Below are 576,716 nucleotides of genomic sequence, written 5' to 3' on the forward strand. Positions count from 1 at the left end.
CGCGCCCCCCCCCCTCAAGGAAATAATGGAGCCGCCCCTGGTCCCAAGCCTACAATGATGTCGGTGCGTCACTGGGGGAAATCCGATATCTATGCGGAAGAAGCTCTACTTGTTCCAATATGAAATAATCAGGTTGGGGAAGGACGTATGGACTACTGCACTTCAATGTCGTAGTAGGTATTACAGTTATATGTTTTGCGAGGTAATGTCAATTTCCACCTCGCTAAATTTAAAAATATAATATGTGAGTAATCGAACCACTTTTTTATGGTTAATTTCCTCCACAAGCAATAATAATTGATATAACTTTATTAAAAGTTAAACTGAACCAGCTTCTGAGTTCTCACTTGAGGATAAATTTAAAAAAATCAATAAAAACGAGGGATTTCAATTTGAAATCGAAATAATTTTTGATTCAAAGGATTAATTATTGTTTTATACCATGTCTCTTTTAAACTTTATTAATCTTATGATTACCCTAAAATCTCAATCACGTCGGAGGCAACAATTGATTTCAAGTACCCTTCATTCGTTACCATGGATGAGATGTTCAAGGCTCTGGCGCTGAGCAACAATGGGAGTTCCATGGAGACCACTTCTCGGGTTCCTCATTTGGCCTGTATAGCTGCTTAGTTGTGGACTTGCTGTCTTTAAGCCATAGCTAAGAGATATAATGGGCTGCGTTCTTTGCTGCTGCGGACGCCAGGAGGAGGTGACGGTCCTGGCTGAAGCAGTGATGGAGGGAGTTGTGGAGGGAGATGATCCCTCCGAGATTTCGCTGGATGCGTCCAGCGAAATCTCGGAGGAAGGCTACCTGGGGGACATAGAAGACGAAGGAGAGGAGGAGCTTCTACCTGTCCCCCACGATGGCCGCGGTGAGGGCTCGGGGTCCTATCACCACTTTCAGCCGCTGGTTGAGAGGGGCCATGGGTCTTTCGAGCGCAGCCTGATGGCTGGAGGTGACTTCTCGATGGATGACATCTTCCACGAGTGGTTCCTGCATGACCTTCTTTAATACTAGTATTAAAGGAGGCCATGGGTACCTCAGTCAGCAAGCTGTGGAGTGAGTGAGAATGAACGGGGCCAGAGGAGGGTCACGGCCCTACTCTGACCTCGGGGGTGCGTGGTATAGGCCTGACCGGAACCGAAGGGGACCGGAAGGGGAATCCCCACATTAAACAGGATAACGAGCCGAAAGCGCGGCCTCCTGGGCTCGGCATGGAATGCGCTGAAGAAACGGTGGAACACAACAATTGTTCAACCCATATACAATTGAAATCAATCCATGTAAATTAATTACTCAAATAAAATATATTTTCGTCTGTGTCTTGCCTTTATTAATCCTTCGTCCTTCAATCCCGACGAGAGTAATTGGATGTCCATGAGTTTTAAATATTTTTTATATTTCTCTGAGGCTTTGGAGGAGGATCTATCCCCTCAATCCCCCTCTCTCCCCCCATAGTTACGCCACTGTCATGAGACATCAATGCCTGATGGAGTCGAGGGTGGCAGGAATGGAAAAGGAAGACCACGAATAGACTATGTGGAACATATAAAGAAGGACGTGAAATATAAGATATACGTACAGTGGCGGCTCGTGAGTCAAATGCTGGGGGGGCGCACTCCACCGAGGGGTCATACATTGGTAATATTTTGTGTAATTTAGTGAGTTTTTTAAGGCAATATAGGTATTAAATTTTGTGATACCATATGTTCCGTTTTTTTTCAACACAAATGCCTAGTTTTCCTAATAAAGCTTGATTAATAAATTCTTAATGCAGTAGACTCTCGGTCATACGGATCAGCTTAGTCCGGACTCTCGATTGTACTGATCAATGATCTTGAAGAATAAAAATATATTTGTTGCGATATTTTACCAATACAAACGAAAATACGTAACATTGCGTTTAAGCGCCTACATTTTTCGCGCGGATATGCCCGCAATAGACTTCTTTTTCGTTTTTGCCATCATAATGCGTTATTTGTCAAATCTATACAATATTTGCAATGATTTAGGCAGCAATGACACTTGTAACACCTGAGGAGGGAGGGGAGTGTCAATGACGTCCACTAGGCAAGAAACATTTCTAGAATGCGCGCGCTTTGTTATTGCAGATGTAACCTTCCATTGCTGTGTTGTCGTTGTTTCTTGAATACAGTATGATTTAAAATCAATAATTAAACATTTATCACACATTTTAACCAAATCTGAAATACTCTACTTACCTGCCTTTAGTTGTATTGCTTGTAGCAGAAGTCCATCCTTCTTTCCCTTTGTCCAGCAAAGTGATTAATTACACGTTCGTTGAAATCAGCGCCGGGCAACAATTTTTTTCGATTGAACACATGGCAAGGGCACTAACTCTATCTTCTTTCATCGTGCTTCTAGGAAATGTCTTTATTCGTTTCAATGTTGAAAAACATCTTTCACTTTCTGCTGTTGTCATTCGTATGGTGCCGATGATCTGGAGTAGTTTAACTCATTCTGGGAGAACTTTTAGGTTGTTGTCATAAATAAAATTAAGAAGCCGCAATGAACCGGTTGCCTTTGAAAAATTTCTTCTGCTGTATATAACTAGAAGTTCTTGTTTCAGTTCCACTTTGCATAGTTTAAATTGTTTAGCTACGGTTTCAAGTTCACCACAGAATAGAACCTACTTTTTCCCTAAGTGAGGAGGTACTAATACTTGTAGCCTTTAAAAAAGAAAAGGACTCTTATGATTGGGTTTACTTAATACACAAGGGACGACACAAAATAGGCCAACGAAAAATACGACCAAGAAGAACAAGGTGCCTGGACTCAGAATTCGGACAATTTTTCCCTATTAAACTACACTTTCAATTAAAACAAAAAGGAGCACTGTTGATTAATTCCAAATTGTCTTCATGAATGTACACACAGCACTAAGAAACTTCTTAATCGGCAAGTAAGCACAGTTAACTCCTCGAAAATGATGTCTGAACTCATTTCACTCCGTTCTTTCCGAGAGTATACTATTCCGTATACTATAAGGAGGACTCAAGGGAGATAGAAGTCGTGGTCCACTAATGCTGATTCAGCTGAGGGACGAATTTAAGGTCAGCAAAGGCATTCAAGCAAACATAAGACGTCACGGACCATCTCCTTGAGTCTAAGATTCATATGTGGTAAACACACGAAACGCCAACGGGTCGTGCTTGGAATAGCCGTGTCTTCGAAATCAATGCCATGATAAAATAGAAAATAAATTCTAGATCGTAAAAGAAGACGACTCTGAGCCACAGATGGGAACCGTAAGGATCTCCGCACCATGATATGAACTCTTTGAAGCCACTTAAATCAGACCCAAGTGGACATATTCCGTCAGACAGCTACCGCTCTGCCGCTGAGGAATTAGGTGAACGTGAACTAATAGAACACGGACGCCTAGAAAAATGATGAACCTACACACAAAAGGTGCATTGTACGCGGCACTTCTTGACATTCATTGATTGACTCTATTTAAAGTCACGTTTTACGGGGTAAATCATGTTCAATCCTTCACCCTATCACGCACGCACCTAGTTCCTAAATTATAAATCAGTGGGGAATGTTAACTGATTTTTCCCAATACTGCAGGTCTTTTGATAAATTTATCTGAAAAATAGGTACCGCATTTCTAATCATCGGGAAGTTAGGACTACATTGTCAAGCCCGGAATATTATAATATTAGTTTCCCAAAGGTTGTTGAAATTCGTATCCATAACAGAACTGTGGCAAATACTCGAGAATAGTTTTCCTTCGTCAATACGGCCTTTAACTGGTTGGATTTTATGTGTTCCGGGATTCGAACACCCGAAAACGCTAGCATAATGGGATAATTTATTTTCTTTAGCAATACCTACCAGTAATTTAAAATTAAAATCGTATGACTACACCCAGAAAAGTGGCCATTCTGATTGCGTTGGTCCCTATTCTATGGCAACACCAGGGAGGCGCCAGATTATACGCCCGCCGCGCCGGCCGGCGCAGCGATGCCAACACACTCGTCGCTCTGCGCATGTCCGGACGGCGTCCCAAGACTCCCATAAGTAGTGATGAGCGGAACTGTGATTTTCCGATCACTTCGTTACCTGTGACTGCTACTCATCAGTAACGGTGATTCTTCACTGTGATTGCGATCACCGAGGTGAATCACTCTGAGAAGTCAGCGGTGATTTTCGGCGCTGCTATTCCTGCTACTTTGTCCAATTTGGTCCAATTCCAAGGAATGAGCTCTCCTCAATAGGAACGAATAAGCTTATAGAAAATTGCACAATTAGGCAAAATATTTTTTTTTGAGGGAATAGTTCTGATTCCGAGTTTATATTACAATAATTAAGTAAATTTGATGGGGTAAAAGAATAGGTAAGGGGCAATCATTTTTTAAATATATTTATGATCAAACCATCATAATTCAAAGCTTTAGTTGTATATTTCGTACAGAATGTCTTATTTATAATAAAAGATGAATAAGACATCCTTATATTACTATTAGTAGCATCATGGTAGCTGCCGAAGCTAACTTCACCGTATTCACAGTCGCAGTGATTTTTAGTATTTGGTGATTTATCACCGGCAGTGATCGGCTACTTCTCTTCAATCACAGGTGGCGATATATCGTACATCACTTGGTAGCAGCCAGAGCTATCTTCACCGAATCCAGTGATCGAATCACCGATCACAGTGATTTCGAATATTGAATCGCCGACAGTGACTGCTACTTTTCAGTAACGGTGATTCAATCACAGCGATATATCGCTCATCACTACCCATAAGACACAGGCTTAGACGCGTCATAGCACCAGCAACCCCCACCATTGCCACTCTCCATATTGGGATGGAATGGGACGTTTTGGCCAGCGCCCCAAGGCTACAAATACGAACTTCTCGCGCTATTTCCTTTCGTGTTTTCCCTACACTTTCTATGTATGCGACTGAAAAAACACTGATTAATTAGATGTATAATTATATATTAATGGATATTAATTTTTTTACTTTTTCAAATATTTGGGCCGGGCGGCATCCGAGAATCCTTATGGGCAAGCCGCCACTGCTCCTGCCCCTCGCTGGGTACGTCCATTCCACCTCCTAAACGCTCCCATGCTCCCGTTTCGCCTGGGGATATAGATACCGTAATGGTATAGGTTTACGACAGACTACGAGAATGAAGAAGTTGAAGATATAAATATTCAACATCATATATAATATGTTTAACCCACGTCTAATGAGTAGTCACCTATAAAGTACGTCTTCTAGACGGAAAAGCTCACTTTGGTGAACTGCTTAGAGTGACTTAATACTCAGCTCGCACGAAAAGGACCCTACAAAAAATATTAGGTCCAATGAATGTTTCGGAACACCGTATTGATGATTTGATTTTCTAAGGGTGGAAATGTGGGGCAAGGAATTGACATAATTTAATAGTTTATTGACAACAACATAGGCGGATCCAGGGGGGGGGCACGGGGGCACGTGCCCCCCCCAGACCCTTAAAAATATGCTAGATTTTTAATACGGTCCCATTATCATTTCGTTCGTTTTGTATTACAAGGTATCCTCGTGCCCCCCCCTGAACAAAATTCTGGATACGGCCTTGCTTGTGCCCCTCCCAGAAAGAAATCCTGGATCCGCCCCTGGACAACAAGTTCGTGTTTCAATATTCTTTCAATTGTTCTATATTCACTTCTCTTTCACGAACTTCGTGAATGTCTTCCCTGATTATTCTTTTGATTATCTTCCTAGCGTTCCATTTTTCCCGTTGCTCTGTTTCCATTGACTGCTATATTCGTGATCCCCAATATTGGTAATCCCTCCAACTCCTTTCGTGATTTTGAACTAACGAGTAGAGCATACGTGAGGACCTCTGCCGTTACAAGGAAAAACAGTTCCTACTACTCGAATATTCGCTTTTCAACTGTTCGTGGCAATTCGCAAAATCCGCCTGCAAGGCCTGCAGCTACGAGTGGCTAATACTCTAGGTAGAGGATATTCTAAACCTTCTAAACCATGAATACTCTAATTCGTTCCTGTCGGCTGGCCTCTATTAGCCGAAACTTTTATTTCCCTGCTTATTATTCTGTGGATTACAGTCAGAAGGAAAATGTGGATAAGTTAGTAAAGAACAACAAAGTAGTAGTTTTCATGAAAGGTGTACCGGAACAACCACAGTGCGGCTTCAGTAATGTTGTAGTTCAGATATTTAGAATGCATGGAGTACAATATGATGCTCACGACGTGCTGAAGGATGAAAGTTTAAGACAAGGTTAGTGCTAAGTCGCAAGTTAACAGTCAAAAGGAAATGTACATGTGTGGAATAAATTTATCATGTTTTTCTCTTTGGGTTTAAGTTTCTTATTCTCTCATGTCAAAACTTTATTCTTCAGGTATTAAGAATTTTTCTAACTGGCCTACTATCCCCCAAGTGTTCATTGGCGGAGAATTCGTTGGTGGCTCAGACATAATGTTGCAAATGCACCAAAGTGGTGATTTGATTGAGGAGCTCAAAAAAGTTGGGATTAAGTCTGCATTACTGACGAAGTCAAAGGAGAACGCCAGTGAAAATACCAAGTAAAGCTTTGTAATGAATGAGAGAAAATGTTCAGAATGTTACAGTGAAAGCATGATAAATCTGCTTAGTGGAGAACATCCTGGGTGCAACGTGGGTAATGTAGTGCCCTTTACTTCAACTAGTAATTCTGCTGCAGGTGAACGTCTTCTTGTTCTTAATCCCAATCATCAATCGTTTCTAGGTCTATATCATCGGGAACCTAAAAGAAAAATGAAAATGTCATCGCAGTTACTGACAGTTATGTATATATTACTGAGTAAGCATACCAGACTTTCCTCTGGATTGTTCTCTTTGGCTGTCGGTGTAATGGTTTCCTTAGCTGCCAAATCTGTTGCTGGATTATTAACCGTGGAAACTGCAGCCTACATAGAGTTCGGTTTTTTTAAACGTATCACATGATGTAAAAGGGTTTTGTTTTATAATAGTTACACCCAATGCCCAATAGGGCAATATTATGTTATCAATAAATTTTTTGCAGAAAATCTTTCCTGTTGTACCTTAGCTGTGTCTTTCTGTGGCTTCCTCGAGTATTTAGCTAACCTCATTTCTTTTAGCAAAGAGGTAACGTTTTTTTCCAGTCCATAAGTATTGGAAGTCTATAAAAGGTAATTTGTGAACTTATTATACAATGATCATAGTTCTACGAGAAATATTGTCGACGATAAACATTGCATACCTCAAGTATTTCGAAGCATTTGTGCCGAAAGTCGTCATTCAGACTTCGTCGAACTATTTCTGCAATAGACGCCGCTATTACGTTGCAGCATTCTTCGTCTTTTACCTGTTTTCAATGTCCATTAATGTTAGCGTGTGTTGTGTACTTGAAGACGAATCACACAAGCAATAATTACCGCGTTCGTCATCCTTGACGCAATATCATACGTTGTGTATCTCGGGCAATTTGTGACTGATATAAATCTCATACGGTCACGCAACAGAATTATAGGTTATGTATTGTTACCATGGCAACCAAGGACGCTACCTTCGCGTCGTGCTATTCTATCAAGATCAATCTAATGAGTTGCGTAAATAGACGACGTTGGCACTTGGACTTAACTCTCTAACCGGCGATATTTTGAAGATTAATGTGTAGTCCTTTTGACCAATTGTTTCTTATTTTCGTCTGCCCGTGCGTCGTTTCCAGTATCAATTTTTTCTTTCTTTCGATTCCCGAATAACTCAATGCGTGTGGGGCCTTTTAGCCCTTTCCTCTCTCTAGAGCAGAAAGCTCCACTACCAACAGAATGATAGCTTGGAAGTTCTGCACATGTTGAGCATTGGTCCAAGGTCGTGGGAGGTGGGGATCCGTGCTTCAAACCCCCCCCCCCAAATATACAATAGGTACGGTCTTTGGTTCTCCTCTCCAAATGAAATCCCCCAGCAATGAATTCCCTCCCTTTTAACACATGAAATTTTTTCTGGGTATCAGGCGATAGAAAGCAATTAGCGTTACGATTATTCGTGCATAAGCCCAAAATAGTTTTGCTTAATGTATAAATAAATGTTATGTATTTACGGATATTTTCTAATTGGGGCATGGGAGATAGAGGTAAGCACTGGTTCAAAAATGAAAACTATCAAAGCCCCACCTCTGGTGAGAATGCCAGTTTTCGTTGACATTTAATTTTCACCAAAAACATTGAGAATGTGAACTTCAAGAGGCCTTGAATTAATTTTGTTCGCTCTGGTTCCAGATAATTTATAAGGAATACATGAAATACATTGCAGGCACATAATCTCCTAACTTCAATGATGTGGATGTATGCGGAACTAAAGTCATTTGCTCAAAAGAAAAGAGCTAGTTATTGAAAGAATTTTACTGCTGCTCCATGCTTCCTAGTATGAAAGGAGATTGACCATATTTAGCTGCTTGGGTAAATATCTGGCTGGTTTGTATCACATGAAAAGCCCCATGTCCAGTTCAACTTCTAAACCCCTTCATTATTTTATTAATATTGTGCATAGTGCCTTGAACTAGTTGTGCACAAATCCCATGACAGACTACCAATTTAATTCTAAAGCACATGCCCCAAACTTATCATATTTTTATTTTTGGAATTTTTATAGTTTTGACACATTACGAAGAAAGCAGAATAATTTTCAGTACACTATTTCACACACTCACGCTAGTTTTGCCATTGCTTGAGATGATATTTTATATTGAGATATGATCTCTCCCATCTTATGTCCATATACAGCTGGACACTGGTCAGGACCACAGGGGGGCCAGATTGGGTACTGCCGCCTGCGGAAGAATTTTTGCCCAATCTAAACAACTTGAACTGCTAGCATTTTACAATTGTATTCATTAGCCTCCCCTCAGGAACATATACTTGTTTCCCGTCCTGCCTACCTATCTGCCCTCACTGCCCAATAAATCTGGCTATGGCCCTGACAGTGGCAATAATAATCTTAGTCAATACCAGTGCTGGAGCTCCCAATGATGCCAGCAATACTGGTGAGTGTGAAAATGGCCCAAGAATCTTTAATGTTTGGAGTAACAAATCTGATAAGAAGTGATATCTTGAGAGAATGAATCGGTTAAGTTCATGGGAGGAAATCAGTACCTCCATTGCACAAATTCTCAACAATTGCCCACCAAATCAAATTTGCACATCTAGTAGCCAAAGTCTCGCGGCTGAGCTTAAAGCCACTGAGTGCATCCACCGGGTTGCGGATGGTGGGTCAACCTCTAGATATAGAGGTTAACTGCGAGATAAGCGAGTTCTCTCGTCGAATAAGCAGTCGTGGACAAAAAGCGGCGGTATTCTGAGGGGGTATTGGGCTACCCTTGGGTAAGGTAGACCATTTAAAAGATACCAAAACCTGTGAAGATACCGTGACTTGGCGACTGGGGGCCGCCAACAATTATGCCTCTCATCACCCGGGGGAGAGGGCAGCAGCTCTTCTTCACATGTGCGAAGGTGGAGACCATACTGGTCGGTACAGCGACACACATTCCTCTACGGGCGTGGTAACATTTACTTTAACGGCTGTAGTACTGCGATGTGGAAGGCAAGGGGAAACCACCACATTATCATCCCGAGGAGTCACAGCTACTCCACTCAATGTATATAATGACATGATGGAATTCTCTCGGGTAAAATATTCCGGAGGTAAACTAGTCCCCCATTCGGATCTCCGGGCGGGGACTACTTGAGAGGGTACATCGGTCAAACGGGATAAAATGTTACGGATAGGAACATGGAACGTCAGATCACTTCGTACCTGCGGTAAGCTAGAGAACTTGAAGGTGGAGATGCGAAGAATGAGCCTCGATGTATTAGGCATCAGCGAAATGAAGTGGCCCCAGGAAGGAGACTTTTGGAGTGGAAGCTACAGAATGATACACACGGGATCGCTAAATGGTAATGCTGGAGTAGGCATAATGCTCAGAAAGAGCGCCGGGATGCGTGTTAAAAGCTACCTGCAGTTTAATGAAAGGATAGTAATGGTGAAGATAGATACTAAACCCGTAGCTACTGTAGTTGTACAGGTTTACATGCCTACGTCAGATTATGAAGACGAAGAAATAGAAGATGTCTACCAAGATATAGCGGAAGTTATCAAGCAGGTAAGAGGGGAAGAAAATCTTATTATTTTAGGTGACTGGAACGCCGTCGTCGGCGAAAGTCAAGACGGAATAATAACTGGGAAATATGGGTTGGGTAACCGCAATGAAAGAGGGGAAAGGCTACTTGAATTCTGCACAGAGCACAGGCTAGTGGTTGCCAACACTTTATTCAAAAATCCCCTGCGAAGAAGATATACGTGGAAGATGCCAGGAGACCGTAGAAGATTCCAAATCGATTCCATTCTAGTGAAACAAAGATTCAGGAACCAGGTGAAGGACTGCAAAAGTTATCCAAGGGCAGATATCGATAGTGACCATAACTTAGTTATGATGAAATGCCGCCTTAAATTTAAAAAGTTGAAGAAAGCCATGAAAAACATATGGCAGGTTGAAAAATTGAGGGAGGTTCAGCATCAACTGGCTTTTAAAGAGGCTGTAGAAAATAAAATAGGGGAGGATATGATCAACAAACCAATCGAATAGAGTTGGAAAACCATTAGAAGTGGTCTGCAGGCGGCAGCTGAGGAAGTTCTTGGTAAAAGAAGAGTCACTATGAAAAAACCATGGATCACGCAGGAAGTAGTAGATCTCATTGAAGAAAGAAGAAAATACAAGGCTGCGAAAACAGAGGAAGGACAGAATCATTACAAGAGAATAAGGAACGAAATATGTCGTAAAGCGCGGAAGGCTAGAGAAACGTGGATGAAAAGCATTTGCGAAGACGTGCAAAACAATCTTGAACATGGAAAAGTAGAGGCTGCTTACAGGATAGTGAGGAACCACTTTAAGGAAAGGGCGTAAGATGTAATGCCCTTAGGGACAAAAACGGAGAACTATTGATTGAAAACGAAGAAAAAGGGAAGAGATGGAAGGAATATCTGGAAGATTTGTACAAAGGAAGTCACCTCAGAACGAATGCTATCGAAAACGAGAGGGAAGTGGATGCCGATGACATGGGAGCCCCAATTTTAAGATCGGAATTTGATGCGGCTGTAAGGGACCTCAGGATAAATAAAGCGTCCTGGCATTGATGACATTCCTGCAGAACTAATTAAAAATTCAGGAGAGAAGACGTTGAACCAGCTATACAAAAACCTTTGTGAGATGTATACGACAGGTGAGATACCAAAGGATTTCGAGAGGAACATTATAATCCCTATTCCTAAGAAGAAAAGAGCGGAGAAGTGCGAAGATTTTAGGACCATAAGCCTTACTACACATGCGTCAAAGATACTGACAAGGATCATCTATAGAAGAATAGAACGAAAAGCAGAAGAGTACTTGGATGAGGACCAATTTGGATTCAGAAAAAACAAAGGCACAAGGGAAGCAATATTGGCCCTAAGACTGCTCATAGAGAAGAGAATGGAAAAGAACCAGCCAACATTCGTTGCGTTTGTGGACTTATTGTTAGAGAAATCATTTGACAACGTGGATTGGAGCACAATGCTTGGAATCTTAAGGAAATTGGGGTTCTTTATAATGACAGAAGAATCATCCACAGTTTATACAAAAACCAAGTAACCGTGATAAAATCAGGGCCCAGCTGTGAAGAAGCAAGAATTATGAAAGGAGTGCGACAAGGCTGTACAGTGTCACCCGCAATTTTCAACGTTTACATTGAAAAAGCCATTAATGAAATCAAAGGAAAGGAATTGGGAGTGAATATCCATGGAGAAAAAATTAGCATGCTAAGATTTGCCGATGACATAGCCGTTATAGCAGAAACAGAGAAGGATTTGAAAAATCTTCTGGTTAATATGGGTCGGGCAATGAGTAGATATCAACTGAAAATAAGCACGAAGAAAACCAAGATCTTAGTATGCAGCAGAAGAGAAGAAGTCAAGACCAACATTAAAATAGGGAGGCAAAAACTGATAGAGGTGGATGAATTCTGTTATTTGGGTAGCAAGATAACTGACGGGAGAAGAAAGAAAGAAATTATCAGCAGAATAGCCCAGGCGAAGAGAGCATTCCACCAAAAGAGAGACCTGCTTACAGCGGGAAACTTAAATATGGAAGTAAAGAAACAATTTATAAGAACCTACATCTGGAGTATGCTCCTATACGGAAGTGAGGCATGGACAATGACCGCAGGGAAGAAAGCAAGAATAGAGGCCTTTGAAATGTGGTGCTACAGAAAAATGATGAAAATCAAATGGATCAACCGAGTTAGTAACGAGGAAGTCCTAAGAAGGGTAGGAGAGAAGAGAAGCCTCATGAAAACCTTAATAAGAAGACGGAACAACCTTATAGGCCACATCTTGAGACATGATGGCCTGATGAAGACAATCGTTGAAGGACAAGTGGAAGGCAAGAATGGAAAAGGAAGGCCTCGAACAAAATATATGGGACAAGTAAAGAGAGATGTGAAAAAGAAGAAATACGTTGGTGTGAAAAGATTAGCCGATAGGAGAACTGAGTGGAGAGCTGTGTCAAACCAATCCTAGGATTGTTGACCAGTGATGATGATGATGATTAGTAGCCAAAGTAGTACTTGATGAGCGGATTTGATTCAGTGAAATTGAAATCTCTTAACTTTTGTGGTGGTCAGGCGATCAAACTCTCTGTCACTAACGATTCTAGCCCAAACTCTTTCTGTGATTTGAGGCCATGACAGATTCAAGTTTAACATAGTGTGAACAACACCAAAAGTGACGAGAGCTGGCAGGAAGTTTAGATACTACAAGGTACAATAACGTTGACAGAGGAACCAAGGACAAAGTAACAATTTCATTGATTTTTAACCTGAAATTAAACCAATTCTCACAGTTTGAGACTTCAAATGGCAGAAAATCACAGAGTAATTGTTTAACAATTATTAACGCTTCAGAAACTGGCAATGTCTGAGAAGCAGACATTTCATGAGAGCCGTGTGTCTCACTTCTTTCCTCGTGCGTTGGACGAGGTGGAACCACTTCTGAAGTAGATTCCCGTTCATTATTAGAAACTTCACTTCCTTCGGACAAATTATTTTCAATCAATATCTATTTGAAGTAGAAGTATTCAAAATCTGAATTATTACAGAAAACAATGATGATAACTAATGATCCCATAGGAAACATTACCAAACTAAGTAAGTACAAGCTGTATAATTTTGCTAAAATCACCCATGTCAGTCACGCCATCCATCCACCACGAGCGCCCGAGCAAAAGAGACCTTGCATACTCCGGAACGTCTCAGGGTGGACGGGAGGGATTTCGCCAAGGAGTGGAGGGGTAAATAGGGCGATGTTCAATCAGCTGCAAATCTGCCCCCAAAAAGCCCCGGTTGACTGGCAACTGCCAAGCATCAGTCATCCCAGTCGGGGTAGGAGGGGTAACAGCGTGCAGGCCGGAATTTTCCCCTCAATCTTCTGGGTTGGAGACATCACTGGGAAATTCATTGGAATTCATGGAGGGGATAGACATAGTGGGGCGAGGTGTTGGAGGGAGAGAGAGTTGTGATAGGACTATGGCAATACTTCTCACTCCAAACTGCATACTTGGGCATCAGCACCCATTTCCCCTTGATTGCCAAGGAGTAGGTATTCCTCTGCCATACTACCTATATAAGACTTGCTCTCCAGGTATGGCTGTTTCGGAGGCAAAGTTTCGGAGACTAGAGTTTCCAAGACTTAGAGTCTCCGAGCCTTTGAGTCGAAGGGCCTTTGCACGAAAATCCTTTGTGCAAAAACCTTCTCCAGCTAAGGACTTTTCTCGCTAAGTTCTGCGAATAAGTTTGGAGGAATTTCTGGGGGGGTACCAGAAATTTTGGGGGGTACACTAAAAAATGCCACAAGACATAGACCTAAGGATTCCTATTACTAGCCCCCAGTTAACCTTTTCCCTACTAGAGACGTAAGTATACGTGTGGACGTTTCTTGACCTGGGAGACGAAAGCCGTATGCTTCCATATTTAGTTAATTAATTAATTTATAAATGCATTAAGGCTCTTGTGCTTGATATTTCAGATCCCTACATGCCCCTGCTTAGGTTGTTGTTGTTCATAGTGTGTGCTAACTTCCCACTCGTCCCAGGACAAGGCTTGGAGTGAGGTGCGACAAGGTGGCAAGACAAAACACTTCACAGAGAAATTTTCAAACATTCTAGTTTCCGGGTTTCTGGATTCCGGATTTGAGGCCTTGAACTGTATATAATGGCAAAAGAAGTAGACTGAGTCAATTCCTTGAAGGATTCCAAGCAATTTTAGATGTCTTAAATCTGATATTTAACTTCACCTTGAGAACTCTCCTAGAGGTCAGAAGCCTTCAAATGATCAAAACCCTAAAGCTCATGTCCTGGAACCTTCAATATCCTTAAATCTATTCCATTTCTGAGGGGCTATCCTGTTAAATAGCATTGTTTTATTTGAAAACTTCAACCTAATTTTGTTTCCAATGGCACCAAAAGAGAAATTTTCGGACTAATCGAATCAATGCTGAGATGAATGTGAACTTATCGTTAATCATTGCAATTCAAATGATAGTAAATATTCAATAGAGACAAGAAAGTGGGTAAATGTATTGTTATTTATTTCTTCTCCTAAAATTGTCAACCAATCTGTAGTTTGCATGATGCCATTCATTGGAGAGATCATGCTTTATTTTACGCCTCTCATATACACACTCAAGAGTAACTCCAAAATACAGGCATTCATGAACCATATCAAGTTTTTTTGTGTCATTTGAGAAGAATCAATATATTTAAGTTTTAGTTTCTAGGCACTTTCAGTGTTAGACGTATGGCTTTTGGCATAGAGCTATCAGCAATTATGAGTTCGGTGGCATCCTCAAAACCCATCTCTGAAATAAAAGAGAATATATAAGCTCAGAATGTCTATATCAATAAAAATTTATGTCCAAAGCTATCATTTCGCTAGCATTCATATTCTAGAATTTAGTCTTGGAGGGAGCTGCTGCCGTGATAGCCATCAATATTGGCTAAAATGGGACATGGGGAATTCATGGGTGTCCCATGTTGGCTATATGCTGGCATAAGTTCAGAATTGACGAGCAGCTTATATGCAAGTGAGCCACAGCACAGGTGAATTTGGGGCCAGTATGAACTACCCCCTCAGGCACTAGTAAACTTCAATCGTGAAGGAGGGATTGAGGATATCCCTACCCTCCAGGATGGGTAGGGCCTTAAATACTTGCCACGCTAAAGGGTAGAGGTAGGATAGTCCCACCTTTCCCTTACCCTCAATGGAGAGTAGGCCTACCCACCATGGATGGAGGAGTTTATTTTTATCAGATTAGTAAACACTACGGCCACAAGCCAATGTAAGGTCACTTGGGATAGCTCATACATCTGTCTTATTGACCCCATTGTGACTCTTCATAGGCTGAATGAGCTAGGCCACTGTCGTGTTTGGGAGAGGATAAATCCCCTGAATGGCAATATTTGGGACAAAACAAATTAAAGTTTTGTTAGTTTATGTTAATTGTTGTTACAAATCAAGTTCAGGATAAATATTGTCTCACAAAGAGAAAATGATGTAGAAACAGCAATTTAGGAATTTTATCTTCTCTTACAACAAGTTTGTTTGGTCAACAAATTCCAGCAATTTTTAGCTTCTATTTTTATCACTCAATTCAAAGTAATTGAATGGAATTTTATAGTTCAATGCTGGGAAGTTAATTTTTCATATTGAAAAAGAAAAAAATCTAACCTCTAAGTGACTTATTTAAGTTTCCTCTTGTTCTCTTTTCAATGGCAGGAATACTTGGCATGTATAGCATCTTCAGTTCCTCTTTTATAAAGGCACGAACACAGGGGTTTTTAACTTTGAATTTATATCTTAATGTATTTATCAAATTTTCTAATGTACAACATAAATCCTCTTCAATGATATAGGGAACATTAGCACATGAAGAACATTCCTCCTGAAGTATAATAATAAATGAAGGTAAAGATATAGCGCAAGTCTTTATAAGTATGGACAAAGTTCATCTCCAGGAAATCACACCTACTTCTCTCTCTAATTCATGGCACTGTGCATACACTCCATCCATATTATTGAAGTATAGATGATTTCTCATTGGTAAAATGCTGTGTGTGATGATTTTAAACACTTCTGTAGCACAAGCTGCCCCAATTACTGAATTTGTCGATGCTACAGCTGGAATTACATTCTTCAGTACACCCTCTACCAAGGCATAGTTGAGACCTTTAATCCCTGCACAAAGTAATATAATGATAACTAATAAATATAAGAACATTGTGGAATTCTTATAAATCTTGACAAATCATTGATAAAAATATGATGATGATGAAAATCATTAATGAAGTTACTTATTGTCTACTCTCAACATCTTTTGAAATTGGAAAACTGAATACAAACAAAAAAACAGTTTAAATGACACATTGCAAAATTGTGTGCTGAATTTATGTAATACACTAAGCATTTTGCTGTGTTGTCTAATCTTCTTGAGAGTCTGCTGACGTGCTTAAAAATGACCTATCTAAGGATAATTGTCCCTAATAGGTCATTTTCAATCAGTGTGGAGAGGTTAAGAAGGAAGTATGATGTTGTGCTGGGTATCAGAGAAAGGGATAATTGAGGGTTGGGGGGGAAAGGGTTATTTTTAGGGTATTGAGGAAGGGCAGCGAAGGGGGATGGAAGGATCTAGGATCAGGTTGCCATGGGTGTTTGGCATCCACTTTGTTTGTTGTCTTGGGGCAGCATACTTGGTTGTTAGGCTTGAATCTATGCCTGAACTGTTGTGGAACTGTTGTTGCTTGAGGACTTATGAAGATCGATAGGCTGAAGAATGTTGAAAAATATATCAAAAAACATTAAGCATTACATAAATCCAGTACGAAACATTTGCAATGACTCATTCAAATAATGGGTTTGTTCACAAAGTTTTTTGAAATTGTCAATTATGATAGAGCTTGCATATAAAGACACCTCCATTTTCCATTTTTTGATCCATTACCTCCTTCCCAAGCTATTAACCGCAAAACATCAATGCCCATCACCCTTTTTCAGATAAACTGATGACGTCATGAGCTCACGTCAAGTGGATTCATCGCTTATTAGCTACTTCTTTGGCCTCGTGCATGGGCTTCATGTGTGTGGCAGAGCTCAGGTTCAAGCCCTATCAACAAGGCCAGCCATCTGGCTGAGGTCATTGCCCTAGGACCCTGAGGTTCCTGCCGCTGCCACCAGGGTACGCGGAACCTAGCACCTGAATTGCACCTCTCATTCCAGAAGTGCAAAGACTCCAACTTTGCCCTCCTCGACCAACCCATTCCCTCCCTCCCCCTAGGCCGTTTCACTTACACCTCGGATTTTACCCTGGGGGCAGTTCTTCAACAGCAAACTGACACCGCATGGAAACCAATGGGTTTCTTTTCTAAAATACTCAATGCCGCAGAGAACTATGGCCCATATGATAGAGAACTATTGGCCATTTACGGTGAGGTCTGCTACTTGAAACCCATGTTAGAAGGGCCAAGAGCATACCCGGAATCATAACTTGGGGGGGGGCAAGCCATGGGATTTATGAGATTATTTCCTTGAAAAAATAGTTTTATTTTAGCTACATATCTTATACTAATACATATCATTTTTCGTGGGTTTAAAGAAAATTTGTTGAATACTTTCGTTTCAATTCACTACTGATTTTGCTTAAAGACTTTTGTGATTTTTGCTTCTGGGGGGGCCGCTGCCCCCTCCCCCCTCCTGCCCCATGAGAAGGGCAAACTTTCACGATATTCATGGACCACAAGCCATTATTATATGCATTCCATCATAAGTGTGATAAGTGCTCACCCCGGCAATTCCGCTACCTTGACTTGATAGGCCAATTTTCCACCGATATCTGATGTGGAGTGGGGGCCAACAATGCTGGGGTGACTCACTGCCAGGGGGGTGACGTGGTGGAGCTCTTAGTTTCAAGCACCGTCATCAAGGCCAGCCACCTGGCTGAGGTCATTGCCCTGGGACCCTGAGGTCCCTGCCGCTGCCACCAGGGTATGCAGGACCTAGCGGCAGGAAGGCGCCACAGGAGAGAAGCAGACGGAAAGGCAACGGAGGACTTCCGTGGGTGAGAGACATAGAGCATCTGTATCGCTTACCATCGTAATAAACGTAGTCGAATCTACTTTCGTGTAATTTATTGTAGTGAGGTTAATTACTGGATTTCCCCAACCCCCTTCAATGTGGTTCATTTTTTTTCCACTCTCTTGCCTGGAATTCCTTCTCTCAATAAAACGTTCTCCCAGAGCTAGTTGATGAACTACAACTCAGATGTCATGACCAACTCATGAATAGTCGGCGGCAACTTTCACATGCTCTTATTTTTAACTTTTGGGAGAATGGCTGAATGAGGAAGATTTATTGTCACAACTTGTCTTTCCCTTGCGCCTTCTTAATTCTTTTTATGTATTGTGATTTCAGGTCTGAGTGAATGCCCACATTAAGATTTTCACGTAGTAAATTCATCTGAGAAATTTATTTTCAACTTCATAGTAACCTTATTAACTTCTTTTAACCCTTTTAAAGTGCCTTTAGACCTTTGAGGCTATTCTTGATGAAACAAATCAATTTACCATAGTGAACGGCACGCTCGAGTGACTTTTCGTAGATCCATTCCAAATGCTGTGGGTCATCTTTATCGAGCAGTGTGTCCTTCCCCCATGGATTGCTCCTTGGCCACAAGATCAACTTTGCATATTCAATGCAATGCTCTGGAAGCCTGGGTGTGCTAGCCAATGTACAAAGAGGAAACTTGGTCTGGAATTTACAAATTTTTGTTCAGTCATTGGTTATAGCTGTTATAACTAACTGATAAAATTGTAAGCAATACTAATAAACCATCAGCTGTGTGAAAAGTGAAATAGACATGCCCGCCCATGAGGAGGGAGACAAAAATGATATTTAAAATTTTTTTCTGCATGAAACCGTATGCATATATATTAAAGCCAATAATAATAACAATATTGGCATATAGCAGGCTTGGTGAATTGGATAAAGTCAGATCTAGGAAGTGTACTCAACTTGAGAATTACATGATATTAAAGAAAAATGTCTCACAGGCGTGAAAAAGTAAAGTCACAACTGAAACAGTCAATGACTTCCAATAATAATAATAATGAAATGCTTACCTGAGGTGGATATAAATTAATGGTACAATCTATGCAAGGAGAAATGCCTGGCTGAATGACCCTAGAATTGCCTTTAAATCCCTCTGTACCACCATCCACCAAGGGAATCACAGATGAATAATTAATTTCATCGTTTTCTCCATCAAATGTGAGAATAGATAAAACCATTCCATTCAGCCAATTACGTGCTTTTATTGAGTCAAGACCACAAATTATTGCTTGAAAACTCTGGTAAAACTGCTGATCAAAATCTTCTATTCTACTATAATACCTATGGTATTGTTAAGGATAAAGCACAACTTTAAGAACATTATCATATTAGCCATTTTAATACAACTTTTAAGGGAGAAAAATGATTAAGTTGAGCATTTTAATTGGTAGATAGAGCTATGAAAGAGTAATGCCTGATTATTATTTAATTTGTGTTTCACTCATTAAGTTTCTGTTTTCATCTGATTATTACTTCATCTATGTTCTTGTGCCGTTAATTTATGTTTAATGTATGTTCACATTACTATGTTTCGAGTTTTTTTGTGAAGAGTTTGTTCGTAAAATGATGGTGGATGTTGTGCAAAATGATTGAGGGAATACAGGAATAGGCTTTCACAGATTTGCTAGTTATTCTTTTACTTTTTGGAATTCCATAACAAGGTTTACAGACGAATAACTTTTACTAAATTCCAAAATTAGCCCACACAATTAGCTCCAGTTAACACATTAGGCCACATCTTGACTCAACTTACAGTGCAGCACTCTGCATGCCAATCAAAGTGTCGTATCAAAAATTCTCTTGATATTGTGGGCAAAGTAAGACTTTGTACCTCCAAAGAACTTGAGACTTGCATCATTTGAAATCGTCAACCTTTCTACCTGCATACCAGTAGAGGAAGTAATCGACGAAGCAATCCAGCTCCTAGGGGCAGCCAAGATGGAGGAAAAAATGAAGAACGAACTATCCACCCTTCTCAAAATGAGCGTGGCACTAAACTATTTCAAGTTCAAGGGTAAATTTTATAAACAGGGTAGTGGCCTCACTACAGGTTTGTCTCTTTTCTAACTGCAGGCAGATGTTTTAATAATATCTGATTTCTGGTTGATAATATTGAAGAAAAACTTTTCACCTCCGGACATTAGCTACTAAATTCTGAGGTATACTGGTACAGGCATTTCGATGATGTTATTGTACTTTTGAATGGATGTGGCATTTTTTAAGTCCCCCCCAGAAATTTTTACTTGGAAATTAACCCTCCTTGGACAATTTACCCTCCACTGAAAATCTTACACTAAACCTCTAGTACTTCAGTTAAAGGAATTTGTGCTGACGACACTCAGGTTTTCCCAGGAGTTATAGTCCACCCGATGCTGAGTTCAATGTTCCAAAAATCATCTGACTGCAGTTGGCTAACTGTCACTGGTAAAAGCTCCCAGCCACCTCACCACACTGCCTTACCCCTCCTAAATTCCCTCTTCTCATGACTCATAATGTCCCCCTCCTCGACGTAACTCCCACTCTTCAAAGTCGCTCTCTTGTATTGCAAGCAGTGTTGCATTCAGCCCTTGCCTTGCCCATTCACCACACACTGGCTGAGTTTTACTACTTGTCAAGTGTAAGGGTCCTCATTTTTGTATGTTGGTTTGCACTACTTGCTGTTGAGCTTTTTGGATTTAAATTTCCCAGTTGATTTTTCTCTTCTGTTTTGTTCATCTTTTGTGGATTTTTCCCAATTTGTGTCACCATCAGGAGGTAAGAGTTCTTGTTCTCGAGAGGGTGAACATAAGTAACCTCCAGTTCAAAAATATCACACTAAAAGAACTGATCAAGAGCTGGATATTTTTAAGAGTTTTCTGAATGATATTCATCCTACAATGCCAATCACCAGCAAAGGAGGCTTCATTCACTCCTTAAATTATTTGGACCTAATTATTTATTACTTATTTATTATTAATTACTTGGACCACAACGACCAAGTCAATTCTGCAAGTTCAAGACACCATTGTCAATGCACAATGATGGCTTTTCATTCCATGATCCATTGTAAATTGCATGGACCTCATAGAGCAATTAGACTTATGTGGAGTACACTCATTGAAATGCGGAGATTGCAATAGTGTCTACCTGGGGCAAGCAGGAAGAAGCTACTTTATGAGGAGAAAAGAATATTAATGTAACTACAAAACGCTAATAAGATAAACAAATCCCAATATATGGCAGATAATGGTGATTATTCATTGAAAGCTAGGGTACACAATTTGAAATATAAAGTGGTATAAGTGATGGTTATTAGTCTAAAAACCTGATTACAGATTTGTATACAAATTCAAATTTTCTTATGGCAGCAGTGCGACAGGTTTTGTTTTGGTGGAGGCCAGGATTGATGAGAAGAATATTGAGTTAGGATTGGATGTCCACTGATTGGCTGAATTGTGGATAGTTATCCCTTTTGAAGACTGGTCATTTGTGTCAGTGGTTGCTGAGATGGGGGAGGAATGTCAAGGGGCTGTAATTGCTGGATAAGGTGTTGCAGGAAAGAACCCATTTGATATTAATACACTAGAATAGAATTAAAATCTTGAAATTAGAATTTCATGCATTCGGTATAAACAATAAAATATGATAAATACTATACCAATAAGTTAGCTCTTGTAATGCATTAATCTCAAATTGTTTTAATGAATATTATGACACAACAAAGCACTCACAGAATATGTACAGCTAAACTCTTACATGATTAAAGCCCAACATCTCATCCTATTGCATCAGCTCAGTGAATCATAAGTACATAGATATGAGGAGTTGGGTTTGTTAAAACATCCATTTAAATTCAAGCTTCGCAACCTGTGGGCTGAATGAACCACTCCAAACAATTTCACACAGATTGCAAAACAAATTTAAGTGAATTATTTTTATTATTGAGAGTGTGGTGGTACTCATTGTAAGTGTATACTGCGTTTATTTGGTTGATGAATTATTTGTCAAAAATCAATAAAAACATAAGAGCATAATAAGGATTCAACCAAGGAAACAGGGAATATGTAAATACGATGTAGTAAAAATTATCCTAGAAGGTGACAAGACTGATGACCCCGAGCACATATATGCCGTGTGGATTGCCGTAACTCTAGGATGCCTTCAAAGAATGGAACTCATTTAATTCTAAGAGAGCGTTCAAATATGAGGAGGCTCATTTCAGACTCATACGGTCCCATTTGTCACGGCACTTGTCTTCGATTCTTCATTTTGGGTGGTATCCGATTAATGTGAACCGATGTAAGCGGAATATGTTCGGTGCCTGATAGATACCACACATCACCAAACACCCCCACGACAAGTATCTGATTGGTACGATTGATTGAAGAGGTGCGATTTCGTGTCTGGGCCACACAATGGAAGCAACGCATTCACACATGCAAGTTTAAGTTTCTCTTGTTCTCTGAGGCATGCCCATTTATGCCCAAAATAAAAAACAAAAATTTTCTGTTCGTTCATGGCTGAAAACTTTTTATGGATACCTACATGAACAACATAAAGAGTCACAACAACATTTTCCTGAGACTTGATAAGCATTGCAGAGTAATACCTCCACAAGCATATTTTTGAACCGTCTCCCCCAAAAGTAAGCAAATATAAGCATTAGCCGAACCCTAAAAGTAAGCAAGCTCGTAATAAAAGGGTATACCCTCCCTCCCCCAACTGCAGTTTTCCAGGCTACAATGAAATTCAGAAGACTTGCTTCTTCAAATTCATCAACCTGCCTGCATAGTAATGGAAGCATTTTACATTCTGAAGTGTTTATGATATGATAATAAACTAAGATATTGGCAGGTTGTGAAAGCATCAATTTGAACATTAACGAGATCAGTCTTTCTCATCGGATAACAAAAGCTAAAAATATAAGTGGTCACTTTCCGTGAACAGTTCTTTAAGGATACATTGGAATTGCTTTTTTTGCCTGAAAACAATACAATCTCACAAACTGTCGAGTGAGCATCTTCTGCTCGTAAGTTTTATCTCTTTAATGCCATAAAAAATATCTCATCAATTATGCTGCATGGCAACCCCTAGAGTGCATTGACAAAAGAAGTGTCACACAGACAGCGCATTTTAGCTTGAGCTTCTTTGCCTCTTGTTACTTACTATATTCAGTGCATTTCCAAGTGCTGAGGTCAAAAAAGTTAAAACGTATCGACATAGGTACATAGCCAGGGGGGGGGCCCTAACCCTGCCCCCCACCCCCCAAATTAATTTTTCCCTCTTGGCGACTACCCACAATACATCCTCGGAGGAAACCACTATCCAAGAGGCACCCAATCTCCTGACACTCCACTTTACGATTTTGGTACCTATATTTCAAAATGTCTGCCACCGCATCACGTCGAAGAAAAAAAAACATAATTCAATCTCAATCTAATAGAAATGGTTTCCTTCGGGTGCAAATTGGCAGCAAATTACCGGAATATGCTAATCAAATGCCACCCTAACACCTCCCTAAGCAAATTTCTGGGTATATGCGACTCTGGGGTATGGCAAGTGGTTGGTGGATGGAAAAGACCTAATCCATCAGTATGAACAGACAAAATACAGAACGACCCCAAAGATATGTGTAACACTAAAAATTTGAAATGATATTAATGTATAGTTACTCATGGATGGACGTAGTAACATTAGGGAGGCATCAGCTTTCTTATTCTTAGTAACATTCTCGCTTTACTCCAGATTTCAACTCTCAAGAGGTCTAGGACGAAAGATACAAGAATAAAAACTGCTCAGATGGATGATCACAAACGATTGACCATAAAAGGATACGATCTCACTTGACATCCGAACACTCGTTTGCTGATATATTCTGCGGCGACCTCAGCTTTCGGACGCCCGACGTCTTCTCTTCGAAAAAGAAACTGTCTGTTTAAATTTGACACATCTATTTTATCCATATCAATAATGCTCAAATTTTCAAAACCCATCATTGCCAAATTCTTCAAAATTTCACATCCCAAGCCACCAGCTCCAACAATCAGGATATTAGCTTTCTTGATTTTTTCCAGTATGTGCGATGAAGGTTTAAAATTTGGATACACAAACGGCCCACTTCTTGTCAATATTTTACTCAAGTTCATCCATTTTCGAGGAAAGCAGGATCTTCCCCCTGTCAATGAATGAGAACATAAATTTTCCCTTGCAAAAGCAGCCCATAAAAGTTTTGATTTTCATTCCAAATCATCAGGCCAAGGTCTTTTGCAGAGTGCGGTGATCTATATACCGCGAAAATAAATCGTCAAGAGAAAGACATGCCTTACTTACTGGATGTAAAACGATTCTCAAAAATTGGGCTTCTTAAAAAAGCATAGGGATCAAAGTTTAAACTGACATTGACCTCTTGTTCATTCCTTCAAATGAATATCCTTGTAATTTAATATTATTCAAAAATCGAAAGCCAGCAGTCAACTCACGTGATAACTGAGGAGAAAAATAGGTAATGATCTTACCCGTGAGTGCTGTGTGATCCTTCGTAGACCGCGCGTCGCCAAACTTGGGTCGATGAACGTGGTATTGGGGATCACTCCTGGGATCTTTCTCGCCGCTGCCGCAGCCGCCACCGCGCATATTTGCCGCGCCGCTCGTGGACGGCGATGCAGCCGACAGCACTCCCTTCCCAGATTCTCGACATTTCTTTCGCTGCGTGCCTGCGGTTACTTCCTTACGATTACGATGTAATACTTCCAGTTTTCTCTTCTTTACGTTCACTGAGTGCGGATTTTCTCCGATATTACCTTCTCTTGCTACACTATCTCGAGAATGCATTGAATTGATTCGTCACATTAAATGCAGAATAGAACCAATTGGGCTAAGATAAACTCTTCGTTTGACTTGGTAGAGACAAGTAAAGATCGTTAAAACGGAAGAGACTGGGGAACAACAAACGCGCCCTGTTGATTTTACACATGACAACAGGGTGGTTGCTGTTGGGTACTATTACAAATTACAAATGTAATTAATACCTCTGAGATAAACGAGAGACAAGCGAACATAGAAGTTCATGCAACTCTGAAAATTTTCCCAACTACAATAATTCGCATTGAATGGTAATATATTGAGTCAAATGCCTGGGCCTAAACAGCTTTCTGAGCAGTCCTCGCCACAAGAGAGGGTTAAAATTAAATTCTCTCGACAACTCTCTTTCCTCCGTTGGACATTGCTCGCTGCACGTTACGTCGCCCAGCTCGAGAAGACGGCGAGGAAGAAAGAGGCGAAGAGCGGCTGAGCGAACTGCACAGAGACGCACTCTCCCTCCCTTTTATCGCGGAATAATAATAATTTCACCACAATTTTTCATCACATGAAATTTTTTCACCAAGAATCATTCGTACTATGCGCCTCTCTTTGCAAATCTTTTTTATTATGTATTAGGGGTTTAGTTTAACTAAATGAATTTTTAATTATACTATCGAGATTCTTATGGATGGATATCACCCACTAGAATTATCTAGAAACTTCTCAAAACTTCGCATAGATAGATAATTGTCTGCTAAAATTATATCATTTAACACGGGTAGGTCATTATTATGGATTTCCACAACCATCGCATATAGAGTCGTACAACTGACGTAATTTTCACGTATCTTGATAATATAAGAGGCAAAATTAAATTCGAAATTACAAATTGTATCAGGATGCAATTGATGAATCAAGAGCACGCTCAGAAAAAAACTTTAAAAATAAAACGGAAAATTTATTAACTATCGATTTTCTTTTTGTTGCTTGAACCGAAAGATTCGAATCCTAAATATCAATTTCTGCTGCAAACATAATTTAATATGGTTTTCTTTATCGGTAATTTTATTTTAGTTGCCTGCGTAAATCTGTAGAAAACTTTCGGCCGATGATCGGCGTTATGATATTAATTCGTACGCGTTATCGTATCGTGTAGTTTCGCAATTTGCGAGGGAGATAGCAAAACATTTCTCGGGGTTTGGTACCAAAATATTTATATTTTATATTTATTTTCATTCAAATTATAACCTTAATATTATAAATCGTTCAAATATTCAAATAATTATTTTAACGAAAATAAATAAAAACGTTATTTCGGTTACATTTTCGATTTTTCAAATAATCTAATATAAAAAAGCCATCAATCATCGTGTTCACGTCGATTCCTTCCCGTAAAATATGCGTCGAAAATTCGTGCTCGCGAAAACGCGACCTTTGTTATATCACGCCGCACAACTGGTATAACTTATGTGGTTGGACATCCTGCCGGGTAGGCAAACCTCTTGGCAAGCTCAAAGATAAAACAAATCATGCCGCGTGATCATGAATTCCTATTTCCAAGTTTCCTACTTCTTTGGGAACTATCTTTTCCCAGCAACGCCGAGTGGCCTGCGAGTTTTATAATAATTTCCATTAAAAGCTGAGCCTGTAGAGTAGGGCGGATCGGAAAAATCGATTTTTTTTCAAACCCGAATAGGCCAAAAGAAGGGTTATATTGAAAAACAAAACTCAAACTCTTTTAAATGGACATTTGAAAGTATGCGATATTTGTGCGTGTGAACGCAAGAAGGAGCACTAGGTTCCCCCTAATGAAGAAGCATTTTGAGAGAACAGCGGACGAAACGAAAGATGGTGGCTACTGGATTGAATCCTTAAAAAAAAACACGAAAATTGAGGGAAAAACTAAAAAGGGAATCCCCAGAGAGCGTTGAGTCAGCGGATGCGAAACCCTAGGGCGGGTTCGCGGGGTTACTCTCCTGGGCCGAGGTCTGGAAGCGTTAGCTTATCACCTCTGCACCGCAGATGGAGGAGGAGAGGAAGGAAAAAGGAAGGAGGCGCCGCCGCGATAGGAGTCCGACGACGCCTCCTGGGACAGGATAGGGAAGGAAGAGAAGAGGAACCGCACCGCCACAAAGGCGGGCGGTTCCTACTACTAGCGAAACCTGGAAAACCCATTACTGTGCCAGCGATTTTAGAGGATTATCCTATGAGGGAGAATAATCCAACGATCACTTCGCTAGATAGCGCTGGATCAACATCGCCAATTCTTTCTAGGGAAAATAGTATCAAAAATTTTCTTCATTTATTCATCCGAAGAAAATTAAACAGACGCGAAATCGGCCGATATGTATATCTACGTTCCTCATGAAATGAACATAAAGGACTAAAATCAACGCGGACCTTCCGCAGGGAAATAGCGTCTGCCAATTGTGGTAGAGGTATATGCAAGAACCGGCGTGTCACTACGAGCAGCAGCGATGATCGTCCCCGCAACTTTAGCTGACGCAAATATCATAACTTCGAAAGTCACATCCAAGGTTGAACTGTAATTATTTACGTAGACAGAAAAATATGCTAAATACCGTGAAAACAAAAAGAGAGAAATCAAAGGGTGTCTTCAAAGGGCTCCATTTTGATGGAATGAAAGACTATACCCTTATACTGATGAAAACAGTCAAGAGGACATATAAATCAAAGGTTAGATGTGGTATTAGTTGAAGAACCGGGGTTCAACTTTTTTGGGTTTGCCTCCCCCCCAGGAGGATCAGCAAAAGTTTCGATTCTATATTCCTTTGCGAGTGAAAAATTCGATACACAAAATTGAAAAGAAATTGGATATGATTGTACCAAGTGAATACCGCCAAGGAAAGAGGCATCATCCGTGTGTCTCAAGCACAATTCCAACGTCCCTATTGCTAATTGCACTAAGGTGCAGTGGCGCAGCGAAGGGGGGGATTTAGGGGGATAAACCCCCCCCCCCCCAAAGAGCTAAGAGACATTTTTGAATTTAATCAATTTTACTTAATTGAATCAGTATTACTTATAGCATAGTGTTAGGATTAATCAAATATCCACAATATGCAACACCCCCAAGTATTAGTTGCGCCTAAACCCCCCCCCCCCCCCCCTAGCCTTAATTCTTAGCTGCGCCCGTGGATATCGTATGGAAAATTCCAATGCTGTGTTTAAAGGAATTTACGCCGAACATTAAAAAAAAACTCCGAGAAAAGTGGCTCATTCCCAAGAGGCTTACAGCGGTCAATGGGCTGCAGAGGATCCACGTGCCCACCACAAATCCAAGCGCCAATTAAATACCTACGCATAATAACTTTAATTCAAAATGTTTATAAGTCAGTATGATTCTTAGTAAAGATAGTGCTCTAAATTTGTCGTATAAAAGCAGTCATATATCCGAGTTATTTAAAGGAACGGATTTTTCGGTCACCCTGACGTTAAGGCCGCTTTACACTGCTTGCGCTGTCATAGGCGGATCCAGGGGGGGGGCACGGGGGCACGTGCCCCCCCCAGACCCTCAAAAATATGCATGATTTTTAGTACGGTCCCATTATCATTGCATTCGTTTTGTATTACGAGGTATCCTTGTGCCCCACCCAGAACAAAATCCTGGATACGGCCTTGCTTGTGCCCCTCCCAGAAAAAAATCCTGGATCCGCCCCTGTGCGCTGTAATAGCTTACGAGCACGAGGAAGTGAGACGGAATATGGGCGGAAAAAAATTAGAAGCACGCAAGCACATGCTCCTTTGGCGACGAACCCGAGATTTTTTTTATTGCTGGATTTTAATATCGGCGTAAAGGACTACCCACTTATGTTAAATTGGAGAGAGACTATGGCACTTCCTACATACTATCCCGCAAGCCGCCTAAAAAGGCGTGTGGTAGGGCGTGCTAGCATTTACATATAAAAAGCAAATGCTCATACAAAATGACGATTAGCGTTTACTTAAGTCCTCTATGGTTCGGGGGGGAAACACATTCCCAAATCTATCCGTTCGACAAAATATTTCTCTTCATTTGTCGCTTCTGTGGAACCTATAATATGAAGTTTTCCGTGTCGCTCTTAAAGATATCTATTCTCAATTGTCCAAGCAATCTAAGCCTAGCGCGCAGTCTCCGAGTCTCCAGCGGCTCCCAGCCTCAGGGGCGCAGCTAGGAATTAAGGCTGGGGGGGGTTTAGGTGCAACTAACACCGGGGTGTGTGGGGGTATAGTATACCCACCAGGATTAGCGGTAAGTACGAGATTAATAAATTGCGGAATTTTATAGATAAATGGTTCAAAATGTCGAGTTTAATGGCTTTCTAAGGGATGTTTTATTAATTCTTACAATATTCTATTAGTAATATCAATCAAATTAAGTAAAATGGGTTAAACTTAAAAATTTCTCTGAGCTCTGGGGGGGGGGGGGGGGGGAGCTCTGGGGGGTTATCCCCCAAAACCAAGTTTTATTTTTTAGTTTATCCTCCTCGCTGCGCCACTGCCCCGCCTAAATCGCTTAACATCTGGGTAACAATGCCTGTACGCCCGTAGCAATATCTGACAAACCGCGAAGCCCTCCTTTGTATTTCATTCAGTTTACAAATTAAGTCTTTCTGCACCGGATCCCATACGCTCGCTGTATATTCAAGGTGCAGTCAGACCAGTGCGAAATAGCACCTTTCTTTTACTTTCTCATCTGAAAACCTTCCTACAATACGCTTGACTAATTCTAATTTCTTTAGGGCTATGTCGCAAATATTCCTTATGTATGTTCCTCACGAGAGGTTCGAGGTCATCATAACTCCCAGGTACTTCACTTCGTCTGTTGCCTTTATTTTAATACCATCCACAGCATAAACATGGCTATAGTTGGACAAACTCTGCGAAAAATGTACCCCTGTGCATTTGCTGAGATTAAGCTCGAGTCCCCACTCTTGGCTCCTTAAATGAACGTTGTTTAAAAGGTATAAGGCCGTTGATTTTTCGCCGCGATCTACTCAAAATGTAGGCAATGGATCGAAAAACGGAAATGCACGGGACTATTTTTTCGATAACGATTGTAACTGTAAAACATTTTTGGGAAAATTCCCTTTCTAATTAAAAAATATTGTTCTGATTCTACAAAAATCTTAAGAAGACAACTTCCACGGTGCATTATGAGGAAAAATGGACGCAAGCAGTGAAAGACCCATAAGAGATTCTTTTGACAATTTATGATCAAAGTATCGGTTCAAAATAATTTACTACGCAGAGAAAATATATCAACAGGCGTGGTAACTACTGGCTTAGAGTAAGGCGGTCTTATTCCTATAAGTTTATCCTACAGTTACGATAACCCGCACGACATAAATGTTATGTGTGTACATTGGGGTTAGCCTTCTAGGTTGGTAAACCTAGAAGGTTATCTCCCAGTTTAAACCATTATGTATACTGCATATTATATGCCTAGGTATTCCTTGTGCTTACTATTTTTCTTAGCCAAACCATTAAGGTATTCATACTTGTGTTTTCCTTCATAATTTCATTTTTTTGAGTACTTAATTATTTTTTTACCAATTAGAGAGAGCAGAATTTTCTCTAACGAATAACTACAGATCTAAATACCAAGACAATTTCCATCTCTCTGTTTGCAGCATATTGGTACAGAATCTATGTGTAAGTTCTCGCAGATATACACTTACCCCAAGGTTCTACTTTTTCTAGATCCTCTACACGTGTATCCTGTGTAATGACCTCTGATTGCAGGGCAATTTCAGCTCTACCCTTCACAGGTATACAAACTTCGTAGTAGCATGGGTTCGCTGATAACTTTTTTATAAGTCTGTTATGGAAAAAGTATATTTGTTGCTCACTCATAAGTTTTTTAATTGTCCTTTTCTGTGCATTTACAAGTTTGAAACGAAACTCTACCAATAATATTGACAGATTTATTGAATACGTCAATTACAATGCAAAAATTGTGACTGCTGAAATATTATTTGTTTCAAAGTTTTCCCCCAAAAATCTACCTTTCCTAGCAATGATACATATTCCTTTATCAGAAGAGCTAATTTTCTAGCTCTGCTGAACTGTGTTCATAATAAGATCACCACCAGTTTATTCTGTGCAGCATCCCTGGAAATTCACAGATTTCAGAATAACTTATTCCCATTCTACGTCCTATCCCCTAAATGCTATTGGGGTGTACAGTTTTCTCTTCAGCTCAGTCATTTGCGGCTTCAGAAGTAGAGAATTTCATTCTATGCATGCATCTGCTCTTTGAGACTTTCAGACAACTGTAAGCGGATACATATATATATTCAATCAACTACATGATACTACTACTTAAGCTAAGTTCAAAACATATCAGGATAACTGTTGAAACCAAATATATTTGGTATGCATAAGCATATATTGGTACTTCAAATATTTTAAGCTAATACACATATCAGTTGTTACTGATTGTAGAATTTCCCTTAAAAATTGTAAACACTCGGCAAAAGAAAATAGGTTCAGTTCTGATTTTACTCTTCTAGACAGATAAAAAAAATAATTATTCAGAAAAAACGCTGAATAAAAAATTAATATGACCGTGGACCATTTCACATCAAGGCTCTATTAAAATGAAAGTTCGAGGACGTTTCTTCCAAATTCTGAGTAAAAGGTCTGACCCCACACTGCACTGACTTCTGAAACAAAGTAACTCTTTACTAATTAGGTCCAGAAAGTAGGGAAAGCATAGCAACAGATTTGTCTGAATTATTTCCTAACAAAGGAAAATTTCCAATCAATATATTCAGGGTTCCAGGACAAAAAAACACTGATGCATATTTCTGTCATTTGTAGAAAAAGGGTTTAACGTTCAGTACCTAAGATATACACATGCATTCAGAGAAAATCTTTTTTGGTTAACTGCAGTGTAGTGCCATTGCTAGATACATAATGACATACATACTTGTTTTCCCAAAATTATTCAAACATCGATTAAAACTGCTAGAGCATGACACCTCTTTACCGTGACCTACAAAGTGGAAATGCTGGTCCCTTCAGTTTTGATGAAATGTAAGCGTATGATAAAATTACTATGGTTATATGTATCATGTTTCTGAGTGTTATCCTCCAGCCCGCACCTATTTTTGGGGGCATGCTGCATAGTACAGACGTGGATCATGAAAGATTCCAATTAAAGAGAAGACTAGAAACGTCTGAGTAAGGCAAAACTTTCCTTAGGTACTATCTCATTCTTTCTCTACATGACTTATGCACACATTCCTACACCACTTAAATGATTGAACCCTTTGTTTATATGTAGTACTTTTGTGTGTTGACTGTATTTTATCATAGCGTAAAATTGTATAATATATCATTCACTTACAATTACTTAATAATGGAAGAGTATTTGCTTATCTTTCCGGCAACTGACACTAGAGTGAAAATGCTAAGAGCCACAGAGAAAATGAAGTCCAGAGTGAGAACTGACCAGCACAAAATATGGTATGCTACATGTGCGAGGGGTAACAAAAAAAACAATCGTAGCCAGTGATAACTATATATGTATTGCAAGCGAATTGAAAAATCACCACATATGTCTTATAAGGATAATATGAAGCCATAACAGCAAGCTACATGTGTGACAAGATGATGAATAAATGAGATGAAATCCTTGGTATGAGACGAGATATGTATGTATATTCTGCACATGGCAAAGTAAAAGAAAGCAAAGAAGATGAGCCAAATTAGAATATGTAATTGCTTATATTGCTGGCAACTGACACACTCAAATAAATACAAGGACCTATAAAGAAAACAGTCTAAAATTGAAGCAGTGCAGTATGGTGATAGCGTAAGGATAATGAAAATACATATGTATATGGGTGTACCTATGAGAAAATAAACCACTGTAAAAATAAACATAATATATCGGAAGAAAGAGGTTGAAACCATTTCAGTAAACATCAGAAATATAAAAGCACACGCATGTAAATGAGATGGCAGCCATTGAAAAGGCCACGACTGTGAAACATAAAAAGTCAAAAAATTGGGCCAATAAAGTTTCCTTAGGCAGTTTTCACAACACAACCAGCAATGGCCATTATACATATTGACAGTGAAAGGGTTAACATGTGCTGCGGCTCAGACGGTAGAGCACTGACCAGAAGGTCCCAGGTTAAAACCCCACGTGAGGCCTTAGAATAATCTCTAAACAAAAATCCTTTTAACACTAGGAGGACGGGAGTTTTGCGCTACCAAGAAGGACGGCTAGGGGTCATTTGACCCATAAAATGTCTTTTGGAATAGAATGCCTCATTTTCATCCATTATTCAGTTTTATCATATAAATTGTGAAATGAGTTCATTGAAAACACTTTTTAGCATTATTAAATATAATTTCCAATGTCAAAAGTTAATACAATTATTTTAAAAATCCTGAATTAAACCACATTTAGTAGTCAATTGCAAATCAAATCATGAAAATACATGCTCTCCATACAAAAATATTTTAATATTTTAAAAATAGTCACAATGGTTTTACAACATTGGCATAAAAATTTTTAAAAAGTTATTAATCTGTTGTAAATCTCAGAGTAATTTTTTCAGCACTCTATCCACAAAATATATTTTGCATATAAGGCAAAAAATGGACGATTTATTAGTGCAATTCGGTGATATTTGGCTATTGGATTTGAAGACATGTAAATAAATTGACACACTCTCTATCATGTTTACTCCCAATTTATTTTTATCATGAATTAGGTTAGTCTCTGGTTTCCTTTTATTTGTTTTGTAAATATTGCTGTATGAGTTCATGCTGCCCAGTAAAAATACATTCATATCCTTTTTTGACTGGTATTGCAGAAGGGTATGTCCTAAGATATTTTTGATCGCATGCATAGAATGGATGGTAATATTCGCGCATCACTCCTGTTTTTTCTGATCATCCCTACAAGAGTAATTTTCCATTTTTTTTTCAAGTTTTCTGCTAGCTGGATGGATGGAAACTACTTGCCGAAAGTTACATTTCTTCCTGAATTCTTGTATGTTTCGGTCACCTTAGTAACTATATATTTCCCTGACGCTTGATTTCATGGCCAATCTTCGTGCCACTATATGGAAATGCATTCAGGCAGTATTTTGATATCACATTTGTCAAAACCCAGAACTTTATTTCAAATTTGTCTGGTTTATTTGGCATATACCGCATGAAAGGGTTGCAGCATATCCAATGAATGCCCAGCTGCATTCATTGGATAGAGCTGTTCATTAACTGATACTCCGGAGTCACCATCGGATTCATTATCTTGGACTTCAGAACTGGAATCGCTTTGTCGCTACCATCACACACAGATAATGATTGATTGGACAGATGGTCTTTGGACTGATGTTTCCGATTCACTTCCAGACTGATCTTGTTCGAACTCCCTTAACACCTTGAGTGCGGCATGACGTGATATCACGTCATGGTGCGCTATCCCCTGGTGCTGATGACGTGATATCACATCATGGTGCACTTTCCCCTGGTGCTGATGACGTGATATCACGTCATGCGTACCCCGAGGGTTCCGGCCCTCCGTAAGGGCTCGGTTCAGTTCTATTATGACATTTTGCGCCCCTAAGTTGCTCAGCAGGTATCTTGCAGCGCATTTGTGAACGCCGTTTCAAGCAACCTTTCCTGGGAGGATCGGGAGAAATTTTTTCTTTTATCTTAAGGTAAGCCAATTTCCATTCATTTTCCCCCCTGTATTTTATGCTATTATTTTTATTTCTTTTTATTAATGCGTGAGTATGACAAGTTTTATTTGAGTTTTATATTACAAATGATAAGTATTTACATGTATTTACTATCTGGAACTTAATTATGTGTGTTTATTAATTTTTTTTTCTGTTTTAATAATGTTTAGCGAGAGTATAGATATTTTTTCCATCCTTCCTTTTTTTTCTTCTTGCGAGCCTAGTATTTTTCGAACCGTTATTGTCTGATGTTAATAAATTTTATTCAATCAATACATTAAGTACTGTGATTAGTTAAACTTTAATGTAAATTTGAAAGTGCCATTACATTTTTTTATGCAACGTAACATATCTCTAACTTTTGCACCCTTCCTTTGTTTGTCAGTGCAACTCCTGAGCAGGGAGGGGATCGACAAGCGGCCATATTACGAGAGTGAAGGAAGTTATTTACGGAAAAAGTGTAAGTTATTTATAATATTTATTGTTGATATATGTATATTATGCACCTATAAACATTCTTATTATAATTGCAAATAACTGTTTGCACATTATCCCATGGGTTGGCGAAGAAGTGCTAAGGAGTTGCTTTATAAAAATGCTTTATAACTGTGAAATCAATGGCTTATGGGTGCTTTCAATTCTTTGTCTCGCCATTGTGAATATTTAGTTCCTAAACATAGTTTTACATTAGTAAAGCTGTTTGTAGCATTTCAGCTTTGGCCAATTTCACCGAGAGTGTTTACTTTGATCCTGTTATTTATCGGAATTTTTACAAAAATATACAATGTATTTATTCCAGATGGTACAGAAACGAGGAGTAAAACGGAAAATTTTTCATGCTGGCCGGTAGTCGATGCCGCCCGAAAGAGGTGAAATTCTATATTCATCAGCTTTTGCCGATGATCAGCAGTCTTCGACCTTCCATCAGGACCTGCAGCCATCGACGTCGAGGGAGGAAACCTCCGCAAGGACACAAACATTTCCTTCTTAACTCTCTGCCTTCTCTAGACGAATGTACACGAAGAAGGGGGAGCTCCTGGAAGAGAGCGGGATCAGGCATTCTCTGAGGACTCCGAGCTAGAAATTAGGGAGGAGGAGGGTGGGGAGGAGGTTGAACCCTCACAGTCAGGTACTCCGTTGCCTCCTTCTACGCTAGATCCCTTTGTGTCAATCACTGGCCCATCCCCTTTGTCCTATTCTTTCCCTGAACCCTCTAACAATACCGTCAGTCCTTCTCCATCCTAACGTCCTTTGCGGTGGACCCGTAGTTCAGTGACCCCTCAAAATATCACTTTCATAGAAAACCCAGCTCTCACCACTCCACCCCCTTCCAACGACCCAAGTGTTTTTTGCGTCTCCTTTTCCCAGACACCCTCTTTCGTATACAGACATACTTCTCATAATCTTCGAAAGAATAGGTTAGGAATTGGAAACAATTGACCTATGAAGAGTTTTACCTTCATAGGTCAATTTGCCGGCCTCGGTGGCGGCGGGGTAACGTCCTTGCCTGCCAAACAAGAGGTCGCGGGTTCGAGTCCCGCCTGGGTAGATTTCCCCTGTCCAGGGCATGGTTGTTCGTGTACGTTTAATTGTTAAAATCTGTTGAATACCCCGATATAAAATGGCCAATATGAGCTGTATTCGGTGGTCTGAGAATAAAATTAAAAAAAAAATTAAAAAAAAAAAATAGGCCTAATATTAAGGCCTATGAAGGTAAAACTATATACGCCCAAGGTAAGTATTCCTATAACCAATATATCTGACTAATGGAGCATTGCTATCTTGTTTGACCTGCTTTGCTTTCGAAAATACATGAGTCATGATTGATTCTTTAGCATTCTTCAAGCCCAACATTTTTCACCGAACACCGGCCCAAACGATTCAGAGCCTGAGTACCTAATTCCTCTAAAAAATTCGTCCCTTTTAGATTCATTTCACTTCTCCATTGATTCCCTAATAATTCCTTCCCGAAAGCTATGCACGCTTTTTCATTTATCGTGAACCCGCCGGAAATATTTCCCTTATAAATTCCGTCTTTCTGTCATTAGATCCTTTATTCTTCCATCCTACATTCCTTATCCCAAGCCACTTTTACCATCAATATCTCAATCTCACTTCCTTGAACTCATCCAAGAGGAAGGTGGCAGAAAGAAGAATCGATGGTACAAGTATTGCACTATTGTGGTGCAAGCACTCATGGGCATAGGAAAGAGACCGCAGATATCTACATTGGCTGCTAGGTCTCCTCTACTCTGTCCCGAGCTTTTTTTTTTCTTTCATAAGAAGGCATAAATAGTATTATATATTTTTGTATCATATATTGCAATAGTATTATAGGTTAAATATATTGTTATAAAATTTGTGAGAGAGGTATTTCCTTCATTGGTAAAACATACATGACTGTACGTAGTTGTATATAGTATATATTTTTTAAATGGTCATCATTTCGATTGTATTGAATTTGTTTTGGGTAAATAAAATATTTTTTTCATGTCATGTGCTCCTTTTTTCAATAGACTAGGGCTCTTACATAAATAAGAAGTAACTAGAGATTTCCAAGCAAGATGGAATTAATCTTTCCCTCGTGTAATTAGAAAGAAAACGTATCGTTGCTTTCGGTAATCGGGTAAGTAATAAGGGGCATAGATGCTGCAAATCTACTCCTAGCAATATGTATTATTGAATGGTTTACTCGAATTGATATTATAATGCACCAAATGAAAAAATATTATTGCAGTAAAAATTTACATCATTTTTAGATTTTCACAGAATATTCGCAGTAAGAACCGCAATACGTGGCCTAAATGAAGATTACTTGTAAGATGATTGCTTGCAAATACTATTAGTTCCAGTTTTTATGCATTAATTTCTAACTCGGTAACATCATATTGCAAAAATATGTTATTGGCTTGAGTTCAGAAGATAGTAATGAGGAAGTTATGGGTTGATTATTTCTGTTTCCACATCCATTTTTATTTCGGCAACGGAGTCAATACCCCAATGACCCTAAAAGGACACGTATCAGCAAAATCTTTCCCCATACCTTCCCCATCTTTATGTGCCGATGGCACTTCCAAAAAGGTTATTCCTAGTTCTCACAAGTGGACCGACTAAATCTTACTATCACCCCCGCTTCATCTCCGTACCCCCTCCAACCTTAGAACAGCCGGCAGGAGTGGTGCACGTCAAGAAACACCCTAATACACCGTCGGAAAATAATCTCGAAAGCAGAGTGCCACCCATCTCAAGCACCTGCAGTAAAGGGAACACATAATGGTATGTGAAAACCATTTTTGTTAAATATCTAATGCTTACGGGTGGTCGTATGGGAAGAAAGGAATTGCAGCTGAAAACATGAAACGAGTGAAGGAATTTATGACGAGAATAGTGGCTTCAGAAGAAAATGTAGAAATTATTCAATATTATCGAACGCTACCCCGATACTTAGGATTACTAGTACAAGGAATACGCCGAAATATCTTGCGCAGAATTACCATCACAATCAAACAGCTGTTCACGGCGATTCCTTGTACTTATAACTTGCATTACATCCATCTAAGCCAAAAATTTCCCTATGGCAGTGGCAAAATACCAATGGCGATACCAGTAGAACATAACAAATTCATTTTCCTCGCATTTTTCTGGATACATAGCGCAGAAAAATAATTGAAAGAAAACGGTGGCGCGGGGAAAAAGCCGATAGTATGCAACCCGCATTACGTTTATATCCCGCTGTGCGGGTGACGTGATATCACGTCATAAATAAAAAAAATTCATAGCTAACAAATTAGGGCCAAGAAAATTTTTTCATTATTTTTCCCAGCTCTTTTGGCACCCATGCATGCGTTTTGCATTAAAAAATGACAGCCGCACCGGGGGTCGATTTTGAGTTTTACATGGTCAGCATTGAAAGTGTTAAAACAACAAGATCAATCTCTGGTGTGCGATATTCTCAATAGCACTCATTTGACAGCTGACGGTTCTCTTCCCCTGATATCTCTCTCGACTTCTTACTTTCTTCCTCGACTTACAACTGACATGCATGTGAAAAAATCAACAAATGAAAGCGAAATATGGTAGACTCTCCTCCAGCTGCATTGGAGGGATAGAGCCAGAGAGCATTTCAAATGCATACAAAAGAATGAAAATTTCATAAGTAACGCTAAGTAATTGCTGTTCGAAAGGCAGGGACTCCACTGCCAACCAGGTGCTGATTCGTCTCTTCCAAGAACTTGCAATATTCCTTCTTCTCCATCCTTGGAGCGGATTTCAAGGGTAGCAAGAGAATTTACAAGAGAATTTTACTGCCCACCCAATTCCTCCGCTCGTCCAAAAGGAGCCAGGATTTTTCCCCAGAGCGCAGCATACAGTCCACCTGCCCCAAACCCTACAGCGGCACTACGGCGGGACTACCGGCAAAGTGGCAATGCCATCAGGACAGAAAAATGAAACAGTTATTCAAAAACATGACTTGAAATTGATGGAAAATACACCCATTCCTCGTATAGCGCAAGGGATGCGTTCCTTGGGGTCTTTGCGCTATACGAATTTGCGTTATATGAGAGCATTTTAACAATGGGAAGATAGGGATGTGTTCCTGGTAGCATAGGTGTTGGGAATTGAATTTCCTCTAAACCATTTATATTCCTATTAATAGCCTTAGAAAACCTTTTTCATGTAAACATTTATAGTTAAAATAGCTTTAAAGATGGTAGACATGCATTCAAAGACTTTTGTTCATGTAAAAAAAATTCGTACTATGCATTGCCGGCAGTTGGCAAATTTTCAAACCAACCTAAAAACAATTACTGTGTCATCGAGGCCCCTTTTTCGCTCATCCAAATAACAGGCTTTTGCTAATTTGAATACCATTTCATTGCTCGCGGAGTTTGTGAATGTAAAATCATAACTTGCTTTATTTTGAAGTCCCCTTAGGCATTAGCAGCTAAATGGTCTTTAAATGCCTTGAAATCTGACCCAGTTTTCCTTCCCTGAAAATGAATGAACGAATTTGCATACTTTTTCCAAACAATATCGTCCGGTCAGCACTAAAAACTGGTTTAGGAAGAAAGGAGCCACTTTCAATCGCAGGTTGGAGTTCATCAGAAAATGTTGCGGCGACTAGGCAATCAACACTTGCAGATTCACCTGTTATCGCCGCATTGAAAATACCTGCTTGCCGTGTAAAAACTGAAACCAACCGGAGTTTTCACTAAATGTCTCGGAGCAGGGATGCCGACTTACAAAAATTTTGGGGGAGCCCAAACCGAGGACCTTGCCCAGATAAATTTTATAAGTAGTGAACTCTTAAGTTTTCTAAGCATTTTAGAAGAGTCATATGATAAACATTAGAGCCCTGATCACTCGAATCTCAATATCTGGACACTCAGAGGAAAATTGACAAGCATGATACATTTTTTCCTCACATTTGTAACGAATTTTTAGGGGGGGCTCGGGTCCCCTCAGCCCCCATGGAGTCGCCGCCACTGTCTCGGAGCGATTACCACCCTCGCCTTTTTGTACAGATTCACAATGAACTTTCCGTATGTGTTGACCGCTTGGTTGAAGTTGGTGCAGCTGAGGTCACTGCTGTTTAAACTGTCTTTATTCAGAATAAGGCATCGTGAGTTTAAAGTTCCGTGCAATATCCCTTTGATGCTCTCCATTTTCAAAGCAATTGACCTCTTTCAATTTCTCTTCTAGGTTTATAGTTTTCCTTGATAACTTCTTGATTTTTCTACCCACATTCCTATTTTTTTGCCATTTTTATCTTGGTTTTTACTCCATATGGGTCTATCAAAATCACCTTCTACTGCTGAACTGTATTCCTAAGACGCAGAGGGCCTACGACTGCTGAGAGGGAACGAATCTTTTGTATTTGAGACTCTATAGCGGACCCTTTTGTGTGTTGATGCTATTCAAACGCAACTCGGCCACCCCTCCATTTCTCCCCCGTGATTACCAATGACCTTAAGGGCTTAAGCGTAGACCCTTTACCTGGAAGTCAATCGCCCGATAACCTATGATGACATAAATTACGTCTCAAACCGTATTGCTTTCTTATAACTCATTTCCACTAGCTCCAAAAATAATTAATGATTTAAATTAGCTATTGTCATTCTGTTAAGGAGAAGAGATAAATTACTTCGGTAGGCCGGCTAAATGGACTCAATGACGAGTAAAGGTTTTGGCCATTGCTCAGCAATGGATTTCGAATAATGTATAAACCAAAAAGATTTGAGGCAAGCAGTCCTATTAATATGCGTAAAATTATAGCAATTTTGTGCGTACTTAGCGCAAGTTAACGTTTTATCATGAGAGCGTTAAATTTTTTTGATTGGGCTACACTGCATTGGGATGTTTCCCCGAAGAACTAATTTGCACTATATCGGAATTGCGCTATACGTGGCATGGGTGTAATACACATATGTATGTAAGAGCTCTGAATCTTGGCTGATGGACAACACTCATGAGATACCTGTGATTTTCCGGTGTGCGCAATATCATAATAATTGAAAAGAAAAAAAATACAAAATAAAAATATTATAATTGCATGAATTTCATGCGCAGTAGCAACAGAACGTTTTATTTCCCTTTGCTGACCGTACAATTTCAAAAGATTGAGTGCAAAAAGTCACTATCCCTAGGTTCTGAAATACAGGTAGGAGCCCATGAGATGAAACCAGCATTGAATCAGGTATTGGAAGTGCAAAATCAAGGAAATCAAATATCATACTAGCCTCTTGCTGATTACATGGCACACGTAGTGCAAAAGATCCCACGGAAAAGAAAAAAAGTAGAAATGAGTGTGAAAATAAGTTGAGGGTCAAATGACCCCCTGCTGTCCTTATAGGTATACCGTATAAGCGCGTGTAAGAGGCGCACCTTTTTTCCCAGAAATTGCAGCCAAAAATGAGGGTGCGCCTCTTACACAAACTTCTTATCTTCCCCCTCCCCTTCACAGGTCGCAAGTCTAAGGGGAACTGAGTGGCCTTGGTTTTCAGTGCGAGTCAGTCATCTGTAATCCTAGGTCAAAAACAAGCGGCAGGCAGGGGAGTTTCTCCCTTAGCGACGTATTTTTAAAATGCTCCTGTTTGCTTTTCTTGTAAGCATCGCGCCGTCACGTCGGTACCCCAGAGGTGAACATGGAAAAGATCGCACGGGGGTTTTTCGCTCCGGAGGGCGCACTAAATTCACTGCCACGAGTGGGCATCCCGCGGCATTTATACTGCATAGAGTAATCGGTTATCAAACGTAGAGAAACACATATTTTTGAATGATATTCCTGGTCAAAAGTCAATATCTGTCTTGCCGAGTAATTTCCATTACGCTGAGGACCTGATTTTCCAAAAATCATCTTCAGAGGCTAATATGAGGATTATTGCAACTGAAAATTATATTATATCAAAACCTGTGCTTTAAAAAATTCGAACGAGTGTGTTCATTGTTGGACTAAATTGTGGATGGAAGAAATCAGAAATGCTTATAAGTGAAGAGCGCGGAAGGAGAGGTCCAGGGGAAGGAGCGCGATCCCTCCGTCTTCGAAGCAAGCAACGAAAAACGGAGGGGAAGGAGCACGCTCCCTCCCCTCCGTATTTCAAGCTACGAGGCTATGAGCGAAGGAGCACGGGAAGAACACGTCCGATCTTGCATATGACGTCGTCGTTGCCTTCAAAGCGAAGGGGCGAAGGCGCAGCAATGTGATATACGCAGTTTGCGTTGCCTAAAGTTTCCGGTCCGTCTCATCTTGTTTGAATGCGCTTATGCTACGCTTGTTTCTTCCGAAATTGTCCTGTTTGGACTATTTTGAATATTAGTAGCCTTGTTGTAACTATACATCTTTGTGTCAAATAATTAGAGCTGAAAAAACTTAAATTCTGTCAGATATGCGTCGCGTTAAATCTCTTTCTTTTTTTGAACCTCGTGAGTGTCATACAATTATTGAAAGCTATCGAGATATCTTCGGGGTCAGGAGATGACTCACCTAGCATTTGGCCTCCATAAACTGGGAGATCGATCAAGGTCAGTTGGTGAGATGGGGTATGGATGAAACAAGTTTCCATTGTTCCCCTGTAACTTGATGTTTTCCTATTTTCCTGTGGGGTCTCGGAAAGGAAAAAAAAAACGGTAGAGGCATTGGCTGATGGAGGGTTGAGTGTGGTTCCGTTAAATCTACGACGTGGTTATTACCCTACGGCACTGAGATTGCCCCGATTGTTGTCCAAGTTCTTGGGAAGGTTCATGCTATGTGCCTGTCGTGTTTTGCCTTAAAATTTTCCACGGCTGCAATTCTATTGCAATACTCCTGCGAGAGCATTTAAAAAAAATTCTTCGTGAATAGGACAGGCATCGTAGAGCAACGGCACATGCGAAGAGAGGATCGGAACTCTTTCTACTCCCTCTTATGCCGCTATTACCGCCGCAGTTATCAAAATAAATTTCGATAACTGTCGAAATTCCAGGCGTACGTCTGCAACACCGCGCGATAGTATAAAAAAAATGCCGCAAATTTTTTTTTCTTCATAGCTCTGATGCTCAAAATAGGGGTGCGCCTCTTACACACGCTTATACGGTAACTTGTCCTAAAAATTAAAAACAAAACATTATAGTTGAACATGCGCTAATTTATCAAAATTTAGACCAGAATGAAGAAACAGTTTCAAAATATAAAAAAATATTTTAATAGTATGAGAAAAATTAATTTGAATTCTGAAAATGGGTCAAATGACCCCTGCCGTCATCCTACTGTTAAGAGCAAGGTGGCCCTGCATGTGTAGAATCACATGCTTGTGGCAAGGTGGATTCTACCCTCACCTATCCAACAAACCTTCAGTTTGAATCATCAAGCTAAAATTTATTTCATAAATATTAGTGGGCACCAGCAACTAATTGTTCTCCAACACAAAACAACACTAAAAACTGTGGCCAAAACTCACTGCAAGACACTAAGAGCCCAAGAGGGTTTTTTCCTATAGTGATACTCCGACGCCTAGCGTCAGCACCGAGGGGAGTTACACCGTTACATGTGCTATCACCCACTGTGCATTTACATGTGTGTTCACTATAGTCGCCACTTGCATTGCTAATGGTGGAGTAATCCAAATTTCACGGCAATATATGCTGCCATTAGCGCTGTAAACAGAAATTTATATTCATAATGATGTAACTAATGGAATTCAATGCCATTCCTCGTGAGAGCAAACACTGGAAATAAATTGATATCTCTACACTCATCACTGTAACATTTCTGAAACCCAATTAAAATGCTGAGTAAGCGACAACATAAATCAAGCTTCCATAAGACAGACTGGGGCCTCCTCAATGACGTCCCAATGATTCATTAATTGGAAGCCATTTGCAAAATCATGACGTCTTCCTTTTCCATCATAACTCATTTATTACAAGGGTAGTGTTCTTTTGGTAGGATGTTTAAAAAACTCGAGCCTTCTTTCACAAGAAGAAATAAGTTTCTATAAAAATAAATTAGTATTCAATAAATATGTACATAAATGGAAATTGGATAATGGCGATCCTCATTCTGCAAGATAAACGCATGAGCAAGAGTGAAATACAATATACAATGAGTGTTCACACATTTCTGCATCTTTTCAGAAGACTCCGTATTTATCTATACAAAGATTAAAAACTACAGAACTAAAAACAAAATCAAATACTCCATGCTTACAGACTCCCGACTATTTACTGACTCATTTGGCATCTCCTCACATCACTAAGCTGCTTGAGCGTAAAATCAATACAGAATATCCAACAATGGAAATAATAATTTACAAAAGCAGATGCAACAGCTAATTAGCACAATAAAAATTTCCAAAAATATTTAAACAATAAATTCATCTTATAACATGAGAATGCAAACATAACAATAAGAAGTTAACAATCATCAAGATTTAAACTGGAGTAACAATGAATTAAAAGATATCTACACAGTCTTAGGGGCAAGTTAAATCTTGCACGCCATACACTGGGTCTCCATACATCTCTGCTTCAAATACTGTAATGGTCCTGGCAGATTGCAACAAGATGAAATTGTGACGACTAAACTGATTCCTTGCCTTAAGAGGCAAAGATAGCAGCCCAAAACCTCTGGCAGGAATGGATAGGTATTCAACAAAACCAATGGCTCCTACGGAATAAAGAATGACAAAATAAATTGATGCCAAAGCAGGCTACATGGAATACTCACTCATGCATTCTGTGGTAGAAGTGATCATCACAAACATGGAGCAAAGGATCGCTATAAAATAAATATAGTAATAACCCTCAAGTCTCACTGTATGTACTAAGAAGTTTACTGTGCAAATGCTTGAGGGGAAATTTGTAACCCCATCCATGAGCTTCAACCCTTCCACAGATCAGGTTTGCCACTTATTCATGCTGTTAATACAGCCGCTAGAGCATTAAAAGTTATATTTCAACAGAAATATCCTCTACCTATCATTGATTTTAGTATAAAAGTGGCACCTTGTATTGTTCTGTTCAATCAATTTTTTCAAAAAATTTCAGCCATTAACATCGACTGATATATGAATTTTAACGTTTTCGTGAATTATAGTCCCCGAAAAATACATGTTAAAAACTCACTTCCCATCTGACTTTTAATTCAGAATCATTTTCCTATGACAGCCAAATTTTAGCACTAATATTTGAGAAAATAAGTAAGTCTGACCACACATGAAAAGAAAAAAATATATGAAAATACTGAATAAAAATATTACAGCCTAGCACCAAAGATAAAAAATACCATTCTGTTTTGTTGAATCAATTTGTTTCAATGCTAGAATTTCCCCTAAAAATTGTAGGGACTGAATGTGTACCAAATTGGTCTGTACCATGTTGAATATTTTCACTTACACATGAGGTGTTTGTTCAAAAATACATCAAAAATGCTATTAGTTTACAGAAATCTTACTGCACTAGAGTGATGGAAAATGAGTAAGGGTTGTATAAAGGTCCCTCACTAAGATGGGTTGTGGCATGCCTGAGGTAATTATGCACTTAGGATGCGGTCATTTCCCATCCCCTCCATTGGGTATATCAGAGATCCACTCTTATGCCTAGGAAAAACCTCTCTAGCCCACATCATTTCATTTGCAGAGGAGAGTATGCTAACAAAATCCAATGATAACTACTTTGAAACCAGTGAATATGAGTTTCCAGGACTCAAGAGCCAGTTTGTGCAATACATTAGCAAAAAATCAAATTAACCACTTAAAAAACTTAGCTTCATGGCTCTAGGACATTAATGACAAAAATTAATGCATACTAGACACCATCTAGGCATCATTCTTCTGAAGAACACAGAAAAGTGCCACACACACACACACTTCATGTATAGAAATTACATTTAGCTGTTTAGCTGAGCCACCCCTGCGTCTTCTCCAGAGCTTACCATCCCATCCCATCATTACATAAAGGTAATTTTTCATCCCAAGAGGTCTTTTATCGCGATCCACGGTTTCAATCACCATTGAAAAGCACATTCCTCAAATTAAATGCTAAATCAAGAGCAATCTGACCACACCCTCGTTTTCTAACGGATTAAACTGGATTCCTTGGGCCCCCACTTACCCCACACACACAAGACAGCCTGAAACGTAATGACTCCACATATAAAAAAATGTCACCTAAAACTCAGATTAATCAGTAGCTCATCATAAAAATAAGAATTATTTCCTGACCTTGCACTTCAGGAAAAATATCCTTCCCAATACAGAGTAATCATGAATGTGAGCTCACTACTAATTGGCTCAAGTGAATACATATGTCCACAGATATCAAATCCAAATGCTAATCCAAGTTGGAAGGAAAATATTACCAAAATAGGTTTTTGGACTGACTTAGTCAATCATCAACAGGGAGGGGACCAGCAGGTGTCAACCCCCACTTCACTCGTCCAGCCATCAGTGAGCAAACACCCTTTTTCCTCCCATCGACAATTGATGAAGTCAATCAAAAAAGTCCAACTTATTTCGGCATTTGAATTCCCTCTCTTTGGACGTATTCCCAATACAAAGATTTTAAATGTTCATCTCTCATAGGATTTTTCCCAATGATTGTCTCTTTAACAATTTAGGAAGTATGTACATATTAGCAACATTAGTAAACCTTCCAACCTAGAGCCTCTACTTCCATATGATAATCACAATAGGGTAGTTTCCTTCATCAAAGAAAACGAAAGGCATTGATTGCGATTCGTTACCCACCATTACTGTAATCATAATATACAAGTTATTTGGTTTTAGAAATACCAGTTTAAACGAACGACAGTGGTCAATTTTTATCCTCATTTGAAAAAGGCCAGATTGGCGCCCATGCGATGCCACTCCACGTGACATCACAGGGACCTAGTTTCTATACGAGAAGATAGGAGTTATACCGTCTGAGGTTACCAATGCATGCATGAGGAGCAGAGCTCAGGGAAACATGTCTTAATAATCACTTATTAAAACTGGCTAAGGTCAGAAAGTTTTCTTCATTTGATAAGGTATTAATAATCCTTATTTAAGCCAAGCGCTACCAGCCAGCAGGATACTCAGCTACCCGCTAGCAGCCTACGTCGTATCAGCGCTCAACTCGCCTCAAGGTCACCTCACTTGCGGCAGCGGGAACCAGAACGACGTCACGCAGAGTTTTTCCCGGCATTCATACTTACCCATCGCGTTTTCTTGCGCTTGAAATTTTTCACTTTTCATTTAATCGCGTAAAATAGAAATCGTCATTTAAAAATCTAAAAGCGTGAAATACGTACTCGAGGAGTAATAATCTTTTGATTTAGGCAATAAAAAAATAATAGGAAACCACCCTATTGTACTTGTGACGAGATTGTGACCGAGATACATATTAAGTATTTTTGCTTGCTAGCTTATGTGGAACTAGAAAAAAATGTCGGGTATTAATACAAAGCTACCATCTGGAAGCCATACACAGCAGTATTACAATCTCATAAATGGGTATTAATGAAGACACTTACCATGCAACCAGAATTTTAGACTTATAATGATGGTGACTCCACAACGGAGCCAAGAAGATATCTCCTGGGATTAAATTTAAAATCTTGAAAATCTAATAAAATTTGAGAGCACTAGATATATGCAGCGTGATTGCTTTGTGGAGACCCTGGCATCTGAAAACTAGGTATAAAACATGCTGATGGTCACCATTTTGCTGTCATCTACCGATGCTGTCATCTACCGCGAAATTAGTGATCACTCTGACTATGAAAATCTATCATCGGACTTAAACAACGTTCATTTGTGGAGTCAAGAGTGGGGACTCGAACTTAATCTGAGCAAATGCATGGCGGTACATTTTTTGCGGAATTGGTCCAACACTAACAATGTTTATGCAGTGGATGGCATTAACATAAAGGCAACAGACGAAGTGAAGTACCTGGGAGTTACGATAACCTCGAACCTCACGTGGGGAACTCATATAAAGAATATTTGCGGCATAGCCCTGAAGAAATTAGGATTCGTCAAGCGTATTGTGGGAAGATTTTCGGATGAGAAAGTAAAAGAAAGGTGCTATTTCGCTCTCGTCCGACCGCACCTTGAATATGCAGCGAGTGTATGGGATCCAGTGCAGAAAGACTTAATCCGCGAGCTGAATAAGATACAAAGGAAGGCTGCGCGTTTCGTCAAAAACCGCTACGGGCGTACAGACAGTGTTACCCAGATGTTAAGCGAATTAGGCTGGGAGCCGTTGGAGACTCGGAGGCTGCGCGCTAGGCTTAGATTGCTTGAGCAATTGAGAATGGATATATTTAAGAGCGACACAGAGAACATAATCTTAGAGCCACACTATATTTCCAGGTCCGACAGAAGCGATAAATTAAGAGAGATTTTTAGCCGAACGGATAGATATAAGAATTCGTTTTTCCCCCGAACAATAAAGGACTTTAATAAACGCTTGTCCCAACCTCGTTAGAGCACTTCTTCTTTTTTTTTTTTTTAATAGCTGTAAACGGCTGGTGTCCTAACACCCCCTGCCACACGCCTTTTAGGCGGCTTGCGGGGTATTATGTAGATGTAGATGTAGATGTAGATTTTGTTGAGTGAGTGTGCTCTGTGCTTGGTTGCTTCCCTTCACCAAATTACCTATGTATTATGGCCTCCAAAGCATTAATCTTTTAAAGCCACTTTTCTATGTACCGTAAGTTGGGGCGAGTTCGGACATGCGGGGTGAGTTCGGACGATCGCGCCGGCCCATACTTACATTGTGTTTTCTTCCGAAAGTCACATTGTTATACAGTGAAATTATGTCTCCCAGACGGAAAATGATACAATGTAGCGTATTGCGTATAAATGCAGCGGATCTGATGCTCCTCGCCGTAGTCAAACCGATTAGTTTGCGGCGCAACAGTTTGGTGGAACTTCTTATCGCCGAAAAGAAACTACTTTGCTGTTTGGTAAGTGCTTCCGATTTTCATGAGATTAATTACCTTTTGAAGCTGCATAGCTTCACATAACATACAACAAATTTCATTTAATTATCATGAATATTGTATTTACTAGAACGCATTATTCGATTTCATGCAGCTCGCAGGCGAAATGGTGAGAAACTACGTAAGGGTGATTGGAGGCCGGCGCTTCCGCGTGCAAGATGAGCGGCAACTTGAAAAGGCAATTGAGGCCGTAAAATGTGGACGCATGACGCTACGCACTGCAAGCAAAGAATTTGGAGTCCCAAAGTCAACAGTCCACGATAGACTCAAAGGAAATCACCCGAAAAAGTCTGGGGGACAAACGGTGCTATCAACTGAAGAAGAGGACCAGCTAACCAAAGGGATTCTGAAATGCGAAGAGTGGGGGATTCCTTTACGTCCCATTGACCTCCAGTTAGTGGTAAAGGATTATTTAAATAGGGTGGGATGGAATGAAAAAAAATTTAAAGATAACTGTCCGGGAATGGAATGGGTGCGGGGTTTCATGGCGAGACAGAGAACTTACAGTGCGACTCGGTGAAAACATTAAAAGGGTCCGTGCATCAGTGACTAGAGAAGTGCTTCTAAATTATTTTAAAAATTTGGAAGTGGTTTTGGATGGTGTTCCTCCAGAAAACATCGTTAATTACGATGAAACGAATTTTAGTGACGATCCTGGAAAATCTCGCGTGATTGTTAGGAGGGGAGAGAAACACCCATCAGTCATCAAGGACACAAGCAAAACAAGTGTTTCTGTGATGATCGCAGCATCAGCAAGCGGAGAATTGCTTCCACCGTACACAGTGTACAAAGCTGTACACTTATATCCAACTTGGGTAGAAGGTGGAATTGAAGGATCAAGGTTTAACCGAAATAGCAGCGGATGGTTTGACATTGCATCCTTTGAAGACTGGTTCACTACAACGTGCGTGCCATTTTTCAAAAATAGGCTGGGGCCAAAAGTTTTGATAGGAGACAATCTTTCCAGTCACCTCTCCTTAGAGGTAATTAGGCTGTGCGAAGTTATGGGAATAAATTTTGTAATGCTCCCTCCTAATGCGACCCATTTATGCCAGCCTCTCGACCTTGCTTTTTTTAGGCCACTTAAAATCGCATGGCGCAAATGTCTTGATGGGTGGAAGCGTAAAAATCATGGAGTTCTTCCTAAAAGTGAGTTTCCGAGATTATTGAAATCTGCCTTCGACTCAATTGGACCTTCCCTGTCTGGCAACGTTCGTGCTGGATTTAGAGCTGCAGGAATTTTCCCATTCGACAAAAGTCGAGTAATAAACAAAGTTCCTTCTTTGAATCCGGAGGAAAATTCGGTCAATTCCGCCGGAGGCATCGCATGGTCAGATGCATTTTTGCAATGGCTTGCATCATCTCGTGTACAATTAAATGTAGAAAAAAAATCAAGGGGGGGAAAAGGCTTCATGTTCAGCCGGGGAAAAGTGTTAGCGCTGAGTGCATGAAAGGTTCATTAGTTGAAGAAATGGAAGAAGTTTCACCGGGGGGGAATTCATCTGCAGGTGCTTCTTTTTCTTTGGCCTCGGAAAATAATAATATATCTAAGGAAAGTCATTTTGAAATTCCCGGCTCTATTCCTAAAAATTCATTCCTCTTGGTTAAGTTTGAGACGGATAAGCGTGACAGGTTTTTTGTGGGAAAAGTTGTAGGAGTCTGTTCCAATGAACGAATCAGAGTGCAGTTCCTTCGGAAAAAAACCACAGTGAAGGAGACATATTTCTGTTTCCCCGACGTTGAGGATGAGTCTATAGTTTGCAGAGCGCAAATTGTTCGTCAGCTGGCTGCGCCGAGGGACTTGCGAAGGGGCCGCTTCGTTTTTAGTGGGTTAACTGACATTGATGCTGTTGAATAATTCTTGCACTCATAAATGTTATTATAAAGATGTTCTATGTTTTATTTTTACATTTGAACTAGTGTCAAAGTTCCTAAAGTGTCCAATTCCTAAAGTGTCAAAGTTGCGTCATTGCTAAAAGATCGAGCTCTTTTGTTAGACTTGTGATAATAAATGAAGAGATTATTTTATTGTTTGTTTTAAATTGCATCAATAAAAATGTGACGTCAAGCTGATTTATTTTGTAATATATCATTTTTAAGCATTCCCGTTTTCATCAACATCTCTTTCCAAACCTGCGAAATCTTACGCCCCTGCCGGCCTAATTTAGACGTTAAATTAGTAATAATTTTACCACTAAGCAAATTTTTTGGATGCATTTATAAATTATGTATTCCATTTTACCATTTTATGACTAGAATTAAAATCTAAAAATAGGAGTAACTAGGTAACAACCACCTATGCAGCGCTTGTAACATTTTTCGATCTCTATATTTTTCCGATGGAAACAAGAAACTAAAAGTTATATGTTTTAAGTCTTGTAACAAAAGGAAAATATTAATTCATTGTTATTATTGATATAAGAACACGTTTTAATGAATAAATGATCTCCTATTGTCACAAAAAAATATTACTATGAATGAAAACGTCATTATCTTGCGCGTGTCCGAACTCGCCCCACTCCGTGACGCGTGTTTGAATAAAGCTATTGAATATTTTTCGTAGGTAAAAATAAAGCTACATCAATTTATTTTTAACATGAAGTTTTCAAAGGTTAATATATTATTAATTTCGATTTTCACGACTTTCGGTAAATATTTCGATGCAGGAATAATGATTATTTATAAAAAAGTGTCCGAACTCGCCCCAACTTACGGTACTTTGTGCATTTATGTGATCATTCTATTTTTTGGTATTTTCTGCTGAAAATTCAATCAATTAATGATAAAACCACATTGCGGTAATTTAATTCCTCAAATGCTTCCACTTTATGTTTATTGTTCCTGCACGTTTTGCAGAAGTTATGTGAAATAGCATATCCCATATGTTTCTGCAGATGAAAACGATGAAGGGTGGTAAAACCTTGGTAGACTTCTTTATCTTTTTTAACTTTCAAGACTTTTTCAAGACTTTCATCATCAATTTCAATGAAACAACATCATCATCGTCTACACTAAACAATCTGCTAAGCATGCATAGTGATGTCATTCACATTCCTGCAAATTAATTGGTTTGGTAGGGGGTATGTCACTGCTGAGCATAGATGTGATGTATTCATAGTAAAATAACCATGGATATACATATCCAAGTCTGCATTCCATCGGTACATGCCTCCATAACAAGCTGATTCCACTACACACTGCCAAAAATAACTAAACTGTAACTAACAATGGAGATGCCAAACTCTGCACCTAAGAGAATAATCTAGATTTTACAGACTCGTACAAGTAAAAAAAAAAAAAATCTGAAAGAACAGAACATTGCAAGCTTCTGATAAAATCTGCAAGAGATAAGGAAAACAATACCTAAAGTGAACTTGAAAAAAGGACCTCTGCTACCTAGGTTACTAGACTAGACTAGTGAATAGCAGATATTAGAGAACCTCCCACCCCCTACCCACAACAACTTCAAACCACCCATGATAATCGTGCATCTGAAATGATTTGTTTCAGACTTACCTTTAAATTCAAACATTTTAAGAGTCTTAAAATCTTCAAGGAATGCAAACATTTTCTGTCTTCTATAGCCAAAGTTGACAGCAACCACTGACGATGGTTTAATAGCAGGGATTGCAGTGAACAAGTTGCCATCATTCAAGTTGAAAACCTATGCATAATAAGAATGATGTTGAAAACAGAGGCACACAAAATGATGATCACATTTTAACTAAGGACGATAATGTAAAAAAACTAAATTAAACCTGAACCTAGGTGTGAAGAAGCTAGAATAATGAAAGGATTGTGACAGGGTATCCTCCATAATATAGAATACATGAATTGAGAAAGCCATCAAAGAAAACCAAGTGAAGGCTTAATGAGTCAATATCCACAGGGAAAGGGTAAATTGCCACTGCTGATGACAAAGCAGTCATTGCCAAAACAGATAGGGATTTGCAGAAGACCTATAAAAATGGAAAAGACAAATGCCAGATAACAGCTTAAAATCAATATGTAATAAGGAAACTAAGATATTAGCAGGCAGCAGAAAAGAGAAGACCAGAACTAAAATTTACGATGGAAAACAAAAGCATGAGGAGGTAAAAGAGATTTGCTACCTAGGAAACCAAGTAAACAGTGCTGTTAAAGCAAGTAGGAAATAGTACAATAGCGCAGGCAAAGGGGGCTTTCTTCATAGCGAGAAATCTAGAGCCAAGAATACAATCATGAAAGTAAGGAAACATCAGATGCTGCAAGTGGAACACGTTTCTTTACGGCAGCAATGCATGGATCATGACAATAGGCAAAGGCAAACGTTGGCCCAGAATGAGTTACGCAGGACTGGTTTACGAGGATGTAAAAGAGAAAAAATATGTAAATATGACACTCATTATAGCTAAAGCCCTGGTTCCCAAAAACCACACAAGTGGTGCACTTAAGTGTGATTGTGTGGGGGTTGCCTTTACAAGAGCTCCACGCAACTTATTTGCAAGCATCATAAACTTTGAGGGGGCACGATCTCGCTACATGCTCACAGAACCACACTCTGCAGCAGTTGCCTCCCTGGTAATTTGTTCACGAAGGTACATACTGCATGGCATGGTGTCTGACCTTGTAGTCACTGACATCGCAAAGTGTTTTGCTGCATACTTTGTTGCAAACCACTTTTCCAGGTCTGTCATCACACTGCTGCACATGGCGCATAACACAGCCACTGTTGAATGGTTCTTGGAAACTCAGGATTAACAAGAGGGCAAAGTGGAGAGCTAAGTCAAGCCAATCTTCCAACTGTTGGCATATGGCGATAATGGATAACAAACCTTAATACTGTCAGCAGTTCCTTCAATAGCTGCTTTCTCATGTACTGGGTAGGCCCCCAGCATTAACTCTTCAGAAATAATTAGTGTTTCATAATCCTTTAAGGAATAAATTTCTGGAAGGTGAGCAAAAGCAGTGCCATTCAAATCAATGATCTCTTTATCATCGGTGACAACCCTTACCACCCAGTCTTCCCCTTGCATCAGAGAGAGATATTCTGGAATAAAACATAACCCATAATGTTATACATGAAGTAATGCATACGGCAATTCATATGTGGCCCTAATTACCAATTAATCTCCCTAGCCCTAAAGAAACTGGGAGAATGGAACCCATTAATGCGAGCCAGTTAACCACAATTTTACAGTAAAAATTAATTATGTATTGATGCATGCAATGGTGATTATTGATCAACTTCTAATATTTCACAAAGATGGTAATTATTTTCACAGACTTTCCACAGATTTATCCCACAATAGTAATAGGATTTCACGGGCATTTCAGATTTTAAACCACATGCTCAACAAAAATTTTCACAAGGGAGTGAGTTAGGGCAGATGCTATTTGAACATCACAGTTATTACAAAGGCCTCATGTCAAAAAAATGAAATCTCTATGACAGACCAAAGTTCTAAAATAAGCTAGAAATAGAAAGTATAAATACTTCCTTGAGCACACCATAAAATCACAGCTACATACCTCCGCTGACATTCCAAGTCCTACTTTCCTTCAAGAATCCATCATTATCGAGACTCCATTCAGTCACAACATTCTCTTCCCCTAGTGTGTACAGCAGACTGTTCTTAGAACCTACCACTGGAAGTACTTTGGTCGATTTGAAGTCTCCCAGAGCTTGAGAATACTTAAACTGTAAAGAATAACACGCTCATATTCAACCAATAAACACACAACTGAAAGATGGAAATATTGCATATGATGGTTTTTTTAATGAACAGTTTATACTACAGATAATAAGTTTTTCTTGAGAATATTTAGTAATATTTTGGAAAGCCAACAGACTACATATTCACTAACAAGCTCAAGATAAATGGGTACAAAGAAAATACTACACACACAGATGCAAAGAAAAAATGAAAAGAACATCCTGCTCCCAATATTTCTGAAAATAGAGAAGGCTCAGTTAAGTTCTTTGGTTTCACAGGATCTTGAAATTATAATTAGAGCCATAATTAGGATCATAATCACAAAGAGTGAGTACTGAGGTAATGTGTCTAAAACCAAATTTAAAAACACCTCTCAATAATAATTGACATTGCATACTATAAATAGGGCAACGCTAAGCATCCAATCACTTTAAGATAAATTGATTTTTCATTTTTGGTCAGTTTTACACTACAATGACCAAAATCATAGACTGCATTTAAAAATTAGCGAATGGAAATGAAACACTGGTGAAAAACTTGATAAGAACCAAGGTGGGCTCAAGAACATATGTTAGGAATCAAACCAGAATCAGGACCAATAATATAGAGGGAATGGCTAATTCTTATTGTTAATGAAGCAAGTCTAAGATTTTCTCTAAACTAACCTGCTGTTCTGGAGGAACAAATCGCCACAGATTGTATCCACGATGCGCACAGTCTGCACTTCCCCCAGACTTGGCAACGATCACCACATCAGCATCAGAGAAACCAAGCGGATGCCATTCCAAGAGAGGGCCCAATTCCGACGTTCCAATGGGAACAAAGCTGGTCTCCACACTGTCCCACACGTAAACAGTGCTACCACACTGACCTGGGTAGCTCACAGTCAAGTACTCCTCACCAAGAACCTTCAATGAAACACGAATGGCCATTAATCACATTGTAATGGAAAACTACGATTTAAGAATGCAGCACAAGAGAAGAAGACCAAACTAACATTAAAGTAGGGAAATAAACACTGGAGGAGGTGAATGAATTCTTTTAATTAGGAAACAATAACCAGCAAAGGAAGAAGCAAGAAAGAAATTAGCAGCATTAACTGAAAGATTCACTTAAAGCAGAAAATTGACATGCAGCAGTACGGCACACAACAATTCATCAGAACTGATATCTGAAGTCAGCTTCTAAATGGCAAAGATACATCTGTAGCAGAGAAATCAATGATAAAGGTAATCCAAAAGTGGACGTCGGAAAAATAATGGAATTAACCAACCAAGAGAGCAACATGCAAGTCCCTAGAAGAGTGGGAGGCCCTTACAAAAACCTAATATGCAATGAAGAAAGAAAAAATTGAAGAAAGTGAAGACAATTTTCAAAGGTCATGTGGTTGGCAAGAATGGAGAGAGAAGACCTCGGACATATTATAATAATGAAACAGGTAAAGAATTATGTCAAAGAAGAAATAATTAGGTATGAAAAGATTACCTGATACGAGGATTGTGTGGAGAGCTGCGTCAAACCAAACTTAGAAGCAGGGATGCCAACATACGAAAAATATTGGGGGAGGGAGGGGCCCAAACCGGGGATCTTGCCACAGGAAATTTTATAAGTAGTGAGTTTAAGTTTTTTTAAGCATTTTAGAAGAGTCATATGATCAACATTAGAACCCTGGTAACTCGAATCTCGATATCTGCACACTCCTGGGAAAATCGACAAGTCTGACACTTTTTCCTCATATCCATAATGAATTTTGAGTCGGCACCACAGCTTAGAAGTGACGAAGGAAAGATGAAAGACAGTGAAAAGCCCTTGTCCAGGGCAAGGCCATTCACCTCGTGCATTCTAATTGAACCTAAGCAACTCACAGCTCTATTATTCAGCTCCTCTTTGAATTTACAATGGGAAGACCATTTATTTTCACCCAAAATACTTACACTCAAGTGATACATGCTCAGTATATCTTGTTTTTCCTCTATGATTTGTACAGCTTCCAAGCCTCTGAATAGGAAAGGTTGGCTCATCACTCTTTCCCTCAACTTCTGCATGCTCTCGCACACTTCACTCACATCTCCCTGAAAAATCAAAAAGGATCATCCAGAACTTGATAAACAGTCAAGTTCCAAGTTCACATACACACTTTTAAGTACAAAGTATTCAAAACTGCTAGAAGAAACTGGAAGTAAAATCAAAGTCAATTCTTCAAATATCCATGAAAAGGAAAGAGAAGGCCAGCCCAATCTAGAATAAATGCCCCCACTTGTTCCTGTGGAAAGGGCAAACCCATTTATTACTAGTTATTCAGAAATTCATATATTTTTCCACTGAACCATATCCTAAAATATTTACTAGTGCAGCCAAATTTTTATCTTTTAGTAATTCACAGTATACTAGGAAATGGGAAATGATAAAGAGGCCTAATTCAGCCTAATGAAAACAAGTACGATCATCAGGAACTATGATCAATGCCATCACATATAATTAGGGGTCCATGAATTTTGCGAGATGCGATATTATGATATAACGGGAAATAACACGAAATCAACAAATAAAAACGAAATTTTGCGTTTATTGTGATATCAGGTGGATTAGCGAAAAACTCGCATCTAATGAGTCATAATTTATTAAAGCCTAAGCCTTCATTGTTTAATGCAACCAACGATCATTTGCTTCATCTCACTACGATTCCAAGGTCAATTGGGTCGTTTAATCTTTTATAAAATGCTTCCGTGTAATATCGCACTCTAGTGATTTCTCCGCCAGAATTTGCCTAAAGTTTATCACAGCCCCTCTCTTCGATTCCAATGTATCAATCCGGAAATATTTAGAATGAGGCACTTTCTCACCTGAAGAATTAGATATTATGAATTAAAGATGTGCGGAAAGAAATTTAACGCAGCCTGGAAGAGCGGAAATACAAGCTCATGCGCCCGGTACGCGTCAATGCCGAGCAGTAATTCCAGTGACTCTCTGCGACGCAATAGACAGCATTATTGGATAACTTGTTGCAGGAAAACCTTGAGTGTGGGTCTAATGTAACAATTTCGTTGACTTAAACAAGGCCACTGGCTGGGACCGGGCCGCCGTACACGGCACAGCCCACAGCGTGGCAGAGAGTTGTCTTGTCTGAAAGCGGCCTGAATTTCACGGCGTTGTGACGTGAACGGCGGCCAGCGGAAAGTCGCTTGTCACTAAGCGGCCTCAATGTAGCACTGCCTGAATTTCACACCGTGCACGGTGCACCACCAGGCCGGATTGAAATGGGTGCCGAGGGGGCACCGTGGTGACCACGGCGGCCATCAACGGCGCCGTGCTGTCAACTGTGCGATTCGATTCGCTTAAAGACATCCATAGAAACGAATGGTAATTTGAAGGCACGAAGCGCTAGCAGTTGGGGGAAGGGAAGGAAGGAACAGAAAGAATAGGAGGAGAGGGGGTTCTCCTTATTAGCAGACGGATCGTCGGATATTCGGCTCTTCACTGAGCTACAATGCAAAAAATCATTTCGACATTGGCCAAATCTAATATCTAATTCTTCAGGCGAGAAAGTGTTTCATTCTAGATGTTTCAGGATCGATGAATGGGAAATAATTTTTCAAGTTTCTTTGAATCCAATTATGTTTTGTTATGTGTGCTTCTTTCACTGCCTTTCCTGATGGATTGGCAACAGCTGTAATCAAAACTAAGCGATTTTGTTGTATCTAGCTGCTGTCCAACCTTCCCTCAACACCTGGGTGAGGGGTATCTAAAGGGAACCCACGACATGAAACATTTCAGCCATTTTGTAAGTTATACACTACTATGGTCATACCGTAGCTACCCAGCACACAGTTGGAAAACACCATCATGACAGGTTGTGTTTTGCGGTTGGACTGTTTTTTTTTATCGTAGTTCCAGCTTTAAATATCGAGCGAAGGATAGGAATTTTAAAATGCCAAAAGCTAGTGATACTATTCACACCAGGGTAAGTGAATTTAGTTGAGAAGGATGTTATGTGAAAGACAGAGTATTACTGTGCAAAGTTTGTGATAAAAGATTTTAATTTGAAAGATGTGACATGTTGTTAAAGCACGTCAGTAGCAATACACAGAAATGTGTGAAAGAAGGGGACCCACAAAACCACAGCTATCATTTGAACACACAGTCACTCAGTCAAAGAAAGTGAAGGAGGAGGTTGTTTTTGCTAATATAGTAGCATTTTTAAAGGCTTTATTTAGTGTAGAGAAACTTGACAATCCAAAAATTCTGGAATTTGCCGTTGGCCAATCGTATTCACCAAGACTACATACTTGAACCATTCATATACTTTAAACCAATGTAAGTTGAACCATTTCTTCCATTTAGTTTTATCAGAAATTTTGTACAATCAAAATTGTGTTAAATGTTATGTAAATTGCATAATAATAGTATAAGTATTCACGAAATGTGTACCATAAAATAATAAAACGCCTATAAACGTGGGAAAATTGTAGCATTATAATACCACTACCAAGATTTTCTGTAACACTGAAATCACATGGTTTTAATACGAATTTCAGCAAAAAATAAAACCACTTTCACGGTCCTCTACATCTAATACAGGTGCAAGAAAGTGCATTTTACATTGCAATCAGAATGATCACAACGATACCACATTATTTAAAGTGGTATAATATCACTGATCTGAGTTACAACATTGCTGTACCACTAAGCTCCTCCACAGGAATCTGACTCCACTCCAAAATAATTATTTCATCAGAACATACATGGTTGATTTCCATAGATTATGGAGTCAAAGCAGAGAATGGGCATCTCTGAGTCCATAGCCTTTATCAAGATGCAGATGGTGCAAAAGAATATCCAAGTGAATGAAATCTCAGCAAAATTTTTATGAGTTCCATTCTGTACCACTCCATTTGAGAAATCGCTCAGATAACATGTTAATGTTGATTTTATTTCACAATACATAATTGCAATGAAAAATTCTCCAGGACGAGGAATAGCACCGTTGACCATTAGCTTTCCGAGCTACTACATCCACCACACCATCTAGGTTCCTGAATTCCCACAGAAACTTTGGGCAAACCACTCCAATTGGCCAGGGGTTTTCCCAGGAGCTCAGGACGACTGATGACTTCAAATTCTTTGCCTGCTGGAGATCGCAATATATCCAAGGCATCCAGCAACAGGGCAAACTCGTGGCCAATCAGATTACTTGGTTCAAAGTTTCTAATGCTTAAAAATGGTGCATTTTTGACCAAAATATCATTGGTAATTTTGGTTCCCACTATGACATCAGCTATTCAAGGTTAAAATTTCATGAAAATTTTTCTCCACCCTGTAGAGGTGGCATAAGAGAGCAAAGATGCAATTATAAAGATAACACTGGTATATTTTAACAAAATATTCTTGTTTGTTATGAAAGTAAGGAAAACTATGAAATGTTGACACAATTACCTGATGTAAAAAAAAGCTACCATCTTTACTTTGCACAATACCTAACCCCACCAGATCCAACCAATATATAAGGATTTGGTAGATTGGGTGACTGTTTAATTGCCAAGAGCCAACTTAGGATGACCCAACTACATGATACAATATAGGATGTGTGTACCTTCATTCCATCGATTAATTGAGTAAACGTAGAACCACTAGGGGATGTCATCTCATGGAGTTGTGAAATATCCACACCATCCAAGGTCCCACTGCCGAGCACATCTTCTCCGAGAAAAGTTACATTGCCTGCAATGTCCCACCTCCCTGTGATCTGGCTTACTCCACCACCGTCCTTGGCAACAGCATTGTCCACCCAATAGCCCAAGTCCAGCCCACTGACAGAGCCCACCACTTGCAAGGCCCCTCTCATCTCAACATCACTCCATCGACAAGAGGCTGAAACAATCAAAACAAAGCTAAGGATTCATTGGTTCTACTTTTTTCTCAGTTTGAATTCTGGTGGAGTTCAGTTCCCAACATCAGTCCTCCACCGTGGTTCTCATTTTCAAATCCCAAGTAACTATGTACGCAGTTTTGAAGGTTTTCGCTGTGTTGATCAGATGATCTCTGCATTCTCTTTGGGTTTTCACTGCTTCTGTTGGGTTTTCGCTGACTGCAATGTCAGCGAAACTGTTGTCGCCAAAACCCAACGGATGCGGTGAACACCCAAAGAGAATGCAGAGATCATCCCAAGTAACTACTTTATTATTATTGCTTCATCAAATTTTCAAAAGCTGTTAAGAAGATGCACACCTCCTCTTTGACCTGTCTACTGATAGCACATTAAATGGTTTCATCAAAACAGCGAAAGCAATATCCATTAAAAACTTAATTTTTCAAATAAATTTAAAGTATGTACCTGAGAATGCTTGGTCCGAGTCCAACGTTGCAATGTTATCGACCAGAATTCCATTAATCGTGCCAGGAACAGTGACATCACCCCTCACCTTAACTTTGTTTCTAAAGATTTTTTTACCAGATATCAGCTGATCCCCTTCTACCTGCATTAAGAAACATAATCACACAGGAATTAGAAAAAATCCATATAATACCAATTGCAGTTGACAACTACACAATTTAGTGGAAGACCAGTTTTACGAGTTCTATCAATAGCCCTGAAATCAATCACTATACCATCCATACCTTTCATTTTCCTATCTTTTCTATTCAGAAGGCTTATAAGAGCTACATATTTTAGGCCCACTCACATAATTAGCCATGATTTTGCATGAAAATTCTTATGAAACTGTAATTTTTACTTTGCTGACACTTTCACGAATTTAGCCCTCAACTTCATAGGTTAGAAGATGGAAATGGGGCCCCCCAAAATGAGGAAAATGAAAAATCATGTGTGAGGGTAGAACCACAGCATGCAGGTTATTCTCCATCATATGTGAAATCATTCAAATATATTATACAATACAAAATATTCAAGGGTTTCTCTGCTTAAAATGAGTTAACCTAACTTTCCATTGATTTAGACCCCCATACAACCATAGCAAACTCCCAATTATCTGGGCTAATGATGGGGTGGCACAAATAAGGGGAAAACACAAATAATCCAAACTTTAACTTCAATTCCTTGTAATTTTCATAATGTCCTTAAATCAAACCATCTATTATTATTATTATTAACGCAAGGTGTCCGTTACTTTAAATTGCTTTTTGGAATTATTAGGAGCTTCCTTTTGTTGACCTTGATCTTTTTAGCGGCGATAAAGTGATTGCACTCACATCCTACTGCTCCATATAATACCTGATTTACGAAAACAGAGCATCCTTGACTACAAGATTACGGATTCAGAAAAATGATGTGCATGAATACTTCAAAACCACTGCGCAACGTTGGAAACTACAATGTCAGGCCCCAGGCCGCGTAGTTGCGTTTTGCAGACCCTGCCCGGGATGGTACTGTTGCGGGATACAGATCAGTGATCACTGTATGCGATCATGCACCCCAATCCTATGGAAACAGGAACAGGGAACTACTGTGAAACTGGTGTGCGAGATCATGCCATCATGCAGTAGCGGTTATGGGAAGCCAGGGCTGCAGGCAAATCACCTCTGTTTGACCTTGACTTATCACAGCATAAACATGCCCAAGTGCTACAAAATCTACCGCAACCGCATGAGAGGCCATGGCAATGATTGCACATTTGCGATATGAAACATACATTTAAAGATTGCAGATAAAATTTGTCTTAATTTCCGATTCATTAACCATTGAAGAATCTTTTAAAATGAATCAAGAGCTTTTTCCCCACCGATGATCGTCACCTGCAATGCAAGAGCAGAACGTCCAAGCAAACTTGAAACCAGTGGCGGTTTGCCCATAAGGACTCTCGGACGCCGCCCCTCCCAAATATTTGAAAAAGTAAAAATAATAATTATCCATTAATTTATAATTATACATTGATTAATGAAAGTGTTTTTCAGTCCCATGCATCGAAAGTGTTGGAAAAACACGAAAAGAAATAGCGCGAAAAGTTCGTATTTGTAGCCGTGGGGCGCTGGCCAGAACGTCCCAATCCATCCCCATGCAGTTATATGGAGAGTAGTAGTGGTGGGGGCTGCTGGTGCTATGACGCGTCTAACATGCTGCCTTACGGAAGCCTTGGGACGTCGTCCGAGATTGCGCAGAGCGACGAGTGAGTTGACATCGCTGCGCAGGCCGGCGGGCGTATAATCTGGCGTCTTCTTGGTGCTGCCACTGAAAAGGGACCTACGGAATCAGAACGGTCACTGTACTGGGTGTAGTTATACGATTTTAATTTTTAATTGCTGGTAGGTATTGCTACAGTAAATAAATTATCCCATTATGATTGCGTTTTTTGGTGTTTGAATTCCGGAACACATAAAATCCAACCAGTTAAAGGCCGTATTGACGAAGAAAAACTATTCTCGATTATTTGCCACATTACGAATTTCAAGAACCTTGGGGAAACTAATATTATAATATTTAGGCCTTAACAATGCATTAATATCTTCCCGATGATTAGAAATGCGGTACCTATTTTTCAGATAAATTTATCAAAAGACCTGCAGTATTAGGAAAAATCAGTTAACATTCCCCACTGATTTATAATTTAAGAAATAGGTGCGAGCGTGATAGGGTGAAGGATTGAACATGATTTACCCCGTAAAACGTGACTTTAAATAGAGTCAATCAATGAATGTCAAGAAGTGCCGCGTACAATGCACCTTTTGTGTGTAGGTTCATCATTTTTCTAGCCGTCCTTGTTGTATTAGTTCATGTTCACCTAATTCATCAGCGGCAGAGCGGTAGCTGTCTGACGGAAAATGTCCACTTGGGTCTGATTTAAGTGGCTTCGAAGAGTTCACATCAGTGCGGAGATCCTTACAGCTCCCATCTGTGGCTCACAGTCGTCTTCTTTTACGATCTAGAATTTATATATTATTATATCATGGCAATGATTTCGAAGTCATGGTTATTCCAAATGCGACCCGTTGGCGTCTCGTGTGTTTACCACTTATGAATCTTAGACTCAAGGAGATGGTTCGTGACGTCCTTTGTTTGCTTGAATGCCTTTGCTGACCTTAAATTCGTCCCTCAGCTGAATCAGCATTAGTGGACCACGACTTCTATCTCCCTTGAGTCGTCCTTATAGTAACGGCAAGACTCTCGAAAAGAACGGAGTGAAATGAGTTCAGACATCATTTTCGAGGATTTAACTGTGCGTAAATGCCGATTAAGAAGTTTCTTAGTGCTGTGTGTACATTCAAGAAGACAATTTTGAATTGATCAACAGTGCTCGTTTTCTTTTAGGGAAATATAGGGAAAAATTGTCCCAATTCTGTGTCCAGGCACCTTGTTCTTTTTGGTGGTATTTTTCGTCGGCCTATTTTGTGTCGTCCCTTGTTTATTTATAGACTAGTGCCCTTGCCATGTGTTCAATCGAAAAGAAATTGTTGTCCGGCGCTCATTTCAACGAACGTGTAATTGATCACTTTGCTGGACAAAAGGAAAGAAGGATGGACTTCTGCAATACAACTAAAGGCCTGTGAGTATTTCAGATTTTGTTAAAAATGTGTGAGAAATGTTTAATTATCGATTTTAAATCATACTGTATTCAAGAATCATCGCGAACACCGCCATCAAAATTTACATCTGCAATAGGAAAGCGCGCGCATTCTAGTAGTGTTTGTTGCCTAGTGGAAGTCAGTGACACTCCCCTCCCTCCTCAGGTGTTACAAGTGTCATTGCTACCTAAATCATTGCAAATGTTGTATAGATTTGACAAATAACGTATTATGATTGCAAAACGAACAACAGAAGTGTATTGCGGGCATATCCGCACGAAGAATGTATGCGATAAAACCTAAAGTTACGTATTTTCGTTTGTATTTGCAAAATATCGCAGCAAATATATTTTTATTCTTCAAGATCATTGATCAGTATAATTGAGAGTCCGGAATGAGCCGATCCGTATGACCGAGAGTCTATGGCATTTGGTATTTATTAATCAAGCTTTATTAGGAAAACTAGGTATTTTTGTTGAAAAAAACGGAACATATGGCATCACAAAATTTAATTCCTAGATTGCCGTAAAACTTAATAAAATACACGAAATATTAAAAACTTATGACCCCCCGGTGGAGTGCGCCCCCCCTAGCATTTGACTCACGAGCCGCCACTGCTTGAAACATTCCCAGTCAGCAAGTTAATAAAATAGTTTCATTTTAGGAAGGGAAAATAACTGAAATAATAAGCTTGGTGTAGCTTTGTATTAAAATTCAAATATCATGGGGTGCTTTTGCATCCAATTTAAAAAAATGAAGATTGTCGAAAAAATCGAAGGAGCGTGAACTCGTGCACGGATTATCTGAATTGCAACATGAATAAACCGCAGCCAGATGACCTGGAGTCGGGTGTACTTTGATGAGCAAGTTTACTCATTAAAAAGGCATTTGTAGACAAAAAGCAATGGCAATCTAAGGGGGTATTCGTCTATCCTTTGGTTAGGTCCAAGGCCATTTAAATTATACCAATACTTGTGAATATGTCGTGACTAGGTGACTGGAGGCTGATAACAAATATATATGTACCTCTCGTCACTTGGGGGAGCAGACAGCACGGAGAACATATCATTGGTACAGTGACAGACATTTCACGACAGGAGTGGTTACATTTACTTTAATAGCTGTCGAACTGTGATGTGGAAGGCTAGGGGAAGCCACCATATTACTATCCTGAGAAGCCGCAGCTACTCCACTCACTTTCATATTATGGCACAAAAATCTCTCGAGTAAAATATTACAGAGGTAAACTAGTCTCCCATTGCGATTTCTGGATGGGGTCTATTTGAAAAGTTACATCGCTCATGTGTGATAGCGTGTTAAGGATACACATATGGAATGTTAGATTACTTTTTACCTGAGGTAGGTTAGATTACTAGAACATGGAGACGCAAAAATGAACCTCGACTCATTAGGGATTGGCAAAATGAAGTGGCCTATAGATGGAGAATTTTGGAGCGGAAGTTACAGAATGATACACACAATCACTACATACACAGTGATGATGGGGTAGCAATAAGCTTGGAAAGAGCACCAGCATACGTGTGAAAGGCTACCGCCAGCTTAATGAGAGGATGGTAATGGTGAAGAGAGAAACCAGACCTTGTGTAGGTGTAGGTCTTCATGCTTGCATCGGATAATGAAGATGAAAACATAGAGGACATCTACCAAGATATCACAGAAGTAATCAAGCAGATAAGAGAGGAAAATCTAATTGAACTGGGTGCTGTTTCTGGCGAAGGTCAAGATAGAAAAATACCCAGAAAAATGTATAAGGAATACGAAATGAAATATGAGAAATGTTATTTGAATTCTGAACAGAATATATGCTTCTGGTCGTTAACACAACGTTAAAAAAATCCCATGCAAAGAAGATACACCAGGGGTGGAAAATGCCATAAGATCTACAAGATTCCAAATTGGCTTAATTATTGTGAAACAAATATTTAGGAACCAGGTGAAGGACTCCAAAAGCATCAGATATTGACACTACCCTTAACATAGTTACGATGAAATGTGTGAAAAACATTTACCAGGCTAAAAATTGAAGAAGGCTAAACATCAATTGGAGTTTAAAGAAGCTGAAGAGAATGAAATATGACTGAGGCATTGATGGAAGAGAGCTGGATAAATATTAGAATTAGAACACAGGCAGGAGCTGAATTAGTTCTCAGCTGAATAGTTAACAAGAAAAAACCTTATGTCATGCAGGAAGTCTTAGATATCATTGAGGAAAGTTCAAGAATGCAAAAACAGAGGAATTAATATAGTTATCGTAAGTTTTTGAGTTTTCCTAATAACCCACTGGGGTGCCTGGAGGCAGAATTGTGCTGCGATTGAATCATCCGAGTATCTATTTGTCTAGTTGGGTACTTCCATGAAAATGAATTATGTACAGTAAAACTTTGATTTTACGCAGTTGGAGGGACCGAAATATGGGCACTGTGTAAAATCAAAGTGTGTAAAATCATGAGTTGTTATAGAGGAGGAGTATAGTTTTCAGGATAACACTTGCTCATTATTTTTATAAGGCTTAATCATACCTTTTTGTACATATAGTTCTGATTTAAGCCAGAACCGGAACCAAAAAAGGTCTCATATGTGAGGTTTTACGGTAAATGAGCATGAAATCCTTTTCAATCGCATCAGATATATGCTTCCCGGATTCAATTCCTAATTTGGAGGCAAGAAAATGAAGCCTAATAATCTTATTTACTCACACGCAACACCACAGATTACATGTTACCTTACGAGAAACAACGCTGTATTCCTGAACAATGTTTCCCATGGTTGAACAAAATGGTTGAATTGTCAGCATTTCTGGCACTAAGATTACTTCTGTTACCCAGGAGAAATTTTGGAATGGTGATACTAAATGCTCGCAGAGAAGCTATTTTCGAAAATATTCTCATTAAAAGCAGTTTTAAGGATATCAGTTTAACCACCTGCAGACAAACAAAGATTGGAGATTGAATAAATGAGACATCTGAGGATAATCATCCAAATTAACCCCATTAACAGGGAGCAAAATTTCGCCAATACATCACTAAGGCTTTACATCCTGAGGGCCTGGGTTCAAGTCCTGGCAGTAGAAGAAACTTATCAGAGATTGCCCTATCCCTACTTGAGTGTAATGTGGAGGGCACTTCCAGTGCACCACTCTGTCCATCAGATGGGACATTAAGTCCTGGTCCCTTTTGAGCTTATCATTACAACCTGGCTTAATGCCAACATAGGGTTCCTATCCCCCCAACCCTTACTTCATGGCGCTAATGACCCCAGCTGTCGGTTACCTCCTTCCTAATATCATACCATAGATAATACGGAGCATACAGGACCCGGGATATTCGGAAATTCAGATTTTTCTGGTGTTTAGATCACTTTTTTAAGTGAGCTATTTAAATAACCGCGCAACTACAGTCATGCCGCCAGTGATGAGTAAAAAAATGATAAATAATCCGGAACAATTTTCCCACTTTATAATTTTTACGCATTAAAAAAGAATTTTCCCATGAAATTTTGGCATTAATAGATTGAATCTACCGGGTATAGCTTCTCTGTCATCATTCTTCCGTGAATTCAGTGCCAGGACCTTCGACTCACAAGCCGTGTGACTTGTCTTCACGTAATATTTTGCTTCCCCATATCTGATAACAAACACCGGACACTTTTTGTATTTCGATTTAATAGTACTAAGCCATTCCTGAGTTTAAAGGGACTGCCTTATCACTCACGTCTTGAATTCGACTACAATGATTACATGACGATTGACGACGCGAGTTATTCTCGGAGGGCATAAACTCCCGTTCCGTTAAAAATAAACGCTTGCCAACTAGTGGAGTTAAGCTAATAGCTATTCAAGGTCCAACCATGCTTCATTCAAACCCACTGACAATGAGATACAAGTTGAGTCAGTTCTGATAAGCGCGCCGCACAAGCAACTTTCCCTCGCCTCCATTCGTCCCGCAGATGTGGGGTTAGCCCGCGGAATGAGACAACGCATGCTGCTTTTAGACTTACATCCATACTAGAAGTACGACTATCTTTTTTGGATCACCTTGGAAGCCAAAATTTTGGCACGGGAGGATTTTTAACGACTCATTCCGCCTTTATATTTTGTTGGGGCGACGGAAAACATAGCGTTGGCAAAATTCTAGAAAACCTTCCGTTAGGGATAGATATTTCGTAGTTCATAATTTCGGATTAACGACCATCTACTGTAATTACAATAAATATGTTATAAACAGCATCGATCAATAAGTCAAATAATAAACGAAAGGTGATAATGTTAATATCTCCGGCGATCATCGGTCTTAATCAAAAGTAGTTACGCATACACGGCGATTGCAGTGTGTTTTAGGTTTCGATATCCTTCAACGGCAAATTTTAACTAAGAGCGATATTCGCATTCGTAAAGGAGACTGAAATATTACTGAGAGGGCACAGGGGGAAGCAATAATTAGATTCGCGATGTTTTTAGTTTCTCGCTCAACAGCGCGACGTCATATCAACCGTTCCTGTATTCATTTTTGCAACTCAATGAGACAAAATAATAACCTAACTTCATATTGCTCCAGTCGGGATTTTCAAAACAAGTCGAAAGACAACTGCGTAAAATCAAGATTAGCGGCCTCTTTGGGGCTGAGGTTATGCTGCGCAAATTCGAAAAACTGCGTAAAATCGAGAAAAGATGTAAAATCGAAGTTTCACCATTGCAATTCCCTATGCTTTACGGCGGGACTTGAGAGTCGCTGCATAAAAACGAGACTTGATGTAAAATCAAAGTGCGTAAAATCAAAGTTTTACTGTATTTTCAATTTTAAGTAAATTATAATGAATAGGCTGAGTTTTTACTAGAATCCATGTAGATCGGTTGAAAACATGCAAATGGCATCACCACAGTTTGAACTGGGGGTGGGTTAATGTTGAAATCTACAAATAGCTGGCTACCTATATTTTGTTCTTCTGACAACTTTTACACTAAAATTGACCAATTTCCTGGGTGCTTGACATCAATTTCCCTGCAATACGTCAACACTTCATGAATTGAGGTCATTTTCCTGACAAAAGACCAATCTGAGCTAGCCGGGTAAGACCCATACATCGATTTTTTAATAATTAAATTCATACATAATGTAACATAAAGTTTCACCTTTTCAGACATACTTACAAGAAGTGTGTCATTGAACTCTTCCTCAAGGTTATATCCATTCACTGTATTCCCAACATACACATCACTTCCAGGTGCTACATACAATTCCTTGAATTTTAATTCTTTGTCAAAAGCTTGATCCTCATTCAGCAGAATAACCTCATCAAGGTTAAACCCATTTATGGATTTAATAATAACATCAGAAGATGTATCAATACTTTGGAAAGACTTTACCCCTGTGTGAGACAAAAAAGAACAATTTTATAAAAAACTACACAGTTTTCACATACTAAAGACCCTCACTGAACACTATTCATCTGCTTCTGAGGACCCATCGTAAAGTGAATTCCGTCATGTGTTCAGGGGCAGATTAAAGTCTAAGAAAGAAGCATTTCCTTCCTAGCATTGAATTTGATCAAGGCCAAGAAAAAGTAGGAATTTAAGTATTTCATTCATAACAAAGAGTCATAATTTGCCATTGGTTGAATTTAAAAACTTTGGGCTGAAAAATTACCTTGAATTTTCTCATCCTGGTCTAAATAAATAGCTTCTTCACTCCATTCTTTCAGATTGCACCCGTACACTTCATCAGCAAATACTTCTCCACTAACATAGAGTCCTCCTCTTATGATAACATCGTCTTTGAAGATAAACTGAGGGTAGTCATCTTCATACTCATACTCAATAGAGTTGTGCTTGGAAGTCGAGGAATCAAATAGGACAGCCGAGCCAAATCGTCCAAACAACTGCTCCACATTCACACCATCAACAGTCTCATACACATTGAGGTTATCCTTAAACGTGACCTGAATGCAATACAATTTCATTTCATTCATGACAAATATGATATTGACTTTTATTATATATTCACAATATTAGCTAGACAGACCTTGAAGACTTAAATAAATGAAGTACGTACACAATTAGGGGAAACTGAGGAAAATTAATATTTGGAGCATAAAAAAACACAGTGGAACCGCATTAAAACGAGTATGGGCTATTGCGAGACCCCCACCATTACGAGAGATAGCTGGAGCACCGTCAATTGACCCTGAGATTAGCATGAAAAAAATTTAACTTTTTACAAGGTCCTCTTGGTATTGGCACTCGCCATAGCAAAAGTTTCCATCCCCAAGCCATCCATCAAGAAAACCATCACCAGGAGTCCCTAATCTCTGTAACTGCTGGTGATCAGTTAGGAATGAAGTTAACATGGAGTGCTCAGTCTCAAATTCATGTAGTATACTGTCGTTCGATAAATAAGTACCGTATTTCTCTGAATATAGTCCCCCTCTCAATGCAGTCCCTTTACTTTTACCACAGGCATTTTTGGAAAAAAAAGGGGGGACTATATTCAGACATATACGGTAGTTCACTTTGGTGAAAATATTGCGGCATTAACATTCGCAAATGCTCGATCTTCTTTTGCTCCTCGGGCAGCAGAAAGCAGTCAATAGCATATCCGCATATCCATGAGTCACGTGAATAGAAAGCATCTGAAGGTAGACACCATGGCCAAAAACGCAAAACATGTCTAAGCAAGAAAATGAAAATAATAGAGCAACACGAGAGTGGCAATAGAGCAATTCTATTTGCTCTTCACAATTTAAAAAAACAAGGAGAAGATTAGGTCTGCCGTGGTGCCAGAGGGTAAACCATCACAGCAAAAGCACCCAAATATGCAGAATATGAAGAGTTAAGTGCTTTGTTCGGGTGGTTTTGCCCACTTCAACCTATGGGAACTCCTGTGAGAGAGGTTGTGCTTGAGGCTTCAGCAGAGTGTTTCGGTGATAGATTGAGAATCGATATCGGTGTTTTGCAATGATGCTTCTGAAGGCAGGTAATGCCCAGTTAGCGATGACACATTTGATAATCTGATGCTGCACTTTTAGTTTATTTAATTTAAAAAAATTCTTCATTACTTTTTATGTTTCGTCGTCACTACTCAGAATGATAAATTAATACATTCATACTAGTGCATTTATGTCGGCCTTAAGATCTATCAGATGCTTATGCTTTTTCATTTCTTTGTTGTATATTACTCACGAGTACTAAATCAGTCGCAGTTTCTAGCAGCTTGCTTTTGTTTAACTTAAGTGAAATCAGCATAATATCTACATTAAATTTTTTGTGAAATAATATCAAATCAATATCTTTTCTTATATTAGTGATTGTTATTCAAGTCTTTTTTATGGCAGTGCAGTGGATACACTCCTTGCATTATTTCAATGACATCACAGATGTAACACTAAAAATGGAACTTTTTTTTGAAACAACAGCAATTTTAGTTGCATCATTATACATGCTTAGAAGACCCTATGGTGTAGATAATGAAGATATAACATTGGAGGATAGAAAGTCTTCAGAGGCAGGATCGTTCTACTTGCACCTTACACCATTTTCATCTGAAGAAACAAATGCGATATGTTATTTTACATAACCTCCATGAAATGTACAGGTACAAAGGAAAAACAACAATGGAAGGATTTGAGGCATTATATAACCGCAATACAGTTTTATCAGTATTTGTTTGAATTTTCAGTGGAAAATACCAAAATAATAGAATGATCACGTGCTTGAAGTACACAGAAAAGCGGCTTCCTCGGTTCTGCACTGGGACAATTTTACGCATGCAATGCAATGCTTTTAAGCTAATGCAAGCTCAAAATTCTCATTGGAAAAGCAATGCTTTGCATGATTTTCATTCAGTACGGCACTTATAAATTGAATGGCTTGTTTGCTGTTAAGGTAAGGAAATTTAGTGATGCAACGAAAACAAAACAAAAATCGCCTTTTGTCTGGATTTATGCTCAAGTGTATCGGATAGAAATGGCCCCGTCGCCTCACCAATCCTGTTCCTAACCAAGTGTTGACATTTGTTTTATTGGCTATTATTTGCTCCACCTCCTGCAAAGCGACAATTCCGTATAGCGATTGTTTATTATAGCATCGTGGGATCTCGTTTTATCTAGGTTGCACTGTAAATAGCATTTTAAATTTCACAATATAATATTGCCTAATTATTTCTGGTAAAACAGATTAAAATTGGTACTTGGTACGTAGCACACACACAATCAATACACATACAAAGCAATGCACTTGATTTGAAATTCACTGACAGTAGGTACTGCGATCATTACACTAAAGCCTATATGAGAAGTTTGCAGCCATACCACTGATCTTACATACCTTGTTATTAAAAGTCATGCTACTCTTCAGTTCGACATCATCTCTTGCATAAACAATGCCATTCATAAATTCCTCCCACTTAATGTTATTTATGGGCCCATTTACAAAAAGACTGTCAATGGAGACAAAACTTCCAAGCTTCACATCACCTGCAAAACACCAAACATTCATGAAACATGGTCTAAAACAAATATCAAAAGGCATTTACAAGTAGGTATTATTTGCTTATACACCCATGCCTCGCATAGTGCAATTTCGATTGGGGTAATTTCGATACAGCACAAATTCGTTCCTTGGGGAAACATTGCAATGCAGTGTAGCCTAATAAAAAACCTCAACTCTCTCATGATAAAACGTAAACTTATGCTAAGTACACACGAAATTGCTATCATTTAACACATATTAATAGTTTTGCTTGCCTAAAATCTTCTTTTTTGTTTATATATTATGTAATCGAAATCCATTGCTGTGCATTGGCCGAAAGCATTACTCGTCATTAGGTCCCGATAGCCAGCCTACTGAATCTCGTCTCCTTAACAGAATGGCAATAGTTAATTTAGATCATTCATTAAGCGTGGGGCTAGCGGAAATGAGTTTTTTTTTATGGCAATACGGTTTGAGATGTAATTTTTGCCATCATAGGTTATCGGTCGATTGACTTCCAGGCAGATGGTCTACGCTAAAGCCTTCAAGGTCATCGAATTCACGGGGGACAAATGGAGCAGTGGCCGAGTTGCATATGAATAGCATCAGCAAAGAAAAGGGTCTGCTATTGAGTCTCAAACATAATGGCTTCATTCCCTCCCAGCAGTCATAGACCCTCTGCGTCTCAGGAATACGGTGCAGCAGTATAAGGTGATTTTGATAGCACCATATAGAGTAAAAACCAAGAGAACAATGGTAAAAAATAGGAATGCAGGTAGAAAAATCAAGAAGTCATCAAGAAAAACCATGAACCTAGAAGAGAAATTGAAAGAGGTCAATTGCTTTGAAAATGGAGAGCATCAAAGCGATATTGCACGGAAGTTTAAACTCACGATACCTTATTCTGAATAAAGACGAAGTAAAACATCAGTGACCTCAGCCGCACCAACTTCAACCAAGCTGTCAACACATACGGAAAGTTCATTGTGAATCTGGGCAAAAAGACGAAGCTGGTAATCCTTCCGAGACAATCAGTGAAAGCTCCGGTTGGTTCAAGAATTTTAAATGCAAGCAGGTATTTTCAGTGCGGCGATATCAGATGAATCTGCAAGTGTTGATAGCGCAGTCAATACAACATTTTCTGATGAACTCCAAGCTGTGATTTAAAGTGTCTCCTTTCCCCCTCAACTAGTTTTTAGTGTTGACGAGATGATAGTTCGGGAAAAGAATGCAATCTCGTTCATTCATTTTCAGGGAAGGAAAACCTGGGTCAGGTTTCAAGGCATATAAAGAGCTGTTTCTGTTGCTGTTTCACGTAGCTGCTAATGCCTCGGAGGACTTCAAATTAAAATGATTTATCATTCATAAACTCCGCTAGCTATGAAATGGCATTCAAAGTAGCATTTGCCCGTCATTTCAATGAGCGACAAAAGGGCCTGGGTGACACAATAATTGTTTTTAGACGGGTTTGAAAAATGGTCAACTGCCGGCAATGCATTACGAACCCCTGAGATAGTACGTGTTAGCCCACCTGCACGACAGGAAGGAATTACGAAAGCACGTGTGAATTTTTTTAGGGATGAGTCGATTCCACTTTTTTTCGATTCCGATTCCAATTTCGATTCCTTCAAATCGATTCCCGATTCTCGATTCCAATTCCATCGATTCTTGTTCATTCTAACTGGTGGGATTTTGATTTATCTGTAGCATCGCAGTCATTAAAATTTAAGAATTGAAAGGAATAAAACAACTAGGGATGGACGGATCCAGGATTTTTGGAGCCAGATCTTTCGAATCGGATATTTTCGAATCCAAATGCATTTTCAAATTCCTGCCATTAAACAAAGTCATTATATTCAAGTTTATTGTGGGTACATACAATCAATGGAATGCTTCTTAGATTTTCATTCACATTCTAATATTTTTATAAATTAAAAATTATTTTATGGGCTTTCATGTTGTTTTTTAAAAACATCTTCACATACTCAGGGCCTAAACTGTTACGCTTGGGTTTGGAAATGAAAATAGGAAAAATCTTAGGATGACTGACCAGTGGCGTAGCGAGAGGAATATAAATATAAAAAACACAATTACTTTCCTTCATAAAAGGAAACAAAATATTTAAAAATCATGAATTTACAAAAATGAAAAAAATGAATCTTTGAAAAATGAAGTTTTTCTATTATGAAGGGTGTTAAAATTAGTTTGAAACCCTCTCCTTTGTACCCTGTTGTTTAAAAATTTTCCCCCTGGTTTTGGATCCCCCCTTAACAAAATTCCTGGGTACCCCCCTGCCATCGACTTAATTCCAATTTTCCTCATGCACGTTTCCCCCAAATTTTACTTTCTCATCACTTACGGACTTGTGTTTCATCCGAAAATGCTTCAGTATGGTGAGGTGGATTTAGCACATCCTCGGGATAACTTACGCCACAGTGCACGCACATGGCATTCATTGGTTCTCCTTACCTCAGTGGAAATGTTTACACGCAAGACATTTTTATCGGCGTATCATTAAATTGAATTGCAACTGTGCAATTAGCAACACAATTAACAGTATTTAAAACGGCATTAACGTCATGTGTGACGAGGTGCTCAACCGCTTAGCATGAGGAAGAAGTGGGCAGCAGAAGCACGTAAAGGAGAGGTGGAGAGGTGGCTTAGCCAGGATTTTCGTTCGGGGGGAGGATTCAAAACCAGGGGGGAAATTTTTAAAAAAACCGGGCACTAAATAATGGGTTTTAAACTAATTTTAACACTTTTTATAATCGAAAAACTTAATTTGTTAAAGAAAAATTTTGTAAATTCCTGATTTTTCAATATTTTGTTTTCTTTTGTGAAGGACAATAACTGTGTTTTTATATTTCGGGGGGTGAGGTCCGGACCATCCCCATGGCTACGCCACTGGGGAGGAGCACGTGAAGGAGAGGTGGAGAGGAAGGAGCCCGCTCCCTCCGTATTTCAAACAACAAGGCTACAAATGAGGGAGTCGGACGAAGAAATCAGATCTTGCTTCAGTGACGTCGTTGCCTTCAAAGCGAAGCCGGGCGCGCTACGTGATATATGTAGTTGGCGTTTCCAATCCGTCTCTAATTGTTTGAGGGGTTAATGCTGCGCTTGTTTCTTTGAAAATTATGCTGTTTGGACAATCAGTAAAGTGTAATTGTAGAATTGTAGATAGAAAACTGATTGGCGATCAATTAGAGCTGAAAAATAAACATAAATATCGTCAGGAATGCGTCTCGTTTGGTCTAATTCTTTTTTAAATCCCGTGCATATCATCTAATTGTCGAAGCTATCAAGATATCTTCGGCCCCAAAAAGTCACTCTCCTACCATTTGTCGTCTAGAAACAGAGAATTGAAGCAGGTAGGCCAAAAAAGGTCAGTTGGTGAGGCGAGTTAGGTATGAAACACGCTTCAATTGTTTTCATGTGATTTGATATTTTCCTTAGAAGACAATGATTTTTGGACCGTGTGATTTCGGATACAAAAAAAACAACAGAGGCACGGGCTGGTGGACGGCCGAGGGTGGTTTTCTGAAATTGCGACGTAGTTACTTTTGACGTGGTTATTATCCTACGGCGCTGAAATTCCTCCGATGATTGTTCAATCTCTTGGGAAGAGTCACACTATGTGCCAGTCGTATTTTGCCTTTTTTATTTTCTAGCTGAAAATCCTGGCCACGGCTGAAATTCTACTCGCAACCTCTGCGAGAGCTTTCAAACAAAACGGTTGATGAGTAGGACAAGAATCGCATGCGACGAGGCATTCGAAGAGATAATCGGAACTCTTTCCACCCTGATGGGGCGTTGCATTCACTGAATCTATTATTTAAAATTTCGGATCAAGATCCGATGTCTTCCGCGACTTTGGATCCGATGTATCCGATGAAGGGCAATATCCTCGTATATTTGGATCCGAGGTATCCGATCCGACCATCCCTAAAAATAACAATAGCCGCGGTGGCTACATTCTCGTTTGGCCGCGGTGGCTAAACAAGAATGTAGCGTTCATTGCGTCCATACACACTAGAGCAGCCTGGCGGGTGCGCAGTGGCGGCCGAACGCAACCTGTCGAGTCCGCCCGGAGGCCGGACGGCTTATGCCAAGCAAGTATCAACTTCCTCAAGGGTTGCATTGATGAAACTGGGCTATACAAACGCGAATGTGTCTAATTTTTTTATTATTGACGCAGACGCGTGTTAGTCTAAAAAAGTTACGTATATAAAAAAACCCGCTCTCAGCGCGTATTTATAAGAAACTTTTTTCTCAGGAAAACTCGCTCTCTGCACGTTTTTATTATCATCAGACTTCAAATATCATTCGAAAATAAAAAAAATATATTTCGATCTATTATGCTTTAAAATTGGTGGTCGAGATGAATTCTCCGAATGTGATTCATAATCGCAATACTTTGATTTGCCATGACCAGCGGCTAATAAAAGAACGGAAAACGCATGCATTGCTTCCCGATCCCGAGGTTTCCAATTTTTTTTTCTCTTAGAGTTGCTCATGATCACGCGCCATTTCAGGGTTCGTCGGTTTGTCGCTCTTGCCGACATTTTCATGTTTCCGAGGCCGCTTAGGTATGCTAGTCGCAGCACCCGCGTGCCGGGCGTATCCTCCGCGCGGGCAAGGCTGACACCGCGGCCACTTAGATGTGTGGCAGCCTTTGTGCCCCAAACTTATAGTCTATGCTCAAAACATTTATCTTCCTGGAATCGATGGAATCGGAATCGACTTTAGGCGATCGATTCTCGATTCCGATTCCGTGCCCGAGAATCGGTGGAATCGAGAATTGACATTTGGAATCGACTCATCCCTAAATTTTTTTAAATGTGAATAAAAGTCTTCGAATGCGTGCCTACTTTCTTTAAAGATATTTTAAACAATAAACATTTACATAAATAAGGTTTTCTAAGGCTATTTATGGGAATATATATGGTTTAGAGGAAATTTGATACCCAACACTTACGCTACCAGGAATGCATCCCTATCTTCCCAATGTTAAAATGCTCTCATATGATGCAAATTCGTATACGCAAATTCGTATATGCGCAAAGACCCCAAGGAACGCATCCCTTGTGCTATGCGAGGCATGGGTGTAATTGGTGGAAATAGTCAACAACTTAGAGAATAAGGTTAATTTTCTAAAATCAAAAGAATAGATGAATTTTCTAAAATCAGTGTTTATTACAATGCAGCAAAGGTTTATTTTTACTTTCAGTATGATAGTCATTGCTTCTGACCAAAGTCCCAAGTTTAAATGCAGTGAAGCCTTCAAACGCTCCCCAGTCAAAAATTCTCAAAGTAAGAGGTGGCCTAGGGACCCTACCCTGAATAAGTGGAAATTCACACCCCTGTAGCTAAGTAGGGAGTGTTGACTTAATTTTGACCAAATAGTTTAAGGAGAGAGTAAATATATTCACCAAAAATGACAGATGTTATGTTTAATGGGTAAAATGAACTTTTCTTCCTTACCTTTAATAATATGCATTCCATCCCTCCAGTCATATCTTCCAATGTGCCTCGAAGGATCCATTCCATTAAATGTGGCTTCGGTCGATAATTTCAGGCTACCTTTGACCGTAACACTTCCATTTATAATTAGAGGCCCTACAATTATATTGAGAACACAAATATTTGCAAGAATGACCACAGTTCAGGGATTAAGATAGCTTAATCATAAATACATATTGCATAACAGTGCTGGCATTGGTCACCTCAGTGAATGGACTAATCAAGATGTTGCAAAAGCAAGGGAATCGCAAGGGGATTGATTGTTTTGATTCCTCCCCCTCTTTGTGTTTCTTGGGTCAAGGTTCTTCTCACCTGACATTTATCAACAAAATTTCAACACTCAACATGGCAAAAAATTACTATTTTAAACTTTTTTGCTTACAATGGAATACACCATCTATTCAAAACCAACTTTCCAGTTCCAAATTGAAATACACAATATTGCCTACAAATTTTATCCTTTTGTCAATTTAAGTAAAAAAAATTACATTAACTAGTTTAAATACACAAAAAACAAATTTTTACTATAAAATGTTTTGGGAAAAGGCAAAGAAGATATCCACCAATAAATATTTACACTTAGATCACAGTACAAAAGATACGATTGAAATGAATCCTTACATCAAGTAAGTTGTAAGTTGGTAAAATAGATTAAAAATAATCACTATCGATACAGATTTTTTTACATGAAATGTATACTTGAAATGGAATTAAAGGTAAAAATTGTGCCTACCTAAAACTTCCTGCGCAGTATTAGCAGTAAGAACGTCATCCATAGGAATTCCATTCAGAGTCACCACTCTGATTTCCCCAACTCGAAAGCCATGAGTGAAGGTTTTTGGGCCTATAAAGCATATTGGTGGGGGTTAGAAATGTAGAGTTTCTGTTGGACTACATACAAAATCTAGCAGGCTGAATGACGTCAGCAAATAAAAAATATCTGCAACTGACAATGGAGACCCAAGGAAAATTAAGTAGCTGGTTCCACTCAAGTCAAAGTTTGAAGAGCAAAGCTTAAGAGCAATGGACACGGCTGTCATGAGTGCACATGAAGGGGCTCCAAATCCAAAAACCTCAAAGGAAAAGATTGAGGGAAAAGTATCCCAAGGATGAGATGAATGAGAGATCAGTACGCTTTTGGGACAGACAACTGACACAACGGAGAGCATCGGGAAACTGGAAGAGCTTGCTTGGAAATAAGAAAAGCAAAGGAATGCTACTTATACGGAAAAGTATAAAAAATTATACTCTCACCTGTGATTTCCACATCTTCCCCTTTCTTGACAATGTCCTTAGCTAAGGATTCCAAATCATACCCATTAAATGTACCATCAATGTGCAAACTCCCGAAGGCAACTTCATCCTGCATGCAAGAATTGAGAAAGCAAGAAACATAATTAGCTGCCTTCAAGAATATCAATGGCCACAGTAACAGGATAAATTCCATAAACTACACATTTCACATTTCCTGTTGCAATTACTACACAATGTTGCCGAAATATCGCACTCATTACAGCAGAATAAAGAAACAAAAGTTAAGCGGACTTGGTGAACAAGGTCACCAATCAATGGTCATTCTAGCGACCAACGAAAACCTTCGACCACCACAGAGTGGAAGGGAGGAAGAAAAGTGCAAGATTAGCCACCCTTGAGCATTTCACTAACTTTCACTGCACGACCCCACAAATGACTGATCGCCTTGCAAATTGCACCCGAATTCACCTCTAGTTACACTGCCATGAAAACCAAGGGCCTTTGTCTTCATGGCAGCGTAACAAGGGCCCACTTTTTTCGGCCATAGTTACACATTTCACTCAAAGCATTCCAGGGGTCAAACTTCAACTCTAAGCAGCAACCTACATCTACATACTACCCTGCAATCTGCCTCATTACGTGTGCTTTTAACCCCACATTGTTATGGGGAAAAAAATTCCTATGCCACAATTTATTTGCTAATGTTATCTATAAAATGACTTAAGGAACCTTTCCATTGCACAATCATGAATTAACCTTAATTATCTTCAATGGTGATCACATCCATCAACAAATTCACAGTCAAGTCAATGGTAATGGTATAAAAAAATTATCTCCCTATTTTTCAAGGGTGCTATATTAATGAGTCCCAAATCAATGACTTAGAAAATCTTACCTCAAATGTGACTGGACCCTCAAATACATTTCCTTTGTCAACCCAAACAGCATTCTCCGATATTTCTTTGACATTGAACATACCAACGCGCTCAGCAATCATGGAGCCATTAATGATCATCCCTAAAATACAAGATGTGATGGGAATTAGGCATCAGCCTACTCACATTGGACACTAAAACTCATTTCAAATTATGTTCATGAAAAACTTGTAGTGATTTAAGGCATGTTCTAATATTTTATGACTGCATAATTATAAATGATACGAAGTTATTAGCACACCAATTAACCTAAAGTTAGGGATATCACAATATATATCTTCTGTCATGGAAGAAAAATTTGTCATTTACTTCAAATTATATATTACCGTATAAGCGCGTGTAAGAGGCACACCTTTTTTCCCAGAAATTGCAGCCGAAAATGAGGGTGCGCCTCTTACACAAACTTCTTATCTTCCCCTCTCCCCTTCGCCGGTCGCAAGTCCAAGGGGAACTGAGTGGCCTTGGTTTTCAGCAAGAGTCAGTCATCTGAAACCCTAGGTCAAAAACAAGTGGCAGGCTGGGGAGTTCCTCCCTTAGTGACGTATTTTTAAAATGCTCCTGTTTGCTGATCTAGTAAGCATGATCGCGCCGTCACGTCGGTACCCCAGAGGTGAACATGGAAAAGATCGCACGGGGCTTTTTGCTCTGGAGGGCACGCTAAATTTACTGCCACATCCACGTGATTAAATCCACAGGATGCCACATAGTGGGCATCCCGTGGATTTATACTGCATATAGTAATCGCTTATCAAACGTAGAGGAATGCGTAGTTTTGAAGGACATACCTAGTTAATAGTCAACATCTGTCTTGCCGAGCAATTTCTATTACGCTGAGGACCTGATTTTTCAAAAATCATCTTCAGACGCTAATATGAGGATTATTGCAACTGAAAATTATATTGGCGTCAAAACCTGCGGTTTAAAAACTTCGAACGAGTGTGTTCATTGTTGGACTAAATGGTGGACAGAAGAAATCGGAAAGGCTTATAAGTGAAGAGCGCTGAAGGAGAGGTCGAGGGGAAGGAGCGCGCTCCCTCCCCTCCGTACATCAAGCAACGAGGCTATGAGCGAAGGAGCAAGGGAAGAACATGTCCTATCTTGCATGTGACGTCGTTGCCTTCAAAGCGAAGGGGTGAAGGTGCAGCAATGTGATATACGCAGTTTCCATTGCCTGAAGTTTCCAGTCCGTCTTGTCTTGTTTGAATGCGCTTATGCTACGCTTGTTTCTTCCAAAATTGTGCTGTTTGGACTATGTTGAATATTAATAGCCTTGTTTTAGCTATAAATGTTTTTGTCAATCGATTAGAGCCTAAAAAACTGAAATGCTGTCAGATATACATCGCGTTAGGTCTCATTCTTTTTCGAACCTCGTGCATGTCATACATTTCCAGAAAGGAGATATTTTCATGCTCAGTAGGTGACTCACCTAGCATTTGGCCTCCAAAAACTGGGAGAATTGAACCTGGTAGACCGAAAAAGGTCAGTTGGTGGATGGGGTAGGGATGAAACACGTTTCAATTGTTCCCATGTAAGTTGATATTTTCCTATTTTCCTGTGGGTCTCGGTAAAAAAAATTGCAGAGGCATTGGCTGATGGAGGGCCGAGTGTGGTTCTGTTAAATCTACGACATGGTTATTATCCTATGTCGCTGAGATTGCCCCGATTGTTGTCCAATCTCTTGGGAAGGTTTATGCTATGTGCCTGTCATGTTTTGCCTTAAAATTTTCCACGGCTGCAATTCTATTGCAATGCTCCTGCGAGAGCTTTTAAACAAAATTGTTCGTGAGTAGGACAAGCAGCGTAGAGCAACGGCGTATGCGAAGAGAGGATCGGAACTCTTCCTACTCCCTCTTATGCCGCTATTACCGCCGCAGTTATCAAAATTCCCTCTTTCAATTAGCATTGTTTATTAGTGTTGATATTGTTAATTAGTATTGAAAGAGGAAATTTCGGTAACTGTCGAAATTCCAGGCCTGCAAACCGCACGATAGGAAAAAAAAATGCCGCAAAATTTTTTTTCTTTATAGTTCCGATGCTCAAAATAGGGGTGCAACTCTTACACGTGTGCGCCTCTTACACACGCTTATACGGTAATTTTTTTACGAACAGGAAAATATTTCAAAGCCAAGTGAAGTTGCCAGTGACTTTTCCATGATAAGGACACATTATACTATTTTCATGCTTAAGTTCTCCATTAAAAGTAAAACTTACCACATAGATTTGGCAAAATATTCTCATCATAGGCAATAAGTTACAAATCTACAACTGAATATATACATTAGAATATCACTAAGGTCTGTTCACTTTATCTTTGCGGGTGAGCTGGTGTGGCTTAACCGAGTTGGGGTGAGAGGAGGGAAAGTTTATCTACACGTGACTTTCCCTCTTCCAATCAGCAGACAGTAGGCGTGGCCTAGCACTTCGGAATTTCAGTTGCTCTCAGACCTCCGTCGCGTCAACTTCGTGAATCTGCTAGCTGTGTTGCCAAATCTCGCACGTTCTCTTGGTGCTCTTCGATTCTTCCATTTAAATCCAACTTATAACTTACTGTTCCTTATTCTTCCACATCAATCCTTTTACATCGCCTTTCCAGAAAATTTTATTCACCTTTTGCATTCCCATCAGCACCGACTCCCTCCCTCCACCTATTCCCTCTCAGTACTTTTCCGATCCCTTTACTAACAAACCCTTTTCCTCGACTCCGTATTTACTTTTGGGTATTACAACCTATATACATTTGTATACCTCTGATTTAAAAGATTAACATCCAAGCGTGTTTATTGAAGGCTCCGAAAGTGACTCCGAAAATTAAGACACTGACGGGAGGGAAGACGAGGAGGTTGATTTATTAGCCACACCACTCCAGCAATAAGTACAAAATAAATTATGTAATAAAATACCCGTCGTGCTACTTTTCTCCATTCTTTTTGCATCCTCATCCTTACGAATTCCCTTGCAATCCCCGTTTATCAGAATGTTACGCTTATGTATGCCTTTCACCAGCGGTCTCGCATTTAGCGGACAATATCCTGGCTTCTGAGATGGGATTATCCTCAATCCCCTCTAAATAAGTAGCTATACATTGTATGCATTGTTTCGCCGCCGGCCCCAAAATATCTGTGGCCACGTATGAGTCACACATTTTCAGTGGGACACTAGGGCGCCTGTGTACATTTGGCAACGTTAAGATCGCTCCCGCTCTCTCTCTCTCGGTACTACCCCTTCCCCTTCAGCGAGGCCCCTCCCCCTTCAGCGAGGCCCTCCGATAGTGTCCGGGATCTCACGAAAGCTGACCCGCAGAGATAAAATGAACAGATAATAATCCTTAACTCTCAACTACTCCAGTACACACATATACAAATACAGTAAAACCTCATTAATACAAGGTAGGATGATGAAGTTTTGATAATATGAAGCCAAACTGTCAGTACTGATGGAAAGTCGCTGGCTAATGCATGGCAAATTTCAGTTTTCCATAGTAAATTTTTTATTTGAAATTGTGAACCTTGGCTGTGGTCCCTGAGAGGAATTAGTATCTGTTTACAAGAACCAGGGTAAAAACTAAAAAACTTGATAACGAAAATAACTATGATGGCTTATTTATGATGATGCACTAATTTCATGACAATATGTTGCTTTGAATGGAAATAATGAAAGATCAGGTTTCCCACAATCTAATTTATAAAATTCACGTTTTTTTCCAGGTTTTCACGGTCTAAATGTCTTCAAATTTACGGTTTGTAGATAAACCATTTTATTCAGAAATATTGATCACGTAACAATCATCGGCCCCACGTTAACTACAAATTTAACAAACACGACAGACACCGTGTATGCAAATGCAGCAATCAAAGTACTATCTCTCCTGATGTCACACATTGTTTGCAAAATTCAGCTCCGGCTAAAGGTTGTGAGTGGGAAAATAGAGGGACCAGGGTGCTTAGGGATAAGTTAACAAGTGTCGGAATTTTCGCAAGTGTTAATGAACACTTTGGCCTCCAGTCTTCCGGCTTTGGTACAGGCTGAAGGTCAATGTGTCATCATGACACACGGAAAAATAATTGCGCCTCGAATATACAGTAAAACTTCAATTTCACGCACTTTGATTTTACATCAAGTCTCGTTTTTACGCAGTGACCTTCAAGTCCGGCCGGAAAGCATAGGGAATTGCAATGGTGAAACTTCGATTTTACATCTTTTCTTGATTTTACACAGTTTTTTGATTTTGCGCAGCATAACCCCAGCCCCAAAGAGGCCGCTAATCTTGATTTTACGCAGTTGTCTTTCGACTTGTTTTGAAAATCCCGACTGGAGCAATATGAAGTTAGGTTATTCATTCGTCTCAATGAGTTGCAAAAATGAATACAGGAACGGTTGAAATGACATCGCGCTGTTGAGCGTGAAACTAAAAACATCGCGAATCTAATTATTACTTCCCCCTGCGCCCTCTCAGTAATATTTCAGGCTACTTTACGAACGCGAATATCGCTCTTAGTTCAAATTTGCCGTAGAAGGATATGGAAACTTAAAAGATACGCCAATCGCCGTGTATGCGTAATTACTTTTGATTAAGACAGATGATTGCCGGAGTTGTTAACATTATCACCATTCGTGATACCACTTGTCGCTCTTTCTTTGTTTTACTCTCCTTGGAGTGGAGATCTACCAAGACCTACCGATAGACGACTACTCTAGATCGAAGACGCAGCCGCGACGCGACTTATTGAACGACGCTGTTAATATCATATTTATTGTAATTCCAGTAGATGGTCATTAATCTGGAATTATGAACTACGGAATATCTATCCCTAACTGTAGGTTTTCTAGAATTTTGCCAACACTGTGTTTTCCATCGCCCCAGAGAAATATAACGGCGAAATGAGCCGTTAAAAATCCTTCCGTGCCAAAATATTGGCTTCCAAGGTGATTCAAAAAAGATACTCGTGCTTCTAGTATGGAAGTAAGTCGATGGTGATTCAACACGATGGTAAAAGCAGCATGCGTTGTCTCACTCCATGGGCTAACCCCACATCTGCGGGACGAATGGAGGCGAGGGAAAGTTGCTAGCGCAGCGCGCTTATCAGAACTGACTCAACTTGTATCTCATTGTCAGTGGGTTTGAATGAAGCATGGTTGGACCTTGAATAGCTATTAACTTAACTCCACTAGGTGGCAAGCGTTTATTTTTAACAGAAAGGGAGTTTATGCCCTCGGAGAATAACTCGCGTCGTCAATCGTCATATAATCATTGAAGTCAAATTCAAGACATGAATGATAAGGCAGTCCCTTTAAAACTCAGGAATGGCTTAACACCATAAAATCGAAATACAAAAAGTGTCCGGTGTTGTTATCAGATATGGGGAAGCAAAATATTACGTGAAGATGAGTCATACGGCTATAAGTCGAAGGTCCCGGCACTGAATTCGCGGAAGATTGCCGACAGAGAAGCTATTCCCGGTAGATTCAATCAACTAATGCTAAAATTTCATGGGGAAATGCTTTTTTAATGCATAAAAATTATAAAGAGGGAAAATTGTTCCGGACAATTTATCATTTTTTTACTCATCACTGGCGGCATGACTGTAGTTGCGCGGTTATTTAAATAGCTCACTCAAAAAAAGTTATCTTAACACCGGAAAAATCTGAATTTCCGAATATCCCGGGTCCTATGTGCTCTGTATTATCTATGGTATGCTATTTGGAAGGAGGTAACCGACAGCTGGGGTCATTAGCACCATGAAGTAAAGGTTGGGGGGACAGGAACCCTATGTTGGCATCAGGGGCGCAGCCAGGAATTAAGGCTAGGGGGGGTTTTAGGCGCAACTAATACTTGGGTGCTTGGGGCATTGCATACCCGCCAGGGTAAGCGGGAGGTGCGGTGGCCTTCCGCTGGAAAAAAATTAAGATAAATGGTTCAAAATGGTGATTTTTTGCGGCCTTCTGAAGGATATTTTATTAATCCTCACCCTATTCTATAAGCAATATTAATCCAATTAAGTAAAATAGATTTAACTTAAAAATTTTGTGAGCTCCCCCAAAAAACCCCCCCCTCGCTGCGCCACTGGGTGGCATTAGCCAGGTTGTAATGATAGGCTCCAAAGGGACCAGGACTTAACGTCCCATCTGCTGGACAGAGTGGTGCACTGGAAGTGCCCTCCACATTACACTCAAGTAGGGATAGGGCCATCTCTGATAAGTTTCTGCAAATGCCAAGACTTGAATCCAGGCCCACAGGGTGTAAAGCCTTTGTGATGTATTAGTGAAATTTTGCTCCCTGTTAACCCTCCAGCTGTGGAATTATTTTCTAATTTCTGTTAAAAAAAAATGTATTTTTTTCTTTGCATATACTTAATTCAAATTATTTGGTAAATTATTTAAACATAAACAATTAATTCTGAAATTATTTTTAAACAATTTTTAGAAAGGTCAAAAATTTTGTATATTTGTAATGCGGGTTGCATCCATATTACATAAGCTTTTCGTAATTCTTCTATGGTTAGATAAAATATTGAAAATCAGCATATTAGTATATAAACTATTTATGAAGTGATTATACCGTAAAAGTTTAAGCAGTGAAAATTTTATAATTGCCCTGATACAACTCAATAGCAACCAATTACCCCAACTAAAACATATGTCAACACTTCTTGAGATAATTTACATTTTTACATAGTTTTATACCGATTGTGTTTATGATAGTTGGCTTTATATGCGTAATAAGATTTACAATGATTTAAAAAATACCAAAAAAATTCAATATTCTCTCTGTGTATGATATATTTTGAAACATGGCTCCAGGCATAGTCCAACTTCACACTCTTCGCACCAGATTCTTGTTTCTTTCCGTTTTCTCTTCCCATTTTCATTTCTTTTGGAGCAGCACACTGCGCACTGCCTTCTGGGTTCCTTTTTGATGGGGTTGGGAGGAATATGACTGGCAAAATGTCTGCCAGTAAGCCTAAGAGGTGATGGGGTATAGCTGGGCCTCCCTTTTGGCGACTTGAAATTGGGATCTGCATATTCCTCAATAGATTGTTCAATCAGTAAAAGTCTGTACTCTACAAAGTCAATATTTTTGTTTTTTGATGCTTTTTTAAATAAAACGAATGAATTCCATACTGACTGGTCCAAAAAATATCTAAATATCTTCTTATAGTATTTTTTCTGTTGCTTTCTTGTAGTAGGATAATAAGAGAGTTCTTGATCACAACGATCAACTCCACCCATTGTGTTATTATAGTCGCAGACCACAGTAGGCTTTGGCACATCTTCGCCTCTTCTCAACCTAATAACACTCGTACCAGCATCATGGATGGTACTCATTAGGCACACGGTTTTTTTATCCTGCCATTTCAGTGCCATAACCTTTCCCCGTTGAAAAGCCTGTATTTCGCCCTTCTTCAATTTAATTTCTTTGAATCCTATCGGGAGACCCTTTCTACTGCTGTTTACGGTGCCAAATATATCGGTTTTATGTTTTACTAACATATCTGCAAGTTCAGGAGACATATACCAATTGTCCACCGTGACGCAGTATCCTTTGTTTAGATAGCGGTCCATTAGGTGTAGAACACTCCTGCTGCTCACTGGTAGCATATCGTACTTTTCGTTGTAGACTGTACCTTTTCCAGTATAGAGCAGAAAATCGCATATGTACCCTGAATCTGACTCACACAGCACAAAAAATTTCAGTCCAAAACGCGCCCTCTTCTTTGCATTGAACATTTTCCAACCTAGCCGACCCTTATATAGGACTAAACTCTCATCTATGCTGAGAGTCTGATCTGGAATATATAATTTATGGAAAAGTTTCCTCAAATACTCCATAACCTCATAAAACTTCCAGAGTTTTGGATTTGGATGCTGGTCCTTGTTGAAGCTTTCATTATTGGTAAAATGAATATACCTCTGAAGCAATATATATCTATCCACAGTCATCAACTCAGAAAAAACTGGAGTACGCAATATTTTTCGTTTGGACCAAGACCATTCCTGGCGTGGCATTTTGATAATGCCTTGCAGCATCATAATGGCAAAGAACAATCTCATCTCCTTCACTGTGACTGGAGTCCATTTCTTATGTCGAGACCTTTTTTTGGCTCTACTATTCATGATGCACTGATCAGCATATGAATTGGTCTCCCTAACAACTATCTCTAGTAAAACATCATCAAAGAATAACTCAAAGTACTCCAAAGGCTTGGCATCAGGGGCAATATTTGCAGTAATTCCTGATTTTTCACAGAAGGGAAACCTTGGAGGTGCTGGCGGAATCCTTTTCATATCCAACTTACACCATTCCCTGCAAGGAACATCTTCGTCGTCACTGTCTTCATCCTCTTCGTCCAAACTAGTAAAATCGTCTTCACTTCCGCTTTCCAGATCAAGTGATTCCTCATCTGAATCCACTATCTGCATTCCTGGAGAATAGTCTTCATCTTCAGATTCCGAAGACATTATTCAAAGTGGAATGCAGAAACTAGGCAAAAGAGAAATTACAATGGGTACTGTCTGAAGAACACGTGGAAAGCATAATTTTCAACAAATAAAATTTTATTTGAGTCATTATAAACTATTACGTAAATTATACTCACGCAGAAAAATACGATGGATTGGTAAAGTTGAAAACGAATGAAAATTTGCGTAAAATATGATAATCTCAGGAAAAAGTTATCAAAACACAGCGAGTCCAATTGCGAGTAGGCGGCGCGGAAAACTGCAATGAAATTAAATTGAGAAAAAGTGACGACATATGCCACCTAGTGCCGAAATAAAAAACTACGTGCTCACGATTACCTCCTATGTACAGGAAAACACGGCACGGTAAAATAGCGGGATGCGCATAGCCATGAGCTCAAAAAGCAGGCTGCACGCGAAAATCGCGGGATGCTCAAAATTTACTGGTGGCGCGTGCACGTGGAAATCGCGGGATGCTCAGCTGGAGGGTTAATGGGGTTAATTTGAATGACTATACTAAAACCATAAAACCTCACATATGAGACTTTTTCTGGTTCCGGTTCTGGCTTAAATAAGAACTTTACAAAAGTGTATGACTAAGTGTTCTAAAAATTATGAGCAAGTGTTATCCTGAAAACTATACTCCCCCTCAATACCAACTCTTGATTTTACACAGTGCCCATATTTCGGTCCCTCCAACTGCGTAAAATCAAAGTTTTACTGTATGAGTGTAGATAAATCCGTGGCCATGTTTGACCTTAAAATAAAATCGAAATATCCATTTTTCTTTTAATCTGTCAATTGTAGTTCTACGATCGTAAAATCAATTCTAGGTTTTTTCACAGTATACAAAAGTCACGGCTCATTCACGGTTTTAAGGTTTTCAAGGTTAAGTGGGAACCCTGAAGATGTAAAGCTCCTGGAATGATGAAGGAGTGAAGACAAACATGGCGGAATGCATTGACTCTCATTAATTTCTCTAACCTTTGGTCTTCACCAGCATTGAGCACCACCTTTTTTCACATGCCACAACGGAGGCAGGAGATTCAGGGGTTCCAGAGTGCAAAATTACAAAGCACTGACATCTACGTGATTTCTCAACTGGGGAAGAGGGTTGCTGAAAAACCTACAGTGGACAACTTGTGACAGGGTTTTTTTTATTAATCCAATCACAATAAGTCTACCACATGTTTTATATAATTTAAATATTTATATGCTTATTTGCTGGTGCAATTGTTCTGCACTTTATCATTAATATTAGCTAACGTGCCGTCCATCTGATTCAATGTAATCACTGCTTTCTGACCTTTGGAAAATAGAGCATTATCATCATTATTCATATCCAGTCAAAAAAAAAAGGTACCAAAATGCTAGAAAGCCCTAACCCAACCAAAATGAGGCAGCTCCATTGATTCTTATAATAAATTTTCCCTGATGCCATGGACAAAATTCCATAGCATCCATTCATCATAGCATCATTCCATTCAGGATGCAAGATGGCGGCGGAGACGGTTTTGCACAGTCGCACGTCGTGCAATTTAAATTTCGAGGTCGCGGATAAAGTCATTCCGTGTGACGTTTGTGATAATATTTATCACCATAAATGTTCTGGCTTGAACGAAATATGTTTGACCATACTGAGTGACCACATGTTCATTAGCTGGAAGTGTTTTTCCTGCCGTTATCTGAAGCACCGGCTTGCCAACATGGCGTCCGACATTGATGAACTGAAATCGGGGTTTAAAGCTCTGAAGCTCGAGTTTTCGGCCCATATGAAGCCGACCATCCCCAAAAAAGTCAGTTTCGCGCATGCTATTTCGGCGAATCTCGTTCCAGAGATGGGAAAGTCGAAAGACACCATGCAACAAGTCGCAACATCAATTAGTGAAGTGACGGTGCAGAATCAACCTGTGAATTCGTCAAGAATAAATGGCGGGTCAGTTGCCAAACTTGATGCACCTCCTCGTCATCCGCCTCGGATAATTGGATCGCCTGATACCCCGACTTCTAAGTTCAGTGGCAGGAAAAATGTGTCTGTGAATGTGAGCCGACCAGGAGTTCCTGCCGCCGAGGGGGCTGACAGCGAAACCGACGCCGACGGCTTTACGAAAATTACACATAAGCGTAAATCCAGAAGAAAGGGCACCATTTTTGGATCAAATACAGTGGTCAGTGATGAGTGTTCCTTCTCCGGAGTGCCCCAACGCGTAAACCTATACGTCGGGGATGTGAACAAATCAACCACATCGGAGGAAATAGAGAACTACCTAAGAAGAAAGTTTCCCTCCAGCGATTTCGAGTGCTCCACTCTAAACTGCGGCCGAATATATAATTCTTTCGTGGTTACCGCCCCCATGAAACTTTTGAATGTCCTCCTCAAGAGTAAAACATGGCCGGACAACGTCTCTATAGGCAAGTACTTTCCCCCCAAAAAGTCACTAGTGAGCCAACAGCCTGATGTGCCCCCGGTTATCTCCAAATCAGAATGAAGTGCCACGAGTGTCGAATCTCTACCCCTTAATGGCATCAATAGCAATCAAACTGACTCCTCTGAGGACTTGACTGCTACACCAGTCATCTCCTGACTAGGAGTTTCTGACCTAAACAAGTGTCGTCACAAAGGTTACAGTGAATGTAGGGAGATATATGGAACCGTGAAGTTTTTCTTCGTCAACATTCAGTGTATTAGGAATAAATACCTTGAACTAGAATTACTGATGAGTGAGCTACGGATCGATGTTTTGGCACTAGCTGAACACTGGTTACGCCAGGATGAAATAGCTTCATTTGCCATCGAAGGTCTAAACCTAATCTCCTCTTACTGTAGGCAACAGCACAAATGTGGTGGTGTTGCATTGTATTGTCAACCAAAGATAAATATGATCTGTCTGAACTTGCACTGTTCAGTGGAATCAATTTGTGAGTGCTCTGGTGCTATACTTAAAGTGAGAAACCAAACTCTTGCAATTTTATCCATTTATCGGCCTCCTGGAGGCAATTTTAGCATTTTTTTTATATTTTAAATGATGTTCTTGTGTCTCTAATGGCCAGAAGACTGAATGGTATAATAATATTCGGTGATTTAAATGTTGATTTTCTAAAAGATTCCACTATGAAGAGTGACCTCATGGATTTGCTTTCCTCCTTTGGGCTACAGGTTGTAAATTCGGAACCCACTAGAGTTACTGCAAATTGCCAGTCCCTCCTTGATTATTTTATCACGAACATCCTAGCCTCTAAGCTGAAATTAGAAACTATCAATACTGGCCTGTCTGACCACTTTGGCCTCTGTGTGCATGTTGATAATGACACACTTATCCCCAAGCCTCCCAATCGTCTTGTTGCTAAGAGAATTTTCTGTAAGAACTCCATGATGGATTTTGCTACCTCACTGGAGCAGGAATCTTGGGAGGACGTTATCTCGGCTGCAAACTGTGATGACAAATTTAGTGCTTTTTTCAATGTTTTTATCATGTATTTCAATGCCTCCTTTCCCCACAAAAAAGTTAAACTGGGTATGGCAAATAGAAACTTTAAGATTATCTCACCTGAAATTGTTGCTCTATCTAAAAATCTTAAAAGTAAATTCACTGATCCTAATCTCTGAAAAACATACCAATCAGCCCGTAAGGAATTCCGAACCCTCATAAACAACACCAGGAAATATAAAATTGAACAAACTATTAATAATTCAAACAATATTATTAAATCGACATGGAATGTCATTAAACATCTTACCACTGCCTCAAATGTCGAAATCAAAAATCCTCCCTCTATGAACTTTGGAGGCATCAGTGTCTCGGAGCCTGAAGCGATTGCTGACTTGTTTAACACTCACTTCTGTAATGTTGCCACTAAACTCCTCAAAAAGGCAAACACACCGAATCCCCCACAAAAGCACTTCCATCAAGCTATGTTCCTTTTTCCCACAACTCAGGCAGAAATTATAAAAACTATCAACTCTTTTGGTAATAAATTTTCTACTGACCTGGATGACATCCCTATGCCAGTGTTGAAAGCTGTTGCACACATCATTGCACTACCCTTGGCTGATATCATAAACTCATCTTTCTCCTCTGGGTGCTACCCTACAAATCTCAAATCTTCCCGAGTGATACCTGTTCACAAAAAAGGTTCTCGCAAAAATGCAGATAACTACAGACCTATATCCATCCTTTCTGTTTTTTCGAAACTAATGGAAAAACTGTTCTTCACACATATGTATGAATATTTGTCTTCAAAGAAGCTACTCCATGACAACCAACATGGTTTTCGGACTGGTAAATCCACTACAACAGCCTCCTTTGAGCTCATAAACGAAATACTACTAGGCCTAAACGACAAGCTACTAACCCTTGGAATCTTCTTTGACCTAAGTAAGGCTTTTGATCTCATTGACCACAACATTCTAAAAAATAAGCTCTGTGCTTTCTGCATCGTTGGTTTGCCCCTTAAATGGATCATGTCTTATCTGAGTGAAAGGATGCAAGTTGTCTGCTACTCCATCAGTCACTCTACTGTTAAATCCAGTGCAATGAAACTCTCCTGTGGGGTACCCCAAGGGTCTCTCCTGGGACCGCTCCTATTCCTATTGTTCATCAATGACCTTCCAAACCACCTATCCCATGGCAAATTAATTCTCTATGCAGACGATACATCTGCTATCATCACAGCCGACAGTCCCCAAAACCTAATCCATCTCAGGAATATTACTGTCAACGAAATGCAACAATGGTGCAGCAAAAATAACCTCATGCTCAATGAAGAAAAAACAGTCTTCCTTCAATTTCTGCATAAGAGATCCAATAAGGTAGATCTCTTCCCAAGTAATAATAAAAATCCACACAGAAACAGCATAAGTACCTCTAAGTTCCTTGGACTTATCATTTCCGAGACCCTAGATTGGTCACATCATATTCAAGCCACAATCAGCAAAGTATCTGTAGGCACCTTCATGATCAGGATGTTAGCACCAGTTGTGTCTCTAGATACTTTGAAAAAGCTGTATTTCGCTAAAATACACACCCACTTATCCTATGGCATTTTGTTCTGGGGAAATTCAGCTGCCTCAAGTAAAGCCTTTTCTGCACAAAAGCAAGCCATCAAGGCAATGTTTCAAGTCTCTATACGTACCCCAGGTAAACCTCTTTTTTCCAATGCAAAAATCCTCACACTCCCTTCATTATATATTCTGACATGTGCTTGCTTCATACACTCCAACCGGGACAAATTTCCTGCTAATGCCTCTTACCACAATTACTCTACCCACTCTAGAAATAATATACACACTCAACAATACTCAAGTTCTCTCTGCCTGAAAGGCCCCTACCACTCTGCCTCTACAATTTTTAATCACATCCCTGAGAAAATTAAATCCCTCTCTTCACCTGCCATGTTTAAATGGAGGGTTAAAAATATTCTATTCAGAAAGTGCTACTACAGTGTCTCTGAATACCTTGAAGACTCTCATAAAGACATGTGATATTGAAAGGTGTTTTTGTGCGGTTTTTCCCTTTTCTGTATTTTTATTGTATATATATACTTATGGTAAACGCATCTCCTAATGTCTTTTGTACTTTTATTTGCATCTTTTTTTGAATGCAAATCTTGACGTAGCCATGCATTGTATTTTGCCAACGGTGATAAATAAATATTATTATTATTATTATTATAACATTTCCCTCATCACCATGATCTGCAACGATCCTGTCCCTTTTTATCCCCACCTTAAATTTATTTTCCACGGCACAACATGCAACATAAATTCCCCTGCTGATGCCCCAGGCATGCAAAAGTCCACAGCAATGCCACAGTGACTCACATGGGAATTGAGGACTCTGGATAGCATACCTGTCTGCACAAAGTCCTGGAAAGCCAAAGGTCCATGGAGGACAAGGGGGAATATTTTCCCTGGTAATTAAAGTGAACTTCAACACTTCCACACAGCAGGATTGAAATGTACATCAAAAGTACACCTGATATTGAGATGTAGATACTTACTTTCTATATTGTAAGATTTGTTGATATGATACTCGGGAGCTATCAAAGATGATCCATCCAATTTCTCCAGGAGCACCCCGTTAATGGAGTTGACATTAAGGTCACCAGCAATGAAGGCATTGCGGATGTGTACAGATGCACTTTCTCCAATTTGCTGAGGTCTTGACAAACTGAGGCGTTTCCTGTCAAAATCCTCCAAGTCCACCCCTGACACAGTGCCACTGGTTTCCAAACACCCTTCCACTTCCAAAACGTCCACTTGAAGAGACTTAAACACTACGTTTCCAGAGAATTCCTGGAAATGGAGATGGCCCAGACATTACAACCACTAAAATATAGGAATAACTTCATTAATATTGTGACACTACACTAAAATAGGCTGAAAAATGAATTATTTTGGTAAAATACACCCTATGGAGAAACTAATTTCAGGGACACTGGTCTTACCTCGCCTTTCAGGTTAAACAGCCATTAAAATATTTATAACGCACAAAAACAAATTTCTTTCTATATTTTTCTAATTAGATACTGACTTAATTAAAGCCAACAAAGCCACACAGTTTCAGAAGAACAGTATAAAAATGGGCTGGTGAATTCAATTTGAAACATTGTTGTTGTTGCTGGCATTTAGTTTCAGTTCATCTTTCACAGAGTAGCATTTGTGTCATTGTTTGAAGTTGTTGATTGTGAGATTGTGAGTTAGTTAAGTCTTTTGATCAGAACAAGCACTACTTATAAAATACTTCAAACTACAAAAGTCTCTGTCATAATGACCCATCCTGTCACCTTACTGTTAAGAGAGATTGAAAAAATACAATTTATAATAAAATCATATAATGTTCATCAATTTGGTTATATTTTTTATATTTGTCATCTATAATCCATCCATATTAGTGCACATTTTTTTCGCATCCTAGAGTTGCCAAAATATATATATTTCTTGCTATTGTAATGCTTAAGCCAGAACTTAGAATGCATCCAGGCTTTAGATAGATCTGGGCCTTATACTACTCAAGGCAAATGATTTTCCCTCTGTGGAATTTCCACACCTCACCTGCACTGGCTGGTCAGAAGTCATTCCCTTAGCTAAATACCCACTATATTGTGAACAAAAGTAGAGTAACTTACTAGAAAAAAAACTATGATAGATAATAAGTAATCATAGAGCCAAAAATTACCTGATTCTGATTGATGAACCCTACATCAGCCGAAGAGAAACCATTAACAGTGAGTGCTACAAGTGATGGGGTGACTGAAACCTCTTCTTCAAATATGACTGAGCCAAATACGTGCTGCCCCATCTTCTCTGGGTCAGGTTCCTCCATACTCAACACTCCACCAGACAATCTAACAGCTTTCTCTGAGAAGTCTGATATGTCCACCCCATTTATCATTCCATCTTCCACCTCTATTTTGGAAAACGTGCAATCTTCCCCTATCAACTTCATACCCTCTAAAAGAAAGAAGAAAGAAATAATGTTCACAGCAAGAAAACTGAGAGAACAGCAAAACACAAACCTAAAAAATACTGATTTCCAGGCTAAGGATGTGTGCTCAGATTTGTGAACACCAAACTCTTCCAATTATGAAGATGTTGAAATCCTATATCATCTATACACAGGGACCCTGAAAAGTGGTAAACAAGCTTGAGGGAAAGCGATGAAAGATCCTAGCCCAAACGGTAAAATAAATTTCAATTTTGACACAGGTGGTGAAACACATTCTTAGGAATTTCTCAATATCATTTTATTTCTCATCTCAAATGCGATGCAATGCTTTCATGATATTTTTACTGCAAATTAGCCTTTTCGATGGCAAATTTCATAAATTTAGGGTCGAGTGCTGTTAACATGCTTCGCCAATGCTCACTACTTATAGCACATGCTCAAACTACCGTCACAAGGGTGCTGCAGGCAAGGTACACAGCCACCACCACTCCATTTTCAAACACTTCAGCTGCTGAACTCTTAAAAGGTGCAAAATCTGAGAGATCACCAACCTATGTGATAGCTGCAGGAAGACAAATGCTTCTCTCTCTTTCCATTTCTTCCTGGGAATGGTATTGTTTCAAACTGTGACCTTGACTAAGGTTATTAAAATCCTACCAAAGATCGTTAGCAATCTGTATCTAACGATAGTGACATTTTGTGTTTTGTCTTTCTACCATTCGCATTTGACATTGAATTGGGCTCCTTCATGACATCACGCAAAGGTTGTATCTTCATGAAAAGAAAAATCCACCCCTGAAAAGTATGTAGTTACATTTTACCCGATCCCCCCCACTGGGTCAGACACAGGTCGGTAGCTACCACACACAAAAATGTTGTCGGCACCCGCATCTGACTCAAACTTGTCAACCAGAGAACTCATCACCCTGTTCCTCCACCACCCAACTTGCGTTGTTGGCATTTGAACAAGGTAGAGCTTGCTGTCTCACGATTTTAGAATGGCATTGTGGTGGAGAGTGATAGTGGGTGGGTGCAGTGAAACTTGGGCTGAGCATGGCAGTGACCAATTGTGATAGTGACAATGTAGATATGGCATGACTCCTGTGGTTTTGGGCATCAGCATCTGGCAGGGGGCTAGTCAGTACCACATGAACCTGAACACAGTGTTCAGTCTCACGCTCAGACGCTCAGCCTGACTGCTTCATAGATTGTATTTTCATCGGCAGCTACAAGAGAAGTCGAGAGAACACCCTGGTAGCTTCCACGATGTCAAGCAAATATTTCTTGCCATCTGACAAGAAATAACCGAGTTTGGAAATGCTGCACTCGGCACAATCTGGGCACCAGTGGGCAGTGACAATGCCGAGAGGTTTTTCAGCCAGAAAAGTCTAGTTGCGACTGATAGACACAATTGGTTGAAGGAAGTAAGTGTTCTACGTGGATGTTTAACTAGTGTAAATGATATTCAGGCTACTGATCCCATACTTAAATATTTACTCTATATCTTATTCCTTAATTTATAATTGTTCTACCCCATACTTATTTTAACTACATATTCAGTATTTTGCCAAGTAACTGTGTTTTGCCCCATTTTTTATACATTATGAATAGAGATGCGTGAAAATCGCAAATGTGATAAATGCTATATAGATGCGATGTGCACAAATAAATGCGACATAAATGCGATGACTGGACTTTTATGATATTTTTACACAAATTTGCCTTTTCGATGGCAATATTCGTACATTTTGTGCCGAGCACAGTTTAAATGCTCCGCTGACACTCACCACTTAAAGCATGTGAGCAACTGGCCAGCTACTAGCTGGCTGGGACTCTACGTGGCCACGAACTACAAGTGGGCGCAGGCAAGCTACACCTCCGCCACTATGTGTTTTATTCCTAGAGGTCCGTGAAATTCGCGAGACGCGATATCGCAAAATAACAACGAATAACTCGAAATCAGTAAATAAAAACGAAATTTGCGTTTCTTTTGCGATTTTAGGAGAATTACCGAAAAAATCTCATCTAATGAGTCATAATCTATTAAAGCTTAAGCCTCCATTGTTCAACGCTGCTGACTGTTATTTTCTCTATTTCATTACGGTTCCAAGGTCAATTGGCTTGTTTAGTCTCGCGCATAATGCATCGTATAGTAGAGATTTCTCGCCCAGAATTTGCCACTAAATTTATCACAGTCTCTCTCTTCGATTCCTATGTATCAATCCTGAAATATTTAGAATGAGGCGCTTTCTCACCTGATAAATTAGATATTATGAATTAAAAATGTGCGGAAAGAAATTTAACGTGGCCGCGGAAGAGAGGAAATACAAGCTCACGCGCCCATTACGCGTCAATGCCGAGCAGTAATTCCAGTGACTCACCGCGATGCATTAGACAGCGTTATTGGATAACTTGTTGCAGGAAAACCTTGAGTGTGGGTCTAATGTAACAATTTCGTTGACTTAAACATTGCCGCTAGCTGGGACCGGGCCACCGTTCACGGCACGGCCCACAGCGTGGCAGAGAGTCGTCTCGTCTGAAAGCGGCCTGAATTTCACGGCCTCATGACATGGACAGCGGCCGGCGAAAAGTCGTTTTGTCAGAAAACGGCCTCAATGTAGCACTACCTGTATTTCACGCCGTATACGGCGCACCACCGGGCCGGATTGAGATGGGTGCCGTGGTGACCACGGCGGCCGTCAACTGCACGATTCGATTCTTTTAAAGACATTCATAGAAACGAATGGTTATTTGAAAGCATGAAGCACTAGCAGTTAGGGGAAGGGAAGGAAGGAAAAGAAATGACAGGAGGAAGGGGGCTCTCCTTATTAGCGGAGGTATTGTCGGATATTCGGCTCTCCACTGAGCTTCAATGCAAAAAAAGTCATTTCGACATTGGCCAAATCTAATATCAAATTCTTCAGGTGAGAAAGCGTCTCATTGTAGATGTTTCAGGATCGATAAATGGGAAATAATTTTTCAAGTTTCTTTGAATTCGATTATGTTTTGTTATGTGCGGTTCTTTCCCTGCCTTTCCTAACCAATTGGCAATAGCTGTAATCAAAACTAAGCGATTTTGTTGTATCTAGTTACTTTCTCCTACCTTCCCTCAACACCTGGGTGAGGGGTATCGAAAGGGAACCCATGACATGAAACATTTCGGCCAATTTTTAAGTTATACAGTACTATCGTAGCTACCCAGCACTCATTTTGAAAACACAATCATGATAGGTTGTGTTTTGCGGTTGGACTGCTTTTTTTATTGTGGTTCCAGATTTAAATATCACACGAAGGAAAGGAATTTTAAAATGCCAAAAGCTAGTGATACCGTTCATACCAGGGCTAGTGAATTCAGCTCAGAAGGATTTTATGTGAAAGACAGAGTATTACTGTGCAAAGTTTGCGATAAAAGATTTGAATTGAAAGATGTGACACTTTGTTAAAGCACATCAGTAGCGATTCTCATAAATGTGCCCGAGACAGGGTACCCACAAAATGACAGTTATCATTTGAACACAGAGTCACTCAATCAAAGAAAGCAAAGGAGCTGTTGTAGTTACCACTGAAACATTTTTAAAGGCTTTATTTAGTGTAGAGAAGCTGAGAATCCAAAAATTCTGGAATGGCTCTCAAAGTAAACATATTTAAGGCAGTGGGGATTTGCCGTTGGCCAATCATATTCACCAAGACTACACACAACTAAAACACCTATTAACATGAGAAAATTGTAGCATTATAATAACACTGCCAAGATTTTCTATAACACCGAAATCACATGGTTTTAAAACGAATTTTAGCAAAAAATAAAACCACTTTCAAGGATTATACCTTAATTTATTATTGTTCTACAACATAATTATTAAAAATATTCTGTATTTTGTCATATAACTGTGCTTCACTACATTTCATTGTCATCTACCTCATTATGAACATAAAAAAGACGCTACAAAATGCGATTAACTGTTATTGAAAGTGCGATTTTCATGTATCTCTAATTATGAAAATAAAGAAAAAAAATAGTTGCTACAAAATGCTATAAACTGTTATTGAAAGTGCTACAAAATAAAAACATACATATGTGCTATTTACACATACTTCAAGAAATGATTAATATAAATTATTTTATCTAATCTTCACAAATAACGTACATATCAGCTATCAGCACTTTAATAATAGAGAATGTTAGGCACTTACCAATGGTTTGAACTGTGTCTGTCGTAAGAAATTCTGTCACATTCAGTCCATTCAGCAATCCTTCTAGTGTAACTGATGCAGCAGCTAAATTTTTTATGTTAAATACAGGGGAATTGACAACTATTTCCTCTTCATCCTGTTTCATGAATCAGTATAAATATTTGATAGTAGTAAATAGCATAAAAATTTTATAATTAAAATAAATTAGATACAACATAGGTTTATCAAGGGTATCACTCTGTTTGAATAAGGAAATTTATGACCTCAAGAGGACCTTTGACCTTCAACCTTTGGCCCTTCCTTTGTCTTTTTTAATGACACATCATGCACTCCTTCAAAACTTAAGCCTTCATCTTGAAATTTTTTAGAATTGCCTATCACTGCAGTATAAAAAATTGCATTTAACGAATACTCTTATCCTGACAGTCCAGATTGCCTCTTGTCTATAACTTGGACAACCAAACATTATTAACGTTCTTGCCTGTGCATATTGTGTGTTTGTATCCAGTAGCATATGCAGGATATTGAAATGGGGGGTTTACCAGAGATTTCAGTTCCCTTGTGGGGTGTATGGAAAGCACCCCAAGGCAAAGGGGGGCTTGAAATCCCCTTGGGCTCAAGGGTTACAGTTTCCACAAGGTGGAAAACATCCCCCCTTGCCGCCACTGTTTGTACCTAATAATGACTCTGCACATTGAAACCATGGTCAGTTAAAAAAAATATGAAGAATTACAAAATCCTAGCTTTTCAATGACTATGTTAAAGAACAAGTAGGTGTCTGGAAATATCTTAAAAATATACTTGCATCATAGAAGACTCCTCCCATTATTTCTTTCAATGTAGTTCCACTTACGGTTCCTTTCACGATAACATCACCTATTACCTCGATATCTCTAAAAAATATGTCAGACTGAAGCAGAGGTGATTCATCAAGCTTAGGATGATATGCATAGGAAGTGATTGGTACTCCTTCCACATGATCATCAGCCTGAAAAGAATACATATATCATGTTAAATCGCATATAATTCAGATTAGCCATCTGTGCAAGGATGGATTGGTAGCAATTCATTGTCTGTTCACAGTTCCAGTTATCTCCATGTTCTCAGGTGCTAAACCAAGTGTTTCATTTCCATTGCTTATATTTCAAATGCTATTGATGATTTTTGTTAGGGAATTATGAAAACTGCCCAAAATAATACATTAGTTTATCTCAAAAGTAAATGTTACCATAAAAGCACTGTACATATGTAACTAACATTGAACTTAAGAAAAGCTTTCAAATTCAGTTTTGAACAAATTATTTTGGTACAGTTTCTTTCTAGCTTTGGATCATTTTTCAATTCTAAGCTCAAGAACCAAGGAACAAAATCATCCCTGTAATAATTTTTCAAATTTTGTTTTGAAAAATTAGAACATAAATAAATTCAGCCACTTCAAATAATATGACTCAAAATTGCATTGTGAATAACTCTTAGAAATATTCTTCCACTTTACAATCAGGAGCTGAAGACAAACAATATCGGTAATTTAAAGCAATGCTTTACATTATACTTTGATTAAATATGAACTAAGCAGTTTTCCTGGTTGAATATTTTGATTATATGTACTGTGGAGCCTGTACATAACACAGTTGAGGGTGCCGGAAGTTTACTTTGTTACATATTCAGTTTCGTGAAGGCTATGGAACTTGAAAATTTAAGGTAATTAAATATTTGTGCCAATTATATTCTCCTAAGAACAACCTCATAGACTTTCAAGGATAACGGAATTATAAATCAAATATGAGGAAATCAAACCAATAAGACTTACCGTTAGTCTAGTAACCTCTAGCCTTTCAAATGCCAATGTTGTTTCTCGAAAAACTTGATCCGTTGATAAAGTTATCAAGTGCGATGTATTTATGCCATTAATTAGACCCGAAATGGCTAAAACATCAGCTTTCACTGAATATCCACCAAAATCATCCTTAAAGTGTTTCACTCCTGAAAATACATGTGAATACTTATTCAGCCAGTGACATTCTTACTTAAATATAAATGTATTAAAGTAAATATTATTCAAATATGTATTTTAATCAACAATGAGGGAAAAAACTCCATCTGAAAAAGTTTGTCCCATCAGAAATATTGGTTTCTTTCCCAAGGGGTTGTAATTCTTTGGCCACAGGGGAATAATCAAGAATGGCAAATCATCTTTTTTCATCATACAAATAAGAGACGTATTACTAGGTGTCCTTACAGACATGCTTGCAAAAGTCTATTGCTCCTTTGAATTAAGGCATAGTACATCATGTGGACATAGGAAGTGTTCCTTGGAAAACTAATTCACAGGACTAAGAGAAACAACAATTGTCAGATATCAAACAAATTTTCTCATCAAAATAGCCTACAAAAGATCACAGAAAGCTTACTTCTGAGAGAAAAGAGAGTGAGATAAATACCCTTTGCAAGCAGTCCTGGAACAAAATATGCGGTGGGAACAAAGCATGGAAGGAAATGGGGTTGAGAAGGAGATAGCAGAAATAGGATGTTGAGGTAGATAAATACAATGTTCATTGCAATGGGCATTGAATGCTCCACCATTCTCGGTGCCAGCACAAATTGGGACCGGCTAGCAACCAATACCCTGACAGCACCTTAGGCCATTGAAAAATACACAACCTTGTTTGAATTTCCCCCATCTCTCTCAAATGAGAGTCAGAAAGGAAATCATGCATGTGGCCATCAATACAAATTTTTATACACGAGATAATTTTCCCCATCCTCAGACTATGCATAACATGTGCATAACATGTGCATAACATATGCATAACATAACAAGTAACCAGAAAAGGTACACCCATGTCTCGTATAGCGCAAGGGATGCGTTCCTTGGGGTCTTTGCGCTATACGAATTTGCGTAATACGAGAGCGTTTTAACATAGGGAAGATAGGGATGCGTTCCTGGTAGCATAGGTCTTGGGTATTGAATTTCCTATAAAACATCTATATTCCCATAAAAAGCCTTAGAAAACATTATTTCTATAAATATTTATAGTTTAAAACATCTTTAAAGATAGTATTCACGCATTCAAAGACTTTTATTCACGTTAAAAAAAATTCTTACGTGCTTTCGAAATTCCGTCCTGTCGTGCGGGTGGGCTAACATCTACTATCTCAGGGGATCGTAATGCGTTGCCGGCAGTTGCTGATTTTTCAAACTAGTCTAAAAACAACTATTGTGTCACCCAGGCCCTTTTGTCGCTCATCGAAATGACAGGAAAATGCTACTTTAAATGCCATTTCATAGCTAGCGGAGTTTATGAATGATAAATCATTTTAATTTGAAGTCCTCCGAGTCATTAGCAGCTACGTGAAACAGTCTTTAAATGCCTTGAAACCTGACCCAGGTTTTCCTTCCCTGAAAATGAATGAACGAGAATGCATTCTTTTCCAAAAGAATATCGTCTCATCAACACTAAAAACTAGTTGAGGGGGAAAGGAGCCACTATCAATAACAGCTTGGAGTTCATCAGAAAATGTTGTGGTGGCTGCGCTATCAACACTTGCAGATTCACCTGATTTCGCCGCACTGAAAATACCTGCTTGCCGTTTAAATTCTGGAACCAACCGGAGCTTTCACTTAATGTCTCGGAGCGATTACCACTCTCGTCTTTTCGTACTGATTCACCATGAACTTTCCGTATGTGTAGACCGCTTGGTTGAAGTTGGTGCGGCTGAGGTCACTGATATTTTAGCTTCGTCTTTATTCAGAATAAGGCATCGTGAGTTTAAACTTCCGCGCAATATCGCTTTGACGCTCTCCATTTTCAAAGCAATTGACCTCTCTCAAGTCCTCTTCTAGGTTAATGGTTTTTCTTGATAAATTCTTGATTTTTCTACACGCATTCCTATTTTTTGCCATATTCTCTTGGTTTTTACCCTGTATGGCTCTATCTAAATCACCTTCTTCTGCTGAACTGTATTCCTGAGACGCAGAAGGGCTATGACTGCGGGGAGGGAACGAAGCCATTGTGTTTAAGACTCTATAGCGGACCCTTTTATGTGTTGATGCTATTCATGCGCAACTCGGTCACCGCTCCATTTCTCCCCCGTGAATACCGATGACCTTGAAGGCTTTAGCGTAGACTCTCTACCTGGAAGTCAATCGCCCGGTAACCTACGACGGCAAAAATACGTCTCAAACCGTATTGCTGAAAAAAACTCATTTCCACTAGCCCCACGCTTAATTAACGATCTAAATTATTTATTATCATTCTGTTAAGGAGACGAGATAAATCTTCGGTAGGCCGGCTATCTAGACCCAATGACGAGTAATACTTTTGGCAATTGCGCAGCAATGAATTTCGATTAATATATAAACAAAAAAGAAGATCTGAGGCAAGAAATAATATTAATATGCGTAAATTGATAGAAATTTCGTGTGTACTTAGCGCAAGTTCACGTTTTATCACGAGAGCGTTTAAGATTTTTGATTAGGCTACACTGCGTTGCAATGTTTCCCCGATGAACGAATTTGCGCTATATCGAAATTGCGCTAATCGAAATTGCGCTATACGAGACATGGGTGTATTCACATTAAAAAAAAAATTAAGCCACCAAATGACAACTTGCCTGTAATGATCTGATCCCCCAAGGTGCGTACATAATCATTGGGAAACAATAATCCATTGAGAGATTTTGCATCTACACCACTGGCAGCATGGCAATTCTGGTGAATAAACAGACAACATGTTAATATGTAAAGATTAACTCTAATATCTGAGTAAGAAACAGTTACATAGATACGTATAGATGGACGCCAAGTAACAAAATAGATACTTGCCTTGATAAATGTCTCTCCAGATATATATTCAGCCTCATCAGTGTATGCTAAGCTGGACAAAAAACTTTGAAAATTTTGACCATTAATGGATATTATTTCCAGGTTTTTTCCGTGAACCTCGAGAGAGTTCAGCAACAAATTTGAATGAACAACTTGCTCATCAAGAGAACTTTCTTTGAACAGAGAGTCAAGGTATTCTTCACTAACATCCAGATTATTGATTCTTTGGGCCAAAACATTTCCAGCTCTGACCGTATCAACAAAATCTAACTCAACGCCTATGAAAGGAAAAAAATATATTCACTCAACTATAAGATTGTAGTTACATAATCAGTTCCAATATGTAGTAATTATTAGTCTATGTAGGTAATAGACCCATAGGTTTAACTGGTTCATTTTTACCCCTAATTTATTAAATTTTAAAGATACTCATACTCACCATATGTCTTATTGATGGCAATAACCTCTTCAGAGAGATCAACTCCATTTACCAACCCTCCATCCGGAAGCACAACATCACCAATGACCAGAAGTTCTTTAGCAAATGATATATTACCATTAATGGCAATTAAATCATCGTCTGCAAATACTATAGATGAAACATCGATTCCTTCGAGCTGATCAGCTACAATTACATTTTCAACTTGTAACGATTCCAATACTTTGTGCCCACCAATTATCCTCTTCTTATCAAGTCTGCAAAATACAACTATTATCAGTGAATTAAGTCCATGGTCTCATCACTAACCCATATTATAACATAAGATATAAAAGAAAAAAATATACTTAATAAAAATCAAGAAAATTCAAGTCTTAAGTTTTTTTTTAAACTACTGGTTTATTTCTATAGTCCCTATAAGCAACAATGCCTCAACATATTCATGCTAATAAATTTCGGATAATTTTTATCCACACAAGAAATATTTGAGAAGTAGAGAAGGTGATTTTACTGCAAAGGACAAACATTACAGAGCGCTCAAACTGGTTCAAATTGGTAGAATGAAATTCAACTTAAAGCATAAAATAAAACAACAACAAAGCTTGGTCGCTCAGTTGCATCTACCCATCCGAAGAGTAAGGACAGGATTTCTGGACAACTTTTTCACCACCACCAGGGTGAGCCACTACCAGCCAATCACCTCACCTCACCTCCCTCCCTCCCCGTTCCCCTCCAACCCAATACAGTCTTAGGTTCCCCCCCTCTTATGTTTTAACACCCAGTACTGTTTTGATCCTCCCTCATGGGCCCCTTCTTCGTCAACCCTCCCCCCCCACTTTCTCTTTCCTATTTATGTTTAGGCTGTCCTCCCGTCCTCTCCGCTTTCAGCCTTGTGTTTGAAGTGCTTTTGGTTTTCCTTCAGCACGCTGAAGAAGGCTACATACGTAAAATGCGTATTATACGTGTGTTTCCTCATCCCCTTGCTGATCCTTGATGACGCACTCTTTGGAGCTATTTTTTCTCCCAGAAGATTAAAACAATCTGTGGGTGAGTGAATGTGTGTGTGACTTCTTATTGAGTGTGTGTGTTTCCGCAAATCACTGGTTATCCATAGCAGGCCTATGCTGTGAAGATTCCTGGTTTTTTGTGGAGCAAGAATCCTTATTGGAGGTCCCTACAGCCCCCACAAAGGATCTTGTTTTGTATGTTTGATAGTAACCCCCATATTGCATGCGGCTATCTTTGGATCCCAGGAAAGGATCCTGGGATTTTTGGATAGCTGACACCTTGTGCTGGATGGGCACAGATAAAAAAAGAAATGACCAACCTCACCAGGAAACCAGAAGACAACGAATATCATTGGTCGAGACACAAGCCATCAACTGTTTACATAACAAGTTTGCAGACTACACAACCAACATCTAAGATTGCATTCCTTCCGACTCCTCCCAGTTTGCCCCTTTTTTGCCGACTGCGGTATACCAATCAAAGGATATTAGTATGTTATAAGCATGAATAAGCCTTGTACAATAGTAAAAATAAAACTTACCGAACAACATCAGTAAAAAGTTCTTTGACTGGAATTTCATTCAGTGTATCAAGTTGCATTTCATCAGCTAGAATCTTTCCGTCCAGAACAATAGAGCCTTCAAATGTTTTTGGAGCAGTGATAATTACAGCTTCTTCAGTGTTCCAACTCAGGGGCACTGCATCTGCCATCCTAACACTCATTTCTTCAATTGTCGATCTCATTTCCCCAAGGTCTTCAGCGAATGAATCCAAAGTATCCCTTGATGATAACTGAGCATCAGCAATGGTCCACTGGACGCCTCCAAACTGCCAATCCATTGACTCACCATCACCACTCACAAATTTCGCTCCGAAATCTTCCAAATGACTCGGAATCTCAACTGATTCACCCTGAAGCTCAGAAATGACCCAATTACCACTCACTGTGTTCATTCCCTCAGTGTTGAAAGCATCAGCCAAAAGATACTTTGCTTTCTGTATTGTCTCCATTTGCTTATCATACAAAGCCTGAAAAATAAGGTAAAACAATCACTTGTTAGAAATCAAACATAATAGGTAACATAAAACCATGGCTCTTAAATTGCATATTCTTTGATTTTATTTTATTTTTATCAGAGATGTGCTAATAGTATCCTCAAATATCTTAATATCCTGAATATTATAAAGTATTAAAAATTCGAGATCTCGAATAATTATGCTTAAAGTACGATCTCTAATACATTTAATATTTGAATTTCGATCCATACACTGTCGCACGCATGCCATTCGCAGTTGACTAAAAAACAACGTAGAGGACTCTAGTCGTTTAGTGCATGCAGCACCCTTCAAGGCAAGTTGATGAACTGCATCGAATTTGCAGATAAAGAGTGATGAATAGATATCGTTTGATGCGGGGGACAGATAACGATCGGTGGAAAAATCCGATAACCACCGGTTTCGCCCTTGAAACCCCTCCAAAAAATAAATAAAAATGGTTGGTAAAAAAAATCAACTTTTAAGGTACCTTCTGTCATGCATTCAGCTACTGCTCCCAAACTATTCCACTTATTGGAAAGATCTGGTATATTTAATCACTTTGGTATGACTAAGATTATGAACCAAATAAAATTTTCATAAGGGTTTTAAAATGAAATCAAAATAATTATCCAATCGTATTAAAATTATGTTAAAATGATTTTAAAATGATTTCAAAATAATTATCTATTTTTTGAAATTATTTTAAAATTTACAAAAAATAATTTTGAATTTTTTTGGAAATAATATTTACATATCTTTCTGTGAAATAAAAAAAACTTTGTGCAAAAAATAAGCCATTACTTATTATATATCAATATGAATGTTATCAATAAAATGAGGTCACTTGGGACTAGACTTGGAAAGTGTAACACCTAATACATTATTTTAAAATCTTGGAAAGTGATGATTTCAGCCAACTTATGATATTTGATTTAAAATTATTTTAAATAATTTTAAAATCATTTTTCAATATTCTTTTGCCACTTGGGCTATAACTAAACTTCGTGTGGCATAGGGCAGCTGCCCGGTTACTTAGGAATTCAAGGTGGTGCCTCTGGTACCTTGTCTAAGGGAATATCAGGTGTCAATGGATGAGATCCTTTGACTGCCCCACTTATTTCACCTGAGTTGGACCAACCCTTACAATGTACACTTATGAAGACTTTTGTATGCAGTGGAATATTCATGGAAATTATAACATTCATGAAAACCAGCCTCTCATTAGGCAACTTATCCAAATAATTTTCTCTCTCGGTGATGTACATGACTCGTCTGCATTGTTTAACATTCACCAATTGAGAAATTAAGCTTCAGAGAAAGCCTATTGCTTGCATGAACAATGATGAAGTGTCATCGCTTCATCGAGAACTGGTCCCAGAATATTCTGTCGTATTCGTGCAGTATAATAGAAATTGTATTTCTCAAAGCTTGAAGACTAATTTTAAGTTTAACAATATGGTTATAAACATTAATAACGATTAATCTACGGTTAATGTTAATGTTTATTCTAAATCAATAATGTTACAAACTGATCAACAATCGTTGCTCTCAACATTCAAATCAAATATCCTCAAGGAATACATCGATGCAAATGGCGCAAAGCAGTTATTCGTGTTTTTGACCGTGTTCCACTAATTTTAAAAATCTGAAAAGAATTAGGATTACACTTAGATGTATGGGTAACAACATACAGTGCAACCTCGATATAACGACACCCCACGGTGCACTAATAAACACTCGCTATAGCGAATTGTCGCTTTACCGGAGGTGGAGCGAATAATAGCCAATATACCTGTTGCGAACAGATATACAGGGACAGGAGTGGTGTGCCGACAGATAAACATCTATCTGATAAACGTAAGCATAAATCCAGACGAAAGGCGATGTTTTTTGCATCACTAAATTTCCTTACTCAAACAACGACTAACAATTCAAACAATTTCTAAGCGCCGCACTGAATAAAAATCATGCAAAGCATATTTTCGTCAATCATTGTGCCAATGCACAACCGACGAAGTCATTTTTCTACGCACTTAATTAGTTTATTTACGTGATCATTCTATTATTTTGGTATTTTCCACTGAAAATTCAAAAATTAACTGATAAAACAGTATCGCGGTTATTTAATGCCTCAAATGTTTCCATTGGTGTATGTTTATCGTTTCTGTACGTTAAGCAGCAGTGAAGTGAAATAATGCATTACATTTGTTTCTACAGGCGATTACGGCGGAAGGTTGAATAACGTTCCCGCCTTAGAAGACTTTTTCTATCAGATAATGTAATATCTTCATCATCTACGGTAAAAAGTTTGCTAAGCTTGAAAAATGATGTGATTAAAATTGCAGTTGTTGAAAAAAGTTTCTTTTTACCTGTTACGCTCGCGACGTATTTGAAATAATACGCCGAGTTTACCATGGCACTGCAAACGAGAGTTAGTTGTTCTGCGAGTTCTTCCAGCGGCCACCAGGGGATGCTCGGCTACCCACGTGACAAAAGAGAGCGCCAGTACGACTCCGACCACTGACACGAATAGTTCACCCTTGTAAATCCGCAGCGGAGAATAAATACGTCCATCTGGACAATTCACGCTGAGTATCATTGCTTCGTACATCCTACATCATTGCTAAGGTGCACTATACCTACCTTTAGAGGCATCATTGCAAGAAATACCTCATACTGCAAGGGTTTTGTCTGGGAGTTGTATGTAACAAAGTTCCGTTTCGTGTATGTTATATGACGCGGGGAATACTTCTAAAGATACTTATGATCGGAGTCCTTACTTCCACGACTTCGGGTTTACACCACAGGCATCACCAGCAATTATGAGGGGAGATAATGCTTTGGTGCTTTGCATTAGTATAATCAACCTTCCGCACTCTTAAAATTCTCGATTCGCAATCTATCCCTGAAATACTCCACTTTAGGCTTAGGCGTAGCCTCTTTCTCAGAAGTTCCCGCAGAATTGAGTGGGCAAAACCACCCGAACAAAGCTCCTTATAACTCTTCATCGTCTGCATTCCTTGGGCGCTTTTGTTTTTTTTTTAATTTTGCAGAGCGAATAGGAAGATAAATTAATTTCGAAACTCTCATATTACTCCTTTATTTTTATTTTCTCGCTTAGACGTGTTTGGTGTTTTTTTGGCCATGGTGGCTGCCATCGAATGCTTTCTATTCACGCAACTCACGGACGTGCGGGTATGCTGCCGACTGCTTTCTGCTGCCCGAGGAACAAAAGAAGATGAAGCATTCGCGAATGCTAATGCCACAATATTTTCACCAAAATTAACTACTTATTTATCGAACGACAGTTTACCACATAAATTTGAGACTGAGAACTCCATTAATTTCATTTCTAACAGATCGCTAGCAATTGCAGAGGTTAAGGAGTCTTGATGAAAGTCTTCCGGCGGTGAAACCCTCGCTATGGCGAGAGCCAACACCAAAAGGGTCTCGTAAAAACGAATTTTTTAACACGCTTATTATAGGGTCAATTGACGGTGCATCGGCTATCTCTCGTTATATCGGGGGTGTCGCTATAGCCCGTACTCGCTTTAACGAGGTTCCACTGTATAATTATTTTCTGCGTGTTTATTGTTTCCTAAAATTTTTAGTTTAATTTTGAAAATTTCAAACTTATGTAAAAGTTCAGTTTTCGGTGCAAAAATTTTGAAAAAATCAGGATGGTAGAATGTAATAGTATAAACATTTTTAAATCAAGAAAATGATTTTACAAAAATAAAAACTGGAGATAAGGTTAAAAAAACTAAAAATCGTGTTTCAATTTTTTTTTGGGTTAATTTCCATTGCTAAGGCCTGTAACTTTGGGGGAAAACACAATTTTTGATGCACTTTAAAGTGTATATTTTTATTTTTCAAAATATTGGGGGCACTTTTCTTCATCTTAACCTGTTAGACCCTTTTCTTGTCTTTTCAATATCCCGTACTTATAGTTGCGCTGCGGATTACCTTCAGAGTCACGTGTATGATACAAGTAATTAAATTATGCACAGAAAAAAGAGCACATTTGTTTGATTTTAACAAGAGAAGAATTTCGCTGAATCCAGGCGGTTGCCAGAATCCCAGCACTTCCTCAATCATTACAGACCATTTATGAAAAAACTAAATAATATGTTACTGTAATAAATCCTTAGAACAATTGCATATACCAGGGATAGCTGGATGGAAAACAAATTGCTGAAAGATGGCTCTAAAATGACAATAGCATCAAACCATTTCCAAGAAATTGCGCATTGACCTTTCCGTGACTCTGAAGAGTGTCAGTTACCCCAAATTAAGTTAATGTTGTATAATTCTTTTATTTTTTCCCTTTGATATTTTTTGATACTTTTTGTGCCCCTTTACATTTACCATGGGCAGTTTTGGAAAAAAAGGAGGAGAACTATTTTCGGATAAATAAGGTATGTCTACATTAAAACTCGGGTTAGAAGCAGCTAATGTTATTGCTTGCTTCTTTTCCAGAAGACGCCTCATCAATTCCCAAAGCGAGTTCCATCCTGGATGAGCCAGGGTCCCGCATATGCAGTCATTGAAGTCGCCAACGAGACCCACAGTTTTCTTTTACTATTATTTTGGTGAAAATTTTGACCTTTTTTCAACTTAGACGCATACCTGCGGAGCCATCGTTCGGCATAGAGAAACAAAATTGACGTCAGGGGAAGCCCGCATTCTTGTAGTCTTTGAATCAGTGATGATCTTTCCGATGAGTGGAACGGTTCGGGAGCAGTAGTTGAATGCATGACAGAAGGTACCCCTAAAGTATTTTATTTCCAGCCTTTTTCAATTTTTAAAAAAGTGGTTTTGAGGGTGAAACCAGGAGTTTTCAGATTTTTCCCCCGATCATTATCAGTACCCCAGTTGAACGATATCTATTCACCACTCTCATCTGCAAATTTGATGTAGTTCGTGCACTTGCCTAAAACAGCGCCACATTTGAAATTTTGGGCAGACTTGAATTCTTCGTACATTCGTATCTCTGAAAGTTCATAAATCAAATGTTTGTAGGAAAAGGACTTATTGTACGGCCAATTTACGAGTAGTAATGAGTGGGTCACCATGATTCCACAGGAATGAAGCTCATTATATGATGTTGCATTGATACTAAAGTATCTCCAACTGAATAAACAACCATAATTGATGCTCTTGGGCAGCAGGGTAGCCAGGAGTTTCGTTAGGGGGGGGAGGGTCCAAAAGCAGGGTGGAAAATTTTTGTAAAACAGGGTATGAAGAAGAGGGTTTAAAACTAATTTTAATTCTTTTCATTATATTGATGGTTTGATGCGTAACTTTGTGAAAGGGAATCATTATGTAAAATGAAAGAGAAAAACTTTTGTGCTTTCACATGAAATACATATTCATTCACACATTTACATGACCATGGTTTCAACGTATGACGATGATGACCTGATGAACGTCACCTAATGATTACATCTTACGTTGAAACCATGGTCGTGTAAATGTGGGAATAGATAAATATTTCATGTGAAAGCACAAAGTTTCTCCTTTTTCACTTTTCATAATCGAAAAAACTTCATTTGTAAAAGAAATATTTTGTAAATTCATTATTTTTCAATATTGTTTTTCTTTTATGAAGGAAAGAAATTTTGTTTTTATATTTAGGGGGGGTCTGGACCCCACAAAACTGCCCCCTCACCACACCATTGCTCTTGAGCACAGTGCACAAGGAGAAATGAAACTTAGCTCAGTGATTAAAACGTAGCTTAGTGTATATCCACCTAAAAGACGTTGCTTGTATGTGGAACCTCATAATAAAGATCTTTTTGTAACCGAGAGAACTGGGATTGATGTTTGTAATTTAGTAATATGTTAAGAAAGTTCTGTAGTAACGTTTATTTTACTATAGATTGTATTAGCCTTTTCGTCGGGACCTACGACTTGCTTCGTATAAAAAATGAGAACTTTGTAATTAGGTTGTATGCACCAACGAGAGTCTTATTTAATTAGAAATATGAGTCAATATGACATTAAGTTTAGCTAGCAATCCACTGACTATGATAATTTATGTCAATAACCTTTCTTATTTAGAAAAGGATTTCTGCCTGTCATGCATTTTTGAAATCATTTGAATTAGTCCTATTCAAACATAACCCACCCAATTGGGTCTAAATAAATTGCTTTTTTATATGTAACTCATCTTGATCACAAGTCACCTCACTAGGGTACTAAAGTGGACCACCATGTCCATTTTTAATCTGAGAAACAGTTACGCAACCGAGGATTTTTGTTTAGAGTTTCACTGTGTTTTTGAACCCGGGACCCACAGAACAGCAGCCCTCTAGTCGAACAACATCCTCTCACAAAGATATTGCTTCACAGGAAATGCTTTTTACAAGAGAATTATTGAATTTTACACACAACTTACTTGCATTTCCTCTCTCTTCTTGGAAAACTGATAAATTTCTTTCACCACTGGACTCAACACTGGTTCAATGTACGACTCCAGGCTGAAGAGAGCAGAGGGACCGGTTGAACGGGGAATTATAAGGCCCGGCATCCAAAGCCCCACACCCAATGCAGCCGCAGACTGAAGGCCGTAGCGAACCGAGTCTTCATCGTGGTCATAATTCAACAAACACCATAAACCTGAAACAAGAAATTCTTCCAAAGATGACATACAATACATAAATCCCAGGAATGCAAAAAAAAACAATTTTACAAAAAAAAATTATCAAATACACCCATGTCTCGTATAGCACAATTTCGATTAGCGCAATTTCGATATAGCGCAAATTCGTTCCTCGGGGAAACATTGCAACGCAGTGTAGCCTAATCAAAAATTTTAAACGCTCTCGTGATAAAACGTGAACTTGCGCTAAGTACACACGTAATTTCTATCAATTTACGCATATTAATATTATTTCTTGCCTCAAATCTTCTTTTTTGTTTATATTAGAGATGTGCGAATAGTATCCGCGAATACTCGAATACCTCGAATAATAGAAAGTATTCGATATTCGAGGTTTCGAATAGTTATGCGAAAAGTACCGTCTCGAATACCTCGAATACTTTGAATTTCGCGTCATACACTGTCGCACGCACGTCGTTGGTAGTTGAATTGGAAAAATGTAGAGAACTATAGTCATTTAATGCTCGCAGCGCCGTTTTACGCAAGTTGACAAAGTACATCAAATTCGTGGATTTTAGCGGTGAAAAGAGTTCTACGAGGGGAACCGAAAATGGTCGGGTGAAAAAATCCGAAAATCCCCGATTCCCCCCACCAGGAGAACCTCAGTGCCGTGGGATAGCAACCTTAGGGCATTTCCCACGATCCGCTATCCCCCTCCATTCAGCACTCGCCTCACCCACTCTGAAGCTTTCCTCTTCTCCAAAATCAAACAAAAGGTCCCAGCTCGCACAGGGATCGCATTACGAAGACCCCTGCTTCGAAAAAAATGTCGAGTTACGAGTACAATAAAAACGTGTTTCACGCCCTCCCCCCTTTTCTCACCCACTGACCTTTTTCTGGCTACCTGCTTATAAGTTCCCCATTTCTGGAGGTCAACTGCTGTGTGAGTACCGTGGGATACTGAAATTAGCGCATTTCCCAAGATCCGGTATCCCTCTCCATTCAGCGCTAGCCCGCCCCCCTCTGAGGCTTCCCTCTTCTTAGAAATAAAAAAAAAGGTCACAGCTCGCGCAGGGATCATATTACGAAGACCTTAGCTTCGAAAAAATACCAAGTTACACGAGAACAATAGAAACGTGTTTCGGGCCCTCCCTTTTCTCCCCCACTGACCTTTTTTTTCCTACCAGCTTCGAAGTTCCCCATTTCTGTGGAGGTCAACCGCTGCATGAGTCATCTATTAGCACAAAAGGTGTCTAAGAATGACTTTCGTCAATTGATGTTACACCTTTATTGAATTGAAATATTAGTAATGTGCGCGTAATTTCAAAAAGAATAAGACCAAACACGACGTATTTCTGAGTTTATTTAAGCATTTTACGCAAAGAAATAAATATCAAAATACGACGGAGGCTCAGCATTCTGGCGAAACTCGATATGAGCAGCAGAGCTTCTCGGAAGTTGATGCGGTATTTTTTTCCGAAAACATGTATCAAGTTTCAATTTATGAGTGGTGCTATAAATCTTTATTGTTACAGTCCCAGACTAAGGGATATTTTCTCAGAATATTTGGTTTCTCCCTGATAGCAATTCCAATTCATCTTCTTATCTCGTTAGAACTCCCAAAGATGGACTGAAAATAATTGAAGAAAATCCGGTGGAAAAGAGCTTGTATTTTGCAAAATGCCTCAGATTGTCAGCTAGCACTTGGCAGCAGGAGTGGGGGTTAAGCGATGTTAGTTGAATTAATTATATGCCCAATTGTTTCCATAAAATTAAAATATTCATTAATCAGCTAAATTCCTGTTCGAATCATTTAAAGGAAATCAAAATTACTCCCCAAAATCTTGTGTTGCCTGCTTCATAGGCAACCGAGTCAAACATTCCAGAATTCATCATTTAGTATTCGAGGTATTCGAATATTCGAGCAATGATTTAATATTCGAATTCGATATTCGAATTCGAGAAATCTGCTATTCGACCCATCTCTAGTTTATATATTAATCGAAATTCATTGCTGTGCAATTGCCTAAAGTATTACTCGTCATTGGGTCCAGATAGCCGGCCTACCGAAGATTTATCTCGTCTCCTTAACAGAATGATAATAAATAATTTAGATCGTTAATTAAGCGTGGGGCTAGTGGAAATGAGTTTTTTTTCAGCAATACGGTTTGAGACGTATTTTTGCTTCGTTGGTTACCGGGCGATTGACTTCCAGGTAGAGGGTCTACGCTAAAGCCTTCAAGGTCATCGGTATTCACGGGGGAGAAATGGAGCGGTGGCCGAGTTGCGCATGAATAGCATCAACACATAAAAGGGTCCGCTATAGAGTCTCAAACACAAAAAAAACGAGGAATTCTGTCTCCAAAAACCTAACCTTCAACTCCCTCCCAATACCAATGGATAAATCACACAAATTCTTAGGGATACACTTCGATCAAAAACTCACATGGAACACACACGTACAGCAGGCCCTTAAATCAGCCAATGCAGCAAGAGCCTCCATGGCTTCATTATTAAATTCTCGCTCGCAAATCTCGCGACGAGACAAGGTTACTCTATACAAAAGTATTATCAGACCAAGGCTGCTGTACGGGTGCGAAGTATTCGGCAATACTTCCCTACAGAACAGGAAACGCTTAGAACAGTACCAAAATAAAACCTTGCGCTACATCACAAACCAATCCCGACTTGTTCCAATGAAAGAAATCAGAAACGCACACAGAGTACCAACTATTCACGAGTTCATTCAGTCGCAAGCTGTAAGACTAAAGAACTCTCTTCCACGAAACACGCTTACAAAAGATCTCTGGAATAATCCAGCACCAAGAAAACGCTTCAAAAGCTACAGACTCACACAAGAAATTCTAACTCGCTGAAAACCGAGTTCTTTCCTATCATCTTTCGCTCTAACTTAATTTTAAATATTATGTAAAGTAAAACAATTGCAAATAAAATCAACCACTTTATGAGAGAGCAATCAGCTAAATCAGCCGGTTGTTAATTAAATGTTAAAAAAAAACAAATTGTATTGGAAAACTCAAAACTCTAATACATACAGGATTACTTGACAAAAAAATATAACAAAAATTCAATAAAACTAATAAAAAAAAAATTAAAAACACAGAAAAGAGGCAAAAGCCCACAAAAAAATATAAATAAAATTTATCAAAAAAGAGGCAGTTGCCCACAAAAAAATAAACAAAATACAAAAAGAGGCCCGAGCCCACAAAAAAATTAAATAACAAAAGAAATGAAGTAATCCTCTCAGAAAAAAAAAAGCATACGCATTCAAAACCTATTATTTAGTATTAGATTGCAGTGGACCGTCATTTGGTCACCTGCCGGCGCCATGTAAAGCCGATTAGTTTTTAAGTTTAATTTTAGAAAAATAAAACCTTAGGGAAATTCATCATCATGTAACTAATTTTAATTCTTCCTAATTTTAAGAGTGCAATGCACACGCTCACTAGAAGACTTACTTTTCTTTTCTTCTTCACTTACACTGGAAAGGTAAATACTGGTCCCTTACACGCTTGAAAAGTCATGTCCCCTATATCGAGATTATTCTCCAAAGCTAATTAAGTGCCAAGGGCACGCTCAAAAATGCTGAAAATGTGGTCTGAAGACGCACAGAGGCAGCAAGCTAAATGCAAGGGCAAAAAGCCCAGTCAATGAGGGAACGGAACGGAACGTCTCAAACACAATGGCTTCGTTCCCTCCCCGCAGTCATAGCCCTTCTGCGTCTCAGGAATACAGTTCAGCAGAAGAAGGTGATTTAGATAGAGCCATACAGAGTAAAAACCAAGAGAATATGGCAAAAAATAGGAATGCGTGTAGAAAAATCAAGAATTTATCAAGAAAAACCATAAACCTAGAAGAGGACTTGAGAGAGGTCAATTGCTTTGAAAATGGAGAGCGTCAAAGCGATATTGCGTGGAAGTTTAAACTCACGATGCCTTATTTTGAATAAAGATGAAGCTAAAATATCAGTGACCTCAGCCGCACCAACTTCAACCAAGCGGTCTACACATACGGAAAGTTCATGGTGAATCAGTACAAAAAGACGAGAGTGGTAATCGCTCCGAGACATTTAGTGAAAGCGGTTGGTTCCAGAATTTAAACGGCAAGCAGGTATTTTCAGTGCGGCGATATCAGGTGAATCTGCAAGTGTTGATAGCGCAGCCACCACAACATTTTCTGATGAACTCCAAGCTGTTATTGAAAGTGGCTCCTTTCCCCCTCAACTAGATCTAGTGTTGACGAGACGATATTCTTTTGGAAAAGAATGCATTCTCGTTCATTCATTTTCAGGGAAGGAAAACCTGGGTCAGGTTTCAAGGCATTTAAAGACTGTTTCACGTAGCTGCTAATGACTCGGAGGACTTCAAATTAAAATGATTTATCATTCATAAACTCCGCTAGCTATGAAATGGCATTTAAAGTAGCATTTTCCTGTCATTTCGATGAGCGACAAAAGGGCCTGGGTGACACAATAGTTGTTTTTAGACTAGTTTGAAAAATCAGCAACTGCCGGCAACGCATTACGATCCCCTGAGATAGTAGATGTTAGCCCACCCGCACGACAGGACGGAATTTCGAAAGCACGTAAGAATTTTTTTTAACGTGAATAAAAGTCTTTGAATGCGTGAATACTATCTTTAAAGATGTTTTAAACTATAAATATTTATAGAAATAATGTTTTCTAAGGCTTTTTATGGGAATATAGATGTTTTAGAGGAAATTCAATACCAAAGACCTATGCTACCAGGAACGCATCCCTATCTTCCCTATGTTAAAACGCTCTCGTATAACGCAAATTCGTATAGCGCAAAGACCCCAAGGAAAGCATCCCTTGCGCTATACGAGACATGGGTGTACTTCCAGGAAGAAACAAAAGATAAAATTCCTTCACACACTAAATGAATCTGTTCATTGGAGCAGGTATATCCAGTAGGGTGGGCCAAAAAAAGGTTTTTTTTTCCTGATCAAATTTGCCCTATGCGGGAAAGTTGCGAAAAATCAGGCTGATTTCAGAATCAAACGGTTATGAAGACTAATTTTAAGAAAATATGGAATAATGGATATAATTAAAAAGTGGATACATGTTTATAATTTACAAAAATGAAAGTTGAAGTTTATTTAACAGAATCTATGGTTCAAACAATGTCTATGAATAAACAACAAAATTAGAGTATAGACCACCCGCACAACACAACTCATTTTTGCCGAGGTAGAGCATCATTTCAAATACTCCATTTTGGGGGGTAAATTGCAGATAATATAATATTTATCACGACGCCACGCCATATATATATACAACCACGAAGCGGTGAAACCCAGAAAATGCAGCCTACATTACCAGCGCACTGCGGAAGCCTTCGCATTAATATTTATTTCGATTGAATTACATTTTTTAATTACAGACTTCCGTTGAGGCACTGGCTAAATATGCTTGACGGCTTGACTGTTGGCCCTAAAGATTACTCAGGCCCGATTGGCCAATCTTCGAGCAAATGTGACAATCTACCACTTGCCAATTAAAAAAAAAGTCCCACAATTCCTATCATCAATACTGATGAATTAAGTAGTGAATAAAAATACCTATATGATGTGGCACGGGCTGTTTCTAGCGAAGAATGCCCTGAGAATATTTCATCGAGAAGTCCGTGAAAAATGGTTCAATCCAGATGGATCACTATAGCAAATCGAATTCTTCAATTGCATCGTTTATATACAGTAAACTCCCTTTGCTTTGGCCCACAAGAGTAACCAATAGATGGCACCCCCGCCGAAATCATGGTGAATCTAAGCGTCCTGGTAGCGCAACTGGTAGAGCACCTGGCCGGCAACCAGGAGGTTCTGGGTTCGAGTCCCAGTCAGGCCGCATTTTTACCCTCTGATTTCTGGCTTTTTCCATCTACCACAGCACCGTTGTCCTTGTCCTTTTTCTATTCCATGTTCCTATCCCTTTCTTTCCTTACCTGTGAATTTATGTGCATATTTGCGCTTAAGGCGTCGTGTGAATGAATGAAGTAGTGTATCGGCCATATTGGCTTATTTCACTTGGGCTCTGCATGCCCCGAAACGCATGTTCCTGTCTCTTTCCTGCTATCGTGTGAGTGTGTATCTTTCCTTTCATCCTTGTGTCCTCGTCCATTCCTTCTGCTGGTGAGTGGTGAGCTGCCCCAGTGCCATCTATTGGTTACTCTTGTGGGCCAAAGCAAAGGGAGTTTACTGTGTATAAACCCCCGCGGAAATCATGGTAAATTTAAGCGTCCTGGTAGCGCAACTGGTAGAGCACCTGGCCGGCAACCAGGAGGTTCTGGGTTCGAGTCCCAGTTAGGCCGCATTTTTACCCTCTGATTTCTGGCTTTTTCCATCTACCACAGCACCATTGTCCTCGTCCTTTTTCTATTCCATGTTCCTATCCCTTTCTTTCCTTCCCCCCTCATTCTCTCCTTGACTGATGAAGCGGCTACAACCGCGAAAGTCTCTCAGTTTTATTTTTCGTGTGAGTGTTTCCTTTTTTTATTTTGTGTCTATTTTTAGTGACTGTGTTTTTAAACATTCGTATTATGTGCTACGTTGCATCGCATTTCTGCAAAACATTGAATATATATATATATACTAGCTGACCCGGCGAACTTCGTACCGCCTAACAATCAATGAACTTACAGTTTACTTACACCATTTATAAATCAAGAGCGGTTGCATCGTTTTTAATCATTTTTAATTTATTATAATAAAATAAGGATACAAATTCAATAAAACTACGCAAATGAGTACCAAAATTGCTTGTCAGAAAGACATTTTCTTTATTGAATCTACATAGGGTGGATCGGAGCACGTTTACGCGAATTTTTTTCAACAAATTTTCTTACGTTTTAGCTTAAGATATTTTGGGCATTGTGGTTTAATAAAGCAATTCATGAAATAAAAATTATACGCATTCAGTTGTTGGCTATTTCCGTTATTTGCTGTAAAAAAAATGTTTTTAGGTCTAAGTCTGTTGCATACACTTGGCCCATTCAGGGGGGAGGTTGACACAACCCCAGACCCACGCTTGACTGATGCTCAAAATCGTGCAAGAAAAGCCCCTATGAGGCAGCATTCGCATTAAATGACTTAAGGCGCGCCAGTTTTAGTATCTCTGTTTGGAAAAAATGCACTGCGTAAACGTACTGCATGCGTAAACGCATCACGGTGAGCCCTACACACTCGGGTTTAATGTCTTGCGTCAAGCACCTTCTGATAAACAACAGTTTTTGTTTTGTTATCAGGCGCAAGATGAAGCGGATGAAGCTAAATAAATATAGTGAAGCAAAGCAGTGACGCAGCGAGGGGAGGTTTTGGGAGATAAACTCCCCCCCCAAGAGCTTAGAGAATTTTTCAATGAAAGATTTTGTTATTAATATTAGGGGGACGGATGACAAACAAACAAAACATATTGAACTATTCACACCGACGCAAAACCCACTATTTTGAACCATTTATCTTAAAAAATGTCTGAGGGAAGTGCCCCCACACTTCCCGCTTACCTTAGCGAGTTTTCTATACCCTACAGACCCGTGGTATTAGCTGCGCCCAAAACTCCCTATCCTAGCTACGCACTTGAAGCGAAGGAAGAAATACAGAGGATGGTTTATCGACTCGTAAACATAGCACGTTAAATTGACCATGAGAAAATCATGGGTTTTCATTAGTACATGAGCACAAACAACACAAAAACTGAAACACTGACCATGCGATTTGTTAATCGTTATCACGAATGCAACACAAATTGGAAATTGAATACTTTTAAGCTCAAAAGGGCATATGAGTTGAGATCATGGAATCTACGGAATAAGGACTTCCTCACCTTTGAATTTTCCTTTGAGTAAAGTTGCGTGAATCACATTCATTACCAATTATTTTAATCGCCAAACACGTTCCGTTGGATAGTTATGGTTGGTTTAGGCTTCGAAAGATCATGAGCACAGAAACTACATTTTTCTGTAAATCGTGCCTTGGTAAGTCAGATACGTCCAAGGACTTAAAATATTCAGATAGATAGTTGGTGATTTCGTCTTCGTTTGTTACACATTTAAAAGATTCGAATCCATGCAGAGTACGAACTATTTGAATTTACCTCCTTTTAGTCATCCACATCTTCGTTCTTGCTCGCTAAATCAACCATCTTTGATTCTTTTGGTGATCAATCATATTCTGGAACTCTTTGTTGATGAGCTCACTGAAACTAATTTGCAATCATTCCAAGAAAATGAGTTAAAACTACTCGATTCCTCGACAGGAACACGGACATTACCGTTTGTCAACAATTGCTTGGAGATTTGTTTACAAACACGGTAGTGAAGTGTCAACTCGAGCTGGGCCACGGCTGGGCTTACAATCAGCTCGAATTAAATTTTAAAAATGTAATTTCAATTTAATTAATATTTTGAATATATTTAGTAATTAAAATGTTATATTGTTACTAAATTCAGTTATTAAAGTGGTAAAAACAAAACAAATTATTTAATTTGTAGTTTTGACCGACTTATCAATTGTTGTGTTACTATAACTCCTAAAAGCATGCCCATAGGAAAGAGATGAATTTTTTTTTGTGAAATTATCCTTTTTTTAATGGCCTATATGTTAACCCCGCCTGAGACGAATCCAAAGAACCAAATCTCATTGAAATCGGTGCAGCCGTTCTCGAGTTATAAGTGTTCTTACTAACACAATTTTCGACTTTCTTTTATATATATAGATATATTTATATATATATATTTATATATATATATTAATATGTGGCCGATCGAGGCGAACGAACAAAAATTGTACTACTAAAACATAGACACACGTAAAAAAAAAGGGACACTCACAAATAAACGTTCAGACGTTTCAGCGGATTGATCCGCTATCCTCAATGCTGCATTGAGGATAGCGGATCAATCCGCTGAAACGTCTGAACGTTTATTTGTGAGTGTCCCTTTTTTTTACGTGTGTCTATGTTTTAGTAGTACAATTTTTGTTCGTTCGCCTCGATCGGCCACATATTTATATTATCGCTTAGTGCGCTTTCATCAAGATTTTATATATATATATTTATACATATATATATATATTTATACATATATATTTATATATATATATTTATACATACTTCGAAAGGTTCCTCGGCGAGGTAAATATCATAAAAAACCCTAGGGTGGGCAGTATCAGAACACACAATAAAGAATAGAAACTCACACTCACAAAATAACTAAATTTTCGGTGGCATTACCACCTTCCTCGGAGTTAGGTAAAAGACTGTAGGTAGAGGGTAAAGGATAGCTGAGGGAAGGGGAAATAGAGGGGAGGTAGGGTCCAAAGAGGGGGGGAAAAGAAGTGGGTTGAGGTAATTAAGGGATTAGCGGTGGATGTTTAAGCCGGGAGGAAGAAATGCTTTGAATAGCCAAATGTAGCTTAATTCAATAGAATTAAGTTTGAGTGGGTGGTCTGTGGGGGGAAGGGAGGCTAAAACTGAAACATTGTAGCAATCATTGAATTGACGCTGATGAGTGGCCGCATGTTTCGCCACTGGGAAGGATGCAAAGTCAGAGGAAGAGCATGAATTACTCTGTGAAAGAGTCAGTCAAACAAAAGCATCTTTCATATCATCACTATGTAATTAAAATATAATAGCTAAATTTCAAAACAGAACATTCCTGAAAAGTGATGTTACATGATAGGTATTACTTTAGAATACTAACACTCATGTTTAAATTTAAAATAAAAGTATCTCCTTTAATATCTATCTTTTATTGATAATATCTTATCATTATCAATAATGTCTCACAAATTTAGTCTCCTTTTACAGACTTTAAATTTTTGCTCAGATATAAAAGCATCTTCACTCTGTCAGCTGACAGAGTGAAGATGCTTTGCTTTCTAGGATATCCTAGGATAAAGCCTGTTGCATTTTACATCACATATTTTTCCTGCAGAACTAAATGTCTTTCCCTGAACACAGTGGATGGCGGTATGGCAAGAAACCTCATCGCTAATACTTTCAGCCTTGGGTAGGAGATACAAGTCTTTCAGTATTTCCCAGGGAAGGAATTTGGTGGTGCATTCATCTATGATAAATAAGCTCCACTTCAGCTTCAACAGTGTTTGCTTTGGTGACTTTGGGTACTTTTCCAAATGCATCACTGTATCTTGACTATACACCCATGTCTCGTATAGCGCAATTTCGATTAGCGCAATTTCGATATAGCGCAAATTCGTTCCTCGGGGAAACATTGCAACGCAGTGTAGCCTAATCAAAAATCTTAAACGCTCTCGTGATAAAACGTGAACTTGCGCTAAGTACACACGAAATTTCTATCATTTTACGCATATTAATATTATTGATTGCCTCAAATCTTCTTTTTAGTATATATATTAATCGAAATCCATTGCTGCGCAATGGCCAAAAGTATTACTCGTCATTGGGTCCAGATGGCCGGCCTACCGAAGTAATTTATCTCGTTTCCTTAACAGAATGAGTTAATTTAGATCATTAAGTAAGCGTGGGGCTAGTGGAAATGATTTTTTTTTCAGCAATACGGTTTGAGACGTATCTTTGCCGTCATAGGTTATCGGGCGATTGACTTCCAGGCAGAGGGTCTACGCTAAAGCCTTCAAGGTCATCGGTATTCACGGGGGAGAAAAGGAGCTGTGGCCGAGTGGCGCATGAATAGCATCAACACACAAAAGGGTCCGCTATAGTCTCACAATGGCTTCCTTCCCTCCCCGCAGCCGCAGGCCTTCTACGTCTCAGGAATACAGTTCAGCAGTGGAAGGTGATATAGATAGAGCCATACAGAGTAAAAACCAAGAGAATATGGCAAAAAAATAGGAATGCGTGTAGAAAAATCAAGAATTTATCAAGAAAAACTATAAACCTAGAAGAGGAATTGAAAGAGGTCAATTGCTTTGAAAATGGAGAGCGTCAAAGCGATATTGCGCAGAAGTTTAAACGCACGATGCCTTATTCTGAATAAAGACGAAGTTAAAACATAAGTGACCTCAGCCGCACCAACTTCAACCAAGCGGTCTACACATACGGAAAATTAATAGTGAATCAGGACAAAAAGACGAGAGTGGTAATCGCTCCGAGACATTTAGTGAAAGCTCCGGTTGGTTCCAGAATTTAAACGGCAAGCAGGTATTTTCAGTGCGGCGATATCAGGTGAATCTGCAAGTGTTGATAGCGCAGTCACCGCAGCATTTTCTGATGAACTCCAAGCTGTGATTGAAAGTGGCTCCTTTCCCCCTCAACCAGTTTTTAGTGTTGACGAGACGATATTGTTTTGGAAAAGAATGCAATCTCGTTCATTCATTTTCAGGGAAGGAAAACCTGGGTCAGGTTTCAAGGCATTTAAAGACTGTTTCACGTAGCTGCTGATGACTCGGATGACTTCAAATTAAAATTATTTATCATTCTTTAACTCCGCTAGCTATGAAATGGCATTCAAAGTAGCATTTTCCTGTCATTTCGATGAGCGACAAAAGGGCCTGGGTGACACAATAGTTGTTTTTAGACAAGTTTAAAAAATCGTCAACTGCCGGTAACGCATTACGATCCCCTGAGATAGCAGATGTTAGCCTACCCGCACGACAGGAGGGAATTTCAAAAGCACGTAAGAATTTTTTTTAACGTGAATAAAAGTCTTTGAATGCGGGCATACTATCTTTAAAGATGTTTTAAACTATAAACATTAATATAAATAATGTTTTCTAAGGCCAATTATGGGAATATAGATGTTTTAGAGGAAATTCAATACCCAAGACCTATGCTACCAGGAACGCATCCCTATCTTCCCAATGTTAAAACGCTCTCGTATAGCGCAAATTCGTATAGCGCAAAGACCCCAAGGAACGCATCCCTTGCGCTATACGAGACATGGGTGTATACCTGTCACAGGCTCCCTAGTCTGCATTTGCTCCTTTGGAATATAAAAGGGATTTCCAAGTAGCACTTTTTGATCTCGAGTCGAGTTGAAAATTACTCGCAAGTATCGAGTCAAGTATGATAATTTCTGAACCAGGCAATACAGCAATGCATACTACAATATATTCTACTCCAATTTTCTATGATGAATGTCTAGCCTAATGTAAGAAGGAAAATATAATTAGGATCGTGCCCTATAATGAGCCCTGAGTATAGTAATTTTCACAGTTATAATAAAGATTACATACTAAGTATATGAATCATGTAATATTTGGCCCTTTCAAATTCTCAAGCAGAAAATCCAATTATTCTACATGCTCAGCCAGCAGGTTTTGACATCTTCATGTAACAGTATTACTGCCTGCAGAAAATTGGCTTTTGCTACACACTTGTGTGACTGGGCAAGTACTTTCCTACCATAATTGCAAGATTTTGGAGACTCTGGAAATTTATTAAAAATAATATCAACGATTTATTTGGACCTTGAATCTTCATGGAATTCAAATGGATGAAGCGAACGAACTATATAGAACTAAACTTGAGTTTTGTGGAGCCAAAAAAATTCTATACTTCGCACGTCATTTAATCAGGGTTAAAGTCTCTTGCTTTTTTAAGTTCAAGAAAGAAACTAAACGCTACAAATGAATATCACATCGGACGGATGCAGTAATAAAAAAGGCTAAAAGATGCCTTGTGATATGAAAACTCCCCCTTCCGCACGACTCACCTCGGCGAAGGTGGAAAGGGAAAAAGGGTATCAGTTGTTGCCTTTCGTGGAAACAGTTCATTTTTCTCTCTCTTAAGCATGCTGACTTAATTTCTTCATTTTACTTCAATACCCGAGCCATATTTCTTATGCGTGGGATGGTTCCGAAAAATATCCAATCCTTCGTATTTTCTTTCGAGTAATGCGCTAAATGGCCTATTCGATCTATACATAATCCTTTTTAACATCCTCAGTTTAGTGTTTTCAGTCAATTAAGACGATTATCCATGCTTTATATGACGATTTTCAAGACTAATGTTTTAAAAAACTTGAAAAATCGGCCTCAGTTACCGAGCCTCAGAGGTCCGCGGCGTGTAGGTCAGCCTTGACGCGCGATTAAAAAATCGCTATAATTTCCTTCGTCGCAAACTTTTTTCCAAGATTTCTACTTATTAATCTTTAAAAATCTCTACTTTATATTGTGGTTCAAATTTTCTGAGTTATAGTTTTCGTAAACGAAAGATAATATCTACTTTATGTCAAATTTCACGTGAAAAACGGGTCGGCCATTTTGCGTTGTAAAACCAGACAGTTGAGAGCCAAAATCTTCAAAAGTCATTGAAAATATAGGGAAAGCACCAGGTCAAAGGAATATTGCGTTTCTTTATTCCATTAAACTCATACCAATGCAAAACCACCTGGATAAATTCAAAGATTTTTTGAGGAAAACGATATCTCGCGTGGCATTGAAAAATGGGTCATGTTTGGGCCACTGTATCTCACAAAAGGGTCGTATTTATGTAAAAAGGCATAGTAATCTATATCTGGTAATAATTTATGAGTATTTACACTAAGTTTCAAGTCTCTATCCCCAAAAAGGTCATTTTGGACTTCATTCCAGCTTTTTCCGATTTCGGACCAGTGGGCGCCGGGTAGGAAGACGATCGGCCGCTGCGGCTGCCGTAAAGGTATTCGGCGCCCATGTCGACAACTATAGTGTATTCGGCAAGCTGAAACTACCAGGCCAAGGCATTAGGATGACTTATCGGCTTTAAAAACTGCATTATAAAACGAGTTTCATGATAGCGCTTCCTGTCGGCAGATCGCTGGACCTACTATACTCGAAAGCTCTATAACCTTTACTCGACTCGACATTCGTAATGCTACTCGAAACGCTCGAGTCGAGTACCAACTACTCGACTCGACTTGAATTTTCGAGTACTCGCACATCCCAGGAGGATATGTGTTTTGTTATCACGATTACGAGGCGCGAAAATTCAAATTACTTTTGGGAACGCGGTCGTATATTTTGAGTTTGAAGTACTACTGGAATCGGAATCGATTTTTCACCTAGGCAAGTACTCGTTTTCGATTCCGGTTCTTGGCCGAGAATCGAGGAATCGAAGAATCGAGGAATCGAACCGACCCATCACTAATATTTATATATGTAATATAGAACAGAATAGAATACACAAAAAATTTTGACATATTTTTCTTTTCTTTTTAAATGTCAAAATTTTTTGTGTATTCTATTCTGTTCTTATACATATATATGCGCATACTTTAAATTATATTACTGTATAAAAAATGCGATCGTAACATTTTTATGTAAAAATATTGTATATCGTTGTCATATTTGTATTTTATATTGTTCATGTTTTCTCTTTCATAGCCCTGAGGATAATTTTAAATAAATCGAAACGTTGTCTATAACTTGTTTTACATTGACCTAAACTCCAAGAAATATCATAAAATGTATTAAACAAGGTCAAGAATAGAAGAGGAAAAATAATATCGATACCTCCACTGCACAAACGCTCAACAATCAACCACTGAATAAAATCCGCTCATTTAGGAGCCCAATAATACAAATGCGCACAGCTTGCAGTGGCCGAAGCACAAACGCTCAACTCCGGAGCTTGGAGAATTGGAGGTGAGTGTTAATGCTAAGGCTACTGCCAACAAAGCGCATAGATATTGTCGGGCTCCTAGATGAGCGGATTTGATTCGGTGGGCGATTGTTGAGCATTTGTGCAATGGATGTATCGATATGATATTGTCAGAGTAATTGATGTGCTCACACATCCGTGTCCTTTGAAAGGGTGGTTGGGGGGATACGGGTGAAACTCGATGGTAGCCACTTCCTCATGGTGAGTTCTGGGTAGTTTCTTCACGAAACTAGCAGAGAGCTACTTAGTGAAATGCTTGGTGTTCAGGTTCTGCTCTTTCTCAGCCTTGGCTGAATTTCTAGTTGAAAATAGCTCCACAGGTACATTATTTGTCATTGGATTGATGTTAACTTAAAATAATTTACCTTATTATTACTTTTTGAGGGATTATTTACTACCACATGAAGACTTATTTACTAAAAAATGTAATTCAATCGAAATAAATATTATATTATCATTTTAACTCAACCTCAGCGAGCTTAGTGGCTTCGTGGTTCTTTTTGTCCCTTGGGACCCTTAGAACACATTGTCACCCAGTTCCTTGAGTAAACAATCCACTCCTTTACTTTGGGTACTTTTACGTGATACACTTGATTTAGAGGGAAGGTAAAATACTTATTGCACAGAAATATCCATTCAGGCATCAGGAAACTTGACATTCAAGATTTAAAATTGTGTGATAAATAAAGCAGGATTCCTGACTTAACCTTTCATGAATTTTGTGATTGATTTACGTAGGGGTCAAAATAAAATGAGCTCCTCTTGAGTAGAAAGGATGGCCAAAAATGTGCTTGCATATGCGTATACACGCACTAAAGTGCAATCACTTACCTTCAACAGATTCACCGTTCATATAGCACATTGTGGGCAAATGCAGAGAGAATCCTGGATGTCCTCCTGTCCATGTGATGATCGACACCAATCTCTTGCGCTCCGCCTCTGTCTCGGCCAGAAGGACCACTTCATCTCGGTATGTACGAATTGGAACTGGAAGCCAACTCAGAACACGTCCCAAACTCTCTATACCCTCTATTTTTTCTGTGATGAACTCCTCCTTGTCATATCGAAGTAGCATTGGCTGCTCACCGGCCACTGCCATAAATGCACTAAATCCTACATGGAATGAAACAATAGTGGACAGCCCCGAGGCCTCTATTTGTTGGAAGTTGACAAATTTGTGCTGATTGAAATCAAACTGGTACAGGAGGATTACTTCCCTGACTGGCTGTGAAATTCCTAGGAAGGCAGTTTCTTCTACATTTACCACTGCTATGCTGGATGCTTCACCCACAATCAGCTTCTGAATAAGCCTGAGATGGATAAAAATTAAAATTGTCAAAAGAATGTTACAAAGACTGATGCAATTGATCTCATGATACAGAAACTTATACTATAATTATAATCCCGAATAAAATCTAATTAAGTAAATCTAAAAGAGTTCCTCATTTTTTTACAGTTTCTTGGCACCTGTTCTCAGCCATAATTCTTAATCCAGTGTTTCATTCCCATTGCTTTCTCAACAAAAGCTGTTCATGAACCGTCCAATGAAAATGAAAAAAAAATCCTCAGATTTTCAGGTTTTCAATGGGACTTGCTTCGTTTTCAAAGGTATTTTTCACTCAAATTAGAAAATGGTAGGTAGAAACTATTGATCACACACAGGAAAATATTACAAGTCAAATTTCCAGTTCCCTTGGGCTGTATTTAAATGCATGCAAGGCAACAGAATAATTAAGCATTTGCAATATGAAATGAACATTTAAAGAATGAGGATAACATTATTCTTAATTTAAGATTGATTAACCATTGAAGAATCTTCAAAAATTAGTCAAGTTTTTCCATCGCTGACCAATGTCTGCAATGCAAGAGCAAAAGTCCTAGTAGACTTGAAACATTCCTTGTCAACAGGTAAATAAAATTCCATTTTACAAAGGGGATTCTAATTGAAATCATAGCCTCGCATTGAAATGCAAATATATTGGTGCTTTTGCATCAGTTTTTATTTTTTATAAAGATCACAAAGAACATCGAATGAGTGTGTACTCATGGACGGATAATCCGCAACACGGATAAAACGCAGCCCAGATAATCTGCTGTAGTTGAAATTCACAATAAAATTTAAACATGTTTTTTGCCAGGAAAACCTCTGAATTCACCCCATTAGGCTAATTTAAAATTTCCTCCAGCATTTCAGGTTTTCGTGATTAACAGGTTAGCTCATAAATGTAAAACAATATTGAGAGTACTTGCAGGTTGAATCTCCAGGAGTTACATTACGTTAATAACATCTAAGGCAATTTACAACAAGTATTTCCACAAATTGCCACTACATTTTAATGGATTAGTAAAACAACAAGTCTAATTATTACCAAAAATCAGTTTTTCCTCCTTCTTCCCAGGTGAACCCATGCAGGTCAACAGTTGTGTCAGTTCTGTGTTCCCTTGGGTCATTCAACACCACAATAATTCTTTCCTTTTTGATTTTGAATGACAGCAAATGCCACACGGTTCTTTGAAGAGGCCAAGTGGTAGGTAACTGAAACTGATAAAAGTACATTGGCATGAATGATTGAATATGACCAACAAATTAAGTTTATATGGAATCTTCTACATATTATGAGCTGTTTATTCTTATTTCATTTCTTGCCAGTGATGACTTGAATGAACATCAAACAGGAAGCATTGTCTACTTTCACTGCACAGCCACTATACATTTTGCACTCACTCCCAAAAATACGCCATTTCCAATCACAAGTATGATAACTGCAACATTTGATTACAAATTGATTGGTACTGCCAGTTTTAATTTTTCACCCAACTTCAATGACAACACAGATTTGTCCTCAATAATAAAATTTGTGCAGTTAAAAAAAAATGAAATAAATATAAATATGTACAGTACCCTCCCGATTATCCTAATGGCTAATGATGTGATGGGGGGAGACATGGCACAAATAGGTAATCAGAAAACGTGGATAACCCAAACTTTCACTTTAACGTCTTGTAATGTTCATAATTTACATAAAACGAACAACATATTATTATTTATGCTGTTATTCTGTTATTTTAGAGTGCTTCCCGTACTCAATGAGAGCTTTCTTTGCCAGTTCCTGATCTTTTTAGTGGCAATAAAATTGTTGTATTCTTATTATTAATGCTCCATGTAAGGCCTGGTTTGAAAACCACACATCCGTGGCTGTGTGATCACGGATACAGAAAAGTGGCTTGCATGAATACCGTATATATATGAATGTAGTCTCCCCTTTTTTCCAAAAATGCCCATGTAAAAAGTAAAGAGGGGACTACATTCAAGCATGTTTTTTAAATTTTTCCCAAAACTGAGGCCTCAAAATTAGGGGGGGGACTATATTTAGAGTTGGACTGTATTCAATGAAATACGGTGCTTCAAAACTACTGCTCGACATGGGAAACTACACTGTCAGGCAGCACGCCAAGTAGTTGCATCTCACAGAAGTTGCCCGGGTTGCAACAGCTGCGTCATGTATATTCGTGATCATGGAGTGCGGTCGCGCACAGCGAGGCTTGTGAAACAAGAACACTGTGCTTCCGTGAATACAGTTAACGCGCGATCGCTTACGTTTTACGTTTGGGGATTCTAACGGAAATAACAAGCCCAGTGTATCCATTGCATTAATGCAATAATTCCAATGATTTTGCGCCAGATTTTATTTCTTTATTAAGATCGCAGAAAATATTGAGCGAGAGTGAAAATCATGCATGGATAGCCTGCAACACGGATATACCACAGCCAGATAATTGGGAGTCTGTACAAGGATAATTAGATAAAATACAGCTTGTTTAATTACCTTCTTATGTATCACTTCTCACAACATGCCCACCAAGATTTCAAACATAGACTATGGGTTAAACATCCCAACAAAGATTTTGACCCCACTATCGGCGAATGAAATGCATATTTAGTTTCCTTTCTGCCGACATGGAATTCAGCTTAAGAAGAGCATGTCGGCAGAGAGAAAACTAAAAACTGGGCTCGGAATTGCGCAGGTTGGAAATTAATTAATTTCTAAAATGGCGTGGAATTTTATGAATGCATGAACGAAATTAGAACAGGGGCTATTTTGCCATCTCACGTCCACGCACTCTTGCATGTGTTTTAGTAATTCGAATGTCCCTTTACACGACGCAATTTTGATTTCGCCTTCGTACACACATTAGATTGTGCAAGTACGTGCCCCATACAAAACAGCCTTTATAGGTTACCCCAGAGCATTAAAAAATAAATTCATTCATACAGGTAGATCCAAAGTCATTTTTTTCTTATTATATACAGTAAAACTTCAATTTTACGCACTTTGATTTTACATCAAGTCTCGTTTTTACGCAGTGACCTTCAAGTCCGGCCGGAAAGCATAGGGAATTGCAATGGTGAAACTTCGATTTTACATCTTTTCTTGATTTTACGCAGTTTTTCGATTTTGCGCAGCATAACCCCATCCCCAAAGAGGTCGCTAATCTTGATTTTACGCAGTTGTCTTTCGGCTTGTTTTGAAAATCCGACTAGAGCAATATGAAGTTAGGTTATTATTTCGTCTCAATGAGTTGCAAAAATGAATACAGGAACGGTTGAAATGACGTCGCGCTGTTGAGCGTGAAACTAAAAACATCGCGAATCTAATTATTGCTTCCCCGTGAGCCCTCTCAGTAATATTTCAGGCTCCATTACGCATCAGCTCTTAGTTCAAATTCGCCGTAGAAGGATATAGAACCCTAAAACACACGGCAATCGCCGTGTATGCATAACTACTTTTGATTAAGACATGATCGCTGGAGATATTAACATTATCACCTTTCGTTTATTATTCGACTTATTGATCGACGCTGTTTATAACCAGAATTATGAACTACGCAATATCTATCCCCAACGCAAGGCTTTTTAGAATTTTGCCAACGCTATGTTTTCCGTCGCCCCAGCGAAATATGACGGCGAAATGAGTCGTTAAAAATACTCCCGTGCCAAAATTTTGGCTTCCAAGGTGATCCAAAAAAGATAGTCGTACTTCTAGTATGGACGTAAGTTGATGGTGATTCAACACGATGGTAAAAGCAGCATGCATTGTCTCATTCCCAGGCTAATCCCACAACTGCGGGACAAATGGAGGCGGGGAAAAATTGCTTGCGCTGCGCGCTTATCAGAACCGACTCAACTTGTATCTCGTTGTCAGAGGGTTTAAATTAAACATGGTTGGAACTTGAATAGCTATTAGCTTAACTCCGCTAGGTGGCAAGCGTTTTAACGGAACGGGAGTTAATGCCCTCGGAGAATAACTCGCGTCGTCAATCGTCATGTAATAATTGAAGTCAAATTCAAGACGTGAGTGATAAGGTAGTCCCTTTAAACTCAGGAATGGCTTGGTACCATTAAATCGAAATACAAAAAGTGTCCGGAGTTGTTATCATGTATGGGGAAGCAAAATATTACGTGAAGCTGAGTCACACGGCTTGTGAGTCGAAGGTCCCGGCGCTGAATTCGCGGAAGAATGCCGACAGAGAAGCTATTGCCCTCGGAGAATAACTCGCGTCGTCAATCGTCATGTAATAATTGAAGTAGAGTCAATACCCGGTAGAGTCAATCTACTAATGCTAAAATTTCATGGGGAAATGCTTTTTTAATGCGTATAAATTATAAAGAAGGAAAATTTTTCCGGACTATTAGTCATTTGTTACTCATCACGGGCGGCATGACGGCAGTTATGCGGTCATTTAAATAGCTCATTTAAAAAAAGTGATCTAAGCACCGGAAAAATCTGAATTTCCAAATATCCCGGGTCCTGTGTGCTCCGTATTATCTATGGTATGCTATTTGGAGGTAACCAACGACTGGGATCATTAGCGCCATGAAGTAAGGGCTGGGGGGATAGGAACCCTATGTTGGTATTAGCCAGGTTCTAATGATAAGCTCAAAAGGGACCAGGACTTAACTTCCCATCTGATGGACAGAGTGGTGCACTGGAAGTGCCCTCCACATTAGACTCAAGTAGGGATAGGGCCAACTCTGATAAGTCTCTGCTACTGCCAGGACTTGAACCCAGGCCCAGAGGGTGTAAAGCCTTTGTGATGTATTAGCAAAAGTTTGCTCCCTGTTAATGGGGTTAATTTGGATGATTATCCTCAGGTATCGTGCGAAAGTTATCACCGCGTAAAAGTTATCACCGCGGCTAGTCCCGGTAAACTTTAAACTAATCCTCAGGTATCTCATTTCTTCAATCTCCAATCTTTGTTTGTCTGCAGGTGGTTAAACGGATATCCTGAAAACTGCTTTTAATGAGAATATTTTCGAAAATTAGGTTCTCTGCGACCATTTAGTATCACCATTCCGAAATTTCTCCTAGGTAACAGAAGTAATCTTAGTGCCAGAAATGCTGACAATTCAACCATTTTGTTCAACCATGGGAAACACTGTTCAGGAATGCAACGTTGTTTCTCTTAAGGTAACACCTCATCTGTGGTGTTGCTTTTGAGTAAATAAGATTATTAGGCTTCATTTTCCGAGCAATAATGAGCAAGTGCTATCCTGAAAACTATACTCCTCCTCAATACCAACTCTTGATTTTACACACTTTGATTTTACACAGTGCCCATATTTCGGTCCCTCCAACTGCGTAAAATCAAAGTTTTACTGTATGTACACAAACAGCTCAGTGATTTTGATGAAATTTCACACACATATCTATTAGGCAATTTATATAATACATTTAACCAAAGAGATTAAATTTACAGTTGTTATTATTATTATTAAAACTCACCAAAACAAACTTCCCACCATCCTGCAGAATGCGGTACCACACGAGCATAGGTGGAGATCCACTGACTTCCAGTGCCACAACAGCAATCACGTCAGTCGTTTTAGAAGTGTCATTCCAAGTTTGAAACATAACTGCCGCAGTTGGAAATCCATGAACAGCTGAAAAAAATAAAAATATTGTCAAACTGTACAACCAATCTGATTTTTAACTATGTATTTCCCATGCAACTTTCATTAATCATTACATGTCACAATACGAGAAAAATAGTATCCTGACATATTGTGCAACAGTTCTTGACCTCCTTGTACCTTATATTTTTTATCTGCTTTCTCAAATCCATAGTTATCACTCTCCATTGAAACTTTATCTCCTCCATGTCAACTTGGTGTTTAACAGACTAGTTGATATTTAATGTACACCAAACTCAACTACTTCAATTTCATACCTACTATACCTATGACATTGACCAAATTCAAATTTCAATGAATTATCACACCATTTTATCCGCAAAATCAATTGAGTTTCTATGTCTACACATGTCATGCACCACAAATGGAGCACTCCAATCTCTCTTTTAGCCAACAAACTTTCAGGTGCCATAAACCAATTAAATGTCTTAGCAAATGCCTTTCTCTGGATTTACTCATAAAAGTTTACCACTTCTCCATATATTTCCACAGATTGTGCAAAAAATCCACAGAGGAAAGAATCATTTGCCTCGACCAGGATTTGAACCCAGATCTCCTGATTTCAGGTCAAGTACTATAGCCAGTTAAGCTACCACGGCATCTTTCTCTTCCATGGAAAGAGTCCAGCCGGTTGAGATGGTGAAAAGTGCCCCCAGGCATTTTGAAAAATAAAAAATATACACTTGAAGTGCATCAAAAATTATGTGTTTCCCCAAAGTCTCTAAAAGAGCCCTAACAATGGAAATTAACCCCAAAAAAAATGAAACACGATTTTTGTTTTTTTAACCATACCAACAGTTTTTATTTTTTTAAATCTTAATCATAATTTTACTATGTATATACTTTTATGTTCTACCATCCTCATTTTATTCAAAAATTTTTGACTGAAAACTTTTGCATGAGTTTGAAATTTTCAAAATAAAATTAAAAATTTTAGGAAACAATAGACACGCTGAAAATATATATGTAGTTACCACTACATCAAAGTACAATCCTAATTTTTTTTCAGATTTTTAAAATTGGTGGAAATGTCAAAAACGCGAATTACTGCTGGGCGCCATTTGCATCTACGTATTCCTGGAGGATATTTGATTTGATTGTTGAGAGCAATGATTGTTGATCAGTTTGTAATATTATTGATTTAGAATGAACATTAACATAACCAATGCCTATAACACTTAGGTTAATCGTTATTAATGTTTATAACCATACTCTCAAGATTTAAGTTCGTCTTCATGCTTCATGAAATACGTCTGCCGAAAACGATTTTTTCATATCTCCTGACTTTAATTTACCATGAAGTTATCGCCAAGACAAGAACAAGAAAAATCATGAAGTTACCGAGTAAAACCATAAACCTAGAAGAGAAATTGAAAGAGGTCAATAGCTTTGAAAATGAAGAGCATCAAAGCAATATTGCATGGAAGTTTAAACTCACAATGCCTTATTCTGAATAAAGACTAGTTAAAACATCAGTGACCTCAGCCGCACCAACTTCAACCAAGCAGTCAACACATACGGAAAGTTTATTGTGAATCTGTACAAAAAGACAAAGGTGGTAATCGCTCTGAGACATTTAGTGAAAGCTCCGGTTGAATCCAGAATTTTAAATGGCAAGCAGGTATTTTCAGCGAATCAGATGAATCTGCAAGTGATGATAGTGCAGTCATCACAACATTTTCTGATGAACTCCAAGCTGTGATTGAAAGTGCCTCCTTTCCCCCTCAACAAGTTTTTAGTGTTGACGAGATGATAGTTTGGGAAAAGAATGCAAACTCGTTCTTTCATTTTCAGGGAAGGAAAACCTGGGTCAGGTTTTAAGGCATATAAAGAGCTGTTTCTGTTGCTGTTTCACGTAGCTGCTAATGCCTCGGAGGACTTCAAATTAAAATGATTTATCATTGATAAACTCCGCTAGCTATGAAATGGAATTCAAAGTAGCATTTGCTTGTCATTTTGATGAGCGGCAAAAGGGCCTGGGTGACACAATAATTGTTTTTAAACTGGTTTGAAAAATCGTCAACTGCCTGCAATGCATTACGAACCCTTGAGATAGCTGATGTTAGCCCACCCGCACAACAGGGAGGAATTCCAAAAGCACGTACGAATATTTTTTAATGTGAATAAAAGTCTTTGAATGCGTGTCTACTATCTTTAAAGATATTTAAAAAACAATAAACATTTATATAAATGAGGTTTTCTAAGGCTATTTATGGGAATTTATATGGTTTAGAGGAAATTCCATACCGAACACTAAGGCTACCAGGAACACATCCCTATCTTCCCAATGTTAAACACACTCGTCTAACGCAAATTCGTATAGCGAAAACGCATCCCTTGCACTATACGAGGCTTGGGTGTAAATAATTTCAATTATGAGAGCAGCACATGAGAGGGAAAAAGGCACAGCAGTAAGGATATCAGAAAAAAATAACATTAGCAAAGAGGACCTTGAATGGCTCAGCTAATGAAAGACTATACGTAAGAGCTATAAACAAAGTCTGCTCAGGAGAGTGGCACTTTACGATGCAGAAACATGAATGCTGGGAAGAGAGGATGAGAAAAGAGTGGAAGCATTCAAGACATAGGTGTACAGGAGAACAGTGAAGTGGACTAAGAGGAGGAGGAACAACTAAGTGCTAGACATGGTGGGTGAAGAAGAGGGGCACTTCTGGAAGAGATTGCAGGATTTGGATGATGCAGCTTCTGACAGTTCCTCCCAACTTCCCACTTTTATTCCCAGACTATATATCAATGGCAAAACTGTGAAACTCAAATGTGAAATAAAGTTAAGTGATGGAAATTCCGCTCTACCAAGTGCCCCACCCAGGAGGGTAACCCAACCCCCATCTCAAACACAGCACCCACGCGTGAGTACACAACCACGATCTGCATGACTTTGGTGTTTTTCCTCGACTTCCAGTCCAGATTTGTACTTTGCTGATGTGTCTGAACCGTGAATGAGCAGCAAAGGCATGCCTACAGAGGGTGCTGTGATACCCATGCCAAATATCCTAGGGGCAAAATACAGCCTTAAAAGACCCAAAAATTATAGTAATTAGAAAATACATGATAGAATCCTAAAATCCCAATACTTACAGGAAATAGGAATAAACAATGACTGCTAAATTATTTAAAAGATAATGCCACAGCCACGCATTTGGGAACTTGCCTATTAATCATTCATCTTTGAGAATTTATAACGGTGGTATCTGCCATTCACTTCAGGCCAAAAACCAAACAAAAAACCAAAACACCAGAAGACTTCTCAAGTGACTTTGCCTATCAAGCAATAAAAAATTTGTTGATTTTCACAAAAGTGTATATTTAACTTACCCAACACTGCCTGCGAAGCATTATAGGCGGGGTATTCCTTTCTTTGATAAGTAGCTAGGTAAGGAGCACTATATGAACAGAGGGTCAGAGATTCTTCACCTAGGCCGAGTAGAAGTCCTTGATTTCTAGCAGTCTCCAAAGAATACCATGACATTACCCCAATTCCACTACAGCCATCGCCCATCCACTTCTCTTCATGGACACCAGAAATCCTTAGAACTAAATATGAGAAAGAAATGCGAAACATTGCATAAAAAGCAAACAATGACTGAAATGCACTACTTTCGACTATGAAAATCAATAATACCTTCTCTATTTCCTGTTCCAGTGCCAAACCGATACGAATGCCAATATTCTTTTTCTGTAACACCTGCATCCTCACGTTTAACACGACTATTTGGAGGTACATTAAGTGAGCCACCCCCGGTGCCAAATTTAAACATTTCCTCCAATTCATTGCTTATTTCCGACAGCAAACTCGCACTCCGCTCGCTCTACAACACGAAAATGGACAACGTTTATACAAAGATGACAACACAAGAACTCAAAAATAAAAAAAAATTAAAATACCTCAGGAACAGCAGAAAGTGCAACTTCAAAAAAGAGGAAAATACACCAATACCGAGCCAAAGTACAAAGCTGCTGAAGCATAAATGCCATTACGAAAGCCTGTTCGTAAACTTAGAATGGATATATGAATTAGAGCACGTGCTCTCTAAGTGAGGTTGTCTTAGGTACTACTCCAAGCAACCATTACTACCTCACTGCAGCAGAAGCCTGAAAGAATGATTGGAATAAGAACACTCCTCCCGTCCCCGTCTTCTTAAAGATACGCAGTTGAATGCATCGCATTTTCACTTTTCCAAACAATCGCGCTCCGCGAGCAGCTGCTTAAACGGATGTGACGACACAAACAATTGCTGTTGATGGGATGACGTAATTTATAAATGTGCCTTCCGAGAAGTGTGTGAAGGATATTGTCAAGGTAGGAGCAATAGAATTAGCAATTATATCATTACTGCTGCGCAGTAGATTAGTTAAAAACCACAAGAAAAGATTGCCGAGTTTAGCAGAGCTTGTTTTGATTATATTTTGTGCGAGACTTAGCTCCGAATTCATGTTACGTATTCGTCATTATGTCCCAGTAGTTAGATTTTTTTCCGAAGATGATGATTTAAGTGTTTATTTTAGGTTATGACAGTATTGGTTTTTGGATTCGGGATAGGGATATTCACCATTCTCATCCTGTGGGTTCTGAGTTTTATGCTGTGCATCTTATCATATCGAACTCAGAAAAACTTCGGGCCTGCCTCTATTGTTATTGCCCTAATCATAACCGTCGTTCTTTTATCGATTCCTCGGGAGCAAGAAAATAAGGATGATCACACCACAATAAAGGTAATGGAATTTAAATCAAAATTAATGGAAAGATGATTTTAATTTGATTAGTACCGCACTGTAGACAGGTTTCCTTTACATTTGTGTTGGGGACAGCTGATGCTTGTTTTGCCCATTTTCTGAGCTTCATGTGTATAAGTCATTGATTCAAACTTTAGGAGTGATATTTCAGTGCTTTCAATAGGACCTGAGTTGATATATAAAAGCAATTCATAGTCTCCTGTGTAGTTTTAGTTCCTTCAAACGCATTGTCATTCATTCACAAGGTCTTTTAACTGAAGTGATCGAATCACACTTTCACTTCATTACCATTGAGTTCTCGCATGAAACATTTTATTCCAGTGGCATTTCTTGAATTTATGCTTGCTTTGAAACTTCATGAGTTAATATGTTCAAATGCAATGGTTTTGTTCCCGTATGCATTTCCTCTAACAAATTTATTGCTTTTCTCTTTCAGGTGTTTGACAGCTTTTTCTTTTGGAGGATAGCTATTATTATCTTCTTGGCATTGTCGGCTGTGTGTGGGTTTATCTGCTATTTGTTTTCAGATTTGATGGTACCTTGTCATGCTCAGCCTATCAAACAGTGGAGGCTTTGAGATACTGTGGTGACTTTGTGCTCATTGTTACCATCGATTAAAACTTAAAATATAAACCTTGAGAATTAGATTTTCCGAAACTTCTTGAATCAAGTATAAGTTAATTCCGAATTTGACCTAGAGGGTAATAGTTTAACGCTACTGCAGAGGCCCAAAATGGTAATGCTTCACAGCCTTATCAGTTGTCCCAGGTGGGTTGCATTTCGAATGGCGAGAATCCTCTCTCGCCATAATCGTAGTTTTTTTCAATCCCCACCACATAGAAAAGTTTTCGATGTTAGTGACTCTGACACCTTCATGGAGCGAGTGATGAACAGTGATATCCCTGTGCTGGTCAACTTCCATGCTGAGTGGTGCGAACCGTGCCAAATATTGACTCCTCTTCTGCGCAAGTTATTAGCGACGTCGACTGATGTTGATCTTGCTGTGATCGATGTGGAGGACTGCCCAGAGCTGGTTCACACCTTTGAAGTCAAAGCTGTACCCGCCGTGGTGGCTGTCACTAACGGCCAGGTTGCGGACAAATTTGTTGGATTAGTGGATGCAGCAATGGTGGAAGGTCTCATTAATAAGCTCTCACTCGTAAATAAGAAAACTCCCACTGGAACTGATCCAAACCATTTAGGTAACAAACACCATAGCCCACAATAACTAATGACAATTTAGGCTGTTCTATTAATTTGTAGTTCCTCCCATACTGAGACCTTGCAATGTGTATTTGTTTCATTTGCTGGTTATTGAGAAATGAGAGCCAAAAGATTTTATATGCTGTAATTTATGCTGAAAGTTAGGTATTGCTAATTTTTAGTGAACGAAAACGAACATGACGTGCCTTTCCTTATGGATATGCAGCCAATGCCATTATGTTCAAAGACTATAATCTGGGGGCCACCTCTTGGTTAAGTGAAATTCACTTCATTGGTGGCTACCATGGAAAACATGACTGGACATTTTTGTGTATACATATTGAGTAGCATTACTCAAGTAGTTGAATTTGTTATTGTTTTGTTCTTTATGTCATGTAGTGTGTACTGTTACACCTGTGACTGTCAGTTTTTGATAGAATTTTAAAATTATTATATATTGCATTAATGCAAATTAAGTCTGATTGCAAATATTATTTATGGAGTTCATCAATATGGAGTCTGACAGAGGTCCTTATTAGATTTCTGAATTTGGGTGGTTACAACGTTTCTGTTTTAACTCAACCTTCCCAGCTGTCTTCTAGGGAGATTTCATGCCTTACACACACAAAAATGTGAGTGCCGTAGGGAAGCTGACCATTATGAGGAATTCTTTTCTTCTTCTTTCCTCAGTACTATTTTCAGTTTGAATGATATTTGGATAGTGTAACATGAGTGTGATCTAGTTACCTTTACTCATAGATTTTCCTACGTTTCACATGATAAATGCTCTTAAAATTCCCATTCTGTATTATTAAAAACTCAATTCTTGCTGGAATGTAAATGCCTTCTTAATACTTCATCAAAGGATTCTTACTTTTGAGAGTTCTCTGATGGTTTCTTTCTCTGCATTGCTGCTGGAGAAAACTACAATAATCACAAAAAAATGTATCTGGAGTTAAATGTGCATGAAAGCACCTCTAAGAGTGAACATTAAATAGGTTCCTAATATTAAGTCTGAACCATAACTATTAGTCAAGTGTATTTCAAACAGTATAGATGATTTGTATTGGATATATTTGTTGTACTGTGAATACTAACAATTCATAATTCAATGTAAGGCCCTGCACATACTGACATAATTATAGCAAACCTTGCTCCCTATCAAACTGGAGCAATTCAATTGATATTCTCACAAGTGCATTGTGCACTGCATAAGCGAGTCATTAAGAGAATCTTGTTAATTATTTAACATAGATGAAATAGTCAAAGCTCTCCTTTCTTAATTTCAATGAAACATTTTGAATATTTTCCTAATGACGCAGGCCCCACCCCTGCTGAAATGGGCATAGCCACTGTTTTTGGATGGCAGAGGACCACCCACCCTCCATCCCCATTCCAAGTGGTGTTTCTCTCCCTGAAATTTTCTTCGGTTTAACCTTTTCAGAAGTTGAGGATAACTTGTATAGCACTCAAATTAGTTTCCCGCTCCTGGTGCAGCGTGGCTGCTGCATTTTTGATTAAATTGTTCTGGGGAGCACAAGCCTTCTGTTCCCCCCCTCCTGGTACACTCGAAACTATGCCCATTCCTGTTGGTATTCTGTAATCTGCTATTATGAATCAGGATGCTTGCCAGTGTTTATCTAAAATAACATTATAGAACAGAAAATATTTTTTAGTTTTCTATGGTTATATTTTTCAGGATTCCATTCATATATGTCTGTTTACTTTCTTCACTTCTGAGTGCTCTGTTTTGTAATGAGCATATAATTATTGCTGTAAGATGATCTAGCTTTTTTATTTTTGAGTGCTGTGCCATCTAATGAGTATGCATCAAAGTGATGCAGTATGGTATCATTACAGTCATAAAAATGCATACTCATCCAAATTTGCATAATCTAATGTAGAAAAAAAATTCATTATTCTTGATGTGTATGCATGGTAATCACCAAATGCTCCATGAGGGAGTAAACGTTCTCCCAGAGGCTTGAGTCTGAGGAAAAGGGGTCTTATTTGAAATTCTTATGTGTGTAAAATTGAAAGATATTTATTTGAGTGAGATGCCATGTGAATAGCAAGAAAAATCATAAGAAAAGAATAGCTCTGTTAATAATTTGTGGCAACATCATGTGTGCCAAACGGCATGGGAAGGTGGCCATTGTTTGGTGGATGAGGCGGATGAGCCCCTCCTCTGAAGGCCTCTTAGGGAAGGTAGAGTTGTGAGGGTGGCCAACCTAAGTTCAAGTGTTCTCAGTCCCTCTGGCATTTGTGTGGATGTCACCAACTTTTAACAGAGCTCTACCGCTTACATTTCAGCTAATTTCTGCCTAACAGAGAATCAGACTTGTATACCTCTACCTTTTTATTTTCTAACTGCAGTGAAAGTTTCCTCAGATTCCTCAAGTCATAATCTGATTATCTCATCAAATTCAGTGAAATTTGTTGCAAACTTTTTATTCATTGTATGTGCTGAGTTTAGGTTTAAGAAGATTAAGAGTTCATATTAGTGGACTTTTCTAAATTCAAAGTCTGAATTGTCTTTCTTGCACTGTTCTTTGAACTTCTTCTCGGGTGACTCAAATTTGCATGGTTTGGTATGGCAAGAGTATTGGCAAAATGGCAGTCCCAAAGTTGCTGACTGCCATGTGGACTAGGCCGTGGCTATATTGAAAATTTATCTTCAGATTGCAATAATTGTTCAGTATTGATTATTGATGACAGTAATATCTAATTTTGAAGCATAATTTTCGGGCCCCACAAAAATATCTGAACAAAATAATTAATTGAACCCAATTTTTTATTGAGCGTTACGTGATGATATCATGGGGAGGCAATTATAGAATGTGTGTCATCATATTCTATAAAGAAGTGATTTTTTAATGGGACCTATAAGGATATTGGGTCCGATATAACAGACAATATTTTATCGCCAGTTTTCTAAGCTCGGTATCAGATTCCCAATACATAAAAATACATACTTGTATGGCCCAGGCCTAGTGTGGCTCGTCAAACTTCTTTCCTGCTTTAGCTCAATGATGCTGGTTGTTCATTGAAGGGATTGGATGGACAGATAATTGACTGTTAAGGTATAATCACGTTTTTAAATGTATAATACTGTCTTACTTAAGACGATTCATAACTATACAAAAATTTTCCAAGTAGTTAACTAAGAACTTAAAGATTTTATGCAGCTGAAGACAAGGTAATCAGTGGTAAAATGCTCTCAAAAGAGCCTATTAAACCACCATGGATGTTAAACATCGTACCTATAATTCTGCTGTTCGTACCCTTTTTGGGTGTTATTTGTTTTTGCACGTATTTTTTTGAGACGGTCAATCCATCTTGTGGGCCCTTGCTTTGTGTAAACATATTTGTTTACAATCTTGTTTGTGATGAAATTCCATTTCATGCTAGTCTTTAGAAGTAAGTAGTATCTAAATATAAAGCTATGTGTGGTTTTACTTTCTGAATAATCAATTATATATTTCAAAGATGAAAATAACTCAATGGCATCCCAAGTGTATATTATGTATCACGTCAACGTCATCACAATAAAATGTCTCTAATAAAAATAGTACTTAAGTCTTAAATGGCATCTTGGCAGGCTTATTAGCTTAGGTATCTTACTTTTGACCAGCTTTTGTGTGTTAGCTAACTCAAAATGAGAGATTATGAGCATCAAAGTGATGTGTGAAGGTCTGGGAAAAATACTGAAAAATTTGCTGTGGAATATTCATTGAAATTGTTCTGGGATCTTCTTTTTGCTACTATCATGTCTGAACTGTTATAATCAGTGAGGACTCACGAAATAGGAGGTAGTTTCTGCTATTTATCCAAGGCTAACCTTTGTTTCACTATCCAATTCCTCTAAGCTAGTGCTCAGTGACAATGATATAATATATAACCATTCATATTTTTTTTAAACTTTTTTGAAAGGCATGTGTGTGTGTGTGTATTTTTGAGAAGTGGAATATTGTAGCCAATTTTGGCAATGATATTTGACTTATGTCAGTAGTAATCGAATGTGGCCTGTTAATGCTCTCACGAAATCAGATTTATAATGTAATTAGTGCAATGTAAATTTGAACTTGGATATGTTTCTGTTTTATTTTCTTCAATTGCTTTAATATTAATCGCCGTATTTTAACTCTGTTAAAATTTCCTGGAACATGGGTGCATGCAGTGGAACAGTGGGAAGGGTGAAAAAGGCGGGTGTAGGGAAGGGCAAAAGTAACCCTCACACTCAGCCGTAAGGGAAAGGCAGGGTCGTTGGGGAGGCCAATCCTAAAAGGGGTATGTAATTTGAAGGTGATTATTTTATGAAAACATATTCTGGGTGGTTGGCAGCGAGTGCAATCATTCTCAATGGACTCCTTTTAAGAGAATGGTCACTTTCACCCTCTCCCTGCAGACTTGTCTGGACCGGAAACGAGTTTTTGCACAGGTGCCACAGAATTTAAGCAGAGCTAAACATACCATTGAGTCAATGTATGACTTGAGAAAGCATATCCCTGGGAAATTTATTGTTTTATCTAATGTTTATTTTGAGGTCTCAAAACGCACAATATTAATTTTTTCATCTTTAAAATGAGTTACTTTTGATCTTGAATTTTATATGTTTGATCCATTCATAATCGTGGATATTTATGAGGAGCTTCACATCTGCACTTGTATTTTAGACAATAATGGGCTGTAGTGCCTTCTGTATGCAATGGAGCCAACTGTGGTGATGATGGCTGTGTTGAAAGTGAGCAGGCCTATGAATTGTACATAGTGGGGAATGTTCTGTATGTATGTATCATAATGAATTGAGACTTAGCTGTGGTTTTATTTATATATGTTACTTGTGAAAAGAAATGTATAAATTACTGTTTGAATTCTTGTATCAAAATATGCCAAATAATATTACTGATGCCTTGTTTCAGGAAATGGCTCTGATCCTAATTTTATTATTAATATAGTATTAAAATCATAAAAATATTATGCTACAACCCCCTTAAATTCGTCTCCCGTTATTAAGCTTGTTCCTTCGCTTCCCTGATGCTCTTGCTATTCTTCCTCTGTTGTCCTCCTATTTACCTCTCAAGCACTTACCTCACTCAAGGTCTCTTCCACGGAGGACTAACCCTTCCATGTTTTCCTCCATTATTATCCATGTCAATTATAAAGTGGCATGTGGTGCTCCCCACTTGCCTTTCTTCTCCTATTAACTCCTCGTGTCTCACTTTATTTCTGGTAAAGAAGCCATATTAGCTTATTTTAAACCCTATCATTGATGTGGGGGTGTTGTCAGAGTTGGCTATTCCTTTGGTATTGAAGATTTCTCAGGTCTCACATGGGGTTCGGTCTTCCATACCACCACCTGATGTTTCAATGTACAACTCGTCCTCGGGGATTCAGGATCCAATGCCATTCCATCAGTGCATAGGGGTGTTTATGCAAATTGATTGAGAGCAGTTGTCTCCTGATTGGCTGCCACTCCCCTCAGATTTTTAGGTGGTTGTCCCATCTATAGCTGATGTTGTAGCAACAGTCCCTATTGATAGCACTGCCAAATCTTGATAAATTCTTTCTCAAAATGATCCCAGCACTAACTAAAGAACTTCATTTCTTCCCAGTGAATCATTTGGTTTTCATGGGTGCTGTGATTGGCCAATCCTGATTTATCGAGTTGTCCTAGTTGGAAGATGTCTATCGTGTTCTTTCACCCTTGTCTCCATTGTGCGGCTCATCTCTCCAAAGTAGGTTTTTCCCATGTTTGCATCGTATGGCGAACACTCCAGGGTTTTTTTTGTTTCGGTTCTGTTTCCAGTTAAGTCCTTAGCCTTCACAAGTTCATCTCTTGTGGATAGTGTGAATGTGAAACCTCTTCAGGATGCTAGAGATTTTTCCCAGTATTCCTTAATATGCTTGTCATTGACCGGGATTCGAACCCGGATCCCTCGATTTCCGGCCGAGTGCTTTAGCCAGTTAAGCTACCGAGGCGTCATTCATCCCTGTGGAAATTTGTGGACTATACCGGACAAGGTGATTTTCTCTGTGGATTTTTTGCACAATTGTGCATTGCGGGTGACTCCCGTAAAAGTTATCACCGTGGCTAGTCCCGGTATACTTAAAAATGCTTGTCATCCTTAGCATCCAGGCACACATGAGAATAGAAGCTCGGTGTGTGGAAAGGGTTAATATAGTGGTGAAATGATTCATAAAACTTCAAAATAATTCTCCAATGATAATCAATGATATGGCATTCCACTAGGCATGATTATTTAAATTAATAAGAATTGTGATTGTGGAAGCCCCAACTTAAATTATGCCTGAATAATATTATATGTACTTGATAGTGTAGCAGCTGCTGCCATTTTGCTTCAATTTTTAAGTAAAATTAGCCTTCTTCCACAGAGATTGATTTCTTTGAGTATTCACTGTAAGCAAGGTGACTGCGGAGAGGAGGCCCCATTCTGTCCCATAGAAGCTAGAATTATGTTGTCGCTTACCACACATATACAGTGGTTTTCAAGAATGAGTGTACAAGGAATTATATACCCTAAATATCTGCTATTGAGTATTTGCACTTAATAGGAATACATACATTGAAGTATTATGAATCCAATGTATGATGTCATAAGCATAACTTCTGGTATAAATCCCTAATTACAACTTATTTACCAGTGAAATTTGGATTGCTCAATGTACAGAAGGCAGTGAGGGAAATAACAGTACAATTGGGATTGATTTCCATGACAAGAAGCACATTTAAATTCAAGGAAAGATGCTCGGCTAAATACATACTTACAGTGCTAGCATAATACGTGATACTGTTGGCCATATCTACTGATCATCGCAACATGTTTCATATGAGCCAGGTGAAGCAAACTGGGTCAAGGTCAGGAGAGAGGCCCATGAGGGAGCGCAATGAGATTCCATTGTTTGTTATCAGCTGATTGGGGAAGTGGCAGTGATGATAAATAAGTGTCTTCAAGGACCACCACCTCCGAAAATAACAAAAATTGTGTCTGCTCTGGATGAATAAGTGTCCAGCAGATGAATTAAAAAGATCCACAGACTTAGAAGCTCTCAATGTGTGGTTCTTAGAAGCTAAAAATTTGTTGGCATTACAACAAAGTCTGCAACGAACCTCTTAGTAAGCCACAACTCCAAACCCTTTTGCTGCAAAGCTTAATTGAGGACAATGCTTTCCCAGTTATGGACATGGTGTGAAAATTTTTCCTTCTCTGCATGTGGAATAGAATGGTGCAGGTAGGTACGCTCCTCACCCATCTTGGAGCCTAACCCAGTGAGATGCTGGTTCATTCCCCGTCCATTCTTCTCGACCCTTCAATAGATTAGCAGCCTTTCTCATTGCATGAATAAGTGATAAACCTACTGCTGTAAGATATTTTGTTATGCAAAAATGTGTTGCGCTTCACTGTGATATGAGCTCAAAAATTAGGTCCTCAACTTCTGTATGGCTTTTGCTATTTTAAAAGAAATCCTAGCATTAGTACATATTACCATGTATACCTATGTAATAATATTCCATTTGTTGGTAACATAATTACTTTCGTCTATAAATCAGCTACCCCATATTAAAGGGCTTGTTTACTGTTTTTCATAATATTTGATCGCAACAGAATTTGAAAAATAAAGAGACCCATATACTTCCATTCTTAGATTTGTAGATAACTTTAGTTGCAAACCCTATGTAGATAAGTTGATGACATTATGAGCTCATGTGGAGCAAGTCATTAACTACTTGTCTGCCTCGTGTTAGGGCCTTGCATAGCTCTCTTGTGAGCGAATTCTTACCCCAGTGAAGGGTTCTCTTGGCATGAGTAATGAACCAGAACATAAATGACACAACCACCTCATGAAAGGTGAGTGCCTGCTGGGGTGTTTTTTTTAATTAAACTTAAGAAATTATCACTTGAAAGGAAGATTTTTTTATCTTTGTAATATATTTTTCCCTTCAACTTATTGAATTCTTTACATAAAGTGGATCTGAGCGAATGGCCCTAACGAGAAGAGGTGATGTAGGACGAAAGGAGTTTGAAAGAGGGTGGAGGATCTCTGACAAGGAGATGTGGCAAGTTTAGGATTTGAGAAATACATTTTCTGAAAAAAGCACTAGTAAAGTGGCATGGCATCCTCTTCCACAGGCCCAGGTTTGCATGAAAAACAGTGCCCATGCAGTTCACCATGCATAAATTCCTTATGGTGTACAACTCCCTTGTTATCCCCCGTGGATGATTAGCTGAGGTACCAAATTTACTCGTACCTTGATGACATGATGTTGGTGCAAAATTACTTGTTTTCTCAAAATTATCTTGGTTTTCCATGAAAATGTTTCATGTTCAGCACTTTTTCAAAGAAATACTGAGCTGGCCTGTCTTTTTTATGACAGGCAGCAAAATGGTACATGGTGAAGCTTGTATCATTTCTGTACGACAGACAGTATGAAATGCAGCAAAAGTACCATAAAGAGATCACCTTGTGGATGCTGATGGGACATCCTACATCATTGACGTTGGTTAACATATACATATCTCACCAACTGCTTTGGTAATTGACGCTTTCAATCAGCCAATATCCACACATCTATTTTTTCATCTGAATTGCCCCCGAAAATATCACAACGAGGCCTTTACATTGACAACCGATGTTCACACGCATGCATGCCCTGGATTGGGGCAATCCATCCAGGGGGACATGAACCCATGACCTTCAGTATAGTAGGCTAGGACTTATCCCTGCTTCCACCAACAATTCTTACATTATTGCACTCAGATGTCTTGCTTTCATTAAGATAATATGGTAAAACTGCTCTTTTAAGAGAGAAAGCTGGCATAATTCCATAATATGAGCTGATGATATTGCTGTTTCAAGAGCAGCCGTGTTAATTATTGATTCTATATTTTTGTGTACGGTGTGTTTTAAACTTCAACATGTAATCTTTGCTTTATCACTTCTTGCTATCGTGCGCCATACTGCTACCCTGAAGTGGTTTGTGGAAGAATATGGTTTGCTCCTTGATGCACTGCTCATCAAAGCACACCCCGTCTTCTACGGGCAAAACTTAATTTCTTCTTTTTTCTCCTCTGGAATTGCCGAGTTTTTATTTAATTTGCAAAGAACTTTTGTGCAATTGAAATTGTCTAAGAGTATCAAATTATGCAATAAAATGTCAGCAAATGAGAATGAAAAATATTCATTGAAGGAAGAATAATTTGGAAACACCTGACTTGCACTAAGGTTCATAATTTTTCAAGTTAATCAATACGACAATGGACTACATATTTGTACTTGTGAAGATTATTTTCCTATATTCATGTCAGCTAATTTATTCAATTTTTAACTTTTTCCTTCCATATATACTTTAGGACTTGTTGATAAATTTTTTTGGATTGGATTTTTTTTTATTATGACATAATATACCAAGTATATTTGAAGCCATTTTTTTAAGAAAAAAATTTAATTTTTTTCATGATCCAAAAGGGTTTTTATGTAGGAATTATAAGCTGTAATCAACAGATTTAACAATATTTCAAGATTTTATTCACCATAAATCTTTGCCTCCAATTAATAGATGCTTTTGTTGTTACAGAATGTTGAACACAATACTTTGGATAGGAATATCTAAATGCAGTAATGATCAACTAATTTCAATGTATTTATTTTTCCTTATTTAATTAATTATATTGGACCACATTTTAGCTTTGTAAATGCAAATGAATATATTTTCTTGCTGCTGTAACAAATGCTTGAAGTCGTTTAGAGTGTATGAGAGGTGATTGATGGTTCAGAAACAAGTCATTCAATTACAGCAGTGGTACGTCACTATATTGATTCACCATGTCTTCAGAAAACTGTAGATGGACATAAAATACTCTTTATGTGCGTCTCTTCATGTGTGTTTAAAAAATGACATATTCACATGCAAGAACATATTTTTAAAAAGAATTTCTAAACTTCACTAATAGTGCATATGATTCTTTTACAGACTGTCACAGTTTACATCAGCCAACACAGGCATTGGACATCAACCATAACTGATAGGTAGCAACCATCACCAAAATTAATGACTTACAATAACTTTTTACTGCTACTAACATCTACCTTTTTCATTGAATAAGTTTTACCCTGTTTGTTAATTTTCACACGTGAATGATGCTTCTAATGGATTATAAGGTTCATAGGTGGCATAGTAAGAAAAAGGAACACACTATTATCCACCATAAAAAGATAAAATGCTGATAAATTTCCATTTATTACATTATAAAAATATATTCAGTCAATTCATTAACTACAGGAAAGTCTTATATGGAAGTTCTTTCAACACAACGTGTCTAAAGCTTCCCTGGAGAACGATTTGGGTAAATTTTTCTCAGCTTTCTCACCAGCTCAGGGTCCACTTGATGGATGCTGAAATTTTGTTGGGAGACTTTCCCGACATCATCAGGTCTGATGATGTCAGTGTCTGCTGTGGTCTGGAATATGCATAGGTATACACCTCCTTCACATAGGTCATTCTGGGTTGGTTAAGCTTTTCCAGAGATGCTTCTCCTTTAATAAAAATGAGCAAAGTCCAGGAAAAAGGAGAACCAATCAGGGATAACTTAGATGAAGGAGGAGGTGTGAATGAATAAATCAGACCACAGCAGATATCACCAGCCCTATTGAGAAAATCTCCCAACAAAAAATTGGCATCCATCATGCATCATCAAGTATACTGAGAAGAATTCACTGCCTTTCAACACGAAATAGACTAAACACAAGTGTACACAAAAATATTTTGTATAAAATACAGTCAAATCATGACATCAATTGAGGTATATCGGCAAGCATGTAAAGGTGTCTCTGGTGTGATTCCACCGCTACACGAGTCATTCACAAGTCATCCTCCCCCACCTTTTGCTGTTCATCATCACACTTCACCTCGCACACGACGTTTCCTTGGAGGCAGGTGCAATGAGTACAGCTCTCTCCTTCAGGCGCAAACACCTCGGCGTTGTCATACAGCTTCCCCTAAGTATTGAAATAATTGTTACTATTAATGAAACGATGTGCGTCCACAAATTGCGATGATATAAGAGTCATTCCACTCCTCCCTGTATTGCTTATAACAAATATTTAAACATTTACTATGTATTTTCATAGAAAGTTGAAAGAAATGAATTCCCTAAGGCAGCACTCATTACCGGGCAAGTCAAGGGACTAGCTGGATGGGAGGTTAAAAATAAGCATGAGCATAAGCATAATACAACAAAATTAGACAAAAGAACACACACATGCACTACCTGACTCGTATCAGTCTAGATCAACACACTACCTGCAAACCACCTATAAGGCGTGTGGCAGGGGGTGTTAGGGTACCAGCCATTTACACAAAAACGAAATGCGAAATTGCGATTATGTAGCATTTATTATCGTTCTTCATGTTTCGGGGAAAAACAAACTCTCATATCACTCCATTCACCTAAATATCTCTCTTAATCCAGTGCTTCTGTCGGACATGGAAATATACTGGGGCTCTAATATTATATGCTCTCTGTCGCTCTAAAAGATATATATTCTCAATCGCTCCAGCAATCTAAGCCTACCGCGCTGTAACGTTACGTCGTAAAATCTGGTTGATTTTTCACGTAAGTCCAGACAAGGGAAATACTCCAACCGTCGGTCACATGCTGGATCAGGGTAAGACTCCACAAACAAGAAAAACAGCTCACAAGAAAAAGGTAGCCAAAAAACAATTTACGAGTTATTACCGTACGATATCTATTCAAAGTAGAGTATTCAAAAAATCAGAAGTATTACAGAAAACAATGATAGTAAATTCATGATCCCAAAGGAAACATTACCAGCAGAAAATTGCTCTAAAAATCTCATGCCTCACAGGACATGTGACTCCCAGCAGGTCACGATCAGAAAAAGAAGCTCCCCATTTCAGGACAAGCAGTATTTTGAGGGGAGGGATTCTTCCAGGGAGTGGAGGGGTAGGCAGGCGAATTCAACTACGGCGCCACTCTGCATAGGACGGCCGCTCCACAAAATCAGCCTTCCCCTGGTTTTGAGACAACAGCACTGCACCCAGAATTTTCCCCTCAACTTCTGGGTTGGAGACATCAGAGGAAACAGAGGGATAGTTCATTGGAACACATGGAGGGGAGGGAGATACTGGGGTGAGGTGTTGGAGGGAGACAGAGTTGTGATAGGACAATGGTAAAACTTCTCACTCCAAGTACAATACTAAGGCCTTAGCACCGATTTCCCCTTGCTTGCCAAGGAGAAGTATTTCTCCGCAGTAGTCCTATATAAGTCTTGCATTGCAGGTAGGTTGGTTCGGGGTTGTTTCGGGGCTGTTTCAGAGGCTGATTCCAGAGGCAGGATTTCCAGAGACAGGATTTTCCAGAGACAGGATTTTGCGAGACAGGGCCTTTTGCTTCAGGCCTTTTGCGCGAAAATCCTTTGCGCGAAAAACCTTAGCGCGAAAAATCCTTAGCGGGAGAAGTTCTGCGGATAAGTTCGGAGGAAGTTCGAGGAATTTCTGGGGGGGGGGTACCAGACATTTTTGGGGGGGGGGGGGGGGACACTAAAAAATGCCACAGCGCAGCGAATTTCTTGTGGCTCCCAGCCTAATTTGCTTAACATCTAGGTAATGCTGTCTGTATATACCCATTGCAGTTTTTGAGGAATCGCACGGCTTCCCTTTGCATTTTATTCAGTCCACAGATTAAGTCATTCTGCACTGGATTCCATATGCTCGCTGCATATTCTAAGCATGGTCGGGTGATTTTGAAATAGCACCTTTCTTTTACTTCTTCATCTGAAAATTTTCACACGATACGCTTGACGAATCTTAATTTCTTCAGGGCTGTGCCACAAATATTCCTATTTAATGTGTTCCCCACAAGAGGTTTGAGGTTATCGTAACTCCCAGGTACTTCACTTAGTCTGTTGCCTTTATTTTAATACCATCCACAGCATTAACATGGTCATAGTTGGACAAACTCTGCAAAAAGTGTACCGCCATGCATTTGCTCAGATTAAGTTCAGGTCTCCACTCTTGGCTCCACAGATGAACATTGTTTAAATCCGATGATAGAAATTCACAGTCAGAGTGATCACTAATTTCACGATAGATGACAGCATCATCAGCAAATAAACGTATTTAATAGCTAATTTGGGAGCAGGGGTCATTAATGTATATAATGGACAAATGGAGGCCGATCACGCTTCCGTGTGGAAAACCTGCTTTCATTTTATCTTCATCAGAGCTAATTCTGTCAAGAACTACTTTATTGTTTACGGTCACTCAGAAAGTTGCATATCCAGTTTACCACTGCGCTACCTTGGTTTGACAAGGTTCTAACTGACATTTTTGCAAAATTTGGTGTTTTCACTCAAGATAACTAAGTTTATGTTTCTCTATGTGTTGCACCGGTTTTTATTCCTCTGTGTAAAATAATAACAGATTTAGAACAGTGACAAAGTTCCAACTGCAAGGAGAAAAAACTAATATTTGGTGTGACAAGGTTCTAACTGCATTTTACTCACTTTATTACTCATATAAACATGTAAAAAAATAAAATAAATAACATATTTTCTTAAAGTAATAATTACTAGTGTATCTAGTGGATCACTGGTGTATGTGCCAAAAATAAAAAATAAATTCCTAATAATAATAGAAATAGAGCAGTTTAAAACTTTGACAAGGTTTTTCTCAAAACCAGCTAATGGTCAGTTAGAACCTTGTCAAACCAAGGTAGCGACTGTTTCGTTTAATCCGCATGAATGTAATTTGAATAAAAGTTTATTGTGAGGCACTGTGTCGAAAGCTTTCTTAAAATCTAGAAATAATGCGTCAACTTGTCCTTTCGATTCACCAGATTTGAGAACATCGGGAAGAAAGAGCGCGAGCTGTGTTTCGCATGATCTACCTTTTTGGAAGCCGTGCTGACAGTCATGGAGGAAGTTACTACTGTCCAAAAAAGTCATGATATTTCTAGCAACGATATGCTCTCAAGTATCTTGCCTAAAATCCATGTTAATGAAATTGAGCGGTAGTTGCCTGGACTATGCCTGTTTCCCTTTTTGAATATCGTATAACGCTTGCAATTTTCCAGTCTAGCGGTAGCTTTCCTTCAGACAGTGACTTCTTGAATATTATCTCTAAGTAAGGTGCGATCTGTAAAGCTAACTCCTAGAGGACACGCACGGGTATTCTGTCCACACCCGAAGGGTTTACTATTCTTTATCGACTGTAGTTGTTTAGTTATCCCATTGCGTTGTATTCAGATTTCTTCCATCGGTTCCTAGTACATGGGATGTCTAAATTAAAGTTAGTATCGTATGTAGTGTATATACTTTTGAAGCGGGAATTTAATGTGCCAGTTTTGTCAATATTTTCAGTGACAAGTTTACCATCTTCATCATATAACGAATCTATAGTTGAAGATTTTCCCTGAAGCTCTCTCACATTTGAACAAAAAGATTTCGGATTTTGATCGAAAAATTCACCAAGTACTTTTTTCTTGAACTTTCACATTGATTTCTTGGTTATAGAGCATTGTGCAGTGCAACTTTCTTTTGCTTCAAGTTCCTTTGATATATTACCTATTGTAATGGACTTTTTGGACATGTTGTATACATAGTTTTCTCTGTTTCCTAAGGGATCCCTTCTGACATAATTGTTGTACCAACATGGTTCTTTATTATCACATTTCAGTTTTTGTGGAATACGTTCGTTGATTCCTTGGTGCAGAATTTCTAAGAAGTGTTTCCATGTTTGTTTATATCTGCGCTTTTATCCTCTGTTATAGCTACGAATTTTGTGTAGGAGTCATTATGCATCTCGCCAAGTTTAATGAAGTTGCATTTATAATATAAGTCAATATTGCACTTTGGTTTAAGAGCTAACAATACATCAATTTTTAACGTTGCAAAAATTAGTTTGTAGTCACTTACACCATCAATAATATCGACTTGTTTTATAAACTTATGATGGCTTACTGCTAAAAGGTTTAGTATCTTATTTCCTCTCATAGGCTTGTCAACTACTTGGGCTGGAGAATGATTTGCGAGTACATTGAGTAAGATCTCCCTGATTTCTCTATTCCTTGAATATTGTTTCACAGGGTAAGTATCCCAATTTATAGATAGAACGAGTCGATGGGCGCTTGAATTCATCAAGCGGTTTTTGGAGGGGGGTGGGAACATACAGTAGAACCCCGTATTTGCGTTATCGGAATTTACGTTTTCCCGTAAATTGCAAGTTTTTTTCTCATATTTCCTATCTCTCCAATGTGTACATAGAACCCTGTATTTACGCCGTGTTTTTTTCGTTTTCCCGCCATGTGCATCACGACGTGCCGGCTAAAAAAAAAATTGTTTGCCTACTAAAACAATAAATCGTGCATATCAGCCCTTAAAAACTATCTTTTGGCTTCCTTTCACGCATTTGTATTTAAAAATCCAAGAGAAAGAGACGCAATAAGAACTATTTTCGGGAAGAATTTCAATGTGGCGGGACAGAACGCCACTAACGTCGGAAACTTGAACTACGTCATCTCGTTTTCTGTCAGCGGCGGAAAGATTCACGATATGAAAGTAGGTGTTTTGAGCAATCGAGCTATGTAATAATTATAATGCAAGAACTCCTGAAGCAATGTTGAAAATAATCATGTAGCCAATAATTTGATGCGAGACTTTGAAAGGAAACCAGACGTGCTGAAACGTTATAAATGCCAGAACTATAAAACTTGACCGACAACTGGGATCATTTGCGCTGACTTCATTCAACAGTTGCGAAGCGTAGATGGGTTAATTAAATACTAAAAAAAAACTTATTTAAACTTGAATTATCCCATTCACATAGCAGCGTATCGCGAACAACTGTAACTTTCAAAAATTATGAAGTCGCACGACAGTTTGTACTACGCACTTGATCGCCGAGGAGTAGTTCAGATACTCGTGTGTTGGCAAGTTATCCTCAATTAGTACGGGAAATAGAATTTATCCTGCTTGAAAATGGAAATTCGAGGTGAAAAACGGACATTTTTAATTGACGAGAAAACGAAAATTTTAGAGCTAGTTGATTCCCACACCGGAACCCGCATCGATTCAAACGCTGGCGAAGCAACTCGAATGTTGGGACTGGCAATCCGATCGGATTCCCAGTCTCAACATTCAATACCGTGGTGAAAAATCGCGATGCCATTGTAAAATATGCAAAACCAGTGCGGATATTTATCAAAAAAGAGAATATATGTGAAGAATTCCAGGTAAGAAGAAATAGAACGAATTCTAAAAGAGTAGTTATTAGGAGCAAGATCATCAAATTTTCCTGCAAATGGTGTCATCTAAAGGTCTGTTTACATAGTACATTAACCCGTACAAGTTAATGTCTAAATTATGAACATGAAAATGCACTGTGTATTCACCCAACTTGTGCGTATGCATGAACAGAAAATAGAACCTGTTCAAATTTGGTTCATGCATTCATAGTCGGATTTAGGGGAAGGGGACGTGCCCCACCCATATGCTTAAAAAATAGACAAAATTTGAATACGGTTATCACAGGAGGATCTATGGGGGGGGGGGGGCATGTGCCCCCCCAGACACTTAACAAATATGCAAGATTTTTAATACGGTCCAGTTATCATTGCGTTCGTTTTGTATAACGTGGTATAATTGTGCCCCCCTCCAGAACAAAATCCTGGATATGGCCTTGCTTGTACCCCACAGAAATAAATCCTGGATCCGCCCCTGATGGTCATCATTGCGTTCACTTTGTTTTGTGTATTACTCAAGGAGGCTCAATCATTTAATTCAATAAGAATAACTTTGATATAAAAATAAAGAGAATTTTGTGTTATAGGTATCTTGTTTTTAATCTCAATTAAGACGAGATCTTTTGCCTGTCAGACCCTCTGTGCCCCTCCCAGAAAGAAAAATCCTGGATCTGCCCCTGCCTACTTCATACATTTCCTATCCCGTTCCGGTCCACAAAAATCATTCATGCAAGCAGACATTAATGTATCGTGTAAACAGGCCCAAAGGCCCTTGAGAAAAAGTATTTCCCCAGAAGATTGGGAATCGAAGATTCCACGGCATCTATAATGGTTGGTTGGATAGATTCAAAAATAGGTACAGTCTTGTATACAAGATGATGAGTGGTGAAAGCAAAGATGTTAACATAGAGACAGCAACTCAGTGGAAAGAATCTGAATATATTAGACTTCTGGAAGGTTACAGCCCAAAAGATGTTTTTAATGCAGACAAAACAGGATTATTTTTTAATTTTTGTTGCCAGCTGTGCTTCAGAGGGAAGCAATGTTATGGAATAATGCTTAGTGAACAATTAAAAAATTAACATTTCCAAAGCCAGTATGTGAATAAAAGTGAAAATTCTCTATTTCCCACTATTTGCATTTTCCCGCAATTTACACTTTTTTTCTTGGGTCCCTAGAAAAGTGTAAATAAGGGGTTTTACTGTATTTGTGTCACGTGTTTTCAAGTATTGGGTCCATAAGTTGCTAAAAAAAAAGCGGAAAAAACCATCAAAATGTCATTGAAATTGGCAGAATGGGCGAACAACTCGCTCATTCGCCCTCAACAACACTTAAGGTCGTCTTAGTAACCACGATGATATAAACGTTAGGAGAACGTTTTGAACGGAATATTTACGTAATGGAGAGAAATTTAAGTAGAAGTAGTTAATACATGTTCTTATTGTTACCGTATAGACGGCGTCACAAACGCAAATCAGAGTTTGGCGGTTTTCTCAAACGGAAGCGCAAGATATTTTCATAATCATTACACTTTCACAGCAAATTGTCATCGCCGGAGAAATTAGTTCTGGGCTATGGTATTCATTTATTGTGACGCCTTACGTTCATTAAATATATATCGATTTCCGAATACATGAATCCCATACAATTCCCGTGTAAAACATTTTTAAACCATGAATTACGTGAAGAAATGGTATCAGTTACCACAAACGGTCAGCGGTTAACCAAATTAAAAGCAGCATTAGGCGAATTGGAGTCGGATAACCAGGCTTCAACAATCACATCCTGCCTTAGCAACCTCATCGAAAATGTGAATGAAATCGTACGTAAAATGATCACAGTATTATTTCCATTTATTTCACACTGAAAATAGATATCCATATTATAGGAATACAGAAAGGGGCCCATTGTATCATGGACGATTATTTATGAAATATTGAGACCCTCTAAATTATCTGTAAATTATGGATACGTGCCTATAAAACTATAGGAGATATTTGATGGTATCGATATATATTTTAATCAATATAAGTTAACGCTAAATCAATATGGGTAATAATAGATGATTTGTATCATTAACATATTCCTCTCTAAGTGCACTGTATGAATGCAATTTCCTTAGCCACTACAGTGATGCTTCTGTGTGCAACAATCAAGTGTACCATTTTATCACCCATAAATTTAATTGCATCAATAGTAATTTGCAAGATTTAACACTAATTTGATTGGGTAGCCTAATATTTACAATCTTAGTGAGTTTCATCTCAGCGATAAGTCGAATCCAAGGAAAGTCGATCTCTTCTTACTCGCAAAAGAAATTGATTATTTGGAGCGCCCATCATTCACAAATGTAACCTCCGTGATAACGATTGTACCATTAAAATTTCGTTCATCTTCCATTAATAGAATCGTATTGAGAATGATTTGAGTTTATTCCCCTTTACTTTGCATTGATAATAGATATCGATATAAAATGAAAACGATGGTTGGCAAGGAGACTAAATTTTCACGGAATAACCATATTGTTGATGAGGTGTGACGCTAAAAATTTCGGACATGTAAGTTCAATAATATAGGAGATAATGACACCTATCGATATATCTTCATAAGGTAACGTAGCACATCAAAACATTTTAGATTTATGAATAGCAAATTGCTTTTTTAACATTTTGGTAAAAGACATATCCCAATTACTATAAAAATTTGTCTGTAAAAGGGAACTATCGAATGCTAACTTGTATCGATTATAACTTCGACTGTAATTGCCGCATAAGTTTACTCCAACTTTTGTCTTATTTTGTTTTCTTAATTTTACCTTTCAGCAAGAGTTTCAGTCCCTTGGTTTTATAAATAAGAAATACGTATGGGAAAAATCGAATTTTAGGATTTTCAATGTAATTTTTCTTGCTGGTTAAGAGATAAATCAGAAGATCCATCATTGCTAATTATGACTTCCGCGATAAGGATTATATCCTTAAATTTTTGTTTATCTCGTAAAAGGGGAAACTTGTGTAAAATGATTTGAGTGTATCCCCATTTACTTTACATAGAAATATTGAAATTAAATATCAATATAAAATGAAAACTATGGTTGCCATGGAGCCCTCATTATAACGAAACATCTATATTGCTAATCAAGTACTACCCTGAAAATATCGGAGAGTTACGGTCAATAGGAAAGGAGAAAATGAGTGCTATCGATATATTTTCATTAGGAATTGTTATCCATCAAAATTATTTACATGTGTGCATAGAGCTTTTCTTTCTTACCAAATTATTAAAATTTATATCCCCGTAACTATGTAAATAAGTCTCAAAAAGGGATCTATCGAATGCACACTTGGATCGATAATAACTTCAGCTGTAATCATTCGATTCGCTTTATTTAACTTTTGTCGCATAAAACATATTAGCAACTTTATTATAAATGACTTTCGTAACCAAAGCTTACTTAACAACAAAGTTATTAGCGAATAAAGCGTATCCAAGGAGATTGGTATCGATATAACTCGCATGTGAATTAATCGAGTGAAACGGCCATAATTGCAAAAGTTGACCTTTTTGATAAAAGTATTACCCTGAAAATTTCATTCATCTAGCTTGAACGGTAGCTAAGATATTCATCATTGTATGCTTCACAAAATAATGGCGACAATGATTTTTCGCGTGCAGGATATTTTTCGGAATTGTATTATGAATTAACAAAGATGGTTACGGAAAAAGCAGGGTAGATCGTTAGGATACGAAGTACCCTCAACGGTTTTTCCTGGAGATTCCAAATTTTCATATGGCACATGCTTCAAGGCCGAAATCTGATTTTGAAAATTCGCCCATCACGACAATGTAAAATCGAAATCGTTTATTACTTGGAATCGCTCGACACATGAAAATTCCAAGATAGCCAAAAAATTGACCAAAAAATCCTCCACCTTATCAGTCAAGGAATTTGTCGTACGATTATTGCAAGTTGGTCAAAAAAATTCCTAAAGTTTTCCCATAAGAAAAGCATTGAAAGCGTTCAAAAAATAATAAAAAATACTAAATATCAATTCGTCGCAATGCTACCCATACTAAAAAATCGAACAAAAAATCTAGTCTATGTCCATTGAATATCATGTTCCTCCGACGTTTAAAAGTACGAAATAAAAGCGAGAAAGTTTTAGTCCCATAAGGCTCCCATGTTAATTCAAGTCGATATATCTCTAAAACTAATCGACTTTTTCAAGTTTTCAGAATTTTTCTCCCGATGAATTTTTTTTAACTTTTACGTCTAATAAGCCAAATACCCACGTCTATCACAGTTTGGGCTGCGAATTTATATCAATGAGTCAGTCAGTCAATCGATTTGCCGTTTTATTATAGTTTAATATTACCTCCCCCAATAACTATGTATGCATTACATTTTACTGTCTTTCAGAGTAAATGCACATATTTGATTTTCTATTAGGTAAATAATATCAAATTTGGGGTTCGGAGTTCTATAAAAAGAGCAAACATGAATACTCCTTTTGTTTTGTTGTTTAATTGTACTGCAAAAACCATAGGCTTTCTTTTTGTTGTCAATTATTTCATGGGGCGGTGCTGTGTTAATGGGCAGTCCTTTGGCTCACTCATTGGAAATACACACAGTAGGCTTACGCAATTATACAATAAAACCTCCTTAAAATGAATTCCATGCAACCGGGAAAATGACGAATTCATTCGGTTCAGTGTTCGCCGGTTATTGGCAGGTTGCGTTGTTGCAGGATGAGGAAAGATTTCAAGTAGATTGATAATGTGAGCCACAAATATAATAGCTACAGGTTCCCAGATTCAGTTTTGCAGATTCCCATTGGTACAATTTTTTAACGGGACGTGGAATTCTGGAAGCAATAACTAATTATGAGTGTACATAACATGCTAAACCCCTTGCATCACCGACAGAGTCACTCACTGATGAATACATATTTCCAGCTACTTCCACAACAGTTGAAGTGCTGAAATTTTTCAAGGAGATGGGGGACCAAAATTGATCCGCAGAAAAATTCTGTGATCACTGAATTCCACTGCCCTCTCACCAAAACATGGCCTAGGACACTTGGAGTACTCAGGAGAGAGCTCACTTTAATTTCTTATAATGTTCATAATTGACGTAAATCAAACAATGAGCATATCATAATTTATGCACATAGTCTGTTCTTTTAGATTGCTTCAATGACTCATTGAGACTTTCTTTACCCCACCGCAATATTTTTAGTGGTGATAAAGTCACTCTATGTATGTGCTTGTATTCCCACTGGTCCTTACATATATGTATGTACTCCATCAAACTGCCTATGTAGGTGAGCACTTGGCTGTGACTTATGCAACCTTTCCTCCCTTCCTCTACAATTTGACCTTGACTGGTCTTGGCAATAACATGCCCAAGTACGACGAAATCTCTCGTTCCCTTGGGCTGCATTCAACCACTTACAAAGCAGCAGCAATAAATGTGGATTTGCTCTATGAAAAATACGTTCAAATACCGTAGAAAATTGCATTTATGTACTTCACTAGCAGTTGCTTATCCATTGAAGAAATCTCCTAAAATTAATCATGAGTTTTTTTTCCTTGCACCAAATCTTCTTCTCGAGCAGAAGTCCAAGTAAATTTGAAACATTCCCAGCCAACAAATGAAGAAAATAATTATGTTTTACGAAGGGAGTTTGAATAGAAATCATGTACCTGATTTTATTTTTTGTAAAAATAGCAGAAAACATTTAAGAAGAGTTAAATTCGTGCACAGATAATCCACAACATGGATAATCAATGCACCAATAATAGGGAGTTCACTGTGAACTCTCTATTTTCCATATCCCTATTTATCTCAAAATTATATCCATTTTTATTTCAAACCCAGATGAAGGTTTAAAAGTAAATGGAAACATTGGAAAATACAGCATTTTAATTTTTTCGATACCTACACTCTGAGAAACCGATGTGCAAACACAAAAAATATAATTCAAACACAAAAAATTCAGCTAAAGCAAAAGGGGTTACAGAGCGGTTTGCCAAATATTTAATATTACAAACAATGGGATGATAGGAGTCAAATATGGCCAAAATGTGTGACACTTGCAGATTAATGGAAGTTAGGGGGAAACATTTGGGTGTGTCATATAATGTAGCCAACTCCATTAATGGTAAACATGCTGCTACAGCTTTATTGAGGGAATAACACACAGTGCCATCTATTGCTATGCAGAGAGTATCAACCAAATGACATACAATATTTGATGCTGCCAATGTTATTTACATTTTCCCCTTTCACACTTACAATGTGCTAATGTTATACCTGAACGCTCCCTCATCTCTTTTACCATAAAATAAAAAGGTAGCAAACTCGCGCTTTCTCCCCATACTCACCCTGTAATCACATTTCTCGCAATTGAGGCAGCATGAGCCAGGGAGTAGGATGCCGTGGGAGCAAGACGCTGGACCTTCTTTGGGACAGGCAACCGCTTGGCAGGTGATGTTTCCATCCCAGCAACGGCAATCCGTGCAAGGGTCATGGCCTGGCGAGAATTCTGCACCAGACGGCCACGTCCTGCTCTCCAGAACACATTCATTCACACAAGGGCTCTCCTGGCAATGCACTTCCCCACCCTGGAACAAATGTGACAGTCATGGAGATGTAACCACTTAAAAGGATTAATGAGTTCCAGTAGACAAGGGCAATAACGTCATTACCTCGAGACCAAAAATCGCTATTCAATCGCAAAGAATTTGGTTGAGGGAAGGGAATGGTACTTAAACAGGGAGCAATAAAAAAACCTTTCTCACTAGAGTTCAAAATAAAAATAAAGCATGAAACTCTCAGCCGCTTTTCATGAGTTGGTGATGTCATTTGAGTTCTGTTTTATTTACTTGTTCAGGGATAACCTTTCATTGAGGGAAGCAATTGCTTACAAGAGTGCAAACACCCAATGAATGAAGGCTGAAGAGTAGCCAAGAAGTGTACACTCACTCAGCATGAGTTCTCGATGTCATTAACTTAACTGTGAAATGGTCAAAGCAGTCCATTCACTAATTAGATTTATTTTAAAAAGAACAAGTGTACAACGCAAGTACAAGTGAGCAAGCAAGAGTACATTCAGTTGATTGCTAACCTCTTACATACATGTACAAGTGAGTACAGAATGGCCCAAAATCAAAATCTTACCATGCAAGTGCAATCTTCACAGCTGTCTTGAGAGTGTCTGATGAGACTGCTACCATTCTTCATTCTGAAGCCATTGAACAAGCAGTCTTTGCACTCGGGACAACAGCCATCAGGTGATTTCTTGAGGGGATAGCTGCAGTTCTGATCACAAGGCTTGTGGAAGCATGTAATGTTGCCTTGCTGGAAGGAGAAGGATAAAATCAGCCATGCAATTCCAATTCATTTACTCTGGGTATAAATATTGGGATTTCAAAGTATTGCAGGGCTCTCACAAGATTCCCAAATTTAAATTTGGAATTTTTGCACTGACAAAAATCATCATTCCTTTCCCACTCTCTTCTTTTGATTATTACGTAACATGTAAGATTTCACTTTTTCCCGGCGTATTATGGCGGTGAATTCTTCTCGGGTTTCCATCCGGGTGAGCTCCATCTCCATCGCTGCCGACGTTTCGATAGAATCCTTTTCTATCGTCATCGGCCCTGATGACGATAGAAAAGGATTCTATCGAAACGTCGGCAGCGATGGAGATGGAGCTCACCCGGATGGAATTACGTAACATGTGTGACCAGTTAAGAGACAATAAAACTCAAAATTCTTAAAAGTTATTGGAAATATTTGAAAAAGTTATGAAAATTCTTTAAAATGAACATGATGAAAAACAGTAAAATTTAAAATTGATTTAGGTCAAATAAAAGTCAAAATATTATGTCAAACAAAAAATTACTCATAATACTAAGTCTTTACAATGAACAAACAAATAATAGTAACTTGATTACCTTTAAAATTTTAAGGAAAGCAACCTCTCCAAAGCAAAACTTCACCTAAACATTATTTTATCATGGTTTATATGCAATTTCACATTGCATAGCCAAATTCCACATTGTCCTGAGAGTTTCTCATTGTTATGACCCATAACCTTGTTTTTACATATCAGATTTGGCATTTTCACAAGCTAAGCAACCTGCTTCCAGTTCTAAGCTCAAGAATCAATGGAACTGAAAACCAGACTGACCCATTTCTGCAGCATGGTAATAAATTGGCTTAAAGGACCCCCGCTGGCAACTGGCAACTTTTATCACCGGCAACTAAACAATTTACTCACCCAAGAGTTGCTCGCTACCGCGCACTGGCGATTAAATACCGTATAAGCTTGTGTAAGAGGCGCACTCCTATTCTGAGCATCGAAGCTATGAAGAAAAAATTTTGCGGCATTTTTTTTTTTATACTATCGCGCGGAGTTGCAGACGTACGCCTGGAATCTCGACAGTTATCGAACTTTCCTGTTTCAATTAATATTGAAAGAGGAAATTTTGATAACTGCGGCGGTAATAGCGGCATAAAAGGGAGTAGAAAGAGTTCCGATCCTCTCTTCGCATACGCCGTTGCTCTACGATGCCTGTCCGACTCACGAACAATTTTATTAAAATGCTCTCGCAGGAGTATTGCAATAGAATTGCAGCCGTGGAAAATTTTAAGGCAAAACACGTCAGGCATATAGCATGAACCTTCCCAAGAGATTGGACAACAATCGGGGCAATCTCAGCGCCGTATGATAATAACCACGTCGTAGATTTAACGGAGCTACACTCGGCCCTCCATCAGCCAATTCCTCTGCCGTTTTTTTTTCCTTTCCGAGACCCCACAGGCAAATAGGAAAATATCAAGTTACAGGGGAACAATGGAAACGTGTTTCATCCCTACCCCGTCTCAGCAACTGACCTTGATCCATCTCCCAGTTTATGGAGGCCAAATGCTAGGTGAGTCATCTCCTGACCCCGAAGATATCTCGATAGCTTTCAATAATTGTATGACACTCACGAGGTTCAAAAAAAGAAAGAGATTTAACGCGACGCATATCTGACAGAATTTAAGTTTTTTCAGCTCTAATTATTTGACACAAAGATGTATAGTTACAACAAGGCTACTAATATTCAAAATAGTCCAAACAGGACAATTTCGGAAGAAACAAGCGTAGCATAAGCGCATTCAAACAAGACGAGAAGGACTGGTTACTTCAGGCAACGCAAACTGCGTATATCACATTGCTGCGCCTTCGCCCCTTCGCTTTAAAGGCAACGACGTCACATGCAAGATCGGACGTGTTCGTCTCTTGCTCCTTCGCTCATAGCCTCGTAGCTTGAAATACAGAGGGGAGGGAGCGCGCTCCTTCCCCTCGACCTCTCCTCCCACGCTCTTCACTTATGAGCATTTCTGATTTCTTATATCCACAATTTAGTCCAACAATGAGCACACTCGTTCGAATTTTTTAAAGCGCAGGTTTTGACACCAATATAATTTTGAGTTGCAAAAGTCCTCATATTAGCGTCTGAATATGATTTTTGAATAATCACGTGCTCAGCGTAATGGAAATTGCTCGGCAAGACAGATCTTGACTACTAACCAGGTATGTCCTTAAAAAAGTATGCGTTTCTCTACGTTTGATAAGCGATTACTATATGCAGTATAAATGCCGCGGGATGCCCACTCGTGGCAGTAAATTTAGCGCGCGCTCCGGAGCGAATCACCCCGCGCGATCTTTTCAATGCTCACCTCTGAGATACCGACGTGACGGCGTAATGCTTACAAGAAATTCAAACAGGACCATATTAAAAAAACGTCACTAAGGTAGAAACTCCCCTGCCTGCCGCTTGTTTTTGACCTAGGGTTTCAGATGACTGACTCACGCTGAAAACCAAGGCCACTCAGTTCCCCTTGGACTTGCGACCGGTAAAGGGGAGGGGGGAAGATAAGAAGTTTGTGCAAGAGGCGCACCCTCATTTTCAGCTGCATTTTCTGGGAAAAAAGGTGCGCCTCTTACATGCGTTTATACGGTAGTTGCCTCTCAGCTTAGTTTACAGTGGATCTCGTGGAAGCTAGTTGTGTTGTTGCGCTCATTCTGAGACCGCGAAAAAATAAGCAAAGGAAACAAAAGGTTTTGGGTACAGCATTTGTCCTTGTGGACTATCCTCTTTTTACAGTAATTTACATAAACTATACTGTATGTAAAATTGGTAGAAGAAGTTCTTAGAACTTTCGTTTAATCTAAAATGTTGTTGCCTTTAATTCCAATTAATAATCAAGTTACTTAAAAGTGATCACAAATTCAATCACCTAAATATAATAGATATCTTAATCAAATTAAATAAACTTAGTTTATATAAGTGTAATAGGTACCAGGAATGAACTTCAATGGCTTTGATCGAAAATTGGGCACCAAAGAAGCTGTAAAAATGGTGGAGTGGCTATTTAATATGGTACCAGATATCAGGGACTATATCCATCTAGTTACACATGGAAAGGAGACTAAACTATTGAAATGAGACTACGTTGGATCGAGATACACATGAGGAGGAAACTCAAGAAAATAAAATATGACGTGAGCTAGGAAGGATTTGGCTGCAGTCAGTGGCTTAATTTTGTGGGGGTGAGGGGATAGATCCCCCCAAATCATCAGAGAAAAAAAAAAGATATTAAAAAAATTGCCTAGTATTGAAATATAATAACTGTATCTGCTTAAATTTAATTTTTTAGCGCCAAAATGATGTAAAATGTACATCGAGGCATGTCATTTTTCAAACATTTTCCCACCCCATCCCCCCACCCCACCATAATATTTCAGCATTAAATTTTTAAACAAATAATTACGAAAAAAAGTGGTTCTATGGAGTAACCCACACCTGAGCAGATTAGCTCTAAATTCGCTGCAGGAACGATTGGCGCCGCCTCAGTCGAACTTACGACTCGATTTTTAACGTGGATTGCCGAATCTTTCCGTGAGGGTATATGACCGTTGATTGTGAATTTATGGCTTCCAAATACAATCCAGGGCTAGTTCAATAAATCAAAGTACTGCAAATAATCCCAAAAAGTAATGAGGCTGGCGCAACATTTGCAGTAAAATTGAGAAATAGGAAGAAAGGACGGGAGGAAAAAAAATTAAAGAAATGGTGGCGTCGAGTGAAGGTGTAACGCACATACCGAAGCGGTGGGACAAATCAACCTACCCAATGTGGTGTTCTTAAATAGAAATCCTATTTCGAACAACCGAAATGATTAAAATAATTGACGGTGACGACTTGAACGAAGAAAAAGAAATGAATCAAGACCAGAAACGTAGATTGAATGCGAGAAATTTCAAGGCCTAGCATTATATAGTCTCTACAGTAGAGATCCATGGTCCATCATGTAATGTGCTGTGAAACAGTAGTAGTTGGACAAGTAGACAGAAGAAGTATAGGAAAGTGAAGAAAAAATTTCGAAGAATCTCAAGAGTATGAAGAAAATCAAGATGAAGAAAATTTAATGAAAGGTGTTAAATGAAGGGAAGGCGTAACTATGTAAGTAAAATTATTCTGAGGTTGTGTATTTACATGATGCAAGTAAGTGAAGTTGTGAAGATATGGCTTCCAAATACAATCCAGAGCATGTCCAGAAATTAAAATTACTGTAAATAACCCCAAAACTTAAGAAAATGAGACCTATGCAAAACACGTCCTGCAAAACACTTCCCAAGATGCGCTCCGAACAAGTGCAATCAAGCAACTGAAAAGTTGACAGTGCGCGGTGCTGGGCAAAACCCCACACGATCTATTCCTGCCGGCAACAGTTTAATCACCCTCAGAATAAGTCCGGACGTAATTATTTAGTTGCGGAAACTAAAAAGTCGCCCGTGCGCAGTCAATGCCGTGTGATTCATTTGAACTTCCATAGAGCAACTAGAAAGTTGCTTTGAAAAAGTTGCCAGTGTAGGGGGGCCCTAAATTCCATTATTTAACCATATTTAAGCACTGAATTCTGATTTGTGGCAATAATTTCACTGTAATTTTATGGAAATGCTGGTGTATTTAAAAGGTTGTAAATCCTAACTCCTTCTAAAAAACTGAGTAAGCAAATTCTTGCTATGTCCTGCAACTCATGCTTTTACTTGAGAAGAATTGAGGGAATTTCCTTTCATAGAATAATGGCTCTTCAACAATAATATCAATGCTGGAATAGTACAACAACAATATGAATCTCCACAACACTTCTAGGAGAAATTTAACGCCTGTTGAAGATTCTAACTAAGATTATTCTGTTGCAAAGTATAAAAGTGAGAAAGGGTTTTGTTTCGTCCCACATACTGTATTCCTCCGAATAAACTCCCCTAATTTCGAGGCTTGAGTTTTGGGAAAAAATTTAAAAAATGCGTTTGAATATAGTCCCCCCTTAACTTTTACAATGGGTATTTTTGGAAAAAAAGGGGGGACTATATTTAGACAAATATGTTAAGTATTAGTGCTGAGTTCATTTTGTTGCTGCCAGTGACAGTACCTCTCATGGCACTTGTAACATGCATGCATAAATAAAGTGCATTACAGCTCTAACCCAGATGATTATTTAACACGTTCCCTTAAGTATCCTTATAAAATAACGTGAAAGTTAAAATTTTCCGCCAACATATTCCATGATGAAGGCAAAAAAAAAGCCTCTCATCTGTCATGGACTTTGTTAATTAGATGTGTATCACTCACCTGACATTGACATAGACTACACTCATCAGCCGGGTGAGGAAAAACTTCGTGGTCCTGGTATTTATGGCTGTAGTATTGGCAACCACTACAAAGGGGGCAGCACTCTCCAGTGACGAACTGGGGATGCTGACAGTTTACAACACACACCACAGGATTGCATTGGACTTCTCCATCTCCCTGAGCAAGAGTAGATAATACGTAAATTAATATTGAAAACACAGCATAAAACAATTTATAACTTCAAAATTAAAAAAAAGATTTCCATGGCAAATACATATTTATTTTAACAAAAAAGGTTAAAATTCATTACTAAAAATGTCTTGGAAATAAGAAAAACATTTAATGAACAAAAATTTCCAACTAAAGAAGAACACGAACATTTAACTACATGCTATCAAAGATGAAGGGCCAGAGTAAATACTTGATGAAAAAATCAGAAAACCAAGATATTGGTGCGTAGCTGAAGAAAAGATGTTAAAACCAAAGTACACATACAAAAGGTACATGTGACATCTGTAGTCTATCGGTAAATTGACCTCATCTTCCTTTGTCAAATATGTCAGCCCTCAGCCAACTGACTTTGCAGCAGTTTTCTGGGTTCACTCTAGTGAAGACGAAATTTCCCAGATGACATGGAACAAATTTCCTCTCTTTCCACTGATTTCCCAGACCTGATACAACTCCATATCTTATACAACTCTCGCCCTCTTTCAAAAGAAGATAGTAGACATTTAGGAGCAATGATATTAGAGACAGAAGCAAAGACAGGAGAGGGATGATCTCAGGCACCAGGGAAATCCACAGTTTCAAGAGGCATACCTTGCACAGACAGGCATGACATCCGCCTTCCTGCCTGACCCACAGCTGACCTTCATAGAAGAATCGGCCCCTATGGAAGCAGCCGGGCTCGGGAGAGAGGCACGCTGGACAACACTCCCCTGGCATTACGGCACGGAATTCCGCATCACAGTCCAATGGTGGGCACACCACATCTCGACACAAAACACGTCCACCTTTCTGGAAAAAAAGCACTTGTGTTCATAGCCTGCTGCATTCTCATCACACATTCCACAATTATGGGTGTGGGGACTTTGAAGCATTATGGACAGCGTGACTGGGAGAGAGGAGGGTTGAGGAGGAAGTTAGCTTACTTTTGCTGACAAGGGAAGTGTCTTATGATTGATCACGTAAGACGGGAAGGTTTTCACTCCATAGGGAAGGAAAAAGAAGTGATAAAATACAGCATATTGTTTATCTTCAGAGTGCTTTTAGTTGATAAAATGGATTTCATAACAATATCAACAGAATTCAAAACATCAGAATTTGTAATTGCTTGTTATAGGTAATCACTAGAGGTCCGTGGAAGTGGTTTTATTTTTTGCTAAAATTCGTTTTAAAACCATGTGATTTCGGTGTTATAGAAAATCTTGGCGGTGCTATTATGATGCTATAATTTTCCCACATTTATAGGCGTTTTATTAATTTAAGGTACACGTTTCATGAATACTCATACTTTTATTAAGCATTTTACATAACATAGAACACAATTTCGATTGTACAAAATGTCTGATAAAACTAAATGAAAGAAATGGTTCAACCTATATTGGTTCAAGGTATATGAATGGTTCAAGTATGTAGTCTTGGTGGATACGATCGGCAAATGGCGAATCCCCACTACCTCAAATGTACTTCAAGAGCCATTCCAGAATTTTTGAATTGTCAAGTTTCTCTACACTAATTAAAGCCTTTAAAATGCTTCAGTAGTAGCAACAATAAACTCCTCCTTCACTTTCTTTGACTGAGTGACTGTGTGTTCAAATGATAGCTGTCATTTTGCGGGTCCCCTTTCTTTCGCACGTTTATGTGTATCGCTGCTGATGTGCTTTAACAAAGTGTCACATCTTTCAAATTAAAATCTTTTATCACAAACTTTGCTCAGTAATACTCTGTCTTTCACATAAAATCCTTCTGAGCTGAATTCACTTGCCCGGGTATGAACATTATCACTAGCTTTTGGCATTTTAAAATTCCTATCCTTCGCTCGATATTTAAAGCTGGAACTACGATAAAAAAATAGTCCAACCACAAAACACAACCTGTCACGATGTTGTTTTCAAACTGAGCGCTGGGTGGCTACGGTATAACCATAGTACTGTATAACTTACAAAATGGCTGAAATGTTTCATGTCGTTGGTTCCCTTTAGATACCCCTCACCCAGGTGTTGAGGGAAGATGGGACAGCAGCTAGATACAACAAAGTCGCTTAGTTTTGATTACAGCTGTTGCCTATCAGTCAGGAAAGGCAGAGAAAGAAGCGCACATAACAAAACATAATCGGATTCAAAGAAACTTGAAAAATTATTTCCCATTTATCGATCCTGAAGCATCTAGAATGAGACGCTCTCTCACCTAAAGAATTAGATATTAAATTTGGCCAATGTCGAAATGATTTTTTTTGCATTGTAGCTCAGTGGAGAGCCAAATATCCGACGATCCATCCCCTAATAAGGAGAACCCCCTCTCCTCCTATCCTTTCTGTTCCTTCCTTCCCTTCCCTCAACTGCTAACGCTTTGTACTTTCAAATAACCATTCGTTTCTATGAATGTCTTTAAAAGAATCGAATCGTGCAGTTGACGGCCGCCGTGGTCACCACGGCACCCATCTCAATCCGGCCCGGTGGTGCGCCGTATACGGCGTGAAATACAGGTAGTGCTTCATTGAGGCCGCTTTCTGACAAAACGACTTTTCGCCGGCCGCCGTCCATGTCATGACGCCGTGAAATTCAGGCTGCTTTCAGACGAGACGACTCTCTGCCACGCTGTGGGCTGTGCCGTGAACGGTGGCCCGGTCCCAGCTAGCGGCCATGTTTAAGTCAACGAAATTGTTACATTAGACCCACACTCAAGGTTTTCCTGCAACAAGTTATCCAATAACACTGTCTAATGCGTCACGGTGAGTCACTGGAATTACTGCTCGGCATTGACGCGTAATGGGCGCGTGAGCTTGTATTTCCGCTCTTCCGCGGCCGCGTTAAATTTCTTTCCGCACATTTTTAATTCATAATATCTAATTCGTCAGGTGAGAAAGCGCCTCATTCTAATTATTTCAGGATTGATACATAGGAATCGAAGAGAGAGGCTGTGATAAATTTAACGGCAAATTCTTGCGGAGAAATCACTACAGTGCGCGATATTATGCGGATGCGTTATGGGCGAGACTAAACGAGCCAATTGACCTTGGAATCGTAATGAGATAGAGCAAATGAACGTCGGCAGCGTTAAACGATGAAGGCTTGGGATTTAATAGATTACGACTCATTAGATGTGATTTTTTTCGCTAATCCACCTAAAATCGCAAAAAATGCAAAATTTCGTTTTTATTTACCGATTTCGCGATATTTCGTGCTATTTCGCGTCTCACTAAATTCACAGACCTCTAGTTATCACCTGAAGGACAGTTACAAAGAATAGCATGTGAAGGGGGGGGGGGAGGTGGGGGAAAGGGCCAATAATAAAAAGGGTGGATATCGCTGCACACGTCGCTCTCATATTTTGGGCTTCTCCCACCAGGTGGACGTTACCATTTCATCATTTCTGAGTCAGTACGCGAAAAGGCTTGGCTTTCGAAGGTTGAGGCGAGCCATTGTGGCAGTTTACATTCAAAGAGATTTTTGGCCTCTTCAATTTTTGAAATATCCAATATTCGAGAACAACTTGCAGCGTTGAAATTTTGTTCTCTACTCAATAAGATTGAGTCGTTAATATGGTTAATATGTGGTCTGAGGCTTGCAAAGAACAAGCCTTGAAAAGAACTTAAGTGCACGAGTGGTGTTTGCTATTTAAACGCGGCAACATGTCGATTGAAGACATTCAATGCCAGGCCCTGTATTCCATGGCCAGAACTTAGGAAATGTGGAAAAAAACGCGTGCCCTTGTACACGAGGATAAGAGGCGTACTATTGACAAACTCGCAGAACAATCTGGTCTATGTGGAGTTCATTGCAGCGAATTTTAGCTGAGTATTAGCAAATGAGACGAATTGCGGTGAAATTCATCCCTCTCTTGTTGAATCCTGATCAAAAAGCGACACGAGTTGCTGCTTGCAGCAACTTGAGGTTTTGGTAAAAATAGCATGACACTGCTTCCTGAACCACCAGATTTCGCACCTGGTGATTTCTTTTTGTTTTTGTTTGCAGTGGAAAAAACGTTTTAGAACATTTATCAGAGTAAATGGAGAGTACTTCAAAAGTTACAAATGTTAATAGCACAAAAATTAAATTTTGAATTTTTAAAAATTGTGTCCAGTTATTTTTGGGTCCCCCCTCGTAAGTTGTATCATCTACAGTGGATGATTTTGGAGTATCTTATCTAGGAGATTCTAAAGCTATATAGTAGCAGAGGTAAAAATACCAAAATGGAATATCTCGTTATTGAGTTTACCAGAGTTGAAAATAACATAGTGATTGTATGCTAATTTTAATAAGTATTTAATTTTTTACTCAGCAATGGGTTTTATGAGTTGCTCCCTGCATTCAAAAAGTTGAATCCCACTACTTCCACTGCTGAACAAATTTCCCAAACTTTGACCCTTCATATCTTGTAAACTATGCGGGTGAGAGTAGAAAAATTTTAGATCTATATGATTCCAAGAACTACTTTTGAACTAAGCTTAGTACTCGGGGGCAGTAATAGTGAGTCTAATTTCTTGGAAAAAGGAGTAACCCACACATTGGGTTCTAAATTTGCCACCAAAAGAGAAGAATTGACCACCAGAGTGCAGCATGCACACATTATACCAATGAGGCTTGTGTCGGTTGCGCTTCCTCTCCTCCCACGCCTCGGTCATGTGTTTCTAATGCTCATGCGGTGATATTGCAAAATGTTACTGCCAGCAAAAATGTTATTGATTATTTTGCATAAATTATAAACCCTTTGTGGACTATTTCAACTCTGCCTCATGAATAGCAATCATATTCACATTAATGGACATGAAATAAAGTCTCCCGTCGTGCAGCTGAGTGAAATGTTCCACTATAACTATCGTCAATGTAGCTTTAGCGCTGAAATGAGGTTCACTACTGGAAGTTGGAAGATCAGATTTCCCTTGCATTGCCCTCCTTGATGTACAGCAAGGGCCTAACATTTAGTGCAAAGAACCTCAGTAAATTGTCGTGGGAAGCAAGGAACCTTGACACATATTTAGTGGCCTGCACAGAAAGCAAAAGGTCCATTGTCAGATTTTCACTCCAGGGAAATTTTTCCCCATGGTGTAGGTAATTAATGTGAGTTTGAGCCCTGATAGGCAGGCAGCATTCGACTTACCTCACACCGACATTCCCGACATGGATCCAAGGGTGGTGAGAACCTCTCTCCCGGGAGGAACACCTGCTGTCCGAATAAACAGTCCCCAGGGCAGTACTCACAGCAATCCCCTTCAATGGGCTCCTCACAGTGTGGAGGGGGACAGTGCCTTGGGGCACACCTCAATTCACCATCCTGGCCACAAAAGAATATGGAGCAGCCAGGTTAGCTTGGAGTGAATAAAAAGAGATCCAAAAGACCAATCACTCACTCCAGATAAATTGTTATGCTTCGACGAGAAAGCAATAAAATAAAAGAAACCCAAAGCCGCTCCCTCTAACGTTTGCTATGCATTGAAACCCAATGGGCGCATTCACAATTTCTTATTATTCTCAAATAAATCCGTGTTTGAAAAATAAGGATAACACTTTTATTTTCAATACCTCGCCTACTTCTTGAGCTATTTGCAGCAAAAAATCACCAGATAAAATTGATGATACCATGCTTAGCATAAAAACTCTTCTCAGTCTCATGTGTTTCCTTTTTGTTTACACTCTTATGAGTGATTCCTATCCTCAATTAAAGCTTCTCCATTAACTAGTAAATAAACTAAAACTATTTACAATGCCACCAATCCATGAACTAGCGGATTTTCTTGTTTTTACTTCCAAGAATATGGCTTGAATGCAAAAGACTTTTTTTTGTCTTTAGGGGATGGGTCAGCTCCATTTTTTTTTACTTCTGGTTTGGTTCTTGGCTACAGTTCTGATTTTTGATTTCACACTCACTAGCTTCAGTGGCGCAGCGAGGGGGGGTTTCGGGGGATAAAATCCCCCAGAGCTCAGAGAAATTTTTAAGTTTAACCCATTTTACTTAATTACAGTGGAACCTCGTTAAAGCGAGTACGGGCTATAGCGACACCCCCGCTATAACGAGAGATAGCCGATGCACCGTCAAGTGATCCAATAATAAGAGTGTTAAAAAATTCGTTTTTACTAGGGATGGGTCGAATAGTAGATTTCTCGAATTCGAATATCGAATTCGAATATTAAATCATTGCTCGAATATTCGAATACCTCGAATTTCGAATACCTCGAATACTAAACGATGAATGTGAAAATGTTTGACTAGGTCGCCTATGCAGTAGGAAACCCAAGATTTTGGCGAGTAATTGTGATTGCCTTTAAAGGATTCAAACAGGAATTTAGCTGATTAATGGAATATTTTAATTTTATGTAAACAATAGGGTAGTTTCCTTCATTAAAGAAAACGAAAGGTATTGATTGTGATTCGTTACCCACCATTAGTGTATTCATAATATACAAATTATTACGTTCCAGAAATACCGGTTTAGACTAATGGCAATGTTCAATTTTACCTCATTTGAAAAAGGCCAGATTGGCGCCTATGCGATGCCACTCCACGTGACATCACAGGGACCTAGTTTCTACACGAGAGGATCGGAGTTTTACATTGTCTGAGGTTACCAATGCATGCATGAGGCACAGAGCTCAGGGAAACATGTCTTAATAATCACACAGTCTGTTTGATAAGGTATTAATAATCCTTATTTAAGCCAAGCGCTACCAGCTAGCATGGTACTCGGCTACCTGCTAGCATCCTGCGTCGTAATAGCGCTCAGAGCCTCGCCCCAAGGTCACCTCACTTGCGGCAGCGGGAACCAGAACGACGTCACGCGGAGTTTTTCCCGGCATTCATACTTACCCGTCGCGTATTCGCGCGCTTGAAATTTTTCACTTTTAATTTAATCGCGAAAAATAGATATCGTCTTATAAAACTCTAAAAGCGTTACATACGTACTTCAAGAGTATTAATATTTCGATTTAGGCAATAAAAAATAATAGGAAACCACCCTATTTGAGCATTACGCCTCCGTCGTATTTCTTCTTCTTCCCGGTATTTATTTTCCTGCGCAAAATGCTTAAATAAAGTCAGAAATATGTCGTGTTTGGTCTTATTCTTTTTTAAATTACGCGCACATTACTAATATTTCAATCCAATAAAGGTGTAATAACAATTGCCGAAAGTCATTGTTAGACACCTTTCGGGCTAGTAGATGACTCATGCAGCAGTTGACCTCGAGAAAGGGGGAAATTCGAAGCAGGTAGGTAGAAAAAGGTCAGTGGGTGAGAAAAGGGGGTGGGTGCGAGACACGTTTTTATTTTTCTCGCGTAACTTGATATTTTTTGAAGCTAAGGTTTTTGTAATACAATCCCTGCGCGAGCTGGGATCTTTTGTTTGATTTCGGAGAAGAGGAAATCGTCAAGAGTGGGTGAGGCGAATGCTGAATGGAGGGGGATAGCAGATCGTGGGAAATGCGCCAATCTCACTATCCCACGGCACTGAGTTCCTCCCTATGGTAGTTTCATCTCCTGGGGAAGATTCAAAATAAGTGCCTGTCATTATTAGCCACAAAGGACACACGGCAAACACCTCCTCTCATTTTATCAAAAGATGGATGCGGGAAAATGGTCAGTGGGGAGAAAGAGGGAAGGGTGAAACACAATTCTATTATTTTCCGGTAACTTGATATTTTTTTCAAAGCTGAGGTCTTTGTAATACGATCCCTGCACGAGCCGGGACCATTTTTTTGTTTTCGGGGAAGAGGAAATCGTCTGAGGGGGTGGGGCGAACGCTGAATGGATGGGGATAGCGGATCGTGGGAAATGCGCCAATGTTGCTATCCCACGGAACTGAGGTTCTCCTGATAGGGGACACCTGGGATTTTCGGATTTTTTTCATCCGATCAATTTCGGTTCCCCACGTCGAACTCTTTTCACCGCTCGAACCCGTGAATTTGATGTATTTCGTCAGCTTGCCTAAAACGGCGCTGCATGCACTAGACGACTAGAGTTCTCATTTTTCCGAGTCAACTACCAACGACGTGCGAGCGACAGTGTATGACGCGAAATTCAAAGTATTCGAGGTATTCGAGACGGTACCTTTGGCATAACTATTCGAGATCTCGAATATCGAATACTTTCTATTATTCGAGGTATTCGAGTATTCGCGGATACTATTCGCACATCTCTAGTTTTTACGAGACCCTTTCGGTGTTGGCTCTCGCCATAGCGAGGGTTTCACCGCCGGAAGACTTTCATCAAGACTCCTTAACCTCTGCAATTGCTAGCGATCTGTTAGAAATGAAGTTAATGGAGTGCTCAGTATCAAATTTATGTGGTAAACTGTCGTTCGATAAATATAATGATGACGAAACAATGCTTTGCATGATTTTTATTCAGTGCGGCGCTTATAAATTGTTTGAATAGTTAGTCGTTATTTGAGTAAGGAAATTTAGTGATGCAAAAAACATCGCCTTTCGTCTGGATTTATGCTTACGTTTATCGGATAGATGTTTATCTGTCGCCGCACCACTCCTGTTCCTGTATATCTGTTCGCAACAGGTATATTGGCTATTATTTGCTCCACCTCCGTTAAAGCGACAATTCGCTATAGCGAGTGTTTATTAGTGCACCGTGGGGTGTCGTTATATCGAGGTTTCACTGTAGATTGATATTAGTAATAGAATAGCATAAGGATTAATAAAATACCCCTCAGAAAGCCGTAAAACTCACCATTTTGAACCATTTACATTATAATTCCGCAATTTACTAATCTCGCACCAATCGCTTATCCTGGTGGGTATACATAACCCCCACACACCCCAGTATAAGTTGCACCTAAACCTCCCCCAGCCTTAATTCCTGGCTGCGCCCCTGACTGTACCATTTTTCCGAACTGACAGCAGCTGGGTGGAAAATAGAAACTAGCCAATGAGAAGCGCTGCCCCTTCCACCTCTTCGTTCCCCTCCATCCCCTTCCCATTTCCCCTCCGCTCCCCTCCATCTGGCTGACAGACGTTGCCATCCTTGGGAATAACGGTACTTTCGGGGGCGGCAGAACGAGTGCTGTGCGATCTCCAAAGATTCGGCTTGGCAACACTGCTAGCTGGAGAGCGATGTGCACTGCTCGGAGAGAGACTGCGGGCTCTTCCTCACTTTCTCCTGTCGCTCTTCTGTGATTGGCTAGAAGAGTGGGTGGGTTTCGAGCACGCTCAAGGTCAGCCGCCGTCAGTTCAGAAAAATGGTATAGCTTAACTAGAAAAGGGGTCATACGTTGGATGCATGTATTTTCAGGACAATATTAATTGTAATTTCTAAAAGCTTCCTTATTATATCACTGAAAATATTGCAATGCAACCAGGGCCATCCAGATGCGGTATTATCATGCAGGTTCAGAAATAAAAGCTATTACTGAAACAATCCCTCAAAAAGATTAAAATATTTTCATGTAGTATTAAGCTTAATTTTTTACTAAAAAAGCATGCAGGAAGCACAGAGGATATCAGGATTTAAAACTCTTATTCCAATCGGAATTAGAAATAATCCTCACAGCTCCTCTCTGTATAAACAAAGAGCTCTTTCCGAGTGGAGGCATGTCCGAATATGTAAGAGCCATAGTTAAATAGGCAGTGAACAAAAGGCAAGTAAGCAGCTCCCATGAATTCAGAGGGAATTAGTGTTTAAAATATCTGTAACACATGAGGGTCATTTCACGACAACTTCATGTAGTTCATTTCCTATATAATTTTTTATTTCAAAAAACAAATTTAAATATTGCCACGGTTGTCATTTTCAAAACTTTTCTATATTTTTACCAGCAATACATCTGTCTATTTATGAGTGAGAAAATTTTTGAATCTGTTAAGTGCAATTGAAATGAATAATTTTCTTTGGGATTTCTCCGGAGTGGGCTTAATTAGGGAAGAAGGATTTAAAATGGTTTAAATACATGGAAAAACACTGGAATACGCTAACTCAGTCACCTCACTGGTGTGCTCCAAAGATCAGTCTTCTGTGTAAGTCTTATTCAAACACAGACTCAAATTTATGGGGATCACTCCCTCGGCAGTGACCTCACTCGCTTGCGCACATGAAGACAAAAAAAGCAAAAAATAATTAACGAGTACCAAAAGATGAGAGAGTGACTATATGTGTGTTTTTTGACTACGTACTTACGTAATAATTATGTCTGCCTTTTTTGTCTTCTTTGGAGCAAATCTGCCAGCTGAATCAGAGACTGCATGCATCTGCTTTTTCCCATATTTTCATATAACCTACGAGGATGGATCGATAAGTAACGCACAACATATTTTTTCCACCATGTTATTATGACTGGGGAGTTGAAATTTTGCATACATTTAGTTTGAAGGTTTACACCAGAGCAGCCATATTTAGATAAGATATAGCTCTTGCAGCAGGAGCGTGAACTACAGACCTAAGATGGTGCGTGCGTTAGCATCGTCCACCCGTGAAGAACAACGAAGTGTAGTTTGTTTTTTGTGGGCTAAAGGACTAAACGCGAGTGATATACGCTGCTAAAAAATATGGAAAGACATTGTCAAAGTTGCATTGTGCCATTTGCGACAAATGCAACAGGCCAAATGTGATACTGCTCCATCACAATGCTCGTCCTCATATTGCTGCTTTGGTTCATGAAAAAATTGACAACTTTGGCTGGGAGGTACTCCAACACCCACCTTACAGTCCAAACCTTGCACCTTCGGACTTTCATTTGTTTGGTCATTTGAAGAAATTCCTGGGGGGCAACGTTTTGACACTGATGAAGAAGTCAAATTGACTGTGCGCAGATGGTTGTATTCTCAAAAAACTGACTTCTTCGAACAGGATAATTCCAAACTAGTGTCAGGATGGGAGAAATGTGTCGAAGGACTTGGACCTTGTGTTGAAAAATAGGTAAATATGTATCTTCAATGCAATAAAATTTATATTGCCTAACTGATTAAACTTTCTGTTAAAAAAAAAAAATTGTGCGTTACTTATCGATCCACCGTCGTATTATGCTGCTCAAGATCTGTGTTTCCTAATTTAGTCCACCAACGAGAATGGAAGGGACACACTCTTTGGGGGACTAACGTGATTGGGGACATGTTACAACGGTCCTACTTGGTGCAATGCCCATTTGGAGACTAACAGACTCCTCATTCTCAATGTTTCTTGCCTCTGAGAAGTCAAGGATGAACTCCAGTCCGAGTTGGAGTGGGATGACTCATAAATGATTCAATGGCAAATGTATGCGGGTGGTTCACCTTTTAAAGTGACAAAGTGTAAATAATTCATACTTGCCTTGCACGTACACTGGGTGCAATTTCTTTCATCTCGGAAGAACTTGGACCTCGAGGGAAACCGCTTGCCATTGAATAGGCACTCCAACTCAGTCTTGTTCTCTGGAAGACTCTTCCACGCAAACTCCAACGGCTGCAAAGTCTTTGGACGGGAAGGAGAGGGGGGAGGTAAGGGGAGGACAGGCTGACTCGACGACACTTCAGGAAAACTCTCAAACTTTTTGGTACTCCAGTCATAGTCCTCATCCCCGTAGTCAAGTAGCTCAAAATACCTTGATCCAGACGATGCGCTTGCCCCAAAGTCATTATCAGAAGTAGCACCTTCAGCTACAGGAAATGGGTTCTCATCAATATCGTCTGATGGCAAGCTAAACTGGTTGACTACTTCAAAATTCTGGGTTAACCTTAACACTTTTCTACCCTTTCGTCGGTTCTTTTTCCCTTTCTTGGATTTGTGCTTTCTGCCTGATGGTTTTTCATTCTTTGTTTCGGGCTTACCGATCTTTTTCACCTTCTCACCATGGCTCACAGTCACATTTTCCGATACAGAGGAAAGTGTCCCATTGGGAGCCGTCAGTGAGGGAATCGGAGAAGGGTCAGGTATTGCAGTTGGATGAGGAATTGACTCACTTATACTTCCATGAGAAACATCAAGAATGCTATGAGAGCTCTCAGATATGTTTTTCACTCCTACAGGGGATATCTCATTTTCAGAATCTAATGATTTACCATTATGTTCCAATGAAATATTTGAAATGATATTTTGGCCCTGAGAGATATCATCAAATAATTGATTAGACAAACAGTCAGCACCTCTTCCATCACCATCACTCAATGAACCACCTTCAACATTCAACACATTTTCAACGCTACACTTAACATCACCGCCAACAGAGGTGACTTTGATTTTCAGCACTAGAGTATCATCACTGCTGTTACTCTTTGAGGCACTGACATTTGTATTATCTTTCATTTTCATTTTATCACCATCCAGATTTTGTCTATTTCCTCCACCAATGAAACTAGACACTATGTGAGGTACATCAGATGCGTTATTGAATGAAAGGTCTAGTTCATCATCATTTCTAACACTGATACCTTTATGAGTGCTGTTGACACTTTCAGGACTTGACAAGTTAGACAGAGAATGCAAAGCTAAGGAAAAATTCCCACTGGACAGTGAGGTTATAGTGGTGCTTAGAGGGATGGAAATCACTGGTGTTTGATTTTCCCACAGGTCACTCTCCGTGACCTCAGCTACAAAATCAGTCACATCCAAAACAGCTGATTCCACAAGCAGACTATCAATATCATCAAAGGTAGTAGGACGCTGAACTCTGGTAGGGCTAATGTCTTCTATATTCCTTGTTTCACCCAATGGATCAACATTTATGCTGGACAAATTTCTGTTTTCATGAGGAGTCACATCACTTGCCACCACAATGGAAGCAAGGCTGACTTTATCGCTCACAAGATCTTCTGAAGATGCAAGGTTGGAAGAAACCGAAGAGGATTGCCGAAAACTGACAATTTGATCGAGAAAAGCACTTGAACCCAAATTACGTTGTCCATTTCCTTCACCTACTATAAGTTCCTCCATGGAATAGCCCAAAGGTGATTCAGGAGCATGTGATTTAAACTGAAATGATGAAATTAAATTCTCAACATGATATAAGTCAGCATTTGTTGCTGTAGACTGCACTAAATTTGGATCCTGGGTATTTTTTGAAGTAGCCCTTAATACAGATCGAACATCAATTTGGCTGGAATTACCTTTGGAGTCCACTGCAGCCAAATAGTTGGCAACATATTCTGTTTCATATTTAGAGTTCTTAGTGATCAGAGAAGGAGCACCAATGAGCAAGCTATTCTCAGAGGTGCAGTTTGGATGACTTGTAGTTGAAACAATAATTTCTATCAAAACTTTTAATGTGTTGTTTGATCCATGGTAATCATCCTTGAATGAATGGAAAGCACTGTCACCAGCCAACTCAACAATTTCCTTGGATTCATTTCCTTTGAAGTGGGTGTCTTCCTTCAGGGTGAACTGATAGGCTTGAACATAGTCTGAATCAGTAGGCTCGGAGATGGAGGAAGGATGTTCCAAGTCATTGCTTAGTACGCACTCAGTTCTTCCACCGTTTACAGCGACTGCTCTGAGGCCAGGGGGGCAGAGGCACTGATAGCCCCCCCTCAAATTGACACAAATATGGCTGCACAGGGATGAGTTCATGGCACACTCATTTACATCTGAAATAGAAATTAACACATATTAGTCAATGGGGAATGCTGGATTACATGCAGCTGAGGCGATAGCCATTGAAGAGACAGGTGTAAGGGGAAGGAAAGAGAGGTTGGAGTGTATGCGTTGTGAAGGAGGAATAAAGATGTCATAGGGAAGGCAGGTTGAGTAGGGACTCTAACAGCATAACACCAATGAAATTCCCAAACTGCGGAGGAAATGACAAAATTTTCATATTCAATCTCGTTCTACTGATGATAAAAGCTTTACAATTTGCAGAGTTAAGCAAATGATCATTCTAGGTCCTACATTTTTCCACTTAAACCTGCTGAGAATCAAGGCTGGTCAGTTTTTCTACGAAAGCAACTTTCCCCTGCTCCATTCTTTCTGCAGAGTAAACTTCTAGGGTTAAGATATAAGACAACCCACGTTACCGTCAAAGTGGGTGACTTGGGACAATTTGGTATGATTTTATTTAGGTTGACACTACTACAAAATGCCTAATGCAATGGGACAAATTTCTATCGCAGTGTCTTCTCTGACCACATAGCAGTTTCTAGGCTATTTCACACACGGTTAGGTGGTTCTATGCAAGAAACAGTGACCTTAAACTAAGCTTGTACATAATATTTCTATCATTTCTATCTCCATAAAAACTTGCTATATAGGTAGGACAAACATTGTTCTCTTATTTTTTTTGATAAGTGAATTTTAACACACCAAACATGGCTGGAAACTATCCATATAAGTATTGCCTAAAAATGTTACACAGTTTTTACTTCTCTGAATTTCTTTGGTTTTGGGCTCAGCAAAGGGTGACTTGGGACAGTTACCAAAACATGCCAAGCAAGTATGAAAGAGATCCAGGGGGGTTGTGTTTGAATCGCTCGTAATTATTCCGAGCACGTAACCAAGGAGTCACGTGGTACAATTACGAGCGATTCGGAATTTTGGTGTGTTTGAATCACTCGTAAAAATTTCACTCGTAAAAACCCTTCGTAATTATCTGACTCGGTAGCTATCGGTCGAGATGATTACGAAGGATTGACTACGATGGATACCAAGTAAACAACATGGCGGACTTTATGATGTTAATGCACGCGCATGAGAATTTTGAAGACGAGGATTTAATTGCGGAGAGAGCACAGCGTAATTTCAGGAGAAGAGGAGACGCCTTTAAACTGAGAGAAAAGGAAATCAGAAGCCTTTTTCGCCTCAGTGAAGACTGAAGCAATCTCTGATTGATGCCATACATCTCCGAAGCTTCACGGACATCAGCTGTAAGTAATGTAAACAAAGTAAGTACACATGTTTCATGTATGAAATTTTATTGTTTTTAATCATAGAAATTTTACACCGATTTCTGGTTGTGATCCAAAATAAAATAAGATGTGAAACGCGAAGAAGTCTAACTTTATTACCGCTGTTCTAACTTGCAATATCTTAATAAATTGAGGACATTATTCTGCTAAGTTGGAGTGCAAAAGTTTAATAAATCATTAAAAAAGATCATGTTTCATGTAAAGAAGGAGAATGAGAAACTCCGAAAAGCGATGTGCTGGCATCATGACATTAATTTTAAATTGGTGTATTTGAATTTGCCCCCAAAACAAATACTGCCGTACGCAAAGCGCGTACAATGTAAATACGTTCACTTGTTGTTTTCTCTACATTTTCATTTCTGCAGAGAGGAATATGTGGTGGAGAGTCAACTTCTGGTTGTTGAGAAGCAAATTGTGCCTTGCTGGAATGATTATTTACTCAAACTCGATAAGTGCAATTGAATTGTTTTACCGTTCATCCTGAATAATTCGTTTAAAAGTGTTTTAACAGTGCTAATGTCCTTCCGTTACCGTATTTCGCTATTTTAGGATAAGTTTATTTATTGTTCTTCAAATTTGGCTTTGATCTTTCGTATTAGAACGGTAGTTTTGCAAAAAATATTCTCGGTCATTAGTTTCTTTTGACGGGACGTTGATTACTATAGTTTTATTGTGTTACTAATTCCGAGTATTGGTATCTTGTATTTAATTGTGTAATATGGGCCTCATTACATATTAGCTTATCTCTAACTTAAAATAGCCGAATATATAATCATGAAAATACATTAAGGCTGTTTCTCACTCGCGCATGTAACCGTGTGTGTCGACAAATGTTCAACTTTGCCTCAAGATAAACACTCATTTCATAACAGGTATTGGATACTCTTACATTCAATGCTGTTGGACAATAAGTGCCATACATAGCTTATGATGCATATATGAATGTTCGGGCCGGAATAGCCTTATGTCTTCTTTTCTTCCATTTGAATTTCCCTCTTTTCTTCTTTTTCCCGCCTGCCTTGGTTTTTTTGTTTTGTGCCGTACTTTTTTGCCTAAAGAGGGCTTGAGCAGCACCGGAAGAACGGTGCTGGCCTGCGGCACCGGTAATTCATTCATTCGCTTGGGTCCGGGCGAAGACGACAGCTTTCGTTCGCCTGAGTTCAAGGCGAAGAGCGTTTATCTCGTCGAAGCTCTGACGAGAATCAAGTGGTGGACGGACGCATGGGGTGGAGAGTTCGGGCGGAAGCCAAGGTAAGGCGGGATTCCCTTCCTTATTTTCTTCCACCCCCGTCATTTCTTCCTTTCACTGTATTTAAATTTTGGTTTCCAGTCCCTCATTTCTCTTTTCTTATTATTTTCGTCGTAAATGTAAGGCTAGTTCCGGCCCTGCATGCATTGCATTTTGGGCGGAGCACAACGGCCCCGTGACGCGACATTTTTTGGTGCCGAAACCCGGGACAGATTTGGAAATCATTAGGCTTTATTTTATTTTAATTTATTTAGTGCGTTTAGTGCAATCATGCCAGAAAGTGAAATAACCACGAGACAGAATTTCGAATCGCGTCTATCCCTTCTGCGATTCAAACGGGACCAGTTCAAAGCCACTCTTTCGGTCGCGTATGATTTGGCACGTCAGTTGAGTGAATACCAGGGGCGAGTCAGGGAGCATCCTAATTTTGGCGTATTTTCTGCCAGGTGTTCTAGTCTAAAGGAAGTTTATCGTGGTTTTTTAGATGAAAATTTGGCAATTTTTGAGCACTGCAATAATTGCAATCGCGCGGACGTGTATAAGATAGATTCCGTTTTGGCAAAGGAGTTCGAGGAGAAGTATTATTTTATTTTGTCTGTTTCTGATGGATTGAGGGCGTCCACGAGCGATGTGGACGGGGAAGCCCCTGTGCAATCTCAAAAATGTAAACTCCCAGCCATTGATGTTCCGAAGTTTTCGGGGTTGTTTCCTGAATGGCCCGCTTTTCGCGATATATTTAAATCGGTGGTGCATTACCGGAATGATATATCCGCCATTGAAAAATTTTCCTATCTTAAATCTTCTCTCCAAGGTAAGGCATTGGCAATAATTGCCTCTGTACCTTTTGGCGAAGCTCATTATCCATCCGCCTGGAGAGAATTAAACGATTTTTATGATAATCCTCGCATTCTTGGATTTTCATTTTTGGACAAAATGTTGTCGTTTCCAGAAATTTCTAATAATCAAGCAGAGTTACAACAATTCGTGACAACATTTGCAGAGATGTATGCGGCCTTAGGGACCCTGAATATTCCAGATTTGGGAGAATTTATTTTATTCCGCTTAGCCGCTCGAGTTTTGAATTCTGAGATATTATCCCAGTTTGAAGGATCGCTGAGTGGAAACATGTTCCCTTCTGTAACAAATCTAATTGATTTTGTAAAGAAAAGAATTAAAATTCTGCAAACATCAAGTGGATCGGTTTCTAAATTTACCTCCACGAATTCTCGAGGTAGATTTAAATTTTCTCTGCCAGTTTCAGCCAACGAAGCCTCTTCAAGGATGTCTAATTATTCAGAGAAACGTGATAATTGCCCATTGTGTTCTTCTTTGCATCCTTTATTTAAATGTCCACGTTACATTGAAATGAGTTGTAATCAACGTTCAACCTTTGTGCGGTCAAAAGGGCTGTGTCTCAATTGCCTAAGGCCGGGTCATTGGGCTCCCAAGTGTCAAGCAAGAGGTATGCGCTGTCAAAGATGTAAACGCTATCACCACACGTCTTTACATAATTCTGCCGAAGACGGGAACACAGTAGGCGCGAAGGACGCAGGAAAGGTTTCCACCGGATTGCGTGACGATAGTCAAGAGGGTATTTCCTTGTCAAAAACATCTACCACCTCATCCATACCCCCTGCTATCATATCGTCATGCACTCGGAGTGATCGGCAGCATTCGACTATTCTAGGCACAGCGGTTGCCTTGATTCAGGCTAGTAATGGGGCGTGGGAGCGTATCAGAGTTCTAATAGATCCGGGCTCGCAGTTATCCATTATTTCGTCCTCGGCGGTAAGGCGATTATCTTTGCCCATCTCCGCTTACGAGGGCGAGCTATTTGGCTTAGCGCATGTTCCCCTGCAGCAACCCAACGGTCAGGTTTTATGCTCTTTATCTCCAAGACATACGTCATCCCCCGTATTGACCACGAGGTCGGTTGTAGTATCGGAGGTCTTAAATGAACTTCCAACTACTCCTATCCCACTCTATCTTTTCAAAAAATTTGCACATTTGCGTCTCGCAGATCCCGAGTTCGATAGACCGGCCCCCGTAGAAATGTTATTGGGCATGGATTTATTTCCTAGGATTCTTCTTGGTGGGCGGAAATCATTGTCTTACGCAAATGTGATAGCTATGAATTCTGTGTTCGGTTGGGTTATAATGGGAAGTTATCCAACCATTTCCCCCCAGAATCCTTCTCAGGTAATTTCGCTGGCTATTGGTAAGAGGGAGACACTTCTTCTTAATCAACTGAAAAGGTTTTGGGAAGTGGAAGAAGTGGAGGTCGAAATTCTACCGAGACCTGAAGACGTGCAATGCGAAGTAGGGTTTCAAAATACGCATCGTCGTATGTCTGACGGTAGATATCAAGTTATGTTGCCATTTAAGGCATGTCCTCCCACTCTGGGAGATTCTCATGGATATGCTATCACGCGCTGGATGAACATGGAGCGCAGATTGTCAAGGAACTCGCGTTTAAAAGGCGAGTACCATAAATTCATGAGCGAGTACGAGTCGCTGGGACATATGTCCAGGTCTACGAGTCCCGGATCGTATTATCTGCCCCATCATGCCGTGTTTAAGGATGCTTCTCAGTGCGGTCAAATACGTGTTGTTTTCGATGCCTCGGCGAAGACATCACTCGGTATTTCACTAAATGACGTCTTAGAAACTGGTCCCAAACTTCAAAAGGACATTTTTGACCTTTTAATTGGATTTAGGACGCATAAGGTCGCGTTTATTACCGACATTGTGAAAATGTATCGACAAATATCGTTACATCCCGACCATCGCACCTATCAACACGTTGTCTTCCGAGAGGATCCATCGTCCTCATTATTGGATTATGAATTGAATACGGTGACCTACGGAGTTGTTTCTTCACCTTTTCTAGCGATCAGAACTCTACATCAGCTCGCCAGTGATGAAGGACAAAATTTCCCGTTAGCCTCAAAGGTGCTTCTTCATGACACATATGTTGATGATATCGTCACGGGAGCGAGCTCGATTGCAGAGGCACTAAATTTGCAAAAGCAATTAATTTCCTTGCTTTTATCAGGAGGCTTTTCTCTTGGAAAATGGGCAAGCAATGCTCCGGAATTGTTAAGTTATATTCCCGAGGAGAAACGGGTATCAATTTTAAATTTTGATTCGAGCGATGTTTGCCTTTTAAAAGTTTTGGGAATGTATTGGTCACCAAAATCCGATACTTTTTCCTATCATGTCAATTTTGATACGGTGGTCAATTCAAAAAGAAAGCTGCTTTCGAACATTGCCAGAATTTTTGACCCGATTGGGGCTTTGTCTCCCGTAACTTTATGGGCTAAAGTTTTGATGCAATCCCTGTGGAATGAAAAATTATCTTGGGATGATTCCCTTCCAGAAGTCATTAAGAATCAATGGGATAATTTTGTCTCGCAGAGTCAGTTGTTGCAGCAGATAAAGTTTCCTCGATATATATTTCCACGGTCTTCAGAGGCGCAACTGATCGGATTCTGTGATGCATCGGAGCGCGGCTACGGTGCGGTGGTGTATATAAGAACGATCGCAGAATCAGAAATTAATGTTCATCTAGTTGCAGCTAAAAGTAAAGTTGCTCCCTTGAAGACTTTATCTATTCCAAGGCTTGAGTTAATGGGAGCGTACTTGTTATCTAAGCTTCTATCCCGTTTGTCATCTTTTTTGGACAAAAGACTTCAGATCCTCAAAATATATGCCTGGACCGATTCTCAGATTGTGTTGGCGTGGTTGCGAATGTCACCTCATTTATTAAAGACCTTTGTTGCTAACAGAATCACTAACATTACGGCTTCAATTCCCAGTTCTTTGTGGAGACATATTGAATCATCCAACAATCCAGCAGATTGTGTTTCGAGGGGAATGATGCCAAATCAGTTGCTGCTATGTGACTTATATTGGTCAGGTCCGGAATTTCTAAGGGAGGATGAATCAAAGTGGCCATCTATACCTTCGGAAAGTAAATATGCAAATGATCTACCGGAGGTTAAGATTCAAGCGCAATGGGCAGGGGCCATCCAAGATGAAAAGGGATGTTCATGTCATTGGATGAAGGCGTACTCCTGCTACTTGAAATTAATACGAACAGTTGTATTTGTGCGTAGATTTATCTCTGGTTGTAAGGAAGTGCAGCGACCATCCAATCTTTTTATTTTGGAATCTGAATGGACCAAATCTCTTAACCTCATCATAAAACTGGTTCAGAAATGTCATTTCAAGGATGTCCTCCATTCTATTTCTAGAAACAAGTGTCTTCATTCTACTTTTGCTCGTTTATCTCCTATTATTGATGATCAAGGGATCCTCAGGGTGGGCGGCAGGCTCATTAATTCCGCATTGCCTCAATCACAAAAACAACCTGTTTTGTTGCCTAAAGAGAGTCATCTCTCTAGATTGATTGTGCGACATTATCACTTTGCATCTCTGCACGGGGGACCTCGAATGGTAGAGGCATTAATAGTCAGAAAATTTTGGATTATATCTGGTAGAGCACTTGTGAGATCGGATGTAAGATTTTCTTTTTTTTTTTCGCTAGTTGCGCGTTAGTTTCGTTTTTAACATTCTTATTCCTTCTAATTCCCTATCCACGGCCTAACCTGAGTCCTGTAGTAAGTCTTCCAGATGGGCCTCTGGAAGTGAAGCTATAGTATCCCAAACCCAACTCTTAGGATAGGACTAAGAACACAGCTTATTTCAGTTTTCGTTATAAAGAGGTGAATTTTTTCTAAATTCAGGTGGGCGGTATGTTCGGGCCGGAATAGCCTTATGTCTTCTTTTCTTCCATTTGAATTTCCCTCTTTTCTTCTTTTTCCCGCCTGCCTTGGTTTTTTTGTTTTGTGCCGTACTTTTTTGCCTAAAGAGGGCTTGAGCAGCACCGGAAGAACGGTGCTGGCCTGCGGCACCGGTAATTCATTCATTCGCTTGGGTCCGGGCGAAGACGACAGCTTTCGTTCGCCTGAGTTCAAGGCGAAGAGCGTTTATCTCGTCGAAGCTCTGACGAGAATCAAGTGGTGGACGGACGCATGGGGTGGAGAGTTCGGGCGGAAGCCAAGGTAAGGCGGGATTCCCTTCCTTATTTTCTTCCACCCCCGTCATTTCTTCCTTTCACTGTATTTAAATTTTGGTTTCCAGTCCCTCATTTCTCTTTTCTTATTATTTTCGTCGTAAATGTAAGGCTAGTTCCGGCCCTGCATGCATTGCATTTCGGGCGGAGCACAACGGCCCCGTGACGCGACAATGAACATGGAGAGAAGCTTTTTGTGCCGGAGTGTGGAAGAGGTGACAAAAACTATAAATGACTATCTCTTTAATGATGGGTGACCGTGGACCATTGCCAAAATTCAATATCATAGCGCTGGCGTAGGTATATACTAACTTGGTTTAAAAATTTATGAACATCCGTGAATAGTGAACGCAGTAGACTGAATGCTATATTTCTTAGGCAAGTATGTATGCGTCATGCATTAAGTGGTTGGTTTTTACTGGTTATATGTGATGGATGTATTCCCTATGAAAATCAGAATAATAGATGGAACTCACATTGCCATGGTGGCATCTCCAAAAAAATCATGTAGTGTTAAAGGAAAGGGATTATTTAAATTATAACATATATCATTTGATTAATATGCAAGTGGTGAGTTCATGTGATGTAATAATATTTTATTTTGAAGCAACTAGGGTCAATTACTTTCTAGAAATTTACATTGTAACCCATTACCTGCTGAATGATATTTTAGTGTCAATGAGTAGCCTAATGAGCTTCTTACATTGACTTACATAACTGGTTTTCCAAAATAGAATATAATTATTATATATCCATGATTATACTAATTGAAACCATGCATATCTGCCATGTTCTATAGCAATATATCCCCAAAGCAATAGATCCTCAAATAGCAATGAATAGCCTTAGGAATGGGAGGCATGTTAGAATAAGATTATTTTGACTCATCTTACTTTGCTTTGATTTTAATGGTTTCTGTTCAATTTTTTAATCTGAAGGTTTTGATATTTTGCTTTTCTGTTACTGTTGTATTTTTAATTTTTCAGACTAACTCAACCAGATTCTCCCAGGTTCAAATTTGGGTGAGGCTTCTGGACAACCCCTTCTAAATCGTAATATTTAAAATACTAATCCAAAGGATGCTGTTCAGTGGTTGTTTGGTTGACTAATCATTTCAATGGAAATACTCTGGTGTGCATTTTTCTCAGAATACTAATCTATGTATAAATAATAATTCTTAGATCTACTAGGAAGTCTACCATCTGTAAAGCCTGGTTACGTGATACATTAACATGCTCAAGTTAATGCTTAAATGATTGAATGCGCGAATGAACATGAAAATGCACTGTATAACCACCAAACTTGTGTGGACGCAGGAACAGAAAATAGAACCTGTTCCATGTGGTTCATCCAGTTGTATATGTTCTGTTCCGGTCCACCAAAATCGTTCATGATTTCACGCATTAACTATGTGTTTATGTACCGTGTAATCAGGCCTTCAGATTGCAGGATAAACTGCTTGACTCCTTGGTGACTTTTTATCACTACAAGCTTGGTATGTACCTTGTTTCACTTAACCCATCTTCTAATCTTTCATAATCTAAAACTAATCGAAACAGTTACATCAATTTTTAGTGGTTTCCAACAAACATTGGTGTTCAATACCAACAGTTTTGATGTCCAAGCCACTTTTTCTCTTCAAATGTGCTGAAACATTTTTTTTGGCCCTCTTCATACTGAGCCTCCCAAGGCACACCCACTGTACAATAAGCAGGAGTCTGAATGACAGTCTTTCATGTGTGGTCTAGGTTTATTCTTACTATAGTTAATAGTAGTGGGTGTAACTCGGTGGAAATGCTTTATCATAGGAGATGAAGGAATAAAAACTTTACTAATTCCACATGGTGATTTATTGTGTCTGACCATGGTTTCGTTACAGTGTAACATGTTCAAGGTGAGACCTCTAAAATGGTAAGCTGTAATGAGACCATGGTAGACAAAATTAATCACCATGTGGTAAAAGCAATGTTTTTACTCCTTCAACTGCTACTTTTTCTTACTTTTCCTCTGCTTATACCATTTCTGCTTCATTTTCTATTTGGTTTCCCTACTTAGGTGTAGGTATGTCCGCAGTGGTATGCAGTGGAGATTACTTTCTGCCAATGGGAATGGAATTACTCATAAATTTGATGGTTGCTTGCATTATTTGTCTTTTATGAAAATGATTAATGAGGATCACAGGTTTGCCATCCATAATGGTTGTTGATACTCAATATTCAATAATAAATCCATTATGGCATACAAAACTTTATGTTTCTATGATATGCTCTACTTTCTCAACTTCACATTAATGTGATCCATGAATGTGATGTATACCAACTCCTTGTATAACGTTATTTCTATTGCAGTACATCAACGATACTATGTGTTGTTCTTTTCTTTGAAAATAAAGACAATTCAATGCCAAGATGCATGTTACTGATGCTATTTTTTATATAACCTTGACCTTGTATAAGATAAATTTAAATGTTCACCTAAAATAGTGACAAACCTAATGGATTAGAATAGCATTAATTTTATAACAGCATCTTTGAGAAACCAAGATGAGTCTTAGATTGAACCAATAGGATTAAGCAAGAGGCTAATTAGATTTTTTTTAATAGGAGAGTAAATTTTTTGTAACAATTATATTGTTTCTTCCCCTATTTCATTACTAGAAATTAGAATTGGGCATGAAGTATATATGCACTGCTTTGAGGATATTCTTGCAGGTCTTATTGGATACTAAATCCCCTATGTAGATCAAATTCTATTTTATCTTTTTCACATCTTAAACCTCCCTCCATTCCTATTCATCTTCTAATTTTCTTTTCATTACTGGAATTTTTTCAACTTGAACTTTGAAAAATGGGCATTTCTCTCATTGCTCCTATCTTCCAGCATTAATTTTTGCCCTTGGTATAATTAAAGTTGATTAAAATGTGCAGGGAGATAGAAACATGTATGAGTGTTAGGTTATGGAAAGTGGATTCAGCACAGCAGTAGTAATTCTTATGGTACAGAATAACTTTCAATGAAAAACAATATGCTGGAAAGTTCACACAAACACAAACTAGAGCTCAGAGCTAATTTCAGGCTAAAATCCCAAGAGGAAATGGCCACATAAGTTGGGCCATTTTGCTGCACATACTATGTAGTCGCACATACAGGCTGTATAAGCTTTTCCTCTTGGGATATTATGCAAGACTTGCTTTAGGGTCGTCCGCCTCGTCTTTAGAATTGAAACAATGGTGCTTGGTGTGGTAGTTTGATTTGAGGGAGTGAGCTTGAGTGGGGATTAGAAATTGAGACTGTCTGAATAATTATGGAAAGTGGATTATAAGTGGAAATAAGTGTTGAAACACTCTTAGTAGATGTGGAAGGAGATTTTGAGGTTGATGGGATCGGGTCAAAGGAAGAAAGATTACTTGAATCTACAGATTGACTATTTTTTTCTTCATCTACATGGCTTTCTGATGAATTCTGTTGCTGAAATAACCAATGATTCTATTTTGTGACATACTCAACTTAGTTACACTTGGGGTCTGCTACGCTAATGTTAGTATTACCTCAATATCGAAAATGATTAGTATTTCCTGCAAGTCTTCATGCCCGTGTGTCGCATTCTTCCCTATCAGTGCTATCATACGTTTTTTAATATGATTAAGCTCACTAAATTTAAGGGCTTCACTCCCAGTCTGGGTGCCCTCACGCATGCAACACGCTACTATAGAGGCAGATTTCAAATATTGCCAACGCTGAGGGAAAATTTATTAATCACAACAAATGTTATGAGATTCTTAAATGGCAATTTATGGAAGCATAGTTTATCAGCAACATATACGATGCTACATATTTTTCTATTTTTGAGTAAGTAGTTATTTTTACGTCTCATTTAAGCTAATCACTCTGTAAAAAATAATTAATATATAAGAAAACGATCATTTACCGAAAAATATGGATCACATATGGAAGAATAAGAGGCTAATGCTACGTAAATATAAATAACTAATACGCTTAATGGTTTATTAATAATGAATTAATCATTAATGTCGCAATACGTTTCATTTTATATAGTGTACCTTCAGAATGAATTGCAGAAGCATATATTTCTGCTCAGCGATAACCTTCATATTTACGTCTTTGTTTACTTAAATTTACGCCGCGCTACTGAGGAATTCGTAAACAAATGAAGGAAATTACAACGTTGCCACAACCACCACTCGTGATCCATCTCATTACGAAGGCTCCAATACGACTTCGAGACGAAAAGTTTCAAACACACCAAATACCCTTCGTGTTGGTGACCACTCGTAATGGACCGCTCGTGATAGTGAGTGGGTGAGACTATTACGAGCGATTCAAACACAACCCCCCTGGTTCCAGAAAATGCAAAAACTCTATGATGAATCTATACAGAAAGGTATGGATAGTGTCATAAAGGAAAACCATCCATAAGGAAAGCAGCTGATTAATATGTTGTCACCAAATCAACTCCCCAAGGGAAATTAAAAGGAGAGAATCTCCATCCACGTGGAAGTCAGACAGTATTGTTGGCAGCTGAAGTTAGTTTTAGTGTAAGGAATCTTGAAAATACTAATTGGGGATTTCATCTTCAAAACGTGATGTCCACTCACTTTTAAAATCCTATCTGGATAGAATAGACAGAGAAGAGATTCAAAATAAATATGCTTAGTACAGATTGGGTTCGCCCTTTCTTAAAACGTCACAAGGGAAAATTAACTGCCAGGCTTGAATATGAAGAGAGAGAAGATGAAGCGCACAAGAGCTACAGTATCCTCACATACCGTAAAAGAGTATTTTGATAATTTGGAACTGACAATGGAGGGAGTTCCACTGCAAAACGTGGTAAATTATGATGAAGTTAATTCAATTGATTCAGGTATGTAATTATAAAGATATATTTGTTTCTCCAAATGTACCTGATATATGTATCATTGAAGGAGCTCAAATTCTTCAGGTTCTATCTTGTGAAAACCTTTGAAAGCCGGGGTCGTTTTAGGTTTGAAAATGAAATTGTGTGATTATAACAATGCTTTTGTTTATTTTTTGTTGAAGTTTGGGACAGTTCTAATTAGTTAATAAATCTGCAAATAATTACCCAATGCAATTTATTTTTCTTGTAATTATTCCTCACACAGAGCTTGCACTTTGATACTGATTTCAAACAATTTAACTGAAATGGGAGAGAAAATTTGAGTTTTGAATGCTAAAACTGTCCCAAGTCACCCACTTTGATGGTACTGCTACCATTGTGTTGAATCACCATCAACATATATGCATACTAGAAATAAGATTGCCATTTTAGGATGACCTTGGAAGCCAAAATCTGCATACAGGAGGCTTGTTATCAGCTCATTTGGCTGTCTTTTCCCTGGAGTCACAGAAAGCATGAAGTTGGCATATTCTAGAGAATCTTCCATTAAAGGCATTTTCTGAAGTAGAGAATTCTGAATTAACAATCTTCTACAAAAAAAAAATTCAATACATGAGCCGATAAATCAGCCAGCCACTGTTTAGGCCAACTCCCGGGAGCTCATAACTTACACATAGGGCTTGAACAGTACTCACTGAGTGCAGACATACCTATCTGACAGAAACGTCCTTTGAATCCAGAGGGACAGTGGCAATATATCTGACCACCAAGCATCTGCTTGCATGTCCCACCATTCCTACAAGCAGGAAAACAGATGGAATACTCAGGAGCCATGACACATGAACGCTTGTCTGGACCCAGAGTTTTCCCACGCCCAAGACAGACGCAAGAAAAACTGCCTAGAGTGTTTTGGCAAAGGTGCTGACACAAAGCTCCACTGCCAGCTTCCTCACACTCATTCACATCTGCAAGAGCAAATGAATGCAATCAAAAAAGGTACTCTCCTATAATCTTGTACCACCTAGATTCAAAATTCTTAGGGCTAAAAAAGGAGATGCACATTTGAGAATACAATGGGGCAGCACTATCACTGGAAAAGAGGTTAATGTTGAGTGCAATTCCCCATGTACTCCACACAATCAATCAATGTAATACATGCTGGTGACTGGTTTCATTAACATTTAGCGACACTCTCAGCAATTGAAGTCTTTGACCTTGTGAATTATTATGTATAGTCATGCTGGAGTGAAGCCTAGGTACAAAATTGTTAAATTACAGAATACAGTGGAACCTCGTTAAAGCGAGTACGGGCTATAGCGACACCCCCGCTATAACGAGAGATAGCCGATGCACCATCAATTGACCCTATAATAAGCGTGTTAAAAAATTCGTTTTTACGAGACCCTTTTGGTGTTGACTCTCGCCATAGCGAGGGTTTCACCGCCGGAAGACTTTCATCAAGACTACTTAACCTCTGAAATTGCTAGCGATCTGTTAGAAATGAAGTTAATGGAGTGCTCAGTCTCAAATTTATGTGGTAAACTGTCGTTCGATAAATAAGTAGTTAATTTTGGTGAAAATATTGTGGCATTAGCATTCGCGAATGCTTCATCTTCTTTTGTTCCTCGGGCGGCAGAAAGCAGTCTGCAGCATACCCGCACGTCAGTGAGTTGCGTGAATAGAAAGCATTTGATGGCAGTCACCATGGCCAAAAAAACACCAAACACGTCTAAGCGAGAAAATAAAAATAAAGGAGTAATATGAGAGTTTCGAAATTAATTTATCTTCCTATTCGCTCTGCAAAATTAAAAAAAAACAAAAGCGCCCAAGGAATGCAGACGATGAAGAGTTATAAGGAGCTTTGTTCGGGTGGTTTTGCCCACTCAAATCTGCGGGAACTTCTGAGAAAGAGGCTATGCCTAAGCCTAAAGTGGAGTATTTCAGGGATAGATTGCGAATCGAGAATTTTAAGAGTGCGGAAGGTTGATTATACTAATGCAAAGCACCAAAGCATTATCTCCCCTCATAATTGCTGGTGATGCCTGTGGTGTAAACCCGAAGTCGTGGAAGAAAGGACTCCGATCATAAGTATCTTTAGAAGTATTCCCCGCGTCATATAACATACACGAAACGGAACTTTGTTACATACAACTCCCAGACAAAACCCTTGCAGTATGAGGTATTTCTTGCAATGATGCCTCTAAAGGTAGGTATAGTGCGCCTTAGCGATGATGTAGGATGTACGAAGCAATGATACTCAGCGTGAATTGTCCAGATGGACGTATTTATTCTCCGCTGCGGATTTACAAGGGTGAGCTATTCGTGTCAGTGGTCGGAGTCGTACTGGCGCTCTCTTTTGTCACGTGGGTAGCCGAGCATCCCCTGGTGGCCGCTGGAAGAACTCACAGAACAACTAACTCTCGTTTGCAGTGCCATGGTAAACTCGGTGTATTACTTCAAATACGTCACGAGCGTAACAGTCAAAAAGAAACTTTTTTCAACAACGGCAATTTTAATCACATCATTTTTCAAACTTAGCAAACTTTTTACCGTAGATGATGAAGATATTACATTATCTGATAGAAAAAGTCTTCCAAGGCGGGAACGTTATATAACCTTCCACCGTCTTCGCCTGTAGAAACAAATGTAATGCATTATTTTACTTCACTGCCGCTTAACGTACAGAAACAATAAGCATACACCAATGGAAACATTTGAGGCATTAAATAACCGCGATACTGTTTTATCAGTTCATTTTTGAATTTTCAGTGGAAAATACCAAAATAATAGAATGATCACGTAAATGAACTAATTAAGTGCATAGAAAAATGGCTTCGTCGGTTGTGCATTGGCATAATGATTGACAAAACAATGCTTTGCATGATTTTTATTCAGTGCGGCGCTTATAAATTGTTTGAATAGTTAGTCATTGTTTGAGTAAGGAAATTTAGTGATGCAAAAAAACATCGCCTTTCGTCTGGATTTATGCTTACGTTTATCAGATAGATGTTTATCTGTCGGCACACCACTCCTGTTCCTGTATATCTGTTCGCAACAGGTATATTGGCTATTATTTGCTCCACCTCCGGTAAAGCAACAATTTGCTATAACGAGTGTTTATTAGTGCACCGTGGGGTGTCGTTATATCGAGGTTGCACTGTATAGTGGATGTAATTAATTACAAGTGGAATAATTAATTTATCATCTATTGTCAGGTTAGTTCTTCCTTTTTTCCCACCTATAATGATTACTACAACAATTAACCAATTAATGCTGTTCCATTTTAAAACTCTTTAAAATTCCATGATATACAGGGATCATTGTCCCAGTGAATTTACAAAAAGGAATTAGGACTGTAGGGAATTTTCAATTCTCAACCTACACAAATTATGACTTGCATAATCCTTTCCCTAAAGTTAATTCACAACATTTTAAAGTCCGTAGCTCTATGATTTGGTAAAAATTTAGTCATTTAAGCAGTTTTACAAACCTTACCACATTTTCATTTACTGCTGGTAGGCAATTTCTCTGATACATATTTCATTCAATGAACATAATGTTCCAATAATAAATGAGGAATAAAAAGTAGTCAGGGACATCATCACTCTAGAAAATTGGGAATACATACAGGGATACCACAACAGTGAATTTTTTTTGCTGGAAATGTTACAGAATACCCTCAGGAATTTTCTGCAGTGTGAATATGTAAGACAGCAACATAACCAATATGCCTTTTTTTAGCAAGTTGAAAAGTCAACTTGCTCTTGTGTTTTTGTATTTTGTGTCCCTGTAATAACAAAAAATTAGATACAATATTTTCGGAACAAGTAAATTTTGTTCTTGTACTTCATAGTCTGTATATCAAGGGAATAAAGAATGTGTATTCATTGGAAAATTGCAAAGTAATATTTCCCTAGAGTTCAATGGTATAGCGATGGGGAACGTCCGGGGGGTGCTGAAATATAAAATCAAAGTCGATTTGCTTCATAAATGAAAACAAAATACTAAAAAATCAAGAACTAACAAAATTTTTCTTAGACAAATTAAGTTTTTTTGATTATGAAAAATGTTAGTTTGAAAAACCTCTTCTTAATAACATGCTTCAAAACATTTTCCCCAAACAAAATTCCTGGCTACTGCACTGCTTGTGTTGTTGCATCATTTTGCATTTTTTCTATTACCAGGGGCACAATGTTTTTGGAAAACCTGGCTAGAATTTTGTTTCCTCTCTTTTCATCCAACCTTGACTGTTGCTCTGAGAAAAAGACAATTCCTTCAGGATTTTGAAAGGTTTTGATCCTATTACATCAACGCTATTAATATCAAAATCTAGCTGCAGTATTACCTCATCCCTGAGCACCAACGTTCCGTCATTTAAATCTAACAAAGGGGAAAGAAAGAAAGATGGTCAAACTTTCTCTCAAACTACATTTAAGATTTGCATTTTGCTTTTTCTTTCTTTCCTAGTTTTCTAGTACTTCTATTTTAAATCTTAAATTAATCCATTCATAATTTGAAACTCGTACCTCCTTTACATTCTTTCATTATGCATGAAGAAAAAACCTCAAGTTTCCTCAGGTAAAACAAAAATTACATATTGTAAATCTAAAAATCCCATGTAATTCGCTTCAAATGCTCAGCTGCGGAACTACGGTGGTTCCTCCACAACCAGATCCACAAATGGAGTGTACTTAATTGCCAAACATACATACCCAAGTCACAGGCTTTCCCAGTGTATCCGGAGGAGCAGTTGCACTTGCCAGAAGAATCATCGCACGAGCCCCCATTCAAGCAGGTGGGTATGCAGCCCAGAGGCAAGCACGTCCGCTGATCACCACTGAGCACATGGCCTTGGGGGCAAGAGCACTCGTAGCTACCAAATGTGTTGGAGCAGTCGTGGGAGCAGCTCATAGAACTCGGCAATGACAGGCACTCGTCAATATCTGAAATACAAGCAGTCAGCAATCTACACTACATAATTACATATTTTGTCCATCGATGGATTCATCTTCCCCAGATAATTGCAACCTACGTACATGGTCTATCCCAAAAGTTGATATGATTTTTTTTCACACAAGGATGACAGGAGTTTTGCACTAGGCTCATTCTGATCCATTAAGGTTTTTTAACGTCATGCACATTTTTGTCATTAAGATGTCAAATTCTTTGGCATATTTTAGCAGTGCAGTGCAAATAGGCAATTACGCATGGAAAGTAACTTAACATCAATCAAATTCCCCGAAAAATACGATTTTGTAGGAGTCAGGAAATGTTTACATTTTTGTATTTAGGAAACCTGCAACGTAGGAGGAGCTCCTCCCTGGTTCCAAAATTCTCTCCTAGTAAACAAGCTCTACATAGGTAGTACATCATTATCATGTACTCCACAGGAATTATGCAAAGGCGATTGTCAAGTGCCAATCTCCTCTGGAAAGTTGCATATGGGAGAAACATGCTGAGGAATGGCTAAAAAGATAAAGAAGCAGTTAGGATCACCAAGTAAAAGTAGCATAAAGCACTGCAGGAACAAGTGACTTGGTACGCATTCACGCGCACGGGTGCAGAAAGTAGTTAAAAGTAGTATAGCTTGTTTGCCTTAGCAGAGCATGCATGGAGGGAGGTAGAACACAACAATGATATTGAAGAGCAAAGATATTTCCAAAAGAGAGCCTTAACTACCCAAGGCAGATCAGAGAAGTCTTGGAAATCATCAAGATAGACTCAACGGAGACCAGTGGCGCAGCAAGGGGGGGGGGGGTTTGGGGGTTAAAACCCCCCCTAGAGTTCAGAGAAATTTTTCAGTTTAATCCATTTTCTTTAATTGGATCGATATCACTAAAAGAATAGTGAAAGGATTAATTAAATATCCCCCAGAAAGCCGTGAAACTCACTATTTTGAGCCGTTTATCTTAAAATTCCGCAATAGGGTAGTTTCCTTCATCAAAGAAAACGAAAGTCATTGATTGCGTTTCGTTACCCACCATTACTGTATTCATTAAATACAAATTATTTCGTTTTAGAAATACCGGTTTAGACGAATGGCAATGGTCCATTTTTATCCTCATTTGAAAAGGGCCAGATTGGCGCCCATGCGATGCTACTCCACGTGACGTCACAGGGACCTAGTTTCTATACGAGTCGATAGGAGTTTTACATCGTCTGAGATTACCAATGCATGCATGAGGCGCAGAGCTCAGGGAAACATGTCTTAATAATCCTTATTTAAGCCAAGCGCTACCAGCCAGCAGGACACTCAACTACCTGCTAGCAACCTGCGTCGTATCAGCGCTCAACTCGCCTCAAGGTCACCTCACAAGGCAGTAGCGGGAACCAGAAATACGTCACACGGAGAGATTTCCCGACATTCATACTTACGCGTCGCGTTTTCGCGCGCTAGAAAATTTTCACTTTTCCTTTAATCGCGAAAAATAGATATCGTCATTTAAAAATCTAAAAGCGTGAAATACGTACTCCAGCACCTCAATTATGTAAATGTGACAGCGACGACGGCGATAGATGACCATCATGTTCCGCTGTATCGCGCGATCATGTAAGCCACCGTCATCGCGCGTATCATATAGGTACGAGCGCGTGAGGTTGGTATCATTGAGAAATCTGAAGAGCCAATGAAATCCTTCGACACATCTTTGTCCGAGAATGCGTCGTCTGCGGAGTCTTTGAAATAACAATAACAAACAACGAAAACATAAAATGGATGCAATTCAAAGCTAAGTACTTCACTTCTCCAATAGATAATAGTATGATAAAGTACTCGTATAATGGTAAAGTTATTGGAAAAGTGTAGTATTACTTTTCGATGTGTGATAACGTAATCCATTATGCTAATAATCGCCGGGAGATGCTGCAGTCATTATATTTACTATATCGTAGAGAATGGCCGAAAAGTCGTGACCTTGGATTGAAACTAATTAATGTTGAAATGATAATGGAAGTGTAATCGCGCTAGCGATTTGAATGTAAGTAGTTAATAGTTGATTTATGATGATTAAAAAATCGAAAAGGAGTTTAACGATGTTCATGGTGAAACAAAACTCAGTACTATTCCACAAACTTTTATTTTAACAGTCTTCTACTTTCGACGTTTATACCGTCATTATCAAGACTAACCTGACTGTTAAAATAAAAGATTGTGGAATAGTTCTGAGTTTTGTTTCACCATGAACATTTCAACGTTCCAAGAAGTAACGCCCAAATCAGTTGAGTTTAACGATGTTGACATGTTGAAGAACGTACTTGGCAAATGTTGATAATTAAACTTCGATATAAAGTAATTGACGTTTGAATCACGGATGTACTTCGATTAGCAGTACTTTCCAAGTTGTTGTGTGGAAATAAAGCAGCTCAATAGAATTCACTACCGTGCGCATATAACAATTGAACAACGTGGACAACTAATAATGTCAAGAGAGCACTCCAGTAGAAATAATTAAGGATTTCATTGGTTTTTAATCGATTATGGGGCATTTTTAAATAAAATAAACAATATTTTTTTCCTAATATATGCATTTAGTGCTCGTTTTTATGTCAGCATATGCTTGTCACCATGGGTTTCGAACGTGATGACGCTGGCAGCGTGATAAAGAGAGCGATCACGGTTTCATAATCGCTGCTATCACCTTCCGTCGTGGGAATCGCGTTGCCCCTGGCAACGACATCGCTCTCACCCTTCTCACAGTTACATAATTAGGGTGCAGGAGTAATAATCTTTCAATTTAGGCAATAAAAAAATAATAGGAAACCACCCTATTCATTAATCTCGCACCTTCCGCTTATCCTGGAGGGTATTCCATACCCCCACACACCTCGGTATTAGTTGCACCTAAACCCCCGCCCCCCAGCCTTAATTCCTGGCTGCGCCCCTGACGGAGACAATGGCTGCCCAACAGCAATGTATGGGAGAGCTAACCTAGCAATGTTTAGCAGAAGAATGCCCAGCAAAACAACCAGGCTAAACAACCTTTAAATTGAAGATGGAAGCAAGATGGCTTTCAAAAATAAAGTCTCCCTAAGTCAAAAAATGTGGTTGAAGAACACAGAATTATGCACTCATCGTGAGCAACCCTGTAGAAACCTTTGGTCAGTGGCGTAACCAGGGGGGGTCCAGGGGGTCCGGACCCCCCCCCCCAAATATACAAATACAATTATTTTCCTTCATAAAAGGAAACAAAATATTGAAAAATCAGGAATTTACAAAATATTTCTTTAACAAATGAAGTTTTTTCGATTATGAAAAGTGTTAAAATTATTTAAAAAATCCCATTAATTAGTACTCTGTTTTTCAAAAAATTTACCCCCTGGTTTTGGACCCCCCGAACAAAATTCCTGGCTACGCTACTGCCTCTAGTAAATTCCACCAGCAAATTTTATAGTCAGAAGTTGCATCAAGCAAATAGGTACATGCACCTAGCCATGGAAATTAACTGCTAGAATTTTAAGGGCAGGGCCTCTAACAATGTATTACAACCCAGATAGCACAAAGTAAGTGAGTTAACCGTTTCTTATGGTTTTCTTACGGAAAAAATTGATAAGCAGCTTATCGTAAGCTAAGGGATTTATATAAGGCAAGGGTAAGTCGTTAGGGGCGTTTAGGTAAGGAATGCCGTCAAATATCCTCAGGCAATGTAAGTCACTTCTGATGGAGCGCCAAAGGCGGCTGAACAGCGTACTACACATGCTACGCGGCTCATCTTGACATGAATTTAAAGGCTATTGGGGAAATTTAGCGAGTTTTTATAAGGGCTGAACAACTGATAACAGATTTTCCCGTAAATAGAAAAAAATTAATAACTGCAAGCAACCGGCTATTGAAGATATAAAGCATAGCACAAGTACTCTATCTATGCGGCGGAAAGAAAAAAAAAAATAACATCGGGGTGGATCCGAACGTGCGACCCTCGGAGATGAAGTACTACACGCTAACCACTGCACCACGGCAGTTGTTGAGAACAGGAGGCGTAGTTACTAATTAAATATCCAATTATGTAAAAAAACTTGTTTGGCATGTGCATGAAAAACTGAATTTATTCAAGGTCCATACATTTTAACATTTGTGAATTTTAAATTATGGTTTGATAACCCGATGCCTACAATACGTATATTAGATGTTCCTTCCGGCATTTCTATATTATTCTACGTTGGTATTCTTGTGAAATTGTGTTTTTCTTACGACCTTCGTTAAGCTATCAGTTCATAAATGTGAATGATTTTCAAATTATGGCGGTATGATGTTATTTCTCCTCATAATATAGAAGCGCCAATAATAAAAGCATTGTTTTAATGCATAAAGGCCTTAATTAACACTCTGTAACGATGGGATAATAACAGCATCTACGGAAGTGCTGAAAGTTTGGCATCCATTTTGCCATTACTCTGGATGTTTGTCACCCTGGCCGTAAGAAAGCCATAACAAGCTTACTTGAGAAGCGACTTCCTTATTTCTTCCTTTCACCTTATCTCAATGACTTATAATGCGCTAGCTGGGAAGTACCTCGAAAATTTCAACTTACCGTATTTCTCCAAATATAGCCCCCTCTGATTACAATCCCCCCTCATTTTGAGGCTTCAGTTTCAGGAAAATATTTAAAAATGAATTTGAATGTACTTTTTGAATGTGCTTTTACTTTTACCAAGCTCAGTTTTCGAAAAAAAAAGGGGGGACTATATTCAGATAAATACGGTATATTTCCACAAAATATTATAAAATCATTTAAAACACACCTTCCTCACAAGACTCTCCAGTGATACCAACTGGGCATATGCAATACCCATTCAAACATGTTCCTCCATTCAAGCACTTATCTGAACATGGCTGGGCTCCAATTGGCACATCCAGTCCCAAGAAACGGCTGTTGTAGCTCAACTGGCTAATGTGCTCTTGAATAGGCGGATTATTTTGATTGGTGGTAGATGTCAACCCAGTAGAAATGTGGCTAAGAAAAAATAATATGGAGGAAATTTCATTAGGAAATATATCAATAGCATGGGTCTCCATACACAACAAGGACTGCCACAATTACCCTAAAATCTATTATGTATTTGCATACCACGGATAGTTGGTGGACAGAGCTAACTAGGTGGTGATCCGCCCCCCTTACACTAAGGGGGTTTCAATTTTGGTTCTCCACCCCCCCCCCCCCTCAAGTATACTACTGAGTGCACAAACCTCAAATCTTTTCTTGTCTTAATTATGCACATCAACACTTGGCATATTAAACTATAAGTTCAGATGAAGTTAACTCTTGAGCAATTTCACAAAGAATCCAAGTGGACTAGATAGAAGAGACCCTAATCCATTTTGTAGAAGCTTAATTGATGCTTCCACATATATTGGCGTGCATTGTAATGGGTTGTTAACAAAATTCTCCACAGCACAGAATATGAGTGCAGAGCAATCGATTTATCTCTCAATATTTTGGAGAGAGTATTTGCAATTGCAAGGAATGGAATTGAAAAATAAAGAATTTGATAGATTTTGAATATCCTCACAAACATTAATTTTATCTCACGGCCCTAATTATATCTTATTTCTACGTGAAATTCAGATCCCTCTGCCATCAGCAGCATGAGAGGCAACTTAAGCTCATTTAATGGGTAATCAAACCTCTAGAGGGCAACTAGAGAATCCTCTAAATGCAATATTCATGAAGGAACGGTTCACATTTACTATAGACTTGATATTTCAGAGGCTTTGAGTTTGGCTGCAATGGATTACAAAAGTTATGAAAAATAAAGTCATTCGCTGAAACGTATACAACCACTCCCCAGTAAATGCAATCAATTCATTGCATGAAAGGTGAGGGCAAATTGAGACAGATCCATTCCTGTCATCAAGTTCCATGAAGACATATTTCATGGAGAGTAAATAGGTTCTAAAATATGGCTATCACATTAGTAATTAAATTTCAAATTAATTCCAATTTGAATTTAATATAATGCGGTAAAAATTGCTTTAAAAATTGTTTAATGGAGTTCATAGATTATTTTTATTTCATTTGTCGATAATTTTCGAGTCGAGAAAATATCAATAAATAATGCCTTCTAATGAGCAACATGCTTTACCTCAAGCTGAATGGAGAAATAAATAGTATTTAGTAACATCTCTTCAAGCTTTTGCTGGTATTTAAATAAAAGGGACTTCAAGTTGAAATCCAAAAATCCATTGTTGTCTTTAAATGCTTTGAAGCATGACATAAAAATGTTAAAAAGTCACAAGCAAAAAAAATTGGGAATCAACTTTTTGATGATCCTGGAAACTCCAGGAAAAGCTGTAATTATAGTCAATTCCAATAAATCGAGCATAGGCAATAAATGGCGATTACCTGCTCATATCATAAGCAACATTATGCCTACTCCAGTCCACATAATCATCGTCGTCATCATCATCATCGTATCCACTACGATGGGGAATGCACGTCCGCCCGTCATGGTGCAGCGCCATCCCTTGGGGGCAGTGGCAAACAAAGCCCCCAGCGTGGTTTGAACACGAGTGCGAGCACGAGCCCAGTGAGCACTCGTCAACGTCCACACACAAGGATGCTGCTCCTTGCTCCTCCTTAGCCCCACCCCCACTCAGCAGGGTGTAGCCCTTGTGGCAGCTGCAGCGGTAACTGCCTGCAGATCAGAAAAGAAAACTATTGCCGGTGTCTCCAAGGGATGTTGGCGACAATTGAATCGAAAAAACCACATGAGTCACTCCAACGATTCTATTCTCTGCTGCCTATGTACTGTTCCTGCTCCTGCATTGTAAATGAGCTAAGCAGCTCCCGAGTAACAAACAAGCATTTTCGTAAGGTCATAACACACAGTCTCACCATTGGGACCTATTGCACTTTCCAAGTGATATCGATGGCTAAGTTCTAACAACACTTTCCTCAAAATTTGGCCGGTCTGAGTTAATACTGTTAATAAAAAATAAAATTCAAGCAAAAAACAACTCTTTGTTTGCAAATGTATACTTCTTTTTCAGTTTTATGTATTTCTGGTTTTTAATTTCAATTAAAATAATACACAATTAATATAATAAATCGTTTTTTTGTTCTTCTGAAGAGTAGCCATTTTTGAGATACGTATTGGTAGAACTTAGCCATCGATATGCCTAAATGTCTGATCTTGAGTCCCAGACTGCCTTCTTGGGCTGACCCTGGCCCCTGTGTCTGATGACACTGTCCAGTCAGCAATCCACCAATTCGATCGATGGATTTTTCTTCCTCATAGGAAAATCCACTAGGATTGGTAGCATATTAATTGCGTTTCGCTTGGTTTCGCTGTTAGTAGGGCCCGCCCGCCTTTGTGACGGCGCGGGATTCCTCGTCCCTTCCCTTCCTCCCTATCCCCTCCCCGGAAACGTCGTCGGGCTCTCATCGCAGCAGCGCCTCCTTCCTTGTTCCTTCCCATCCTTCTCCTTCTGGGTGCAGAGGAGAAAAGCTAGCGCTTACAGTTCCTGCCCCAGGAGAGTATCCTTGCGAGCCCGCCCTAGGGTATCGTTTCCACTGTCCAGTCAGCAACCCCACCTGTCTTCATTCTCCACCAAACGTGCAAAATGGGAGATGGTCACTCACCTCCTTAGTTATCGCTAGTGGCGTACTTATCGCACACAAGCCACTGATTCAACAAAAGGAGAAAATTTATGGCTCATTGATGAGAGCACAAAAGACTACATTGAAGCACAAGAAAGTGGCCCCCATAACACACAAACATTCCCTCACATTTCCCGACTATAAAACAGTGGACACATCAGTCACAATGAGTGATCACCTCTGATCACTGAGGAAGTGTGCCGTAAAAAAATCATAGAACTGATCAACATGGCACTGATCATTTGCCAGTTTAGTGAGTGAGGGAAATATTGGCTTACTTCTGATCACAATGGAGAAGAAGAAGAGAGGAAATCAGGTGAGTCATGTTGAGTACTTCTAAATTCAGTGCACTCAAACAGAGTGATCATGATGTAATGATTAAGAGATCATTGGCCGAAGTGAGGTTGAATGCACCCAATGAATGTTTTACAGCCATCCTCAATTTAAATAAAATCCTCAAGCCTCAAGGCTGCTCCTAAGTGAGTAAGTCAAGGGATAATTAAAGGGAGTAATAGGCCACCAAAAAAGACAAAATTTGGCCAGGTGGAGAGGGTGGGAGGTCTGATTCCCTTAAGGGCACTCCAGAAGTATTTGGTGAGAACTTTGAAGAAGCAAAGATTTTATGAAATGCATTACCTTATATTTGAATGAAGACAAGCTTTAGTGTCTTCAAAATTTACACCAAACTCATTTTCCTTTTGCAAGAAGTGCAATGCGAGTTAGATTTTCCTGAAAGTTTAACAATCACTTATCTCACAAGAAATATTTTGCAACCAGTACCAACACTAAAATAAATAAAGCATTGAAGTACATCAAACTTGGTTTATGAAAAAACTATAATAGATGAAGTGAATCTCAAATTGAAATAGTAGATATCATAATGCCATATTTATATTTGATGTCTTAGGAAAGGAGAAAAACACTGTAAATTGCCATTTTGAACTGTTTCTGAACCCTTAATGTATTCAAAAATAAAATTAAAAATTACATGTAAGGTAAATGAATAAAATATGCAATACCTGGTGTATTAATGCACACCTGATCACAAAGCTGTCTTCCTGCATTTCCTGCACACTCATTCACATCGACACACGTATTCCTAACGAGCAAGTACCCTGGATGGCAGCGACAAATGAATGAACCAATTGTGTTGATGCACCCTCCATTACGACACAGAGATGGGTGCACAGAGCACTCATCAATGTCTGAAAATAAAAATAATCAACATAAACAGCCGCATCAAAAAGTGCTCAACAATTTAAACCAATAAATATCTTTTCACATTATTTCATTCAGTTTTCATGCAACGTAATGTTCATATTCCATGCAAAATGTTGCATATAGATAGACAGAGAAATTTATATCAGTCTATCATTTCTATAAAGCTCTATACTCCGTTACAACTATTATAGCGGGTGAGAGATTATGGCATGTGGTGCTGACCTTGGTACTTGGTAAGCTTCCATGGTAAAACATACCATTTAAAGGTTTATGAGTTTTCCGTACTCAAGTTTTCTCATAGGATTGTGCCTAATGGCAATGAGGAGTCATGCGAGGCTAGTCTATTTATTTGAGCAAAGGCCAAGCTTTCTGAATTATGACATATGATGTTCATGCTACCTGAACAAGCTTTGTACAGCCTTCATCCAAATCTGCAGGCTAATTTGACTGGGATTTTTAGCTACTTTTTCTGAGCACAAAAGACCTCAGGGTAGAAATTTCTATTAATTAAAGGACCTATTACATCACCATAATACCTCGTAGCACTGATAAAAACTATGAAGCCATATAAATTTCTACTGATCATAACACAAAAAATAAAAACTTAAATGCCATCAAACAGAGGTCTTTGAGCATTGTACTGTGTAGTGTGCAAATCACTTTCTAAATTAATTTTGAAAATTAAAAATATTTGGAATGAACTATAAAGATTACAGATTTAAAAATAAATGCCCATACCTTTTATAATGAAACCAAATCTCTCTACAAATGAATTCTTAAAAACGTACCAGGCATCATTCATCAAATTTAAGCTGGTTAATATCTGCATGATCACAAGCACATTGTTAATATTTCATCATTCATCAGATACTAAAATTTATAGAAGTCAAATAAAGTACAACGCTATATGATAACAAATGAATATGAAACTCCTAGGTAATGCCAAAAAAAGGTTTACAACACTTAACTACAAAAATTATTTTATTTGATCCAAATTTATGGGTCAAAAAGTGCTGTTGTATAATTAAATTTCACAAACAGGCAACAAGATACAAGAATAGTTACTATGAATTAATATGGAAACAAAACATGATAAAATCTAATACTGTAGAGTGCAGAAGAAGATAAATTGCTTACACTGTTAGAAAATACAAACCTATGAGACAGAATCCATCCATGCAGATAGTAAGTGGTTAGCCAGACAGTTGGAATACTTGGAGGTAGTCGAATCGTTGCAGTGGGGGAACTCATGCTTGCTTACCAGTGCAGCCGACATCAGAGCCATCTGTGATTGCATAGCCATGCCAGCAACCACATCTCACCCCATGACTGCCACTGCTAGACCAGTGGCACACCTGGTGACACACGTGACAAGGGGACGCGGAATACCCATCTTCGTGTGGAACCACATCCGCCTGCTTAGTGCCATGCCGCCAGTCCGAGTCAGAACTTGAAGCAAGAGCCTCACCCCTGGCGGAGCCATAAAGCCCTTCGTCCCCAACGCCCACTACATCCTGATATTCTTCCCTCTCTTCGCCACCCTCATCATCGAGGTCAAGGGCGATTGCACCCTTTCTGGTGTCCCACGGCACATGGCTCCTTTGAGCGTGCCTGCCTGGCCGTGGGGATGAGAGATTCTTGTGCCGAGATCTCGTACAAGTTCTGCCATTGGCATGGAGAATGTATCCTGATGTGCAGGAACACTTGAAGCTTCCAATGTTGTTGGTGCAAATTTGTTGGCAACCTCCATTTGACACCAAGCATTCGTTGATATCTGAAAAGTGTACAGAAAATAGCAATTAATTTCCATTAAAACCTACCCCTAAAATATAATTTTCAAGAAATATGCACACAAAAATAATCAGATTGCTCAAGATGCCATCCTGACTGGCAATATTTCTTTACCTCGGCACATATAGAACGTTAGTCATAGGAGGAATTTTGTGAAAACATTCATTAAAAAACTCTCAATGCAATCAGACTGGAAAGGGGAATACATTCCAAAGTCACACCCAAATTACTAATTATAGTTAAAAATGCTTTCCATAACAATAATTATGACTGGTTGTCAAGGAAGTATTTTATTGTGTACTTCAAAGAAAAATGTTAGTTTTTCAGCTAAAAGCATGATTTTCAGGGAAAAATGAATCCTACAAAATATTGATTGAAATAATTTTAAGCTTCATATATTCAGCTCTATGTTAATTAAATCACAGCCTTCTACCTTGACCCTCATACAACAAGTGGGCTTGGGGGTACATATATGCAAGGGCCAATCTATCGACTGATTATTTTTAAACTCACGCCCTTTATTTTTTGGGCTTCATGTAACTTTTCTAACTATTTTTTTGTATCTGTTATTCTTTAACATACACATAGGTATAGAGAGCAAATGAAAAAAAAATAGTTTTTGAAAATGCATACATATTAGGCTTTATAATAATGTTCAAGTGCAAACCTACAAATTTGCCGAAAACCCCTGGTATTCTTCAGCATGCCAAGCAAAATAGGATGGCACACTTGGAGGGTAAAAGACATAATACGCATTAAATCCATCTGTATTTTAGCTACAATGGTTGGAGATGTAATGACACGTCCTTAAATTAAAAAAATTTCCAGCTCAAGTAAAACAGAGAATTTCATTTCACATCCTACTTCCTATCATAAAAGAAGATCAATAAAGTTGAGATGAAATTAAAATCAACCAAATGTCACCAGAGAAATTATTGAAAAATGGCCCCAAAAGAGCAATTAAGAGACTCCTATAAAACAAGCCACCCTCCAAGTGGTAACTGAAAAGCAAAAATGAAACCGCTGCACTGAAACTAATACTTGGCAAATGGGCCACAAGGAATATAGGTCCTTGAAGGCCCTTTGGGCCAATTACGACAGATTAGATAGCATAGAAACCTTCTCCACAGACACGCATTCTTTTTTATGCATACTCATTATGGGCAAGAGTGTAGCCCCATTAACACACCAGCTACCGTAAGGACACTGAAGATAAGTAATGTTAGACCTAGACAAAGGATGGGCTAATGGGTGACCATTCAGAACTGAACCACAGAGCTCTTGTCTGTTGTTAGCTATCTGCAGTGCTAAACATAAAAATTTTTGGATAAATATTGCTAAAGAAATTGATATTACTGATCACAGGAAAAGTTGCTAAGTCATTTTAATGGTGAATAATATCTTATGACTATAGAAAATTTTCCATACATTCAAGTTACTGCACTAAGATGAAGTTAATTAAGCCAATAAATTCTAAATAACTTCAACTTGCACTTTAATACATGAGGAAATACATCACAGATATTATCCTGAATGTTCCTAATAATAGCAAGGTGGACAGTCTTTGCTTCCTCCTTCAAAAGATGTCTATCATTAATATTCTCAAGATGACCACAAATTTAACCCCATGAAATACCCCAGATAGAAACTACAGTGCCCTGAACTCATGGCCAATAACTAAATGGTACTGCTAATTGGCTTCCAAACATGAGCGGTAAGTACGTGAAAAAGTGAAAAATATCAAGTAAGCGACTCTTCAAAAAGATAATTCTTTCAATGAAAAGATATTGGAAGAGGAGCTTCCATTACAGAGATCTCTGGAAAAATATAAACAAAAATCTGACCAAAATATTTCACTTTTCCTTTGCTTGGGGTACCTACGTCGTGAGGATCCAATGCATTCAAATGGTTTCTGCCGATTCCTGCAAGTTTCAAAAAACTGACTTTTCTTGGACACTCACTTTCCAGGGTTTTTCTAAAGACCAAAATTCCCTGAGAAATCTGGATTTTTCCCATCCACGTAAATGGACAACCTGCCTCATTATGTATTGCCATCCAAACTGCTAGAAACTGCTGCATCTTTGGCTACATAATTACCATGAGCTCATGCTGCTCATGAGGTGAGTCGATGTAATTATCTTCGAGAAAAATAAAATTATAACATATTATTACATATTTGCGAATGTCTGTATCATTTAGATACAATTTTATTATCATTCTTCCATATATGTATACAGGTGCCCAAATGGCTAAGAACTTAGAGTTGGGATATAAATATGGAAGGCATCACTAAAAAGGCATTCCAAACACTACATTGGGTCATGAGAAATATCAAAGGGACCAGCAAGTTCACAAAAGACATGGCCTGTAAAACTTTTGTTCGACTAATCATTGGGTATGGTGCAATGAATGGTATAGGATTGGTGATTGAAATGTGTTGGTCAATATCGATTTTTCAAGGAATCAATTTTCAATCGAAATCGAATTTATCTCCAAAAGTTGTTCAAACATTGAAAATAGCGCCTTCTCACCCTCCCGCATGAGCTGAACTTTTTTCGAACTGCCCTCGCTGTAGTAGGTGCCAGTTGTCCGACCGCTAGAGTTTCCTGTGGATTATGCAACCCGCCGTGCAGCTTTAGGACACCCTTCAAGTAAACTAAACAAAAATGCGAGGTTGCCCTACGAAAGGAACTGTCCCCCTTGCCGTGAAAGGGCGAAGTTCACACGTCTGTGGCCTATTCCGGGGTGAGCTCTAACCTCGCCTAACCTAACCACCCTTCGGGCTGATATAGCCACTGATTGATGCCATTTCAACATCAAAAGCAACGGAGTACCTATGCTTTACTAAGGAGGAATTCGCCGGGAACAAAAGAGTGGTCCATTGAAAGTGATGAGTTCTCTCAAATCACGACTGAATGAGTCTAAGTATGCGTATTTTCGCATTCATCTCCCGAATTCATGGGTTAATAATGAATGCAGAAAAACGTAGCACTTTCCGGCCTACAAATCTATATACTCTCGTTGGTTATCACAAATGCCCCCGAAATTCAAAATGAAATCAATAACAGGAACAGCAATAACAGGAAAAGCAAAATGAAATCAATTCGGGTATGGTATGCTTTCGTTTTTGCTCATCGTTCGGATTTTGCGTTTTCGGAGGAGACGACCCACAGCTTCGGTCATTGGCGGATAGTTAGGGAAGGAATTATGTGGGCGGAAACCAATTGTCGGCATTAGCCTGATCTTCACTAAAGGCCGCCATTTCACAGCCGTGGAGGTGACAGCTTAACCTCCCGTCGGATGAAAGGAGTGCTGTACGCACTTGAAGTGCCCTCCACAAAGCAATGATCGGGCAGTCTCCATCAATCCCCTGCCACCGCCGGGATATGAACCCGAGCCCATGGCATGCGAAGCCTCCCACCAACCCGATCCCTCCGCAACGCTTAGCGGCAAAATCTGAAGCGAATCAGAGAGGAAGAATAGAAACCGGTGGACAACCAGTCAGAATATATTCAAATCGGAAACATTAGATGTCACAGCAATCAGAAGACCCCTGAAGACGAAGGCCGAATCGAAATGTTGGGAGAAATGGACTCGAGAAACCGTTGGACAACCCGAGAGAAGTTCACAATAAAATGAGTGCACTTCCGGGTCACATTTTGATGGCGAAGATGAAGAGCAGACGACGATCCCATAATGCTCATCTCATTCTGGCCTCCGAGAGAACTCACTCACTCACCAGTTGCGAGAGAGAGGGGGGGGAGGGAGGAAAGCAATGCGATATGGCAAGCGCACTTCCTTCCCATAGCGCCGTGACACCTTTGCCCATGTCGGCGATCATCCATCGCACGGAACACGACCGACAAACATCACGCGCGCCCTCCCCTTCATCATATCCACATCGCTCAAACGCTTTACACTGACGACACACAGAGTAAGTTGAGTCCACAGCACCTCATTTCGCAGGAGGGGGAGCGGGAAGCCAGTTCCGTTGCCAGGGGAGGGGGGGGGGTCCGGACACCCCCCGAATACAATTTTTTTCCCCATAAAAGATAACAAAATATTGAAAAAATCATGAATTTAAAAAATATTTTTTTTACAAACGAAGTTTTTTTCGATTATGAAAAGCATTAAAATTAGTTTAAAACCCTCTACTTAGTACCCTATTTTTTTTTTAATTTCCACCCCTGCTTTCGGACTCCCCCCCCCCCGAACGGAATTCCTGGCTACGCCACTGCTCTCGTCATCTAAATACCACCCCGCAAACCGCCTCAATAGGCTTTGTGGGGGGGGGGGGGGTGATGGACACCAGCCGTGAACAAAGAAATAAATAAAGGAGATTCGCGCACAGTCAGTTCGCGCATCGTGTTTCCCTCAGCACTACTAAAAACTATGGGACCGACTGAGGCACCTGGTGGGCCCGTGCGCCACCCTACGGTATACAGACTATATTCAAAGTAACGGAAATTACTTTGCCGCTTTCATTTCGCGTTTTGCTTTGTTCGCGGTCAATTAACGGTTCGTTTACCTTTTCGTAGTTTTTGCCACTGTTGAAAGTTAATTAATTTCTTTTATAAGATATGTTTATGCAACAAAGTTTTATAAGAGAGACTTTGAGCGTTACTTTGAACAATCCTTAACTGCGCTATTGGAGAAAAAAACAATTGGCCTTAGTTATCCATAATATTAAGTCAATTCTACTCCTGCATTATTGAATTGTAGAAACATTATCTAATATGATAATGAAAGTAAATAGAAAGTTGGATGGGGAAAGAATACTTATAATAAACCGCAGTGAACGCTGATCATGAGTAAGTTCTCAATATAAATTTGAGAAAAAGTTTGTTCTACTTCTTGGAGAGAATAAAATTAGGCTGATATTATGTTTCATAAAAGTCTAATATGTAGTCTAGTATAATATTAAATACATAATAGTCTAATATGACGTCAGTAAAAAACATTTAACCGCAAAGAGAAACTTATGCTAAATTTATTTTTTGTAGAGTCGTAAAATAACATAATGAAACATGTAGGAACGACAAATGTGAAGAGCATATTATATATATACTAAGAACGATAGGAACTGGATGACGCAGATAGCACTTGAAGATGACGCAATGGTGTCGATACTAGTAGTACCAATAAAAAAACCCCAAAGGACAGAAACATAGTTGCTTTCATCATTATTACAGATGGGTCTTCCAAAAGTAACACGCCTGAAACAATTGAATTCATAGGAACTGGACCCACTAATTGCCAGCACTGAAAACGGAAAAACTTCTTTGAGGAAGATTAATTTACCGGGAGTCATATAGTCATTGGAATAGCATCAACTTTCATCATTGGTTTCCGCAAGGGCTGACCGGGGAGGAAATAATACGGAAAATACACAACACGTACAATACACCTAGACCGTTCGTCAAATATAATTTTAAAATATGTTAGTTTTAATGAACAGGATGAAAATAAACGGTAGGTACATCAAAATGAACAGTTGAACAGCTGTTATTGATGTATTTTCGGGTGTTCCTCGCGTACTTATTCGGTTTGTTGCCCGACGTTTCGTGGCCGCTGCTCGTCAATTTTTCTCATGGAATAGGGATAGTTTTTCCGAGGACGGTATTTAAAAGGGTTCATGGAGGAAAGTAAGTTGAAAGGGGAGGGGGCGAAGGAGTTGTCATTTTATTTTTGCATATATTTTGCGGAGCAGGGTTCCACTTGTGGTTGATTTTTAAGCCACAGTCCCTATTGAAATTCTGGTCGCATTTCCCCATTTCCAACGCCTTTCAAAGAAACAGTTTCACAGCTCTATGCGAAAGGATTAAGACTGTCGATTTTCTTCTTCGCGTAAAGCTCGATGTGTATGCGAGGGATCGAAAATGGGAAAATTCGAGTCTCTTTGATTTTATAACTATCACAATCGGTGAATATGACATAAAAATGGCTAATGAGGCCATTACCCGCTATATTGGGGAAAATATTTTCACTCAAAGCTTTCCTCTCGTCTCATTAAAAGAAAATGCGATAATTATCAATGCAAGATTAGCAGCCCAAACACGCTTTTGTACAATCAAAAGATAGGGTCGATGCCTAGTCGCGATCTAAGGATACGACAGTTCAGCCACAGCGGATTAAAGACATCGAAGATAAAACCATCGATAAGGTCTTCGGATGAGAAAACTTGCTCTGGAAATAAACCCAAAATGGAAACTGAAGAGAAGTTTCACGGAGATATTAATGATTTTCACGCTCTTCTGATCTTCACACCAGCGGCGGGTGGATGACTTTCCACAAAGGGAAGAGTGATATTCACTCGCGGAGTTTCAAATCAAAAACTGAAAAAATAGATCTTTAATTCTACGCTGACCATGATTCTAACAGATAATAAGTTTCAACTCATTCATATTAATTCGAGATAGTGCGAAGGCTTCCAAGAGCATTTTTTCGTATTTCACCGCTTCTTGTTAGTTGTGCAAAATTCTAGATTCTAGTGCATCCCAGCAGAGGTCTTCCAGTCGATGTACTTATCTCCGAATTTATCCGAGGCCGGATGCAGGATTTTTTTCAGGGGTGGGCCCAAGGGCCTGAGAGGCAAACAGTCTTCTTATATTTGAGAATAAAACAATATACAACAATTGCTATGGAAATTTTTCTCTTTATTTCAATATGGAAGTTACCAATATAAAATGAAATGATTAAGGCTCCGTAATATACAAAACAAAACAAATGTAATGATAACCGTATAATCTTGTCTATTTTCTTAGCGTCTGAGGGGGCACGTTTGTGCGTAACCTTCCAACCTCCATTTTGAAGGAGAGAATATTTGTTCACCCCACAGTCCCTGCAATAGACTACACATTTTATCACAACTCCCGCGTTATTGGTCGTCGAAATGCAAACTGTGAGGCCAATGAGAGGCGAGAAACCGCAGCCGGCAGCTAATACATCTACACACCATCCCCCAATCCGCCTCAATAGGAGTGTGGCCTTGGGGGGTATCAGCCCTTGGCAAAAAGAATAGGATATGCGAAAACGAAGTTGCACCTAGTATTTATTGAAGTCCTACATTGTTCATGTGAAAAAGCGAATTCCCATACTCATCCATTATTATCTTTAATTATTTAATTAAAGATATTTTGCCGCATTAAATACATTAATTTATCGCTTCTGTCGGACCCGAAAACACAATGAGGTTTTAATATGACTTAGGTCGCTGTGTAATATATCTATTCTTATTTGCTCAAGCAATCTAATCTGCTGGTAGTCTACGAGTATCTAGCGCCTCACAGCCTTATTCGCTGAAAACCTAAGTAAGTCTTTCTTTAAGTCCATAACAGATTTTAACGAATCGCTCAGCTTTCCTTTGTGTCTTATTAAATGTACGGATTTAGTTTTTCTGCGCCGGATCTCATGTGGTCGCTACATGCTCAAGGTGAAACCGGACGAGTGCGAAATAACACCTCTCTTTTACTTTCTCTTCCGAAAATCTTCCCACTACATGCTTTACGAATCCTAGCTTCTTCAGGCCTCTGACAAAAATATTTCTTTCATTGATCCCCACTATAGGTTGATTTGAAAATCGATTATTTGAAAAAAAAACCAACGAAACTTTTTCAATTAATGGAGTAAAGTGATTGAATGAAGAGTCGATTAAGTATGTAGGGGTAACTCTTACCCACGACTTATCCTGGGGAAAGCACATTCAGGAAATTTGCTGGCAGGTAAATCGTAAAGTAGGATTTATTAAAAAGCGATGAAAAGTAAAAGAACGATGCTATTATTCTCTCGCGAGAACCCATTTGCCCTGCTAGTGTAAGGGACCCGTATGGCAGAAGAATTGTTTCGGATACAGATAAAATATGCAAACGCGAGCAGCGTGATTAGTTTAAAATTGCTACGATAACTATGGTAGTGCAACTGAATTAATTAAGAATTTAGAATGGGAAAGTCTAACCGATTGAAGGAAAAAGGTAGATTAAATCTTTGGCGGAAATGTCAAGCAGAATACTTTTTGCCTATATTGATATCTTGAGAGAGCCTAATTATTAAGACATAAACGATCTTAAGGACAAGATAAGGGAAATACACAACAGAGACGATAGATTTAAGATGCCGTTTTTCCGCGTACAATAAGAGACCATATTACCTGCGATAGTTTAGCTCTAGGATAGTTTGACTTCGATACGGTGAAATAGGATCTGCATGTATACTTAATGGCTTACAATCACTGTCAACACTTACTAGTTGCATACATGTTTAAGCATGTAATAACTCATGCATGAGTCACTAACTACGCTAAATTATCGTTTTATTACTAACTGATAGTATTATTTGCATGGTAGCATGTTTGTGTCCTTAGCCTTCTCCTAGTTTCTAGGCTGACCGCATCTTGCTGTACCGCGTGCTTGGCCTGCGTCCGGCAAGCGAGCGCGTGTCTGATTAAGGATAGGATGTGAGTTCTGTTTGCCTGGTGTGGAATCACCCCGTGCCACAAACCCTTGTGTTGCCTTGTAAAATACCTCGCAGGTGTAGACACTGAGGCCCTGCATTCATTCCCATCCCAAGCTAGTTCCATAACCTCCCAGAGGCCCTTCTTCCCCGTATCCCTCTTGACCTGTCCTGGGTACTTGCTCCGTCTTCCTCTAGGGACTTTTCCATCTTTTTTTCCTCCGATTGTGTTTCCCACGTAATAGCTGTGTCTCACTACGTGACTTATCTACAGTGTTCTTCTTTGGCGTAGTACAGTGATCCACTTCGTCACTTATTCTCCTATTCCCCTGTATGCTTCTTCATTTCTCACCCCATCCCCATTTAATCTTCAGCCTCACGTCTCGAAGGCCTCTGGATTCTTTTATCATCACTTTTTTCAATGGTCCAAACTTCTGATCCACAGAGAGCTACTGCCCACTCGAATGCTTTAGCGTACTCTTTCCGGGTCTCGGGTCCCGGGGAATTAATGCGGTATAAAGTCGTCATACATCCGTCCAAATTCTTTCGGCAACATTAAAACTCCAATCGCGAGCCTTTATTGTTGAAGCGTAATATAATAAGTCCAAAATATTTCACCTAGGGGGTACATATGTATTAGAATATTTAGTCCATCAAAATTCATTGCCAAATATGCATTCATCTTCAATTAAAGCTCATATTAGTTTATCAACGTGTCACATGCTGTAACGGAGCCGTATCACCATTATTACTTCATTTACTATTATTATATATTATTAAGGGACCGCGTGTCCAACGCACAGCTTCTGCCCTATACGCCAGATACTTGATACTATGCACTTGTCTTTGACTTCCCGGTCAAGGCATAGTTTCAAGGCATTCACAGGCCTCCTACATTTATCTCTTTCCCTTGTTACGTCTCTTGACAAATTCTCATACGATAACTTGCTTACTAGCCTCTAGACTTATACAATAATTTTTACTTTACTTCCGTAACGGGGTCTTTCATTTACACCTGAAATCGCAATTCATTAGAAGAACTCAATGGAAAGGAAATATGAGCTACAATGAAAAAAAAGTCTTCCTTGTCTTGCCATGTTCTCATGGGTTTTAAGTAAAAAACCATACAGTTGCCACCCACTTTTCATGAGTAGTTGCCGTAATTAGAGTTTCGGCTCATTCACACATTCCGAGAGAAGCACCAATTACGGAAATGAATCGCTTACGACATTGTAAACAAAAAAGAACCACGCAAGACCCAAAAAGACCGAGGAGAAATCGAGACGCGGTGACACGCTCGGTAAGAGTGCGTGACGTCATCAGCTTGTCTGCGAATGGGGTCACTCACTCAGAGACAAAACTCAAAGGTTGGTTCAAGTCAGCCCAGGGCAGGGTCACACGCTCAGTGGAGGGGGGACCAGTTTCCGGACCTCTCTCGACCTCTTGGCACTTCCAGGATTTCGATTTGGGGATGGGTCATGGCCATCGATTTTCCTTCGCGAACAGCTCGCGAAGTTGTCGACGGAAAAATAGAAGCCTACATAATAAAATAAAACCTCCATTAAATATTATGCCCGTGTCTTCATTTGAATATCGAACGTAAGTAGTCCGCTATAAATCCATTTTGTCTTTTTAGTTTCTCACATTCAGTCGTCTAAACCAAGGTGGTGCTATTCAGTTTTCATTTCATGATATGGCATATTTTCAGACTCACCCCTGCAGGAGACCCGGTCGTTGGCTGAGAGTCGGAATCCAGGCCAGCAGGAGCAAAGGGGTCCGATCAAAGTGTCCACGCACCTCTGCTCGCAAGGGCCCGCCCATCTATCCCCGCCACGGCACGTGGCCACCGCTGCACCCGGCCGCCTGCGAAAAATAAAACAAGCCATTGAAATACGCATTAAAAATCAGCAACACTTATAAACGGAAAATGCTCAGAAGACCCAAGTATGAGTGCATCTGATTGTGAGCCTTCAGGCTATCCCGAAAGCCGTCTCTACAGGTGTGAGGCGCAGGGTGTTAGGACACGAAACAAATTCGTTACAAAAGCGCGCTGGAGATATTTGACGACTCGGTTCCACCAAGTATTCATAACAGCGCAGTTTGCAGAGAACACAAAGAGATATTGAAGCATTTTACCACGACATTCCTCTTGTTTTCAAACACAGTTACGTATGAATGCTAAGATCATGTTCAATTTAAAAGCAACAATCAATTTAAAATACCCTATCATCCATTGCCATAGATTTCAGGGTCTCAGGCAATGCCTTCTTAAGATAAGACGGCATTGGCTGAGGCCTCCCACCAACAACAACACTACTACTACCATGGAAAACGTTGCTCTGCAGATCGTCCGTTCTTCATGGCAGACCAATATGGAAATTGCATACTTTTTATAAACAGTATGCTGATATACTACAGTAAACACTTAGTACCGCAATATACTTTTTTCCGCTTAAAATTCAGTTTATACACTAGAAATTGACTCCCAAAAGTCTCCCGAGTTTCGCGGGCTAAAAAATACCGCCCCCACTAATCTTTGGCCGTGACGTCATAGTTCAATAGGAGTCCAAGATCCAAGCCCAAACTGCAGGTTTGGAAGAGCCACGTTGCGTTTAAAGGAGAACATGGGTAAAGTAAGGAAAAATTACAAGTGGTGCATTTTTCCTCTGTGCAATAACACCCCAGAAAAAATTTTCGTATGCATTCCCACGGAGGAAATTAGAAGAAAAGCCTCGATGCATACCGTCTGTCGGGATGAGCGTTACGGAAAAATAAGAGTATAATAAACGGAATGATAAACCCGTGTGCTATGTGAGCGAAGATAACTTTGATATAAATAATATTTCCATATTTCATTGACTGAATAACTTGAAACTGAAATTTTTCGATAATTCGGCCGCCGTAGAATAAAAACTCAACTTCACAACAAAAATCGAGATAGGTGTTTCTCGATGGTTACGATGGACTCAAATTATTTATGGCACTTGTTCAATTTCATTTACGGAAGGACATAGAAAATTCCATGATGTTTAAAATCAAGGGAGGAAATATGAAAATATAGAGCAACGCTGATCCTCATGCATTCGAGTGCCAGCCAACAAGACAGCGTTTTCTTCTACTGTCGGCGTCAAAATGATGTGCCGCTGTACTTTGCAAATTTATATCCTGGCTTCACTGAATGCTATAATAATGAAATATACGTCATTTTAAAGACAATTGTATCCTAAATTCTGATTTATTTTATTACAAAAAAATTCAAAAATGTAGACACGGCCAGTGCAATAAATGACTCCGCGCACCGAAAAATTAGCCGTTTTGTCAACTTCATGAACTTTGCAACTCAACCCAAGGAAAACTACTGCGTCTACAGCATTCATCTTCCACATTAATTTACACTTATCAGTGCGGATTAATAAAATGGCTTTTGGGTATTTTTATAACTTATATTTTGTTACAAATTAATGAAAATATTTAAACATTATCTTGTCCCATAGTTTACCCCGAAAGATAAAGGAAGTTGTAGATGGAAAAAGAATGGAATCCAGAGGTGGTCACAAAAAAATGAATCGCAGCATTCTTTGATTTTATTCTACGCCGTTGCTTGCTTTTCAGAAAAAGTTGAGTTACAAGAGGAATGTTCCGCGGCCCTTGATTTGGAAACTGTGGAGATAGAGGAAGACGTGTGGATCAGCAATTTCCATTTAGTTGGTTGTCAGGATAAACCAAGGATCCATTTAAAGGTTGTCAGGCCATCGTAAAAAGATAGGACTAATGTGCACCACAGGGGAAATGGGGTGTTTGAGGGAAAGTCAAACCCAAAGTTGCCCAAAGAATGTGCAGTTCTATGCTGCTCTTTCCCCAGTTAAAACCAAATAGAAATTGGATTGGGATGATATTTTCACCACGGGTTCCAGTGATAGTGAGACTGCAGGTGATCATGGTCATCGTCGAAGGTCATCCCTCTAGGATTTCCGATACGGAATTTTTAAGTGACAACCGATCGCAATGACGATGAGCTTGCCTTTAGAGTAGGTTTCAGATATATCGTGAGAAAAGCTCCCAAAATGTATTAAAGACTCTGTTTGGGAAACATTCACATTTTAATGCTAATTTAGGAAGGATTTCATTACAAAAGTAACTTCTTAACACCTGAAGACGTTGTGTTTAATATATTGATCGAAGTGCGATTGACCGATTCTTTCTGCAGAATAGGAAGTGGCTTCAGGGTTTTTGAGTCACAAGATGGTAGATTGTGTTGGAAGTTCGTCTATATTATCGCTACTAAATTGAAACATTGATAGTCTGGCTTCCTCGGAGCTTCCTGTCGCCCTCCAGGCAAGGTATTTTTAAGTTGAAAGTATCATCGATAGCTTCGAGGTGGAAATAAGTTCACCATAAGACTCTCTACCGGACTGCCAAAAGAATACACATTTCACATGAGTATACGCTTTCGCCAATATTATACGCAAGTCTCACTTTGTTATGAACTATAAAACATTTCAGATGCACATCAGCTACCTTTCCATTTCTCGGCATCGACTTTTGGCGCCGACGAAGTCTACAGTTTCACTAAAATACCCTGTTATCATGATGGAATCAGTAACAGGAAGCTTGCTAGGATCAGCCTAGGAATAACCATGTTCCTTCATCTTTACGCAATCTATCGCTTTCAATGGAGGAGAAATATATCAAATAATAGCCCTCAAGTCACAATGAACAACTCCGATACGTCTGCACTTCAATAAATTAATCATAACCACGCCGTCGCTGGTATTGTTATATTGGTAAGTATGCAACCTCTACTATGGCCGTGCCTCCTAGTACTGAACTATGACGTCATTTTTCTACCAGCCAATCATCGGGCGTTTTCGATTCTCACTTGCATTTGAAAATTCTCGTGAACTTTGATGCATTATATATTGCAAACCACGTCATAAAATAATAAAAAAAACTTTCACCGAGGTATGCAAACATATATTTTTATATAATTTTGGGGCTATTGATTATATCTGAAATATATGCAAGTTCCCTATTGCTTGAAAGCGGGCGTGTTTTTATTAAGACTCCAACTACGAGTATTCTGCGTTCTCAGGAGGGGTACAAGGCGGAGGAGCGAACGGTTTTGGAAGGAATTGTGGAGGAAGAGGAGATTTCGCTAGACGCATATGCGATAGCGACATCTCGGGGGTGGCTATCTGTGGAAGACAGAACTAGGAGTAGGAGGAGATGGATGCCTCCGTTCCCCAAGATGACAGCTTAGGATTGGGATGGTTAGGATTTTTTCGCTAGGATTACGAACCGCATACGGCAGAACTCCGCCGAAGGCACCGCAGTAACTGTCTCTAGCCATTTATACGACTGGCCGCCGCCCGGGTGGAGGCACACCTCGGCTATATGGTCGGTGAGACGCCACGGCCAGCTACCTTGGCTTTGGGACTCCGGCTGCCTAATTTTCCATCATGGAGGACCATTATTTACCTATATCGAGTCGAACTGGCCTTATTAACACAAAATATACGATGATACAGGCTTGGAAGGGCTCATGTTTTGTGTAATTTACCAGATAAATATTGAATACTTGCAAGGAAAAAACTCATGAGTGTGGATTAGTGTCGCCGCAAAAAAAGGTAGAACGCGGAACTTTAGGCAATTGTACGCCGAAGCTCCATTGGGTCGTGTCATATACCGTTTTAATCATTGTTTGTTTGGCCACAACAATGAATTAATTATTTAACACAGTTTAAACGTAAACTTTTAGCTTCTACGGTCGAAAGACTGAATATTTTATTTTATTTTTTTTTATTTTATTCTAAAACCACCGGATACAGCTTTCATTGGCCATTTTACACCGGGGTGTTCAACGTATGTAACAGAAAACGTACACAAACAACCATGCCCTGGACCGGGGTAACCTACCCAGGCGGACTTGACCCAGGAATCCTGCAGCCTCGAAGTGATAGCGACAGTTCATCAACCGACTCGGAGTGATGCTATTACATGTACATAGGGTTCATTTAAATATTCATTGATAACCTTTTATCAAAAATGGAATGACTGAGAAAGAAGCCTAAAAGCCTATAGAGTTAATAAAAACATTAAATACATCCTCAGCAAAGGTTTTGCATTCATAGCGCTTTAAAATGTACGCTGCGTCACGACAATCCATGAGCGCAGGGAGCAGCCGCGGACTACGCGGCACGGTAAAAACATCGATTTTATTTAGTTTGTTGCCAACGGTCGCAGATTATTTCCGTGGATGAGGACTCTAAAAGGCTTGATGCAATTACGATGTAAATATCTGAGAGCAACTCGGTGTCCTCCTTTTTATACAGCCACACACGGGCAAAAATGTTACTGAAATTAGCGTCCGCCATTTTGTACTGCATCGGCGATAAATATTACAAGACAGTAAAGAAATCGGGTTACAACAAAAGGAAAATAAATGCAGTAATAATATATCATAGCTTTTATTCAATAAATTTGCTTAAAATGATTCACTATCCAACATCCGTCGAGTACGGCAATTCCCGTGGCCAGCAGCCAGCTACGGGCGATGCCGCACGTTCGAAAAATCGATCTTAATTTCGGCGTCGCAGGTGGTCGCAGCTGTACTTCCGATTATCATAATCTATATACTTTGTTGTATATGTGGTGTAAATATCTCGAGGTAACTCGGTGATCCTTTTTTTAAAATCCTACATAAACACAAAAATTCGACGAAAAACAGGGTCCGCCATTTTGTATCGTATTGGTCACAAATACAACAACTAAGTCGTGAAAGTTGATGGTAATCGATGATAACAAACCGTTTAACAGATTTATAAATTTTTGTTGCTATTGAATTACTACTAAAGGTGTGACATTAGTTTAAACATGCTGAATTTCGAAAAAAATTCAAAGCGGGCAATTTGCGCCAAATTTGTTTCACTTTGAGGCTATGTATTTTATATAAAAAATTAGCCTATGAAAAATATTTTGCGTCAAAAAATGCACTAATGTGTTGGCAACAACTGTGCAAAGTTTCAACTTCCATACTCAAAAAAACCATTTTCGAGGTTTTGTCCAGCTTTTTTCGATTTCAGCCCACTGTGCGTCGCAGAGATTTCAAAAACCCCTGCGACGCGATGGGCGATGCACATAAATCAAATTTTGTCCACATGGGATTTTCACTTGCGAGGAATGGACTTGACACGTCATGATGTCGATTGATTATACCATCGCGAATTCAAATTTCGTTTAATAGCCCTAATTATAGTTTATTTCACCGTGAAATTCGGACCGTTCTGACGTCAGCATAACCAAATTAAATGTGCGCTGGTTTACAGCATATCTTGCGGCCGACTGGAGAACCATTTGTTGAAATATTCGCGCATTTAATAAAGGTTTCGGATAATATGGCCGCAATCCCCATGGCAACGTGCTTCACATTCACTCTTAACTCCGAAGTGCTCCGAAGGGAGGTGCTGAAGTGGCGAGTAAAAAGGGTGGAATCGAAAATAAACCGTTCATGTCCTGGATATCTCGAGCGAAGGACGAGTGGTCAAAAAAGTGCGGCGACCTCGCGTATCCGGTCAGCCGTTGGCAAGGACGCCATCTCGGAGACAAAAAAACAAGTCGACCCGCAACCCCGCCTCTCCACCACTTGATGAGACGACTTCAACGCGCCTTCCAGGTCAACACGGGATGCATCACAACCAAAACAGGAATGGGCTATTCCATCATTTTTTTTAAATTTTTGATCGTGATAGTGTTTCAGAAATAAACAGACCCGTATTTTTCCGTCCCTCGATATGCTCCCAACTTATCCGGGTGGAAATCGACGGCCTAAACCCAAAACCGAGATAAGTTGATCACGCCTGTCGAGAGGGTCACCGCTTCATTGAAGCTCCAAGACCTTGCGCATCCATATGATATCCATCTCTCACTTGCCGTTTGCACTACTGTCATCCCCTAATGAGATGCTCTCCCTGAATAAGTTAACGAGCCTTAATTCAAGTGACGTCACCAACTCATAACGGCCTTGGCGTCAACTTAACCGTTTTTTACATCGAAACAAGAACTTCTGAGATAATGGCTGGATAAAAAATATATTTTTTCGTTATAACTCATCTTACCTTTATATCGACCGAATTATTTTGAAAAAATGCGAATTAGGGTCTGAGTGGATGACGCCATTAATGTAGATTATTACAGATAGCTTCCCATTTTGTCGGAGAGATAATTTATAGACAAATTATTGGTCACTGTCTAGACATAGAGGACACAAAACATATCTTTTACTCCCATTTCTCTCACGCAATCCGAGTAGGGCCTGATAAATTTTCAAATTTCTTAAACCTCAGGAGTTCATGTTCAAACATAAAAAAGAGGTCAAAAACAAAAGAAATATATAAATATCAACAATTCCATTCTTTCCCTTCCTCTCCCCCTCTCATCAAACATCCTTCCGGTGTTTTGAGCATTCTAATACTCCAAGCCACCGAGTGCGTCCACCGGGTTGCGGATGGTGGGTCGACTTATAGATACTGATATTAGCTGCGAGATAAGCGAGTTAACTCGTTGAATAAGCAGTCATGGACCACACACGCAGCCATAAATTTGTTTCGGGGGAGTTTTGAGTGACATACGGGTCGCCTTAACAGGTAATTTGTAGCCGATTCCCACGATTAGGAAAACCATAAACTTCAGGAAATATAAGCTATGAATTTCGCTTTCCTAACGCTGGAATTTATCTTAATCGTTTATTTTTACCGAAACGGCCGTATTTACTACGGCGTAGTCTCTATCGAGGTTTGTATTCGAATACGCCTGATCTTTCAATACACTTTAAACTTTAGGGTTCAGGCGGTCGATGATAATATTAAAACTATACATTTTTATCGCGTCGCGTCTAAGAAATCGGCAATCCTCGTTTGGAGTTGACACGTGAAGAGATGTCTTCCTTTCATTCTGCATCCATGGCATTTACATTCAAAGTGTCCATATTTATCTCTCTCCAGTGGTTAAGTTCACCGCTTACACTTTTAGAAAGAATGCAGTTCATTTTATCAGCCTCCAAACACACTTGCACCGTTGGCTAGGGGAGTTTAGATTCACTGATTGATTGAAGCTTTCGGGGGTTCATTGATTACAAATAAATTTATTTTTTGGGTACTTTCCGTGTATTATTGTATCAATTCCACAAATTTTTCCCCTCTCGTGCTACAAAAAAACCACCAGAATAATTTAAATAGAGACCAGGGACTGATGCTCAGCGAAAAACAGAGTCCCTTAATTTTAAAATGTCAACCCCTACATAAACGTACCCCTTAACCACAACAATTGATTAAACCGTTACACCCTGGAGAACCGCGAGGGGAAACGTCACTGGAGTTGATAAAAAATACGACACCTAAGAAAGAAGTTTATTAATAGTTAAGTTACGAGACGAACATGATTGGCTAGCATATACCAACGAATAGAAATCGACAATCTCGTTCCCTAATTTGGTTTTCAGTTACGCTGTGGACAGAAAATTACTTCCGTTCGAGATCGAAGTTGCTCATAGTGAAAAACTTGTGAACTGATATCAGGGTATCTGATCCCGAGTTTTTTTTCCAAAGGAGGAAGATATTAATCACAACGGTCAGGGCACTTTATTTTAAATTTTTGGAAAAATCAGGGTGTGTGTAAAAAAAGGTACTATGGTTTTCCCGGGGGTTGAAGCATTGCTTTTGTGTCCGATCAGTGGAATTTAATTTATTCATCGATACGTACAATTCTTCTGCCGCAAGGATAACTCGATTGCCTGAACAAGGGATCAAATATACAGTGCCACCGGAAACATTAACAGCTTTAAAAGGAAAATTTAGAATCTTGAAACATTCGCAAGGCATGATCTCAACTCATTCTCATCCAAGAGTCATGTAAGATGCATCCCATAATCATTTCCGTTAAGACATATGGGAGGAAAAAACACGGAAGGACCACAGATACATTTAGAAATTTCCATCAAGTTCGTAATCAATGAGGACGTGGCATAACCGGATGCTGCTTCGAACATATGCTTGCTCATCCGACCACGACTTAGCCGGCGATAATGCTCAGGATTCCAAAACATACAGAGCTCGCGCTTCCCCATTAGATAATTTTGAACGATACATCGGGTTTCTACTTGGCTGGTTTAACTTGAAACAAAATATCGCAATGCTTCGGGAAAGATGACTTCATCTCTCAGAAAAGGCCTAAACTCTACCATAACCCGGTCCTTCAATGATGCCTCAATTCTCAAAATATTGAAGAAATATTGATCTTTAATAAAGACTAAAGAACGAAACATACCATAAATTTCACCTAAATTCAGAGCTAATTCAAAAAACTGTTCGGATACTCTATGGAAAAGCAGGAAATCGAATCAAAAACACGCTAAAATATCTAGAGTGGTCTTCGTTTCTGGAATCAATTGAGTGCGCGCACTTTTCGCGCGGGGGTGCAGCTATGAATTAAGGCTAAGGCTAAGGCGAAATCAATACTTAGGAGTGTGGGGGTATTGCATACCCGCCAGGGTAAGCTGGAATTGCAGGGGCCGTCCTTCAGAAATGTTTTAAGAATAATGGTTCAAAATGGCGAGTTTTACGGCTTTCTGAGGGATATTTGATTAATCTTAACACTATGCTATAAGTAATACTGATTCAATTAAGTAAAATGCATTAAACTTAAAAATTTCTCTCATCTCTGGGCGGTTTTTATCCCTCAATCCCCCCCCCCCTCCCCCCCTCGCTGCGCCATTGCTTTCGCGGAATGATATTTGGAAAAGGCGAGTGACTGCATAGGTATTTTGGGCCACGAGAGGAAAGGGACGGCTTCAAGCCTTTTCTGGACAACTTTTTTTCATAATTATCAGTCAACACTTCTATGAGTGTTTTGATGCATATCTCTATTCCTCCCTCCTATCCGCTAGCCTTTCCGTAGCGACGTATTTCTTTTACATCCTGAATAATCAGACCCATGTAACTCATTTGGGGCCGTCCCTTGCCCTTCTTCCCTTCCACTTGTCCTCCCACGATTGTTTTCATCAGGCCATCATGACTCGTAATGTGGAGAACCAAGTTGTTCCGTCTTCTCCTTAAGGTTTTTTCTCGCACTCTTCTTGAATTAGACTTCCTCATTACCTACGTGGTCGATCCATTTTATCTTCATCATTCTTCTGTAGCACCACGTTTCGAATGCTTCCACTCTTAACTTCTCTGCTGCTGTCAACGTCCAAGCCTCGTTACCATCGGGGAACATGCTCCACAGGTAGCATCTGATCAACTGTTACCTTAATTCTATACCACTACCAATTTTTTTTCACAACATGAAATACAGACTCAAATGGCCGCACTCAACGTGATTTAGCATGGAAATGGAACGAACGTTAAAATAATTAATTTTCATGGCCGTCAGAGTCTATTGATTGCGTAAGCTTCCAAGGCGATTAGTAGATGCTGCCATGGTTTCCCACCGCGTTGTTTGATGTTTAATGACGACCTATCCAACGATTTGATCTTTAGATTTTACTTATTTATTGTAATATCTTCCAAAATCGTTAATAAAGTATGGTTTCGCTGGTAGTGGCCCCTGCTCGCCCTCTTGGCGGCGAGGGCATTATCCTATCCCACCCTTCCAGCCCTATCCCTAGCCCAGAGGCGTCGACAGGGCGGCCATCACGGCGGCGCCTCCATCCTTTTTCCCTCCCATTCCACTCCCCTCCCTGGTTGCGCGGGCGTATCAGTTGTAGTACTGGGTTCCGGCCCCAGTGTCCTTCTAAGAACTCCCCTTGGGGTCTCAATCTTGTCTAATGACGACCGTTTCGCTGGAAATCCCGCTAGCATATTCAGATAAAAAGAGGAATGTACATATTAAGATCAAACCACAGACATCTAGACAAAACAGACATCAATGGACGCGGTAGAAACCCGGAAACCATGACAGTGTGCAATTCAAAATTTCATATTGTGTAAGTAGTACGAGGCCGTAGATCTCAACTTTTCCCCACATTTCTCGCTTTTCTGACTGTCCAAGTTTCTGATCCATAAAACATCACCGCTCAAGAATATATACACGTAAAATATTTTAAGAATGCTTTTTATGGTGACAACAACGTGTAAGATTTCGGGAGTGGACGCCGATCGCGTGATGAGACTTTGGCAGCGCATCGAGAGAAGTAGCTCGACACGGACGAAACGCTTTCTAGGGTAATAAGCCACCTTGGTCAAGTTTTCATGGGTTTACATGACTCGAATTATTATACTTTCTCCGTTAACAAAAGAAGCCCCGCTGCGCGCCGCTTTCTTCGCCCGCAAGAGCCCATATGGACAGCGGGGATGGCCGCCTTCGAAACCAACCTATTGGGCGCAATTTCGTATCTGTGAGAGCGTCAAAAAACACAACGATAGTCCGCCTAAGAAAACGCGTTTCTCTTTCATATGGTCCGCCCTTCTGCAAGATGATTCAGTGAGATTTGAAAACTATGATGCGTAAATGAAAGGGTTCCTCAAAGGACGTTATTGGAGAGCCGAAAGCGCAGAGCAAATATAGACAGTGTGTTCAAGGTGGTCGGACAGAAGCTTAGAGCGGAGGAAAAACAGTGACATTTGCAACTTCAATATAATTAAGGGCCATTGGATGAAAAAGTAGGAACGATTTTTTCGTTGGAAATAATAAAAAAAAAACAAACAATGGTCGCTTCAAACAGTACTACTAAAACGTAATCAGACTCCACATTACGCCAAATTCATTTCATAAGCTAAAATTTTGTCCTGAAGTTGCTATAGATTTGATGTGAAGAAGACTATATGTACGAGGAGCATACAACAATTTTGGCAAAATTCAATGATACTGTGGGAGGCACCAAATGAGCCATCTCCTTTCAAACAGAAAGGTGGCGGCATTCCACCCCGCATGGCTGGGGGAAAACATATCTCCATAACTATCCTTTCGGAACAGCATCTCTCCTAATAAACAAAATACGGTTCTAGAATGATGCTCTCCGTATCGTTATGAATATCTCATATTCTCGTTTGCTTTCCATCGATCGAAGCACAGCCTCCGTGTCTCTAGACGCTCCCAGCCTAATCCGATTAAAATCTTTATAACACTTTCTGTACGCCCGTTACAGTACTGTGACAAATCAGGCAGCTTTCCTTAGTATTTTACTAAATTCACGGATTAAGTCTTTGTACGCCGGATCCCATATGGTCGCTGCATATTCAATGAGCGCCCGGACGAGAGCGAAACAGCACTTCCCATGGACTTTTTTATCCGAAAATCCTACCTTCTTCACGGCTCTGCCACAAATATTTTTGTACATGTTGCATATTCATGATATGCTTGAAGTTGTCATAAATACTAAATACTTCACTTCATCTGACGCTTTTATGTTAACACCACGGGATAATTAAGACGACCTACGGACGAAATGCGGCGCCGTGCACTCGCATAGATTAAATCCTAGTTCCCACTCTTGGCTTGATAGTTGGTGATACTTGATTTTATAATACGTATTTCTGTAAACTCCATGCCTCTCCTTATTCTGAAGAAAGTACACGCCTTCAGGACGCATGGAGACACCAGTAGATCTCTCACAAGAACACAAAAAAACAATCAACGACCCAGTGAACAAAGGTCAAATCAAGGCACACGATAGAGCAGTCAACGCTCTGCATTTCCTCCAATTTCACACTGCGCTGCCCTGCGGGCCAATCCACGCGCAATGCAAACAAACGAAATGTGCACGAACAAGCTCTCTCTCTCTCCCTATCCAAATCATCTGGTCGTCTTTTGTTCGAAGCCGCACGAAAGCCAGTGTTCTTTCTGTTTCACTCGCAGTTTTCCCCAATCACCACTATCATCATCAGCGCCACTCTTGCAATTCCTTCCGTGGAGCTATCTCAGGAGGAAATAGAAATCAGAGCGCACTCATTCGGACTATATATTCAATTTATCATAAAAATGATACCTTATATATCATAGTTTACTGGACCCTTATCACTTGGTACCACACTATTTACGAACTGTTGGAAGGAAGCTTTTTGTAACTCGGAAAGTTAATATTGTTTTTCTATGATTACGTTACACTCGAGGCAGATAAAAAAACGGGTTGCTACACAATGGGGATTGTTAAGGAGATGGAAAGGTGAGGGGTGACGGGTCAAGGACATGAAGAGCGCTCAGCATCAGAAAAAGATGGCTTAATGGATGGCCTTCGCTGGCTCTCTCTCAGATGAGAGAACATTTCACGGGAAACACCACACGTACCCTGCATACTGCATCGATTGGCACTCCAACGGCGGATGGATGGATCCACCAAAAAGACTTTCTAATTCCCACAAGCAAGTTGTGAAATATGCGGCGCGCTGCTCGAAAAAAAACTTGCTTCGAACAGTGCGAACGGAAATAGGATTTGTACCATATTACTGGAGCGAAAATTATTGTTTCTGTGGCTTGCCGAGTCATGGACAGAATTAAGTTTCAGCATCTCATTAAATATTCAACCAATTTAAAAACTCTTTTCGTTCCCAAGGCTTCCACGACATAAACTTAAAACTTTCGAAAAATACACTCAAATTTTGAACACTTTTTCAAAAAATAAATAAAATGTTCTAAATTGTAAATATTTTCAAAATATGCGCCTTATGTAAAAAAATGCGACTAAAAAGATGGACAAAAGCGATAATTTGCATTTTTAATGACCCTAATTAGTGCACTAAATTAGCTAGCATAACTAAAGTGATGGGTCCCACGCACTCTTTGTTATTTGATTAAATATATGAAACTTATGAAAACAATACAACTGTACAATATTTTCATGTGTAACTTAGCCTAGTTACTTAAGTAGACAGATATTGATTTTTATGTTTCCATTATTTCCGTGAAAATAAAAAAAGGAATTTTTTATCGATTAATTGCGTTGATGCTCAACTTATGGTAGTTCTTTTATTGGGTCTTTAAAAATAATATTTCAAACTAATTAAATGTGCGTCATGGTGATTTGACAAGTTTTACATCTAAACTTGTTTTCGTTGGCGTTGTAGACAAGAAAACCAATCAAATTTACATTGCTTTGCATCTGCATTGCATTAGGCAATTATTTTAATACCTGCAGCGCGAACTTTGCAACTGAATTCACATAACTGGCCATGAGAAAAAAATACCCCGAAGCGAACTTCGGACCTTAGGCTTCGGAACAATGAGCAGACCGCAATGCTAATCATATTTTTGATTGCAAAATAAATGTCTGAGAAAAGTTTACATGGGAAATAAAGAACCTTGGATAGCAATGTGGTGTTTGCAGTGTCCCATTAGGTAGGCGATCCGATGCTCAATTTCCGGAACAGGAGTTTTTTTTACCTCGGAAATTAATACAATAATAAAAATCTAAGTCTCAAAATACCAAAATCGATGATTTCTTCACGCCTAAATGAGTTATGAATTTGTACATATTGAACAAAGAAAAAATTTTGTTCATGTAGGTTGATATCCTACGGTTGCACCAGGGCAGTTTATGTTGAGCGTAGGCAACCCGCAACACATGCCATCTTTTTACGCTATTTCGGCGATAAATGCCGTGATTATAATGTTTTTTTCAGCCGATTCTGCACCAGTCATGTATGAAATAGTCGAGGTAAGCAACATAGGTCGAATAATCACGTTTTTTATACAATCACCGGTATTAAAATGCAAAGAAAGGTAAAAAACTTTGAAATTTTCTTAATTAATGGTAATATATATTTTAATTTGGTGTACTCGTATGGGCATGATCGCCCTACCGTTTATATAGAACAACATTTTTCCCCTCTCCCATCCTAGAGTAAGGATCTCCTCATCTCCCTACGGCCCGCCTATGAACTGATATAAATACACTACTCAGGGATGTGAAGAGCCTTGATGCCTTCATCTGGCGAATAGGTCTTTCTTGACTGCAATATCCTTTGGAAGGCTACTCTTCGCACTTCGGCCCTTTCATCATTCACCAATGAGGATGTTTTCTGGATGAGCGAAGAACGCTTTGCTCTGGATAAATTTCTCAAGAACTATAATTTTTACGGAATTGTCTTATTGTCTTAAGCATTTCCCAGATATGTTCTGCTTCCGTAATCTTCCAATTTTTCTTTATTGTGAACCACATAGGAATATAGAGTTTCATCATAGTCTCTGTTATTAAATTCAAAGCCACTTTTGGTCGTTTTGTTTCGATGAAAACGCGGATCACTCTGTTGGCCGTCATTCCCCGTCTGCTGTAATTCATTTCCCCATTATCGCGATCAGCCAGCTCTTGTGGGATGTATCCCCTGGAAATACCACGAGCCATGTCCAGCGAATAATTTTGGTATTTGCTGATGAGAGATGCATTTAGTTCAGGATCAGGTAGACCAAGATCAATCGTCTGAAATTTTATCAGAGGCAGCTGCGCACAGGTCTTTAGTTGGCGACCAATTGACCCAATGTTGATATTTGGTCCCGTCGTTGGCCCATCAAATTTCTCCATTATAAGTCGAAGAGGGAGTTCATCTGAATGCAGAAGGCACTTAAATATACAAGGCACGCCCGAGACGCACGTCGATAAAACATATTGCGCCTCCCTTCCAGCCGGTCACGTTGTTCGAAGGTGATCCATCACAACCGATGCACCGTATGGAAGACGTGTCAATTATAGCAGCTTCAACTAATTCGAGGACAGAGTTTCCGAGCCATTCTGTATCTCCTGTTTCAGTTTATGCATGTCCAAATGAACCCCGCCGCACAGTGGTCTGAGATGCCCTTTTCGGCGGACAAAAGTCGATTTTTCGATTGCGTTCAAACTATCCAAAAATGCTTAATATGTGAAGCCAAAACATCATTCCATTGTAAATAGATCTTTATATCTTCCTTTACTGCCCATTTTTCGAATTACAGGAGTGGTTTTTAGCGAAAGTTGTTTGAGTGTAATTTCTCAAATTTTTGACGGCTTTTTAACTTTATAAGTACCATAACCAATTGCCATTTTTTTGTTTTCTTTTGAATTTATTTTAGAAAACTCACCTTTTTTATGATCCATAAACCTAATTATTAATGTTATGAAAGCGTCCGGGGTGTCAGGACAGCGCGCTATAATATCATATGCAAATATTTATTTTAATTATTCACAGTTAGAGATATAAAAAAACCACGCTCTACCACTGTGTTCTCATGTAATAGGATGCAAAGAAAATACTATCCTTGAAGCAATTTAGAAAGAATTATCTGCCTTTAGTTGCCTTTTTTTAATTTATAAGCCGAAATGTGTTACAGAGACGCCTGGCTATCCTAACGCCATGGCGCGCTATCTCTCGGCAAGTCGCTTACGCTGATAAAATCCTCCGTTTTGAGTCTCTCTATCAGACGTAATTGAATAAAAGATACAGTGTCCGGCGTGATGCGGTGGAAATCTTTGATATTCAGCTTATTAAAACAACTAGTCTGTTTCCACACTATTTTGTTTTTACCGACCATGGTTTCGGCAGCTTGTGCCATTGTCAAGCTGCCGAAACCATGGTCGGTAAAAATAAAATAGTGTGGAAACAGACAAGTTGTTTTAATAAGCTGAACAGACGTAATTGGTTCATTAATTAATATTATCAGCAACAATTTTATCCATGCCTAAACACTACATGATTCAGTGACCATATCATCAACAATATAGCCTATTTGACACGGCTTAAACTTACAATTCGGCTGCCACTAGGCTTCTCCCAGTGTGCGACAACTCCAGCTATTGTTAAGATTCCTCTAATTGTTCAGTGAAAATTGAATACTTATTTTCTGTGAACCAGTCTTCGGACATGGCACTCGTGAAGGAATATTTTTTCAATTTACGAGAGAAGTGGGCCGAGAAGGACAGCGTTCGTTACAAGCATCTATATGAGTACATTTAGGTAGGTGGATGGAAGTGATTTAATGCCGAGGTGCAACGTACTAAGTGGATTCATTAACCCATAGCTTGCGTATCATATCATTTTTGTGTCTTATTCTAAGGTCACAAGGAAGGTCGGACGTGAAAGATGACAGGAAGCTAAGAATTCAAAACTGGCTGTTTTCTTTCATTACTCGGGCGACACTGAGATGGGAAAAGAGCCGTAGAACAATAAACGTGTTTTTGCAGAACAAAAATCTTTGGCTTAATTCAGATATTGATCTTTTTGGCGGGAAAAAATCGAGCCCCAGATAACGAGCTCGGAAACTTCTCAACCCTCTACCTCGGGTAAGTTCAATGTTATCGATGGGATATATTATAGCATTTACGTAAATGAGAGTATTACCTATCAAAATACTGATTTTATTTAGGTGTGTAGTTCATTCAGTCGTCCGTGTAAGAATTTTGAAACGTTGTGCGAGCGATCAAAGCGGAGGAGAACCACGGAATTGCTCGGCACAAAAGCAACTGAAGAGCTGGTTTATGCGACGAACGCAAGTCTTCCATACAAACAATGCGATGCAGCTCATATGGCAGATGAGGCAATTCATATAAGCCCCAGTAGAGCCAGAAAAATAAGGCAAGCTTGTAATATCCATAGATCTGACACCAAGGTAGTTCTTCCCTACAATGCAGACGAGGCATTAGGCTTAATGATTGAGGCAAAGTTGACTAAACATCAGTATACTATGTCCATCAGGAAAGGGGCCAGATCTCTAATGGCAGCAAGTCTTTATCCTCCCTAAGAAGAAATTCTTTCGGTAAAAAAACCTGTGCTATCCTTTTGGTGCTACGACTGCTTTCATCCCCAAACGCAGACTCGGCACCCGTGTACAAAGACAGTGAAGAAACTACGGATGAGGAGTAATTGTTTTACTTCCTCATATCCATTTGCTTCCTTTAATTATTGATTCATTAATTAATTATTCCACGAAATACTTTCATTAAAGATATCTCCCCCCAAAGCATAATGGTCATGTAATTATCTCTAAGTGAGAAAACATTCATTCATTCGTGTAAAACTGGATTTGGCGACTTATAAATGCGTAAGTGTTTTTCAGACCACCATTGCATCACACGTCGTTGTAGTATAATTATTCATAAAAAATAGCGAATGCGTATTTATTTTTTGAGAAAGCCATTATGCATGCATTAGAAGATATATTTAAGTTGTGTAACACCATCATATACCTCTACAAATGGGACAGTCGACTTTTGTCCGGAAAAAAGCGCTCCCCAGACCACTGTGCGCCGGGTTCTGCAAGGATAACTACATGCTCTTCGGTTGAGTCGTGATGCGTACTTCATTGTTGCTGCACAATTCCCTGATTTTCGTCTTGTCTTTTCTTCCCTCGAAGAACAATGTTATCCTCGGTTGGTCTCTAAGCTTTTCCATATCCTCTGAAGTCGCAAGCTCTCTGTATTTCTTCCTTTGTCGCGCAATTTTCTTCCGGTCGACAATCATCGATGCATATTCAGGTGTGACCTGGCCGACGTCTTCAAACGCTCCAGTCACGAGGGTTGCTGCAAACCGCCTGCTACGTTGTGCCTTTTCACCGATTGGCAGGTCACAGGCAGCTTCAGGATGTTGCGCGACGAGCTACTTGAGAATGGGCGGGAGGATGGTTGTCATTCATCGTCGAGGACAGGTGGCGAGTCATCTTGAACTTAAGAGCACTAAGACTTGAGTTTAGAACAAATTTTCTGGGCAAAGGATGTTGATGGCCTCTTTTCAAATGATTCCTCCGTTTTTATCATTTTTTTTCTTTGGCAGCCTTCTTCCTATTCTTTTGTGGTTTTCCAATCAATGGTCCCAATCACTAGTTCTCCGGTTGATCTTTGGTCTAAAAGGAATGATATTTCTTCATTTTTAATACGTCTTCGGCTTCCGAATACACTAGGCTAATTTTGGAAGACATTGGGCAAAATCAAACAATATTTTAACATCTTCCTTAAATTTTTTCAAGTGTTGATGGACAACAGATGAATTTTTCTTCTTAAATCTCTTCATAATGTTTTTACATTTCGTGTGGTATCTCTAAACTGCCATGAGGATGCCGCGGTTCGACATTACAGGTCCAGACGCGTCGTTCTACACTTGGTCCACTCTGTCGGCGACAACATGGGCAATCTCCTGGACCGATTGATCAAATTCTCATCTTTCTTGCATCTTTTCCATCTTCACCCACTAGTAATACTTCATAATATCTTCATATGTGGGAAGATATCCCCCAAACATCTATCGAGGAGCGCCAAAGAGATAACTCTCAACTGAAGAGCGTGTCAATACATTCACTGTTTATTTTAGTTGCTTCTCCATTAAAAAAATCACTTCGGCACGAAATCCTTGCCTCACCAAACCTTGCGAAAGGCCATCCGCATGTACAAGACAATTCATCAATAGCGTACAGGGAATATGTATATAGTAAAGGAGAATAGAGGGAAAATGGAGAAAGAGGAGAGGATACCGGCAAATGTTACTTTGTTTAATTTGTATTTACATAGCCTTCAGCAACTCACTTCCTTCCAATCTGTTTAATTACCATTTCTCTCCACCAATTTTGAATGCAAAAAAGATTGCATCTTATCTAGTGATTGTTTACAAAACGTGATTATAGACCTATGTTGCTTATCTCGACTATTTCATACATGACTGGTGCAGAATCGGCTGAAAAAACCATTAAAATCGCGACATTTATCGCCGAAATAGCGTAAAAAGATGGCACGTGTTGCGGGTTGCCTACGCTCAACATAAACGGCCCTGGTGCAACCGTAGGATGTCAACCTACATGAATAAAAATTTTTCTTTGTTCATTTGGTACGTCGGGCTACATTTTGTAATATGTCGAACATTGAATTTCGAAAAAAGTTGTATGATGACCGCCCCTAATACATACATATAAATTCAATGGTAAGGAAAGAAAGGGATAAGAACATGGAATAGAAAAAGGACGAGGACAATGGTGCTGTGGTAGATGGAAAAAGCCAGAAATCAGAGGGTAAAAATGCGGCCTGACTGGGACTCGAACCCAGAACCTCCTGGTTGCCGGCCAGGTGCTCTACCAGTTGCGCTACCAGGACGCTTAAATTTACCTTGATTTCCGCGGGGGTTTATACACAGTAAACTCCCTATGCTTTGGCCCACAAGAGTAACCAATAGATGAGTGTGTATCTTTCCTTTCATCCTTGTGTCCTCGTCCATTCCTTCTGTTGGTGAGTGGTGAGCTGCCCCAGTGCCATCTATTGGTTACTCTTGTGGGCGAAAGCAAAGGGAGTTTACTGTGTATAAACCCCCGCGGAAATCATGGTAAATTTAAGCGTCCTGGTAGCGCAACTGGTAGAGCACCTGGCCGGCAACCAGGAGGTTCTGGGTTCGAGTCCCAGTTAGGCCGCATTTTTACCCTCTGATTTCTGGCTTTTTCCATCTACCACAGCACCATTGTCCTCGTCCTTCTTCTATTCCATGTTCCTATCCCTTTCTTTCCTTACCTTTGAATTTATATGTATGTTTGCGCTAAAGGCGCCGTGTGAATGAATGAAGTAGAATACATACATACATACTAAAATGTGAAAATGGTTCGAGAATTTTGATTAATATAAATTTGTGAGTAAACGCATTAAGTTATTTTTTTTCCATTTTTAATGTTCAGACGCGATATTTGACGCAAAAGATTTCATTCAGCTGCCTAAAATTCCAACACCGTAATATTTCCAGATTAAAATAAATCGTAAAAATGGGGTTTTGTTTGGGTCACCTCCTATTTGATATGATCTCCGCATTTCTTCTGGGTTTTCTTCCGCGTCAGCTTGTTTATAGACAACAGTTTCGCTGGCTATTCTGCCTATATATGCAAGCTGAACTGTTGTCCATAAACAAGCTGATGCGGAAGAAAACCCTGAAGAAATGCAGAGATCAGACCATCACCGCGGAAACCTACATTCTCCTTTTTGATATATTTATCGATATGGTATGGTATTTGGAGGAGGCGACCGACAGTTGAGGTCATTTGCGCTATGAGGAGAGGGTTTGGAAGGAAGAGTGGAGAGAAACCCGGCGTCGGCATTAGCCTGCTCTTAACGAAAAGCGCCAAGGGAACCACGGCTTAACGTCCCATCCGACGGACGGAGTGTTGCGCTTGAAATGTCCTCCACACAACATTCAAGCAGAGATCGGGCAGTCTCTGAAAATTCTCTGCCACTACCGGGATTTGAACCCGGGCCCGCCGAGTGGGAAGCGAACACTCTAGCCACCACACCAACCCGATATCATATCGGAGGTTATTCAAAGTGTGCCTGCGTGAGAACAAACGACAGGCGAGGCATCGGCCCGAAACAGAGAAGAGAGCGTTCAAGTGGCGGAGGCGAGCGACTGTGGATCACGCGAAGGGGCGCTCCAGTTAGCGGGGACGGCGTCGTCCACCCTCCCCCGGGGGCAGTCCATCGCCCGTCCATTCCCCGTGACACACCCCGAGGGGCTTCTTGGCCCTCCCCCAAATTTGAATCGACACGCAACCCACACCACAGGTGATTACAGGGGACGAACCAAGTGAAGGGTGCAAACCGCAAGCCCCCAGAAATGACGGCTCAAAGATACATCAAAACGCGGTCGACAAGAGGACAGAAACAAATGAAAAATCAAGCAAATGTACACTCAATAAATGTTTCAATCCTGATACTGATACACTGTAACCATTCACTCCTCCCATTACCCAGATAGATCCTTCAAATCTCTTCCATTTGTGTCCCAAGAACCTACTTATCTATGATTCTTCCTAGTGATATTTTTCCTTCAATGTTTCCCCTCTATTATATTCCCCATTCCATTCTATTCCTATATCTTATGACATTGCCTATTCACCTATGAGTCCTTCTCTGGCGCATGGCGCTCCACAATTATCTTCCTCATATCTGTTCTTCGGTTCTTCTCCTTGATTTTCCTCCTATCCGTCCATGTGACAGACTCCACCCGCAGCCATGCTCCAAGGCTTTTAAGGTCAGCTTTTCCGATTGTCCAAATGTCTAATGTGTATTGTGCCACTGCTCACACGAATTTCTCACTTGAAATTCCCGTGTCTCCATTCCAATTGACTTGGATCACAGATAAGAAGTACCAGGTCTAAAAGGGTTCATGAATTATCTTTTCAAATGCAATACCTATGAAACAATTCTTGAATTTCACATCCATAATTTCGGACATCCGGATTCGTCGCCGTGCGACATCATCACCAGATGTCAGTCACACCGCGACGAAACCGGTCGTCCCAAATTACTCATGAGAAATGTACCAAGTTTTTATTTTATTTAAAAAGAAGCACATCACCAAGTGACGCCTCAACCTACGCATTATACAAAATGTCTTTTCGCGCAAAACTTTCTCCATTTTTACACTGACTGTTGAGCCCAAATTGTATCGACATACCAAAAAAAAGAGGAAGGGGGCGATCTACGGACGGAGGAATCACTGCGGTCGAAGTGATTCAATTATCACTCAAAAGACTCCCCCCTCCCCCTTCCCCCCCTCGCACAACGCAAGCATGACCGACTTATCCACGCACGCCGAGAATCGGCTTATTTCGGGGAACGCACGCGACACGCCAAAAGAATCAAATCCGACATGCCATTCCGGACACGACGACGGCAAAACAACTGAAGTCGAGGGACAAGATCATACCAATAGACTGATCAGTCTGAGGATTTTTACTACACAACCGATTTCTAATTTCATAACTTGTCTGAAAACTTCATTTCCCCACACTTTTTCAAACTCTTTTCGATAACTATATTGATAGAAAATATAATAAAAAATTATTTTTAACATACATTAAAATCTTTTCAAAACGTATTTATTTTTTGCGTAGTCTTTGATTAGTTCCTCTAAAGGGTCTTTAAATATCAAATTACGGCAAATAACAAGTGCTAGTAACAAAAAACAAATCAGGATGTAGATCACTGATTTTATTTTGATATTGAAGAGAAAATTTGGTAGAAGTAAACATTGTAAGGTTGGTTATATTTAGCACAAAGTATTACAGATCAAACAAAAATTTTGCATTAAAAGACGATTTCAAATTGAAAAATTCAAAATCCATTCGGACGCAGCATTTTACGATTGGAACACAAATAACTTACATGAGATACACGAAAATCTCCAAGAAAAAATGAAATATTCGAAGTGATTCAACTCTCGCTCAGTTTTTATTCTAATATTAATTTTCATTGAAAATTGACGAAGAATCTAGGTCCAAATCCGTACTGACTGTGTGTCTTTAGTAATGGGAATTATTCATTTAAAGAAAATTATCAGAGATCCAAAGATAAAAGATACGGATAGATATAAATAAAAGAAGCAGATATCAAAGATACAGAGATGCAAAACTCTAGTAGCCTCTAAAGCGTGCTTCTTAAGCACCAACAAAGTTCTGAAGGCGAGTTTGCCACGCTTCGTACGCTCTCTGTAGGTAAACAACCGAAACATCCTTCAGAGCATGCGTGAAAGCCACTTCCACGGCATTCAGGGTCACTGGTCACCGACCACATGACGATAAATGGCATCGTAACGATTCCCCACCCTCCGTAGAGACCCGATCTCACCGCCAGCAGACTTTGTTCTCTTTCCCAACGCGAACAGCTCCCTCACAAGATGGGATCCAGGGCGAAGCTGAAGCAGCATACTTTGGGGCCTACTAAAGTTTTGTCATAAAGTTCTTAAAGTTAATTTCCTCTCATCAGTCTAAATACACACCCAGAACGTCCGCCCCCTCAGAGGAAATACAAATCAATTCTAATGATGATTAAGGATTCACAGCAGAGCATTGTGAGATTTGAAACCTTTGGTGGGATAATGAGGAATTTAGTTCTGAACGCTGAGAAATTCCCAATGAGGCAACAGAACGGTGAGGAGCGAAGAATACTATAGCCAAAGATTACATAACATTTGAAAACTGATTTCAATATTTCATAACATGAGACACTCCTCCTAATTTCTATTTCAATAATTATGGACGCTTAATAAATATTTATAGCTGTTTTAGCGAGAATTTTTAATAGGTAAGCATTTCAAATTCAAAGAACACAGAGGCCATCATATTAGTACCGCACCACAATTTCCATGGACCCGAATGAAACAATAAAATATGAGGGAATATATATTGCCAAACAGATACGTATAAACATTCGTTTTTTTCCACGAAGGACTTCAATAAATATGAGTCCACCATCCGAATAATCATGACGGACACCTTGATCTGCCTTCAAGTTAGCACCGGATTTCTTACCAACACGACTCAAGCCTATTCGGGCAGCTCGAGGTGTAATATGAAGGTGCAGATAATCTTAAGTAATTATTCATTTACTCGGCTTTACTTCCATAAGTGTCCCTCTGATATGAGGTGTAATGTATAAGGATCACATTTAAATATTTCAGAATGGATGTTTCGGTAACTGATTACACTCACTTATATCCGAAGTCGCTTTCCATTAAAAGGATTCGGCAGATTGAAGGGGAAGATGAGTTAGAGCATAATAAATCTCCCGCATAATTTTCTCTTCCCCAAAGTGAAAACCGCCCTCAAAGGACGGCATCAAAGGAAAGGTGAAGCTGAAGTTGCACAATTTGGAGACTACCCGCTTGAAGTTTAAAATGAGAAAGCGCGAACCCCTGATGTTGATGAGTTGGTGGCATTATTAAATTAATGGTATCAACCCCTTTAACGACACCAAACCACGCGAGGCCAAGGCAAAAGGCGGAGGAGTACGTAGTCTCCTCTACTCCTCGGCATCCTTGCTCATGATCCCTCGTGGTTCGTTGTCGCTAACGGTCTTTTAGAAATGAAAGGCTCGCCATCAGCTCCTTAAGTCATCACCTTATCAGGGGAAGGGTTAAGGACGTATACATTTTTCGTCGTTTATTGCATGTAACAGAATTATGGCGGATAGAAAAACAGAAATATAGGGGTATCTTCCCTTTCCAAACGATCGCATTTAGGAAATTTTCTCGTGTTTACCACCGAGTATTGGATGTGCCAGTGCATATGCCTTTCCTTGATCTGGAGAAGGCCTTCGATCGCGTGCCACACGACCTTATCTGGCATGCCCTCAGATCTCACGTCGCGACGTCCCTGAAGTCTACGTGTCATGGCTGAAGCTTCTCTACACCAACGTCACCAGCTCCGTCCGTTGCCCATCAGGAATATCACCGCCTTTCCCAATCACTGTAGGCGTCCACGAAGGATTGGCCCTCTCTCCGCTCCTTTTCATCCTGTGCATGGACACACTCACGGCCTGTCTCCAAGAATCACATCCTTGGTCACTACTGTTCGCCGATGATGTCTTCCTTGCTAGCACCACCAGACACGAATTACAGCAGCGAACTCAACTATGGAAGGTACGACTCGACAACTATGGGTTGCGATTAAACACCAAGAAGACTGAGTACATGGAGTGTGGACCTCAAACCGATGGCACGATCAGCATCGACGGCGAGGACCTTGAGAAGGTCGAGAAGTTTAAATATTTGGGCTATGTCATCAGCAACGATGAAAGCACAGCCGCCAACACACGAGCTCGAATTAATGCAACATGGCTGAAATGGCGCCAAGTGACTGGCGTAATGTGCGACCGTCGAATGCCCGACCGATTCAAGGCCAAAGTATACAAGACCGTAGTCCGCCCAGTGGTCCTATATGGAACAGAATGTTGGCCAGCCACAGCAAATCAAGAACAGGCCATGCATGTCATGGAAATGAGGATGCTGCGATGGATCCTAGGCATCTCCCGCCTGGATCACATCAGGAATGAAGACATTCGGAAAAGAATGGGAGTTGCACCGATCACAGACAAGATGCGGGAGCATGCGGTGCGTAGTGATGAGAACTCCGTGGCCAAGGATCACGGGATCGGGGATTTTGCCATTGCAATCTCGGGCGCATGCGCAGCAGCCGAAAATCGCCCTTGCCTATATTTATTTACTCGTAGATTTGTAAATTTTCAGAAACGGAAGAGAGACAAAGCGGTGGAGAAGGCGTTATTCGCGAGAGGTAGTACGCACTTGGGCGGGGTGGCGCTTCGGTCAGTCGGCGCCAAACACAATGATCTGCGTCGGATGGAACAGTTAGAATGGCCCAGTGCCACTAGCGCACGGACTCACCTTGGTCGAGGTCATCGCGATGACGACCTTTCCCCGAGCACGCGCACAATCACGCCACGATCACAAGCAGCCAGCGAAAGAAAGAAAAGGTTACAGATGAAATCGAAAAATTCGAACATCAAGGAAACGACTAAATAATTCCAATGACAAAAATAAATCAAGTGAGAGAAGTCTGTAAAGAAATCTTGCAATGAAAACGGCAATGTTTGTTTCGTAGAGCGAAAAGTTTCAATAGAACATTCCTAAATGCATTAAGACGACAAAATAGTCACCGTAAATATTGACGAGGCTGATTCTATTCTAAACTCCCTATCATAAAGTGCACATAATAACAACAAAAATCTCCACAGTTTTCTGTATCTATTCCAGCGGATTGATAAATAAAAAACTACGACCGTTAAAAAGTGATAAATATCCGGAGGGAAGGGAATAACCGTAGGCGGCCTCAAGGCGTTAGCATCACAGACTGTGCCGTTGCCGTTGCCAGGGATAACAATCAAAACGTCGTTGATCGAATATGATGCACCTATTAATTGGAAAATAGCTTGTATCTCGACATCATAAGACAAAGACACTCACACAAAACTTCTCCACAGATTATAGCGGAGCAAGTTAAGGAAGAAAAAAAGGAAATTGGATACGCGATTTTCCAAGAATATAATTTTATAAAAAAGAATTTATTGACGGATTTTGTACACGAACAACTAATTATATTTTTATCTCAATAACACATTGAATTTTAATTACATTTTACATTAGAAATATAATTACAATAAATATCATAAATTTATGGTTACTATATCTGACACCTGATTCCGGCCGCGATGTTAGAGAGTTAATTTTCAACGCCAACAATAACGCCCCTACTCCTATTGTCCCGCAAGTATGCTAAAACCAAAACTACACATATACCTAGTTATTTCTTGCATTTCCAGCAGAGTTATTTTGTAAAAATGTACAATGAAAAACACTGGAGGCTGTCAAAGATCAGATAACAATATAATTATTAAAATATTTTACACTAAAAATATATGAGACAAATTTTAATCCTTCCACTTAGCATAATTGATTGAAGATTGAAAGAAGAAGAGATAGGTAATGACTGCAATGGCCTGGAATGAAAACAGGCTTAACAAACCAATCGATTCACGAATACACAAGTTAGTAAAAACCTAGTGGCGACACAGTAGATGCTCTCTTAGTCCCTCCATTAGAATGCTACGTAGACCCGCCAGCATCTTCGCTGCGCGACTATAATACTTAAAAAAACAACCCTGCCGAAAAAGAAAAAAATATGTGTACAGTTTCAGTTATAGCGGGCTTGCGGGACAACAGGAGAGGGGGCGTTACCGTAGACATTGAAAATCTAATCGTTATCTTCGCCGGGGTCAACTGTCAGAGATAAAGACCAGAAATATCTCAAGATAACAGAAAGTTCCTAGCCGAACGATGGTAACGCTTAGGTTAAAAAAAAATGCTTGCCGCTCAAAAAGAGAAACCTTGGTTGACCAAAATTAATGGCGTTAGGGAAAACCCAAAATAAATAAGGCCATTCTGAAAATAAAATTCTGTCAGAACCCAAAAACCCACTCTTGAAATAAGAATATCCAGATTTCCATTTTCATTTGATCTGTCACCTCAATTAACCAGCCCCCCAGATTTTATAATTTCTCACCCCAGGTTTGGGGGCTCAGATGTTTAAAAACACGACAAAAGACGTTGATTAATACACGGAATACCTGGCAACTTATTTAGAAGAATTTCTGGTTGATTGATACGGTAGTTTAAGAAAATAATAATACTAATTCACCACATGATCAGTAGGCCGGCCCTTATTTTTCAGAATTGAGAAAAGTTATGTTTTCCTAGTCTCAAAATGATCCAAATGAGGCTTATATTCACGTGTTAAAATTTGGTTACTATAAAATAACGGGAACCCGTGCCCCAAGGGCCCTAAGTACTGAGGACCCTCAACTGAGTTATTTTGGGCCAAAAAAGTGCTATTTCAATGTAAAACGTAAAAGTAAAGCCCTTAAGGGCCGATTTTTTGTTTGTTTTGACCTATCTCTAATCGTTTACGAGATATTGTGCGTCGTAATGTAATCCACCCTCTAGGGCGCTACCCCGCACCGCGGCGCCGCTGAGGTACGGCCCGCACCACTTACTAGAGACTTCCCCTCCACCCCCTCCCCTCCCTCGGCAAAGACTGCTCCTGATGGCAAGATTTACATGCCAGTGGTACGGATTTGATCAGACTGTTCCTCTTTTGTCATGATTAATGTTGTTAAATCCCGCAATGTCAATTTTAACCCTTCAACGCCGCCTTGTGTACTAGGTACCGACCCCTTAAATCTTAATTTGTTGCCACCATACGACCGTGCACCATTCCAGCATGCTTTGTTCCAAAGTGCTCTTTATGTACACAATATTACGTATAAGTATGTCATACAATTGCGTTCGTGAATTATCAAGGAATTAAAGAAATGAGCAGGGCTTCCAGGGCTCCAACAGTAGATAGAAATATTTAAGGTAAAAGAAATGACGCAGTCAGTTCACTGATGTAGATCAATGTGGAGAGATAGTTCTTGTATATAGTGTGCAAAGGATAGGGAGTGCTAATTCTTCAGGATTTAAGGAGAAAAGGAGTGAAATAACTAGTTTACCATGAATACACCTGACGTTCGTTTTAAGAATAGGCCAACAACGAAAGGCATGAATTCAAGACTAAATTCAGACATTGAACTGGTAGAAAAAGAAAGTGGAGAAATACTTGGCTCAAAGTTACCTACAGTGAAAGAAGTACTGAGTGTTTTCTCTATCACCTAATGGGTTCGAAATGTATTTGACTCGGTGCGCGAAAAAACATCATGAATGCGTTTACCCATGGAAAAAACGAGAATTCCTGATATTACAGAGAATGAGGCGATTGAAAAGTTGGAAAAAGTACACAAGGAATGGATAAAAGTGCGACGACATTAAAAGAGAACGGGAATTGCCGTAGAGATGAAGAGAAGAGAATCCTTCGTGACAAAACTTGATGATTTGTTTGACATTGCAAGGAGCGGTGCCATTGAATTTTTGACACACGAGGAGGAATGTGCAGTTGATCTCTCGGAAAAATGAGCTTGGGCTGAAGAAATAAAATTCTTACGCAATCAAAGGGGAGCACGGAATGCAGTTATTGGAGGGATATATTTCAATATGTTCAAGAAGAAAGAAATAGTTGATGTTCTCCGCTCCTTGTGCTACATCTGCTGCAAAAGTGACCTGCAGTTCCTAAAAAGACTTGTTAATTACGAAAGTGTAAACCTGGACTTAGCGAAAGCAGTAAAAAAGAGGTTTTCAAACCACTAGTGGTACCTGAGTGAGGAGTTGGTAGGCCTGTCTTTCATTGACGGATCCTTTTCTAGTATTGAAAAGGAAAACGTGATACGCTGTACGAGGACATGTGAGGGATAATATGATCCACCGAAGAACGCATTCTATAAACACAAAGACCTGACTTAGGTATCTATATCAAATTTTGTCACAACTAATTCTACAAAGCTATTTAATACATTGGAAATATGCATGGCATTCTTTGATGTGCCCACGTGAGAATGGGATGAACATACTGATTACAAGAACGATTTGTAAATTATTCGGGGTCTTCAAGTGGTAAATGATCGTGCAGGGAAATGGGTGAAACTAATTCAAGATTTTAAGTCAGTTACGTAGGAGAAAGAGTGAATTACTGTGTGTGAATTTTCATCGTAACACGACCCCAACGTGCGCAAGGACACTTTAATTGTCAAATATTGGGGTGTCAATGAAAGATTAGAAATACACTGAAAATGTATTTTATTTTGGTTAATATGTACCGAAAATCATGGACAGAGTGAAAATAAATTGATCACTCGCATTGGAAATACTGTCATGGCAATTAAAATATTTCTAACGGAAGCACATTTCTTCAGAGGCTAAATCTTGCCAATAGGAGCAAAGACTTTGCTGACGGAGGGGAGGGGGTGGAGGGGAAGTCTCTAGTAAGTGGTGCGGGCCGTACCTCAGCGGCGCCGCGGTGCGGGGCAGCGCCCTAGAGGGTGGATTACATTACGACGCACAATATCTCGTAAACGATTAGAGACAGGTCAAAACAAACAAAAAATCGGCCCTTAAGGGCTTTACTTTTACGTTTTACATAGGGATAGCACTTTTTTGGCCCAAAATAACTCAGTTGAGGGTCCTCAGTACTTAGGGCCCTTGGGGCACGGGTTCCCGTTATTTTAAAGTAACTAAATTTTAACACGTGAATATAAGCCTCATTCGGATCATTTTGAGACTAGGAAAACATAACTTTTCTCAATTCTGAAAAATAAGGGCCGGCCTAATGATCAGTAATATGTGAATGCGATATTTTATCTCAAGAACTTTAATTAATGCTGAGTAACAAAATTCACTGATGGATAGTTTTATTGAAGAGGATATTCTAAGCAAGTTCATAGTAATCCTGTAGTTCCCCGCTCAACGACAATCAAATCCTGGATGCCGAAGTCTAGAAACCGTGATAATTTACTGCCACTAAAACTCAATCACGTAAGGCGATTAAAAAAATGAAGGTCGAATGAACTTTTGAAGCGCATCGAAGGCAATCATTCATTGTTAACCTCCAGATGCTAATTAAAGAGAATTGCGTAAGAGAGGAGTGCAGAGATTGAGGAAGGTTTATATGAAATTTTGATAACGGGAGGGTCAGCATGAGGGGGGGTGGTGCATTGCGGCCCCTCCACCACCGTGGAAAGCGAAGCATATCTCACGGTCACAACAAAGGCAGCGAGAGTCGGGGAGAGAGAAAGGCTGCAGGAAAATCAAGATATGTGCGGCTAGTGTTAGGTAACCGGGGGAACGCGCGCTGCGTAAACAAGCGAAGCATCGTCACTCCTCGCGGGAGACGATCACCTGGCGCGTTTGTGCTTTAAGGAGGGCGACATCCGGTGGTGCCATTTGGAACGAGGAAGGGCCGAGAGAATGAATCAATGTGTTCCTCGGACTATTCACGTGATCAGAGCCGCTCAGATACATTTAAACATCCCAGCTTCACGCCTGCCTCTTCTGACTTCTGAAGCATACTGTTTGGCGAAAGGGCAGAAAAATCACTTTAAGACTTAAAGAGGGACAATATTTTGCATCGTAACTGGCACAAATACATTGGAGACCTGTTAATAAATTGCCTACCGGCATCATTAGCGCATCATTCTAAATATACAATGCTTATTAAAAATAAGAGAAATATTATCCGCAATATCGTCTAAATATGCCAAATAATATCTATGATTTTGGAAATTTACTAACATTAACACGCAATGACATATAATATTAGTCGATTACACGCAATTTCAATATTCCATCATTTTCGCCTTCCGATATACTTCCAACGTAACCGAGGCAACGTAATCAATGCTATTGCTTCTCAGAAAAGACTAATCATTACCGGAAAATGAATGTCAAATAGGTTTGTAAGATGGGGAGTAATGCCTGCTATAAATTTAATGCGGAAAAATATCCAAGGGTGTAACCGGGATGAAAATTGAGGGGGGGGAGGGGGGGCAAACCATGGTTGTTCAAGTTATAGGTAAGACTTAAGCATTGAAAAGGTGAATGAAATCGACATTTTAAGGAAACTGTAACAGATCTTTATTAGTTTTTTAAAATATTTGCTTGAAATAATATTATTTTCTTTAAAGACATTTGCGATTTTGGCTTCTGGGGGGAAATGGGGGGGGGGCAGCTACCTCCTCCTGCCCCTCGCTGGGTACGCCCATGTGAACATCTGAACCGTCACCGCTACTGCTCGTCAATTGTTTTTGAGCGCTCAATAACGGGATCGAATTTCTAATCAATTTAACTATATATCTCAAATTTATTCATAGCGTTTTACATCTTAGGGCATTTTTAAAATAAAAATAGCCGTTACATTGTCTTTCAGATAAATAGTATTTTCTTAAACTGCGCGGTCCATCACTTTTTTTTAACAGTTTGGGCGTTTAAAAAAATCTTAAAATAGCTCTAACATTCAAACGATATATAAATGATAAATGAAGGCCTTTTCTGCCTTTAGAAATAAAAAAATACATACCTAAGAAAATGACACTCGAATGCATCTAAGTTTTCCTTTTCATCGCATAAAAATAAAATTAAAATAAACGATTTCACAAAATCGATGTTTGGCAGCGAAAGTAGCTTCTGAGACCCCTGTTCATCGGGATTACAACCCGGGCATTAACACAAAAAAAAAAAATAATTTGCCTGTACCCTCCAGTCATTAGAAGCACATAATGTATTTAAACGCCGTCTCAAGGACTGTTTGTTATTAAATGCTTTCTATTATGTGAATAAATTCATAGCAAAATGCAAATAGTTATCCACTATTTTGTCTAACAGCCGTTCATCTTACAATTAGTATATATCTCCATTTCAATTATGACATTATTTTTTTACACCATGTATTTTTATGTCTAACTATATACTTTTTATCATTTTGGCTTGTCCCATATTCGCTTCTGCAAATCGTTGGACAAATAAAATAAAATTTTACAAATAAAACAATGTCATCGACGAGAAGGCAAGGATAACTTTATTACATATGCTATAAAACGGAGTGTAGAATTTTCTCTCCCTAGTATTACCGGGGTATTTACTTCGTGATCCCTTTTTAACACGCGCATTCCCTTTTTTCCAATTTTTAAGGGTATAACTAAAGTTTCCAGCCTAAGGAACGTGGACACCCCTACCTAAACCCGCCTTACTCGCAACTGACAATAAGACGGGATTTGCTGAGCGTATTTCTTAGGAATAATAATTTAGTGGGCACGCCACATTTCGCCACAATGAACGCATTTGCGAGGGAGCTCGTAGCCCGAGTCACTCTTTGAGGGATTTATATCTTCCACGGGGATCTATCAAATTGGCGAACCGGCTTCAACATCGAGATAAGAGTAACGGAAGCCTTGGACGATCCAGTAACCGTCTGGTTCAAAAGTGACGTAGCACGAAACATAGAAGTAGAAAATTTCCGCAAGAAACCATAATAATTTAACTATGACTATTTTTAAATTGGCTCATTTAGACTAATTCTGTCCCAAGATAAGGGAATAATAATGAACACGACCATGGCAATACTTGATTGCACACCATAAAATTCTAATGACGTAAGAGTCACTACCACAAGAGAGACAAATGATATAATAAAGCATATATGATAGTAATTCATAATGAAATCAACTGAAAATGATACGGGACGGGATTTATTAATGAGAAGATATGAAAAAATTTGAAAATTGTAGAAATTCTCTTAACAAATGCCGTTAATAAGTGCAGAGAGAAAGAAAACTGGGTTATTTCAACGTGGAATCATCCTTCCAGACGACAGTTTCGCTATCACTTCAGCTAGCTGAGGAAGTAACCAGAAAAAAAATCTTCACCTTTAAAGCCAATCTGCGGAAAACTTCAATCTAACACAACCTTCGGCTGCCGGAAAGAATTTGTTTGATAGCTGTCAAAATGTAACACATAAATATCTGGCTATAATCAGGCATACAATTACAGCTGAAAAACAAATAACATGAAAAAATAATTCCATAATACCTTTCTCATGGAAAAGGGATATTTCCAAGAGGGGCAATATTGGCCTGTTCATTCTAATTATATAAATAAAATTCATTACCCATTAGTGAATGAAAGAACTAAGTACCAGAGTATTCAGGAGGGAATTTGCCGGAATATACACCTTTGAGCCCCCTTTATCCCAGAGAGTAATGGAGATGATACAAATTTCAAATGATCTGAATGGAAAAGGGAAACGGAAAACCGATGCTCAAGAGGGGATTTGAACGACGAATGCGGAGGTGAAACTCGTCTGATTCGCAAAACATGATTCACGCAAAACATGAACTGATAATGCTCGCGGTGATCAAGGAAACAAATGGACAAAAAAAAACATTCCGTATCGCGGAGAACATGGAGACATTTCAAGAATTCGCAAGAGCAAGGAGGGAAGAAGAAGAAAAAACAACACGGAAAGGCGATCGTCCGAAATTCACCGCTTTCGTTGCATCTCGAGAGCAGAAGGGAAATGGACGCCGAGGAGGATGACCTGGTTAGGAGACGGGTTGTTTGGTATGGGGAGAGGGAGTGGTAAGTGGGCCGCCGCGGCCGGGAGAGGGGGCAACGGGATGCGCGAGCGAGGGGCCAGTGGCACAGAGAACGCCAAAGCACCAGCACGCACCACCACAGCTGCTCTTCGAAGGAGGATTTGGAGGAGGAACCCAAAGTGGAACGAGCCCGCCTCGGGATTTGGCCGAGGGATCGCCGGGTCTTCTTCGGCGTTGGTGGCCCGCGACGGACGGGTGGTGGCAAGGTGCATTCTGGGATTGAAGCTAGTGAGACACCACCGCAGTGATCGGCTTCGAGATAGTTCGGCTGCGGTTCTCTGCGGGAGGCGCCCCGGTTCCATCGGGCGTTGAAGTCTCCACGACGACATGGCGCTCAAAGTGAGTCATTTGTCACCTGCGTCACATAAGGATAACACACGCAAGTCTCTATACAGTGAAGTTTTCTCGGGTACACCAACGGGTGAGTTCGTGAAAAATCGCCGACGTTTCGTTGACCGGGGAACATGGCCATCGTCCTCAGGGCACGTGAGTCCTCATGAGCCCGAGGACGATGGCCATGTTCCCGGTCAGCGTTATTCAACGTCCGCCATGCCTAACCAATTCACCCGGTGGCGCACCCGAGAAAAATTCTCACGTATCCTATATAGCACGTAGAATTAGACTGCTACAATATATAAAGAAATAGCTATATATACAAACGTATCTCGCTACTAAAATCTAAATAGAAGAGTACCAAAAGAACCAATACGCTTCATGATAGCAGAGGTAGAAAAACAAAAGAAATAACGGCGAAAGAGAAATATTTTCATTATATTTTCTCCGTGGAAATATTAAATAAAATTTTGACATAAGATAAGAAATAATTTTTCTAAGAATTTAATAGTAATTGCATTTTTTGCAGCTTTCGATATCTCGGTAGCCAGCGACTCCTACTGCGTTCAAAGTTGAACTGCTTCAACTTCGCTCATAGATGGAATAAAGATCGATCGCATTCTCAATAGATTCTAACTCTCTTCGCAGTCACTGTACACACATACACTCACGAGTGGAATGTCATAACCGACTGCTATGGCAGTCAACTTTGACGGGTCAACCAGGCTTAAGAGAAGTGTAGATTACGCTGGTAGATTGGATAATTCGACAGGTGCCCTGGCACAAAGATCTTTCTTGTGACAACCTTAAGATTAGCCTTTCTTAGCGCTTACCGACAGCAGACAAGAGCACCAAAGAGAATATAAGAATGAATAGTTGCCCATCCAACCTTTATCAGGGTCCAACATAGCTTATGATCTCACGGGAAATGCTATGTCAACTTGGCTACGGCCTTGCTCAAAAGTGACGATTGAGTCTTAAGAAATATCCGCTTTCCAGCGAGAGTAAAACCTTCACGTAGTCACCGTGTTACACTTCAAATAGAGAACAGAGTTCTCAAATATCTCCCCTGGTTGCAGTACATCAAGCTCTTTATGTATTTAAATACTATATCCTATTATTATCAGTGATTGGTTATATAAATCAATTTTCTCCGAAGCTCCTACCACTCTTAAAAATTGTTAACTATTTTTATCATGTAAATAGGGACAAAAATTCCGAATATGATTTTTTCATTACTTTATAACTGCATAGGTTTTTTACAAATTTCTCTTATTGATACATCGATAGGAAGTATGTTCACTGCAATAATTGTGCCAGTAAGACATTATAATTATTGACATCACTACTTAATCAAACTAGTTAATGTAAAAAATAGGTTCCCAGTAGCGAAGTGGCTGAGGAAATTTTGCATGCGAAGTTCCAATACCCCTATTGACACGATTAAGAATGATAATCCGACTGTCACGAGGGTGTTAAGGCGAGAAGACTTAACTACAGGCAATCAATCCTTTTACATAAGGTAACCTTCAGTAGCTACCAGTAAAAATCGACAGCACCCACGGCAAATGCACTAACGGGCGACAGCGGTATAGTTCACAAAAAATGAAATCGCAATCATTAGAATTTGGTAGATGGAAGGTAAAAATAAGTTACGTTGAAAAAATACGATTCCCATTAATTCATTCTCTCTTACATAGTTAAAATAAGTAAACGCGAAAGTTTACGCCAAAATTCACAAGTTGGTGACGTCATTATAGTTGCAGCCCCTGGGTTCTGCCCCGGTTTAGTGAAAGCTACTCGTCCAAGAATTCCTCGAGAGGGTAAAAAAAAACAGTGATGAACCACGCGATGTCGATGCGCGAGGCTGAAACGCGGCAATCCGCTCGGCAGGTGTCGGTGACGTCATCAACTTATCTACGAAAGGGTACAGGCTCTTTACTTTTCGATAAGACTCCAGTGCCATAATGGCTATTTTCGATATGGATGAAATCAAAAATCACACAAAAACACATAAACAAAAAATAATTATTGAATCAAAATAGAAGTATCACTTCATCAGAAATTATGAGTAGAAGTTTTTTCCACAAACATTAACAGAAATAAAACTCATTGAAAAAGAAAACCATGGATTCCAGTTAATGAGAGAATTTTTTTTCCAAACCTCTCACGAAATAAAAGAAGTTTATTATTTAAAAAAATGTTACGTTATTGTTCAAAATATCATTTCTTGAACGACAGCAACATTTCTGTTATTTTCACAACTTTCAACCCTCTGACGCACGTTTAAGTTCCTCTTTTTTCCTGATACTCCTGACCTGTAACAACCTGCTTACATATCATCCAAGGAATGAGATTCAATCGGCCGAGGATTACTTTAAAAACACCGGCTCGGAGGGGTGGAGAAGGGATTCCAATCCAGCGAGGACCAGTCGGGGCGCTCGTTCGACCAAGAGGCAGGCGTCGCTCTGCTGTTTCAGGCGTCGATATCGCCGCGGGTCCATGTGACGCAGGTGGCATGGAAACGACTAGGTCAGAGAGAGAGAGAGGTATTTCGGCCATCCCCGTGCTTCCGAGCGTATCCCCGTCGCCAATGACCACGCCTTCACACCAACACACGTGATCCACCTTCCTAATTCTTTTCATGAAAATCGACGGAATCACAATTTCCAGAGAAAAACCAGTCGCAATCGATGATTCTCGCAGTGCATAAACACAGAATACACCATCGCGTTCATTTGCTCTCTCGCTAGATTCAACAGCGACGAGACAAACCCAAGTGTTATCGAATACCCGGTAGACCTATAGTTTCACGCGCGATGTGGTGGAAATTGCCAATTTTGCAAATAAAAAATTCTAATATCCAAAAATAAGATTACTGAAAATTCCTTGGTCCATGACTAAGCAATGCTTTATCAAAGTTTTAAAGTATACCGGGACTAGCCGCGGTGATAACTTTTACGGGAGTCACCCGCAATGCACAATCGTGCGAAAGATCCACAGAGAAAAAATCATTCGCCTTGACCGGGATTCGAAGCCGGCAGGGGAAAATGACGCCTCGGTAGCTTAACTGGCTAAAGCACTCGGCCGGAAATCGAGTGACCCGGGTTCGAATCCCGGTCAAGGCGAATGATTTTTTCTCTGTGGATTTTGTGGATTTGTGTTGAAACAGCCGACGTTTCTTCACCCTAGCCGGTAATCCCTTCAGAGCAGTAGGATTCCTTAACGTCACGTATCCATTCATGTCCTCATGGCCAGAGGGAGGGGGAAGGTGAAGATGGTTTGTGTGAAGCAATCACGACTGTTCATTTATTTCCCCGAAGAGATCTTCACCAACAGAGGAGAAACGTCGGCTATTTTAATGCCAAGACGCGATTTACCCCACAAGCAGTATAAAGTTAATTTCTACATATATTTATTTTCAAGGCACTCTTTCTATCAATTACGAGACTTGCTCTAATGTGAAATACAAATTTTTGCCTAACATGAAATGCTACAATTAATAACATGAAATACTTACAAAGTGCGTTGTAGCGGCATTAATGAATACTACTGAACGAAAACGCAGTTAATTTACTTGCATATTCGCATACATTTAGGCACAAATTAAATAATTGTATGTTTAAATCCGAGATGTTTTCTTTCAAACGGACTCGCCAAATAATGATTTCCAAGGGCCAAGGACATAAGCAAAGTCCGAAAAAGGCACCAATGATGAGTACCGAATAAAATGCGTATTTCCACGGTTTGAACTGGAATAGTTTGCTGGGAAATGATGCCGAATTGGAAATACACCATACATCACCAGCAGCGGCCTCGAGGACGGCGAAGGAGCACCCTTATAGGTAAAGCCACGGAACCGGAAATCCAAGGAAACGATGCCACGCATACCACGCACGCCTAGAAAGATCCAGATCAAAGAGCGGAAGTTTATCTTGAGCAAAAACGCGTCAGGTATAATGTATGCCATCAGGTTACAAACAGTCAGCCACACGGCGATTATAAATACACTGACACATCGAGGGAGTGGACTTTCCAGGGCCAGAACTCATTCGCTGCCCTGCGCGAACACGTTCCGTTTCCAGAGTGTCTGTGACTGATTAGGACGTCGGATCACAAGGGAACGAAAATACAAAACGAAATGGAGAGGACCCATTCCTCCGCACGTCGCCATGAGTCTATCTTTTTTATTGATTACGCATTATTCACTTAAAACTTGGTTTATCATCTTGAAATTATCCGCAGCACATAGAGAAGACCTATGACAACGTTTGTCTCTATCTCCAGTAAATAAAATTTGCTTATGAGGAAATGCTGACGTGCAAATTCCAAATTTCGGATACAGAGGGATATACTCGACAATGAACGAAATTATTCCGATCGGTTTTCATTTCGAACGGTTGATAAGATCGGAAATTATTAAGAAATAAGATCGGAATTTATTGTGCTTGATTGTTGTTTTCATTCCACGGTCGATGTGAGCGCCCTCGCACTGAGTCGTGAAAAATTCCGAAAAAATAAAAATTTGGATGGCGTTGTAACCATTTGGAAGAAAGCGTTCGGAATTGAAACCGATTAGGAATTATTCCAATCAAGATCTGGCTAGAGAAATGTATTTCCCTCAGGAAAATGTTGGCCATAATCTGTGAGCCCTGAAAATTTCCAGATGACCGAGCAATTTTAAGCGAGTATGCGTTCACTAATTATTCCGGTCAAGAGGATGGTCTTCTTAAGAGGAAAAAATATCGCAGCAGGGCCATTCACAAGCGACATGGAAAAATAATGGTGACAAGAGCTCTTCTGGCAATTGAAGCCATGATTTTCAATACAAGCGGGTAGAAATCATTGATGAGCAGTTTAATTTTGATCCTTGGAGCCATCAGAATAGCTGTTACCATACTTTTCTGCCTTTGGGGAAAAGTTGAAACAATGGCTTCGGCAGCTTAGAAGAAGTGAAGAGAATGTAACTTAAAAACAACTGACTCAGTTTTTTACAGAATGTGGAATAGAGGGTACATTATGACGGTAAAAGCAATAATCTTAGGCTTAGAACGAAGAGACGGCTTAGTCTTTACTGAACTGATCAACTGCTGAATAATTAAAACCGTTACTTCTTAGCACAGCACGAGTTCACATGGTAATGTTTTAAAATAAACCACTTTCTTGGCAGTAAAAGAAAAATAATGGTCTTGTATTGATCTTTTTCGCACACTGTTAAATAGAAACAAGCCAACCAAAGTTTCAACTGCTGTCAATATTTTGGAGCCTGATAATGACAATTGTCTACCTAAACCGGGGTCGGTGCGTTTAAAATAAAAGTGTGGACCAATTAAAGACAAGAATTTCTCTTTAACAGTGAATGAAGTGGTTTATTTCAAAACTTTACTAAATAAACTCGAGCTGCTTTGAGAATTCACGGCTTCAGTTCATAAAAAAAATCAATCGTTATACTAAATACAAAATATCTTCTACGTGCTAAAGTTATTCACCCAAAATACGGAGCAAATGTCATTTTATTGAAAAGTTTGGCAAATCCTGTTCTCAATGAAATCTACTAATTGTAAGTACCGTCCAAATTTTTCTATGTATCATTTTCCGTAAACCTGTCGCTTAGCAGACATATTATAAATATTTGTGGCAGTGCCCAGAAGAAACTAGGATTCGTCAAGCGCGCAGTGCGTCGATGTTCGGTTGAAAAAGAGAAAGAGCGGTATCAACAGAAGAAGGTGAAGTTCGCCACCGAAGCCTAACTCCAGATACTTTCGCACATTCGAAGCTCTGAAAATTTTCCGAAAAAATGATCGCGCACTTTCACGGACACACGAGAAGCAACGCCCAATCTCGCAAGTCAACGACGTCGGCCACTAATGGATAATGGACCCAATTGAGCTGGAAAATTCTGAATTGCTCAAAAAGTGATCTTTGGCAATTTCAAGAGAAAAGCAAAACTAGGAGTGTACGACATTAATTAGTCGCGACTACGATTTAGAAATCGCACACTCCTTCCAAATTGCCAGCGCATTTTATTCGAAAAGAGTTGGAAGACTGCATTTATAACATTTTTACACTAATCCATTGCTCCTATGTAGCGACATCGTTATAGCATTAAAAGGAATCCTAAAATAAAAATACGATATATCCAAGTCATTCGACATAAGCATATATAATTCATGCCGGCAAGTAAACAACATCTTTCGTCTGGTAGAGTGAACGATAACTCAACCTTGAAATACATCCGTAAATAATTATTAGAGGGTGGCCACTCATTTCGAAGCAATCAGATCCCGTAGCGAAAGACAGCCGCCAAATACGACCACCCGTCGAGGCTACACAATTATATAAGCATTAGAATCAAGTTTCTCTTTCTTCCCTCAACCATACTCCCTTGACGCTAACCGCTTTCTAGTGGAACCGTTTTCGTACTTATAACCCAGAAAATAATGATTCTATAATTACAAGATAAAAAAACGGTCAAACACTCTCAAGAATTAATAAATAATGCCAGAACGATACAGAAGTGAAAAAATATGGATTCAATGTAAACACAACCACTTGTAACAGGAACCACCTTAACTGTCTCAGCTTACCGACTACACAAAACAATCTTTTTCAAAGAAATCCCTTCGCCTTAATAACAAGAAATATACCAACATCAAACTTCACCAAAGAAAATTTTTAAACATTTTAGAACATTACGAAGCTTAGAAGTAGGAAAAGGCCCTCACTGAAATGTTTTCACTTTACAGGTACTACCACTGGAGATTGTGGTTAACTTCGAATCTCATGATAATAACAATAAATAACAGTGAGTTTGAACCCAAACACGCTCCTCCTTCCCAAATAATACCACTAAAATCAACCGATTCCGTCATATTTAACCAATGACGACGAATTTCACTACACATCCCTTCACTCAAAACGCAATCTTAATAGGCGCAAATAATAACTACGAAAAAGATCTACTATTACATCATAAAAAATGTCTACTGACTCCTAATGAATCTAAATAGTCATACACAATGCATTCCTTGGGATTTTATTTTTAAAAATTGGAAAAGAGAATGACATATTTGCATTTAAAGATGATAAAAATATGTTGACAAGCTGTTAAAAATTATACCTAATTGATTTTCAAGTCTCAGGCATTTTTTTACGAGATGGACGTGTATCATTTTCACAGAAAGAGATTTGAGTATTTCCACTATGCCTCGATAATTTCTAAGATAAGATGGGGCAGTCCAAGCATTTGCTACGGAAAGTGAGTTAGTTGTTTGAGGGATGATTCTGATTTTTAAAAGTAGGTGATATTCTATAATAAATTTAACTTTATAACCTAAAGAGCGTCACTTCAATGACATAACACTGAACTTTCTTAAATTTGTTCGATGAGTCGTCCGAGAGCAGCATAACCTCTACTGAGGAAGTATCTTTCTATTTCCAATAAGACATGAGATAAAACAATTTCTATGCTAACGCGTCGACTGAATCACTACGAGACAGCTATCAACAGAATGTGAGATGCTGAATATACGTTATATAGAAGACACGTATGTGGGTGAAACAGGGCGGTGAAAATACTCCTCTATACGAATTCTCTAATTAATTACTCATTATTATTCGAGTATTCTACCGATTAAGATAGGTTTCCATGGAGTACTAAGGAGTATTCTGGGAGCCCCCTTTCCTTCGAGCACTGCCCTCTTCAATTCACTCCTAAGCTTTCATTCTAACTAAAAATCCTATTCTTTTCCTTCCCCTCCCTCTTTCCCCCAACATTCTACCCTCCAACACCATTTTCAACATCCCCTCACCGCTAAGCACTAACTCCATCCATACCCTCTGTCTCCTGCGTATCAAATAGTTGCTTATGTTCATGATGAATAACTTGTTTCTCCTGCTAAATTCTGTTGCTTTCTCTCCTCTATCGTTTCGCATTCCGGATTCAAAATCTCCTATTTCGTGTCCATACCTCCCTCCACGACTGAGGCGTTCCAGTCCCCCATTACAACTAGATTTTTCTTCCCCGGAGTTTCTTCAGTTATTTCCTCGAGCTGTTCATACACCTCATCTATCATTCTTCCTCCCTGTAATTGCTAGCGGGCATGTAAACTTGAACCACCACAAGGTTGGTGGGCCTAATTTTCCACATGAATGAATATCGAGAAATGCTCATTTGTACAGTTAAGTGTGCACAGGACGAAGTTTTCCCTCATTCCATTCGTAGCAGGGAGGAATGATGGCTTCCCTTCCACCCTACCGTAAATCGACCTCGCTTCGCCGAGAGTAAACAGCGCCCTCTCTTGGGCAAGCGTTGCACTCCCCACACGCCACTTTCACTGTTTCACAAGTCAGTTTTAGACTAGAAGCACACATTGGAGTGCTCGTCGTACATCCAATAGAACTATTAATAGCCTCAATGATTAGCAAGGGCCTACACCCTAATGCATACATTCCTACATCCGTAATTAATACGAATAACAGTTCGCAGGCAGTACGGAATAGGGACTTCACTGGAACCCCATATTGAAATCCGTGAAAAGAGTTCGTCACATGGAATAAAAAGATAAGTTAGGGCAACAAATAATCTTCCTCATTTGGTCTATATCTCAAAGTTTAAAATAAAAAAAGCGAAAGTTGCCACCCACTATTCATGAGTTGGTGAGATCATTGTGAGTTCTGGTCTCGTTTACCCGTTTACCTTTCATTACGGGAAAGGCCGCTATATCACTACAAAAGTCTAACCCCGTAGGCGACAGTGGAGCAAATGCGCGCGCATTATGAGACGCTAGAGGAAGGAAGACTTAGATAACGCCCGGGAATATACACAACGTATCACAATAGGATTCATAAAAAAACGCAAACAACTATTCTTGCTCAAATTGCCTTCGTGTGCCTTAATTGCCTTGAGGATGATGCAACAAACAGAAAATTATCGCATTAGCGTTCGATTTTAAGTCATCTAGGGATATATCTCAGGATTTCGCACTGAATAACTACGTAAGTGTCATTTTCACGGATATTTCAAAATTTTCCCATCAACAGTGGCACGAAAATTTGTCTTTCCATTCTATCCTTTTCACAAAGCTAATCATAATAAATATCCGCTGACTTCAATGGGCTATTAATGCTATAACACCAATTTAATGCATCTTAAAAAATAATCACAACTAGAATAATTAATGTCACTATTTAAAAATACGCATAACAGCCACTGCGAAGCCATGGCGATAGCCGCCACCTGAGTTATTAGCAAATTATAACTAAAATCGGAATCAAACAATTTTCCTTTTTGAATAGGAAAAGCGCAGAAGTCGGCTAAAATTGCAGGAATAGATCAAAGAACTTAATTAAACCAGTGACTTTGAAAGCAGCTACGCGCACAAGTGTGAGGTTATAATCACTAAATATGAAATTCACCATCTAATTCGCCCGGCTAATTCAAATGATTTTTTCCATGGCGAATTTCATCGTAGGCGAATATGCAGGAATAAATTGCAAACTGAAAAACATACAGACCTACTAAACCCGTATCCTCTGTTTGCCTCAAAGACGATTGAAATGGCCAGTCCAGGCGATGAAAAGCCAGAAATGACCAGATTCACCAGTTGGCCACTAAATGCGCTGTCACACACCGCGCAATTAAATTGATTAACATAAGTCACCGAGGGCATAGCGATTGGTGCTAAAAGGAAAAATAGCTATTATTAGGGTTTTTAATTGATATTTATATTCGTGATGATGTTATCTGTCGAATTAAAAACTTTTTAATGCCACAATTTGAGACTGCAAGTACTGCTACTATACTTCGAAAAATGAAAAATAAATTATTTGGAATTCTGCACTCACAGCTTCTCGCTACGGAAAAAACACAAAAACCGATAAAAATCCGTCCTACGCGAAGGCATAAATGAATCTTCTACGGGACATGATGGAGCTTCCTCTAAGATGGAGTTCACAAGTTTTTAACAAATACAGATCTCAAATGAGAGAGAGAGCAGTTTTTTTTTGGAATGATATTTCCGGTTATTTGCAAGTGGGCACGCACTTGTTTGGCACGGCGTGGTCGCGTCGGAAACTCCCAGAGCACTTCTGAGCTCGAACTATTAAGTGCGGCAGCAAATTTGAAAACTTGTCGGCGGCGCATTCCTCGCGTTCGGAGTCGGCCCCCTTCAATCGCGGCGGATGCCAACGCGTCTTTTCCTGTTCGCGGATCAATTGAAAGCCCACCCCTCTCCAATGTCCCCATTTTTTTATAAAATAAATACGTCGAGGCGATGACGCATGAATTCTCCGAAGCAGCACTACTAGAAAATCAAGATGCGGACTGCTAATTGGTCGTTACCAATCGCCAAACGAGAACTTACTCGAATCAGCAGGTACCTACTAAGAGGAACGAAAAGTAGAACTGACGAAAGGAGTCAAGAAATGCATTTGAATTCCTTAGATATGCAACTTGCTTCCTAATACGAATGCGATACAACTAAAATACATCGATATTATTAATCAATATTTGAATCATGTTATTTTCGGTAGAGTCATTTTGTACGTATGCACTTAAAATAGGCCTTCGTTTGAGGCTGGAATGCATTATGGCCATAAACAAAACGCCCATCCTCAGTTTGTGGCACGGCCATCTTGCATTAAATACAAAAACAATTGCGATATTCTACAAAACGCCCATCAGGTTTTAAAAAAATCATGGTCCTCCAATCAGTTTTGGAAATTGGCAAAAATAAATTAATTTCATATCATATATCCTTCATATAACGGTTCCCTGAGTAGCAAAATATGTCTCTCAAAATAGTTTCTCTCAAAAAGCTAATGTTATATTTAGAACGAATACTAAGCACTAATAATTAAATCGAAACATGAAGCTTGTACATGGTGGAAGGGCTCCATATATCAATAAGAGACACTCTGTTACTTCCACAGTATATTTTTTCGAATAATTTTTTGGATAGTTTCGGCTGTTACACCATTATCAAGGACAGAAAATATTTGCTGTGCTCGATAATGGTGTAACAGCCGAAACCGGTCAAAAATTAAAAAAATTATATTGCGGAAGTAAAAAAGTGTCTGCTATTGATAATACGTACTAATAAGCTCTACACTGGCGCAAAACATTTGATATACCTCCACCGTGGTACAGTCAATTATTTTCTGAATTGTATTTCAAGCAATAAATTCACCTCAATACCATATCTTTATAGTTCTCATTTGGCGAAGCACTACTGATTAGGATCCGTTTGAATGCGAGCATTAAAATAGATGGAGTACCTACGTTTTATAGGTCGAGTGGTATGAATGGTATCCGAGCCCTTCCTAAGTTTCGATTTCACCAGCTGGAGAGAATGGCGCGCGCGCGCCCTCTCTGAGGAGAACAAAAAGTGACACGACCCCGCACGCATTGCAGCACGCGGAGACAGGCGATAGTAATGAAAGAGGGCCTCGGGAGTGAAAGCGGTCGGAGGAGGGGACAGACACCGCGACGGAAGGGGGAGAGGCTAATCAGGGTCATCCACGCCCAAACACAGTGGCGGATTAAAAGAGGCTCCCCTTCCGTAATTTCTGGAAAAGATGTTAATCCTTAGGGTGACTGACTCTGCATCGGAAGTCTTAAATTACACCAGCTTCTCTTCCCTAAAGGAGCAATTCCAAAAGTAATTTATCAGAACTTACATTCTGAGTATGCTCAGAGACGGTCAGCGGAGAAATCAAGGGTGCAAGCATTCTAAATGTGGGGCTACAAGAGAATGATGAGGATCAAATGGATCGACCGAATAAGAAATGAGGAATTCCTAAGAAGAGTAGGAGAGAAGAGAAAGCCTTATGAAAATCCCAATAAAAAGGCAGAACAACCTATTCGGCCATATCTTGAGGCATGATGGCCTGATGAAGACAATAGGCGAGGGACAAGTAGATGGAAAAAATCAAGACTGGACAAGATTGGGAAAGGAAGACGTCGTGTTATATATATGGAACATGCAAAGAAGGACGTGAAAGAGAAGAAATGCACAGACGTGAAAACAATGAGCAATGTTGAAAAATAATTAATAAGTATATAAAAGCCACCTGTCTACGCATATCAGACCTCAGACTCATTATCGCTGAGAGGCATTGCATACCACCAAGGGCCCACTAAAAGTAATTAACTAATCGTCCAACCGTCATCTTCATCCGCTCCTGCCTAACACAAGGGGAGCTCCGATAAAAAAACAACGCAAGTCCCCCACATATTTCACGCAGTCTTCTTATTTGATGCCAAATGATTACACCAACATCACTGAAGATTTTCTCGCCTATACGACCTGAAATGAAATACGAGCCGCAGGGCACACCATGGGCAAATTTAGGAAAAATGCATGAAACTCGTAAATAGTTTTTTTATGCGATCGTAGAGAAATTTCTCTCGATCGACGAAATACGTACGCTCGACGTATCTACGAAAGCCAATATGGTTATGAATTGGTTTTGAGTTATTTTCCGAAAATCAATATAAATCACATGACGCGAAACATCAACTCATAGGTTTCACTTCATTGATACTGTTTAAGTTCCATAGTACCACAATGTGGGCTGCTTCTCCAGGGATGAAACGTGGTAAATATACAGCTGCGACGTTTACAGCTATTTTTACCGTAAAAATGTTTGGATTGGAATTTACATAGCATATGCAAGCAAAATGTCACCGGTTTGTTCCATGTGAACGCTAACAAATTCGTTATACAGGAAATCGCAACGGTAAGTTGCGCATAAGCACATGAAATGCCACGATTCAGTAGTAAAGAAGATTTATCGGGTTCTTCACAGGGTCTGGTCCTACATATCTCCTTCCAAAGTCTCGAAAAGCACCTCGCCCATCGTATTCAGGGATTCAGGATTCCAAGGGATTCAGGATTCCAAGGAATTCAGCAGTATTTTATTCCACATTGAAATTTTACTATTTCGCAATCACACTTGAGCAACTATTAATTGCTCTCGAGTTTTCCATTCGGTCCACGCGAGAAATTGAGAGAATTATCCTCTCTTATTATTTTATATTATCTTCCATTCTTTTATCCTATTTTAATAATAACCTGATGAGAAATGCTTCCATAATAACAAGCAAAGAAATATGTTTCATCATTTTCACTCGCAGGATATTCGGGAAATGATTTCTCACTGACGTAACGACTTTTAGAAGTCAACTCATTTTGAAACAACCCTGCCGGCAGCAGGCGTACTCCTCTGCTAAGTAATCATGTAACGCTCTAACTTCTCGATGACGTAGCATCTTTAAGCTTCCGAAAATATGCTATTTTTAAAGAATAATATCTCTTCACCGCAACATTTCACAAACATTAATTTGCTTCATGTATGTTGTAGACCTTCTCAATTAAGAAGTTATGAAAGATAGCACGCTCCATATTCGTAACGTCACGCCAGTAAACATTTACAATTACATGCGACTTGGTATGTTTACAAATCTCAATCACAGCGACTTATGGTTGGTAGGATTAGAAATCTCATTCTCATGGACAGTCCCAACGCGAAAGTTAGAATCATTACCTTTAAAATTTCAAAATATACCCTTATTTTGCACTACTAAGGCCCCTTTCAGACGCAACGGCTTTTCGCCGGCCGCCGTCCACGGCACCGCGCCGTGAAATTCAGGCAGCTTTCAGACGAGACGACTTTCCGCCGGTCGCCGTTCACTGCGCGGCGTTAAATACAGAGAACAGTACGGCAAGCAATCGGCACGGCCATCAGCGACATTTATTCAACAGTTCTTGAGTCGTTATCATGAATAGGAGCGAATTTTAAAATAATAATATAAATTATTATTTTTATCTTTACTGCTGATATAAATTTTACCTATGCTGCTTATATATAAAATTTACTTTAGGGAACCTCGATACAAATATGAAATCTGTAATTAGACAATGAGTAACTCATTTGATAGGTTATTATTATTTAATTTCTTTTTAAAATTATTTATTTAAGCATTATTTAAGGAAACATAAAATTTCATTACTAAAGAAAGATAATGTAATGGATCTTAACACTTTCATGTGAGCTGGGGAGTGCATCATAGTGATTTTTTCATTCAGTCCGATTTTAGAATTTTTTATTGTTTACTTCTCAAAACATTATCTATCAGAAATTCTTTCCAGTGCTTTCAAATAATTAAAAAAATCAAACAGGAAGAAAAAAAAACAAAGAATTTTTACAAAATACATAAAATATTGATAAAGTTGAAACCTTTCGCTGCATTCCAAATCCCAAAACACTATACCACTTCTCTCACAGAATAAGTTGACTGGTTTGACGGCGTAGAATTAAGTGATGTCGGAGAATGAATTGATCCTGCTAGAGGAGAAGAAACTGCTCGCAACTGCTGTATCCTCTCCAGAATGTTCAATACCTCGATTTGGTAGTTAACTGTTTCCCCATCCTTGAGGTTATGCATGCTTGGTAGAGTTCCTTTAAAAAAGTTTAAATTACTAGGCTCCTCTTTTCCTCAGGCTCCACTTTTATGTCCATGTAGGATTATAAAAAAAGGATCACCGAGTTACCTCGAGATATTTACATCACATATGCAACAAAACCTATAGAGAGTGATACCAAAAGGAGAAAGCGACCACCCGCGACGCCGAAATTAAGATCGATTTTTCGAACGTGCGGCACAGTTCGGAGCTTTCAGCTGTCCACGGGGAATACCGTGCTAGACGGACGTTGGAAAGTGAATTTTTTGCAAGTTAATTACGTAAAAGATATAATTTATTTAGTGCCACCTTCAATTTACATTTCATATAACCTTATTTCTTCGTTATAATTATCGATATTTATCGTCGATACGATACAAATTGTTTTCTGTGACTGTTTTTCGTCGAAATTTTGTGTTTATTTGTGATTATAAGAAAAGGATCACCGTGCTATCTCAAGATATTTACATTAAATTACATCAAACGTTTTAGAGTGTCCATCAAAAGAAATCAAATACGACCATTAGAATCAACTAAAAATAAAAATCGATGTTTTTGCCGCGCGCGCAGTCCGCGGCAGCTCCCCGATCGTATGGAATGTCTAGACTCGGTGTAATTTACAATTGATATGTACATAAAGTCATGTAACTATTTTTTCGTACATCGTTAGTCTTATTATTTACTTAATAGAATACACATATTTTAGCCTTTTTTCTCTATTTCTCCATTTAAATAAATGATTAGCTCTAGATAGGTTGATAGCTGTTGGACATATCGCACACGTACTTGCATGACTTGGATTTGGTAGAAAAGTGTCAACGTCCACTATAAAATCTCCCATCTCGCTCAAAAACACAATTTAAAATATGGGAACGATGAAATATTATTCATGTCCGCATTTCTTCGCCGATCACGCTACTCTGAATTCTATAGAACTACGCGGCGGACGGCATAAGTCGACGCGTCTGAACACTGCCGATTAAAAAATATCAATTGAATTAAAAATACGCAAAAATCAACTTCGTCTCACAACAATGCTTGTCAACACACAGAAAAAATATCGAATACAACCAGCAAATATAACTTAGTTAATATCAGTAAACAAATCTGAACAAAAAAGGTGTGTCAAAATTCTTGTCCTTTCTTCTTTTTTGTGTACGATTTAATTCTTTATTTAAAATATTCTTTGAATTTCTATTTCATTATTGTATAAAAACATTGTAATAATCTTAAATGCCCTTGTCACTTTTAATGCAGTCATATTTATTCATAGCCTTGAGTAAGATATTAAATATATATCGAAACGTTGGCAATTAATTATGTATGTCATACTTATACTCCGAGACTTTAATTAACAATAAAAAATTGAGATCACGAAAAAGAAAACGATAGTAAGTATTGAGAATAGATAGATGGCTATCCACTCATCGCACCGCTGTGGACATTTTTGAAAACTGATTAAAACGCGCCCGAAGAGGCAAAAAAAAAACCAAGGGTCAATGGTTCCGCGTCCGCTTCACTTGATTAGAGCATGCACTTTAATTAGATTGGCTGCATTTGGCTACTTCAACATTACCGTTGGTAGTCCCCTCTGGGGCCAATATAAAAGAAAGAAGGAGCCCCCTTCCTTTCGACACGAGGATTCTCTACTCTATGGCCCGTATCATAAAAGTCCCCTCGAAGTTTGAGTCGAGGATGGCCTCGTTTGAAGCCGGCCTAGCTCGACGAGGAGATCCCTCGATCGCATCATATCATAAAAGTCTCCTCCAGCTCGGCTCATAGGAGGAGGGGTTTGTGCCAGCGGAAATGACGCATTGTTGAGGACGATGTTTCTGGTTTCAGAGTTGACAGTCTTCCAGCATTGTTCCATGTTCATTTTTTCGAATCGTATTTGCGCAGACATGCGCAGTAGCGATATACCGAATGCGGCCGGGGATATACCCGCCAATATCAACAATAGAAACAGAAATGGCTAACAAGGGGAATACACGACCTGACGACTGGGGTGGCCGATTGAGCTCAAATTTTCTGATTCGGTAGATCACGGCTATCAATTAAATATGCCGAAGCAAGGCGACGCACTTCTCAAAACTTTTCGAGAAAAAAGCAATTAAAAATCGTAAAAAACGGGTCTACGGTATATATCCGGTATTTCCTTACATTTACTTAAAGACAGCGGTGGCCCAGTGGTAACGGTGGTTGACTGTGGATGTAATAGGATGGCGAATTCGATCCTCACTCACGGTCCTTTTTTTATTTTATTATTCAAGGATTTTATTGTTTGCATTTTTAAAGATTGTTTTCTTATCTTCGTTAGCTCAATGAAAATATTTTTAATTCATTTTTTTAAACAATAATAAGTGCTGAAAGGGGTAGGAAATGAAGCAAGGGCTATATAATAGCCTTTCCAAGGGCGATTTTGTCTTTATTTGTTCTCTCTAGGTATATTAGGGTATTGCGAGTGTAAATTGTCTTCTGTAGGGGTGGGGGTCAGAATAATGACATTTAAATTATTAATTGGGAGGGAAATCTACCCTATCGACGGATTATGCTTTCATTGGGATTTTAATTGGGAAAATTATTCGTAAGCATGAATGACACGTGTATGCCGTCAAAAATACAGGGCAGTCGATGCGGCGGAGGAAAGAACACGTTCTCCGTTTGTTCGAGTAGTATCCCGAAACTTGCAAACGAAGAATTTAGTAAAATAAAAGAACTACCGTGAGTGAGGATCGAACTCCCAGTCCTTACATCCACAGTCAACCACCGTTACCACTGGGCCACCGCTGTCTTGAATTAAATATAAGGAAATACCGGATATATACCGTAGACCCGTTTTTTAAGATTTCAATTGCTTTTTTCTCGAAAAGTTTTGAGAAGTGCGTCGTCTTGCTTCGGCATATTTAATTGATAGCCGTGATCTGCCGAATCAGAAACTTTGAGCTCAATCGGCCGCCCGTAGGTCGTGTATTCCCCTTGTAAGTCGGAGCGCATGGCCAGGCAGGAGCAGGAAATTTTGTGCAATTTGGTGGTCAAGTACAAGGACGTAATTGAGTGTAAGCGCTCGGATGCGGAGTCCGTTTTAAGCAAGGCAAGATGCTGGCACAAAATAACGGAAGAGTTTAATAATCGTGGATGAATAATCATCATCTTCTCGCAATGGCGGAAGTCACCTCAAACGCTTTGAGCCGACAATAATCTAACCTCAAAGTTTGAGCTGAGGCTGGCCTCAAAATTCGACGTTTTTGAGGTTGAGGTCGGTTTTATGATATCGTATCTCCTCCTCCTGACGACAATGAGGTGGAGGCCGGCTTCGAGGGGACTTTTATGATACGGGCCTATGTCTACTTCTAATTCTACTCGTACATCCTAAAAATTGTAACGTGAAAAAATCAGAAATGTACAGTACATTTAAATTATCTTTTCGGACGTACAGGGCGCAGTAAATTCCCGAAGGAGGGTAGCTAATTCCGTTTTCTTGCAGCGATTCCGAGGGAGTCACTGACCCCGGCGAGTCATGACAGCAGCGGAAAGACGTAAAAATAAAGCTTTCCTTATCTCTAGAACGAGTCCTACGTCACAGCTCTCCATTGGTGGTCCATTAAATCGTGATGCTCATCAGCGGTTTTCCTCTCCATAATCGTATTCGTCCCAGTAATAAAACCACAACACAGGCAAAACTATGTTCGGCAGGAGAGCGCAAAGTTGGGACACAAGCTTCTGATATTTTATGACCGGAGGTAATGTCATAATTAAGTTGCCTTTAATCAAATTTTTCCTCATTGAGTTAAAATTAAGAAAAGCACACGAACAAGCGCTATCGTAGGTATCAGTCAATAGGGTGGTTTCCTATTATTTTTTTATTGCCTAAATCGAAAGATTATTACTCCTGGAGTACGTATTTCACGCTTTTAGATTTTTAAATGACGATATCTATTTTTCGCGATTAAATGAAAAGTGAAAATTTTCAAGCGCGCGAAAACGCGACGCTTAAGTATGAATGTCGGGAAGTCTCTCCGCGTGACGTATTTCTGGTTCCCCCTCCCGCCCTGCGAGGTGACCTTGAGGCGAGGCTTAGCGGTGATACGACGCAGGCTGCTAGCGGCTAGCCTAGTACCCTGCTGACTGGTAGCGCTTGGCTTAAATAAGAATTATTAATAACTTATCAAACGAGGAAAACTTTCCGACCTTAGCCAGTTTTAATAAGTGATTGTTAAGACATGTTTCCCTGAGCTCTGCGCCTCATGCATGCAATGGTAACCTCAGACGACGTATAACTCCTATCTTCTCGTATAGAAACTAGGTCCCTGTGACGTCACGTGGAGTGGCATCGCATGGGCGCCAATCTGGCCCTTTTCAAATGAGGATAAAAATGGACCATTGCCATTCGTCTAACCCGGTATTTCTAAAACAAAATAATTTGTATATTATGAATACACTAATGGTGGGTAACGAATCGCAATCAATGCCTTTCGTTTTCTTTGATGAAGGAAACCACCCTATTAGGCCAATCGAGAATCACGTGAATTTTTTCACGTCAGGGATGTTGCCGCCTCGATCTAGGATGCACGCGCAGTAGGTGATAATCACCCACTTGTTTAAACGTAAACGCTCCGATGCTTACACTCAGTCACGAGACAAAAAGTCAATTGACATTTGGAGTTGAGTGACGCCACAGTTCTTTCCCTCTCATGGACAATATTTTACAGGCATTTTACACACTCATTGGCTACATCGAAAAACTTCGTGAACATTCGTGACGTCGAAGTAGTATCGAAAAAAAAATTAGACACGCCCGACCTAACTACACTTCACATAACTTTCACTTCGTTGAATTCGCAATGAGGACAGAAGAAAACGCAAGGCAAAATGTCTCCAACCTCTCTAAAGCAATTAACCCATAAGCACTAACAGTACCCGGAGTGAATTGCGACGGACTTTTTTGATGAAGCAGCATTCAGTATGCCATAATCATAGATAGTTTTCCTTTGCTCATTCCCTAAGCCACTTTCACTAGAAGATAAGGCTAGAGATGAAGCTAGGCACTAATTCCTAAACACACCTCGGTGAATTCACGAATAATTCCATGTATGACGAAGGACGTGTTATTTTATATTTAAAAATACTCGTTTCATTAAATACGAAATATCGTGGGGTGCCGTTATTAACTAACCTAACCTTACACTTATATTAGCCCCCGAACCATTAGTGGTCTATCATCTTAAGCGGTTTCAAAGCACTCATTAACGCACTGATTCAACCCGAAGGCTGGTTTGGATAGGTGTGGGTAGGGCTCACCCCGTACTAAGCCACAGGCGTGTAGATTTTCATTTCACACATTCAGCGCAGTAAGGTTATGGGGGACCCGTTTCCTTTCCTAGGGCCACCACGCACTGGGGCGATTTTGTTTGTATAGGGGTGTCCTAAAGCTTCATCGCGGGTTGCATAATCCACAGGAAAATCTAGCGGTCGGACAACTGGCACCTACTACAGCGAGGGCAGTTCGAAAAACGTTCAGCTCATCTGGGAGGGTGAGAAGGCGCTATTTTAAATGTTTGAACAACTTATGGAGAGATAGGCGCTTACGCAAATCGAAAGGAAAGAGTGTCTCCGTCGTGTGCCATGTGGCACTTATTGAGCACTGACTCCGCGAAGAGCAGAGCATTACTCACGGGGAGTGAGTGAGCGAGTGGAAGAAGATTCAGTGCGTCCCACAGAATCTTGATTGACGTTGCCACTTGTATCGGATTTCAAAAGTGTCACCATGTTAAACGACTAAAGCAGAGCGATACAATTATTCTTAATATTAGCAAAAGAGGATTCGCAATAACGAGGAATGGCATTGAAGAGCCATGAATTTAATTGGTCATAATTTACTATGTCATCACAATACGTATTCCCATAAAGTACATTAATTACAACTATTTTTCCGGGTAGCAGCAGATTTTCAGGAGAGCAAAGGAAAAACGATTAATATTTGTTACCTGCACGCTGAAATTAAAAACCAAAAGTTCATAAGATTGAAAAAGAAGCACACACGTCAGTTGCAAACACAGAGTTATTTTTTGCTTGTATTTTATTTTTTTAAATGTTATCACGCTTCGTTTAAGATACCTGTCTCAAATCGGCCGAATCTGAGATACGCGCAGTTAGAACTTAGCCATCGACATGCAATTCGCTCAGCGTCATCGTTATCCGGAAGCGCATTTCTCCCATTTATCACGCCAAAAGTTAGGGATGGAAGCATAACATTCGCTGATTCTCACACAGACTTCATTATCATCAAAGGCGATCCATTTGAGGATGATAAGGCGTTCTTCATGTTCGTCCAGCACGTGATACTCGCTCCAACGAATGCAATGACAGATGAACGCCGACTTAAAAAGAAACAAAGCAAGATGATGAGTTGGGGACGAGAGGAAGGCAAAGATGAAACCTCGAGGACCACTCCACTCATTTACTCACACCATCACGAGATGAACTTCTCGACAGTTTTATATTTTGGAGGTAATCAGCGCCAAATACGGTTCTCCAGGAGGGGACTAGATGAGAGAGGTACCGCAGAAGAGAGATGAAAATAAAACAGGGTTCCCACTCTAACTACATTATAAAATTCACGGTTTTTTCCAGGTTTTCACGGTCTAAATGTCATCAAATTCACGGTTTGTAGATAAGGTATTTTAGGCAGAAATATTGATCACGTGACAATCATCGGCCGCACGTCAACTACAAATGTAACAAACGCAACATATGCCTTGAATGCAAACGCAGAAATGACAGTGCTATCTCTCATGACGTCACCTATTGTTAGCAAAATTCAGGTCCGGCTAAAGGGTGTGAGTGGGAAAATGGAGAGAGCAGGGAAGTGAAGAAGGGCCTGATTTTTTGCCAGGGCTAATGTCTTCCAATCACAGCTTAAGGTCAATGTGCTGTCATGGCAGACGGACCTATTAATAATTGCGATTCGAAGACACGTGTGCAGGTTAATGCGTGGGCAGTATCTGCACGTGACTCGGGACTTAAATCATGATCGAAATATCGATTTTTCTTTTATTCCGTCTATCGTAGTTCTATATTCAACTTTTGAGAGATTTCTAAGGTTTCATGGCGAAATTCACGGCTATTTCCAGGTTTTTTTTCACGGTAGACGAAATTCACGGCTTATTCACGGTTTTAAGGTTTTCACGGTTGAGTGGGAACCGTGTAAAATGAGCGGAGCGATGGAGGCGCGAGGAAATCCAAAGTGGAGGAGGAGCGGAGAAAAGGAGCCTCGTGATGACTAACAGCACAAGACAGAACAATTTGCTTGGTCGTATCATGAGGCATGATGGCCTGATTGAGACAATCGCCGAGGGACAGGTGGAGAGTAAGGGCATTAAAAGGAAGACGACGAATGCAAGAGATTGAGCAGGTAACGACGCATGAGGAAGAGAAGAAATACTGAGGCGTGAACATATCGGCCGATAGGAGAGCGTCGTCACACCAACCTCAGGATTGCGACGACCAGTGATGACGATGGCGAGTTGTAGACATAATTGGCGAGCGCAACACTCTTACGATGCATGCGTGACATGATTCGAAAGGAGAAAGGCCGACCGTGGACGGCATACAGGAGCTGTAATTATTGACCGACATATAAACAAGACACTGACCCATGAAAATCGACAGAGTTGATAACATAGTTGAAAACAAAGTGAGACAAACCATTTGCTTTTGGCACCTTTAGGAATTTTTGAGCTGATATTACCAATATGTGTGGTGCTGAATCCAAATATGATATCCGTTTTTATGTAACAGCTCTACTTTTTTAGATACGGCGCATTTTATGATTAGATTCTTTTAAATATTTGATATATTTCAGAAAATATTTTTCAAATTTAAATCAATCTATAAATAAACTAATTCATAACCACTCTGCAGTATTTACTTGGAAAATCACCTTTATACCTTTGATAAAGGGGTTTGGGAGGATTTGGCGTGTTTGAAGAAGGGGGAGACAGTCGTACAGAGTGGAGACAGTGGGAAAAGATACAACTAAGGGAAGTGGGAAACCCACGGTGGAAAAGGACCCTAGTGATAGCTGTAGAATAACGACACGTGGAAAGAATCACAGAAAAGTGGAGAAGAGTAAAAAAGGGGGATAGGGTAAAAAGAGAGCGTGTCTTTGAAAATGAAGAGGCGGGAGTAAGTTATGAGTAAGGGGATTTCCGAAAACAAATGTTCAAATTCTCAAAGTTTTTGTAAAGCAACCTCTAAAAATGAGCTCAATTCGAAGAAGCTGTGTAAATCATTGTGATGAGTTTTGTTACATTTGTGGGGAATAAACTTTAAAATAAAATAGGAAAAACATTACAGACTTTGTGAAACGTGCATACCTGGGATATTTTGGTGTTCAGCTTGGTGACCAAGGTAAAAAGTGGGAACCACATGTTGTGTGTAAAACGTGTATAGAACATCAGCGGTAGTGGACTTCAGGAAAAAGGAAAAGTTTAAAGTTTGGTGTGACAATGGTTTGGAGAGAACCTACAAACCATATTGATGACCGTTATTTTTGCATGGTAAATGTTTCGGGAATTAATCGAAACAATCGCCAGAAGTGGAAATGTCCAGACTTGCCTTCAGCTAGACGCCCGGTACCCAATTCAGAAGAAATCCCGATCCTAATATTTCAGACATTACCAGATGTATGTGAGGATATGAGCTATGTGAACATATTCCTGATTCTATTGACGACAGTGACAGTGACTACGAGGTAGTATCAGCAAATCATCAACTATTTAATCAAGATGAACTAAGTGACCTTGTTAGAGAATTAAACTTATCGAAGGAAGCATCTGAACTACTAGCTTCAAGGATGCATGAAAAGAATTTAATGGAACAAGGTACAAAAATTAATTTTTATCGCACAAGGGAAAAGGATCTGCTACCATTATTTACTCAAGAAGACAATCTTACATTTTGTTTACGCGTTATAGGTCTTCTGAAAGGAATAGGACTACCGCAATATGAAGCTAGTGATTGGCGTTTGTTCATTGATAGCTCCAAGCGTAGTTTAAATGTGTTCTTCACAATGTTAACAAGTTTGGCTCAATACCAATCGCCCATTCAACAGAAATTAAAGAATAATATGATATAATAGTGTTGGTCTTACAGAAGATAAAATGCCAGGGACATCGCTAGGTGATTCGTGTAGAATTAAAAATGGTGAACTTTCTTCTTGGGCAGCAATTTAGCAACACAAAATATCCTTGTTTCTTGTGCCTCTGTGCTAGCAGGGACAGACAAACCACTGGATTAAGAAGGAGTGGTCAAAGAGAGAAAACTTAATTGTTGGGTAAAAACATTATTGCCGAGTCTTTAGTTGAACGTAGGAAAATCACCTTACCGCCCCTTCATGTTAAACTAGGCCTAATGAAGCAATTTGTAAAGGCTCTTGACAAGGATGGACCATGCTTCGGCTACATAAGAATAAAAATGCCGCAGATAAGTATAGAAAAACTTAAAGCTGGTATTTTTGATGGGCCACAAATCAGACAACTTACAAAGGATCCTGCTTTTGTCAAGTCAATGAATGGGATTGAAAAAATCAGTTGGCTTTCATTTGTAATAAAAAAATTTCTGGGAAATCACAAACGAGAGAATTATCTCGAGCTGGTAAACAATATGCTCACTAACTTTTAATCACTTGGATGTAATATGAGCATAAAAGTTCACTACCTACACAGTCACTAAAGACTGTTTTCCTGAAAATTTAGGCGACACAAGTGAAAAACAAGGTGAAAGATTTCACCAGGAAATCGAAACAATGGAAGATCGCTACCAAGGAAGATGGGATAACAATATGATGGCAGATTACTGCTGGTGCTTAAAACGAGACTGTTTTAACAAAGTGCACGCAAGAAAATTGCGCAAAAGAAGCTTCTGAAGTGTTGAGTGACGTTTTTACGTCTTTTTTTTCTTTAAAGTGTTTTATTTCAGTAAAAAATGTTAATATTTGTATTCAATCGTATTGTAAAACTATTGCTATTGTAGGGGTTATAACATTCCTATAAATTAATCAAGTCTTTATATTTTGTGGGTTTTATCATTTATGTAATTAACCCCCATATCATCATATTGAACATTTTTTTACGTAAGTAACAACATATCTGTATCTTGAAAACTAGAGCTGATAGGAAAAAACTAATATCATATTTGGATTCAGCACCCCAATTATACTTGAAATCAGCTTTAAAATCTCCGGCACCAAAACCACTGTTGACCTGTCTTATTTTTGGCTATTAATTCAAGACTGTGGAATGGAATTGTTCGTCTTGGTCATGCAAACATAAATCTTTCAATTTCAGAAGAGGGACATAAGTAGGGGCCTATATTTTTTTGTAAATAAAAACTCATGATGAAATGAAAGCTCATGTTTAATCATTAAAAACTAAAATTTTGATACGAAAAGAGCCCTCTGCATTACGGTGTTTTAAAAGAGATTTCTGGGGATAAGCGATCAAATTACTACAATAACAAAAGTTCACTGAAAGTCAAAATAGGGCCCAGAATAAATTAATTTCATAAAGAGAGCTGCAGTATCCTGTTCGTTCTGCAGAAGAATAAATATGGCGTCCAGTACATCTTATTTTTTTAAATAAACTTCCCGAAACCATTAATTTTATATTTCGCTTCACGTTTAGCTTGATTTTTCGCTTATTTTTTTCTGCAAAGCGGCTTTGGCTCCAGAGGTGTTCTTCACATTTTGCCGACCGTCCGGGATGACCAGTGTCGCGTCGCCGCTTCGCTCTTTTCGGAAGTGGATCACGCACATCCTGGAGAAAGTGCGTGCGTCACTTAAGGCACATGCCCGTGACCTGGTAGGGTGTCGACGTGCGGGGATCGAGTTCGACTTCCTCCCCCTCCCCCTTTCATCTGTGACCAGCCTCTGACCACTTGTCCCCCGCGAGGGACAGCCCGCGGCGACAGTCCACACCGGTCTCCCTATTCTATGCGACGATGCCACTATTTTCGCAAAGGCTGAATCACGCATTCATTTCTCCCGTCCCTAGCTCCAGCTGCCGAGTGATAGAAAAACGGCTAGGATTTGCAGCCTTAGAGCCATCTATGAAAATGTTTGCTTGAAACGGTCATTTTTCCGCCATCCGTATTGCTGCGATCGCTGGAGATAGGGACGGGATAAATGATCGAGTGATTCAGGCTTAGCGAAAATAGCAGAATCGTCGCATAGAATAGGGAGACAGGTGTGGACGGTTCCTTTTTCCGTCGCTAAAACCATAGAGTAAGTATATTATATATATATATATATATATACTTACTCTATGCTAAAACCATGGCCGGTGCCGTCTTTTGGCCAATCATAATGCAACAGCGATTGCATCGGCTTGGCTTTTCATTATACGACAGCCGCAAATACCTAACGTGACGAAAGGAGCGATGGAAAAATGTTCGGAGGAATGACCGCGTGAATCTGAAAATGATGTGTCGAGCCATCCCTTTTTCGGTTCCTGAAAACCTACCGCTGGAGCTTTCACTCTGAGGAACGGAAAAATGATGCGCGATTCAGGCTTAATTGTAAAGAGAGGCTAAGCACAAAGATAAGGTATGAAATTATGCAAAACTAAGACATGGTTCCCAATCAAAACTAAAATATAAAATTCACGGTTTTTTCCAGGTTTTCGCGGTCTAGGTGTCGTCAAATTCACGGTTTTTAGATAAACCATTTTAGGCAGAAACACTGATCGCGAGACGATCATCGGCCGCACGCCAACTAAAAACAAAAAAAAAGCGTCAGACGCCATGAATGCAAACGCAGCAATCAAAGTGATATCTCTCCTGAGGTCACATATCGTTTACAAAATTTAGCTCCCGCTACGGGTTGTGAGCGGGGAAATGGAGGGACCAAGGTGCAAGGGAAATTAAGAAGTGTCTGAATTTTCGCCAGGGTTAAGGAACACTTTGGTTACCAGTCTTCCGGCTTTGGTGCAGGCCTAAGGTATAATATGTCATCACGGCACACGGACCAATAATTGCGCTTCGAATATACGTAAGCAGATAAATGCGTGGACAGTGTCTGCGCATGACTGACCTTGAAACATGGTCGACATATCAATTTTTCATTTGCTCTTTCAATCGTAGTTCTACTACGAGAGGTTTTTAAGGTTTTATGACGAAATTCTTACGGCTTATTCACGATTTTGAGGTTTTCACGGTTGAGTGGGAACCCTGTAAAAAATACCATTCCGGAAAAACTTGTTTTAGGAAACGTTACCATGACGTCGATGACTTCTTGGACCAATTCCCAAAGCGTTCCTTAGAAGTGCGTTGCCACTTTGAGCCCATTTGAATCGATTTTCAAAAATGCCCACAGCGCGGCGCTGATCACAGAGCGAGAGTCAATTCATTCTCTATGTTTAAAAAAATGTATTTGCACTCGCCACGAATAGCAGTGAAATTTTTAAATTAAAAGAATTATTTGGGAAGCAAGATGACTAGTGACGCGAGAAGCAAGAAAGAAATTATCAGCAGAATAGCCCAGGCGAAGAGAGCATTCCACCAAAAGAAAGACCTGCTTACAGCGGGAAACTCAAATATGGAAGTAAAGAAACAATTTATAAGAACCTACATCTGGAGTATGCTCCTATACGGAAGTGAGGCATGGACAATGACCGCAGCGGAGAAAGCAAGGATAGAGGCCTTCGAAATGTGGTGCTACAGAAGAATGATGAAAATCAAATGGATCGACGGAGTTAGTAACAAAGAAGTCCTAAGAAGAGTAGGAGAGAAGAGAAGCTTCATAAAAACCTTAACAAGAAGACAGAACAACCTTATAGGCCACATCTTCAGACATGATGGCTTGATGAAGACAATTGTCGAGGGACAAGTGGATGGCAATAGAACGGAAAAGGAAGACCTCGAACAAAATATATGGAACAAGTTAAGAAGGATGTGAAAGAGAAGATATACGTAGGTGTGAAAAGATTAGCTGATAGGAGAACTGAGTGGAGAGCTGCGTCAAACCAATCCTAGGATTGTTGACCAGTGATGATGATGATAATTTTTTTAAAGAAAATGTGTTGAATAATTTCGTTTCAATTCGGTGCTGATTTTGCTTAAAGACTTTTGCGATTTTTGCTTCTGGGAGGGGGGGGGGAAGAGCTGCCCCCCCCCCCCCCTGCCCCTCGCTGGGTACACCCATGGACGGAATGGGACTCACGCCTAACGGAACAGCACAGGAAATACAACGTGCGCGCTTGAGTGATTCTTTCCATGCAAACCGACCTTAAGAGAACGCACCACTCCTATTTTAAACGGTCTGTTTTGGAGACGCATTCCCCGCTGAAAATCAATTTAGAAAATACAAAAGTACTGCAGTAGATGAGAAGACCAACCTGACACTAGGAAACCATAAAGGTGTGAGGGAGATGTGCTATTTGGGTGGTCGTGTGAACGAAGATGGACGGAGCTAGGAGGAAATAGTCGGCTGGATAACCCAAGCGAAGAGTGCACTCCTAAAGAAAGAGTTCTCTTCTTACAGATAAAAATACAAGCGTAGAAGTCAGGAAGCAATTAATTGGGGTCTATATTTAGAACATGCTTCTTTGCCTTAGTGAGGCGTGGACGATGACAGCTGCGGAGAAACCAAGGTTGGATGCATTAGAAATGCGGTATTATTAAATTATGCTGGAGATGAAATGGACATACCGTGTGATTAGCAATATGGAATTTCTAATATGAGTAGTAGAGAAGAGAAGTCTTTTTTAAATTGTGGGTTTCAGATGGGACAATTTAATCGGTCACAATATGAGAGACGAATGCCGAATAGTGTAAACAATCGTTGCTAGGACAGGTGGGAAGGAAGAACGGCCACGGATGAAATACATGGAGCTGGTGACTAAGGACGTATAGTTGAAGAATAACGTAGGTATTAAAAGATTGTCGGATGGGTGAAACGAGAGAAGAGTTGCGACAAATCAAGCTCAGGATTGATGTTCACTCGTACACTTAAGCTCTCACCTTGACATTTTCTGAGTGCAATGAGCAGACCAATAATCTAAATCTCAAATTAGAAAATCTTAGCTCAGCACTTTCTCAACTGCTACATTTCTTCTATACTTGTCAAACTATTATTTGCAGAAAAGGTTAACTCTGTGTATCAAGGAGACTCCATAGCAATGTAATATTCAAGCTAAGCACCGTGAAAATTTCAAGGTGGTAGCGTAAGCTGTGAATGAGCGATACGTCAGGAAAAGAGACGCGACCATTCGTGAGGATGTGATGCATCCCCTTAATACGCTGAATATCTGTACATATTAAATAATGGTTTCATATCTTACGATTTTCTGACCTTCTGCTCAAATCAGTCTTTTTGTTTCGATGTGCTACGTAACAAATACAGCCAATTCAGGCGAGATATCAAAGAATTCGATACATTAAAAATAACAATAACGATTGCACTTTTACACAATTATTTTAATGCGCTCGATACGTTAAAAATTGTGGTTCAGAGTATTCGGTATTTTATTTTTTAATACTTTGCATAATCTCTGAGAATAAAGCATGAAAATGATCAAGAGGAACACCAAGGTATGTGATCATATGCGGGAGAGAGAAAGTAGTGACCGATATCCACTCAAAAAGGAAAGACTAGGAGCAAGTAGAATCACTCGGAAGCATCACTACCTGGGATGGAAGAAGCATTAATAGACAGCGTACAGCCCACGCTGAGACGGTATTCATGGATTAAAGAGCATTAGAATGGAAACACGGAAACAGTAGGAGGAAGCAAGCATTCGTGAGACTCAGACAATCGGAGAGGCTGGCCAGAGAGGCCCGAATCCCACGAGACGTTGGTTGCGTCGGCGGCGGATGCAGGAGAGCAAATGGACGAATGGGATGAGAAAAAGAGGATATGCACCGAAGAATGGACGTGAGGACCAAGTTGAATTGTGGAGCAGCAAGCGCCTGAGAAGGACACACACGTGGATAGGCCATTTAATTGGGTGGTGAATGTTCAAGAGAAAAATATCGAAGGAAAAATCTCCCTAGGAAGACCTAGAGAAAACTACTTGAGAGATAAGGAGAAAGAAGCAAGGAAGATGAACATCAAGGAAGTGAGGGGGTTAGTAAGGAAGAAATGGAGGGATTCAGAAATAATATCAATCTTTGGTTTGAAATGCTATGATAACAATAAAAATAATGCTTAGGAGCCCCAAAAAGAGGTGACACCTTACCGCAACGCAACTATCTGCTTCCGCTTTAGCCGAACCAATTTCTTTACGCCACAACTTCGTCGCGGCTTTCGCGCTACAAATACCGCTACCGCTGGAAACGTACTGGTAAAAAATAATAACATAATAAATACCCTCAAGGAAGAGTCAACCGACTCAGATACGGAAAGGAACGTGCGGGAACCGACGAAAAGAAGTCCAAGGAATATCGTCACGTGACAAAAATCTCTTTCCCTAAATAAAGTTCTAACGGAAGTCTGAGAGAGAGAGAGAAAAAAGGACCCGGTTAAGGAGTGGATGGGGTTATCGGGACAGGCATTAGGGGAGCCACGGCCGACATCAAGCCAAGTTCTTGCGATCACACAACAATAAGGAGTACTCCTAAGGAAAGAGCTAATCCTACACTCCTTAAAAACCTTATTCCACAGCAATATCAGACTATACATCAAGGATGAAATTCGCCATATTTCACTTAGCCGAGATTCGAACCCGGATCTTCCGATTGCCGACCAGGAAAGCAACCAGTTACACCACCAAGGCCATTTTCTTCCAAGGCGAATCTCATGTTGTGCTCACAATTCGAATCCCAGATAAGCCAAATATTTTTTCATGGCGATTTTCATCAATGATGTACATAAATTTGCATGTGTGCGCGTGACTGCGTCCAAAGTTGCATGCAGTGCTTTGGAATATAAGACTAGTTTGATGAAAAAGAAAGGGGTGCTGGACAGGGGCGCGAGAAACTTAAACGTGGCGCGGAGAAGTTATGAAACGCCAAACACAATAGAAGTGCATTGTCATATAATATGGTCACAGGCGGAATGATAATTGGAGAAAATTGGAGTGACACTCGAATCGTAATTTATAACAGTAGGAAATAGAATCAAAGTTGTGAATGCGCAATACCTCATAGATAGGCACGCTGTTATAAAGGGCGTTATCACAGGGTTTCACTTATGTAGTTGAAAATAAATGCACACCCGAATAATAATCAGCAGTGAAAGGGCGAATTTCAAATACGTATAGCCTTTGGAGAAAGCATCACTCCAACTCCATCGATCTTTTTCCGAGACGTGCATTTCTTGTTTTAAACTTACGCGGCCATCTTGAAAATTTCAGCTGTACCTAAAGAGGAAACCTTGGCCAACATCTGCCTACATGTTAAATCTGAACATTTTACGGTTGCATTTTACTGAAGGTATTTTTTTAAATTAGAGATACAGCTAAATATTGACAAAATTTTACTCCATTCATTATGAATATGGACTCTACAATTATTTTTTAAATTATCGATAGTCATGAGTGAAGTTAGAAAAATAAAGAGACAAGTGTTTTTCCGTTTTCCGATCCGTCTCCTTCTCATCCAGCTATTTGCGGCGAAATTTTGACGGCGCCAACCCTTTCGTAGGGAAGCTGATGACTTCAGGCGTAAATATGAAAAATGCTATCCGATGGAGAACCCGAGGAGGATTTCCGCGACGTCACGCACTATCACCGAGCAGGTCACCGCTACTCCGCATCTTTGTTTACACCTCCCACCATCGACGCTTCAGGAAATATCGAAAGCCGGGGCTAGGAACACGGGAAGGAAGGGCGAGGAAAGCAACAGAAGATTTTTCATGGCGTTTAAAAATAGGCAATACAACTAGTAAAAGGGGCAGGGAATGGAGTGGGGGAAGGATGGAACCACGAAGTGAATCGTGAATTAAAAAAAAAAAGAGGGAAAGGATGCGAGAAACGCGGGGGAGGGAAACATTAGAGCATCTTCAACAATGGACGACGCATCGAATGCGCCAAATAGAAATAAACAACATTAAACTAAGCGGAGTTGACAAAATTCTAAATATCAGGTATGTCAGAGGAAAAAACCACCAGGGAAAATCGAAAAATGTCCATTAATTGTGGTGTATGAATAATTAATTACGTCCGTCACAGACTGGATATCATAATCACCGAGGAGAAAAAAAAAGAAAAATTCTTCATTTTTCTTCATTAATTGCTTTGCGCCCATCAAATAACGCAAGTTGCGGAATAAAAAATACCCACAGAAAAATAACATATTTGTCTGAGAATGAGGGAAAAATAAGACTCGAAATATGTGGAATCCCTATTAATGTTACTGTCGAATTCACAGCGGACCTTCCTTTCTCTTTTCCTTCCTCTCCTCCTGAGGACTGCGGTCCTATAAGGCTCCGACTTGGTTCCCATACCTCAGGCCTTCGCCCTAAGTACCCCTTCCAACTGTCGAAATAATCCAATAACATCCACGCGATCTGGGATTTTTTCATATCAATCGTACATAGCATGCACAGAAGCTGAAATATTCTCTTGTTTACATTTACTCTGAAGTTTCATACAACACCGAGTTCTTACCATATTAAAAATAAACACTCTCAAAAATCAGGAAATAATTTGTGAATTAAAAATTTCATTTTTGAAGCAACACCATGAGTCGAAAAACAAAAGGGGAGAAAACTATTGTCATAATTGAAAAAACTTGAGCAAGTAGTGCAGTTTCAACTTCAATTAAAAAAATTTCCTCCCATAGAAAACAGAGGAAAATTTTTCACGTAAAAAACAAGCTAATGTTGACAACAATCAACTCTACATCCCCTGAATATTTCATGTTGATAGCAGAAGTTTTCAAAAAGTAACTATCCTCAAAAAATGACTGATTATTTGGTCAGCACACCAGAGCAGTATGGATGGAGCAGTGAGGACATGAGGAAGAGAATTGCGTTCGCTAAGGAGGCATTCATGGATGGGTAAAAGCTGATGAAACGATCAAAACGAAAGATTTCAAACAAAATGCTGGTGAAGAGTCTAACCTGGAGTGCCGTGCTTAACAGTGTGATAAACTTGCTTGGAGGTTGAGGAAGGAGGAAGAGAAGAAACGGGAAGTGGTTGAAATGCGAGTGTGGAGGAGAGTGGATAAGGTGTATTGGATGGAGGGGAATAACTGCTAAGAGGTGCTGGGAATGGTGGGCCAGGAGAGAAAGCTCCAAGGGAGAGAGAGGGTATGGTTTAAGCAACCACCGAGTGAGGAAAGCACGATAAAAACCATTCAACCCTTTTGGTGCCAGCCGGCCGAACTATCGGCCTGAGGGGTATGTGCGAAGAATGCCACGGGCCCATCTATCGTATGGCCGGGTGTATTTAAATTAATTTAAAAATTAAATATTTTCCCAAGTTGTACAGAAGAGATAACAACATAGGTGAAATTTTTAATCAATGACGTAAGTATTAGAAGGTTAAATAAAAAAAATTATCTTCAACACATTCATATTAGAATTTTTATAAAATTTTCAGTAAAATCGTGCAAATTCATCAAAAAAGCCCTGGCATTCTTTGCATGTGCCAGGTAAAAATGGCTGGCACCGAAAGGGTTGAGGATGGAGAATGATGGGTGAGCGAGGGATGAAGGGAATAGGATTTTCAAATATTAATGAGAGGGAAGAGGTCTTGCGGTGAACTGAAGTCTACGATGGGAGGAGAGACCGCCAGAATGATTCACAAAGGCTCCATGCAAATCTACCACAAACTGTGGAATTCTTCAAACATTGTAAGGAGTAGGAAAATGGAGGATAGGGACGAAGCAAAGAGCAGAGCAGTTCATACAAGAAGAACCCTCGTGGTGTTGAGGATACTGTAGTAAAGTGTTTGAAACATAAACATAACCCATTTGTTTTATTATGAGGGACTGTTTGATCAAGTCAATTAAGGAAAGCTAATAACTACGCTTGAGAAATAATATTGATAAAAATACCATTAAAAATAATAGATTTTAAGTTCAAACGTATTATGTTTAACTTTGTGGAAGTATCTCATGAAAATTATGTTATTGAGAAAAAAACATTATTTTCAACTAAAATTTTACTGGAAGATGACACTATTGGGTAAACCAAATCATATAACCACGAACTTTGTATGAGAATAGGACAAACACGAAGAATCAATGATTTTTAGTTCATTAGTACACAAAAAGTTCTTTTCATGAAATCTGAAGAGAACACATATCCTATTGTTAGCTAGAAGAATAATAATGCTCAGAAAAGGCAGAGTAAGGAAATGTCAAAACTTCTCAGCATTACTAATGATGCCACCTTGAATATAAACATCAGAGTACATTATTGAAGTGCTGAAATATTGCTTTAAATCACTATTGCATGGTTTCAATCCAATCAAGGGAAGAAGCAGCTACAAGAATGGACAAACTGAAGGACAATGTTGCCACAGTATAATTGAGTCTTAATTCCAGGAAAGACAAAGAAATGTGAATGAAGATTACGTGTGAAAATGGGCATACAAACTAACTTCACTAGAAATTTTTCAATCCTAAATGACTACAGACTTGTCAAATATACTCATCCCGAATCACAGTACAATATTTTATCAAATTTATTAGCATATTTATGCCAGGAATTTACCAGATTCTTTACGAATGTATTTCAGAGCCTTAAAAATATATGGCTCAGAATATGTTATATGAACTTAAATAGTGCGAACTATATGGTATTGGATTTGGTTACATATCTGATATACATTATAAAGTGTTGCTTAGGTTGAATTCTTTTTTTATGACATAAAATTGGAATTTGGTTCATTAAGTTTTTCACTTACTTGTTCACGGATAGCACACCTATTGGCATCTGTAGACATGCTCCAAGCAACACGTTTTAATACATGAAGTAAAGAAGCAAGTTACTAAGGGATATTTAATTCAACTGAACAGAGTAAAAAATAATGCGCAATTAATATAAAACTGAACAGAGTCCGAGTGGTTCAAAGTAATAACACCATAAATTCACTAGGTAATTGATATTACCAAAGAAATGAAAAAAACAACATTAGACATAATTTTACACATTTCTTATCAATTAAATTCATGAAGGCTTCTCGTAGTTAATAGTTCCTTAAAGTGTTGGCAGTAATAGTAATTCTTAGGAAATGTGGATCCCAAGAGGCCTTCATGAAAGAAAATATTTTACAAGTACATTATTAAAAAAGGTATTTGAGAGAGGTGTTAAGTGAATAATTCTGTTTCTTGTATCTTTTCAGTTTTGGATCACGTTGGGAGCAGTGCTTCTCATCACTGAGGTATCGGCACGACCAAAAGACCTCGTCAGCAATGATTCCCCAAGTGTTTATGCTCTGGGAACAAGGCGATACCGAGCAACCACAGCATTCAGGAGTCTCCCCAAAAATGAACTAGTGAGAGTTCGGCAATACAACAGCACTTCCAAGACACACCGCCGAAGGATTCTACCACAATCACCACTCCTGAACCAAATGCAAGGAAAAGCAATATTCTTTGCCGATCCTAATATGAAGAGCACACCAACAGGACAGACCAATTTCCTACGGAAAGTGGGCCAAAGTTCAAGACTGAGTGAAAAAACTGTTAATGACACAATAGAGGAGGTAGAGGCAATGATGAAAGATAACCCCAATCTCCCACGTTTGAGCAGACAGGAGATGATTTCCATTATTCACAACATAACCAACAATGGCACTACGGCAAACATCACTGGAAAGCCAAATCAAAATGAATCGCGTGAGGAATATATCCGTTCCCTAATGTTGGTGATGCCATTTAACACGAACAACCTCAGTGATTCGATGATACAAGATCTCTATACTAAACCTCCTATCACTGAAATCATTACCACCACACCAGCAACTCCCACAACGACACAGCAATGGAGAATTATAGTTGGTGATGTATCTAAGGAACCACATATAATATACAGCAAGGGAACCACCATTACCACACCAGAAACAACATTTAATACAACAACACAAACTCCAACACTTTCCACCTCCTCTTACACAATATCAAGAGGCACAGAAAAATACAAAAACAAATATAGTGAGTTCGGATATCGACAACGTCCAAAAATAAATACTGTAACCACCCAGAAGCCCAGTACAGTAATAGAAAAATTTACAGTACCAAGATACAGAGTGAGAACCTCGCAGAAGCCAGATATAACTACAGAAGAAACTCAGAGTGTAACACCAAAATATAGAAGAAGAACAACTCAGAGGCCAACCACGGTGTATCAGTACCCAGAGATAAAAACGACCAAAGCACCATTTGTTGTGACGGCCACGAGCGTAACGGCCAAACCATTCAAGAAGATTCCAGAAGAAGTGACAATACCAGTTCCTCTGATGGGAGACAACACTCCCATCAGGAAAGATGTTAAAGAGCTGCTGGCAACACTGGGACTCTTCCCAGTGGATCAGGAGAACAACACTGACAGCGTGGCCACCACCAACCCTCCTGCCCTCCCCTTCACAACAACCGCTCCCCCTCCGTTCCCAACTGACGTCAAGCAGGGAGCAGACACCCTGTCCCCAGAAATGCAAACGCTGCTGAAATCTTTTGGACTCCTCGACAACGAAATTCCATCCAACAAAGAGATTGACATCACCCCAGTCACAACACAACAACCAATTGTTTACGACCCACCACCTCCCGAGCCAACGGTAGACATCGAGTCTTATGCAGCTTTTAAACCTTTGCCCGATCCATCAACCCTTTACAGCGAATCTGATGAAAAATCCAAATACAGAATGGGTGAAGATATGAAAGATTTCTTAGTATCTTTTGGTCTCATGGATTCGGAGAATCCAAAAACTTCGGAGCAAACACAGAGCGCAGATGACCAAAGGCCAAGAAAAGTCAATTATCAGCCGAGGGGGAGGAAATACGATGAAATCAGGAACAGCTACCGCAGAAGGAACAGGAAGAAGGGAGCGAATTCCACCTCCCCAATGGAAGCACAAATACACGCCGACATGCTTCCAGACGATATGAAAGGTTTGCTCAAAACTTTAGGATTAACCGAAGATTCGGAAGCGAATGCAAACGCTACTCTCGACGGGTCCAAAGACACGCAATCAACAACCACTCCGTCACCAGAAATTAGCACGAGTACACAAGCTACAAGCACCACAACCACAGCGGAAGAGACGACGACAGAGAGCATTCCGGCCACCACTTCGGCGACACGGACGACCAAGAGAATGGACGAAAACACGATGGTGATTGAAATTTCAGAAAATAAAACGGAATCCGAACTCCCAAACACAGGAAACACGACAGTGGGAGAGGGTAACGTGACCACGGAGGGACACGTGTTCAATCCCACGGACGCAGTGCCCAACAATGAAGATATCGAACACTTGAACAAGCTGTTGAAAACAGTACGGCTCCTGGCAAATGGGACGACGCCAGAGGAGCTGGAATACATTTTGGGAGGGGATTCGAGGCAATTAACGCAATCCTCGGGGAAGGAAAACCCCCGGAAGGAGAAAATGACGTCTTTGGAGCAAGCCAAAAATCCACCCGACCCACTGTCTTTCGAAGAATTGGTGCACATCTTGGACGAAGCCAAAAATGAGGTGAAGCGACAACAGGAATCGAACGCAACGAGCTCGGAGAACAAAAACAACAACGCGACCATCGAAGAGGCAGAGTCGTCTGGTGGGCCGTCGGTGGAGGATCTGGCGGCATCCTTCGGAGGAAGCGACGACGAGGAGGAAGAGTCCGAGTTGCCACCGCCCTCATCCAAACCCAACGGCCTTTACTTCCTTCTCGATTGGAACAGTTTCCTAGAAGTCGGTGAGGATAACAGTCGAGTAAATTTGAGGTTTGCACCTAAACTTGGTGACAGCAGAAACTTTCTACCAATTACAGTACCTTGATCTAAATGTGCATAACGTTTTTGTGCTCAAAGAGTGGTTTTGAAGGACAAGTGTTTTTCTTTAAGACTAGGAGAACATGAATATTTATATAACTTATGTAAATTGTGTAAATAATTTAATTTTCTACGATTAGTTAATTTTGAGCAAAGATGATGGTTCATTATAAACAGAAGGCGAAGAAACATCATGGCGTGTGGCATATCATTCGCCTAAATACGTAATAAATCTGTCAAATTAAAAAAATAAACCTACAGTTGCCTTAATAAATGCAGTTTGTAAGAAAGATGATGGTGTGATATTATTTTAATAAATATGGAAGGGCGGTCTCAATTTAATTTCGTATTATTCTCAGACCCTTGCGAAAATTTCTGTTTACAAACCGTGCGCAAATGTGGTGAATATTACTGGTATTCACCCTCTGTCTACAGTCAAAACCTGTGTGCAAATGAGGTGAAAACCGTGAATCATTGTGGTACAGCACATAATTTGTACACAGAAATTTTCGCCAGAGGAATGATAAAAAATACCAGTAAGATATTTCGATACTTAGAAATATTGTACCTAAATGATACACACAATACTAAATTTTTACCAAGAGAGCGATAACAGTGGAATACTTGACAAAAAAAGGCCATACAGCTCACTTCTCCGATAGAGTTCAATGAAAGGACCAATACATTTTCAAGGGAAAATAATACGAATTTGTTTCTCTACGAAACTTCTCAGTGTTATTTTGAATTTACAACAAATTGAAACTCTTTTTTTATTCACTCTGATAGATGAAACCCAACCAAATACTTTTCTTTAGGCAATCCACTCTAAATCGCAGACCAGCGACAAAATCCTCAATTTCGATTTCAAATTGTCTGAGAGGAGACTCACCAAGTCGGCCGTAGGTTTACAAGTAGGGAGGAATAAGAGATAGAAATAAAAATGCTGGCATTAACTTTGGAAAGGATAATGACACGTACCTTCTCAAATTTTGATTCCAATCTACACGTGCACCGCAACCTAATCTGCAGCAAACGCCCAGAGTACCTATCAGGATCCAAACCTTCAACATAGTAGAGCTGCTGCTCCCACTAATACAGAAATCAGTTCCTCCTACACTTTCCTAACTGTAGGAAAAAGGCGCACCATAAGAATTAATACGATCAAACACCCACCACAATTCATAAACAAAGTTCTCCTCTGTTGATATTTTCAAGTTTAAGCATTTCATTCGTTTTTTTTCTATTCACCTTAAAATATATCCGCAAGATAGCGTTACTCGTCCTAGTCGTAAAGTCATCCCAGCACACGTCTCCTAAAGGTAGTGCTGCAGATGGTCACGTCGATGTTGCCAACGCTTGAAAAAATATAAAAAAACTGCCTATGCATTTCAGCCATGAGGGGTATTTACAGGCATATTGAGGATTCATATTTATGGCAATATACAGTTATGGATCAAAACCCATGCTCACCAACTAATGAACGATTTTTTTATGCTAAAAATTTGATAACTGGGTTGAAAATTTAGTCTGAGTCGCTGACCTTCCTGCTGATTTCTTTTTCCCTTCTTCTCACGCGCCTCATCTGGTCATCTAGTTTTAACTGGCACCCCTCCCCATAAACAGTGGCGATGATAAGGAGGTATCTAGGGACGTATCCCTCACCCCGGAAGACGGTTGAAGTCCAAATTCCATCGGAAAGCAAGATTAAGGGTTTTCATCCAAATTGATCACTTCTGGAAAGTATATTCGAGTCGTCGATCGGGTGAGGAGGAAGTAGGAACGGAATGATTCTGGGGGCAGTGGCGGATAGAGGTTTTGGCTTCATTACTTTCCGCGGCGCCTTGGTGGTATGCAATACATCTAAACTTTAATGCGTCTGAGGACTGATATGCATAGATGAGTGGCCTTTACTTATTCATCAATTATTCTCAAACATTGTTTGTTAATTTGTAGAAATAAAAACTTTCTTTGGAAAGCCCCCTTGATGATTATCTACCATCCTGTCAACTTTTCCAAGAAGTACTGGCGGGGGGGGGGGGGGGGGGGGGTAGGGGGAGCGGCGGCAGCAACATAAAAGTAAGTGATTAATATCTAAAAATCCACGTGTCTACGAATATCACCCCAGATAGCAATGCAAGCTGGAATCAAGCTTGATTCAAGCTTGACTGATCAAGGCTGCAAGCTTGCCGCAACCTGGAAAAAACAAGCCTGTTAGCTTGATTCAGGCTTGAATCAAGCTAACTAGTCTCCACCAGTCAAGGTTGTTGCAAGCTTGAAAAAACAAGCCTGAATCAAGGGTATGACACCTTCCCACATAGCAATGCAAGCTGGTAATAAAAGGTGGTATAACACTGTGTGCTCTTGCTAGCCACAGGTGAGTGAGTTAGTGTTATATATGAGTGGTGAGTTGTAAGTGAGTTTTGTGAGTGACTGAGCTTTCTGACCAGAAAATATTTCAACCTTGACACGACAAGGGAAAATCAAGTTTGGCAGCTTGACATAGGCTGGAAAGAGGCTTGAAAAATTCAACCTTGACATGGCAAGGAAAAATCAAGCTTGACATAAGCTAACATGCTATGTGGGACACCTCAGAGTGGTTCGGATGTCGCTTAGATACATTGCGCACCGACCAGATAGCACGGTAAGTAATGAATTATTCTCCCAAAACAACGAACCTAATCCTCACCTTCCTCCACTGTTTGGAAGGTCGTGATCTTGAACACGGAATCCCTATAATGGAGATGAGCTATATCAATAATTGTATTTGAGATCAATGATGAATAATGTAGCGTAAATTGGGAAAGTGGGCAGTGGGGTAGCCGGGGAAAGCCCCCGCCCCCCGGGGGGGGAGGATTCCGGGGGGTCCGGACCCCTCCGAAATATAAAAACAAAATTATTGTCCTTCATAAAAGAAAACAAAATATTGAAAAATCAGCAATTTACAAAATGTTTCTTAAACAACTTTAGTTTTTTCCATGGAAAATCCTGTCTCTGGAAAATCCTGTCTCTGAAAACCCTGCCTCTGGAATCAGCCTCTGAAACAGCCCCGAAACAACCCCGAACCAACCCCGAACCAACCTACCTGCAATGCAAGACTTATATAGGACTACTGCAGAGAAATACTTACTCCTTGGCAAGCAAGGGGAAATCGGTTCTAAGGCTTTAGTATTGCACTTGGAGTGAGAAGTTTTACCATTGTCCTATCACAACTCTCTCTCCCTCCAACACCTCACCCCAGTATCTCCTTCCCCTCCATGTGTTCCAATGAATATCCCTCTGATTCAACTGATGTCTCCAACCCAGAAGTTGAGGGGAAAATTCTGGCTGGTATGCTGTTGTCTCAAAACCAGGGAATGGTGTTTTGCGGAGCGGCCGTTTCTGCAGGGGCAGTGACGCATCAGTGGGGCAGTAGTTGAATTCGCCTAGCTACCCCTCCACTCCCTGGAAGAATCCCTCCCCTCACATCCTGTCTTGTCCTGCATAGGCAAGCTCTCTTGTGCTCGGGGAGTCGTCGTTGACACATGTCTAGTGAGACATGGCAAATTTAGTGCAATTATTCTGCTGGTTTTTAGCTGGTAATGTTTCCTTTGGCATCATGAATTACTATCATTGTTTTCTGTAATACTTCTGATTTTTTGAATACTCTACTTTGAATAGATATCGTACGGTAATAACTCGTAAATTGTTTTTGGCTACCTTTTTCTTGTGAGCTGTTTTTCTTGTTTGTGGAGTCTTTCCCTGATCCAGCTTGAGACCGACGGTTGGAGTATTTCCCTTGTCTGGGCCTACGTGATAAATCAACCAGATTTTACGACGTAACGTTACAATGAAAAGTGTTAAAATTAGTTTAAAACCCATTACTTAGTGCCCAGTTTTTTCAAAAATTTTCCCCCATGGTTTTGACCCCCCGAACGAAATTCCTGGCTACGCCATTGGCAGTGGGTACAAAGACTATGACTCGACTCTAAATTCTATCGTAAGAGGGTGAAAATCTATGCCTCCCGAAAAATGTATTCGAAAGTTTAAAAATTTCAAAGAACGTGACACATGCATCCTAGATGTTGTGGGAGGCAACGACCAGCTGCGTTTACATACTTTAATACAAGTCTCTTACCCAGCGGCGGTGGGGCACGAACTATCTGCTATCGTTTTTATCCGACCCGGAAATAAAGAGAATTTCTATGATATTCTTCGTTTAGCTGTTTAGGACCAGGGGCACAGCTTAGAATTAAGGCTAGGGGGGGTTTTAGGCGCAACTAATACTTAGTGGTGTGGAGTATTGTATACCCTCCAGGGTAAGCGGGTGGTGCGTAGGCTTTCCTCCAGAAAATTTTTAAAATTAATTATTCAAAATAGTGAGTTTTACGGCTTTCGGAGGGATATTTCATTAATCCTAACACTATCATATAAGTAATATTAATCCAATTAATTAAAACGGATTAAACTTAAAAATTTCTCTGAGCTTTGGGGGGGTTTTATCCCCCCTCGCTGCGTCACTGTTTAGGACAACTGATCTTAATTGATGAGACATCAGTGCAGATAAGGATAGTATCGTCATCACTGAGGGTCTCAAGCCATGAATGGTGTAAGATCGCAGCGTCGGGTTAAGGTGGCCGTCCCCCTCCCCTCGTAGTTTCTGGAATAATTGAAAAGATGGCAATCTTTAATTTGATTCTCTAATGTAAGTTGTCATTTCACCCGAAACAATGTTTAAAATAATCGATGATAGTCTTAAAGCAATTTGTCCATGCCTATCTCAGACTTGGTTCTCGGTCCTCGAGTTGTATCCTCGCGGGGCCCGCCCTGTGGGAACCCCGAACCCACTGTCCATGCCTATCAGACCGCATAAATCAAACATATTATCTCTGCTGGGTGTCGCACACTACGAAATCGCTGAAGTAAATAATGAAACCTCGACTCCTGACCCCTTTTTTCAACGACTTTTTGGGGGTCGGTTTACTGTACTTTCCGCGGCGCCTTAGTGGTATGCAACATTTTTCAGCAAAAATACTTCTGCAGGCTAGATGCCTAGGTGGCTTTTAAATGTTCTCAAATCATTTTGTTGATCCTGGTTCATCTGATGGAAAAAAAAATTACTATGGGGGGCCTCCTTAATGATTACCATCTTTTCTATTTTACCTGTTTTCACGGGGGAGGAAGGAACTATGAGTACCCTCCCCCCTCAACCCGGCCATGGCTCAAGCTCAGTTGGAGAGGACAGGGGCGCAGCCAAGAATTAAGGCTAAGGGGGGTTTTATGCGCAACTAACATTTAAGGGTGTAGGGGTATTGTATACACGCAAGAGTAAGCGGCAGTTGCGGGGGCCTGTCTCCAGAAAAATTTTGAGATTAATGGTTCAAAATGGTGTTTTACGGCTTTCTGAGGGATATTTGATTAATCCTAACACCATTCTATTAGTAATACTGATCCAATTAAGTAAAATGGATTAAACGTAAAAATTTCTCTGAGCTCTGGGGGGGGGGCTAAAACCCCCTCTCGCTGCGCCACTGGGAGAGGACGCAACCCGGAAGATTTTAAGGCTGACTGAGGAGTGGAGGTCACTTTAGCATCCATATCAGTACTAGAATTTTTGACGTACATGGAGTGAAGGTGGACTTCCCTCGCTGGATGAACACCGCCTAAAGAATCTTCGCCACTAATTGGTGCTGATCCAGATATGACGAGTCTCTAGGTGGTGACCCAAGCGAAAACATGAATTCCCGTCTGGAAAACCCAAGGCCGGTCAAAGGGGAATGGTAGATCCTTTTAACAGAAATAGAACGTATTCAAGGAATTAACCGCGGAACTGCCAGCGCTGTGCCTTTGCGGACCCACCAGAGCCTGCACACAATAAAGCGGGAAAATTTCGCGTTGGAAAAATAATTTGTTTTTACCAGGATTCGAACCCTGATCTTTCGAATTCACGCCTAGGTATTCCACCACTTGAACGACCATCATAAACCATCTTGCCCTCTAAGGGCAAAAAATCTCCGCAGGTGAAAAATATATATCTTGTCAGTTAAAGCAGTGGAAAACCTGGCGCGAATACAGAAAGAAGATCCGGGTTTGAATACCGGTCAAGGCATGTGATTTTTCCTCTGTGGAATTTTTGCACTTGAAGGAATAGAACTAATAAACACGTTTGAGTCAGCTTTCATATGGTATGCCAGCAGATTATAAGACACTTTGGCATTGAAAATTATCAACAAATATGCACTGGCGTACCCGCTCAGCATTCTCTATTGCCTGTAGAATTAGATATTTATTACGAAAAGCAACTGAAGATGGGTCCCTTTTTTTTACGAAAACTCTACGTTATGTACTTACATATTGCAAAAAAAAATAAAATTACCTACAACGCATGACTATAATTTTCTTCTCCAACAATATCACTCAATTATTAGAATTAACTTAAGAAAAAAATATTACTCTACCCTTCATGACCGGATGCCATGCTCTCTCCTAAACGACGTGGTGTGTGAAAACAAAATATACCATGAAATTTCGCGGTGTTGGTTACATTTTTTTCTCCTGTGAAGTAGGCCATACTTATGTGCAATGTGCTGATCAGTGCTGAAGTGACTCAACTCTTAGGAGGATAAGCAGTCTTCGGTCAAGTACGCCGCATGTCCCAAATTATCAGTACAAAATATGGTACGTGACGGTGAAGGAACGAGTGATAACTGTTGTTTAATTGTTATTTAGTTGCGATAGCCCTCTACTAGTGAATCTGCTCTTAGCTTTGTTGAAGCTGACGTAACATCGTATTGTTTTACCTTTTTGACCCGTGCTGTTCTGTATTTCGGATATTGATCAATGGAGAAAAGTGTATATTTACTGGGAATGAGCATTTTGTGTCTACACGCATTCCAGAACTGTGTTTTTGTTTGTAATTGATTGTTGAATATGACATTTTTATTCTAGTTTGGCATCAAATTCCTACAAAGGTCTTGGCGAGTAACAACTGCTTTGAACCGCTTGACCTCTGGTCCTAACACTTTTTCACGGCTCCCTTGTGTCACAAATTATAGCGATGGGGTGAGTCAGTTGACTGTACTTCTTTATTATCTTTGATAATTGTTATGTTACCTTATATGTGTCTTAACTCCCTGAAAGACTATTCTGTACATTCTAACACTCAACAATACACAACAAAGGTCTTCTTGTTTGAGCTATACCAATTCATGTTTTCCAATAATTTGTGTTTTATGAATGAATCGCATATTGTTTAAATAACGAGAGATGTGTTCCTTTTGCAGTACCGGTCGTACTCCTCCCCTGCACGAAGACCGAGCTTTTTTTCGCAATTCGTGGAAAATATTCGCCAAGAAATTGCCAAGAATAAAGAAATGAAAGAGAGCCTGAAAAAATTTAGGGAAGAGGCCGATAAATTGGAACATTCAGAGGCTCTACAGAAAGCAAGGTACGATCACCAAAGGCTACTTACTGTTTTTAAGATCACAAGTAAATGATGGGTTAGATTGGAGTAATTTAAGTCATGGATAAAGGGGAATTTTCCTGGTAATGCTTTCGTTTGACTTTTGATTTGAATTGAGTAAAGAGCTGCTGAACGGTTGCAAGTTAAATGTAGTAGGCTGGTGAGAGCTAAGTAGGTATAATTGATTAATTGCAGTTAAACTTATTTGATTTGACATATGAGGCAATATCTTGCCTTATGTGTCATATCCTCCTACTTATCCTTTCTGGTTAGTGTTCGGATGCAACAGAATGTGACTGTATCACCTTGTGCTCTAGTGTTTCATAAGTTTCTATGGCCACTCTAATATCGTATGAAATTACTCTTCCGAAGAATATTACCTGCTAAAGACCCCAAGCAAATACATTATTATTATGGTAGCGGAGGAAATTTCTCATTATCCACTAATCTGTAGCTTTTAGCGAAAATCCAATCAATGATTTCCTCACAAACTTATTCCCGTGTATTATACTTCCATTTTTGCTGTACTTCTTTTGATAATGCATGTCTAACTTAAATCAATGTACATATTAATTTGATGATAGGCAACAGTATTATTAATTCAATTCTGCCAGTTTTAAAGGCACTGAGTGATAGAGAGCGTTTTTTTTCTTTAAATATTATACATAGGACCTTTTTATAATTCTGAGGGTTGTTTTTCTATAATTTTACTTCCACGTGCCGAATTACTGTTTGAGCTGACTGATCAATTGCCTGGGATTTCAGTTATACCAACCGGGGCCTATATTGCTTACACTCATTGTGATAATTAATGCCAGGGTCATTGCCTCACATGTCAGGAATGCTCTCTAACTCGCTGAAAGATCCATCAGGAAGTCAGTGAGCAATCTGAAGAATGGTTGTAAGCAACTCTCCACTCAATTCTCCTATCAGCTAGTCTTTTAACACCAATATAATTCTTCTGTTTTACATCCGGTATCACCTTCTCCATGTATCTCATCTGAAGACTTCCCTTCCACCTATCTTTCAACGTTAAGTCTAATCAGACCATTTTGTCTCGACGTGAGGCCGATTTAGTTGTCCTGTCTTTCACCCAAGGCTTTTACAAGGCCTCTCTCCTGCTCTTCCAAATATTTCAACGTTACTCAAAGATGTATTGGTCCCCGAAAGTGCTCCATGGCATTAAAAATCAGTCAATCTGGGTTCCCCCTCAAAGATGCAGCAGGGGACTGCTTGGTACCCTTTATTCAAGGCATCAGCAACTTATATCTCCCTCACTTGTCTACTTTTACATTTCTTTGCTTGCATAGAGATTTTCTGTTTCAAGATTTGGCCTCATGGACAATAAAAGTCGATGCTTTTTATGGAACTGGTGCAAAGCTAATAAAGCAAAGAAAGAGTTCCTGTGACCTCTTCTTTTCAATAGCAATTTTGAAAGCTCAGTACAATTAAGAGAAAGAACAGAATATCCTTGGGTTAAATATCATTTTGACCAAAGGCCCATCTGCATATCTTGTAGTTCAGTGAGAGTTTTTTTTTTTTTTCAATTTCAGGCAAAAGTACCAAACAGTGGAGTCCGAGGCATCAAGGAGCAGTGAAGTGATCAAAGAGAAACTGGGAACAATCAAAGGGAAGATGCAAGAGGTGCTGGAAGAGGCAAGCAAATCAGACATAGCCAAAAAGGCAGGTGAGAAACCCAAGGTAGTGAGTGGAGGTTGGTCTTTTATTTGCTGAGCGACTGAACATGAGCGGGAGGGTAATTAGAGGGTTTGGCACCCAATTGTTTGGGAGATTTGATCATAAGCACCCTTACAAATGTGCTCCATCGAAATGTCCTAACCCACCAGATTACAACTTTTTCTGGCTGCATTCAGTTTTAAAGGGTTTCATTTTATTATTTCATGTTTTTTTTAATTTTAACTCTTTACTTTCTAATAATATTTACAAGTTTATTGTGCTCTTATACAATGAACTGTGTTTCTTTGTGGAGGAAAATTGTGGGATCATTCTTTTTGTGAAATAGTCCACCACTTTGCTGGGAACTGTGAATTTGGTTTTGCTGGTGGTAGCTCATGTCAACTAAATGTGGGATTCTTCAATCGTTTTCCCTCTGTGGGTAACCTTGACCCAGAGGAATCAACAATCATGGTGGTTACTTCCTCCCTTTTTCCTTACTCTCGTCCACCCTCTTCCTGAGGTCTGGGCATAAAAGTCTCGGGACATATCAGCCTGACCTCAAAGATTGTATCCTCGGGAGGCCATCCACAGTTTTGTTTCAGTGTGTACTTCCGCTTTTGCATGATACCCTATGTGCCATCACTGGGGTAAACTTAATTATTGGTGAATTAAATTTATGGAAATCGCATTAAATGAATGATGCAACTACTGTATATGTCACATACTATAATATTTTATGCACCTCGACTAGTACAAAGCGTCATTATCAAGAGGTAACTTGAAAGCCTCTTCATTATGATGTTTGGATTAAAACTAGTTGAGGTGCATTAAATTATAGCATGGAATATAAAAAGTTATTGTGGTCTTCACCTCCAGAATTTTTTGCCCTTTCTGTATCATAAAACTTAAGTAGGGAAATATTAATCTTGCATGTAACTCAGAATTATTAATGATCCTTGTGTCTTTTCAGGTCAAATTTCGGAAGAAATTGGAAAATCTGCTAGAGAAGCAGCTGAATCAATATCGGAGCAAAGCCAAAAGTTAGGGAAGTCGGGAGCATTTCAGACTCTGAGTCAAACTGCAGAAACTCTAAAGAAAGAGTTGGATGACAGTGGGATTAAAGCCAGAGTTTATCAGGCTCCAGTGAGGCTCAGGAAAAGAGTGGAGATTTTACCTGATGCTGACGACAGGAATATATCTCCAAACACTGAAGCTATGGGCGTAGAGCTTCACAAGGATTCCAAGTAAGGGTTATGTGTCACTGGTGGATGTGAGAGATAGAAATTATCACTCCAAATGTTCAATTTTGGGAAAGTTATTCGGAACTTTAGTAGTAGTTCCACATGAACTATTTATTTCTTAGATGTGCGGTTTTCTATGCTTGGTTCCAAATATCTTCATGCGGTGAGATTGATACAGGTGGGGGTGCATTTGAATTAAGGAAAAAAACTATGGAACACTGCAATCTCATGAAAAATATGCCAAGGAAGGCTGTAGATATTTCGAAAAAGAAAATGAGACTTCATTGATTTCCACTAATTTATTTTGTCCATACGACATGTTTCGAACCATAGAGGTCATTATCAAGTACAAAAATTGAATGGTAAGCAAACATAAATACTCTTTGAAGGGGATGGGGGAGAGGGTGGAAGGAGTGGGTATTAGGAGGGGGGGAGGGGAAGGTGCTGGGTTGGAAACCCCAAGTGGAGGTTGTATTGAGAATTGAGAAAACAACCGTTGGAGGACGGCACTGGTGAGGTGGGGGGGGGGGGGGGGGGGCGAAGATTGGTTGAGTCGAAAGGGTTTTCCCGAGAGTCCCCCCTCTTCCTCCGTCTTACCAGCGCCGTCCTCCAACGGTTGTTTTCTCAATTCTCAATACAACCTCCACTTGGGTTCAAGAGAGTTCAAACAATGTAAGAATGGCATATTTCAGTTTCAAATGCATATCCTTGTGTACTTGAAGATGATGCAAAAGCTCTGCAACTACTTGCACTAGTAAAATTAATGAAAGAGAGCGTTTGCCATGGTCTATTTATTCATCATTGCAAGTCAGCAATGGTCTGAGGATTGGTTTGATGCAGCTCTTCATTCATTTATTCTATCAGCTAATTTTTTAACTCTTGGGTAATTCTTCTGTTTAGCTTCCTTCATCACTTACTCTCTGTGTCTATCTCATACCCCAGTATCTAGTATTGTATCTCATCCTTCTTGCACTGTTTTTGCCTTCCTCCTGTCCTTCAATGATCAGTTTCATCAGATTTGGTGAAATTATCTTCCTTTTTATTCCAAAGCATCTTCTACTTGTAAGTAATTTTGTGAATTATTCTTTCTAGGTTTTTCCAAAGCTGGCAAAATCTCAAAGACAACAACCCATATGTGAATAAAGTGCTGGACTGGAAGATTAAGTATGATGAAAGTGAACATCCAGTTATTCGTGCATCACGGTTACTGACTGACAAGGTCTCAGATATAATGGGTGGGCTTTTCCAGAAAACAGAACTATCGGAGACCCTCACTGAAATATGCAAGGCAGATCCCAGTTTCGACAAGGGGCAATTTGTGAAGATGTGTGAAACAGACATAATTCCTAACATTCTTGAGGCCATGGTGCGGGGCGAACTGGAGATCCTGAAGGACTGGTGTCACGAAGCACCGTACAGGGTGCTGGAAACACCTATCAAGGCTGCTCATGTGCAAGGTCTAGTTTTTGATTCAAAAGTATTGGATGTGGATAGTGTTGACCTTGTCATGGGGAAAATGATGGATCAAGGCCCAGTTTTAATCATAAGTTTTGTTTCACAGCAAATTATGTGTATTAGGGACAAGTCAGGAAAGGTAGTTGAAGGAGACCCCGAAAAGGTACTTAGAGTAAATTACGTTTGGGTGCTGTGCAGGGACCAGTCCGAGATTAACCCCAGGGCAGCGTGGAGGCTGATGGATCTGTCTGCCAACAGCACAGAACAGCTTCTGTAAGTGTGTTCCTTTGGGAGTGCAGTTGTTACCAGGGAAGCTCTACAGTGAGTGAAGTGTTGTAAATTATTTGTAGAGACTGTTATTTCCTCTAATTCAGATAAATATTGTCTAGCTCTCCGCATGATTGAGGTCTATACTGACTCCCTGAAATTTTTGTGATCTCATCTTGTTAGTTTCTTCTATTTGGTATGTATAAATTGTTTTAAAAACTGACCGAGGTTAACTCACACTATGGAAGGCTTTGATGTTATTCTTAATCTTCCATTCTTGAAATTGTACAAATATTTATATTTGCTCATTGGTAAATGCCTATAGTTTCTGTTGAATTGAAGTTGTTGATAATTGTTTTAATATCGGAAAAATTTATGCCAGACAGAATATAAAATTAGAATGGAAATAACATTTTTGTCTGTGAACTCAATGGCTTGTTTTAAAGCTATTGGTGTGGTTCAATAAAATTGACTGTTAATTAATTTTTCTTGTTGTCACTTTTTGATGAGTCATTCAGTGTGAAGTACTCCAAAATAAGTTTATAAAAAAAGAATCTCAGTTCCTGTGGGTAAGTTATGTAAATTTCTGTGGTATGAAAGACATGGTTATAATGATGTTGCTATCAAACGATTTATGATTGATTGTTCAGGGTTAGCTTACTTTTTTACCACCATTGACCAGTATGACAGCTGCAACATACATATGACTGACATAGCAGTATGTTAACTGTCACTACATTTGTTAATTCCTTTCGAGAAATGCTGCTTTGAAAACATTTCATTGCTCCCAGTAGGAGGAGGAAAACGTGCTGTGTTGAAAACATTCCCCAAAAGGAACTTACATCATAAGTAAAAGAAGCTGCAAAAATCTTCGAACAAAAATGTCTCTACTTTTGCCTCCCAAACTCTGGTTGCTCTGAAATGAGAAAGTGAGAGAGCATGGTACATTATGTTTGCCAGAATGGATTCAACAAATCCATTTTCACCCATCGATTCTTCTACCTTCCTCTCATGTTTTTGTTTAACTGTGGATCTGTCAATCAAGTTAACTAAGGTAAGGTGGGGTAAGTGCGACCCCTAAATAGCATACATCAACTTTAACTAGCTTAGGAAAATTTTCTAGGCTAGCTAAAAGCAGGAGATTCAATGTCTAATATGTATGTGAATCACTGAAAATGATAATTAGATTAAAAATCCTCTCTCTGTAAAGTGGTAATTTTTATAAATTTTTACTTACAATCTTGTAGAGGGATCGCACTTACCCCGTACATGGGGCAAGTGCGTCCCATGGCTGATGTGCAATATATTTATACATTACGCGGCACATGGGGTAAGTGCGATTTGCTCAGAAATTCTGCTGTACATGGCTTTTTAAAGTACCAAATTATGTTTAACCATTCTTGAGAAATCAACTTTTATCTTAGGTAATGTAAGTAGATTTTTTTTCGCGTTTTTTGGTTAATTATGGCACAGTATGGAATTGTTGTTTAATGTGTTTTTTAATGATAGTTACAGTATTCAACTGTTACACATTAATTCAAAAGTGTATTTAAAATATCTAGTGTGCATAAAAGCTGAATAAATTTAAAAAAATAAAAAAATTATAAATCTTGCATATGACAACAAATCTGAATACAAACTAGATTGTAATGAACAAAGAATTTCTTCTCTAATGTAATTTACGTTATTAATATAAAAAAACAAAATGAAGAAAAACTCATGGTCTTCAACCAATTGAATATTGAACTGTTTATTTTAAGTTTTACCCCGAGAAAGATAGGCAAAACGTTAACTTTCCTCGACGGCCGACAGAGGGCTTCGGAAATATTTTTACAACATCTTCTCTGTGTCTGTACCCATCTGGAAGGGTAAAGGCGACGTCGCAGAATGCTCCAACTACCACCTGATCCGGCTTTTATGCCACGCCATGAAAATATTCGAAAGAGTGATTGATGCTAGGCTCAGACACATTGTTCACATCACACCCAACCAGTGTGGATTTGTAAAGGGGAGTGGCACAACAGACGCAATAGACGCAGCTGGGCTGCTCTTGGAGAGGCACCAAGAGAAGAACAAGCCAGTGCATATGTCTTTCCTTGATCTGAAGAAGGCCTTCGATCGCGTGCCACACGACCTTATCTGGCATGCCCTCAGATCTCACGACGTCCCTGAAGTCTACGTGTCATGGCTGAAGCTTCTCTACACCAACGTCACCAGCTCCGTCCGTTGCCCATCAGGAATAATATCACCGCCTTTCCCAATCACTGTTGGCGTCCACCAAGGATTGGCCCTCTCTCCGCTCCTTTTCATCCTGTGCATGGACACACTCACGGCCTGTCTCCAAGAATCACATCCTTGGTCACTACTGTTCGCCGATGATGTCTTCCTTGCCAGCACCACCAGACACGAATTACAGCAGCGAACTTAACTATGGAAGGTACGACTCGACAACTATGGGTTGCAATTAAACACCAAGAAGACTGAGTACATGGAGTGTGGACCTCAAACCGATGGCACGATAAGCATCGACGGCGAGGACCTTGAAAAGGTCGAGAAGTTTAAATATTTGGGCTCTGTCATCAGCAACGATGGAAGCACAACCGCCAACACACGAGCTCGAATTAATGCAACATGCCTGAAATGGCGCCAAGTGACTGGTGTATTGTGCGACCGTCGAATGCCCGAACGATTCAGGGCCAAAGTATACAAGACCGTAGTCCGCCCAGTGGCCCTATATGGAACAGAATGTTGGTCAGCCACAGCAAATCAAGAACAGGCCATGCATGTCATGGAAATGAGGATGCTGCGATGGATCCTAGGCATCTCCCGCCTGGATCACATCAGGAATGAAGACATTCGGAAAAGAATGGGAGTTGCACCGATCACAGACTAGATGTGGGAGGCTCGACTGCGGTGGTATGGGCATGTGGTGCGTAGTGATGAGAACTCCGTGGCCAAAACAGCAATGTGGCTGAGTACTGAAGGACGCCGACCAAAGATGCGCTGGCTCGACAAAATTAAGGCGGACATGAAGACAATCAACGCCACACCAGTAGACGCCCTGGATCGAGCCAAGTGGAGAAGACTTTGCAGAACAGCGAACCCTGCAATAGCGCGGGACAAACGCTAGGATGAAGAAGAAGAAGAGATCTTCCCTAGGTATTTCGCTGGAATCCTCATTCCGTGGACAGGTGAAACTTAAAAGATTCAAAAAATATCCTCAAAAAGAAAACCACGGCATCACCTTCTTCATTAATCTCCAGAATTTTCCCTACATCGTGAGCAACTGACTTTTTGCTGCTGAATCTAGTCAGAATCCTCCTCGTCAGAAGATATGATATCCAATGCCCTATCATAATCAATCAACAAACTGAAGTAAGCTATCTTTATCAGATAAACCTTCAAAATAAAAGTTGATGAGAGGACTCTAATTAAAAGACATAGTTTTATAAACTTCGGTGTTTTGCAACATTTATTTAAGAAAGTTTAACGCAAGAACTGCCAGACAGAAACTAAAAGTTTAACGCAAGAACTGTTAGTCCGAAACTAAAAATTCAATCCATACTTCAACCCCGTTGCCTGGGGTAAGTGCGACAGGGGGTCGCACTTACCCCAGGCAACGGGGTCGCACTTGCCCCGGAAGGTAGGAATGGATGGTTACGACGGGGAAAGTGCGACCCCCCATCTAAACTAAATATAATGGCCCGAGTTCCAAAATTTAAAGTAAAGCAAGGAAAATCAATCCATGAAGAAGAGAAAACAAGATATAGTTCTTACCTAACACCTCCGATGCATTGATTCAGAGGGAACTACGGTATAGCGTCTCCTCACAACCAACTAAGACTACAAGATGAACGGACGGGTATATTTCCTAAGCATGTGGAACGAGAAATTAAGGGATAAGTATTACAAAGTCGTTGGGTCTGGTTTCATTACTATGTGTAGAATATGTTGCACGACCGCCACCTGCTTGGAGAACGGAAATACGATTTTCCTGAAGGGGGGTCGCACTTACCCCACCTCACCTTAATTGTTTCCCCTCATTTTTTTACATATTCATTTCCATTGTATGACAAGGGAAGTATCACAATTTGCATCTCAGCTGAAACAGGTTGATGCATATCTCATCAGCCCAAACAGAAATTTCAGACTTTTTTCAAAAATGAGCCCACTAAACCCATATAAAGATGGGCCAGTTCAGACCCACATTAAGTTGGTTGGTCCAAACTCAGTGCCATTTGTAAATGCAGTGCGTAAGAGCCATCATTGCCTTCAGGTGTCAAGAACTGTGTAACGCCTCAAGCAAAGCCTCAAGGTGTGTTGGATACGAATGCATTGAATCAGTAGTCAAGGCTATATGTTAGTATATTTTTTGGCTGCTGTATGTGAAATAATGTGTGTATTATGTGGAAGCAGGGATCTGTTGATAGGTGAAAGATGAAAAGCTATCAGTGGGTGATGCTTGAAGAGTGTAGCAAACACAGGATTCTATGTGACATCAAAACTGATTTGAAGAATGACCCTATTTGAAAATCACTCCTGACTTACCATTTCTCAATGGAAGGCTTACCAAATTAAACCAAGTGTAGATTATACAAATGAAATATCTACAGAATATTTGGTAAAAATTTTAACCCCTATCTTTTGGCTGAAGATAGCCATAGAATGCAGTTACGGAATTAAAGAGAAATGTCATTTTCTTGAAAATTTAAAAATTGTAATAACTGCTCTTTATCAACTTATGTTTGAAAAATTTGTTTTCCACGCTATATATTTCCTGGAGATCTGCATTATTGTTTCCTGGAGATCTGCATTTTCTACAGGCTTATAGTGGGATACTGGACATCCAATTTAAGAAAAAAATTGATGAATGTTAATATTTGTCAATTAGAAAGAAACTGGCGTAAGGTGTGTCATATTATAGAAATCATGAGAAGAATAAAACCTTGGCCTATCTGCTGACTACTTTTTTTAGTAAATAAAAAATGAATACAGTAATTTTAATAAATAAAATAGGTATATGAAAAGCACACTACGGACAAAATAAGATCCAGTGCTTTCCTGGCATAACAGTGTATAAAATTGACAGCTGCTGCGTGAGGAAATATAACAACATGCCATCCTCAACAATGGAAGCACAGGCTGAGGAATAAAAATTAAGTGAAATGTCATCAGCACAGCTGCCTGCATGGCAGGCAAACAGCTGATACAATGTACCAAATGTTAGCATACTTAAATTTGTACCCCATTTCAGAGAGTAAAAATTATATCTAATAATACTGCAGCATCAGTTGGCTCTAGATGAAGCTGGCCAGCAGCATGAATTTTTGTCAGGAATTACTGCTGCAGTCTCAGGAAATGCACCTATGCATTTGGAAAATATTTGATTGGGTGCGTTGGCACAAAATCTTATATTCCTAAAATGCAACATCAGCAAAGCAGCAGCATGGATTAAACAAGTCTCACAGCTGCACATCTTTCTCAGCATCATCATCATTAGTCAACAATCGTAGCAATGGTTTGACGCAGCTCTCCATTCCTCTCCTATCCGCTAGCCTTTTCTTAGCAACATATTTCTTCTTTTTTACATAACCTGTCCCATGTAATTCATTCGGGGCCGTCCCTTGCCCTTCCTCCCTGCCACTTGTCCTTCAACGATTGTCTTCATCAGCCCATCATGCCTCATATAATGTGGTCAATATAAGTTGTCCTGGCTCCTTAACTTACAGTTTTTAGGACACTTCTCTTTTCTCCCACTCTTCTTAGCACTTCCTCGTTACCTACACAGTCGATCCATTTTATCTTCATCATTCTTCCGTAGCACCACATTTCAAATGGTTCCACTCTTGACTTCTCTGCTGATGTCAACGTCCAAGCCTCGCTTCCATAGACATATACCCTATATGTGGCACCTGAGGAATTGTTTCTTTTCTTCTATGCTTTTATTCTCAGCTGTAAGAAGATTATTTTTGTAGAAAGCCCTATCATATTCATATAAACCTGTACCGGCTTAGCATTATCCCAACCCCAGCATTACTGTTCCGAGATCCTGTGTGTATAATCCTGTAGCTTCCACTCCAAAATTCTCCCTCCTGGAGCCACTTTATTTCGCTGATTCCTAGCACGTTGATATTCAATCTTTCCATTTCCTCTTTAAGGTTTTCTAGCTTACCGTAAGTCCTGGGTGATCTCACGTTCCATTTACCTATCCTCATAACTTTATCACAGTTGACTGATGTACCCTCTCGGGTAGTCCCTGCCCGGAATGGGGGACTAGTTTTCCTCTGGAATGTTTTACCTGAGAGAATTCTATCATGTCTCATTATTTAACCCTTACAGTGCCAGGGAGCCCTATTGTGCTCCTGGCACTTTTTGCGAGGAGCACGATAGGAGTACATAGGAGCACTCCTGCTATGTCTCTCTTAATTGCCGATAGTTCACTAATAATTCAATAGTCAGTATTCATTTTATTTTAACATTAACTATTTTCTTTTAATTATAAAAAAATAACTCGTACTGCCAAAAATTTGTCAAATAATACATTAAAAAGGTGAAACCACATATAATAAATATTTCTTTAAGTTTTAGAATATACACCTTTAGTTGTTTTTGAGACCTAATCTTTTTTCTAACCTACAGCAAAAATGCCTCGGCACTTTTAGCATAGTACATACTTGGAAAACCCATTGGCACTCAAAGGTGGAGAAGCTGCGACTCCTCAGGATATGTGGTGGTTTCCCTTTGCCTTCCACGTTGCAGTACTACAGCCGTTGAAGTACACGTTACCACGCCTCCAGTGAAATGAGTGTCGCTGTACTGACCACCGTGGTCTCCACCTTCACTCATATGAAGAAGAGCTGCTGCCCTCTCCCCCGGGTGATGTGAGGCATAATTTTTGGCAGCCTCCCATAGCCAAGTCACGGCATATTCACAGGCTCAATGTATCATTTAGATGGTCTATCTAACCCAGGGATAGACCCAAACCACCTCGGAATGCCACAGCTTTTTGTCCACTACTGCTTATTCGACAAGTTAACTTGCTTTTATCGCAGCTAACCTCTATATGTATCTAGAGGTTGACCCACCATCCGCAACCCGCTGGATGCACTCGGTGGCTTAAAGCTCAGCCATGAAATCTTTTTCAGCATCGGCCTAAATTATTACAGCACTTTTTCAGGAAAGATAAAATTAATGGCTCAATTAGTAGTGTTTCCTATAGTAACAACAGCAGGCTTTTTGCATTTTTGTCTGTGCATTGAACAGCAAAAATTCTAAAACTACAACAAAATTATGAAGACAAAGCATAAACAGGCATGACTGGCATGCAACAAAATTCACATACATTGACAAGAGCTTTAACCAGGATTCAGGAGTTGGTCTCAACATCACATTACATCTGGAAACATGTATGTACTAAGAATGATCAAGCAGAAGTGGTACATACCAGCCCAACTCATAGACTGTTGGTATTCAGTTACACAACTGCCAGGCCTGGCTTGGCAACCTGCAGGAGGTAGTGGCAAAATTTGTAGAAAATCATACAGAAATTCAAGCTTTTTAGTTTTTTAAATCCCAATTACTGTATCATCATGAGTCAAAAATCCAAAATTGGTTGGACGCAGCTTTCCATTCTGCACTCCTATCCACACGCCTTTTCTTAGTGATGTATTTCTTCTCTTTTACATTCTTTATATCCTGTCCTATGTAACTCATTCAGAGCCATCTCTTGCCTCTTTTCCCTTCCATCTGTCCTACGGTTGTTTTCATTATGACTCATTATCTGGCCATCTAAGTTGCCCTGCCTTCTCATTAAGGTTTTTAGAAGACTTCTCTTTTCTCCTACACTACACCGTCCTTCCGTAGTATCACATTTCGAGAGCTTCCACTCTAGGACTCCTCTGCAGCTGATATCAAATAACAATGTGAGCATATGCAAATGTTCACTCTTATCATCACTATTTGCAGAACGATGCAAAAATTTTCCAGCCAAGTGGACGTACACGGACACGTCCCTGTGGGCCTGGATAGCCCTGGAGCGTGGGTGTAAATATCAGACAGCACTCTTCAGCCTTGATGATTATTCCAACATTTTAAAGACTGAGAAAGAATATAAGTGTTATTATAATAAAAAACTTTTTATTATTTACATTAACATAATTACAAAAGCCCATCAAAAGTGAGGGTAGTAGACAAGAACTCCAGAGATTTCGAGCACTTTTATCACTTGGGTCCCAACATATCTTCAGGTTTTACCCAATTAGTGAAATCCTCTTCCGTGAGATACTTCAGCTTGAGAGCAGCTTCTTTCAGAGTAGTACCTTCCTTATGGGCAGTCTTGGCAATTTTGGCAGCCTGGATAAAGAGATTATCAAAGATCAACTTGACTCATGTCCAAACGCTAATCAAAATTCAATTTTACCATTAACTCTTGATTATCCCTACTGATGGATGCAAGCTCAGGTCCTAATATGTACAGTGGAACTTGGTTGGTACGTTCCTCCTTAGCACCTTCTCCTCCTCATCACAGTGATTTTTCTCCGGATGTACCATCCGCTCAAAATACAGGTAAAACTATTGGGTCAGTGCCCTTTAAATATGTAGTGGCACTTTTCTACAGAGTACGCTCAATTATTTGCAATGAAGTAACCTGCAAGTTGTTTCCTGGTATTATCTGAGTGTGTAAACCTCCAAATTCATTAGTTATTTGTTTATTATCAGCCATTCACCTTCTTACGTTCATCTCTTCCTGCGATGGTGGATGCATCCAAATGCATTTCTCAATGCGAGGAGTATGTGCACCATTACTTGACACATGTGTTGCAGGAGCAGATGATGCTTTGGATCTCCACGCTAAGCCAAACGCAAAAATACTCGATCTGCTCATAATAATCTTGTATTACAAATAATCATATCAATATCGCTTTATCAATCAATATACATAATCATCAATATGGCTTCATTCCGAGAACGAATTTGTACGGCTGTTGGCGGGATTTGTGGTAAAGAAAATGTTGCCCAATTTTTATGACTTTTTAAAACAACCATCTGACATACTCAGGGTTATCGTCATATCCTATGAGTAATCTGCGAGAAAGAAGAAATGACTTAGCTTAACTTGTCCTCCTAATACACATACATACGGCAAATCACAGGAGAATAATGAAGTTTTTATGTAATTGTCTCAGGGAAATCTATGATAACATTGTGATTTCCATTCACACGGTATTGTTTTGGCAGTTTAATGCTAATTTTCTTGATTTTTAAACGTGAAAAGAGTTCAGGAAGGCAATCCTGCAAGAACTTCGGAAAGTAATTGTGGTTATGACGACTTTTCCACAGATTGCAATTACCCCAATATCTATTATTTACTTCCCTCGCTAGCACGTTTTCCTGTGTAGCACGCTCATTTTTTGTGGTGCCTCCAGGAACACACTAAAGAAGTTATACTGTACTTAAATAACCTGGATAATCGAGAATATATGCAATAAACAATAAATTTGGTCATACCATCAACATTCTCCTAAGTAATGAAAAAAATACTATGCTTAACAGCAGATAAAGCATTAACCAACGAAAAGGAATTGAAAAAAACATAATTATTTTTAGAAACTCAAAATATAATATTCTGTATCTTAAACTAGCATCAGCACTAAGATAAAAAATGACTGTCTACCAAAAAATAATGATGGCAGAGCACCATATTTTGACCAACCAATTAAAAATGAAAAGAAGAAATATACTTAACAGTTATAGGCATAGTAAATTTTAAAATTGATACAACTTATTCATTGATTTCATCAGCATTAAATTATTGCTATTATGTACAAAGTTACATATCTGTTAATTTTGACTGAGCAGACTGCGGCTGAGTTTTTATTTGTCCCTCATAGGAACAGCAAAATATCTGCCTCTAATTGTGATTAAATCATTAAGTCAAAGAAGTAATCAATTTATACACATTCATAAGAAAACTACATTTCCGTGCATATTTGCATGCATCTTATCAAGTTACATTCATATTTTAAATAGATTCGTTTTACTGCCTTCAGAGTACTCTTCAATAATTCATGTACAGAAATGGGAAAATGTGCCAGAAAATCCGCAAACTGAATGATTGGGATCCTGATAATCAAGAATTAACTGCATTACAAAATGATTGAACTTACCTTGTCATAACCAATATGAGGGTTGAGAGCAGTAACAAGCATGAGAGATTCATAGAGAAGCTTTTGAATACGCTCTTTGTTCGCCACAATGCCAACAACACAATTATTTGCAAAAGCATTTGAGCTATCACCAATCAGACGGATGGATCTGAAATGAAAGATAGTCTTTATGAACTGTATTCAAAGGTAGCTAAACTACATAAAGGGAAGCTGGACAAAAAATTTGAAAGGCAAATCATGGAGGATATAATGGTGTAATTTTCAGAAATGCAAATTATGTACCTTCATACTAACTATTAACAAGCATAAAAAGAACTCACTCACTGACTCACTCATTGACACTAAATATAAGCGACTAGGTAATGTCTTGGAGGTTTCAGATTTTCAGAGGGCCTTAATCCTGAGTTGATGAATTGGGAAAAAACTATAATCTTAAAATAGTAACCTGTAAGTACTCAAAAAAATTTCAAGGTGCTTAAATGGTGAAGCAAAAAATTTTCTCTGTCAGGCCATATACTTTTATTCAATAAAATTAGAAAAAAATATTATCATGCATAATGTGGTTAGAAACACGTCATGCAAAAATAAATTTGGAAGTAATATTCTGATGCCTCATTGAACTAAAATTAGAAAAAAAAATGTGATAGTCTCCACACTTGGACTATAGTGAGGACAGGTGAAAGAAGTTCCTTGAGGAGAAAGAAAAGATAAGTTCATCACTAAATTTTTCTCTTGCCCAGCATTGAAATACATATTTGCTAATGCAACCACCCATTTTATTTGTAAATGGCAAGCATGCATAACGAATCTTTTTAAATGAAACATCTACCACCAAATTGATGTGTTTAGTTACTTGAACAGCTTATGCACTCAAAATACAAAATAATGAGAACTAAAAATGTCTCCGCTCTTAAAGAATTGGAGTGTTGAGCGACCAATCAATTACAAATTAGCATTTCTCGAGGCCACATATCACTTACTGAAAATTAAAGCAGAATCTCTAGAGTACACATAGGACTTCATTCAAAAATGACAAGCATTCCTGTAAGTAATGAGCAAAATGATCCCAAAGGCAAAAAACCTTTCAAATGATACTGTATGCAAAACGGACTGATAGTATTTACTCCATGGCTCAACCAGCAATTAAATAACAGAAAATTCACATAATTTGAACCATGAATACAACAATAAGAGGATTTTCCAATTGGCCATTGGATTTGCTGCAACCAACTGCACATTTACTTGGGTTTATGCAAGTTGCCACTTGCATCAAAGATGTTGCAACGTGTTAAACGGCATAGGGTGTTTGAGCCATACCTGAACACCGAGACCGGTCCCACACCAAGAGGTTACAAGGTATGTATAAGGGGTGTCAGATATTAGACCCTCGTCTTAACGTGACTCGGTCTCCGCATCTACTGATACACCGAGAGCGAAACCGAGCTGACGCGACGGCACTCTTACAATATCAAATTCATAATAGTTCAATGCTTTTTCTTGTGATTGCAAAACCAATATTGTAAATATGTACATATTGAGAATTAATGGGTCGCTCTGCACTCCTTGCTGTGTTGTGGATATTTTGAAAAAACTGATCAACCAAGTACACATGCTTCAACATGATGGATTTGGGGTCTCCTGCCCACTGCAGCGCCTTTGATGTGAGCACTGACCTGAGAACATTGGCCACCATCATTGGCTTGAAGACATTCAGCTCAAAGTGGCCGTTGCTGCCTCCAACTGTGCATGCAACGTGGTTGCCCATCACTTGAGCTGCAACCATTGTGATTGCCTCACACTGAGTTGGATTGACTTTACCTAAAGAAAAAGTAAAACAAAATCAAACACTAGTTGAGGGAGATAAGCTAACAAGCTGCTGATGAGAAGAAATCAAACCTTTCCTATTTACGCATACATGCAGCTTTAAAAATCAAGGCTTTATGCTTATTTTGTAGCAAAAAGCCCTTCAATATTTGGATTATGCCTGGTCTACACAGGGACGTAAGTCATAAAACATACTCAGTAAGAAATTGCTTGTCTGACAGGAGACGTAAGCTTTAAGGCATCAATTCAAAAAGAAGGTGCAGATGGAAACTTGTATTATCTCGCATGATGACAGAAGAACTTATTTTCATTTTCCACCCTTTAATCAAAGTTACACCAACCTAGATTCCAATCGATAACCATCATTCTCACGGTGTTGAACACCAGCAAAGTACCAAAATATAAATGGACCTGTTATTCTTGGGGTGGGGAAGCAAAAATTCAGGTGATAGTGGCAAGGGGGATGATGAGCGATAAGCGATGACGATATACCCTGTAAATGACACTCAATCACGCAAGCCACTCACCAATTAGTCCACATATATATTAGCAACAGAGCATGATAAAAGGCCGACAAGGTCACAAAAGAGAATACCAGGTAGAGGGGAAAGAAATAACAGGTCACTCATGGATGATTCCTCAGAGAGAATATCGCACACCAACTGTGAGGAAAAGTCAAAAGGATGGTCATTAAAGAAGGATTTCTCATCAGGGGTACTTACAATTTTAAATATCTCAAGGCAATCCAATGTCACTCCCTTATTTTCTAAATAAAAAAAAACTGCTTAAAATGATGGCCACTTTCTCTCACATATTTCGCAGCATTAGTGGTGTGCTTTCCTACTTCCATATACTTACTCATTAACACACATTTTGAAACTCCAGCCTGTCTGTCCTCTGAACCTTGATTCACAATATTCACCAAATAGCTCTTATGTACTCCACTACTCCACACATTATCATTTTTGCCTTTGTAGTCCAGGAAATGAAGCACATAAAAGTGAAAAACCTTGCAATTTTTTCAAACTGAATCGATTTGCACCAAAATTTGGGATTAGACTAATTATACCCCCTACTTCAAAATCTATACTATGCTGAAGGGCGCTTTTTATTTTTTAGGGGTGAAAACTACCCCTAAAAGCTAAAACTTAAAAAATTATTTTTTAAAGCTAAAATACGTGTAAAATTTAGTTTAAATTATATGTATAATAATTTTTTTTATGTTTGGAAAATAATTTCAAGGTGTTTCAACCCATAATAATCAACCCTTATTGGGGGTTAATGTAAAAAAGAATTATCAAACTGAATCGATTTGCATAAAAATTTGTGTTCATACTAATCATACCTCCTTCAAAAATGTTTTTTCAAACTGAATAGATTTGCATAAATATTTGGGATTAGACTAATCATACCCCATTCTTCAAAATCTATATTATGCCGAAGGGCGCCTTTTATTTTTTAGGGGTGAAAACTACCCCTAAAAGCTGAAACTTAACAAATTATATTTTAAAGCTAAATACGGGTAAAATTTAGTTTAAATTATTTGTATAATTATTTTTTTTTGTTTGGAAAATAATTTTAAGGCGTTTCAACCCATAATAATCAACCCTTATTGGGGGTTAATGTAACAAAAATTATTTACCCTAAAAATAAAAATTATTTATCACATTGTATCTTCTTATTCACTTTCTTACTCCTTTTTATTATGTATTCACTTTTTTCTCTCATGATTTTAATCACCGCACAGAAAAGATATAACAATAGGATTAACAGAACAAACTTCGTCATGGTAACATAAACAAATAAATGCACATTTATGGAGACATTACATGAAACACAATCAAACGGAGACTGTATGGCTTCCAGTCTTCCCACCACATGCATGCTAACTGGTCACTGTGAGCGAGAGCACACATACTCACATATGTGTATGTATATATACATCTTATGGGTATGTGTGTTTATTTTGTAGCAAATTTGAGTGTGTCGTTAGCTTCTAACGTAAAGTACACAATGTATGTGCTGATTATGCTCTGAATTGTGGATTTCGAATTTTTCGAAAATAAATTTGATTGGTATTTCAAACATAGCTCCTTTATTTTTTATGATAGAAAGTTCATTTAAATTGTATTTTTTTGGGTTTTTACTGACTACAAGGTCATGTGAATTAAATTTTTTTCGAGTCATTAATTTTGAAAGGGGAGGGATTTAAGGGTTTTAATAAGGTGGAGCCTTGTTGGAAATAAGAGGTTTTAATTATCAATATCTCACCAAATATTTATTGTATAGAAAATTGAAACACACCAAAATATTTGAAAATAAAGAAGCTACAATTTGTTACTCTAGCATTTTTTTCATATCTCCAGTTTTTTTGGAGTTATTTTGAAAAAAAGAGCATTTTTAACGAAATTGTAGAAAATTACTTTTCACTTTTTCCTCCAATTTTTTTCAAAATTTCGAGTTGTAAATAAAAAAACTTCTAGGATCAATTAACAATACTTAAATAAAGAGAAATACTGAAGGACATTGATCAATTTGGTCTAGTGTGGTAATAAGGAGTTGTTTTCACTGATTTTTTCGTACAAAAAAGTAGGGACTGATCTTATTTTTAATCATAACTCGCTCAAATTTCATGATAAAAAATATTTTTTCTCATTATAAGAAAGTTTTTAAAAACACTTTTAAACAGATTACATAATTTTTCCTCGAAAATTACATTTTTCCCGCTATTTGGTATTGAATCTTTCAAATTTAGCGTATGACAAACAACAGATAACCATCAACAAGTTGTAGCTCGGTCCGAATTGGTCGTAAAGGAAATATGAAATAAGATTTTTATTTGATTTTTTACAAGCTACAGTTTTTTAATTCACTATTTCCTAATAAAATTAATACTTTTCAAGTTATTTGCCTATAATCGATTAAAATCGTTGATTTTTTCGTCAAAAAACTGTTACTTTCAATCGCAAATAACTCGAAAAATATTAATTTTACGCAAAAAATGGAAGGAACATTTTATTCTTAGAATTTATTTTTCTATCGATTCCTGTGGTCAAAATATAATTAAAATTTTCCACCCCCAAGATGGGGTGGAAACCACCCCTAGGGTAAAAGCGCCTGTCGGCATGATATAGACTTTGATTCTTGGTATATTCCCTACTTATTGTGAAAATTTCAAGAAAATCGATTCAGTTTGAAAAAATTGCAAGCCAAAATGCTTCATTTCCTGGACTATTGGCATTACATAACAAATTATCAGCAGAGCATGTAATATTAACAAGATTATTGAAACTTATCCTTAGGTAACATTTATCATAATCCGTAGGGTAGGTTCAGAGGAGCATCTTTATGCCATCGATTAGGTAGCTCAGGCCATTGATCTTCCATGAGGAGCCTAAATCTATTTCCAGATTTTTACCTTTTCTTAAAATTACAGATAAAATCATATTTTCGTTTACTTGACTAGCGTGTTTGGGTGTAACGGACAGTGTTTGTCCTCATCATTCCTCCTTTTCCCCTGCAGTTTTAAATTAAAGTTACCCACGAGTTTAGTTTCCAACCAGGACAAAACTCTACTCCCAGGAACGAAACTATATTAATCGAAACTCCTCTGCTCATAGTTAAGTTTTGATCTCTGAAGTTGAGTGTAGGGAGAGGGAGGGAGGGAGGGAGGGAATAGTTTCGACCCATTACGTTTGACATACGTGTAGAGGGGTTAAACCATCGAGCTTACAGTCAAATGGCCAGTTTGTATTCACCGTTCTCCTGCTAGTGGTAAAAATATGAGTGCCCCCTGCATCTAATGGCGTTAGGCCGAACCTCTACTTCATTCAACCATGCTTCGTACTCGGTGAGTGGGTCGAAGCTAAACTGTTCGAAGGTGGTCCCTCCAGTGCGAAACATTGTCTAGGTTTCATTTCGTCCCACAGTTTTAGTTTAGTTTTGACACCGATTTCGTTCCGACCCTGAGTTTAGCTCCCCGGGTTTACGTCCATTTCGTTTTGTTTCTAAATTTTGCCCTTGTGAACAAAAATACAGAAATTTCACCAGTTTTGACTTTCTTTCAGTTCCTATTGCCATCCCTGATGACGTCTAAATATTTTACCGATTTTAGCCTTGGCCGTAAATGGGTTAAACGCATCCAAAATATGATAAGCAGAGGGCAGCATTGTATTCTCACCTGGCATGATGCTGCTGCCAGGCTCATTCTCAGGTAGGCTGAGCTCTCCAAGGCCACACCGGGGGCCCGAACCCAAGAAACGAATGTCATTGGCAATTTTCATCAAACTGCAAGCAATGACATTCAAGGCACCAGAAACTTCCACCATTGCGTCGTGGCTAGCCAAAGCTTCAAATTTGTTGGGTGCTGTTGTAAAAGGCAGTCCTGGAAAAATATAAATACAAGAGAAAAAGGATTTCATTCATTCCGAGTAATTCAGGAAGGCCACTTTCTTTCCCACAGAAACTTCACACCATAAGGGTTTCTACTTGGGGTATCAATATGGATTTCGATGCAAAGCAGTCGGTATGTTACACCATGTATTGTGCCAATTGTGCTATGTGACATATACCGTATTTCTCCGAATATAGTCCCCCTCTGAATATAATCCCACCTAATTTTGAGGCTTCAGTTTCGGATAAAAATTTAAAAATGTGCTTGAATGTAGTCCCCTCCTTTACTTCTACCATGCACATTTTCGGAAGAAAAAGAGGGGACTATATTCAGAGAAATACAGCACTAACTCATTTATACCTATTTTCCATTTGTGGAAAACCTGACACTAATATGCGATGTAATACCCATGGCTGATAAAACAGCATTATGATGCAATTTTTCTTTCTATGCTGCTACAATAAGTTTTATCACATCACATTAAGAGCGAATTCGGTATGTTTTGCCAACCAATTGCAGCCTGTGACTTGAGAAATTAGCCACCTTTTTCAAAGCAGTTTTTCTGAGATCAGCTCAAAGAATGTAGCAGTAACTGTTTGTCATTATGCCCAAATATTGATATTTTTTCCTTACATACTCACTAACAGTTAGAGATTAATGCTATACATATAAAGAAAATTTTGATATGATATTTGAAGACCAATAAATACCAGTAAGATTGGATACTTCTTTAGCGACTTTTTCTGCAAACCCAATTCTTGTGTTTAAACCAGTTCCTACAGCAGTTCCTCCAGCAGCTAAGTAATAGAGGCGAGGTAGAGTATCCTTCACTCGCTGAATGCCAAAGCTAATTTGTTGAGCATAGCCACTGAACTCTTGGCCCAAAGTCAAAGGAGTGGCATCCTGGAAAAGCCCATATACGCAAGGGGTATGACAAACTGGAACATTTCTACATAACTGAAAATAATATAATATGCATAAACCAGCTCACCTGAGTGTGAGTTCGTCCAATTTTGATGATGTCAGCAAATTCCTTGGCCTTATCATCCAATGCTTTATGAAGATTTTGAAGACCAGGAATTAATGTTTTATGAATTTCCACAGCAACAGAGATGTGCATGGCCGTTGGAAATGTATCGTTGGAGCTCTGAGAAAATGATAGCAGCAAATTAATTCATCTGATCAAGAATCGGTCTTCTATAATAATAATAATCCAGAAAACATGGCTCTTGTTGATTACCAACCTGACTTTTGTTCACATGATCATTTGGATGAACAGGATCTTTGCTCCCCATTTTTCCACCCATAATCTCAATCGCTCGATTACTAATCACCTCATTGGTATTCATATTGGTTTGCGTTCCAGATCCTGTTTGCCAAATGACCAGCGGGAAATGATCATTGTAGAGTTTTCCACTGATAACCTAAAAAAGAAACAGCACATGAAAAATATTTCTGGCTTGAAGAAGTATTACTTTAACAACTAATAAAAACCTACGCATATAGTTCTACAAAGAGCCTTTCAAAAACACAAGTGATAAAAGCTAGGTAATTACAACAAAGTGTTATTATGATGAATGCTCCATTCTTTCAGGTATTTTCACTGCAAAATTTTTACAGATGACAACAGTTTGGGCTACATTTCGAGAGGTGTATAAAGTTGAGAAGTAATTTTCTGCCAGGATTTGGTGTCCTTAATGAGTGGGTGCTGTTCTCTGTTTGGCCTGATAATATTCACCCCATCAGTGTGCGTCCAGTTCTCTAAAATGACACTCAGATGTATGTAATAAAAAAGGATAGAATCAAAAGCATATGTCCAGGCACCTAATTGAAAATTGTATACAACGGCAGGGAAGGAACTTGCATATTAGCTACAGAATGCTAAAGCTGAAGAAAATTTCCAACGAGAGTTCAGTCGGAGAGGGAGCGTGTCCTGGGGAGAGACTGATGGGGAGGGGCTACTCTTCACACTACAGATCCCATAAATTTTAACTTCTCATTGACTGCGTCCACTTGCAAAAACATTGGCTGCGGCATTCCCATTAGTGCTGAAAAGTTTACCCACAAACCTTACAAAAAGGTAAAACTTTTGAGTTCCTCTCGATATAGAACGGTAGAATTTGTTTGATATGTATCAAAATTCATACCTGCAATATCACCGATGGCATTAAAACATCTCAAGACACTGATGTTCACAATAAATTAACTTTTTTTTTTCTTTAAGGAGTTGCTCACATACAGCATTTCTGCCAATTTATAGTGACGCAGTAACAAACATAAAATTTTAGCATAAAAAAATTGAACAGAGAGCAGTGGCATAAGATAGTAAAGAACAAAATAGAAGGCACGAGGAAAGGGAGGTGGAGAGGGAGGTTTATTTACTAGCCGAGGAATGGGACATGGCAAGTTTGATAAATGAGTTTAAGGGCAGAAAAAATGGGTCAATATTGTCTGGTAATAAAGGCGGTGTTGGAGTGAGCACTTAACAAGGGATAGTCTAGGGATAGGCGTATGGAGTAAGGAATGTGTACGAGTGGGTCGGCAAGGCACTCTGAAATTAATGGATGAAAGCAAATCAGGACAATCAATGTGTGAATTTAGAATATTGTGAATAAGTTTTAAGTCTGTTTTAATTCTTTGTTGGGAGAGATCAGTCATTAATAGGGAAGATACGAGTGAGCTGGTGGACATGTCACGCAAGTGGGGAACTCTGCGTCTTACCATTCTGGCGAAGAAGCTTGTTATACTGTGAAGAGAGGTGAGGTTAGAGGGGGCTGCGATGGACCATATGGGAGAGCAATATCCAGTGACTGGAAGGATAAATGTCGAGAAATATGATTTTAAAGCTGTGGGATCGGCTATTTCTGTGTAGCGGTAGAGGAGACCTAAAAGTGACATAGCTTTGTTCGTGATTAAATGAATGTGTTCTGAGAAGTTAAGTTTGGTGTCAGTAATGACGCCTAAATCCTTCACAGCCGAAACACGTTGAAGAGGCTCGGAATTAATTGAATATTGAAAAGTAATAGGGGCTTTTTTAAGAGAAATCGAAAGGGAGTCGCATTTACTGAAATTTAAATGTAGGTTCCAAGTATTGCACTACAGTGCAACCTCGATATAACGACACCCCACGGTGTACTAATAAACACTCGATATAGCGAATTGTCGCTTTACCGGAGGTGGAGCAAATAATAGCCAATATACCTGTTGCGAACAGATATACAGGAACAGGAGTGGTGCGGCGACAGATAAACATCTATCCGATAAACGTAAGCATAAATCCAGACGAAAGGCGATGTTTTTTTGCATCACTAAATTTCCTTACTCAAACAATGACTAACTATTCAAACAATTTATAAGTGCCGTACTGAATAAAAATCATGGAAAGCATTGTTTCGTCAATCATTATGCCAATGCACAACCGACGAAGCCATTTTTCTATGCACTTAATTAGTTCATTTACGTGATCATTCTATTATTTTGGTATTTTCCACTGAAAATTCAAAAATTAATTGATAAAACAGTATCGCGGTTATTTAATGCCTCAAATGTTTCCATTGGTGTATGTTTATTGTTTCTGTACGTTATGCGGCAGTGAAGTGAAATAACGCATTACATTTGTTTCTACCGGCGAAAACGGTGGAAGTTTGTATAACGTTCCCGCCTTGGAAGACTTTTTCTATCAAATAATGTAATACCTACATAATCTACGGTAAAAAGTTTGCTAAGCTTGAAAAATGATGTGATTAAAATTGCCGTTGTTGAAAAAAAGTTTCTTTTTGAGTGTTACGCTCGCGACGTATTTGAAGTAATACACCGAGTTTACCACGGCACTGCAAACGAGAGTTAGTTGTTCTGCGAGTTCTTCCAGCGGCCACCAGGGGATGCTCGGCTACCCACGTGACAAAAGAGAGCGCCAGTACGACTCCGACCTCTGACGCGAATAGTTCACCCTTGTAAATCCGCAACGGAGAATAAATACGTCCATCCGGGCAATGCACGCTGAGTATCATTGCTTCGTACATCCTACATCATCGCTAAGGCGCACTACCTACCTTTAGAGGCATCATTGCAAGAAATACCTCATACTGCAAGGGTTTTGTCAAGGAGTTGTATGTAAAAAAGTTCCGTTTCGTCTATATTATATGATGCGGGGAATACTTCTAAAGATACTTACGATCGGAGTCCTTTCTTCCACGACTTCGGGTTTACACCGCAGGCATGACCAGCAATTATGAGGGGAGATAACGCTTTGGTGCTTCGCATTAGTATAATCAACCTTCTGCACTCTTAAAATTCTCGATTCGCAATCTATCCCTGAAATGTTCCGCTTTAGGCTTGGGCGTAGCCCCTTTCTCAGAAGTTCCCGCAGATTGGAATGGGCAAAACCACCCGAACAAAGCTCCTTATAACTATTCATCGTCTGCATTCCTTGGGCGCTTCTGTGTTTTTATAATTTTGCAGAGCGAATAGGAAGATAAATTAATTTCGACACTCTCATATTACTCCTTTATTTTTATTTTCTCACTTAGACGTGTTTGGTGTTTTTTTGGCCATGGTGACTGCCATCAAATGCTTTCTATTCACGCAACTCACGGACGTGCGGGTATGCTGCCGACTACTTTCTGCAGAACGAGGAACAAAAGAAGATGAAGCATTCGCGAATGCTTATGCCACAATATTTTCACCAAAATTAACTACTTATTTATCGTACGACAGTTTACCACATAAATTTGAGACTGAGCACTCCATTAACTTCATATCTAACAGATCGCTAGAAATTACAGAGGTTAAGGAGTCTTGATGAAAGTCTTCCGGCGGTGAAACCCTCGCTATGGCGAGAGGCAGCACCAAAAGGGTTTCGTAAAAACGAATTTTTTAACACGCTTATTATAGGGTCAATTGACGGTGCATCGACTATCTCTCGTTATAGCGGGAGTGTCGCTATAGCCCGTACTCGCTTTAACGAGGTTCCACTGTATTATGCAGTCAAGTTTAAAGAATCTTGAAGGACTTTGCAGTCCGAGGGAGTTTGAATTTGCTTAAATAGCTTAAAGTCGTCCGCGTAAAAAAGAGTACATATGTGTCTGGGATGGAGGCAAAAGTGTGGCTAGGTCATCAATGAATAGGCTAAATAAATATGGCCCCAGGACACTACCTTGGGGAACACCTGATGTTACCGGGGACCAGTAGGACGAGGTGCCAGAAAATATAACTCTTTGGGATCTATTAGTATGGAAGGATTTGACGAGATTGAGAAAGGTTCCATGCACGTTGAATCGTTGACTAAGTTTGTGAAAGAGGAGGGTATGGTCAAGTGAATCGAAGGCTCTGGAGAAATCAAGGAATATGGCGTCAAGTTGAGAATTTTTTGCTATTGAGTTGACGGCATGGTGAGGGAATACAGATAGGTTTGTAAGACAGGAACGATTAGGATGGAAACCATGCTGATTTTTCGAGAGGTTAGGGGATGTTAAGTAATGTAATCTGTTGAGTATAATCCTCTCAGCGACAGAGGATAGGATCGGAAGTAAAGAAATCGGGCGGTAATTAGCGACTTCACATTTAGAGCCAGTTTTATGGATTGGTATAATGTTCGCCATTTTCCACTGATGCGGAAAGACACCGAGCGTGAAGCAGCGATTTAACAGAAGACTCATAGGAATCGCGAGGGAGGAGGCGCAGTTACGTATAAAGATAGGACTGAGGCCATCAGGGCCTGGTGAACGATGGAGGGGTATTTTGGAGAGAAAGTGAAAGACTTCCTGTGGATCGGTCTCAATGCGGGAAAGACGTGCGTACAAAGAAATGCGTACATCAAGCTGTGAGGGAGTGGTCAGGGAAAGAAGGGACATTGGATGCAGGCATTAGACGATCTGAAAAGAATTTAGCAAACAAGTTTTGTCTATTAGGGCCCTCAGCGTAACTGTTTTCATAACAAACATTGTCCGGAATTCGAGAATGATTGTGGCGGCGATTCACAAAAGACCAGAATTTTTTAGGGGTGGTGGTGATAGATGAGCAGACACTATGCTCATACTCCTTGTGGTCACGATGGATGAGAGCTTTAGAATATCGACGAAGCTCTGTGTAAGAGCGACGAGTATGTTCGTTCGGAGTCGTCTTGTAGAGGTACAACGCTTGATTTTTGTTTCTGAGAGCATGCAGGGTGTCAGCTTTAAACCAGGAGGGGAATTTCTTAGATTTAGGTTGAACAATAGGCACAAAGTCCTTAACGGCACTTTCAATGATGGCGTACAGGAAGTCCACTCCAGGAAGATTGGATGATTTCACGGAAGATTGATTTCAGTTGACTGAATTAATTTAGCTAACTTCAAACATGGACCCATTCTCAAAGCCACCCGTACTTTCAAATGAAGCTCATAGCTTTTACTCGGTTTGCTCTATATACGCTTTCTAAAATTAGGAATTCAAGCAAAACCAAATAGGATACATTCATAACACCTTTCTAAATGATGATTTAAAAAATATTTAATTCTTATCAATACTGCAAAAACACAGATTGATTCCACCTCCAAAATATTGAGCTGATTAACACCCATAAATTTGTCACACTTGCAACAAATTCTTGACATCATTACATAATCCTCCAAAAAATGCTTGCCAAATGCACGTTAAAAGTGATTGCCTTGCAGTTCTAAAACACTAATTTGGGGTTGTTACCAGATCTGTGAATTCAAAGTCACTCACTCAATTCCCCAGATAGCACAAAGTAAGAGAGTTTCTTATGGTTTTCGTACAGAAAAAATTGATAAGAAGCTTATCATAAGCTAAGGGACTTATATAAGGCAAGGATGAGATTTTAGGGGAAGAATAGGTAAGGAATGCAATCAAATATCCTCAGATTAATATAAGTCACTTCTGCTGGAGTACCAAAGGCGGCAGAACAGTGTACTACACATGCTACACTGCTCAGCCTGACATGAATTTAAAGCCAACCAGTGAAATGCAGCGAGTCTTTATAAGAGCAGAGCAACTGATAACAGATCTTAAATAGAAAAAAATTAACAACTGCAAGCGACCTGGTGAAGACGCAAAGCATAATACACATACATACTTTTTCCTTGTGGCGAAAAAAAAACCACTGGGAGAATCGAATGTGTGACCCACAGATCAGAAAACTTTGTACGCTAACTACTTCACCGCAGCATCTGTTAAGTATGTTAGGCGTAGGTACCAATTTAAAACCCAATTGTTTAGAAAAACTTAGCTGCTGCGTGCATGAAACAAACTGAAATTATAATAAAACTTGAATAAGGTCCACACAATTTAACATTTATATGATTTTTGATATGATTTTTTCCCAGAAATATTGGGCAAAAAGGAGGGATTAGACTAGGAGACACATATATGTGTGTGGTGTAGGATTTGCTAAAATGGTGACACATTATTGAGAAAAGTGACAATCCGGGCAATATGTATTACTAAAAAGTGATAAGTTCGAAATGTTAGAGACTTAATAACCTTTGCTGATAATGCTATAGATTAACAAATCACAATAAAAGTCGTCTGTAAGAAAAAGGAAAGACTTAAAAAATTGGGTAAATGAATTATATATCTTGAGTACACACCTCATCCGCAGCCTGGCAGATGGCATCGGAAACCTTGGGATCCAATCCAAATTCCTTGTTGACAATAGCCGAGGCTTTTTTCAAAACTCCCATTGCCTTCACCACTGGCAGCTACAGGAATAAGAGGAAAACTTATTAAAGAGTTGAATGAGCAACAAAAGAAACTAACAGTAACCGGGAAAAAAGATTCACAAGAAATGTTTCTTGACAAAGTTTGAGATACCACCACTAGTCTCCGAGAAAATAGGTCATCTACTATTACAAACAAAAAATATGAAACCACAAAGATCATCTTTTATTGCAAGGATGTAGAATGACCAATAAAAATTTTATTACAAAAAATCAAATGCTATCAAATTTTTTTAAGAATGGAAAATATGCCAAGTGTTTAAAAATTAATCCCATATTCTATTTAGCTTTACTTAGAATATTTATCATCTTATATTGCCTAATAAGCATAGTTAAACAGTTTAAAATGATTCTATCAATTGTAGACAAAATGACCACATTAGGCATCCTGGGTTGGCAAATAAGTTCAAGTGTTCCTATGTAAAACATTTACAATTTTAAAAATGTATGTATCTTTGAGGTAGAAATTTCCTGCATAAGCATCATAGTTTAACATGCTCTATCTCCCCAAAAATGAAACCTTATTGCCAATAGTAATTCATACAAAAGGTAAGTGTACATGGTAGAGTTTTTAGTTTGATTTTCCCATGCGAGAGCAGTCTACCAGAAAATCCAACAGTGAAAATGTCTCTAAGAGCACTTCCATCTTGTGAGACTCTCAGCTCTTGTGGTAGAGCTGCTCTCATGCTAGAGCGGCAGTGAGAACAGAGAGGTAGGGTATCTTGCTAGTCTGTTCACGCTCTATCAAGGTTGTCAGGTAGAGTATCTTCTCTTGGAAGAGCTAGAATCAATCCTTTCTGCAAAAAATGGATTACAAGTGGGGAAAAACTGGCCTCTGATTTAATTCAGCTGTTCGAGAGTTATGCAGAAGAATGATCAGATGCTTCTCTGGAGTCTCAATTCAATGAAATACTTTCAAATTAATCTCACCGTATGAGTGTCCCGATTACTGTAGACGTCATCATGAACACTGTGAATCGCTGGCCGAAACAACTAAAGTACAGGTGAAACTCACCCAGTGGAAGACCGGAGAGCAATTCATTCAGTTACCCAAAACTTTGGAATATTGCAAGTAGGAGTACCTGGATAGTCACAAAAAAGCAAAACCATTGAAGGACATTGCAGAAAATTAGCAAATGGAGGAGAATTCTAGGAAGTGGCACTATGAATGAAAACCGAATTGAGAAGCAAATTAGATGGGCTAATGACACCATGCATAACTGTGAGTCTTCCGGAAGGCCTTCTTTCCCTCCTCAGACGACTCTCTTGCCTACTTATCTTGTTAGTTGGAACCCTTTTGAGGAGAAAATTGCAGTCCTCTAAACAAACTGGTAAATATTTTCATATCAATTCACATCTTCATAATTGAACAGCTCATGCCACAACATATGCAAATATCTCACACCTTATTTCCTTTTTAAGATCCACTGCTACCCACAATCATCTTTATCTCACACTATTATAAACTTAAAATCAACAATTTTGTCATGAATCAGAAACACAGTCGAATTTTTTGACACACAACACAATTTAGATAATTCACAAAAATTATTGATCACTTTTCCTTGTGATACTTTTTACTGTACTTTTTCATTCATTTTTTTATCACATGTAGCAATTTTATGATTTTGCATGTTTTTTTCATTTCTTTATTTCCCATTTCATAACATTTTGCACATTACATCGCAACATTAAACATTTTAAATAATTGACCTTTAAAAGCTATACAAAGGAAAGACGTTGGAAACACTCATAGAAGAATAATTTGCTTAGGCAGTGTGTATGTATGTATTTGGAATTGATGGATCACAATTCCAAATGTCTGTAATTGAAGTATTATTGATTGCTTCAAAATAATTCCAACATCAGAAGAAGTTAAAATAGGAAAAGGAGCATGAATAGGTAGTAGATTATCGAAAAAAAATATCACTTAGTATTTGTTCTATTGACAAAGAAGAAGTATCGAGACATAGTATTTTGTAGATGATCAGCTTGGATTTCAACTTTCTTTATTAAATGCAAATTATTACATATTAAACAAAAACCTGTCACAGTACTTTCTTTTATGCTAATAACACAACAAGAACAGTAGTTGCTAATGGCCATCTCTCTCTCTGCAAGCACTCTACAGTTGACAATCACACTCCCATCTCTGAAATACTGAGATTACGCAGGCTCAATCTGTTGCACATCAAGAGCTATCTCCCGAGAGAAAATTTTGCATCAGTGTGTACAGCATATAGAATAAGTCTTGCTACAGCTGCTTTACAACCCTTGAGAGTCTTGCTAGAGTAAAATCTCTCAACGGTGGGTACAGTCTCTAAATTAAGTCTCGCTAGAGCAGTCAAACTCTAGCTAGATTTTGCTCTACAGTGTACATGTACCTTTATGGACTGCCACATATCACAGCTAGTTAGCTTGCAAGAGTTGTAATGACACATGCACTATTGTATTATGGAAGCCACAGTAAAGAGAGTAAAGAGCTGTTCACTTGATCAAATGAAATCTAAGTGCATCCTTAACTTTGAATTATGTTTATTGTGGTGTTGTAACTATGACCATAATGTATGTAATGGAAACTCATGGCATGCCTTTGAGGCCCATCCAAGATGGCAACACAAGGGTATGAGGACTTCATGTAGCCACTATCAAAGGTAAACCCCATTCCAGCGCTCAAGTCAGGCAATGCGATACATATTTATGAGGTATTCTTCAAGAGTGCCGAGAACAGCAATGAAATTCACATTAACTGCCAATGGAAAAAAATCCCTAGGATCAACAATCAAGTGAGAAGATTTCTAATAGACAACATTTCAGTGGAGCAGTGATTTGGAAACCAGGTGAAAGACAGCAAAATATACCCTGAGGCAGAAATCGACAGCCACAGAAATGAAGTGATGATGAAGAACCACCTAAAATTCAAGAAACTGGAGAGAGCTAAGAGGAACTTATGGCAATTAGAAAAACTGTAGGTAGCTCATTATCAGATAGCCTTTTTAAGAAATGGTTAAGAATAAAGTAAAAGAGGATATTCTCAAGAAATCAGTTGAAGAAAAGAGTAGAAACATAAAAAATAGACTACAGGAGGCTGCAAAATAAGTCAAGTGAATTCTATGGATCATGGATGAAACCTTAGCACCCATTCAAAGGAGAAAGTACAAGAATGCAAAAAGGAATGAAATCAGATGCAAAGCAAAGAAAGCTAGAGAAATGTGGATGGGGAATTGCTGAGATGTGTAGAACAACTTCTAAATAGAATTGCCTTGCACGCAGTTAAGGAGTTGCCCGCTATAACAACTGCGCTACATAGGACATTGATGAGGCAGTTTTCTGTGGAGAAGTCATCACACCTGCAACCATTGCAGGGTCTCCATTGGATTTTGCTTGCTGGTTTTTGAAATAATCTCCATATTTAATTTTAATTGTTGAATACTAATCGATGTGCCATTCTAATCATGATAAAAGTGTATAAACATTGCATTGTAATCCAGTTCTGGGCTATTCTGAAAATTTCAGCACTCCAGCTAATCAGGTCAAAATTTGAGTTGCAAGATGTTGCTCGGAAGGCCAAACAAACAAGAAAGCAAGTATGTATAACAAAACGCAGTAAAATAGAAATATACATAATATTTACACAGAAAGTTGAATCATCTCAGTGTATCCGCTGGTTTGGCTCTGGGCTTCATCTATTGGCTAGTTGTCGTAATTTTGCATTTTCACGATAGGCAAACCATGAAAGAAAATTTCACCTCCATAGTCCCAGAACATATCTTTTATGTAAGGGTTACAAATTGTGGGAAGGGAAATGTCTATAGTTCACAAAGGCTGGTGAAGAGCCTAATCTGGAGTGTAGAGCTTTATGTTGCTGAAACAAGGTCACTTAGGAAGGACGACGAGAGAAGACTGTAGGCATTTGAGATATGGGTATGGAGAAGAATGGAGAGGGTGAAGGAGAAGCAGCTTCCAGATGTCATATAAAGAGGAGACAGAAGGCTTGGACAGAGCGATTACTGAGCAGGGAGGGATGGGAGACTAAAAACAACTTTTAAGGGTAAAATGTTAAGTAAGCAAGGGAGTAGAAGGAAGAGGATAGGCATGTGGACAGAATGAAATGGAAAAGGCCTTATTGTGAATTGAAGCCCTGGGAAGTCAAAGTTGGGAGGATAGACCAACATCTCCACTGCACAAGCTCAATTATCGCCCGCCTAATCAAATGCGCTCATGTGGGAGTCCAAAGTGCTCAAGCTGGCTGTAGCCGGAGCACATTTGTATTGTTGGGCTCCTACATGAGCACATTTGATTTGGCGGGCGATAATTGAGTGCTTGTGCAGTGGAGGTACCGAGACAGACCCGGGTAATCCGCAAAATGCTCCCTACAAATTTAACCAACCAACCTACCAGCCTTAACCAACACACTGATATAGTACCTTTAATCTAGCTCATTTCAAGCAATCTAGTGACCGTGTTCCAGTAAAAATTAGTTTTGGAGTTAATGATTTCTTACTAGCAACTACCAGGCTCCTATTACTCATTTCCAGGAACTAAACTCATCACTCTCATACAATTTTTTTATTATAATTTATTTTTATAAATTACTGTTGCCATGCACTTGGTGATTGATGGTAGTACAGTAGAAAAAGATAAAGAATTATTTAGCAACCAAAACAGTTTGCATGCTTAGATTTTGAATATTGAATCATGTAATTCACTCAGACTTGGTGAAGAAAGGTATACTTTTGTCTCCAAAATTCCCTTAAACATAGCACATGGGGAAGAAGTGGAAATCCATAAAGTTCATGTGAAGTCTACGAAATGTAGGTAATACAATAGAATATCCACAGACAAAAAGTGGGCGGGTTTCATATAAATTCTTTAGCTATATTGCTACTATAAACTATATTGCCATGGCAGCTGAGCTTTTGATTACACAAACCCAGTCGTTTTCAACAAGAGATTACTGCCAAGTAATTAATCCCTGCAGTCAACTATGTACTGAGAACAATTCACCACAGCTCAACATTAACTACAGCACTTTGTGTTGTTAACTAATTGGAAATGCTGGAAAATATACCACCTAATTTCCAGTACTTTTTATGAAAAGCTTATACATTTATAAGGCCTATTAATTAGGAGGAATTAAGAAACGAGTCCGGGGAAATTAATTTTTTAGCGTTCAAGGTATAACCCACTTGCCACTAAAAATAATATATATCGCAATACTTCCAGTTCCTATTCCCCTATACTCATGTGCCGCTACTACCATACTTCCTGCTCTTTTATTTCCAATTTACTTAAATAAAAAATATCATGGGTGTCCTTACTCAACCTAGCCTTACAATGATCTAACCCTTCTCCTGAGCCAAAAACATACAGTTAATCCATTAGGCAAGTTGTTGAGACCATATACTTGGAATTACCTAGCACTGGGGGTTTCTTTGATAAAATTAAGCCCCTTCGTGACAACCAGAAGAAAATAAATTCGGACGGGAAATATTAAAAATTTAACGAAGAAAAAATCATAAGACAACTGATGTCGAATAAGGAATGTGACATTTCATTCACCAGGGAAGGATATTTAATTTACCGGCATTCTTTCCGGATCGCCTCCGATTGGGAAATTCATAACAGATCGAACAGTTTGAGCTCCATAATATTTCTCGTTTGGAACCTTCAACTCTCCAAAGGTATCTCTTTCGATCCTGTGTCCTTCCTATTGGCAAAAAATAGAGAAGAATTCGGTTAGACTAGATACTTGCTAAAGTGAATCAACAACATGGTTTTCGAATGCACTTTCAAAGAAAATAAATTGCATCCTCGTAATCGGAGTAATTAAGTACGTGGTCTTGTTAATTGACAAAAATACTGAACCAGCAGGAATAAGCAAGCAAACAAATAAAAAGGGTTCCCATACGCAGGGTTACCAGAATACGCACCATTTTTGCGGCAGTTGTGCTAACAGACGACCTTAGAATTCTGCTCCCGACTCTAACATTCTTCAGCAATTCAGTCACGCCGCTTCCGACGCGGGGCAACTGCTGTAACAATGGCATCGCTGCTTTCTTGACCTCGAACTATTGCGTGGAAATCCTCACGGTTAACCCGTTCAGTTCAACCCGATGTAGCTGAACGAGAGATAACCTACCGCAACAGAAATATCGTCTGATTTCGATAATCACAGGTTCGTTGAACGATTGTCGATGTTTCCAGGTTATCTATCGATGGATCGACACACAATTGTCGATTACAGAAATAGTCGGGAATCGGCACATCATTGTGAAGATGGCAGCACTTACAGGATAGCAGAACAAACACTTGAAAAAAACAATTATTATCCATAAAATTGTTTGTCTTTTCTCTTGCAGTACTAAATGAGGGGGTGCAAAATAGAATTGGAGATTTCTGCTGTTCTTCATTGAATCACATGATCCTCTGATGATGACTGTGCGTATATTTTCTTATCTCCACAACATAACATATTTTTTTATTGCATAACTACTAAACATGTTATAATTAGTGTGGCGGAACATTCTTTTCTCGGTATGAGATAGTCTCTGTATCGTATAAGCGCTATTAAGCCTTGATATAAAGTTATTTTGTGGCCTGCGGTTACTTTCGTGCCTAGCTAAGCGGTAATAAGACGTCGTGACCTAGTTGAAAATAAATGTCTCTGAGTAGCAAAAGTTATCTTGCAGTAGCCCCGGCGATAAGGATTTGATGTGACTTTCCCTCAAGATCTGCAAGTTCATTGACATTGGATGGAGAGATTATCTTTTGTTCTTACTTATTTGTTTTCGTCCCATGCTTTACACATTATTGCAAGAAATTAGTATCAAAGTAATATTCATAATTCAGTGCATGCTTTTATTTAAAACTGAACTCGAACACTCTTCTTTTCCATAGTAACTAAGGTATATTTTTTTATTTGGAGGTGTTGGATGCATCATGATTGCTATTCCTCTTTTATTAAATGGAGGAGAAGAGGGTAAAAAGTGAAACTTAATAAGCAAGCAGTATTTTAAACTTAAACCCGGCTAAGCAAATTATCGAAGATGGATCCATTCGGGTAATCTTTTGATATTATTATGTTACCATTTATTAGTTGGCAAATCCTAAACCCACTTGTTAATTTCTTGTGTTTAATATTCCAGGGTTGCTTTTATGTGCAGATGTGCTTTACGGGTACTGTTTGTAATTTTGAACAATATATACTGTATTCCGACTTATGTTGTATGGATGATGATGTTCTTTCCTATCAAAAAGTGCCATCCTGATTTATACTGGCGAATCGAGGGTTATTTTTTTCATTGGCTGTTGGCTATGGTCAGCATGTGGAGTTGGTCAGCCGGCTATGATAGTAAGTGAATATTTGTTCTACATTTAATTAGGTCATATTTTCACTCTAAGCTCCAATTCCCATGGTGCATAATATTTTGGTGGGGTATATTAATTCTAAAAGTACTTTTTTGTACTGGCAGTTGTGGAGATCGGGGACGACATTACAATTTGTCTTGAAGACAGGACTCTAGTCATTGCAAACCATCAGTCCACTGCTGATGTTCCCCTTTTAATGGCAACATTTAATGCCAAAAAGAACATATTGCCCAACCTCATGTGGATAATGGATAGAATATTCAAGTACACTAACTTTGGAATTGTATCAATTTTGCATCAAGATTTTTTCATTGTTTCTGTAAGTATTTGTTAACTTTTGGTAAGTACTTTTCAATTATTTTCATTTGGTAAGCTGTTATTTTAATTAATGATGTGGTTTTGTTGCAGGGAAAAGACAAGAGGGATGCATCCCTCAAAGCGCTTGTTAGCCATTTGCAGGATGCTTACATACCAAGATGTCGTAAATGGATGGTTCTCTTCCCAGAAGGAGGGTTTCTGAGGAAGAGGAGAGAAACAAGTCAAAGGCATGTGATGGTGTTCAATTTTTTAATAAGTAATAGGTCTTCATTTCTTCAGATTGGGCACACAATACAACAATGGTTGATAGTGATGACGTGTTCACATATTGTACCCCTAAGTTAAAAATACACATGGGATAGTTGTTTTCAAATGTCAAGTCAAGAAGAATATAACAAAACTTGGATACATTCAGGCTGTATCCCTCTCTTCTGCCGAGAATACCTCATGATTTAAGGTTAATTTTTCATGCTAAATGCTATTCATTTTAATTTTTTTAATTGGGAGGAAAACTCCTTGGTTAAACTACTCACAATTTTCTAATGAATACTCGTGGGTAAATATTAAAATTCAACCCTTGCTTGCTTGAAGTCTGTGTTGTCACCTCAACAAAAAACTATGGTATGAAGCATAATGCAAAACATTTAAACTTGAGATGAGGCTGTGAATAATTCCTCTGAACTAGTATAGACCTTTTGTTTTCACAAAGTCGATGTTACAATGTCAACACTCCTTAGGCCAATTCCACATGTTCCCACTTGTTGTCCACAGTATTGCCAAGTGACTTGAAGTAGCCATGGGCTATTTTCCATCTGACACAATGCTATGTTGTCTACATTTTGGTACGTGTACAGCTATAATCTGCAAGAGCAATTGCTCAGATTATGCCACATGGAAACAGCTTATTTGTGCCTTTGGGTAGTAGCGTGATGTTACAGGCGCATTTTTAGCTGACAGATAATTTTAGGTCGTCTTTGCTCTTGATAAAATGGTAGAACTCCTTAATGGACTCTGACAATGCATTTGAATGTCTAAGCGATGTGAAGCGTCACCGCTCCGTTTCATTCCTTCGCTTTGAAGCGCTTCAAGCAAGACGGTGAAACGGACCGGCATTTCAGAACGGCGGGTATTTCGACTTGGGTTGCTAGGGAGTTGTTGAATGAAAGAGTTTGTTTATAAACATGTTATCAATCAGACATCTCGATCTTACCTTCAATCGCACGGAAATGGAATGTTTTTTTTCAATTGCTAACAAATATTTTTGATGGCGAATCGGTTACGAGTGATGACGCTAGTACAAGTGAGAGTGAGGAGGAATTGGGAAACGTTGATGAGGTGGATTTATTAGTAATTTTTGCCATTAAAATGATGGAGGCGAGGGGAAATCTGGCATTGAAGCCACGGATTCTATCTTTCGTAGAAAATGTGGCGGGGAATTACAGTGCACTAACGTTCTCAAGTCATTTCAAATTTTGTCATTGATAAGCCTGATCTTATTTGAAATAATAAATCAATTGAGTGGCGGGCAATGCAGCTACCGTCCATGACGTGCGGGTGTTAAAAAATTCACGGATCTCTTACATTTAAGCCATCGAGAGGAATTCTTTCCCAATGATACCCACATCATTGCAGACTCTGCTTATGGAATCAATGAACATTTGATGGTACTATTCAGAGACAAAAGATGAACTACACTGCGGGATGACTTTGCGTCAGAAACTCTTCAATACTAAGTTTTCAAAGGCTCGAAAAGTAATTAATAATAAAAAAGTAAGAGACAAATTGAAATTAGTTAATATGGAAAAGATAACGGTATTCATCTTGGCTTGTTGTGCGCTCCATAATAATTGTGAAGAAAGAGGAGGTGAGGCACCCAATGTAGCTCCAATTGACGTGGAAAGAGTACAAATTAAATTTAATAAAAACATAATTAAGATGAGAGGGGTGAATAAAAGGCAGAGAATCATGATTATGAATTACCTCAGGATTAATTAAATTTATATATATCTAAGAAATTAAATACATTATAATTATAATACAATTACAAATTACAAGAACTTATCATAAAAATGCATTCGTCTTCTTACTTATTTCATATCAGTTTCGTTAAAAATATTATGAACACCCAATTAAAAATGTCACTGATTTAAAAAAATTAGTTTCTTCATAAAATCTATCGCTGTTCTTTGCAATTCCATTTTCTCCTCGAGGCGCCTTTGCCGCATCTCTTCATCTAATTTTTTACCCTCTCCTCCATCGCCTTTTTTCTTTCTTCCCTCTCTCTTTCGTGCTCCCGCTTGTTATTTTCCTTTTCCCCGTTGATATTTTTAATGAACTCCTCAATTATTACATCGACTCGCCTCTTCTTTGGCATTGCTTGGGAAAAATGAATTGATAGAGATTACCACAGGAAATAATGTTACTTAAGGGACGTCTAAACTAATTAATTCAATAAACTAAAGTATCGTCACAGTAAACACACTATTAAAAAGAAACATCATCAATCACTATAACGCTAAAGTCATTAACATCTCTTGAAATAATTCATCGTATCTATTCACTTACTTTCTTCAGATTTTGACAGCCCTTCACGGCATGGCGGCTTCCTTTAACCGATCGGGCATCCACATTTAATAATATTTTTCTCTCAATTGCTTTGAATTATTAACCAAAACCTTTCTCAGCTACAAGGGTAATGTCTTCTATTCCACAGCTTTATTTATTTATCCCACCACTGCATAGTAACCGTGATAATATCATAGGAAATTAGCGCGATTTCTCGAATGATTGCAAACGATATATCGCATTCGCTCCAAACACTTCACGTAAATGCTAGGGCGTTTGGAGTTGTCAAACTTGATAATTTACGCTCGCTCCCGGGCCCCATTTCCTGTGCTTCAGAGCCCTCCAAAGCGTGAAACTTGAGGCGCTTGAAGCATGAAACGGACCGCGACCATAGTCAGTGGGATATTGTGGCTTATAGCAACCCCAAGAAATGGAAAAATATCAATACCTCCATTGCATAAATGCTCAACAATCGCCCACCAAATAGAATCTGCTCATCTAGTGCTCCAAGGGCTATCTGGATGAGTGAATTTGATTCGATGGGCGATTGTTGAGCATTTATGCAGTGGAGGTATCGATATTTGCTAGACAAAGAACTGCATCACCTTACATTACCACATTAAACTTGGCTTTTAAGCTGTTTATTTGTGAGTTCTCTACTTACATCTTTGAAAAATGGGGATATTCCTTTGATTCTCTATCAATATAATTATCTCTTATTTAATCAACTAAATAATTCGCATTTGGATTTACAGTACACTCCCAATTATGTATCTGGGCGAATGAGAGACGGCACGAATAGTAATCGGAAAACACGGATAACCCAAACATTCACTTAAATGATTTGCAATGTTCTTAATTTACCTAAAACAAACAATTTATTATTATTTATGCAGGTGTTCTTTTATTTTAGAGTGATTCCCGGACTCAATGAGAGCTTTCTTTGCCAGTTCGCGATCTTTTTAGTGGCGATAACATGGTTGTACTTGTATTATTAATGCTCCATGTAAGGCCTGGTTTCGAAAACCACACATCGGAGGCTGCGTGATAATGGATACAGAAAAGTGGTTTGCACGAATGCTTCAAAACCACTACTTGGCATCAGAAACTATGCTGTCCGGTACCACGTCATGTAGTTGCATCTCGCACTAGTTGCCCAGGTTGTATCTGCTGCGGGACCTGTATACGTGATCAAGAAGCGTGGTTGTGCACCGCGAGGCTTGGAAAACAGGAACGCTCCCGTGAATGCAGCTAGCCTGCTATCGCTTCCGTTTCACAAAGGCGATTCTAACGGAAATAACTAGCCCGGTGTATCCTAGCATTCATGCAGTAATTCCGACGATTTTGCGTCCCATTTTATTTTTTATAAAGATCGCGGAAAAAATTGAGCGAGAGTGAAAATCATGCACGGATAATGTGCAACACGAGTAAACCGCAGCCAGATAATCTGGATTCTATTGTTTTATATTTTAGCAACATTTAGTGGAGTTTCATTTTAACTCCCTTTATCAACTATGGAAAGAGACTTTGATCATCGATTGGGATTTTAATTTTCTTGTCCTGTGGTGTACCAGGTTTAGCATATTATAGTAAATGTGATAGTCAAATCCACTCACAGTCCTGTTTCTGAGGCATTACTGTTAAGTTAGCAGTAATTTTTGGTCATAACAGGTTAACACTTTAGGGTCATTCCATGCCAAATCATCACAGCTCCCAACCCGACCGTCTCAGATTTGCTTGAAATTTGGTAGGAAGTTGAAGCACATGAAACTGTGCCCATACACAAAATTTTAACCCTCAGCCATACACGGTATTCATACAGCAGGGTTGCAAACATGACAAAAAATGCAAAATTTTCCCTCGCATGCTCTACAAAAATAAATCATAACTTAGATAATAATTGTGATAGAAACTTCCTGTTGGTCTCATTTTAAAGCTAAAGGAACATGGTTTCTGTAAAAAAATGTTAGATTTTAAGATACCGATTTTTTTTTATTCCGAGGTCACACCATGTGACCTTTGACCTCGAGTATCTAAAAAAATGTATCTTAAATTTTATTCGGAAAAAAATATGTTAAACAGTTAAATACATTCTATCTTTGATATAAATTTCATTTTGGGATGGCTTTGGGAACAGGAGTAAAAAAATTATTGAATTATGAGTGAAAATAATATCCCCTATGAAAAAGTTGTACACAAGTTCTAAACAGGCTGTGTACAATGTACACATTTTACATACATTTATATGCTTTTGTATATTAAAGCATACATGAGTACATTGTATACAATAAACTCAATTTCCATTTTGGATGTGTACAATGTCATTTTACGTACATTTGCATAAAAATGAACTCATTGTATGTGCACATATTGTGTGTCCATAAATGTATGCAATGTACGGTAGTGCATATTGTATACAAAGCATACATTGCATACAAATTGTGATAAGCGAAATTTTTACACAACATACACATTTTTTATACCATTTGTGCATCCACACCATAACCTGGAAATCCTTTGTACATTGTGTAAAAATTGTACGCTAAATTTTCATTTGACATTTTATGCTCATCCTGTATAAAACATACATCACACAAGTTCAAAATTCTCTAGTTCTCTCTCTTTATGTAAGTGCACTACTAGTCTGGTAAGCAAGCTCAAGTCTTTCTCGAGCTTCTGTGGAGTTCACGTGTGTTTCAAGGGACTACTTAGTGTGTATAATAATTGACAACTTAAATAAGTGTGTGATAATGGATAAGAAGTATATAGACACACAGTGCTGCAACTCTTTTGACATTAAAGGGCATAATGCAGTAGAAAACAATTGAGGAAAGTGCTACCCTGGATGGTGGGAAAACTATCGCATGTCAATTGTGAAAAAATGATTTGTGACAACTGTAGCAAGAAATTAACATATTTGATTATGCTCCTCATGAAGAACCAAGCATATCAGTTGATGAAGAAAGTGATATGGAATTGAGCACACTCAGGACTGAATCTGCTATATAAAAATTATATGAAAGTCTGAGTAGTGTTGGTGCATCACCTAACAAGAGGAAGAGAATGAAGGAAGAGCCATACTCCAGAAAGAAAGTTATTAAAATTGCTAAAGTCGTAAAAGAGAAGACATTTCCGATTCCAGCTGAAGAATCCGTGCCTAACAATCATAGTTGTGATGACATTTGCAACAACTAAAAGAAAATTTTGAAGAAACCACTATGAAAAGTGAGAAAGTAACAATTTTGACCCGCTTTCCTAAACTCTGGAGTATCAAAAGAATCGAGCAAGAATTTCCACTACCTAGTAACCACATGATATGAAAAGCAAAGCAATTAGTAAAAGAATGTGAGATTTTGTCAACACCAAATCCTAAACCAGGAAGGAGCATGGATCCAGATGTTGCCGAGACTGTGAAGAGCATTTACGCCAATGATGATGTCAGCAGAATTATGCCTGGCAAAAAAGACTTTGTGTGTGTTAAAATGGGTGGTGTGAAAGAACAAATACAAAAGAGGCTAATTTTAAACAACCTTGCAGAAGTGTACATTCATTTCAAACAGACAGAACAGTACAAAATTTGCCTCTCTACGCCCTAAGCATTGGGGTGTGTGCAGGCCAATACAAAAACAGGAAAAAATTTTCAAACCTGGTACAACACAAAGTTGAATTTGGGATTCCAGCCGAGTGGCACTTCTTTGCCACATCTCATGGTTAGAATTCATGTGATGGATTGGGTGGAACTCTGAAGAGGGTAGCCACTAGTGCAAGCTTACCACCTATCTATAATGATCAAATTATGACTCCAAGACAAATGTTTGTCTGGGCAACAGGCAATATTAAGAATAAGAAGTTAGTTTATGTGTGTCAAAAAGAAATAATGGAAAATGGGAGGATGCTACACACTCGACTTGAAAAAAAAGACCAATACCTGGAACTTAAACATTTCATACTTTCATTCCACGAACAAGGAATGAATTAATAATAAATAAATTTTCAACAGACACCACCAGTGATGTGCATGAAACAAATATTCCACAAGAAAAATTGTCTCTAGAAGAACTTAAAGGTTTTGTGACTTGTGTCTATAGTGATGCGTGGTGGTTAGGTTTTGTCATGAGTGTGAATGTAGCATCACAGGAAGTTTTGGTCAGTTTCTTACATCCCAAAGGACCATCACCATCATATGTGTATCCTCACCAGCCAGGCATTCTTAATATTCCAAGTGAACAAGTTCTCGCTAAGGTCGATCCATGTACTGCAACTGGGCGAACTTACAAATTACATAACAGCTTTCGACACTCTGAGTTCAGAAGAAGCACTTCAGAGGAGGAGGAACTAACTAGTTTTTGATTATATTTCTTCCTGGGTGTTGTATAGAGCATTAAATTTTATTCTATACATAATTCAATTCTATTCAGGTAATTTCTATACATAAATGCTAAGTTTTTCCACTGAATGTGAAGTATGATGTTTTCACGATTTTTTTTACTCCTGTTCCCAAAGCCATCCCAAAATTAAATTTATACCAAAGATAGAATGTATTTAACTGTTTAACATATTTTTTTCCGAACAAAATTTAAGATAAATTTTTTTAGATACTCGAGGTCAAAGGTCACATGGTGTGACCTCTGAATAAAATAAATCGGTATCTTAAAATCTAACATTTTTTACAGAAACCATGTTCCTTTAGCTTTAAAATGAGACCAACAGGAAGTTTCTATCACAATTATTATCTAAGTTATGATTTATTTTTGTAGAGCATGCGAGGGAAAATTTTGCATTTTTTGTCATGTTTGCAACCCTGCTGTATGAATACCGTGTATGGCTGAGGGTTAAAATTTTGTATATGAGCACAGTTTCATGTGCTTCAACTTCCTACCAAATTTCAAGCAAATCTGAGACGGTCGGGTTGAAAAGTCCACTTTTCTGTGATGATTTGGCATGGAATGACCCTTTAGTGGGAGCTAGTAAAGTCTCATTCACAACAACTTAATTTGTCATAGTTAGGCTTTTAATGGTTTAGACCAATAAGTGAAAAAATCTATCAGTTACTGCTAAGTTGATGCATTAATTAAAAATAGATGAATATTTTTTACCTTTTTCACGAATTGATATACATATATCATTAAGATGATTTGAGATGGGTCAAAATCATTATTTTATTAAAATCAACCAATTCTCTTGTCAACGTTTTTCAAATTTTATTTTTGCTTCTCCAAGGCTTCATAATTTCTATTAACTACTTAACTCACTATATAAAAATAAAGTTGTGAAATTTTGGCTATAAAATGGAATAGTATTATTGTGCTCGGAGCATTAACACAAACTTTATTGGAGTGGGTGGTATGTAATTTCAAAAGGTCTCCATGAAAATATCCAGGTCATTTTATGCCTATTTATTTAAACTTTTAATTTGCATTATGTTCACATTGATTTTCAAATGGACAGCCATTGGGTCTTTGCATTGTGACATCAACTTACACACAACTTTAATGATGGGGAAAATACTGCACTTTACGTTGAAATGATCTTCACAGCAGCGAAAGTGCAATGATGGAAATAGCATCATCCTCAAATTCCTTTTAGTAGCAATCATCTTCTTTTGTCTCAATGCAAAGATGATAAGCATTCTTATGAAAACTTTTCCTGGGCTAGAAATACTCTAACTAATTTACTGTGGGACAAAATAGGACTTCCAGGTCATCTTGAGTGAGATTTCCTTCGGTAAAGTGCTTTCCTCTATCAGAAGGAATTTTTCAAACTCCAAGTAAGTTTAATTGAATTGTCTAAATTAACCATTCTTTGGGAATTCTAATGAGAACTAAGACTTATGGTTTATCAAACAACAATAATAAAGAAACAAAGCAAACTCCTGCTAAATTCCATGTTATGTGTGTAAGCTGAAGTGAGATAGTGAAAAATGCGTGACTTCCTGTGTTTCAGCTCAATTGCTATTTTGTAGATTGTAATATTTAATGTTATAATTAAGGATGAGTAAGTTCTTAAATTTTTTTGGTTCTCGATACCGGTCTGGTTCTCCCCATCAGTTCTTGGTTCTCAATACTCAGTCCCAAGGATGAACTCTTATTTTGTGAATTAATGGCAAATTTAAATGAGCAACCGCAAGAAATGAATGAAAATAATTTCACTTAAGATGTAAATTAGCAGGAAAGCTCTCTTAAAAAACTTAAGGTCGTCTCCATAATTTTATTTGCCAAGTGAAAAAGTTTAAATAACACGTTGTTGAAGAATGCGTGATCAATCGATATGTCACATTACAACAGTCAAGCACTGGTTCTTTCTCCAGGTTTTGATTAAAAAAATTCACCATTTTTACCCTATCTGGGTCAAATCTAGTCTTTTTTGGCAGAAATGTTGCCTGCAGCACTGAAAAGGCGTTCACTGAAAACAGTAGTGGTTATGGGCGGATCTAGGGGCACATGCCCCCCCAGACCCTTAAAAAATATGCAAGATTTTTAATACATTGCATTTGTTTTGTATTACGAGGTATCCTTGTGCCCCCCCAGAAGAAAATCCTGGATACGGCCTTGCTCGTGCCCCCCCCCACCCAGAAAGAAATCCTGGATCCACCCCAGGTAGTGGTTGATGTTGATTTTGAAGGGCCGTATTAATATGCTTGGAGCACAGTTAACGTAATGCATAGCATCAAGGTCAACGGTGAAACTCCCCCAACATCTGACAACATCATCCATTTATTTGTGTAACTTAGGAGTCAGTTCAAAATACATATATATTCTGTATTCTGCGATGCAGCTTAAATTGTTACTTCAGTTGACAACTTATTCGCGTGCTTCACTGTCACAGTTCTTATAAACCGCTCAACACGCTGGTACAGCGACACCATGGATAAACTGAGCGGCTGTGAGCTAACGCAAAATTGTAATGCAGTGGTGCATTCTGCAGGATAACAACACTTTCTGATGCCTTGCATAGGTTTATCAACTTACGAATAAGTTCTCGGAACGTATGTAGCTCATATGTTGAAGAATTACTGCATATAGACATGATTCAACAGTGAGACCACTTTCACACGAGACGATTTTCCTCTGGCCAGCGTTCATGGAACGGCACATGGCATTGCAGAGAGCTGTCTCATCTGAAAGCCACCTTAATTTCATGTGAACAGTGGCCGGTGAAAAGTCATCCCATCTGAAAGCATTGGTGAGTGTATTTCAAACCGTAGAGGGCCCATCGCCAGGCCAGATTGAAATGGGCACTGTGCCGTCAACAGCGTGATTCTACTCGTTTGAAGATATCCATAGAGACCATTGGAAAGTTAGAAGAACGGCGCCATGGACGGTGGCAGGCAAAAAGTCTGCTTGTTTGAAAGCGGCAACGGAAATGTTACAATGTTGGCGAGAGCGGCAAACTGATGAACCCTAAAATGTGCATGTAAGCCAGCAACTATCAAAAGAAAAAAATGTGGACACCATGCGTACAGAAAGTACACAATATGTACATGCATTTATAAGTTTTTTAGTTTTCCACCTTTTGGCCTTTAATGCACTGCGGACCATTTCGGCTTTGAGCGCCAAATCAATCCTTGTGACTGTTCCGAGCCGGTTTCAAAGTACCGACTTTATGCGATCCGTTCTTGATACCGGTTCCCTGGGCCAAGAACCGGGTACCGGAATCAACCCATCTCTAATAATAATAAATAAATCAACTATATCTGCTGTTGATGTTAGACTGGAAATTTAGGATGTATAAATAGTGTCCACAGATATTTTGGAGAGTTGCCTGAAAATGAGCAAATACTCTATTGGTTGATTAAAAGAAAATTGAAATTGACTTATGCCACAATAGCTTCAAGATATATTGTAATTTTAAAATTAATCGGAGAAGATACATGATAGTGCATATAACTGTAGATAGTTAATGTTTTGCTTGCTTCTGGGTATTTTAAGGGAAATTTGAGCTTTTCTTTGCTAATAACTATTCCAAGTCGAATTTTGCTGCTTCAAGTTGTTGTAAACCAACTGAAAGACTCTTCCAAGGCTTGCAACAATTAGTTATGCCAACTCAAGTCAATGTGATGTATTTCTTACCTGCCATGTTCAAGGCTGAGGAAATTCACAATAATTGCCATGGGGTAAAAATCCCCTGGATTAGGAAATGAGCCATGGACCTTTGGCTTCTGGGGCCCCTGAACAGATCACTAAACAATCAAGGTTCCTTCATTCGCTTGGAAATTTACCAAGTTTTACGGTGCTGGATGCTGGGATGTTGCCAAAGGTCTATCGGGAAAGCCAGGAGTCTGTAGTTTGAATCCTAATCCAGAGGAATCTCCATGCATGCTCTGCCGATAGTGCTTTTGACTTTTCTGTAAGTCTTGACGTAAAGGATTTTTCTGTAGAAATAATTTTTGGTGCTTATTCTAATATTATTAAGTTCTTCTCTGGAACTTGCACTCATGAGAGTCCATGACATCTCATGTCAATACAAGTAGAAAGTCTAGCAAAAGTAATGCTCAAAGTGGAGCTACCATTTCCTGAACATCAAAAACTGTACCTTTGTTCATGAAAGGCAGGATAAAAAATTATGCAAGGATGAATTTCTGATGATATTGAGGCAACTCAGAAATGAGGTTTATTTCATTTTGAATTTAATTCATTTCAGCCGATTGTATAAATGCAACACGTCAACCTCTCAGGTATCTTGATGTTTTGTACGGACAGTTGGTCTGGTCTGAGGGTAATGCATCTTGGCACAGCATCAGAATATTACAAGTTTATAGCCTACAGGTGTAGTTAAATACCTACATGATGCCAAGTATGGTATGGAATTTGGAGGAGGCCGTCAACAGCTAAGGTCATTTGTGTCATAGGGGGGGAGGGTTGTGAAGGAAGGGTGGGGAGAGAGAGTTGCCATTAGCCTGCTCTTAACAAAAGGAGCAAAGGGGACCGTGGCTCTACTCACCATCTGACAGGCAGAGTGCAGTGCTTCATGTGCCCCACAAAGCAGGTATTGGGCATTCTTTGAAAATTCTCCACCACCACCTGGACTTAAACCTGGGCCCACAGATGTGAAAGCCAGCATTGTAGCCACCGCATAAACCAGATCCCACGATAACAAGTTCCTAGCATTTTCAGCACTTGTAAAATGACAGCTCAAAATTTTCAAAGAACGATTTGTTTAATGCGCAAAAATGAACTAAATGCACTTAAGATCAGTAGGGAGCGTATTTTACACAAATGGCAAAAACACTTTGTTTTCTTCCACGGATTTATTTTCTCGGTATGACATGTTCCAACCTCAAGAGGTCATTTTCAAGTACAAAAGTTTTTTGGCATGTCTTGTAACTTTATACCTGTAAGAAGTTTGGAGAGGGGAAGGTGGTGTTAGGAGGGAGGGAAAGCAGGGAGAGATAGATAATGGGTGGCGGTGGTGGTGAGAGATGGAAAAACGATGGATGGGGGGTCCGAATCCCCCTGAAGTATAAAAACACAATTATTTTCCTTCTTAAAAGAAAACAAAAATCATGTGTTTGCAAAATATTTATTTAACAAATTAAGTATTTTCGATTATGAAAATGTTAAAATTAGTTTAAAACCCTCTACTTAGTACCCTATTATTCAAAAAATTTCCACCCCTGCTTTCGGACCCCTCCTCGAACGAAATTCCTGGCTATGCCACTGATCAGATCATGTCATCATTATAGGTCAACAATCCAAAGATTGGTTTGATTCACCCACCATCATATTTCGGAAGCAAGTATGGAGTGTCGTAGTTCACTAGACAGCAGCATGAGGGACCAACTTTACCTCTTAGGGTTAATGGTGGCCTTGCGTCGCTTTTCCTCCTCCTTCGTGGTCCTTTTAAGGACCAATTCTCTCCTATAGCCATTTCTCTGCAGTGCCGTAGTGAGGTGCTTTATCTCCGTGGAGAGGGAGATATCATCGGAGATATTATACGCTCTGTTAATTAATGTAGCCACTAGTGAGGCCTTCTGACTGGGATGATGGTGAGATGCTGCATTTAGGTATCGGTCGGTGTGCGTACGCTTTCTGTAGACAGCATGGCCGAGTCTCCCGTTGTCTTTTTTGGTCACGAGGACATCCAGAAAATTTAATGACTGCTCCTTCTCCATATCCATAGTAAATTGGATTCCATGATGTTGTGAGTTCAGGTGCTGAAGGAACCCTTGTAATTCCTATACACCATGCGGCCAGATGACGAACGTGTCGTCCACATATCTCAACCACAACTTCACATTAGGGTCATATGTACCTATTAACCCTCAGGCATTGTATTGGTGCAGTTCATGTGGTGGTGTGACTAAAATTTGTAAAAGTTTTCTACATCATAGCATTTTTGAATCTCAGGCATATGAAACTTCATTCATGCTTCAAAAATGTTATTATCATTTTCTAGTGAAAAAAAAAATAAGTGGGCAAAAAGTATTCAAATTTTCTCATGCTAATGGCCCACGTGAGGCACTAGGTAATTAATCAGGACTGGAGTTCCATAAAGTTATCCTTATTGCCGTAATTATAATTCTATGAATGAGAAACCTGAATCATATCTATAAAATATAATTAATGGAAGACTTGTGAAACAAAGAATGATTTTGAACTTGGAAGATAAATGTTACCAAGAGCAATTAATGTATCCACTGGGGTACTCAATGAGCCAGTGAAACTGCTCAAGGATTAAATAATGATTGCTTTTGTCTGAAATTTGAATGATAGTTCTTGTGCTTAAATTATTTTAATTTGTGGGGGATGGGAGGATTTTTTCTCCAGGGCTTGTGCTGATGTGTACATATTTGATGTCGTGATGCAGGTTTGCTGTCAAGAACAACCTTCCAGTCCTTCAGCACGTCTCTCTACCTCGGGTGGGAGCGTTGAAAACCATAATGAATGTCGTTGGTCCCGTGCACGTGGGGAGCAGCAGTCCGATGAACAAAATTTATGGTAAGGAAAGCACTTAATCTGCCTTTATTAAAAATTCACCCTTATTTTACTGAATTGGGAATGCCTCTTTACTTGTAGCAAACTTCTTATGGCTAGAGTATTTTGTTATGTGGAGGTCTTGCTCTGTGAAATTGAAGCTCATCCGTCAATGCATATGTTATTGCTCAAATTAAAATGATAAATATGTACCGTATTTCTCCAAATATAGTCCCCCTCTGAATATAGTCCCCCCCCCCCCCTAATTTAGAGACTTCAGTTTCAGGAAATATTAAAAAAAATGCGTTTGAATATAGTTCCCCCCCTTTACTTTTTCCACGGACATTGTTGGAAAAAAAAGGGGGACTATATTCAGACATATTCGGTATTTATGTATCTCTGAAGGCTATTCATAAGTTTCAACTTGATATCAGTAAATTTAATGGATGAGGCAGATACTTTGTGGAGATCCATTATGAGATATGAAGTAAAACACTTTGCACTTTCTACATAAAATTTTATTAAACTACAGTCGACATGGAGAAATTGCACTATTGGTATCAATACGTGGATAGTATGCTGTGTTTATGAAACGGAACCAAACTCCTAGTAAGAATTTTCTTGAAAATATTAAACATGCTAAATGAAAGCATTAAGTTTACAGTGGAATTTCCAGGACAATGATTGAATAAATTTTCTTGACTTAGCAATATCCATTCAGAATGGTAAACACACATGTTTGATATTTATCGGAAACCAACATGCACTGATGATGTTATCCATGCAAATTCAAAACATCCTCCAAAACAGAAGATAGCAGCCCTTCACAACATGGTCCACTAAGCTATTGTCATTCCCCTCGCAAATGAGGAATACAGTAAGGAGTTAACCATCATTAAATCTATAGCCACATCACGGAGGCTATATTAGATAACATGGTGGGGGAAAAGAAAAAAATAAATTTCTATTAGGCAGATTCATTCATTTGAACCTGTGAAAGCTCAACACTAGCAGAAAATAAATTACATTGGTTGTGCTTCCCTAAGAGTAGGTAAATTTCTAAATCATCTTGGCATCAAACCAGCCTTTTACAATTGAAAGAACGTAAAATATTTGCTTCCCAGTGTAAAAGACGCTGTCAAAATCAGGGACCAAAGTGGAATTTATGGGCTAAAGTGTGGAGATTGTATGGCGTCTTACATTGGACAGATGGGGAGAAGTTTGAAGGTCACAGCAGAAGAGAATATGACAGATTTTGAAAAGAAGGAAGGGAAATCCCAGTTCGCGGCTCATCTCCTAGAAGATGGACACCAGGCAGATTTCATCCCAGAAATGCTGCAACGGGTTAATAAAGGGAAAGAAATGGACATTTGGGAACAATTGTACATCGTTTTGCCCGTAGTAGGAAAGATGTTATTACTAATGACCATGTTTTTCCATTCGCCGCTCCTTGGCCTCCCTCAGCTAATGGGGGGAAAAAGCCGTGAAAAAAAAGCACTTGAAAACAGTCCCCCCCTTCCCTCCCTCACCCCAGACAAACGGTCAGTTTAAAATTCCCAACCCTCCCTCCTTCCACCCCCATCTTCTCAATTGTTTGCAGTGTGTAATTTTGTGTTTAGATTGATATGGTTAATTACAGTGGAACCTCGTTAAAGCGAGTACGGGCTATAGCGACACCCCCGCTATTACGAGAGATAGCCGATGCACCGTCAATTGACCCTATTATAAGCATGTTAAAAAATTCGTTTTTACGAGGCCCTTTTGGTGTTGGCTCTCGCCATAGCGAGGGTTTCACCGCCGGAAAAACTTACATCAAGACTCCTTAATCTCTGTAATTGGTAGCGATCTGTTAGAAATGAAGTTAATGTAGTGCTCAGTCTCAATTTTATGTGGTAAAATGTCGTTTGATAAATAAGTAGGCAATTTTGGTAAAAAAATTGTGGCATTAGCATTCGCGAATGCTTGATCTTCTTTTGTTCCTCGGGCGGCAGAAAGCAGTCGGCAGCATATCCGCACGTCTGTGAGTTGCGTGAATAGAAAGCATTTGATGGCAGACACCATGGCCAAAAAAATACCAAACACGTCTAAGCTAAAAAATAAAGGAGTAATATGAGAGTGTCGAAATTAATTTATCTTCCTACTCGCTCTGCACAATTAAAAAAAAACAAAAGCGCCCAAGGAATGCAGACGATGTAGAGTTATAAGGAGCTTTGTTCGGGTGGTTTTGCCCACTCAAATCTACGGGAACTTCTGAGAAAGGGGCTACGCCTAAGCCTAAAGCGGAGTATTTCAGGGATAGATTGCGAATCGATAATTTTAAGAGTGCGGAAGGTTGATTATACCAATGCAAAGCACCAAAGTGTTATCTCCCCTCATAATTGCTGGTGATGCCTGCGGTGTAAAACCGAAGTCGTGGAAGAAAGGACTCCGATCATAAGTATCTTTAGAAGTATTCCCCGCGTCATATAACATAGACGAAACGGAACTTTTTTACATCCAACTCCCCGGCAAAACCCTTGCAGTATGAGGTATTTCTTGCAATTATCTCTCTAAAGGTAGGTAGTGCGCCTTAGCGATGATGTAGGATGTACGATGCAATGATACTCAGCGTGAATTGTCCGGATGGACGTATTTATTCTCCGTTGCGGATTTACGAGGGTGAGCTATTCGCGTCAGTGGTCGGAGTCGTACTGGCGCTCTCTTCTGTCACGTGGGTAGCCGAACATCCCCTGGTGGCCGCTGGAAGAACTCACAGAACAACTAACTCTCGTTTGCAGTGCCGTGGTAAACTCGGTGTATTATTTCAAATACTTCGCGAGCGTAACACTCAAAAAGAAACTTTTTTTCAACAACGGCAATTTTAATCACATCATTTTTCAAGCTTAGCAAACTTTTTACCGTAGAGATGATGAAGATATCACATTATCTGATAGAAAAAGTCTTCCAAGGCAGGAACGTTATACAATCTTCCACCGTTTTTGCTTGTAGAAACAAATGCAATGCGTTATTTCACTTCACTGCCGCTAAACGTACAGAAACAATAAACATACACCAATGGAAACATTTGAGGCATTAAATAACCGCGATGCTGTTTTATCAGTTAATTTTTTAATTTCAGTGGAAAATACCAAAATAATAGAATGATCACATAAATGCACTAATTAAGTGCATAGAAAAATGGCTTCGTCGGTTGTGCATTGGCATAATGATTGATGAAACAATGCTTTGCATGATTTTTATTCAGTGCGGCGCTTATAAATTGTTTGAATAGTTAGGCCTCGGGTACGATATGAGCGGCGAGTGGCAACCTGAGCGGCACGTGAGCGGCAGCGGTGGCTACAATACGAGCGGCAATTTTCTAACCGCTCAGGTTTCTCACCTTTTCTAACTTCAGTCTTCCTTTGTTTGGCCGTATTCTCACTACTTTGATGTTTCTCTGGTTACATTTTCAACTACACTGAAGGATGAATCTACTGAGCGGCAGTGGAAAAGAAATCGGTCTGGACTTGAAACCATGAGCGGCACTGGGCGGAGCCGCTCACTGTCGCTCGCCGCTCAAACATATCGTACCCACCCTCAATGGGTTTACACGCAACTAAATGAGGACCGATATCAGAGCGGCGCCGCACACGCCGCTTGCCGCCCGCCGCTCTTATCGTACCCGGGGCCTTAGTCGTTGTTTGAGTAAGGAAATTTAGTGATGCAAAAAAACATCGCCTTTCGTCTGGATTTATGCTTATGTTTATCGGATAGATGTTTATCTGTCGCAGCACCACTCCTGTTCCTGTATATCTGTGCGCAACAGGTATATTGGATATTATTTGCTCCACCTCCGGTAAAGCGACAATTCGCTATAGCGAGTGTTTATTAGTGCACCATGGGGTGTCGTTATATCGAGGTTGCACTGTACTTGGTTTAGTCTTGATAATGCTGCAGTGCAGCGAAACATGTCGACTTTAGTTTAATAAAATTTTATGTGGAAAGTGCCAAGTGTTCCACTTCATATCTTGGTATCAGTAGAGCCCTCTGTGCGCATCCAAAGGCAGCAAAAAACCAATCCCAACATTATTCCCTTGAAAAAGTGACCAGCAGCCGGTCGCGAAACGTCGGGGCTATCTCCTTTACGACACGCGGCATACACCCGTATGTGAGTTATTTTTAATCACCCTGTTATTGTGTATTGCTGCTTTGGGATTAGATGATTTTTCCTGCCCAGATATGATAAGTGATATATTATTTTTGATTACGTCAACCATTCTCAATGGCCAGCCATTTTTATAAAATTCCCCTTTCAGTAATTGTCATAATTCTAATGTGTTGTCTTGGAGATGTGCATTCTAGGGTCTTCAAAACATTGCAAATCACAGCAATGAAACTGATATTATTTCTATAGCCACTCACTTGAGTGATTTGCACCATGGACCTCAAAGGCACATGGTGAAATTTGTGAAAAATCTAGTAAGTGCCATAAATATAGTTTGTATTGAGTTATGAAGGGGTTTTCTGTTTAGAGAGTGAAAATGCAAGTGTTAAAAGGTAGGAAAATGGAAGATATAATTTCGGTTTGCAGTAAAGGGTAGTTTCATTACACAGAGGTTTGTTATGAAGTGGTTTGACTCTAATGAATTAAACAAAGAAATAACAAACTACCCTTGAATAAAATTTCTCAGTTGTGAACTATTTTCTTTTGTCTGTGCAAAATTCTTGGTCAAAGAATTGGATAGTCTCATGATTATGTAATTTTTCTAGTTTGAAGGTGGTCAAATTGTACGTTTTCAGATTTCTCATAGGTTGTCAAATGCTGCATAAGTTAGGGATTGATGGGCCCTGATATTTTTGTATCTGATCAATGACAAGGCCTTTGCTGAATATTAGGTCAATTCAGGTGAAGCCAGAAATATTGATTTCCGCAGGTAGTTGAAATGATTGCTGCTAAGGCAATCGTAAAATTTCTTTTGAACTGCCAACACTCTATATTCAGTGCTTTAATTGTGAGTATTATAATAAATATGGTTGTGACATTGACATTTTATTTCTAATGTGGAAAATATTTTGGATAAAACTGAAGGAGCATTATAAAAAGGACCAAAATTGATGAAAGTAAACATTTCCTTTGATTTATAAAGTTCAATCTTAACAAATAATTTTTTCAATTTGTAGCTTGTTCAATCAGTTAATAATGCTTAAATTATGAAATTTATAATGTAAGTACATATATTCTCTGCTATGAGAGATACTGAAATCACTTGCACATCAGAATCACATTGTGTCTCTAATACATGCTTACAAGCAAGAAAGTATGTGCATTTATACATTATTATTATGCTTGTATGCTGCTTTAGTTGTTCCTGTTGGCTGAATTATAATCCACTCATGAAGAAGTACCTAAACATCAAGTCTCGGCAATTATGCTCTGTTCACTTTATCTTTGCGATTGAGCTGGTGTGGCTAAAGCAAGTGGGGGTGAGGGGAGGGAGAGCTTCTCAACACGTGACTTTCCCTTGGCCAATCAGCAAACAGCAGGCGTGGCCTCAGTCACTCGCTCTCAGACCTCCGCCGAGTGATCATCGTGAATCTGCTCATGGAGCAGTGTTGCCAAACCACACTCGTTCTCCTTTTATGTCATTAAGTATGTCTTTCACCAATGGTATCTCATTCAGTGTGGTAGCTAACAATGTCACGGGCTACTGTGAAAGAATTATTCTTAAAACCTTCCAAATGAGTAGGTATATTGTCTTGGTGCCCGGGCCCAAAATACCATATTTATCTGAATATAGGTAGTCCCCTCTTTTTTCCAAAAATACCCATGGTAAAAGAAAAGGGGGGACTATATTCAAGCATATTTTTAAAAAAATTTCCCAAAACTGAGGCCTCAAAATAAGGGGGGGGGACTATATTCGGGGAAATATGGTACTTGGGTCACCCATAACTTGCACGTTTTCATTGACAAAGTAGGGCGGCCATGTGCATTTGGCACCGCTGAGTTCACTCCTCCTCTCTCTCTCTCTCTCTCTCGGTACGTCCCCCACCACATTAGCTAAGTCTTCCGAGAGTCTCCGGGCTCTCACAAAAGCTCACCCCCAAACATGAAGTGAATAGATTATGACATTGATGCACCATGATTAAACCATTAAAATGTACCAATGTGACGTGGCTGGGAAGTCCCTGCCTTGCTAGGGGCTTGGTATTACATATTACATATGGGTATCTCTCCTCTGCATAGCTAGTGGAGCATAACTATTTAAGCCTCTGCGGTCACCTAAAGCTCTAACCTGATTTTGTATCTATGATATTTTAATATGTTTAAGGAGCAATAAAAATATATGATTAATATTTTTATTCACACAAAACAATAACCAACTCCGGTTTGAATATCTTCAAATTCAATATGTAATGTGCGACATCTTCATAAATAGTTCATTTTTGTTATTAATTAGTGCTCAAAAATCCAGTGAATTTAATCACATTTATATCTTATTTCCCTACCTTAGATCGTAAATATCTGATAATGGTATAGTTTGAATTATCTGAGCTGTCATCCTCTACTTCAATGCCAACATTTGGTCACCCTTACATTTATTTACATTATTCTGTACATTTTGCATGTATTGTGCTCCAGTGACATCATGGTTGCAATATTTGTAACTCATGTCTTCAATCTCCATGAGCACCTTGCTCATCCAGCACCATAGCAGCCTGCGCAGCACTTCCATTTGCTCAACCCATCAAATTTGTTGTTTGGAGTCTCTGCATTTCTCCAGGGTTTTCTTCCGCGTCAGATTGTTGGTTGACAACAGTTTCGCTGGCTATCCTGCCAGCGTCTTCAGGTCGAAGGTGTCGGCTGTTGGTTTCTGCCTCGCTTATATACTGTAGGCTGGATGGGAGCTGCACTGTGATTGGCTGTCTGACTGGGTGCTTCTCTCTGGTTGGCTCTCTCTTTGATCACTCTTTTCCAGGCGCTGTGAAGGAAGTATCCATCTTCTCTATTGAAATTCAAAGGTGTTTTTTGAATTTCTATTGCTTCCCTGATTTGTCTAGGGAAGTATCGGCACTCCTTAACTAAAAGTTTCTTCTCCTCAAATTTAATGTCATGGCCGGGTTCCGACCATGCATGTTCGGCGATGGCAGAGAGTTGAAACTGCTTGTTCTTGGTCGCCCTCTGATGTTCTTTAATCCTCACATGCATGGAGCGGCAAGTTTCCCCTATGTAGGATTTTCCGCAGGAGCAGAGTACCTTGTATACCCCCTCATGCAGTTCTTGAGGAATGATATCCTTGGGCCCGGGGAGGAAGTCTCTTATCTTGGTCACACAGTTATATCTGGTGACCACGTCGTGCTTTTTTAATATTCTGGAGATCCTCTCTGACGTTCCAGCAATGAAAGGGATGGTGACGTATAGCTTCCTTGACGATTCTTCTTCTCCAACGTCATCACTCTGGTTTTCAATGGTGGCCTTGCGTCGCTTTTCCTCCTCCTTCGTGGTCCTTTTAAGGACCAATTCTCTCCTATAGCCATTTCTCTGCAGTGCCGTAGTGAGGTGCTTTATCTCCGTGGAGAGGGAGATATCATCGGAGATATTATATGCTCTGTTAATTAATGTAGCCACTAGTGAGGCCTTCTGACAGGGATGATGGTGAGATGCTGCATTTAGGTATCGGTCGGTGTGCGTACGCTTTCTGTAGACAGCATGGCCGAGTCTCCCGTTGTCTTTTTTGGTCACGAGGACATCCAGAAAATTTAATGACTGCTCCTTCTCCTTATCCATAGTAAATTGGATTCCATGATGTTGTGAGTTCAGGTGCTGAAGGAACCCTTGTAATTCCTGTACACCATGCGGTAGGGTGTCCCAAAAAAACCGAAAGTTTGAAAGTTGAGGGGGCATTTCCATTTTCCTATGCGAATGCATGAAAAAACATCCCATAAAAATTTTCAGCTCAATCGGACAATATTTGACCCTGCCGAAACGCATTCAAAGTTTGAATTTTTGAGTTTTCCAAATTTCATGCAATGTTGCCTACCCTGCAGGAGGCTCGAGTGTTAAAAAACAACCAATTTTAAGTTCAAACCATCTCCTCTAGCTCTATAGTCGTTGACAGCAACACTTGAGTCAAAATGAGCTTCATAGCCACAACTCGGTGTGTTTATAAGTCCCGCTCGCCGTTGCGGCCGCCAGGCGCCAGTCGAGTGCATATTGCCCCGCCGTGTCGCGTTGAGATTCGAGTTATGCGCTTTCAGAACATCGCTCTGTTTATGTTAAAAGTATCCCGGCTTAGTCTATCAGTCACTCGTGGAGTTTAGTGTTGTGCACTAACTGATAACGTGAGGTATTGTCGTGTGTTTCGAGGTCGAGGCTGTTTCGGCGGTGGCCAGAATGAGCGTGAAGTCGAAGGGTACGCCTGTTATGCGAAGTGCGACAAGTGTTTGGTTGGTGGGTGATGAGTCCAAACATTTTCCCGGCAATGGTAAACTCCCAACGCTGCGTGAAGTTCTCAAAGTTTTCTTTTACAACCTGCACTGTTCTCCAGGATCGATGTCAGCGGCAGATGCAGCAAGGATTGCAATCAAAGAGTTACTTGTTGTGTGGGGAAAGTCTAATATTCCTACGCAGGAGGTTCGAGCAGCCAAAGAAGCTCCTGACAGCTTACGAGAACTACCGTGCCCTTGGGAAAGACAAAATTAAAACTAGTGAGAAGCCAGTGTCCGCAAGAAAGGAATTCAGCAAAGCGCTCGACCGTCTGTTTGACGTCGGCTGCAAAGACCCCCTTTTAAAACATTACTGTGGAGGAGGACAAGTTTTTTTTACATATCTATGAAAACTGATTGAAAAGGATATATGGTGGGTATTGATATAAAGTGTTGTATGTGTTTAGAAAACCGTAAGAGACTTCAAGAAGAGGATTTTTTAAGGAAAAAACGGCATGAGAAAAAAAAGGAAATATTGGATGAGAAAGTGGACCTCGTTCGACAGATGTCTGCGGAGAGTACGACAAGCTCGTCGGATTCGGAATAAAGTAATTTTTCCGGGTGCGGGAAGGGTGACCAATATGGCGGAAGAAAGGGAGAAATAACATTTTGTTACTTTAACAGAATTTGAAATGCGGTCAAGGTCCGGAAAGCGCCGTAGAGTAAGTATAATGTCCGACAGCCTTGTGACTGCTTCCCTTGATCGGACCGCTGGGTCTATGATAGTCCAGGCTGTCGCCAATGCGACAGCATCTGCATTGGGTTTTAAAGGGGATGAAATCCATTTAGTATCTTCCAAATCTCATCTACATAGAATGAGAGTGAATAAAAGGACCGAGACAGTAAGGCTTATCAAGCAAGACTTTCACCCTCAAGTTCCTTTAGCATTGCACAGGGATGGGAAATTACTTCCAAGCAATGAAGACGACAAGAGGCTGTTTGAAGGATATTTCAAATGTAGATGACTTTATCAAATTTTGTATTCTTCAGCTGCAGGTTCGTAAATGGTAAATGTCAGGATGTTCAGGGTGATTTAAAGTCCATCCTCAGGATTAGTATTTAAAATTATGCCCCATATTATTTTAGAACCACCATCCTCGAGACGACTACAAAGAACTTTTGGAGTTGTGTATAGTGTGGTTGGGTGGTGTGGTTCCCAAGAAAGAGAAGTATGTGGTTCGCCCCCCCAGGCCCAACTGACAAATCACGGTGGATGAATAAGGAGCTCTACGCTTTTAAAACGTGGATTTTTGGCAAGCAATTGCGTTTGTCGACACATGACAGTGACAATTTATTCAAATTGTGTTGCTTCATTGCAATTGCATTTATGAAACATTGGTACACCTGTTCCGAGGCAGTGAGCGCTCCGAGAATGGATCTTGAGCTACTTAAAGTCCTTGGTCGGAAGAAAGACCCTCACTACGCAGCACCTTTGGCCAAGTTTAGTAACCATCTATGGTTAAAACTTTCGAAAACTTGAATTGTATGGCCCTCTTCGATGAAATGGTTTCTGACGACGAGAAAAGAGACATTGCGGAAGCAATCAGAGACAATGAGGGGTCTGATGATGACGCACCTCGGGCTACTCTTCCGCCTAATCGACCTATTAGTCAGCTGACTCTCGCTGACTTCGCTTCGAAAAATTCTGTGAAGTTTTTCAAAATTATTGGTATTTCGCCGAAATTTTTGTTGCGAGATCCGTGCACATGGAAAAGTGACGTAGACTATCAGAAGGGCCTATCTATAGTTCAACACCTTAAGGTTGTTAATGATACTGCAGAGAGAGGAGTTCAATTAATAAAATATTTTCTAGTCAAGAAAAAATTGAAAAATGATGAGGCTCAGAGGCAACATCCGTTACTAGTTGTTAAGCGGCATAGGAAAATGTATGAAAAAAGTGGCAAAAAACTCTAGTTTTTCATATATCTTGTTTTCTCAGTGCTTTTGTATCCGCATTGTGACAGTATAATAATATGAGAGCATTTTCTTTCAGAGGTTTCTAATTTTAAATCCCCCAAGACCCTTAGAGCTAGGCAACATTGCATGAAATTTGGAAAACTCAAAAATTCAAACTTTGAATGCGTTTCGGCAGGGTCAAATATTGTCCGATTGAGCTGAAAATTTTTATGGGATGTTTTTTCATGCATTCGCATAGGAAAATGGAAATGCCCCCTCAACTTTCAAACTTTCGGTTTTTTTGGGACACCCTAACCATGCGGCCAGATGACGAACGTGTCGTCCAAATATCCACAAAAGTAGGCACTCGAATCCTGCGAAAAGAAGCCGAAGTTGTGGTTGAGATATGTGGACGACACGTTCATCATCTGGCCGCATGGTGTATAGGAATTACAAGGGTTCCTTCAGCACCTGAACTCACAACATCATGGAATCCAATTTACTATGGATATGGAGAAGGAGCAGTCATTAAATTTTCTGGATGTCCTCGTGACCAAAAAAGACAACGGGAGACTCGGCCATGCTGTCTACAGAAAGCTTACGCACACCGACCAATACCTAAATGCAGCATCTCACCATCATCCCTGTCAGAAGGCCTCACTAGTGGCTACATTAATTAACAGAGCGTATAATATCTCCGATGATATCTCCCTCTCCACGGAGATAAAGCACCTCACTACGGCACTGCAGAGAAATGGCTATAGGAGAGAATTGGTCCTTAAAAGGACCACGAAGGAGGAGGAAAAGCGACGCAAGGCCACCATTGAAAACCAGAGTGATGACGTTGGAGAAGAAGAATCGTCAAGGAAGCTATACGTCACCATCCCTTTCATTGCTGGAACGTCAGAGAGGATCTCCAGAATATTAAAAAAGCACGACGTGGTCACCAGATATAACTGTGTGACCAAGATAAGAGACTTCCTCCCCGGGCCCAAGGATATCATTCCTCAAGAACTGCATGAGGGGGTATACAAGGTACTCTGCTCCTGCGGAAAATCCTACATAGGGGAAACTTGCCGCTCCATGCATGTGAGGATTAAAGAACATCAGAGGGCGACCAAGAACAAGCAGTTTCAACTCTCTGCCATCGCCGAACATGCATGGTCGGAACCCGGCCATGACATTAAATTTGAGGAGAAGAAACTTTTAGTTAAGGAGTGCCGATACTTCCCTAGACAAATCAGGGAAGCAATAGAAATTCAAAAAAACACCTTTGAATTTCAATAGAGAAGATGGATACTTCCTTCACAGCGCCTGGAAAAGAGTGATCAAAGAGAGAGCCAACCAGAGAGAAGCACCCAGTCAGACAGCCAATCACAGTGCAGCTCCCATCCAGCCTACAGTATATAAGCGAGGCAGAAACCAACAGCCGACACCTTCGACCTGAAGACGCTGGCAGGATAGCCAGCGAAACTGTTGTCAACCAACAATCTGACGCGGAAGAAAACCCTGGAGAAATGCAGAGATCAAACAATCGGAAGCCGCGGAAATCTACGCTCTAACATTGTTGTTTGGAGGTTTCACTGTATTTGCCAATGATCAGTAATAGATCTTTGAAGGCATCAATGCTGAAGGAAGATGTTACAAGATATCTGAAGATGACAGATATCTGGGAATTAGTCAGCGGAGTGAATTATTTTAAAAGACATATGCTTCTTGCTTTCAGATCTCAGTAGGCCTTACGAATTAAAATGGGTTCTGGATATTACTATAGCTTATCCTAATGGCCAGCCTTTGGATTTACCTACGATTGTCACTGGTCAACGAGAACCATGCAAGACGTTTCTCTTCTACAGGCTGTATCCATGCAAGGAGGTATGTGAACAAGTGTTTCTCTGTTTTGGCTATTGCATTATCTTGTCCCCAATTCCATCTTTTTTTTGTTTTCTTCCGTAGCGTAATTGTTTTTCTGTTTAATCTTAAGTCATGTGAGTCATAATTGCAGCCCAGTTGCTCGTAGTTTGTAAAAGCAAATACATATTCTTAAATTATCATATTCTTAAACCCTTGAAGCCTTGCAGGTTCATATTATCACAACCAACGTTCCGTGCTGAGTTTAGCCTTTTTTTGCTGTATTTTTTAATTTAAATAAACATGCTTTTCATAACTGTGTATTTAATTATATTTATATCATGTATGAGTTGAAATGCATACATAATTATACCAAAAAGATAATTAAATTTTCATGAATATCAATCACATGGCCTGATGATGTTGTGTGCCATTTCTCTTTTCTTTGCTCTTTGTCATTCTGTCCCTCTGTGGGGCTCTCATTTTTTAAGTATAGACAAGGGAAAGTATGCATACTTAGAAGCAGTAAATTGTGATGAAGCAATAAATAGTGATTGGATTTGTTTTTTTGACTTCTCAGTCAGTTCAATGGAATTATTCTATTTTTTAAATGATTGTTTGTCTGGTTATCTCTCAAGAGTTTTATGTATCGGATTCGATGCGTAGAAGTGTGATTTATATTGCGAATCTTGGCTCATTTTATTGGTTTTCAAAAAGTATGCGGAGTGGCAATGAGTTCAAAGCAGGGTTGATAAAAATAATGATTAAAAAAAAAAATCATTTTTGTTGATTTTTTTGATTTAAATCGGATTTTATTGATTTAAATGAGATTTTTATGATTCTCCATTCATCAAAAATTCAGTTATTTGCGATACTAACTATTTGGGCAGCATCTTGGAGAATGATCGCTTGCAGAAACAATAAGAGGCAACATACTCTAAACTTAATACAACATTTAGTCAATCAGGGGAGAGAACTATGGAAATGCCAATGGTATCAAATTAAAAATTACACCAGCATAATATAAAATTGCCATTGGAAGTATCAAATGTGCTATATTATGCGATTCTAAAGCATATGAAGTTTAGAAAAATTCTGTAATTGCAACTTTATATGGTGCGTACGCTTAGAAGTTAAATCAGAAAACAAATTTTTTTCAACGGATACACTAGTATTCTAACCAAAGCCATTTTTTTAAATTTTCATGTTACATACATTCCTACAGTATCATTTCTATTAAAGAGCCACCATTGTGCTGATAACTGCCGATTCATTGTATTAATTAAGAAATAAAAATCAAAATTATACACTTACAGCTTCCTTTTCTTGATTCTTTAAAAATCAAACATATAGATCACATTATGATTTAAATCACCTGATTTAAAAAAAATAAAAATCAAGTGATTTAAATCGTGATTTGAATCAATCAACCCTGGTTCAAAGTGATCCATTATTTGCAATCTAGCATTTTCATTAGGCAGGGATAGCACTTAAAAGTTATGAATTTGATAGATATAAATTTTGCAGGGACAACACATTTAAGTGACTTGGGATTCCTCTATGGAAGTACATATTTGTAATTCTCTTAGATATTACCATTGAATTTCCTTTCCTTTCAGGTCCCGCAGGATGACGAAGCCCTGACGAAATGGCTGTACGACCGATTTGTGGAGAAGGAGCAGATGCTGGAGATCTACTACAAAACAGGTGTTTTCCCCACTAAAGACTTCTGCGCTGAGCCAATCCCTCCCCAAACTGTTTCGCAGGACTGCCTTCGCTTCCTCATCCTCCACCTCTTCTTCATCACGTCTTCTTACTTCCACTTTCACCTCCTCTCCTACGTCTTCTCCCATTTCTGGTAGTTTTGAGCGTGTATTAGTGATGTAAAAAAAGTCCTTATTGAAACTACAATCCAAAGCCTTGAATGTTACGTTTATTTCAGGAACTTAGGTGGGATTAAATTAACGAGTCCTTGTTAGCTTCTGAGTGTTTGTGTGAGTGTGTTTGCGTTCTCATCTTCATGTAGTTTTTTCACTCGGCCATTCCTCATAGATGGCCATTCCTCACCCATTCAAGAGCTCTTGCCTCCAGGCATTGGCAAATTTACAGCGTGAAGAACCTCAAGAGAGTAATTCATGTTTATGGAATTACTGTGAATGTAATTATTTTCGTTATCTTGTCCTGCCTTGAGTCCTGCGCATTATAGCAGTTTTAATACCTTTTAGTGTGGACAAATCATTTTCATGTGGAAGAATGGTATTTATGTGCACCCGTCTAAAGGTTGCACATTTGGAATTGACATTCCAACCAGTGTGGCATGTGGTAGGCTCAGTCTCTTTCTCAGTGAAGCAGCACAACGGAAATTTTGTTTTTTTTTAGCGAGTGAAGCTGTGGAATGCAATTTTGAGTAAGTCTCCAGGGTGGTAGCGTTAATAATAAAATTCAATTGTATTTCGGTGCTAGCCAAGGAACCCAGTACATACTCAAGTGTGCCTAATTAAGGCATTTGTAGTCAAATTTTTCAAAGAAATTAAAAAAATGAATGTATGCTTAATTTGGTGCTGTGTCACTACATTTCATTGGAGTACATTCCATTCATGTTGTCATTAATTTCATTGTTATTGTGATAATTTCTTTCATTGACATGATTGAATGATACGTAATGAAAATTACTGTTTGAAGATTATATTTCTTAGTTTGGTCTTATGAATGTTTATATAATTAACAGGGTTTCCGTATTGTGAAATGCCCAGGATGGTTTTGCCTATTTATCAGAAGTTATTGGAGGTATTTCATTGAGTTACATTGATGGTATGAAATAGATAATCCTGTTGAAAAATTGATCATCATATGTGAGTGTAATTATTTACTGACTCAACTTAGACTTATATTCTTCCTTCTAATGGAAAGAACTGGATACTTGTAAATATTTTAAATGTTTTATTTTTATTTATTGTGTTGAATTTGGCTTGTATTAATTTATTCATACATTTTTGCTATCCTGTGAAACTTTTTGTAGACAGCAAAATGTATGTTTTAATAGATAAAATACTTTAGTTTACTTCCTATAAGTGAAACCTGGAATATCTTTGGTAGTCATAACTTAAAATGAATGCATGGGCTTTATGCTAAGTTAGTTATATTTTGAATTTTGGTATTGTCTCAGGTGAATAAGGTAATAGTGTATTTTTTTATTTGGCATCGATAATGTTGAGGCTTCTTAATTTACAGTGTATATTATCAGTCGTATTTGGTGCTTCTAAAATACATTTATGTGGCATGCAACCACGGACTTGTTGCCTTATCCATAAGCGAGAATATTTCTCATTGCAACTCTGTTTATCCTTTGCCTATCTGGACCCTAGAGGCCAAAAATAACGTATAGCTCTTGTTCCTGATGAATTATTTGTTTTGGCTGATTCTCCCAAGTTGGCTCCTTGCTGCAATCCTTTACCGAAGCATTAGTAATAAACTTCTCCTTTTTTGTCTTTGGTTGGTTTATAAAATGCTTTTAAAGTTTGATTTTACCTAGAAACTTGTATTTACCCATGTTTAACTGGTTAGGAATCTGTTCAAAACTTATCACCATATTATTTGGTAAGAATGAATATGAAGTATCCATTGAAGCTTGCCGGTGTAGAATTGTGCATTTTAAGGCGCTAGATTTATCTGCCTTTTCTTCACAAGATGACATTTTTTGGCAAGGCACTCTTTAAACAAGGTCAGCTGTTTTGAGAATAATCTCTATGGTGTGATGAGACTCAGTTAATTTTAAATATGTATGCATGTGTTTATTCAAGTGAAAGTAAGCCAAATTTTTCGTATACCATCTCCTTATGCTTTGTGATGCTGTAAGAAATTATTAGCATTTGTAGTTGGTATGCTATTACTTGTACCTATGTTCTTTGTTGCTATTATTGAGTGGAGGTGATTAGCTATTTTCTAGTCAAATGACTGGCTGCAAGGGTTGACTGTCTCCTTGTTCAAACTTATGAAAATATGTATACTTGTTACTTGTGTGTTAAGGCATTTGCTTCTGAGCTATTTTGAGATGGAAAGAAAAAGGATGGGTGATTCCTTGGTTTAATATAACTGATGGCATTTCAAGTATAATCTCACTGGTATGGTATTTTTGTAACAGTTATTCATACTAATGAAATAGAAATGGTGGCAGTGATTGCTAACAGTTTTTTTTTCTGATCATCAACCAATTTTCATATTCTTGAAAAATGATAAGAGACTATAATTGGGGTTGACATTTCTTTTATTGAGAGATTGTGGTAAATTTTTTTTGATAGTTGGAAATTGAAGAGATCAGACTTGCCCGGTTATTGTGCAGTCCATTTTTTTACTCATGATAAAAAGTTGAGCACGTTTGAGATTTTCGCCGCATGAAAAGTTACTAATGGTATAGCCAAGATTTTTGTCGTCCATCTGAAAATACTCTTATGGAAAAAACCACTAATTATTAATGTTTTCTGAGCATTCTTGTATCACAGATTATAAATTATTTGATGGTTACTAGCAATGTTAACTGTCTGGTTTGTTGGTCAATTTTTTTGTCTGAAAATACATCTGTTCAGTGTTGGCGATGTCAGTATGTTCATCTTGGTATGATTGAAATTACATTGACTTTGTACATTTCAAAATTACACTAGTGTTCAAAGATAATATTTCAATTGGTTGGAGAATTTGCATTCATACTTATAAATCAGAAGTTTGAAAACCTTGTTTTTCACCAGGGTGTGATTTTTTGCTGTAAAATACCAAGTAACCTTTTGCCAGTGCCGATGGCCATAGTGGAAAGAAGCATAAATCATAAATTATGAATTGCCTGGAATTGGGTATATTTATGTTTTAAGTTCATGATCCTATCCTGTCACAGCATTTTTCATGGATAATATAATGGTAATGGTGATTTCATTGCAGTATTACTATGCAAAGTATTCCAGACTTTGACCAATTCTAGGAGGGTACAGTTTCTAAAGGTTTTCTGTGAGGTAGACGAGTCTGTAAATTGTGTAGCTGCAATGTACCTATTTAATCAATTTTATGACATTGATGAAACTAAAATCCAAAGTTGTGGTTACAATTTTGTGATTGGCTGTGAATAATACCCTCCTTTGTTGCCAATGTTTGGTTGAGTAACAGAAGTTTTCTGGTTGCATAGTTAAAAAAATTTTGAAGTCCATGTTGTAACACTTTTTCTGTGAGTGTGTACAAATAAAGTTATGATATAAGTTGGAAAAGATGTAGTAGTAGTAGTGGAAAGTGATTTTATGATTTTTAGTTTTTACTGCTTGGGGTTATGGGATTATCTCCTATCAAGCGAAAGAGATGTGTGTATGGACTCAGAGAAAATGTGATTAAAAATCAAATGTAAAGTGTGAATCTTCTTGATTTGGACTGATAATGCCTGTGTGACTCCTAGTGCATTAACAAGGATTTTAAGGATCTCTGTATCTATGCCAGGTGACATTTTAATGGGTTTCCATAAGTGATGTTTCTGAAGCAGCCAGCTCCCACTATGATTAAACTTGATGATTAATGTAGGTGATCTAATGAAATTGCAGAATTGGCAGTTCATTTCTCTGTATTTTTTCCTTTGTCCTACTTTGATGCACTTATTTGTGTTTGAGTGACAATTTATATAATGCCTAAGTTGAAATTTAAGTATGCTCAATAAAAAATTTCAATGAGCATCAATTTTTTGTGTTTCTACATATTTTACCTTATACACGAATTGATTTTCTGTGACTATTTATTATGTATGAGACAAGAAAAGCTATCATTTCAGTTTGAAATACATTGAAAATCCCGCTGTGATAGCTGCTGTGTTTGATAGTGATAACAATTGTTTATCATCTCCATAAGAAAGGTACTTTGTAGAGCATTCGTAGCGTTTGGATGTTGAGGCACAACCTGCATGTCACCTTCATTAAGCAAAACCACTTACAGCAGTCATCATTTTCTGGTCCCAACAAATTCGTTGTGTGGAGATTTTACTGTAGCATTTACATTAAGAAAATCCAACTGATAGTGAGAATGGTACTTGAGGCCTGCATCAATTATTTAAGCAACTTATTAAAAGATCTAACTTCTTATGTACTACTCTGCAAGCTGCCTCAATAGGCATGTGATGGATGGTATCAGGACACGAGAAGTTAGCAAATATGAAAGGAATTGCTCTGAAGAAATTATGCTTGGCATTTATTGTTAAGGGGAAAAACGAATTCCCATAATTTTAGCAAAATAAGTTCAAAAAAATCCCTCTTCATTTATCTGGAAATACTGAGTCCGCCAATGAAACAGGATGATTAAAAAAGTGTTTGGTTGCTGAAAATAAACTTCTTTAAATATTTTTTAATAAAAATGAGAAAAATTATTCTTTGAACACTACGTCCGTTAAATGTCCAAAATTGCAGTTGAGGCATTCTTGCACCCTGGCCGGGGAATTTTGCATGACCTTTCATAGCATGTGGACAGGTATTTGCCACTATCTCATCAACAAGTCTTTGTTTGAGAGCTTGGATGGTTCTGGGTGGATTGGTTTGGAAAATCTTCAGAATAGACCGGTTACACGGAATGTTAAAATGACAAGAAGCTCTTTGCGTTTACACAAAGCTTCCACCATTTTGATAAAATGATTTTCATCCAAATGTTCAACTGTCCAGCAATCCATGGCAACTGAAATGGCGGAATGGGCAATAATTGATGACGCATCAGTAGCCTTCCCCCCCACTAGTTCCCAACTCCAAGGCCTCATCTTTAGGCCACCCACACTCGTCCACTTTCACTGACGGACCCTGTATCGTGGTGTTCTTATGTGATATTTTCTGTATCGCTCTGAAAGATATATTTTCTCAATTTTTCAAGCAATCTATGCCTAGCTTGCAGCCTCTGAGTATCTAGTGGCTCCCAGCCTAATTCATTTAGCATCTGCGTAATGCTTTCATTACGCCCATAGCAGTTTTTGATGAATTGTACAGCTTTCTCCTTTATATTTTTTCTCTGTATATTGAGTTCTTCACAGATTCAGTCAACACACTTGACTGTGTAATCCTAGCTTCTTCAGGGCTCTGCCACAAATATTTCTTATGTTTGTTCCCCATGATAGGTTCAATGTTATCGTAATGTGCAGTCTGTAATTTTCATGAAACTGTACGATTCCGTGACATGCCAGTTTTGGATTTAGAGATACAAAAAATTCTAATAATGGTCTTACCTATTTTGTGGAGCATTTGAGAATTTGAATAATATTTACACAATACAAATGGGTTATGAAATTTCCATAACCTATATCATCATCATCATCATTAGTCAACAATCATAAGATTGCTTTGAAACAGCTCTCCATTCCTCTCCCCCATCTGCTAGCATTTTCGTAGTGATGCATTTCTTCTCTTACACTGCTTTTAAAACCTGTTCTATGTAACGCATTTGGAGGTGTTCCTTCCCCTTCTACGATCGTCTCTATCAGGCCATCACGCCACATAATGTGGCCACTCGAGTTGTCCCCCCTTCTCCTCTAGACGACTTCTCTTTTCTCCCACTCTTCATAGCACTTCCTCATTACTCACTGGGTGGATGCGTTTTATCTTCATCATTCTTTGTTAATTCTACATTTCAAATGCTTCCAGTCTTGACTTCTCTACGTTTAACACTTTGAGTGCCGGCTGCTAAATTTAAAGCCCTACTGAAAAATCCAGCCATTTTACTATATTCATAAATTTTTTAAAGCATTAGCATCAAAAATATATTTATATCGATGTGTAGTTCAATAAAAATGGACTTTGCTCTTCTTTATGAATGAGCTGAATAATATTTATTGCTAATTTTTAAATATGAAAATCTACTGTTTTTGAAAAATAAAAAAGTTGCAACATATGATGTACCGCCATAACATGCATAATAATTTTTTTAATATGCTCAATTTGAACTATTTAAAGCATGGAAATCATAAAAAAGCATTGTTCCAAGCAAAGCATTAAAAATCCTGGATGATAAAAAGGGTCAATGCACCCTCAACGAACAGTCCATTGGCCCAAAGAATTTTCACACTAAGTAGCCTAAGATGAGGATGCCGGTAGCTACGGAGGACTTTTCGTCCTCAAGACATAAAGTGAACTCTTTTTCCATCGAGCAGCTGATTTTTGAAAAAACAGAACCCCTAAGCAGTAAACTGGAAAAGTACCACGGGCGAAATATTACGGCTTCACGCATACAAAACCAATTAAATGGAAAGACGTAATATAACGTCCATGGCAATCCTCAGAAGGATTAGCAGGACGTAATATTACATCCATGGCATGCAAAGTGTTAAGCCTCGCTTCCATAGAGAAACACACACCATATGTAGCAGCTGATTGTTTCCTTACTTCAGTGCATGTATTCTAAGCTGTAAGAAGATTCTTCTTATTGTAGAAAGCCCTCTTTGCCTGTGCTATTCAACTACATATATATTTCTTTCTGGCTTTGTCCATCATTGATAATTCTGCTTCCAAGGTTAGAAAACTTATTCCTCACATCACTGCATAATAACCAAAATTGCTTCTTTTTTTGCCCTTTCTTTTCTTGAATCCGAATTGGTCTTCATCCAGGAATTCTTCTGTTCTTCTTTATATTCTCCGGTTGGTGATTTTTATCTGAATCTTTGACGTGTGTGTAATTGGGCTTAAAATGGCTACCTAAAATCTTTGCACTTATCGGCTCTCTCCTTTTTGGGTGCAGGAATGATAATGTTCTTCTCAAAGTTTCTAGGTAAATCTCCTGTTGAGTACATATCGCAGATAGTTTTTTTAAAGGTTGACTTAAAACCTTCTCTTCTGCACTTTTCACAAGCTCTGCTGGAATATCATCTTTTTCTAGGGCGTTGTTCTTTTGCAGGTCTCTTATTGTACCGTCAAATCTGATCTTAAGGTGCTGGCTCCCATGTCATCCTTTTCTTCTTGATAATTTTCTCTTTGATAATTTTTGAATGGAGTATCTCCAAGTATTCTTTCCATCTTTTGGCTAAGTCTTAGTTTTCAGTCAAAATATTTCTATACTTGTCCTTTGTGGTATTACTTGTCAACTTACATCTTGTACTCAGTGCCTTGAAATGTTCCCTCACCATTCTATAGGCCGCTTCCACTTTCCCTTGCATGAGGTTTTTTGCAATCCTCGCGTAGGTTCATCATCCTCTCTTCTCAAGCTTTCCTCACTTTGCAAATCTCGTCATTATTATCCTTATTCACTTGTTAAATTCCTGCCCTTCCTCAGTTTTCACATTCTCATTCTTTCTCAATTCTTGAATGAAATCTAAGACTTCTTCATGATCCATGGTTTTTTTCTTGAAAAATTTCCTCCTCTCAAAACTTCTCTAGCAGCCTCCTGAAGCCCACTTAAGACATTTTTCCAGCTATTCTCCACTAATTTATCAGTCTGATCAAATCCTATCTTGCTCTTTACTATCTCCTGAAATGCTTGCTGATTTGTTGTCTTGTTTAGTTTCTCTAGTTTCCATTAGTTCTTCACTGATTTCTTGTATTTCAGATGCCATTTTATCATCACTATATTATGATCACTGTTGCTATCTGCCCGGGGAAGCTTTTTCAGTCTTTGATTGGTACTTAAACCTCTGCTTCATTAAATACAGTGCAGTTGAAATCTTCTTTTGTCTCCTGGCATTTCCCTTGTATATCTTCTTCACATGTGATTCTTAAATGGTGTGTAGGCAACTATGTACTAATTTGTGTTATGTGCGGAATACCAGAAGTCTTTCTCCTCTTTCATTTCAGTTTCCTAATCCATATTTTCTGGTTATTCTTCCATCCTGACCTTTACTGACAACGGTATCCCAACCACCGGAAATGATAAGGTATTCTTCACGTGTTTGATTACATCAGTGATATCTTCGTAGACATCTTCTACTTCTTCATCCTCGTAGTTAGTCTGTCATAGGCATGTAGACCAGTGCCACTACAGTATCAGCTGCTTTGGTCTTTAACTTTACCATAACTACCCTTTCATTGTGTACATCTATATCTATAACCTATGTCAGAGGCCCAGTATCCCGCTCAATATCCAACAACATTATATTTCCCCAAACCAGTTTCCACAAACTATATTTCTACTATGCATCAGTTTGAAGTACATACAAGGCAGCCTCTGTCAAGAGGATGAATATCTTACCCTCATCTCCGTGTTTTTATTTGATGGATTACTCACTGAAAAATAATGATTTATCTTTAAATTTTTCAGGGTACATATTTAGACTAGATTCTTGTTAGCATTTGCCTATGTCTCAAATTAGATTTTTTGCAAAATCTAATTTGAATTTTTAATGTTGAAGAAACAGGAAAATGTTGGCTTAGATAAATGATGTAAACTGAATACTTCAAGTTCATAGCATAAGTTTTAAGGGATTATAGATCATGAACTATCAGATGATCAGGAGGAATGCGACTTCTTAATTACCCCAACCTGTATCTGTTACTTACCTATGTCTGGATGCGGTTAAATGCCTAATTGTGACCACCCACCCCAGTTGTCTGTCTTCCAGCTTCGTGATCACCTTGCCTGTTGAAATTAGGTACTTTCCCTAAAGAATGCTGAATATTTCAGGCCACAGTGTCAGGGAAAGGTAACTAACGACTGCCACTGATGGAGAGAGGTAACAAGTTTTCTTACTTTTGCTGAAGTATGCATCCGAGGGGGGAAGGTCACAGCACTGCTTATTCATAGGACAAGAAGGTAAAACTATTTAAGGGAAGAAATAGTCAAGTTTATATGTATGTTTAAATACATAGTTTATGTGTCAAGCTTTGGTTGGTTTTATGCTCTAAGTAAGTTTTTCTACTTCTATAGAACTTTAATATATAGTGCACTTTTGCATAGTGATCTGGTGACATTGCTTAATAAACTCTTTAAAAATTGTTTGAAGTATTTGATTTTCTTTATAAATGCAAAGCACATGTTTGAAAATGAAAAACTCTTGCAGAAGCAAGTGAGGGAGGGGAGGGGCAAATGCTTAATTTTGAGCACTGGGGTGGGATCACAAATGGTATAAAGTGTGCATATGTAAAACATGAATGTTCTGAGGTGGTGTGCATCTTAATCCCTTTGTCCCCATGCTTGCAGCAAGAGGGCTGAGAGGAACAAAGTCTCTATCTCTTGCTTCCAGGTGGAGTACAATCTACTTTAGCATTTCAGAACAGATTTTCTCATTGATTGCTCCAAAAATTTTTGCTGATGGGATATACCCACGGGAAATTGAAAGTGTGGCTAATTTTTGCCGAAGTTCAGTTGGTATGCTGTCATGCTTAGGTCGGTTAGATATTGGTGTGATATGTATCAGGTTAGCCATGGTGATTCTGTGTTAGCTTGATACTGAACCAACATGGGTTATATGTCTTGATGCAATGGGATGATGTCTTGCCCGTGTCAGATGTAAATTGGATGCCGATGCTGGCTTTAGACCTGCCGAATATTATCGTGGCAACTGTAGGCAGATGTGACCTAGTGATGCTTGGCCAAATTACAGCTGACACATGCCTAAGTGTGGCTGCCTTAGGGATAGCATCAGGATGCTACTTGGGGTCACTTACTTTCATTAACAGTCGAAGATAAATAAAGCCTAGTCATAGAATTATTTGCAATTTAAATTTTGTTATGTTAAAGCATCTGAGATACATTTGAAAATTTGTCTTTATTTACAATACTATTGATTATCTCAATAGTTTATATTACAGTTGCAGATCCTTCCCATTGCAAAAATAACCCCAAATGACACATCATCAGAGCATTTTATGATCATTCACAATTAGGAGCATAACAATGCAAAAAATATCCTGAAATGATTTTCCCTGGATACAGTCACAAAAATGAGCCTTTTTTAGTCAAAAAGTCTGACCAGATTCTTGGCTATTCAGTCCGAGGAATATATGATTCATTTTCACTGAAAATTCATTCCATATTCCATGCTGGGTGTGTTATGCTTTACTCTTTTATCCAACACAAGTGAAATAAGTCCAGTTCTATGAACATATTCCTTGAAGTCCAGGTTTAGTTGGTGCAAGAAGAAACAATGGGTTTGCAGCTGACGATTCTGTTCCTATATCCTCTTAGGCACTCAAAATATGGCTCTGTGGAAAACAGGCTATGGTTTTCATCCACTATACATTAATATTTTGGTGCAGAATGGCTAACTGGAAATCCATTGACATTTTTTATGTTTCCACATTCCTGAAACCTCTGTTATAAAGCTTCTCTCCTTTAGTTAGTCCCTGCTTGTGCTCGGGTCCAAATGTCCTTGTGGGTGAGAAGGGCTAGGCTCAAGCTAGTGGTAATGCGGGGATGCCCATTGCTTAAGCCTGAACACTTTTGGTGAGTTATGCTGATGGGGAAGTGGGAGTTCCAAGAGTAACTCACGGAGTGAACTTGCCTAATGAGCATACTCATGTCTACTTTTTCAAGCAAAAACTTGAAGTAAGGATATCTTAGGTCTGGTGCCAAAAAAATGTCCTTGGGTCCTCATTTAGAAAGGAATGAACCCAGTATAGAGTGTATGCCATCGTGCTGATTTGTGAATGGGTGAAAGGCATACGTGTCTTCAGGGGTTGAAAGGGATATATGCCAGAGGAAAGGGTACTGATGGGAAATACATATTAGGTTTGGCAATACCTCAAGTAGACTGAAGAAGTTAGCCCAATTCTGCTCTGAGAAACACTGAATTTTGGAGGCCATGCCTGTAATGGGACAGTCATGTGCTGAGAAACTTCTCCCCCCCACCCCCAAATTGCTTTAGCCACATCCCCTCATAGGCAAAGATGTTTGGAACTGAGTATAACAAGCATGGAAGAATACAGCTGAAAAATAATTACAAAAGTATCTAGTAGGGTTTCACTCATTACATCAGAAAACGTAATATCAAAGGCACACCAATATTTTCATTGCACGGAAGATGAAATGTTGCAACCCCATGAAGCTTTTATGCTCCTAACACAACCTGATAAGCATTTTGATATCTAAATGAGGTTTTGGTTGAGCTGACTTATGTCTTATCACTGTCAACCTTTTCATGACATTTTTGAGAGTCTAATAGTGAAACTGTCCATAAGAATTAGCATCACTTTTATGCTCGTTGTAGGTAACCACATAATATAGCCTTCACTTACCAAAAATATTTTGGATGAACCAATAACATTGCATTAAAACTTCATTAATAATAAGATGTATGATAATCATGATTTAGGCCTGTCCCTCGGCACCAGAAGTTCATGTTATCAAAAGTTCATAGGTGATTAAATTAATAACCATTGGTCTTATATGATATATAGCTAAGTGAGCATCTTAAATCTTCAATGGATTTATTATTTTAAGGCATTTTGGATGAGTTATTGGCTGATCTAAGACATAATGTCATGCATTTTAGAGAGCTTCCTGTTCTATCCATGCCTCTTAGACCTATGCTGCCTTGAAAACCTACTTTTAGGATGGGGTATGGTTTCTCTTTCCCTGGGCTTTATGTGTGGCGTGTCGATACTTCGCCTTATCCTACTAATGGTGGACTCCAAATTTCTCAGCCAGTCTTGCTTATCAGAATCACGAAGCCTTTGCTGAACGTCCTGCAGATAACGAGCTATTACGTCTGTTGTTGCTCGAAGCAGGCTGACTCCAATCCTAAGTTTGAACTCTGCAATCCTGCGCAAAATTCCTGACAGGGTCAAAGGGTATTCTGAGTACACTCCTTCCCACCCATAAGTTGGTGTCATGGCATGAGTGGGATTATTATTATTTTTGGTGCCTTCGGTTGTTGTCTGGATTTGGTCTGTGCTTTCAGGCAATAAAGTACTAGCTTCCTTCTGGGAGTCTGTGTCAGAGTTCAACACAGTTGGATTCTCTGATGAAAAACCAGTCGTTGTGTCTGAACTTGGGGTGGTTGTTGTCTCAGCTGCCTCAGTCTGCTGCCAGTTTTCATCCCTCTCCTTGGTATTCACTCCAGCTGCAATCTCATTCTCTGCCTCATTGGGTGTGACTACACTTCTCCTTCTGCGTGGCCCCCTTTCAAACTCCTTCTCACCATTACTGACACTTGCCATTACGTTTTGGAAAATGGTCTGCACTATTCCGCCGTCATCGTCTTGTCCCCCTGTCCCTAAGCCATAAGAACCCCCGTATCCGCCGTTTGCCGCATCACTCCTTCGTTGCAAGCCAAGCGTCGGTAGAAGGAAGTATCCTGCAAGGCCAGCTGTCACCACCAATCCAAGCAATCCAACGCTCATGGACGGCATAACTTCACGAGCGATAAAGTTGTAGATGCGAGTGGATAGGGGAGACGCAACATTTCCACCAACGTCATCCTGAGGAGTCTCTTTCACTTCTAATTCCGTCCCGGATAAGGGTGCTTCAGTGGTGACATCTGGTTTTTTGGCTGGGCGGCGCCTCCTCTTCTTGTTCTTGTTCTTCTTCCTCTTGTTGCTTGGCCGTCGTGGGCGAGGGGTGCTTGAGGGAGGAGATGAGGTTGTGGTGTCATCAGCCTTTGTGGTGGTGACATCTACCTTGGTTGCTGCTGTTGTGACTGCTTCCTTTGCTGGTTCTTTCTCGCTCGTCACTGGCTTCCTCTCCTGTACTACGACCTGACTCTCTTTCTTGGGAGCTTCAGTTGTCGATGGGGTGGGGGATGGTTTTGAAGGTGCTGAAATTAGTGGACGGGATGTAGTGGCCACAACAGGTTTTGGTGTTGTTGCTCGTATGGGCTGACGTGATGTTGTAGTGGTTGGTGGGCGAGAGGTCGGCACGAAAGTGGAGCGAGTTGGAACTGCGGCAGTTGCACGTGATGTTGTTGATACACTTGGCTGTGAAGTGGTTGTGGTGGTTACCCTTGTAATGGTGGATGTGGGACGTCGTGAAGAACTCACCACTCCATATGGCTTGGTGATTCCTCCTACGCTCGGTTTTGGATTGAAGGATCCAATGGTAGATGGTTTGTTTTCTTTCTTGTTGCTTTCTGGCTTGCTGGTCACTGGAGGAGACGCAGTTGTAGTTGTGGCATTTGCTGGCTTCCTGGGAGGAAAGCGAGTCACTGGTCTGTTTGGTGGAATTGCAATTTTCCACTTGACTGAAGTTGACATAGGTGGCTGTGGGGGTGTTATTGAGGAAAATATGGTGGTAGCAGCAGTGGAAGGCAATGGTGTTGTCCTAGTTATCGTTGCCAGGGTGGGGGAGGATTTTCTGTTGGCGATAGTGGAGGATGCAGATGTCATGGTTATGGGACGTCTGTCCACCTTATTGTTCCCTGGGGTAGGTGTAGGTGCCTGCAAAGAACTCTCCTTTGTTTGGTTCTTTTTCATTGTGGACACCATCATCTGCGTGACAAACTGACCTGGCGTTGTGGGTGGCGATGGTGTTGTAACGGTTGTTGGCTGTCTACGGGAAGGAAAGAAATTTTCTCCCATTGGATCATCTTGGATGGGCACTACCTTTTTATCAGCATCTTCTTCGTCTGATGCACCATTCTTTTGTCCTGATATCTGTAGCATTAATTTGGGAGGTGTGCGCATATCTAAGGAAGCACTTGGCCAGCGCCCTTCGTCCTTCGTTGCTCCAGTGACTGTAACCTCAGGGACGTGGCTTTCAAGGATGTCTGATTTGCTTTGAAGGAGCTGGTTGGCGACGAGGGCAATGGAATGACCCAGGGTAGATGTTGGTGTATCGCCAGGTGAAGTTTCAGATGTTCGAGCTTCGCTGGGAACTTTGTCCTCTCTGTCTTCATGGCGTAGATTTCGTCCTGATGCAATATGCATGTCACTGCTGAACCCTGTTGTGGCCAATGGTGATATGCGTCTTCTGTAACCATTGAAGAAAAGAGGACGAATAAGGAGGTTTTATTTTTGACAAGCTTACATGCTTTGTTACTTGACTTTTGTTTAACTACACAAGATACTTTCTTAGAATGGCTTTCATTTGCAACACATTTGTAACTTATAATTTATTGGAAAAGGTTAAGGATTAGCTGGCCACAAAAATGCAGAGTTTGTTTGGAGTGTCAGGGTTTATTCGTTAGTAGTTCCATACATTTCTTACATCAGTTAGTCAATACAATTAGTTACAATATTCATGATTAATTGACTATATGATAACCTTCATGCAATGAAGAAATATGTAATTTCATCCAAAAATAGACTCAAGCAAAGCAAGAAAAAGTTAGTGACATGCAACATTAGTTTAAACATTCTTCACATTCTGTTACTAAATGTTACAAAAAACTTGAATCACAAATTTCCAAGTAATGGCAATGGTATATTATATTGTTAAACATAATTATTGCATAATAATCTGCACACCACCAATATAAGTTAAAAAAATATCACACAAAAGTTTTTAGTCTTAAAGAATACGTGCATCATAAAAAATCAAAAAATATGCGATGCCTATCTATCAAAAAAATCCTTTAAGACTATTTTGATACTGTTATCACTGTAGAAAACTACCCTTAATTCTAATTAAAGCAGATTTTGATTATAATAAGCGCAAATATTTTACTTTCTAAGCTAAGGTATCACATTGATTCAGTTACCTTAATAACAAAATAATTTTTCATTCCATTGTATTCATAAATATATAGAACTTAGTAATTTCCATCCATATTATACAATGCATGTGTTACATATTGCAAATGATTATCTTTGACCTTCTAAGATAATTCTTCCTCACTGTTTTATATGATTGGTTTAAAAAAAAATTTTAAATTGCTTGAAGAACACTAAGGAATTATTTCTAATAAAATTTATTTTACACAGATATTGATGAAAGAATTTGATTAAGCTGCCTTTTAAAGCCAATACTAATAACCTTGGATTGTTTTCAAATTTGACTCCATATTCTGATTAAAATCTGATTTACTATAGCTAAAATTGATGTCCCTGAAATAACATTCTTTCCTGAGGACAGTTATCTTTGGTATGGTCTGTGTGAATGTTATAAATACTGCCTGGTTTCTGTAAAGCCACAATTCAGTCTTGAAGCAATGACATGTTAAAACATGACGATGCATGAGCAGATGCTATAAAATTATGTTTACTCAGCTGGTCAAGAGAGTCGTGAGAAGCAGTGTTAACTGAATCTGAGTGCTTGTACATATAGTTAAGTTCACCCACATTTTTACCTTTAGTTTATTTTGGTCTCCAGTTGTTAATGTGCTTTTACTTACTTTGAAAGTGTACCTACTATTTCATGGGTGTTTTGCCTTTTTATTACACAAAAAGAATGATTTTAGGTTTTCCCACTCATTGGAATGTAAAAAATGTTTCTTTGATGGCTTTGCACAGGTTGATTTGTAATGGAGCTCCTGTTTTGAATAGCGACTTCAAATTCATCATCACTCTCAGCTCTGTCAGGATTCACGTAGATTCAAAATGTGATTGAATCAGTCGAATCCTGTTGGATCACATCCCAGTGTTGTAAAACAGGTTGTTTTTGAAACTGATGGAGCTACATATTACAATGCTTCTCCCAAAGGAGAGCCTGAGAAATTAAAAAAAAAATATCGTCATTATTTGTGCTTTTCTTCATGAGGGTAAAGAGCTTTCAGTATGGCGGTGGCAATCGAGTCATCCCACAAAAGAAGTGGCTTAAATGAGGTTGCACTACGTGCATAACGTCTACGCCAGCCGTAGCTCCTGAACAAGAATGGAAAGAGAAGAACAATAAGACCAAAGCCCCCGGTCATTGCGGCCACAAAAGGAGCGACGATAAGCAGCAGAAATGGGTTGAAGAGGTAGGAAATGCCGTTGAGGAAGCCTCCGGAAGGGGACGAGGAGGACGAAGAGACGAGTGCAGAAGAGGGAGGGTCGGCAAGGGGATCGGAGAGAGGAGGACTTTGTGAGGGGGAATTTGAAGGATCCGTGGCAGCTGCGCCATCAGAGACACCTACACCTCCTCCTCCCAATGGACCGGGATTTGTCTCATCGTCCAACGGATCGTTTTGCACGCCATTTGGAGGATTTGAGTCTGGCAAAGTTGTGTCGGGAGTTTCCTCTGGAGGTGTCGTCGCTTCACCTCCCCCCTCTGTGGTGCTGCTCTCCGTGAACACTTGTGTCAGTGGTGTGGGTGGAGCGATCGGATCCAGTACGTTTACGATGCCTGAGGAAACTTGTGTGGGAGACTGGAGTGGGGCGGGTTGGTTTGCAGATGGATTGATGATGATGTACGGTGGTCTGGTGGAGGGCTGGAGGGAACCACCTTGGGGTGGTCTCAGCTGCTCCCACGGATAGGGATCAATTGGCCACGGGTCTTCTGTCCACGGATCCTCGTCAAACTGCGGAGGTTGAGTGGTATGTGATGGAGGATGATTTGTTGGTTTTTCTGGCCACGGATCGGAAGGATTTGGGGGATCAGAGTATGTTGGTCTCAAATCCCAAGAGGGTTTTTGAGGAGTGGGTTTTTGATGAGTGGTGTGGTGCCACTCTTCATTCAAGTGGTGCACGAGCAGAGCATCCAAAGATTCTGTATGGTTGCTGGTTTCGATGAGACTTCCAAACGGTGTGTGTGGTTTTGAGGGCCTTAAATCATCAACATGATAAATCACGTGATGAGAAGGAATGTAATAATAATTTGGTGAACTTGTGGTTACCGGAGGTTTTTTGTTCCCATGGTATTCAGGTCTTTTATTATTACCCCAGTGATGGTGTTCGTGATTGCCTAGGGGCTTATTAGGCTTATGAATTTGGTGATTATATGAAGAATGCTCGGCATGATGACTGGTTGGCTTGGTATTGATTATGATGTAATCGGTGTCTGCAAGCTTTTGTTTTTCATTTGAATGTTTGGTATGGCTGGTAAGAACACTACTCAGTGATGGTTGAGTGCTGGGTGTATGTGCATTGTGAAAAAAATTGAAATTAGCAGTTGCTTTAGGGATCAAATTCTTTGAGTGATCAGTGACATATTTTTGAAAGATTTGCATTTGATTTTCATTCATGGGATGAGTTGAAATACTAGGCTGCACCATAGTTGGTTTATCGGGAGACAGATAAGCTAAAGAACTTTGTACAAACATATTTATATAGTCTTTTTCAAGAATACTTGATCGTGGTAACCATTCCATGCTTATAGGTTTCTTTTCAACTGGATTCCATGTGGAATCATGGTGCAAATGAAGGGGAGCTTTTAATGTCATATCATTTAGGCTACGCTTTGAAATTCTATTCATAGCTATTAATGGTGGCACCAGAGTTTTGCTCAATATTTTTCCCTCTCTCATCTTATATGGTAGGTATGCTGTTGGTTTATATCTTGTGTTATTTGAAGCCTCATTTCTGAAATACAGCTGGCTATTGGCTAATTTTAATGCCTTTTGGAAGAGCACCATGATTGGGAAGCATTTCTCTAGAAGGCGAGTCCAGCCCAAAATGATATCCATCCCGCATAAATTAATGGATTTGGTTGTTGAGAAGAGAGTGAAAATACTAGGGCAATGATAAAGATTTTGACGAAGCAGAGTGGATAGAGAAGTAAATGTGTGGAAGTCTTTGCAATTGGCACACTCAGCATTTGAAGCGTCTGTGGTGAAAGATTTTCTGTGGTATTGCTCAGGACGTGCCAGAGATTTTAGCATTGATCGTACTCCCTCAAGGGGACACCCATTGTGCTCAGGTCCCTTTAGTTGGCTGTCGCCATGGGGCCCACTAAGCCTATTATTGGTGAGGCCCCCTGCTCCTCTCTCCGTCTTGCCCCTTGTTCTCCTGGCAGTCGTCGTCAGCCCATCATAGTCTGTGGCGGCCCCTGGCCTGGGGGGGAGGGGGATGGGGGAGGGTGGAGCGGGGGGAGGGGGGTGCACTGCCACTTCTGCGTACCTTCCGGACGCACTGATGACGTCTGGGTCCCGGACAGGCCTCCAGCTACCGGGGGCAAAGTAGTCATCAGCATCTCTGCTGGCCGCTGCGCTGCGGGGGAGGGAGATGGCGGCATCTGGGTGCAGGGAAGGTGCAGCATCACTGCTTGGTTGGCGCTCTGACACCGAGGGTGCTGGTGGCTGGCTGGGTAGATTCTCAGCTGTGAAGAAAACAAATTCTTCCCTCTTTAATGAGCAGGGAGGACTCGGCATTGGCTGTGGGGGATGCCCACTTAAAAAACGTCCTGTACATTAATGCACGTTTCAGTCCAAACTATTCTTCTCTCATGAATTTAAAAGATCTTAAAAAAAAGTATTTCGCACTAATAATAGTCTTATCAAGCACTTTTTTACTAACAATTATGGTGAGTCTTTTTGGAGTTTTGGTCAAGGAATAGGTGTTTAAAAGAACAGAATAGCATTGCAGTGCAATTTGTTCATTAAAATGGATATTCAGTTTGGTTTCAGCAATGCCATGGATTTATTATAGTAAAATTGAGTAAGTTAAGAGGAATTTGTATTCATTTCATTTTATATTTTTTAAACTACAAGTATTGTTCATTATTTTTTTAACTAGCCTTACCTATGTTTTTTTTGGTATGAACTAGAATTGAATTTGCACAATTATGACTCTTAATTAGCATATTAATATACCCCTTGTGCAGTGTTATTGTGTTTTTTGTAAGTCCTGAAGGTGGCTAGATATTTTGCCTAAACTTAGGCTTTGCTCTCAAATAAAAAAATTTTCTAAGTCCGAGACTCCAGAAGGATTCATCATAATTATTAAAAGTATTTTGTCATAAAGTACATGGAGAAAAAAATAGCATCCAGCATTTTGTTGACGAGGCAGAGTCAGATGTAGTTGTGTAAGGATGTGAGGGAGGCCAAGGGAAAAATTCCCAATCTCAAATCTGAGAGAATTTCTCTTTGCTGAATCAGCCAGTAATTAGCTAACACATATGCATGGATGAAGAGTTAACAATTATAGATGATGATTGGTTTCAATCAGAGGATCACCTATATGTAAGGATGCAAATCTTATTTAAAAAAATGCAGAATTGGTCACCCACGGCTCACTAACTCCCCTTTTAGCCCCCTATTTTCTGACATTTTGAACCCTTTGTACTCTTGTACATATTTAGCATGGTAAACTAAAAAATCATGAGGCACGTTCTACTAGAATGCATGATATACTCATTCGAATGCAGGAGACTAATTTGCAACAAAGATGTACGAACCACTCTGGGTGATAAAGATGAAATCAATAATGTAATCCTCTACATCATGAATTTGGGCATAATCAAACTCTAGTTATGTCAAACCACAGGGGTATCCCCTTTTATTCTGAATGAGTTGTTGATTGTAATTAGTAAAGGTAAGGATATTAATTGTCTTCATTATTTTCATTCCTCTTTAAACAATGGTCAAAAGTGGTAAATTGAAATATTACTTAAAATTGGAAGAAATATTCCCACCATGCCTATTTGGACTTAATAGTTACCTAAATCACTCATTCACAATCACTCTTAATCCTTCATACCTAAATCACCGTAAACTTTAACTTTATGATTAAACTCTTTAAAATTTTTGGTTGAAAGATTTAAAAAATACACGCATAGTCATAAAACTTAGCAAAGGATTCATTAGTAGGTATAAATCATGGAGTTCTTGGAATTTTCCACTCACGGTCATGCAACCATCCAATGGGAATGAAAGCCTTCACTCTTAACCTTAATGTCTTGAATGGGTTAAAACCTGATCTCCTCCACGCTGATGATTGCCCAGGGCAATCAAAAAACCATTTTTAGAGATATTTTGCATGAAACCTTAACTGGCATTTGAATTTTCTGCCTTGCAACATAGTGATTCCTTCCTTTAGGGATTCTCTCATTCTGTCAAAGGACCTACCTGGAAGGTGCGGCTCTGGGCTGCGGAATAAGCGAGCGCCTTGGGCTGTGGGGGCGATGAGAAGGGCAATGACGAGTGCAGAGGATGCTGCCATCTTGCAGGCATTCAGCGGCATATGCCGCGGCCTAACACCACTCATGAGCACCTGAAAAAACAAACAAACAGAGTTCAATTCATACAATCTCAGATGGTCTCTCTAGAATTAGTTTGTAATGTGCTATGATGTCATGATTAGTGGATTATGGGAAGCGGCCCTCCCCTGTAAACCAAAAGTGTTGTGAAAACGTTGCAAAAACATTGTGCCACAACCAACATGGCATTGCTGCAACGCAATGGCAACTTTGCAAAACCAGTCAAAAGTCCTCTCTACCACGTCTTTGCAACGTAATGGCAACGTATTCGCAACCTCTGGTGAGACATATTTGCAACACTTACGCAACTCTCATATCCAGGCTTTCTATGTACTCTGCTTCCCCTACTCTTATGCTTCAAAATTTTCTAAGTGCGAAAAATTGTCTTAAGGCCGAGAATTTTTTTCCTGTGAGTAGCAATTTGCTTCAGAAGATGAAAATACGCTTTAAAAACCACATATTTGAATATATGTTTGGGGAAAACTATGTCCAAAAAACACTCCGCTAAGCGACCTTTAACATGTCCCAACCTTTCTGCAACCTATGAGTGAATATTCTACTCTTACATACAATCAGTGTCTCATGAATAGGATGAATCGGATTTAAAAATGTATATCCTCTGGCTAAAATATTACGCTATAAGATTTTTCAGACCAAATGAGTGTATCATTGACGTAATCAAGACGTTGCAGAAATGTTGCCAAATGCCTTGCTGCTTCCTGCAACTCCTGTAACCTTATGCAAGCCTTTGCAACGTTTCCGCAATGGAAAATGGAATCATGAGGACCTGGAAAGGTTTTAGCCAGAAATATATTCAGGGTGTTGCAATAATGTAGGGTGTCAGGTTGCAGTAGTGTTGCAATAATGTAGTGTGTCACGTTGCAGCAACACTGTGAAGATGTTGCCAAAACGTGCTAGGGAGGACGTTTGGAGGCTTTTAAGACATTGTCATAACATTGCAGCAACTTCCAGTAGGTTGCATTAAGACGTTGTTGCAATGCTGTGGCACCATACATGGTTTACAGGGTTGTTTGTATAAATTTTTTTGGCCCTTAGTCCCTTAATAAACACTTTCAATTTCTGATCGTGAGCTTGAGAGAAATTTATAAATGTTGTTTGCTGGGAGGAGAGTGTGGATAGGTTGCTTGGCGGCTGACCACAGGCTCTAGACCCAGGTGAAGCTTTCTGAAACCCCCAAACTAAACCCTCAAATATGTACTTAGCACTTTCAATTAAAGTGGGGCTTTCGATTAAGGGACTGTGATTTTTTTAATGGAAGGCTGAATGTATGATGTTCACAAATATTTCAATCTATTCTTCTGTGATTCGTATTCGCTGGAAAGTCACGCTTTTGGCTGAAAATCTCTCATTTTTCTTTGAAATCTACGGTAAAAGATGTTCTTGACCATCACTTGTAATAGTAATAAAGAATAAAGAATAAAGAAATATTTATTGTTCTTGGACCTTTATGGTCCACTAAGAACATACAAGGGCTTACATTCATATTAGAGCTCAGTGCACAGAAGAATAAGATACATGCAAAAAAAATAGAAAATAAATTGTAACAGAATATAATGGCATATTGGTACAATTACATTTTTTCTTGTAATAGCATTTTAGTGAACATTAGATTTTTAAAAGACATCAGTGATTTTGCGGTTTTGATTGGTTCAGGAATACCATTCCATAGCCTTGACCCAACAACTGAAAATGAATTATCAAATGCAGTGGTTCGATGTTGAGGAACAATTAAAAAATCAGCTGATAATCTAGTTACAACATTGCGATATTTCTCTTTACTCTGAAAAAATTGCATAATGTATTCTGGCTGTTTGCAATTAAAAAGTTTGTATAAAAAAGAGGCAAGCATGTATTGCCTCCTTGTTTTTGCTTTAAGCCATTCTAATTTAGAGAAATAAGGGGATATATGTTCATCTTTTTTAAGATCATAAATGAACCTAACACACATATTTAATTGCCGTTGAATCAGGGTGTTAATCTTTTCGGTTAGGTCATTATATACAAGGCAACAGTAATCAATATGGGGGAATATTAACGAGGATACAAGTTGCTTGCGTGTATGAGAGGGCATAAGGTTTTTATGAATTTTTAGCTGAAACAAGATCATGTTGATCTTATTGCTGATGGCTTTAACATGGTTTTGCCAAGACAAATTAGGCATCAATAAGACTCCAAGATTTTTAACGGAGTTTGCATATGATATTTCGGCATCACCAACAAAAATCTTGGGCAGAACATCAAAGTCGACATGTTTGAGTAGTTTTGAGGTACCAAATAACATAGATTTTGTTTTCCTAGGGTTAAGCACAAAGTTATTGTCTGCAGCCCATGAAGTGATGGCCTGAACGTCCTGATTTACTTTGGAAATTGCATCATTCAGCTCATACAAATGACAGTGAAAATAAATCTGTAGGTCGTCGGCATATAAGAGATATTTACAGTTTAGAATACACCTGGGCAGATCAAGGACATACAGGGAAAATAGGAGAGGACCAAGAACTGACCCTTGGGGGACCCCGCAATGGACAGTAGTCCATTGCGATGTATTCCCATTCGCGTCCTTGACTGCCTGTTGACGATCTTTTAGATAGGAGTAAAACCAGTTAAGTGAGGAACAGGAAAAATTAAGGTTTTTCAACTTGTGGAGAAGTTTGGCGTGATTAACAAGACCAAAAGCATTGGTGAAATCAAATAGTACCAGAATTGTAACCATCCGTTTATCAATTCCTTGACGTATATCATCCGTTAATTTGAGTAGCGCTGTTTGCGTAGAAAAGTTTTTCCGAAATCCAGATTGATATGGATCATGCAAGTTGCATTGGTCCAGATAATTCGTTACCTGCTGAAAAACAATTCTTTCTAAGCATTTAGAAAGAGAGCACAGAATAGAGATTGGCCGATAATCACTGGGAGAAGTTGGTTTTTTTACTTTTTGTATTGGTGTGATTAGTGAATATTTCCATACATTCGGAAATTCAGATGACGATAAGGAAAAATTATAGATATCAAGTATTACAGGTAGAAGTACAGTTGACGCGGCCTTTATAAATTTAACTGAGATTCCGTCGACCCCAGTTGAGTTCGATTTAGAGAGAGATAACGTTTTACGTAGGTTGTGTGGGGTTACGTGTTGGAAGAAGAAATTTCTGTCGTTATAGGGTACAAGTGGATCAAGGTTAGAGAGACTGAATATGTCAGCAATGTTATTTGCCTCGAAGGTAAAGGCGGGAGTGAAGTGCTTGTTTAGATCATCGATAGATAATTCATGTAAGGGCTGCTTGTTTCGTCGCTGCACGAGTCCAAGACTTCTAAGTTCCCTCCAGACCTTGTTTGGTTCTGTCAAATTGGAGAAGGTGGTTGCATAATATTTTTTCTTGGCTTCCGTGACGAGATGCTTTACCTGATTACGCAAGACGATAAACTCAGTGTAAGCAGTCTGGCTTTTTGTTCGTGTGAAAATTCTACGTGAAATATCACGTTCCTTCATTTTTTGCTTAATGTCACTAGTCAGCCAGGGGGCTGAAGGCCGTCTAGGTGCGCATGTTCGCAGGGGGGCATGACAATTTATGCACTCTAAGAATTTCTGATTAAAGAGTTCTAATTTTGAATCAATGGACAAGGAGCTAAATATGTTGTTCCAGTCAAAGGTGAGCAGATCGTCCTGAAACTTTGCTGTATCGAAATTTTTAAGATCACGATAGAGAATTTTAGGTATAGGAAGACGAGGGGAATTGAATGAATAAGAGAGTAAAATTTTGTCATGTGCGGAGAGGAAAGGCACAGGGAATTGTGAGAATGAAGAGAGTTTTTCAGGGGAATCAACTATACAGAGATCAAGGAGAGTATGACTATGTTCTGTATGATGCGTGGGCTGCGTTGAGGCCAGATGAAGATTATAATTAAAAATGAAATTCCTGATGAAGGAAGAATGACAGCTGTCCCGTAGCAAATCGGCGTTAAAGTCACCTAAAATTACAATGTTTTTATAGTTTGGACTAAAAGTTGTATATGCTTCTTCAATATCAGTCAAGGACCCAACATTTGGAGGTCTGTAAACAACAAATAGAAGAAGTTTAGAGAGGTTTATACCATGCACTTCAATAACTATGAACTCGGGTCGGCATTCATAGGTCGCGGAAGAGGTCGCCAGCACCGACGAACTCAGTCGATGATGAATGAAGGCACCAACCCCGCCACCGCCTTTCCCGATCCGATCATGTCTCAGCAAGTAATGTTCACTAAGATCAACCATGCTATCAGGAATATTTGGTTTTAACCATGTTTCGGTTAAACAGATTATATCACTTACACAGGAAGAAAAATGAACCCGAAATTCGTCGATATGACACAGTAAAGATTGACAATTGACGAGGGAAATGTTGATTTCATTAGCAATTGGTAGGCCTGCGGGAAGAGAACAGGCCCCCGTATGTTATTTTAAGCAGTCAAGGTCAGTTTCAACTAGGATAGAAAGGCGTTCACCACCATCATGGACCCGAGCAAACACACGGCCATTACGAATCCACACGTATTTGATTTTACCTTCTTTCTTAAGTCCCCTGGCCATTGCATATAGCTTTCGGTTTAAGGATGTCAAGGATTCATTAATGTAGACAGGAGGGTTGGTAGGGTTCTGGTCGGCGACGATGTCGTTGAGTTTCAGGTTCCGTTTTGTGCGTCTACCATTTAAAAATGCAGCAGCAGTGCTAGATCGTAGAAAACGGACAATAATAGGGGCAGGTCTAGGTGAAGGGTGAGAGGTTGCAGAACGGTTGGAACCACCCCTGTAGGCGTAATCGATTTCACTTGTATCCACTTTAATTCCCACAGCGATTCCAACTTGACAAATCAGGGCCCCAGCTACCTCCCCTTCGGAGTAAGGAATGCCGTGGATCTCAATTACATTCCGGAGTTGCTCTTGCTCAACGCGATTAAGGCGAGCTTCCGTATCACTTAGTTGTTTCTTTAGGCTGATGTTTTCACTTAATAGGTGATTCAGGGAATCAGTTATTTTCACAAGGGAGGCATTGAGGAGCTCGAGAGACTTTGCTTGACCCCCGAACGACTCCTCCCAGCGAGATATTGATTTGCGAATTTCACTTTGATCCGACCGGATATCAGCAAGATTAGCAGAAAAATCTTTCAAGATATCACTCACACGATCAGGAGACAAACTGGAACTTGCGGACTCGTTCTCAGGAGCTTTTCTGATTTGCTCTCCATCACTGCCACAGCCGATCTTAGCCCGACAAACGTCGCAATACCATGGTCTACGTTTGTCACTAAGCTCCTTAAATTCCACTTCAGGTATTGAAAGGCACAGTAATAATTAGGGGTTGTGACTGTTAATAATACTTGGGGTGTGAGTTTGAAATGTATTTATATTTGCAGTTGGATTCCAATTAGAATTCAAGAGGAAGTATATAATTATTTCTGTTTCAATTATTGATCTACATATTCTGTTGTAAAGGTAATTAAATGGGCCAGAAGACATCTTCCAGCTTTGTTAGTTACTCATAAATTCACCAAATCAATACGAGTATCTCTTAATGTTTTTTTTAAAATTATCATATATCATGGATCAATGCTTATCTACTGATCAGTGTCAGCTGGAGAATTACAAAAATCAATCTCCTTTGAGTTTGTTCACCAGAATCATGCAAGAATTGTGTGTCAGAAGCATTTTGAATGGGATTCAGTGGAATTGGAATTTGAAATTTTGAAGGCTCTACCTAGAATTCTGTATTGCTATAGGAGCTTGTCGTCAAATTAGATTTAAACTTAAATATTTTCAATGGGAACTTGGGTGCAGCTGGAAGGATGTATCTCTGACAAAACAGTGAAATTTTCTGACCAAGATTTAGACTACGATCTCCAAGTTGCGAATTAGGAATGCTACCGGCTGAACCATGATGTGTGATTTGTGTAGCTGGAGCCACACAGGATCCATGATTTGGAGAGAGAGTTTGAATCCACTTGTGGTTTTTTTTGCAGCTAATATTCATCCGTTAAAGGTGTGAATATTATCTCCCAATCTGGAGGATCCTGGCCTTAAGATTGATTCATTTTCACTCTCATACCTCATGTACTCATTCCAGTACTACATATATGAAACTGCGACTCGGAATCATTTTTCACATATGTACTATGCGAGTGATTGCTTGAGCGACCCATTTTCTGTCGTAGGGAAAATTATTGCTTCAGCCGTGATTTAATATGGCAGTCATATTTGTTGTCATGAGATTAATCATTATCAGGCCTTCAGTAATTCCATATTTTTATTTTATTTGGACACGGGGATGGATGCTTTATGTTTTGTTACCTTGATAAGAACGAGTTAAAAATCAGCAAATGCTACTGTGAAGAGTTAAGGAGAAAAGTACAGGTATTCTGCATTGAGACGCTCTATAGGAATTGGCTACATCATCAACTTGTAAGGGGGTTACTTGCATGCATGTAGCAATCCTCAGCTCTCCGTTTCTTCCTATAGCAAGCTAGTTCTTTTACCTCCCTAAGGCCATAGGCAGATTTTTGGGGGGAGTCTGGCCCCCCAGCTTAAATGGTAATTTTTCTGAAAAAAGTGCAAAACCTGCAGAATCATTTTTGTCTTAGGTAGTTCTTAAAATATTGTCTTCAGAGGCAAATATCAACAAATTTTCTAGGTGAAGGTTTCGGGACTCCTTCGTTTCACTGGAGGGTACACTATGGCCCCCAAATCCCCGGAAGGATTGCTGCCCCCCCCTCCCCCAACATGAAACTCTAAACTCCACCCATGCCTCCTCTCCTGTCCCGATGGGCCGTCGATTGTACCAACGTCTCTTACATATTATATAAAGAAGTAGGCGATGGATCGAAACAAGGGTATCTTTTTTGCTTTCAACCTCTACCGCAATCGAGAATAAGTTAAAATCATGGGATAAGCGCAACCGTCTTTCTCAATTCGATGCCGCATTGGCGTGTTGAGGACGAGGGGATCTTCGCTCTACACGTAGGTACTCTCTCTCGCGTCACGGCTGGGCGTGTCCGTTAGCAGCGCGCGGAAAGCATTCTGGGGGCCTTGGACCGTTGCTGCGGCGGCCGCTAAATGAATGCTGACGACTCGCAAGGACACCCCTCCTCCCCTCGTGTCGATGGCTAAGATGGGATGGGACAGTTCACCTCGGCGCTGTCACGACAAAGGAATTCGCAACAAAAGTGGTTCCGTGAGATGAAGAAGCGTCTTCGGAGGGAAACTTGAAGGAGGAAGAAGTGGTCGCAAGGGAGAGTAAGAAAGAAAGAGCTCTCGGTGGCATAGAGTAGCAGCAGCGGTAGCAGTTTGGTTGTGCGGACGCTCTCGAAGCCAGAGAAATGCATGAGGATGGCAGCGAATGATACAGTCTCAATCACTCTAACAATTTTCCATCCCTCTTGATCGATAGCTCCCGCGATCGCTCCAATGATGGCGTATAAATGACAGTTTCACGCGATCATTCTCCGCGACGGCTCCAGGGATGGAAATCCCATCCTTTTTTACAATCACTCGGCACGTCGCTTTTTCCGTCGTGATAGCGATCGCTCTAATTATAGAGGAAAAATAATCGTTTCGCGCAATCATTTTTTGGAGTGGCTTCAGGGAAGGAAATTCCTATCCCTTTTTCCATCATTCGACGCGTCCCTTTTATCGTCGCTGAATCAGTGGCGTAGCCAGGAATTTCGTTCGGGGGTGTCCAAAACCTGAGGGGGGAAAATTATTTTAATGCAGGGTACTAAGTAGAGGGTTTTCAACTAATTTTAACTCTTTTCATGATCGAAAAAACTTCATTTGTTGAAGAAATATTTCGTAAATGCATGATTTTTCAATATTTTTTCTTTTATCAAGGAAAATGTTTGTGTTTTTACACTGACCCCCGGACCCCCTGTATCTACGGAAAATCGTAGAAATTTCCTTCCTCATAGGAAATTTTTTTCCTTTCTCTAGAAACATTAAAGTATGGTTTCGCCAGTAGTGGGCCCTGGTGGCTTCCTTAGCGGCGAAGGTTTTCCCTTCCCTCCCTTCCAACCCTGTCCCTATCCCAGAGGCGTCGACGGGCTCCTATCGCGGCGGCGCTTCTTTCTTTTTTCCTTCCCTTCCACTCCCCTCCCCGGGAGCGCGGGCGTATCAGTTGTAGTACTGGGTCCCGGCCCCGGTGTGTTGTAACCCTCAGAAGACCCCCCCTTGGTGCCCTGATCTCTGTCTTGTATTTGTGTATAATCACTTTCATTAAAATTTATGAAGCTCTTGTGACTTGATTATTTTTAATTACGATAAAAGTAAGGGTAACTAAAGATATCTCTTGCGCTCTCCCTTCAGTTCTCTCTGTGTCCACCACTGACTTCTGCTAATTTCTATAGTGTAAGCTTCGAAGTCCATGTTCGACACCGTGCAGAAGTGTGAAGATGAGAAAATAATGCTGGAAAAGTGAAAGAAACCTACGACCCTACTCCTGCTCATACCATTACATCCGCATAGCCATACTACATAATTTAGAACTAAGAGTTTCGTAGTATATAGCTGACACCTCCATATCAGGAAATCATGAATGTGTACCTATATCAGTTCGTCAAACTTCATTTGTTGGCAAAACAAGAACTAATCTAAAAATCCTCTGAAATTGTTAAAATATCCTGGTGACAACATTTCAGGATCCCCCCACCTCAATTATTGATTTTTATTTTTGCTAAGATTTTAACGCTCGAAAAAAATTCGATTGTTTTTGAAGTTCCGAGGTTGAATTTGTAATCCTTAAAAATACCTACAAATAGAGTGGGAAAATACGAAGAGCCTCTGAAATTAAAAGTCCCCTCTGCTGGTGAATTTTCGCCGCTCCACGTTCCCACTCACGTCTTCTCGTCGCTTCAAGCACCGCCCCTTCCGGCGATCGGGCGAATCGAAAAATACGCTTTTCCACGATTTGCTCGGGGTCAGCGGCGAGTTAGTTCCAGGCTGGGAACGACCTCCGACCCTTGCCGATTTTCCCCGTCTCGACCGGGAATTTCCTCTCGGGCACACACTGCTTCGCTCGCCCACCTTCTTCACGGACCGTTACGCCTTCCGGAAATTGCTCGCCCTCAACATGACCCCGACCGATCCAACGTGTCGAAGGCACACCATGCGTATCTTCACGTATAATTTCTGATCGATAGCAAGCGTGATTGCTTACTTAGAGCATTCCTTTCTCCTTCCCCTGATTTAAATTTCGTTCAAGTATTTCCTGAAGCAGGGACATGATTTAACGAATACGAGGAAATTATTTTCTTAACGTATTTGCTCCCACGGAGAAAATTTTCGGTTACGTCATTAGAATGTGCGCATTGTCCTTACCCTCTGTACGGAAGCACATGATTCACATGAGGGTATTTTGGGTCAGAATAAAGGAATATTCTCTTGCCGAATGAATGAAAGATTTAAAAAGAAGCTTGTTGTTACTTTTATTTTCTGTTGAACAGGTAAAACAAACGTACATAGTTTAGTGCAGTACATATGTCTACTTTATTTCGTGCACATTTTTATGGAGTTCAACCGCTAAGTAAAGCAAGAATAATATGTAATATTTCCTTGATTTCATTACTTAAAATGAAAGAAAACGAAGTTATTTCCACTGCTCGGGCATAACTCGATTGGAGGCAAGTGTATTTTTTTCGCCGCTACACTTCCTCAATCTAAAAAACAGAGAGGAAAGTATATAGCAGAAAAAAATCTCTAACTAAATATTGAATTTTGAAAAACTCATTTAATAATCTGAATGAATATACTTTGTGTCCCCACCTCCGAGGCGAGTTAGTCGACGCGGAGCAATAAGAGAAGCCTCTTCTTAATTTTAAGTTGAGGAAAGCATTTCAACAACTTAAACTTGTATTATAATTCAGGGTTTTCCCGGACAATAGTTCAATATGCGCTAATTACTCCATACGAAGAATTTATCGCTAAATATTACTCTTAACCGGCGTTTATTCTTGAAATTTTAGGGTATACTATGACGGAGTATCACAGCACATATCCCACGTGCATTTTTCATTGTACGGACCTTTATTTTCGGGGGGTCCGTCGCCCCCGTGCCTCATGTAATGCGCCCATGTGAATCTTCCTTTATACAACATGCATCCCACCAGTCCCTTGGCTCCGCTAGTTGCCCCGGTTACGAGCGTCCGTCATTCGTCTTCGCGCCGATTACGTCCTTCCGCAGCGAGGTTGAGTTATATTTTTATGTGGAGTGCGCTCTCGTCATGCTCTAACTGCTCCCCTTACCTCCATCACAAATGGTCACTGAACAGGGTGTCCCCGCACTTTTTTGCCCGAACCAATTGGAGCTCTTTCGCCGATTTTCTCTTATTCATCGACTGTTGTCGAATGTGAAAAATAAAGATGCCCGTATTCTTCCAGTTTAAAGACATTCGAAGGCATTCGTGGAATTTTCGTGAGGTAAACACGTTAGCAGAAGCCTCTCTGTACTTTACACACAGCTTTTTAACTACCCCGATGGATTTCAGTAACAGTGTGTGTCGTTTTCAACTGGGGGCCGACTCTCTCTAAACAATTGTTGGCTTTCCCCCCTTACAAATGCCCCCCTCTTGTTGTTGAAATCGATCCGAGTAATTAAAATGCTGCGTGGAAAGTATACAGTAGCTTTTGTTAACATTTTAACCGTATTTCGCCATTTTCCGGTCCGTCGCATTGTCTACCTTTGGAGCGGTTGGTGAAGAAAAATTGATGTCGTCAGCCCTTTCGCAGATGACGTCACGAACTAATTCCGAAAAAAAAACGAAGGCCACCCCTTCCCCACTACTCTTCTGCCTTTTGCATAGGTTTCGCGTGGTTCATTGCCGTTTACACTTTAGAAAGCGAGCGAGTCCTTTCTTCAATTAACGAATCTTCCTGAAATGCGTAGTCAGTGAAACGGAACTCTAATGACGTCACCGACTAAAAAATGGCAACTTTTGCGTTTTCTTATTTTGAACTTGAAAGAGGTTGGCTGATGGCAGAATATTTTTTCGCCGTGGCTTATCTTTTTCCTCCATCCACTGGGTTCTTCCGATGAATTGCGATTTTGGATCCGAGTGAACGAGTCAATGCTCCGCAGAAACAGACCCCTCTGATCAATGCTGCAGGGCTGTTAATTCCTAAATCTGCTTTGTATTTTTCGCGAGAAACCTTGCCCTTAAATTTAGCATGAAACCGCTTGATTTAAAATGAACAATTACGAGTTTGATGACCACGTTTTCAGCCGTTGGAGTATTTATTAAAGGTAAAATTGGTATAGATGCGTCATTATGCCTTAATAATGAATTTGGTGACTCGCTATGGCGCCTGTATGAAAGGCAACCCACATTACACCCAAGCTTTTCACGCTTTCAAGCTTTCTACTGTATATATCCGGATGAAACTTTTTTTTCAGTCGATTCCGTGGAATGAGTGCCTCGGTTTTTCGAGGAAAGTGACAGAAATGGTATGATTTCTTCTTCATGCCATAGCTGACATTTCAGTTCACCGAATTTAATTTGTGCCGTTCAAAAACAATCACGGTTAAATGGTGTAATTTGTCCTCCTCTCTGACTTACCTCGACAATTATATAACGTGGTTTCTTAGATATGGACCGGAAAAAATACACTTTTATAATTTTATTGACAGCAGGGCATGAGTTAAAAGCGGAAGTTCGCTTTAAATTGCATCTGAGATACGTTGATGGCTTCCACGGGCTCCGAATAACTCCTTCAAGAGATTTAAAAGGGAGTTTTACAAATCATTGATTCAGATTTTTAATATAATCGACATGATCATCCTTAAAAATATGGTGACACAACTCAAAAAGATTTATGGAAATGATTGATGGAAATTTCAATGGAAACCTGAAGAAAATAATTCTCACATGAGGACAGCATGAAACAAGTGGCTTCGTACGCAGTCAAACGCACGGGTGAAAAGTCATTTACTCCAAGGGTCGAATATGCAATGAAAAAATCATTTGGGCTTGTAGAGATGATTGATTCTCGGTGTTTGTATTTCACACGAGGAATTCGCCGATGGGGAAGAAAATCGAACATGCAAACAAGTTTGCTCCCGGAGTAACGTGGTGTAAATTTTGAAAATTCATGATGGAATAACCATATTTTGTAATTTTGACGGAAATTTTATTTGAAACACGGCACATTTCCAGCGCCGACACATTTTTCGGCTTCTGCGCATGCGTCCAACATTGAGCTGTCAAAATCCCAGGTCTCGTGATCTCGCACCCTCCGACGCCTGCGAAGATCCCTGAGTGACTGATTTTGAAAATGGTGCACGCAGTGTAAATTCAGGTTGGCTACTCTACTGGCAAACAAGGAAAGTCAAGGCTGGAAGCATTCGAAATGTGGTATTATTGAATAATGATGAAGATCCAATGAATAGATGGAGTGAGTGGTAGTATAGAATTTCTAAGAAAATTAAGGGAGAAGTGTTTTGAATTTTGTGGGTGAGAGACGGAACATTTTAGTCGGCCAATCATGAGAGAGTGAGTGAGCATAGTGTGAGTTATTCGTTGAGGGAAAGGTGGAAGGGAAGATAGGAAGAGGTAGGCCGCGGATGAAATACATGCAGCAGGTGAAAAAGGATGTAAAGTAGAAGGATAATGTAGGTTAGTAGCAGTTTTCGGGCGCTCCTCCGCGTATTTTTGTCTTAAGATGACGAGAGTATATTCAGCCATCCATGGTCATCAATGGCTGGAGAAACTGTCGTCGCCTTTCGATAACACTACGTGGAGGAACGTTCGAAAGCCATTATAATGTGGAGAAACGCTGCGAAAATCTCAGATCCAATAGTGTAGGTATTAATTGATTAGGAGAAGAATGAGTGGAGGGTTATGTCAAACCAATCATATGAGTGATGACTGTAGATAATGTGATTACAATTTCCAGAATCGGTTGTTGGTATTCGGGCACATCTCAAATGATGGTGCCTCCATCAAGGCAGTCTCGCTCCGTACGACTCGGACCAGCGATGTTTCGTTACTTCGCAGCGTCACATAGCGATCGGAGCAGCGTGGCCTGGTGGGCCCGCTAATGACTTCGGCCTCCGTGAGGAGTGCTTCCGTGGGCATCGCTTCCCTGAACAGCAAAAAGCCCGAAAACGGTGCAAGCAGCCACTTGCCTCCATAGTAAGGGTGAGCGCGCCGATATTTCGCGGCCAATTAACCCCCGAGATAATGACCACGGCGCCATTCCACCCTCATAACCGTTTCTCCTTAATTTTCTCGCACGGTAGCTGGAGATGGAAGCAGAGCCCTTTATGAGAAGCGTATTTTTTTCGGCCGCATTTTGTTTTTTTCCAGTGTCATGTTACTCATTCATAACTTAGGTTACCATCTTCAAATTTTCGGGGTAAGTAGAAAAATCCCTTATCAACAATCGTCTCTATCTCAATTGTAAAGAATATTAACACACGAGGGTAGTATTATTTTTAAATTCGTGATAAAATATAATATGTCGACCGGAACATAATAATAATACGCCGTAAATTTCAAGGTGATAGCATTAGTTGAAAGCGAGTAATGCACAAGCAAAATAGGCAAGTAGAGCGCAAGGGATGCACTTCTATCAATATTTCACATCTCTCATTGTGGTCAACCTTTCACTAATCCTAGATTTTTTCATCAATGAGGAGCATAATCGCGGACTCTGGTGTAAACGCACTTAGGGCTTGGCTGTAAAAGGATCGGCTAAGAGTTGGTTAACACCCGTTCTCTATCTTTTTAATCGGATTTTCGGTTCCCTGACTTCGGACTTTTTCATTATCTGATGCAGATTCAGAAAGTGCAGGACAATTGGGTAATGGGTGTGAAAGGATGGCTACAGTATGGGCTGGAGGTTTAGTAAAAGGAGATGATTAGTACATCACTGAGGCAAACCCATCGCCTAGCAAGGAACATTCCATGAACCCATCTAGGATGAGATGAAGAGGACATACATGCACGCCGTATTTCCAATGAAAGACTCACTCTGCTCGGTCTAAAGTCCAAAGAACTCTCGAGCATTCTCCAGCGCATATAACGGATTGACTGACGACGGCATTTTGTGGTCGAGAATCCAACCTCATCTTCCCGCAAATATTTCGGATGTCTCGGCGTTTGATTAATATGAGATCCGGGCGCTCTCCTCTCGTGGCGCTTTTGCTCGTCGCGATGTTTTCCTCGTGCCGCAGATCCGCTGCGTCGCTCACTCACGAATGAATTCATACAAAGAACCCATCCGTATGAACCAAACGGGAAGAAATGGAACAGTGTTAGGGTATCTTGAGAGCAGTTTTTACGATCATTATGCGGAGGCACTGATGAGCATTTACCAATGGAACAGTGTTAGGGTATCTTGAGAGCAGTTTTTACGATCATTATGCGGAGGCACTGATGAGCATTTACCAATGGAACAGTGTTAGGGTATCTTGAGAGCAGTTTTTACGATCATTATGCGGAGGCACTGATGAGTATTTACCATGCTGTTTAAAAACTTGGATTGATCGAGGCGATAATTTGCGAGAAATCGACGTTGTGGAAGAAGTTTTAGCTATATTACGTATTCATCACACCACAATTTATGACTACAGGATTTTGTTAATGATTAGAAAGGCGGTATAAATTAGCAATGAAGTAGACCTAAAGTCGCATTCCATTACTATAATTCGGTGCATGGAAGGGAAAGCTACGTTGCGACGAAAAAATTATCTTCCTCATCATTCCATTCTCTTGTAATTTAAAAAAATACTAAAGTTGCCGCGAAATTTTCATGAGTTGGTGACGTCGTTAGTGATTCAGCTTATTAAGTCATGCAAGAGAACTGTTCATTGAGGGATGAAATCGCCCGCAAGAGTTTACGTAACAACGGACATCAAGAAGAAGCTGTGCCAGTGACCCGCTCTACATGAGTCGGTAACGTCACAATTTTATCCACGAATAGGTTAAGGTCGTCGAATTTTCAATTGGTTGAGAACAATAAAGAAGTAGGCGACAGTTTTAAAACGAATCTAGGGTATTTTATTTTTAAAACGAACACTATCGGCAATAAGGAAGAAATGGTGAGCAAGTCGATTGAATCTATAATTGCTAAACGTTAATTTTTAATTCTTATGGTTATATAATTTTCATTGGAAGAATGAAACTGTTTGAGGAATGGAAAGCGATCAATTTCCAAATTGAATCATGTTTGCCAAAATGGATACTATGGCTTGAGTCTTACCCTCGCCTGTGTAAAGCTAATCAACGGATTGTCTTACATCTTTGCTCTATGTTTGTGGCATTCAGTCGAAATATTACTGATTTAGAATTAAGTCTGCAATAATTCGAGAGCAAGGCCTATTTCCCTAACCCATGATATCACTAGGTACTGTCATGCTGGCGATGTCTTCACTAAGTGAAGACAATAAGGCTCTTGGGTTCATGCTGTTTGAATTTATTTGAGTCGCTGGAAGATATGGGTCAGTCTTCATGAATATTTCGGATAAATTAGAGTTTTTCTGGAAGAAATGCTTTAATTTAATCTAATGGATGCTAGTTTCATGAAAATGGCTCAACGGTTCAGTCAAAAAGCTGGAAAAGTGTTACTTAAAAATATATAGAGTGAATTACCCACATTCTGAGTAGAGTTCTTTTGCTTTTTAACCACAATGGGTGACGTTTATTGACGTTTATTTAATAGCGTATCGATGGCTAAGTTCTAACAACACGAATCTCAAAAATGGAAACTTTTCAGGGAAGCAAAAAAACGATTAATTTTTTCTAACCGTACGCTAAAATTAAAAATCAAAAATCAAAAGTTCATAAAACTGAAAAGGAAGCATGCACTTGCCAACAAAGAGTCGTATTTTTGCTTGAATTCTAATTTTTAATGTTATTACAATTTGTTTAAGGTACCTGTGTCAAACCGGCCAAATTTTGAGATACGTGTTGTTAGAACTTAGCCATCGATATGCTGAAGTATAGTTGGAAAGCATATTGACCCATCTCCAAGAGTAACAAGATGTATATTAATTATCCATAATTTAGACCAATACTTTATCTGTGATCGGAGCAATAGGGTGGCATGCTCTTCAACAGCTTTTTATTTAAGGAAGATTTCGTGCTTTCCCGGCGAATGGACTTGGTGAAGAGTTCTCGGGATCGCCACCGGGTCAGGAACTCCATATCTGCCGACGTTTCGATGTCCGACTCGGTCAGGGCTGTGAGTCTTTGCTCTGTGTTTGTAGTATTCACTCGAAATGTTACTGATTTAGTATTAACTCTGCAGTAATTCGAGAGCACGGCCTATTTCACTCACTCGCGATATCACTTCTTAGTACTTCTTGATGTTCTTGATGACTTAGTGAAGACGATCGGGCTCTAGGGTTCATGCCATTTGCATTTTTTTGAGTCGCTGGAAGATATGGGTCACTCACAGCCCTGAGGACGATGACCGAGTCGGACATCGAAACGTCGGCAGTTATGGAGTTCCTGACCCGGTGGCGATCCCGAGAACTCTACACTAAGCTTTTTATTTTCTTGGCTCCACCCAATCCTCGGATTGTGAAGAGATTTGCGCGAGAGGCAGTCGCAGCCGAAGCGGCAACGATGCTCGTATGATTCCCCGCGCATCGCGAGGCCCGGAGGCAAAACGCTGCACCCATGGCACACTTGCTAGAGAACCGTTACGCCACCGCGTTCCATTCCTGTCGCGGTGATCGAACAAGTGACTTCCAGGTTAGGCGGCTAGGGGTAGCCAGGCGATGTGGAGTAGACAGGGCGTCGCTCGTTCACATTCAGGTGGCAAAATTAGGGCAATGGCTCGTCTTCCCACGTGTGTCATCGCGTTCGAAGAAGGATACAGATCAAATCTTCAATGGCATTAGGGAAGTTTGCATGATATAGGTACTAAGGAGGCTACGCAGAGGAGGAACAAAATGTATGCTGCCAATTTGCTCGCTTTCCAATCGGAGTTCCAAAAAAGCGACGACGACGCACGCATACCGATAGATTTATTCTCAGAATCCGTAGTGTTAATGTAGATATTGGAATCGCGAGGAATAGCATTGATTAACTTTGAATTCTATAGAGCATATCACGAGTGTAAATTGATCAATCAACAGCCCTAATTGTCTCTTTCCCTGTGAAATTCGGATTGCACAACTTCGCGAGTGGCGAGCTATCTAAACACGATTAAATGTGAAGTGGGTGACGGAACATTTAGAGGCCGACTGGAGGGCCCTCGATTGCTGTATTCGTGATTTGCGTCGACATATTTGACGAAGTTGCCCTTGGACTGTTGGGACTACAGATAAAATCTTCGATGCTTGGGTACGTCTTTCAATCATTTATTTCCCTACATCTCTTGCGCAGTAAAGAGTCTTAAATATGTTACTTTTCTTCGGTAAAATAGTTTTGTTTGCTGCCGCGAGTATAGAAGGGGAAAGAACGAGCAACATAGAATTGAAGAATCAATCGAAATAATGGACGATGTCGTTTGGAGAGGCAACTGACTGCAGAGATATTTTGGACCATTGGCAAGTTTGGGAATGGAAGGGTGGAGAGAAACCCGGTGTGGGCGTTAGGCTACTCACCGAGGAGAAAGGGGTCGAGGGGACCACGTTTTAACGTCCGATCGGATCGGTGGGGTGTTGTACTGAGAGTGCATATCAGAAACCATTCAGGCAGTGATCGCGGCGAATCTAAGCCACCCCTTGGATTCGAAGTGAGAGGTGAGAAGGTCAAGAATTGAATTGAGGGCCGCAATCGTTATCAAAATAATCTTTTCAACAAAAAAAGTATGAGGAAGGATGGTTTATTATTTGATCAACAATTAGATTTTATTTAAATACCTATCTATCATTCGAAAGTAAAAATCTATCGGCTGCAGCATGTTCACATGGCAGATGACCTGCCGATTCCAGCAATCACACGACCCTCTCTTTCTTTTCCACTTTCAACTTTCCTCTTCAATCCGCATTTAAACCCGTCTCACTCTTAATTCCATCCGTAAGCCATACTTTCCGGCTCCCCTCACTTGCCCTGCATTCTGTCAGTCTCCGATGTTTTCAGTGCTAATTTTAATTTTCCTATTGAAAAGCAACGCATTTGTAATTCTTCGTAAATGTACCCATATAAAATAGACCCAGGCTCTGGCGTAACACGAAATCATCACATTCAGACCCTCACATTTGTGCTCAACCAGAGTGACTGCAGCAGTTGATATCGTGTTGGATCGAAACCCCAAAAAAACACACTCCACATATCGGAGTACTTGACAAAGACGTATTACGCTGATGCCAGTATCTTTTTTATGTAAATTTATGTCCTAAAACATAATTGTTGCTTTTCATTCACAATGAAACCTAATTTCACGAGGTCAAACTTGAGAACAACGAATTGATTTTTTTCCTTCACATATTGATGGCGTATTTTCGAGTCTTATGATTAGCTGTGATGAAAGACTTATTTCATTGAGTGACTCTAATTTATTCGAATATAGGTTATCAAATGGATTTGGGAAAAAATAGAATTTTGGAGAGGCCATCATCATGAATCAAAATCAAAACATAATTCGCAATCCTTGAAGGCAACCATTATGAACGAAGTGCAAAATCCACGGTATGAGGCGTTATGTCATGGAACACATTGATTTTTAATAATCCCAAAAAGTTGTCTTTTATGGCCACAGAAATAACTTCTCCGAACAGCTATTTTCGACGAATTTATGCGTGATCAACGAAGCATGCTAAGATTTTCAAGTACTGCCACATATACTGCGCAGTACGTCGGGACTAGTTTTACGGGGAAATAATTAATGAGGACATTTGCGACAACTTTTTGATGTTAATTCATCGAAGTACGAGATGGCCTAGGTGAAGGAACCCTTACCTTGGACGCGAGACATTCGCATTCCTTGAGGCCAAGTAAGTCTGGAGCGAGCTCTACCATCAACTATCCGAATAAACCATCGCATCGGTTTGAATCACTGAGTGATCGTCATGAAGCGAATAACGGCTAGAGAAATTGAAAAATGTTACAGTTAAATGAGCGTTTGCGGTCGGCCGCCGCCGGAGTCAATTGTAAACACGTTCACTCACTTTCGATCGCCATCCCCTCCCCCCCCTCAAAACCGAAGCCCCTCTCTCCCCCTAACGGGATCACAGCATTGCCCATCCCCTCTCGTCCTCATCTTCCTATCCGCGGCGTTATTCCTCAGGTAGGGTTGACATTCCTGAGCAACTTCCTTCTGAGAGGCGATGGCACGCCAATGAGAAAGGGGTTGTCGTCTCGCTTCATTCGCTGGTGCGACTGTCCGCTTATGGCCACTCACCCCTCTATTTGCCACCAGTAGTTTATTTCTGCCTGCCACACGGGGTGATTACGTCACACCAACACATTTGGCTAGCAGGGTCGGAATGACGTCGTTGTTTTGCGGCGATTGACTACTTTCCGCTGCGCCTTGTGGGTATGCAATACTTCTCAACAGCAATGTGACTACATCATCAACACTTGTCAGCAATCCTAAGATTGCTATAACGCAGCTCTCAGCTCAATCCTCCAGTCACATAATCTTTTCACACCTACGCAATTCTTCTCTTTCACATCCTTATTTACCTGCTCCGTACATTTCATTTGAGGCCTTCCTTTTCCATTATTTCCGCTCACTTTTCCCTTGACGATTGCCTTAGTCAAGCCATACTGTCTCGAGATATAGCCAATACGGTCGTTCCATCTTCTTATCAAGATTTTTACGACGCTTATATCATCTTGAACTTTTACTAAGAACGGCATACTGCGTCTACATACTAAATTTCTGTTACTTGTGGTAGGGTCGAGCGGTTAACTACGATCATATCTTAGCGAGGGATATTCACGACTTCTTCAACATGCTCATGGAAGTTTGCAGTAATTGTAAGAGCAGGGTAGAAGGAACGCATTACACACTGATGAGACGTGTGATAGTTATGTGTCGATTACGGAGACCCAGGGGGTAGGGCATTGGGTTTATGATCGAAGATTTGAAGCTTTCAATCCAAGTTAAGCCTGGGAGACACCCCCGAAGAACATATCAGTGTGAGGTAGTCTAGGCAAAAGTATTCCACTTGAATGTATGAAATTCACTAGCTTCCGTTTTAGCAAGTGATGAGTTTTACCGAAAACTATCCTAACTACTCTAAGTTACCTTTCCAAGGTCGTTGTAGGATGGAGTAGCGAAATTGACATCATATGAGTGACAAAATGGGTAAATATTTATTGAGAGACTTTATGGAGAGAATTAAGCGTAAAATAATATTTTATTTGGTGTAGTTTACTCACTTAGTTCCATTGAATTATTAATATTGCAAAAATGATATAATTTTATCACATCACAGTTGTAGAGTAGTCATGACAATTTCTCGGCTAATATGTGTATGATTGAAAGCAAAAAATTGACATCCACGACAAAATCTCCAAATTACTATCATTTAAAAGAGGTTCAAAAATGCGATATTTCTTCAGAATAACCATAAGCAAAAACATGCCCGGAAAATTAAATTATAAGTATTGATATCACACATCAACGTCTGAAGGTTAGAAAGGACATCCCCTGTTTTCGTCTTAGGAAGAGAACAGAATTCCGACTGAAACTGGATAAAGCGATGAGAAAATTCTTAACAGAGAGTCCCGAATATTAGTTGACCATTATAACCACCGAGGGGATACACGAAATTATGAAAAATACGCATACTTAAAAAGGTACCGGTATAGATGGCGTTCAAAACCTCTACTGATGAATGAAATGCCATTTCCCACTTTACTTTCTGCACAATTTGATGAGGACACTAGTTTTGAAACACTATTTCATTTTAAATTACGGACCAAAATAAGGTTTATTCTTCCGATTGAATTCTTTGAAAAACAGTTGAAATTTGCGTTTCCTGTAACAGTGCACCATTCCAATTGGTCTGCCAAATTAATTCACGAGTGAGACGAGTGGGAATTGTTCGATCGATAATGAGAGAAATGACTTTGTTCCGCCGAGAGCTACAATCACATAATCGTTCTAACTTGCACGTAACTAGCACGCACTAGTACGCTAATACGTAGCAAGAGTGTCACTAGCTTTGAAATACTGGATGAACGGCTTTCGTGGCGCATCTACCGGCTGCTTTGACCGCTCCTACGTTTATTGGCTCGTAAAAATAGTTAAATAATCATTTCATTGAAAAAGGGTGCCATGAGTTCCTTCTGTTCATTAACAGCTTCATTTTTCTTCTCAAATTACTCTCATTTAACTGTTTCTACCCTTTTTATTTCCTAGTTCCTGGTCAGCGGCCTTAAATTAGTTCACAGGATAATCTTAGAATGAGTAGTTTCCCATGAAATATTATGTTACTAAGCTATTACCAAACCTAGCTACCATTAATTTTGAGTAATTAAATAAAAATAAATTTTACTAAGGTTTTCAATGTCTGTTTTTTTATTACAACTGTTAATTGATTAAGATATATGAACCATTTCTTTAAAAAGTCTTTTTCTCAAATTAACCTCATGATTTTATTTATGTAAACATAGTGTATACCATTGTATTTTATATTGTTCTCATGTTTTCTTTCATAGCCCTGATGATAGTTTAAAATGAACTGAAACGTTGGCTAAAACTTTTTTGCATCACATATATTGAACTATACTCCGAGAACTATTTTACCATGAATTAAACGAGGTCAAGATAAGAAGAAAAAAAATAATTAATCTTGGTACCATTTCTTAAGAGCAAGAAATGCCGACACCGGGTTTCGCTCCGCTACCCTTTCCATCCTTCCTTCTTAGAGCAAACAACTTCAGATACTAGTCGCCTCCTCCTGGTACTAAATACCTAATTACCTTTTTATGATTATTTTTTATAAGATGCTGATTTGAAGCCTTTAAAATTTTACGTGAGGACGAGAAAAGAAACTTGAAAAGAAGAAGAAAAGTTCAAGCGAGAAGAAGAAAAAGAACTTGAAATGCTAGTAATACATAGAACATCGTCGAGTCAGCTGAGCATATGAGTCCGAGGATTCCACCACTCTCTTATCTAGAAAATTCTGAAGTCTTCCCATGGGAAAAAACGTGGTTAGTAACCTTCGTGTTATCTCTGAACCTCTCGCAAAAAAGATTGCCATCGCTTTCTAAATGCGGGTCAGACCCTTCTGCGAAAAAATGCGGAAAAGTTCGCCAAGCAAACTTGTGCCCTCAGAAAAAAGGAATGTAGATTCACATACTAAACAGTTATGGTGTCGCTGTCGCATCGAGGCGTTTATTTTTTTATTTAGTTGGGAACATAATCCAAAGAACTTGAAGGGGCTGAAGACGTTCTGGAGATAACTATTCTAGATTCTCATGTAATCCTCCAGTGGAATTTATTAATTCACTTGTAATTTATTCGCCAAGGCCTTAGTATCCATCTGACGGATATGATGCCTGATGTTGAAACCTCGGCCTCGAGTTACCTACTTATTCAATGAAAAATAATAGAGTTCATTCTGTCATGTAGGCATCTCTTTATTTTACAGCCAGATCTATAAGATATTTGAAAGATGATTATATTAAAAAATAGTAAAATGACTTAAGCGTTTTCAGGATAGGTTGAGAAATACGAAATTTTTTATGAATTAGTTAAATAATATGTTTCAGTAAATGATTTTTCGCTTAAAAACGAAAATTATAGACGTAATAGGTGACTTTATAATGATGAAGTGCTATACTGTTTTACAATTCCTTTCGAAAGTGTAGCGTTGAGAAAATGTTTGCCTTGAAGCCTACCTGCGCTTGGAATATAATGATTTTGACCACAGAAGTGGAGCGATATCGTTATTGAAGCAATGATTATGATTAAAAATAGGCGAATGATTTCTGATTTTGGCGTCTACTCCTCATTCCATATGCGTCCATAACCTATTCCCTTAACCTGAGGGTGTGGCCGAGGGGAAGGATATATGAAGCATGGAAGAGGCGGGGAGGGGGAAGTAGGGGTTCACGACTCATTACGCGGAGTTAAAAAGGATCGCTGGCGGGGTTTGCATCAATGAGTGCAGCCACGAAATCTAGGCAATTGACGCTTCAGACGTCATTGAGAACATGATTTCTTTTGGAAATATGGGTATGAATTTAAATATAAATATGTATAAAATGTAGCTGTGTTTAAAAAGCCGGACTTAACGAATACTAACTTCGAACTTACATTAGTTTTTTTTTTTTTTAAGGGATACGAGAAACCTCTCTCTCGCGATGGTGAATAAAAAAATCGGTCTGCCGTTCGGTTGAAATGTTAAGCACATCCATAAATGATGAAATGAATTTAACTGTGCGTGCGAGTTTTCTTATGGCTCTTTAGGTAGCCTAGCGGTTTCACTCGGAGGAGTCTAGGAGTTGGGCTAGTAGTTATAGGTTGCGTCTAGACCTTCGCCACTTTGCATAGCGCGCACATATATAAGCGTGTGCTCAACTGACAACTCCTTTGGGTCCCGTTAGCATTGCCACCCATGGCTCATTCACTCTCCGTCCACTGCGCGCGCCACCTGCTCCCTCTCGTACTCACCGCGTCATATAACTGTTTCATACTCGAGCAAATGTCCGCCTCTCCTCCTCGAGAATGCCACCACCTCGCTGGAAGAATCATAACCCGACCCCTCCGCGCCTATGCCTCCCTATACATCTCCATGCCATACATCTGCAGCCATACCATCCACCTCGCACTATTGGAGGCTTCTGCCCACCCCTCCCGATTGAGAAGACCACTAGCCCAGGAGCATCTACCCTCAGACATTCCATTTTTCGGTAAATGTAGTTACATTTCATTAAATGTAAGCCAGTAACCAACGATGATTTGAATTTCGACACTATCCAAACGAAATATGTCGCTGGTTTAACGCATTGTCTGGTTTTTTTCGACGTGCTAAATTAGCCGATAACTTTTATGACCGTGATATTCTATGCCTGTACAATTCCTATAATATCGGATTTAATAGAATGAAAAAATTATTCAAATTTAGCCAAATGCGTTGAAAACCACCGCATTCATATGTATTCAAACTCCCAACTTTTTTCTAGGAATGTCAAAAGCAATTAATTGTTAATCCCCATTGATCAAAATTTTGTTTTCAGAGTGGTTAAAATTATTATCAGACACTTTATCAAATGAATGGTGAAATGGCTTAACTGAAATAAATAACTATTTCTGAGTTAATCTAGCGATTTCATTAATCCAAGGGCAGAAAAAAGAGAATTGTGAATCTCTGGTGAATAATAAAAACAAATTCATTTGATCAAGAAATGATAATTGGCATTATTAATTTATGAAAACAAATTACTACCAACTTCCGAAAAAAAACTGCGGAGCATGACAAATGTAAGTGTTCGAGGTATAACTCATCATCTCGTATTTATATGGTTTTTCATAGTTTTTCAGCTTCAGCTGTGCTGTCCTGCCATGCAATTAATCAGTAATTAAGGAACAGAGAGACTTTATCTCCTTGTACTCATAGAAATTGGTTCCTGAATTGATGAAAATAGTTCTGTATTATATATTATATAATTAATAACAGATACCAGTTCGGAAAAAAAATTTAAAAAATGGATGGATGGTGCCAAGACTAATGTGGACATTTTCCGAAAAATAATAGGATATTCGTCGGTATGCGAGGGAAAAGCTTAACTACTTTCTGTAATATCGAGTATTCTGAATCATTTATGACATTCTGGTTTTCCAAATATTATTGTGTTCGATCTTAAGTAAAAAATAAATAAATCCTAAACCAAATAATTGCCTATGGAAAGTTCTCGATTTTTACTTAAACCAAATTTCTGCTCACCGAATGTTTTCGTAAAAAGGCCTCGGTTTTGGAGTTTCTGCGTTATAGGTATCTCTCCACTAACCCGCGTACATCATATGCATATTAAGTCAATCTCTGTTCCTGTGTGAATTTGAAGGAAAATATTTTCGATCGTTCTGGGGGACTGGAAAAGTCTACCTGAATTCCTATAAGTTTTTTTCGAAGCAAAAAGGCCAATCTTACGTCGCTTCTTGATGTTTCGTTTCTATTCGTTATATAGGACTGACTACAGTTTTGCTGCATGCATATCTCTTGCGGCGAAAATTCGAAAATACGCGTAATTATAATCGACAGAAACAGTCATCTCAAAAGATTCGCGATATTTTTTTGTATTTTTAACAGTTATATTAATCTTTTTATTAAAGTTGTCGAAGCTCAACCTGTGGAAGTTTCAGAAACACTTGGAATACTCAAAAATTTTCTGCGTTAGATGAATATTTCCGTTGTACAGTTAGCGGATGTGGCTTCTTGTATCCATAATGTTTTAACATTATTACGAATTTGCGGGATGCTCATCTCAGGATTGATTTCAGTGAAATTTCTACCACTTTCCTTTAAGATAAATGCGAAATGCTAAATTGCAATGACAACCTAACAAATAATTGCTAATATGCAAATATACTTATTACAAATTATACCAATAAAAACACAGGAGAGGTAATCGTAAATGAGTATGTTATGCTAAGCATTTCGATGATCTCCTCATATTAAGTTGGACCACAGCAGAAGTGAAAAGGGAGCACAAGGAAAACTCTTGCGAAAGGGTAATAAGCTGTTTATTATTTAAAATTCAAATGGAGGAATTACGTTGATAAAGGAGAAGAGATGCAAGTAAAGTCATACTAATGAATTGAAAAGATATATATTTTCTGCAGATATTTTCCTCTACGCCTACCGTTTCCGTCGCATAGGCAAAGTCAGTTTACACTTTAACTTCATCATCGTATTGTCTGTATTTATGGATTTGAATAGATTGCTATATTTACAATTGCCAAAAAATAATGGCTGGAAGTCATATTTCTATGAAAAAGAGTCCACTTCAATAAGCATCGTGTCCAACCTGAATACAGAGCAACCCCGAATCTAACAATAAGACGACCTCATATTTTGAAGCCATTTGAAATTGAAAGTGACAAAATGTAACCCCCTAGTTCCTGCCGTGAATTTCCTCTACCGATCAGATGTACCTTCTTGATATTCAAATTCAAGACAATTTTGATATTTGTACTCTAAATTTTGCCATAAACGTCTCTAATTGTGACGAATTCAAATTTGTACCACGAATGGGCATGAATTCTTATGAGGCTTCACAGCGTGAAAGATGCTGATGTTTATGATGAAATTTCTTTGCTACACCACGTTTTTTTGGTTGAGCAACTACTTTCTCAAATTGAACCTTAGTTTTGTACCTCTAGGCATTGTGGATCGCTAAAAATTGTCGTGAAATTCAATAAATCAACTACGCAAAAAAAGGTTTTCATTAAGACGTCTTGGTTTTTAGGATTCGGAGGTCACTCATTATCATTAATAACCTTCAGCCAACGAATCAAAAGGATTTGGTACATTTCCCACAGATATGCTATACAGCTCATAATACACCTCGAAATGTTAGGTAGCCCCCCTTACCCTGACTGTGTGAAAATTTACATCCCTGTGGCTTAGTCTGGGGACAACTCTACCCTCACTTATCTACTCACCAACAACCTACTCACCAACCTTCGGGTTGGATCATTGAGTGAATGTGAAATTGCTGTCTCTGTCTTGTTGAACTCTATCACTCCTGACCATTGTGGATGTAAATCCCCTATCAATAATTGTTTTCCCGTGTGTGGGCAATGGTTGGTAAAGTATATTATTTAGTCATTTAAGCCAACATTTCGCTTTAAAATGCGAGCATATCCTGGACTTCTGGTTAAGAAATGGTCAACATTTAACCCGAAGTACAAGTAATGGTAGCGAGCATGACTTCATGGAAATCCTTCATTGATGGCATTGAAGGAATTCCAAAGTCGCTATTTCCATATGAATTTTTATTTTCCCTCCCTGTTTTCATTACAGAGTACGTGGACCTTGATTATGCAACGGAAGTATGGTCGGAAAAATACAAAATCTAATGTTAAAATAGCGAAGTCACAATTTCTTCAAATCTTCCGATTTAACCTGAAGCCTGTTGTGAATAGCGAGGTTATTTCTCCAGTTCTCCATAAATTGATAAGTAAATAGCTGGCGGTCTAGGTCAACCTCAACATAAAATGAGAATGATGTGTAAAATATGTATTGCAAACTGTTTGGTGAAACTTGCCGGTAGCGCCTTAAGTGTCGGTCCTACATGTAGATGAGAGCAAATTGGAGGAATCCTCACACCCTGCCACACACCTTATGGGTTGCTCCCCGGGCATCGTGAAGACGTAGATGTATTGTAATGCCATGAATTAAGAGGATCCTGGGAAGTGCCATCCTCGTTGTGTAGTGTTGTTGTGTCAGCGTGCCTGTCGATTTCGGAGGGACGCTGTTTTCCGGGTTGAATATCCCGGCAGCGGGGACCGTTATGCCCAAGGCGCCGGGCCAATTTCCCCGCTTCACCCTCCCTCCCATCAGCTCCTATTTAACCCTGTGCCGGCCCCTCCTCTCTCGATACTAACAAACGTATGAAAAATGCCAAGAGCACAGTTTGCACTATTCTATCAATGCCTTGCTCCGCACTGAACCTGGTTATACTTCTTAGCGGCAGTCATCGCTAGCTGTGGTTAGAATGGGATCAGTAATTTTGTTTGTTTCCGATTGTTCTAGAGACTGAAAATCAAATAAATCCGTATCTCTCCATTTTTCCATTCGTCGTCTACTCCTTGAGCTTCTCGCGCTGAAAAATCGACGCCTCTAACCCTTTTTCATGTAATACTGCATCTACATGTATATAATTCCCTATAAACTACCTGAATAAACGTTCACAAAAAAATAGGAAATGGTCTAACGAAGTTCCGCCTAGCATTCATTGAAGTCCTATATTGTTCGGGGGAAAAACGAATTCCTATACCGATCCGTTCGTCAAAATATCTCTCTTAATGTATCGTTCCCATCGGACCTGAAATATAGCTTGGTTCAAAGATGATGTTTTCCGTGTCGCTCTGAAAGATATCCATACTGAATTGCTCAAGCAATCTAAGACCACCTCATAGCCTCCACATCTCTAGCGGCTACCATCCTAATTATAAAAAAATTGCGTATTTTTCTCTATTCGCCCGTAGCAGCTATTGACGAATCACGCAGCTTCCCTTCGTATTATATAGAATTTAGGAATAGGGTAGTTCCCTTCATCAAAGGGAGTGAAAGGCATGGAATGCGATTCGTTACCCACCATTAGTGCATTCATAATATACAAATTATTTGGTTTTAGAAATCCCGGTTTAGACGAATGGCATTGGTCAATTTTAACCGCATTTGAAAAAGTCCAGATTGGCGCACGTACGATTCCACTCCACGTGACGTCACAGGGACCTAGTTTCTATACGAGTAGATAGGAGTTTTACATCGTCTGAGATTACCAATGCATGCATGAGCCACAGAGATCAGGAAAACCTGTATTAATCACCTATTAAAACTGCTAAAGTTTTCTTCGTTTGATAGGGTATTAATAATCCTTATTTAAGCCAAGCGCTACCTGCTAGCAGAGCACTGCTACCTGCTAGCAACCTGCATTGTATCAGCGCTCAAAGACTCGCCCCAAGATCACCTCACACGGCGACAGCGGGAACCAGAATGACGTCACATGGGCTTTTCCCAGCATTCATACTTAGCCGTCGCGTTTTCGCGCGCTTGAAAATTTTCACTTTTCATTCAATCGCGAAAAATAGATATCGTCATTCAAAAATATAAAAGCGTGAAATACGTATTCCATGAGTAATAATCTTTCGATTTAGGCAGTAAAAAAATAAAAGGAAACCGCCCTATTAAGTCTTTCTGCGCCGAATCCCATGTGCTCGCTTGCTTATTCAAGGTGTGGCCGGAGGAATGGGAAATATCGTCTCTCTTTTCAACCGAAAATCTTCCCGCAACACGCTTGACGAATCTTAGCTTCTCCATGGCTGTGCCGCAAAAATTTACTATGTGTGCTCCCTGCGATAGGTTCGAAGTTATCGTTACTACTCACTTCATCTGTAGCACCTGTGTTTACTCGATGACGTCACGCGCTCTTCCCGAGTGTCTCATCGCCTCTCGCCCAATCCACGGCCTCGCGCATCGGGCTCGCGCGGATCTTCGTTGTTTACGCTCTTGTGAGTGACTCCTGTCATTGAGCGATTCCCTGCGGATGAGTTCGTGACCCCGGAACTATGATAATGCCACCGACTCCAGATAAATGTACGGCAGCTGCAGCATCATTTTATTTTAAACGTAAAGAGTCTATGATTGAACGAGGAAATTTTTGTATTTCATCATCAGCCACGGGTTCCTTTATTTATACCAAATTTTGTTTTAAATAAGGGATTTCGATTTCTGGCCAGAGTGAAAGACCCAGTTGTTGAAGCCACCTAAACTGATGCGGATTGGCTCGTATGTTACAAGGACAGAAAATCACTATGAGACCGCAGCTACTCACATGACATATTATACTTTCTTTCATTGACTCAGCAGCTCTTCCGATATTTTGTATATATTCCGGCCGTTTTTTTTCGAAAAGACGTTCTTGTCATGCGGATTAATTTTGTTTCACTAAAAAAGGCGTGTGAAGACGAGTTTATAGACAAGAGAACTACCTATAGCGGCAGATCAAAATAAGTACTTTTGAACATGAAAAATTATCTTCATAGCTCTGGTGCTTTTATGAAGAAATAATGCATACCAGACGCCATATATCATTTCTTTGAAGTTGTTAAAAAGCAAACTGGCGCACACACATAATTGAAATCGATTTGAGCTGTTCGTAACTTCCTAAATGCCGTTTCAGGAGTGTTCTTTCCATTCCATGCGATATCCATGTTATTTATTATCCCACGATGTTTTCTCCAATGATTCTCGATTTTTTTCAACAAAGAAACAAGAGAAAAGCGCACGGAACAAATCACCACGACACTGCTCGATCCTAAAATGTTCACGCTAATTCAAATTCGATCGATCAAAACCCACGCTTCTTTTCGCGTCTAATCAACCAGGTAATTACGAGCTGATTATTTCGAAGACCGCCGAATGGTGCTGAATTCTCTCGGCAAGTGCTTTATTAATAGCATATTGTTTATTTTTTTCCTCCTATCGGCCTTTAATCGGCTGGAGACGGGGCAAGTGTCGCGCCGTATTGTTGGATGGGTGGGGTGGAATAGGAGAGGGTGGATCATCATTCCTCTGTGGTCCGAAAATGCCATGGAGGAAGGGGAGAGGGGGGCCAGCTGATCGGAGGGGGTGTGGGGAGAAGTTTCACCGTTATGGAGCCGTGGGTGGGGGAGCGGGACAAGAGGGGAAGCTACAGCTATACCCCCCTCCACTCGCATACCGCAATTGGGAAGGGCCTCCTCTCGTCCAGTGCCTGCCCTCCCTCCCAATGGGCCAATATTATTCAAGAGAGGGGAGGGGGTGACGGGGTCAATGTCACCTGGCGAATTCTGTCACTTCTGGCGTAACCTTGCGGATGTAAATAAATTCTGAACAATTACTTTCCACCTTATGAACGATTGGCCAAGATAATTATCAAATCATTTTAGGCAACTTTTCGCTCTACAAGCATTCCCAGGACTTCAGGATAATATCGTATGCAGTCGTTATTTAGGCCAAAGTATTAGTGATGGTGTCTTCGTGGTAGTTTTTCGTCGTAGGAGGTCACGGGAATAAGGGGTTGACGGGGTCAATGTCACTCGACAATTGGCGGATTCCATGACTTCTGGCGTAACCTTGCGGATGCGAAATACAGTGTGAACAATTACTTTCCAGTTTATGAACAATTGTTCAAGTAGAGTTTCTAGTACATTGGGACAACGTTTTGCTCTATAATATGATCATCATCAGGGCTACAGGTGAAGATGGTGCATACCTCCCGCTCCACTGATGTTTTTTAGGCGACGGTTCACTCCCTTATAACGCTATTAAGCTTTATCTCATATGCTATATTATGATATGCCTTATTATGCTTTAATCATGAAACTTGCAAGGAGACCATGCTTAACAGATGCCTATGCTCCAAATTTGAAACATTTACCTCAAGATTTTCTCTTATCCATTTTTTTTTTAAATATTTAAGAAGCAGAAAAATGGTGACAAAATTTTGTTGTCTGTTCTTTGCGATCAGAAATTTTTAAGATGATGACATTAGGTGATAAAGAGTAATACCCAAACAAAAAAGAAACAATACGATCAGTCGACTGGCAGATCCTCTCATAGATAGGCTTAGGATGAAATCTAAGCCCTGATATGATTATGTTAGTTATTTGACTAGTCCTCTATAAACAGAAAACTTATCATCTACCGCTAAACATCAATATCGACAAAAACGGATAAATCAGATATGAGTTAGAAACTGCTCGGTACAACTGGGAAATTAATAATTAAGTTAATATTACATGACTCGTAATATTCCCACCGTTAATTACGCAGTACGTCAGGTGTCACACTCATGTCAGCCTCACTCAATGCATTCATTGTACTTACCTGATGACTTCCTTTGTACACACTTTGTGATGTCGTAAGTGGGGGACCCCAGTTTTTTCATAAATGCTTTGGAAATTACAAACTTATGACCTCTAATTTAATATATACACCGTTTAGGGTGAAATTTTCTCTGAAATTCCATCGGGTTAGTCGATCAGGCAATGGCTGATCAAACTACGTGATGGCATCCCCGAGAAGACTTCAATCGAGTTGTACCGCCACGAAAGCGTCAAGTTTTACAGCGGTTAGTCTACGTAATTGTACAAGTGCTAACGGAAGGAACGTGAAAAGGCAGTGAGAATAGCGACCATTGTACTCAAAGTATTCCTGACCACTATAGCATTTAAAACGTAAAAAATAAACAATCCCTAGCTCACTAAACACCCTTCGATATAAAATTATTCTCTAATTTTATAGACCGTTAGAGGTGTAGAGCCAAAATCAGATTTTCACTGTGATTATTCTCTTAAATGGCCCATAAAAGATTTTAGCGTTTTCTTTTCACGTATGAAAGTTGATAGATAACGGAAATATTTTTCACTTCACAATTTCATGGCTAGCTTCACTTCTCTGAATGGTGACCCTAATTCTTCAGGCAGTGAGTCATGAATTTATTCGACGAAAACACGGAGAGGCTCCTGTATCATTTCACATGAGATAGTGATGACGTTGGGGGACTTATTGAGAGGTGTTGCGTTCGAATCTTCGTAAAACCTTTGAAAAACTTGAAATTCTTCGCGGTTCGAAATGGTCCCTGGGAAAAGACTGAACCTGCTACCCAAAAATGAGTGGAATTCACGCACCTGTTTCACGAACTCTTAAAGAGGGATGCGAGGGATAGAATGGGGAGAAATGGAGGGGCCAGAACACCAATCCTATGATTTTTATGCTTTCCACGTATGTGCTTTAGTTGGGAATGGGCTCTACCCTCACGAACAAACCCTCGAAACCAACTTTCGGTTTGGTGCACTGGGTGGTAATAGCGGAATAATCGTAGGCGTGTGGTATTCATTTCGATCCCATTCAAGAACTCTTTGCAAATGACGCACCGGTGGGGAAAACAATGGGGAGGAGAGGAGTCGCTGCCCTCGCGGACCAATCGGCGACCAACTCACTCACTCTTTTCTCTCCTTCCTTTTGATCTCCAATCGATGTCCTTCCGTGTCCGACACTCTCCGCAGAGGAAACTCGTTGACTGCTGATCGCTCGCGCGTTGAAGTCTCCCTCCCGGTGGCAGTCGTCGGGCGTTGGAGTCTCCTCCGTCTGCACTTCTCTCTCGATCGTCGTGGAAAAAAGCAAGCCCCTGTGTCCTGGATTTGTTGTGCGCACCAAGGAGCGCTTCCTGCTGTGCGGCTGGCGTTCGATCGGTGACTGGAGAGGGCTTCTTCTTCTTTTGGAGGCATCCTTCCTCGCGGGCGGGCGGGGGAGGGGACTGACCGAACGGGCGAGGAAGAGGGGGAAGGGGGAGTCACCGCGTTTGCCGTAAGAAGCACCGCCAGGTTGTGTGGTATTGGGGGGGGGGATTTGGGATGGGGAGACCAAAGGGAGGGGGCAAGAGGGGCAGGGTCGGCCAGGAAGCGGAAGCGAAAGGATAAGCACAAAGGGTTCCCGAGGGAACTCCAAAAGCATCCTCCGCTGGGAAAGTCTTAGCACGATCGGTGCGTCGCTGATGAACGGTAAGAGTCAAGGAACGGTCACGATTTGCGTTACGTGGTCGATGGAGAATATTTTCATCCTCTCCAAGTGGTTCCGCTCATCATCTCTCCGCAAAAAATAACTAAAAAATGACGGCTTACGTCTTGGATTGCAGATTTGTACCCGTGACATAATATATGCTAATGCACAGGACTAAAAGGACATTACTTCCAAGTCTGCTAGTGCCTTCAATTGTGTAAATGAAGAGGTCGTTATTAATCCAGACAAAGAAGGATAATTAGGATAATTATTAATAATTATTCGGCTAGAAATAAATATTTGTACCCTCGACCACCGGCGATAGACCCTTTTTATCTCTTACTTACGATTGTTCTCGTCATTCATTGCATATCGGTGCTGCTCAGATATTCAGCCATCCTCTAGTTAAACCACCATGAAATCATATTTAGTTAATATAAACATAAGTTTAGGCTCTTTTTTCAATTCTGAATCTATTCGGAGAAGATAGTATATGACACCAAGTATGTGCAACTGTATTGTTTTTCAATTAATAATACACAGATGAAAAATTCATTTCCAGTGGAAATTTTCATAATTAGTGGTCAATTTTCAACCATGATTAAGTCGCTTTATTTAATGGTTTAAAAATTAACTAATTGATCGAAGTCTGGATCAACAAAAATAAATGCAAAATTATGACTTAATGATAAAAGCGTGATTTAGTAGTGGTGAAATCAGTATTCGTATTTGTGTCGCTTTTTTTTAAGTTTTGTTCTCGGAATTTCCGGTTTTTCAACCCCTTTAAATATGCTCGTGGGTAACAATGGAGTTGATTTCTTCTTTAAGGAGACTTATCATTACTTTCAACCCTTGACATGATGTTTCATCTGCGATAAAAAGAATTAAATGATATCGATATCACATTGGCTTTGAGCGACTTCTCAAGGTCAAATAATCCGCCTCATTTTTAATGTAGCCATTTATGTTAATCCCACAGCATCGTTGGACATCCCACCTTAGATATTAATAGCGTCGGCCGTATGTAGCCATCGATCAGCTTATGGTGTGTCCAGTAGAGCGTGGCTCATTTTTCTATGTTTTTTTTCCTAGAATTTTTTATTTCTACCTCTTGAAATATTCCACGGGGCTGGCATAATGGATATTCTATTTAAATGGATAATCCACTCCTTTATTGCGACAATATAGAAATTTATACGTTTTATAATGAATGTAAGGTATTTTTCCTACTGATTCATTTTAATTTTTTCTTATATTATTTTCATCCGAAAATACATAATAAAGCATGCATTTTTGACACGCATGAATGCATGAAAATTGTACATAGTTCACAGTAGGCCCTGTTTTAGGGTAAGTTTGTTTCCAATCAGGTGACCATGACAACCCAAAGGGTTCGCGACCCGGCATATTTGCAGCTCGACTCCCCTCTAAACCATTTTCTTCGAGTCAGATTACTTCTTTGGCGTAAAAATGGAATTAATTTCTTCCGTATACTTTTTTACGTTCATCCTAGGAATAATGTTTCTTCTACGATCAAGTTTACTAAATTTTATTGCATTTAGGCCTTTTAAAGTACCTCAAAATGTAAAAAAATTCATCTGTTAGATACAAAAACTCCATTCCATGGTATATTTCAAAGGAGTTGAAATCGAAAATTTTACCTTGGAGAAAATTTATCTACGTTTCTGTATGAAGTACCTACGAATTCCCACTAAGAAGCGTAATCGGCACCCATTCGTTCATAATATGAACATCAATGACCGTCGCTGAAAAAGGTTATCGGTGAATGAAATGAAATACACATGAAATCAACGTGAACAGTAAAAAAAAACTTAACGAGTAAACAGGGAGCTTTACACTAACTCTACACGAGTTTGGCTGGAAGCCGTTAGAGATTTGGAGAATTTTTGCTATCAGATTAAAATTCTTAAGCAGTAACAAACGCATCTTTTAAAGTTACATGAATGAAATAATCTTAAATCCTCTCTATATTTTCGGGACAGACAAAAGCCATATTATTAGAGAAAGAATTTGCCAGACGAATAGGATTAGGAATCTGTTTTTACCCCGAGCAATAAAGGATTTACATGATTGGATACTTTCTTGGAGGATCGTCTTTAGATCGTCCTGTGGGTAAATACACCACCGTCCTCAGACTGAAGATGGTGGCAGACTTACCCATTGAAACATTGGTATCAACTGGCCCAATTAACTATTGTGAACTCGAGAGAACTTCTTGAGTAAAGGACCCTTATTAATGTTGGGTCGAGCTCAAGTTGTCAAATCTGTCGTAACTTTCGGCTGAATATTTTTGTATTCTTATATCGGCTGGTGTCCTAGCAACTCGCGCCGCATCGAGGCGGATAGTGTGTAGATATAGAAGAAGGGGTTGACCATCTTTCGAATCGCACAAGGTGGATGATGGCTACAGTTTCACTCCAACTGAGGACCCTTGGGCAATGCGGAGTGAACTAAGTTGGTAGTGATTCTGGTGTAAGGCCTGACTTTGACCTGAAGATGCTAGAAGGATCACCGGCAAATGTGTTATCAACGGCAACATTGGATGGGGAGTGAACGAAAAAATGGAAATCATCAATTACTCCGCGGAAACGTGAGGATTTGATTTGGTGATTTACCGCAAATTCGGCTTCATGAAGTCAACATGAGTAGCTAGGCCACACCCAGCAAGAAATTTAGGATGATATGAGGGCTGTCTACAATCGAAATTTGGTGATCATTGTCTCGCATCGCAAAGCCATAACATTCTTTAGACGAACTTAAAACTTAGTAGACATAATTATAGAAGTTAATGGTTGTTACCAAATTGGGCCAAGTTGCAGTGATATTATCTCCATAGGTGTGTGCCTCCTAATACGGCATGCATTTTTGCAAAATTGGAAAAATTTGGGGCTCGGGTGGAAGTGGTTGATATCATGCGATTTTGGAAAATTCCGAATCTTAGACCGTGATAGAAGTTGAAAAATTTCCTGCTCATCGTAATGGTTAATCCCTTTAGCCCCGCGGAAAACTGCGACACAATATCCGTGAATGTAGAGGTATGGCGATCGTGTGATTATGACTTTGTGTAGGCGTGAATCGCCTGGAGCAGAACCAAATCGCCAAACTAATGCGTGTGAAAGACAGCTTCTGGATGGACTAGCGGTCCTCGGCTGACAGTGGGAATAGTAGGGGAGGGTGGGGGTGCACGTGGAAGACCCCTTCTCGTCGAGGTGGGCGGGGTTGATTCGTGAGATGTCACGGCGGCGGAGGTCGCCTTCGGAAGACGCTCAAAACGACCCAGAAAAGTCAGCGAGACGTCGTCGTCATGAGCGAGCGATTCACTCACCCCGGGCGGCTGTCTGCGCACGTGTGTCGCTCGCTCAGCGAGAGAGCCATTTACTCCAGTTCTTCCGTCTGCAAGGGTTGGCAACAACAGCGCTAGCCATCCATCAGATTAAAAAATTAATATGCTACATTCACAGTATGCAACGATTGTGGCGAGAGGAGGAAATTTATTCGCTAAACAAAGATAACGACCGCCTTTGAAATGAGAATAAACGCAGTGGTGCCGACTCCATGGGGCCTGTGGGGGCCCGAGCCCCCTCAAAAATTCGTTATGGGTGTGAGGATAAAATGTGTCAGGCTTGTCGATTTTCCCCCGAGTGTTCAGATGTCGAGATTCGAGTTATCAGGGTTCTTATGTTGATCATATGACTCTTCTAAAATGCTTAAAAAACTTAAAACTCACTACTTATAAAATTTCCCGGGGCAAGATCCCCGGTTTGGCCCCCCCCAATATTTTTTGTAAGTCGGCATCCCTGAATTAACGAATAGAGGAGGGGAAGGGTGGACGGCATGCGATAAAGAGAGTTCTTCTACCGATTGTTTGTGTGCATAGTAAATATATAGTTTTTATGCTCGCGCTATGGTTTTAGCAATCCCATTTTCTTTTGTTTCTGTATATTTCGTACGGGCCGCGGAGTTTCAGTGGCGTCGATCGGGGTATATAGCCGGTTGGTGCCCCAGTGACTAGAATTCGCTTTTTCGTTGGAGTTCGTTACATTAGGCTGCCGAGGAAATAATCGCGGAAGCCGAAGCAGGGAGTATGTCATTAGTTTGAGGTGGTGCGTTTTCTTCTTCCTTCCTACTCCCCTCCCTCTTTAAATTAATTCCCAATGATGACACGTGACTCGGGACACTTTAAAGTAAAGAGTATAAGTCGCTGAGGGAATTACGAAAAGGACAAGCCTTTCTTTCCCTTCCACTCCCATCCGAGTGCATTTTCATAACACCCTTTCTTTCCTGCACCGGCGTCCACATTTGCACCTTGGTTGCTCGATTGCAGTCATTGGAGCCACTCCTCATCGATCACACCCGAAGGGAGGAACAGGGCGGGCACGAGCAAATCAAATTTTTGGAAATAATGCGATTTTGACGGTTAACTCTCATTTTCGAGGGGTCTTTCGCTCAGGCCCCAAGTCTCAATTCATTTCGTAAATTCGCTAGATGTAAGGAAAATCTTAGTAAAGACGAATAAATAAACCTCTTCCATTCAGCCATACTATCCAGAGTTAAAATAAGAAACGACGAAAGTTGCCTTTTCATGATTTAGTGACATCGCTATGATTCTGGTCCATTTGCTTGCTCTGGGTGAATCTTACCTCGAGAAGAGTAATCTTTCACAAGAGTGTAAGAAATAAAAACGACGTAATGCCCATGAGCGAATCGGAGGAAAAGCTAAGACGCGGTAACAATCTCGGCATGAGCTCGTTATGTCATCCACGTACCAGCGAAAAATATTCGATTTTTCTCCGTGAATTGCTCGAGGAGTTAGCGACGGATTGGGATCATATTATTGCAACTCTCTTCATTTTTCAATCTCTTTCGAAACAAACGAAATTGGTGAATTGGCGAAGGGCAGATACTTTAAAGTTTGCAAATCTATTGCTATCGTTTTTTTTAAATTAAACTTAGGTACTCATCATTAAATTGAAAGATAAATTTTATGTTTCGCAAAAATTTATTTAGAAACAGGAATGGTTCAATTGAAGAGTCAAAAAAGGCGTTTAAGACGACTGTGTGCTTTTTAAGTTTTATACTCACGATGACTGAGAAGTACCAGCGGAATAAATTCTATTTTTAAGTATTTCACATGCTAGCGCTATCCATTTCACATTATGGCACTGAAGTTTTGGGTTTCAATGCATATGGGATTCCATGGGGAAGCCGCAGTCCGTCTCCTACACGATTAACTTAGGCTACCACTGCACTCATTTTTTAATCGATTTAAAATATATACCTTTATTGGTACATTTATTCACGATATTCGCAGTGAGGTACTTGCGATCTCGAGGAATGGCATTTAAAGTTACGGATTCGATAGATGTTAACATCGCGAATATAAATTTATATCAAAAGTCCTAATTATTGTGAATTTCATTGTGCAATTCGGATCGCCCTGCGTTTGCCGCCACGACATTCTGTGAACCCATTTAAATACGAGGTGAGTTACAGCCCGACTGAAGAATCCACTGTTGCTGCATTCGTGGTTTCCATTATTTCCTTTAGGTGATTTATATTTCTGGGGTTTTTATCGGAATATTCTCAATTATATGAAGAGAAAACCACAATCAAATATTTGAAAGATACCTTATATTAGATAAAATGACCGAAGAATAACAAAAAACTGTATAATTTTAATCGTAAGTACATAGTCTATGAGCCATCCTTCTCACACTTAAAACATGGATATGAAATAATGAGTATTCAATAGAACCATGCTCGAATAGACAATTTTTACGTGCAACCTTTGAATATTTATTGAAGCTCTTTTTCAAGAGTATGTAGAGGCAAAAACGCTTCGTTTATTTTGCAACGATTGCTCTGCAATTTAACGGTTTTCTTATTTTTATTGTTGTCTCGTTTCTGTGCCGCCAATCGTCAAACCGATTTGGGATTTCCACGCTATTCTCAATCTGCTTGGGAACCTCGGCAGTTTCTTTCAGCGCGGCAACTGTCATTATGAGTTAAGTGCTCTATTCACTGTTGTTCTCCGGAACATAACGCTTTTACAACTACTCTGTTATATCTTTTTTGGTGGGACATCATGCCATTACTAAGCGAATTCATATCATTTTCATAAGTAAGGTGTACCCAAATGATAGTATACATCTACAATATAATATGTACAAATGTATATCTGCATATTACACCGCAAGCCGCCTCAATGGACGATTTCTCCGATATTTTTTAAAATGTCGACTATGCTATAGTTTGAAAATGAAACAGACCTGAATTTTTCGTTTTTCCCGAATGAGTAAATGAGCCGGAACAATAATGACGTCACCGACTATTTAAAATGGGGGGGCGCAACTTTCGAGTTTTTTTTCGAGCCAATGGGGGAATGGCTTATTGGGGATGATTTTTTTTGCCTTCGCTTATCTTTGCTTTTCTTAGACCGAATGATTTGCGATTTGGGGTGTGATTGACGACCCCATTCTTGTTTTTTTTAATTTATTTTATTTACATTTATCGCCACGAACACAGCACTATTTACATCCGGGGGCTACAAGAAATAACAATGGGCGATCACAAACATCCGTGCCCAAGATAGGGTAACCCACGCAGGCGGGTCTCAAACTGTGACCTTCAGTTTGGCTGCAGAGGATTTTAGCCCGCTGCCACCGAGGCCGGCGATGCTGGCGTTGGGACACCTACATAAAAAAGTCTTTGCCGTGGCATTTATTAAGCTCAAACCTTGCTCGACACGTAATTCTGGTAACTAAGTCGAGCGAAAACCTTTTTTTCACGAAGTTATCCACGAGTAGTAGAGCAAACGCGAGTCAAACGTTCGGACACGCCACTTTGCGTTTTCAAAGCGTGCCTCTTTTTCCCGGGCCGGAAGCGGCTTACGGTTGTTCTTTAAATCGCCATACCAAACATGACCTATGCGATTTTCGCCGCTGTTTCCTCGCTTTCTGCGTGGAGAGGAAGAGAAAAAGAGGCGAGGAATAGCGGTTGCCGCTGTGAGTCATGAGGAATCGTTTGGGAAAGTTCCCAAACAAAATAAACAGTTATGGTCGTACTCCCATCGAGGAAAATGGAAGAAGAATTTCGGGAGAGGAAGGAGGAGAGAGAGTAAGGGCCGAAGGAACGGAAGATAAACAATGGAAAAGAAAAAGAGGGGGGGAAAAGAAGAGGGAGGGCAATAATAAGCCAATTTAAATTCGCGGAAGAGAATTGCGTAAGCGGCAGACTATGATCGCAATCTCGAGAGAGATATTTCTCAGGGCGACAAAAGCTCTCGTCCAGCAGTGAGGAGAGAAGAGCTCCTCGGAGGGTGCGGGGTCCAATCGTAACAAAAGCATACCGTCCCGTTGCTCAAAGATTTGTTGATTGGACTGCATCCAGGATAACGCGAAAGGAAACCCTCCGCCCATAACACGCGCCCAACACACGCGTGTGAATATGCAAACGTTAATATGTAAATGGCCGGTCCGTATATATTCGAGGAATCGAGAGGTGGATGTCGGAGGATGGGCGTTCACTACGAGACGGAGAAATCGAAGCGAAGGAGGCTGAGTGAGTGGGCCGCCTGCTTTCATTCTCCGCCAAATTGCAACGGCGCAGTCTCCATTGCCCTTAACATGCCCGTTCCTGCTGAAAAACTCGGGGCTCGATCAATATATAAATTTAAAATTAATTTAAAACTCCATGTTTTACTCGAACGGAAAATAATATCATTAACCACCCCGCCTCAGTAGCGGATACAGAAAAAACTCAAGGGGGGCGCAAGAGATATCTTGAGCTACCTTTCCTTTTGTCGTAATTTCAAATAACTAAGTCAAATGAAAAGTTAAACAAAGTCTTATTTAAACTGATAATACGCATATACAAGACAATGCCATGTTATGGTATGAAAAATTTATTATTGTGGTTCTGCAATATTAGGCAATGCGGGCGGCCCCGCAAGGGCCCCTGAGCCCCATATGTATCCGTCACTGCCCCGCCTTGGCCCAAGGTCTCACGTTTACATACAGTAGATAAAAGACTCATTTTCAAGGCCATGAACGTGATGCGCATTCGCTTTACATTTGACACTTGAGTAATAAAAATTCATAATTTTAGATTTGTTCCTGCTTAATTATTATGATTATTTACGGAGGATGATGTCTCCATGTTCCTAGGTTTCACCGCGTGGATTTTCTTTGTGACAACAGTTTCGCCGGTATTCCAACCGGCGTCTTCGACCTGAAGACGCCGGTTGGAATACCGGCGAAACTGTCGTCACAAAGAAAATCCACGCGGTGAAACCCAGGAACATGGAGACATCATCTAAACAACGCCGCGGAAAACTACGCATCAACATTTACTGAGGATGATTTCATTCACACGAAAAATGTAATTATTAAAATTTATGCTTCCGCTGAGCGATTAATACAAGTGCTTACTGTCGCAAATGGTGGCTCATACTGCCTCTGAATAAGTAATTAGAGATAGCGTGAGAATGGATGGATAGTCATCTGATTCTGACTCTTGCTGAAAATTTCAAGGAGGAGCGGGTTAAATTCGAGGTGCAAAATTTTGCCCGGAAAAACAAACGAACAGATAAAAATTGAATTGGATAAAAACTTTGCAAAATGCTATAATTTACCGCATTATGTGTAAATCGCAATTGATTGTATTGTGAAAATTCACTAACTTAAATGAAAAGCTCCTTAAATGAAGAAACCAATATTTTTCCTTTTCTCCGTTCATCGGCTAATTTGAAAACTGCTCGCGGCAAAAAATCGACGATCTTAACCCTTTCGTTGATAAGTTGATGACGACATGAGCTCATGCCATGCGGGTCGCATCTTCTCTCTTTCACCTGGTCCTCGCGCATTGGCCTGACGTGGTTCTTTATTGTTGACACTAACGTTAGAGATTCCTTCCCTGAATGAGGGATTCTCTCTGTATGATAATGAACCGTCATCCTAATGACGTCACCAAATCAAGAGAAATGGGTGGCAACTTTAGAGTTTTCTTTATTTCAGACTCTGAAGGGAACAACTGAAGGGGTGAAATTTTTTTCGTCGTAACTCATCTTTCCCTTCCATCTAAATTAAAATTTCACTTTCATCTAAATTATTTAAATTCTCTCATTGGCGTAGCGGAGGATGACCAATAATATCTCAGTTAAAAGCCATTTAGGAAGAAAAATTAAATTTTGCAGCAGTTAATTTGTGGCTTGGGCTTAAGACGCCTGGGAAATTTTCACGACGTTAAATGTTGACGATATTTTCCATACATGTCTATAACAATTCTCCTTGATTGGATCGAATTTTGAACTTGTTCAAAAGATAAACAGTCGCGAAGACAAAGGCTTAGGCCCCTATTAGCCGAGGCAACCAGACGCGCAACCGGTGGCGCGTCCGGTGGCGCGTCTGGTTGCTCGGGTTTATTCCGCCCAGGACACCGGTGGCGCTACCAATATCTCTTTTAAATCTTACCCTGCGCACAGCAGTAGTTGCAATGGTGTTGTGCTGTGAGGACGCACTATTGCTAGCTCTTCTCATAAAGACGAGAAGGCGAAGGACCAGGAGGTTTTGGAAGCATCCTATGCTGATGTCTAGACTTACCAAAGGGCTTTATTACACACTATACGATGATCTTTGTGCTAGTGGAAGTAAGTTTTTTTTTTAACTACTTCCGTATGTCAAAATCTTCATTTGACGACCTTCTTGGATACATCAAAGATGACATCACGAAAAACGATGTCATCGGAACGTGACGTCACAGTATGGTATCCACTGATGACGTACTGAGGAAGTGGATACAAAATCGGTCTATGCATACCTATGAGGTCCAGCGGGCCCTAAACGAAAAATTCCATTTCTTTATGAATTTTTTTAAATCATTGAGTACCTAATTGTTTTTCTTATAATTCTATGTAACGTAACAATCGCGCAATTAAAAAAAATTTTGTTTTTGGAGATGCTAATCCTAAATAGGATTTGCATTAAAAATCTCATTGACTAAATGATAGTATTTTTTCAATATTTGTTTTATTTGAAATTTTAAGCAATATTACTAAACATCGTTGTTATCTCTTTCAAAATACGTGCAGGTTAATTTAGACAAAAACGTACAACAATAATTTTAACGTTAAATGTCAGTAAGAACATTTTTTACGTTATACTTCAAAACCTTCCCTTAAGGTTTAAATATTTTTAACCAGTTTTATAATAAATACAACATTTTACATCAATATTGGCAGTTTATAAAACTTAATTCTACTTTTACAAACAGTCTTCAAATAAACATAAGGAGTATTAATTCATTAACATTGTTCAATTAAAATAATATCATTCATTAACACAGTAGAATATTCTATTAACCACTGAAATTTTAAAATCAAATATTTGTTTGATTACACGTGAGAATAAAATTCCTGAATCTTTCAAACTTTACACTAAAAACGGTTTTGTTAGAATGTCGGCTACTTGATTTTCTGGGAGACAAAACTGTAAATCAAATAATCCTTCCGAATACATACTCCCAACTTATAAATCTGTACCTCACCTCAATGTGTTTTGTTCTCCTACTCATCTGACCAGATTGCACCATTTTATTGTACTCTGATTGTCTATATTTAAATTTACAAATACTGGTTTGCCTGTCAACTCCTCAATTAAAGCCTTAGCTTTTTTTTTGACAGCACTCAGATGCTGCAGTAAATTCTGCTTCAGTTGAGGATAGTGCCACAACGCTTAGTTTGTGTGAGCACCACAGGATTGGCACACCACCGAACAAAATTACATGTCCTGTTGTACTTTTTCTTTCAGACATATCTCCTGGAAAGTCTGAGTCACTATGCATATGCTTGCAGCTTTATTTGCTCTTCCACTTCTGTTGTGCGGAAATGCATTCCCAACCCTTGTGTTCTTTGTAGATATCTCACTGTCCTCTTCAAATTCTCTATATTTTCTTTGACAGGTTTTTCCATGAATCTGCCCTCAAAATTAACCGAAAATGCAAGGTCTGGTCTAGTTTTAGATAATGTATCGTATCATCTATAAATGATACGAAGTGCCTTTTACTATCGCGAGTCTCTGTCTCAAATGGATCGCAAACATCAGTGTGAATTATTTGCAAAATTCTATTCGCTCTCATTCTTTCAGTTTTAAATGGGAATCTGGTTCGTTAAGCATTCACGCAAACAGAACAAAAATCATTGCCATTTGTCCGTGCAATTTCTTAAGGTACACCATGACACAGTGATGAAAATTTTTCAATGCTCTTAAAATTTAAATGACCCATTTTTCTGAGCCATTCCACATCCAAATTAACTGCCTGAGTTAACATGGCTTCGGTTTCGTTTACATCAATCATAAACTATCCATTTGAACCTTTCTTCCCTTCTATTACAATATTTTGTTTTGGTATTTGTATTTCAACTACTAATATTTTAATGCTATCCTTTGTAAATAATACATTTCCATTATTTTCTGTGATTTCAGAAACTGACATTAAATTTTTAAATAATTCAGGTACACATACCCCTCTTTTAGTTTACATTTATTCATTTCTAGACTTCCTACTCCATTGACTAACATACTCGCATCTTTCTTAGCAACCTTAACCTTATCATTACATGGGCGCAAATTTTTTACTATTTCGGTGGAATTAACCATATGTTTTGTCATCCGCTATCCATTACAAATTCAAATGTATTCTTGCTACTAAGATAAGACGCAGATTAAGCTAAAAATGCTTCTTAACTTTCTCTCGGCTTTCTGTCCCTTTATATTATACCCTTTTTCATTTGACGATCCCTTATTTCTAAAAAAAGAACAATGTTTTTCATCATGATTCGTTTCCTTTCACATTTTACAACATTTTTCTCGTAAAAAGCAGTCCTTTTCTGAATGATTAGTTCGTTTACATATTGAAAACCCCGTTTATGGACATATAGCTTTGATATGACCCTTAAGGATACATGGAAAACACATTTTATCATTTTTATAATTCATTTTACCGTGTCGATAATCTGCCTGGAGCGTCGTGGTCAGGGCAATATGAATCGCGCGCATGCAATATTCAGTCACCGGTGGCGCGTCTGGTTGCCTCGGCTAATAGGCTACATATACTCCAATGCCCCGGGACGATTCTGAGCAACCCAAAGTGGAAGGCGCGGTTGCGGGGCTCAGGCGACTGGTTTCGGTGGAAAGTCTGGTGGCGCGTCTGGTTGCCTCGGCTAATAGGACTCATTTGATTCTATGCCCCGCGACTGACCATTTCCACCGGACGCGCCACCGGTTGCGCGTCTGGTTGCCTCGGCTAATAGGGGCCTTACATGCATACATTTTGTTATCTCTCATGGGATCTAACAGGCAACCTTTCGAAAGTTAATTTGACGTAGCTCTCAGTCGAGGCTATTCTATGATCTAGGCTCTTTACTCCCACCTCTCCATCAACGATAGTTTTCATCGGGTCATCATGTCTCATGTCACCTTCTTCTGAGCCTCCCTCCAACCCTTTTAAGATTTCCAAATTACTCACGCAACCCATCTATCAGATCTTTATCATAACTTCTGCTGCGCCACTTTTCGAAAGCCTTGATTTCTCTGCTCACTACCGAAACTAAGCGTGCTTCAAATTTAGTCCCAGTGAATTTCTCGTCATCATCACCATCATCAGCCAACAATCATGAGATTGGCTTGATATTGCTTTCCACCCCGCTTTGCCTTCCGCAAATCTTTTTCCCACTTGTGAATTTATTCTCATTTAACTCCTTTATTACTTGTCGTACGTAACTAATGCCTTTATTCCCATCCACTTGTCCTTCCGCTATTGACTCCACCATGCTGTCATACCTCATCATGTGGCTAATTCAGCTGTCTCGTCTTCTTTTTATGGTTTTAAAGAGACCTCTCCTTTCAGCCTCTTCTCTTAGAACACTCACTAATTACTCGGTCGATTCATTTTATCTCCATCACACTTCGGCTGCACTCGATTCCGAATGCTATCGTTATGGACGTCTCCGCTGCTATCCACGCCCACGTCTCACTGCCAATAAGAAATAGTTCCATTTGTGGGATCTGATGAATTTTTTTCTTTGCTTCTGTCTTTGCGCTCTCGGCTGTGAGTTGATCATTCTTCTTTTGTAATGCCCGCTTCGCCTGCGCTGTTCTGCTGACTATTAGTCTGTTTCATACAATCAATCGATCAACCAATCATTTTATTTGTCAATAAATGATGTAAATCACAATAGACATCGTCAGAAGATATACACAGACATAAAAGGAAAAAAAAAAAACAATATGAAACAACATTGATACAAAAAATATGTCCATATGGCCTCTTCGTCACAGAGACCTTTGAGATCCCCGGACATGTATTCATCAATTGAATACAGGGGTTTCCTGCACAACCATTGCTAAGCCAATTTTTGAAACTTATTTTTGTCTTTTAATTTCATCGCCGCTGGCAGTATGTTACATGCCCTAATAGCCATATTTTTATAATTATTTTTTGTCTTTGTCAGTCTCTGGAAAGGTATTTCCAGGTAATCTTTGTGCCTGGTGTGGTATGCGTGTACCTCAGACATAAATGTCAAATTTGCCAGGTTGTCTTTGGCATATTTAAGTAACTCACATATGTAAAGGGAATACACAGATGGTTATTGGCTTCACTTAGCTCTTTCATCACTTTTATCTTTTATTTTTCTCGTTCAATTTTTTTCCTAGTCTCCTATGATTTGCTGCTAGCTTATAAGTCAGTTTCTTTTGTGCTCTTTTCAGCTGATGTATGGTCATCCTGTCCCCATTTATCAGAGTCTTCCAAAAAGCATTCTCTGTCTCGGCTATGTCCGCTATGTCGTCCGCAAATTGCAGCAATAATAACTCATTACCAACACTTTCACTTATCTCTTTTCCCGTGGCTTCTGACGTATTCACTCCTGAAGCCTTCTTTTTGGTTTTATTGTTTGTTTTTTTTTTCTCGACGTGAGAGTACACTGAACATCCTTGCATCACTATTTTTCTTCATTATTTCCTCCTTAAAGTTCGGTCCAGATGTTATCAAATCTACTCCGTTTTTAATCGTGATTCGTACATTTCCTTATGTGACGTACACCTTTTATTTTATTATCAGCATTATTAAACCAAAATATTCTCTATCGTCAAGTTCAGACTCCAGGAGTAATTTGAAATAATCCAAATCGTTTGGAGATGATTATCCTTCGGCATGCGGGTGATGATTTGTAGTTATCGTAATCATTCTCCTCACATACAGAATCTCCCGTGACGCATCTGAGGTACCATGGATTTTCCTCCATGACTCCTCGCCAAAAACACAATGGCCCACTGGCAAATTAGTCATCATCTCCAAAATTTCGAACCAACTTGAAATTCCATTGCATGAATTATGCCTCCTCTAAGTAATTAGTATTCAATCCAGTCACACACACAAGTATCGCACAATCAGTTCCCTCCTTTCACACAAGTCTTCCTTTGAAGCCCCGCCGAGACGCACCTGTAGACACGGCTCATGAGGACTTGGTTTGGAGCTGCCCTTGATTGCTGGTGCGACGTAGTTCAGGCATGCCCTCTCCTTTTTAGCTGCTGTCACCACCAAGAAAATATCAGGAATATTATTATTGAAGTATTTCACCAATTAAGGTAGGTTTGCATGGAGTATTTACAAAGTATTCTAGCAGCCTCCCCTCCCTTCATGCACTTCCCCCTTCAATTCACAATGAGGCCCTTTCATTCCATTATAAAATCCTATCCTCTTCCTCCCTCTCCCTCGTTTACCCAACGTTCTAACCTCTGACACTGTTTTCAGCATAGAATACTATAATAATACACTACATAATATTCATCAGATCCTACAAATGGAGCACGTTTCTTAATTAATTTTTCCCGCTGAGTACTCACTACATCCATACTATGAGCCATTGGAAAAGCTGCGATATTTGCATCCAGCCGCGCGGTGAAGCTCACTGTAATTGCATAAAACGTTGCCATGAAATGGAAGAGTTGATAAGAATATACTTGGAGCCTTAGAAACCTGGGGCTAAAAGTAGGTGCTGAAGGTCATTGGAATGAATAGGATAAGAAACGGCGTGCATTGAACTAAAGGAGAAGAAAAGAAAGTTTGGAGAACCATTCGGCCATTGTATAAGCCATGCCATAAGATACTACAGTGACTATCAATAGATGGGAAACAAAATGTCGGGAAAATTGAATGGGAAGAGGTCCGAGGAAAACGGGGGGATACGTACTTGGGGCAGATACTCAAGGACACGAGGAGGGAAGGACATCTGAGAGGTTTATTGCGTTTATTTCTTCGCTAAGGGTAAGCTTCAGCTAATATTTGCCATACGATATAAGGAAATACAACAATCGTAGCGATAGAAGCATCATCCTAACTACTTTTTCTTAATTTTGCACGATATGTCTAAGTTATATTTTCTATTAAGGCGCATCCCATATCATAACATATCAGTGTTATGTCTAACTAAGTTTCACTTCAAGATTTCTTGTGATATTCGTTCCTTTTTGGTTTGATAAAGTTTTCGTTCCTTTTTTCCTGATGCGTTCGATGACAAGTTAGTGAATTGTTACTGGTTATAGTAATGGGAAGGTTATTTTCGAGTATTCAATTGAAACGGAGACTCTATGGAAAGGAAAAAGAAGAGTGTTTTCCTTCCTGCAGTTCCGACGTAACCTTGAAGCGGAAGGGCGGCCTGGGTGTTTTGTGACTTCGGCTTGAAACGCCGCGCCCACAGACACAGTTTTTTGCCTCCCTTATTCTGTTCTGAGGTGACCTGGAATACGCTTTTTTGCACGCCAACGGTATCAATGACTGTTATTAAACCGAGAAAAGCCGCAGGGGGTCGTATTGATTTTGCACTCAGGTTGAAAGGCCCCTTCTCCTTGCTCTAGGTGGCTCTAACTCACTCACACTCAGTAAGTTTGGTTTGAGTAGGTGAGGATAGAGCTCCCCCCGAATTAAGTCATAGGCGAGTGAATTTTACAAATTCATTGTAGGTGAACCACTTAGCCCCATCGCACTTGGAAGATTTTGTTTTTTGGGTTCACCCTGGAATTGAACCCGGGACTCCTCTCAAGCCAAGCACTTCCACCCAATAGGGTGGTTTCCTATTATTTTTTTATTGCCTTAATCGAAAGATTATTACTCCTGGAGTACGTATTTCGCGCTTTTAGATTTTTAAATGACAACATCTATTTTTCGCGATCAAATGAAAAGTGAAAATTTTCAAGCGCGCGAAAACGAGACGCTTAAGTATGAATGTCGGGAAATATCTCCGTACGTCGTATTTCTGGTTCCCCCTCCCGCCCGGTGAGGTGACCTTGAGGCGAGGCTTAGCTCTGATACGTCGCAGGATGCTAGCGGATAGCTGAGTACCTTCCTGAACGGTAGCGCTTGGCTTAAAAAAGGTTTATTAATACCTTATCAAACGAAGAAAACTTTCCGACATTAGCCAGTTTTAATAGGTGATTATTAAGACATGTTTCCCTGAGCTCTGTGCCTCATGCTTGCATTGGTAACCTCAGACGATGCATAACTCCTATCCTCTCGTGTAGAAACTAGGTCCCTGTGACGTCATGCGGAGTGGAATCGCATGGGCGCCAATCTGGCCTTTTTCAAATGAGGATAAAATTTGACCCTTGCCATTCGTCTAAACCGGTATTTCAAAAACCAAATAATTTGTGTATTATGAATACACTAATGGTGGGTAACGAATCGCAGTCAATGCCTTTCGTTTTCTTTGATGAAGGAAACTACCCTATTGACTATACCGCGCTCTCTCAATATCCTTCCAATCCCTCGCGGTGTGCTGTGAGAAACAAGTGACTTAGTACGCCGTCACGCGCACGGGTCCATTGCGCACGAAAGGGGATGAAATACGTCATGAAAAACTCATTTGCCTTAAGGCCGCTGTACACGGTGAAAGATCATTCGAAAGATCTTTCGAAAGATCATTCGAATGATCATTCACAAGAAATTCATTCGCCGGTACCGCTATACACGGTGAAAGATTTCGGTGAATGATTTCGGTGAAAGTTCTGCGCAGAAACGATGCGCACTGGTGCGACTATCGATAGTGTATTTCGATTCTAACGATATTTCCGACCGTTTCTCACCACATGATTTGTTTAGGAGCTCGCACACGATGGAACGCTTTGTTTACATGTGCGATTCAATATACTTTGGTATTGCTTTGACTTTCGGTGGGGTATGACGCACTAAGTAATGAGAGGAATTAGAACGATACGTATTGACAGCGGAAAACCACTTTAATAAATCGTGCGTTTTGTACTCCCGTAACGAAGTACATAATTGGTTGTTTTCGCTGCAGAGCAAAGATGATTATGCTTCAAGATAGTGTGCTCTGTAACAAGATCATAAGGGAACTTACTCTTCAAATGGCTACCCGAGGTCTTTTCCCTCCCGATTCATTAAATTATAAAGTTAGTGAAAATATAATTTGGGGAAAAACTGCACATTGTTACTCGTTCAGAAAAATCCTATCTCAGTCCCGTATTGACGCCGCAGCGTCCAGCTCCCATAAAAAAAGAACATAATAAGCATACAGCAAAAGCTCCTCAAGGTTGAAGGCCGGTCGACCATGAGTTTTTATGTTTGGGGTTCCTTCGTGTACACAGCCTTTACAATGTAGTCGAACAAAGGTCATTCCTGTGCGAGAAAAGAAAGGTAACGTGAAGAGAAAAAAGGAAGCGACCTGTTCTATTTTCGAAAGAGTGCGCTTCAGCATCCTCATACTTTCTACAATGAAGTTGGCTCAGTGCTTGCTATCGAAGCAGGGGAAGAAAGTGGACTGTGATATTCATGGGCTAACTTATAGGGTTTGCCCCTTGAATTATAGGCAACCCCGTGAGATTGTGACTTCCTAGGTGGGCCAATGTGATGTCACGGCTCGTTTTGGCTGGAATGTGTTCACCGAATAAACAGATATTTTGTCATTAATTGGCAGTCTCACCCCAAACTTTAGCGTTCAAATCATTGAATACAGTTTGATAATTGTAAATCAAACAAAATATAGACGCAATCGAGGAGAAAAACGACGATTTTGAACTTTAAAAATCCGGAATGTTTTTTCCAAATTACTCAATTTTGAGGAATGATGTTTGTGAATTTACTTTCTTTCAAAGTAAATATTAATTATTTAAGCTATCGCATGAGTTAATATGCTTCCAAAGTTTATATATATTATCTTAAAATTCCGAGGTGGTACTAATGGCAAGATGGACGCCATGCGCTCATATCATTCACGGAATCATTCAAGCAAATTAGGACATGCTCGAAATTTCTTTCGGGTGAGTTCCTTGAATGATTAGAGATAGGCAATATTGTGATCCCATAGGTGAGCCAAGATAACGTAGCGGCTCGTGTTGGCTGGAATGTGTTCACCGAATAAACAGATATTGTGTGATTAATTGGGACTCTGACCCGAAACTTTAGCGCTCAAATAATGAACTATAGTTTAATAATTGTAAATTAAACAACATATAGACGCAATCGAGGAGAAAAACGACGTTTTTATTCATTAACTATCCGAAATATTATTTCCAAATTACTGACTTTAGACAGTTGATGTTTGTGAATTTATGTTCTCTCAAAGTACATATTAATTATTTGAGCTATTTCATGGGTTACTATGCTTCCGAAGTTTTTATATAAAATATTAAAATTCCGAGGTGGATGCCAATGGCAAGATGGACGCCGTGCGCTCATATCATTCACGGAAATCATTCAAGCAAATTAGAACAGGCCTGAAAGTTCATTCGAATGATCATTCACGCTGGAAATTTCCAGGAAATTTCCGTTGTACACGGTGAATGATGGATCATTCGAATGATCTTTCGAAAGATCTTTCGAATGATCTTTCACCGTGTAAAGCGGCCTTTAGATGTGTAAGAGACCGGAATGATTTTTCACGACGCAGTCTACACTTGGCGTAACATACCTTAAAATTTGCATGGATGCAGGGGCTGCAATTAAACGTTGATCAAGGCCAGCCTCCCCCCATTCCAGCTAATTTTCCGAATTCTGGTGCTCACTACAAATTTCTGCATTCACTTCAACCCCATTAACGTGGAACCATTCGAGAAAGAAAATTCCACTGCGTGTTTCCTTCATATTCTGATTACGGGATTAGTAGACATAAATTTCGCAGCTATGATGAAATCTCAATTTAACGTTAAGGAAAATTGTTTTTCATATTTAATCAAAACAATATTTCAAAATGTCATCAATAATTGTATATGAAAAACTATTAATTGATTTACAGCGTAAGCACCTTCGAATTTTGACTTGACAAATTGTTTTTCTTATTGATTTGAGAGTGAGTGAGCATGAATTTTAGTATTTGAAAACCAATTTGCTTAGGTTTGAATCGTGGTTTCATTGTATTATAGCCATGAGGAAGCAAAAATAATTAATACGAAACGTTGCCCAGTGCATTGTTGTCACTTCGATTTAGGCGCACTTTCTCTTATTTTAAGTCGAGAACTACTCAATAACTCTGCACAAATATTGAAATAATAGCCTGGAAATTATTTGGATCATTCTACCGCACTTCCACAAACATTTAATCCTTGCGGTCCCTGAAATTGATGTAAATTTATCTTTGGATGAAAATTTACCTCATATAAAATACGCCAGGGCCAAAAATATGAAGCTGTAGTGATAATATATGTATCACATGTAAGTAACCCGTTTACGAAATAACCGTAGATATCTTTCTGCGTTCAAATTGCTTCAACTTCGCCAATAGAAATCGGATCAAGATCGACCACATCCTTTCGATTGGTACACTCATCGCAGTATCCGTTCAACACGAGTCTTAGAGTAGAGTACCATCAACAGCAGTTCACGCGGACCTGTAAACAAGGCTTCACAAGGAATGACCCGTTGGGTTTGGGGTGGGGGAGTCTCAGGTGGGTCAGTTGGGTCAGAGGTTACGCGGGGCAGCGACGTCATCATCCACTCAGCATTATCAAACCGTTCGCTTAGCACGTTTTCCGCCTCACAACGCCCCCTTCACTAACCACTAACAATAAGCGGATTTCCCAGCGCTCAAAAATGGACCTCTTTCCCCCTTTTTCTCTCGCCCCGGTGCATCTTGGGAGAGTGAGTGGGTGGTGGGCTCGCAGCATTCCTTCCACATGACACAAGCACCCACGTTCCTCTATCCAGTCCACTCAACGAACGTGAAATAGGGGGGGGGGGTGTTCCCGTCGCGGATTTTTCATGGAAAGTAAACAAAGATTTAAAAAGCGGGATCATTGGAAAATGGCATGTTTATAATTTCTATAGCAACACTAAGCTAAATATCGGGGTTTCAACGCTTTATAATAATATTACATTACACTTACAGTTATAAATTATATATCAAATGAAAGAGCAACTCAAAAAGTTTCACTCATAATGTGCGGATCTGGGATTACTGTGCAACACACGTTGCACAATAACTACAGATTCAGTCTTTGCTAACTGTAAAACACAAAACGCTTTCTGTTCACTAGTCGCCACCTTTGCTTCTACCGCTTTCTAGCGGATTGCGGCGGAAACATTTCACACACATGTGCATCGTTGCTAAAAAAACAAAACTGTTTGAGTAGCTCTTTCATTTGACATATAATTTATAACTGTAAGTGTAATGTGTTAAATACTATTAAGCTTTAAAACCCCGATATTCATTTATAAATAAATATATACATATGCCCATGCTGTGTGATTCGCATCGAAAAACAAACACGATTGTTTAGTGCATTATTAAAGTTTGTACAAATTACGGGTTTTTGGACAAAAGTAATGTCTTTACTGTATTTATCGCCCTAAAACGGGTGGAATTGGCTGCTATTTTGAATCCTAAGGGACAAAAAAGGAGTCCCGCGGGCCAAATCTCTTACATTGGTGTCCTGAACATTCCTACCAAGTAGATTTCTTCTATCGCGATCTGAATTACGATATTCTCTCAATTTTTCAGCCGTGCCCATGAGAATAGTTGGGCCGACCCACGACCTCATGAACAACGCACTCAAAGCCCGCGACCGGAGCGAAGTGGCATTTATAGGTCATTCCTTCACGCGCGCATTTTGCGACTAACTCAAAACCCTACATCTCTTGGAAAACAATTTAGGGACACGAAGATGATATAGTTAAAAATCGATCATTAGTCGCAACAACAAAGGTCCTTATTTTTATTTAACATTTGCTACAATATCACGAGAAATGCGATTAAAACGAGTAAAATTTTTATAATTCCGATTCAGGGTCTTCGTTGTGCCTCTCCCACTTTCGAATGAACTCTACGCGCTGATTGTATCTCACTCATCCTCAAACAATCAGTGAGCTCGCAACCGGTTGTGGGTAATTGCCCGTCTCTGAAAACATTACTGGGAATGCAGTGCTCTGGGCGATTTCCGGTTACAGAGCACATTTGCAATTTTTTGCATATCCCAGATTTTAACTGAGGATTAGCAGAGCAGTTGATGCCGGGACGTTGGATGGTTTAAATGCGTGGAGACCTTGAAGTCCTTAGCAGATTTATCGAGAATGCACTCAATTGAAGTGAACTCGCTCGCTCCCTCACAAATTAAGAAAAAAATCGATTGTGATAGAGTGTAATAAATAAAGAGAAAAGAAAAAGAAAAAAAAAACCTTCACCCCCTTCTGGATCTATTCACGGCGAAATGTGACGATTAAAAACCTTTCGTAGGTTATTGGATGACGCTACGAGCTCATGTATTTCGATTTTTTATTTTATACTTGCGATGATATAGCTGTATGGGAAAGAATAATTTTTCGTCGCATCTTATCTTTCACTTCCGTGTAACGAATCATTTTAATCAATTGCACTTTTGGGTCTTGTTGAGAGACTCCATTCAGTTTAGTCTCCATGCTCATAGCATCTACAAATCAAGATTGGCTTTCATTAAGATGTTAAGGAACTGAGCGAGCAGCATGGGTGGATTTTGGGGGGGGGGGGTGGAGGAAGAGGAGCCTGATCCCCCCCCCCCCAACTTCAATGAGTAATCCGAGAAAAGTACGAAACCTGTAAATTCAAGTAAAATGAAAACAGAAACATCATAGCTTTCAATAAATTTTAGCCTTAGATAGTACACAAAATGCCGTTTTCAGAGGCTGACTTAAATAAATTTTCTAGGGGTCGGTTCCCTGATTCACTGGACTATTGGACTACTGGACTATATACCATACATAGCTCCTAACCCCCTTGCAGGATTCCTATCCCCCCAGCATATAACTCTAACCTTCGCCCATGTCGAGCACGTAGATTTCGTTCTCTATTTCCCAAATATTGGAAATTCTGTCCGCGAATGAAATCATACTCACTCAGTTAGTGATTTAACCCGAAGGTTGGTTTGGATACGTGAGGGTAGAGCTCACCCCAGACTAAGCCACGTGAATAAAGCACGCTTGGGGTGGAGGGGAGCCAGCGCCTTTCCCTCGAATTTTGTTTGGAGGTGTCCGGAGGCTTCACGCGGTGTATGAACCCATGTCCCTCCATCAGCAGAGCGCTCTTCCCACTATAAACCACCACGCTCCTTGCTTTAAGCGTAATGAACAACGAAAATGGATTTGGTATTTAGTTGTAGATTTTTTCTTACTGGTATGAGCTCTGGTCGATGCGGGCGGGAAGGGATGCGTTCCCTTGATAGCCACTGTGTGTGCGTTGCAGTTTGAGGGGGCTGGAGAGAGAGAGGACCAGAATGCACCTCTCCTTATGGCGCAGCGGAAGTATTCGTAATAATGGGCGCGAAACGGAGGGGGGAGGAGGAGGTGGCTTCCGGCCCTCCCTTTGCAGTAGTCGACTCGGGATTAACGGGAGATGATCCATAAGACGCGGGTGCACAACAATTTCCACCTAAATTGGGTTTTGAATGCATAATAGGTGACGAGGCAGGGACTGTGACCTTCTTCCTCCTCTCCTCTGCGCGGGCTGCGAGTCGGTTGGTGCACGCGGGAATATAACGCGAGTATAACTGTAAAAACATGGCTAGCTCTTTGAAAAAAAAAGAGAGAAGCATGGAAAAAGTGAGCGAAGCGAGGAATCATAAGGTGCGAGGTGGTCAGCAGAGCCACTCGACGGACGACGGAATGCACCTGCACTGAAAGCACCACCACGACAAACAAAAGAGCGGCGACGGCCTAATTTCCCTCCCTCTTGAGGGTGACTGCGTTCAATGATAACTTTCTGCTTTTAAACTGGAGCGTTGTCCAAGAAAAGGGTTCGATCAAGAGAGGAGAGCAGAGCAGCATTTTCTTTGAAGAGCAATAGCCATTTCAGGCAATGCATATTTTGTGATTGAAATCAAGCCCAAAGGGCTACGTGAAAGACGTTTGGAACAAGGAATACAATCAACATTTACAGGCAAATTTCCTTTTTTCTGAATTCACGATGTTGACTTAATTAATTTTAATGTTTTGCTATAAAAAAATTGAAACCTCGGGTGAAGCCTAGTGCTATTGGTCTATTTTGTGATTGTCGGGTGTAACGTCGCGTCCTTGATGTTGGATGATGATCCTACTGTTTTTGAGTTTTAAGCATTTATGATTGAATTGTATTTTTGTTTATATGCATATTTATGTCTATATTGCTGTTTTGGGAGTTGAGGGCGCTATGGTGATCGGAGTGTAAATAAGGGATTGTTATGAAGAGAGCCATATTGGAGGCTGGAGAGAGAATAAAGCTCCAGAGAGTATAGAGGTCTATTATTGTTAGAGATTAAAAAAAATGGTTGCGACATCACACGGGGCATAAAATTAAAAGGAAGTTGTGTTATTCACATTGGGCAGCAGATCATTGCTATTTCCTGTGGCAATAGGTTTTCTCTTCCTCTGAACATGGTGTGTGTGGAAGAGGCGACCGACAGTTAAAGTCATGAGGGCAATGAAGGAAGGTTAGAGAGAAACCCGGCGCAGAGTGGGCTAGAATCGAAAAAAGCTGGCCAAAAGTGGCTAGAATATAAAGTATTCGTAAATTAACGAACATTTTTACAAATTGTGTATTGTAAAGATGCAATTGAACTTATGTAGGATTACGTAGGCCACAATATCGTTCAGAAGGGCGATAACAATTAAAATAGGCGAATGTGACGCGGGAAGCAAACTCTACAGGGGCACGCCTACCTCCTATCGAAATATCTAGGGAAAAATAGAATTTTTTCTACTGTTAACAACGTTAAAGCTATCAAATAGTTGTGCATAAGGTAAATTTTGTCCAAAAAAAATTTTTCTAGTACGTTTTTCCCGATATGTTCTAATCTTCTAATTTCCTTGTTTCGGGCTTCCAATGCCTCTTCGCAAAGCTGTCCAATAGGAAGAATGACATGTTTCATAAATGCCGCTCCATGTATTAAAACTTTGTGAATAGTCCCCTCTCTATTTGCCAAGGCCGCACTATGTAAATCTTGACTAGTCACTTTCGTTGTATCAATAACTGAGCAACTACTCAGTGAATGTCCTTCGACAAGGAATGATGAAGGGAGACTGACTCGGCTAGAAATGAGCGAGCCAATCGCATAGACGGCTTATTTTGGAAAAATTCAATTTCTAGATTGGAAACGTTTGCACGTGTTCAAAGTAAAAGAACAAATGTGGGTACACAAATGGGCAGCCGCCGAGTGAAAAGGGCTAGGGGAGCGCGCGAACCGTAAGATTTATTACCGTCCGCACGCGGCCTCCGCGCGAAGACCCTAGGATACAGTCAGAAAAGGGTACATGCCATAATGGCACCGCAAATGATAAGTATTTCAGTGAAATGCAGCATAAATGTGGCAGAGACCATGATAATTTATAATTGTGATATTGAATAAATATTAGCTATTAATTTCACTGTCAAAAACTTGAATCAATATTTTTAATCAATTTATACATCAAATAAAAGTGTTCACTCATCATCTAATGACTCGTCATCACTCTCATCTTCACATTCATCATTCTCTTAGTCAATCAGTTTTTTCACTTCTGGATCTATATCTTTCTTCAATTTACTACATACTACGAAATGAAATCGAATATATCAAGGGAGCAGAGGTGAGCAACAACCTCCGAAATAAATCTTCATTAGTCGCCTCTCTCGATATATTCCGCGTATTAATGTGGAATGGCGATATGTTCCATAGAATCTTTTGTGATGGATTCATTGATTCTTTGTGCCGTATGTTTAAGTAACACCTTTAGGCCCACCTCACACTTTTTCTCGCTGATATGTAGATCCATTTGGATAATTTGATTTTTTTGTGGAAAACACCTGATTGTACCCGGGAAACAACTTATGCCCGTGATTTTTTGACACAATCCGGATGAGGTTGTAATGGGATTTTATCATATTCACTGAAATAAAAAAGGAAAGTGCCGTTTCTGGTGTCATTTCCCTCTGAGAATGGTCCTTTTTCCTCCATTTGGAAAGAATTCTTTAAGGTCTTGAGGGAGTCGCCATTGTCACTTCTTTAATTGCTTTGGCAGTTGATTCCTCTCCTCGATCGCGGAATTTCATGGAAGCGGCGAATGATAACTCCTTTGCCGATGTACCAGCACTTAGCTGCTCCGTTTTCCTTCGTTTTGATCTTTCACTAGAAAGTTCAAAGTGTAAAGCAGGTCTACCAAACACAGAGTCCTGTGGCGAATCTGTAAAAATACGAATTCATGACATAGAAAAGCGAATCTATGTCAAAAAAATATTTATTAAAATTTTAAATGAACGTACCGTAGGTATATTTGTATACTACAACAGGGAATTCGATTTCTTCCTCTAGCCATTTGGTATTATTAGCTCTAAAGTACCTTTTCCTTATTCTATTTCTCAAAATATCTTGTGTAAAAGCATGTTTGTAGGCACTTCGTCAAAATACCTTTTGCATTGGCATCTCCATTCAATCAATATTTTTCAATAAAAAAATCTATCACATTTTTTTTCTCACGTGCCGTGATACTTTTTTTCTCCACAATTTTGTCGTGAAACTGTAACCGTGTTACTTCTCTTCTCTCTATGGTTTCTCACAAATTTAGTATCAAACACTACTAAACTAAATAAAAAAATATCAGGTAATCAGTTCCATCGACAGCCGAACTATCATCATTCTTACATGGTTAGCAAAAAACAAATTGCGGACTCCAACTAGAAATCCATTTAAAAAAATCAAAATTCTGCTTACCATTAGCACTTCAAACTGCCTCTCGCCACAATGGATAGTAAAATCTTTTTCGATGGATGTGGAGTACACTTATTGAAATCACAACGAATCGGAGGCGGGTGCAAGGAGGCTTTGGTTCCCAGGAACAAGTAGGTAACTATATCCTCATTTGAAGCGCTTCCAACGTTGAACAGATCAATTCATAGTTATAACACAGCACAGTCACTTACAGTGGATGCTCACTCGACACTCTCTCTAGGACAACTGATGAATGTGGTACGCAAAATCAACCGGAAAACCCCTAGTGACACTAACTAAGAATTCCATTTGTCGTAACAAGTGTCGGGCCAGTAAGTACGGGGGGTCGCAAATCCCCAACCAGCCGGCGCGGGCGCCTACAGCTGCACGTGAATGACCTTCCCTAAACCCCTCGACCGCAGCCTGACCACTATATTGAGGGAAATCTGCAATTATGGGAAAATCCTTTCAAAGATATTATAGCGCATAACTCTGCTGAGAAACCTCCCAATGACCTCTTAATGGTGAAATTGCCATTCACCAATATAGCCAAAGAAATTGTTATTCGCAAGAAGATGTGCATACGTTGAATTTAGCTATTTACAGTGTAATGTGCAAAAATGAAGATGAAAATTATTCATAAAATATGTATTCAAGTGACCAATGACATTGAACAGGCATTCCGTCGTCTTTATGCACGGATATCATATCCTTTCTTCGCTTAGTCCCGTCGCCGTTTCCTGGCCGCCACAGTAGTGGTCTGAGTGGCCGTAAAAAGTGGATTTACATAAATATGGTTGTTAAAATTAGGATCGCAAGTTTTCACAAAAACTGCACTCTGAAAATTGTTCTATATGCTTTTATCTATCTCACAGTGCAAATAACTTCGTGTTACCCGATGTCGATATAAACGATATTTACCGTTAAACATAAAATTCAATGAAAAAGCAACACGGTATTATAAAACTTATAAAAATATTAATTAACAAGTAAAATGAAACAAAACTGTCCCTATTCATTACATGAAGATCAATTTTATGGATAAAAATACTTTGAAACCAATATCCTTCACAACGACTCTTAAGTGAAGCCACAAATTTAGCTATTTTTAACGGAAAAAATTTGGTCGCTAAAATCACTCTAACATGCTCTACTTTGACCAGCTGTAAAAACTATAGTAACGTATTCCATGCTCTGTATGGTATCCTATCTTATATTTGTTGATTTGCGCTAACTTCATTTTTCGATTTTTGGCCAGCTTTTTTGGATTTTGGCCCACTGTGCGGCGTCGGCATTAGCCTGCTCTTGACGAAAGGCGCCAAGAGGACTATGGTTTAACGTCCCATTCGACGGAAGGAGTGTTGTACTTGAAATGCCCTCCACAAAGCACTCAATGAGGGATCGGGGAGACTCTCATAAATCTATCTCTGTATCAAAATTTAAAAAGTATTACGTTTTTTGAAGCAGTCATTGAAAAACCTTTACAAAATGTCATGAAATATATAATATTTGATTAAGGGTTAAAAATAGCTCACATATGCAAATGCAAAGTCCATTTTTCCCCGTTCTAAGGTGCACATTAAAACTGAGAAGGTGCCTGTGTTAAATAAAATAACATTTCATTTTTTATCAAATTGTTTTATCTTAGAAAAGACACAGAAACCTATCTCTTATATATATATTATATTTGACTATTATATTTAGGTATTTAACTGCAATACCTAAATCATGCCGCGCACGAAAATACTCCGTAATCGAGCCAAATACACTGCCTTTAAGTAATCCGATTCTTCGGATACATATACGCACCATCCTAGAAGGAAAAATCTTACCATTCGATAGCCGTAAAATTTAAAAGTCCCGAATTCACGCCGTATTGGCGATGGTGATTAAACATTTGCTTTTTGATTCAAACTGTGTTTCTGCTGTTTTTTTTTAACTCTGGGTTTGGAATTTTACAATGTATTATCAATTTGTGTACCAATGCAGTCTCTCAGATTATCCTATTTGTCTCCACTGATTCATTCTTTGCCAAGTCTACCAGTTACCGATCCTGGGGATATGAATATCATGAGTGAATTCTTCACGGGTATTCCGCCGGTCAAGCGTCAGAATTACTCTGGACGTTTCAGATAGCGATGTGGGTTTTTGACCCTTGTCCGCGCAAATGAGAGGCTCCGGCGGAAATTCAATCAATTCCCACTCACTTCAGTGACCCTATATCACCGCGCTACCGTGATAATAATATAGTAAAAAATACCGAAAAAATGATTTAATTTTAATGCATGAAATGAATTTTCAGAGACTGCCCGATCCCTGCTTGAATGTTGTGTGGAGGATATTTCAAGCGCAACACTCCGTCCGTCGGATGGGACGTTAAGCCGTGGCCCTCTTGGCGCCTTTCGTAGAGAGAAGGGTAATACCGACGCCGGGTTTCTCTCCACCCTTCCTTACCTACCCCTTCCCTCATGGCGCAAATGACCTCAGCTGTCGGTCGCTTCCTCCAAACAACATGAAGTAATTCTTCGCAGCGCGAGCTTGGTTCAGTGGCTTTGCCAATCCTGGGTCACTTATGTTAGGGACTCGGAACATTTCCAGCTCGTGGGTGGTAAGATTTTTCTGTCTGGGACTGTACCATGCAGAATGGAAATTTAATATGTCAATCTGTTTTGCTGCCATAAATCCCTCAATGCGATGTATCCTTACGACAACCACGAAGAGATCCGAAAATCCGTTTATGAGGGCACAATGAAGTTATTATCAACGTTAGTTAAAATAGTTTTCATTCCATCAGTAAACGAGATTTATTTTTGCTTCAAATTGGTATGAGCTGTTTTTGAGTTTTATAGGACTTCAGACTCGGGCGGCAGAATTTTGAGATAAATTAATGGTTGTGAGTGCCTGTGGCCTGGCTGTCGCTTCGATGAAATCGAAATCCGTTCTCGAGCGGACGATTTCTGGCCAGCCAAAGAGAGAGAGAGAGAGAATCCATGTTTCAAAGAAAAGTTTTTTTTTACGGCGAGCATAACGGAATATAAATGAGAAAAATGTACGAGAGTCTTGATAACGGTTCCTGTGATCGAGACGTTAGAAGTGGATGCATTTGAATTTTTCCCCGACGCCCGAAAGTGATTTGGACGACCCGTTAAATAGATTTCCTCGCGTTCGACCGAGAATTTCCCAAGAACCGCGAAAAGATAGCATATAGAGGAAAATGTATGGCTTGGAATGCAGACTTAACAATGTCAAGAGTGGAGAAGGACTGGAAATGGCGATTGTTCGACTTGCGCGCGCGCGGCGGCGGCTAAAATAGCAAAAGAAAATCTCAAAATCACGTGATCACTAGTCCCTCCTCCCCGAGTCCCGGGTGAGCTCTGCCCGCGCCTATCCAAACTAACCTTCGGGTTGAATTACTGAGTGGGTGAATGACTCTTACATTACCTGCATTATTTATACAAATAACTTTCATGGGGCATCTTGCATGTATTGTGGCGAGGAAGTTTTAAGTTCAATTTGTTTTGTTCGATTGTTTGTTCAATTACTTGTAGACCTAAAATCGCCCATGCAAAGTACAGTATCATCCACCTTAAATGCACATATATAGCCTCAGTCTTCCTACGGTCTGGTATTTAGAGGAGATGGCCGAGAGCTGAGGTAATTTGAGTCCCGAGAAAAATGTGGAGGGAAACCCGGCGTGGGCGTTCAGCGTGTTCTCAGCGAAAGGCGCCAAAGGGACCAGGACTTAACGTCCCATCCAACGGACGGGTTTGCTGCGCTTCAAGTGTCTAACTTAACAATAATCAAGCAGGGATCGGTTCGTCCATAAAAAATGTAATTACCGCCGGGATATGAACCTGAGCTCATTGGGTAGGAAGCCCCAGCCATCCCACATACCAGATTCCCATTCATTTTCATATTTTGATAAGACGAGACACGACTTTCAATTACAATTCCGGTAGACTAATGGATCTGATTCCAGTTATTCAGTATGGTAGGGTGGATTGAAGCACAATCAAAGTTTTTATGCTGACATAAAAAATTATTAGCCAATAAAAATCAAACTGGAGAGGAAAATACTTTTTGCGAACGTATAGGCAAGGTCATTTTTAAAACCTTTGAAAGTAGGTATGTTTATATTCGCTTAAGGCCAAGGTTGTCGTTTTCCGCATCCCTTGAATGGCAGTGGTCGTTTGCAAGGTCGTAAGCATAAATATTCTGTGTTTAATCGGGACTTAATCATTTTATTGCCCCTTAAATGAATAACGCCGAAGGAAGTGAGAGAATGGCGGGAGATAACGTGTTCCTCGATGAATTACGCAAGACAAGTCGCTGAACTCATATTAAGGAAGTAATTATCTTTAAAAGCGAAGGAATAGAAGGTTATTGGATTATTTGGAATATTAAATTATTTAAAAAAAAAACCATATAGCTATAAATATTAAGGTATTTGCAATAGCTTGGTGATGTTACCAACGTAAACATTTAAACAGTGGGCTCAAGATAATGTTTCTCGGACTTCTCTTCAGCTATTGATTTGTAATTGCATCGACGCTTCGAATTACAATTTACTTTTCACCGTCAGGACGTGTTCTACCTGCTCTGTCAGAATTCCTGCTGAAATTAATTGTGATCCCTGAAAGAGTTGGGAGAACATGTTCAAAGCAGACAGTTTCTACGAATGGCATTTGAAACTATCAGTTTTCATTTAGATGATAACGTCTCTTCGACATATTGGCTAAAGCTACCCTTCTCGGGGAAATTGGAAGATATTTTGTGCAGAAAAATTAGCCTATTTAAAATTGGAGAATTGTCTTTTGTTATCCATAGATAGTAGGAAGAACATTTTAACTCTTAAAGGCGCTATTGACCGTATATACAAATGCAGAGTTGACGCTGGTTATTGTAAATATTTTCCTGGCATAAAGAGGTCATCGTACATAAAAAAGAATCTACTTAAACGGAGATTGCAAGCATTAACGTGAGGAAACAAGTCTTCTGATCTTTGATATGAAGCATGTTTCTTTGTACTTTGAAAACGTATTTGCAAAAATGCATTAGGAAATCATTGGCACAATTATTTCCATTAATTTTTGAGATATTGACCCAATGAAACTTAAGCATAAACCGGCACTGTATAAAGTTATTATTGAACAACTACGTAAAAATTCATTAACAATTATAGCGCCAATGATTCTTATTGCATTTTCTCAAAATTATTTTTTTACAGTGTATGCCAGCAGCACAGAAATCAAGAGTGGAAATTCGAATTACTGAAGAAAAATAATGATAGAATGGATCAACGGAGTGGGCAGTGCTGAAGTCTTAAGTGGAGTGAGGAAGAAATATTTTTGAAAACCGCGTGGAGAAGACAGTTCAAGTATTTCGGCAGTTTCATGAGGTACGATCGTTGAGGAACAAGTGGATGACGAGAAAGCAAAGTAAGACCACGAGTGAGTCACAAGTTATGAAGGATGCAAAAGAGGATGTGTATTAATATGATGAGACTAGCTGACGGGAGAGATGATGACGAGGCCGCGAGATCTTTCGCGGAACAGTTGAACGGCGCCCGTCGCACGTAATAGAGAAAGCAATCCGCCCATCTCGTCTCGATAACGCGCGTAGAAAAGCGTTTCCGCCGAAAAACTGCGCGATTCCGTCGCTCGCTAGGAGGTTGGCCAATCAAAGAGACAAACAGAGCGCGTCCGACCATCTTCCGCCATGCAAATGGGACGAAAGAAAGAAAGAAAGAAAGAGGAAACAGCTTTTGTTCGCGCCGAACGTCTTTCCCAGATTCCCGATTTTGAAGCGAGAGAGCAAAATAGCCGAGTGGGCGGAGCACTTTGCTTCGGACCAAAGTTCTCCTTGACTCCTGGTTTGACTCCCAGCTAAACATGCACATAGACAAGCTACCCCGCAAGTCGCTATGTGTGGCGGTATGAGGGCGCCAGCTGTAACGAAATAAGGCGTACATTGAACTGCTGTAGTTACTTAGTTCCACTCAGCAATTACTGGTAATTATTTAATTTTTTACTCGGAGAAAAACGGATTGTCCTATTTTTACTAAATCCAGTGCTGTAGTTGGGCCGGTACGGCGTACCCCCTGAAATCCAAATTCATTATGAGCGTACCGGTTAAACTACCTTTTTAAATCTGTAAAAAAATAGCCCTGCTATAAATTGTCCAATGGATTCCAGAAAGAAAAATCGGAAATGATTATTTAATTGTTCAGACCTATCTCGTGGCAAAACTTGGAACTTAAATAGGAGTTCGAGTTTGGCATTTCAATCGCGGCCGGATGTATAATAAATGTTCAGCTGTTGGCGATTTTTGGTGAGTACCGCCTAAATTTTTTCCTCAACGACAGTACTGACTAAATCTACAACATATACCATGAGGATAGTGTGACTTGTTCCGCATAAATGATACTGCCCTGCATGTTATAAGTTCTCTGGCCTCCACTCTTGGCTCCCTCCATGCACACTGGCTGCATTATGGAGTTGTTTAGATCAGATGAGAGGATTTAATATATAGAATGTACACTAATTTCGCGGCGAATGGCAGCGCCGTAGGATAATAAACGTATTTTACTGCTAATTTGGGAGCACAGGTCATTTATATATGCAATGAAGAAGAGTGTGCCGATTAAGCTTCCTTGTGGGACACCTCAAGTAACTTAAATTACATCAGAGCTAATTCCGTCAAGAACTACTTTTTGCTTACGACCACTCATAAGATGGCACTTCCAGTTTAATAGTTGAAGCCCTCGTAAACCCCTAAACAACTATCCTCGATGTTCCGAGACCTCGAGGTGACATATGCAAAGAAACTGGCTTCCCTACCCTGAATGTGCCTCTGGCTTATTCTGGAGTGAGCTCTACCATTTTCCATGCTTTAAAACCTATATTATTAGGAACGGAAGACATAAAATAGTTTTTTTTCGGTTAAAAGTGTCCATGATAACATAATGTACAATGTGGCACATACTATTCACACTACTCGTGAAATTGGTACCTACATATTTGGAGATTTCAGGTGTTTAATGAACTGGTTTTCCCACCTGAATCGCTAATCAGGTGCCATTATAAATTACCGGTATCCTCATGGGCTGTCACTTCTTGTACCGTAAGCACACAGCAGCACCTCCACAGTCACTGTTTGAGCGTCCGAGACGACCTTCCGACGATATTCCCCTCACCTGCAGCGGGAAGTGTACATCCCATGTGTTCCATAAAAGGGAAGCTAGCTTGTCCCATGGGGCGCTAACTCTTTACTGCCCAATTATTCTCAAATTATCCATTTACCCCCTAACTGTCCACTTCTGTCCGTTATAATTATTTGAGAGGCAGAGTTAGTGTCCTTCTGCAGTTACGGCTCAAGGGGGTTGGAGTGAACTCTCAAATGGAAACATGTCGCTTATCGCTTTTACCACTTATTATTGACACTTGGAGACATCAATTTTTCTTGATTAATGATCATAAATAAGAGTACGCTCATCTAAAAAAATACACTTGTAATAATTCAGGATATAAGCAACTTTAATGAGGGGAGACTCCTAAGCGAGGAGAGTTACGATCACTTCTCACGTATCGTCGGGAATATGCGTAGAAAATATTCGTTGCAGAGCCTTGAAGAAACTAGCATTCGTGGAGCGTGTTGAGAGAAGCTTTCGGGTGGAAATGTAAAGGAGAGGTGTATGATCTTAGGTTTTCCCGGCGTATCAGGTGCACAAAAGTTTCTCGGGTTTTCCACCGGTTGATGTCGTCCATGTCTCCCGACGTTTCGAGCAGCGACTTGCTGTTCATCGTCAGGGGATCTTCCGAAAAGGAGAGGTGCCTCTGTGCGCTTGTCGGTCCTCGCCTCGAGTGCGCGGCGAGCATGGAGGATCCGACGTAGAACGCATTATTCATTGAACTTAATCAAATGCATGGGAAAGCGGCGCCATTCGTTAAAAAAATGCCAAGAGCGAGAATAGAGCTTTACACAGCTTTTGAAGGAATGGAGGTGGGAGCCGTGTGAGACACAGAGGCTGCCTGCTAAGCCTATTTTGCTTAAGCATCTGAGGATCTTTGAGAGCGACACGGAGAACATCTTTGAACCTCACTATGTTTTTAGGCCCGAAAAACATCGTTAATTTAAGAGAGACATTTTGCCGAGTGGAGGAGAATAGGTATTGCTTTTTCAACCGCACTATAAAGTTCTCTAAGTGGGATTCAGTGGTAAAGTATCTACAACGTAGGACATGTCCTCTTATTTTTTGCTAACGGCCCGATTCGCAACATCTCCGCCACTTGCCTATTGTGGCCGATTGTGGATTTGTAGGTACGTCGATGCCCTAGTTTACTTATCTCTTATTGAAACGTTTCAAAACTATGAATGATATTAATTGAAGATTTTCGTGCAAGAATCAGATATTTGTCACTCAACCAATTCAAGAGACTTCGAATCTAAATAACCTGCTGAGAAACGAATGAATTGCCATTTCCATTTCGGCCCCGGCGAAGGCAGGGTAAAGTCCTAGCCCTCTAATCCTGAGGTCGCGGGATCGAGTCCCAAGTGAGGGAATTTTTTACTTCTCAGGACAAAGGCGTGGGTAAAATTCTGCTGCTCCGATCCATGGAAAACTAGACACACGCTGCGACATCCAGGATTTCAGGGGAAAACGGGACACGGACGGAATCGTCTGATTGAAAAAAAAATTATGTACTATAGACCAGATTTAATTTTATGGAATTTTTAAGCCATGATGATAGAAGTACACGGACACCTCAGTTGCCTCGAATTTATCAAAACACCGAATACGATATAATATTTCTTGGAGTTTAGGTCAATTTTAAAACAAGTTTCAGCCAACGTTTCGATTTCTTTTTAAATCATCATCAGGGCTATGTAAGAAAAAAGTATGAACAATATAAAATACAAAGATTAAAACGATATACAATATTTATACATAAAAAAGAAATTAGGTGTGCCATTGCATCGGCAGCCTTCAATGTGAAAGATGATGTAACAATGTACTTACATGGCATAATTCACAAAGGACTAACGAGCAAGAGCCCAGGAGAATACACAAAAAATTTCTGTTTCCTCCTAAAGGAATAGGGAATACATGAGAAAGCGACTGCTGGAATTCTCTGAAACTTCAAAAAAGAAACGTCTGCGAATGGAGGGACCAGGCAAACATTATGGCAAATCATTACAATCAAATTATTACATCAAAATTAATGGCAACCTAGGTGTGGCAATACCTTAGCAACAAAACATCAATAAATATGTTCAAAGTTAAGAGGTATGTCAAAATTTTGTGTGTAATCCATTCTGTTCTTATATATGTATGTTTATATATATGTATATTTAAAAAAATTATATTATTGTATAAAAAAACCCGATTGTACCTTTTTTATGTATAAATATTATCTATCGTTTTAATCTTTGTATTTTATATTGTTCATACTTTTTTCTTACATAGCCCTGATGATGATTTAAAAAGAAATCGAAACGTTGGCTGAAACTTGTTTTAAAATTGACCTAAACTCCAAGAAATATTATATCGTATATTAAACAAGGTCAAGAAAAGGAAAAAAAATGATAAAACACCGAATGCAATGTGACCGTCGAATTCGCAATTAAAAATTAAGGGAGTGACAATGAAATGTTTGCCCCAGAAAAAAGTACTTTTTAAACGAACATGCTTTTGACTTTTGCCCACCGTTTCTATGTGTTGACCTTCCTTGAAGGACTTATCCGAAGGAATGACCCACCACCTCTTTCCCCGATATCTGACAATCTCTTTTGTTGGCCTTTTACCACGCTCTGATGTTTGTATGCGTGGACTAACTGGTATTTGGCCAGCGTGTTTGTGTGTCATATCTAATGTTTGTCCTCATTTCTCATACCTGATGAACCCCCTTCAGTCCCCCCATGAATGTTTACTACCCCCATTCCAAGTGTAACAGTATTTCGGTACTTTGCTAGTGTTCGACACCGAAAGAATGACGGCTATCCATTGAAACCTAGGGCTGTGTGAGTTTGATTTAAATGGGGAAAATTACAGAAGAGAGTGTGTTTTTCTATCATCAAAGCCTAAAATATGTTTCCTCGCAATCCCTCATCCACTGGCGATTCAAAATAATAATTTCGGAACTTTTGGCTTTCCAAGTCATACGTTCCGAAAGGGTTAATTTTTTCTGAGGCATAAAATGAGGGTCATCGACATTTCGTGTGGCTTTTAGGTGGAGGAGGAGGAGTAGGAGAGGAGCAGGCGAGCGACGGAGCGGGGGATGGAAAAATACGGGGCTCTTGATTTTTGTCAAAACTCTTTCAAAACTCTGTACAAAATATAATTGTGGAACGAGAGTCGTCGAGGAAGTGGCTACCCTGCGGACATTTCGATCTGAGAGAGGGAGGAGGGAAAGAGTGATTGCGCTCTTCGCGGCTCATCTGTCTTCCCATCGGCCACCGCGACCGTTTATTTGGGCAGAGGAGGAGTGGTTAGTCTCGTCCTCGACCTTGCGATCCATCCAAGGGCGGCCAAACGCTTCTCGCGAAACGAGCGCTTCCGGCAACCAAAGCATCTCCAAGAAGAAGGAGAAGAGCGGTGAAGGGGATTGTGGTTGGCGGGGTTGGAGGAGGCGGAGTTGCTATGGCATCGGATTGGTGCGAACGGCAGGATGAGATTAAAAAAAAAAAACTGGCCCTGCCGGTCCTTTCTCTGTTGCTCGCCCTTTACTGCTGTCGTCGGTGTTTTTCTCGGCACACCGAGTGTTTGCTCGAGTTCCCGGAACTTCGCAATAAATTGCCAAAACACTCCTTAGCCGTGACACTGAAAATCTCGATAAGGCCACTCAGATGATTCATGTCCGAGAAAATCTTCGAATCGGAAGCCCTTGGGAAAACTGGTCCAATGTGCAGTCTCTTAGGCTATGTACCCAATACTTGTCTAAACTTACATAGAACTCTGCGAGCCTCCTCTAGCAGTGGCGTAGCCAGGAATTTCGTTCGGGGGGGGGGGGGGGATTTTGGAAAAACAGGTTTCTAAGTAAGGGGGTTTTAATTAATTTTAACAATTTTAATAATCGAAAAAACTTCATTTGTTAAATAAATATTTTGTAAATTCATGATATTTTAATATTTTGTTTTATTTTACGTAGGAAAATAATTGTGTTTTTATATTTCATGGGGGAGGTTCGGACCCCCTGGACCCCCACTGGCTACGCCACTGACCTCTAGGGTGCTTGGCTAAGGGTGACCAATCAGCAAGGTGCAGCATGCAATGGGCAACGCGCATGCGCACTTAATAGTATTGAAAAATAATAGTGTCATAATAAAAGCCAATGCTAAAATTTGGTAACGAGTAGTGATTAATTGAAGTAGATCCATGCTAGGTTGTATTAGGCGATGGGTTTACTACGATGAAATTAAGATAAAAACGTACCGGCTTAGTAGTGATCAAATGAAGAAAATCGATCCGTGTTAATGCATAAAGATTAAAGAAATATTAACGGAGAAGGAAAAATATGAAAATCAGTCGTTCTAGCGAGTGCCGCGATTAATTTTATGAACTGAGACACCGTTACTAATCCTGATATCCGTGTTGTTAGAACTTAGCCATCGATATGTACAGAGACGTTTCTACGGAAGAATTGAATGATTTTTCTTTCTTCTCCATAGAAAAATCTTCCCCTTCCGTAGATACATCAAATCATGGTTTCGCTAGTGGTAGCGTTGGTCGCCCTAATGACGGGGAGGGATTCTGCCATCCCACTCCTTCCACCCCTATCCTTACCCTGGAGGCATCGTCGGGCTCACATCGCGGTTACTTGGTTCATGAAATTACTTGGTTCTTGGCCCTCGTGGGTTGCAGTCTCTAAGGACCCGCCCTAGGTCCTCATCCGCCGTATAGAGACGCACGCCCCTCTTCCCCGAAATACTGGACAGATGCCTAGCAGCTCCATTCTTGCCAGCTTCTTTCGTGCGAAGTGCCCGGCAGTCGCAGCGAAAGAAACTCGCTTCTCGTCCCATTTGCGATTCAAAGAACAGACTGGCGAGAGGAGGACGGACACGCCATAGTGCTGAGGGCGCATTTTTGAGTCCTTCCGCATTAATTCTGAGTACACTCTCCTCGACGAATCAATTTATGCTTCTCACTAAATCCATTCACGCTAACGTTCTTTCGTCGAATGTAGATTTGGGGTAGTGAAACGCTGGGTGACTACTTGATGATATCAGCATTTCCGTGTTTTTCGATCGAAGTCGTAAATATGCAATTACACCTTCGCACTTCTACATAACATCAATTTAATGCCTCGAATGATATAGTTACTACGCATGATATGAACGGCATGATGGGGTCGTTCACTCAGACTCGATCTTTCAATTATTTTCGAGATTTCGGTCAGTTAAAGGAAATGATAAAGTTATGGGGAAAAATATCCTCCACACACAGTCATTCTCTCGTCAGTTTTAAATGAGAAAACGCGGAAGTTGCCACTGCCCACTTTTCCATGGGTTGGTGATGCCATTCGAGTTTCGGTGCATTTACTCGATCCAGAAGAACCTATCCTATCGGTTAAGAAGAGGGCTAGGAGACGCTCACAAGAGAGTGAACGATAGCGAAGTAGCCGAGACCGGTGTATAAGGATGAGGAGGGTGCAGGGGCGCAGCTAGGTATTAAGGCTAAGGGGGGGTCTTAGGCACAACTAATACTGGGGAGTTAGGGGGTATGGAATACCCGCCAGGGGAAGATGGAGGTGCGGGGCCCTCCCCCAGAAAAGGTTTTAGATAAATGGATCAAATTGGTGAGTTTTACGGCCTTCTGAGGGGTATTTTTATAATCCTTGCATTATCCTATAAGTAATATTAATCTAATCAAAAGGAATGGATTAAACTTAAAAATTTCTCTCAGCTCTGGGGGGTTATCCCCCAAAACTCCCCCCTCGCTGCGCCACTGGGAGGGAGTACTCAGCTGGGATCACGCTCGGCATGAGCTCATGACGTTTACAACTTACTCATTCTCGAAAGGATTATTTATGGCTGCCGATATTTCGTCGCGGATATGTCGGCGTAAGAAGGCGATTGATCGAGGGACGAAAAAGTAAGGGTTTCTCCATTTTCCAGTCTATATCACAATTGGCAATTTACAGAAAAAATAGAGAAATGGTAGTTGCCGGAGTGAGTTATTCAGATTGCAATTTACTCATATAGACAATGATAACATCCTTTGATGAAAAAGTGCATAAAATTTCTATGGAAACCGATGAAGGAATAGTGAAAACCAATGATTTTTTTTCGGTTATTGATGCCAAATTTCGCGGATGTAATAATAATAATAATAATAAATTCGTTTATTTCGTGGGCCTGTGGCCCATGAGAAAACCATTGCACAACTTTCACATGTTAAGCATGATATTACATTCCCAAAAGAAAATAAAAAAAAATAAAAAGAAAAACATAAGATACACTTGTTGCGGACAGCCGCCAACTTACAAACAATTAGGCAAAAACAATACCAACGAAAGGAGAAACAGTTTCCAAAATGGAGATACTTTAGTTTCCCCTCCTTGGTGACATCATATTCATAAGGAAAAACAAAAAATGAAAAGAAATACAAAACATTTAATCGTAGTAAACCGCCGACAGCACACAGACAATACGGCAAAACAACAGCAACACAAGGGAAAACATCATACTGCGGAGTAACTGACCAACCATCGCAAGAAATCAAGGCGATAATTTAATATAACAATAGTGTCAGACAAACAGTATTAAAAAAAACAAAAAAAGTAAATAACAACTTAGTATGACACTCAAATTTAACATAATTTTACACTCAATTTTCTGCAACCATATGTTAGAGCCATTCGATTTAACACCGTTCTAATTTTACTTCAATCAGTTTTAGACAGACAGCATTTTAGGGTTATTTATTAAGATATCGTACACCTGGGTTTTGAAGGCATGTATGGATTTAGTATTTCTAATTTTGGATGGTAGGGAGTTCCATACTCTAGAGGCGATTATTGTGAAGGATTTAGTTACGTGAAGTGTGCTATGTTGAGGGATGTGAAGATCTACGGAGTGATTCCTAGTGGATACTGCATGTAGATCTTTTTTCCAGGTAAATCTAGCAGCTAGGTAAACGGGATTACGAGTGGATAAAATTTTATAGGCAAGCAGGATCACATGGTATAAACGACGCTGTTTTAGTTTCAGCCAACGTAATCGAACGTAAGTATCAGATATCCTATCCCATTTTTTTAGGTCATAAATGTAGCGCATTGAAGAGTTCATTGTTATTTGCAATTTGTTGTTACTTTCTTCGCAGAGATTAGTAAACAGAGAGGAGCAGTAGTCAAGGTGAGGAAAAATTAGTGACTGAACCAAGGTGGTTCGAATTTTGGGCGGAACTATGTTCTTGGTTCTATACTGGATGTGGTGGTGAGGAGAGGACAAATAAGAATCCCGAAAGATGAGTTGTGGTGGAATTGTTCCATCATGAATTGAGGATCCTCTCCATATTCCAGTGGAAATTTTACTTCAAACGCCTTCGAATAAGTTCCAAGCCGTGAGAAATAAATTTTTGACTGGAATCTGGAAAGGATCTTCAATTCATGATGAAACGGTTGAATCACACCTCACCTGAAAGATGAATTTCTGTTTTGCCGTTACGATTTCCACGTGTGATATGTCAGGGGGGAAAAACTCGAAGTAAGACCGATTGAGCGGGAATTCCGCTAAAACGAGAGAGTCGTAATTTTCATGCGTAATCGCAGCGCGACGGAAGGGGGCCACCGAAAACAAAAGGCAAACGCGAGCGCGCTCCAGAATCTTCTGTAGGGATCGTCTCGCCCGACCCGGTTGTGGCAGCGGCCTGCCTGCGTCATTCCCGGCGTCATCCGCACTCGCCTGAGGCGCCCGCAGTTCTTCGCGGCGAATGTACGGCGCCCGTCCACACGAGAGGGCGTCAGTGCCCGGGAATCCTGCCCCCTCACCCCCCAACGGGGGATGAGTAGGGGGGGGGGGGAGATTCTACACTCTAGCGTCAATCAATTGACATCCGGGCCCGTTCCCTACTTCCAGCATCGCCGAGGAGAGATGCACTCCAACTTTCCGTGGTTTTCCCATTCGCCCATCGCTCTCAAGGTGGCTTGCTCTCGGAGCAAGGATTATTTTCTATCAATTTCGAATGTTTCGTAGTCCAGGGCAATTCCTATTCTCGTGAGGTTGGGCGATGAGGTTTGCCGGCCTCGGTGGCGCCGGGTTAAAGTCCCCGACTGCTAACCTAGAGGTCGCGGGTTCGAATCCCGCCTGGGTGGTCTGACCACCATCCAGGGCATGGATGTATGTGACTGTCAAACAAGTTAATTGTAAGAGAGGACTATCTAGTCCTAAATTCGCTTGTGAAATAAAGACAACATTATTATTATTATTATAAGGTCGAAATCCGCTGTACGTACCGGCCTCCGCCTTATTCCAATGTCTAAAAGTGATTATTTTCTGTAAATTGTAAAATTTAAATTATTTAAATGCTGCAAAGTGATTGGTTTATGCCCTTTAATTTCTTGTATCAGGTACAATGTTCTGGTAAGGTTAACAAGAGTAAATTTCACCTGATGAAAGTGTCTACAAGTGATTTTTTCTGTTAATTGTAACATTTAGGCATTGTGAAACATATTGTAGCATTGCTATTTCCATCGTAAATTTTAAAATTAAAATTTGTCATTCAAAAAGAAGGTACTAGAGTAATTTTAAATTCACAGGCCATTTAGAAAATGCACCACTAAATTAAACCTGGTAAGAACCCCTAATCAAATATGATGGGGCTAATACCCATATGCCGTTATCTCTTATTCAAGGACGCAGAAAATTTAAGCTATTGCAAATGAAAGATGATAAAATATTTGACAGCTTAAACATTAATTCGCATGTAGGGATAATAATTTCACCTAATAATTAATTTTCAGGCAATATAGTGAAAACCGGGGGATTCCCAACCCCTCTATTTTCGCCTCAGGTCAGGAGAAAATTATTTTAATCATTTAATAGGGTAAAGTTATCGATATTGAAGGTATTTCAAAGAAATTAGGCGCTTATGCGTGCAATATAAGCGCTCGACAGACTTTTGTCCTGCCAGGCCGGCCTTTCCGACCACTGTGCGCATTAGGTGGTGCCTCCTCTAGCGATTTTCAACCGATCGCGAGGCCATACTTAGGGCCCAAAGTCCATAGTATCATGTCCTGCCTATTAGAGGTCGTCATAAGGGTACACTTGGAAGTGCACTAATAGAAAAATAAACCTAAATTAAAATAATTTCAGATGATCATGGCTAATTGTTCCAAAGGAATTTACGGAATCCGGCCTGGCTGGAAGCTAGCTATCAAGTAGATCTCAAAAGATGTACATGATATCTATTTCTTGGATAGCGGAGTCATTTTGATCACGAGAACTACCTAACTTGTGTATGCAGTGCCATGCATTTTCTCTTCTTCAACTAAAATAAAATGTTGCGGGAGAGATCAACGATAGCACCGGGTTAACAGCGGCTTGTGTCTTACCTAATTTGCAACAGTAGTTCATTTTTCGCCATTTCCAACAACTGCCACGAGAATGTTGCAGCTTTGGCGTCGCCGGTAGTAACCGAACGGCTTCTAAAATACTATTCTTCAATAATTCTCCAGCTCGCTTCTAGTGGAAACGGCGGTAAGAGTTGTGATCGGAGCACTTGCTATCGACCCGCGAAATCGGAATCTTTGGAGGCGGTGATTGCGGGCCAAGCCATTGCGGGAGCCAGAAGTAACGCCTCGTTTTTTTCGGAATAGCCCGGCTGCAATCCTAATATTGGTTTATCACAGGCCTCCTCTTCTCCCTTTCCCTTGCTACTTCCCTCCCTCCCATACTTACCTGGTGCTCTTATTTCTTCTCTCCTGAATTGGAATTCAAGATAGAAGTTTTTTTAAATTCAGGATTTCGGAATGGTTTTGTTTGAATTATTTTACGTACCATAGCGCCATTTTCAAGTTACTATCGTGCTCTACTTCTGTGACAGCATCCGTTTAACAATAAAACGAGAAGAAGTATGATCCTTCGTACCCGCCTTAAAAATAGACGAAGCGCACGATAGGAAAATCTTAGAGAACAAAAGAATAAGTTCAGGGCAAGAATTATTGGGATTTTTTGGTACATAGGAGACAGAATATTTGTTTTGATACTTAATTAGAACGACTAAACGTTCACTACCTTCATGATGAATGTTACATCTAACTCTATGAGTGACTGGTGCCCTGAACGTGAGCCTTCGAGATGGCCTAGCCTGAGCTGAGCCTTCCCCTCTATTGACCAAACCAACTTTGGTTGGAGCTCTGAATGATTGAACAAATGACTGCTCTCTTACAATCACGCGGGCCATTTCATTCAAATTCTGACCATTGGGGACTGAGATTTTGATCAAAATTTGTGTATTTACCTCAAAATGAATGCCATTGAACGTTTGGCAGAAAATCTTTTGTGGAATTTATATGCAATTATTTTTTTCACATTTTTATGCAATAAATGTGCCTTCGATCACGTAACTAAGAATATCAATACTAGATTGTCACGGAGCAACGGTTGTTAGGTCACTATAACGCTAAAAATTAAGCCAAAAAAGTCACTTTAGGTCTTTCTCTAATATGATAAATTTTAATATTTACAAAAATGCAGTAGAGTATTCGCTTTGAAATGACACCGATGTCGTGACTCTAACACTGTTAGGTGGAGTTGCATCAGGAGTTTCATGGTTTGAGGCGCGTTTTCTTTTTTCTGGATCGGTGGGAAAATATTAAAATACATACTTGAAGGTGAACAAACCCAAACAGATCAAAATATGAGACCCTAAGGATTTCGTTGAACGGATGTGGGATGACGCATGCAGGAAACGATGGCAAGGCAAACGATACTTGGAATATTTCGCCTTAGTCGATGTCTGAGGCATCTCGGCAGTCGATTCTGCGGTTCCAGCGAGAGATGAGGTGAATTCCGCGTGAGTCACAAAGTGGCTTCTTCCCTTCAATTTGCGCCCAAGAGATCGGACTTCCTGCTCTCTAACTGTGACGTCTCCTCGGCGGCGATCGCCGCTTCCACGCGCCCCACTTCCTTCTCCTTCTTACTCAGCCATTCTCTTCTTCCCTCTCCTCGCCACTTCACATTCTTACTCTCTGAAAATGACCCGTATGCTACACGACTCCGAACAATGACGGGAAATTCCGAGCAAGTTGTTTCTTACTGAGTAGCTTCAAAATATTTTCAATATTCCCCACGTAAACATTCTTACATCTCCATGGGCCTACCCTTAGAGAGAAATTCGGCCGGAAATTTCAATGACTGATTGGACTCCATGTTTTTATTCTTATCGTGTTTTCTTTCCATATGTTGCACTTTATTTTAATGCTCGTATGAAAGACCGAAAGTTGGCGGAAAATTTTCCAGATAAACAGTAAAAAGAAAGAAAGAAGAAAAAGTGGGAATATTTTTAGAGGACCGATGTGGAAATTAGAGAAAGAAAGAAAAGAATCAAGCACAAATCAGTCTGAATTAGAATAATGCGCGAGGATGATGTCGCGGCAGTAAGTAATACCCTTCATGTGTAATATCATTCGCATGCATTTAAACATAATTTATTTTGGGGTGAATAGAAGGAAAAAGTTCGGCTTTTCCCTCCTCTCCATAAAATGAAGATGTAAATACACAGCAGCTGGAAGAAAATGTATTCCCATGATGCCTTTGTTAAACAATTATTTATTAGCAGCGTTTACGGGTTGAAAACGGGATTTGGATCTATGTTATGTGACTGGCGGCAGCAAATAATCCCCCTTTCTTATTCTTACCATGAGGGTTATTGATTTTTTCGACGGCTGAAAAATTTACCACGATTTATAATAAAATTTTGGCTATACAGTGCTGGATGAGAAAAAGTATGCGTTAACACGGAATCGATCGCTTCGAAACAACGAATATGAAATATAGGCATGTGAAACACAAACACCCATTACGCCTTTCTGATAATCCCTCGCCTATCATGTAATAGTTGAACTTAGAATATTATTCGTGTACATAATAACGTACTTACATGATTTTATTCAATAATAATGATTTCTCAGTTTGTAATTAACCACATTTTAAGTTAATACAGTGCCTACTAAAGAATTTGTTTCAACTTTAGAAAAGCCTACTGTTTCCGAAGACGCTTTTCAAGCGTCGCGACAAAATACGAGAAATGGCACGTGATTTTAGGATAGTGACCGTGATATTCTTCGGAGTGGCCAATATTTCTTATCCTCCTGTCCATCCTTACGAGACACCCGAGTCCGGGGATCTCAATGCCCGACCTCGTGTTTTTCCCTCTTCCACCGCTCTCTTCCGCCAAAAAAGAAACACTTTCTCGTCGTCTTTGTCGAGTGGGGGGGAGGGAATAAGGGGGGCGCAAAGGGCCTTCCCAGCGGGCCGCATCGTTTCGTGGTCGTGACCCCTGGAAGGCGGCCCCCCGGCTCTGCCGCCTCACAGTCGCCTGCGCCGCCGTCCCGGCGATGGTATTTGGGCCGAGTCAACCACGCAGTTGCCCAGCTCACCCCCCTCTTCCCCGCGCAGGATATCACTCTGCCTCGAATCTGGAAAAACTATGTAAAAAATCAATGGTGTGGTCATAACTTAGCAATCCGCACGTTTGAGAATTTACATAAACTCAGTCTTCATTTTTGTCTTCATAACGAAGAAGGACTGATAGCCGAAATCAATGAGTACAGCTGTGGGCTGACATATTCATGATGAGTTGTTACGATAAAAATTGTGGCGCTTCCAGTATGCTGGGTGAATTAGGATGGGAATCTTTACAAGAGCGCAAAGAAAAGTAAAAGTAAAATTTACTTTGTAAATTTTTTCTCAGTCAACGTTAAAAAATATCCTTGGTTTACCGTCATGCCGTGCTATTTTATAAGCAAATGTCATCACTTATTTCCGTTGTAGCGATAGACATCGCAGCTATAGAAACAAAATTTTTGCGCTTGAATCGAGAGCCTATGAGCGCTTGAATGTATGGTAGCTACTGAGAGAAAAGTATGTATTTCCAATAGACCTAGTCTGTCTTGAACTCCTTTCAGCAAAGCCTCTTTCACAGCAAATTCTGATGTGGTGGAAGGAGTCGCTTGACTCCTTGCTTGTCTAATTAAATTTGTGAGAGGAATAGCTGCGCTGGAATTCACAGAGTTTGCACCACTCACATCTTTCGTGGCATGGACGTAATCAGCGAGGGGCAGGGGAGACAGCGGCCCCTCTAGAAGCAAAAATCGCAAAAGCCTTTCAGTAAGCAAAATCAGTACTGAATTGAAACGGAAGTATTCAACAAATTTTCTTTAAAAAACCACGAAAAATGATATGCATTAGTATAAGATGTGCAACTAAAATAGAACTATTTTTTCAAGGAAATAATCGCATTAACTAATAAAGCGCTGATATAATTTTCTTAAAATTTTAGTTACATTCACCTTTTCCATGCTAAAATGTCACAACTTGGCTTCCCCCCCTAGACCATTGCTTGCCCCCCCCCTAGTTATGATCCTGGGTACGCCTTTGTTTCATGGGTTCTTTGAAAGGGCCAAGAAGGACATTAAGGACTCGCAATATATTAAGCTGCGAAGTTGTAACCATACACCAAAAAAACAGAGGTGCCATTCTTACCCTTGTACTATTAAGGATAGCAACGGTGTTTCGATTTATAACATTAATGGCGTCATTCGCAATGACGATTTATTGTACGTTTACATTTTCCTATTGTAATAACCTTGCACGGATTTTCCATAGGAATTACGAATCATTGGCAAGTTTCGCTTTTTCATGAATGTGGACGTAAATTTTGTTTTCATTCGTAATAGTTTTATGACCGTGTGTGGTGTGCATGTGGGGGTCCTCTTGCATGCAGGTGATTGATCACCCCCCGCCAAGCACCCTAGAGGTGGCTCGCGGGGTATTACGTAGATGTACATTTCCTATATTGTAATTCAGGGATTTATGTAAAGGAGGGCTTGTGAGAGTGGCATGCAAGCCCTTGCCTCTTGCTTCGGTTGGATGGAATTTCCTTTGGCAGTTGTCACTCGCCAATACCACTTGCAGAAAAGACCACTCTGATGGATGGTGAAAATGGACCTCGCAGCCTCAGTGAGGACCCAGCATCGTTTAATCCTGATGGTGATATTACTGGAAATGTTATGTCCACGAATATTACAACAACCGATTCTCCACTCGGCCAGTTAAGTCACCGCTCTCGACGATGACGTTAGAGCGATCGGAATTACTCGGAGAAATAAACTTTAATTCGGTCAGTTAACTGAAATGAATTTTTGAAGGTACATATAATCTATTGAATGCGCAACTTTTCAATACTACACCTCGCGAGTGCAAATATTCCCCTGCAAACATTGGGAATGAATGTGCTGCTCTGCACACATTGCCGTGCCGAGGAAGTTTGTGAAAAGCGATTAATAAGCGTGCTATGTGCACGTAGCATAAATCGAGCTTTGAATGGAGGGATTGGTCCTCCCTCCTCCTTTGGTGTGTCAACACCCCTGCCCTGGCTTTCGGTTATTGCACAGCATCATCCACATTTACTTTCTGCCGCCACTGCTGCTCAACTTGGGGGTATAATTTAGTATAACCTGATGCTAAGAGATTGGTCAGAATTTTTAACAATCGACCAATTCTCTAGCTGAATTTTCGCAAATGTCGTTCTTGCGTCCTCAGGACATTAGAATTATTATGAACTCACTCGAAAATGAAAGTTGATCTTCCTCTTAAATTGACCCTCTGATAAAGGGGTAAAATATTTTCAGCCATGCGTTTGTTTACAGAAATCCTCAAGCGAAGAAGAAAAAAAACCAAATGAAATAAAATTTGGTAATTATCGCCAAGAGGATCGGTAAAAATACTGACCCATCTCATAATTCATCAAGATTATCGTTATTAATCGATCCGAAGATTAATTTGATGCAGCTCCACTCCGTTCTCCAATCAGCTATAGCCATGTCTCCGATTACATTGTGCTGACTTCTTCTGGGGGAAGACTTCTGCAATCTTCCACTCTCCTCATTAATCACTCGGGCGATCCATTTTATCTTCATCGTTCTTCAGTAATGCCACACTTCAAATGCTTCCACTGTTGACATCTCTGCTGCTGTCAATGTCCATGCTTGTCTGCCATAGAGAAACATGCCCCATATGAAGAATATTATGAATTGTTTCCTTACTTCTAAGCTGAAATTCTCAGCTATGGGTTAATTATGCTTGTGGAATGTTCTCTTCTCCTGAGGTTTTATACTGACTATTCATTTCTTGCTTTCGTGCATCGCTAGTTTCCTAGGTTACTAAACTCTTTTACATCTTTCGCTTATTGCGCACCCGCGTTCATATTGTTTACATTTACATTATGCCGCAACCAGTGGTCATTGAGGGGGCGTGATAGGGTGTGTGGAGGAGAGGACTTTTTGGCCTCTTCTCCTCTGAGGTGTGTGTGTCCTCTCCGCTGAGGAAAATAGTTGGTCAATGGGGAAGGTGAGGTCTCCGTGTGCTGAGCGCAGATGCCGACGAAGGGAGGGAGGGGAGGGACTGGATGATCACGTATTCCGTTAGATTCCGGCGGTGGAGGTCGTCGACTCGGCCTTCCCCCTTCCACTCTCTCTCTCCCTCCCTCCCTAAGGGGGTGGGGTGGGGCGGTTAACGCCTCCCCATCCCCTTATTCGCCATCGGCGTGTTTAGGACTTTTTAGTGAGGGTTCCAAGTGTCTTATGAGCGCTCCCTACCCATAAATTAAGCCTCTTGCATGACCGAGTGTCCTCATGAATATTAAAATTAAAGTCATTGCGGTAGAGGAACACGCAAACTTTAGTAATTTTCCACACTTTAATTTTTTCTACATAGATGTAACCATAGAGTAAGTGAATACTTACTCTATGATGTAACGCATGGAAAATTAAAGAAGTCTGTGCGTTCTGTTATCATTACGATTTAAAAATTTCACTAAAATAAACCTGAATCTATTTCTTGTTTACGTCATTAAAGTATTCCAAAGTTTAGGATTGGTTTGCATGGAGCATTCTGCGAATCATTCCTGCCTGTCCCCCAACTCGGACTGAACTCCCGTCTCCAACTGACAATAAGGCCCATCTTTCTATTTATAAATCCTATTGTCTTTCATCCCCTCCCTTTTTTACCCAGCATTCCTCCCCCAGACGTGGTTTTTATCATTCCATCCCCGCATAGCACTCGCTCCATCCAAGCCTCTCTCTTCTCCGTATCTCACGTCTCAGGCTTTAGCTCCTCACCCACCATGTCCAGCACTTCGTCGTTCCTCCTCATATTCGTCCGCTTCACCTTCTCTATTCTACTCCATACCCATCTCTCGAGCGCCTCTATTCTCTTGTGAGTATAAAATTACAAAAAATATGTATTTTTTGTCTTTTATCATCAATTCAACTTGCCATAGGAAATTTAGAAATTTTCTTATCCAGGGTTTTTATGTTCTCTCTCTCTCTCTCAATTTTTAAAAACCGAAGGGGATATGGATAGGTGAGGATAGACCTCACCCCGAACTAGGGCACTGGCGTGTGAACTTCAGACATTCAGAGTAGGGGGGGCCACCAGTTCCTTTCCCTCGCTCGATGAATTTTTTCGGGGTATCTGAAGGCTTCAGCGGAGACTTGAGCCCGTTACCCCTCGATCAGTAGCCAAATGCTCTACCCACTAAGATACCTCGCTTCCCTCAGGATCCCCTTTTTTAGGATATAAGGTTACATTTTATAGTTGATTGTTTGGGTGTTCGGGTGTTCTTCTGCGTCCCTCGGTTATTGCTCGCGAGCGGCACGAGATTGGCTTCCGCTGCGGAGTGGACCCGTCCATGCTCCCTACCACGGACTTTCGAGGCACGACTCATGTAAATTTAAAAGGCCTCCTCGTCGAAAGGATTTACACTAATTAGCCCATACTGTAGTGCTCTTAATAGGTGATTAGGTTGAGAAGCATTCCGAAAGCGTTAAGGTCGTTTCGCCGCGTCATCGCGCTCAAAATAAAATATATACCTACTTAAGACGATGTATCACTCCCGTTCAAGCAATCGTCTTTTGTCTTTTTTTCTATTTTATTTTCAGTTTGAAACTCCACGCTATCCTCCTGAAACTTTCAGGCTTATTTCGGAGGGAAAATTTTGCTTCTGAGAAAATACCGTGGAAAATCTTCATACGCAAGGTGCAGGAAATATTGAAAAGTGTCTATTCTATAGGTATGCCTAGAAAACTTCGACACGAAAGTACATTTTTTTCATTAAAAGCAAAATACAGGCGATACTTCGAGTAAGTTATTAATCTTAATTATAAAACACAATTGTTAGCTCCACAATTATTTTAGAGCTAACTGACCCGAGAGCAACTAGGAAAACGAAAACGGCACTGACCTGCTGGAACACGGGACGGTTAACATTAAAATAAGTGAGGAGTTGACAGTTGTGTTTTATCATGAAGATTAATAGCTCCCACAAAGTACCAATCGCTTGGGATGGTTTCATTCACTTGAAGACAAAGGGAAGAGGGGTCAGGTGGAGTGGAGTCCTTTGAATTCGGCGTAAATCGGAGAGATCGAGGAGTGATGCTGAATGGAGTTTTGTCTCCTACATATATTTATTCTCGAGGGTGCGTTTAATAAATACGCAAGGACGTTTTTGGCCATTTTTTATCTCTCATCCCTCATTTTAAGCAAATATATCGATGACAGAGTTCTAACAACACGAATCTCAAATTCGGCTGGTTTGAGGCAGGTATCTTAAAATGAGTGTAATAACATTAAAAAAATTAAATACAAGCAAAAAACAACTCTTTGTTTGCAAGTGAATGCTTCTTTTTCAGTTTTATGAACTTTTGGTTTTTAATTTGAGTGTACAAGTAAAAAAAATTAATCGTTTTTTGCTCTCCTGAAAAGTTGCTTATTTTAGATACGTGTTGTTAGAACTTAGCGATCGATATGCATTTGCAAACCCCTCTTTCCAATTGCTTGCGTAAGATGTTTTGATTTTTAGGTTTATATCAAGAAAAACAAACATTTTTAATTTTTAAAAAAGAATTTCTCTACCACTATCGCATCATTGCTATAAATGAGCGTACCGTTAAAGCAATTATGTAGTATTTTTTCGTATGTTGAATTTACGAGTTAAGGGATCGGGTTAGTATTGTGGCTATAGTACCTAATGACTCCCACTCAGAGCGTCCGGGTTCAAATCCGGGCGGAGATTTGTCAGAGTCAGCCTGATCTCGACGTGAGTGCTTTGTGGAGGACACTTCAAGCGCAACACTCCGTCCGTCGGATGGGACGTCAAGTTGGCACCTCTTGGCTCCTTTACGTCGCGAGAAGGCTAATTCCGACGCGACGCCGACGATTGGGCGATGAACACATCACTCCTCATCCAATGCAGAGAGAGTCGCTTCAATTATACATTAAATTATCCTTCATAAAATAGGAAAATATTCCTGTCTTACCTTGTGCAAGGGATGCTATGATCCTCCCTCCTCCTTTCATAAAAGTGAGTGAACTCGCGACCCCCTCCTTTGAGGGCCTTCCGCTGAACTTGAATGAAAGACTTCAATGCTTCATTCATATTAGAGGATGCGTGGCCTAGTGCTCCAGGAATATTCTGAGGATAAAATGGACGGCAAGAAAGGAGAAGGTATATAGAAGAACCTGCATCTACATATAGCCTGTAAGCTCCCTACAGAGGTATTTGGCAGGGGTGATCCATCACCAAAATGCAATAGAAGAAGAAAGGACACCATGGGTATTATTACTGTTATTCCAAAGAAAAACGTGATTGTTCCAATGTCTGATTTCTTCCGGTGTTACCGCGTCGGTTGTTGGTTTCAGACAACAGTTTTTTTTAAAGCAACAACCAGTGTTAAACCAACAACCGACGCGATAGCACCGGAAGAATGCGGGCATTGGAACCTCGACACCGCGGAAACCTACGTAGTCACAAGAACATGCTGGGTTGGTCACGTAATGCAACACAGCGGTTAGTAAACACAATGGATGGAAAAATCTATGGAAAAGTCCCCTGAGGATGACCAAGGGACAAGTACCTATGACAAATCAAGAAGTATACGAGGAAGAACCAGTGGCATAACTAGGAAAATGCTTAGGGGGGGTGAGGGGGCAACCCCCTTGGAAACGAGGATTTAAGGAAAAATTTTGAAAAAAATCATGTCTGAAAATGCATTTTACACCATTTTGGCACCTAAAATTTAGCTTTAAGCAGACGCAGTTATTATATATCACATCCAGAAAAGAAATTTAAATTATTTTTTGATTTCTCTGAGGCTCTGGGGGGGATACATCCCCTCTTCCCTCCCCATAGTTACGCCACTGGGAAGAACAGCCTTAGGGAAGTAAACGAATTAACTTTGGATTTGGAGAATAGGAGGGCTGCAGAGGGATGCCAATCTTATGATTGCTCCGCCATCATCAAATGATGCCGTATTGGATACTGCTTTCGCAGAAAAATGAAGTACCAATGTTTGAGTGCATGCCGTGATATCATTCTACATGGGGTCACAAACTGCTCGAAATGATGTTGAAAAATTGATTTCTTGCACCGAAACATGTATCCCTCAATTTTTTAGTTTTCACTGTATTGACTGATTTCTTTGCCATGTGCGCCGAAGTTGAAATTAGCTGACAAAAAAATCATTTGACTCATCTGGAATTTTAACATACATTTTCCTATTTGGAATGCATACTACGGTGCCATCATTAGTCATCATTTTTCTAGCGAATTCCAGAAGGGGTATGTTGCACCGTCTACTGTAAATATGTTTATTTTCATTTAAATCTTCACTTGAAAACGCTAATGGTTTTATGCTTCGCTATGCAATTAATAAACCCCAGTATCTGAATAACTCCAAATAGAAACTTAGCAAATTAAAAAATATTATTCCTATGTAAGATTTTACACTTTCCCGGCGAACAACATGTAAAAACTCTTCTCGGGATATTATTACTATTAACACTTTGAATGCCGGCTGCTAAATTTAAAGCCCTGCTGAAAAAACCAGCCATTTTTACTATATTCGTTCATTTTTTTAAAACATTAGCATCAAAAATATATTTATATCGATGTGTAGTTCAATAAAAATGGACTTTGCTCTTCTTTATGAATGAGCTGAATAACATTTATTGCTAATTTTTAAATATATAATTTAACAATGAAAACCTACTGTTTTTGAAAAATAAAAAAGTTGCAACATATGATGTACCGCCATAACATGCATAATCATTTTTTTAATACGCTCATTTTGAACTATTTAAAGCATGAAATCATAAAAAAGCCCTGTTCCAAGCAAAGCATTATAAATCCTGGATGACAAAAATGCACCCTCAACGAACGTTCCATTGGCCCAAAGAATTTTCACACTAAGTGGCCGAAGATGAGGATGCAGTGGCGCCGACTCCATGGGGCCTGAGGGGGCCCGAGCCCCCTCAAAGATTCGTTTGGGGGGGCGGAGCCCCCTCAATAACTCAAGAAAATAATTAGCTTATATTATGCTTTGCGAAATCACAAAAATATATTGGTAATTTTTATTTCCCATGTTTGACGATAGTTACCTTTTAAAATAAATTCAACAATGTGTTAAAACAAATAATTATAAGGTTAAGCAGGTTAACTGAATCAAGTGGTGTGAATCATGATGTTGTTTCGGTGCTGCGACACACTTTGAATTTAGCATCTTCCCGGGGCAAGACCTCCGATATGGGCCCCCCCAATATTTTTTATAAGTCGGCGCCCCTGTGAGGATGCCGGTAGCTACGGAGGACTTTTCGTCCTCAACATATAAAGTGAACTCATTTTCCATCGAGCAGTTGATTTTTGAAAAAAACAGAACCCCTAAGCAGTAAACTGGAAAAGTACCACGGGCGAAATATTACGGCTTCACGCATACAAAGCCAATTAAATGGAAAGACGTAATATTACGTCCATGGCAATCCTCAGAAGGATAAGCAGGACGTAATATTACGTCCATGGCACGCAAAGTATTAAAAAGAGTGGAATTTTCCCTTGCTAGTTTCATCGGCCAGATCCAAGTTTTCATGCTCGTCAATCTAGGCTTGATCTACTAGAAGATTCGAGATGATGGATGCCATTTCGTCTCTACGTTTTAACTTATAGTCTTTTTTATGTTCATTATTCAAGTAAAATTTGTCATGAAATACCCGGAAAGTATTAGAGAATTAACATTTATAATGTTCATATAAACCTCTTTTTATTCAGCCATTATTTTGAATCTTTCCTAGAATTAATCATGGAAAGAAAATTATATTCATAGTTCAGCATTTAAAATATTGTATTGCATGTTTTATTGCATGCAATTATGTATTTTTGTATCATCCAGGTTGACATTCGTGAAATTGTCACTTTAAAGTATAAAACCTGTGGTTGTGTTTGGCCCGAAAATGTTGAATAAAATCGTCGAAACGTTGGCTTTGCTGTGAATTGCCGAAATATCATTCCGGGAACAAAACTCCTAAAAAAGATTCAGAATATTTGATAATTAATATATATCACATTTAGCGAAGTACTCAGTTGGTGATTGGTAATGCTAAACTAGACGGCTTTACGGATAGGTGCGGTGCCCGGCGCTGTGTTTGTGTCGCAGGCAGTATAACTCCAGGATAACCATCGGCAAGCAAACAGGCAGTTGAATTCCAAGGGGGGTGCGTTCCGAATCACGCATAATGCGCACTGATGAATGAACTTGATGCCACAGTTCCGAAATGCATCAAGCCATTGATGCGCTGCTTCCTGCGGATGACTCGGAACGGCTTGATGCGATGCGAGCGGGATATATTCCGTTTTAAATATTAGTTCACGATTTTTATGAAAAATTTTGTGAAAAGATTCATGTTTGGCCAATTAATCTACCGATAGATCGCAAAAAACCATCTCTTCAAAGCAACTTGTAAATGGTAAAACTCGCGCATGGATAAAAAGCTGCCAAACATAATTATGTGATTTTCCGAAAAAAATACGACTTTGAAACACATTTTTTCATAAAAATCGTAAACAAATATTTAAAACCTCAGTAAATTGTCACAAAAGCGATTCCAATCATTATTTGCAGGTGGGAAAAAAGTCAAACAACATGAAAATTAATGCATTTATATGTGCAATAAACGTTTGCCAAAATAGCAATTAATTTGCTGCGTGCCTCCAATTAAATGACACAGACCAGTGAGATTCTGCAAAGCTTTCGCAATTCCTCTGTTTCAATTAAAAAGTTTTACATTGTTATTTTTAAGTAGTTATTAAATTATAAACGCTCCATAAAAAGTGTATTTTACCATCTCTTCACAATAAGATGTTTATGGATAGAAAATTTCCACAATTTACTATAAAAAAGCAAAATTATAGTTTAAACTACCACACCATGGCTGGGTCGCTAGGTCAGATGTGTAAAAGACATTATTTAAAAAAATCAATCAATAATTTTGATTCAAACACTGAAGATGGATATTTAAGCATTTTTTATAATATCTTGGTGAAATAACTTTTTGTTGAGGTGATAGTAATTACCTAATATTCTAGCTACCCCTAATATTCTGATCAACCCTTTCATTATGATAAGGTATTTTCATCCTGATATTTTCACTTTTACTTCTGCCTAACTTTACTACTACTAATATGTGTAAATTTGATAATTGCAAATCTTCAACGTGCCCATGTAAAGGTTCCATTGCCTCTATTTATTCCTTATATGGCAACAAACTGATCATCTTGAATATGATATTATTTATAGGATCATTGGGCATGGGTGCAGCTAGTAATTAAGGCTTGGGGGGGCGGGGGGGGAGGGTTAGGTGCAACAAATACCGGGTTGTGTGGGGGTTTGGAATACCCACCAGGATAAGCAGTAAGTGCGAGATTAATAAATTGCGGAATTTGAAAGATAAATGGTTCAAAATGGTGAGTTTTACGGCTTTCTGAGGGATATTTTATTCATCCTTACACTATTATATTAGTAATATCAATCCAATTCAGTAAAATGGATTAAAATTAAAAACTTTCTCTGAGCTCTGGGGGGAGGAGTTTATCCCCCAAATCCCCCCTCGCTACGCCACTGTCATTGGGAATGAATTATTCCATCATAGGCCTCTCATTGCAGCTTCAAATTCTTATCGTAAGATACTGGCTCCCATGTCATCCTTTTTGACTTCACTTTCCACTTCAATTTTTTTGTTACAGGATTATTTCTATTGTATAAATCATTCAGGTATTCATTCCTTCCACCTCTTCAATTTGTCTTAATATTCAATCAGTAGATCTCTGTTCTGGCATGATATCTTGCTCTATTCTCTGTGAAGTGGTTCTTCACAATCAAATAGGCAGTTTTCCATAGGAAAATTTGATTTGCTTCACTAATATTCCTCTTCCACTTTTCTCTGGCATTCCATACTTTCTAATGCATTTCAATGCTTATTCTGGTGTACGATAGCTAATTTGCCCCCCTCTTCAGTTTTTGCATAGGTACCAGTACTTTCTTCTTTAGTCAATAAGTTCATAGTCATCTGTGATCTATGGATTTTGTTATGGCAGCTAATCTTCTCCTGAGAATGTATTTCAAAGCCTCCTCAAGTATACTCTCAATGTGTTTAAAGCTGTTTGAAGTGATTTCTTGGGAAAATAATATTTTACTTCATTCTCTACTGTGTCTTGAAATGCTGGATTATGTTGAGACTCCTTCAATTTCCCTGCCTGCCATATGTTCATCACTGTTCCATTCCATTTCTTTAATTTTAGGTGGCAAACATTGAGCCTAGCAAATATTAACCAAGGAAAGCATATGCTTGAAGAGGTGAATGAGTTTTCTTACCCAGGAAGCCGAATTCCCAACGATGGACAAAGCAAGAAAAAGCCAGTAGAATAGCGAAGGCATAGAGGGCTCTCTACAAAAAGAAGAATCTTCTTACAGCTGAGAATACAAGCATAAAAGTAAGGAAACAATCCATTGGGTGCTACGTATCAATGGCTACGTTCTAACAACACGTACCTCAAAAATACATAGTAAATTTTCAGGAGAGCAAAAAAAGATTCATTCATGATTTTAATTGAAATTAAAAACCAAAAATACATGAAACTGAAAAAGTGCACACTTTTGCAAAATAAAGATTCATTTTTTGCTTAAATTTTATTAACAGTATTATCAATATTAACTCTGACCGGCCAAATTTTTAGATACGTGTCGTTAGAACTTAGCCATTGATATGGAGTATGTTTCTCTGTGGAAGCAAAGCTTGGACATTGACAGCAGCAGAGAAGCCCACATTTGAAGCATTCAAAATGTGATGCTACCGAAGAATGACGAAGATAAAATGGATTGACCTTGTAAGGAAGGAGGAAGTGCAAAGAAGAGTGGGAGAAAAGAGAAGCCTCCTAAAAGAATCAAGCGGAAGACAGGACCACGTAGTAGGCCACATTACGAGGCATGATGGCCTGATGAAGACAATCGCAGGAGGACAGGTGGAAGGGAAGAAGGGCAAGGGACGGCCCTGAATGAGTTACGTGGGACAGGTTATGTAAAAAAGAAGAAATATGTCGCTATGAAAAGGAAAGTGGATAGGAGAGAGAAATTATTTAATTTAATTATTTAATAATTTTCCACAAATTTTGATTGTTTTTTTGCTATCTCTTGAATCTTCAAATGCTAAGCTAATCTGCAAAATCATCAATAAATATTTTTCTATACACTTGATGTCAGTGGACAAAAGCTTCCCTAATAATGAAATCATTTTTTAGGAGGTTCACTTTTCACTCATTAATTGATTAAACCTCTTTTACCTGGCCCCCAAATTTATAAATGGACCCATCCCTGGTTTAGCTCTATATTATTGGAAATGCAAACTTTTTGAATTCATTACATTAATATATTCATCAGTGTACCCTCGGACATAGCTTCAGTTGGACAACAAATTTGCTATTAGATATCTATAATTGTTTTGGTGAGATTAAATTTATTCCATATGCTGGTAATTTGAAATAAACTTGAGAATGCAATCTTGAAATAATATCCCAAAGCTTTTCCATCAACAAAGGCGTGTTCAGAATTTTTCGCTGGTTCCAAGGGTGCTTGTGAGCTATATCCCAATCGCTAATTTAATCTCAGTAATGAATAATCATGATTCAACTAACCAAATGAATGCATTATATAATATAAAATAAAAGGGTTGTACCAAAAGTAAGGTTCTCAATGAGCTACAATGTTGGGGGAAGGTGCTAGGATAAATCCCACACCAGTGCCATGTGCAGTGGCTCCCCTACTCTCGAGTCTACCCATCTGTGATTCACTATGTTGGTCAGTATAGGCTATGCAACCGTCGACATTGGAAGTGTTGATCCCTGTTCCCACCAAGTGTGACGTTCGAGCAGTAATCCGATTTCTCCACGCAAGGAAGTCACCACCGGTGGAGATTCAATGGCAACTGACTGAAGTTTATGGTGAAGAGTGCATGTCTGTTCATCACGTCCGCAAATGGTGCAGGACTTTTACTGAGGGTCACACGGAAGTTCATGATGAAGGACAGAGTGGAAGATGGCTGGTTTTGTATTGTCCAGAAGATCAACAGTGAGCTGCTCAATGATTGGAGGGTCACTGTCCGTGAACTTGTTGAACATATTCCTGAAGCTTCCCTTGGCACAACTGAAAGCACTTTAACAGAAACCTTGGGTGTATCAGGAAGGAAAAACAATGGCAGGTTCCACAATTTATTAATTACTGCCACCTTCATCAAGGAGTTCCATCATATTTCACCTGACACGATTCAAGAAACCTTGGGTTATCGCAAGATGTGTGCTTGCTGGTTCCCCCGGATGCTGACTGACGGACACATGGAGCAAAACCTTGACCGTGTTTGCAAATTTCTTCAGCAATGTGAGGGGGAGGCAACAAGAAGTTTCTGGAGTCTATCATCATGAAAGATGAAGCGTGGGTGTTTCATTACATACCCGAAAAAAAAATCTTTGGTGGCAAATGCTTCAAGAGCAACAATGAAGTCACACATTTCCTCAACGGGTTGGTGGGAGACTTCTTCAACTTAGGGATAGAAAAGCTGGAGCATTGTCTTTAAAAGTGAGTCGAAAAAAATGGAGACCACATGGAAAAATAGGCAAAAGTGTAAGCTTTTCAATGATGTGAAAATTAGTAACAATTAACAAAGTTTTGTATTTGTAAAAAATATGAGAAACTTACTTTTGGTACAACCCTTGTAGTTATCTAAAATAAATTTGACCTACAACTTTTTTCTTCAGCCACAGCTTTTGCCTATATCATATTTGCAGTTGTTAGGATTAATTTCGACACAATTTAGATATTATGCACTCATTTCCGTGCTTCTTCCAATTCTTGAAACAACTCTCAAACTTGATTGTTGGGATAGCCTTTAACTAATTCAGTGATTTCTTTTAATGACATCTATGCTCATAAAACGGCAGTCCTTTAAGGTTCTCTTTATTTTTGGAAATAGGATAAGTCATACATTGCCATTGCTGACAAAAATGAAGGCTGGAGCATCATCATAGTATTGTTTTTGTCCAACTATTCACAAAAAAGCAGTGATGTGTGAGTTGAAAACAGCGGACCTCAAAAAAACATGTCTTATGTTAGAGGCTACCACAGACAAGGTAAACAATGAATACAGCTGAACATTTTACCATACTTCAGGGACATGTTATACTTATACCAAAAAAACAAAAAATTTGAAAAATCAGACTCTCAAAATTTGAGAGAGATTTAAAACTTAAGTTCCCGTTATTTTCTGAACTCTCCTTGTATAATTAATGCAATATTGTTAGGCTTTTCAATTCTTCTTTCATGCTTCTTAGAGATTGCATGAGGGTACCACAGCACCCTCAGACACACCCATTCCCATTAGTCAAATTGATTTCCTGCTCAAATTTCTAATGAATAGGGAATGCATTTTACAGTAAAACCTCTATGTAGTGAACCTCTTTACATCATAAACCTCCATACTTCACTACACCCCTACGGTCCCGTTGGATTTACATGTAAATTTATAGGCTAACCTCGTTGTAGTGAACCTCTTTATCTCGTAAAACCTCCACTTATCATAACAAGGAGATACCCCCGAGACAGCCTAACTACCTCCGCAAATCCTACCGAGGCAACTGGAGACCATTAATGCAGCCGCGATTACAGACATGGAATGACATTTTCAGCGATAAATGCTTCACCCTTATTTTTTTCTTATACACCTTTATTATGTTGTAATTTTCACGTTAATCATTAGTTGTGGCCATTTTGTTCCATATGAGAGCATACCTAATAATGAATAAGAAAAAAGGTATCCAAATATCCTAATCATTTTAAGTGACTGTTGAATTAAGAGAGATCACATCATTTTCTCTCGAATCATGGCAAAAATCATGCGATAGCACTCGCTTTCTGTAATTATCAAATAATAAACACATGTTCACTTATGCATGCATGTTTGTTTAAACACATGAATATGATGGTTTAAAAGACAGTAGTGCCTTCATTTACGAAGGATATGAAAAAATGGTGCCTATCACTGAAACCTCTCTTTAGTGAGCCCCCATAAATCAAATTGCCCAAATATAATTGGTCCCCTCCATTACGATACAAAGAGGTTTAAATGTATAATCAGGTCGAGTTACTTTATCTCTTTCAGGGTTTTAACCCACACCATAAATGGTGGTGCCAGCAATAGCCTTTCCTCCTCATTCTTTTAAAGAAGAGAGGCCCTCATGTACAAATCCTCTCCTGCAACCTATTGAACACGGTGGCCATAAAATCATGGTAGATACATATTAAAACTTGAAATATAATGAAAACATGAAAATGAGTTATTTTTAATAATCCCCTCAGTAATCATAGAACGGGGCCATGTCTCTTCTTCTGTGCTAGAGACCTTATCAGGGCTAACATTCCCGCCTATGTTGCACATCAGTACATATATGTTTGAGAACAAATGGAGGGGTGGGAGTGAACTTGGAATATTCTGCATGGACTTCATTCTTTTAGAAGTCACTGGAGACTACATATCACTAATCTTTTGTCCATTGTCTCTATTAAAATTGATTTGTAGATCATTATCTTCAAAACTTATTCTAGATAAAAATTCTACATTTCCAATAATTTTCTGTTGTTCTTGAATTCTTATTATTTCTTAGAGTCTTGTTCTTGAATTCTAATTCTTTCTAGATTTCTTGAATTCTAGATGCTTTCCTAAGGCAGTGTGCTTTGCAATGGGTGATTTTTCTGCATAACCTAGTTGGATGACAGAACTGTGTTCTTTGACTCTATAGTTCTCCCATCTCAAATATAGGTACTCTTTCTTGGATATCTTGATTTTTTTAGTAAATTGAAGCAGCACCTATAGGGCCACCAAGAGTAAAGAAGCATTACAAACAAATTCAAAAGATATTGGAATAAGCTACAATCATGCTAGGATTTCCCTTCAAACCTCTGTAGGTCGCCAAGGTCCTCTCGTCGCCGTCGCCCGGGGATTGATGAGGAAAATCGCACAGAAAAAGGAAAGAACTCATGTGGCCCACAATCACTCTTTAATCTTCCCTTGTTCGTGTACACTCGCCAACTGACTCCACGAACTGTCGTCTCCATCTGGTATGTGTTTTTCTGTTATTAGCGTCGCAGGCTCACGTTCTTAAGAAGATGTCTTACCTTACGTGGTCACTTCCTGTCAGGGTTGGGTGGTGGGGAATCTTGGGAGCCAAAAGGAAAGGAGTTATCGCTGAGAGAGGATGGGAAAGGAAATGAGGTAAGGAAGACGACAGCTACCTCTTACACCTCTATGCTAATAATTTTTTAAAAATTTTTATGAAGAAAGAAGGAAATCCCTCGGCTACTTTAAGAGCAATTTGTTAACTTTTTTCTAATTACCTGCAGAGAAAGTTGTATGCAAGAATCACCCACACTGCCCCGATATGCTGTGATAGTGCTCATTGAATACATTCCACTTCACACAAGAAGCAGAACGTACGTTTGATTCACTCCTTACCTTATTTTTGCTGCTTCACTGCTGGGGACATTATTTCACTTTTGAAGAACACAGTGCTTTGTGGCACAAAATGACGAAGCTAGCTAATGTGTGAAATCCTTTATATTCCCTGTGAATCACTTATAATGTAGTAGTAGTATATAAGGGTAGTGGGGATCGGTGAGTAACCCTGATAACTGGCAGTGACTAATGATGACCACTAGTTTTGACTGAACCAGTGATGACTGAAGTGAGGAGTGGGGAGGGGTTGCACAGAATTGTCACAGGAGGGAGCACAGGTCACCAGTCTGGGTCACAAGAGCTCTTTAAGCAGGACCCTCTCTCACTAGGTGCTTTGAGCAATTTTTAATTAAAGTATAGGTGGTTACTTAGGAGTATCTTATCTCGTTTGCACTATAATCCAATTTCCCCTTTTGGCAATCCATTGATACATGGACATCAACTGCTATTGCTCAACTGACTGGGGTTTTGTCGTAATTTTCTTAAGTACCTCTCAATGATGGTGGTTATCAACACTATTATTAAAAGTTTTTGCTTTCATTTATTTAAAATATTAAGCATACTTCACTAAGTTTTGCCAGACTCTATCGATTCTTTGTAATCATGCAAGCATTTAATTTATTTCAGATTTGATGATTTTAGCACTTTTAAGTCATTTGAGTCATATCTGAGGTATGTGTTGTTATTTTTCCGTAAACCAGTTAAGGTAGGTTTACAAATGTAACAATTCACCTTTTCTATTAATCTCTGTCCCATTTCCTCCTCTCAAACTAAGTTTGCTTTTACAATCTGGCATACCCCTCATTCCATCCATAAATGCTGGTGCCTGCTCCCTTTTCCTTAATAATCCAGTAACTATTGCTGCTGCCATTTGAGAGTCTCATCTTTCCTCAGTACTTCCTTCCATCCAAATCCTCTCTATGTCTTCTCCTGAACTTCCTCTCATCAATCCTTTCTCTCTCTAAACCTACATCTCAAACACCTCTTCTAATTCTCCTTGTACAACACCCACACCTATACACTGTACAGATGCACAATGCACCATATCAGACTCTTCCCTAATATGTTATTGACACACATATCGTCTGCTCATAACCCCTTACTTTGCCATTTGCTCCCTGATATCATCATTGAAGTACATTTTGATTTGGCGAGAAATTGTTCCTCCTACTTAAATTTTGTGGATACAGATTTTCTTTTACTCCCTATAACCATTGCCCTCAAAACTTGATGAAATTGCATGGTATTCACTGTATTTCAATTTAATATCTTATCATTCTTTTTCTGGACCATATATCTATAAGTGTTAAAATCAGTGAGGTTCACCGATCAGGCATTTATTAGCCAGTCAGTGAGGGGGCTTCAAGCACTAGTGGATGCATTATGAGGAGTATGGGATGAGGATTAATCACAAGAAAACTAAGGTTATGTGGTATTGTAAAGCATTGTGGGCAAGGAATGTGAGACTAAAGATAAAGGTGGGTGGTGAAAAACTTGAGCTGGTAGAGCTATTCAACTATTTAGGCAGCACGTTAGAGGAAGACAGATACAGTAGTAAGGACATCAGGAAGAGAATTGCGCTAGCAAAGGAGGCATTCTTGAACAGGAAGGAGCTACTGAGAGGATCGCTATGTAAAAGTTTAAAGAACAGGTTAGTGAAGAGTATGATCTGGATTGCAGCGGTGCTGAAACATGGACACTAAGGGAGAAGGACAAGAGAAGACTGGAGGCATTCCAGATGTGGGTATGGAGAAGAATGGAGAGGGTGAAATGGACAGAGAGGAAAAGGAACAATGAAGTGCTGGACATGGTGGATGAGGAGAGGCAGCTTTTAGATAAGATACAGAGGAGACAGGACGTATGGATGGAGTGAGTACTTAGTGGAGGTGGGATGTTGAAAACCGTGTTGGAAGGTAGAATGTTCGGCAAACGAGGGAGAGGAAGGAAAAGAATAGGGTTTTCAGATAGAATGAAAGGGAGTCAGCCTTGTAGTGAATTGAAGAGGAAAGTGCTTGAAGGAAGGGGAGGCTCCCAGAATGTTCCTTAAGTTCTCCATGGAAACCTAACTTAAATGGTCGACTACTTTATTAATAATATATCTAAGTCAACCACTACCACTTGCAATCCTTTCAACGACAGGATTATCAGATTATGAAAGCTTACTCATTCTTAATTGTAATGGAATCAAATGCTGAATAACTAACCCGATATCATAAACAGCAAGTTATTTTACATAGTAAAAAAAAAATTAGCAAAGCATCATGAGATTCGCACCAGTGAGGTCTGTGAATTTTCCACTTACGATCAGTCACAAAACTTGGGAGACTTGCATCAACCTAACTTCTGATTTCAGCCGAAAAAAACAGAATACACAAGACTCATCCATAGCGTGAAGCCACTGGATGGAATAGAACCTTTTTTCCTAGTTTAATGCCTGCTGAATTATAGTAATTAAGTTTCCAACATTGTTTTACGTTTCATCATCAATTTCTGATGACAACTATGATTGATGGTAGTGGCCTCTTACAGCAATGTGTTCTATGAAACTACAGCATTATGTAATTTTTAACCCAAAGGATTGATTCAATACAATTCCAACTTTCTTGAGCTTCCAACAGGAAAAAGTTTAAGGACCCCAAAAATGGCTGGTGAGTGACAGCAGTCGACCTGTTAGAGCCTGAGACAATAATTGAGATTACAATTGACAGGAGAGGCATTCCATAACCCAATTAATGTCTTGGCATTCTGGTGAAAAACCTAAGCAGACGGAGCTGTTACCAGGAGAGAACCATCCTTGCCGTGGGCCAACACTTCAAGATTATACTAAGGACACAACTAAAATATCTAGATATGTGCTTTTTGCCGGTAAATTAATTAATATTCTCACTAAGCGAAATTCAAATCCATAAGAGTCTTAGATATTAGTGGTAAATTGAGAAGAAAGTCAACTATACATAAATAACTTTAATGATCAAAGCTATGTGTATTTTATTACAAATTCATAGAAATGGTTCAAGCACAGCTCGATTTTGTATCGGGATATAGAATTAAAAGAGAAAAAAGACAAATCTTTGGTAAAGTAATAGATAAATAAAAAACAATACGGCAAGTACGTACCATCCCAAGTACTGCACAAATATGCGTTATCACTACTACCAGTGGCCATGTAAATTATCAGTCCATAAAATTATCACTGCGATTTGCAGTCTGATTGTTCAACCTCAACAAATGCATTTGAATGGCTTTGAAGGATCAATACCAGTCATCTTGAGGGAGCTTATAAGTTTCATTATCACTTGTGATCACTTCCACGCCAGGACCGAAATATGCCATCACATAATATGATCCATCGGCTGGCCTTAAAGTTTGGGTAGCTATCCTCAGTATATCGTATAATTGTCCAATAAACATGTATCCCAAGGAGCACAGCTTCAGCAGGCCATGGCCGGGATATCCAAGGTAAAACCGATCCACACCAAACATACCAAGAAAAATGGATAGTAGTAGAGCTGTCTCAAACGAATACCCATTTCTGAAAAAAAACATAATTATTACCATTCACTGAAATCATTTTATAACTGAATATTAAAAAATTGAAAGCAGGGCAAACTTACGTCCACTTGCAGGGCATATTTTTATAAAACGTGGAATTCTTGGTTTCATGACATATTATTCCATCTGCTGCTCGACACAGGACTGAAAAAAGGTACAAAACGAAGATATAGGGAAAATTCAAGAATTTACGATTTAAATTTATACGCAAAAAGCTAAATATATGAATGGAACACTGACCTTTGGCCACATTCATTTTCGTACATCCCCTCGGCTGTTGAGTTTTTGGATCAACTAGATCATAAGAGGGATCCGGACAGATATACTGTCCTAACCTCAGGTTGCTACAGTCCGTTTCATAGAAACTATCAAATTCAACTAAATTCCCCACAGTGACAGAAGATAAGAAAACACTTATCAAGAGAACAGTTGACTTCATGATCACCAAGGCAAATACATCCAAACAACTATCACAGCCAGCCTTGAAGAGTCTTCAAAAATGGCATGTGGACACCGCTCTAATTATTAAGTGGAAAAAGTCTTAAAATATTACACATCTCAAAAACTACTTTAAACTGCGACAACCAGGCAGACAACAATTCGAGCCTTAGACCATTTAAGTAAGTAGACGTGCCATTCGGGCGGAACGCTGTGGCCAACATCGCACGGCGGGGAAGTGAGTGGGATGAGGGAGCGTGACGTCACGGTTGGGACTGCAGACGATATTCCGTATGCGCGCTTGAGATATTTTAACGCTCATTCGCTGCAAAGTCGCTGAAAAGTGACTATATTGGGCACGCAAAATGATTATACACTTAATAAATATATTTTTACGATGAACTAAGGCATTTTATAGCCTTGACTGTGCGCAAAAAGCTAAATAAATCAAGATAAATCGAGAAGCGATCGTATTAAATAAATTGATTAAGAATGTCATATGGAAACATGGGCGTACCCAGCGAAGGCCAGGGGGAGCAGCTGTCTCCCTAGAAGCAAAAATCGCAAAAGTCTTTAAGCAAAATCAGTACTGAATTGAAACGAAAGTATTCAACAAATTTTCTTCAAACCAACGAAAAATGATATGCATTAGTATAAGTTAAGTAACTGAAATAAAACTATTTTTTCAAGGAAATGATCTCATAAACTAATAAAGCGCTGTTATAGTGTTCTGATAATGTTGGTTTCATTCATCTTTTCCATGCTAAAATGTCTCAACTTGGCTTGCCCCCCCCCTCCTAGAACTTGGCTTCCCCCCTAGACCATGGCTTTCCTCCCCCTAGAGCATGGCTTCACCCCCTCTAGGTAAAAAGAAGGGGTTCTGGCAAGCATCACGTAATTTTTTCCGCAAAAACCAGTTTATTGCGATCTCGGTAATCTTCAATAAAAATAATTAAACAAATCGTTTTATTTATAAGCCAATCACAATGAAGCTTAGATTAACGTATTTACACTGAAAACACGCATTTTGAAAAATCCTACGTGAGATTAAGAAGAAGGCGTGGAGCAAAATCCCACGATATCTCACAAAGGATGAAGGGAGGGGTCCATAAAAAGGCAAAATTATTTCAGAAATATTACTTATTAATAGTAGATTAACCTAACGGTGACATTCCTAGAAAATGAATATTAAGACTGTCCCAACGGTCGTGTGTCATTTTTGACCCGTAATTTTAGTAACTTTGCATCGAGCAATATTCATGAAAATTGGGACACTTATGGGCAAAGGTCCTAAGTTTTGTTGAGCTTAAGCAAAATTTTTACAATTTTGACCTTTTGACCTCACAATGTGGGTCCAAACCAAAAATTTTAATTTGCCTTATGTGGTTTTAATGTAAAAAATCTAGATTGAAAAATGTCTAAATTTCATTGACCAAAATGTCAATTCTTGGGTTTTCGGACACAAGAAACCCGAAAAAAAAAAAAAACACTTTAATTTACGAAAATTCAACCGTTGACCCAGTAAGGTCACCGTCAAGGTCATAAGGGTGGCAAAAAGAATAGCATACCAACAAAGGTGTCGATCCATGGATTTTATAGGGCACCCAAGTCATTGGTATTGTCCAAATACCCGTATTATTCACTAATTGACCTCCGAGGTTAATACGGAGGTCAAAGGCCATAGAGGTAAACGTCCGGCCATCGTGACACCCAGGTTTCGAACCATATGTTTTCAAGGATGCCAAAGTCGATTTTTCAGTTAATAGATCCGTATTGTTGATTTGTTGACCACCGAGGTCTCAATGGGGGTCAAAGGTCATAGAGTTAAATGTCTGGCCATCATGACAACCAACGTGTCAAACCATAGGTTTTGAAGGGTGCCAAAGTCGGTTACGCAGTTCATTCATCCGTACAACAATTTCTTTTGACCTCCGAAAGTCATAATGGGGGTCAAAGGACATAGAAATTTTAGTCGACCGCTTTGTCTTTCTGACCGCTTTTGATTCAATTTAAAAATTCTATCTACAGCTGACGAAAGAGGTAACTAGCGCGTTTTACAGTAACCAAGTATTTTCTTATACATGCGACTTCCGCAGTTTCACAAAATTCTTTCAGCATTTGAAGACGCACAGTGTAATGTAGAAATAGAAATATATTTTAATGACAATATTTTCCACATCTGCGGGCAATAAACAGCAGCTGTTTGAACGGCCTTATATGTATCATGTGCGCTGCAAAACCGATTTGATAACTTGTGATGTACAGGCCTTAGATCTGAAGGAATGACTATGAAAAATAGAATGGAAATACATCCTTCTGCTAATGCTAGTTTCTTTTCTTCGTCTCCATAAATTGTTTTTACTAAAAATTTCTGTATTTTGGAGGAAGATGCAGCAGTATTTAAATATCTTTTATGCTCTTGCGTCTCCAAGTGCTTCGAAATATCATACTGCCGTGAAAAATAGAAAATTATCCGTTACATTTCACACATTTGACAGAGTAATCGCTTCTGGATTTTTTAATAAAATGAGATTCACTTCTTAGATGATCTTTGAATCCACATCCTCTTTTCTTACGTATTGTGACAAGAATATAAAAAATTAAATTATATCGTAAATTGTTTAAAAAAATTTAATTGAAAACTCTGTAAGTACATACGTACAAAATTACATGAAAATATTTAATAAGTTATTCAATACATTAAATATAATTGATTGTTATAAAGCAAATTTATTTTAAAAATTATTTTAATCCAATCCTCTCTTTCTTTCTAATTATAAATATGTTAACAGGTATTACTTATTCCCAGAATTTTCCGTAGCGTACGTAAATCGTAGGTGTCACTTGCAAAGCCGGCGCTAGACCTTTTTCCACCATCGCAAAATATATATAACACGAGAGCTGTCTGCTAAGTAAAAAAATATGCATTTATGAAATAACTAAATTACTTACCTAAATAATATGAATGCTGATTTGTTGACATCCCTTTTTAGTAGCGCTAGCGCGCAGCTCAATTTGCATCGCATAATTGACCGTTTAAAAATTACTATATGCGAAGGCGTTGCCGCGTTACTTCGTGGACGACCGGCAAATTCTTTACACCATGACCCTTTTCCTCTCTAAAATTCCCCCCGTTTACAACTTTTGTGCAAGATTTCATGTTTTTATAACGATATTCCGAATGATGCTAGATCGCTAACGAGATAAGAAAAAAATCTGCGGAAGTTTACAAAGGGCTTTGTCTTCATTTTACTGCCACAATATTTTTTCGTCGCTGCCAATGCCGAAAAATGCCACTGTTCATTAATTGTAAGTTCACCAATCCAACCATGGCTGAGAGAATACTTCTCGTACATAACACAATAAATATTAGTACTTTTAATTGAAAAATCGCGAAGAAAATGGTCAAAATACCGCAGTGATACAGTGAATCCCCATTCGTAGCCATGCGCTACGACGATGAGCGTCCCAACCGTGACGTCACGCCGCTTTAAAAGTGGGCGGGGAAGGAAGGGAGCGGAGGGGAGATGTTGGCCACACGGCGAGACATGGGTAGGGGTGGGGAATGGCGGGTCTAGTTCTTATATGGCCTAAGATTCGAGCGACCGACAAAACACATGCGATAATTTTCCTTCGCACTCTTCCAACCAAGGGGACTCTCTGAATGGAGCCGCGTACATCTGTTGTCTCTTTCGCGCGCATTTCATTCGATTGTTAAAAGTGGCCGCATGGAGGCGCTAACAGGCAACGGGGTCGACGACGACGTGACTAACCGAAGTGATAGCGGTTCCGTTTGCATTTTACTGAACTTTTTCATTGGGAGTCGAAAGCGAATCATCTCGGAAAAAAATGAATTCTATTTTTAACTGTAAAGATGAATGTTTCGAAAATACGGGTGTAAATAGTCTGGAAAACCGAAAATAGTAAGAAAATCCCGGGAAAAGTCAGGGAATTTGAGTTTAAGTGCCACCCTGTCCTGCATACCGTTGATTTGATGGATAAATCCGTTAAGGGGACCAATCGCGAGCAAATGCCGTGGCATGCTGACTGTGAGACGGCATTATATCCGTACGAGGAATAGGTTTAAATTGCATCAATGTATGTGAATGATGCTATGTCTAAAATATGTGATATTATCATTGATGACGAAGTTAAAATGTTAAAATCAAATACACCGAAGGATGAAGTTTGCCATGAAAAAATATCTTACTCTTGGCAATTGGAAGATCCGGCTTCGAATCCCGGTTAAGTCAAATATTTTTTCATAGAGAACTTCATTATTTGGTGTATTTAACTTTGCATCCGTGCGCGTGACTATGTAAAAAGTCACTTGTTTCATGCACTATTACCACTACTAAAATCAAATTTGAATATCCTAGTTCACAGTTTATTTAAAATACTATTTTTGAGTTGTTTTTCAAATACAAAGTCAAAGGTATTTTGTATTTCAAATACATTCGATGCAGTATTTTGTATTTCAATTTGGAAATTTCAAACACTCCTTGTATTTCGCCCAGCCCCGGTTATTGATGTGGCGGTTGTCTTGGAGAGGGAATGGGGTGAGCACTTGGTGGAAAGTGAGGATCGTCTGGATTCAGCTCTCGCTCATTACCCCACACAGCACAAAGTGAATTATAATTATTATAGTATTCTGCCGATTAAGGTAGGTTTCCATGGAGTACTAAAGAAGTGATTTCGGAGCCTCCCTTTCCTTCCAGCGCTGCCTTCTTCAATTCACTGTAAGGCCTACTTCCTTTCAATCTATCTAAAAATCCTATTCTTTTCCTACCAGTCCCTCGTTGCCCTAACATTCTACCCTCTAACACCATTTTCAACATCCCCTCCCCGCTAAGTATTCGCTACACCCATACATTGGTTCCTATATCGTCCGTATCTCATATCATCTCAAGAGCTGCCTCTTCTCGCCAACCATATCCAGTACTTCGTCGTTCCTCTTCCCCTCCGTCCATTTCACTTTCTCTATACCCACATCTCGAATGCCTCCAATCTTCTCTCGTCATCTTTCCTCAGTGTCCACGTTTCCGCACCGTAGAGAGCTACGCTCCAGACCAAATTCTTCACTAACCTTTTCTTTCAAACTCTTACATAACGATCCTCTCAGAAGGTCCTTCCTGTTCATGAACGGCTCCTTTGCTAACGGAATTCTCTTCATAGGGGCTTATTACGTAAGTCATAACTCCGGAGCTATGGAGCTATAAGAGTTATGATGGCTGCCATAGCTCAATTTGCGATTACAGTAGTCAAAATAACTCCGATAGGAGTTGCGAACTGGAGCTATCTCGGGGCTGGAATAACGCAGGCTTCTGACCCGTCCTTATGATAACTCCAGCCCGATTTCCTTCGGTTCTCAACTGTCATTTGTTGATTTCTGCCGTCGGAAGGTCGGAATCTGAAGGATTTGGCAATGGATGGCCCAATAAACATGTATATGGCGAAGGATGACGAGGGTGTTTGCGGAGTATACATATATGTAAGAAGAAGGAGGTATCTGACATTAGAAATGAGACAATTCCCACAATCCGATCGAATTAGATGAAGACCATTTTCGAATGTTTTTCAGAGTGTCGAAAAACACTTTTCAATATCTCTGCCGGTCTCTGGGACCCACACTAAGGAAACGCAGAATATCACTAAGCGTGGAAAAACAGATAAATATTATTGAAGAGTTTTCATTATATCACTATGGGCGTGTGTAATGTTGAATCTTCTTATTCTGCGTCTGAGATATTCTGCGATTCCTTGGTGTGGGTCCCAGAGACCGGCAGAGATGTTGAAAAATGTGTTTCGACACTCTGAAAAACATTGGAAAATGGTCTTCATCTAATTCGATCGGATTGTGGGAAACCCTTATTCGTCTCATTTCTAATGTCAGATGCCTCCTTCTTACATACTCCGCAAACACCCTCATCATCCTTCCCCAATATATGTTTATTGGTCGATCCATTGCCTTATCTTTCAGATTCCGACAGCAGACATCAACAAATGACAGATGAGAAGCGAAGGAAATCGGGCTGGAGTTTTCATAAGGCATTTTTATTTTCATTATTGGTATTAAAAAAATATGTCGGTGTGTGTGCAAATATCTTCGTTCTTTGTAGGCATCTGTCAATCTCAGTAGCACATTTTTGTTAATTGTCGATGAAATATTAAGGTTTGTCACCCTACATTTTATTTATTAATGTTGCCTCCCCGTTTATTCCTTGGAATACGCCAAGGGCAAAGCTTCTGTGGTCACTCATAAAATTAGTGAGCACCACATACTGCTTCCTACTCATTTTCTCCGACCTTTGCCGGTATCTAAAATTGTATTCATTGCCATAATAGCAACATGGGCAGAGAATAGGTTTGGAGTCGACGATAAATGAATGACTGTATACAATGGATGACATATAACTGTATATGAATAAGCTTTAAAGTATAAACATTTCAACAATGTAGTTTATATTAATTATTTCACGTTAAATTACGAAATACAAGTTTGGGACTCCATTCCGAAATTCACGTTAAACCCGTCTGCTCAGAAACATTTACTATCGGATACCTAAGCTCCTATTGGTTGACTCATTTCTGGAGATTTGCTTTCCGAATTTTCCATAGCCACTGTAGCTCCGCATTCTTTCGGAGACTTCTCGTAACTCCTGCCGGTACGTAATAGGGTTGGAGCTACAAATCAAAACAAATCCGGGCGGAGTTACAGATAGCTCTAGCTCCGAGTAAAAGTTACGTAATAGGCCCCATAATGTCCATACTAGTGTATCCGTTTCCCTCTATCGTACTGGCTAAATAGTTTAACTGCTCAACCTACTCAGGTTTTTCACTCCGGTCAGCTGGTGAATACCTACTGCACTTACCAGAGCCTGGTGCCCCGTGTCAGCACGACTACGCTGCTGAAGCCATCGCGAACGCCATCTGGCGTCGCGTCGTGCGTCAACCACCGCGGGATTACCCGCCAGAGACGACTCGTCATTCCCGTCGCCAATAGGGCACCCGGAGGGCCGCGGCTGCCCGGGCTCGGGTTATCACCCTCGGGTGGCGCCTTGCACCCGGCGACTTTCCCAGGTCGTCTCGGCTGTTACCCCGGGCTTCTGGGCCGTCAGTATCGCCCATTGCACCCCCGGTGGACACGGCCGGGTCCCCTCGTTAGGGAATTATGCCTTGTCTACACTACAGACTTAGCTTAAGTGACTTCACTTAAATATAATCTTAAATGTGGTGCGGTAGCTACACTTGAGCTTTAAGTCGACTTCAGCACCGTGATTGTCTATATCGGGAAACAGTTTTGTTGACAGATGAAGGTCTAGGAGAGCAATTAGTGATTCTTTGATCCAAAGCGACTGCTATTTGAAATAAACTTCCAAACTCCGTGAATTAACCATTTTGGATTTAGAAGGTTAAAAGGAAAGACCGATTTCAGTTTCTGAGGGAACGCTATATATGTCGAGAGGTGATGGAGCTAGAGGAATTTAGAACTTCTAAGCGTGACTTCGTGGAATGACATATTCATAACGTAAACGAAAACACTTATTGCTAGTCAAATTCCACTGCTTTATTAAAACCATTGATGTTAAAATTCAACCTTTAATTCCTCCCACGTCCAATGAAATCGCCATATCTTATCTACCTCGGAATCCCTAGGACTAAAATTGAAGCCCTATGCAATAGTTTCAATCATAGGCGGATCCAGGGGGGGCACGTGCCCCCCCCCCAGACCCTAAAAAATATGCGAAATTTTTAATATTGTCCCATTATCATTTCCTTCGTTTTATATTACGAGATATCCTTGTGCCCCCCCCCAGAACCAAATCCTGGATACGGCCTTGCTTGTGCCCCCCCCCAGAAAGAAATCCTGGATCCGCCCCTGGTTTCAATAACAGTGTGTGGGATGTTACTGAGTGCATTCGTTTACGTTATTTTCGATTATAACACCATGGAAAATTAACTGTTTCACCGGATCCTCTGCCTTCGTCTCATTGTCAGTCTTTAAATTCCTTAAAACGTTTCTTAGTTTTATAAATCGAGTTTCACCGTGAGCAACAGGCATAGCAAATACTTTTCACGGAAATAAAACCAACAATAAGATGAAAAACACCACAAAATAAATTCGTCGAATTAATAACCCCAACACTACAAATTAACTAACGAAATAGAACGCTCAATAACCACATCATAGAATACAGCACAACTTAGAACATAGTCATCGGGATGATTCGGGAGTGAGATGGGTATTATGTGCCATTTACAACACTTGAAGAGCTTCAACCGTGCGGAAACAGTGGCCAACGCAATTTAAGTTGGGTTCTAAGATGACTTAAGTGAAGGTGTACTTAAATGAAGCTGGTGACACCTACACTACCAACTTAAGTACAGAGCCAATTTAAGTAGTCACTTAAGTTACTAGTGTAGATCCGGCATTAGGCCCTAAACAGCCCTCCCCTCAACAACGAGCCGCCTGGCCGCCATGGATTCCATCCAGCGACAACGAAGACATCATGGAGTCCGACTCTCCGGTCTCACCAGATCCGCCGCGCCAAGACGCCATTGATGATTCCGTACCGCAAGCGAATGGAACGGACAACGCTGAAGCCCAGCTGCCATCAGAGCAACATCCGGACAACTAAGGGCCGTCAGATCATGGCATAGTTCCCTCGACACGACCTCTTGTCAGCACTCCTGTCATTATTCCCACTGAGAGCCAAGAGCCGCTTGTCAGCTTTTCCTTTCCCAGAGCCAAGCTCTTCACTCCCATAGTTACGCCACTGCACTGAACTACTTTGTTCGGATCTCGCCATCTGTGTGAGGAAAAAGAGTGTAGTAACATAACATTAATAAGTATGAAGGTACATGAGTTTTGTAGCTTTATTTTTGAGAAATACTTTAAGAGAATTATGATGACCCGCATACCTTCAATTTGCATTCTCTACAATATTAAGCTTTTCCCTCATACCCAACAAAAGCGGATAGAGTTGTTTGAACTGTATTAACTCTCTGTACATACAGATTAACACGAATGGAATATTGTAGGCAGCACGGACACGGGATGGAGAGGACACTGCATACTCAAAAAATTGTCTATATCGTTTAATTTTCAACATTAAGCTAATAATATAAAATTAGTTGAACTTCATGCTTATAAACAAATCGATGAAGCTAACAGGGAAAACTCGGGTCTGGGCGCGGATGTTATAGTACAGGGGAGTGGTCCTTCTTTGGGAGTGGATAGTCAGAAAATTGGTCTTTATCTTCATTTTGTTCTTTCGGGTCTTTGCATATTTTTTGAGGAGTGTTGATTGGCATGCAAATACGCAATTTGAGGAGTCTTGTAGGTTAAAGTGCAATATCTGGGCCCATGTCTCTGGTAGTCCAAAGTTGGGTTGGGTCCAACCTTGGAAGGGTCGCTTTCCATGGCCCTCTGAATGAACGGCTCCCTCCCGAAAACTGACCGCTCAGACTGGAGTTCTAACTTTCGAAACTAGAAAATGAATGAAATAATGGAAGAAAAAAATGATGGTTTGCTTCGTATTCCCGCCAATCCTATGATTAATAGGGTAGTTTCCTTCATCAAAGAAAACGAAAGCCATTGATTGCGATTCGTTACCCACCATTAGTGTATTCATAATATACAAATTATTTGGTTTTAGAAATACCGGTTCAGACGAATGGCAATGGTCAATTTTATCCTCATTTGAAAAAGGCCACATTGGCGCCCATGCGATGCCACTCCACGTGACGTCACAGGGAGCTAGTTTCTACACGAGAGGATAGGAGTTTTACATCGGCTGAGGTTACCAATGCATGCATGAGGCACAGAGCTTAGGGAAACGTCTCAATAATTACCTATTAAAACTGGCTAAGGTCTTTAAAGGCTAAAGTTTTCTTCGTTTGAATAATCCTTATTTAAGCCAAGCGCTACCAGCTAGCATGGTACTCAGCTACCTGCTAGCATCCTGCGTCGTATCAGCCCCAAGGTCACCTCACTTAAGGCAGCCGGAACCAGAACGACGTCATGCGGAGTTTTTTCCCGGCATTCATACTTACCCGTCACGTTTTCGCGCGCTTGAAAATTTTCCCTTTTCATTTAATCGCGAAAAATAGATATCGTCAAATAAAAATCTAAAGGCGTGAAATACGTACTCCAGGAGTAATTATCTTTCGATTTAGGCAATAAAACATAAAAGGAAACCATCCTATTACGTACTTGAACCATGTTTGCGATTAAATTAGCTTATTTTCTGACCTTTGGTAAGAATGTGGTTGTGGACCGTCGTAAAATGACATGAGCGCTTGGGAACGGATGAGTTATTGGGGTGTTTGAGAGTGTTGCGAGCCTTATTTGGGAGTCTCGCACTGTTCATTTCCCCGCACACGCTTAAGTTACTTTTCCAGGGAAGTAGAGAGACAAGCGCAGATTTGAAATGGACACTCATGTGAGTGATGGATTAGTGCCAATAAAAATCATATTTCTTTACTAACGAACATAATATACGAAATACATGGAGAATATTATATTCGCATATACAGTTGACATCGAGATTTAAATACTTTACATATTTCTTCCTTTGGCGTGGCCCTACTTGAAATGAGGTTCTAGGATTCGCGAAACTCTGGCCTGTGGCATGGCTTACGATACTGTGAATGTGCCCTTAACTCATCTACAAATTTCACGTTATAATTTTCCGTTTTTCTAATAAATGCCATTAAGTACCTCCAGCAGGTTGGCTGCATCTCATAGCACATGGTCTTTGTGATTGCATTATCTCAGGGGCGGATCCAGTATTTATTTCTTTTGGGGGTAGAGGTAACAAGTAAGGCCGTATTCTAGATTTTGTTCTGGGGGGGTGAGGCACAAGGATACGTCGTAATACAAAACGAACGCAATGATAATGTGACCGTATTAAAAAACTTGCATATTTTTTAAGGGTCTGGGAGGGGGCACGTGCCCCTTGAGCCCCCTAGATCCGCATATGCATTATCTATTCATAAACATTTTCGTAAAAGCTCTTGTGTGCTTTGCCAGCTGGCCTACATCTAGATAACACCCTGTAGTCTACCGCAAGGGTGTTTAACAGGGGCGACTATTCGTCAATAAGAGGGAACAAAAATAGGGAAGGGATACTCGCATAGCAATATATCAATTATTCTCATTCACACTACACAAAACACTCTCAGCGTACTAAATTCACACCAAAGAACATACACAGTTCACACTACACAACACACACTCAACATGTGAAATTACATACTATCGTTAACCCTTAATTACATTCTAATATTCACCTTGTACAGCATACCTCACTACAATCCATCATTTTTCTCACATTCAACAACAGACAACACAATGCGGATCCAGGATAGGGACAAGGTGGGGAAGGATAAGCAGAGGGTAACCTCCCAGCAGTAGTGGGGGTCCGAACAGAATTACCATTCTATCTAGTGTGAATGCGATACCCAAGGGAGAGGGGCTGTAACCCCCTTGGCCCTCCCATATATCCGCCACTGAGGCAAAATATAACAAAAACAGGTGATTTAAAATTAATATTTTATAAAAGTACATTATTTAAGTTAATATATATGTTAGACATGGATGTATAATTTTAATTTGTTGAAAATGCCATGGACAAGTGTTAAATTGAAATGGAAACATAATTGTTTTTTATAGAATAGGATGCAATATCAAGTTTTTATTTGTTACAGTTGAGGGTAAAATAAATTCATATATTTAAAATTAAATATATTGAAAGTAACAAGATCTACACATAAAAAATGATAACAAAATTTGATTTCCAACTATGCAAACAACAAAAAAAATTAATTTTTAATTCTCATTTCTAACAGTAGCAAATGAACATGGCAGTTAATCAAAGTTATTTTTGTGTGCAAAGTATAATATTGATGGAATTGAGAAGATATACAATTACATTTTACTTTATTATTACAAGTAAAATTTTCCACAAGGTGAAAATACAAAAACTAGGTAATTTAAAAAAATTCATCTACCCTACTGTACATGCACCAGGAAGATATTTAAAATTGAAAATGGCCGTATTATTGAATTTTTATTGATAATAACATGGCAAATGCTTATAATTTGAATTATAAAACATACATTATTTTGGGAGGCGCTGATAATATAAATACACACATTTAAGTTTTAAAATCTTATGAATAAAGTACTTAAGTATTCAGTTAAATATATTTGGTTAAATTTCATTGAAAATATCAAGATGCAAAGTTGAATAGGAAAATGAATATGCAATATTTCAGTTAGGTGTTATTTTTAAATGTTTTTATCTCGATTTCTCACATAAAAAAATTAGCTAAGAGGATAATTAGATGCTTGAGGTAAAATATTGGTTCATGATGCAAATATCAAGGTGTACACTCCAAAATAGAATTTATTTCAGATGCTTTGACAAACAATTTATTACAACCTGATTTCGCGGCAAGAATTACAAATGCCATAATTAATAAAACAAAATGCTATAGATAAAAAAATTGAAGCACTTGAAATGTTGACAAATGGAAATAAAGTTATACAAATTCCAAGACATACAATTACGATGAGTAACCAACTGCATTAGCCAGCGGAAAGTCATGCGTGGAAATTAATTCTCCAGTTTTACATTTTGAAAAACTCTGCCATGGTTTGCATCAACTCAAATTACTCCGCGAATGTGGCGGAAAAAAGTTAGAAAAAAAAATAACTGCAGAAGAAAATGAGGCAGTTAGGCATAAATCTCCTTCAAAACCTCACTGTGACGCATGGCTGTCCGCTGTTACACCCCCTCTCCACGTTGAGGACGCAGTTGGATTTGAGGGGGACATGCACTACACTACTTTCTACTGAAAACTACCACTACTCTACCATTCACTAATGAATTAAAATCACTTTCTCCCATTCACACTTAAATGCAAAGCTAGATTCACTCACAAGAAAATACTCATTCTCACTCATACCGAATTTTTTCATAAGCGCGAAATCCCAATTCGAAAATTCACAAAAACGACCGTTAAAATGCAAAATAAATCACTCATTCTCATTTTCTCATACACAATAAAACACATCGTTCAACTTAACTAAAAATAAACTCTTTCGAACACATAAAATCGCATAGCAACACGCACACTAGTTTACGCTTTCATTCACGCTCTGTGACGTATTAATATTCGCACAATGTAACATGACCTCATTACCCTCATTCGTACAAAAATACCCTTATTCGCACTAGCTTACATATTGTCATTCATACCAATTACAAAACCACTCTCTTTTATAATTTATTAATACCCACATTCTTAAAAAATATACACATTCATCCACACGACGAAATTACATCCTCATTGACCCTAAATAACGTAACAAACACTCACTCACACTAAATAAATTCCTCATTCATCACTAAACAACATATTCTCATTCACACTAAATAATCACACTCATTCAGACTGTATAAAATACCTTCATTCACACTAAATAGCATAACCTCTCTCATTCATACTTAAATATTACCAACATTCACAAAAATGCCCACTCATTCACACGAAATTATGTAACCTCATTCACATTAAATAACACTCTTTTTCACACCAAATGAAACAGACTATATAAAATACCCTCATTCACATAACACATCACCACATTCGCACGACATAACGTATTCTCATTCAGGCTTAATATTAATACCCTCATTCATACTCAAGTAATACCCTCATTCACAGTAAATAACGTAACCACTTTCATTCTAATTAAATCAATACCTCATTCTCACATAACATCATTAATCACACTCACACTAATCAAATTACCATCATTCATACTAAATAGCATATTTCCATTCATACCAAAAACGTAGCCGCTCTCATTCATACTAAATGAATACCTCACATAACATCATACCCACACTCGCACTAAATAAATTACCCTCATATACACTAACTAGCATAACCACTCTCATTCAGACGTAATATTAATACCCTCATTCATACGAAAGTATATAAGTCATTCATACTAAATAGCATAACCACTCTCATTCACGCTAAATTAATACCCACACACACAAATATACACACCCATTCACAGTAAATAACGTAGTCACTCTCATTCAAATTAAATCAATACCTCATTCACACAAAACATCATAACCACAATCACACTAATTAAATTACCATCATTCATACTAAATAGCATATATTTCCATTCATAATAAAAACATAACCGCTCTCATTCAGACTTAATATTAATACCCACACTCGCACTAAATAAAAAACCACTCTCATCGACACGCAATGATTCCCGCATTCAAAATACACTCCCATTCACACCACATTAGAATCCCGCATTCACACAAAATAACATAATCACCCCCATTCAAACCAACATCCTCTCATTCACGATAAACCACCAACTCTCATTCAAAATAAACTAATACCCCCATTCACTCTAGATAACACACACTCTCTGCATGTATCATTCACTCTAACAATTATTCTTTCATTCACACTAAATCGCACACTCTCTTTCATGCTTAATTACACTGCCTCAATCACCTCAAATCACATTCCGTCATTCACACAAAATCATAGTCATTACAATAAGTACACGAAGGCAAATACAATAGAAATATACACAAAATTACGAACACAAAATAAAATCAAGCTCTTCAGACTTCTGATCGCCATTCTTATTCTCTTGAGTCTTCAAAGAGTTCCTCTTGTGTCTTCAACTCTTGAGGCTTTCGCTCACTCTATATATTCTGTTTCTTCCTTCACTTCACTGAGTTCCTGTGTCACTGCACTAAGTCGATGTAGAGGCAGTAAATGTTCATTTTATTCCTACAGCTGCTGTTTCAAGGTCTGCGATTGCTAGCTGCCATACACCCCCTGTTTTAAGAACAAACTCATATGTACTCAACAGTAAAATACAAAGGTCTCTTTGTTATGCATAAACATTTATGGTTATTTTAAAAATCAAGTGGAAATTGATGAATTATTGGAAATAATGTAAATGATTGTTTACATGATTACATTTCAGTAAAGATGACATTGGCCATGATGTCAAAATTGAATAAAGCGCATTTAGCTTAGTTGCTGAACGATAGGACAAATATAAATTTCTCTATTTCTTAAATAAAAAAAATTGTGAGGATTATGTGATTACATTTATATCCATGCGAAATGGTACGTGTCCTTAAAATAGAGTAGGAAATAGTAGACGTTCTCCAAGATGGTTCAGATAATTTTAAGAGGTCGTAGAAAATGACAGTTTTCACATGGTTAATTACGAATCTGTAGCACGCACTGCTAAGCATGCCGATGGAAACACTGAGTTCGTTGTTAAAATCGTCCTATGAAGCACTTTCTCATCGAAAGAGGATGTAATTCAGCCCATATAACAGATGAAACACTATCAAATCAACTTGACGATGGAAATAATACCACCCAAATAAGCGCTATACCTTGTTAAGCAGGCTAACCTTAAGTACGTAGTAGTAGAGTATATACAAAACTATATATGAAAGATATCAGACAACCACAACGCTAAGAAATTCGGTGGCCAGTTAGGAAAAGTGACTAAATTTCATCCAATGTTTGAAGAGATGATAATGAGAATTGACAGGAAATATATTCAGCATTGACTAGCGATCTCTGATGTCACAACTTTAGCTTTCCTTTGGATATGTAGAGGATAATAGTAGTTCTCCATGAGAATAACGAACGAGACATGTCGAAAACCGAGGAAAGACATAGAAGCGTGAATGAAGAACACGTGAAATGATATACCATACATCCCAAGGAAAAATGAAGCTGCGAATAGAATTTCAATGCGGGGAAACAGTTCTGGGAACGGGACACAAGATGCAATGCTAACAATCGCAAGAACGGAAATATTACCATCTCAAACGAAGAAAAGGTAAAAAAAAATGGAAAGAATACCTGTGCCAATAAAGAGTGACGCAACGAAGAAAATGTAAAAAAAGAGGAAGGTTCGTATGAATTATTAGTTTCTAGTAAAAAAATAACATGACGTAGATAGATAAGACCTGCGATATAATAAGACATCAGGAGTATATGACATTTTTACAGAGCCAAAATACAGGAGGGAAGACTAGAAACTTGATCTACCGAAAATTACTGAACAGGAGATATTACATATAATTTCGAGAAGAATAACATCATTCCTATTCTAAAAAAGGAAGGTATTATGGCATTGAAGTCGCGGAAGGAGAGAATTCAAGAGTGGGGGAACTCGAAATGCGATGCTAACGCTGAATGGTGCAGTTAAAATGGGTTGACCGTGTACGATGAGTAAGTGATAAGAGAAATTGGAAAGCAGAGAAGTCTTTTGAAATGAGAAGATGGGGCAATTTAATCGGCAAATGGCAAGGCGTACTGATGAAGACGATCGTCGAAGGACGGGTGGGTAAGGGATGGCTCCGAAAGAGTTACATTGGTAAAAACCCTTGAGAATGCCAAATAAAAGTATTCTTGAACATGAAAATGTTAGCAGATATGATAGCGAAGTGAATGCCTGCCTCAAACTTATCTTCGGATTGCTGACATACGATGATTATTATGTTGAATCGATAAGAAAAAGTTGATATGTTTGACAGACGATTTCACGTCATAGGAGTAGATAAAATAACATTCAAATGGTTTTTGTAGTTTATACATATCTATTTCTTTCACTTTCGCGAAGCTGAAAAAGAACTCCCTTTGACTGGACTACCATTTTCAATCGTTAACGAAGGAAGAATGGCCACAAAGTCACGGGCAACACTGGTTTTGTGTTAATATTTAAAACGTTTCGGGGACATCGAGCTGACTAATTCAAGAAAAAAGTGAAGCATGCAGCGAAATTGACAAGCAATATTCGAAGGATAAAAAAATGAACAGTAATTTTGCGCTTTAGTGAAATGTGTACTATTCATCGTCCAATGTTCATTAATATCAGGAAACGAATCGGCTGACAATACTGCTAAGAAACTTATGGTAAACTGAATTTCGGATATCGACACCGACTACATTAAGACTAGCCAAATTAACGGAAACTGCGAAGGATACTGCAGAAAAATTGGAGAGATAAAAAATAATCTATATATTAAGTATGTAGCGTGTCAATCTGTCTGGATTAGGCGTAGAGTCACTTCAGGGACTGTCTCAACGGTTCCAAGTACTACAAGGATGGGGTTCGGTATGGTTGAGGCAGATAGACTTGGTCCCAGCGCTGTACATCATTGCGTAAATTTGCGGGCGAAAAACGGACCGAAAACAGCCTGGCAAAAAAGTGGGAGAAACATTGGCAAGTCACAATTAATTCCTGTCTTCCCACTCCAATGGCTCTCCTTTGAAAAACTGTTGAGAAGGAGAGGCAGGCATTGGTATTGCAAATTTAATTCAATTTTGCGATTGGGCCATAATTCTAATGATTGGGCTATGATGCTCATGATCGGGTTATTGTTTCCATGATTGCGCTTTGATTCTCATGATTGGTCTATGATTCTCATGATTGGGCTATGATTATCACGATTCGGAAAGTGGTTAGCGTATTGTTGACCACTTTCAACTGTCATTCCCACCCCTTACTCGCCAACAGTACAACGACAGTTCCACAGTACAATAGGTGACAAGGAAAAGACCGGTAGCGCAGCAGAGTCGACCCGGCCGTGTAAAAGACAGGTTGGAACTGCTAGAGTAAGTATATTTATGCGAGAATTGTATTTTAATTGATTTTCTACTGTCATGCATTCTAAAAAAAAATCAAAAAATCTAAATATGACGTTAAATGTTTCCAAATAAAATCCATTATTCAATGCACTACTGCCACGAGCACTTCTCGTTCAAAAGGTAGCAGCACAATCGCAGCGTACCAGAACAAACAACCAAGAAAAATAATAAAGCTGAATTCGATTGAAATAAAATAGGTTTCTTCCAGCTTCTTTTGATAATTACGAAACTTTTTTTAAAATAAGGAATGGATCAATAAATCAGACTTAATGAAATGATTTTCTTACCGTTCGATGTAGTCAGTTCACCGTCTGATTCCAGATTATCGCGATTTCTCCACCAGCATTCTGCTTACATCCTCCGAGACGTCTTGCGGCTAAAGAGAAATGAATGGTTCATAAATAGAATTTTCTGGCCGATATACATGTATACTCCAGTATATCGCTTTTGGAGGCAAGAAGGCAAGTAATAACATTATAGACTACGTTTTTACGTAATTGATTGATTAGATAGATGGGACATGACCCTTTTAAAAGCAGAGAAAACTCTATTTTACATAACAAACAAAGATTTCTTTAGAAATGATATTTCAAGGATAATATTATTCACCTTAAAATTTACCAAAAAATAAGAGGAAAACTGAAAAGTTCAAATTCTATCGTGCACAAGGTACATTTAAATTATTCCAAGAGTTTGAAACTAAATGGAACGTATTCAGTCAAATAAAGAAAGTTCTGTTTTCAAAAGGATTTTACGATATATTTAGGGAAAGAATTAAACTTATCAAAATGTAATGGAAATAAACACAAATATATACATCCTTAATACGAAAGATTAGAGTTCTGCGTGAAAATTCATAAAAATAAAAGCAATGGAAAGAGACCGATTACATGTAATGCCCATGACCTAAAAGAGTACTGTAAAGCGAAGAGAACTCTTGACTGAAGGAACTAATTTGAACATATTTGTAAGAGCAGTATTGTCCTTGAAGTAGTGAAAATTAGGTAAAACATGAATAGTAAATACTACATTTCCAGAATGTGAACAATGAGTATAGGTTAAATTCAGCTCATTAGTACACATTAAATTAAAAGTCAAAGACCTCATTGACACATATATTAAAAAAAGAAATTGGTTCCCGAGAATTCAATTTTAGCATAACTTATTATGAATATGATACAAACTCCGAGTGCCAAGAATGCCAGGACTAGCCAAGGCGTTAACTTTTACGGAAGTCAACCGCATTGCATAAATGTGAAAAAATCCACACAGAAAATCATAACAGGATTCGAGCCATGACCCCGAAATATCCATGGGGAGAAACGACGCCTTGGTATCTAAACAGTTTCGAATCGTGGTAAAGTCGATTGATTTTTTTCTTAGCCGATTTTTAGCCAAACGTCAATTTTGACGAAGAAACATTTCAGTAAAATTATGTAAAAAAGCTGCGAAGGATCGAATGTAAGTTGCATATGACACTAAAAAACCAGATTAATACGTGAGGGAAATTTACTGCTAATAAAGATAATTGAATCAACCTGATAATTCTGTTAAAGTATTTAATACGGAAACAAAAAAATTAATAAAGTAATATATTTTTAAAAAATTGTTTTTACCGTTCGCCATGGAGAGAATATCTGGAACACCACTTCCTTCCTCAGATGTGATGCGATCGTTTGTGAGACGTCTTCATTTCTTCGGCCAAGGGGATGTCCCGAGTCTAGGGAGAGAGCGGGTTAGTGCATACCAAGTAAATAAATGACCCTTCACCCAAGGAATCGCATACGCCCCACTGCAGTGCACTGGAAGTCACCATGACACCTGGAGGAAACACCACTTTTCCATCCAGATGGCAAAGTAACATTCCCGTACACCGCAATGGTTAACAGCGCGTGCGTAACCTCGGTTCGACACAAAAATACTACAACTAACGCAACCTAAAAAACCTAGCCTTACTCGACGCAATGATCACGGCCCTAAGGGCCCAAAAGCTAACCTAGTTTTGAAGCTGGGGTCCTCTTCACGTGAAGTTCCGATGTCTTGAGCTTGGGGAGAGAGTACATACAAGGAAAATAAATTACCCTTCCCCCAAGGAATCGAATACGGCCCACTACAGCACACGGGAAGTCACCATGACACCTGGAGGAAATTACCACTTTTCCATCCAGGTGGCAAAGTAACATTCCCGTACACTGCAATGGTTAACAGCGCATGCAAAACCTCGGTTCGACACAAAAATACTACAACTAACGCAACCTAAGAAACCTAGCCTTACTCGACGCAATGATCACGGCCCTAAGGGCCCAAAAGCTAACCTAGTTGTGAAGCTGGGGTCCTCTTCATGTGAAGTTCCGATGTCTTGAGCCTGGGGAGAGAGTACATACAAGGAAAATAAATGACCCTTCCCCCAAGGAATCGCATACGCCCCACTACACTGTACGGGAAGTCACCATGACACCTGGAGGAAACACCACTTTTCCACCCAGGTGGCGAAGTAGCATTCCCGTTCACTGCAATGGTTAATGGCGAATGCAAAACCTCGGTTTGACACAAAAATACTACAACTAACGCAACCTAAAAAACTTAGCCGTACCCGACGCAATGATCACGGCCTAAGGGCTCAAAGCTAATCGAAGTCACTCGTATTCTTCCTCGTTTAGTCCTCTTGTCCTGGAATCTTCTGTCTTCTCCTCCATAATTTGGAAGCACACGAATCACACGCAGCCTTTCTTCGTTCGCGCGAATAAAGGGCAATTTCGCTCAATATCGCTTTGCATCGGATAAAACGCAAAGTTCACACGCATTCGCTTCTTTCTTCTTTCTTCGAGCTCTCATCGTTTTCTTCTGTTACCTTGTAATAGATGTGGTTAGTACACATGAACGTAAAATACAATTACGCATGTTCCCCAAAAATGCATCACACAAACAAAGATATCATTATCGCTCACATAGATTTGCTCAATGTGGTACCTTTTTTGCATGTTCATGTTCCCCAAGCCGGCTTTATATTTTGTGTAATAGGGTTTTTTATGTAGTGGAGTTCATTGGTACCATAGATAATTGAATGTTGCAATCATTCCATTTTTACCAGTGTTTTTGTGGACTTATAATCCACGAGAGCTCTCATTACCATACCCAATTATTCATGAGTATATAGGTACCACCTCGATTTTCGCGAAAATTCCTGAGTCTTGTGATCAGGTCGACTCTCTTTCGACTCTCTTATCAGAAAGAGACCATATGTTACCGTCATACCTCGATATATACCATGCTCATGAGCTTTTATATTGATGAACTCTGTGGAGGAAGACACAAGAAATTCACGGAATAGCAGAAATCGCTGAAATATCTGAAATAGCCTTAGCGCCCTGCACATCACTCCATACCCCTATTTAATAGGAGATCCATCTGCCGCAATAAAGTCTTCCATAGTACTAGATACATCAACTTCATTTTGTCTGCATTCCCAATGCTTCATATAACTGCTCAATCTTTTTACTTCTTCGTTAATCCTGGAACATAAAAAAAAAATTATATTGTAAATTTCAATTTAAAAATCCTCGAATAATGCATTTATTTTGAACATTAAATGTATATGCGAAATTTATTATTGACATTTCTTACAAGAAACTTAAAATTTAATTTTATATTAATAATTGCTACTTGTTATCGTTATTGAAATTTCAAAAATCTCTTTCTGTAATGTATCAGATCAATGAAGGACGTGTTCAACTTTATATTACATAATAAAATAAATTTAGTTTGGTGGCCCGCTATCGTTCATTTTACAAAGCCTTTATTGACTAATAGAAATGGTATAAATTTTTCACTCCAGTTGCAAAATATCTATCACGGAATAATTAGGTTATACCTATGAGTTATTTCTTCACTAACTGCAAAATAGTTAATGAGAAGACAAGAAAATCGATTAACGATTTTCAAATAAAATCTTGATTAAATAGCATCACAATAAGATATCGTAGGTGAAAAATAAAAAGTGATTTGATAACGAGTTGATGAAAATTATGACAATGAGACAGAAGAGGTTCATTCATGATTTCTTGCTCCTCCGTGCTAATGATCTCACGCATTAAGTTACCTATTGGTAAAGAATTGTTCTTGGAGAAATTAATAGTTTTGCGCAAAGAGATTTTCCACTTGCTGACCTGACGATACTCCTTCTCGTGTAAAAGTTGGCAAATGAAAATAATTGATTTCCGGAGAATTGTCCAGTTAATTTTTGAATTATATAAGGCTCTTGCCATATTTCTCGTAAAATTAATGAAATTTTAAGTCAAGGGTGGAAGTATTCGAAATGCGGTGCTACGTAAGAATGACGAAGGTACAATATATAGATCTAGTAAGTAACTAGGAAGTGTTAAAAAGAGTATGAGAAAAGAAGTCTTCTAAAAACCTCAGAAGGCAGACAATTAAGAGGGCCACATTTTTTATTTATTTATTCCCATTCCGCCGAAAACAACACTAAATTGGCCGTTAATTCGGTGTGTATCAACAATTCAACAACTAAACGTACACTAACGTCCATGCCCTGGATAGGGGCAACCTAACCAGGCGGGAATCGAACTCGGACCTTCGTTATGGCAGGCAAGTCCGCTGCCACTGATGCCGGAAAATCATAAGGAATGATGTCCTGATGAAGAGGGTCAGTTGGACGGGAATACAGGCAAAAGACGGCCCCGAGCGAGTTACAAAGGACAATTAATTAAGGGTGTATAAGAGAAGAAATACGATCGTATGTATGAAAAGGTAAGCAGATAAGGCAGCGTAATATAGAGCTGCGTCAAACCAATCTTCGGATTTTTCAGTCATGACGATTATGATGATTAACATTCTAATAGATAAGAGAAATGAATAGGGGGGAATATTATTATTATGTGAGGTTGAAATACCTAGAGGGAAAAAATGAAAAAAAAAAACTCCCTCACGGAAGGCCAAGAGAGAAATTCTAGCGAAGAACAAAATAACAAGAGGGTGAAGAACCTCGGGCAACTAAAGTTTCTGGATGGGGGTAGAGAAGAAGATAGTACTGCGGTATAAAAATCCGAATTTCAAAAACTATCAATACTAAAAGTAAAACATTACGTTATCATTGACTGCAGTGCAATCTTGGAAGCAAAAGGTATGGGATAAAAGAAGGAAATACCCTGTATTGCACAACAAAAAATGTATAACAGCCCCGGATAGAAGGCTGTAAAAGATAAACGATAGAAATTTAGAAGCGTTGAATGGGCTCTAAAAAGAAAATTAGGGATTGATATGACGTTGGAGAGACTTTTAGAGATCTGTAAAACTCTGGTTCCCTGAACAAGTATGACGGACGAACACAAATGAGAGAGCAAATGAAAGCGATGAGGTACGATTAAAAGCAACAACGAACGAACAGAGAGCGTTAAGCAGCTGTGATACGGATGACGTGGAGAAGTACAGCTGATTTTTGGGGGTACATGATGGAACAGAAACACTTGGGGATGATTCGGAATTTCATCAGTGACCTAAATCATCACAGAAGCAACTGGACGAGGTCGTGGGAATATAAGAACCCGTTAAAAACTAATTATCTTAGCGTAACTTGAATTAATATCGTTTAGATGAACGATTAATTCTGACAATCGTAGCCCAGAGCGTGTATTAATTATGAAATCCTACTAAGTGGAATTTAGATGGATCACATGACTGTCAATAGACATTGCTGCCCTCCTCGCTACTGTTTACTACTAACAAGGGGAGACCACGCACCTTGCTCCGCCTTTTTCAATGCCGTATTTTTTATGGCATTTGGAATGGCGAACGCATCTCTGAACTCATAGTGGTTCATTAAAATGGGTCTTAGTTTGGCTGTAATTAATTAATTTCCGAGGGGTATTTTTAACAAGCGCTATGTAAACCCAACATAGCGCTATTACTGCAGTACCCCCAGGTGAGAGCCGGGCACGCAATCCACTAGACCAACTATTGCTACTGCAGTAATAGCGCTATGTTGGGGTTACATAGCGCTTGTTGAATATTGAAAAAGGCGGGGCAAGGTACGTGGTCTCCGCTTGTAAGGGAAATTTGTGATTTTTTCAAGTAACATGGCCATTCCGAATTTAGTTACGCCACCTTAAGATATTGTGAACCCGCACACGATCTCCTCAATATTTCAAATACTTATTTATGTCGAAACAACGTTGATATTATCACCGAACGTAAATAAAAGCTGCCATATTTAATTTGAAGGCTACCTCACATTACCTCATTCAATGGTCAACAAAGGCCTTCACAAAATTGTTGGCTGTGGACCGACAAGTTGCCAACTAACGGACGTTCAACCTGCAGTAAATGCACCCCCTCATCTAGTTAATTATGATCCAGATCATCACTTTGCTCTAGATGGTATTACATATATTTATAGTATACGACTTTATATATCCAAAAATGTGATTTTGAGGACATTTTTTACTTTTTCAGCTAATGGCAATCCTAAGTCGATGATAGAAGAACACAAACTTTTTATTATTTATCCAGATTTTACTCCAACTTACGCCGACATAGGTTTCATTACCGGAAACCGTAATTCTCAAGGCGTCGAACGCCAGCGAAGAACCAAAATACATGCATTGGGGTGGAAGAAAAAATGCAGGGAATAGGAACGAGGGGGATGGCAAGGACATACACTGCATTTGACACCCAAACGCGCTAGCAAAGTACCAATAAGTTCATATTCACAAACACCAGAGGACGGTGAAAGGCGAACAAGGTCGCGAGAGGTGATATAAGGCTGAGGGTAAAGGAAGGAAAAATAAGGAAAGGATATTCTCATCTACATCAACGAGTTGCCGTGAAAGCAACCACGAGGGTTTGTGGCATGGGGTGATTCCACACCAAGCATGCAATACTCTTCTAGCCTTAATCAGAGACGCGCTCGTTCACTGGAGACAGCACTCGGGACGACAATATACCGTCACATCATAAACTAGGAGAGTGCTAAGGACACGATCACGCTGCCATACAAATGAAACTATTATTAAGTGAAAGAAAAAGAAAATTTAGCGTAGGTTTAAGTGGCTCGTGGTTGAGTCATAACATGCCAAAAACTCTTGCAGATACTATTTTGAAATATAATAAGTTATAAAGTGCACATGTAGAGCTTATTTGACCTAATCCGAGTCAAGCTATCCCTAAGCTAAACAACCGCAATTATCACGATCCCTTGTTAAGAGTGGAGAGAAGGACATTTCAAATCCATCGGTTCTGCAGTGTATTTCTCTAATCGAATCCATGCAATCGTTTCTACCATAATAATTAGGCTCTCTCAAAGTATCTTGAAAAGTAAGCAAAAAAAGAAGTCTACTTTACAAATAAATTTATTGTAAATTTTATCTTTCGATCGGTTAGACTTTCCCGTTATAAGTTCCTGAATTATTCAGTTACAAGTACATTTACACAGTTATTATAATTATAAAGTTATGTTTATCGTAACAATTTTGAGCTAATATTTCTGTTTGTCTCTGTATTCTATCTATAATCGAAACTATTCCTTTTTCACACGAGTCCCATAAACAAGTGGCGTACTCTTAATGGGGTCTCACGAGATAAAAATAATAAGTGCGATCTTTTACTTTTTTATCACGTATTTCAGTAATACTTACGATAAATCCTAATTTAGGGTTTGCCTGCCCTCAAATTCACCGCTTGTGCTTGATCCATGTTAAGTCCTGGGAAGAAGTTAGGTACTCATTAATATTTAACCGACTACCTTTAATAACGTTGCTTGAATAATTGAATACTTTCCGTTGGGAAAATCTTTCTTTTTCCAAATATTCATTGCTAGAAAATGTTTAGAATAAACTCCAGATGCCATAACTCACACCAATCGTTGAAAGTATTGAGATCTCTTAAGCACAATTCTGTCGAACTCGTTGCTTATATCCCTTTACTGCACTGAAACTTCCTCGAAAAGTCGTATTTTACCATATTCATATGAGGAATAATAACGGACCAATAACCCTTCCCTGGGGTACACCGGATGTGATCTCTTCCGGGGCTGAAATAACGCCATATATTAATACCCCATTCGTTCGCAGCAGTTTAAGAAATCCTTGATCCAATCCAGTCCTTGATGTCGGGATTTATTCCATAGCCTTCCAGCTTAAAAAATAATTTCCTGTGTGGAACTTAGTCGAAGGCTTTTTTTACCTAAAGATATCGCGTCTACTTGAAGGTGCCTTTCCCCAGAAGAAAGAATGACGTGTTGAAAGAGGGATGGCCGAGTCTCGCACGACTACCTTTTCGGAATCCATGCCGATTTTTGCTTAACAAGTTTTCTCTATCTAAATACCACATTACTGAGCTGATATTTATGTGGTCTATTATTCTATCTATTTGGTCTATTGCCTGCTTGAGGTAGACGTGAGGGAGATAGATCTGTAGTTACCAGGATCATCTTTATCACCACTCTTTCAGATAGGGGTTACGTTTACTAATTTCCTATCTTGAGGGACAAAATGTCCCGCAAGAGATTTTTCAAATATTAATTTAAAGAACGGTGCCAGTTCTTTCTGCAGGCGGGCATTTGATCGGGACCTTGAGTTGATGAATCTAAGATGACATGCTATGCCGTGACAAGGAATATTAATTAATTGGATTGGAGTTTTTTTTATAGGTTAGGAAGGGTAGCGGTGTTTTTCTAAGGACAGGTGGTAAATACGCTTTGAAAGGAATGAAGCAAATTTGCTGTCATTCAATTGTTGCAGGCTCTTTCTTTTTGGCCGTTTTCAGGGACATTACCGTATATATGTTTTACTTTGAACCACTCTCACGTAAGTCCGAAATGCCTCCGGAATATCTTGTAAATTTTCTTCTTATACGTATTATGCTCTCAAATTCCATTACTGATCATTCATAATCCTCTTTGGTTTTCGAGACAGCGCTCGAGGCCCAGACGTAAATTTTGATAATGAAAGAAAGTCAATATCATAGCAACAAAAAAAAGTTCCAACTAAAGTTGAGCAGGCAGGTGGATTCGCAGAAATACTCAAGGCCATATTTGAGTTAAAACATATTTCAATTATAATATAGAATTTATGAGCCAAATTTTTTAAAGCACCGCGATCGATAAACTTTCGGTAAAAATACAGTATCATATCGAAGGAGTCGGGAGTTATTTAAAATTTGGAATGATAAGTTCATACCTCCAAATGTAATCAAAAACATAACTCTCTTCACAACACTACGACAATTCATAAATCCAAAAAAAATACGAAGTTAAGTGTACTATAGCTTTTCAAGCGAATAAAATGGATAGTGTTTTCTCTGGTATCCAGCCTGGCGAGAGAATCCATCTTCTCCAACGTTTCGTGGTCCAATCAGCACAGAGTGATCCATGGAAGCGACCATAGTCCATTACGAAAGGAAAATAGAAACGCGACGGACCTCGGAATGTTAAGGGGACTGGATACCACGCCAGAAAAGTGCCGTTGCAGCAAGCTACCATTTAGGTCGCTAGGGGGCCATTTTTGCATGTAACGAGGAACTGTTTCCACTAAAAAACATAGTATATATGTAGCCTTGGTTTGTATGTCTTCACAGTTGCACACGTAAAAACCTATTAGGAGTAAAAAATTGTAAACTTCCCAAAAAAATCGCCTTTTTCTCGTGAGAATTACTCCGCTCCAAATTGAGACTCAGAGATGATCAAACATTTGAGTCAAGGCTGCGTCTTTCATAATTTCAAATATATATACCGGTAGAGCGTGCATGCAACCAGATTCGCGTTATGTTCTTGAGCGTGATGGATGTTTTGGCCTTTCTACGGCTCAACGTCTATCACAGCGCTGGCGGGGACCTGGCGCTGTCGTCTTCCAGAGAAGGATCCCCCCACCTCCACTTCCCCTGTCTTTGGCGGTCTCTCTCCTTCCCCTCTCTCTCCCCCACTACCAATCCCTTGCCTTCCTTCCCCTCACACTGCTCCACTACGTCGGGCGTCATATTCGGAGAAAAAAAATATTTTGTTTCGGGAGGCTGGAGCGTTCAAGCGTGCTACGAGAGCAAGATACACCTGTGTTTTTCGACGGGTCAGTGTCGAGATTGATTGTGGACAGCAGATTATGGAAAAACCAACTCCTTACCTGAAGTGGAGATATCGTAAGTGTTATCAGCCAAAGAAGAGGAAATATCACCCTCCAAAACCTAAGGAAGCAGGTAATTTCACAGTGAAATTCAATTCATTTTGCGTTTAAAAAATGACTCTCTTGTATTAATAGTGTACCAATTATTTAAGCTTCAAGAAAAATAACGAGAATAAAAATTCCCCCCTATGCCTGAAGCCTTATTACACATTTATTTTGTAGCAGTTGAAACCGGAAGCGTTCATTCCGAAGAATCATCGCCATTGGGTTCCGGAACAGGTGTAGTGGAAAGGTAAATATTGCTGCAAAATAATTACATTAAATCTTATACCTACGATTTAGTTGATAATAGTTCAGAAATATTCAATGGAGCGCTAATTGCTAATTATAATTAACGTGTAAATTACATCACCGTCAGCAAATTCGTTTTCTCAAAATTCGTTTTTTCCCCTTAGGCCATCATCACCTCAGCCTGGATGCAGCAATTGGCATGGTGGAGAAATGGACCATAAGGAACAGGATGAATATCGACGAGCTGAGCAATCAGACGTAAACGATTGCCTTCTCAGAGTTGAGGATCATTTGGAAAAAAACGGATAGGTAATTGCAATAAGACTTTGGTGGATTTGTTGATTCGGTTAGGTTGAATTACTCGGAACATAATTTTGAATACGCAAACTCACAGAATTGAAAAACGCATTTTAATGTAGTTCACCGTCTCCTATTTTGTATGCCCCTAGTTTAATATATAATGTCACCAACAATCCTGTAGAGTCATACAACTCTTACGTAGCTAATGTGCATAAAATATTTGTTCATTAGAAGCTATATGCATTCATTTTCTTTCAATACTTTAGTTGGCAGTTAATATTAAAACTTGAATATTTAATATATTTTTATCATGAAATCATTCACGATCAAACAACATCGCTCTCAAGTAATGAAATCCTCTTTATTACAGGTGATGGTGATAGTAGCATAATGCAAAGGCTGTCTAGGGAAATGCCATATGGGCAGCAGTTACCAGTGCAAAAAGTAGAATGCGTCAACCACCTACTTAGAAATTACAGCAGTAGACTGCAAGATATTGCACGACGGCCAAGTAATTCAAAAGGGGCAGTGCCCGTTGGGTACAGGAGAACAATAAACAATAACTTGCAAAGATTGAGGGTAGCTGTGAGTGGGGCAATCTCCTTCAGAGCGAAAATGGCTGGGTCGGAAAGGATCAAACTCCTACAGAAGGACATAGAGCAAGGATCGAATCATGTTTTTGGTGACCATAATAAATGTGACAAATATTATTGCAAAGGGCCCAAAGAAGGAGAGGAAAACTTGGTCCCTCATTTCATTAGTTGCGGCATATGGGAGGATATCACCTATGCCAACAGTCTATTATCTCGTCACTCCGCTAGTTTGATATATAACGTGACAAACAATCTTGCGGAGTCCTACAACTCTTATGTAGCTAAGTACTTAGGAGGGAAAAGGTTAAATTTATGTTTAAGGGGGGCCTATGAAACTAGGTGTGCCATTGCATCGGTAGCCTTCAATGTGAAAGATGATGTACTTACATGGCATAATTCATAAAGGACTGACGAGCAAGAGCCCAGGAGAATGCCCAAAAAAATTCTGTTTCCTCCAAAAGGAATAGGGAGTACATAAGAAAGCGACGACTGGAATTCTCTGAAACTTCAAAAAAGAAACGTCTGCGAATTGAGGGACCAGACAAACATTATGGGCTTGTTCCTGATGTACAAAGTGACATCGCATTGGCCAGCCAAGATTCCATGAATAATTTCCTATCATCACTAAAAATGGATAAAACCTCAAGGGAAAAGTTGGAGAGGGAAACACGAGAGCAAATGCTCAATGCGACGTGGCAGGCGGAAATGTGGAAAAGGTTGACGGCCTCTTTCTTTGGCCTTATTTGCAATTTAAGGCCCACAACATCTAGGGAGAAAGTGGCAGACGATATTTTGTTTCCTTCCTTCAGAGGAAACAAGGCTACAGATTGGGGAAATGCTAACGAAAAATCTGCCATCAGGGAATATGAGTCTTCAATCAAATATAAAGTTTTACCCGCAGGTCTCTTTGTTGATGACAAATTACCTTTTTTGGCTGCTAGTCCTGATGGGGTAATATCTGATGGTGAATGCTTGGTTGAAATCAAGTGCCCCTATAATTGTAGGTATATTACTCCTGAGGAAGGAGTTAAAAATAAAAGAGCTACCTTCATGGAAGTGAAAGAAGGAAAATATAAGTTACGCAGGAGAAACAGATATTTTTTATCAGCTGGAAATATATACAGGGTATACAGGGGCAGTATATACAGGGACAGCTGGAAATATGGGATAAACAATATTGCGATTTTATTGTGTGGTCTCCTCATGGGATTATAATTGACAGAATTCAAAGGGAAAACAGTTTTGGGCCACAGCAATGGTGGATAAATTAAAAGAGTTTTACCTGAACTTTATGTTGCCTAAAATATGCCAGAATACACCTGGTTACAATAAATAATTGTACCGGAGTTGATGTTTTTTAATCAATACTTTCCCTCAAATTTTTACCCTTCATTTCTCTTTGCACACCGGCCTCCTGGAGACTAAATATGGTAATATTTTATCCCTGTATATCGCGGTGCGGCCAACAGCAGCCTTCTGCCCCGGCCACTGGTTTTTCCAGGATTATCGCATATATATTATGGCATGGCTAAGTAAGACGCATTTTTCTTTTCTCGACCAATTTTATAAATTAATTAATATTGTAACAAATTTAAGTGCGACTTCCATTAGGGCTTACAATATGCTATACATACATCGAAATAATTAATAGCTTTCAGCCGCGCGAACCGCATTGTTTATCGAGTCACGCGCGCATCAAAAGTCTCCGGCTTCAGCCTTAAGGCCGTTTTACACGAGGTACGGAATTGCGCAGGTTAGAGCTGCATTAATTTCTAAAATGTCGCGGAATTGCGCGAATGCATGAACGAAATTAAAACAGTGGCTATTTTGCCGTCTCGCATCCACGCATTCTCGCATGTGTTCCAGCAATTCACCGCTTTACACGACGCAATTTTGATTGCGCCTTCGCACGTACATCAGATTGCGCAATTCCGTGTACCGTGTAAAACAGCCTTTAGAGATGGGATTCTTACAGGGTAATGAGATCGCAATACATGAAGTTACTAATTCCACCTCTGAATACCCTTCACCAATTGTGAACCGAGTCGAAATTTTTCGTGCTGCGGCGCGACATTAATTTTCTCCGGGCATTTTCAAACGAGTAAGATAAAAAAATGAGGATATCATGACTCCTTAGCTTCAGTGCCGATTACAGCGCTACAGACTTCAAAGTTAAGAAAAAATTAATTTTGCATGATCCCAGGGGAGTTGAGATTTAATAACCGTGTATGAATTTTTATAAATGTAATCATAAACACGTATATGTATCATATGAAATATACCACTTGTAAAAGTTTTCGAATTTTAAGACATACTTTCACCTTTCATACTTAAAGTTGAAGCTTTCGAAATAGAGGTAATTTAGGATTCCTACCAGCTGTACTAAAAATTATGCTGTCGTTGCCATCATAGGAAAACATTATAATTGAAGTGCGCAATGAAACGGAGTATTTAAGTAATATAAACGTGGATTTTGTGAAGGATTGCAACAACAAACGGTAGAGAGAAAAATGAAACTGCAATTAACGAAAGTGATACACGATTTCTCGCGTTCTCGTTTCGATTAATTATATTGTGCAATATTGGTTACCGGCGTGGAATAAGTCAAGTCCTACGGTCTATTTTATTTTTATATTATAAATTATAAACTGCAATCTTATTTACGATGCATTCATTGAGGTACAGGATGAATAGAAATGGGACACCGTGAAGAAAGCGAGCGGAATTCAATGCGGGAAAATCCAGAGAAAAAGAGACCGACCGAAGGGCTGATCAACTAAAGTAACATAAAAAACACAAAAAGAGTTTTTTGGGCCTCAGAGTTTTTTTGCAACACAAACAACTCCGTGGGGTCTGCATAGGTTATCCGAGATCCCGACCGCCAGCGGACCGAAATCTGACACCGCAGAAGGGGAGTTCAGTCCCTCTCCCCAACCATGAATTTTTCTTCGCTCTCGAGTCCCCCTTCCACCCAGTCAACTTCCCCTCCAATTCAAACGCAGCGGTCGCTTTCGGAACTAAATGCCAGCGACCGTTGCAGCGGAGTTCTCCCGAAGTATCCTATCCCCTTAAGTAAAAGTGGGTGCATCCAGGGGGAGCTCCGCTCACTGAGCGGAAGGTGAGCGAAGCACCGCTCTCCCCCTGGATGCGACCGCTCACCATCCGATCACTAGTGAGCGGCCGCCATGTTTGTGAGCGTACTCCCGGGTATGATCACTGATCACCGATCAGTGAGCGGCGGCGCGAGTTCAAAATGGTGCTGAAGAATTGTCGAGTCGAGCAGCCGTATTAATTATACATTGTAGCGTATCGAACGCTGGATGACTTATACGTAATGTAGGCATGTGAAATGCGATTGGCGGAAGCCCTTTTGTTATGTATTAATTCACTAAATTAGGTAGCCAAAACATTATTCTGCGGTGGAATTTTGTCGTAAGCCAGGTAAAGTTCAGATGTAGTCTTCGCTGAAAAATGGATTTTCGAGTTGATATGTGTTTTTAATTCTTTATAAATATTTCATATGCTTCAGATAAATTGAAATATATCTACATACGTAAATCGCGGGTTATTACTTGTACGGTTAGTCAAAAAATAAGGCGTGAGTATAATTTTTCTCTCGGGTTAACTATAAGTAATTGCTTCAGCATTGCCTTCATGCCGTTTTACACGGGGGACGTCATTGCGCAATAGCTGAAGTATGTATGAAGTTAAAATCAAAATTGCGTCGTGTAAAGCGGTGAATTTCTATAACACACGCGAGATAATGATCGTACATAAGGTACATTTATAAATATTGGTCTTCTGGTAGAGAAACATATTACAGTGATAACAGGCTTAAGAGTAAAACCTTTCATGTGACCTTTGACAAAGTGAGTGGCATACATAAAGTAGACAGAACTAGAAATGTTGAAGGTTAGAGGCTAAATCTATTATGTCAATAAAAAGTTGGCATCAAGCAAGTTGTTCAGCGATTTTAAAAACCCTTAAAACTACTCGTTGGCGAACGACAAGAAGAGATAACAAAAATTTGTTTGTCATCAGCAGGAACATTAACATTAACCCGAGCACATTCAAAGTCCATTCCTCAATTAGAAGCTCATGTGGCACATAGCTCACTTCAAAAGTAATGTCAGATTTGGTTAGTACGATATCACCAGCATTTTTTAAATTTGACCGGTTTACCAGCACTTCCTCAAAACATCCGCAACACTACGTCCCGTAATGCTGAGATATAACTTCATCATTAGTCACCCAATTTTCACAGTTTATTGTGATAATAATAACAACGTCTACTGACGTCCTCGATCAATTATTAAATCTCATTCAAGTAACTATAAGACGAAGCGGATTTCACGGTATTAGCAAATGTGAAAGTATTTCTATCAAAACATGGAAAATACGTCCATTTTAGTTCAACGACTTCTTTTTTCAAGACTTCAATGTCAGCCACCAGATTCTCAACGAAATGTTTGGACGATTGACACTAAAGGCATTTCCAATAAATATCACGCGACTCGTAAAGAACTGTTAGCGATACATCCTTTAGGTCCGTAGATTAAGAGTGATATATATTAGGTACAGAGTCACAAGATATGAACTTATCACAGGAATTAAAGGATATTTCGCAGCCGCTACACGAAAGTAAACACAAGCGCTGGGCGCCATATTGAATGATTTGCATTTCAAGTTGCCCACCGAAGCGCTCACTGAGAATTCACCATCCAGGGAGGAATGTGATCGCTCAGTGAGCGCTGACGTCACAGTTCGCTCACTGATCAGTGAGCGATCACTCCCCCTGAATGCACCCAGTGATTCTACCACCCGACTGGGGACACGATGGTAATATTGAGAGAAGGCATAACCTACAGCTTTAAAATCGGTATTTGCATCGAAAATGCACGTCTTCTACGCAACAGACACACTTAATAGCAATTAATTCACAGCTTGTAGGATGCAAGAGTTATAAAGATATCTAGCAAGAAAGAATTAGAATCTGTAATGCGATTTGCGGACGACATTGAAATCATATCCGAGACAGGGAGGGATTTAAAGAAAACCGATAGATAGAGGAAAGTCCACAAATCAAGATAAAAAAGCTAAGATTGCAGAGAAAGAGTGGAAAGCAGGGCAAACATTCAACTAAGGTAACAAAAGATTGAAGTGGTAAAATAGTTTTGCTACCTAAGATGCCGAGTCATCAGCGATGAATGAAGCAAGAAAGAAATAGTAGAATAGCGCAGGCCGATTGGGAATTCCACGAAAAGAAAGTTCTACTGGCAGCCTAAATTTCGAAACAAGCGTAGAGGCAAGGTAACTATGGATAAGTTGTTTCAAATAGAGATTGCTTCTGTATGGGAGCGAATCATGGACAATGGACATTCACATTTGCGGAGGAGTTAACGGTGGAATCTGTGGGGTAGCCAGGAATTTCGTTCATGGGGTTGCAAAATCGGGGGGGAAATTTTTTAAAACAGTCGAGGGTTATAAAGTAATTATAACACTTTTCACAGTAAAAAAAACTTCATTTTTTCAAAGAAATATTTTGTAAATCAATGATTTTTCAATATTTTGTTTTCTTTTATGAAGCAAAGTAATAGTGTTTTTATATTTTGAGGGCGTCAGGGCCCCTCCCCCCTGGCTACGCCACTGGGTGGAATCATTCGATATGCGGAGTCGCAGGAGAATGATGAAGATTATACATGGATCTACTGAACAAGTAATTGAACGCCCAGAATGTGCTAAATAGATCAGTTAATTACGGAAGAAATGCAGAATAAATGCTTAGTTAGGAGTATATCATCTGACCGGAGAGAGGAATGGACTGCTGTGTCAAACCAATCCTCGAATTGATGACTTATTCTGATGGTGGTAGCAGACAAAATAATGTTGGTCCTTGTGCTTTGGTGTGCGTAAACATAGAGGTCAAGAGAAATGGGAAAAAATTCTATGTTGGTTTTAAGTTTTCAATTAATTACGTCAATGCATACGTATTTCCAGTCAATTGAGGTTAACATTTTGTATGATAATAATTCACCAGCAAAAATGCTTTCCTGTAAATCTTTGCATAACAGCTTAGCGGACAGCAAGTGCTTCGAAGTGGTATTTGGGGTCGCATTTATTTTTTCAAGTGAAAATGTGACAAGAAACACGGCGAAATAGATTTAATTAATTCAAAATGTCTTATAAAACTTTCAGTTAAAGAATTTTACACCGATAAACAACCTACATAAACCCAGTATGACCTATATTTAGCAAATATCAGTATGCTACTATTTTACTGTATGGTTTTTTGGTAATTACTGGATCTGCCTCCAAATTGAATTAAACTTTTTATATTAACGGGCTAAGGTATTTTTTCATCGTGAATTTAACTCTCTCATCTGATTTGATGGTATTCCATTTCAAAGTCAATGGAAAATAATGTATTCCTCAGTTCTAACTCTAGAGGCATGAAACACGGGTCTAGTTACATCTTATCGCATTCATTAGGTGCTCTCACGGTATTACTACTCTCCTCGGAAACTGTGTAAAATTTAACCTCGAAATTTTCTGAAGTGAAAATTTATTATATAAGATACATACGAAAATGCAAAAATGGTAGGCCCAGCCTATTATTATCTGAAAAGATCAGGATGATAGCGATAAGTTTTAAACGAGTAGGTATACGTGGCCCAGAATGACAGAATGCGAATGGTCGAGATGAAAGCATGCGTTCTCCGGAATTAATATTCAGTCTTTTGCGATTTTTTGTTTCAAATGTGTGCCTTTGCGTAACGTTTAGCCCCAGCTCTTGACGCTAGGGAAATTGTCTAGTGCGCAAGTTGTTCGCGCACCTGCCCATTTACCTCTCTGAGCGCTCCTTCGCTCTCTCTCTCTCTTATGACCCCTGCTACTTACTCCGCGAAATTCTCATCCGATTCACCCATTTTTACTATCCGGATTAAACGGAGGTACTTAAAAGGAACTAAAGTGCCATTATTCTTCAAATAATCCGAAATAGAGTCAGTGGAGACCAGCCGCTGCCGGAGATTATAAACTAACAAAAGTTTTGGCTAGATGCACGGCCATAGGAGGAGTAATGAAAGAAGAATGAGAAAAGAAAGCAAGATTAAACGTTTTACCGACACCAACATATCAGCAGTCGCGTCAGCTGAATAGTCGACGCAAACAGGTCATTCACAAAAAAGAGGAGAATCCTAGCAGCCGGTAACATGAGCGTAAGTGAGTGAGGAAGGAGGTCATTATGATTTGTATACATGCCAATTTGGAGTCAGAAACGATAGAGGCACGTGAGAAACAATATTGGCAAATACATTGATCATAAATAAGAGAATATAAAATAACAAACTGACCTCCATTGCATTTGTCGACACGCTTTTGACAACGTGAATTCCACAGAATTCTCAAAGAAATGCTTATTCTTACGATGACCGAATATTTTCCCAGAGTCTATTTAAAAAACAAGTACCTAAACGTGATAAAATGTGAACCAAGCTGCGCATAAACATGAATCGTGAAACGAACAAGACGAATTGAGCACATCATTTCCGAAATTGTAAAAGCGAGAAAACCACCATATAAATGAAAGAGAAGGCTTCTGGAGAACACATCCATGGCGAAATAATTAGCATGTTGCAATTTGGTGACGACAAAGTAGTCGTAGAAGAGAAAATGCATTCAAGTGGACCCTGATTATAATGGAAAGAGCAATTTAAACCCGAAATTCGACGGAAAGAAATGTAAGATAAGTGGTAAGCACAGTGGAAGGAAGAGAAGTCTCTCAAAAACTGCAAGAATAAGAAAAGGTCGACAGCTGCACTTCGACCTTTGACTTTAGAACCATAGGGTCTCTCAAAAACTGCAAGAATAAGAAAAGGTCGACAGCTGCACTTCGACCTTTGACTTTAGAACCATAGGGTCTCTCAAAAACTGCAAGAATAAGAAAAGGTCGACAGCTGCACTTCGACCTTTGACTTTAGAACCATAGGTAGTGCAAAAGGCGGGAAACGAGCGAATGAAGATAATCGAATATTGAAAATGAAGGACATTTTTTATCATAAGTTAAGAAATTCCTTTCGCTCTTTAAAGCCATATTTCAATTAATTTTGAAAATATTAAATAAAAAACAATCTTAGAAAACGGCAAAAAATCCTTGCATTTGATTTGCAGAAGTCAAACCTCAATTAGTCAGCTCGGAGAAGGAGTTAAGTTGAATCCTTGAAATTGTAAATGATATTTTACCCAGACCAACTATTAAAATGAACACCAAGAAAACAAAAACCATGGAGTTGGAAAGAAAGAAAAGTGCAAAGATAACAAACATATGTTTGAACGGAATGAAACGGGAAGAATTTAAAGAGTTCTTTTACTCTGGTAGTACACTGGAGATTGATAACAAATTTTTTTCTGAAGCAAAATAAGTACAGCGTTATCCAAGAAAACCCTTCAGTTGAAGAAAATCTTCAGAGTAAACATCAGCGTCAGTTTTGTCTCTAAGAAGAAATTCGTGAGTAATTTTGAATAGAGCGCGCTGGGCCACGGATGTGAGGCATGGGCCCTAAGGAAGGCCGAGATGAGCAAACTGAGAGTTGACATGGGATTTGGAGGAGGGGCACAAGAACCGAAGGGACGGACAGAACTCTAATTGAGCACGTGAAGCACATGAAGAAAAAGGACTATTATGTAAAAAAATCAAAATAAGAAACTTAAGGCCATCAGACAATATTACACAACACAACTGCATGAAGGAACTTATAGGAGGAAAAATTCTTTGCAAAAGGAAGAAACGACGACTGTGACCTTGTTGCGTTGATGCAGTATTGGCGATGGAAATAGGATGCAGCTCTAACTATGAAACGAAGAGAAAGCCTGAAGATTGCTGGAAGTCATGGCCGCAGCCTTTATAAAAAGAAGGATCAAAAGAAAACAGTCTATGTGAGCGCCTAAGGTAATTTTTATGTCAACAACTCTGATGATCAACGTATCTCTTCCGCAAGATTCGGAAAGCAGATTTTAGGAATAAGCAAATATGTTACAATTATTTGATCATAATTGCAACCGTATGTTTCACGACATTGTTTTATTTTCTTATTACGGATGCAATTACTCCATTGGAAATATGCGAATCAAAAAATACACTTTGAATAATGTTGAAAAACAGTAAAGAGATGGTGATATGTGCCCTTAAGGGTAAAATAATACAGCTGGATATTTTTTAAGTCTTACACGCGAGTATCAACAGCAATATTTCTCCGAATAATTGAAGTAATAGTTAAATTCATTCGGAAGAAGTGAACGATTAAGTTAGGAGCCTATACCATAAGTTTTAGTATCCCTAAGATACCAACGCAAGGACAAATGAAAAGATGTTGGCGTTGCAAAGATGAAAGTTCATTGTAACGTAATAGATTTTCAGTAGAATTCAAGGAGACAATACGAATAAGTTTACTTTACTATGTTAATGTACTTTCGAATTACAGCAGGAAAATTAATAATAAGTAAAATCAGATACAAACGTGTTAATGTTACAAAGGAACAAATCTACTGCCCCAAAAAGGAACAGCACCGGAATAAACAAGGTCAACCATGGACCAAATGCCAATATACCTAAGGAAACACTCGTCAGTGCGTAATCAGAATACGCTGATATTCGTAACGAAAGATTTGAGATGCCAATACGAGATCAAATGGCGAATTTTGAAATAAGTAAATTATTCAAGGGAAAATAAACAAAAATCTGTCACTTCCATCTCGCGATCTGCATCAAGGAATCCTGAACGCAAAAAGTTCCGTGATCTTATTTGGGAATTTCTCTGGTGTTTGAATGTTTTTTTTTAGAATTAATGGAGGAACAAACCAAACAAAAATAGAACTGTTTGTTCGTAAGCTTGAGCATATGAATTTTTTTAAATCCTTCTATTTCTAGTAAAGATCAAAGATTAGCGTAGCAGTTGCAACCTCATGGCATACAACATAATTAAATAATGTATTATTTTATTGAATAGAGAAATTTGCTTACCATTCATTCTGCACGATCTCTATCCAAGGTAGAAGAATTCCAAAAAATATCACTCGTAAAATGTCACACCACTACTTATACACGAACGCGATTTGCTGGAAATAATTAGAAAAGGACATATTAACATATTGCTGTCATGATGCACGAGCCAAGAGTAGAAAATGCACAAAATCTGAATAAGGCCTGTTTAGACGATATTTTAACTCGTAAAAGTTTGTGCACAAATGTATGAACGCGTGAATGAACACCAAAATGCACCGTTTAACCCCCCCCCCCACTTGTGCAAACGCACGAATGGAAAATTGAACCTGTTCTAACTAGGTTCATGCATCGTATATCTTCCGTTCCGATCAACAAAAGTCATTCACATTAACAGAAATTAACTCGTACGTGTTAATGTACCGTGTAACCAGGCCTTTATAAAATGTTACTTCAGCTACATTCGATGCAACGATATCGTAAAGGCTTTGATAGAAAATGAAATTAGTGAAAAGTAAAAATTAATCCATCAACTTATTCAATCACATTTCCTTATTGATTGCTAAGGTCATGTCAATCAACGTCCAAGAAGTTAAAATTCAAGGAGAAAATTTAAAGGTGTTGGTTGGTTATATTCAGATGGAATTCCCGATTGATTGCGAAAAGTTTAAGCAATTATCTGCTCTTGCCGGCTGAACAAAGGAGAGGCGTCTATTTTCAGCTCTCAAAGCGAAATATAAAGAAATGAATCTGGCTGGGTATCTTCATAACACCATGTGTCCGATAGCAGCAATACAAGGTAACTTGCGGTCAAATGGCACAATCTTACGAAAATTAAATTTTCTTGGCCACCAGTCTCCGAATTTTTTTTTTCAGAATTTTTTCGGCGAGAGCAACGAATACGTTCACTCGTAAAACGTATTCGTTGAACGTACACGTAGAACACTCGATCGCAATCCCTTTCAGCCAACTATGGGATACAAATGATTGCATCCAGTAGCACTCAATTCAGGTGAAATAAATCAGAATCCGCCTTAGCGACAGTAGGATCACATTACGAACTACAGTTCGCTGCAAGGGGCAATTTACGACCATCCGATATGCATGAAACATTACCGAAACTAGATCACTAGACATTGCACTCGATGATGAAGAATTTATACGTATCTCGTTTCACTGTATCAATTAGACCCGTGAAAGTGAACGAGCTGTCACTATCGAAGACGGATTAAAAATCTAAAACAAATTATCCCCACTATCGTCGTATCTTTGGCATGAACAATGAAAGCCACACATCACTAGCGAAGATATCATGGAAACACTACCTTCAAACCTCGAGGTTCTTTGCAATGGGTATAAGATGATCCTATGCGGAATAAAAGTTGATGAAGCATAGATATATTGAATAAATATCGGCATTATTAGCAGAAAGTTAAAGCGTATTTTAAACACTAAAATGCATGGTAATTTCATAGGTGTGAAACAGGAACACAATAACTAATTCATGTTCGACTTATTTACTTACCTCTTGACTCCACGCCGGCCTCCAGCAAACTGACAAGGATCGAATCACCGAGACCAAAGGATGACGTGAGTGAAGGACGTCTATGACGTCACGAAAAAAAGCAAGACATATTTTCGTAAAATAAAAATAAAGACAGAGTTATAGCGTTATATGAATCAATATGATTATATTTAAATTGATTTTAAAATTTAATGTTTTACATATATTAATTTAATATAATTTAGTTTTATAAAGAACTTTCATTACAGTTTCACTGAATGGGCCCATTTGACTTTTCACCGGTTTCAATGCTCCGTTCGAACAAGTTTTAACGGTACGATGTCATTTCCACCCCCCACCCCTCATGCTAACCGTCACCTGACTTTGAATCATTCGCTTGCGTCATTTCGAATTACTTCCGCACTGTTAGCGCAACAGTTGTACACCAACGGACACCGTCCTGAACTTCACCAACATCGGTGTGACGCCCTAGTAAGTGATTGACGGATTGAATTCTTTGGGCATGCAGGAGAAATTTGAAAGGAGTGAAAAATGTGGGCTTATGCTGGAGTAACTGGATAACCTGACGCAAACAGTGGCTTCCTGGGACGACATTCACGTGATTAAGTAAGTAAAGTATTATTCATGTGAATTTTAATTGCCATTTTAATTTTTCATTCCATTACTGAGTGTGCAGGTTGTCGGCAAATATCGTTCAAAATGCAACTAAAGAGTTGATTGTTGGAATTTTTAGAAGCAATTGCATTATTAAGCATTCCTCTCAAAACTCTTTAGCAAGTGATATAGGTAAAAACTGACGTCCTTTCTAACTTAGGGATTCTTGGATGGTTTCTAAAGAATACGAAAAAAAACCTTGTTAGTGTATCTCTTTTGTGTGCATTTTTCGGAAAATGTCTTCATTACCATATTTTAGTGGTCCTAATATCGAGTCTGATTTACTGCTTACAGAGATCGTTAGTAGGGAGTAATGAGGACGATTCGGCACGAACGTGCGTGCGGAGCAGAAATTCAATGGAGTGATCGCGGTTACGTGAGTATTTTCAAGTAAGTACTAGTAGTATGCATCAAGTGTCGTCAGTCACCCTTTGCGATCGGAGAGCGTTGTGGCGTAGCTCTCCACTTCGCTATCCTTTCGGCTATTCTATCCATATTTACGTCTATTCAAAACAACCTCCGAATTTAATGAGCGACGAATACAATTACATTTCCTTAAGCCCCTCGAGTATAGTTCTACGCCCCACCGCAGAATTGCATAGGTGCTCAATGAACCGTACCCAAATGGTCCCAGCACCACACATTAATATTCCCTGAACTTAACAAGTTGCATTGGATGGATTTTTGGCATTATTTCACTCTTTAGTCCCATATAAAATATATAAGCATTTTTTTAATTTCTCCGTTTACTTCCCTTTTTCTCTAATACAGTTATTTATCATGTATATTATGTGGTCAGTTATTGACACTTTTCGTTTCCATTTGTGTTTTAATTATCCTATCAACATATTCTCAAGATGTGTTACAGATGATGATAATACTTAACGTTAATTCAAACCATGGAATTCGTACAATGATTATCTGTTATACCTTTTTCCAAAAACCTTTATCATGCCTTCGTATTTTGTGGAATTTTGCAGTGACGCTGGACCTAGCGTTCGTTGGGGCTGGTGTCACGGACTTGGCCATGAAGTGAGAAGAAAGGAAAACTTCGCACCTCTTGTGGGAGAATGCCGACGGAGTACAAATTCACGGGAAGCATCGAGACGTCGTGAGGGAAAACATTAATTTTCATATTCATTCAACTGAAATGGCAATGTAGAAAAGGGTGCATACCCCTCTCTGCCTATACTACGGCTCACCCCCACTAACCTTATTTAATTTAACTAAATCCTACAAAAACAGATCCGACTCACCTCGCACTCTCGTAACTTTTAATTTGTGTTTATTTAGACATTTATTTCTCACGGACGCCACTCTGCACCTATTGCAAGTGATATTTTTGGCAACATTTCACATTGATAGGTGATAATTATGAAATTCGTCTGGATTGCTGAATGGCTCGGTGGATCTGAGGACGGGGTAATTAAGAGGATAAATTTATGCGAACATGACTGCGGAGGGTTCCCTCTTGGGGAGGGAATTTCTCTTTAAATATATTCTATCTATGACCATTTTACTTGCTAAGTTTGCTTACATTTCCCACATTAACTATGAGGTTAGGGTACCAATGGTGGCTTCATGTTATGGTAATTGCGCGGATCATGTATATCATGGAAAAAAGGACTGATATTTAAATCATATTAATTTTTACATATGTCCTCCACCAATGCAATCTATGGACGCGACAAGCGACTGTTTACTTCCTTCAACGACCTTCAGTTCTCAGCACATTTATGAGGAATCGCTTGAGTGCCATCCTCCTAACTCCTTCCTCACACCTACCCCTACCGTCGACCTCATCTTTGAATGAATGCCTCCAACTCCAATGAATACTCAATCCCCCGTTTCTTTGCAGCTGATTTATGCTCGTTCGAAGTACAGAATAGCGTCTGTTGTCTCAATTGGAACGGGATCAAGTTCACATAATCGAATATTATGGATATACGAACGGAACCAAAAGCATGAATTATAGCAGATTAATAAAACCATTTAATATGAAATTGTAATGCAGTATATCAATGAAATATTCATGCATATGTAGTCATGTACTTCGTAGTCACTTCTGTTGTATGTATGTCGTATAGATGTCGCCACATATGTGTCGGTGCTGCCAAGGTCGGTAAAAGGCAGGTCGTGTCACGCTCCCATAGTGCATTTCGGTTTGATCATCTTGGTTCCCACCTGTCTGTTGTTTACATGGTGTTTGCATAGGGCATATGAATTAATTTCAAAAAATTGTGTGCTGCAGTGCTCCGATTTGCTCCAATTCCACGAAAAACGGAGTAAGAATATTTCGTTTTCCTTCTGGTCGTAAAAGAAAGGCTCCTTGGTCGATAGATTGCAGAAGAAACAAATGGAAATCTACAATAACATCGCACATTGTGAGGTAAGGAAGTGACAATATTATAAGTATTTTTTGCCTGTATTTGTACTTTGTAAATATTTATATATTCAACGTAAGTCTTAATAATTCTAGCAATAGACTATGTCAATGAGGGAACGTCACATAGTAGAAATATAGGCTTCTCAAAAGTTGTTGACAACGCTGTTGTCACCAGCATATTTTGATACGGATTCATCACGTTTTGCCTTGAAATTATGTTAAGTAATGCAAAAGTGCCAAACTTTTCAATGTTATTTATTACTTCGGGTCATGTTTCATACGGAATAATACGGAAATGGTGCATTTTCATTGTAAATTAGTAGAATAATCGGATCGTATGTAGGCTCGCTTGCGCCAGTGTACATTTCTTCAATTCAGTTTTATACGTGCAATGGATAATGCCTTCTCTGTTCAGAAATTCCTCAATTTTTACGAATATTATTATTTAGGTTTGTTTCACTGCGGAGAAGTTAAGAGTGTCGTCAACAGGATGGTCGCAAACTACATAAACAAACTGCCGTTCCAACAGCGATTTCTGGAAAAAGGTATGTATTCTGAATATAAGTTATACAAAGTTTGAATAAGTTTACATAGTTTTAATATTACAAATTGGCGACAGTCGAATCTAGTCTTTTCTAATAATTTCAGTTTTTTATGCACTTTTGGAAGTCGTATAATAAGATGTCCTGTTAAACTCGTGCATTCGTCATACGTGTTATGCATAGAAATTCTTGCATCCAAACAACTCGGATATCAACCCGTGTGCTGGAGGAGAGTTGGTGGAAGAACCAGACGTTCCCGACTGTCAACAGGACGAGATGTTGGTGATTAATTAGGAAATCCGGATGCTGAAAGCAAAAGTAAGTGTATTATGATATTATGGAAACGTATTTACAAATTATGATTGTGAAGTTCAATGCAACCATGTACGAGAAAGTTATATGCTTTACTCGAGTTTTAATTCTGCTAGTGTGTAGTAAATTTATGAGTTATGTAGTAGAATATTGAATTATCACTTGTTACGTTATTTGTTTGGCTTTCAGTTAACTTTTTTGTATCAGTGCTGTTGAAGTGATATTTTCATGATACTGGATATTATGCACACCGAATTGCAGTAACCTATAACTTCATACATGGACTCCTTCGCATATAAATTTATATAAAGCCTATGTACCGTTATAAAGTTGTCTGGTAGTTTTTGAGAATGTCGCAAAGTATATCTTCATTTAAAGGAAGGGTCTATTGACAGGAATTTAATTTAAGTGTGGGCTATAGGGATATCAATATATGGCAGTTCAATTATTTGACAGTTATTTGAGTGCAGTCATTGTGTGTTGAATTCATGGGAATAAGGACATGTGGTATTATGTGAGGTTAAGTTATTGAGAGTGTAACAGTAGTGTGGGAAAAATAGACCTTAAATCTATGCTATCATTCATTTACTGTGTAAATGGTGCAACAACATCAGCCCATTTTATTGTGGATTAGTGCAAAAGTTGAACATTATATGGCCAAATTCATGCAAAAAGTAATAAATATTCAACATTGTAATAGATACTAATCATTATATGTGTTAATAGATTACCCACTGTAGGATGTGAATCAATACGGTGAAGCCTAATGAAAATGACCACATACAATTTATAATCTGATATTATTGTGATGAGCATTGCTTTTCGCAGGCATTACCTGTCCTTCCTATGCAAACTATTTCCAAGGTTGTTCCTATTATTTCTGCCATTTTTTCAGGTTGAACTATGATGAGCTAGTCAGGTGAAGCAGCAACAAAATAAAAATGTACTCATGAAAGCATTTGAACTGTGGAATGACTGCTAGATAAATTAAGGAAGCAAGTGACAGTCTTATGAGGAATACTGCCTAAGTCTTGGAAGCTGTTTCATAAGTACACAGGTGTAAGTAGATGTTTCTTTCCATTGTCCTCCCTTGCAATCGCAAAATATTGTTATAAATTTATAACATATTACCAAGGTTGTTTTTATCATTATTGTCATCCTTCTAGGTTGAACTAACTAAGGTCTATGGTCAGTTGAAGCGTGTACATATTACTCATGAGAGCTGTTAAAATCATTGGAATTGTAGAATTTTGCTGGATAATTTAAGGACAATGTGACAGTTTCCTGGGGGAACATTATTGAAAGAAGTCATAGATGCTGTTCCACAACCATAAAGGTGTAAGTAGATATATTTTTTCATCCAGTCCTTCCCTTGCTACATATTTCCATGGTTGTTCTTTTAATTCTAATAATTCTTCTAGGTTGATATATGATCCATGGTCAGGTGAAGTGTGAACATGTTACTTATGAGAGCTGGTAAAATCATTTGAATTGTAGAATGTAGATAGAGAAATTAAGGAAGCAAGTGAGAGTCTTATGGGGAACATTGTCGGAAAAGTTTATGAAGCTGTCTCATAACCACACATATGTAAGTAGGTACATTTTTTCATCTTGTGTTCCATTGCAACATATTCCCAATGGTGTTCATATCATTATTATCATTCTTCTAGGTTGAATTATGATCTATGGTCAGTTGAGGCATTAACACGGTATTCATGAGTGATGGTGAAATCAGTTGAATTATGGAATGATGGCTGGAGAATTTAAGGAAGAAGTTGGTTGCCTTATGAGGATTATTTATTAAAAAAATGGTAAGTCATGTAAGAGAATTAGAACTTGTTTCAATAATGTTAATGTGCACATTTTTCCCACCCTTTTATAGGCTACAAAATATTTTTGTAGGATTAGTTTGGGAACTGGGTAGTATTTAGTAATGGCATGAACTAGCTTGTGTTATTTGAGAATATGATACCTTATATATTGCTATGAACAGCCTTTCATATAGCTGGCAAATGCTGAATGACATGTTAACTTTATTCTCATGTTTGGTTAATATGTGAGATTTTACAACCTGTGAAAGTTATGTAGCATGTATTGTTTCAAATAGTCTTTGTAATTCTATTTCAGGTGCACAAGGATTTTATTTGGATCTTACATCAGGGAGAATATCAGTTTATTTTAAGAAGTTGATGACTTTAAGTATGGAATTGCTGGCATTTGGTATACTTTTTATAATGGTTTTTATATGTTGTGTTTTCTAGCAGCCTGGTGCAATGGTTATTGATGAACTAGGTACTTGAAGAACAGTTATTCTTATTCCAGGATGATAATATACATATTATAACTATCCCTCTTAATGATCAGTGCACACTCATGTGACTTTTGTGAATATAGATACAGTTTTGTGATTAACTTAACCGTGGAGATTGTAGTGAATTATAATATAAGAATGTGATTATGATGAGCCTGGATGATTTATTTCTCTCTCCGTCAATGCAACATTATTAGTATAGTTTGACTGCATATTGAGATGCACCATATCTTTCCTTTCGGGGTAATCTCCTGCATTTAGCTCGGTATTAATCATTTCGTTTCATCTAATACCCATTATGTCTGTACCCCACCCTGTATCTATAGTGCATTTCAACCCATAATATATCCATTAAAATTAACACATGAGCGCGGTATTCTGTAGTTATTTGTAAAATCTTTAATGTACCTAAAGGCTCACCTGAGTGCACACTGACATCACTGTGTCAGATTATTTGCTGTGATTCTTGGAATATTTGCATGCGGATTATTCTAGTATTACATTCATTAATGGGATTGGCAATATTTACAATTTCTAACTAATTAACATAGGCCTCAACTTTAGACAATTAATAAGCATTCAATGAGAGTTTATTATTATCATATGGACATGTTATCACTTTCCTAGGTTCCTTTGTCATCTATGGTTTGGTGAATTGTGAACATGTTAGCCATGAGAGTTGTTAAATGATTTGAAGAATGGAATAACATCTGTGTTAACTTTGGGAGCAAGTGAGTCTCATTCGGAACATTGTGGAAACAGTCTATGAAGATGAATGATTGGCAAGCATGAGTAAGTAGGTGCATTTTTCATTTGTCTTGCCTTTTCGAAATGTATCCAAGGATGTCCTTATAATTATTTTCTTTCTTCTAGGTTGATCTGTCTTCAATGGTGGAGCAAATGAGATACCCATCAGGGACATTGCTTTAGGAAAATCTTAGTATTTTTGACCTGTGGGGATGGTGAAGTCCGATTATCTTTGGTAACGTTGGTGAAGTAAGTTTGATAAGCTGTCTCTAATCTGTCTCTTAAGTTAGAGAAAATCAGGGCAAAGCTGTTATAATGCAAGAATTTGGAAGGTAGTGAGACAAGGCTGTGCTTGTCACTGATAACTTTAAGCATTTACCTGGATGAAGCCATCCATGACAATAAGGAAGAGGATTAGTGAGTGAATGTAAATGGAGAAAAAATTATCATGCTAAAATTTATTTCTGACATTGCCATCATTTCGGAAACAAAGAAGGTTTGGCAACCATCCTTGTTTACATGAGTCAGGGAATGCACTGAATCGTTGAGGCCTTTACTTTGTAGAATTCCATTATTTATGGAATTGGAAGGAAATTACTTAGCTTTTCTACAAAAACACACACTTTATTGCCGACTAGTTTTGGTTATGCTGTCTCATGACAACACATGTGTGAGTACATAATTCTTTCATAGCCCTTTCATTGATATGTATTTCCAAGGTTATTCAATTTTTTTTCTTCCAGGCGGACGTAGCTGTGTTATATGGTCAATAAGAGGGGGAAATGCTACTGATAGGACCTTTCAAAATGATGTGAATTGCGGATTGATATCTGTAGAATTTAAGGAAGCAAGTGAGAGTGTCACGGGAAACACTTTTGAAAAAAGTTTGAGGAGATGTCTCAGGAGAACACATGTGTGAGTAAATGATTCTTTCATAGCCCTTTCTATAGTATGTATTTCCAAGGTTATTCTAATCCTTATTTTTTTCTTCCAGGCGGAAGTAGCTGTGTTATATGGTCAATAAGAGGGGGAAATGTTACTGATTTATTAATTATTTGCCCAGTTTTCCCCTTTTGGGTAATTTCTTTTTAAATTTTGGGTTGCAGAGAACAACAGGGAACTTCTTCATTATTGGCATTAATGGGCTTGAGTTACTTGAGAACATGATAGAATACTTGTTGCTATGATCAGGATTTCATGTATCAGGCTAATGTAATGTTAAATGACATTTTGACTTTATTCTTAAATTTGATTAATATCTGAGACATAACTTCTTTCTGAAAATAGGAAATGTCTTTTTCATGTGGGAGTGTTAGAACTTATTTCAATAATGATTATGTGCTTAGTTTTCCCACCCTTTTTTGAGCTAAATATTTTTATTCTTTCTAGGTTGAGTTTGAGAACTGGAAAATACATTCTAATGGCATGAACTGGTATATGCTATTGGAGTATATGAGGCCTTATGCATTGCTGTGAACTTGTCATTTTGCAGGCATATGGTAATGGTGAATGGCATTTCAACTTTATTTTACATATTTGGATAATGTGTGAGACTACTGCAATCTGCAATCCTTGGAAATTATGTAATATGTACTGTTTCCGATAGTCTTTTTAATTGTATTTCAGGTTTGCAAGGATTTTATTAGGATCTTACATCAGGAGGAATATCAGTATATTTAGAAGTTGATGATTTTAAGTATGGAATTGATGTTTAGTACAATCCATTTATTTGAAGATATTATTCTATTAACTACAAACACAATTACATAGTTCTGATTTTTTCGGGATCATGGTATAAGTGTTGTTGGGTATTCTATACACTGACCTATAATGATAACTTGGATGAACAGAACTTTTACCTTTTGAATGTTGATTTCCCATGAACATACTTGTGCATCTCAAAATGAATGGTTTGTTCAATTAATTACATTGTTAACTCTTCGGTTTACTTTGTCTCATGGTATTTATATGTTATGTTTTCTAGCAGCCTGGTGCAGTGGATAATCATGAACTATTTGAAAAACTGTTCTTCTTAATCCGGGACAGGATACTATGCATTAAGTGGCAGGCTGGATTTGTAATCATGAGGGTGATACCTGTTGTGTGGACCTTACTGCTACATTTGCCAGCATTAGAAAAATCATCATTCCTTAAAGTCTAGACATTATGGCAGTGCACCTTTAAATGGATGTTTTAAAAGCCTTAAATTATGTGCATCTGTTTTGAAATTAGTTTGATCAAATTGTACAACTATTTCAACAAAATTTTATTTTATTTATTCTGGAAAAATATTCTATTGCCCATGACTTTCCGTTTTAATGATCAAACATTACTTTATATGACTGTAATTGTAAATAGTTATGTGATTTACTGAACTGTGGAGATTGTAGTGAATTTTATTATAATATAAGGATGTGATTACGATGTGCCAGCTTTTTTTTTCTATCCAGCAAATTCATCTCAATAAGTATTTTAATTGTTAATGGTCTGGGTGTAATTTGGAATGCATTTGCTCTGTGCTGAATTAAATGCAGTTGCAGTCGGATTATTTGTCATGATTCTTAGAAAATTGGCAAGCAGATGGTTCTAGTATTACATACATGATTTGGAGTAGCAATGTTAACAAATTCACAACCCTCTTAGATCAGTCATGCTATCGCTTGGTTTGGGCATTTTTCGGGAGTCGAACCAAGATCCTCAGACTAAAATACCGCCTGTATTATCAGGTATGCTATAATTTCCTATAACCTTGGGAGATTTCATGAATCTAACTTCATAAATGAAGGAATGAAACATGGTTCCTTGTACCTATTCACCCGGATCGCTGAAGACAATTTTTGTTGTGTGGGTTGGGGATTTTTTCAGAATTGAACCGAGATCTTCAGGGTCAAAAACCGCCCTTATTATCTAGTATAATGTAATTAACTATGACCGTGAAAAATTCCATGCACCGGACTTCCTAATTAAGGAAGTGAGACATGGTTCCTTGTACCTATACACACGGAGTGCTGTAGAACGAATGTTATTTTCGCTTGGCTTGTAAATTTTTCCAGAGTCGAACCGAGGTCGTCAGACTAAAAACCGCCCGTATTATCAAGTATACTATAATTTCCTATGACCTTGGGAGATTTCATGAATCTAATTTCATAAATAAAGGAATAAAACATGGTTCCTTGTACCTATGCACCCGGAGCGCTGAAGTAAGAAAATTTTTGTCGCGTGGGTTGACAATTTTTCTAGAGTCGAACCGAGATCTTCAGGGTCAAAAACTACCTGTGTTCGCAAGTACATATATTATAATTATCTATGACCATGGAAAATTTCATGTACCAGACTTCCTAAATAAGGAAGTAAGACATGGTGCCTTAAAACCCATGCATCCAGAGCGCTGCAGTGCGAAATTTATTTTTCCCGTGAGTTGACAATTTTTCTGGAGTCGAACCGAGGTCTTCAGTGTCAAAAACTGCCCGTGTTCGCAAGTATATTATAATTATCTATGACCATGGAAAATGTCATGTCCCAGACTTCCTAAATAAGGAAGTAAGACATGGTGCCTTACAACCCATGTATCCAGAGCGCTGCAGTGCGAAATTTATTTTTCCCGTGAGTTGACAATTTTTCTAGAGTCGAACCGAGGTCTTCAGTGTCAAAAACTACCCGTGTTCGCAAGTATATTACAATTATCTATGACCATGGAAAATTTCATGTACCAGACTTCCTAAATAAGGAAGTAAGACATGGTGCCTTAAAACCCATGCAGCCAGAGCGCTGCAGTGCGAAATTTATTTTTCCCGTGAGTTGACAATTTTTCTGGAGTCGAACCGAGGTCTTCAGTGTCAAAAACTGCCCGTGTTCGCAAGTATATTATAATTATCTATGACCATGGAAAATGTCATGTCCCAGACTTCCTAAATAAGGAAGTAAGACATGGTGCCTTACAACCCATGTATCCAGAGCGCTGCAGTGCGAAATTTATTTTTCCCGTGAGTTGACAATTTTTCTAGAGTCGAACCGAGGTCTTCAGTGTCAAAAACTACCCGTGTTCGCAAGTATATTACAATTATCTATGACCATGGAAAATTTCATGTACCAGACTTCCTAAATAAGGAAGTAAGACATGGTGCCTTAAAACCCATGCAGCCAGAGCGCTGCAGTGCGAAATTTATTTTTCCCGTGAGTTGACAATTTTTCTGGAGTCGAACCGAGGTCTTCAGTGTCAAAAACTGCCCCTGTTCGCAAGTATATTATAATTATCTATGACCATGGAAAATTTCATGTACCAGACTTCCTAAATAAGGAAGTAAGACATGGTGCCTTACAACCCATGTATCCAGAGCGCTGCAGTGCGAAATTTATTTTTCCCGTGAGTTGACAATTTTTCTGGAGTCGAACCGAGGTCTTCAGTGTCAAAAACTACCCGTGTTCGCAAGTATATTACAATTATCTATGACCATGGAAAATTTCATGTACCAGACTTCCTAAATAAGGAAGTAAGACATGGTGCCTTACAACCCATGTATCCAGAGCGCTGCAGTGCGAAATTTATTTTTCCCGTGAGTTGACAATTTTTCTGGAGTCGAACCGAGGTCTTCAGTGTCAAAAGCTGCCTGTTTTCGCAAGTATATTATAATTATCTATGACCATGGAAATTTTCATGTACCAGACTTCCTAAATAAGGAAGTAAGACATGGTGCCTTACAACCCATGCATCCAGAGCGCTGCAGTGAGAAATTTATTTTTCCCGTGAGTTGACAATTTTTCTAGAGTCGAACCGTGGACCATAGACTCAAAATACAGACGTATCATAAATTTCCATTTTATTAACTATTTATTTAAAAAAATTCATTTCCCTGCATCGATTACGTTGTGAGAAAACCGTGTTTCCTTTTACCTATGTCTCCCATTTGAATGCACGTAAAATTTGAATTCCCGCCGCGCTTGAGAATCAAGATGGCGGATTACATTGGTCAAGTGCGTGACACGACCTGGCTTTTACCGACCTTGGGTGCTGCCAAGGTCGGTAAAAGCCACAGATATATACAATAGATTGGCAATGGGAGTGGGGGGGGTGAAGCCATGCCTTTCTGCTGGCGGCCATGTTGCTTTCACCGACCTATGCGTTTGCGTAAGTAGGGAACTGGAGGAAAATTACATTGTGAAAGATAATGGCGCATTGATTAAGGCTATGAACTATAGAAAACGTTGTCATTTTCGTTAAAGATGTATCCAATTAAAAAGAAAGGGACCGATCTTGACACTTACGTGGTAAATTAACCAATCTTTGAGCGGAACATAACCGTGACGAAGTTATGAAATTGGTAATATAAGCTGAGCTAAGATTAATACTAATTCGGTTCCTGCTCAATATTATGGAATTGGAATCCATATGCATGAGTTATCTCGAAAATAAAATATTGTGTCCCAAATGTAGAAGGGGCGTAGCAGATGGGGAAAATGGTTAACTACGTCGTCTGCTAGTGTAGGAAGGTAGCCTACAATCGTGAATACATGGTATTGTTCACCCTTAGATTTACCAGCGACATTGTCACACTATTCAAACAAAATAATTCGAAAATTCCAAAGGTTTGATGCTTCCACTTACTGTATTTTTGTTGTCAAAGAGTTGTTGCTCAGTTAGAGTTGTCAATTAGACGAAAAACGTAGAAGCAATGCTACCTAACCTTTCACTGCCATAAGTAATCGGGCCAAAAATATTACGTAATTAAATTTGATTCAACCTATTTAAACCCATTATGATCTAACTTTCTGAGCAAGGCATGCTGCTTGGTGCTGTAAAATGCTTTTCTGAGGTCGTAAAGAGTCAATGCGATTGAATTCCTATCCTTAAGCATCAGAAATATAATTTACATTATTTTATACAGGCAGTGTTTTGGATTTCCCCTCACGATCACCCAATAGCGAACTTGAAAAGAAGTTATTGGCTTAAAAAACTCAACGATTTGATCCATGATCATCAATAATCAGTTTCATGTTGTTATAATATTCGAAGGGGAAGCAGACTATAATATAAATCTTACATCATGAGGGGGTACGTTTTTAATTAGAATTTCTATCTTACCGGGATAAGTGATTATAACAGACACCATGTTCTATATAGAAGCCACAAAATGATCAAATACCTGATAAGTGCTACATGGAAAGGTTGAATTATAATGAATGTGACCGCGTCATTTCACCGCGAGCACATGCAAACCATTATTTAAGCGATCGGTTTCTCGGAATTTCACTCAATAGATATTAACAAAGTCAAAACTTATGCTTTTGAAAGAAATTCGTTAAGTTTCCAGATAGAGTTAAAGGTGCATAATACACGCTCTACATATCTAAATAAATAATAATACTACAACGGAAATAAAATTCCGATACAATGTAATAATGCAACAGCGGAAAGTATATGACATAATGGAAACTGGAGAAAGTCTTTTCTTGGTAAACACAGAAAACACAACTGAAAACATCATGATGATTCCGTCATCAAAACACAGACACCGAGACAGAGAATGCACATGTTATTAACCCCTCAACGCCGTCATGCGTACCCAGTACGCTTCCTGACCTACTGTATATAATTTTTTTTCTCCGCCAGATATTGTATTTTAGATTAAAACAAATTGCTCTATCTTTTGAAGAAATGCTTTCCCTCTCCAATAAAATATTCATAACGACTTTAGGCCTTCAGAAATTTTTAAAATGATTCGATGAAATTCCGTTTTAAACCAGCACATTGACGACTTCGGTCGAAAAACTCAACGCCTATATTTATTCAAACGCTTGAAAAATTATTATATAGTAGCGCACTACATTATGCAAGTTTACAAAAAATTTTAATGATAATGATCGTATATTATGAACGATATAAATTATTGAATGATAGTATGCCAATAAGGTGAAGTCTTCTTAATCTCATCCGGCCGCTGGGATGGTATTTAAATAAATGCCCGCCGCGCTTGAGGGGTTAATTACCGATCCTAGAGATATGAAGCTACTGCATTTGAAATGATATCGCTTTCAGAAACTCCGGTAAATATCCGCTTCCGTCACACACCTTTAGAATTTGTTTTGGAGAGCAATTTGCATTTCAGCAAAAATAACGTGTCACAGTTTCATGATGCTATTTCTACAACTATGTGAATTTTGCCAACAATAAATTTAAAAAGGTAGAGCATAACCTGCACTTCACGTGATATAAATTTCGTGGCGATACGTACAAAAAAAAGGCTTTGGAAAATATTTTCATGCTCTGTGAGATGGAAGCGGAGACATTACTGAACGCAAACCATGCTTTCCTTATATCTATTATTTACGCGTGTAGAGACACATTTTCGCCCCCAGGAAAATTTCCCCTCGTAGTATACTTAAATGTGCACCCCCACATAACGCAGTGGTTCACCATTCTTCTTTTAAAAAGCTCCAAAAGCAGGAAAAGTAGCCTCTCAAATACACGTATGTTAATGGCACATGAGCAACGGTCGGTGAAAGCAAGATGGCTAGTTGCGCAAAATTCTTCTGCCGGCCGGCTTCAGCGCCACCGTGAGGAAAACATAGGCACTGCCAATCTATTGTATATATCTGTGGTAAAAGCCAGGTCGTGTCACGCACTTGACCAATGTAATCCGCCATCTTGAGTCTCTAGCGCGGCGGGAATTCAAATTTTACGTGCATTTAAACGGGAGACATAGGTAAAAGGAAACACGGTTTTCTCACAACGTAATCAATGCAGGGAAGTGAACGTTTTGTTATAGATAGTTAATAAAATGAAAATTTATGATACGTCTGTATTTTGAGTCTATGGTCCACGGTTCGACTCTGGAAAAATTGTCAACTCACGGGAAAAATAAATTTCGCACTGCAGCGCTCTGGATGCATGGGTTGTAAGGCACCATGTCTTACTTCCTTATTTAGGAAGTCTGGTACATGAAATTTTCTATGGTTATAGAAAATTATAATATACTTGCGAACACGGGCAGTTTTTGACACTGAAGACCTCGGTTCGACTCTGGAAAAATTGTCAACCCACGCGACAAAAATGTCTTACTTCAGCGCTCCGGGTGCATAGGTACAAGGAACAATGTTTTATTCCTTTATTTATGAAGTTAGATTCATGAAATCATCCAAGATTATAGAAAATTATAGTTTACTTAATAATACGGCCGGTTTTTTAGTCTGACGACCTCGATTTGACTCTGGAAAAATTTACAAGCCAAGCGAAATAAAATACGCTCTACAGCGCTCCGTGTGTATAGGTACAAGGAACCATGTCTCACTTCCTTAATTAGGAAGTCAGGTGCATAAAATTTTCCATGGTCATAGGAAATTATAGTATACTTGATAATACGGGCGGCTTTTGACCCTGAAGACCTCGGTTCGACTCTGGAAAAATTCCCAACCCACGCGACAAAATTTTTCTTACTTCAGCGTTCCGAGTGCATAGGTACAAGGAACCATGTTTTATTCCCTTATTTATCAAGTTAAATTCATGAAATCTTCCAAAAAGATAGGGAATTATAGTATACTTGATAATGCGGGCGGCATTTTACCCTAAAGACCTCGGTTCGACTCTGAAAAAATTTCTAACCCACGTGACAAACATTTTCTTACTTCAGCGCTCCGGGTGAATAGGTACAAGGAACCATGTTTTATTCCCTTATTTATGAAGTTAGATTCATGAACTATTCCAAAGTGATAGTAAATTATAGTCTACTTGATAATACGGGCAGATTTTTAGTCTGAAGACCTTGATTTGATTTTTTTTAAATGCCCAAATCAAGCGAAAAAAAAATTCGTTCTACAGCGCTCCGTGTGTATAGGTACAAGGAACCATGTCTAACTTCCTTAATTAGGAAGTCAGGTGCATGACATTTTACACGGTCGTAGGGAATTATAGTATACTTCATAATACGGGCGGTTTTTGACCCTGAGGATCTCGGTTCGACTCTGAAAAAATCCCCAACCCACGCGAAAAAAAAATTTCGCCCTACAGCGCACCGGGTGCATAGGTATAAGGAACCATGTCTCATTTCCATATTTAGGAACTCAGGTGCATGAAATTTTTACATGGTCGTATGGAATTATAGTATACTTCATAATACGGGCGGTTTTTGACCCTGAGGATCTCGGTTCGACTCTGAAAAAATCCCCAACCCACGCGAAAAAATAATTTCGCCCTACAGCGCACCGGGTGCATAGGTAAAAGGAACCATGTCTCATTTCCATATTTAGGAACTCAGGTGCATGAAATGTTTACATGGTCGTATGGAATTATAGTATACTTCATAATACGGGCGGTTTTTGACCCTGAGGATCTCGGTTCGACTCTGAAAAAATCCCCAACCCACGCGAAAAAATAATTTCGCCCTACAGCGCACCGGGTGCATAGGTATAAGGAACCATGTCTCATTTCCATATTTAGGAACTCAGGTGCATGAAATTTTACACGGCCATAGGGAATTATAGTGTACTTCCTAATCTGGGCGGTTGTTTAGTCTCAGGGCCTTGTTTCAACCCTGAAAAAATGTCCAACTCACGCGACAAAACATTCCCATCATAGTGCTCTGTGTGAATAGTTTCTAATGTATCTAGATTTTTCTACTTTATTTTGAAAGTAAGGTGCATGGAATTTTCCATGGCCATAGGCAATTATACACTTTGCTCTACCGCATAGGTTCTAGGATTCACTAATTACTTTCTTTTTCCGGATTGATTACTAATATATTAGGGTTTCAGCATAGATATAATAATAATAGGGTAGTTTCCTTCATCAAAGAAAACGAAAGGCATTGATTGCGATTCGTTACCCACCATTAGTGTATTCATAATACACAAATTATTTGGTTTTTGAAATACCGGTTTAGACGAATGGCAAGGGTCAAATTTTATCCTCATTTGAAAAAGGCCAGATTGGCGCCCATGCGATGCCACTCCACGTGACGTCACAGGGACCTAGTTTCTATACGAGAAGATACGAGTTATACATCGTTGAGGTTACCAATGCATGCATGAGGCACAGAGCTCAGGAAAACATGTCTTAATAATCACCTACTAAAACTGGCTAAGGTCGGAAAGTTTTCTTCGTTTGATAAGGTATTAATAAACCTTTTTTAAGCCAAGCGCTACCATTCAGCAAGGCACTCAGCTACCCGCTGGCAGCCTGCGACGTATCAGCGCTAAGCCTCGCCTCAAGGTCACCTCACCGGGCGGGAGGGGGAACCAGAAATACGACGTACGGAGATATTTCCCGGCATTCATAATTGAGCGTCGCGTTTTCGCGCGCATGAAAATTTTCACTTTTCATTTAATCGCGAAAAATAGATATTGTCATTTAAAAATCTAAAAGCGTGAAATACGTACTCCAGGAGGATACGTACTCGATTAAGGCAATAAAAAAATAATAGGAAACCACCCTATTATTCTTATTGGTCCCATGACTTTACATTGTTAAATATAGTACAAGTCAATACAAAAAATACATACACATTTGAAGCTTATTTGTGCTAAAATAGCTTTTGTTAACAAGGAAGAGTTTCAGATTGTAGTTGAAATTTGCCCTCGTAGGAGCATTTTTTAAGCATGAAGGCAGGGCATTACAGACCTTGGTAGGTATATGAATATATATACGTAGAAGGCAACGTTAGGCTATGTATGTGCTTCAATACCTCATTTTCTGTTACCGGAAAGAGGGCCATTGAGGACCTTATATGTTGACAGGGGTCAGTATTAAAGCTGTCCCAACATATTATTGAATTCTGCATGCATAGGGGCACATTGGCGAGGTACTGATTGGCAAACACTGCCATTTGCATGGGATCGGTTTTTATTACTTACCATGATATTTTGGTCAGGTTTTTCGCCAGACTGATAACTCTACTGTAATATGATTTCTTAGTTCGTAATACAAGGTCCCTGTACATTTTTTAAACTCAAAATAATATGATTTCTCCATATGATAATAATATACTCTCATTGAATGCTTATTAATTGTCTTAAGTTGAGGCCTATGTTGATTATTTAGAAATGGTAAATATTGCCAATCCCAATAATAAATGTAATACTAGAATAATCCGCATGCAAATATTCCAAGAATCATGGCAAATAATGTGACACAGTAATGTCAGTGTGCACTCAGGTGAGCCTTTAGGTACATTTAAGATTTTACAAATAACTGCAATAAATGAATACACATCAGAGCATTAATTAGAATAGGATGGATTCCAAACTCAATCACTGATTTTGAGGCAGCAAATGCTGCACGAAGGAAATGCATTCCAAATTGAGCAATTAGACTCAGACAATTAACAATGACAAGACAATCATGGATGTAAACAACTGAAGCAAAAAGCGCGATGTTATTGTACATTTCCATTTGTTTCTTCTGCAATCTATCGACCACAGAGCCATTATTTTAGGATCAGAAGGAAAACGAAATATTCTTACTCCGTTTTTCGTGGAATTGGAGCAATGCGGAGCACTGCAACACACAATTTTTTGAAATTAATTCACATGCCCTATGCTAACACCATGTAAACAACAGACAGGCGGGAACCAAGATGGGAGCGTGTCACGACCTGGCTTTTACCGACCTTGGGTGCTGCCACTTGTGGTAGAGTGTTGTTTGCTGTACAGAAACCGGCAGTCTTTCTGTGGTGACTACATTGTCAAGACCATGTATTATAACGGACCAATAAATCTACAACATGGTGTCAGAAGTGTCGCGAAGTACCAGTTTCTTTAGGTCTGTGCTACGACTGTTATGTTTCAAGTAAAAGTAGATCGAAATGCCTAAAACCGACGAATCCGACCGGCTTGAATCAAATACGGGTGTTCAACCGCGATCACAGACTACGATCGGCATGTCAGGCCACGTGCGTCCGATGGAGACAGAGGGCAATATCGCAGTGAATTGGAAACACTGGTTTCAAACTTTCGAAATATATCTAATTGCCAGTGGTCTCGTGTCAGAAAAGGAAGAACGACGGGTGGCATTATTACTCCACTACATTGGCCCCTACGGGTTGGAGGTTTTTAACTCCTTCAACGTGGACAGATCACAAGTTACTTTTGATGAATTGGTGAGAAAATTTAATAGCCATTTCCTGCCAAAAAAGAACCTGACTATGCAAAGATATAAATTTTTTTCAAGACTACAAGGTCAGGATGATATCGATGTATATTTGACTGACCTGCAAAATCTGAGTCATTCGTACGAGTTCGGTAATTTGCGAGAGTCGCTGGTGAAGGACATATTTATACTAAATATGAATCGGCGACATCATGTGGTTAGAGAGAAGCTACTGCAAGAGCCAGACCTCGATCTCTCTAAGACAGTTAATCTCGCCAAAGTCATTCTGTCGTCACAGCGAGATGCGGAAAAACTGGAAGTGGCTGATGTAGCTTTGTTCAACGTTCGCGCCCCGGTGCACCATCACGTCGGACGACCACGCAGAGTTCAGCAACGGCACGGTCCACGGGAAATACGCAGACGCCCGCGCATGCGCAGCAACGTCAACCGTTCGGGCGGCAGCTGCTCAGATCGCCGCGGCAGACTCAATGCTCCAAGTGTGGTCAAGTTCATCGCTACAAGTGTCCAGCAGAACAGGTTCAGTGTCGAGTATGCTCTAAAAAGGGTCATTATGCAAAATGTTGTTTTTTTCGTGACACTATTAAAACTGTGACGGTCGATTCTATCGATCAAAATGATTCTTTGTTTTTGGGTATCATCAATTGCCAAAATGAATCAAAGTCAAACGATGACAAACCTGTGATGTGTCATAATGTTTTATCGTCAGCCTGGCAAATAGAACTAATGATTAATGATATTAAAGTTCCATTTATTTTGGACACTGGTGCCATGACGAATGTCATATCCAACGAAACATTTAAAATGTTAAATATTGCCGAGTCTAATATTGTACAAACATCAATTAGAATAAGTGGATTTGGGGGTAGTGAGGTCAAAGTCAGATGAATAGTTAATTTAAAATGTGTACTTGTTCCTGCAAGGGTTGTGTCAATTAAATTTGTGGTCGCTGACCAACCATGTTTTTCTGTTATAGGGCTCACAACATGTCAAGAGTTGGGACTAATCAAGAGAGTTTTAATGACCTCTAATTCTAATATATTTGTACGAAGTGTCACATTTGACTCACTATTGCTTAAATATTCTGACCTTTTTCAGGGTTTGGGATGTCTCCCATACAAATGTACTCTAAATATGCACTCTGATGTACCACCCAAGGTTGAGCCTCTCAGGAAGGTGCCATTTTCTTTATACTCAAGGCTCAAAGATGAGTTACAGAGAATGGAAAGGCTGCGAGTGGTAACAAAGGTATCTGACCCAACACCCTGGGTAAGCTCAATTGTAATAGTAAAAAAAAGTCTGGGCAGTTGAGGATCTGTCTTGATCCTCGTAATCTTAATCGGGCATTAATGAGGTCTCATTATCCTCTGCCAACTATTGAACAAGTAAGATATAAACTCAAGGGTGCTAAAGTATTTTCTCATCTTGATGCTTATTCAGGATTTTGGATGATACCATTGGAACCAGAAAGCTCTAATTTATGTGCTTTTCAAACCCCCTTTGGCAGGTATAAATTTCTGAGGCTGCCATATGGACTTAATTCTGCACCAGAAATATTTAGCAGGATCATGACAGAAATATTTTCTGATATCCCTGGTGTTTTGGTTTATGCAGATGATATTTTGGTGTGGGCAGAAAATGAAAGTATACATACTGAAAGAATTCAAAGAGTTTTTCAAAGGGCTAAGGAAGTTAATCTTAAATTTAACAAATCAAAATGTCATTTCAAAGTCAAGGAAATTAACTTTCTAGGTCATATTTTTGATGAGAATGGCATGAGGGCAGATAATTCTAAAGTTAGGGCCATATGTGAAATGCCTAGACCACAGAACCCTAAAGAATTGAAAAGATTTCTTGGTATGGTTACTTACTTAAGTCCCTATTTAAATAATTTGGCAAAAGAATCTGAAACACTTAGAAAACTTCTTGCTAAAGATGTTGTCTGGACTTGGGATTCAAATCATGATAGTGTATTTAATAGATTAAAGAAAATTATAACTACTGCTCCAGTGCTTAGACATTTTGATGTTAATTTACCAATCACACTGTCAGTTGATGCTTCTAGCACTGCTGTTGGAGCTGTTCTATTGCAAAAGGGTCAACCAGTTTCATATGCTTCAAAGAGTCTTACAGAAAGCCAGCAAAGGTATGCACAAATTGAAAAAGAATTGTATGCTATTCAGTTTGGTTGTCAGAAGTTTCATCAATTTGTTTATGGACATATGGTCAATGTTGAAACAGATCATAGACCTTTGGTGACATTGTTTCAAAAACCATTGGCAGATGTGCCTAGTCGCCTGCAAAGAATGATGTTGGCACTTCAGTCCTATCATTTAAAAGTTATTTATGTTCCTGGTAAATATATGTTTATTGCTGATGCACTGTCAAGGGCTCCTCTTCCTGAAACTGAAGTCACTGACATTGAACAGGATGTGGAAGTCCATATTAATTTGTTGCTAAATAATCTAGCCATGTCTGAGCAAAAACGTGAAGAATTTATTGCTGTAACAAATGATGATCCAACATTGTCAGTACTCAAAAAATATTATTACGAAGGCTGGCCAAGCTCAAAAATGAAAGTGGAACAGTGTGCTAAACCGTACTGGAATATGCGCTCTGAAATAAATGTAGCAGGTAACTTAGTTTTTAGAGGATCCAGTCTTGTTGTCCCTGCTGCCTTACGCCATGAACTTTTACAAAAAGTCCACATGGGTCATCAAGGGCTAATTAAAACTAAAAGTTTAGTTCGTGGCATAATTTACTGGCCAAATATGAACTCTGACTTAGAAAATTTAATCAGTCAATGTGAAATTTGTGCCAAATTCCGGTGTCATAATCCCCATGAACCAATAGTTAATTACCCAATTTCTAAATTTCCCTGGGAACGAGTTGGAGTCGATTTATTGTCCTTTAGAGGTTTGACGTACTTAGTAATTGGAGATTATTATTCTAAGTACTTTGAGTTGGCATTGTTAAAAGCAGGATATACTGCATCCTTAGTGGTCACCCAACTCAAGTCAATTTTTGCTCGCCATGGCATCCCAGTGTATCTGGTTAGTGACAATGGCCCTCCGTTTAGTTCAGCAGAATTTAAAACATTCCTTTCTGAATGGGAAATAGAGCATGTTACCACGAGTCCTTACTATCCAAGATCTAATGGCCAAATTGAAAGTTTTGTTAAAATAGCAAAAAGTATCCTATTAAAGAGTCACGAGGAAGGCAAAGATCCTTATCTAGCCTTGCTTCATTATAGGACCACTGCTAAAACCAATTTACCTTCACCATCAAAACTATTAATGGGCCGTCAGTTAAGATTTAATTTGCCTATTTCTCTCCAAAATTTACAACCGAAGACAGTGACGTTTAAAGAATATCAAAGGGGCATTAAAAAGCAAAGAACTTCCATGAAAACCTATGCTAATCAGAGAACAAAAGAATTGCCCACATTAAAGGCTGGGGATCATGTATACTTCAAAAAATTTCCAAATGATTATTGGCATCCAGCTGTCATTACAGCTGTAGCAGAAAACTGCCCCAGGTCATATTACCTTAGGACACCTGATGGAACTATCTATCGCAGAAACCGCCATCATTTGAGGCTAAAATATAATAGCTCGAAATCATTTCCACAATCAGTGCAAAATTACAATAACCTGGCAGAACCCCCCACTCCCAAGGCAATTCAAGGAATGAGCTCTCAGGTTTCAAGGGAAGGACAGGATGACCAACAACTATCAACACCTAAGTCTAACAGGTCTAGGTCGGGTCGACTTGTTAAGCCCCCTAAAAGGTACTCTGACTCAGAGTATCCTTAATTGTGTTTAAATCCTCATATGTATGTATTATGTATTATTTCCAAGAATGTTGTTGGGTTCATTATATTTTTATTAAAAGTTATTTTGTTATAAAGGAAGGGAGATGTTGTATGTATGTCGTATAGATGTCGCCACATATGTGTCGGTGCTGCCACTTGTGGTAGAGTGTTGTTTGCTGTACAGAAACCGGCAGTCTTTCTGTGGTGACTACATTGTCAAGACCATGAGGCCTATTACGAACGGCTTACCGCATGCGGTGAGATACCGCCTGCGGTATCATACCGCCCCGAAGCGCGTTTACCGCCCCCGAGCGATTACGAGTGGCCACCGGTCGGTATCATACCACGGCTTAGGGGTCGGTATGATACCACGGCCAGCTACCCCGGTGGTGAGATACCGACCCCTAATGGCGGACGTCTGTTTACATTTTTCGGGTCGAGTTGGCGTTTTTAAAACAAAATATCCGACGATAGAAACTCGGAAGCTATCATATTTTGTGTTATTTATAATATTAATGGTTGAGTAAGCGTATAAAATATAAAACTGGAGCCGACTGGAGCAGTTGAACAAAAAAAGTATAATACCCATATAACAACGTTGTAGCCATCTGAGATGAGAGAGAGAGAGAGAGAGCCACGGTCGTAGGAGATGGATACGTTGATTGTAAGTTGACCCTCATTCATTTATTTAATTAGAACAATTTGGATGTTTTTTAATGTCCGCTATGTTTTTATATGCAAAAACATCTTCCATTTCTTCATAGGTGCCGGAAAATTCGTCGTTAAGGACTGCCTGTGCTTGTATTGTATGGTGAATACAGCTGTTGCTCGCCGCTTGGAGATTTCTACGAACATCTTTTGTGGCAAAATATTATTTTTTCAACGTGACAACTTCATTGTATTGCAAGGTGAATACTACTTTTGCTCGCTGCTTGGAGATTTCTACGAACATCTTCTGTGCCAAAGTAGTGTTATTTTCAACGTTATAACTGCTTGAATAGTGAGGTGAATGTAACTTTTGCTCGCTGCTTGGAGATTTCTACGAACATCTTTTGTTTCAAAATAGTGTTATTTTCAATGTGACAACTACCGTTAATCACAGTACCAGTGGTTGTAATGCACAAAGTTTGACAAACATCTGCCAAGAGCTGTAGTTATCACTGTTCCATTGTGGTTGGTTTTTAAACAGTGGTTTACGCTATCGAGAAGTGTCTGATAGTAATGTAAAGATTGTCAGTGGCGATTATACCTTCGTCATTCACCGCAGAGATAACATTTCACGATCAAGCTATCAAGTTCAAAGCCATGTGTGAAATTTGTTTATATACTAGTATATCAATTTCGTACCAAGGAGTTGTAGTGAGAAAAGTCACCTGTGCCACTTGCGTAGGATAATGTGAGGCTTAAAATCAGTTATTATATCGTTTTTTTCATCATAGCGAGCTCTTGATTTTAATGTTTACGTGATGAATATAAGAATGGTATAGTGACTTCCAGTTTTTGATGATCGTATTTGCCTATTTACCATTATTTATAATGGTGTGAGCATGTATCGATTGTGGATTTTACCTGAAATATTGAAATAAGTTGTAGCCTGTGTGTGTGATAGCCGAGGAACCGATTCGCGATCTCATATGTTTATTGTGGGCAGACTGTTTTGCTGTGGTTGTGTACCCGTGATTAAACCAAAGAAATGGTGAAACTCTGTCACATTATATTGAAATAAAATTTTATTGTAACCAGAAGTGAATATCTTGTGTTTTTTAATTCTCCATTGCTAAAATAGATAACAGCCAAAAAGTTATTTTTCATTATTTTTAAAAGTGCCTTTCTTGTTCTCTGAATTTGCATTAGGTTTCCAAACCCCGTTACTAACACGAAAGGAATGCAGAGCAACAGATATTTTGTCATTTCACAGATGTTGAGTGTCATATTGTCTGTGATTAAGGCTCTCCAGCTAAGTATTCGTGGTGGATTTTCATATATTTTTTAAGAATGGACATTTCGGTCAAAGCTCTAATGGAATTGGTGGTTCACCTTGCCCGTTGGCCCTAAAAGTACTTCTATCGTAATTTTTCGATGGTCTGCCACGCAATTTGTCACTACCTGCGTCTGCTCATACGTGATTTTTTGATGATATCTTCCGCAAGTCACTGCTAATTATTGTTTTATTCAACTTTTTATCCTATAAGTAAGAATTGAGGAGCAAAATTCGTTCATTTGTCAAACTTTTAAGGTGAATTAACGAAGAACACATCCTTATTAATCCATAAATACCACTAATTGTCTTTATCGACTGCCAACAACTCTTGCCGAAATATTCGTCTGCTAGGAACAGTTGCCGCGAAATTGGAACACCGCACGCCCTTGCCATTGGCTACACCATTTTCGGGCTGAAGGAGCTCAGAATTTCTCATACAAACGTCACTTCCGCCGCATCGCTCCTTACCGACCCCCTGACACGTACTCTCCGCCCGGCGGTGACTTGCCGACCGTCCCATTCGTAATCGCAAGGGGCGGTATGATACCGTATACCGAACGAAAACTCCGCCCGGCGGTAGCGTACCGCCCGCTCGTTCGTAATAGGCCCCCATGTATTATAACGGACCAATAAATCTACAACAACTTCATCTTAAGTTCCGATAGATAATCCAAATTGTCAACGGTCCTATATTTTGACATCCGAGTTAATAATGCACTACTGTAATTCATAAGCTACAAATATTCCCCTTAAATGGAAATGAAGTGTAGATAGAAAAATTATAAAGTGAGAAAGCTCAATTTATGCATTTCAGACTCTCAAGGTTGGGGCATAAACAATAAGTTAGTTATAGAGATCATCAACAAAAATTCTTATTTGGGAGGCTACGGCTTTCATCTACTCCTCAAAAGGATTGTATGCAATATACAATAACTAATAGGCATGAAAATACATGAATTAAAAGAAATGTATCATCTGGTGTTTAAATCAGACATCACCTTAAATTTATGAATTTAAATTATATTCAGTCAACTTGTTTGTCGCCAAATGTGAATCCGGATTTTCGACGCCCGTATTTATGACGCTATGCAGTACTGCAATGCAAATTCCACGTTCGCAAAAAATAATATCTAGATAAATTAAAGATGAGAATAACTTATGATTATTTCTTTAAATCTGAGAAAATCCGCACATTGATCCTGAAATTGATTTTAGAGGACATATTTTCATAAGAAAAAAAAACTAGCTAGGGAGATGCTACCAGCTAAATTCAACTGAAATTTAACCTTCTGTCATGTAAAGACTATCCTTTGTAGACATGCAGAATTTCATGCCGATGTGACCCCTACACTCTTTAAAAATTTCATTACCTTGCTATATCAACGAGGGAAAGAGACAATGACGACATTATGAGCAAAATATTCCGTGTGAACCTATTTTAATCGGTAGACAATCATTGCTGATAATGTTCCATGGAAAACTCTTTCTTTTTGTGGAATTCTATAAATATTTTGTAGGCGTGGGTGCATGTGTAGATGGCCGTGTATTCCAAGTTTTTTGTTTAAAAAATTGCGGTATTTGTGATCGAGGGAAAGCTTAAGATTAGAGTAAGGATTTTTAGGGGGCGGGTGACGACACTTATACTTTGGTCCAACGGGTCGCGTGCTTCAACAGTGATGTGGAATTGCGTCACGCAAGCTGCACACAATTCTCGGAATGGTGGATTATTGCAGAGCATTTGTCAAGGAAAGTCATTCAAGGGAGGCTTAGTGGTTTTCCATTGGTGAGTCAGGTTAACCATATTTTAATATATTGTATTTAATTTCGATGTGAGCTAAATTTTCGTCCCGTACTCAATACTTCTTAAATTGCCCAAGTCACGAGATACATTCGACGTATTTTCTGAAGACCCACCGCCCTCTGCTAATCCTTACTCTAAGACGGAAAGGCACCTTATATAAATAGGCCTCCTACCAACAATAAAACGTTGAAAGGAAAATAAGAAATTAAGATCGTCTCTTGCGCCAACTGAAAGTATTGTTGGGGAATTAAATCTACAGTTTTATCATTCACAAAATTACGTTAATTTTGGATTCATTCGCATGCATGAGATAATACTGTACCGTGAAGGTAAATAATCTAAGTACAATTAGTGTCGTTAATAAAGCCAAAATAACTGTTTTCACGAACAAAAATATGGATAAAATTAGTTTGGAGAGTTGAAAATTATCATTACCTGGTTATTTCCCTGGATTTGGAGCCATTTACCTCTTTCCACAAGAATGAAGCTAAATCCTAAGATCCAAGCATCGTTTGTAATGCTACTACTCTTCTGTAACTCTCATGGGAACACAACAATCTTCACAATTTAACACAATCACCACAAGATGCTTAGACACATATACCATCGAACACGCTTAATAAACACACTTAGACCATTGCACTTCTTCACAATGCACAACGAACTATTTACATGTTTCGCATGTTTAAATATCCTCCTTTATGCAATTGGAAATCAGAAATAATCACTTCGCATGAAGGAAAAACGCATCACTCAGGAATTACATTCTATACTCTCACCACATGGTTATCCAGCAACTGAACTATATTCCGAGTGGCTTCGGACCGATTCCAAAATTTCTCCGCCCTCAACTCTGAATTTCGTCATGCCGGAGGCCTACAGACACGACCTCTTTCTGCGGTTAGAGCATAGAGTGAGTATTTACGCGTTGGAACATGTTCACCGTTCACGCATTTCTTTTGCCCGAAAGCAATAAAGCAAATACGACCGGCAGTGATGCGTCGTGTTAGCCGTACGTGTGCAATGCTAGCGATTATTCACGATGACTTCGCTCAGAATTCAGAGTAATTGTTCCCTTTGAGAGCGTTGCCAAATATAGTAGGAAGCGAGGGAAAGACCAGCCCTCACCGCGGCATACGATAGAGATGGCTCAAAATGAAAAAGACATGGGGTATTAAAAGGTTAGACGAGGACTTATGAATCTGTACAATAACGATCGTTAGCTGAAGCATAGTCGCCCACGAGACGTACCACTGCACGGCTGTGCGTGGAAGAGACTGTGCACTGCTATGCGTGGGAAGCACCTGGGCCCATTCATTTTAAAAGGTAAAGCTACTGCAAATTCTAATGTAAATGGCACTAATATCCAAAATAGTGGATTCTATGTCCAGCTGCCACTCACCGAATAGTTAAACGGCTCAACAAAGAAAGAGAGACCCGAATTTCTCGGGAAAATAAAATATTATAAGGGATGTTAACCGAAAATCACGTCCGAAATGATATATCAATTAAATTCATTCCTCTTCCACGTTATTCTACGCGATTGTAGATACTTCATTGCCAATGCAATCGCAAATACATGAATCATCTGAACTCTAATCTCCGGGATGCGAGCGTTTTCGAATAAACCATTTAAAATTCGCCCAAAGTGACAATGTAAACGCAGCGTCCGTGGGTGTAATCACCCAGCAGTAGCGGGGGTCCGAAAAAATTACAATTACGATTCGATAAATTGGATACCTAAAGAGGGTTATAGCCCCCCCCCTCCCCCTTCCAATAGATCCACCTCTGATCTCCTCTTTGAAGAAACTCTTTCGAGCATCGATTTTATGAATGACCAAGGAATACTCTCCGAACTAAGTTTTCTATCGTAATAAAAATAACTCGGTCGAAGAAACCCCAAAATAAACACATCACCAAACGTAACGAGGCTTCCTGGCCACCCGGGTACCATGCAGCCGTTAAAGCCTACACTGCCTCCACATGCGAAGTGATAGAGGCCCATCCGAATTCCTGTTGTAGCAGATGCGCTGTGATATTTCCTTTCGCTTCCAATGCCTACCTAAGTCCAGGCCCCCAACTAGGGCGAGGCCGAGGGGGTACGTGCCCCGGGCGGCAGATTTCAGGGGGTGGCAAAATTTGAAAAGGATATAAAAAAGGTAGTAAATTTTTCCAATTAAATTATTGAATTAGTTATTAAATGCTAAATTATAAAAATGATACTATTTTCAACTACCGCATCTTAAAAAGCAGCTTGAATTTGTTTTTTTTAAATATTTTTGTGGTTGGGAAGGGGGAAAGAGTGAGGAAGAGGGGAAGGCGGCGAATTGATCTTTGCCTCCCTGACAAATCTCCTAGTCCCGTCCCTGCCTTTGTCAATTATTAATATCACTTTCTTCTCCCTTTAATAACAGTAAAACTTTTCATGATTCCATTTAAAAAGAAAAAAGTCGCTCGATATGAATGCTATCGCTTGAAGTTTTATGAGGCAGTAGTATAACGATCACCGCCTTAGAGGTTGTAGTCTTAAGTAGCATGAGGGTTTTTTGGGCTTTGGGACATTTCAAAGGATATTGGGACCTACTTACAAATGACGCAATCGAGATCTGCCTTGAGTTACGATAACCTCGAACCTCACGTGGGGAACATATACAAGGAATATTTGCGGCATAGCCCTGAAGAAATTAGGATTCGTCATTCGTATCGTGGGAGGATTTTCGGTTAAATAAAGAAAAAGGAAGGTGCTATTTGTAGTTCTCTGATTATGTCTTACTTAATTCTAGCACCAGGAAGACATTCATTCGAGATAAGGACTAAAAAACTCGGTAATTCATGCAAACCTATCATTTCGGCTTTTACTTGGTGAAAATTCATGCTGAAAAAATATATACAACCTCAGTAAATTTTTATAGATTTTTATTGGTAGGTACGTCATAAAAATCAGAAGAAATTTACAAAGGTTGTATATCTTCATTCACTCGGCTAATCGTTGCTCTGTCCCAGATATGAAGCTTGAGGGCTATCATTATGGTATGAAAACTACCCCGAAATGTTTTGCAATCCACCAGTGTTGCGGTCAAAAATGCAGGTTGACCCCAGCAGCTATTTCCACGCGCTTCGCTCTCCAGTTGCCCTCTACTGCTACACTGACTCGGAGGTTGAAATACTCGTGTATTCAATTGGTTCACGTGCCATTCGACTCCAGGGTGCTAGGCTATGTCACAGCCGCATGTATCAAGACACGGCTTCTCGAGTCCCGCCATTGTCATCTCAGCATGGTCCCTGTGAAATTTCACTGCCCCTGATTTCTAGGAAAGGGGAGGAAGTGTTTGTAATGTGTGGCGAAGAGAGAATGAGGAGAGCAGTCAGAGCGGGATGTGCACTCTGATAGTACAAATTGGGAAGACTTATTGCCACCGCACCGCAGATTTCTTATCGTTGTATTCATAGTAGAACAAAACAAAAGCTAAGCTCAATTCTGAATGATTGTACTTTTTCCCGGCGAATGACTGACGTAACCAGCTTTCGGGTTTCCATCTGGGTTTGATCCTTCGTCTCCATCCTTGCCGACGTTTCGATGAATGGAGAAACAAGTAGAATCATCGGAACAAGGATGAAGGAGCACCAGGGGCACCTCCGAATAGGTCAACCCAATCTATCGGCGGTCGCAGGGCCGGATACAGGATGTGGGGCACATTTTGGTGGGAGGTGCCACTGTTTCAAGGCATTGAAATTCGGAACCTAATGACAGGAATTGTGCTGAAAATCTTGGAAGTCACACAGTTTCCAGCAAATTTATTACCCATATCTATACATATAACGAATGCATTATATTCATAGCACTTATCTTGTTTTTCTAGCGGCAAAAACGGTGATGATGCCACTGAAATCCAGGGGGCCAGGGCCCTAGGTTCGGGCGCAGGCCCCTGGCCCCCCTTTGATCCGACCCTGCAGAGCATTCCATCAACCTCGACCCTGATATTCAATGGAAGGAAAAAGCCCTTTTGGGCCTTTTCAAAGGATATTGGGACCTTCTTACAAAATGATGCAATCGAGATCTGCCTTGAGTTACGATTACCCTTCCGTGGAGAACAGATTTAAGGAATATTTCCGTCATGGCCCTGAAGAAATTAGGATTCGTCATTCGTATCGTGGGAGGATTTTCGGTTAAGTAAAGAAAAAGAAAGGTGCTATTTCGCTCTCGTCTGACCGCACCTTGAATATGCAGCGTGCGTATGGTATCAGCGTGCAGAAAGGCTTAATCCGCGAACTGAATAAAATACAAAGGAAGGCTGCGTGTTTCGTCAAAAACCGCTACGGGCGTACAGAGTTACCCAAATGTTAAGCGAATTAAGCTGGGAGCCGCTGGAGACTCGGAGGCTGCGCGCTAGGATTAGATTGCTGGAACAATTGAGAATGGATATCTTTAAGAGCGACACAGAGAACATAATATTAGAGCCACAATATATATCCAGGTCCGATAGAAGTGATAAATTAAGGGAGTTGTTTTGCAGAACGGATATATATGGAAATTCGTTTTCCCCCGAACCATAAAGGACTTTAATAAACGCTAGTCCCAACTTCGTTAGAACACTTCATTTTTTCTATCTGTAAACGGCTGGTGTCCTAACACCCCCTGCCACACGCCTTTTAGGCGGTGTAGGCATCGAAGCATAAGAGAATAACAGTGATGAGGGGTGCAGAGAGAAGGTCAGGTTATGGGGGAACTTTATTCCATGGTCAGATGGTGGGGAGATTAAGGTGGGGGAGGGAGGAGTAGCAAAGAAAAATTCAGACTTTAAAACATTTTACTAGAGTTGAGATCATTTCAATGCAGTCAAGTCATTTAAAATTGTAAAGTTAGGGGCAAGAGAGCATTTAGCAATCTCAAGAATTTCTTAAACACCCAGTGTCACACATTGTCAAAAAGAAGAAAGAATTTAATGTTAAAATCACACTTCAATGAGATGTTTAGGAAAATGTGACTAGAAGTTTTTCAATCTTACCACTAGATGCTCTCTTGCACCAAACATTACAATTTTAATTGACATGGCTGAATTTACATGTATCTAATTTGCTGAAATCCCCTATTATCAAACTGTTTTCCCCCACCCCTCCTCCCATTATTGGAAAAATAAGGCTAGATGGTGTATGCGATCCCTCTGATTGTCTTGATTGTGACTCCAAGCCCCTGAAACTAGTGGACAGAATTTAATTAAAGCATTTAATTCGGCTGTCAAAAGTGGCCACATAGAGGCGCTAGTAGGCAACAGTGTTGACCAAGGTCCGTAAAGGACAACTGTCACAAAGGAAAGAGAAGCTTTCTCATGAGAACACGGGTGTAAGTAAATGATTCTTTCCATTGTCCTTTCTTTGCAATGTAATTCCAAGGTTCTTCTAATCATTATATTTACTCTTCCAGGTGGAACTAACTGTGATATATGGTCAGGTAGAGCGTGAACATGTTACTGATGAGAGCAGTTAAAGTCATTGGAATTATGGGATGATAGCTGGAGAACTTAAGGAAGCAGGTGGTTGTCCTATGAGGTGTATTTAAGAAAGATGTTGTATGGTCTTGTGCAACAGTTATATCTTGTTTCAATAATTATTTGCTCAAGTTTCCCCTTTTGGGTAATTTTTGTTTTTAAATTTCAGGTTTAAAAGAATAACAGGGAACTTCTTTATTATTGGCATGAACGGGCTTGTGTTACTTGAGAACATGATAGCATACTTATTGCTACGATCAGCCTTTTGTATTTCGGACAAATGTAATGTAAAATGACATTTTGACAAAATGACTTTTTTCTCAAGTTAGATTAATATCGGAGACATAACTGCTATATTAAGTTAAGAAATGGCATTATCATGCGGGAGTGTTAGAATTTGTTTCAATAATGATTATGTGCTAAGTTTTTCCGCCCTTTTGATGAATAAATAATTTTTTTTCTCTCTAGTTTGAGTTTAGGAACTGGGAAGTATATTCTAATGGCATGAACTGGTTTATGCTACTGGAGAATATGAGACTTTATACATTGCTATGAACTTGTCATATTGCGGACATATGGTAATGCTGAATGACATTTCAACTTTATTTTCATGTTTGGATAATGAGTGAGACTTTACTGCAATCTGCAATCCTTTAAAATTATGCAATATGTATATTGTTTCCGATAGTCTTTGTAATTCTATTTCAGGTTTGCAAGGATTTTATTTGGATCTTTCGTCAGGAGGAATATAAGTATTTTTTTAGAAGTTGATGATTTTAGGTATGGAATTGATGTTTTGTACAATCCATTTATTTGAAAATATCCTTTTATGACACAATGACATAGTTCCGATTTTTTTCAGGATCATGGTGTAAGTTTAGTTGGGTACTCTTTACACTGCCCGGTACAAATAACTTGAATGACCATAACTTTTTTCTTTTGAATATTGATTTTCTGTGTATCTACTAGTTGTGCATCTCAATAGGAATGGTTTGTTCAATTAATTACATTGTTAAGCCTTCGGTTTACCTACTTTTTTCATGATTTTGATATGTTGTGTTTTCTATCAGCCTGGTGCAGTGGATATCATGAAGTATTTGAAAAACAGTTATTCTCAATCCAGGATTGTCTTGATTTGTAATCCTGAGGGTGATATCTGATGTGTGGACCCAGGGGTGGATCTAGGATTTCTTTCCTGGAATGGGAATGGAATGTTTGCTCCTTCCATTCCCATCCGCCCGGTGGTCTCAGCCATAGGCTCCCCAGTGCATTCCCTATCCAAAGTGGTGAAGTGCAAATTCATGGAACATTCCAATTTCCTTGAAAAACACAGTATTAAGAATTCCATAGAATTGACAACATTCTTATCAAAAATAACACCTCCTAAAAATTCTATGCTAGTTTCCTTTGACGTGGTGAACTTATTCCCGAGTGTTCCAAGAGATGAAGCTGTGCTCCTGGCCAAGGAAGTGCTACACGAAGCTAAAACGCCACAACTCATTTGCGACGAACTAATATCTTTATTGAAAGTGTGCACAAATCAAAATTATTTCATGTTTAACGGAAACTTCTACCTACAAAGGGACGGTTTAGCTATGGGCTCCCCATCGTCACCTCTGCTATCCGAAATATTTTTGAACAATTTAGAAAAGAAACTTTTCAATAGTGACCACCCCCTCCTAAAGAATGTTCATTATTGGTTCCGCTATGTAGATGACATACTTTGTTTATGGACGGGAACGAAGAGGCAACTAAGTAATTTTTTACACCTTATCAATGCTTTAAATTCAAATATAAAGTTCACTATGGAGTTACAAGAGGGCAGCACTCTAAATTATTTGGATCTAAATATTTCCATTAAAGACGGCGAGCATAAGTTCTCCATTTACCGAAAGTCAACTTATACAGACCAAGTCATCCACGCAACTTCCAAGCATGCCATGACCCAAAAATTGTCAGCCTTTCATAGCATGCCGCATAGAGCTTTGTCGATCCCTTTAGAGCCCTCAGATCTCCTTTCAGAAATTACCACCATCAAAAAAATCGCGATAGCCAATGGTTACACCGAAAAAATGATCAGCGATTTGTTTGAAAGCAAAAATTCTTACTCAGAAGTATTTACTCTACCACCCCCACGGATCAACAGTCATGGCGACGCATAAAATATTTAGGCCAACCTTCTATTAAATTGGAAAAATTACTCAAAGTAATCAACATAAAACCGGCCTTTTACAATATTTCTAACCTTAAGAGCATGCTACCTTCAGTCAAGGACCCCACTGACTCAGCCCTCAAGAGCGGGTTCTACCAATTAAGGTGTGGTGATTGTGACTCCAAATACATAGGACAAACAGGAAGAAGTCTGACCGTACGAGCGGAGGAACACCGGCGCGATTACTACAACAACACTGGGATGTCGCAATTCGCTACCCATCTTCGGGAGGAAGGCCACCAAGCGGATTTTACCCCGGAATTACTGCACCGAGTCAAGAAAGGAACACAGCTGGACATCAGAGAACAGTTGGAAATTTTAAAAATTGTAAAGAGCCATTGCTAATGACCACCTTTTCCATTTCCACTCCCCCCTCCTAGACATTCCACTATTACGCGCCAAAAAATCCTTGTGACGCCAACCCACGCTCCCCTCTGTAACTACCTCTGGTTTTTTCCCCTATCTCTTCCCACCTTCCCCCTTCCCGTCACTTACCTCCCCTCTCCCCTTCCCCTCCAATCACCCGACCCGAGTATATATCCCGGAAAATTCTTATGCGTATCACTAGTCTTGAAAATGGCACACTGTAACCGAAAATAGTTGGCAATAAAGTGTGTGTTTTGTAGAAAAGCAAAGTAATTTCCTTCCAACCATACTTGTGAAATTAGTTCACAGTTTTGTGATTAACTTAACTGTGAACATTATGGTGAATTATAATGTAAGGATTTGATTACGATGTGCCAGTATTTTTTATTTCTATTCGTCAATGCAGCATTCTTCGTATTTTGACTTCATATGAAAATGCACAATATCTTTCCTATCAACGGAAATTACTGATTTTAGAGGGGTATTTATTTTTTCGTTTTCTGTAATACCCATTATGCTTGTACCTTACACAGTATCTATAGTGCATTTCATTCCTTAATGTATCCATTAAAATTAAAACATGAGCCCAGTATTCTATCTGATTCGTACAACTACTTTCTTCAGTTTAAAAGGCATATGCTTCTGGTATTTGCATTTGAGTAAGTTTTTTCATTGCTAATTGTGTGGGTGTAATTTGAAATGCATTTGCTCTGTGCTGCATTCGTTGCATCAAAATCAGTGAACGAGTTCGGTATACGTACTATTCAAATTTATGTAAAATTACTTATTTTCAAACTGAAATATATTCCTTTATTACGGTTATTTGTAAACTCCCTAGTGGCTCATATGAGCCAGCATTTGCAAATGTGCCAAGAGGCTCGCCTGAGTGTACACTTCTTTCCTATCAGTGAGCCAGATTATGTGTCACGATTCTAGGAATATTTGCAAGCTGATTCTTCTAGTATTACATACATGATTTGAAGCAGCAAAGTTTATAAATTCAAACTTATTAACAGTGCTCCATCTCCAGCCAATTAATAAGCATTCTATCAATGCTGCAACCCTTACAGATCAGTCATCCTAAATAAAAAACTTACTCTTGAATCTTAGGACCTTTGCTCTTGCGCGATATTTTTTAATTGCACATGGCCATGGAAAGTTCACCTATCTTCTATACATCTATACATACACATATATATAAAAGAAAGTCGAAAATCGTGTTAGTTAGAGCACTTATAACTCGAGAACGGCTGCACCGATTTTAGTGACATTAGGCTCTTTGGATTCGTCTCAGCTCCGGATAACACATAGGTCATTAAAAAATAGGAAAAGTTCGCAAAAAAAATTCAACTTTATCTTAGAGATATGTTTTTAGGAGTTGATTGTTAAGACGGTCAAAAAAATAAGATTTTTTTCGTTTTTACTAATGTATTGACTGATCTTTTTAACAATATTAAAAAAATTAAATGTTCAAACATGTTAAAAATATTAAATTAATATTAAAATAGTATTATAATAATTGAATTAGAGGTAAGCTCAGCTCGAATTGAGTTGTCAATAAACACATAACTATCGTGTGTGTAAACAAATCTCCAAGCAATTGTTGATTATCAGTAATGTCCGTGTACTATGCATGAATTCAAATCTTTTACTTTGTAATAAACGAAGACGAAGTCACCAACTATCTATCTGAATATTTAAAGTCCTTGGACGCATCTGGCTTACCACGGCACGGTTTACAGCTAAAGGTAGGCTCTGTGTTCATGATCTTTCGAAACTTAAACCAACCAAAACTATCCGGTGACGGTATAGTTTTATCGAATTGCCAATTTTTGCCAATGTGATTACTTTGTGTGAAGTTGAATTCATCGTAGTTTCGTCCGAATCGTCAAGTGAGGGGAATGAGCCTCAATTAATATATGTATCAAGTGCTATTATGTATTGCCGACCTTTTCACTGTGTATCCACATTTATTTAAATAAATACAGAAGTTTAGCAAGAGTGGGGATCCTCTTTTTTTGTTATGCTTTCGTCCAAAGTCACCTTGAATCCTGGCAGTCGTCAGCACTGAATTTATCTGGGTGGATTGCGGTCAGAGGCGACCATGATCCTGAATTTCCGACGGTCTAGTAGTCCAGGCGCCCGAACTTATTAGGTGTAACAGGTAAGGTGTCGAAAGTCAAGTGCTTCTTGTGTTTTATCCACCAATATCGATTAACTCTTAAATATGCGAAACGCTGTTCTTCAACAAATGCCCGGCTACAATTTAGGGTGTTTCTGACTAACTTTGGGTCGCTGAATCCGAAAATTACCTTATTTTTCTATCAACCTCCATTTTTACGAGCAACTCCTAAATTAGGGAAAACTACCTCGTATCTAAACCTATGGCTTTTCAAGGAACTTTTACTAATGTTATCTGCTTCTGATTGAAAAAAACTGACGTTTTAAGGCAATTAGGGTCACGAGAGAGACAAGCTTGACAGTGGCGGCTCGGGAGTCAAATGCTGGGGGGGCACACTCCACCAAGGGGTCATAATTTTTAATATTTTATGTATTTTAGTGAGTTTTTTAAGGTAACATAGGTATTAAATTTTGTGATACCATATGTTCCTTTTTTCAACAAAAATACCTAGTTTTCCAAATAAATTTTGATTAATAATACTAAATGTAGTAGAATCTCGGTCATACGGATCAGCTTAGTCCGGAATCTCGGTGGTACTGATGAATGATCTTGAAGAATAAAAATATATTTGCTGCGATATGTTACCAATAAAAACGAAAATACGTAACTTTGCATTTTAGTGCCTACATTTTTCGCGCGGATATGTCCGCAATAGACCTCTTTTTCGTTTTTGCAATCATAATGCGTTAATTGTCTAATCTATACAATATTTGCAATGATTTAGGTAGCAATGACACTTGTAACACCTGAAGAGGGAGGGGAGTGTCAATGACCTCCACTAGGCAAGAAACACTTCTAGAATGCACGCGCTTTGCTATAGCAGATGTAACCTTCGATTGCTGTGTTGTCGTTGTTTCTTGAATACAGTATGATATCAAATCAATAATTAAACATTTCTCACACATTTTTAACAAAATCTGAAATACTCTACTTACCTGCCTTTAGATATATTGCTTGTAGCAGAAGCCTATCTCAGTCCATAAGTCCACCAGAAGTCCATAGAAGATGTACGTAGCTGTCAAAGTATTAGTTGACGGGAGAATTAAGTTGAGATCTGGGTCAAATGCAAAGAAAATGTTCATAACAGTTTCGAAATAGGGATAAAAATAAATATTAATCTCTACACCGTCAATAGAAAAATCAATTGCAAAAGAAGGGTTAATGGTCGCATGGAAGCAACTTTCGTAGCAGCTTCGGTATTTCAGAGTCATAATCACATCACTGACCAATAATCCTAAGACTGGTTTGACGCATATCTGAAATTAATTCTTTCCTCAACTAATATTTTGGCAACCACGAAATTCTTATATTTCACGTCCTTCTTAATCTGTTCCACGTCCTCTATTCGTGGTCTTCCTTTTCCATTCCTGCCATCCAGTTGTACCTCGACTCCATCAGGCATTGATGTCTCATGACAGTGGCGTAATTATGGGGGGGGGGGGGGGGATACATCCTCCTTCAAAGCCTCAGAGAAATATATACGAAATATTTAGAACTAATGGACATCCAATTACTCTCGTCGGGATTGAAGGACGAAGGATTAATAGAGGCAAAAGACAGACGAAGATATATTTTATTTGAGTAATTAATTTACAAGGATTGATTTCAATTGTATTTGGGTTGAACAATTGTCGTGTTCCACCGTTTCTTCAGCGCATTCCATGCCGAGCCCAGGAGGCCGCGCTTTCGGCTCGTTATCCTGTTTAATGTGGGGATTCCCCTTCCGGTCCCCTTCGGTTCCGGTCAGGCCTATACCACGCACCCCCGAGGTCAGAGTAGGGCCGTGACCCTCCTCTGGCCCCGTTCATTCTCACTCACTCCACAGCTTGGTGACTGAGGTACTCATGGCCTCTTTTAATACTAGTATTAAAGAAGGTCATGCAGGAACCACTCGTGGAAGATGTCATCCATCGAGAAGTCACCTCCAGCCATCAGGCTGCGCTCGAAAGACCCATGGCCCCTCTCAACCAGCGGCTGAAAGTGGTGATAGGACCCCGAGCCCTCACCGCGGCCATCGTGGGGGACAGGTAGAAGCTCCTCCTCTCCTTCGTCTTCTATGTCCCCCAGGTAGCCTTCCTCCGAGATTTCGCTGGATGCGTCCAGCGAAATCTCGGAGGGATCATCTCCCTCCACAACTCCCTCCATCACTGCTTCAGCCAGGACCGTCACCTCCTCCTCCTGGCGTCCGCAGCAGCAAAGAACGCAGCCCATTATATCTCTTAGCTATGGCTTAAAGACAGCAAGTCCACAACTAAGCAGCTATACAGGCCAAATGAGGAAACCGAGAAGTGGTCTCCATGGACCTCCCATTGTTGCTCAGCGCCAGAGCCTTGAACATCTCATCCATGGTAACGAATGAAGGGTACTTGAAATCAATTGTTGCCTCCGACGTGATTGAGATTTTAGGGTAATCATAAGATTAATAAAGTTTAAAAGAGACATGGTATAAAACAATAATTAATCCTATGAATCGAAAATTATTTCGATTTCAAATTGAAATCCCTCGTTTTTATTGATTTTTCAAATTTATTCTCAAGTGAGAAATCAGAAGCTGGTTCAGTTTAACTTTGAATAAAGTTATTTCAATTATAATTGCTAGCGGAGTAAATTAACCATGAAAAAGTGGTTTGAGTACTCACATATTTTGAAACATAGCGAGGTGGAAATTGCCATTGCCTCGCAAAACAAAAAGTTGTAATACCTACCACGACATTGAAGGGCAGTAGTCCATACGTCCTTCCCCAACATGATTATTTCATATTGGAACAAGTAGAGCTTCTTCCGCACAGATATCGGATTTCCCCCAGTGACGCACCGACATCATTGTAGGCTTGGGACACTGCTCAATATAGGCCCTATACCCACTATCCTAAATTTATCCCATTCACTTTTTGATTACAGAGAAAATTGGAAAACAAAATTTGGAATCATTTGGAACTGGAGGTGCGACCTGGGGAAGTTCCGCTGTGCTATAAGTTCTATTATCATTATATTTGAATGAAGAGCATTAATTAAGTAATTAAAGACAGTTCAAGGACCGGATAATAATTAAAGGTGAATTTTTGAGAAAAATAGAAAATAATAATGGTCACTCGGAGGGTAGAATCGGTAGAAGGTAGGTTTCGACAATTTCTGCTGAACTTATTTGGAGCTTACAGTTGCAAAAAATATGTCCTCTAGTCAAGGGGGAGGAGCTTCATGTGTTTTTGGAAATATCATTTTCGCAAAAATTGGTCATTGTCTGGTTCTTGCAATCAGGTTTTCAGATCATGGTCAAGTCCTATTCAGTCATTTCATGCATTTAATTTATTTTTAAGGTGTTAACCCGCGGTAGCACGCGCTTTTCACTCAACACGATAGCTCGAGGGGCGGGAGAAAACGGTCGGGTGTTAGGAAGTTAAACAAACATTAATAATTAACGCAACGGTCATATATCTGACACTTTTGGAAAGCTAAATATTTTATAAGCATAAAAACTCATTTACGATATAATAAGGAACAATAAGTGACCGAGGCAATGAAAATTTGACAATTTTCAGCTTTGAAGGTAAGTTTGCACCGCCGGAGAGAAGAAATAAATGGAAGATTAAATAAAACAGGTGAAGAAGAAATAGTAAAATTACTGAGTTTGCAAGACCACACAGATTAAATGATAAAAAATGCTAGATCCTGTGATAGCGTCGACTAAGTCTTATTTTTTGGCGGAAAAATCATGCATGTATTTATTCCACTCATAAATTAGTTTATGCATGATCCAGAGATGTATTTCCTGCAGGGAACACTCATGGGGCTTCCAGCAATTTATCAATGCATGATACGATGGATACTCGGGTCATTCCTTAAAATATAACAGTAAAGAGGCTTTTTTGGCGGCTCAAAGTTTTGCCTGCTTATACTACTCCGCAGATAAATTGGATTAAACCGCTGACAAAAAGGATACAAACATTCGTTTAAAAGAGAAATTGCAATGTTTCCACTCAATTTATTTTCACTCGACGCGTTTCTTTGTTACAACAACATTTACAAGTTTTACTTCCAACATATCGTGCCACATATCATACAAGATATAGGATACCAAGAGTTTGGGAAAATAAAAGACTCTTCACCTTTGGCCTATGGCTGGCTAATGGCTTGCCTGAGATTGATGGCCATTTGGATTCAGTGGATAATGTAACAACCTTTTGTAATACAAGTCATTAATTAAGTTTATATGTTAAAAATGTAATTTTATGCAAAAAACAAAATTTGTGATATGTATATTTTTTTCTCTAGTACCTGTGTGAAGCATTTGGCCATGGTATAGAGGAGACGGGGATTTGCCATGGTATAGAGGAGTGACACCTACCGTAAAGTTACCGCCAACTTTTCCGCAGGGGATGTCGGACGCTTTACAGCATTTGTTCCTTGTCTCTACAAATAATCCCGTTACATATCTAATACAAATTGAAATTGCGGTTGATTCAGTCGAAGAAACTGCCTTCACTTTTCTTCGTTGTCCTTCAAATATCCATTGACGAGTATTCTATAGCAACCCACCTTTTTTCGTGTTTTGTATAAAGGGTCAATTTAAGCTCTTTCTGTTGCGAATGCTTGAAATATTTCTATCTCTTCTTCTTCGTCCTCCAGTAAAAGTAACAGAAGTAAATCGACATCCATTTCCACTATGCTCCAAGTCAACCTCTCCTCAGGCAAAGAGCTACTGAAATGTATTTCGTACTCAAAAAAATGTTGTCGGCCCGCGCCGTCTTGCGACCGGGACGCCCCCACGAAACCACCCTTGGAAGGGGTCTTGCTGTGAGTGTGAATCCCTTCTAATTTCTCTTTGTTTCCTTTTGTTTTTGTCTTCCAATGCTTCTCTCTATCTCGCCTTTTCCTACCGTGGGATAATAAGAGGAGGGAGTGGGGGGGGGGGGGGGGGGGGGGGAGACAGAGGCGACGAGTCATTGACGCCAGAATTGCATGACGACACCAGCGCCGCTGCGACGCAACCACCATCTCCCCCCTCTCCTCCATACCATGGCCAAATGCTTCGTTCACACAGCGATGGTATATTTATGTTTATCCTCAGACAAAGTATAGTTATTCATCCACTTGATAACTTGTATTTTTGCATGGTTGGTGTGAACTTGCATGGTGTGCATTTGCATGATTACTAATATTATTTAATACTAGGAAAGTGGGACGACAAAGTGACAGAAATTAGCTACTTTTCCCTCGTTAGACCCCATTTAGAATACGCCGCCAGTGTTTGTGATCCTCGTGAAATAGGCTTAAAAACAGAGTTAGGACGCGTGTAAAGAAGATCTGATAGGTACGTGAAAAGCCGTTACGATAGTCTCGTTAGTGTAACTGACCTCTTAGATAAACTCGGATTGGAATCTCTGTCAGACCGAGGACTGAAAAATACACTAAACCTATCATGTAAATTCAAGTGCAGTACAATTTACGACGAAGTTTGCCGTATCTTACTAACGCCAACATACTTAGGCAGATCAGATCATACAAATAAAATAAGACCGATAGACGGTAGAACAGATAGATTCAGATTATTCGTTAATGAAAGTCATGATAGTACTCATGTAAATGAATGTCTTTACCCATCCGTTTCCCCTATTCTGGCGTCCGTTTTAAAATTCATGAAGTAACTAGGTAGGTAACAATAATAAGGTAAACAAATCATAATTTGCGCCTGAAGATGATGATAATTCATCGAAACCCGCTCTTTAAAAAATAAGTGGTATAAAGTAATTGTGTTATATCCAAGAAAACTTATAATGGAATACCACAAAGTTAACCATGAGTTAGCGAATTTATTTCGTACGTCTCATGGGCGACTATGCTTCAGTTGATGGGGAGCGTTTTTCTATTGTTTAGATTCATGATTCCTGGCATCACCTTATACATACATACTTTTGATTTGGAGTCAACTCTAATCAGTGCAGGGAACAAGTGACTTTATGTGGTCTATCTATGGTGTGTGGCCTGTTGTATGGCGCGGTGAGGGCTGGTCTTTTATCCCTCGCTTCACATTATATTTGGCAATGCTCTCGAAGGGAAGAATCACTGTGGATTCCCTACGAAGCCGTCATGAATAATCGCTAGTATTTACACGTGCAGTCAACACGTAGCATCATTCCCACTCAACCGGTCGTATTGGCTTCGTTGCTAAGGATCGAAAATAGTTGTGAACCGTGGTCATGCACTAATCGTAGGAAGAGCCCGTGTCTTTGGGCCCTCGGCGTGACGCAATTCAGAGTTGAGGGCGGAGTAAATTTCGAATCAGAGCGAAGCCACTCAGAATATAGCTCAGTTGCTGGAAAGCCATGTGATGAGAGTGTTGAATTTATTTCCTAAGGAAGTGTGCCTTTTTCGTCTTGTGAAGTAATTATTCTCAATTTCCAACAGCACGAAGGAGGTGAATTATGTATTCTAATCTCGTAAATTGTTCGTTTCAAATAAGTGCAGTGGTCTATGTGGAGTAAGAAAAAATCTGAGTTTGGAAATCACTATGTCAGCACGTGACATAGTGTAAAGTGTGTGTCGATGGTGTATGTGTGGAAGCATCTTGTGGTCACTGTGTTGCATTGTGAAGTTTGTTGTGTTACCGTGAGATTTAAAGAATTAGGAATAATACATCAAACGATACTCAGGTTTTAGTATTTGGATTCATTTATATCGCGGAAAAAAGTAAGTGGCTCCAGATCCAAAGAAACAACCAAGTAACGTTAGTATCTACCTTTTAAATCTTCTTACTTAATTTATCTGTGCAGTTGCTTGTGATAAAAACATTTTAGGCAACGGTATAGTTTTATCGAATCGCCAATTTTCGCCGGATCTTCACCAAAATTAGTGTACGTTACTCATTTCACATTCTAAACTTTCATAGGGGTGGGCGAAAGCGCTTCGAGTACAAATAAAAATTGACTAATTCATTACCTATCTTGGTGTCGGATGGGTAACTTAAACGTTGTAGGAGCCATCATAGAGGAGAAAAGACGATCGAAAACAAACTGCTGCTAAGGTGAACAAATTAGTTCGTATTATAGTGTTTTGATATAACTTCGAGGGACGAATTAACGTTTTTACTTTTTTGTTGATTAAGGTTTGGGTATAGACGGGGCATGATGTGTCTTGTAAAGGATGCAAATTTTCCTCTGCATCCGGCTTCGGCTTCTTTCTAATGTATGTGTCGACTGACTACGACAGACGGGCTTATGACGGCATTAGCGAAATTATGTGGGCGGGTCGGATTATGCCAGGGTGGGTCGAGGCATGGTTTTTGTATTAAAAACATGAATTAAATTTTTAAAAATTTTTAAAAATTGCTCATCTATGATAACGGCACTTAATAACTCTTATACAGGACTTGTCCTGGGACAATCACATTCAGGAAATTTGCGGGCATGCAAATCGTAAATTAGAATTTGTATAAAGAACTCGTGGAAAATGCGATTTCAAGTAAAACAGCGATGTTATTAGTGTTACGTGAGACCTCATTTGGAGTACACAACTTGTGTATGCTTGGGACCCGTGTTTAAAAACATGTGTTCCGAATACATATAGAATACTGAGGCAAGCAGCTAGATTTGTTCAAACTTTTATGAAAAACGTAGCAGGGTATCTTTTTCGGAAAATTCAAGTAGTATGCTTTTTGGCTGATGCTCAAGATATTTTGAAAGAACCCATTTATTATTTTAGAAACGATCAAAAGAATATTATTTGGGAAATAAACTGCAGTACCGATCCATTAAAGATGTCGTTTTTTCTGTGTACAATAAGTGATCATATAACTTGCAATAATTTAGCTCCAGGATAGCTTGATTAGGACTAGGTAGTATAGGCTATGACTTTATAGTTAATAATTACAATTAATATATATACTAGCTATCTGCATGCATTTATATTTTCTTGGCATTTTATCTCTCTTTTTATGTATTTTACTACCCTAACTTTTCTTCTTCTATCACTGTCTATCTGTTTTAGTCTTCAGCACTCTCCTAGTTTCTGTTATGCAGCCTGTCTCTCTTATTTTATTTATATTATCTGACCCTCCGTAGTATGTTGGAGTTAGTTAGATATGGCTAACTTCGTAAGAAAAGACACTGCTCTTGAGTTTACATTACGGGTTTTGTCTATTTTTTAGTCTACGGTCTGAGAGATTCCTATCCGAGTTTATCTAACAATAAGAGGTCAGTAATATCAATAAGACTGATGTAACCAATTTTCACTTACCTGGTAGCTCTTCTCTGTACGCTTTGTAACTCTATTTTGAAGGCTATTTCATGAGGATTCCAAACACTGGCAGCGTATTCCAAATGGGGTCTATCGATTGAGAACAAGCTGATTTCTCCCACTTCGTCGTCACACTCTCCTGGTATTCTTCGCGTGGATTTCTGCTCCGCACGCACGTCCGCACCAAATCTTCCACTCAATTCGTGTCCACCTTCTCTGTAAGCAGTAAAGTAGACCAAATTATTAGTCTCTTAAGATCGTTGCGAAAAAATGAAAGGGAAGACTGCTGAAAAATGCACTTATAGAACAGGGACAAAGAAGGTTGTATTAGTATTCTTGAGAATCTATCGGGGAATACCAAAGTTTGAAGGAATATCGGTTTTTTCCTATTTCAGTTCTTGAGGAGCCATCGAGAGAATTGGTACCCAACGAAATTGCATCATAAAATACCATGTTTTTGTTTTTTGGTGGTAATATAAAAAAAAAGTTGCACTAGGCAATTGCATGCAAATTACCATGGAAATCAAATAAAATATTGTACTCACTCAATCACGTGAATTTCGTCCCAGCCCGCCGCTATTCGCGCCAGGTTATCCTCCAACTCTAACCTCAAATGCACACATTTTTTCACGTCTTATCAAATTTCTCCAGCTTAGTACGTGTGTGAAGTAAGCAGTCCCTACATCCGTGTATCCATTGGGCCGCAACACCGATGTTGATGAAGTTCCAGACGATGGTCCGTGGTAGACATTGTTACGACAACGGCGAAGATAGAAATTACATGAGATAACGAATCATAGTCAGCTGACGGTGAACAAGGTCTTTAAACTGGGGTGGGGAGGATTAACGATGTAACAATTCCTGGTTGAATTGAGTACTGAAAACCATCGGACAGTCAAAAGCGCCCTGGCACTGAAACTAACGAACTGATTGCATAAGACAAGGAAAGTAGACGGTGTGACGGAAAAACAAATGACTATCGGTTTCCAAAAATGGTAATCAACAGGTGGCGATGAAAAAAGATGATCAGAAAATTACATTATTTTAAATGAATATAAATGAAATATATCATTTTAAAATTAATTCCAGTTGCATCCTATTTATCCATTCAACTTAAACTTTATTTTTATTGCTTTTACTAAAATACACCTGGCTTATTTTTCGTGACGTCATAGGTGTTAGTCACTCACGTGACGATGCTGTTCCCGGATCTTCGATTCCTGTCAGTTTGGCGGTGAAAGTCTTCGTGTGAAGAGGTAAGTGAGCGAGCCATGTTTAAGTTATCTTTCCCCGTGTCGTATCTATGCCGTTTCCATTTCATGACAGTGTTCAAGGTAACGCTAAATTCGCTGTAAATAATTCCGATAATTATTCTTGAGTTCGCTGCTTTTTTGAGCTTTATTTCGTCTAAGAACGTGTTTTACCCGTCACGTAGAATCCCAAGGTTTGTAGGAAGTGTTTTTGTGAAGTACGTGTTTCTTCGCCTGTGATATTTGTGCTTTCATTGTTCTTGTCAGAAATAAGGCGATAGTGGGAATATTCGTCGAAGCCGTTACTTATTGTTTTTCGCTTATTCACTTTCACGTGTCCGATTGCTATTGAGAAAGGAGATAAGACTGAATTGTTCATCATTGAGTTGGTTGCCCAATTTAAGTAATGATGACTGCATGTCTCTCGTATGAGATTTGGTGGTAAATTGACCCTTGTCGCGATCCATTGTTCATGTTGTGATGATATGGTCGCTAAGATTTTTCCTGATTTGAGTATTTGTGGTTCGCCAAGGAAGTGGTTTCCCCAAGGTCAGACGTATGTGCCACGCGGGCGATATCTTAGAGAATTGCTAAAACATATGATATGTCTCCCACCGTTGGCTGATAGCGATAGTAATCGAGTTTTCACGTCTTTGTTGCTCCTTTGCTACGAAGATAATTCTCAGATAGTTTTCGTGGTCTTTACGCCAAGATGAGTGAATATTTCGGTAAGACGTCCCATTTGACCGCTGATTGCCTTGGCGCAATGCGGTCTGTCACGTGGGTTTATGCTGAGAGCCACCAAGATTCATCTGATAACAGCTTCGAGAGTTGAAATAGATACATCTCCTTTCTGTAGTCTGCATGTGCTTGTAATTGCTTAAACTTAACACTATTATTCCGTGATTCTATCTCAATTCAACCAACCAAGACCTTTCAGATTTCTTCCTCAGTTTTCCCATTTTGGCTGTTCACTTATATGGTCTTAACCATCAATATTGAATTAAGGCGATAATGTAAGTTGGTGGAATAACTATCGTTTTTTCAAAAGCTTTTCCTACCTAAGCTTTTCCGTCGTCATAGTAGTGGATGTTGCTACGATAATATTTCATAATTGATCTTTTATGCATTTAGTATTCTCGGTTCGTACATGATGACAGAATTATGTTAATGTGTGTCATTTTTATTATTTCCAGTAAATCGAGTTCGTGTGAAAGTGGTGGCTTGTCTGTTATACCAGTTTGATTTATTGAAATTCTTCTACACTGGAGAGAGATACTTGGAATTAATGGTAAGCATATTGAATTTTTTTTCAATCTTATATACCACTTTATTATGTTATATGCCAAGAAATTGATATTGTTTTTCTTATTATTGATCTTTATTTGAAATAGAAGCAAATTTTTTTACGTGTGTGGGGTTTTATACTTAAGTGTACGAACTAGCACTTGGGTTTTGCTTGAATTGTTCCTCCGTGAGTTCTCAAAAAAATCTTGTACTAGAGAAAATACTGAATTAGTTGAATGGAACTTTTTTGGTTCAGGTTTTCTTGATGCAGGTCTGGAGACGGAGGTGACGGATTTATTTTAGTTTTCCGTAGCATTGAGTTCTTGTTTCGAAATTTACCATTAGATCTCTTCGCAGCATCTAAAATCTTACCTGAATTTAAATATTCGTAGTGAGCATTAGCTTCTTCTGAATTCGCTTCACGAGTCATCACGAGAGTAGTATTTTAACCTGATAGAGTAATCTTGATAGTCTTGCTTCGTAAATATTCACCAAAAACCTATTAACTTTCAATGAGCTCCCTTCTTTGAAACGCTGACAGCTTTTGATATGTTCTTGCCTTAGTATCTTGAGGGTGATTAATGGTGTTTGCAAAGGCTCCTAACTAAATCGTTCACTCCTTCCGAATGTATTTATTTATAACGTCAGTTAACGATTCCGTGCAATTAGGAGATCCCTTATATAGGTAATCGCCTGTAACGCTTAACACCCTTTCTAGTTGTTTGCCCTTAAGGACACTATCACCGTAACTTTATTTTTTCTAACGTTGTGCGCGTGGGAATTTTTGAGTCGCATATTTCCACTGGATTAATTGCCTCCGTAATAAAAAAGAAAGCAATGTAATGAAACATAATGTTGAAAATACAATCAAATAATTGTAACATGGTTGCTTCCTTCTGAGCTATGCTTCCTGAATTTTGCGGAAGATAGGCGCTCATCATCAGAGTTATTGACGTAAAGTTTAGTCTTCGCAAACCTTTGAGGTCCAAAGACTGGTCTGCTTAGTTCCTTCTTTTGAAGGTTATCCTTGTTGCTGCAGAGATGTCTTCCAAAATTACACAATTTTCAACCTGTCCTTATTTTTCATATCATTGTTAGAAGTCCATCCTATTGTCATCTGAAATAATTCTACGCATGAAATTCTCGGTCGTCCTTTGTCTTTAGCCAATAATTTTTCCTTAAGTAATATTCTTCAGGGAGTTGTATGTGTCGTATTAGCTTTGCTTTCTCATGTTGAAATTTTCCATTAGTTCATTTTCTACATGGACTTGGTGTACCGGTACATGTAATTCTTGTAACCTTACTCCAAAATCACACTTCTCGCAACACATCTGATGATCACATTAAATACCAATGAATTTCCTTTAGTTCCATTTTCCAGCGCTGTTAATTTTCAGTTTTTATACATATATTTTGTTACATTATTTCAAATGGTACGTCTCGGAATTTCCCTTTCCCTATTTCAATTTATACATACCTGCCATACCATTCCGAAGTAAGTTTAGTTGGTTCAACTGACTCAACTCAGCATAGGTGGTGAGATCGAAGATAATCATCTTATTATCTGTCAAAGTGACTCGTGGATCAAACAAATTCTTTGAAAAAATTATTTTCCCCTGAGTTTAGCTCAGTCCACTTCCTAATCACCTGCAAATAACTTTAAAAGTTTCTGGTATTTACACGTTAGGAGAAATTACTTTTATGGTCGGCGTTGTAAAAATGTCCTTAGATTTCCCTTTATTAGAATGATTATATTCATTGTCAATTTTCCGGGTTGGCACGATAACAGTCTAGCCTCTGAAAAGAGAATATTCCACTTTTCGTCAAAGGGTCGAATGCAAGAGGACTACATTGGAGAGTCATGAGTTCGTCCCATCGATAGTTGATTTAGTTGGCTAATAATTTATTTCCTTAGGCTTTCGGGAGGGGGTCCATTCCCATCATCCTACCGCAGTTACGCCACTGGGTGTATTTATTAATCGGTGCAGCCCATTTTTGATGCATCATATTCAATGATGCTCACTTATCCGCTGTAATCATCTGTTGTGAGAGGCGTAATGAGTTGATGGTGGATGAGGGATTTAAAAGGCATTTACTTCTAGCTGTAGTTATGCTTAGCATGTATTGAAATTGCGTTGTCGCAATTGGTGGGTTTTCATTGCATTTAGAACGAATTTCTATAGTAATTTAATGTAATGAAAAGGTCCAAATGGTTGAGTCGGTTTTTCGTGTAGCCAAGTCATTCGTAAAGCCAATGCTTAGGGTATTAATTAATTTTTAAATTAAACGTTTTGTCAAATTGATGATCTGAGCGCCCACATAATACTATGGCATATTTTCTCCTTATCTATGCCCCGAAACGTAAGCGTTTACATTAAAAGTTGCCAGGCGAAAAAAATCCATTTGACAATCGCCCTTATATAAAACTTCCTCCTAGTATAATTGTGATTCGAGTGCCCATGACTTAGCCTTCTGTCATTTGGTAATGTATCTGTAAAAAATCTTTTTTGAGTAACGTGGGTATTTAGCGGATAATTCCCTCGGGAAATGCTTGTGCCTTCATTGAATCGACCACAAGATCCGTTACCCCGTACTGCGGTACGTACATCAGTGAACTAATAAGAACTAATAATGTCGAAGAAATTAATCTGAATTTCTTTGGGAGTTCCATATATTAAATATTCCGTACGAGTTCCAAAGCATTTTTAAGGCTGAGTTTAGTTTAAAATGTTGAACAGTAAATATATAACATGCGTGACTCGGTGCACCGGGGCTTGTGTGCCGAATATAATTGGTATAATAAGTCGATTAAGTTTATGGTTTTTGTCCAAACCCATTGATTGTATAATTCTAGTTGACGACTTTTTTTACCATATACGATTTTTACTATACTACTATTTTGTGTAGAGCATTTGTGACGCATGACGATGACCAGAGCATACGGACGCTTAGGCCCATCATGTCTTCATGTCAAGTGGATTTCTTAGGGGGGGAATGTTTTGGACAGCTATTAAAGCGGCCTCGACATTATAATCATTAGCCATCGATCAGATAATTTGTTTGACGCAGTTCTTCACCAAAGTCTGCTAATCTCTTGTTTTAACGCAAACATGCCTAATTCTTTAAATTTA

The 576,716-nt window shown here is 39.3% G+C and overlaps 11 protein-coding genes and 5 long non-coding RNA genes across 30 annotated transcripts in view; 9 read left to right on the plus strand and 7 right to left on the minus strand.

Moving 5' to 3' along the window:
* The first annotated feature begins 5,914 nt into the window (after window positions 1–5,914).
* On the plus strand, window positions 5,915–7,071 carry LOC124154706 (glutaredoxin-related protein 5, mitochondrial). 3 transcript variants are annotated; one of them, XR_006863985.1, is made up of 3 exons: window positions 5,915–6,264; window positions 6,386–6,660; window positions 6,752–7,071. XR_006863985.1 is itself a non-coding variant. In XM_046528588.1 (2 exons), the coding sequence occupies exons 1-2, from the start codon at window positions 6,009–6,011 to the stop codon at window positions 6,571–6,573; spliced, it is 444 nt and encodes a 147-aa protein (XP_046384544.1). In that variant the 5' UTR covers window positions 5,915–6,008; the 3' UTR covers window positions 6,574–7,071. The 3 variants fall into 3 exon arrangements, 1 of the variants encoding a protein (XP_046384544.1); XR_006863984.1 differs by having other exon boundaries at window positions 5,916–6,264; window positions 6,386–6,664; XM_046528588.1 differs by having other exon boundaries at window positions 6,386–7,071.
* On the minus strand, window positions 6,558–7,528 carry LOC124154707. The gene is made up of 3 exons (XR_006863986.1): window positions 7,422–7,528; window positions 7,247–7,351; window positions 6,558–7,166 (listed from the first exon to the last, which is right to left on the minus strand). It is a non-coding gene; the product is annotated as an uncharacterized LOC124154707 (long non-coding RNA).
* Window positions 7,529–14,637: 7,109 nt separating this feature from the next.
* On the minus strand, window positions 14,638–25,444 carry LOC124154708 (NEDD8-activating enzyme E1 catalytic subunit-like). Its single transcript, XM_046528590.1, has 7 exons — window positions 24,725–25,444; window positions 24,045–24,384; window positions 19,241–19,511; window positions 18,686–18,869; window positions 16,099–16,304; window positions 15,798–16,011; window positions 14,638–14,928 (listed from the first exon to the last, which is right to left on the minus strand). Exons 1-7 carry the CDS (start codon window positions 25,038–25,040, stop codon window positions 14,837–14,839), a joined length of 1,623 nt encoding a protein of 540 aa, XP_046384546.1. The 5' UTR covers window positions 25,041–25,444; the 3' UTR covers window positions 14,638–14,836.
* An 18,733-nt stretch (window positions 25,445–44,177) lies between these two features.
* On the minus strand, window positions 44,178–140,333 carry LOC124154709. Its single transcript, XM_046528591.1, has 31 exons — window positions 140,085–140,333; window positions 139,822–140,008; window positions 139,515–139,733; window positions 135,991–136,148; window positions 131,575–131,747; window positions 130,037–130,515; window positions 114,388–114,608; window positions 107,491–107,978; window positions 105,942–106,198; window positions 105,503–105,780; window positions 105,292–105,388; window positions 102,488–102,660; window positions 101,483–101,665; window positions 100,678–100,813; window positions 96,214–96,488; window positions 95,036–95,330; window positions 80,539–80,660; window positions 79,644–79,752; window positions 79,123–79,233; window positions 78,351–78,485; window positions 72,726–72,874; window positions 70,051–70,342; window positions 69,555–69,772; window positions 61,206–61,347; window positions 60,465–60,742; window positions 56,809–56,946; window positions 55,540–55,782; window positions 54,690–54,858; window positions 53,993–54,207; window positions 52,695–52,842; window positions 44,178–44,858 (listed from the first exon to the last, which is right to left on the minus strand). Exons 1-31 carry the CDS (start codon window positions 140,172–140,174, stop codon window positions 44,665–44,667), a joined length of 6,372 nt encoding a protein of 2,123 aa, XP_046384547.1. The 5' UTR covers window positions 140,175–140,333; the 3' UTR covers window positions 44,178–44,664.
* A 75-nt stretch (window positions 140,334–140,408) lies between these two features.
* On the plus strand, window positions 140,409–147,062 carry LOC124154710 (thioredoxin, mitochondrial). Of its 2 annotated transcripts, XM_046528592.1 has the most exons (3): window positions 140,409–140,499; window positions 140,706–140,912; window positions 141,370–147,062. In XM_046528592.1, exon 3 carries the CDS (start codon window positions 141,667–141,669, stop codon window positions 142,159–142,161), a length of 495 nt encoding a protein of 164 aa, XP_046384548.1. In that variant the 5' UTR covers window positions 140,409–140,499; window positions 140,706–140,912; window positions 141,370–141,666; the 3' UTR covers window positions 142,162–147,062. The 2 variants fall into 2 exon arrangements, with proteins under 2 accessions (XP_046384548.1, XP_046384549.1); XM_046528593.1 differs by lacking the exon at window positions 140,706–140,912 and having other exon boundaries at window positions 140,420–140,499.
* A 4,606-nt stretch (window positions 147,063–151,668) lies between these two features.
* On the minus strand, window positions 151,669–295,633 carry LOC124154711. Of its 3 annotated transcripts, XM_046528594.1 has the most exons (15): window positions 295,398–295,633; window positions 223,116–223,264; window positions 212,424–212,936; window positions 210,961–211,146; window positions 208,685–208,976; window positions 207,084–207,295; window positions 202,058–202,288; window positions 198,056–198,310; window positions 182,581–184,829; window positions 176,435–176,608; window positions 171,932–172,129; window positions 171,113–171,289; window positions 165,600–165,779; window positions 164,804–165,043; window positions 151,669–153,155 (listed from the first exon to the last, which is right to left on the minus strand). In XM_046528594.1, the coding sequence occupies exons 1-15, from the start codon at window positions 295,487–295,489 to the stop codon at window positions 153,018–153,020; spliced, it is 5,286 nt and encodes a 1,761-aa protein (XP_046384550.1). In that variant the 5' UTR covers window positions 295,490–295,633; the 3' UTR covers window positions 151,669–153,017. The 3 variants fall into 3 exon arrangements, with proteins under 3 accessions (XP_046384550.1, XP_046384551.1, XP_046384552.1); XM_046528595.1 differs by lacking the exons at window positions 212,424–212,936; window positions 223,116–223,264; window positions 295,398–295,633 and adding an exon at window positions 212,319–212,423; XM_046528596.1 differs by lacking the exons at window positions 151,669–153,155; window positions 164,804–165,043; window positions 165,600–165,779; window positions 171,113–171,289 and having other exon boundaries at window positions 171,967–172,125.
* LOC124154714 lies at window positions 192,589–194,876 on the plus strand. The gene is made up of 2 exons (XR_006863987.1): window positions 192,589–192,684; window positions 193,456–194,876. It is a non-coding gene; the product is annotated as an uncharacterized LOC124154714 (long non-coding RNA).
* On the plus strand, window positions 256,742–294,757 carry LOC124154712 (proteoglycan 4). Its single transcript, XM_046528597.1, has 2 exons — window positions 256,742–257,024; window positions 291,772–294,757. Exons 1-2 carry the CDS (start codon window positions 257,013–257,015, stop codon window positions 294,424–294,426), a joined length of 2,667 nt encoding a protein of 888 aa, XP_046384553.1. The 5' UTR covers window positions 256,742–257,012; the 3' UTR covers window positions 294,427–294,757.
* A 5,329-nt stretch (window positions 295,634–300,962) lies between the features above and the next one.
* Window positions 300,963–306,980, plus strand: LOC124154715 (mitochondrial import inner membrane translocase subunit TIM44). Of its 2 annotated transcripts, none has more exons than XM_046528599.1 (6): window positions 300,963–301,073; window positions 301,344–301,457; window positions 301,679–301,842; window positions 303,411–303,544; window positions 304,505–304,778; window positions 305,868–306,980. In XM_046528599.1, the coding sequence occupies exons 1-6, from the start codon at window positions 301,071–301,073 to the stop codon at window positions 306,505–306,507; spliced, it is 1,329 nt and encodes a 442-aa protein (XP_046384555.1). In that variant the 5' UTR covers window positions 300,963–301,070; the 3' UTR covers window positions 306,508–306,980. The 2 variants fall into 2 exon arrangements, with proteins under 2 accessions (XP_046384555.1, XP_046384554.1); XM_046528598.1 differs by lacking the exon at window positions 300,963–301,073 and adding an exon at window positions 301,081–301,247.
* A 7,633-nt stretch (window positions 306,981–314,613) lies between these two features.
* LOC124154716 (fumarate hydratase, mitochondrial-like) lies at window positions 314,614–336,850 on the minus strand. The gene is made up of 10 exons (XM_046528600.1): window positions 336,532–336,850; window positions 336,183–336,308; window positions 330,470–330,580; window positions 324,125–324,304; window positions 323,872–324,027; window positions 323,591–323,783; window positions 322,668–322,871; window positions 318,337–318,481; window positions 316,664–316,811; window positions 314,614–314,849 (listed from the first exon to the last, which is right to left on the minus strand). Exons 1-10 carry the CDS (start codon window positions 336,646–336,648, stop codon window positions 314,718–314,720), a joined length of 1,512 nt encoding a protein of 503 aa, XP_046384556.1. The 5' UTR covers window positions 336,649–336,850; the 3' UTR covers window positions 314,614–314,717.
* Window positions 336,851–336,881: 31 nt separating this feature from the next.
* On the plus strand, window positions 336,882–369,681 carry LOC124154717 (acyl-CoA:lysophosphatidylglycerol acyltransferase 1-like). Of its 2 annotated transcripts, XM_046528603.1 has the most exons (9): window positions 336,882–337,039; window positions 337,291–337,432; window positions 337,527–337,661; window positions 337,747–337,952; window positions 338,074–338,288; window positions 338,378–338,514; window positions 351,659–351,789; window positions 363,851–363,999; window positions 365,595–369,681. In XM_046528603.1, the coding sequence occupies exons 3-9, from the start codon at window positions 337,648–337,650 to the stop codon at window positions 365,835–365,837; spliced, it is 1,095 nt and encodes a 364-aa protein (XP_046384559.1). In that variant the 5' UTR covers window positions 336,882–337,039; window positions 337,291–337,432; window positions 337,527–337,647; the 3' UTR covers window positions 365,838–369,681. The 2 variants fall into 2 exon arrangements, with proteins under 2 accessions (XP_046384559.1, XP_046384558.1); XM_046528602.1 differs by lacking the exon at window positions 337,291–337,432.
* A 5,964-nt stretch (window positions 369,682–375,645) lies between these two features.
* LOC124153286 (mucin-5AC-like) lies at window positions 375,646–419,003 on the minus strand. Its single transcript, XM_046526384.1, has 4 exons — window positions 418,494–419,003; window positions 385,757–385,901; window positions 383,811–384,009; window positions 375,646–379,803 (listed from the first exon to the last, which is right to left on the minus strand). The coding sequence occupies exons 1-4, from the start codon at window positions 419,001–419,003 to the stop codon at window positions 377,403–377,405; spliced, it is 3,255 nt and encodes a 1,084-aa protein (XP_046382340.1). The 3' UTR covers window positions 375,646–377,402.
* Window positions 419,004–484,312: 65,309 nt separating this feature from the next.
* LOC124174170 (TM2 domain-containing protein CG10795) lies at window positions 484,313–485,551 on the minus strand. Its single transcript, XM_046553279.1, has 3 exons — window positions 485,156–485,551; window positions 484,978–485,059; window positions 484,313–484,895 (listed from the first exon to the last, which is right to left on the minus strand). The coding sequence occupies exons 1-3, from the start codon at window positions 485,352–485,354 to the stop codon at window positions 484,616–484,618; spliced, it is 561 nt and encodes a 186-aa protein (XP_046409235.1). The 5' UTR covers window positions 485,355–485,551; the 3' UTR covers window positions 484,313–484,615.
* A 45,293-nt stretch (window positions 485,552–530,844) lies between these two features.
* LOC124174171 lies at window positions 530,845–531,107 on the plus strand. Its single transcript, XR_006868890.1, has 2 exons — window positions 530,845–530,881; window positions 530,989–531,107. It is a non-coding gene; the product is annotated as an uncharacterized LOC124174171 (long non-coding RNA).
* Window positions 531,108–531,267: 160 nt separating this feature from the next.
* LOC124154718 lies at window positions 531,268–534,548 on the plus strand. Of its 8 annotated transcripts, none has more exons than XR_006863990.1 (5): window positions 531,268–531,410; window positions 532,761–532,925; window positions 533,007–533,129; window positions 533,624–533,795; window positions 533,875–534,487. It is a non-coding gene; the product is annotated as an uncharacterized LOC124154718 (long non-coding RNA). The 8 variants fall into 8 exon arrangements; XR_006863993.1 differs by lacking the exon at window positions 531,268–531,410 and adding an exon at window positions 531,609–531,633; XR_006863989.1 differs by lacking the exon at window positions 531,268–531,410 and adding an exon at window positions 531,982–532,021.
* Window positions 534,549–572,231: 37,683 nt separating this feature from the next.
* Window positions 572,232–576,716, plus strand: part of LOC124174172 — a 13,963-nt gene continuing 9,478 nt past the window's right edge. Inside the window, exons 1-2 of the long non-coding RNA XR_006868891.1 lie at window positions 572,232–572,304; window positions 573,495–573,589. This is a non-coding gene — a long non-coding RNA (uncharacterized LOC124174172). The remainder of the gene's footprint in view (window positions 572,305–573,494; window positions 573,590–576,716) is intronic.

This window comes from Ischnura elegans, chromosome 2 (genome assembly GCF_921293095.1).
Source record: "Ischnura elegans chromosome 2, ioIscEleg1.1, whole genome shotgun sequence".
Taxonomy (NCBI): domain Eukaryota; kingdom Metazoa; phylum Arthropoda; class Insecta; order Odonata; family Coenagrionidae; genus Ischnura; species Ischnura elegans.

What these genes read in the sequence shown, in the direction of transcription:
- LOC124154706 (XM_046528588.1), top strand. Translation starts at nt 6,009, where the DNA reads ATGAATACTCTAATTCGTTCCTGTCGGCTGGCCTCTATTAGCCGAAAC. An exon ending in GGATGAAAGTTTAAGACAAG is followed by an intron (nt 6,265 to 6,385) that starts GTTAGTGCTAAG and finishes TTTATTCTTCAG; the next exon opens with GTATTAAGAATTTTTCTAAC.
- LOC124154708 (XM_046528590.1), bottom strand. Translation starts at nt 25,040, where the DNA reads ATGCATTCTCGAGATAGTGTAGCAAGAGAAGGTAATATCGGAGAAAAT. An exon ending in TTAATTTATATCCACCTCAG is followed by an intron (nt 18,870 to 19,240) that starts GTAAGCATTTCA and finishes TGTAAATTCCAG; the next exon opens with ACCAAGTTTCCTCTTTGTAC. An exon ending in CTTAAATAAGTCACTTAGAG is followed by an intron (nt 14,929 to 15,797) that starts GTTAGATTTTTT and finishes CTTTTATTTCAG; the next exon opens with AGATGGGTTTTGAGGATGCC.
- LOC124154709 (XM_046528591.1), bottom strand. Translation starts at nt 140,174, where the DNA reads ATGGCATTTATGCTTCAGCAGCTTTGTACTTTGGCTCGGTATTGGTGT. An exon ending in GGTTCATCAATCAGAATCAG is followed by an intron (nt 95,331 to 96,213) that starts GTAATTTTTGGC and finishes CTCCATTTCCAG; the next exon opens with GAATTCTCTGGAAACGTAGT. An exon ending in GAACTGCTGACAGTATTAAG is followed by an intron (nt 52,843 to 53,992) that starts GTTTGTTATCCA and finishes TATTATGCATAG; the next exon opens with GTTTTCAACTTGAATGATGG.
- LOC124154710 (XM_046528592.1), top strand. Translation starts at nt 141,667, where the DNA reads ATGGTAATGCTTCACAGCCTTATCAGTTGTCCCAGGTGGGTTGCATTT.
- LOC124154711 (XM_046528594.1), bottom strand. Translation starts at nt 295,489, where the DNA reads ATGTTGAAGGTTTGGATCCTGATAGGTACTCTGGGCGTTTGCTGCAGA. An exon ending in TGGAGAGTCTTGTGAGGAAG is followed by an intron (nt 202,289 to 207,083) that starts GTGTGTTTTAAA and finishes CTTGTATTTCAG; the next exon opens with ATATTGACGAGTGCCTGTCA. An exon ending in GCGAGAAATGTGATTACAGG is followed by an intron (nt 153,156 to 164,803) that starts GTGAGTATGGGG and finishes TTCAATACTTAG; the next exon opens with GGGAAGCTGTATGACAACGC.
- LOC124154715 (XM_046528598.1), top strand. An exon ending in TCACAAATTATAGCGATGGG is followed by an intron (nt 301,458 to 301,678) that starts GTGAGTCAGTTG and finishes TTCCTTTTGCAG; the next exon opens with TACCGGTCGTACTCCTCCCC. An exon ending in AGACATAGCCAAAAAGGCAG is followed by an intron (nt 303,545 to 304,504) that starts GTGAGAAACCCA and finishes GTGTCTTTTCAG; the next exon opens with GTCAAATTTCGGAAGAAATT.
- LOC124154716 (XM_046528600.1), bottom strand. Translation starts at nt 336,648, where the DNA reads ATGCCATTGTTACAGCAGTTGCCCCGCGTCGGAAGCGGCGTGACTGAA. An exon ending in TTGGACGAACTCACACTCAG is followed by an intron (nt 323,784 to 323,871) that starts GTGAGCTGGTTT and finishes GGGCTTTTCCAG; the next exon opens with GATGCCACTCCTTTGACTTT. An exon ending in AGAAGTATCCAATCTTACTG is followed by an intron (nt 322,872 to 323,590) that starts GTATTTATTGGT and finishes ATATTTTTCCAG; the next exon opens with GACTGCCTTTTACAACAGCA.
- LOC124154717 (XM_046528603.1), top strand. An exon ending in AAGATTTTTTCATTGTTTCT is followed by an intron (nt 338,289 to 338,377) that starts GTAAGTATTTGT and finishes GTTTTGTTGCAG; the next exon opens with GGAAAAGACAAGAGGGATGC. An exon ending in AGGAGAGAAACAAGTCAAAG is followed by an intron (nt 338,515 to 351,658) that starts GCATGTGATGGT and finishes GTCGTGATGCAG; the next exon opens with GTTTGCTGTCAAGAACAACC.
- LOC124153286 (XM_046526384.1), bottom strand. Translation starts at nt 419,003, where the DNA reads ATGCTTTTGGAGTTCCCTCGGGAACCCTTTGTGCTTATCCTTTCGCTT. An exon ending in AAAAGGAAGGAGAGAAAAGA is followed by an intron (nt 385,902 to 418,493) that starts GTGAGTGAGTTG and finishes TTGTTTTTTCAG; the next exon opens with GTGCTCATGAGTGGTGTTAG. An exon ending in GTCATCAGTGCGTCCGGAAG is followed by an intron (nt 379,804 to 383,810) that starts GTACGCAGAAGT and finishes CAATGGTTACAG; the next exon opens with AAGACGCATATCACCATTGG.
- LOC124174170 (XM_046553279.1), bottom strand. Translation starts at nt 485,354, where the DNA reads ATGAAGTCAACTGTTCTCTTGATAAGTGTTTTCTTATCTTCTGTCACT. An exon ending in GAAAATGAATGTGGCCAAAG is followed by an intron (nt 485,060 to 485,155) that starts GTCAGTGTTCCA and finishes ACCTTTTTTCAG; the next exon opens with TCCTGTGTCGAGCAGCAGAT. An exon ending in AATATGCCCTGCAAGTGGAC is followed by an intron (nt 484,896 to 484,977) that starts GTAAGTTTGCCC and finishes GTTTTTTTTCAG; the next exon opens with AAATGGGTATTCGTTTGAGA.